At 46.6% G+C, this 576,716-nt stretch overlaps 1 protein-coding gene across 1 annotated transcript; it reads right to left on the bottom strand.

Moving 5' to 3' along the window:
* Window positions 1-320,394: 320,394 nt before the first annotated feature.
* On the bottom strand, window positions 320,395-559,552 carry WNT9A (Wnt family member 9A). Its single transcript, XM_069647079.1, has 4 exons — window positions 559,424-559,552; window positions 387,820-388,079; window positions 357,506-357,768; window positions 320,395-322,811 (listed from the first exon to the last, which is right to left on the bottom strand). The coding sequence occupies exons 1-4, from the start codon at window positions 559,507-559,509 to the stop codon at window positions 322,338-322,340; spliced, it is 1,083 nt and encodes a 360-aa protein (XP_069503180.1). The 5' UTR covers window positions 559,510-559,552; the 3' UTR covers window positions 320,395-322,337.
* Between the last annotated feature and the right edge of the window lie 17,164 nt (window positions 559,553-576,716).

Here is a 576,716-nt window from a genome sequence, read left to right as displayed (position 1 = left end):
AACAACAGGTACAACAACCGGGCGCACAGGGGAGACGGAGGAGAAGGAGGAGGAGGAGGGCAAGGCAGGGTCAGCAAGGCCCACAAGCACTGCCACTACCACCACGCAGGCGGCCCGCAATCCCACGCCTCCGAGCCGATCCGTTCAACCTCACTGCTGAGCAGATCCACACCCTCTACCGTTTGGACCGGGACACCATAATCGCCATTGTGGACATGACACATGCTGACCTCGTGAGCATGATAGATAGCCCAACCGCCATCCCACCCCTACTGAAGGTGGTGTCTGCACTCCACTTCCTGGCCACAGGCACCTACCAGCACACAGTGGGACAGTTGCATGGCATTTCACAGCCACTGTTCTCACGGACACTCTTCCAAGTGCACGATGCCCTCCTGAAGCACGCCGACGACCACATCACACTACCACGCACGTACCAGGAGATTACCAACGCAAAAGTGGGATTCCATGCACTTGGCGGCATCCCGGGTTGCATTGGTGCCATCGACTGCACCCATGTTGAATTGGTTGTCCCACATGCCATGGAGGTCCAGTACCGCAACCGGAAACAATTTCATTCAATCAATGTGCAAATGGTGTGTGACTCCAACAAGATATTTACGCATTGTTGTGCCAGATTTCCAGGATCTACCCATGATTCTATGGTCCTGAGGAACACAAGAATACCACGCTACATGGAGCGACACGCAGGGCACAGATCCTGGCTACTCGGTGAGTCTCATTCCATGCATGACATCGTGGCCCATTTGATGCGTCAATGACCTTGCAGGAGGGGGGGGGGCTACTTAGCACTATCATTCCACTGACACCCTTTATTCGTCTCATACAGGTGATGCCGGGTATCCACTGAAGAGATGGCTCCTTACACCAATCCGGAACCCACAGAACGAGCATGAGGAGGACTACAACCATGCCCACTCACGTACCCGTGTGGTCATTGAACAGGCATTCGGCCTACTGAAGGCTCGTTTCCGCAGCCTCAGCAGGTCTGGCGGGGCACTCATGTACAGCCATGAGAAGGTTTCTAAGATGGTCATGGCATGTGTCATGCTGCACAACATGTGCATACGTAGGAATGTGCCCATGCCCCCTGACGCTGTACTGCATGCACCTGAAGATGATGATGATGATGAGGGTGGGGATGTGGAGGCACCTCAAGGAGTCCATGAGGCACAGGATGCACGTGCAATCCGACAGAGCATCATAGATGCATGCTTCTAGCAACCACGCATGGTGCCTATTACACGGAAAGGGGACCTGTGGCACTGTGTGTGTGTAGTACAGGCACATTGTGGACTGTACGCCTATGAAGGCCTCGTACGCAAATATCAATGTCCACACATGTCATTGGATGATAATGAGATGCTGTATTGTTAATGTGATTTGATTTATACACCCTATGGACCCGCCACCCAGTGAAGCCCAACACACCCCCTCCACCCTACTACCTCCCCCCCCAACACCAGTGTCCAAATATGCATGCTGTCCGTGGTTGGACGCTATTGCAAGCCCCCTCTACGGGTATCAGGGGCACCCCTGCCCGTGGAGCGCAGGTTCCTGCCAGATCTGCGTTGGGGGCTGCCCTGGACGGAACTTGCCACGGATGATGTCTCTGCCTGCTCGCGTCCATGCATGTCTCTGAGGGTTTGTGAGAGCTCCGAGAGCACACGGCGCACAGCAGCAAGTTCAGCACAAACGTCTTTGGACGTCGCATGCAGTTCCCCCCTCAGGCTCTCGGTGCTTTTCTCCATTTGTGCTCTCAGGCTCTCGGTGCTTTTCTCCATTTCTCCCCTGAGGCTCTCACTACTTTTCTCTATTTGTGCCCTGAGTGTCTCGGTGGATGTTTCCATGGCTGCCCTGGAACCCCCGCATTCATTTGCATGGTCCTTGAGTAGCGTGGACACTTCCTGCTGTTGCTCGATCAGCAGGTCGAGGGACTGTTGCCTCTGCTGGGCCATGGACATTTGCGGTGGTGTGACAGGGGGGCTGCTCAACACATGTTGCCTTGGCACAGGACTTGTGGGGGTTGGCCAGTCGTCGTCTTCAGGGTGCCCCTGCGTGGTTTCGTCATGGTGTAGGGGATGGAACATGCAGGGGGATTGGGAAAGGTCATGGATGGTACCTACGTCGCCAGCACTGTTTTCCGTGTCGGAGCATGCTGGCATGACAGCTGTGTCACCTATGGTGCTGCTACCACCAGAGGCAGTGCCATCAGATACGTTCTTTGGGGGGACCTGTGGTGCTGGGGTTGTGGACTTGCTGGCTGCTGGGGTGCCTGTTGCAGTCCCCTCCAGTGTGCTGCCACTTGATTCCTGCTGCTGCCGTGTCTTGATCCTTGCAGCTGAGGTGGAGGCTCTTGGGACGTTGGTCCTGGCCCTCTTTGCAGGCGTGCTGGTAGGGGTGTCCTGCAGCTCGTCGTTGGTATCGGACCCTGTGGTGGAGTAAAGAGGGGCGAGCGTTAGTTATGGGTCTGTCGGATTTGGAATGGCAACGTATCAAATGCATTGGGGTGGTACATGAGGCTGATTTGGGACTGGGCCTTGGAGGTGGTCTCATTTTCGTGTGGATTGAGGAGGCATTCATTTGGCTGCCTGCAGTTAGGGGGTGCATGCTGCACATGTAGGGGTTGTTTATGGCATCTTGATTGATTTGTTTATTCATTCTGACTTTTAGAGGGCGCTGTCAGGGCAAAGTATGTATTGCACTATGGGGTCACATGGTACTGCACATGTTCGTGGTTTGTGGATTTCGCATTGTTTCTCTTGGCCAACCTACCTGATTCTCCGGATGTCGGCACTCCTTTCTCCATCCCTCCGACTCCCTCTATGCTCTCCATTCCTATGGTGGAGGCGCAGATATCCTCCCAGGGGGTCAACTTGATGGGCGACTCTGAACCCCCCCCGGTAGCTGTGGCGATGTTCCTGTTCGCAGAAAGTATGCTGCGTACGCGGATCCGCAGGTCGTCCCACCGCTTGCGACATTGCTGTGGCGTGCGGGGTGTTGTCCCCACCGCACTTACGCGCTGTGCCACCAGGGCCCATATGGCCTTCTTGTTGGCAAGGGCCGTCCTGGTCATTTGACTGGAGAAGACGACGGCGGCATTTTCCTGGAGGGTCTCGGTGAGCACGGTCAGTTCCTCTCGGGAGAAGTGTACCTGCCGCTTGCGGTCACACGCTTTCTTGGCTACCTTTCCCATATTTATTTTTTTAACTGGGGTTGCTAACGGGTTGGGATGTGTGTCAGGGTCGGATTTTTAATGGTTGTGTGGGGATTCGGATTTTATAGTTGTGCGGCGTGCTGTTTCCCGTTCCGGCCACATGCTTTTACTTCCGTTTCCGTATATTTACGGTGCCCGTAATTTGCGGTGCCCGCTCGTTACGGTGACCGCTCATTACGGTGACCGCTAAGATGGGTGGCGGTATTGCACCTGGTGCAGCGTACGGCGGCGGTAAGGGCCGTTTTGGGGTCATTTCCGCCATCGCAGCCTTTCGGATTCCGCCATGGCGTAATGCTCGTGCCCGATGGGTCGTAATTAGCCGCACTTTGCTCCTTCGTGCAATGGCGGAAACGCTATTTACGCTGTTGCGGTCCGGTCAGTCACTTTCCGCCAGGGTCGTAATGAGGGCCTTTGGCTGCTTCATCTTGTTCTCTTATGTCCTTGTCAAGATTCTCGGGAGGACCCTCAGGCCGGGCCTGTTGGATCCTGGTTTGAATGTCTCTTCCAAACATCACCTCGGCAGGTGTTCTCCCTGTGGTACTGTGCAGTGTGCCCTGGTAGTCTCTCATCAGTTGGTTGAGGAATTGCTCATATGGCTGCCCTGTGAGCTTGGCTATCTGTAGGGCCCTCTTCAGGTTAGCCATGAATCGTTCAATCATTCCATTCGCCTGGGGCCAAAGTGGCGTTATCTTCCGGTGATGGAATCCGAGGTAGTCTGCAAACTGCAAATTGGTGCCCATTGAATGGGGGCCCGTTGTCTGTCTACAGCACTCTTGGAATGCCATAGGGCGAGAATATGCAGTCAAGTGCTGGTATTACGTGATGAGCCTCTGTCGACGATATGAGTTTTGTTTCTGGATATCGGGAATACTCGTCCATCACGGCCAGTACGTATTTGCCTCCTTCAATGAGCCCAAAGAAATCAGCCACTACAGCTTCCCATATGCCGTGGGGAAGCTCTGACATTTGTAGGGGTTCAGGGTGTCGATTGGGCATGATGAGGCTACACTGCAAGGCCTCTTCCACTTGGGAATCCATACTGGGGAACCAGACCTTTTGGTGCAACATGCGCTTGGTCGATACCATCCCTCTGTGATTCTCGTGTGCTAGTTCGATGACTTTGGCCCTTAGGGATGGTGGGATCACTAGTTTACAGTCTTTTAGGAGTAGGTGCTCGCCGGACATGGCTAGTTCATCATTTGCTTGTACTAGTCGCTCTACCTCGATGTGTACCTGTTCTCCGGCAGCTCTCTCTCTTTCTCTGGCTCTCCTCTACATGCCTGATTCCAGGCCTTCACGGACGATTTGGCACGCCGGATCATTTTCGGTTTCTCGAGCCACTGTCGCAATGTCTATTCCCTTGGGGGTTGTTTGGTGAATGAGCTACCTAAGGTATCTGTCTGCTACTGAGGGTTCTGGCGTGCATCCCTCCCAGGGCCTTCTGGACAAGAAGTCCGCAGGATTTTCTCCTTTTCCTGGCCGGTGCACGATTTCAAATGCATAGTCCTGGAGTCCTAGCCCCCATCTGTCTATTCAAGGTGACATCTTCACCTGGGGGTTCCAGTACAGGAATAGCAAAGCCTGATGGTCTGTGATACCCGGAATGGTTTGCCATATAGGAACAGATAGAAATGTTTGCATTCCCATACCACGGCTAGGCCTTCCTTCTCAGCCTGCAAGTAGGTTTGTTCAGTGGCTGAGAGGCTCCGGCTTGCATAGGCGATGACATGTGTTCTTGCTGGGTCTTTTGGGTCCACCTGCGCCAGGATGGCTCCCAGTCCTATGGGGCTGGCATCTACTGTCAACTCCATTTGGAGGCTGGGGTCATAGTATGACATGTTTTCTGCCTTTGCCACTCTTTCCCGGATGGTTTCGAACGACCTTTGGCACTCTTCCGTCCAGTGGAAGATGGCGTCCTGTCTGGTTAGGAGTCTTAGGGATTTGCTTACAGTCGCAAAGTCCTGGATGTAGAGTGCACAGTAGCTGGCGAGCCCTAGAAAGGACCACAGTTCTGATAAATTGACTGGGGGTGCAGTGTCATTGAGCGCAGCGACCTTGTCGTGATCTGGGGTCATGCCTGCTTCCGAGAAGATGTGTCCAAAGAACTTCAATGTGCTCTTCCGGAACTCACATTTGTCCCTATTGAGGGTGAGATTTGCCGTGTCCTGTGCTTTGCATACCTTCATGAGGGCTTCATCGTGCTTGGTGGTGTCGGTGCTGAAGACCAAAATGTTGTCGCTATAATTGAGGCAGTACGGTATATGCTTAATGACGTTGTGTACCTTAATGACGCTGACACTATAGTATTGTCCTGCAAGACACTACTATATTCCATCAATAAAGGCACTGTATGGACCTATCTTGGAGTCCCTCGTCATTACTTCGACCCAGTGGTCTTCTGGCCATTCCGCCGCAACATACTAGCGACTAGTTGTCTACTGCTTAGGTGGGTGCACACACGGCGAGGGCTGCCTCTCATCGTCACCGCCACCCACGGCCACACAATAAGGGTTGCTTGGAAAGGCTTCCTCAAGTGTTGTATTTTGGCGCCTTGATCATCCCGAAAGCTTCTCAGGCTGCTCTTTGGTGGTGCGCATGACTTCTGTTACCATGTCGGATGTGAGTGGTCTTGGTCAAGCAGCAGTGGGTGTAGGTTTGTAGATGGAAATTAACCTGGTGATGGTAGTGCTGCTTCATCTGCAGTGTGGGGCAAGAGGAGTGCTGACAATGAGCAAGAGAGAGCTGTGGAGTGCAAGCGTTTCAGGGTGAGCGATTATCAGTGTGATTTCCTGGCAGCCCCGCAGAGCTATCCTGACCTGTTGCGCCTTTGAAAGCTGTTGAGGATCTCAAGGCAGTGTCAGCCAAAGCTATAGGAAGTGCAGAGGTGCTACCAGGGCTCCAGTCGAGGGTACAGGCGGGTGGACAGAGTCCTCCGCCTTTTTTCAGAGGGTGGACTAAGTGCCCCCTAGCTAAAATAAGAAACATAGAATGTCCTCTTTGAATTTATGCCGACCTCAGTGATCGAACCACAGTCGTCAGGCTTGCAGGCCAGACTCATCACCAATGCACTATATAACCTGATCAAAAAGAACAACTAAATGTGAAATGTCTCATTTTGGTACTGCAAGTTCCAGGGAAAAGATTTGTAGGGGTTCTTGGAGTTATTAGAGGAAAATACTATCTCTTGGTTTTGTGTGTGTTGATTTTATGAAAGGCAAATAAATTTGTCCTGTGCAATTTGGGCGGTTGTGCAAAGTCAATTTAATGAAATGTGCATATTTCACCTTGATATACTAATTTCTGACAACACCACATCCCATTGAGTTTGGTGATGAGCCCTCCCCACCTTAATTTTTAGGCCTTGACCCCTGGGTTCTACAGATCGCCGGGAGTGAAGAACTGGAGCTGTCCGTCCAGGATCTTATCTTTGAGGAAATGGAAACACCAAGGTACTGTACTGAAAGCATGGAGGGACGTGTACTCCTTGTACCCGGGCGTACTGCTGTCCAGATGAAGATAGAAGACTGGTGGCTTCCCTGGGTTACGATAGGTTATTTATAACGTCTTTAATACCCAGAGGTTTCTAAAGGCGGACCCGGGGATCGAACCTGTCGTCTTGCTTCAAAGGCGAGCATGTTGCCCCAGAGCTATCCTCCCAAGACGGTGCGTCTGTTTCATCTGCGGAGGAGTTCTTCTTGTGCAGGGATTGGATATCTTTGCTTATTGCAGTAACTGGACCGTGACTTTTCCGGGTTTTTTAGAGAGATCAACCTGGGATTCTGAAGTTCGGGGCTGGCTGAAGTTGAATTCATCTCTCTAACGGGTGTGGTTTAAAAGGGAGGAAGTTACCTATGTTAACTTAATTGTGTCGTTTTTTCTTTTTTTTTAAACAAATGAACTTTACTTGCAAATGGCATTATTTTCTTATTGTAATGGCATTACCCTGTCATTGCATATGTCGCTATTACATTTTGCGAGCGATCTATAGATGCTGATGTCAGTGTGTTGGTTTGGAGGTGAAATGTTCATTCTGTGACACAGGAGGCGGGAGTCTGGTGGCATTGACTGGCGCACGGGCTGCCGTGCGCACCTTTTTATTAACTGGATGTCAAGTGTACCACATGTCACTGTACGCATGACTTTTGCACGAGCCCAGGGGGGGCTTAAGTCACAACATCCAATGCCAAAGGTAAATGTTCAAACAACATAATATTACGATTGCAAATGCATTATGAGTAGACAATTGGTCACATGGTGTCAAACACACGACACATGCATTTATGCATTTACATGGATGCAGACAGCAGTGTTCGCTTTGGCTGAGGGCACTTTAAGCCCACCAGACCTTTTTTCTGTGCCCAACATTTTAAAGAGCAAGGTTGCATATAGTTTCCCCAACACGTCTAGCAGTGCTATCAGTCTGTAGTTGGTTGAATCCGAATGACTACCACTTTTAAATATTGGTATGATATGCACTGTCTTCCATGACCGTGGAATGGATTTAGTCAGGAGAACATTTTTAAGCACCAAATTCAGTATAGAAGCCCATTGGTCAGGGGTTTCTCGTACTATGATATTAGATAGACCATCAGGTCTGTGCGCTCGCGAAAAACGCAAACTTTTAATTAGAGTCACCAGGTCATCATGATCATAAGGTAGGGACCTAGAAAGAGATGTTTTAACCATTTGGATTGGTTTTACGCCTGGAGGTGCATATAGTGAACCACAAAATGTAGACCACACCGCTTCAGATACACTGTTTGTCTACAGAGATTTTTTGGGTCCGATTCACTGTCACGCCTCGCTCCCTTCGCTCCCGTTCCCGTCACTTGGGGGCATGTTTTGGGGTTTATTCCCTACTGGACATTTCCTCCGAACCTTATGCTACAGTGCTGTGATGAATTGGGAGCGCTAAAACCTTATTTTCCAAGTTACTTCCCTTCCGGATCCATTCCAGGTTTTTGGCAGCCAGCATGCTACTTTAATCTAATTACTATGCTTCCCAGAATGCCTGGATCACTGCTTCACCTCCTCCCTTGCAGGACAAGGTTGGGTGGAGGATAGGCAAGACTTTAAGCAGCTTTAAAAGCCTCAGTTTGCTTCAGTCCAGCGCTGGTCATTGTTGCAGTGTTCCTGTTTTGACTGGTCCCTTGTTCCTAGCTTTTGTGCCTAGTTCCTAGTTCCTGTTTCTTGTTCCTCTGCCCTGGATTTCGGATTTAAGTGCTTAATTGATTTCTGCTTTCTGGGTTTCCCTTTCTGTCTTCCTCTGTCTGCAGGTAGCCTTTCTCTGTGCTTTACCCTTTGATGCTGCCCAATTTGCCTGTGTTCTCTGTTTCTTTGATGCTGTCCTTTGCTACTGAAAAACTTGATGCATTAGTCTTTCCCTTTATAGATTTAGCTTCCTGCCTTTTCTCCTTGGATGGGTGGGAAAGGTTTCCTTTTGTGATATAATTTTCCCTGCTCCTGATCCTTACTTTCTATTGGGATCCATTCCATGTTTTGCATTGCACTTCTGCATTTATTTCCCATTGATTATTAGGTTTGGGGTGCTGTTGTAACTAGTCCCTGTGTGAATGCCTTTTGTTTTCCTCACTATTCTATAATCACAATTCCTACTTGCCCCTTGACTTGGGTCTTATGTATTTAGTTATCCTCCACCCATTGCTGTTATAGCCTTCTGGGTCCCTGTTTGATCAACTGGGTTCATGGGTTTACTGACATTCAAGTGACTTTCCAGTCCTCGTGAGTACTGTTTCTAAGTTCCTTATTCAGTATCATCCAGAGTGTCAGCTCACAGATCCTGTCCTTGCTTGTCCTCTATGTGGGCTTAGCGCTGTCAGTATCTGTAATAGCATAGTGAGTAAGGAGTTTGCCGACTTTCCTTTCAGTCATAAGGAGGTTCTAAGTGCTTACCCCACATCCCTTTTCATATATTGGTATTATTGTTTCACTCTATTTGCACTCCTGGGTTTTAGTATACACGAGTCTTGGGTATTGTATGCACGTTGTTAGATTCAAAGTTGTTCACTGTGCGATTCCATGCACATTTCCCTTGCCATATTCATTGCCTTCTTCCTTTCTTAACAGAATGACCAGCCGTTATTCCTGTTTGAATATGGCCAGTTTAAGAAAGAAAGGCAGCAAGGCCACTAACAAGTTTGTACAGAAAACTTCCTTTACGTTTACCTGTGACAATCAAATCACTGATCCTGACTTAAATGAACTCCTTGTCACGAATGGGTATTTACGTGCAAAGTATTTCTCCCACAGGATGGCCCATCGTACATTGCCTGATCCTAGTTCTGTCTTTAATTTTGATCCAGATTCTATGTCCGCACAAGCCTTAGCAGCGGAAAACAACACATTGCTAGATTTATTACACACGAGTACCTCTGTTGTTGAACCCCATGATTCCGGTTGTGCTTTATCTCAGATTGAACAGTTTCATGATTCAAACATAAAGAATGGAGGGGTTCCTTGCATATCTTCTGTTTTCAGCCCTCAGTCTACAGCTTACTCCTCTGCACAAGTACTTACTGTAGTCCCTAATGCCAAGAGGTCTGATGTCAATAGTCTGCTTAAGGGAAACACAGACCAAGTCGGTAAGAGAGAGTATAGATCACAAAACCTGCAAGCAGTAAATGACAATGTACAATCAGTGCACATCCGGATGGCTAGGGCAGGATCCAGCCCTGATGCCACCATGCCTTCCCCTGTGCCTACTGATAGGGATGTACAGTTAAGGCGGGACATGCTAAAAGCTGAACTTGAGGAGTTAAAACAAGAATACATTACTTTACAAGAGGAGAATAAAACCTTACAGTCTTTTCTGAATACACCTCAAACTTTATCCGTTGATGAAGTGAATACTGTTCAGTCCCTGAGTGCAGAGATTTTTGTAGGTCAAGATACTTGTCAATATGTAAAATCTATTGGGAGTGAAAGTCCTTTTTCTAGCACAGCACTTATTCAGGGCACAGGTTCTGACAATTGTTCTACCGTTTGTCAGGAATTACTGTTAGCTGAAGATTTACAAGCCACTCCTTTACCTAAGATTTCCTGTGTAGCAGTTTGTCATAATTCTGAGCTTGAACACATACATGCTTCTGATTTCCAAACACAATCCACAATGGTGGCATACACAGAATCAAACACTACTGTACGCTTAGGTTCTGCCCTTGATCTAGCTGCTGAGACTCAAGTAGACATTCAAGCTGATGTGGAAAACGATGCTACCTCTGTGTTCGCTCCTCCTTCTGCCAATTTTTGTCACAACGGACAGTCAAAGACAGTACAGAATTCTTGTTTTGATGGACTCATTCCACAGTATACTGAACCAAAGACCCGGCAGGCGATTCCTGAACTGTTGATTGTTAATATGCCACTTTCAGAAGCTAAGACAGAGGAATGTACATTTGACGAAATCCTGATTAACAGAGACTTTACTATGGTGATTCCTCTGGTTGATTTTGACTTCTACAAAGGAAGACTCTCTGTGTCATCCACTAAGGAGAGGGACGGCATGGGTACAGCTCAGTCTTTGATTACTGGTGCCAAGGAGTCAACCGCCCTAAAGGTGCTTTCCATTCCTGAGCCACAAATGTGTCTGTCGACTTCTGGGACTTCAGTCTGTCCTCCTACAACCATTGACTCTTCGATTATCCAGTCCACGGCTCTGCAGTCATCGTTGACACACGTGTCTTCAATCAATGAACAATTGCTATGTCTGCCAGTCACTCAAGAGCCTTCACCATGTACGTGGTCAGAGCCAAAGACCTTGACAAGTTTGTCTTCAGCTAACGAGACGGCTCCAGCTTGCATGCCCTCAGCCTCAGAATTTCCTCTGGCATGCCTGTTTCGGCTACAGTGACTCATCCAGCGGATTATCCTTCAGCCATGGAGCCTCCGGTAGCACATTCTGAGTGCATGTCTTCAGTCCCAGAGCCTACTGCTAGTTTGGCTTCAGTTCATGAGAGACCTGTATCCTGCTCAGCTTCGCTGCCAATATCGGAGGTGCACCTGTCTACTCTGTCTGATCATGTTGCATATTCTTCTACTTCAGAGTTACCTCCTGAATCCCAACCATCTGTTACCGATGAACGTCCAGCCTGCCCTTCTTATGCTTCAGGGGGATCACCAGAATGCCTGCCTTTTACACAAGCTCATTCTCCCAACTGCTTGACTGTAGCTTCAGCGCCTCCCGAATATGCAACATCTGAGTCTGAGACTTCTGCCAGCTCTCTCTTCAGAAACATCAAGCTGGATCACGACTCGGGAAGGCCTTACATGCGAGGCCATTGGACTTGCCTGGAGTGTTACGAGAGGGAGACGGATACCATCCACCATGGCCCAGTCACCGAACAAGTAGCCGACCAGGATAGCGGGCTGGACAGTTCGCATTTGGGGGCCGGTTTGGATCAGCCGCTTGACAGCTTTCTTGTTGCCGGATCCCACATTAGCCTGAGGGAGGGGACGGGCATGGCCCCCCAGCTGCAGCACCTGTCGGGTGCAAGTAGCCAAAGGAAGGGTATGACTGCTGCAGTTCAAGATGTGCCTGTTATTGCTCCTGCTGCGAGTGTGCCTGATGTACCAAGTACTGCGTCTATCACTCCTATCGGTATGCCAAACGTCCCTGCGGTTGTATCCCACGTGCAACAAGGTGGCTACATGACTGACACCAGGAGTGACAGCCTCGTACAACCCATTGGACTTCCAAGCCCCCAAGGCGTGGAACAGATGCAGTCGAACCTTGGTCACCCTCAACCACAGGCCTTTACCCAGATGGATGACGGGAGGAGATCCGAACCTCTACCTCGGCCGCCACCTTTTTCTGAACATGAACATTTCCTGAAACCTGCTATTTTCTCACCTCCTGTGTGTCCGGTCTCGGCAGGGAGGCTACCAGAGCATCTACCATTGTCTAAAGCATGTTGCACCAGCCTGCCTCCCTCCTCAATGATGTATGATTGTTCGCTCCCAGTGTCTGAGCTTCCTGGACCTTCCTACTCTGCTTCGGGTCCTGCAAGTCCTTCATGCCTTTCTTCGACCCATGAGTCTCTTCCTCACCGAAAACCTGCCTATGGCTCTTCTAGACTGCGGCCTGATTCTATTCATTCCAGTCCCTCTGCTTTTGCTCGCGGGTCATCGTTTCCGCCAGTGCCACCTCCGAAGACAAAGCGCTCCTGTCATGGAAGGAAGATGTTTTGTGCGGGTGACGGTCGCCTGGAGTCGGCCGTGGGAGGGGGTATACTGTCACGGCTCGCTCCCTTCGCTCCCGTTCCCGTCAGTTGGGGGCATGTTTTGGGGTTTATTCCCTACTGGACATTTCCTCCGAACCTTATGCTACAGTGTTGTGATGAATTGGGAGCGCTAAAACCTTATTTTCCAAGTTACTTCCTTTCCGGATCCATTCCATGTTTTTGGCAGCCAGCATGCTACTTTAATCTAATTACTATGCTTCCCAGAATGCCTGGCTCACTGCTTCACCTCCTCCCTTGCAGGACAAGGTTGGGTGGAGGATAGGCAAGACCTGTGGCTGCAGGTGCAGCAGGCGGCACACCTTAGGGGTGTGCTCTTTAAGCAGCTTTAATAGCCTCAGTTTGCTTCAGTCCAGCGCTGGTCATTGTTGCAGTGTTCCTGTTGTGACTGGTCCCTTGTTCCTAGCTTTTGTGCCTAGTTCCTAGTTCCTGTTTCTTGTTCCTCTGCCCTGGATTTCGGATTTAAGTGCTTAATTGATTTCTGCTTTCTGGATTTCCCTTTCTGCCTTCCTCTGTCTGCAGGCAGCCTTTCTCTGTGCTTTACCCTTTGATGCTGCCCAAGTTGCCTGTGTTCTCTGTTTCTTTGATGCTGTCCTTTGCTACTGAAAAACTTGATGCATTAGTCTTTCCCTTTATAGATTTAGCTTCCTGCCTTTTCTCCTTGGATGGGTGGGAAAGGTTTCCTTTTGTGATATCATTTTCCCTGCTCCTGATCCTTACTTTCTATTGGGATCCATTCCATGTTTTCCATTGCACTTCTGCATTTATTTCCCAATGATTATTAGGTTTGGGGTGCTGTTGTAACTAGTCCCTGTGTGAATGCCTTTTGTTTTCCTCACTATTCTATAATCACAATTCCTACTTGCCCCTTGACTTGGGTCTTATGTATTTAGTTATCCTCCACCCATTGCTGTTATAGCCTTCTGGGTCCCTGTTTGATCAACTGGGTTCGTGGGTTTACTGACATTCAAGTGGTCTTTCCGGTCCTCGTGAGTACTGTTTCTAAGTTCCTTATTCAGTATCATCCAGAGTGTCAGCTCACAGATCCTGTCCTTGCTTGCCCTCTACGTGGGCTTAGCGCTGTCAGTATCTGTAATAGCATAGTGGGTAAGGAGTTTGCCGACTTTCCTTTCAGTCATAAGGGGGTTCTAAGTGCTTACCCCACATCCCTTTTCATATATTGGTATTATTGTTTCACTCTATTTGCACTCCTGGGTTTTAGTATACACGAGTCTTGGGTATTGTATGCACGTTGTTAGATTCAAAGTTGTTCACTGTGCGATTCCGTGCACATTTCCCTTGCCATATTCATTGCCTTCTTCCTTTCTTAACATTCACTGCCCTTAGGAGGGACCAGGTTTCGGCCAAGGATTTGTTAGTCAGGGAACATAGCATACGTTTGGCGTAGTTCTGTCACAAGGAGCATGTATGACTAATATACCAGCATTTGTAGTTCTACTTAAGCCGTCTGATTTCCGTGTCCCTGAGAACAGATGGATATCTTTTTTTTGACGTACGAGGCTTCTCAACTCTTTTATTTTTTTGACCAATGCAGCATCATATCAGTGGAAATATACTTTTTCTTTCTCTCGTGCTTTACTTTTTGTCTGGTACGTTATCGGGGTAGAAGTGTAATCCACAGGGCTCTGTGTTTCAAGTATGGTACTCTCAGTCATCTTATCTGATAGGGACCTTAAAGTTTGCACTACTGCTTGAGCGTTCATTTTCAAGCGGTAGCCGGCCGTTGTTAGTCACTTCAACCGGGATGTGTATTATCGGTTTAGATCTATAAACCTCACTGTACCATGATAATTTGAACCAGTTGTGGTCACTTCTTGACGAATTCCGAACTTCCAGGGACTTAACATTCATAAATCGATTTTGTGAGATAAAAATGTTGTCGAAAGTCGACTTTGAAGCCCCTCTCTTCCATGTAGGGTGCCTATTCAGATTCTTTTCACAGCAACCATTTGGTACATGTAGATCACGGTTTAGCATCATCTCTAGCCATGAATTGATCTTTTCAGGATATTCAGGGTTGGGTTCCTCATTATCGACTTCCTACAGATGTTTCATTGATGGATAAGTGGCATTAAAGTCTCCACAAAGAATGATGGTAGAATTGGTCCATGTCTCATACTCCAATAGATATTTATTAAGATAAGATGAGCTGTCATGTTCACCAACTTGCACAAATCACTAATCCTTCTCAGGATTAAATATTGGAGAAGAGGGCCAATCATCACATGTTTAATTATTTCATAGTTTGAATTATTGTTGACCAAAATTAGCATACCGGCGTGCGGTCTTCCTGTGGGCCCTTGAATGGCCAGATTTAGAAATGCAGAGAAACAGTCTATTGATGGTTCCAGCAGTAGCCATGTTTCTTGAATACAAATGAAGTCCTAGTCACCCCAAGTAACAGCTCCCTCCTCCCTCCTCCAAAAGGTGCATAAACCCCATTATATTCCATGATAAAAGGGTTTCCAGATTGGTCCGGTAGCTTACTTTTGGCAGTGGTTATGTTTTTGGTTTGCAGCCAATAAGGCTTGCAGCCAAGCCCAGGACAATTTGTCCATACACCTCTTTGAGGAGTGATTTTGTTGTAAAGTCCTGTTAGACCGTGATGGGCCGAAATCATTGGCAAAGGTAACAGGTAATTCTTGCTCTGATGTTCTTGATTTAATCTAATCCCTTGGTGTTTTACTACGTGTTGTACTATACGGTTCTCTAGGGTGTTGTTGAATCTGTTGAGATCTTACTGACTTATTGTTACCAGTAGTTTCCATGTCACAGACTGTCTTAGATGTTCTTTCTCCTTCAGATTTATCGCAGATTGCAGGCTTTTCTGCAATCTCTGTTAGGTTAAAGCCCATCATTAGGAAATCTGGTCGTCCTTGACATTACGTTTGTAGTGCCAAGGTTGAGATAGCTCGTCCTTTTTGACATTCTGTTTTGTGCAATCCCTGCAAAGCAGAGATCGCACAAAACTTAAATCCAATCCCTTGGGTATGTGAGGTCGAGGTTTCTCCTCATGGCCTGTGGGTTGGATTACCTTCAGTTTCAGGTTGGTGTGTGTAATGCACGCCGACACGAAACTGAAAGTAATTTTCACTGCGGCAGCCGAAAATGACTGCCGCAGTGAAAATGAAAGGTGAGTTTCCACCTTTCTCCCCTCGATCTGCTGCACTATTGAGTTGTTGGAAAGGGGAGTCTTTCCCCTTTACAGCGACACCTTTTTTGAAGCGTTGCCTGGCGAGGACCGGGCGCGGAGCTCCCGAACTGTGCCCAGCAATGCCCACTAGACCATCAGGGATCTGTTTCTGAAGTGGCCGGAGGGCTCCTTACTATGTAAGCTGCCCTCTCCCCCACCCCCCAAAGCATGGGGCTAATAGCTTTTGGGCAGATGGGTGATCATCTGCCCCCAGGGAAGGGGGGGCAAAAAAAAAGAAAGAAAAACACAGTGTTGGGTGGGGGACACTAGCCTCCAGGAATTTTCGAAAGGGGGTGGCCCTTTCCCCGCCCTAATTGGATGGGGGTAACTCATGTAGCCCTCCCTGGGGCAGAAATCTGCCCCTAGGAAGGGGTACGTGAGATGCCCCCATCCATTTGGGGTGGGGAGAGAGACCACTGGAAGCATTGGCCGAGCTCCCCCAAACCCAGATGGGCACACTTGTGCCCATCTGCCCCTAGGGAAGGGGCAATAAAAATACAAATAATAATAATTTTTTAAAAATGGGGTTTTGGGTGGGGTGCCACTAACTACCAGGAATGTTTTGCCAAATGGAACGGGGGTGACATTCTAAGTGGATGGGGGGGCACCTCTTGTAGCCCTCCCAGGGGCAGATTTCTGACCCTATCTGCCCTCCGGGAGAGGTGGGGGAGAGTGCCACCAGAAATGTTGGTGCAGGCCCCCCCCAAGCATGGGGCTGCAGGTTTGGGCCCCCCCTGAGGGTATATGGTGGAACATCTGCCCATAGGGAAGGGGCGCAAAAAATAAAAGTTTTATTTTGAGGGTGGGTAGCGGACCACTAGACCACCAGGATTTTTTTGTGATGAAAGGGGGGTGGCCCCCTCCAACCACTCCCAAGTGGATTGGGGGGCCCCTTATGTAGCCCTCCCTGGGGGCGGATTTCTGCCCTCAGAGAGGACTTCATGAGATGCCCCCCATCATTTGGGGTGGGGGATGAGGGCCACCAGAAATGTTGGTGCAGGCCCCCCAAAGCATGGGGCTGCAGGTTTGGGAACCCTGGGGACAGATGCGTGCCCATCTGCCCCTAGGAAAGGGGTTCCAAACAAAACAACAACACACACAAGTTCAGGTGGTGGTAGGGGGCAGGGCTACTAGATCACCAGGCTTTTTTTTATCATGAAAGGGGGGTGGCACCTCATGTAGCCCTCCCTGGGGGCAGATATCTGCCCATATCTGCCCCTAGGGAGGGCTACATGAGATGCCCACCCATCCATTTGGGGTGGGAGGAGAGGGCCACCAGAAATCTTGTCACAGCCCCCCCAAGCAATGGGCAGTACGTTTTCCCCACCCTGGGAGCAAATGGGCACACTAATGTGCCCATCTGCCCCTAGGAAAGGGGCAAAACTAAAGGAAAAGTAAAACAAATATATAATTTGTTTTGGGTGGGTGTGGGGGGGTGGGCACTAAACCACCATGGATGTGTTTAGTGGAAAGGGGTGTGATTTTTTTTGCCACATTTCGGACTTTGGCGGGGATTGTGGGTAATGAATTCTGGGGCGATTCACACAAGTCACACCTCTGTGGATTCCCACGGGTGTCCTCTTTTCAGAACTGCATGGGGTTCCTTGTTTTCATTGGTGGTTTCGACACCCTAGGCCCAAAACTGTAGGTTGCCCACAAGAGCAAAATTCCTCAAAATCTGCTCTGCCAAAGACTTGGGGTTACCAGTGGTTTAGCCTTTACCATTTGCGCTCAGGTAGGTGCATCGACACATGTGAGGTACCATTTTCGTCGAGACACCTGTGGGAATGCGGAAAGGTAGGACATGTGGTATTGGTGGCATGTTTCGGTGGGTGGGCAGAGGGAAATGTCCGAAAAGTGTGATTTTTCTGTCACATGTCAGACTTTGCCGGGAGTTGTGGGTAATTAATACTGGGGCGATTTGTGCATGTCATACCTCTGTGGATTCCCACCGGTGTCCCCTTTTCAGAAATGCATGGAGTTCCGTGTTTTCATTGGTGGCCGTGACACCCCAGGCCAAAATGTTAACATTGTCCACATGAGCAAAATTCTGCAAAATCTGCTCTGATGAAAGACTTGGGGTTACCAGTGGTTTAGCCTTTTTCCTTTGTACCAAGGTAGATGCACCCACAAATGTTAGGTACAGTGTTTGTCGGGACACCTGTCGGAACGTGGGAAGGTAGGACTTGTGGTGTTGGCTGCGTGTTTGGTGGAAGGGCAGAGGGAAATGTCTGAAAATTGTGATTTTATTTGCATAATTTCTGAATTTGCCAGGGGTTGTGGGTAATACATTCTGTGGTGATTCATGCAAGTCACACCTCTGTGGATTCCCACAGGTGTCCTCTTTTTGGAAATGCATGGGGTTCTCTGTTTTGCTTGGTGGCTTCAACACCCTGGGCCCAAAGGTGAAGGTTGTCCACAAGAGCAACATTTCTCAAAATTTACTCTGCCGAAAGACTTGGGGTTACCAGTGGTTTAGCCTTTTCCTTTTGCACCCAGGTAGGTGCACCCACACATGTGAGGTACCGTTTTTATTGGGACACCTGTGGGAACGCGGGAAGGTAGGACATGGGAAATTTGACAGTTCTTCAGGGAATTTTTTGTGACATCAATTTATATCTAAAAAGTGAAAAATAATAATTGGAACGTTTTGTACTTAACAACCTTATTTTTTAAAAGAAAAAACATTTTCACTCATGCATTCGCTATTCCATCATCAATATTTACAATTTGTATACGTTGCATTTTTCAAAAGTAAACTTTTCGTCTCGAATATTGTTCCAAATTAAAATTTCAAATGCAATTGTTTGTATACTTCATTTTAACATAAACACTAAAGCAAGTAGTCTTTAAAATTGAAACCCTAGTTTGATTATAATGGTTGTACGCGCACTCACTATTACAGCTTTTGCTTTGCTTCTTAGGTTTTCTGCTGTTGGTTTGTTTGTGACCAGGAAGTTCGTGCCTCTGTGTATATGCCTCTCGTGTTCTCCCCTCACCATATGATATATTTAAGCATGATCTAAATGTAGGAAACCAAAATGGTTTTTAGTTTTAAGGAAAATATCCCAATTATGTTCAAATGTTATACATCATGTTTAACAGCTGCATTGGCTAATGCTAATAGTTTGCTAAATTTGTGCTGCTTCTTGCTTACCTTTGTTCTTTTATAGTCCTTTCGGGTCAATGCGCGGTCTGTTAACCTATGTCCTATGCTCTTGATTTCCGTGTTTTTGTAGTTGCAGAGTTGCGGTCACGTGAAAATTGTGATCACATGACCGCTATGCATCCATTTTGGATTGGTAATGTCTTTAGTGGTGTTTTAAGTATACGAATGTAATCTAAAAGCTTCGGTGACTTGGTTATTATTGCAGCAATTATATGTATATTTTAAAGACTTGATAATCTATGTGCTATCTCGCTTAATTATAATATTGTAATTGGTGGAACCTCGGTCATGTGATCGATAGTGTCACATAATTGCTACGACTCCAGTTTGGATTGGGTGCAGTTTAATATTGATAATTAGTTCTAACCTTGAATGTCATATGATCTCTACGACTCCTTTAAGGATATAAACAATACTGTATTCATCTTTAAGTCTGACCATAGTGTCACACGATCGTTGCAACTCAATTTAAGGATTAGAAACAAATTCAGTATTAGTGATTAAATCTGAATCTGACTTCAATCTCAAATAGATTTTTTTGTAATATTATGACATTCCTGTCTTAGTTATTGTTTACTGAGTGCTCCGTACTTAAATTGAAATGAACATTTTAGCATGCATTCTTCTCTTGAAAATTATTCAAAACAGTTCAATAGTTTACGAAAACTTTCTCTCAGGCTGAACAGTAGGATTTGATGTTTCTTCTTTGTAAAAGATGTATAAGTTCAGTATCTGAATTTAGGCCCGTATGGCAAGTGTCCAAGGTACAGATCCAGTAAGCTTCTCTGGACCTGAGGATTTTTTTCCAGAATGCCACCTCTCTGTGGCTTAGATATCTTCTCTATTCCGAAGAATGTTATTTCTTTTTTTGGTTGGTTTACATGTTCTCTGATATGATGATAGCCTAATGGATATCTGATATCATGTTTCATAATGGCTCTTAGATGTTCTTGAATCCTTATTTTCAGTTTTCTCGTTGTACTTCCAACATATATTTTGTTGCACATGCATTTGATGGCATAGACTACCTTTTTGCTGTTACAATTCATGAAATCATTAATCTTGTACTTCTTTCCATTTGGCAGACTGATACTTTTCTTCGCATTTTCTGAATGTGGGCAACATATGCATGTGCCACATTTGTAATTTCCTTTAAGTGGCTCTCTATCCCATAGTTGTCTTAGTCCTGTTTCTGTTTTTATTGGATGTGAAATGCAAGTGACTCAGAATATCGTTTATGCTTTTGGCTTTCTTAAAAGTGATGTGAACATCGTCCTCTATGTATCCTGCTAAATCTTGATGAAGTTTTGTTTTTTCTTTTTTGTTATCACTTGCTCTTTTGTTTATTAACAATTCTATTCTTGATTTGTTTTAGTTTTTTTCATAAGCTTTGTTCAGGAGCTTTTTGCTGTAGCCTCTTCTTTAGAATTTCTCCATTGCTGTTTTGGCATGTTTTTCGTATTCCTTTGGTTCTGTAGTTTCTTTTTTATTCTGAGTATTTCGCCATAGGGTATATTGTTTATAACATGGTGTGGATGGTGACTTTTGGCATGCAGCACTGTGTTTCCAGCTGTTGGTTTAACAAATAGTGTTGTATGTAGTTTTCCATTTTTGACATATATTCGTAGATCCAGAAATTGTATGGAGTTGGGGCTTTAATTTGTTGTGAACTTAAGGATGTAATCATTTCTGTTGAAATAATCGACATAGTTGTTAAGTGTTAATGTATTTCCTTTCCAAATGATGAGAATGTCGTTGATATATCATCCCCAATATATTATGTTTTTGATGTGGTAAAGGCTTCATGAGTCCAAGCATGTTCTATTTCAAAATGGCCAATGTATAGGTTGGCGTATTAGGTTCAAATTTGGCTCCCATGGCTGTTCCCTGTTTCTGTCTGTAGACTTGATTGTTGAATAGAAAAATATTGTTTTTTAATGTGAAGTTAAGCATTTCTAGTATCATCTCATTTTGTCTGTAGTAAGATACTGATCTTGTTTTGAGGAAGTAGTTGGTAGTTTCCAGGCCTTTGTCATGTGGTATACTTGTATAGAGAGAGGAGAGGAGACGTCCAATGTTACCAAAGTGTAGTCTTGTTCACAATTTATTTCTTCTATTTGTTGTATTACATGTTTGGTATCTCTTATGAACGATGTTAGACCAAGAACTAAAGATTGCAGGTGTGTATCTATGTATTTGGAAATTGGCTCTGCGACCGATCCTATGCTGTTGTTTATCGGTCTAAAAGAAGGAAGCAAATTGTATGGTTTGTGTATTTTAGGAATGAAATAAATTGTGCCCAGTATGGGAAACTGATTGCTTAGAAAGTCTTTTTCTGTGTCTGATAGTAAACTTTGTTCCGTCCAGTTGGTTAGCATTGTTGACCATTCCGCTACTAGATCTGTTGTTGGGTTACTCTGTAATTTCTCGTAGCACTGTTCCTGGTTCAGGTTCTCTTCTGCAGCTACTATGTAGTCTGATGTATTCATCAATGCTATGTTTCCTCCCTTGTCCGCTGTTTTTATGGTTATTTCTGTGTTCATTGTTAATTTCTCAATTTCCTGTTTTTCCTTCCATGTAAGATTGTCATTTTTGTTGCTGGATAGTTTGCCTGAAAAATACTTTGATCTTAATTCACACAGTGTTGCTTTGTGAAATAAATCCATTACATTGTCTTGTGATAGAACCGGTATGAACGTTGGTGTTGGCCTTAGTTTGGTTTTTGCACTTAAATCTATATCAATGTTCATTTCTTCCATGATCTTTTCCAAATTGTAAGGGTCATCCTCTTCTGCTAAATTTAGAAGTTGATCTGTATTCTCCATGTGTTGTATTGTTAGTTCAGATGGGACAATTATAGCTAGGTGAGCCTGGTGGGCTTGGGCCAGCCCAGTTCAGAGCTGGGGCACAGGCCTGACACTCCTTTCAGGTCAGTGCCTGCCCACAGAAGGGGCCGCCCATGATGACAAACGGACATGCTCCTGTCCTGTCCCAGCCAATCAGAATGGCTAGGCAGGACAGGAAGTCAGGCAGTCAGGACTAGAAGTTAGGCAGCTACTTACAGGAGTGTGGCCACCTGACTTTCTGTTCCATCAGTCGGACTTCTTGTTCATCCCCAGCCACTCATTGATTTGCTGGGACAAGACAGGAGCACTTTCTGTGCGAGTGTGCAGCGGCTGTGAATTTAAAGGTAAGTGAAAGGGAGCACAAAAGAAAGAGTTTGTAGTCAGAACACCTTGTAAAAATCGTTAAAGATAAGATGCAGAGTTACCAGGCTTATTATGGCCTATCTTTCTTTATATCTGGATAGTAAGCACCACCAGAGAAAGATTACTCAATTCCCCTCCGCTGGGGTAAGCGGTACCGGCCGAATTTGCTTCTTTGGCATAAGGCTGCAGCTGTTTCCAAATTGCATGTGACTTGGCAAGATACATATGCAGTCGTGGGAGCTGAGCGTTCATGTGCCCTGCTGATGAATAGACTTCTGCTGCTTAGCAGCACTGACATTTCCGCGATAGACTGTACACACATCAAGGTGGCAACATTGAATGGCGTCTATGAAACCGCCCATGCTGTAATATACAGACAATATATTAATGAAAGTTACTAGGGGTCAAATGCCAGGCGCCATAAATAGTTTAGCTCCTAATCTGTGTAAAGTAAGCAGTGGATAGATTTGAAAACCGGTATCCCCGACTGAGCCTTTCATTTCAACCTTTTGAGGTTTATAAAATCAGCACCTTGTATGCGACACTTGCTATTAAAATCATCAAAAGCACAGGATTGAATAATGAATCCCATGTGCAAAGTAGAAATGCTACTCAAAAAGGCCCCAAAAAGTGGATGAATAAGAATGTTTTTTTTCCTTTGTTTTTTAAGTATGTATAACTGATGATCGGTAGCACATCATTACTAAATTACGTACCACCCAGCCTTCTCTCACGCTTACCCCCCTGACCCCTTCAGTTGATGCTCCTACTACCATTAAGCAGGCACTAAGGAGGGCCAGTGGTCGGAGTGTACAAAAAGAAGTAATGTAACTATGTAACCTGCTGGCCTGTCCCCGTTCCCCACAACCCCCATAGCTACACCCTGTCCCACGCACCATTCAAACCCCTAAATAAATGTGCCTGCTGTTCAAGGGAACATTCAGTTCAGTGCACTGAAGTGCAAGTTTCAACATTTTCCCAGGGACGTCATTTCACCAAAATGCCTGGGGTAGCGGAAGTGACATCACATGACCCTTGACCTCCGATGACGCCACAGGAAGTGATATCATTTGACACCCCACCCCGAAGTGACATCACAGGAAGCGATGTGACATGACCTTTCAGAAGTGGCATCACATAGCATTGTTCCTAAGTACACTACGAAATATACGGTTACGATATCACTGAAATGAGATAGACATTTCATAAAAGAATGGATCACCATATGTATCGTTAATATCAGTATGTATAGGCCCCTATCACCAAAGTACTGTGAATGCAAACAGATGTCCAAGTCCAAATGATAATGATGTGATATTATAATACACTTACACGTAAGTGCTTTATTTAGAACAAATATACATACAATATCACCTAACCTGTGTTGGTAATCATCTTTCGACCTCAGAAGAATAAAAGGCTGAGTTGGTTTTGCCCGGATTCAAACCTGCAAATCATACACACATCTCAGCAGCAAGCGCTCACCCCACTGAGCTATCTTACAGGCTATAGTAACATGAATAAATGACATGCCTGAATGTTCTCAAAGTCAGAAAGCAAATGATACTCTGTAGTGGATACCATTAAACTGGCAACTGAGTTTTAACAGCAGGCCAGTTCATCTGCAGTTCTGGTGCAAAGTTGGTCACATGTCAATCCTGCACGGATCTACTTTTCAGGCTTCAGAGGTTGGCAAAATACATACTATTAGAAGGATTCATAACTGTGTATTAAAGAATTTAGAGTAGCGCAGGGAAAGCAGCGCACGCACATGGCATCCCGTACTCTGGGCACTCGTTCCCTCATACATTCAAACAAACATCCTGAACAGCATGCCAGCGAGATAGGAAAGATAGACATATTACAACAAATCTTTAATTGTAGCACAATGAAATCAAGGGCCACTTTATGTGCTATGGTCACACATTTCTACACTGTACACAAGCTTTAAGGCACAAGGATTTTGTCAATTGCCTGAGGACACCGAGGTGGAATGTCTTGTGATGATCGGAACAGAGACAACGGCAGAAAAAAACATTCTATAACTACAACCTGCGAAAATCAAAATACATCAATACATAGTCCGAAATGAATGCTTATTCTACTCTAAATGTTTTTTGGAAGTTTTTGTCCGCATTGTGAATTTGAGGTGTTTAAGAACAGACTAAATCAGTGACTCACCACCTGAAGTGTGTCTGAAATAAACATTTAATGAGGCTAGCAATTATTGTATAGAATTCCAGAAAGACACATTATTTGTTATTCCTATTCTTTCTTATTTAGGGTCACTGCTCAAAGTGTTATGTTTGTGTAACCCACAGTTGTTTTTTTTTTTTTTTAAGATGCCTAAACAAGAAAGCCAGCCACTCCAGAAACAAAGAGCCACATGGCACTGGCCACAGCCCAAAAGCTTATTATTATTTATTTAAGTTTCTTTTTTCTTATTTCGGGCTAGCAAGGGAGACCTCAGGCACCCCCCAAATGACATCCCTGCTTTTTCCTACACTTTTATTTGAAACAAAACCATTCCCGAACGTTTTCTTTTTAAAATAAAAGTATAGGAACAGTACTAATTATTTAAAAAAATTAGAAGAGCACTGCTCGCAACCGCACCCACCCATTTCGACCACTGGCTAGTTGGGGCAAAACCTTTGCCTCCTCCAAAATCTGCCCATGAGCCGAGGCGCCCTCAGTCATGCCCGGACTGGACTCCAAGGCAGTAGGGCAATGTCCACATTTCAGGTCCAACATGCTAATGTGGGACAGTTTTGGGCTAAAAGTAGGCCACATTGTTTCTCCAAAGTGGGCAATCTGATGAGTTATTTCACTGGTCAGCTAGTATGTTTGACCAGTGCCACTGAACAAATATTCATTAAAATACACAATTTAGAAGACATTTTACCAAAAATAAATCCTCATGGCACTACTCAGTCTGTTACAAAGGGAAAAAGTTGTCTTTTGTAATTTTGTACAACATTTTCACTGCACCTGATCTAATTTGCAGCCCAGTACGAATCTGCGCGCAGTTTCCCCACGCACCCTGGGGTGCTTTAGTGTGTGCACTTGTCATGAGCCTGAGAGTGCAACATGCAGATAGGTGTCTCCTGCTGAAGCTGTGTACCTTAAAGCAGCACAGCCAATGCTTAAGGCTGTTCACAATAGTATAAATGACTCGTGAGTTGCAGTCATTTTACTGTTAGGGTATTATCATAAATTATATCAGCAGACAGGCCAGTGTGCATTATTTGCTCTGAAGTGCTGCAGCTTGAATCACTGTATCTGATAGGGGATATATAAACATGTATGTTTATTCTTATGTTCCCAACATTCTCTTTGATTTTATGCAAAACAGCAAGTAGCTTGCATTGGGTCTATTTGTCCTCCTCACTTTCTCATGAGCGATTGTAGGGATATCTTATGATGCATGGGGGCTACCCAGTGGCCGACTTCAAAATTATGTCTGGGGGCCCTTTGATTCCACCTTCTGAGGTAGCACTGTGGTGCATAGATTATATTAGAGATGTTTTCTAATGCAAACTTCAGTGGGTGCTTTCCCAAGGTTGATCAAAGAGGTTGCAGTGGTGTAACACAAAATGCGGGCCACCCTCCTGTGAGCCGTGTTGTGACGTCCTCCCCCAGGCTCATCAACAAAGCCTGGGACGTGCCACACTCGAGGCAATGCCCATGATGATCATGCTGGGGCACGCATACACTGCTCTAGGTGAAAGATGCACACATATGTTTTAATCAAAGCTTACATCTATCCCCTAACTTAGAAACAAGGGGTCAGTGCCTGGGCCCTAGCATCCATGTGTCCCAGCCAACAGTGGCGACTGGTGAATTTTTTAATTGGAGGGGAGTAATAAGTATGCAAGATCATCCAAGCGAAGTGAGGGAGCCTGAATTATTGAAATGATGTTCATGGGGGGAACCCTGCCCCAGCAAACATTGTATTTAATAATGGGTTCAAATGGTTTAATATAAAGTATACTTTCTGCTTAAAAAAAAGAAAATAGGTAAAACGCCAGCCATAGTTGTAACCAGTTTTGTAGGATAACTCATGAAAAAATCCAATAGATTCAAGCGACCCACAGTGCACAACAGCATTTCCCAATGTAGTTTTAAGCCTTTCACCACAACATATGTCATTTCAAAAAACATATTCACGCTGACTCTGCCCATACATTCCCATGATGGCTGCACCAATATATGCCAGTATTCTGCTCGCGCCTTGAAACACTTATGTATAGGCACGTTAAAAATGCCATATCAAATCATATAAGAACATACTCATATTTGAGCATAATGTCAATGATGATACAAGAAATGTTTTCCGACCTGGCACTCTCAATATATGCCAGTACCCACACATAAGAACATACTCCTTTGGCTCTGAATTAAACTGATGGAATATGAATGCTCTGTTCCAATGGGCTTTTTTCAACATCAAATTTACTGTTTTCACAAAGATTCTTCTAAACGTTGATGTTGACTCAATATTTATCCTTTCATTTTGAGTGTTTGAACAAATACATTTCACAGTACTACAGTATTATTGATAACATTATGTTCGCATTAACGTGATACTCTTAGCAAGCTCCCATTTTGACCGTTCCAGAATGCATGAAATTCTCAGATAGGGGGTAATTAAAGGAATAAATGTGCAACGAAATCAGTGGCGCAAGCAGGCACAAGCCTGAAAAAGCCAGCGCAAGCGTGCGAATCATGGAAGGACCTGCGCGTGTAATTTCCGGGATGTGTGCCAAATCCGCGCGTGGTGCACGCTGGCGCACGCGTCATTTCCACATCCCGAACGCTGTGGCCGACGCGCACAGCGAAAGCGCACAACATCAGCGCACACATCAAAAAGGGGGCGGAACAAGGGGCGGAACACGCGAAATGGGTAACAACACGTGAAAATAAGGGCGAAACAGGGGAAGTACCGCTGGGAAGTACATAGAACGCCCACACGCACACGAACTACACGTATTCATGGAATCAAATAGGGAAAACCCGCGCACGTCAAAACATACGCACATGCACAATTATGTCCGCCACACGAAACAGGCGGAAGTGCCCTCGCGCAGCATAAAAGTGCGCGCGGACAACAAACAGGCATATACAGCTACGATGAATGTCCCATTCCTCGCAGCAGTGATCGAGGGACACCGCAGGAGGAGGAGAAAAGCCAGGCCCCGCATTTTTTTGCCCAGGACCAGCCTTTTTTCGGATGCCTGATTACCAGGTCTATGGTAGGTATAGGTTTCCACCTCATATCATCATAGAGCTGGTCAGGGAGTGGGAGGATGACCTCACATCGCCCACCCTGTGCTCCCAAGCATTGAGCCCCTTGGAGAAGGTGCTCAATGTACTGCATATTTTGGCCACTGGGTCATTTCAGAGGACAACTGCCATAGTGGGGGGGGTCTCACAGGCCATGCAGTCATGCTGCCTGCACCAGGTGTTGGCAATCATCACTGCGTGCCCCTCAGTCCGTAGTCCCAGAACACCTGCAGAAAGGCAGGCCATGGTCCTGGACTTCTACAGGGTGGCACACTTCCCCAAAGTGCTCGGAGACATAGATTGCACCCATGTGGCCCTACGTTCACCTAGGGCCACAGAGCACATCTATCGAAACCGCAAGCACTGGCATTCCATCAATGTGCAGGTGGTATGTGATGCCAAGGGGATCATCACCTCTGTATATGCAAACTTCCCTGGGTCCAACCATGATAGTTTCATATTCAGAATGTCCGCCCTGAGCCGGGCCCTAGAAGCTGGGAAGCATGGCGACACATGACTCCTAGGTGAGTACAAATGCCTTTGCACATCTATACATGTCACACACAGACAAATACAAAAGCCCCACTGATGACAACTATTATCACCTTACGAGGGGACAGTGACTACCCTCTGAGCACCTACATGATGACCCCCATACGGAACAGATACAACGGAGCCCATATTGCAACTAGGGCCATAGTGGAGCACACATTCGGAGTGCTCAAGTCACGCTTTCGCTCCCTTGACCGCTCTGGTGGCCAGCTACTATATGCACCCCAGTAGTGTGCAGGATCATTGTGGCAGCATGTGTCCTGCACAACGTTGCAACACGGCATGGCGTACCGGTGGACATGGGGGTGCCCCCACATACCCAACCACACGCACGGCCGCTGCCCATGAGAGGGGAAAGGGCTTGTGGCGAGGCAGCCCGTACCCAGCTTGTGGCCACATTTTTCACCTAAACACCAACCCCTGCAGAGTGCACACAGGCCTGGCACATACCAGGTCGCAATCGATGATGACAAAGGGACAGTCAACTTTCACTACCTTACCACCCTGAGAATATGTCCACAGAAGTGCCACATTGTGTGCATCCCTAGATACTTAAACACAACCATTCCCATGTGACCAAAGGGAACACATTCAAGGCATCCCCCCCTTTGCTAACCAGGGCATGAAAGGACTGGCATGCCACCCAAACCCTCCCAACACTCCTCAACCCTGACTGCCACACCATACCATGGCATGCAACGTGAAAACACCCAACCATATGCACAACACATGACACAATAGTCATGAAGTGCCATGTGAGAAATGTAAGTAGTCACCAGACAATTACACCTCACATGGAATCGGAAGAAAGGGGTGACCAAAACCTCACACCCTGAAAACGGTGCCACAAATGCATGCCACCAGTCGTTCAAGCAACAAAAGTATGAATACCTTTCGCCATGCACACTGGACAATAGCAAATGGCCATATCAAACACTGCACACTGCACAGCACAGTGAGTGTGCATTGCATTCGTGAAAACCCCTCTGCATCATTTCAAAAAATGGCATACAACCAAATATCACCATATTTTCAGGCAAATTTCAGGCATGTCCACAAATTATGACTCGGAAGTGAACATGGATTGTCGTGACACAGCATGCATGAGAAGGCACTCTGGGGGCAATGTATCTGGGGGCGGCGTTGCCTAAGTGTATTTGTCCATATGGACATGTCTAGAATACATGCATGTGAAATGAAGTGAATGTCAGTGTCCCGTACCCAGTACATATGAACATAGCACCAAGGACCCCCCTGTGCCTCAAACAACACCCATCCCCTAACACTTCAAAATAAATCACTACATTGCATCAGCCATTGACCAGCAGAACATATCATGTACAGAGTACACCACATCGGTAATGGCAGACAGTGACCCATCACTGAATCATAGAAATCAATGAAATGAACAACACACAAACCTCATCAAAGTGCATCAATGAGGGAGTGAATAAGGGAGAAGAACAGTACATTCCTATATGTCCTTCAAACAGTCCACAGTGTGAGAATGAACTGGAAAAGCAAAGTACGAATAATAAATGCCAGGACCAATAAGGGAGAGCCTAGGGACGGATTGTAGGATGACATAACTAGTATCAACATTCCCATGCCTGACGGCAATAGTCTCAGTGCAGGAGTCACATATGGAGGGGAGTGACGGAGGAGGATGGAAGAGGTGAGGAGAGTAACAAAACAAGTGACAAAATATGGTCGGTCTACAAAGATTCAACATAGTGCTGGGGAGGCGGAGAAGAAAGACAGAAGGGAAAGGGGGAAGAGATGACCTGTAATCAGTGGTGGAAGGACTAATGACCAAATAAACTGTCAAAATAATACTTAAAATGGTGAAGGTGGGGCGTGGAAGGACGGAGGCAGAAGGGCAAATGTCTGCAAAGAACAAGCGCCTATGTATCACCATGGTTAATGGCAATTGGGCTAGTGGTTGAAAATGACAGCCAGAGTACAAGGAGGAGGCCAAAGGGGGGTGGAGAGGGAGAGGTAGGAGAGAAGGGAGGAGGGGGCCAAGCTCAAAATGACAAATGGGGGAGATGGTGAAAGAAAGCACACACAGGGGGAAGAGGGAAACCTGTCGGTGAGGAGAGTAGGTGATGTGATGATGAAGGGGGGGAGACAGAGGGACACTGACAGGGGCAGGGGAGACAGGGGGGCCTTCAAGTGACTGAGAAGGCATGTGGACAGGTCTAGACAGGGGCACCTTAGTGAGCTTTTGATAGTGGTGGCAGTCTCAAGCATCCTGATTGTCCGGATTGTCACAAGGGCCAAGTGCAAACAGTGGGAGGGGGGGGAATCAGGTCCAGGACACAAACCGATAATTAAAATGACAAACAATGTAGTCATAACTCAGATGTCACATCCAAACACCAGCCAGGGCTGGGAAATGTCCAAAGTGGTGCTAGCAAGGAATGGATGGTTGTTGAAATGCGTGTGACAGGGGTAACTCAGCGTGCAGCCTTCATGTGGCATATCGAAATCACTGTGGGAAAACTGTACCAATTCCACATTCTCAGCACATGGACCCCTCCCACCATCAGTGTGTTGTATGCAGACAAATGGTGCATGGTACCAGCTACAGCAGGAAGTGCATCAACATACACATTCAATACATAACAAACATCTCAAGCAACATGATGAAATGCACAGTCAGCTTAATACTCACCAAAGTGAAGTGCAGACATGCATTGGAGAACCCATCTGGAATACCCACTAGGGGTGTACACACAAGTAGAACTGCAGGCTGGCCACAGATATGATGGAAGCCCAATGCCCATGTGTGATATGCTGTTACACCGAGCCATCCTTGCGAGCCCATGGAAAAAGGAAGCAGGAGTAGCATATGTGTCAGGACCCCAAGCAAAACACATACATAAGACAAGCCTGAATGGGCCCAGCAGGAACATACAGTGGATGCCTTCCGATGCCACAAAGCACCACACTGTCACATGTATGCACAATAGACAAAATAAAATTGAAAAAAATGAATTCTCAAGAAAATACAAATAAATTCAAATAATGTATTGAAAGAAATAAAATGAAAAGAGTAACAAATGAAACAAAAGCAAAACCAATAAAATAGAAGAAAACCTGAAAAAATATAACAAAAAAAGAAGTGAAATAATTGAAAAATAACAGCAAAATAACGGAAAATATAAATCAAATGAAAATTAACATTAAAAGATAACATACTTACCAAAAACCATACGAATTTGATGAAAAATCAGAAATATTTTCAGATTAAAAACTGCTGGAAAAAAGATTAAAAATAATTTTCAGGGAAAAAAAAGAAAACTCAAAAATTGCCATATATGACCTAAGGGGCGGGGGGCACCCAGGAGGGGGTTGGTACAGGGTGCACCTCTACACCCACATGTGTAGATGTCGAGGTAAAAAAAAAAACTTACTGGGCTCAGCGCCTGCACGGCCTGACCTATGTGGGAGATAGGTTGTCATCGTCACCCTCTGGATCTGAATCAGAAGGTGGAGGTGATGCAGTTGACTCACCATGCCTAGCCACGCCTTGCCCCTCAACGGAAGCAAGTATGCGGGTCTGGTAAGCCAGGTCCTGGCAGGCAATGAGTCTGAGCATGCATTACCTCACGTGTCACACGTGCTTCCTCCTGCAGGGACTGACGTGTGAGACGGAGTTCTGCTTGCATGTCCTCACATGACAAACGGTGTGACTCACGGCTTGCACGGAGTTCAACCGAGATGGTTCTTTCAAGCTGTTCAAACCTGTCTTCTGTCTGCCTACTCTGATCCATCATGAGGTCAGCTAGAGTAGATCAGAGGGCTTGTTGTTACACCCTCAGGGCCTCACAGTCTGCCTCTGCTTGATCATTAAGTGTTTCATGCAGCGCCACCATTTCAGCCCAGCGCGCCCTGTCATACACCGTCATGCCCAACCTGAGTGAGCGGCACGTGGACTGCGTAGCCCGCTGATGGAGCACCATTTGCCTAACAGAAGGGAGAATGGAATGGGCCACACTTTCCATACCTTGAGCAATCATCTCAACTACTCCCCCCTGTTGCTGTGCTATGGCAATCATGGAATGCTCCCACTCAGTTGACCCCAGTGCCACACGGCCACCGCGTCACCAGACACCACACCTGCTGGGCCCAAGGAGACGTGGTCCTTGCTGGGTTGGAGTTGCCAGCGGCTGCAGGACTGCATTCCTCTGTCGACCTGATGCCCCAGGAACATGGCCAACTGGTGTCGAGTGTGACTGTGCACCCGTAATCACCACAGGTGGACATTCCAACCCTGCCTGGCCCCCTACTGCAGGTGTTGTAGACAGAAGACCATCCGACACAGGATCACCTACCGGCGATGACACGTCATGATGCAGATAAGGCTCAACATAGTGGTCAGAGGATACATCAGAGCCTGACTCAGAGTCAGCTCTGGAAACGATGGCCTGGAGCACCTGTTGGTTCTCGCGGGCTGCCACCCCACGACCACCACTGGTGCCTGGTTGGTCATGTGAACTGACCACAGTGTCTGGTATGACATCTTCATCCTCTGCCGCCAGTGCGTCATCACCTGCAACATAAAAAAGAAAAACAAGAACACTCACGTCAGTAGCACATACCACACACATACAGTTCGCAACATTGACAGACAAATAATGAAACAGCCATGTCACAGGCAAATCAAACCCCAACACGCATCCAGTAGCAATGCAATGCAGGGCCATTCCAAAAGCAGTAAAGGATGGTTGCAAAATGTGAATGCAACACATGTATTGCATGTTGCACATCACCTGCATCACACACAACCTCTAGAGGGCATACATGCAATTAAAAAATGAGAGATGGAAACAAATAGTCGGCACCTAGCATAAGCATGTATTACTACACAGATAGACACAGCTAGAAATGTAACCGAACACACCATGATACACGTAACATGCATGTTCATGTGCAGCACTCAACTACAATCAACTATGCACAGTACATGTGTCATAGGAGGCATCTACGCTAGTGCATTTCCAAACTGTGATGGGAGGGACATGGTTACATACATGGCAGGTCAACATCACACAGCACCATCATGATTGCACACGTACACAAGTGGCTCAGAGTGCAAACAAGCAAAGGAGGGAAACAAGGGAGAAAAGGAATTCAAAACAACGATCATACTGGGCACAGTGACATACAGAACACTCTAGTGCATGGAGAAGGGATAAAGGGTTGGAGACCCAGTAAGGGGGAGAAGGGGAACGTGCCAAACAGAACGGACCAAAGAAGACAAATGATAGAATGTCCATTCAAATAGTGGTAGTGCAGCCAGCAAGTGGCAAGTGCAAGATGATTTGCACAGGGCAAATCTGACGAGTGCAGACAAAGAGTGGTGGACTGTATGGGGACAAGCCCTGGACCCATTGATAGGGGAGGCCTGTAGGCAGTGCAGCAGGGATGCAGGGTGAGCAGGTACCTGATCCGATGGACAGAGTGTGTGCAGGGGCACAGTGCCAATTGAGGAAACTGTTCAGCTGGGTAGAAGAGGGGCTAATGCAGAAGCAAGAAGGAAGGTGTTGAGGTGCTACCAGAAGCAGATATATCTCCCCTCAAGATTCAACGTGGCCAGTTGGCAGTTCAAAAGTGAGCTCCCAGCTGTACACACAGATATGCTCCTACCTCATTCATTACATTAATTACTGAGCTTGATGGAGTGTGGGGTAATGGATCAAATGACTCAAGGGGGGAGGAATTGGTAGAGGGATTGTCAAAGGTATTTTCTACCCAGTCCCAAAGAAACCTTGTGCACAATGCAGAGGGTCTGAAGTAACATCCTTGCATCCACTAGTAGCCAGTGAAGGGGTCACATAGCTGGAATGATGGGATCCCAGGGATTGTGGCCAAGGACAAGTGCCGGATTAGTGGTGGAGGGTGGAGGCCGGTCGATTATTGAATGAGACTGTCACAGTACCCCAACCTTGAATGAACCAGAGCTTGACAGACTGTGAGCATGTAGGAGAATGTTAGGGAGGGCACAGCGCCCTTTAGGTGGTAAGTTAATCCATTCCAAGATACCTTACAAATGTGTGTGTAAAAGGGATGTGTTGAGTCAAAGATGACCCAGAGGGTCATTGCCTTGCAGGTGGAGGCAGGAGGAGGGCCAAGTGGGGCTGGCCAGAGATAGATTGCAAAGGATGGAAAAGGTGCATCAACGAGGAGGATGTCAGTCTTGCTGGCATTCAGACAGAGACCGTTGGTAGTACACCAAACGCAAATGGCAATGAGGCTATCTGAAATAAGGGAGGGACAAGAGGTGGCCAAGGGCATCCAGGAAATGAGTTGGTTGTCATCAGCATAGCATCAGAACTCGCACAAAAAAATGATAATGCAGTAGTTAAGAGCTGCCAGGTGCTCTTTGTGAATTGAGGCCGAAAGTTCAGACCCCTGGTGAACAACAGAGGTGGAGAGGGAGACTGAAGATAGGCAAGAGCCAACTTGTAGCTGGGCGGGTCACACATGCCAAACACACATGTCATTGAGTTGCACGCATCTTTTGTCACCAGATGATGCATCATAGTCCATCCTCTCTACCACTCCACAGATTTGTTCCTCCGGGATGAACTCTGAAGCGATCTCCTCATGCTGAGTGAGTTCATCCTCTTCTGATGGTGGCCCACCACCAGTCACCAGAGACATGAAGTCATTGGATGCATGCTTTTGCTTAGCACTGCGTTTGAGGTCATTCCAGCGCTTGTAGCAGTCCTGAGCTGTGTGCACCTGGAATCCCATGGATGTCACACCATCCGCAACATGCTGCAGTGGACCCAACGCTGGTGATGTGTTGTATGGCACTGTGGGCCCACAAGCATATTGCGTTGGTGTTCCGACAAGTAGCCCACAAGGATGTCCAGTTCCTGATTGCAGAAAGGCTTCTTCCTTGACGTGCCGGAGGCTGGAGCCGTGTCTGGGGTTCCAGCCTCTTGTGCAGGAGCATGCTTCCTTCTTTTGGAAGGTGGTACTGACCCTGAGGGGGCAATGTAGCCCTAATCAGTGGGGGCAGTGGCGCTGGTGGACTGGACCAAAGCAGTGGGTGTTGGTATGAGGACCGAAGGTCTTGCTTTGGTCTGAGTCACTGCAGGGGTAGTGTTGGCTGCATCTGCACATGCAGTTACTACCACCCGGCTGCTTGGGGCAGCAGATGTCAGTACTGCCGCAGATATGTGTGCCACAGTCACAGCCACAGTGGACGCACATGAGCCCACCCTCCGGAAAAGATGGAAATCGTCCTGGGAGTCCTCCTCACACAACGAAACATGCGCTGCCTGACCCAGACCCCGGGTGGAGGTGTCCACAGCTGCACCTGCAGCTACCACCACCGGTGGTCCTGTGACAGCAGATGTAAATTGCTGTTGGGTGATATGGACGCCAGATTGTGATGCAACAGCTGCATCACCAGGAACCACAGGGGGTGGTGGCATGTCTGCACCAGCACATGGCTGTGCATCCTGTCCCAGAAGGGCACCCCTGCCTCTTCCACCCCTGTAGCCACCCTGGCCACCCTGGACTCACCGTCCTCCCTGGTCTCTGCGCTCACGTGCCCGACCACGTCCAGCCCTTGGAGGACGGCCAGCTTTGCCACCCTTAGCCTTTGGTGGCCTCACAACCATTGCACCGATGGAAAATGGGCTATGGGAGGTTCACTCAACAATTGTCCTGGGCAATTGGCTAGAAGGGGGCAGGGTACTTGATGGTATAGGTACCCAAGAGCCCCTGCAAGGCTGTCTGTGACCCCTGGGGAGAAATGACAGGTCACACAATGCTTAGGCACCCCCTGAAAAAAAAAGAAAATAAAAAAATCATAAATGAAAATGAATTTAAGCTCATGAAGTCAGAATTAAAAAAATAATTGTGCATGCGACCCCGGTAGCCCACGTGCATGAGTATTACCTCCAGCAGTACGGTGTGGCACTCAGGAACACAAAAAACAGATACGCGTGGAACACGCGGGCTACAATGACCTCTAAATTGAACACATGCACAGGGGGAACCACAGTGGGAAAAAAGCATATGCGAATCACCGTCTGCCTTTCGTGGGAGAAAAAAAAAACACATGCGCTTGTGCACGTAGGCAAGACCCAACCAAAAGAAGAGGTACGGACTTCAGATGCTGTGAAGTAATCGCGTGTGATTCCAGCAGAGTAAACACACGTGCCGGTCTCCAAGAACAGCACGTACAGTGTTTTGCTGGCCCGTGCTCACCTTTAACCCGTACAGAGAGCAACACCTGCACGCTTAATGTCATATACGCGCTTACGCACTTGGGCCCTTTCCTGGAATTACACACTTTCACACACGGACGTGCTGTTTTTTCACGTGCTGAATCCCTATGCACCCGTCACGAGGGAAACACCTGCGCACGTAACGTCAGAGACGCGCTTACGCGCTAAGGGACTTTCCTCAAATTACACACTGACGTGCAGTTTTTTCACGTGCCAAATCACTCCATATCAATCTGGCCACGCGACAACACATGGAAGACCACGCTCTTGCCCAGAAGGCCATTTTCCTGCCCCCCAGAGCCCTGAGCAAGCTCCAACCTGCCATCTGCTGCTGCCTGCCTGCTGGCCACGTGCCCTGCTGTTTGGTGCCGGCACGTCAGCCATCTGCATGGGTCCAGTTGCTGTGACCACCCCTGCTGGAACAGAAGACTCCCGACTGGTATTCCATCGCTCCACAGCCCAACCCCAGGACCCAGTTGCCCACCCACACCTGCCTCGGGGGTTGCCATGAAAGACACAACACCATCTGGCACCAGTGGCAACCCCCCAGCAGAGAGGCAGAGGGCTACCAGCTTCAGTGCCAATGAAGTTGGTATCCTGGTGGAGCAAGTCCTGGGGCAATATGATGCCCTCTTTGGAAGTTCACGTGCCGACAATGAAGATGGAAGAGGATCTGGATGGACATTGTGGCTGCCATCAACGTGGAGCTGGTGGCAGCCCGCGACATTCTACACGTCCGGAAGCGCTGGGAGGACTTCAGGTCCAGGACCCTCAACAAGGCCCGCCGCCTCTTGAAGGCAGCGGATGCTGAGGGGTGCCGGGTCCGCCTAACCAACAACCAGATGAGGGTCCTGGAACGTATACGCCCAGCGCTCCACCTCCAGGTCCTTGAGAGGCAGACCCGTCCAGAGTCGAGCGGTAAGTGTACATGCGTACTGATTGGACGCTGTGCATGTTGAGGTGTGCTAGGAGTGTGCAGGTTGGACATATGTCTTTGTAGGCCCATGTATGGATGTGTATGTACAGGGACATGAGCCTGCTGCATGTGAGTCCTGTCATGTGTGAGACACATCAATGGTGTATGTGTTCAAATGCATGCTGGCCGAATGCATGTGTGGGTGCACACATGTTTACATTTCTGTGTATGTACTGTGGCATGGTTGTGGTGTCACACATGGATGCTGGTTCCACCTGCATGTATCTACACTATGTACATGTGCATGTGTGTGTATTTGACAAGTGTGCAACTGTGATACACCATGGATGCATGTGACACTGACATGTAGGAGGCTGATTGGCAGATGTGACATGGATGGCAATGATATCACTGCGATAGGTGGTGGAGATGTAGAGATGGATGTATGTCTGGTGGCATGTGTGCATGTGTGCTGCACTCTCCGTGTTGCATGTGACGTCAAGCTAACCTTCGGCTGCTCATGCTGCTGTATGTGTATGGATGGTGCTGCCTGCTGCAACATTCCTGTTGATTTGCGCATGTGTGTGATTTGAAATGATATGTGTATTGGGGAGTGTGATGCCATGTGTGAAGTTTGACACTGCCACTCATGTGCAACTGTCATGTGTGTATCAGACCATTGTACAGTGCCCTGATGCCTGTGTTCTATCTCTCCTTGTCTGCAGTGTCAACTGATGAAGAGGGCGGAGACGGTGCTGGGGAGCAAAGCGGCAGGGATCGCACCGTCAGCCAGAGACGCAAGGCCCGTCTCTCCTCCCAGGTTGCAATCTCGTCAGGGAGTGAGGAGTCTGGTGCAGAAGGGGCAGCGGAGACCCCACAGGGTCCGATGGAGGAAGATGGCACGGAGTCATCCAGGTTGGTGGTGGGTTTTGTTGAGGAGGAGGCCGTGGAAGGGACACACATGGAGTCTGGAGGGGGGGATTCCACTGGTGCTAGTGGTGCAGTCCAGGGGCAGGGACAGGAGGCAGCACAGGCCGCCGTGGAGGTTCCTGTGTGTAATCCTGTCCCCGATCCTGTGACTGCATCATCCCGCACCAGAAGGGATGCCTTCGTCCAGACCTGTTTGCAGGGAGGGGATGCGTGAACAACACTGGCCTTCCTCTCCCTGCAGATGTGGCAATCCGGGACCGTGTTGAGCTTGTCCTGGCTGGGATGGTGTTGCGTCAACAGGGCATCCGAGATGACCTGCAAGGTTTTCATGAAACTCTGCACGTTATCTGGGATGCCTCTTTGACTGCGTTGACCTACTAGGACGGGTCACCAGTGCTGGATTCCTCCGTCTGCTGGACCTTGTACCGACCCCCTCCTCAACTGAACCCCCTATGCGCCAGTCGTTCTCCGTGCCATCTTCCAGACCAAGTATCACCTGGGTACCCTGTAGAGCTGCCTATGACCCAGCGGCCAGGCTGTTGGGTGACACATCCCTGCCACAGTCGGGAGTCGGAGGTCCAGCAGGGGTGGCCACCCCAACAACTGGACCCCAGCAGGAGGAGGACGTGCAGGCATCAAGAGGCAGGGCACATGCACAGCAGCAGCAGGCTCAAGGTGGGAGTGATGATGGCTCGGGGCCATCAACATCAGAGGGGCAGGCATTGGCCGGAGGGCAGGAGGACCCTGGATTGGGAGTGTCTTCCATGTGGCAGTGGTTGGGCCAGCAAATAGATGCGGAGTGGCAGCAGGCGGAAGAGGCACCGCTCACTATGGTCAGGGCGGAGAACTCCATGCGCAGGGCACTGAGGCGGGCTGAGTGCCTTGAGGAAATTCACAGGGAGTTGGAGATGGACATGGCGTTATCCCTGCGAAACCTCGGGCCATGGAACAGGTCTACCTTCAGGATGTAGAACGGGAGTTCGATGATGCCCTGGCCCGGGAAATCAACAAGTGAGCCGTAGGACTTGCCCGCCGCCATTGTATATAGTTAATTAGTGTTAGGTTTCCTTTATATTTTTATTTCATTTTGGGCGCATGGACTATGCCCCACATTTTTGTATACAGTTGTTTATTAGGTAGGGTTTTTTGTAGGTTTCATTTGGGTTGTTGGGCTCATGGACCCTGGATTTGGAAATTGTATATAGTTGAAGACTGGATTGGACTTCTTTTTTTTCATTTTTTACCATGGAGCAATGGATTTATTTTTTCATTTGGATCTTGTTTGATGGACGAACCCTTTGGAGACATTTTCATTTGGATTTATTTTGATGCAGCATTCATGTATTTTATTTCATTTATTTTGGACATGCAGCCTTTTGTTTATTATTTGTATTATTGTGTGAGTTTCTTTCATTTCCTTGCTTTTATTTTTTAATACATTTTGGTTTAATACTTCATTTGTGTGGTATTCTCTTATTGGTTTAATGCATGTCACAATGTTTTCTCATTCACTTGCAACCATTGTGGGGTGGATGATATACTTGGTTGGGTGTTTGGACTGGGGTGGCGTGGGGTGGTATTTGGGTGGCCATAAGGGCCATGTGTGTGGATCGTGATGACGTGTTGGGGGGACATGAGTCGGGGCCTGCTGGCAGGTGCCCGTCAACGCTGAGTGGGCGGAGGTGCAGGGGGACATGAGTCGGGCCTGCTGGCTGGTGCCTGTCAATGCTGGGCGGGCAGGGTGCAGGGGGACATGAGTCGGGGCCTGCTGGCAGGTGCCCGTCAATGCTGGGTGGGCGGGGGTCGAGGGGGACATGAGTCTGGGCTCACAAGTGTTCTCACAAGTGCATGGTGCCATGTGGGCTGACTGCAGGGCATGGTAAGGGTTGCAGGGTAGTCCCCTGTGGTGTGGGCTGCCTGCAGGGCATGGGGAGGGGGGAAACCGCACACCCGGGAGGGCACACGATGACAAATCGCATGTAAAATTCCTTGTGCACCCCTCCGAATACATGTATCCTTCTCGTGCTAGCGAAATCATGTGTAAAACTCCCCGCGTACCCCACAAATAAACGTATCCCTCTCGCGCTAGCAAAATTGCGTGTAAAACTCCCTGTGTACCCCACAAATACACGTACCCCGATCGCACAGGGCCTATCGCGTTTAAAACTCCCCGCTCACCCCTCCGAATACACGTATTCCTCTCACGCTAGCGAAATCACGTGTAAAACTCCCTGCGTACCCCACAAATACACATACCCCGCTCGCACAGGGCCTATCGTGTGTAAAACTCCCTGTGCACCCCTCCGGATACATGTATCCCTCTCGCACAGGGCCTATCGCGTGTGAAACTCCCCGCGTACCCCACAAATACACATACCCCTCTCGTCCAGGGCCTATCTTGTGTGAAACTCCCCGCGTGCCCCACAAATACACGTACCCCACTCACACAGGGCCTATTGTGTGTAAAACTCCCCACGCACCCCTCCAAATACACGTATCCCTCTTGCGCCAGCAAAATCGCATGTAAAACTCCCCGCGTACCCCACAAATACACGTACCCCGCTTGCACAGGACCTATCGCGTGAGAAACTCCCTGAGTACCTCACAAATACATGTACCCCTCTCGCACAGGGCCTATCGCGTGTGAAACTCCCTGCGTACCCCACAAATACACATACCCCGCTCGCACAGTGCCTATCGCGTGTAAAATTCCCTGTGCACCCCACAAATACACATACCCCTCTCGCACAGGGCCTATCACGTGTGAAACTCCCTGCGTACCCCAAAAATACATGTACCCCGCTCGCATAGGGCCTATCGCGTGTAAAACTCCCTGCGCACCCCTCCGAATACACGTATCCCTCTCGCACTAGCGAAATCGCGTGTAAAACTCCCTGCGTACCCCACAAATACACGTACCCCACTCGCACAGGGCCTATTGCGTGTGAAACTCCCCGCGTATCCCACAAATACATGTACCCCGCTCGCACAGGGCCTATCGCATGTAAAACTCCTTGTGCACCCCTCCGAATACACGTATCCCTCTCATGCTAGGGAAATCGCGTGTAAAACTCCCCGCGTACCCCACAAATACACATACCCCGCTTGCACAGTGCCTATCGCATGTGAAACTCCCTGCGTACCCCACAAATACACGTCCCTGCTCGCACAAGGCCTATCGCGTGTAAAACTCCCCACGCATCCCTCAGTATACACGTACGGCTCTCGCGCTACCGAAATCGCGTGGGAATTGTCCCTCCTGTGGTGTGGGCTGCCTGTGGGGCATGCACTGAGGTGATGGGCTGCCTGGGGGGCATGCACTGGGGGGATGGGCTGCCTGCGGGGCATGGGGAGGGTGGATGGGCTGCATGCATGTATTCTGAGGGGTGCGCGGGGAGTTTTACACACGTTTTTGTGGTTGGGGGGCTGTATGCTGGTCCACTGGCCTTTGCGCCATGTACTGGATTTGTGCGCTGCTCATGGCGCACGGGGCGGTGTTGGGGGCATAACTGGCGCTGCTGCAGTGTCGCTGCGCCACTCTGCGCCATGGCTGGTTATGGATGTTAAAATCCATGAATACGCTGTGCACTGAAATGGGTTTTGGCGCACACGGCTGGCACAGACTGCCGCACGCGCACACTGTGCGCCAGCCGCGTGCGCCATTTGTGCACCGAATTCTATGAATTACCCCCTTAGTATCTAGTTTGTCATTGCCAGTGAGGTAGTAAAGCCAAAGTCTTATACTAAAATATTATGGGTAGAAGCAAAATGAAGGACTGTGCACTCCTAAATAACACTGACTCCGTTGTTTTTAATATATTGTTGAGAACCTCGGTTCCTTACAGTTTTGAAATGCCCTACTTACAACAATTCCCAGTAGTTCTAGTGCACTTTACTGAAACATTATAAATTAGTATCATATATAATAGGGTGTGAGCTGCCACTCTACGAACCCCGCTTGTGCAGCTCAAACTGCAAAGATGCAAAACACATCCCTCCCAACATGCAATGTAATATCGTCAATGTGATGACACTGAGAGAAGGCTTTCCCAATCCACAGACATGCACACTATGCGACAACAGATTTGTGTTTTTCAAATTTTTGTATAAAAAAATACGGTCCCTGAGACATGCATGGACTTGTTTTATGCCTTCTAGCAAAGGCTGCCAAGCTATTTTTTTTAATTCATGTTCCTGTGTTTTGGTGTTTTGACAAGGTCAATAGAAGTAAGTTATGGCAGGTGATAAGGTCCTATGATTTTCCAACATGGGGACTTGGCTCTTCTGATTTCCCTAAAACCACAAAAGTGATGGGTTGAAAGTTTCAAATTAATGTGAACCACTGGCATTGTTCTGGGCAACCTTCCACAACACTGTTTATTAGACCCCTTTTGCAATGGCGCAGATGGGCTAAAGAACGTGCTGTAGAATGTTGCCCAGAGCAATGCCAGTGGTTCAGATTCATTCAAAGCCTTCCACCCATCACTTTTGTGTTTATAGTTTGTCTCACTATGTGAGAGAGGGTATATCCAGACGTGGGTCCCTTGCTCGCTGCGCCATACGGAACCAAGCTGCAACTCACTGAGGAGGGCCAACAAAGCTGAAACATGTCTGGTGTTGCTTGTGTTTCCATGCAGTGTGGACCTGGCCAAGCAGTTCAGGCTGACCTGCTACCATTGGTGGCAGTCCTGACTGATTTGCATTTGCTGGACCCCTTTTGCAATGGTGAGGATGGGCTAATAAATAGTGGTGTGGAAGATTGCCCAGAGCAATGCCAGTGGTTCAGATTCTTTCAAAAGCTTCCAGCCATCAATTGTGTGTTTATAGTTTGTCTCACTATGTGAGAGAGGTTATACTCACACGTGGGTCCCTTGTTCGCTGCGCCAGAGGGAACCAAGCTGCACCTCACTGAGGAGGCCCAACAAGGCTGAAACTTGTCTGGGGTTGCTTGTGTTTCCATGCAGAGGGGACCTGGCCTAGCAGTTCGGACTGGGCTGCTACCATTGCTAGCCATACCTGACTGATTTCCATATGGCTGTACCCCTTTGCAATGGCGCAGACAGGCTAAAAAACGGTGGTGTTGAAGTTTGCCCAGAGCAATGTCAGTGGTTCAGATTCATCCAAAACTTTCCACCCATCACTTTTGTGTTTATAGTTTGTCTCACTATTTGAGAGAGGTTATGCCCACACATGGGTCCGTTGCTTGCTGCGCCATAGAGAACCATTCTGCACCTCACTGAGGAGGCCCAACAAGGCTGGAACATGTATGGGGTTGCTTCTGTTTCTGTGCTGAGGGGGCCTGACATTGTAGTTTGGGCTGGGTGGCTACCATTGGTGGCCTTATCTGACTGATTTGCATATGGCTGTACCCCTTTTGCAATGGCGCAGACAGGCTAAAAAATGGTGGTGTGGAAGGTTGCCCAGAGCAATGACCTACAAGGCTGAAACATGTCTGGGGTTGCTTGTGTTTCCATGCATCGGGGGCCTGGCCTAGCAGTTTGGTCTGGGTTGCTACCAATGGTGGCAGTACCTGATTGATTTGCATATTGATGGATCCCTTTTGCAATGGCACAGACAGTCTAAAAACGGTGGTGTTGAAGGTTGCCAAGAGCAATGCCAGTGCTTTAAGTTTAGGGGTGCAGCCAACATGAACTTTTTTTATGTTGGCATGTATTCTGGGAAAGGGCCTTATGAAAATGTACCCCATATACTATTGGTGACTTTCATCTATTGGGTTATAGTGTGTGGTTTGTTACCCAATGTTTCACAGAAAGTGTATTGTAAAATGAACCATTTTAACCCATTATTTTCATTTTTTCTGAGGGTGAAAACCCCCATGAACCGCTGCCCCCCTTGTTTGGTATGGGCTCCCTCGCTACACTCAGCCACTCTGACATATTCCTGGGAAACATTCACAACTACAATATTCACCAGCTTCCACCTGGTAGACATCAACCCACAATAATAACCCATCTCTTGGTCTATAAAGATTCATTTGAACAACCATCCCATTATAGACCTCCTCTAAGCCAGTCAGAATGTTTGGCATGTAGTCTATAATCTCTGCTATAGATCTTGTTACAAACACAAAAACATCTGTCTTCAGCTGTATAAAAGCAGAGAGAGGTTGTTCAGTTAAATTGCCCTGTCTAACAAACAACTATGAAACAGCATTGTAAGCTTTATTATTACTAGTTCCATATTCATTGTATTAACATTTCAAGCTGCATTTGAATTCTCACAATAGAAACACTTTCCCTTTTTCTTGTAATGTGCTTATAGCATGGCAGCGCTTGCATGAGCTTTCCCAGAGCCAATAGCTTGGGGCCAGGCCATCATGCTGTGATAATGACATCTCCATCTGTTTATAAGGCTTAATTAAATAGTAGGAATGTTATCTAATGTTAAGTTGACTTATACCACACACTGTTACCATTGGCATGGCCTCCAGGTGCTGACATGGGGCCTCATTACGACCCTGGCGGTAAGGGGTTAACGCCAGCGTTAGCTGCGCCGACCCCTTACCGCCAATTACGAGGTCCCCTAGCGCCATGGTGCTTTTAACACCTGCTTTTAGCAGGTGTTAAAATCCATGGCGCTAAGGGACCATGGAGTTAATTACGCCACCGTAATTTACGGTGGCGTAATTAACGCCTTCCCCACTCCCATTATGCCCTATGGGGCAAAAATGGGAATGGGGAAGGGTAAATGGGGATTGGGGACTTACCGCCCCGCCAAGGTCGGAATGGGGCGGTAAGTCCGCCAACCACCATGGCGTAAACGTAGTTTACGCCATGGTGGTAAAGTCACGGCCCAGGCGGTAACTTACCGCCTGGGTCGTAATGAGGCCCATGGTTCTTTAAGATGGTGGGTTTGGTAGGTTAGTGAGGGAAGAGGGAATAGGATAGAGGTTGTGCTTTTCTGTTGGTGCTTGTAGAACCAGGAGGGAGTGGTGTCTTGTGAAAGTCTGCTTTCTAGGTGTGTTTGGATTGTGAACACTGGGGTTATTGTGTCCGGAAGAGCAAAGTCCAGTAATTGGGTTGTTTATTTGCAGCAATTACTTTGCATGGTGGATGTGTGGGTTGTGTGTTTTTGTGCGAATAGACTGATGCATTAGATCATGTGAGATAAGTGTAGGGTATGCTAGAGAGGAGTCAGAAGCAGGGAGTGTTAGTAGTTGGTGTGTTGTTAACTTGGATACCCTCAAAGTTAAACCATATCTTAAGCCTACGGATAAGAACGCTTTGTTGCATATACAGAGTCATCACCTAGACATATTAAGGAGAATCTCCCTTTTGGCCAGTTTCTCTGGCTCAGAAGAAATAAGCACCTTCTAGTGTGTCTACGTGAAAGAGCCCAATGGCTGGATTTACAAACTTCAAGCCAGACTCTAGCCAGAAAATGTTTTAGCTAAAAGAACATGGAACAATTCAAGAGAGGCCTTGCGGGAATCAAAACAGAAACAAACAAGTGATAACAATAAGATTGTCTGCGTAAGTACAGATACTAATCTATCGTTTAAGGTAGAAACAATCATACTAAATCGTTCTTAACACCAGTCTAAATTTACAAAACCACTAGATGTGTACCTAAAAAGTACCAGTATAAGAGATAGAGTGCTTAGGAATGATATTGAGGAAAAGTCCATTGGAGCTACTACACTTAGTGATGTTTGGAACACGCCAGTCATTAAAAGCCATTTTCTTTGCGGAAATAGTAATTAATCTGCTCAAACACTCAAAACTGATTTAGCTGACCTTTTGTACAGGAAGGGTATGGAATTTGTTGACTTTCGCAAACTGCAACACTAAGTCTGTGACTTGCAGTTGGCATTACATTAGGACAACTTAACAAACAATAAAGACTTGAATAATAAAGCACAAGAGTTGCATACAGAGACAAATTATGACAGCTCCCATGGTTAAGCATTTTGTAGACAAGAACCACGGCCAAGTTGAAATGCTGGGGCCTGTCTCTCTGAAACTTGAGGAGAACCATCATTCCGGTTCCGGAAGCACCTCAAGACCTTCTTTGTTGCTTCTGCCTTCTCTCTTCCTCTCCCCTGCTGTTCTCCTGTCTGATACTGCACTGGGCAACTGGCTACCCTCTGATTTTAGGCCCAGTTCCCTGCCCGCCCAGTTGTACACCCGCGCTGCCTTCTGGCAACCCTTGCATTTGGGTTTGTATCTGTAACCCTACAATCCCCCTAATTGCACTTATTGGACACCCGCTGTCTGCACTTACCCTTGCACCTGCCACCTGCTGGCTGCACTTTTTGTTATTGTGATCCCATGTACAGCACTGCCCCCTTCGCCCTCCGCTGGCACTTTTCCCCTGCACTCTCCCCTGCACTTGCACGATCTCAATGTCACCTGGCCTAGTAAGATTGCTGTCTCTGTCCTCCCTCTGTGCCCCCTCCCTTGCCTCGTCGCGCCTCGAAATACTTGTGTAGAGGCACGTTATAAATGCCATATCATATTAAATGTAAGCTAGCTATTCATGAGCAACACATGTTTTTCAGACCTAGAAGTGACAAATTTGGACTCAAGAATGGGACATTTTAACAGCCCTGTCAACATAGACCTAGCAGACAGTCATGCATTGTAGGAGCACTTGCGATATTTATACTTGGTCCTTTATGAACAATCTTTGGGCTCAGTATGGCGGGCTAGGCTTATACACTCTGATAGATGATAAGGATAGTTAACTTGGCCTATCCCATCTGTGAGTTACGTCTAGTCCCAATATGTTGGATAATGAGATGTAATTGAGTCCGAGTGTGTAAAAAGTAACTATTTAGCAGAAGCAAAAGTGTACTTCATCTACCGTAGATCGAGGGGGACAGAGCAGGCCTTGGGGCAGGGCGCCATTGCCCCCCATGGTGCCATTAGCCCCCAGGGCACCAGCTCGGGAGAGCCTTTCAAGGGCTTTTCCGAGCTGGCGTGGTGGGAGAAGTGTTCCTTTGAAATTAAATGCATTCTCGGGAGTGAGCGCATTTAACAACAATAGGATAGTGACATAATTACCTGCCCGATGCGACGTGGGAGTGGGATGGTTGTGCTCTATTCCAGTGAGTAACTCCCTGCTCCGGCACAGAAGTGGGGAGATAATCATCTTAATAGGGAGCCGCAGCACCTTATTGTTAAATGCGCCGGCTCCTAGGAGCACATTTAATTTCAAAAGGGCGCCTTCTCCCACTACCAAAAAGAAACATTTGGCGCCTCCGACCACCCTCCACCTTAATATTTTGCCCAAGGCGCTGCCTCACTATGGCCGGCACTGCAGGTGGATACATTTATTTAATCTATACCAGGAATACCAGGAATAACACTTATGCCCCAGTTTCCCTATTCTTAATATGCATTAGATCTAATCAATGACAATTTAAAATTATGTTTTCTGAGCCGTGATATGGAAGAACTACATTTCTCAATAGTATGAGAAGGAGACTGTGAGGAGAACCATCTCCGTTTCCAGAAGCACCTCAAGACCTTCCTCTTTGCTTCTGCTTTCTCTCCTCCTCTCCCCTGCTGAACTTCTGGCTGAAACTGCACTGGTCACCTGGCGACCCTCTGTTCTCGGGCCAAGGACCCCTCCCTCCAGTTGCATACCTGCACTGCCCCTCTGGCAACCCTGGCACTACGGGGCTGTTTCTGCATCCCTACAGCCCTCTACCAGCACTTGACACCTGATCCTGCACTTACCTTTGCACCTGCCACCAGCTGGCTGCACTTCTTATTTATTGTTCTTATTTATTGTTCTTATTTATTTTACTGTTTATCCAATGTACTGCACTTCCCCTCCCCTTTCCCCCTCGCACTTTTCGCCTTCCCCTCCACTGCACTTGCGCAATCTCAATGTTACTTGGTCTAGTAGGATTGTTGTCTTTGTCTTCCCTCTGTTCCCTCTCTTGACTCATCGCGCCTTGAAACACTTGTGTATAGGTGCGTTATAAATGCCATATCATATAATATGCTGATGGCGTTTTCTATGTAATTTCTGTGTCTCTCAATACGTAACATCCTTTTAAGGGAAAAGCGATATGGGAACTATTTAGCGTTTACGCTGAGACCCAACAATATTTTAAGAGGAGACGGGACACTAAAAGCCAATTTAACAGCAGTGAGTCCTGTTGTGTACTTAGTATTATTCTTTACTTGTGTTTTCCTTTTTGAAAATCACTCCTCTCTGAGTAACAACACTGTTATTTTTCATTTGTTTTTCGTTGTTTTCGAGCAGAAATTATCCAGATAATTTTCTGATTATGTGGAGACAATTTTCCCACACCATCTCTCCACCAGTTCTTCTGCAGTTACGAGTCACTAATTGGTAAGACTTAATGAGTTCATAATGCACAGTAACACGGACACCTTATATGTCCATTGGTTGTAAGTCCTTCACTCTTTCTGAAGAGAACATGAATGATTTAATATATAACTTCTGAGTACATAAGGATTAGCAATGTATAGTTTAAGAATCTGCAAGAAGAAACTAAAGTCATGTATAAGGTATGTTGTTATTAATTACCTCACCTTAAAAAACAAAATGTAAAAGTCAAGTAAGAAATGGTTCACTAAAAATCAAATATCTTTATATGGTCCCCACAGCTTGCAACATATCTTTCAAGAAGTGTGACCTGAAGGGTTTGTAGAGGAGCAAGTGGATACATTTTCCCAAGTCAAGAGTGCTTAGACGTGTGCACGCAGTAGGGCGAGAGGGTACGGGTCCCACTTCAAAAAAACCTTAGTACCACTCGCCAGAGCCGGGGGGTGGCCATTGAGTGTGAGGCAGCGCCGCCTGGATGGACCAAGTCTGGAGAGTCTCGGATCAAGACAGGCATGTGAGTATTAAGTGCGAGTGACATTAAAATGAGTCAGATATTGATAGAAGTGTACGAGGTTGAGCTAATCCAAAGGGGGTTCTCTTAGGGGTAAAATTAACTGAGGATTTCATACTTTTCTCTTTCTGTTGCATATGGCCATTAGGATAAGTTAAGAAGATTACAAGGTGAAAAAGGAAGACGGGAACCTAGCTCTGCAAGGGGGTAGAAGGCGGCGCCGCATAGTGCTATCTTGACTAGTACTGGAAACAAGTGAAATAAGGGAAAATATAAGTAAGAGTCTCAGAGGAGTAGAAGACTTGGTGTAAAAGTTAGAAAACGCTTTTTCTTTCTCATCTTTTCTAACCTATAAGGGGAAATTCCGACATTTCAAGGGGCCAAGGGTGTAACGGGTCAGAGGAAGGGGGATCCTTTGAATAAAAACTGTGAGGGAGGTGTATGTTATGTGTTATAAGTAAAATGTTTCTCAAGGTGACGTCATGTATTGAATATGTTATGCTTCCTTATTACTACAAATGTGGTGACAAAGTGATACATTGGTTGTATCAGGATTTGGTGAAAAGTGGTCATGGTAAGTGTGACCTTTTGAAATTAAGTACCCAGAACGTGACAGAGATATATAAGTAGCCAAGAGCTGCTATCATTATAAGTGTGTACACAAGGTATCCTGATTAACGTAAGGGGACACAAGTGGGTGGAAGACAGAGGAACAGCATGGGGGCTGAAACACCCGTGGGCCATATTTGTAAAAATGTACCCGGCTACGCAGAACGCATAACCAAGTACCATGACCAATGGGTCATGGAACTAAAGGGGGAAGGGCTACCCCAGGTATGGCCCCAAGGAGGGTCATTTGATAAAAGGATGCTGGACATGGTGCCCACATGCTTGTTCATAAAATACAAAGGAAAACAGTTCCACAACAGAAGAGAGATATTAGATTTATGGAGGCTGTTCGAAGAAGTGCCCCCAATTAAAAGAAAGGAATTAGCGCAGGAGCAAACAGCCTCTCCCCTGGCAATAGAAGAAAGTGAAAAGGAGGGCAAAGGGAAGGATGTATCAACAGAGGTAACATGGTTGTATCCCCTGCTAAATAAGCCAGTGCCGGCTGAGGGATATAGTGATCCCATGTATGTGTACGCAACTACTCCCGCAGCTGCCTCACAATCGACTGCACCCCCACCATATGAGTGTCCTAGAACGAGTGGACAGGTAAGTACTCACACAAGAGATGTTGAAATGTTAACAGAAGACTTAGATTCTCAATGGCCCGAAGTGAACTGTCTAGGTTACGAGATATATGTGAGCAAAGTGGATCAACTACATCCAGGACCGAGCAAACACAGAGGGTGCAGATGCCTGACAGGTCCATAGAGGAAGGGTGGAAAAAGGGGGAGATACTATTCCAAATACAAGAAGAGCCGACCAGAATAATAGAGTTAGAACAACACACGCCCAGAGAGAACCCAGGGGAAGAGGGAATGGCCACAGGAGGGATGGAGGAGTTGTGGTGTGACATAGAGGAAGATGAGTTGGAAGGAAGAAGATTTTGATTGGCAACAGGAGGGATGCCAGTGAGGCTAGACGAAACACCTCTGGGGAGGGCCATGGAAGAAGAATGGACGGGGAAATTGAGGAATAGAGTGGGAAGAATGGCAGCACTGGGGAAGAAGGGGGCAAAGGTGAGTATTGGCAAAGGAACAAAAAGTAGGTTACAGCTGCCCCTGATACATAGAGGAGGAGGGAGGCCAAACTACATTCCCTTGGCTCAGATGGATAAGGCCAACTTATTGAAATCATTGCCCCCGCTGTCGGGGGAGCAAGTAAATGGATATATGCATTCGAGAAGCACACAGCGGGAGTTCCATTAGCTGTTGGGGATGTTAAAAGTTTGTTGGTGTCTGCAGTGGGTGACCAAACTGACAGGGTTTGGGCAAAGGCCGGATTCCCAGGGATAACATTAGATTGTGACCGCCATGATGGTGCCTTTTTTAATACAGTACCCACAAGGACCTGGGATGCTTTGAGAGACACTTTCCAAGACACACCAGATTTACAATCAGTAATGCAATGTACAATTAATGACGGGGAAGATGCTATGGATTTCATTTTACGGGTTCAGGAGATGTGGAGAGCGGAAACAGGTATGGCCTAGGATCAATCAACATCTTTGTTTTACTGTATAATAAAGAGAGGGCTCCCAAAAGAAGTTCAGAAGGCTCTTGATAAAATAGCTGGGATTGAAGCGAAAGGCTGGCCTGAAATACAAAGTATAATAGTACACCACTGCAAGAGGATCAAGGAGAGAGAGAAGGAGATAGCACAGAGAAGGTTGGCAGACGAGGCAAAATTAATACAAACGAAACTGGTGAAGGTCGCAGCAGCTGTAGCTGCACTCCCTCCAGATAGAGACACGGAGGAGGAGGAGGGGTCAGTAGCAATACAAGGGAGAATGGCAGCAAATTGGGCAGGCAATGGGCAGTCACAGTGGAATGGACAAGAGCAGTAGGGACGACAACAGTGGCAAGTGCGGAGCGCCCAGGGAGGAAGAGGTGGGTACAGAGGGAACAGAGGGGGTCGTCTGGGATAGGGAGGGAATGGAAGGTTTGGGGGGCCACCAGGACCCAGGGGAGGACAAGGAAATTGTTGGAATTGTGGAAGGTGTGGGCATTTCTCACAAGAACGTAGAAGCAGGCCAATGAACAATTACCAAAATGACCAGCAGTACGGCCACCCCCACCCAGGAAGCCCATACGGCCTACCGATGGGTGGCGGAGGGGGACAAGAACAGCAAGATCAAAGGTACTCAGAAGAACGTAGGGAGCACACACACAATTTCCAGCAACACCCACAATGTCGCATGCACATCCCATACACCCAGGGCAACCTGTTCGCCACAGCCGCAATTGGTGCACCTGCACCCTTTGGAGGGGTGGCCATGGTATCAGGAAATGTTTTCAGCCAAAGGGGTACCACGAGACACCCGGCATAGGACAGCCCACAGAGAGCACTTGCGTGTCCAGTACTATCGACGACCCTCGATGCATCAGAGGAACCATTGATAGGAGCGGAGATAGGGAACAAACAATTCATTTTTATGGTAGATTCGGGAGCTGAAAAATCATGCCTACGTGAAGGCAGGTTTCCGGTATCTAATCATAAATTGGAGACGCAGGGATTCTCTGGGGCGGTGGTCAAAGTTCCTTATACAGAAGATTTGGATGTAACTGTGGGGGGTAAAACAGTACAAACTCCCCTGTTGTATTATGAACAATCGCCAATCAACTTGTGGGGAGGGACCTCCTCAGCAAGCTTAACATGACTATTTCTTTTACCAAAAGGGGGATAGTTTGCTCGACCCCCGGGATCTGCCCATTACGAGTGATGATAGTAGTACACACATGTGCAACAGCGCCAGAAGTACGCAGCATTCCAGTAGACCCAGACATGTTCATTCAGGGGTTGAAAACACTGGCATGAGTGGTCCCAGAATTAAAGCGCAAGGAATGGAGAGTGCCTGCAGAATTTGTTTTCCGTCCCATAGCACGCCCAGAGATATTGCCCGGGACAGTGATGTCATTAGACTTGCATGCAGTACAGGTTTTGGCGCAGAGAATAGCAGTCATCGGAATGCACATACATGGGTGCCATTGGCACACAGTGTTGTGCATCAATCCCGACATCGTGCTGCAAGATTTATCAGACGAAGACCTCTTCACTGATTCAGACAGTGACGGGAAAATAATAATGGAAATAGCAATCCCCTGTGATAACATGATACATGCAAGACAGGTACCAGTGCAGCTGATGGCAGTGTAGGAGCGCCACTTTCATTTTTTGACAGTGACATGCAATCAGTACCGGGTGACTTGTGGACGACCGGCCCACATGATGTGGGACTGTTGCATGAGGTAACACCTGTTAAGATAAAACTCAAACAAGGAGCCTTACTGCCCAGAGTAAAGCAATATCCCCTGTCCCGGGAAGCAGAAGAAGGGATAAAAGAAACAATCACTGCTCTACTAGCGCAGGGAATAATTGTACCATCAAATTCATCATGCAACACCTGTATTTACCCCATTAAGAAAGCAAAAGGTGGGGCGTGGAGGATGATTCAAGATTTACGCCCACTCAATGAGGTCATACAAAAGGAATTCCCATTGGTCCCCAATCCTGCATCAATTCTATGCAGTATACCAAAAGATGCATCTTGTTTCACTGTGGTTGACTTGAAGAACGCATTCTTCTCAGTACCACTAGCCGAAGAATCACGATACTTAACAGCATTTACATTGGGAGGAAAGAGGTACGAACACTGTAGTATGCCCCATGGGTACTGTGAAAGCCCAAGTATATTCAACGGGATTTTACACGAAGATCTAGGAAATGTGGTCACAGACAGGACAATTATCCAGTATGTGGATGATTTACTGACATGTGGGAAAAATGAGGATGAGTGCAGGAAAGATTCTATTACACTTTTGACATTGTTGGCCCACAAAGGTTACAAAGTAGATAAAGGAAAATTACAATACTGCCAACAAGAAGTGTTGTATCTGAGACAACTGATTTCAAAAGATGGTAAACGAATCATACTCAACAGGGCGGCTCCCTTCAAAGCAGTGAGCAGGCCAAAAACAGTGAAGGATATGCAGTAATTCCTAGGCATGTGTAACTACTGCCAAGCTTGGATATTAGAGTTTACAGCACACACCAAGCCATTACTGCATGGATTCAAGGAAGTGCAAAGAGAAAACACAGAAATACAATGGACAGCAGAGATAGATGAGGACTTCACGGCACTTAAAGAACTAATTTCAACGGCACCAGTACTCGTGAACCCAGGTTATGAGTGCAAGCTTTATTTATTTTCACATTGCAGCGGGACCCTTATGACAGCAGTACTGACACAAAAACATCTTTGGGGCACAAATCATTGGCTTTTTACAGTGGGACACTGGATGCAGTAATGCAAGGACACTTCGCCTGCAAACAATCTCTCACAGCCGCAGCATTCGCAATTGAAAAAAGTGCAACAATCATGATGGGATGTTCTGTGACACTGTTCGTGGAACACTCCCTATTCGCCATATTGGAAAGATCAAAAAGCACACTAACCACTCAGAGAACCACAGCGTATGAAATTATTATGTCCAGCGCTAACATACACATAGTGAGATGCAAAACAGTCAATCCTGCAACATTCATCACAAAGGCATGTACAGTGGAAGACATGCAAGCACATGATTGTGCGACGTACAGACGAGAGGAGGGGGACACGCCCACACTAAGTGAAAATGCACTAACTGAAGGCAAAATATACTTCATAGATGGGTAAGCATCGATAAACTCAGAGACATGAGAAAAACACACGGGAATAGCTGTTGTGAGACTAGAGGAAGATGAATATGAAGTGCTACTACAGCAGCGATTACCAGCCCATTACTCAGCACAAGCTGCCAAACTGGTAGCACTCATTGAAGCCTTACATGCCGCCAAGGGGTGTGCTGTCACAATTTACACAGACTGAGCCTACATGACTACTACAGTACACGGGGGATTGGCCAGATGGGGGAGAAGGGGATTTCACAGGGCAGATGGGTCACCCGTGCAACACGCCAAACTACTCAAGGAATTGACAGAAGCCTTAAAAAAACCACAATTGTAGCTATAGTGAAATGCCAGGCCCATACAAACAACACTGACATTATCTCTTTGGGGAACGCGGCAGCAGATGCTGCCACCAAGGAGGCATCTTACTTAAAAAAGAAAGGACAGGTGAGTACTTGATACAGAAAAATGTGGAAGAAGATCTCCCAGATGGATATAATACAATGCCCGTATCACAAATATTAGAACTACAAGATGGGGCAACAGACGAGGAAAAAGTTATGGGAAAAAAGGGGATGTAGCCAGTCGCCCACAGACCTCCTATTGCGCCAGAAAGGTGGTGATGCCCTTCAAGCTACTACAAATAGCGTTCCAACAACTTCATTTTCCAGCCACAATGCAAAGCAGCACATTGCTGCAGAGATACAAGAGAATTGGTTTATCCCAGGGTTGCAGGAACAACTTTCCAGACTTGCAATGGAATGTACAACCTGCCAAATATACAATTCAGGAATGACATTGAGGACACTGCGGGGAACATTACCCAAACCATCAGGCCCCTTCAGAGAACTGCATATTGATTATGCAGACATGGGAGAAAGGTGCCACGGGTAACGCTACATGATAGTAGTAGTGTGTCCATTTTCAAGATGGGTTGAGGCAGGACCGTGTGCCCACCCGGACGCCAAGTGTGCTGCAAAATTCTTAGTGCGGGAAGTATTCCCGCGCTGGAGAATTTGTGACGTGATTCGCTCTGATAACGGCACACACTTTGTATATGATCTCTTCAAAGAAGTAACAGCTCTGCTAGGTATAAAACATAAGCTATGCTCTATTTATCACCCACAAAGTAACGGCGTGGTTGAGAAAATCACGGCCTCCTTAAAGGGAGACAGTCGAAACTATGCTTTACACTAAAAAAAAATTGGGTGCACTGTTTGCCTTTGGCCTTGTTTGAGCTGAGGAATCAGCCTAGCAAGGACCACCACCTGTTACCCCATGAAATAGTAACAGGGAGGCGCATGCACATGGAAAATTCTCCACTCCGCAGACATTCAGATGCCCACAGAAGTGCCACAGTATTAGGCGAAGAGTTTAATGAGTATCTGACAAAGCTCACAAAAGCATCCCGTATGATAGCAAAGCAGCTAGCACCCATGTTCACAAGTGAAGAACAAAGTGAGAGAACAACACCAACCACAGATGGTCCAACAGGTCAACTACTGCCAGCGGAGATGGTCTATGTGAGGAGTTTCATACGTAGGTGGAATGCTCCAAGATTTCATGGCCCATACGAGGTAGTGTATTGCACACCAACGGCTGTGAAAGTTAAAGGGCTGAGATATTGGATACATTTAACAGACGTCCGAAAAGCCTATGATAATGTCATACCATGCAGGGACAAGACGGGAGGGTGGATGAGGAGGAAATACCAACGTAATAATTGAAAAGAAAAATGTATCTCTTTTACCAGTGGCCAGTAATAAAAAAAAATATATATATATATATAAAGTACTAAATGATTTACTACTGGATTGTACATATTGTCTATCTCAAATGGGACTGTTTCCAACTCATATGGGGGTATGACATCCACCATGATAGTGCACACCATTTGAATAATACCAGCAATGAGTCAGTAACTCCACGCTCAATTGATGCACACAGTGTTTATGAGTTAATTGATCGAAACCCCTCTGTTTTATCATAGTTATATGATACCACCTCTACCGCTGTCACACCAACAGGCCACCCGTCCATGAAATATGAATCCCCAGCAAGTGTAAAGGAAGATAATGCAGAAATGACTGAAAGGTTTCTAGCCCTATATGACGAGTGGGAAAAGGGGGGGGGCGGATGAACAAATCACAACACAACAGGCATTAAAGTATGAGAGAATATACCTCAAAAGCAAGAGAAGAAGGAGGGAGGTTGGGAGGAGAAAATATGACGAATACTCTGGGATGGGGCTAGACACAATAGAAGACCCCAGGCACCCGCACCAATCAAATAAATGGTACATGAACATGAGTTCCACTGCCAAACAGACAACCAATGAGAGCTGTTATGTATGCTCTTTGATACCACACGCCTCAGGTACCCATTAGGTGCTCCTGCCCCAAGAGCTGCCTCTTGCTGACGCCCAGTGTTTCTTTCATCTCACCTTATGTAGAATAAAGAACACCTTCCAGGCACACACAGTCTCTTTTGAAATGCTGCAGAACGAAAAGACATGCTACTCAAGACCTAAAGGAGTGATATGTTTGAAAGAACCTTTTTTGGTAATTAAAGGAACACTGTTTTCAGAGAACAAATGGAAGGAAGAACAAGTGACATGCAAAGCAGAAGCACTATGAGGCCTGGCGGCAGAAAAACTGCAATGGATTGAGAAAACATGTACACCGGTATGGTCCGAGCACATTACAAAGCTCACCTGGGTGACAGCCCTGGAGAAGCCCTTCAAACTGCAAAAAGAAATTACATATGAACTGTGTTTCCTCAGTGAAGGGAAAACTAACATGGGCACAAACAAGAACTGTAACAAAACACTCATCATCCCAGATACGAAGAAAGGGACAGCAGCCCTTATGGACACTTACTGGGTCTGTGGTAAACAGGCATAATTGCACCTCCCACAATCTTGGAGGGGCACATGTTCTTTGGCAACGCTGCATTCCACCCTGATGGTGGTTCCAGAGAGTCATATCGAAGGGGCAAGGGGACTGCAAGCCGTCCAAGTTCCAGAACACATGCAACCAACGGAAGAAACGCCAATGTATGCCCTATCCACGGACAACGTCCAAAGCCTGATATCAAGAAAACGGAGCTCGTCCAACTACATATCCAAAGCCTCCACAGAACTTTTGGCACAAATCCCTGACAGGTTCCAGCTATTCAACTCCGCTGAAACAATCTTTGCCTCCCTTGTCCCCAGCATCCAAGCGTGGGCCAATGCAAAATGGCTGAAAATAACACGCTGGGAGCTGATCCAACTGGCCAATGACACTGAAGAAGGATTCAACGTAATCAAGGTGGAGCTAAGGGCCCTACGGCTAATGACAATGCAGAACAGGTATGTCTTAGACCTGTTAACGGCGATGGAAAAATCGGGAGCGCATGTTGCACGTTCGTGCCTGCTGCGGATGCGGAAAACGGAACGCTGTCACACGTTATCGCGGTGGTGCACAATTTAGGAGAGTGGATGAAGAAGGAAGGTGGAGTGGACTCGAGCTCTTGGTTCGACAACATTTTTTCATGGGTACCATCCTGGCTCGGAATGACTGTCAAAATGCTGATACCCATCATCGTATTTTTTCTCTTGATTTTTTGTGTGTGCCAGCTGAGTCTTCGGTGCTGCGCAAACGCAATCCCTAATGGTACAATGATGATGGTGACAATGGGCAGCACTAGAGGAACAGAGCAAACTATGCAGGAGGCACAAGTACAAACAGGTGAGGAACCTGAACCTAAATATAGAATGGTGGCTTTGTACTATGATGGGGATATGGTGGATAGACTGTATCACACGACAATAAAGGAGCCCCTGGAATGAGAGTGGTACAAGGAAGTATGGGTAGACCTGGAAGGGGATGGGGGATGCATATACATGACCTGCAGCCCTGACGAGTATGCAAGGGCAGGTGAGAGTCTCTGGGGGGTATGTAGAGCCTGGATGCCAATTAAGGGGACACCAGCATGGGACGAAGCAGTAGCTGAAGAAAAGGAATGCCAGAGGTTGGGTGAGTTACAATATTTGTTACTTAAGTTACGAAAGGGGGAAATGTATGGGAGGACAGGTCTTTAGGACCCCCCTCCCCCACATTCCTCTCCTACGTGAGGCTTATGACTAGTCGGCAGCCACCTTGTAGCATAACATAGACCCCATTTTGTGATTCACTTAGACTCCATTTTTGAATATACTAAACCCAGGCCTCTGTGGAACAGGCCACCTGTAGACGCTGCAGCTCACCCCACTCGATCGTGCACAGCGAGCCTGCACTTCCCCCCAGCCTCCTATCCATGGCAGCTCCGCTGAAGGCCCGTTCTCACGAGCAACTAGATGCGAACAAGTAACAGAACAAACACTGTATTATTTACCTTCCGCAGTACATCATTGCCCTGGCGGTGACCTGACTTTTAGTTGGGGTCTGAGAAAGAACAAAGTTGTCCCTATGAAAGATACCTTGAGCCCCCACAGACCCCCACATTCACGATATATGGTGTTCATGACCCCCCAACCCTGTTCTCCCGGGTGAAATGTAAAACCTGCATGTCAAATCCCTGTGCCTCCCAGTCTTATCTATGCTGCTAAACCATTTGTGAAAAACATTTAAAACTCGCATTGCCAATTACCATATTAAAGTGGTACGACTCTTGCCCACCTCAAGATATCTCTGTGTAAAGATGTCAAATTTATGTGCACACAAATCTACCCTTTACCGACTCATGAGTGCTGCTATCGTAAAATGGTTAAAAAAGCAATGTATAAAAAGCCGGTGTATGATATGATTGTAAGTGACATATGTGAACCAGTTGAAGAAGTGAACCACATCTGATGTTGATTGAAATGTTAGTGCAACTTGTTATTTGATCAAAAGCATAATGTTGTAATTTGTCACTGAGATCGATGCAACCACCAACCTGGTCCTACCTCAAGTTTTATGTTCAATTTTCCTCATGGGCTCCAAGCAACAGAATGACAGCCGTTGTATGGTATAAATGATAATTTTCTCTCCATTGATCCTGTAAACATGAGCACACGCGAGTTGTAGAGCTATGCAATTTACAGAATGCACCAAATCTAAGAAGCCTGTCTCAATAATAGTGTTCATGCTATTCAGTAAACAGGGACCCGCGAAAAGTTACAAGGCCACCTCAACCTCCTTCTAGAGAGCTGCACACCCAACTCCCCTCCTCCCCCCAAGGCTCGGCAGGGCTTGAAGATCCCTGGTTTTCTGTTGCTGCAATGTTACAGCTTCACCTCCCCGCATTCCTGCTGGGCCCGCAACAAGTATTTACCTCCCGCCATGACTCTGACACCAGATGCCATCATAAAATCACTGTGTACCGGCATGACGAGGCCAGGAATTATGAGCCACCCGGTCACGATTCCCGCCGCCTTTGAGGTGCCAGCTATGTGCCCCCACTGACCCAATAGTATTTCAGTTCTCCCTAAACCTAACGGGCCACAGAGACAGTTATTCACCCCTGTGCTAACATACCGTAAAACTATCACTCACTACAACTAACAGAATAGAATAATAAAGGTAGCCTAACCCATGTCCCCTGATAAGACACCTGGACTCATGAGACTGGGTCCATTGCTAAAGCAACTTTTATGGTGATGTATTAAGGAAGCCTCGTATTATATACTGTTTTTCTGTGTTTCCCCGCGGTATTAGATTGACGTGTTGTAGGATTTATCTGGTAACCTGACATAGCTGCTTGTGATGAATGTGTACGAATGGCCGTAAGGGAAGATTGTTAGTATTGTAGAAATGTATCCACATGAACAGCTCGCACCCTGACTCTCCACCCTGATGAGCCCAGCTGACCCAAGCACTCCGTGATGCTACCACGTGGATCTCCGCCAATCATGGAGCACTGCACCTACATTATACATAGTAGCTAGTCATCCCCCTATAGCTTATCTCGCATATGACGTGGTTTTGTAATAAATATGACTGTCTTTGCTATTGTCAGACAGAGCGCACCAGGAGTTTGCAGAGTCCTTTGCCTGCCCTATATCCATTTAAATAGAAAAACTTCTATATCTCACCCGCACTTGGTCTTGGTCTCATTCCCTGCTGGGGTGTGTCCATTATTGCCTCTCATTGAAGGGGGCTAACTGCTTTACCGGGGGATGCTCACTTTCATTATCAAGTAGGCACACCTTGAACTACCTCTAACTGCATATAATACAGATTATAGCAGAATAACAGCAGCAGATTGGCTTCTGCAACAATGTATAATCCATCATTACATAGGCACTCATGATTAGTTGGCATTCTCTCCCAACCTTGGACATTCGGCTCGTTAGCAGCACGTAAGCAAAGCGAAACCCTGGTGTGGGGGAACAACGACAGACAATTACCCATTTGGCCAGTTAGCCTACCATCTCTCATCAGTTAGGTCCTAAGCCAAGACTTCTTCTTTGTAGTTGACCTTGATGACTGTTATCTTCCTCAGAACTTTAAAGGGAGTGAAGGTACATTGCTATCTTCTTCTGGGGCATTGTGAATAGGCGCTGTTTCCTGGTCTTGCACCACGTGTGAGGAGCCCATTATTTTGTCCATTCTGATCTTCTAGTTAGTGCTATTTAATTCAATTATGTTGGGTGCTATTACTCACCTTGGCCTCTGGAGACTTGCTTGTTCTGTCTTGCATTTGCTTTCTGCATCTTTGATTGTTCAATGCTTGGCAATTGCAAATGTTAACTCCTTTGCTTAATCTTTGTGCTTTGCAATTACTTCTTACTGCAGCATCCTTGATACTAAGCCAAGCAAATATTCTTGGTTTGTGCACAGAACTGTATTCCAGCACCTGTCAGCTGTTCAGCCTTGGTCTCTATCCTTCAGGCTTCTCACTTACTATTTATACAGAGTTGGCGTACATTTGCTCATCGTAGCTGCTTTACCTGTGTTATACTTTCTACTACAGCAAGCTTCTATATATCTCATCCACCTTGTGTTTCTGCGTATATACATCTACTGCATCTCTTCTCACTTATCTTCTCAGGGTATATGATTTATTTGTATTTGCATAAATGTTCACTTTGTTACTTCAGTCACATCTTCATTCTTTAAGTATTCACAGATCATTTCAGTGTGTCTGTGTATCTTCTCTTTATGATATCACTTTACACTTTTCAGATTTCACGTATACCTCTTCTATGTTCAATGCTGTCTGCAAGCATCCTTTTACCACGTCAGTGCGAGGGTACATTCCATACAGTTGTCTCTGCACATATCGTCTATCATATCTTCAATGCAGTATTGGGATGATACCTGTTGTCATGCACAGTGTGTTCTTGTTGATCTTCCAATATAGGCCAATAAATAGGCCTTGTTTCCTGGTCTTGCACCATGTGAGAGGAGACAATGATTATGTACATTCTGACCGCCCATTTAGTGCTATTTAATTCAATCATATTGGGTGCTATTACTCCTCTTGGCTTCTGGAGACTTGCTTGCTCCTTCTTTCATATGCTTTCTGCATCTTTGATTGTTCAATACTTGGCAAATGTTTGCTGCTTTGCTTAATATAAGAGAAATATGTCATGCGTATGTAGCTTATCCTCTTCGACTCCTTTTGTGCCTTGCAATTGCTTCTTACTGTGGCATGCTTACTTATTTATTTATTGGTCATTTATATAGCACCTATAGACTTAAACAAGCATTTTAAAGCACTCCAACGCAGGGAGGGCGAGCAGGTAAGCAAATAAATAGACATTCTTATTAGGCATTGGAACAGTCAGAATGATACTATTATACTTGATAATAAGATAATAAGCCAAGCAAATATTATTTGTTCTTGCAAAGAACGGTATTCCAGCGGCTCTCAGTTCTGCAGCCTTGGTCTTTCTCCTTCAGGTTTCTCGCTTGCTATTTATATAGAATTGGTGTCCATTTTTTCATCATGGCTACTTTACTAGTGTTATATTTTCTACTGCATCAAGCTTCTATATATCTCATCTACCTTGCGTGTTTGCGTATATACATCTACTGCATCTCTTCTGACTTATCTTCTCAGTGTATATGATTTTGGATGTCCATGAATTAATTGAAAGTGAAATGCCTGAGGGAGTAAAAAACAAAAGTTATTTGAACGAAACCTAAGCATTCACTGTTTTCTCCCACAGACATTTCTGTTTACCCGCTACCCCCAACGACCTTACTTACCTTTTGAGAGCACACTTCACTGTGTTGCACTGGCTCTCTGTCTCCCTGCAATGCCTGTTGCCTTCACCTATGTTGGATGGGAACAGGTGCTGCAGGGTCTTCATTGAATTTTTTAAAAACTTTATTATTCATGTAATGGCGAACACTGCTGCAATCCCCTGCTCCACTTGTTCGCTACAATGGTACCGTGTGGTACATTTATTTAAAATGTTCAGTTTGATGTCGTTTTCGTACATCCAAAAATTAGAACACATCTACCATTTGTTTTTTTTTCTCCATTTTTTATATGGATTCCTGTGATTTCTTCATATTCCCATAAATGTTCACTTTGTTACTTCAGCCAAATATTCATTCTTTAAGTATTTGCATATCATTTCAGTGTGTCCTTGTGTCTTTTCTTTATAACATCACTTTACACTTGTCAGATTTCACTTAAAGCTCTTCTATATTCAATGGTGTCTGCAAGCATCCTTCTACCTTGTCAGTTTGACAGTATATTCGATACGGTTGTCATAGCGCGTATCGTCTCTCATATCTTCAATGCGGTGTTGGGATAATACCTGGTGTCATGTACAGTGTTTTATTGTTCTTCCAATAGGATGTAGGTGAGGGTGTGGGTACTATAGATGATGTGTACATCTGCCTCTCTACAGTCCCCCCTCTGGTCGAGTCCTCGACCACCTCCTAAATTTTTTTCACCTTTTCTTCACACCATGTTTTCTTCAGAATCCATATATTCATCACCCCCTCAGGTCACCTGCATTCTTTATGTGCTTATCCACACTCGAGGTCATATGGCAACACTCCCCAATCAGTTGACAGAACACCCAACATCCCACATAGTTCTTATGATCCTTGGAGTAATACAACTTTGGTCATGGGTGCCAGGGGATTTCCTTTCAGGGGCTCACGGGTGGTGCTTTCAATCTGTGTGTGCTCATCAGTCCCAGCATTTACGTCAATCATTATCTTCATCCCAATAGCTCTCTTTGTTGTCTTCTTGCACTGTCCTATGATGATTCTTACAATACAGAATCCCAGCAATATTATCACTAGTATTGCTCCAAGCAGCATGAAGACATTCACTAGCCAGGTTAGAACCCATGGGAACAGAGACGAAAAGCAGTCTTGATCTTTGGTCTCATCTACTTCTTCCACCATGTTTGTGTGCAGACTTGACAGCATAATTATCGCTTCTGTCAGGATTCCATTTTCTCCATCATGGGCAGGTGTGTATGTACAGCAAAGGCCTGATCTTGGCACACACAATTCCTTCCATTGCTGTAATTAAGTCCAGGACATACCTGTTTTGGAGGGTCATTAGTCTCATGGCCCTCAATTCTTCTTTGATCACATTAAATTATTTTGTCGTATGTATTGTTTGTAGCAGCTCCGACCTGGTTATTTATAACCACTTGGCGTTCAATGCAGTCTGAATTCCTGGCATCAATATGCCTGTGAATATCACTGCCATTCTACTGAACAAAGTATGCTCATTGGGAATGTTGTGATAAGCTTCTATTGATTTTGCTGAAAAAAGTTCTCTATCTTCTGCTTCTGTTGGAAGAGGTTGAGCAACCTCTTTTTTCTTTGGTATGCATCAATTTCTGGAAAGTTGTCAATATGGAGATCACTTTGGGGAATTACCAACACAGGAACATGTATGATATAGAGCATATTCCTCCCCAATTTCTAGGTAGCTGCATGTAAGCTTTGGATCCACAGGCCCAATAGTGGTCCATTAGCACCGCAATTCCTCCATTAATTCCTGGTACGTCAATTAATTTCTTGCATTCTTTGTTTTCTCCAACTTTGGTCACACCCTTGTTTCTGAAGCATGTGTCACATTCTTCATTTGCACTATTGTTATATGTCCTGCTTCATTTTCAACCCATGTAAATCATTTTGAATACTTGGCTCCATCTGTTCTGGTGCTGTCATCAATAAATGTGCACTAAATGCTAACATTCTTTCTTCGCATCCTGCACCAGTGGCTATTTGTCCATACACCAACAGTCGAGGTCTCTCCCAGCATCCTGGAAATCCTGATGTTTCCCATGGATCTGCATAATCCAGTCTCTTTTGTTCAATGGTCCTTATCTGTTCTCCATTCATACCACTGAAAGAAAGAAATATAGGAGTATACTGCTTTTCCATTCTGGTTCCCTTTCCATTTTCTGCATTTTTATGTATACATCTTCATATGGGAAAGTCCGTTTCCATCGTAGGGTGCCCTTCTTCCTTCAAATTGTCCGCTTGTTCTGCATGTGGCTAGATGGCTGAGCCACTTTACATCATTTGTAGGTGTTTCTCCTGCGATAAATGTTCTGGCTCTGCTCATGGCATAAGCGATGAGAGAACACACACAGCATCTCTCATCTGACGTTCATCTCCCCACCACCTTCATGTGCTGATACCACATGTTATTCTTTCAATGGGCTGAATTATCAAGGTATGTATCTATATCCTCATGGTCTTCTTCAGCATCTCTCTTAAATTGGATAATTTTGCTTAGAAATATCATGGAAAAAATCACTTGTGCTTTGTTAGGGATAAAAATATATGTATCATTGCTAACCACTTCATACGTTTTCTAGAATATTATTTGACAAAATGCCATAACAATAAGGAAGAAAAGACAAAACATTGTACAGAATAAAGTTACAAGAATTATTTCAAAATAATTCATCAATCTTTGTGCTCACAATGTGTCTCTAATGAATTTGAGAATTCCCATGCTCTTTCATTGACGTGTCATATTTGTTATTCTTTATAATAGCCACAGTCTTTAATAATATAAATTGGAATATTATGGCAAAGTTGATCCAGTAAATGATAGGACTGGTTTTAGGATTAACCAAAAATGTGACATTATCAACGGGTCATCTCAGTAAAGCTGGATAAGACCGAAGTATGTATACAGAAACAGCATGCAGAAATGTATGCAACGTTATAGCAACAAAAAGTGTCATGTGCAAGCTTTGTGTTTTATCTTCAAGGCTTTGTCTCTTTATCCTCACTGGAATTGTTCAGTGGATACTTTGCAAAGTTTATTAATTTTCCCTTTGAACATGGGAATAGTCAGTAGTCAAAAGTTCAAATAATGTTTGCTGCATCCATTCTTTGTTTTGGCTCTTGGTAGCTGATCCTGTCTAGACTTGTGGAATTTCTTCTCTTGCTTCACTGTCAGCTGGTGCAGGAGGGGTAAGGGTCACTCCTTTGTAAAGCTTTACTTCATTCAGGTGTAACCAAGCTCTTCTTCCTTTGATCTTCACTGCAGTGGGAGTGAGCCTCTCTACCTGTCACACTCAACACCCGATCCTACCTGTTTGTCCTGCACCAATTTCTTCTTTGTGGTTTTCTCTGATTTCTGGGATGCCCTGGACTTGAACAGGTACGGCTGGTGATCCTCTATATCCAGCGTGAAACGTGATTGGAGACAGAGGAAGAGTTCAGAATTCCAGGAAGCAAGGGTTGACAACGTCCAGGAATAAGCGCAGAACCAGGAAGGGAGTTGCTGCTCACAGGCTAAACAAGCAGGCATGTGCACAGAGCAAGGTAGGGAACCAGGAAGGAAGAGCAGGCGGTCAGGAATACGAGTAACTGCTCCAAGGAACAGGAATGAAAGGGAAAAAGGATAAAGGTATCGTAACAGTGATACGAGGAAAAAACGCTAGACTCTCTAGCTACGAACTCGTACAGGAGCGTTGAGACGCAGAGCGCCGCAGGATTGTGCCCTTTTTGTAAGAATCCATTGTTCCAACGTAAATGCTGGAGCGCAGCATGATTGATGCAGCGGCCATGTTGAGAGGAACACTGCCCCGGCGGTACGGTGCATCATGGACCAGGAAGTCCAGAAGGGGCGCAAGTGGCGGTTCATGGCAGCATGCCCCCTTCTAAACCCAAATCCACCGGGCTTGACTGGAGGAGTCAGATGGAATTTCCCCACTTTGCGAGGGGCAATCATGTTGCAGACAGGTTCCCATATTCGTTCGCTTGGAGGATATCCTTTCCATTCCACTAGGTACTGAAGTCGACCTCTTCTATATCTAGAGTCGCAAATCCTGGAGACCTCAAATTCAGTCTGATCATTGATTAGCACAGGATTGGGTCGGTGAGCTGACCTAGTGGATGAAAGCTAAGGTTTGAGCAGGGAAGTGTGAAAGAAAGGATGAATCCTTTTCCAGGAGTCTGGTAACTGGAGTCGATAAGCCACTTGATTGATGAACTCTTTGATAGGAAATAGCCCATAGAATTTGGGGGCCAATTTATTAGGATGTAGATGTTGAGGTAGTAGTTTTGATGACAACCAGGCCTTGTCACCGATTCCATAGACAGGGGCAGGTCTCCGTCTTGCATCAGCATGTCTTTTGACATCCATCCTGGCCTTTTTTAGATGTTCCTTAGCATCCCTGTGCATGATGACCAACCTCTCAATCCAAGAATTGACCGATGGAACCGGGGTGGTATGAGGTAGGATCGTTGGTAGAACTGATGCATGGAAACCTTGACAACAGAAGAAGGGGCTTGTCTTAATGGCTGAGTGATCAAAATTGTTATAGGCAAATTCTGCCACTAGAATTATGATCGACCAGTCATCCTAGATTTTGGCTGAAAACAGTGCAAATATTGTTCTAAGGTCTGATTTACTCGCTCTGTAATCCCATTGGTCTGAGGGTGGTATCCTGAAGACAAGGCACGTTGGATGCCCCACCTGTGGCATAGGTGTTTCCAGAACTGTGAGATGTGTTTAGGACCACGGTCTGAAATAATCTTAGAGGGAAGGCCATGTAATCTGAAGATGTGTTTCAGAAATATCCCAGCCATTTTCTGGGCTGAGCCATGTGGGTGAACAGGTCGATGGTAACCATTATGGTGGTAAATCCCTTGGAAGGGAACAGCTCAACGATAAAATCGCTGGCTATTATTTCCCATGGATGATCTGGCAATGTAGGTTGATGGAGAAGGCCAGCAGGTTTCGTGTTATCTGACTTATTCTGACTGCAGATTGGGCAGAGAAAAAGAGCGAACCAGACTGGCTACCCCTCTCTCGTGGACCTGTCGAATCACAGGTAAGGATACAGAGTCACTGCTTACTAATTATGCAGAAAAAACACATGTAGGGAAACAATTATTTGGACCGGATGCATTGTTACAAATGTATAAATCACTTTTAATATTCACTTTAAAAAACACATCTTAAAAAACATGTATAGGCTTCTACATGCACCAATTATACCTTTCATTCCATTCAATACGTTTTACAAACTCGGGGTTCTAGAGTTTACATATTCTTTGAGCATGTTCACTGTTTACAATATGCATGACATCGGAAAAAACATTAGATTTTCATTTGAGTCGACATATGTTTCGGCCCTTATTAGAGTACCATCGTTGTCTGCGGTGGTCAATTAAACAGTTATTGGGCCATCTTCTGGACATTTGTTTTTTCTTGGAAGATTAATTTTGTTCCCCTTTCACATGAAAAATGCCAAATCTAAAACACAAATTATACATATATTACATTGTGAACCGGTCTTTCCCAATTTAATTCAAGGTGATGGCCAAACCATACGCCTTTGGAAAGAATAACCGGTGCGAGTTTAGAAGTAACACTGCCTATTAGACATGCCGATTTGCATAATAAATTTGAACTAGTTTTATATGTTATGCGATCACTAATATAACACTAGTGACCCATTCTGCCTTTTTTAACAGGCAGTATTACAGATGAAACTGCAGGATTAAGTTCCAACTTACGACAGCTGGTCACGCAGCACTCCAGTAAAGAGATTTTGAAGATTCACCTACACAGAGGTGTACTCCGTAAATCCTAGAAAAATCCTTTTTTAGGATCTTTTCACCACAATAAGAATGTAAAGATAATTTAGTATCCTTTCTGTGTTCCCTGTAAATAGGGTTCCAGACACTGGTAAACACAGTATACATCCAGTAGCCACGGCTCCATGGTCCTTAACAACATATGCCGACCACAGGTGGGTGCAGTGCGTAGGTTCAGTAAATTAATATATCTGGCCATCACCTTGAGACTAATTAAATTGGGAAAGACCGGTTAACAATGTAATATATGTATAATTTGTGTTTTAGATTTGGCATTTTTCATGTGAAAGGGGAACAAAATTAATCTTCCAAGAAAAAAACTTGGACGGGCCACTCTAGCAAGTTCGTCCTTGATTTCGTTGTTTAATCCCCTGCAGAACAGGGTAAAGCTTGCTTCCTGGGACCAATCTGCCTCCTTAACCAACTGCTTAAAGCGGGTTACATAAGAAAGCATGTCTTGACTCCCTTGTTTGAATTTTAGGAGCTTTTCCTGAGCACTGTATACCTGTTCAGGACAATCGAACATGGTTTTGAAGGCTTCCACAAACCCGTCATAATTATCCAGGAGCGGATCCGCAGAATTGACTAAAGGAGTTGCCCAGGCTAGGGCATTGCCTGAAAGATGAGCAATTATAAACCTCACTTTAGCTCGGGGTGTAGAAAAATAGTAGGTTTTAAATGTGAAATGCACCAAACAAGAATCAAGGAAGGACCACAGTGTTTTGCTGGAACCATCATACTTGTTCACTATGCCCCCGACTAGAGCACCTTGCTGTAGTGCGGAATCCCGGGAAAGCACGAGTTGTTTTAAGGCAGTATTTTCAGCTTTGAGGTTCTGGACCTCTGTTGTTAATTCCTGCATTCTTCTCATTAGGTCCTGGACAGCAGCCTCCAAATTGAACACTGTATTAAGTTCTGGGCATCTCAAACTGTCACACTCAACACCCGATCCTACCTGTTTGTCCTGCACCGATTTCTTCATTGTGGTTTTCTCTGATTTCCGGGATGTCCTGGACTTGAGCAGGTATGGCCGGTGATCCTCTATGTCCAGCATGAAACATGATTGGAGACAGAGGAAGAGTTCAGAATTCCAGTAAGCAAGGGTTGACAATGTCCAGGAATAAGCGCGGAACCAGGAAGGGAGTTGCTGCTCACAGGCTAAACAAGCGGGTGTGGGAACGGAGCAAGATAGGGAACCAGGAAGCAAGAGCGGGCAGTCAGGAAGACTAGTAACCGCTCCAAGGTCCAGGAATGAAAGGGAAAAAGGATACAGGTATTGGAACAGTGATACGAGGAAGAAACGCTAGACACTCTAGCTGCGAACTCGTACAGGAGCGTTGAGATGCAGAGCACCGCAAGGGCGTGCCCTTTTTGTAAGAATCCATTGTTCTGGCGTAAGCACTGGAGCGCAGCATGATTGATGCAGTGGCCATGTTGAGAGGAACACTGCCACGGCGGTATGATGCATCATGGACCATGAAGTCCAGAAGGGGCGCAAGTGGCAGTTCATGACACTACCAGGCACGGTCCTTCATAACAAGTCTTATTCCAAATGCGGACAAAACTTGTAACAAGCACTTGGGCACCAGGGTACAAACTAGGTTGCTTCAACAAGTCTATGGCATCAACTGTTTGGCTGTCTTCTTCAATCTTCTTTGACCCTTTACTCTGAGTTTTGATCTGTTGGGAAAAAAAGAAACATTAGCAGTCATATTTATCAAATAATTGGGCATCTCATCCCCTAATGTTTTTGCTACACTATGGGCATCATTTTCTATTTGGGTCAGAGGAGAAAGGGGTACTCTCATGCGACGACCAGCCACAAACTCATGAGGAGTCAGGTGGTGATCTCAGTCTCTCAGTGCAAATGATGCAAGAGGTAGGCATGTAGCCATCACTTCTTTAAAGTCATTTGATTTTAGCTATCCTTTCTTTAATGGGTCTATTTAGCCTCTCACAATACATTCACCTGTTGGTGATAGGCAGATGGAAATGTGTGCTTTATGCCCAGTGAAAGAGTGATCTGTTCGAACATCTTATTTACAAAATGCGGCCATTATCAGATGGTAGGACTTCACACACAACCCATTTAGGAAACACCTCACATATGAAAAACATGGCAGCACATGTGGCATCGGGGTGTGCACATGGAACTGCCTCAATCCATCTGGACATACTACCACTAAGATGTATTGGTAACCATTGAATATTTGCAACATATCCACACAATCTATATGCAGATGCTGAAAAGGACCATTGGGTATAGGGATTGCTCCACTGATGGTTTGCAAAATATACCCTGCTGTGAACTTCTGGCAGATAATGTGTTTTCTAACAAATTTGGTAAAAAATAGTCTTCTGCAATCATGGTAGCAAGACTCACTCAAGTTGTGCGCGTGGGGTAGTCAAGCTGCTCCAGTACCACCTTCAATAATGCTAGAGGCATAACTTGCTTTCCAGTACTATCTTGTCTCCATATAGCCTCTGTGGGGGATAAAGAACACCCCTATCTCTTCCATAAATCCTGCTTTTCTTGTGGAGCTCGACCTTGTAGCTCAATTAACGATACAATGGATAACATATTAAGACCTTCCTTCACCATCGTACATCGCTCTGACATTTGCTTAACACTTTCTACTTCAAAAGCAGAAATATTTGGAAAATATGCTGCCCTTTTCACTTCAACATCTGCAGCCTTGTTACCACAAGAAACCGTGTCTGCCCTCTTAGTGTGTGCTGTGCATTTCACCGCGGCAATAGCCAATAGGAGCTTTAGTTCATTAATGAGTTTATCCAATAGAGACTCATGTTGCACGGGTGTGCTGCCTGCATGGAGGAAACCCCTCCTTTTCCAACGTGAAAATCCTGCATTTACAGCTGACGTCACATAGGCAGAGTCAGAGCACACTGTTACTTCCTCATCCTTATACCTCTGAAGTGAAGCGATAAGCGCCACTACTTCTGCAGCCTGTGCTGAACAATGTGAAGGCAGTCTCGCACTTGTCACTGCTTCAAATTCACCATTCTTGTTTAGCTTCATGACTGCAAATCCCGTATGTCTGTGTCCTGTCATTTGGTCAATATTTGAAGAACCATCAATGAATAGAATTCCCCCCGAGAGCATTTTCTCTAACATGGGGAATATCGTCATAGAATGTTGTGCAGTCATGTACATAGTCCTCCTTCCCTACTGGTTCTGCAAGGAATATTACTAGATTCATTACTCTACACCTAACAATTTTGATTGCTGGGTTCGAAATAATCACTTCATTTCCCGATACTCTTTGTGAAGTCAATGTACTTTTGGGTTTCTCTAAAATGGCAAATAAGGAATGCTCAACGAATAACGTCATTGAGTACCTCATTGTAATACTTGCTGTTTTTTCAATCGTGAAAGCAGCAGCAGCAAAGGCTTGTTACCAAAGATTATGTCCTTTCATTAAAATCCCACTTTAGTAGGCTAATGGTTCATGTCCATGTCCTAATGTTGTCTTCTGCATGAGATTTGCTGTCATCATTTCTCCCTTTGAATGTGAGAATAATGCAATCTCCTCATTATAGTCTGCAATCCCTAACGCAGGGGCTGTAAAAATCACTCTTTTTAATTCTTCAAATCCTTTAGTGATCTCATCTGTCCATATTATCTCACTTTTACCTATCTGTCCTTACTTGAGTCCTTTTAAAATTGGTCCAATATATCAAAATCTCAGGACCTACAATTATTACATAGGCATAACAATTATTGCATTCCCCTTACTCTCTCAGGTTTTGGAGTTTTCATGATTGCTTCTGCTCTCTCAGTTGTCACTTTTCTCCCTGCTTGAGAGATTAGCTCTCCTACATACAGGACCTCTTCCTGGCAATATTTTAATTGTTCTTTGTCTACATGGTATCCTTTCTCTGCTAGCATGGTCATTAGTTGAACTGAAACTTTCCTGTATTTTTCTTCTATCTCACTGCACACTATTATATCATCTACATACTGAATTATTGTGCTCTCAAGTTGTATGTTACCTAGGTCCATCTAGAGGACCCTATTAAAGATCAATGGTGACTCACAGTACCGCTGAGGTAATCTTGTATGTTTCTAGCACTGATTTCTATACAAAAATTAGGTCAGATCTTGGGAGTTCTCATGAAGGGGAATTGAAAATAAGCCTTTTAAAGTCTATAACTAAAATATTTAGCTTTAGCTGGGATTTTACATAATATTGTAGCTGGATTTGGAACCAGAGGAAAATCCTTTTCAACAATATTGTTTAGGGGACGTAGAACCTGAATAAATATCCACGACCCCCCTGTTGCTTTTTTCACCAGTTACACAGCAGTGTTACATGGGGATTCTTATGGCACCAACATTCCCTGTTGTACTAAAGCAGAAACAGTTTCAAATATACCTTTATCTGCTTCTTTGGACATGGGGTACTGCTTTGCTCATGGAAAACTTGCTCCTGGCTTGAGCTTCTTTTTATCTGCTCGTGCTCCACTCAATAGACCCACGTTATATGGATTGTTGGTCCATTATATGCTTGACACATTTCTAAGTCTTCTTGGAAAAATTACAGTTTCTTTTTTTACCAATGCCATTCTCTGTGATATTTCCCTATTCTCTACTTTTATCCAATAAGCAAGGCTTATGAAAAATACTAGTTCATCATCTGAATACTCATCTCTGAACAGCTCCTCACCTGTCAAGTTTATTTTTCTATATCATTCATCAAGAGCCATTATTTTGCTCCATACTCTATCTTCGTCACCTGTCCCATGAACAACAGCCCTTTCCTCTCTTACCACTGCTGTCTCTAGTTCTATCGGGATAACCTGTCCTTCTTCACCATCCATAGGTATTTGTGGTCTAAACAAAATATGTGTCAGGTATTCTCAACAGTTTACCTATCAATTCAGGAAGCCTTGTCAACAAAATATTTACTCCAAACAAAAATACTTTTGGGTCTAAAGGAACTCCTCAAAGGCCCTTTTGGCATGTAAAAGCTAATATGAATGATCTTACATTCATATAATGTATCCCTGAAGTGGAACACACTATCCCTTTGTGAGTGAAAGATATCATTATATTAAGTTGTGTCATCATGTCATGTCCTAATATGGTAACTGGTGATTGCCAAGAATACAATAATGGCATAGACACATCATGTCCTCCTATAGAGATTGGAAATTCATCAGTAAAAGGAACTAAACTCATAGCCCCAGAGAATCCCTGCACATTCATGGCAATGCCAGACATTGGGTACTTTCCCTCTCGAACACAGGAACGGGTTGCTCCAGTGTCTACAAGAAACACAAATGTCTTGCCTCCTATCATTACCCTGACCCTCGGTTCCTCTTTGGGGTATGGTGTCATTAATAGCAGTGAACACATCAGCTCGCTCTGTGCGCTTGCATATTGTGGATATAAATTCATCCCTGTACCGGTATAAGAATTTTCTCCCACTACTGTCACACTCCCTATCCTGGGTGTGGATGCTTGTGGGACTTCTGTATTCCATTGTTGCATAATTGTTTGTTGTATCTGTGCTTGCTGAGTCTGTACTTGTGGCAACTGTGATTGGAACAAAACATTCGATGTTTTCTGTATTTGCAGCACACATATCTGATTCTGCATGTGATCTTGGGCATAATACGCCTGCCATTCTGTATTATACTGTGGAGAATAGCCCACCCCACCTCTTGGAGCTTGCCAGTTCTGCTGCATGCCCCCTTTACTTCAACACGTTCGGGCCATATGTCCTATCCTCCCACAATTCCAGCATTGTTGTGGCTGTCCTCCACTAAATCCTCCTCTCCCTTGAGGGTTTTGAAATCCACCTCCTCTTCCTCTTGCTTCGTTTTGTCTACCTTGTGGCCAAAAATGTTAACTACCTTTATCTATAGGGTACCCTACATTGCTTGGCTGCGCTGGCTGTGCTCTTCTGGCAATGGCTTTGCATCCATCCCTACCTGTTTCTTCATCTGCCTTTGCACTGTCTCTGCAGACCCTGACAAAAAAAATGATAGAATAATGCTACTGTTTTATCCCATGGTTCCCTCGTCTCAAGATGCCATCATGTTTTAATCTAATCACACCTATGTCTGATGTGTCAGGTTATTGTACCCTAAGCGCCCTACATGTATCTGCTCTATTATTAAATGGTGCTCCGCCATGTGTCATATTTTGCACTGTGACATTCGGATATCCTGCTCATCTCCAAATGTCATCAGCTCTCTCCCCTAAAATTGCTGCTAGCAGGCGTTTTATGTCACCGACTGCTAGCATCATTTCTGCTGTCATTCTTTCTAGCTCATAAATCCATTTTTCTGCACCTACAGTCAAACTAGGTAATTTATATTTCAAATTATCTTTGTCCATTTGTGGCCACAATATATACTGTGGTCGTCCTCCCCCTTTCTCTAATAATGGAAATTGTGTAAACCCTGACCTTCAATCCTACCCAACCACACTTCTTGTCTTCCAGGAGGGCTAGTTTTGTTTGTTCATCTTCGTCCTGGCAAAGACCTTAATCTCCTTACATAAGGTGTGGATATACCCCCTGCGCTGCGCGACCATACTTGTGATCGTTCAGAGTATGGTGCCAGTTCTGGTGTTTTTTCTTTTGGGTCTTCTAAATCTGACCATGTTACCCCTCTTTCTACATTCGGATCTATTGAAAAACTGCATGCTGTTGTCCTTTCCTCAACATCAAGTTCTAATCTGCTTAAGGACAGCATTCCATGCTCATCCGACATTAAGGTCCTCCAATCTTTCTCCTATTTATTTCAGTGGAGATCCTACATGCTCCATTTGGTTTTGTAACCATCTTTCTCCCACATTTGACTATATAAAACCCCAATCCTTTTCCCCATGCCTTCTGTCTCATGCTCATCAGCCCATGTCTGTATTCTCAGAGTGCCTTGCAGCTCCTTGCAGGGCTGTTGTGACCCTCTCTCTTCTTCACATCGTTCTCGTGCTTCGCTTGGCATGATATATCTATTAACGATGTGATCTATTTTGACATTCATTAGTCCCCTACTCATTCTCATTTCTTCTTCCTCTCGCCTTCTTTGGAACCTATGTTCTTTCAATCTGTGTTTCTATTTCCCCACGTTTCTTCTCATCTAGTGTTTTTTCTGTTCTTCATATGTTCTTCATTCTATCTTTTGCTTCCTCTCTTTTTCCTTTTCCATTTTTGTACGCCCTTGCTCGTTCCATTTCCTTCTTTTCCCATTAATTTCATTCTTCTCTCTCTATAACATTGTCAATACCCTTTCAGTCTAATTTAAGTAATATCTGTCCTCCCATTCACTTGTTATATACACTGGTCACTTCATTGGATTTATCCTTCTCTCCTTTTTGTCTCTTAGCTTCTTCTATCTCTATCTGTCTGTCCATTCTTTCATCACGCTCTTCATGTTCATCACGTGCTGACATATATGTACGTTCTTTAATCTTGCTTTCTTCTACAATGTCCTCACTACTATAAGCGTGGGGGGTGCATGTTGGATTAAGATACCCCACTGCTGCTTTTAACTATTTTAGGGGTAAAACCCCTGTTTGTCCTCAGTTATACTATCATTTTTAGGATGAAAAAGAAGAGCTGAGCGTCTTATGTCTTCCCCTTTATGCTGATTAGGCATCCACTCTCTTTCAGGCGGGTCTTCTTTCTCGCTCTGATTCATCTTCTTTGATTCTAAAATGGCTAATCTCTTCTGTAACTCCTTCCCTGTGCATGTAGCATGTAAGTATGTTGTCATGTGTTGTAATGGGATCGTATCTCTCCACCTCTGAAATCCCGTCATTGGCTTCCAGTGGATGCAAGGATCACATTTAAAACCCTCTGTATTGACCACAAAGTTTTCTGGGACCTGGGTCCAAAATACCTTCAACTATTCCTCCGTAAATACCTCCCCTCTCAAGCCCTTTGCTCCTCTATGTCTAACTCCCTCAGGGTCAGTCGTTTTTCCAAGAAACAAGCTGGGTTTAGATCTCTGTCTTCGGCGGGGGCCTTCTTTTTGAACAATCTCCGGGCCACCTTGAAATTTGAGGAGAACCATCTCCAGTTCCGGAAGCACCTCAAGACATTCCTCTTCGCTTCTGCCTTTGCCCCTCTTCTCCCCTGCTGATCTGCTTTCTCTCATCGGCACCATGCTCCTGGCTACCCTTTCTCCTTCGGGCAGAGGTATCTGCTCACCCTCCTGCACTGCCTCCGAACCACCCCCTGCACTGGAATCTGTATCTGTACCCATACCATCCCCCACTTTTCTTCTACACTTATCAGTTATTCCCTATCTGACAAATTACACACTTTCCTCTGTCCGTATTTATTTTATTTATTGCATTTATTTATTTACTGCACTTATTATTTATTCTGTTCTCTTCTTTGTGCCGCACTTTCCATTCCCCCTTCCTCGCACTTTCCCCCTTTTCCCCTTTCCTTGCACTCGCAAATTCTTAATGTCACTGGGCCTAGTAAGATCGCTGTTTTTATTCTCCCTTGTCCCCCTCCCTTTGCTTGGTCGAGCTCTGAAACACTTGTGCATGAGCGTGATATAAATAAAATATCATATCATATCAATACTGTTCTTGATAGCGAACCTTCCTGGGTGCAACCAGACGTGGACTTCCTGTTCACTGTGCTCAGAGAGGCACAGCTTCACCTCACTGATGTGGCCCAACAAGGCTGAAACATGTGTATGGGGTTGCTGTTGGTACTCTTGTTCAGAAAGGAATTGTCACAGCATTTTGGTGCTGGACTGCCCATATGGGCGGGACAAAGACTGATATGCAAATGGATATTTCCCATCTGTGAAAGGTACAGTGAGCAAAAAGCAGATAGCTGCAAACTCTCAAAGTGGTTAATAACCACTGAACAGGTTATCATGCCGTGTTCTTTCGAAAGAGGGGCGCCTGCTATCTTTTTTGTACTTCCTGAGGCCAAGGCATGAACATATTGTCAGCTGTGCTTTTTACCTATTTGCCATGGTTTTCCTAATCTTGGGTGTACATGTCAGTAATGTTTTGCACACGTGTAGTAGGGGAGTGTGCCCCATAATGACAAATCGTTTTTAACTGTCAATACTTACCATTTATTTATTCAGTTATTACTTTAATTAATTATCACACAACAATCAATTCGGGCCAGCACCATCAATCGCTGCCCACTATCTCAAAATATCCACCACAATATCCACCAAGACAATTTCCAAACCGACACAATAATATTCTCTTTGTTTCTTTGTGTATGATTCTATTGATACTGTCCTGTTTTTATTATTGACAATCTGAGAATTTTATTTTGTTCTATTTTTTCTCAACTGTTACTCTCCCATGATTGATTGGTGCCATTCATTTGTTTTTTAGGATCTGATAATTAGTCAAATGATTTACTATCATTTTTTAGTTTTAGCCTACAACCTATATTATCACAATCTAATACAAAACACATCAACTTTTTACACTAATATTTTTAAAACCCCAAATAGATGTGCACTATAATTTCTACAATCTTCTTCTTTACTTTCTCTAGTAAAAGTATCTCATCTCTATTTTACACCCTTTTGGAGTGTCAGAGGCATTCTTCATCTCAGCCTTGCCTCAGAAATCCTCACTAAAAATACCCCCTCTGGGAGTGTAATGCATACACCTCTACCTTCTTGAGAATAGGAAATGAGGCATTGCTCCTTAATCAAATCTTGTTTTGTTGCCATATTATATATATATACATGCAATACGATCCCTCCCCATTTATTTGCCTCTTTTTATGTTTTTACTTAGGTCCGTTGTTCAGTTCAAGCCTTTCAGTATAGACTTTAGCCCAATCAACCACTTCGTCTTTGGTCCGTGTGGTACCCATGGGGACTGGACAGGAATTCCTTCAAAGAGTCACTTGGTGACCGTCTCGTCTTACACATGTTTTTCTCAGGTTCTCCACAGGGGACTGCAGTCTTCCGGCTAATGTTGAAAGGCATCAAGAATCCAAGAGTCTGGATCAGAACCATCCTCTACTACCAAAATCTGCAGCATCATCTGGAGCATTCCAAGTGCCAGATGTGGTTACCAATAAATGGTCCCAGGCCCAAATAAACAGACAGACTCAAAGTATATGTCAAAATACTACTTTATTATCAGTTCAATAAAGTAGGGAAACCTGATAAACAGATTGTAGTTTGCACACTCTCGAAGCATTTCAATTACACAAAAGGCTTTATACCTCATTGTACGTCAGCTATGACATCATCCTACGTGGCAAACAGTAAAATTCTATCGGACAGAGGGATTGGTTAGTGTAACATATATACCCATAGCTTATTTAGGTGTTAGTAACATCGTTGGCTGCTCCTTATCAAGTAAGCACACCTTGAACTACATCAACTGCATATAATACAGATAATAACAGAATAACAACAGCGGATGGTCTTCTGCAACAATGTTTAATCCATCATTACATAGGCCCTCATGATTGGTTGGCATTGTCTTGCAACCTTGGACATTCGGCTCATTAGCAGCACGTAAGTAAAACGAAACCCATGTGCGGCAAACAACATCAGACAACTGCCCACTTGGCCAATTTCCTATCAATTAGGCCCTAAACCAAGGTTGTTTCTTTGTAGTTGACCTTGCTGACTGTTTACCTCCTCAGAACTTTAAAGGGAATGAAGGTACATTACTATCTTCTTCTGGAGCATTATGAATAGGCCTTGTTTCCTGGTCTTGCACCACTTGTGAGGAGGCCTTTATTTTTTCCATTCTGACCTTCTGTTTAGTGCTATTTATTTCATTTATATTGGATGCTATTACTCCTCTTGGCCTCTGGAGACTTGGTTGTTCTGTCTTGCATTTGCTTTCTGCATCTTTGATTGTTCAATACTTGGCACTTGCAAATGTTCACTCCTTTGCTTAATCTAAGAGGAATATGTCATGTCTCCTTTTGTGCCTTGCAATTACTTCTTACTGCAGCATCCTTAATCCTAAGCCAAGTAAATATTCTTTGTTCTTGCACAGAACTATATTCCAGCACCTGTCAGCTGTTCAGCCTTGGTCTCTCTCCTTCAGGCTTCTCGCTTACTATTTATACAGAGTTGGCGTACATTTGCTCATCATAGCTGCCTTACCTGTGTTTAACTTTCTAATACAGCAAGCTACTATATATCTCATCCACCTTGTGTTTCTGCATATATACATCTACTGCATCTCTCCTCACTTATCTTCTCAGCGTATATGATTTCTTCATATTCACATAAATGTTCACTTTGTTACTTCAGTCACTTCGTCATTCTTTAAGTATTCACAGATCATTTCAGTGTGTCCTTGTATCTTCTCTTTATGACATCACTTTACACTTTTCAGATTTGTTCAATGTTGTCTGCAAGAATCCTTCTACCACGTCAATGCAAGGGTACATTTGATACAATTGTCTGAGCACATATCGTCTCTCATATCTTCAATGCAGTATTGAGATGATACCTGTTGTCATGCACAGTGTGTTCTTGTTGTTCTTCCAATATGACGCAGGTGAGGAGGTGGACATTATAGAATACGTGTACATCTGCCTCTCAACAGAGAGAATAACAACTTCCCAGGCTGGCCTGTTCTTGTTGAAGAACTAGAATAAAGACAGCCTAAACACCTGAGAAAGACAGGGAAGAAATTAATGGTAACCTAAAAATCATCTACACCATTTCCATAACAACCACCTCTTGGACACAGAGAGCTGACCCACAAATTGTGACTGATATTTTGTGGACCATCTTTGTACTACATATGTTGAACTTGGACTAAGGTGAAGACCTTACCAGAGACTGGCTCAGTGCCAAGCAAAACCTCCCTGAACTTACAATTTCTCATTTCCTCACTTTGTTTAATGAGTCTGTTTGTATTTTGGTTTTCACTTTTCCCCTCACTGTAGAGTGCATCGCAATAGAGCATGATAAACATTTTCTTCTCGAGTCCTCTGTTCATTACCTTCAGCATAACAGGACGTAGTGTGAGCGACACAAAACATAAGGGCTGGCATCATCAGCAGCATGACAATGTGTCTAGAGTGGAACGTTGCTAAATATATATGTGGGTACTGGAAACCTGAACGTTTGTTTTTACTGTGGTAATGCTATGTTGCGGTCTTTTGTATTATTTGTAAAAATGTAATGTCCATTAAATAGTATAAATTAAGAATGGTTGTACATTATAATATCATGTAATAAATCTCTCTATATATAAAAGGGAAATGTGTGGATATGTGTGTGCGTCTTTTCGAATTGTTCAGCATACCTCCCTATATGCTACAACCCTGAAATTTGGCATGGGTTAGGTTCCATGGTGTAGTCAATGTAACAAGTATACAATATGCCTTTTTCGGATTTTCTTTTTAAGCGGTCTGCAATGTGTACCCTGTAATTCTGCCATAGGTCTACGTTCATTGTTCCTAAAGTTTAGCAGTTCATGAAAACTGTAGCAGTTCATTGTTTCTAAACCTTCCAGACTAACAGCATTCTAGCTGACATTAGCGGCACTCACTTTTGAAGTCATACAGGAGACACAATATGGTGCATGTCTCTTCAATAGTGTCCACAATGACGCTGCCCATCACATTGTGGCAAATCTGTCAATTACAGAAACTCAATTTCCCAAAGAAGTTGATGAATGTATTCCATCTCAACAGTACGAAGCTTACATGTTTCAGCTGTACACATATGGGTACGGCACTTCAAGCTTACACGCTTTGGCCCCACATGTACAGCATTTATGTTGCGGCCGCTGCTGCTTCGGCTGCAGATTGGGACACCAATAATGTTGGTATACAATCTCAGCACTCCAACTCAAAGTAGCTGGAACCGATTTATGGGATTCATGCTTTTCTCATGGACAGCTTTATGGGGCTTGCTCCAGAGTTGAAAACAAAAACAATTTGTTCCAACTAGCTCTTACAGGAAGACTAGCAATATTGTCTGCAAAGAAGCATTGGTAAGTTCATTAAATATACTTCAAACTAGTGCTGAAATAGGAATTACCATGTGATGCACGGGTACAGCTGCCAGTATCAAACATAATAAGACCAAATACTTTACGGAAAACAAAATTAGCTAATGCCATTCATGTTTTGTATTTGTGCAGCCATGTGAAAAGCGGGTATGATAAACTATGCACATTGAATTTTAGCATTCTACAAGGAAATGATAGACAGAATGCATATTACAAATCACCTGCCTGAGAGATCGAGTTAAATCTACTGATGATCTTGCAATTTATTAAATTCCCATGACCAGCAAAAATGACACAAAGAGAGCATTTTCCATTTAGATGTAACCTCAATATTGTCAACTTAGTTTTACCTCGGAAATGGTTGTTTGTACAAGTGTCAGCTTTCTTGAATTAAGGAAAGCAGAAGTACAATTATCCATCACTGTGATCAAGGTATTCACAAGCCTTATGGCACAGCTGTGTTCACCTAGGACAAAACCCTGTTATTCAAACATGAAAAATATTTCAAAATGAATACCAAGACCAGAATTGTCATGGTCCTATTCTTGCAAGATCAACTGGATGCCCAACCTGGTAAGAAATAATCCATGCTTTGTCAATCAGAAATTTCCACTTAAGAAAACAGATGTCTACACATACCCTGGCCTAAGATCTCTCAGAGCAGTAAGGCCCCATGTCGAATTTGATTCTGTTCCATTAAAGGAGCCCATCAAAATGTGTCTTTGTTTTGAAGAATGCAGATGGTTCTGTTGACACAAGGGGCCAGCAACACATGTAATTGAAGCTTAATTGTGCAACAGAATGTGCACCTAATAATGCATTTGAAAATTGCCAATCAAAATGCATTGTTAGCATTTACTTTGAAACCCTTGGTCCAATTAAAAAAGCACATGCACATTTAGGCTCAGTGTTAAAAGGAGAATCACATGCATAAAAATAATGTATGAATTATTAATGCATCTGCATATAATAATAACCATGCTATACATGAAGCTACAAAAACCTAAAAGATGCCTCCAGATTGAGAATATTATTGCAGATTTGAATATATAATGCTTATTAACATCACATGCCCATACCATAATTTATAATAAACATACATGTTCCAGTCCAATTTCAATCCTATATTCCTGAGAAGAGGGCTACCCCATAACTAACAACGCATCCCATGACAGAGAGAGTACATTTGGCAAATGGAAGCAAAGAGGAGGACCCTAATGTGTGTGAGTAAAGGAAAGAACGTATCAAAGACTATGGGCCTCATTTTAAGGCAGCCGTTAACCCGCTGGTGTTACCGACGGGTTTTAGCCCTCCTCGTAATACGGAATCTGCCGCCTCACATCCCGTGCCAGCAGGACATTACTGTCCCAGAGGCCCGGATATCAGGTGTCGGAATCGGGAAATCCCAATTCCTGTGAGGACTCCTTGGGAATGGGTTAATGGAAGCACCAGCACCGTTCTAAATGGTGCCGGTGCTCCAGTGAAAACTCTGCCATCCGGGGCCGTAGCACCCAGCAGGTCGGCCCCAGAAGACAGAGTTGTAGTGTGGCAGTCTGGACAGGGTGCCTGTACACCGGCACCCTTATTTATGGACCACCGCACTTAGAATGAGGCCTATGTCAATCTAAATCTGTCATATCAAGTGATGCTGCATGATTTTGCTTGGTATTTAAATTCAAACACATAAGAAGAGTGTTTTGGGAAAGAATTAAAGGAAATGAGCCTGTTTTCCATCGGTAAATACTGGAAGTAGCTGATGGACATTCCCCTTAAAATGGCCTTTTTCAGATGGTACTGAATGGAGAGCTATTTCCCAGGACACAGCTTGCCCTGGGCCTTTAAAAGACCAACCAAATGTGAGTGCAATATGCCTACAGCATTTGGGGAAATGCCCCAAGAATTAAGTAAATCCCAGAGAGCAATTAAAAGTATTTTGAGGGAACCGGCAAGCTATGTCACTGATATTGGGAATATTGTGCAAGGTGTATTTGCTTTGTGATTGATAGCTACAATTTAAACCCTGGATATTTTCACCATAGTTAGTCTTTTCTACTCCAATTTGAGATTGTAGAGACCTTAGACATCCTGAATTGAAATGTGGAATTAGAAGCCTTTATGATTGCTATCTGCCATAATTCAATGAAGTAGTTGACATATTTTCCCTAATTAACAAATTGAAATGGGGGCTGAGACAGTGGACTTCATTCCTAGAGAATAGTGAAGGAGTTAAGTGCAACTGTTCCAGCATTCCAAAGGGAAACATAATTCCTCAGAGGATGGAGACTAGATTGCAAACCCAGTCACACAGCCGCTCTACATTGTACCCAACCTGGGTTATGAAATTATTGTAGAAGTATTCAAAATTACTGGGACATAATGCATAAACAGAACATGGCAAATTTAAAGAAATGAGAGTCCTTGTTGTGTTTCAAAGGATAATGTTTTATCAAAAACAATTCTTTCAAGGCAAAGTCACTAATTAATTCTTAGTGAGGAAGCAGCTAGCACATCTCTAGTTTAAACAGACTTATTGCGCCAATGCATTTCGGAGAGTGTTCTCCTTCGTCAGGGCAAGTCTATATCATTCCAAATCCATCAAGTATACAACAGTGAAACAGATCGATGTAATAAAATAAAATAAAATGAACATGGTCACATACCCAATGTAGGTAGATTCGGGTGAGGTTTGAAATGCCGGAAGACAAGAGAAAGAAGAAATACAAAGGAGTGAAAATCAAAGATAGTTTGCCTGTTGATCAGTATAAAGTAAATGAGGATGCCATTTACCTGGAGAGTGTCAAGCCTGTGGGTGAAAGATTGTGCTAATGCCTTACTTGTAGACATAAAGTGTGTTCGGGAGAACGCCAAATTCAGACCAGGCAGGAACGCATGTAACGTACTGTGGATAGATGTAAAATGTAAATCCGTATAACGTGCCAGCGCTGTATGCTGGATTCTCAGAAGTAGAAAATGCTGCATAATGCATACCTGTCGTGTCTGTGCTGGTCGTAATTCAGAGCTGCGGCCGACGCCGAGTCAGTGATTCGCAACGCTGTGTAGAGCCGCTGCCATGGTAGCGGTGCTGCTATAGCCTAGTCCTTGCATCGTGGATTTGGAATGACATAGACTTGCCCTGACGAAGGAGAACACTCTCCGAAATGCATTGGCACAATAAGTCTGTTTAAACTAGAGATGTGCTAGCTGCTTCCTCACTAAGAATTAATTAGTGACTTTGCATTGAAAGAATTGTTTTGATAAAACATTATCCTTTGAAATACAACAAGGACTCTCATTTCTTTGAAATGTTCCATGTTCTGTTTGTGCATTAGGTTCCAGTAATTTTGAATACTTCTACAATAATTTCATAACCCAGGTTGGGTACAATGGAGAGCGGCTGTGTGACTGGGTTTGCAATCTAGTCTCAGTCCTCACATGTTTTTTGAGTCAGGGTGTCTCCAGACTCATCACAGCCAGCTCCTGTAAAACATTTGGACTAATTACAAAGCAGAGATTTTTTTACATATGAATCACTTGATTTGAAGCGACTTTACCCTGTGGTGCCCACTTATTCTCCTTTTGTTCCTTCTCTCCCCCCTCGTGAAACATAATTCCTGAACCTAGGCTCTTCCAATCAACCGTGCAAATAAATGTTTGGATCTATGCCCAAGCTAGGAACAGCCATTTTACCTTTGTATCATTCCTAGCACAAGAAAATCATGTTCCAGGCAATATTTTCTGACGACTTGTTAATCAGTCTGAATTGTTTTGTTTCAACTATATGCAAAGACATGTTTTATCTTTTTGAATTAAACAACCCTTTTCAATTTGCATGTCCATATTTTGGAGTATTGTATACTATTGCCTAGATTAGGCATTCATATTTGTTCATATTTGTTTTTCTATGGATGGATGCTAATACAAATAAGAATGAACACATTTGTGACAAACAGGCAGGTTTCATTTTCTTTTATGTAGACAAGTTGCCTGTATTCATCTGGAATATTGTTCGCGACCTAAGCCTCACAAGTTCGGAGCCCATCTTTAATTTCTTGACTGATTATTTCAAATAGAACAGAACTTCCAGATTAAAATGTATCTAATTTTAGTCCCAGATTTTGGGGTTGGATTGTCAAGTTGTGGGGTATTAGATCAGGGATACTTGTCTGTACAATGAATCACAATAAAAGTAAATATATTCAATACATAGAAGTCTTTACAGAGAACAGCTAGCACGAGCATGTGTATTTTGGGGCAAGGCTGATAATTTGGACACAACCATCATGAACATATCTTCATCAAGGGGATGCTGATTTATTCTGTCCACAAGCCTTGCCATCTGCTTTGAGCAACATCAGCATTAAATTGTGTTTTTAAAGTGGCAATGCTGGCATATATTGGGCACATGCAGCATGAACATTTATTGCACAGGGCAATGGTGGGGAATATTGTTGGGCACTTAGCGGGCAGCACTCAAGGTAACTGTCATATTGCGTTGTCAGGCCTCATGATATGCTTTGAGCTCACACGTTACGCTTGCAAGCGCCATTTTGCCCTACAAAACCTAGCAGGACACTCAGATTGTCGCTCCTTTACAAATCTGATGTCCTGCTGGTCAATAATAAGAAAAATTGGGTAAGCCTTCTTTCTCCGGATGACAGAAACTGAAATTATGAGCTTTTGAGCAACTCATTTTACAAATGCAGGCATATATTGACTGAGGCTGTAACTATGAGCTGTTGGGCTACCAATTCCCACATGAAGGCACATATTGAATGTAGCAAATGTTTCTCCATACAGGTATTCGAGCAAGACCGCCTGAACCTACTAAACCATCAGACATTAAGGTATGATATTTATTTGTGCCTTGTACCATAATACTGTAATCACATTGTTAGAACCCAAGGGTTTTCATAGAAAACAGCTCATTAGCAATTCAATGATGTATTGCAGAAACACTGAGGGCATCAGATTGAAGGATACTCAATCTTTGGTAAATACGAAGAGAAGATTTCAAGAAGCCTTGTAAATATGAATAGAGAATATAAATCTGATAAACATGCAATGCAATTTAAACTACCACGGTTTTGGAAAGTTATGATTGTTTTGTATATGTTTATTCCTATATAGCAAATGTCCCTGAAGATGGTCACTACTGACCAAAATGCTTTGGACACAATTTGCAACAGGCCTATTTTTTAACCCTATTCTTACTTGGGATAATGAATATTTTGTGTGAAAATATTTCAACCTTTTGATGGATTATTATTATGTCTACATCTATAAAGACCACCATACCAGGAAGTCTAAAACTGACTAAGTGCATTCACCACACAGGTCCTTCCAGCGGTCTTGGACATCAAACCCAGATAAACACTTGTCAGATATAACGTATCACCCCATTGTGCAAACGGAGTGGCATCTGGTGACAGGACCAAAAAAACAAAAAATATGTAAGAACTTCCCAAAAGAAACCTTTGCAAAAGCTGTGCCCACTCAACCCACTTGATATATCGATAATGCTTTGAGCCTAAGAAACATGCAAATGTGCTTTATGAGGAAATTCAGGCTTACGCTGCGCACAGATAGGATAACAATACAGGTACAGGGCAAAGCTGGCATATACTATTGGATATTGGACTATTAGCATGAATGTGGCACAATGTGTTGAAAGGCATCATGATCTTCCTTGGGCACAACCAATTTACAGGGATGTGCATACACGTTTTGGACAAAACTTGCATGAACATCTGTTTTACTGAGATTGTATTCTGTACTGGTTAAGAATCAACCTTACACAATACAGTCGATCTACATCATGAAAATATATATTATAACAATACAAATTAACACAAGACTTACATAGCATAGCAATAAAATCCCAATTCTAACAATACATCAATATTACAATGATTACTTATTTCATAATTTATAATGTGATGTGTCAGCCTAAGTGTTTCTAAAACTAATGATAGTTGATTACTAACCAATATATCCTTCAAGTATGTATGAATTAATATCTATTTGCAACATGTCTTATATGTTGCCATATTAATTGAATAAATACTGGGACAATGTTGAGAAATAGTCCTAGTTGTATCAAAATGTGCAGAAGCAATTCAAATGTGCTAATCCCATTCACACCTCCACGATTTAAAATGTGGGAAGTAGATTCAGTCTAAAGTGCAAAAAGTGGAGGCACCATTTTGAACAAGGCAATATATAAAAATATTAAAATTAGCCCCGATGTCTTTTCCTCCAGAGCAACATTCCTTAAAAGTTTGTACTATCCACCACTTCTCTCGTCTTTATCTAGTCATGGGCCCATTTGAGCTCCTGTATTGACCCCCAATCTGCACAACAACTCATTGTATTTTACTTTGCATGTGTTAACCTTGTTTGTAATGTTCAAAAGCGCATCTTTCATTTGAAATCTTGACTCTTTTTGAGAAAAATCGACCTTTACTAAAACCTTCATAACTTTTGAACCGTACATGCTAGAAATGAAATTTAAGTGTCAAATTGAAGCTAATACCCTCAGCTTTCAAACGGATTCTGCATTTGTCTAAATTTCTACACATGTAAAATAGCTATTTCTTTGCATTCAACCTCTGAATTCAGTTTTCCATCTGCTTAGGTATCCAATCATCATTGCTAGTGTTTACCTGTAGCTATCCAAAGCAGCTCCCACTAGTTCTGAACCCAATTTAGAGAATTAAATCATAGCATTTTTCCATTCATTTAAAATCACATTCAAAAGCATTTGAACTGTTTTAAAATTATTCCTGTTTCTCTCTAAGCTTACTGGGGGGGAATTGGGATTGAAACTGCATTTGTAGAGTGTTATTCCTGAAACCTGTATTCTCTCCTTCCATCTCTACATTGCATATTAGGGGGGATTGAGTAGTATCAGGGGGAAAGAGTGATTACATTGCATTTAATGGAATTCATATAAAAGTATTATTTCTGTGCAGCATTAATTTCCTATCATTGCATTTAATTGAACCCACACAAAGTCTTATTCTATGCTACATTATTCTTCTCATCCATACTCCTATTGATTAAAGAGATTGTTGATTGTAATATTACCCATTGCTGATCATGGTATGAATATTAATAGTGTGATATTTGGATATTGTTCATATTCATAAAAGTGTGATATACATATTGTTCAACCCATCAAATAAATCTTTTAACTTTGCAAAACAACCTACTTCTTGGTTCAGCGAGACCGGGGGGATTCAAAGAGAGAAGCGTGATATAAGGGTACATCATTCAGAAATAAAATAACTTTAGACATAAAAATATATAATTAAGGGTTTCAGCTGTGCATCTCACGCCAGGCATTGACTTTATGCGGTGCTGGGTTGAAACCACTTACAGGATGTAAAACATACAACAGTAAACCATTCAGCGAGGTACCAATTTTCTTCCTGAAGGCAGTCTGATTATTTTTTAAACCAATTTTGATCTAACTCTAGTTTCTCTAGCTCTGCTAATAGAAAGCTGGCAAATAATCTACTGCTGACGTCCAGTAAGGCGATAGACCAATAGTTTGCAGAGTCAAGCCTGTCACCCTTTTTCTAGAGGTGTACTATGTAGGCTAGGCTCCAGGAGGCAAGCAACTCTCAAGAAGTAAGAGTTTGCTTGTACAAAATAAAGAAGATGTCAGCTCAAAGGGATGGTGAAACCTTAAGGCTGTCATTCAAAAGCCCATCCATCTCTTGATGACATCATTATCTTTGTCAGAATCTCAATGTCACCAAACTCAAAGTTTAAATCCCACCAGATAGATTGTGCCGGCCACTCATCAATAGTTGCACCCAAAGTAGGAGCATTTATGTCTTGAAAAAATCTACACCAATCAGACTCCGCAATTGAACTAATTCAACACAACATTTGACTAGTAAACACTTTATTCACACATTCCCAAAAATGGGCCGCCTGCTAACTTACCGGAATCATAAGCATAAACTCACTGTCCTATTGTAAAATAAGGTATTTATTATTCTTTAGCCAGTTCTATATTCATGCTTAAGTTTTCTCACTAATAATATTCTTTCCTCCCCATCCGGAATCATTTAAGGCAGTCTTCTAGAGTGGTGAAACTGTTGCTTTATTATACTTGAATTAGAAGATTACAATTTATGAGGCCGCCTTCGAATGCATTTCATACTAACATTTTCTTTTTGGGCTGGAAAACATGCTGTTCTGTGTTTAAGAAAATTGGAAAACGTGTTAGGCAAAAATAAATTTTTCCTGGATGCAATACTTAAAGAATTTAAAAAAAACAGGGACAAGGATTTATCAAACTTTCTGGTGGTTCCATGCCACAAAATTAGCTGGTTAATTGCTTTATTGACCACTGAATGTATAGGGGCTCAGGTAAGGTCAATGCATTCAGTAATATGATCAAAGATAGCTATTAGCAGAGTGTGGTCGCTCAAAGGCGACTCCACTACCACAACATGACAAAACAGAGCAAGAGGTAAACATGTAATCAATAGTGTAGACATGTGTACCTCCACCCCATGTTGCTTTGTTAGGTATATCAATTTTACCATTGCATTTGCTTAGACCCCAAGCATCTAGGAACTAAGTCCAACCTACTTTATTCAATTTCTTCTCCAAAGAATTATCCATAGAAATTGTGGGAGTCTGCTGATGGTGTGTACGCAAAGGTTTTCAGCCAATAGCACTGCGTCAACAGAGCTACCTCCTAACCAAGATCCTAATGCATTGCTCAGATTTTACATTAAATGATTCAATTTGGCGCGGGCAGGTTAATTAATTTGGGATTCAGTAACTCAATCTATTTCGGACCAAATCAATTTGGCAAGGACCGGGCAAGGAGGTAGCTTCTACTTCAAGATTATTATGGATGGCAGTCAGAAGTCCACTGCAGGGTTTACCTTTGCTACCCTTTTCTGCTAGTTGTAAAATAAAGTCATGAACCCACCCAAGAATGGGGTCTCAAGGAACCAACCCTCTTGAAGAAGTATACAATAAAATTCTATAATTTACTGGGCAGATTGTGGCCAGTTAACACGATTGAATGACACCTTGAATTCTTGGAAATTAAATCAAGATGACCTTGGTTAAAGGTGTGTTGTCTTGTTGCTGGTCCTCAACTTAGATGATTGCAACTAGGAGGGTGTCTTGGACCATTCCTGTTTGTTATGTTATGACATTACACACACCCCTCTCCCAAACGCTTCACCCTTCTGCCACCCTCCGTATTTCCTTAATTGCTCATTTCGATATTCCCTTATAAACCATTCTTGTTGTTACCTGCAGCCCAGCTGCTGTCCTTTGGTCGCCTTGAAATAGATCATCTCCCAGTTTGCGCCTCCATACTGTAGTCACAAATGCCACAACATAGCTTCATATTCAACTTTCAACATTTCATAAATAAAGTAAGACTTTGTAAATCATTTTACAATATTCATCCTATGAGATTCAACAAATTTCACAACCTCAATGTCATTTGATAACATCATGCAAAAGCATGATATTTCATTGAGAAGACACAGAATATTAGAACGATTCAAAATGACTGATGCCTCATTTTTCCACTTCAATTCTTATGCAATAGTTTACAATTTTTCCCGCACTAAGATTGATTACTCTCCCTACACGATCAGTATATGAAACTTTTAAATCTACAGTTGTTTGATCAACAGCCTGCTTGAAATTGGGGTACTTAGTCCTAATGTCTAAAGCAGGTTCTACATTGCTGATATTTCCTTTACCTGTTCCTCTTCTTGCTGCTGATTGTTTGCATCATCATCCGGGTACTCTTCCTTGATGATATTATCAGCATTGGTAACACTCAAAGGTTATTGAATAATGCTGTACCTAAACTTGAAAAGGGCATAATGCTCGAGGTTCCCTTTGATGGAGATCTTCTTTTGGGTCACTTTTTTAAACCATTAGATGTAAGCTCAACTTCATGGCTGCAAGATTTTCCAAAGGAGGCAAAGTCAGGGACGACAAGAATTTCCTACAGGATTTCCTCTGGTTTGCTAAAGTTTTCATTTATTTCTTTAAGCTTGACTGCTTGTTTCACTTTATAAACACATCCTCCCTACATCTGGGCGGTATCTATTCCAATGGAGCTCCTTGTTATGACAGAATTTCATACAATTAACTGAAAATGAGTAACCTCCTGTTTCTAAAAAAGTAGGCTGAATGCAACATGGACTATCTGGCCATACCATGACCAATTTCACAATGCTCTCAACCTTGTCAAATTCTAGGTGAGGAGTGTTGATTTTTGGGAAATTTCTCCCATTTGTGAAACAAGCAGGATGACCACAGACCTCCAACTGTTTTATTTTATTTTCAATATATTTCAAGGATGACATATGAGATTTCATTTCCAGGTTTATGTTGTCCTACAGTCTGACCGATTAATTCAAAACTAAACTTAAGTGTTGCCTTCAAGCTGCTGCCAAGGCATCAAGACCAGTGATGTTATGCACCCTCTATCCATTGGGTCAGACAAATTAGAATGTGCAAAATGTGGAGTTGTACTAATCATAGACCTTGTCGAGTGTACAGATGTATCATAGTCCTTTTTCATGAAATCCCTGACAAGATTTGGAGTTTTATGACCATTTGGAGAAAATAGTACCGATATGCCAGAAAGATCCAAAGAGAGAAGCAACTAGGAACACAAATAAGATGTATACATTCAGACATGCCTTGTGCTGCAGTTTCTTTTATGGGGATTATCACCATGCTTTGTATAACTTCTGCTTATTGTGATTGATTGATACTGTAAAAGCCTGTGATTTTTGTTTTTTTAAGTCTTGGACACTGGCAAGGAGAACTTAGCCTCAGCACAAATCAAACCTTATTCAGCAAAGGCCGGATGGACTGTCAGAAAACTATTCAGTGGGGAGTCAGGTTTGGGCTAGCTTTTTAGATTATAGATCCTATGATGTTTGAATTAGAGCAGAAAGAAGCAATAACAAGGCAAGAGAAACGCACTCCAAGTCCACCCTCTCTGCCTTCCTGCAAACTGCTCCAAACTGCAAAACTTCCCCAGGTGCTCGGCTGTTAGGAAAGATTTCATAATTGTAGGTAATTTTCCTTCCATGTGGCAACCCCTAAACTTTTTGCTGTTGTTTTCACCTTGTTCTTGACTTTGCCAGAGAAGTGCAGCCTTCTGCCGCACTCCTCTGGGCTTTCGCTCCTTTCTTACGGGGAAACTGACATGCCCTTAAGACAGTCAGTACCGGGGAACGCTGTTTCCCGTAGTTTCCTTTGTCATGTTGCGGCTTTAGTGCAACATGACACAAGAGGGCACTGTAAGCTAAGTTACAGCTCTCTTGGGTCTCTAGCCTTCTACAGGCCCTAGATACTCTTTTAGGATGGTATTTGATCGGTGCACGTCATTCAGGGACTGGAATGGTGGCAGCGATCGTTTTGTTTATTTTGAGCTCCTTTTGGCGTTCTGAGCACGTTTTTCACACTGAACCCAAAATGGTGGCCTGGCTCCCAAAATGGCCAGACCACGAGGCTCCTTTGTCCTGTCCACTGACCGTCTTGCTCCCTTCACCTTCCCCAGGTCGGGCGACCCGGGGCCTTCCTTATTTGGGCATGTACTTTCCCGCGAAACGTGGTTGCTTTCGCGGGCTTCTACATGTCGTTTGTGTGCCTCCAGCGTGTGGGCTGGGATGTCTGGTCCCAATACACATCCTGGGTGCCAGAGAGTCTAGGGTGGTGTGAATGCCTGGGACCACCGTGGTCCGTGATTGGTCCACGTATGGTATTTGTGTTGATGAGCGGATCTCCCATTGGCTCCCCTCCGTTTTGGCGCGAAGGGAACCGTGGATAAGAGGGGGCTGGAAACACCACTACCATGTCGATCTCCTGAGTTCTCACGAACGAAGGAATACAGGAGCCAAGTATCCTGCAACCCAGAGGCTGGACCGAGGAATCGCTGGTGACCCGCTGAAGGAATCCTCCTTTGCACTGCTGTCGTCCTGTGAAACCCTTTCCTCCTTGGATCGAACCAGAAGGCCTGTACTGGTGCTTCGACCTTTGGAATAGCGGGAACAGCTATTCCCGGCGACTTCATCATCTCCTGCCAAGTAAGCCTTCGGAAGTGTCTCTGGGCCATCCAGTTGACTGACCAGCTTACAAGGGAGTCCTGCTCTGTAACTGCCGCCAGGTTGTGTTGTATTTCGAGTCCTTGTCACTCTCCCACGCTTCGTACGCTTGGCGTTCCCAAGTCTGAAGGGAGGAGTGTACATTTGGCTTGAATACACACGGCCGCTCCGTTGTCCTGCTGCGGCAACAAAACTGTGCTGGTTTCGTCAATTGGGACGTCTTTTTGCTCTACACGACTACGAGGCGTTCCCTGCTCTTCTGAACCTGCCAGCTGCTGAAACTAGCGTGGAGAAGCCTGGGTCTGCTTGCTTCGGGGACCGGTGAGTAGTTTAGCTAGGATCTGGTCGCCCTCCTGCAGTATCCCATTGCTTTTCCCTGCTGTGTAAAAACAGCACCCTTTTGGCCGTACTTGCGCTCTGCTTCTGCTCGCTGTGGAGGCTGCGCTTGAGTTGCGGAACCTGTTCTCCTTCTGCTGTGCACTAACCCGAACTGCCTGACTTCCTCCGAAGAGCTTCCCCTTTTGCCCGTTGGCACCGGCGTGGCAGGTACTTTGAGCACAAGGCTCCACTCTTCGCAGGGCTCGGACTTCCATCTAGTTAGGTGCCTCTGAAGGCGAACTGAGTCTAAAGCGTTATCGCACTGCCTGTTTTCCTTTCCTTTCAGGTGGACTACATATTTCGTGCTTTAAACGCTTGCGACTGTGTATTTGTATATATATTGTGTTGATATGGTATGTGTTGGTTTAATATTGTGATATTGTGATTTTCTCGCTACGGTCATTATTTTAAAGGCCTTAAAATAAATGTGTATCTATTTTTGATATAACAACTGTTTGGAGTAGTTTGTAAGCGCTCTTGCTTTGTGTGCTCATTGCGGGCTTTCAGTCACCCTCACCCCTCTTGAGACCTAGTCTTGACCGCCGCGATCGCTACCTTGATTGGTCTGGCTTGTCCAGAGGTTACCCTGTTCCAAGTAATTAGGTTGGCCTTCTGAACTTCTGCGCCACCAGGACAGAGTTCAGAAATCTGTCTTAACAAATTGGTGTACAGCGGTGGGATACGACTGAAGGTATCCAGTGTTGCGCTCGAACTAAGGCATTTCAGGTTATTCCAAACAGTACACGTAGTGAATTGTTGTAATATAACTTTAAAAAGGCCATAGTCCTATCAAACAGTATGGAAACAAATACCTTGTTAACTTTAAATGCTTCCAAATCAGAAACGCTGAAAAAGATGTGTGCGGAGAGAGGTGTTTCCTCTCAAGGCACAAAATTGGAAATGATCCAGAGAATCGTGGCGTGGCAAGAAGCGCAGCTTGACGCTATAACTTCCGAGGTCAGTGCAGAAGGTGGTGGGGCTGCTCTCACTGGTAGAACCGACGGTTCTGCCGCTGCACTGATCCATCGCGACCACGAGGACAGGGAGGATGTAATGTCTAATGTTTCCTCTGCCAGTGCTGATGGGGAGGCTATGCTTGAATTCAAGAAGCAAGAGCTGCGGTTTAGGCAGCAGGAGCTTGAATTCAGCATAGCCAAACTAAAAATCGAACAGGCAGAAAAACAGAAAGACAGGGATCACCAGTTGGAACTGGCCAAGCTTCAGGTTGCAAATGGATCCAAGGGTCCTGGACATGGGTCTGGGGCTTCCTCTCATCCACGGTTTCCGAAAGATCTGCTCAGTGTGTATGAAGAAAGGAATGACATTATGGACTGGCTGAATGCGTTTGAGTATGCATGCGAAGTTCAAGAAGTTGACAATGCTGATAAGATTGCGTGGTTGCTCAGTAGACTGCCCCATTCTGGCTGCAGTGCCATTATGGAAATGTCGAAGGCTGAGCGGGCTGATTTCGCAATGTTAAAGCAAACTCTCATTTTAAAGTTTGGGAAGACTCCGGCCCAATATTTAAAGCGTTTTCGAGAGTATAAGAAAAAGGAAGGTGGTACTTGGGTATCTTATGTCGCTGAATCTTTGAAAAACTTAACTGGCTGGGTTGAAGGTTATAAGGTTTCTACCTTCGAAGGCATGATAAATCTTGTCATGCTGGAACACATTTTTGCTTCTTCTTCCCCGGAGCTTAAGCAGCATTTGGCCGATTCGAAGGAGATAGATCCTAAGAAGCTGGCCATTGCAGCAGACTTATGGGTGTCACATCGAGTGTCCCATAAGGACAAAACTCATCCTGGTAAGCAGGAGGAAGGGAAAAAGTCCAAAGATATGGAGGGTGGGGAATCTGCTAAATCTTCTTCCCATAAGGGCCACAAAAAGAAAAACAAGGGTAAGACACAAGAGAGCTCACAGGGTAGTGGAGGTCAGCCTCCGAAACAGAACTCTGGTTACAATAAGCCTCCCTACGTAAACAGACCCACTGGGGCTTGTTTTTCTTGTGGAGCAACTGTCCATGTGAAGGGGGATCCCCGGTGTAAGGTTAGACCTTTGGGGGTCCACTCCGCTAATCTGGCCTTCTCCTCCTACGAGGAAGAAGAGATTACAGGAGCATCCTTCTCCTCAGACTCATTTCCCAGCGGGATAGAGGCTGAGGTAGTTTTAGTGTCCCTGGGTTCCTGGGAGCCTAAAGTCGCAGAGGCTTATGCTAGGATTCCGGACAATACCAAGCACTACTTTAAAGACAGTGTGCTGATCAATGGAGTGGATACTCCAGCTCTTAGGGATAGTGGGTGCAGTCGAACTGTAGTGGATTCTACCTTGGTAGACTCAGAGGAAGTTGCCAGAGCTACTCTGATGCCCACTAAGTTGGCTGACGGCCCCCTCCGTATGTTTCCAGTAATACCTGTAGATCTTACTTTAAATGGTACAGCAGTCAGGATTCCAGTGAGCATTCAGAGAAACGTCCCGGGAAAGGTCTTGTTGGGTAATGATCTCAGAGCTTTAGGGCTCGTAGGAGACACTGCCGAAAGACCCTACACACGGTCTCAAGCACGGGCAGCATTGGCCAAGTCCAATACGACGCCCCAGCCAAAGGGGAAACCCAAGGCGAAAGGAGTCTACAAGTCAAGACGAGGGAAAGAGAATATTCCCCCGAGCTCGCCTACCACTGCGGTGGAGGAAGTTGGTCAATCGCCCGGGCCTGACGAGGAGGTGGCGATGCCTGAAGTATTCGACCCCAACGATCATCCTGAACTAAAAGACTTATTAGTTGAAGGAGGTCCTGATAGGGACGAATTCAGTAAAGGCCAACGTGAGTGCCCATCTCTGGAAGGCCTAAGGAGACAGGCCTGCTCCCAGCTTGAGGGTGAACCTCCTGGGAAGCATAGGATTTATTGGGAAGGTGGACTCCTGTATAGTGAGCCCACAGAGTCTACAGAAGGAGACCATAGGAGGTTGGTGGTTCCCCTTGCTGTTAGGCCCTTCCTCCTGCAGTTGGCGCATGAAGTTCCCCTTGCTGGTCACCTTGGTATGAAGAGGACCAAGCAAAGGTTATCCATGCACTTCTACTGGCCCAAGATGGGGGTGCAAGTAGAAAGTCACTGCAGGAGTTGTGCCTCCTGCCAGTTGTCTGGTAAGGTTGGCGCGACAATCCAAGCTCCGTTGGTACCGCTCCCAGTTGTGGGGGTACCATTTGAAAGGGTAGGGATCGACATCGTTGGTCCCCTTGACCCGCAAACATCCTCGGGCAATAGGTTTATCCTGGTGCTGGTCGACCATGCAACCAGGTATCCTGAGGCCATCCCATTGAAAACTGTAACTGCCAAGTCGGTTGCAAAAGCTTTACTCGGCATATTTACTAGGGTTGGCTTCCCTAAAGAAGTTGTGTCAGATCGTGGCAGCAACTTTATGTCGAAGTATATGCAGGCTATGTGGAAAGAATGTGGGGTCACCTACAAGTTCTCTTCTGCATACCACCCCCAGACCAATGGTCTGGTGGAACGTTTCAACAGAACGTTAAAGAGCATGATTGGGGCTCTGGAGGAGCCCCAGAGAAGAAAATGGGATCTTCTTTTACCATGCCTACTGTTTGCCTACCGAGAGGTACCACAGGAGGGTGTTGGCTTCAGCCCCTTCGAACTTCTGTTCGGTCATCCCATACGGGGACCCTTAGCCATCGTCAAAGAGGGATGGGAGATGCCCACTCCCCCTGTTACTACCAATGTAGTTGATTATGTGCTAGGGCTCAGAAAACGGATGGTACTTCTGATGGGCTTGGCTAGTGATAAATTGAAGGCAGGGCAAGCGCTGGTGAAACATTGGTACGACCAGAAAGCTTCCCTCATCAACTTTACACCTGGTCAGCAAGTCCTGATCATGAATACAATAAGGCCTCGAGCTTTACAGGACAAATGGTCAGGCCCTTACACAGTGGTGGAACCCCTGGGTGAGGTGAACTATTTAGTGGACCTTGGAAGGCCTGGACGGGCTCCAAAAGTGTTTCACGTGAATAGGCTGAAGGCTTTCGTCCCAAGAGTCGAAATCGCAGCACTGCTACTGGCGTCAGACGTTGAGGAAGAGGAGTCTGAACCTCTCCCCGACCTGTTCCAAAGCGGTCCTTCAGATAGCTCCGCTGAGGGTGTCCGAGTGGCCCCTCACCTGACTTCTGATCAGCAGGCTGAGGTGAAAAGTTTGCTTAGGCAGTTTTCCCCCCTGTTTTCACAGTCCCCTGGTTTGACACCTTGGTGCAAACATAACATTGACACAGGAGACAGTGTACCTACCAAAAGTAGGGGATACAGGATGTCAGATAAAGTACGGTCTTATATTAAGACCGAGGTCAACAAGATGTTAGACCTCGGGGTGATTGAACCCTCTAGTAGTCCTTGGTCCAGTCCTGTGGTATTGGTTCCAAAGGCAGGCACTTCTGAATTGAGGTTCTGAGTGGATTACAGGGCTCTGAATGCTGTCACCAAGACAGACGCCCACCCCTTGCCTCGAACAGATGAGCTGGTGGATACTTTGGGTGCCTCCAAGTACCTCAGCACGTTTGACCTCACTGCTGGCTATTGGCAAATAGCTTTAGCAGAACATGCCAGGGAGAAGACAGCATTTTCTACTCCAGACGGCCTTTACCAATTCCGGGTAATGCCGTTCGGGTTGAAGAATGCACCTGCCACTTTCCAGAGGCTTGTGAATCATGTGTTGAATGGGTTGGACGAATTCTGTCTTGCATATCTGGACGATATAGCAGTTTTCAGTGCCACCTGGGAAGACCATGTGAAACACCTCAGGATTGTGCTCCAGGCTCTTCAGAAAGCCCACTTGACCATAAAGGCTAGTAAATGCCAGATTGGACAAGGCTCAGTAGTTTACCTTGGACATGAAGTAGGTGGAGGGAGGATACAGCCTCTACCCAGTAAAGTACAAGCAGTACAAGACTGGCCTACCCCCACTACGCAAACCCAAGTGAGAGCCTTCTTAGGACTCACGGGGTATTATCGCAATTTTGTGGCAGACCATGGCACCATAGCTGCTCCTCTGACTGCCCTCACATCTCCGAAGAAACCCAAGAAGGTAACTTGGACCGACGAGTGTGAGAAGGCCTTCAATGGCTTAAAAGACTCCTTGTGCCAGGCCCCTGTGCTCAGGGCCCCTGATTATCAAAGACCTTTTATCGTGCAGACGGATGCCTCTGACACTGGGATAGGAGCTGTACTATCACAAGTAGATGAGAAGGGTAAGGAACACCCTATCGGTTTTATTAGTCGCCAGCTTAAGGACAGAGAGCTCAGATGGTCCACGGTAGAGAAAGAATGTTTCTCTGTTGTGTGGGCCCTAAGGAAGCTGAGGCCCTACCTCTATGGGACCCACTTCACTGTGCAGACTGACCATATGCCGTTAAAGTGGCTAATGAACATGAAGGGGGAGAATCCAAAGTTGCTTAGGTGGTCCATAAGTCTACAAGGCTTCGACTTCACTATTGAGCATAGGCCAGGTGTCCAACATAGCAATGCTGATGGGTTGTCCAGAATGTTTAACCGACCTGAACAAGAGACTCATCCAGGGGTGGATTAGTTCCCCCTGTCCATAGTCTGGGAGGGGCGAGTGTTAGGAAAGATTTCATAATTGTAGGTAATTTTCCTTCCATGTGGCAACCCCTAAACTTTTTGCTGTTGTTTTCACCTTGTTCTTGACTTTGCCAGAGAAGTGCAGCCTTCTGCCGCACTCCTCTGGGCTTTCGCTCCTTTCTTACGGGGAAACTGACATGCCCTTAAGACAGTCAGTACCGGGGAACGCTGTTTCCCGTAGTTTCCTTTGTCATGTTGCGGCTTTAGTGCAACATGACACAAGAGGGCACTGTAAGCTAAGTTACAGCTCTCTTGGGTCTCTAGCCTTCTACAGGCCCTAGATACTCTTTTAGGATGGTATTTGATCGGTGCACGTCATTCAGGGACTGGAATGGTGGCAGCGATCGTTTTGTTTATTTTGAGCTCCTTTTGGCGTTCTGAGCACGTTTTTCGCACTGAACCCAAAATGGTGGCCTGGCTCCCAAAATGGCCAGACCACGAGGCGCCTTTGTCCTGTCCACTGACCGTCTTGCTCCCTTCACCTTCCCCAGGTCGGGCGACCCGGTGCCTTCCTTATTTGGGCATGTACTTTCCCGCGAAACGTGGTTGCTTTCGCGGGCTTCTACATGTCGTTTGTGTGCCTCCAGGGTGTGGGCTGGGATGTCTGGTCCCAATACACATCCTTGGTGCCAGAGAGTCTAGGGTGGTGTGAATGCCTGGGACCACCGTGGTCCGTGATTGGTCCACGTATGGTATTTGTGTTGATGAGCGGATCTCCCATTGGCTCCCCTCCGTTTTGGCGCGAAGGGAACCGTGGATAAGAGGGGGCTGGAAACACCACTACCATGTCGATCTCCTGAGTTCTCACGAACGAAGGAATACAGGAGCCAAGTATCCTGCAACCCAGAGGCTGGACCGAGGAATCGCTGGTGACCCGCTGAAGGAATCCTCCTTTGCACTGCTGTCGTCCTGTGAAACCCTTTCCTCCTTGGATCGAACCAGAAGGCCTGTACTGGTGCTTCGACCTTTGGAATAGCGGGAACAGCTATTCCCGGCGACTTCATCATCTCCTGCCAAGTAAGCCTTCGGAAGTGTCTCTGGGCCATCCAGTTGACTGACCAGCTTACAAGGGAGTCCTGCTCTGTAACTGCCGCCAGGTTGTGTTGTATTTCGAGTCCTTGTCACTCTCCCACGCTTCGTACGCTTGGCGTTCCCAAGTCTGAAGGGAGGAGTGTACATTTGGCTTGAATACACACGGCCGCTCCGTTGTCCTGCTGCGGCAACAAAACTGTGCTGGTTTCGTCGATTGGGACGTCTTTTTGCTCTACACGACTATGAGGCGTTCCCTGCTCTTCTGAACCTGCCAGCTGCTGAAACTAGCGTGGAGAAGCCTGGGTCTGCTTGCTTCGGGGACCGGTGAGTAGTTTACCTAGGATCTGGTCGCCCTCCTGCAGTATCCCATTGCTTTTCCCTGCTGTGTAAAAACAGCACCCTTTTGGCCGTACTCGCGCTCTGCTTCTGCTCGCTGTGGAGGCTGCGCTTGAGTTGCGGAACCTGTTCTCCTTCTGCTGTGCACTAACCCGAACTGCCTGACTTCCTCCGAAGAGCTTCCCCTTTTGCCCGTTGGCACCGGCGTGGCAGGTACTTTGAGCACAAGGCTCCACTCTTTGCAGGGCTCGGACTTCCATCTAGTTAGGTGCCTCTGAAGGCGAACTGAGTCTAAAGCGTTATCGCACTGCCTGTTTTCCTTTCCTTTCAGGTGGACTACATATTTCGTGCTTTAAACGCTTGCGACTGTGTATTTGTATATATATTGTGTTGATATGGTATGTGTTGGTTTAATATTGTGATATTGTGATTTTCTCGCTACGGTCATTATTTTAAAGGCCTTAAAATAAATGTGTATCTATTTTTGATATAACAACTGTTTGGAGTAGTTTGTAAGCGCTCTTGCTTTGTGTGCTCATTGCGGGCTTTCAGTCACCCTCACCCCTCTTGAGACCTAGTCTTGACCGCCGCGATCGCTACCTTGATTGGTCTGGCTTGTCCAGAGGTTACCCTGTTCCAAGTAATTAGGTTGGCCTTCTGAACTTCTGCGCCACCAGGACAGAGTTCAGAAATCCGTCTTAACATCGGCACACACTTTCCGCGCTGCACACTGAGTGTTATGCTCCTCCTGGTAAGCCGTGCAGGGTCCCGTTAACCTCTTCACTCCTGGATCAGGACACAGAAAACAGTGAGCAAATGTACCTGCTACACTATCCCAGGCACTTAACTTAAGAGCTCTGTGCTGCCCAACAGGTGTTATGCTCCTCCACTGATAGTCCCGCTATCAGCGTTGGCAGCTGCACAGGCTCCAGTTAACCGCCTTGCTCCTGGATCAGGACACTGAAGACAGTGAGCAATTTCATTTTCTACACTTGCCCAGGCACTTCTCCAGGCCGACACCCCTCTCTTGGTAGTACCAGTGTCTGAGTTAGCAGCCGCAAATGCTCTAGTTAACCTCTGTGCTCCTGGATCAGGACACAGAAGTTGGTGAACAATTTCAACTGCTAGAAACCCCCAAGAACGTTGTCAAAAATGAAATGAAAATGGGATTACAGGGCAATTCTTGCATGCAAGTCAGGGCAGTAAACTGGCAGCATGAAAGGGGTGCAGAGCTGAAATATTATATCGAAGGTCCCTTGGTCTGCCGTTGGCACAGGCAGCAGGAACATGTGTTTTACACAGCAATGCAGGCGTATGTTCACAATCCAGACTTAATTGCTTTACTTTGCAGACAGCATGGACAAGAGTTGCAAAATGCTGCTGTGTACTGGTGGTAACCCGCCATCTATCGGAGCTATCCATGTTCTTCCATCAACCCAAATATAAATTGCATTGCTTTTCTTAGCCATTTTTTCTTACAATATGTTCTGAAAATGTGCCATTATGTAAAATATTTGCTCACGCAGAAAACTAGTCTGAACTCACCTGAATGGTCAGCTCACTCACTGCCCTAATTCACACGAATTTGGGGAAAATATGTACTCGCATTCACTTAAAAAAATGACCATACTGCATTTAGCAGACACGCAGTACCGTGCCAGGGGGTGGCAATAATAGTAACTATAACACCTGAGTCAAGTGCCGTGGCTTTTTCAAGGCTGGCATATTTTGGACTTCATCTTTGCTCACAGCATCTACATGTGTAGCCAGAGTGTAGCCATGCACACCCAATTGCCGCACAGTTGGTATCTTCTGGACAGAATGGGGAGGACTTTATGTTTTTCTTGGGTTCATGAGCTCTACCATTACTGCCACGTCCATCCAATTGTGGTGAATAAATAATAGTGACACTTTTAGCATTTTCTACTGACTAACACAATCTGAGTATAACTTTAGCTCTCTACTTAATCATGCCCTTACTGGCTTGTTTATTTTCTTTATTTTTATACTTGCGTGTTTGGTTGGTATGCAACCGTACACAAGTTTTCATAAAAGGGACAGTTCATTAGTGTTTACAACTTCAGTTTCCAATTACTTAAAACACATTAATACATCAAAATGCCTTTTCACCACAAGGTTCCTGCTTAGATTCAATTGAGCTGTTTGTTATATTAGTGCTTCCTTAAGAAATGTTCAGGTTACCCAATCTTGGCCTCCACCTGGACTCCTCTCTTTCCTTTTCTAACCATATCTCCCTAACATCTCGCGCCTGTCGGCACCACCTGTTCAACATCCGCAAGATCCGCTCTTCCCTCACCTTCCACGCTTCTAAACTCCTAATTTCCTCCCTTATTTTCTCCCGCCTTTTCTACTGCTCCTCTCTTCTTTTTGGTCTACCCGCCTCTCACCTGACTCCCCTAAAATCCATCTACCACTCCTCCATCCGTACTCTATGTCTTCTCGGTCCTCGTGACTCTATCTCTGCCTCTCTCTCTCAACTCGGCTGGCTTCCCTTCCTCTCACAACTGAAATTTCAATTCCTCTGTCTTGTCTACAAATCTCTCCATGACCTCGCCCCCCCTATCTCTCTTCCCTCCCCTCATTTTACCATCCCTCCCGTTCTCTCCGGTCCGCTGATCTCTACCTTCTCACAGTACCCCCCGCCCTTTGCGCCACCTCGCGCTTTCGCTCCTTCCAACTCCTGGCCCCCCTCCACTGGAATTCTCTACCTCACTCCATCTGCTCCTCCTCCAACTACTCATCCTTCCGCTTCTCCCTGAAATCCCTTCTTCTCCCCTCCCTGACCCTCTCCCCTCCCCAAACCCCTACCCCACCTCCACTCACCTCCCCCTCCTCCCACTGACCTCACTGGACACTGCCACCTAGAGGGCAAGAGGCCACCTGGGACACTCCTCCCCCTTGCTCCCCCCGTCTCCCACCCTGCTAGCATCGACCCTGATTCTCATACCCTCTACCTTCCCCATCTCCCCTCTCCCTCCTCCTCCCCTCCCCTTGAGTAAATTGTTCCATATACTGTACTTCCGGTTTGTTTCACGTTTGTAATAAGCTTCTCAAAATGTTGTATCTTGTTGTTAATCTGTAAAGCGCTTTGGCGTAAAGCGCTATATAAATTCAATAAACATGAACATAATTATGACCTAATATCAGTTAGCCTTTATTCTGGGTTAAGCAAAGGCGCAAACCGCCCGTCATAAATAAAGGATATGACTACGTGCTTCAGCTCTTCTCGGTTAATCATTACCAGAGTCGAGTTTTAGGGTTAATAAGAATTGAATGGTTGCCAAATTTAGAGAGACAGAGTTTGAGATGAATATCATGTTCCACATGTCTCTACTTACAAGTGATTTGAAGTTGCCCAGATGTTTAAACCATCTTTCTTCTCTCTGCTTTCTCAAGGCCTGGCAATTAACCAGCAAGTGCTGTAGTGATTCCTTAATAGTGGGAATCTTGCAAAATCTGCACTTTACTTCTGTTAGTGGAATTATGTTTCTCGAAGCTAGGACTACATTGGTTGGCCAGAGATTAAAACACAACCTCATTAAATTAGCTTTGTATTTAATATCTGGAAATTTTGATAAGGAAACAGGGATTTTGCCCCGCGGTTCCATGATGAACATAACCGACTGGAAGACTTTGTAGGGTAAGCATGATTCCCAAACTCCAATCCATTCATTGTCTTTGAACTTTTTCTTGTCTGTTTCAGGCCTTTCCATTAGAGTTTGCATGTCAGTATTTGCTTTATCCAATAGGCTCACACAATAAAGCTTCCATTTAGCCAATGGTGAGTTTTCTTTATATGTAAAAGCTTTGGTGATGGTTGGTAGAAGTGATGGCTCATCTGATTGTGCCATTAAGCTTTTTCTATATAGCATCAAGGTTTACCATTCAACCGTGGTTTGGAGCGGTAGGATACACAGTTCAAATCTAATAATTTGGATTGGGAATCCTTTTAGGAGGGCCAATAATGCCTTCCAATATATACCCTCTAAGGCGTTCGAATTAGGTTGATTCATAGATGATTTTGTGTGAGCTCCATAGGTTTGGCTAGAGATGTTAGGGTTTGCATTTTCTGCCTAATTTCATTTTTATTTGGTCAGTCTGTTAAATTGTTGTTTACGTTTTGTTCTAGATATTTATATACATTTATATTTATGAGGAACATTCCTCCGAGTGACCATTTGAAATGAGGCTTGCTGCTTTTTCCTTTTTTACTAATCATTAACGTTTTGGATTTAGTGACATTGATTTTTAGGAGATTTTGATCTGCATAGATCTGTAGGGCTGCTAGTTTACGTTGCAGAGCAATCAGGGTGAGGTCAATCAGCACCAAATCATCAGCGTAAAGTAGCCACGAGATTGTAGAGTCACCTGCCTTCAGAGGGAATAATCTGACAGGGTTTAATGCTTTGTGATTACCCTTTGTGCAAAAATTAAATAAAGTGGAAGCAAGGATACATCCCTGTTTGCATCCTCTAGTTGTTCTGATATTTTTCATGGGATGGCCATCTCTATTTAATTTTACTTGAATGGTGGTGTTCATGTAAAATTTTTGGATTAATTTTAGCAGGTATTTCGGGCAGTCCGGCTGGTGAAGTTTGACCCATAGTTGGCTACGAGAGATGGAATCAAACGCCTGTTTGAAATCTTTGAAGGTGTTGTAGGCCGACTGATTGGATTCACTGATTGGGTATGCTATTGCTGCTTTCGTTAAGAGATTAACTGATGTCCTGAGACCAGCCACAAACCTTGATTGATACTTATCGGTTTGGAGAGCTGTCTTTAACCATCTGTGGATGTCCCAGAGAATTAGACGTGCAAACATTTTGCCCGGGGCATCAAGCAATGTTATTGGCCTATAATTCTCAGGGTCTTCCCTATTGCCATTTTTTAATATTGATATGATTAACAAATTTATCCACGTAGGTGGAATTTGCTTTTGTTTGATTATCTTCTGGAAGGTTGCTAGCAAAATAGTGGCCCATGCTTTTGGGTGTGCTTTTAAGGAGAGGTTGGTTAGACAGTCTGGGCCAGGGGCTCGAGACGAGCTTAGCTTAGGAATGATTAGCATAATATCTAAATAATCAATTTTCAACTGCAATTGTTGTTCACCAACAATTAAAGATATAGGATTTGTGGTATCTTCCGCCGTGAATAATGTTATAAAATGCTTACACCATGCTGCTTTATTAACCACATTTATCATGCTTGCTCCTGATGTCTCTTCATATGCACTCTTTATGGGGTTCCTTATCTGACCAGTATTATTCCCTTTTAGCTCACTTAGCATATGTTCTGCATCTGCTTGTAGTTTTAGTATTTTATTTTGTTTAATCTTGTTTTTATATTTATTCCGGATCTCTTCACAGATTTTTCTTGATGCCTGTCTGATTTCTCTGCGCATTTTAACTTTTATTTTTAGAATGTTATCATCAAATTTGATTTTTCTAATCTGTGTCACTCGTCCCTGATGAGATTTTGATTCCGATAGAATTTGCAAGATTTCATCATAGTCATGCACAGATGTTTCACAGGAGAGTTCATCATGATAATAGCATAATAATTTGCCCAAGCGGCTAGGGGTGAGATTGATACGATTACCCTTAAAGGACGCCTGTATCGCATGACTATAGTATTTGTTTAAGTTGGTTATGCAGAAGCGCCATGCCATTTCTAGAATGTTATGGTCGCTTTTATTGGTGGGAATTATTCTGTTTGTCTCAATTTGTTCTATGCTGTTTTAGGATATGAAAACATGATCTATAATCGAGGTGGCTTGATTTCTGTGCCACGTTGGTGCTGCCGGGATATCTGCCTTAATCGTGCCATTTAGCATTATAAAGCTTCTTGTGGACATCATTCCTAGCCATCGATTGGCTCGATTTGATAAGACATCATCCTTTGCAATGAGACACTTTAAATTAAAATCTCCTGCAATAAGTGTTGTCGTGTTCGAAGAATTTGTCAAAATCAAGTCCATGGTATTCAGTATCAAGTCCAAAAAGGTGTCATCGGTTATATTCAGGGAGTTCCAGTAGATGTTCAAAATAGCTAAAGTGAAGCTCGGGCTTTGATCATTCATAGAGAAAGCTAGTTTTGTTAGTTGGATCCCTGAAGCTGGAGAAGCCCATGGTTCAAGTGAGCATCCCCGTTGAAAGGTCTGCCCAGTTTGCTTTTCATTGCTGGGATCCAGCACAGTTGGTATCCAGGCCAGGTGGGTTGGTTTAGGATCCAAGTTTCCTGCAAGAGGATTCATTCATAGTTGGCTAAGGTGAAGACAGCAGATTTGTCCATTAAATGCTCATAACCTCTTGTATTCCAGATGGCAATTCTCATCTGACGTGTTGAGCAATGGACTCTAGTGTCTTACAGTATCCCTTAAATCAAGTTGTGCATTGTTAACCCAAGACCAGTTTGATTTAGGCAGAATAGAAGAGGTAGAGTGCAGGGTTACATTCCTTTTCAGTTGACCTGTGAGTCTCAGGCAGTTCACTATTAGTGGCTGTCGGGAAGCAATCGCTCTGTCTGGTACTGACTCCACCGCTTCGTCAACCTTGTTCTTTAAGGATTGCTCAGAATTGTGATGGTAGCTGGTTACTTTTAAACTGTAATTTTCAAACTGTTCTTTTGCATCAAAAATTATCTCTTTCATTATCAGCAATGGAACTTGGGTCTCAATTGTGTCCATGTTCCTATGCTTTGTGTTCTGAATGTAGGCAATTTCAGTTGACTGAATAAATTGAAGGCTCAGGATGAGTTTGAAAACTTTGAGTAGTATAGTTCTCATAGGATAGTGAGCATGACGTTGCCTTTCTAACATTTTAATATTTAGGCAGTTGTTTTTTCGAAGAAAGTGATTTGACTTGGCACTGTCTCTCGTCGAGTGATTGTTAGTGCCCATGGACTAAATCCAGCAGTGGTGGCTTGACACGTCGTGATGTATTGAGTCTTACTGACAATATACCCCTCAAAAGTACGAAAGGACAGATTGAGGTGAGTATTGCCCGAAAATATTTGGTACACCCTGTTACCCAGACCGCTGGCTGCAAGAGAAAGTAACCAAGTATTAAAATATGACTCAAGACAACGAAATATCTAGGCAAGAGTATGAGCGTTGCCCCCGAGATGCAGAGAGGAAGAGGTAAGCTCCAGGCATAATATCAGCTGGCTTAGAGCCCTTGTTATCCTCACAGCACATCATCGCCTTCATGCGCTCTAAATTCGCTTTTATTGAATATCACCTGAATGCTATACTCTGCAAAGCTTGTTTACCTTACTTACCAGCAGCCTCCAAGCACATATTGCCCGTGTGTTTGTATTCCAATCGGAAATCGTTTGTGTAGGCAATTCAAAGATGGGCACCGCGCTTTGGTCTTCCCGCGCCTGATCTTGTCCTGAATGCCTGCATGACCTGCATCCTGCTCCCGGATTGGTGCTGACTGGCAACATATCATGCCTCCAATCACCGGCAGGCGAGAGCCGGTCAACGAGGTAAGGCCTAGAAAGAAGGCCATCCCCCTGACTGAGCTGACCGAGCGCAGCCAGGTGCATCGGCGCAGACCACTGGAAGTCGCCCACGCCACGTCGACATCCTCTCCCACCAACCTTGAGCAAGGTAACTTTATCCCTAGCCCTGTGAGGGCTTGCCACATATATGTGCGTGTCACAACGTCTCAAATTGACTCATTATCCACAACGCTATGCTCTGCTAACTCGCTGCATGATCTTTTTGCTAATAGTATGCCTGCCCCTGATGCTAGTATGCTAAATATACTCAACGACCTGCGAGCATGCCAGAGCTCCCAGCTACGATTTTTCAAATGTTATCTGTGTATGTCCACCCTCAATGTGCCATCTAGTATTCAAGTTCAGAAATAGCAGCGATCTATATGCCTACATTGACTATTTGTATTGTATTTGGTCTCCTTTATACACCTGAAGCATTCCCTATTATCTTACCTCATTTGTATGTTAGTGTACTCTGCATATAACGTTCCGGATGCGGTATATGCTTAGCTGCTGCTGCAGTGCACTAGGCTTCAATGTGCCCTAAATGTGTCAGATACCCTAAATTTGAATTGCCATAGATGCTACTAGCCCTAGACTGCTGTCTACACCTTGTGTGATACTTGCCCAGCCTCCATTGAATAACATTTGGTTTCTATGTTTGCCTTTGTGTTACACCCATGTTATCACACATGCAAATAGACATCTTCCATACTTTGCTTGATTCCTAACTAGTTCTCTGTAAACAATATATTTCCCAATGCTTTACACTGTCCTACTAAGAACTCTCCTATGCATTACCAGCCTACAGGACCACATCATGCTCCTTAATTCACCCTTACCTGTGCCAGCACACAATGCCTTCAAACAGGCTGCCATGATTACTTACCCTGCACTGTCTCACAGAGGAACCTTAAATTATGTGCTAGACTACCTAGGCTCTATGACCCCTTAACCAAATTCGCGCATAGTAATGCTATTCTCAGCCTGCGTAATACAAGCCATCACCGGCACCCACTCCAACTTAACAGCATACTCTTCCGAGAACCTATCCTTCCCCTGAAATGTAATCCTAAATCACAATCAGCAATCCTGAAACCAGTTCAGTCTGGGACGAGGGCTGCTCTTATAAATGCATGCTCTATGGTAGCTCATGCTACTGACATAGCTGCCTTATTACACAATGAAAACTTAGACTTTTTAGCTATTACCGAATCTTGGCTCCACCCAGCAGCTGGCCCAGCAATTATGCTAGCCGTGCCAGACGATTACACCCTCCTAAGACTTGACCGTACCACCTCTAGAGGTGGTGGCCTTGCTATTATAGCTAAAACTAACCTATCATTTAATCTCTCACCACCACACAACATAAATTCTTGTGAATCCCTAACGGCTAAGCTAACTCTTTCTAACACGCAGTCTGTATCCATTCTCCTAATATACAGACCTCCTGGCCCATTAGGATCTTTTGAAGATGACCTACCAAATATTCTATAGCACAATCTCAAGAACTCCTCCCAAAGTATCATATTAGGAGATTTCAACCTTGGTCTTAGTGACCCGTTAGACACTAATGCCACCATAATCAATAACACCCTAGAGGAATTAGGCTTCATTCAGAAAATCACAGCTCCCACCCACACTAAAGGTAGAACCTTGGATTGGCTAGCTGTGCATAATTGCCCACTTACATTCTCATCTATAATTCCACAGCCGTGGTCTGATCATCATCGGATCACATTCTCCCTAGAGCCCACACCACCGCTGCAATCTAACAGCATAGCTCCAGCTGTCCCAACTAGAAATAAGAGAAACATCACTCCTGAAAACCTTATCCCTCTGATTTTACCTACTCTCAATGCTATCGACCACACAGATCCCTCAACCATGGTAGATCTGTATAATAAAGTATTGCTATCTTCCCTTGATGCCATAGCACATCTCAAACTGGGAAGGAGCAAACCTCGCAAACATGTGAACACTTGGTTCTCTCCCCACCTTAAGGCTATCAGACAGGAGAAACGACGCTATGAAAACATTTGGAGAGCAGACTCATCAGAAATTAATAAGATAAACTTAAGTAATTTAGCTACCCAGTACAAAAAAGAAATCATCCTTGCCAAAAAAACCTCTTATAACACTCAAATCTCTCAAGTGAAATCTAACACTAAGGAGCTCTTCGCAATTCTGAAAGAAGTAGAAAATCCCGTCCAGCCGCCTGACTCATGCATCAATAACAAAAACTGGTGTACAGTTATACAAAATGCTGTTGCCAATAGAATTACTTCCCTGCAAACTAAGATCAGCAACAAAAAAGAATCCCTTCTCTCCACTTCCAAATTGAGCAACACCAGTTCCACTCAGCCACAACCCACCCGGATGCCACCCACTGTGCCTACTCCCCTCTTCAACTTCAGCAAATTCTCTACTAAAGAGGTTGAAAATGTTATTCTTGCACTCAAACCCTCGAACTGCCATGGAGACCTATGCCCTGCACAACTGATAAAAGATGCAGCTCGAGAACTCTCACCATTTATTTCTAAATTAATAAACGCATCCTTTACAGCCGGCACCATGCCCAACAATCTGAAACAATCTTGGGTCCTCCCACTCCTTAAAAAACTGAATCTAGATCCTGCCATCCCTACTAACTACCGTCCCATCACTACAGTGCCATTTCCTCTCAAAATCCTTGATAAAATAGCATACCAACAAATTCAACACTACCTTGAACTTAACCACCTTCTAGGAGTCCGACAGTCAGGCTTCAGACCTCAGCACGGGACTGAGACTGCGCTTATAGATCTTAAGGCACAGATAGATGAGCTGAGAGATGAGGGCAAGACAGCACTTCCGTTACTTCTCGATCTCTCAGCTGCATTTGATCTGGTTAACCACGAGATCCTTTGCACACACTTGCAGTCGGCAGCTCATTTCTCCCAAGAGGCAACCAAATGGATTCAGTCCTTCCTTAACAACCGCACTATGCAAGTTTTTTCCCCTTCAGCAGCCGATGACCCTGTGCCCATCACTTGTGGTGTGCCACAGAGTTCTTGTGTCTCCCCCACCCTGTAAAACATTTTTACAAAGCCCCTTTTGCGATGATCTAGATGGCCTGGGTATCACCTACACTAACTATGCTGATGATACCCAGATCCTCATCCCGCTGACGGGGGATTATGACAAGGATTTGGCCTTCGTAAATTGAGTGTACCTCATCAACCAGGCATGGATGGCCTCTCATGGTCTATGCCTGAATGATGACAAAACAGAACTCCTCATCCTAGGCACTGCACCCAACCTCAATAAACTAGGCCAAAAATACTATTTTTTTTGTCATTGACAATAATAGCATCACCGTAGCTAAGGACGTTAAAACCTTAGGATTCTATTTAGTCTCAACACTCACCTTCAAAAAACAAGTCAATGCCATGGCTTCCGCCACATCTTATACATGTAAACTTATTAGGGCAGCCAATCCGTTCCTCTCACCAAATAACTGCATCACTCTAGCTAGAGCATTGATCCTATCCAAGTTAGATTATTGCAACGCGCTCTACGTAGGCAGCAACAAACATATTACAAATAAAATTCAAACCCTACAAAATAATGCCTTAAGAGCAGCCCTAAGCCTCCCGAAGAAAGTACATATCTCAGAGACTAGAAGATCGTACAATTGGCTCTATACAAAAAATAAAAAATGTCTTAAATCGGTCTCTCTGACTTATAAATGCCTACACCAAGCGGCCCCTCAATACTTGATAACAAGATTCACCAGACCGACTTCTTGCCGCCCCTCTAGAAAGGCTAACTCAAACCTCCTTCTTGTCCAAGATTCAAACGTACTATGTCTGGAGGGAATAGCTTTCCTGTCAAAGCAGCACAATTTTGGAACTCCCTACCACCATCTCTCAGGGAAGACCTTCCCTACCCACAATTCAGATCTAATACCATCCGCTGGATCAAGGAACGTGACATCTAATGCCATGACATCTAATCTCTTTAATTGCCGCGCCTACTGTAAATTATGTATAAATTGTATATCCTCTCACCTCTATGCTTAGATATATTTACAACTTGTAAACTATGTATATTCACCTATAATTTATACTTGATGTATCGGTCCTAATGTTTTGATGCCTCCAACACTGTAACCTAGTTGGATTAATCTACTACGTGCTCTGTAACTTAAGTTTCACACTCCTCTTGTTGCTTCTGCGCCCTGCTACCCACGGGTTAGGTGCGCTTTACAAATAATAAAAACAAAACAAACAAACAAACAAACAGATAATCACAAGCAAGAATGGTCGCTGGGACTGATAAGTTCCAAGCTAGATTGGTGAGTATCCTTGTGACAAGGCGGTGGAAAGGAAGGAAGATCAGAGGCAGGACAAGACCTCTAGCAAGAAGCCAATCAGACCTTGGGGGATGAGGTCATAATGGAGGGAGGCTACAACCTGGGAGAGACAGTCAATTGGACCAATGGTAATGCTCTAGAACAAGAAAGATTCCAAGGATGTCATACTGATACAGGTCTCTGGTGTTTGTCTTTTGAATTAGAGAGAAGAGTTGGAGGAGGGCCCGGGGCCTGAGGAGGAGGTGGCCTATGAGTCGGCCTATTGACGTCCGATCATAAGGAAACAGTAGTCCAAGTTGCACCCATTGTGCCCTATCCTGTTATAACCCGTTTATAGAAAACGGGACTGAGACTGCGCTTATAGATCTTAAGGCACAGATAGATGAGCTGAGAGATGAGGGCAAGACAGCACTTCTGTTACTTCTCGATCTCTCAGCTGCATTTGATCTGGTTAACCACAAGATCCTTTGCACACACTTGCAGTCGGCAGCTCATTTCTCCCAAGAGGCAACCGAATGGATTCAGTCCTTCCCTAACAACTGCACTATGCAAGTTTTTTCCCCTTCAGCAGCCGATGACCCTGTGCCCATCACTTGTGGTGTGCCACAGGGTTCTTGTGTCTCCCCCACCCTGTAAAACATTTTTACAAAGCCCCTTTTGCGATGATCTAGATGGCCTGGGTATCACCTACACTAACTATGCTGATAATACCCAGATCCCCATCCCGCTGACGGGGGATTATGACAAGGATTTGGCCTTCGTAAATTGAGTGTACCTCATCAACCAGGCATGGATGGCCTCTAATGGTCTATGCCTGAATGATGACAAAACAGAACTCCTCATCCTAGGCACTGCACCCAACCTCAATAAACTAGGCCAAAACTACTATTTTTTTGTCATTGACAATAATAGCATCACCGTAGCTAAGGACGTTAAAACCTTAGGATTCTATTTAGTCTCAACACTCACTTTCAAAAAACAAGTCAATGCCATGGCTTCCGCCACATCTTATACATGTAAACTTATTAGGGCAGCCAAACCGTTCCTCTCACCAAATAACTGCATCACTCTAGCTAGAGCATTGATCCTATCCAAGTTAGATTATTGCAACACGCTCTACGTAGGCAGCAACAAACATATACCAAATAAAATTCAAACCCTACAAAATAATGCCTTAAGAGCAGCCCTAAGCCTCCCGAAGAAAGTACATATCTCAGAGACTAGAAGATCGTACAATTGGCTCTATACAAAAAAAAAAATGTCTTAAATCGGTCTCTCTGACTTATAAATGCCTACACCAAGCGGCCCCTCAATACTTGATAACGAGATTCACCAGACCGACTTCTTGCCGCCCCTCTAGAATGGCTAACTCAAACCTCCTTCTTGTCCAAGATTCAAACGTACTATGTCTGGAGGGAATAGCTTTCCTGTCAAAGCAGCACAATTTTGGAACTCCCTACCACCATCTCTCAGGGAAGACCTTCCCTACCCACAATTCAGATCTAATACCATCCGCTGGATCAAGGAACATGACATCTAATGCCATGACATCTAATCTCTTCCACTGCCGCTCATTCTGTAAATTATGTATAAATTGTATATCCTCTCACCTCTATTCTTAGATATATTTACAACTTGTAAACTATGTATATTCACCTATAATTTATACTTGATGTATCGGTCCTAATGCTTTGATGCCTCCAACACTGTAACCTAGTTGGATTAATCTACTACCTGCTCTGTAACTTAAGTTTCACACTCCTCTTGTTGCTTCTGCACCCTGCTACCCACAGGTTAGGTGCGCTTTACAAATAATAAAAACAAAACAAACAAACAGATAATCACAAGCAAGAATGGTCGCTGGGACTGATAAGTTCCAGGCTAGATTGGTGAGTATCCTTGTGACAAGGCGGTGGAAAGGAAGGAAGATCAGAGGCAGGACAAGACCTCTAGCAAGAAGCCAATCAGACCTTGGGGGATGAGGTCATAATGGAGGGAGGCTACAACCTGGGAGACCTTGGGGGATGAGGTCATAATGGAGGGAGGCTACAACCTGGGAGAGACAGTCAATTGGACCAATGGTAATGCTCTAGAACAAGAAAGATTCCAAGGATGTCATACTGATACAGGTCTCTGGTGTTTGTCTTTTGAATTGGAGAGAAGAGTTGGAGGAGGGCCCGGGGCCTGAGGAGGAGGTGGCCTATGAGTGGGCCTATTGACGTCCGATCATAAGGAAACAGTAGTCCAAGTTGCACCCATTGTGCCCTATCCTGTTATAACCCGTTTATAGAGGCTTATTAAGACATTTATCCCCAAAGAAGAAGTAAGCCGGGAGAGTGTTGCTGCTGACGGCCCAACAGCACTTGAGACCCAGCTGGAGGCCTCTGTCACCCGGAAACAAAGGTGAGCATCGAGTGAATGAGAGGAAGACTGAATGAACAGAGAGGCAGAGGACCGTGCTAACAGTTGTCCAGGAAGCCTTCCCAACAAGGGGAGGGGCTGGGCCAAGGAGGCTGGAGTACAACCAACACCAGTGAGGGCGTGAGCTGGAGACAACCTCTCTGCAGAATATAGAGAAATGAATAGAGAGGCTTGAGAGACAATACGAGACTTTAAGGAAATGATGATGAATGATCCCTAGGAAAACAGTTTCCAGAGAATAAAAGGCAATAGAGTCTCATCTTCTGGAGAAGACTCCCGAACACTGTTAGCCTCAACAGAATGACTCGTGAACAGTATCTTCACCTTTTGAGAAAGAAAAGCAAACGGCATGTTGTCCCCCATTTTCCCCAGAATTAAAGAAGCTTGTTGTTTCTGCAAATAAAAGTCAGTAGGTCTAAAGTGTTGAAGGCTGGTCTTCTCATTTCCAAATACCTACAATCCTGAAACAAGAGAGGTAGCTATTACCAATAGTACAAGATATTAAGAAAAGGAAGAACTAGGCAGTACTGTGCTTACCAATGATTGTTTTGGAGGAATTCTGAAGAGGAGATTGCTGTAATTAAGTGGTAGTCGTGGGAACACAAAGGCCCTCATTAGGACCCTGGCGCTAAATGTTTAACAGCGCCGTAAAAGGCTGCGGCGCCATTAAACACTTAGCACCTAGTTACGAGGTCCCTTTGCGGGACCCGACCTTAATGGCTGGTCTACACCAGCCGTTAAAGTAGGGACCCGCAAAGGGACCTTGATGGCAATTACGGAACCGCAATTTGCGGTACCGTAATTGCCGCCTTCCCCATTCCCATTGTGCCCTATGGGGCCAAAATGGGAATGGGGAAGGGCCATGGCGACATGGGGAATTACTGCCCCGCCAACCTCAGAATGGGGTAGTAATTCCCCATTCCGCCATGGTGGACTCCGGCATCGACCATGGTGCTAATAGCACCATGGTTTAGCGCTGGACTCCTAATGAGGGCCAAAGTCTTGTTTCTTATTCCCGCCGGCACGAGGACACCTAAACAAGTCTTTGATCCTTGCGCCGTTGCGCTAATGTCCTTTAAGTTCTTTAGAGTCTTTGGACCGAAAAAGAAGGAAGGCGTGACGATGGTTTGGAGATTAAGCAGTCCACACAGAGTTCCGAGAGCACCAAAGACTAATGGGGTGCAGCCAATTGAAAAAAGACGTGAAGGGATGAGGCGAATGCAGTCCAATAAACGTTCCAGTTTGGCAGCAGGCAAGTAAGATGTGAAAGGATGAGGCAAATGCAGTCCAATAAACGTTCCAGTTTGGCAGCAGGCAGGTAAGACGTGAAAGGATGAGACGAATGCAGTCCGTAGAAGTTCCGAGCCGACAACAGATACCAGGTGAGCAATGACAAGGGACGAGGCAAGGGAAGTCAAAGAACAGACCAGAGGATCGAAGAACAGGATAACAAGGTAACAATATACGAAGCTTAGAAATGACAAATTCAGAAGCAGCGCCGTGCAGCGGGGGCGGGTTAATATACAGATCAGCTGACTGCATGCACAAGACTTGAACGCCTACGTGTATGCAATGGGCGCCAGCATTTCCAGGGCAACCCATAGCGTTCTCTGAAGGAACGCGTACTCCTGGATGAACAAGAGTTCTGAGGGTTTAATGTGAATCCCGAATTCATACATATACTGTTGAACCTGCTGGGGAATCAGGAATGTTTCCTCCTATGTGTACCAGGTCTATGACAAGAAAAAGAGGAATCAAACAGAACCCTGACAGTGATGGATTCTCGGTGTATTCGGAGTGAAAGAATTCGACATCAGGGGCTGATCCATGTTTATTTGATTTTTCGCCCTAACATTCATCATTGCGCTTCTCTTCTGTTCCAATGTCCGAAAGCTGTGTTCATAATAGTTCACTGGCACTTTGTTTAGAGCCTGCGTTATACAGGATAGATTCTCCATTCCTTGGTCAGGTGAATTATAAACTGCATCTTGGATAGATGTTACTGAATGTGTTGATAAATTCATGAGCATTTCCATCTGGGAATCATCCTGGTTAGAGTCAGGAAGTTCTCCGGGATCTTCATCAATAGCGTTCTGTTCACATGGTATTGGTTCTTTGGGTGAAACAGTCAATCTCCCTTTCTTTCTCTTCGGATTTCGTGATAGCTGTTTGGGTATGGTTGGTGTCGTAATCTTGTTCAGAAACTTTTCTACTTTAAATGACCTGGGTTTTTGAGAGGTGAGTTGATTTTTGTTTTTTTTCCTTCTTCCTATTTGTACTTGTGATGAAGATGAAGATCATTCTTGATCTACATGGATTGTTTTCCCTTTATTTTTGACAGCCTTCTTTGATATTTTCTTTGTTGTTTTATTCTGAAATCCACCATAGAGAGGGCAGTTTGTTAGAGCACTGGTGGGAGACCTGTTACTGTTTTCTTGACTTTGTATCAATACCACTGATGTGTCTGTGGGCGCCTCCACAGAGTCCAAATCAGAGGGCATGATTACGTCCTCCTCTGAATGTGATGCATGTTCACTGATATTTGGTTGGTGAAGTTTTTTGAGTTCCTACGATTTCTCTCTGTCCAGTGCAGCCGAGGTAGATGTGGACTGAGAGGGTTGCGAATGGCTTTGAAGTGTATTCGCCATCCAGTGAGTTTTTGCATTTAGAAAAGACATTTCTGCTGTTTGTGAGTCCATTTATTTCTCTAAAGTTTCGAACATTTTTAGAAGAGTGTGCAAACCAGTGGTTATGGCATTCAGCCTCACCTCCCATGTTCCAGGTGGCTAAGAATGGAGCCCAATGGACGGTCTGGCCATAGGTTTGGAAAATAAACTGTGGTTTGAATGTGTTGACGTCGAGGAGGCTGAAGGAGAATCTGGTTATAAAGCCGGCAATTGTGACATGGATGAAAGTGGTACACAGGAAACAGATGGTTCAGTTTCACGGCTTTGAGTCGATGGTATAATCAATTCTCTTTGCGATCATGTGTGAAACGGTGACCAATTTGCCAGTGGGGTGGAAGTGGGTGAGAATGTCAAATCATGGAATGAGCTGGGTCCTGGCTCAGCCGCCAAGACCTGCGCATGCGTTCATTGGTCATATTCTTTCACCAGCAGTATTACAGGGGGAGCTGCAGGGCAGAGTTTTGCTGGATGCAGAATAACGCAGTTCTGAGACTGTTCAGTATGGATATTTGCAGCGTCTTGGTGACCAATGTTAGTTATATCATTATGCGAGAAGGGCACAGCGTGTGATGTTCAGTGATTGGATGATTTTCCATTAGTCACAGCAGCTGCCCATAGAGTGCAGATGTCAGTGGTAATCGATTTAGAGCGTTTTTTGCTCTTTGCCCGATTAGCTTTCGGAGGAAGTATCAATCCAGCACTAGGGCAACCATCATCAGTGTCCGGCTCCATTTGCAACAAAGTATTATCATTTGATGACATTGCCGTTGTCAAGTGATAAACCTCAACCGCGCAGCTCGGCATTTAGATCAAATTCATAAATCCAACGTGAGAGGGCACGGGAGTGCTGCTCGCTGCCCAGCTCACTGGCGAACAGCAAACAGCACTCTCTGTGCACTCAAACGTTGCGCGCGCGTGATTGCACGTGACTCACAATATTTATGGGGGGGTTTCCAAAATGGGGCGTGGCCACAGATCGGTCTACAAAGGATATCAAAATAGAGTCATATAGAATAAGCACTAACGTGTTTTAGAGTCAAATGCTGTAGTTAGAGTATAGGTATACCAATGGAGGAAGTAGAGACTCAAATCCAGTAAAGGAGTCCAAGATATTGAAGCAACGTAGCTACATGGAGTGAAGCAGTGGTCCTTCTTCTCAGCAAACAGCACTCTCTGTGCACTCACATGTTACTGACTTGTTATACTGCCATTATTTCTATTTGTTAAGTGCTACCCCTCCCTGTGGTTATGTTCCTCTCTTCCTATGAATCCACACGCATGCACCCACGATGTCCCCTCACCTGTATCTTTCTGCTCTGTCTACTTTCATTGTTCTCCTCCAAGGTCCCCAACTGAAGACCTTTACGAAATATAGTCCATTCTAAGCAATGAGGTTTTTCTTTTTCTCCCCACTAATAAAAGCCTTAATGTAATAATATACTTAGGTAATATATGTGCTGCTTAAAGTTTCTTCGGAGTACCAAGCTTTGAGGGGGCCTGGAGAAAGGGAAGAAAGAAGTTATCTAGGGTCCCTCTAAAAGGTGACGCAAAGGTTTCTGCCCAGTTCCCGAGAGTCAAATCTCATGTTAGAAAGACATATTCGACTGATGTTCATTGACATGTCAAGATCGCTTTCACCAAGTCTATATCCTTGCATGACGTATCATCTGTTTTCTTGTATGAAAGACTGGAGTTAGAATCTGTGTCAATGGATCCTCATCAGACTCAATAAACATAATATGTAGGTCCCCCTCCTGTTTGCTTTCTGTATAAAGACATTTTATGCCCTCTTATGAAATGCCTAACAATCCCCCCCTTATTACAAATAGGAATGTTAAAGCAAAAGTCATCCTTTAGGCAGACAAAATTGCAATGACTACATTCAACCATGAATATTACATACAATGCATCACTAGTTTAACTATGAAAATATGGTAAATTCCAATCCTAGATTTCCTAGTATAGTTCCTATTAATACTTGTGTACAATAGGTACGGGTGTACTTGTGCAAATACAAAGAAGAATTTTTCAAATGCAATTAAGAGAACTTATATGAGGAAACGGCTGCTAACTCAGAAAGATGGCATGCCTTGCCAATTTCAATAGTTTGAAGGTGTGACATTCTCAAAATGGAAATCGCACAGACATTCTGTACCTATTTTGGGCACCTCTGATCTATGTGCCCAAATCTTTTGAAATCATTTGGGAGTTCTAATTCCCGTTTTATTTGGGGTTTAAAAAGAAGATGGTGTGCAAAAAAAATACCCTGATTCAACAATGCACGGCAAAGGCTAGGTCTGCCTGACTTTCGGCACGATTAATGAGCAGCAATGGTACACATGTTAATATCTGATTTCTCAGAAAACTAGTCCAAGATTAAGATATTGGTCGATGTGGAAGAAACATTCTGATGGTTTAGAATTAACTTAACTTCTAGCATAGCTCTGGGAAACCCTCCAGGCCATTGTCCTTCAGCTCAGTCATCACAGAAAGGTGAAAGACCATATGTAATTCGGGCTGGACTGTCACTCTTGGGTTGGGAACAAAACTGACTTGCATATGGTTCTGTCTTGGCAGGCTGAAGAAAGATGATTAGAGAGTTGCCCAGAGTTTTGCCAGAAGATTAATTATAATCTTTCCAGCCATCAAATCTTTTTTTTTTCTTTAGTCACCTCAAGTGGAATATAAATGACCAGGTGTGGGTCCCGAGCATGCAGGGCCTACAGATCCAAGCTGCATCTCAATGATGTTGCCCAAATAGTCAAAAACATGTCAGGGGGTTGCCTTTCTCTCATGCAGAAGGGAAGCGGCTAAGGCTATCTGGCTGGACTGACACTTTTGGGATGGGACCACACCTGATTTGCATATGGTCTTTCTCTTTTCTGTAATGGCACGGCAGACTGAAGAATGATGGTCCTGAGAATTCCTCAGAACTATTCCAGATATTAAGATTCATTTTAAACCCTCCTCAGCAATTATGCCAGGTGCATATGGCAGGCATGGATATTCTGTGTCTCATGTGGTGGTAGACCTAGCATTAATATTGTAAACCATTTCCAGACTAATGGTTGCCATTCCATGGATGGACTCAACCTCACTGCAACTCTCTCAGAGGATACATGATAAATTAAACCGAAATCCTGCTCTACAACCACCAGATATGTACAAAGACCTTTGAAAGGAATTGGACTAAATGGAGTGGCTTCTGTGAAAGAAGACAAACTAGAGAAAGTATTGAAGAAGGACGTGACAAAAAGGTGGATTAGAATCTTTCGTAAGAATGGTCCGTAACAATCTTGAATTGACCATAGGCTCCCGCAATACAGTCTGGTCATACATTATTTTCCATGGCATAATCTTTTGAATTTGAAGTTCACACTCTCATGAGTGGACTTGCCTTCTGCACCTGTCAACACTACATGCGCTGCAGATAAGCCTTTCGCATTAGCCAAGTTTACACCCTTTGTAGATGAGATACTGGTCCACCATAAAATAGCCTTAGATGTGTAGGGCATAGCTCCTCATCACCGACTAGCCACAACATGTGGCTGGGCCGTTTTCCACATCGTATGAGAGAACTATTCACAGTTTGTAGCACAATGTGGAAAGAATTCTTGCACAAAACTATGTGGTAAAGGTGAAAATTTAACGCTGCCAAGGGGGAAGCACCTATCAATTATGTGATTAAAGGAGGCACGCAGCAGAGAAGGGGAGGGGGGCACCCCTGCAGGTAAGGACATCATTGACCGCTGTACCATGTAACCTATGCACAAGTGCAGCAGGAGCAGTCCACGAGGGAAAGTGGAACCCGGGATTAGGGGCATGTGGGCGAAAAGGGGTAGGGGTAATCGATAGAAGAGATAGTGCATATATAACAGCCATTTTTAGTATAGACCTAAAGTAAGTAAAACTCTTTTCTTTTCACCGCTGCAGGCGCGGTGTGCTGGAGAAATGCTAGTTTCTGTGTCCCTAGGGTGCAACAGTGTTTTGTGTCCTTGCTAATGTCTGCGGTGCACCTCATTGGTCAGATGACGTGTGTAGGTCTCCCCTTTGCAAAGTTCAGGTTATTTTGTGTGTTCAATGGGGATTGACAATGGCAGATGAATAAAGTTCCAGTGGTCAGCACAATCCCACAATGCTTTTAATACGTAATTATGGAGTGGTGTGGGAATATTGTGACATCACGATCGGTGTTGGACAATGGGGGCCAGTACGGCATGATACAATTGCAATTATTCAATGTATGCCTGAATATTTGGGAGTGACGTAATCCCGCCAATCAGATTTTGTAAGGTGTTTCAAAAAATGTTAAATGTTTACATGCTAATTATGTCATTTTCTGTATAAAACTCTTGCCCGTTGTGGGCGACGTTGACAGCTCACTTCACTTAGTTCAGTTGCACAGTGCTGTTTGAACGGTGCTTTCCCATCTGCGTTCTGGGCCTAAATAAAATGTGTTAGTTCTTGCTTGGTGTACGCTCCTTCTTGGATTACTTTGGATTACTTTGGTGTTCCAGTCGTTACTTGCCTTGGATGACCCCTGACACGAGATGGAACAAGCCTGGAAAAAATAAACCTGATGATTACTAGCAGTAGAAAAAACAAATTGGTTAAACCAATTAACTCAATTCCACTATGGATACAACATGCCATAAGTAGAAGAAACAAATCATGCTTGAGCACTGCCAATTGTAGCACAAGGGCCTTAGAGGTCGGCTTCCTCGTCAGTCAAATGTTTACGACTTCAATATGCTTTATATTCTCCTGGTTCATTACCCTTTTCTGAGGAATCAGCCTGCTCGTTATTGATTAATTGTCCATCTTCATGGCCGGATTCATTGGAGCGCGCTTAGGGTTAGGCATCTGTCAGGCCCCGCGGTATTGATTAATACGTGTGGTGCTTGGAACCCGGTTGCAGCCTTACCGACGATTTGGCGCCAATAAAAATAAATTAGTACAGTAGTCGCTGGGATTTGGGAGCGGGATTTCGCTCTCGGCGGGATGTTTAAGGGCTCACGTTCTTGTCAGTTACCTAACAACAATCAAACACCGGGGTAAACAGGGAGAGCCATGCACAGATTCTGGAGCAGGGACGGCTTGCAAAACTGCAGACATTGTCAAATTTTCCAGCACATGCCCAGAGGACTGGTTCTTTCCACCGCCGGGGGGAAAAACACAGATTTACTAAACAGTGTGACATAACTTGTTTGCACAGTGTTTGGTGACGTCTATTTTATTACCTACACTACCACCGTGTTAGCTCCTGCAGCCGTTGCAAGGAGCGCGCGAAGAATGCATGGCGAGTAAAGAAAAACACGCACACACAAAAAGGCATGCCGAGGCTGCAGATCCTGGCGGGGTTAAAATGACAAACACGCTGGTGAGAGAAATGAAAATAAAAGGAATGTTTCCTCCTGAAGTCTGTTGTCTCTGCGTCTTTCTTCAAATTATCTCTGACCGATGCTTGATGAAGACGGACAGGCCGAGGCAGGCACTGTATATAATCCGTGTATGTTTGCACTGCGCGGGATTCATGGAACTCACCGACGGTGCCCATCACACAACGCTATCCATCATGCAGTGACACACGGGCCCGACCTGCAATAATAACAAGGCTGACGAGGCAACAGGTAGGGAGGGCAGCCGCCGCATTTCTCAACTCCCCTCATTATCAAAATCCCTCTGAAAAACTGCAGTTTTCTTCCAGTGTGAGGCAGTGCTTCAGCTGAAGGTGTGACATTAACGTTATGTAATAATGTATTTATTTCCACGTTTGTGAGACGCTATTGGGCTTTAGGTACCTCAGAGAGTGCAGCAAAAGCAGTAAAGTAACCTGCATGGAGAAGGGATCGTTGCTTTTACGAATAAGGGTGGACGCAGAGCTAGTCAATGGGCCGACTCTTGCCGGGTCCGAGATCCAGCATCAGATGTCTAGCCGGACCGGTCTGCCTCGGAAGCTGGGGGCACAGTGATCCAATCTGCTCTCCTCCTTTCCTCAGCCATCACTCGCGCGTTTGCAGCTATAATTTGCTCAGCCTGTTTTCATTCTTCCGGCCTGAAAGTGGCACCACAGAATGAATGGGCCATGACCAGCGCTTTAAGTGTGCCGGGGCCAGCCGGGGCCGAGCACCAACAGCCTTCAAAAAGTGTGGGTGAGCTGGGGCCCCTCGGTCCCACCACTTTATGGCAGGATACTGTCCCACTGCAGCCGCGACGGAAGATGAGCCCGCCGTCATTAAGTCAGGCAGCTGTGACTGACAGAAGTGCAGGCCAGTCAGAGCCTCGCTCAAACTAGTTTGCGTGAAGCTGTGGCCGGCTGGCACTTGTGGTAGTCACAGCTCAGGAAACACACAGTGTCCCCAACATTAACACCCTTTGGTCTCCACTGTCTGCTGTGCCTGTTACAGCTTAGGGCTGAGGGTAAGAATTCCATTTCAGCTGTGCACTGTACCAGGCACAATAGGAGTGGAGACAAAAGGGTTTTAATGTTTGAGCCGTTAACCCCATAGTGGAGACATTAGCTTCTCAAAGCCAAAATCTTCACTTCACAGACAGTCTGTTTCATAACATAAAATACTCTGTGGCCCACTAACGGGTATCATGAACCTAAGAGCGGGTTTATTTGCCGACTTGTAAAGCTTAAATGCACCATGCAAAGTTTATATATCCAAACTTGTTTATTAAAGATTAACTCCAACCACAGCAGGCACCACCTCTGAAGGCAGGACCCAACTGAACACTTTCAGAACTTCACATGTAAACACTCTAATCATAACACTCTAAGAATACTCATGGAACATTATATGAGGCACATGAACAGAACATTGAATATGTAAATTCCATACTCAGAACTAAATAGCTTTGTTAGTGTTTGTTCATTCCATGTTTACCTAATGACATTTATTATATGTAAACACAACACACCTTCCCCCTTTCAATAACTTGGTTTACTCTAGCACATAATCTCTCAACCAAAAAGGTTTATCTCTCCTTCTTTCTGTGCTAGTACCAGACATTATATCCTGTTGACCACTCCTTTTAACTTCTCCAGAATGCTGCACCAATTCATTATCATTCCCATCATCATCTTCCTCACTATTTTCTCCATCCTCCATTGCTTGACCATTGTTGTTACATTTAACTAGTTTCGACATAGACCAGCACTCACCACCTTCCATTATGACCACATTCCCTCTTACTACCGCTATTTTCTTAGGCCCAATAAATTTACTCTCAATACATTTAGGAGAGACCCTGGGGTTTTTTACATACACCATCTCACCTTCTCTCCATACCACACTTCTGGGTTTCTTTTCTAAATCAAATCTTTCCTTGTATGCATTTTGAGCTTCTTTGATCAATGTAACTATCTTATCTCTATCAATATTTACACTCTTGGCCAAGTCAAGCCACCCTGGACACAGTTTTGTAGCCGGCTGCCTGCCCTTGAGAGACATAAATGGTGAAACTTTAGTGATAATGTGAGGCGTCGTGCAGTAATTCCAAACCATTTCCCTCAACACTTTCTGCCATTCCAGACCTGCCGCCATGGCCAACTGCACTCCTCCCTTTATAAACCTGTTAGCTCTCTCTACCAACCCATTTGCCCTGGGTTGAGTGCTGTTCTGTAATGCCTTATGCCAAACTTTTTGAAAAATTCCGTCATTTTGTCGGAACAAAATTGAACACCATTGTCTGAAATTAATTCCGTGGGAAAGCCTTCCCTGTAAAATGTCTCTTCAAAAAATGTTATCATTTGCGCCGTGGTTGCCTCCCCAATAGCCTTCCACTCTATCCACTTTGAGTGATAGTCTACTAACACAATCAAATATTTAAGGTTCTCTCCTAAGTTCTGTATTGGACCCATCAGGTCCACAGCCACCTTTTTCCAGGGTTCACCCGGAACACTAACCGGTCTAATGGGTGCTTCCCTCACCACTTTACTTTTATCGCTCCTCTCACACTCTCTACAATTTTTTACACACCTCTCTATTTCGCTGTCAACTGCCGGCCACCAATAAAATTCTCTGATATATCTTTTAGTTCCTCCCATCCCTAGATGACCTTGATGAGCTATACCCACCAGCTTGGCTCTAACATTACTAGGTGGAATCACCTTGGTGCCCTTCCTGAGCTTTATGCCATCTTCCGATAAATTTAGCTCATCCTTTATGCAATAGAAACATTCGAATTGTTTTCCTACCTCGTTTTTGTGGGGCCACCCTGCCCTAGTCCACGCCTTGACTTGCTTTAATATGGAATCCTCATTATCAGCAATCTCCCACTCATCTTTGCTTATGGCATTGTATTCAACCTCAGCAATACTCACACCCTGCTCTAATGGTGCTTCCTCAAGATCCTTTCCCTCCACCGGTAGTCTAGATAAACAGTCTGCTACCACATTGTCTCTACCAGCTATATACACCATCTTGAAGTCATAAGCTAGTAGTTCAATCATCCATCTAGAAATTCTGGGTGATCCCTTTGCCCACTCTACACTACCTAGGAGTTGAACTAATGGTTTGTGATCAGTTTTTATCATGAACGTCTGACCCCATAAATAAAACTTGAAATGTGCTACAGCCCACGAGACCGCTAATGCCTCCCTCTCAATCACGGAGTAGTTTCCTTCCGCTCCCTTCAATGGCCTTGAGGCAAACGCAATTATATGTTCCGTCTTACCAGAATCCAATTGAGATAATGCTGCGCCTAACCCCATGTTGCTTGCATCAACTGATAACACAGTTCTCCTTCCTGACACAAAACCTCCCAAAGAGGGTGCTTGTACTATGCACTCTTTTATTTTCCTGAAGGCTTCCTGGCATTCACCCGACCACTCAAACTTAACATTCTTTCTTAACAATTCTCTTAATGGAGTGGATATGGTGGCAAAACCATTGACAAATTTGTGATAGTACTCCGCCAGCCCCATGAATGAACGTAACTGATCTTTATCACGTGGCTGGGGAGCACTGCTGATACTATCAATGAGAGATTTTTTTGGAGCAATTCCATCGCCAGAAATTCTATGTCCCAAATAATCTACTTCTCTAACTGCTATCTTGCATTTTTTTCTTTGCACAGTTAAGCCAGATTCTTTAAGTCTCGTTAACACAGCCCTCATTACTTCATTATGTTCCTCTTCATTCTCAGCAAACACTAGTAACACTGTTACTTTTCCTAACCCTCTAAGCACCTCCTCCAACACGCTTTGAAAGACAGAGGCTGCAGAGGCTAAACCGAAAGGCATGCGATTGTACTTGAACACTCCCTCCGGAGTGATGAATGCTATGAGATGCCGGCATTCTTTGGACAACGGAACTTGATGATATGCCGCTGACAAGTCTATAATGGAGAATACCTTCGGTTCCCCCAGGGTGGAAAGGGTCTCTGATATGTTAGGAAGAGGATGTCTCTCCACAACTATGTTCCGATTAAGGCTGCGTAAATCCACACATAGTCTCAGATTTCCATTTGCCTTGGCTACCAGTACAACCGGCGACAACCATTCCGTTGCTGTTATGGGCTCAATTACTCCCTTTTTCACCAAGTCATCCAATTCAACACGAAGCTTGCTTCTCATCTTCAATGGTACCTGTCTGACCTTGTGTATCACTGGTTGTGCATTATTCTTTAATTTGATATGGTGTTCAAAGTTTATGAGTTTCCCCAATTTCTCAGAGAACACTTCAGGAAACTCTTTAGTCCAGGAGTCATCTTCCACTTCAGCAATGGATATAGGCTGGGGGGCATTCGCTTGTATTCTCACACCCAAGTTCTTTTGTTCCTCCCATCCCAGAAGAGAGGCTCCCTTATTTGCTACCAGAATCTTGAGTTGGCATTCTTTTCCTTTGTAGCTGACAGATGCAGAAAATTCCCCCAGGATTTCTATTGTAGATTCTCCATATCCACAGGCTCTGATATCAGTGGATTTAATTTCCTCTTCGCCCTTCTTCAATATTTTTATCAGAGTGTCCCTAGATATTATAGACCACGGAGAACAAGTGTCCACTTTCATAACTAAACTGCGCCCATCGATAAGAAAAGTGTCTGCCGGTCCTTTGGCCTCGCCTGAAATAGCTGAAATTTCAAATACAAACTTGGCACTTGGCTCCTGGTTGGTTGACACCTCTTGAATGTTGTAATCTCTCCTAACCGATTCCTCGATGCTGGCTCTGTTCTCGACTCTGGGCTCAATGCAATTTATGGATGTAGCTTTACATACGTTTGCAAAATGTCCTCTATTCTTGCACTTAAAGCACTCGGCGAACTTTGCAGGGCACGACGGAAAATTAGCACCATGTCTGGGATTACCACATCTGGTACAAGCATTTCTCACGGTCCAATTTCCTTTCTTTCCGCTGATGGCATTTGACCTTTTCTTCTGATCTATGGTACATACTGACATGGTGGTGGTGTTTTGTTTGTCCCCCTTTAATTCCTTCACATATAATGATGTCCGTTCAATGCTCCTGGCTAATTCAAGCGCCTCGTCTAGTTTCATGTCCTTGGCCAATAGCTTCTCTTGAATTCTTGCATTGTTAGTACACCTGAGCAGCTGGTCCCTGATTAGAGAATCAGTCAGATTCTCAAATTCACATGAGTAGCTCAATGACCTTAAACAGGCTACATATGATTCCACCGACTCTGACTGCTCCTGTACTCGCTGGAAACATTTGTGTCTTTCAAAACTGACATTTTTCTTGGGCTCAAAGTGGTCTTTTAGTTTTTTTATAGCTGCTGCATATTCATCAGCCTCTCCCGCCTCAGGCATATTTTCTCCAGACAGTCCATCAAAGATTCTGCGTCCTTCTGTGCCTAAATTGTGAACCAACAGGGCCTTTTTCCGAGCTGAAGAAAATCTATCACCGCCCATTGCCACTAGATAGTTTTCAAATGTATCCTTCCACTTATCCCACCTGAGGAGTGGGCGGCCAGGCTCATTGAGAAATGAAATGGGTGGAGGAATTGATGTTGCCATTGTGATGTAGGGGCTGTGAGGCAGTAGATCTTTGACTAATTGGCACAATTATTCAAATGCATCACTTTGTTCACCGCATAGATTTTTCCTTTTATAGTTGTGTAAACACCTCTGTATTTACTTTCACATGCGTTCTGGAATGGCTTTTGTGTTCTTCCTTTTCTTTACGAAGTTCTTCTCTTTTTTGTTTTGTTATGTCACAATGGAGACCGGGGCTCTGAGTGAGAATGCTTCGTTGCTATGCAAAAATGTCACAATGGAGACCGGGGCTCTTTTCCTTCACAGCGTATATTGTTACGCCTGCATGTGCGCGCCAGGATCAGCTGGGCCGCGTGCTCTGGCGCGCGAGTGGGGGCGGGGCTATCGCGCACAGCTGCGAGCGTTAGTGTGGCAGCTCACGAGGCCCGCTGTGCTGCCCGTCTGCACGCGGTTTCCTCGCGGCTTCCCCGCGGCGCTCGCGAGGCCCGCTGTGCTGCCTGTCTGCACGCGGCTTCCTCGCGGCGCTCGCGAGGCCCGCTGTGCTGCCTGTCTGCACACGGCTTCCTCGCGGCTCTCCCCCCGAATCAGTCACTTGCCTGAAATGGGCCTCCTCCTCACGTCGATCGTGCGCGGCTCCCCCGCGGCTCTCCTCTGCCCACAAGGTGGCACAGTTGATGTCCAAGACAAAGGGCACCGCTGTCTGTCCGCCTCACCTCTTCTTTTCTCCGCCGTCGGTCCGCCTCACCTGCTGTCGCTGGCGGCGGAGAAGACACGGCAACCCGGGCGCCGCTCACGGTCCTCGGTATGAATCCTCGTCGCCAATGTAAAGCTTAAATGCACCATGCAAAGTTTATATATCCAAACTTGTTTATTAAAGATTAACTCCAACGACAGCAGGCACCACCTCTGAAGGCAGGACCCAACTGAACACTTTCAGAACTTCACATGTAAACACTCTAATCATAACACTCTAAGAATACTCATGGAACATTATATGAGGCACATGAACAGAACATTGAATATGTAAATTCCATACTCAGAACTAAATAGCTTTGTTAGTGTTTGTTCATTCCATGTTTACCTAATGACATTTATTATATGTAAACACAACACGACTGCTCTCTAGACATTCCATTATGTGTGTTAATGATGTATTAATGTTGTGTTCTCTTATACAGTAATCACTCCCCAAAACTGGAACTGCTGTCTTCATATCAGATGTGTTTTCTTATTTCACTGAACAAGAACAGTAGCAACAAATAAGCATAAAGGACACCGGATGGAAAAAAAACTAAAACTGCATCCAAAACCACATTGTGACCTAGGTAGACAGTACTTCTGGTTAATGGATACATTTTGGGCCCCAACCGAAGCAAAGAAAATGAGTGATCCTAGAATCTGTGATTGCCAGCTCACCCTTAAGTTTCAGTCGCCACTCACTGAGGCTAGTATACACGGCCTTGGCAGCCATTAAAATTGCAAGGCAAAGCGCTTGAAGTACGCTTACCCCCTTTCATCTGCCCAAAGTGTCGTTTAAGGGTAGCATTAGCAGTCCGTTATGATGGTACTCTATTCTAGCATAGGGACAGGACCAGTTTTAACAGCAGTAGCCACAACGAGATTATATGAGCTGTGGCGTAGATCCAGGGCACAGATCAGCGACAATAGGAACAAGGTACATACCCCAGTGTAGACGCAACCACAGATCAAACATCACAAGGAATGTGTATGTAGCAGAGCTGGTGCTTTGAGTTACTGTATGAGTGTGGAAGCCACAGGGAATGCTAATGTCTCTGGCATGGACAAGCCCCAGAGATGTGGAGCAATTGGAAAGGTGTATGTGCTGTATCGCAAATAGAGGACACATGTTATAAGCTAACAACTCTAAGTGCCGCTAGTCGAGAGTTAATTCCCGGAAGATCCCCTGGGGGGTGCATGTGGGGTACTCTTGGACTAGAGTGGTCAGCTTTACAAAGTGTTTTCATAGGACACTTTAGAAGTATCACATCCGAATGGGGATTGCAATGCGCGAGGTTCCATAGAGTGTCATGCCGTCTGCCCACATAAATGTTTCGGTAACATTAGTGCCAGATGATATTTTAACACATATACAGCACAATAAAGTAGCACAACTGTAGGACCATTATGCATGCAGGACACTAACCTTCTAGAGAGCTGTCTAGGCCCCGTGGGTTAAAAGACATACAATCCACCTAATTTGCATATATGTATTCACAATAACAGAAGTGGCTGCACAGAGAAGGGCATATCACAGTGCATCATCAATCTTTGGGCACCATAGTAAGCGACATTACAAGAGAAAGATGAGAGGCAAATAACTTTGTGGTGTGAAATACATGAATAGTCATTATTCTTACTATTATTACTATTATTATAACTATTATATATGAAACACCTCTATAGCCAATTAAACCATGAGTGAGGCTTTTTTACATTAACATATAATATAATAACGAGCTATGAACGCAATGACTTATTTCATGACATGCTGCAAAAAGTACCCGTTCCTCTAACAGGTTCTGGGGACAGACATGACAACACTCAATCGTTGCAAATCAATGATCCTGTAAGTCGCTGTTCCGATTCGCTTATCGCTTGATGTGCTTTGCAGTCTGAAGTGAACTGCACTGAGAATGGGCGTGTGTGGTCTCTGATATACCACAGAGCAGATGATGGGGGGAGGCAAGAGTTGGTGTGCTGCTGCATACTGGGACCGACTGTACTCTTCCCCTATCTGTTGCCTCACCGTGGCATGGTGCAGTTCATTGAGGTGCATTACAGTGAAAATGTAGCAGAAACCGTGCATTCTAGGGTTGTTGACAAGTCCTTCTCTGACCACATTGATGTTTCAGCGATTGCAGGCAACCTACTCACGTGTGAAGGTGCTAAAATCTGGGGCAATATCATGTAGCAAGTAATGTCCGGAGGATTCTGAAAGGTAACTATGCCAAATTTTGTTGCAGATTGGTGAAACAATGTGGAACTGTAAAAGGAACAACGTTTCGCCAAACCACAAACCCGCACACAAATTGGGACTTTTGCTGAAATCCAGTGAAAGGGCAGGTTGTCCAAATGTCATGTAGCCAGTATTGTCCGGAGGGTCCTAACAGGTAACTATGTAAAATGTGGTGCAGATTGGTGAAACAGTGTGGAATTGTATAAGGAAGAACACTTCACCTTGCCACAAACCCAGCAGAAAAAACCTACACATTTTCACTTTTGTAAGTAAATATAGATAAAACATAATAATTTAAGCCATGAACAGAATTATTTCCAGGGAATCCATATGATACACAGTGGGATTCAATGATTTTCCCAGGGTCACACAATGGTTAAGCGGTGCAACCTCAATGTGGGAAATTTGACCACTTATCTTTCCAGGTTTAGTGGACATAAATAAATAAGGTATTGGTTTGGGTTATATGTGTTTAAATAATTGTTTATGGCAATAGCTTGAAAAACACATAATACATAATCATTTTCATGGAAAATTAACCTTGCACTATAAACCCGTCATAGAAAAATGGTGAACATGAACACGGCTTTTGTTTGATTGTTCCTTTCCTGTGTGGAAGGTCATAGTAGTATCATGCAAGGTAATGTGAGCCTAAACATATTTCCCTTATGTTTTAAAACCTTGTTCTTTAATGATAATGATTGGATTTATATGATGATATCATTATCATTATTATTATAATCTCCCTTAGGTGTGTGCAGGATGGACCCCAGCCAGCCCATAGGACTGGGGTTTTCCAAAAAGCACTTTAAGATAAGCAGCAACACCCTTGAGATGGATGGGGATGCAGATTCGTACTCTTGCACCAAATCATTAGTGACAACTCAATAGTTTGGCAAAGGGAGTCCCTTTAATGACAAGTACAAAAAAACGGGGAGTTCAATGAATATCAGCAATCGCTCGATATTTACTCTCGCGTCAACTCCAATATTTTCAGAAAAAACATAACATTTATAACAAAAACTTGTCATCACTGACGTGTAACTCTTAAAACTTAGCATGCAGTTTGATTGGTTCTAGGAAGATAACTTTAATATAGGTACTATATCTGTATATGGAAACGGGGAGAGGGGTTTCGATAAACAATGTCAGGTAGGGCAACTAAGCCCTTCCTTCAAAATGGCTACTGTAAATGTCACTAAAAGCACGACGTCTCATTGGTTCTACTAACTATAGGACCCTAGATTACACAGTCCACTATGATTCGGTTGGCATCAACCCCACTCATACTTTTCCACTTGCACTTAGCAGTGTGCAGAATAGCCGGCCACGTGCAGGGAGTTTGTCTGCACTCCAGCTTCCCTCCATTTATGGTTACAATCAATCATCACCTCAGTGGTCATGTGTCAATTATTTCTTTGTGGTTGGCCTTGAGTCTGCTTCTTGGTCTGGGAAAGTTAAGACATCTGGGTATGGCAAAGGTCCATGCGTAGGTGTGAAAGTTTTATCCCTTCCTGCTGGTATGGTCACGTTATTCTAACACTGTGAAATCGGCCTTTCCTTCATGCAATTTCGTATATTTGATTTAATTCTTCCAGTCGTCTGCCAACTGTGACTTATCTTGACCTTCCCTGAACAGGATGCTCTGTTCTTCATCTCTTTAATTGTATCCACTGTTGGCCTATTTCAGCTGATACGACCTTGGCTTCTTGACATGGTTACCTTCGTCTGAGTTTCTCTCCATTCTTTATTCTCGATTTGTGTGCTGTGAAACTCTCCTGTTGAGACCTATAGTAACCTTTGGTTGATTCTACTCTTGTGCGTAGTTGAAGTATACTTATATAAAGTGCTTTTTTGAGGTAGATATGTACAGGTGGCACTTGCCGCAATCTATATTATTACTAAGCATAAGCAAGCCTCACGATTTCGGTGCTTCTTGCGGTTACTTTGCATATGTACCCATTTAAACTAACTGAATATCTTCATCGTGCATATGGCATAAGTTTCTGACATCTTGACATCAGTTGTTTCACTTTGGGTTTAGGATGACACTTATCCATGATGTTTCGTCTCGTTTGTCATCATTCTCAGGTCATTATATCTTCTATATGTGAGTCAGTCTTGGTTCTTATGGTGTAATCATTCGTCTTCCTTCAGTATCTTCTTAGCTTCTCAGGGTATTACATTCTGTCAATCGTCATTCTGTCTCACTTGTCGATATGGTTTTCTCAATGGGTACCTTACTGTCCAGGTTTTCTTAGGTGTGGGTACATCAATAGGTGCTGTTATTCTGATAGGTACTGGACAGAGCCCAACTGCGGCTCTCTGCTGGTTTATTTGCTCATCATACGTCACATATTTCGGCGTGAATGTTCCTGGTACTTCAAAATGGGCGGCAGGAGTGCAAATCGTGCTTGGCACTTCCTCTTCACTCCCCCCTTTGGGCAATTCATAGACCACTCACTTCTCCCTTTGTATCCACCTTTATTTCTTCCTCTGAATCCATACATAGAGATCTGAAGAAATATCACTTTGGGGTCCATATCTTTATGACTCCCTTCAAGCTTCCTGCTGTTCTTACATGCTCATCTTTGTTCCAAGTCATTGGTTGACATTCTCCACTTGGATTGCAATAGATCCATCTTCCATATAATTTCTGCGTTTACTTTGATACCGAAACTTTGTTCCTTCTGGTGCATAAATGCTGGCTTTCACAAATTCTCTTATTTCTTCATCAGTCGGGTCTTTGGGCTTCCATCCTGACTCGACATCAATCATGATCTTCATCCCTATGGCCATTTTTAGAGTTTTCTGGCACTGAGATATTATTATCTTGATAACACAGAATCCAAGCAATATCAACACTAGCAGGGCTCCTAGGAATTTGAATGCATCTGCCATCCATTGCGGAAACCATGAGAACAGTGATCCAAACCAACTGTCGTCATCAACTTCGTCAACTTCATCTATCATCTGATTCTGTAGGTTTGTCAGCAAACCTATGGCTTCTGTTAAAGTTCCATTTTCGTCATCATTTGAAGTTATGAAGGTGCAACATGATTCTGCAATTTTTGCACAAACACCTCCATCCATAGCTGTGATCATGTCAAGGACATATCTGTTCTGGAGAGTCATTAGTCAAATCGACCTTAACTCTGCATTGATTGCATTGAATCCTTTTATGGTTGTGTTGATGGTCTGCAGTAACTCCCATCTGGTTATCTGCAACCATTTAATATTTGCTCCAACCAGAATTGTCGTGAACACTGATGACGTTAGGCTAAACAACCTGTGTTCATACGGGATCGCATGAAAGGCTTCTTTTAACTAAGCAGAAAAGTAATTTCCTCTCTTCATTTGGCTCATCAGTTCCACAGATATCTTCTTTCTCAGGTGAGCATCTGCTTTTGGGAAACTGTCGATATTCAGATCAGATTTTGGAATCACCAATGCTGGAACATGGACATTTACTAGTGTACATATACCTCCCCAATTCTTTGGTAGTCTGATATATGCTTTGGATCCACATGCCCAATAGTGATCCATGATCACTGCACTTCCATACACCATTCCTGGAGCGTCAAAGATGTGTCCACAGGTCTGATTTTCTCCCATTTTTCTTATACCATTGTTTCTGAAGCACAATTTGGAATTCTCCAATGGCACTATCTGTAAAGGTCCACCTATGTCTTCGACCCATGTTAGCAGTCTTGCAAGTCTCGGCCATAATGGCGTGCATATCCTCTGCGCATTTTCAATTGCTTCTTTGCAGGCCCCGATGACCATCCATGCCCTGACGATCGCTACTCCATTCTCCCATCCGTCTGGTGAAAGCACTATCCCCAAATTTGCATTTGGCCTCTGTTCTTCCAACTCTGAGCTTCTTCTGGAGTTTTTCCTTGAATGTTCAGTGTTTGGTTTGTCTCTCTTCTGATCTCTGCTCCTTTAACTCCAGGCTTCTCATATCTGATCACAATGTTCTTTGTTTTTCCATTGTTTCTTGTCTTTATGTCTAGGACATAATCGTCTTCATTTGGATCTATTTCTTCAGTTGCCCATTTGAGTGGTGAAGCGTCACTTCCCATGAACTGGTCTCTGGTCTTGCACATTGCTATGTGTAATAGACAGTGTGCCGTCGTGACATCTATTTCCACAGCTACGAAGATTTTCAACTTCCCCATACTGAATGGTAAGAGTGCACAAACAAAGCATTCTTCCTCGGAGGTTTGTCTTCCAACTTCTTTCATATGTTGGTACCATATGTTATTTCCCAAGTGTGTTGTGCTGTCCAGGTAGTCCTTTAGTTTGTTGTTGTCTTCTTGTATGTTTCTTCTGATTCTTAAGGTTTTTCTGTAGTTTGCTATAATCACATCCTTAAATGCTTGCATATAGCTTCTTCTTGCTGGAGGATTCTCAGGTATCTCCATCCATGGTCCAGGCATTTTATCTGTACCATTTGAGTAGGAGAAAGTCTTGTAATTCTTTCATTGTCCTCTTGCATCTTTTTTGCTCTGGTTATGAATGTCCATATTGACTCTGCTATTGTTCCAGCATGTGGCTGTATTGCAGGACTCAAGCTTGACCCTTTCGTCTCTGGATTAGGTGTGCGCGCTAGGCCTGCGTGCACTGTTGATGTCACATAGGCAGAGTCACTGTACACCGTCACTTCCTGGTCTGCGTGATTCTCTAGTGCGAGTATCAACGCCAATAATTCTGCAGCTTGTGCTGAATAATGAGATGGTAATCATGCACTAATGAGTACTCGAAATTCTCCATTTGCCGTGTGCATCATCACAGCGGTGCCTGTATATCTCTGCCCATCATTTTGATTGATTCTCGAAGAACCGTCAAGGAAGACGATTTCTCCTTCTGCCAATGCATTTTCTTTCACTCTGTGAATCTCATCATAAAATTCTTCAGAGTTTGCCCAGTCATGGATTGGCTCTCCTTCAGTGACTGGCTCTGCTATAAACATAGCTGGGTTCACTATCTTACATCAAATTATTTTAATCGATGGATTTGATATGATCACTTCTCTGAGATGCCAATGTGCCTTTCGGTTTCTCTAGAATGGCAAACAGTGCATGCTCAACGAACAGCGTCATTGAACATCCCATCACAATGGTTGTAGCCTTCTCTATGGTGAACGCTGTGGCAGCTAAACCTCGTTCTCACTGAAAATGACCTCTCATCGCTGGATCCAAATTCCCACTGTAGTATGCCAGGGGCTTGTACCCCAACGTAGTTCTCTGTGTGAGTACTGCCGTCATAACACTGCTGTTCATGTGTGAAATCAGGTAGAATTCCTCTGCATAATTGGGAATCCCTAAAACTCTGCATCTGTTTTATCGTGTGTGGCTTGGCTGTGTTTAATATGGCTTCAGCCCTTTCAGGGGTAACCCTTTTCCCCTGATGTGAGATTAGCTGGCCTATGTACAGCACTTCTTGTTGACAATACTGTAACTTCTCTTTATCAACTTTATATCCTTTCTCAGCCAATACAGTAAATAGCTGAATAGAATTGTGTCTGCACGTTTCCTCTGTCGTGCTGCAAATTAAGATGTCATCCACATATTGCAAAACAACAACCTCTAATGCAATATTGCTTAAATCCATCTGCAGGGCTCTGTTGAAAATCGAAGGAGACTCGCAGTACCCCTGAGGTAACCTTGTACTTTTCAGACGCATTTGTGTGATCGTGAATGATGTCAGATCTTGCGAGTCTTTGTGCAATGGGATGGAGAAAAATGCGTTTTTCAAGTCAATCACAGTGAAATACTTTGCCTCAGCGGGTATATTACATAGGATTGTGGACAGGTTAGGGAATAAGGGAACCCAGCCTCTACAATATCATTTATCATGCGCAGATCTTGGATTAAATGCCAAGACCCTCCCTTTGATTTTTTTGTTAGGGTAAACTGCAGTGTTGCATGACGACTCTTACGTCACTAAAATACCCTGCTCCATTATAGCAGATATTGTTTTGAAAATCCCTTCATCTGCTTCCCTAGACATGGCATACTGTCATTCTTTTGGTGAAATTGCTCCTGGTTTCAATTTAATCTTCAATTCTCCGACTCCTTTCAGTAGGCCTACGTCATAAGGGACTGTAGTCCACACTGAGACAGGCACCTTTGCCATGTCGTCATCAAAATATTCAGGACGTTTTTGTGCCAGCATCATTCTCTGTGGCACTTCTCTTTTTATCATTTTCACCCAATAAATGAGATCAACCTCAACTGTCGTTTCATCTACACCTGTTTGCTCTTCAAACAGATTGTTATCAGTGACGTCAGTCAATCTGTATCCTTCCTCAATGGCGATTACTGTACACCATTGTCTGCCTTTGTCATCACAACCATCGATCAACACCATTTTTCCTTGCACTTTGGCTTTGTGTATTGCCAAGGGAAACACTTGTCCCTTTTCCTCATGCATAGGTATTCATGGCCTAAATAGAAACTCATCTGGGGTTCACATTGGTTTGTCTGTAAGGTCTGGTAGCCATGACATTAATATCCGCACTCCATACGTGAATATTTCTGATTCCAATGGAACAGCTCTCATAGACGTTGGTCCACTGTATGCTTTAATCATTTTGCATACGTTCAAATAATGCATCCTCCACGTGGTTGAACATACTATGCCCTTCTCCATGAACAAGATTGTCATGTTTAACTTCGTCATTAGGTCTCGTCCCAACATATTTACTGGGGTTTGCCTTGAATACAGCAGTGGCACATTCATGTCACGTTCTCCTATGCAAACTGGGAGTTCTTTTGTAAAAGGAACACGACTTGTTGCTTCTGTGAAGCCCTGAGTATTTATGGCATCGACAGACAAAAATAACTTGCCTTCACCTATACACAAACGTGTTGCACATGTGTCAATTAAGAAAGAACACTCTTTATCCCCTATAAGGACCTCTACCCTTGGTTCCTCGTGAGGGCTTGGTGTCACTGATAGGATAGAACACATCAGGTTACACAATGAGCTGTCCTAGTCCATATATAACTTTGTCCCATGTTGAGTGAATGGACTTCCTCCATTACCAGTGTTATTTCTTATTCCAGAATTCAGTACCTGTCCTGTACTTGTTGTTTGTAACAGTTGCATCGGCGAACGTTGAGACTGTCCTTACGGAAAATGTGTCATATTCTGAGGTTGCAAGCTCTGCTGTGCTCCCGGCACTTGCTGTCACACCGTGTGATTTTGTGAAACTCCATTTCCACCCTGTGGAAAAACATGTTGGGTGTCTTGGCCAACGTTCAAGTTATTATGCTGCTACACTTGGTGCTGTGGGCTTAGGAAATCCAAGAGGGCGGAAAAGCCCATCATTTTGCGCCAGAATCCTAGAGAACCATGCAGGTTTGCGCACAACAAAGTGGTCCCCTGACCTGCCACCCACCAGTGCAAGCATGATGGGCCAGGGGTGCCATGAGTGAAATGTGTGCCAAAGGAAAAACAGCAGTGCCGGTTGGCTAAAAAAGTGCTTTAAAATCACCTTTGTTTCCCTGAATGCAAGCTCAAAATGCCTATTTTAAACATCACAAGATATTCAAAAATCTCAATGAACACCAGCAGACATTTGGCAGAATGTATTCTTGTGTGCATACTAAATCTGGAAAGATGAAGACCCCAAAACAATGTTTATAACAAAACTGGCTGAGCTGTGGATGTCAGCAGCTTAAGTTAAATGAACAGAAAGCCACTAAAATCGAAATGTTTAAAATAAATGAGTGACCTACTTTTGAGTGTAACATAGGTTGCAACTGTTAAATGTCATAGTTTTGAACTTAGAATCAGCAATCTAGCTGCATGTGCAAAAATTGTCAGTTTGATTTGAATGTAGAAACCTGGGAACTAAAGTGACATTTAGCTGAAGCCTGGCTGGAAGAGAGTGAATTCTGCCCGGTAACTACCCCCGACAGGAGTGAAACCTGCTCAGCCACTCTTCCCAGGCCTGGCTGCATTCTGCTGCCCCTGCCAAAAGGAGATGACACCTCTCTGATTGGATTAGGGGAGGAGCACCTGGGGACTACAGGAAACTAAACAAAGCACTGTCCCTGGCTCAGGCAAATGATATATTGGGGGGGTCGTAAAATGGCTTCCTCTTGGGAGAAACTGGGAGGGGCAGTGCCTGTGAGAGCAAGTTGAGCTTGGGGGAAGTGGATAAACCAGAAATTCCACCATGTGCTTTGGAAAACCACACCCCTTTGGGGCCAGAGCATGATTTTAAAAAGATGGATAATTCACAGTGCAGACTTGTCAAAATTATATAAATAACATCATCATTCTTGTGATTTTTCTGTGCACATTTTAAGAGGTGTTAGGACCCTTTGGTATGTTCTTGGGGATAGTAGCGGAAAAAAAGGTTGTTACTCCAAATGTATGCATGTTACAAATCTGACACTTTATCATCTGAAACCCATATCCCTGGTGCACATTTGTGTAAAATCTGGAAAGGTTTAGAGGTCGTTGTCTGGATGAAAAGGGGAGAATTCTGTCATAAGTGGACATGACATCGTACAAAGACAGGGATCGGATGGTTTGGTGCTACAGAAAATATGTTAACTGGACCTATACTATTAGAAAAACAGTACATAGATAAATATGTATTTGGATCAGAAATAGATTTGTGTGCAATTTGACAAGGGGAGGATCCTCTGACCATAAACCTACCTCATCACTCTGACTCACAACCCAGTTCACCCAATCAAGGAAGAGAGGAGGAACTGCCCAATGATAAGTGAGAGGGGCAGGCTTAGCTAGGCCCAGGCACACACCCATTTTCAAAACACATAAAAAGAGCCACTGGAACCCAGGTAGACATTCACTTTCCACTTTCTTGCGGGACGCTTTGCCGGGAGACTTCAGATTTCACATCCAGAGATCCAGACTTCAAATCCATAAATCTCCAGAGACCAGAAATTAACTCCAGAATTTGTAGCAGAGAGGCCTGAATCCACAAGCTGAATCCTCTTCAGCAGGCCTCAAAACCAACCAAACTATTCAACAGCCGGGCGAGCTGTTTGAATTCTTTGCCAAGAACTTTTGCAAGAACCTGTAGCAGTATCCAGAAAGCAGTGCTGTATCCGGAACCAGAGAGAACCAGAGACCAGATTGCTGTGAAGAACTGCTAGCAGAAGTCCAGCCAATCCTTACCCGATCGGTGATGAAGTCGCATTCCTGTCCAAAATCTAGTGTGAGTACCAAGCTAGCACTGTGCCAAAACCAATCTCTTAGTTTAAAAAAATCTAATGCAAACTATTTTAGCCTATTAGAACTGCCTCCTAGAATCGTGTCATTCTGTCATCTTTAAAACTGAAAACTGTCATCTGTCATTCTGAGCTTCAAAATTTAAAATCCGAAAAACTACCTTTACTAAATCGGCCGTATCTCCGGAACCGTTTGTGCTAGGAGCAAGTTTTATAGGGCCTCCGTAATTGCGCTCGACGCACGCGACTAAATTTGCCGCGATTTTACATTTTGCTTAATTTCAGCCACGTGTAAAAATATTTGTCCTTGCTTTCCTTGCTGAAATTCGTGTTCAACCTGACAATCATTAATAGAGCATTGCTAAAGTGATCCTGAATTAATTTAAGTATCTCTCACTCACCCTGAACCTCCTATAGGGAATTAAAAGCAATTTGAGTATATTTTTCACTTCATTGCCACCACATTTAAAAGGATTTTGCCTGTGTTTAAAACTCCTACCTGTTTTCCTGTAAGCTTGCTAGGGGGGAACTGAATTATATTTGATTGCATTCCTGAGAACTGTGTGCTTTCCTCCCATCTCTTTACCTTGCATAGAGGGGGGGGGGTGAATTGTCAAAGAAAAGTGATTACATTGTCTTTTGTTGAAGTCATATCAAGTTTACTTTCTGTACTGCATTTTCATTCATCATTGCATTGTCCTTGAAGCCATAAAAGCATTCTCAGCTACTTTATCCTCTCTATATCACTTCTAAGCTATCAAAAAGAGTGTACCACTGTAACATTATCCATTGTTGATCACTATCATCTTCACAAGTGTGCTATCAAACATTAATTTATTATAAAAGTGTGATATATATATATATATTGTTTAATTTTCAAATAAACCTTTTAATTTGCAAAACAAACCTACTTCTTGGCTCAGTGGGGTTAGGGGGATTCTAAGAGAGGGGTGTTATATAAGGGTTGTCATCCAGAGTAAATGAATTGGTCATAACAATATATCAATAAGGGTTTCCCTCAGCATCCCAGACTAGGCATTGGCCCTCATTACGACCCTGGCGGAAAGCGACTGACCGGAGCGCCACAGCGTAAATAGCGTTTCCGCCATTGTACGAAGGAGCAAAGTGCGGCCCATTCCGACCCATCGGGCACGAGCACCACGCCACGGCGGAAGTGCAAAGTCCGCGATGGCGGAAATGACCCCAAAACGGCCCACACCGCCGCCGTACGGCGCCCTAGGTGCAATACCGCCACCCCACTTAGCGGTCACCGCAGTGTGCGCCTACCGGAAAGTACGGTGCCCGGAAATATACGGAAACGGAAGTTAAAACATGGGCCCGGAACGGGAAACATCCCGGCGTACACCTATAAAAACACCAAAACCACACAACCACTAAAATCACTACCCTGAAACACACCCCAACCCGTCAACCACCCTAGCGAAACCACGAAAAATGGGAAAAGTAGCGAAGAAAGCGTGCGACCGCAAGCGGCAGGTCCACTTCTCCCGTGAGGAACTCACCATGCTAACAGAGACCCTCCAGGAGAATGCAGCCGTCGTCTTCTCCACGCAAATGACCAGGACGGCACTTGCAAACAAGAAGGCCATATGGGCTCTGGTGGCACAGCGGGTAAGTGCGGTGGGGACCGCACCCCGCACCCCACAGCAATGCCGCAAGCGATGGGACGACCTGCGGATACGCGTCCGCAGCATACTCTCTGCCAACCGCAACATTGCCACAGCCACCGGGGGAGGTCCTGAATCACCCATCAAGTTGACCCCCTGGGAAGAAATCTGTGCCTCCACCATCGGAATGGAGAGCATAGAGGGAGTCGGAGGGATGGAGAAAGGAGTGCAGACATCCGAAGATTCAGGTAGGAGGGCCAGATAAAACAATGCCAAATCCACAAAGTCCAACCATGTGAAGTACCATGCGTCCACATAGTGCAACAGAAACACATGTCCAGGAGAACGTCCACACACATCGGCCTGAAAGCGCACGTCAAAACCCACAATAAATACATAAATAATTAAAAACCCCTAATACACGCACTACACGTGCAGCAGGCACACCCTAACTGCAGGCTGCCAAACAACTGCACCCTCACTCCACACACAAATCAAAGCACCTCCAAGACCCCGACCCAAATCACCCTCAGGTACCACCCCAATGCATGTGATACAATGCCATTCCAATTCCCACTGACCCATCAATAACCCTCGCCCTCCTTTACTCCACCACAGGGTCCGATCCAAACGACGAGCTACAGGACACCCCTACCAGCACACCTGCAAAGAGGGCCAAGACCAACGGCCAGAGACCCTCCACCTCAGCTGCACGCATCAAGACACGGCAGCAGCACAAATCAGGTGGCAGCACAGAGGAGGGAACATCAACAGGCACCCCAGCAGCCAGCATGGCCACAACACCACCACCACAGGTCCCCCCAATGGATGCCACAGAAGGCACTGCCTCTGGTGGCAGCAGCACCATAGGTGACACCCCATTGATGGCAGCATGCTCGGACACAGAAGACGGGGATGTCGAGGTCAGATCCATCCATGACCTGTCCCAATCCCCCTGTCTGTCCCCTCCCGTACAACATGAGGATACCACGCAGGTGCAGCCACAAGACGACGACTGGCCATCCCCCACAAGCCCTGTGGCAAGGCAACATGAGGACAACAGCCCCTCTGTGACACCACCGCAAATGGCCATGGCCCAGCAGAGGCAACAGTCCCTCGACAAGTTAATCGTCCAACAGCAGCAAATGGCCACACTCCTCAAGGGCCATGCCGATGAATGTGGGGGCACCAAGGCAGACATAGAAACATCAACAGAGACACTTAGGGCAGAAATGGAGAGAGGTACAGAGACGCTAAGGGCACAAATTGAGAGTAGCACCGAGAGCCTGAGAGTCCAAATGGAGAGTAGCACCGATAGCCTGAGGGGGGAACTGCATGCGACGTCCAAAGACGTATGTGCCGAACTTGCCGCAGTGCGCCGTGTGCTCACTGAGCTCTCGCAAACCCTTAGGGACATGCATGGACGTGAGCAGGCAGACACATCATCCGTTGCAAGTTCCGTCCAGGGCAGCCCCCAACGTAGATCTGGAAGGAACCTGCGCTCCACAGGCAGGGGTGCCCCTGATACCCGCAGAGGGGGCATGCAATAGCGACAGCCCACTGACAATGAGCATCTTTGGACACTGGTGTTCGGGTGGGAGGTAGGAGGGTGGAGGGGGTGTGTTGGGCTCACTTGGGTGGCGGGTCGATAGGGTGTTCAACATGATATCACATATGCCATAAAAAGTGCACGATCAACCAATGAGAAGTGTGGACATTGATCTTTGTGTACTAGGCCATCATAGGCGTACAGTCCATATTGTGCATGTCCCAGACACACGCAGTGCCACGAGTCCCGTGTCCATGCATCAGCCACCAGGCGTGAGTGCTAGAAGCATACATCAATGAGATGCTGACGAATGTCACGGCCCTCCGGTGCCTCGCAGACTCCATGAGGTGCTGCCACATCCCCACCCTCAACATGACCATCATCAGGTGCTTGCAGTTCTGCGTCAGGGGGCATGGGCACATTTCTACGTACGCACATGTTGTGGAGCATGACACATGCCATCACCATCTTTGCAACCTTCTCATGGCGGTACAGGAGTGCCCCGCCAGACCTGCTGAGGCAGCGGAAACGAGTCTTCAGTAGGCCGAATGCCTGTTCTATGACTACACGGGTACGTGAGTGGGCATGGTTGTAGTCCTCCTCATGCTGGTCCCGTGGGTTCCGGACTGGTGTGAGGAGCCATCTCTTCAGTGGATATCCAGCATCACCTGTATGTGGACGAGAAACGTATGATGTGGAATGCCATTGATACGTACGCACACCCCCCCCCCCCTTCCTGGCAGTTCATTGCCAATTCACATACCCCACATCATCATGCATGTAATGAGACTCACCGAGTAGCCAGGATCTGTTCCCTGCGTGTCGTTCCATGTAGCGTGGTATTGTAGAGTTCCTCAAGACCATAGAATCATGGGTTGATCCAGGGAATCGGGCACAACAATGTGTAATGATCCTGTTGGAGTCACACACCATCTGTACATTCAGGGAATGAAATTGTTTTCGGTTGCGGTACTGGGCCTCCATGGCATGTGGGACGACCAATTCCACATGGGTGCAGTCGATGGCACCAATGCAACCCGGTATGCCGGCAAGTGCATGGAATCCCACTTTTGTGTTGGTAATTTCCTGCTCCGAGCGTGGTAGAGAGATGTAGTCGTCTGCGTGCATCAGGAGGGCATCGAGCACTTGCAATAGTGTCCGTGAGAACAGTGGCTGAGAAATGCCATGCAACTGTCCGACTGTGTGCTGGTAGGTGCCTGTGGCCAGGAAGTGGAGTACAGACACCACCTTCAGTAGGGGTGGGATGGCGGTTGGGCTATCTATCATGCTGACAAGGTCAGCCTGTGTCATGTCCACAATGGCGGCTATGGTGTCCCGGTCCAGACGGTAGAGGGTGTGGATCTGCTCATCAGTGAGGTTGAACGGATGTGCTCGGAGGCGTTGAATTGCGGGCTGCCTGCGTGGTGGTAGTGGCTGTGCTGGTGGGCCTTGCTGGCCCTGCCTTGGCCTCCTCCTCCTCCTGCGTCTCCTCCGTGCGGCTGGTTGTAGTTGGTGTTCGTCTACTTCTTGGAGTCGGAGCACTTGCAGTGCTATCAGGTCCCCCAGGGCCAACATCGCGAGTCCTGCCGGTAGCATTTCGGTGTGGTTGTGGGAGGAGACTGGCTGTGCAATTTATGTGTTTTCAGGCTGTATGGCCTCCACCTGTGGTGATTGATTCCACCTGTGCAAACTGCTCTCCCCTTTGGCCGAGCACGTCCCGCGCACAACGCTGCAATTCGGGGAATTGTATCTTGCTATTGCAATCATGTATTAGTACCCGATGGCCGTGTAAGATTGGTTGATATGTTCATTCTGCTGTGGTCCCATTGTTTCACATACTATCTGTGCAGTCGCGAACAGACTTGTGAGGGGTCAGTGGGACGTAGTACTCGAGTAACGGTGGGCCCTCATGCATCACTGTACCGAGTTGCAACGACGGGCGGGGCGTCCCATTCGTGGGTGAAGGCTGTTGCCATTTTCACACACAGCCGCACTCGATGGGATAATTAGTGATTTCAAACGGCCACAGATGCCTTTTCGACGTGATGTTGCAAATGAGGAATTCGAAGGGCGGCGCTTTCGGTTTCCAGCTAGCGGCGAGGAGATGCTCACAGGTCTGACTGCAAATATAACGTTCTATTGTTCAATGTCCTTGAGACAGGGCCCATGGCGAGGGAGCAATGATTGATATGAATAGTTTGGGATGCGCAATAGCTACGTGGGCGATGAGGCCGTCCGTTCCCAAATACATGTTACTTCACAACACTGGAATTACGGGCTGGGGCACTGTGGATTTAGCAGGCTGCATAACGCACAGACTCAATGGATGTTTCTAATGTCATGTGAGTAATTATTCAGGCATTTTGATCCCGGGATGAGGGAATGATGGATGGATGCATGGGCAGGTGATTTGATACAGAGTTTGCCATGTACAGGGCTTCTTGGGATCTATCCGCCTCCCCTACGCTATGTGATGCAGGGCTGCCATAGTGGGACCATCGTCCATCTGGCCTTGTTGAGCCCTCCCTGTCTCGAGGCGCCCTCAGACACTCGTTTGCGATGGTGTTTGCACCTCGATATAGATGGTTATGAGTCGCAAGTGGTTTTGGGGTGGTGATGTTCCTTTGGAGTGGGCTAGCATGCATATGGCTGTGGATTTCGTGTGATCATTGAAGTGAGTTGTTGGTATGTAGTTCTGATGGCCATTCTGTTCTTTTTCTTTTCTTTTGGTTGACAGGTATCTCCTCCCCTTTTGCCACTGCCATCTGTATGCCACTCCTGCAGATGGATTTTACTCCCGACACCTGCTGCTTCGTGTTAATCAGTGGAGCAGCATTACGATCTTATGGGACGATCGCCAATGGGCAACATGCCCTTACGCAGTACTGGTGGCTCGGAGCAACATTTCGGCCTTTCAGCTGGACTAGTGCCTCCCCATTGGGACGGCCCTGCGGTTCTGTGCGCTTCCATGTTGCCTTTTCGGACGTGAATGTGGCTCTGTGTACCATGGGGGAACAGGGCGACACACAGGTAGTGGCTGGTCATTTCTTGCGGAAGCAGCCCACAATGGTGATTGGTGTTTTGGATTTCATGGCCTGATGGCTGTATGTGCTTGGTGATTTTGATGTGCATAAATATCTATTCTGATTTGGCCCGTGTAGCGTTTTTCTTTGCAAGTGATGTGGCATATGCCTATTTGGGGGGCGATGTATTGTGAGGAGATCTGCATTGGGTTCCAGCTTCGGGGTTTAGTTGCGTGGTACTGTGCTGTGCGCGTTTGCCTACGAAGCCCAGTGAGGTGAGGGATGGGGGCTGCCAATATGCCAGTTTGAATGTTGTCATGCTCAGGGGCGGGGGATTGGGTTTTGTGTAACAGATGCCGGTCAGCCAGGTGGACTGGTTGAATGATGTGGTTTTCGGTATATTGCTGGTCACAGGTGCCTGTGTTTGCGTGCGTTTCTTGGTGGGGGTCTGTGGTCATGTCCATTGGGATGGCTTCTGTATTCGTGCCATCTGTGCCCTGCAGCTCCCATTGGCCCCTGTTGTGTTTCTTTTGTTCGTTGGCATGCATGGGTGACTTGTACATTTCAATGGTTGCATTGTGGCTTCATTGCACCTACGGGGAGTTGTACTTTGTGGGCAGGGAGCGGTGTACAGGCACTCAGTGGGGCCGTTTACGGTTGATTCGCGATGCCGTACTTCTCGCCATGGCGGAATGGTACATTCCGCCATGCCTGATGGCGTTAGGTACATGTCCGCTAGGGTCGGAATTGGCGTACCGTTGCACCATGGTGGTGTTTGCGGTTTGGCATGGCGCGCGCGCGCGTGCTTGGTGCAGTTAGCGTTGGCGTTCACTACGGTGTCGCTAATGGCTTCGTACTTTGCGGTGACGGGTCATAGTCGCACCGAGCGCTATTCGATGGCGGTATTGCATTTCCGCCATCGTTTTTCGATTTCCGCCAGGGTCGTAATGAGGGCCATTGACTTAGCTGTAGTGTTGAATTGAATCCGCTTACAAACACAGGTGTATTCACCATCCCTATGCTTGTACCTTGGTCGTTTTGCACCATGCCTTTACTTCTGCATGTGCATGTTAGATGCCCTGTCATCCCACACGTCCAACATATTGGCAGAGGTCTGATTATTTACCCATTTCACATATCCTGATTGCCGTTTTGCATGTTTTGAAAACCTCCCTGATTACCTTGGAAATCTCCCTGATTACTCTGCCATCCTCTCCTTTCCTTCTGGGGTAAAACCTGGTATTGCCTTGATCACCTTGCCCTTGATTATTGACCTGCTGCATGTTTGATCCGTCTGTGTTAGTTATCATTGCCCCTTCAATGGCATATTTTGACAATTTCTTCTGCACTAATTTTGCCTCTTCAGCTTTTCGTGCAGTCTCTTTTTTGAAATTTTTCTCTTGCAGCAGCCTGGAATAGTCAGCTATGGTCAACTGTATTTCAGACCACATTTGGCCTCAATTCCTACCAATTTCTTGAGCTGCTTCTGTACTTGATCTGGCAGCCCTTGGCATAATACATGGTAAAACACGGGTATGGATTTTCCCCAAGATTCATGAGTTTCCAGCACCCAGGCGTCTTGGAAATTCTGGATGTAAAGCAAAGGGTCCTCTGACTCCTTCATTTTACTTGTCATTATAGCTCCCATGTCTGAAGTATCCGGGTATAGCAATCGTAATGCTTTCCATACCATGGCTCCGCAATTGTTAAACGGAGCTCCATCATGCACAGTATTAACTGTAGTCACGCCAGGGTAAGTGTGGCGATTAAAAGACCCTTAATGTCCTGATTGCTAACGTGTTCCCTCCCGTCATCTTTTCCAGCTCATGTATCCATTTTCCGGCTCCCAATGTCAACATTGGAAGCTTATTTTTCAGATTTTCTCGATCCATGTGTGGCCAGGGTATATACTGTGGCCTTGTCCCTCCTTTTTTGAGTAATGGGAATTGTGACACATGGCAATCCTTTTCCTCTCTCATCATTTTTCTACCCACTGCAGGGGTAATATTCCCACATCGCCGTCTACCTGGCAATGTCCTTATTCTGCTCACATAGGGTGGTGGAGACAGCCCCCTCTGACCGTAAGATACTCCTTCATGTCGGTCTGATTGTGTGGCTGACTCTGATGTCTTTGGTGCAGATCAACTAGAATCTGACCATCTTATTCCCTTTCCTCTAAAGAAGTGTTTTTCGTGTCTTCTCTCATCTTCTCTCTTCTCACATTCCTCTCTTTCTGTGTCCGATATTGTCTGTGCCCAAATCGTGCAACTTCTCTCTTCTTCCTCATTCCTGTTTAGGGTCAACCTATCTAGGGACAGCTCTCTATTTCTGCTATTTCGGGAGGCGTCCTTAGTGTTGTACAACTGAGTGCATTCCAGACGCTCGTCCTCTCCTCTCCCTTGGGGTACCTGTTCTAGCGCCATTTCATCATATATTCTATCGACCGTCTCTCCGTTGCTTCTGGTGTCAAAGTCATCTTCCATATTTGCCCTAGATGTGTCTGGTACTAAATCATACTCAGAAAATAATTCTTCTATGTCTTCCCAGTCTACTACTGGATCTGTTTTTTTAACCTCTCTTTCCAGATATTCAAGATACTGTGCTCTCTGTCTTCGCTTATGTTCTATGTCGTCATCAAACTCTCTGCGCTTCCTCACTTCCTCTCTAACTCTATCTTCTTCTTGTTTCCTCTCATCTCTTCATTTATTTGCCCTTTGTATTTCCTCATCCCTTCATCTTTTTATTCTCTTCTCCCGTATTTTTTGTTCTTCCTCTTCTATTCTCTTTAGTTCCTGCCTATCCTGATCATTACCTGTTCTATGATTAGGATCACGTTTTCTTTCTTGCGCCTCACGATATAACTGCTCTCGTTTCTGTCTATCTTTTTTGTTAGTTCTTTCGTCTCTCAATCGGTTTTCCTTTTCCTTCTCTTTCCTTTTTGACTCATCCTATTCTTCCTTTTGTCTCATGTCGTCAATGCCTTTACCATCGAGTTTCAATAAAATCTGACCTCCCATCCATTTGTTCTGTGTGAATGCCATCTCATCAGTTCTGTCCTCATCTCCTTTCCATCTCATTCCCTCTTTACCTGTGTCTAGAAATGTACTTGCTTGTGCTTCATCTCCTTTTTCCTTTTCGGGTTTCTCCTTGTCCCTTGGGACTTTGGAGGTAATATCTCTGTCTCTGTCCTTTTCTAGGCTTTCGGCACTACTTTGCGTAGGTGACTCATATGATGAGTTGCTATATCCCGTGGCTGCTTGAAGCTCCCTCAACGGGTATAATCCTTCGTCTTTACTGGCTTTGCTTTTTGTTCCAGACCGGGCGGGTGGCACACAAGGAATTTCACCCTCCCTCTGTGCATTTGTTAAGAATCCAATCTACCGGCAGCTCCTCCTCCTTTTCCTCTTGGTACATCCTCCAACGCTCTAAATTAGCTAGGCATTTATCTAACTTTTGCCAGTATATGTGGCGTGCAAATATATCATCATGTGTTGCAGGACCGTTTTGGATAGCAATCCACCTTGGGGCCATGGCATGAACAGTTTGTTTGCGGTTCCTTTAACCCATTCTGCACTGTACTTTTTCAACTTAGGTGCATGTTTTGGTAACTGTTTGCACAAGTGTACTAGTGGGGTAATGTCTTCCATGCTTGATTCTGTTTATCCTCTCCTTATATAACACTTTGTTATGCTTTACGTTTCTCAAACAAGATCAACAATATGAGCGAGCACCAATCGTCGCAAGCTCCAATCCCATTTTTTCACAAAAAATGTTACTTTTACTTTTTCAAACAACAACCATCAATTCATGCCATACAACATTTTGTTTATTCAATCGCACAATTTTCATGTTGTTTCCCCCAAAAATGTTCTTACCTCGTGACGTCAGGAAAAAGAAAAACACAAGACAGACACGACAGACTAAGACTCCGGCCGGCTATATAAATCTCATGCCATCTGCTTCCTCAGATGCATTTCTGCCCCTATTATTATTCCGACATGCAATGTAAGCCCATTTCTTTCAGATTGCCTTTAATAGATTCTGGTCTCCTATATCGCCCTATTAATTCAGGACTTTAAATGCAGGCTTCTTCTAGCACTATATTAAAACCTAAGTATCTGGGCATATACTCCTCTCTCGGGTATCCTCATTGTATCTCTCTCTATCTCTCGGGTATCCTCCTTGTATCTTTCTAACTCTCGGGTATCCTCACGGTAACTCTCTTCATTGCAGGGTCACCCTCGAGTCAATATTTTCCCTTTATATATACATTATACTCTTACTCTGACGTTATTTTTGTCCCACCTCCCTCCCTTACCTTCCCTTTACTTGTTCTAAGGGATGCAATTTTTTGCCAAAGCATACAGTCTTTTTCACTGACCGTTCGCATTTTTTCCTCTCTGGACGCTCAGGATCGCAGCCTTCATTACCACCTCTCTGTGCCGTTCGTCCGATCAGCTGCTTGTAGAAGTGGGAAGGGGTTTATGGGGGAAAGCAAAGGTTCCTTCAGATCTAACCTGCAGGGTTTGTACTTAGACTAACCACTATCTACGGGGAGCTTCTCGTTCTACTCAGCCGGATGGCAAAGGACTCGTGATATTGCTGAGGGCCCAGAGTTACTTATGTCGATGGCCAATGGGTGCCTTATCTAATCGATTGTAATCGAACCATCAATCTCTACTACCAAGTGTGCAGGATGGACCCCAGCCGGCCCATAGGACTGGGGGTTTCCAAACAGCACTTTAAGATAAGCAGCAGCACTCTTGAGATGGATGGGGATGCAGATTCGTACTCTTGCACCAAATCAATAATGACAACTCAATAGTTTGGCAAAGGGAGTATGTTTAATGACAAGCACAAAAAACAGGGAATTTAATGAATATCAGCAATTGCTCGATCTTTACTCTCGCTTCAACTCCAATTAATTTCAGAAATAACATAACATTTATACCAAAAACTCGTCATCACTGACGTGTAACTCTCAAAACTTAGCATGCAGTTTGATTGGTTCTAGGAAGGTAACTTTAATATAGGTACTATATCTGTATATGGTACGGGGAGAGGGGATTGGATAAACAATGTCAGGTGGGGCAACTAAGCCCTTCCTTTAAAATGGCTATTGTAAACGTCACTAAAAGTACAACATCTCATTGGTTCTACTAACTATAGGACCCTAGATTACACGTTCCACTATGAGTGGGTTTGCATCAACCCCACTCATACTTCTGCATTTGTGCTTAGCAGCGTGCAGAATAGCCGGCCAGGTGCAGGGAGTTCGCCTGCAGCCCAGCTTCCCTCCAATTATTGTTACAATCAATCATCACCTCAGTGGTCATGTGTCAATAATTTTTTTGTGGTTGGCCTCAAGTCTGCTTCTTGGTCTGGGAAAGTTAAGGCGTCTGGGTATGGCAAAGGTCCCTGCGTAGGTGTGAAAGTTTCATCCCTTCCTGCTGGTCTGGTCATGTGATTCCGACATTGTGAAATCGGCCTTTCCTTCATGCAATTTCGTATATTTGATTTAATTCTGCCAGTCGTGTGCCATCTGTGGCTTATCTTGACCTTCCCTGAACAGGATACTCATTTCTTCTTCTCTTTAATTGTATGTACTGTTGGCCTATTTCAGCTGATACGACCTTGTATTCTTGGCATCCGAGTTTCTCTCCGTCTTTAATTCTAGATTTGTTTGCTGTGAAACTCTCCTCTTGAGACCTTTAGTAACCTTTGGTTGATGCTGCTCTTGTGCGTAGTGGAAGTGTACTTATATAAGGTGCTTTCTTGAGGTAGATATGTACAGATGGAGCTTGCCGCAATCTTTCTTACTACTTAGCATAAGCAACCCTCACAATTTCTGTGCTTCTTGCGGTTACTTTGCATTGTACACATTTAAACTAACTGAATACCTTCATCGTGCATATGGCATACGTTTCTGACATCTTGACATTAATTGTTTCACTTTAGGCTTAGGATGTCACTTATCCATGGTTTTTCATCTCGTTTGTCATCATTCTCAGGTCGTTATATCTTCTATATGTGAGTCAGTCTGGGTTCTTATGACAACATCATTCATCTTCCTTCAGTATCTTCTTAGCTTCTTCCGGTATTACATTCTGACAATCTTCATTCTGTCTCACTTGTCGATATGGTTTTCTCAATGGGTACCTTACTGTCCAGCTTTTCTTAGGTGTTGGCACTTCAATAGGTGCTGTTATTCTGATAGGTATTGGACAGAGCCCAACCTTGGCTCTCTGCTGGTTTATTTGCTCATCATACATCACTTATTTCGGCGTGAATGTTCCTGGTACTTCAAAATGGGCGGCAGGACTGCGTATCATGCTTGGCCCTTCCTCTTCAGGTGTGAAAACCTTGGTCATTTTTTCACAGAGCATGCAGCATTATGCACCCTTCCCATTTCTCATCACGCACCATTCACATTTCTTAAGGGGCAAAAATCCCTGCTAATATTCCCCTTCCCTCTCATCAATGTCTAATTTATCTGAGTACAATGCTCTGTTGACACAGAGCAATGTGGTAAGAGGCTTCAAATACCTTAACGAGAGATGCTCTGCTGCCTTGAGCTTCAATTTACACACAAAAGAGCGAGAACTGGAAAGGCTTTATTGGGGTGGGGCCAAGCCTGATTTGCATATGGTCTTTCCCTTCTGTAATGGCTTGGCAGGCGAAGAACGGTGGTCTGGAGGGTTGCCCAGAGCGTTGCCAGTGGTTAAGATTAATTCTAAACCTTCCAGCCATCACCTCTTTGTTTTTGCTATGGGATTGTGTATGGGACACAGAATACAAACTATCAATTCGGACAGTCCTGCAAAATACGGGATGGTTAGTCAACCTAATTTGGACATCAGAAATTAGGCACCTAGTTCGTGCAAGGCTTCATGGACCTTGCAGATTGGTTTGCATTGTGATCTCTTGGTGTGTAAGAGGATTCAATTCAACACTACAGCTAAGTCAATGCCTAGTCTGGGATACCGAATGGAAACCCTTATTAATATATCTTTATGTCCAGTTCATGCGTTCTGGATGACTACCCCTATATAACACCCCTCTCTTGGAATCCCCCTGACCCCACTGAGCCAAGAAGTAGTTCTGTTTTGCAAGCTTAAAAGGTTTATTTGATAATTTAAACAATAGAGATATATATCACACTTTATGATAAATTAATAATTGAATATCACACTTAATCTGATATGATAAAGATTAACAACGGAGAATCTGGCACTAGCACACTTGTGAATAGGAACAGAAGAATAAAATGGTAGAGAATACTTAATCTAAGTTCAGATGGATGTAATGTTGAATGAAATGCAATACAGAAAATACTCAATATAATTTCAACAAAGCAATGTAATCACTTTTCTCTGGCAATCCCCTCCCCCCTTTATGCAATGCAAGGAAATGGAAGGAAAGCACACAGTTCTCAGAAATGCAATCAAATGTAATTCAGTTCACCCCAGCAAGCTTAGACTACAGAAGTTGGAAACACAGGCCCAAAATGCTTTTATATGTGCTGGCAATGAAGTGAAAAATATGCTAAAATGCTTTTAATTCCCTCTAGGAGGTTCAGGGTGAGTGGTATCAAGTTAATATTAGTCCAGGCTCACCCTAGCAATGATTCAGGAATGATTGGCAGGTTAAACAAATTTTTTCTTTAACGGAAGGCAAGCAGCAGCAGATTTTTACACGTGGAGAAACTTGCAAATCGCGGCAAAATGTCAAATCGCGGCAGAATTTTCTGAGTGCGCCAGGTGTGATTACAGAGGAACTACAAGGACTATCAATATCGTTTTGGGGTCCTAGAACAGCCTAGGATCTCAGCTTCCAGATGGAAGTTACTGCAAGTCTCTAGCACAAACGGTCACGGAGATATGAGCGATTAAATAAAGGTCGTTTTTCAGATTTGAAATTTTAAAGTTCAAAAAGACAAGTGCAGCTTGGAACTAGAAAATGACAGGTGACAGCTTTGCAAATGACAGGTGACAGTTAGGAGGCAGTTCTACTTAGATTAAAATAGATTGAATTATATTATTTTAACTAAGAGATTGGTTCTGCACAGTTTGCTAGGTACTCACACTATATTCTTGAATTAAATGGGCCTCGCCACGGATCTGGTCAGGTTTTAGACTGGACTCTGGTCTCTGCACTTCACAGTGATCTGGGTCAGCTCTCTCTCTCTCTGGTTCTGGAAATTTGATAGATTTGAAGTCTCTATGTCTGCTCTCTGAAGGTTGAGGTTGGTAAAGTATGGATTTTTGGCAGAGCTTCCAGCTGCAAATGGATTTGAAGGTCTCTATCTGTCCTGTCTGTCTGCTTTTATCTGTTTTTAAAATGGGTGTGTGTGCAGCATCACTAGCCAGCCCCTCTCTCAACTGCCCATTGGCCACTTCATGCTCTTCCCCTTGATTGGGGAATGAAATGAAGTGTCATCATGATGAGGTCTGTTTATGGTACAGAGAACCCACCCCTGTCAAATTACACACAATCTATATTTTGACCCAAAAGACATATTTCATAGCTACACAGTGGTTTGAAATTACATGCACCCATCATGCATTACAGGAGGTATACCCTGTCCAAATCTGCTCTTCCTGAGAGCTTGCATTCAGAAATGGCAATATTTTGCACTTTTTAACTGGTTTGCAATATCGGACATTAACCCAAATTTACACACATATGCGCAAGGAGTATGGACATTAGTTGATGAAGTGTCAGATTTTTCACATGCACACATTTTGAGTAATATCCTCTTTTCCGCTAAAACCCCCCTGAACATACCACCGGGTCCTAACACGTCTTAAAATGTGGGCAGAAAAATCACAAGAATTATGGTGTCATTTAAATAATTTTCACAAGTCCGTACTATGAGTTATTCATCTTTTTAGAGTTATGTTCTGGCCCCAAAGGGGTGTGGTTTCCCCCCAGCACAAGGTTGAATTTCTGGTTTTTCCAGTTCTGCCAAGCCAGCTTGCTCTCACAGGGAGTGCCCCTCCCCTGTCCTTCCAGGAGGAAGCTCCATTTACGACTCCCGCCAATAAAACATTTGCCTGAGTCAGGACAGGGCTTTGTTCAGAGCTCCTGTATTCTGTGGGGGCTCCCCTTAATTCAATTATCAGAGAGATGGCATATCCTTAGTGTGGCCAGCAAAAGGCAGATAGGCCTGGGAACACAGCTGTGACTCAAGTTTCACTCCTGATGGGGGGTAGTTGCCAGGCAAAATTGGAATCTCTTTAAGCCAGTTTTTAGCTACATGTCATTTCTGTTCCCCAGTTTCCTGCATTCAAATAACTAACAATTTTTTTACATATGCAGCTAGAATGCTGATTCTAAGTTTAAAACTATGACATTTAAACAATTGCAACCTATGTGACACTCAAAAGTAGGTCACTCAGTCAATTTAAACATTTAGATTTTTAGTGTCTTTCAGTCCAAATTTACTTAAACTGCTGAAATCCACAGCTCAGCCAGTCTTGTTATAAACCTTCAAGTCACTTCAGAATATAACTTTACATTGGATCCACCTCTCAGTAAGTCTTTCTTTGGCTTGCCTTGGGTTCATTTATTCAGTTTGAAACAAAAAGTAAAATCTGGTGTTGTTTTAAAACGCCGGCTTTCTGATAGTGGTGAGTACTGGTACTGCACCCCTTTTTGGGATTTAAGAAAATGAATTCCCAACAGTTATGGGTTTGCTTTTGGCAATCATCATTGCCATTCCCAATGGTTTCAGACTACTGTGTGGGTAGTCCACTGGTGGTTTTAGGCAGTGTCCTTCTGTGCCCATAACATCGGCAAAAATGAGTGGCAGCCTATTCTTCATGCATTTCCCTGTGCATTTTCTGGGAAGCTCTGGCCATCATGATGTTTTCCATGTCAGTACTGCACAGTTTTGAGGTAGGGCTTGGATGCGTGGATAAAAACATCCCACAAGCCCCCCTCTTGCGATGGCCATTCTATTTCACTAATGGGACTCGCAAGACCTGGGATGTTTCCTCATCTTCTTCCAATAGATGGCACAGTTCAGCATCTTTTTCTCCATCCAGTCGGATCGATCGGTTCTCCTAGCCGGTCCTGATGGGAAGATTGGGCGGTACCACGGGCCCGTTGCGTCTCTGCTCCCGGTCTCCGGATCGTCCTCCTTGGCCCGTCTCCAGGTTTTCTTTCTCCTAGGACGACAAAGGAAGAGCGGCAATACCTATTCATAGACATTTTTCCACCACTGTTGAGATAGTGGGGCAGCATATGCATTTCATCATAACGAAACATTACATTCTTATTTTGAAAAAAAAACAGTATAACTACGAGACAGTTTCATGCAAATCACAATATTTTAGAGACTAGATGTGGTATGTTTTATGGTTGGAACTGAATTAGTCTGAGACAGTACCCGCTAGGATTCCAGAGGATTCCTCCAGTTGTTGCAGAGTGTGCCTGGGATGGCAACATTTCAACTGGTTTATGTGGACCCACTTGTCTTCCCCCGCTGCCAAAGGACCTTTGGGGATGTGGATTTTATAGGCCACAGGGGAGATTTTGTCTATAATCTCAAAGGGTCCCTTCCATGTAGGCAAAAAATTTCGCTGTTTGGCCTGGTTCCTTTGGAAATTGTATAGATAGACCCGGTCCCCCACCTGATATTCCTTCCTGGAAGTCTTCAGGTCATAGTGGGTCTTCATGCTATCAGCTGATCTTTCTAGATTCCGCTGAGCATAAGCAAAAGCATGTTGAAGGTGTTTCCTTAAATTCTCCACATACTCATGAGTTGTGGAGGCATTTATCAGTGTCTGCTCTTGGGTCCTATAGAGCAAATGCTGCGGAAGCACCATCTTGCGTCCAGTCATCAACTCAAATGGTGACATTTTGGTTGCAGATGAAGGGGTAGATCTTATGGCCATTAGGACCAGAGGTAATCGGATATCCCAACTTGGCCCAGAATCTGCCACAAACTTTTTTAGTATGCTCACAATGGTTCGGTTATATCTCTCTACTGCCCCAGAAGAAGCTGGCCTGTAAGCAATATGTAACTTCCTTTTGACCCCCAGTATCTCCCACATCTTTGTCATTACTTCACTGGTGAAGTGGCTACCTCTGTCTGACTCAATCCTTTGAGGTAGACCAAAACGGGAAAAGATGTGGTTAATCATCAGGGCAGCTGCGGTTTCTGCCTTGCAGTTTGGGGCTGGGAGACATTCCACCCACTTGGTAAACAAGCACAGTTTACATGTACTTATTCCCCCTAGCAGAGCGAATCACGGGGCCTACAAAGTCGATTTGTAAATCTGACCATGGCAGTGTCATCCCCCTCTTTTGGAGAGGCGCACGGTGCTTGATGGATGATGGCTGAAATTGTGCACACACAAGACACCCCTTCAAGTATTGGTCGAGGTCCTGCCCCATGTGTGGCCAGTATGCAACCTCTCTTAAGATTTCCAATGTTGTGTGAAACCCCCTATGACCGGCGGTGGCCGCATCATGGGCGTGACTTAACATCAGGCTTCGGAATGAGGTAGGAACCACCCACTGATCGTGGCCAGCTTTGGATTTCCTTACCAGCAAACCGTCTTGGATTCGGAACATTTTTGGACATTTCATCAACACTCTTAGGTCCTCTTTCCCAATGTAATCGGTATCCGTCAGGGGAAAGTTCTCAGGGTCCTCAATGTGCTGGTAAAATTGACCAATAATTGGATCCCCCTCCTGAGCTGTAATCAAATCAGCATCAGGGGTCTCCTTACTCCATTGTGCAATTGAAAGGTCATTGTGAGCATTTGTCTGGGACCTAGTCATAGCAGTGACCTGGATTTCCCCCAACAGGGACTCAATCTCAATTAGATCCCCTTGGATGGCCCCGGTTTTGGCCAGCTGATCAGCTAAGTCGTTTCCAGTTTTGTCTGGTCCCTCTACTTTGGAATGACCCTTGATCTTTTTCCAATAGATGGTCATCTCATTCGAGGTGACCAGATCATCAATGTTTTGGATCAACTTCCCATGTTTCAAGGGTTTGTTGTTAGCACATAACATGCCTCTGGTTTTCCAATTAACCAGGTGCTCCACGAACCCGTTCCGTACATAATCCGAATCTGTGATTATGACCAGTTCGCGGAGTTGATGCTGGACAGCAGTGAGGATGGCCTGATGCACAGCCATCAATTCTGCCACCTGACTACTTCGGGGACCAATTTTGTATCCAGCGGAGGGTTCTGGGAACTCCTTCACCCATGCATTCCCTACGCCAGCCACCAGTTCTTTCTCCCCGTCGTTGTCAACATGGTAAGAGCATCCATCCACATAGACAGTGGGCATTCCCTCACACTTGTCCTCTTCAAAGACCTTGTGTGGGGAATTAAGGTATGCCTCCGTGTTGTCCTTGATTTTTAGACTTTCGTCCTCGAGACAGTTTTCTCTGGCACAATCATGCAAGTCAGCCAGACCTTGCGCGAGGGGACTCTTCTTGTTTTGGCCATATCTGACCTCCACAGGAAAGCCTTGCATTGATAGAATCCAGGAAGTAATTCGGGAATTACTCACATTTCCGGCCCGGATTCTGTCACTCTGGAGATATTGCAGAGGCTGGTGTGGAGTCTCCACTATGATGTGTTCCCCCTGGATAAACGGGCGGTAATTCTTCAATGCCCACACCGTTGCCAGGAGTGCCTTCTCACAATCGTTGAATTTTTCCTCCACAGAGGATAAAGTTTTGCTCGCATAGGAGATTACTTTATTGACCTTGTCATGCTTTTGGTATAATACTGCCGTCAAGCACGAATTAGAGAACCCCGTCTCCAGGAAGAACTCCTTGTTTCTGACAGGGTAAGCTAGGCAGGGCGCTTGTGAGAGGCTTCTTTTGAGTTGTCTTCCTGCCTCGGATTGTTCTGGACCCCATTCCCACTTGACCCCCCCCCTTCAGGAGATGAATCAGGGGTCTGGTGATCTCTGCGTAGCCCTCAATGAACTTTCTGCTGTAATTAGTCAGTCCAAGGAGGCTCCTTAGTTCCCGCAGAGTTGTGGGGTCTTTCAGTTTCTGAAGTGCTTCCACTTTCTTTTCCTGGGGACAGAGAGCCTGCGGAGTAATCTCATGCCCCAAGAAATTAACACGGGTTCTACACCACTGTGCTTTCTGAAAGGAAAGTTTTGCTCCGGCGGCCCTCAACTGCGTCAGAACATAACGGATCTCCGCTATGTGTTCCTCCACAGATGAACTTTTGATGAGGACATCGTCTACATAAGCCAGGTTACCCCTCGCACCCAGGTCGGGCATGGCCTTATGTAGGAAAATGTTGAATTCATTGCCGGAGTTGAGGTATCCGAAGGGAGTCCGGGTCCATGTATACTGCTGGCCCCCAAAGGTAAAAGCCAGTTTGTATTGGTCCTCCCTGCTGACAGGCACGGTCCAGTATCCATTGGTCAGGTCTATTGCAGTGAATACCTGTGACCCCTGGATCTGGGCCAGCCCTTGGTCAATGTAGGGCAGAGGCCATCGGGAAGTATGGACCCGTTTGTTGAGTTCCCTAAGGTCAGCGCAGAGTCTCCACTGGCCGTTTGGCTTCAATATTCCCAGCACCGGATTATTGAAGGTGCTGTGAACTGGACGGATTATTCCCCGGGACTCAAGGTTCTTAATTATTTCAGTAAGGGACTCCATTGATGCGAGAGGCAAACGATATTGCTTCACAAACACTGGAGTCATGCCAGGGTCCGTGGGGATTGTTGTTGTGTGGATGTCGGTGCAACCGCAGTCATATGAGTCTACCGCAAAGAGATCTTGGAAATCCAAGAAAACTTGTTTCAACTTTTGCTTTTGTTCCAGAGTCACACAGGCATCAGCTAGGTTGACTCTCTCTTCCACCATCTGCCTGAAGCCTGGAAAGACTTCTGGTTTGGCTATTTCAGCGGCCTCCTCCAGCTGGGTGGAGAAGTCCCTGGTCAGAGTGCTGATTTGGACTGGAGGCTTCAGGTGGGAAAGGCAGCCCTCATGGACCTGGAAAATCACCTCATCCCTCCTGAAGTCACAAGTCACATCTTCCCTACCATAAGGGCAAGAAGTGTACACCAGGAAGTTCCCCCCATGCCGGGTAAAAATCCTGTCTGGTGTTGTATTGTCCTCACTGTCACTGTCAAAGCAGTCCTTGGGGATTGGCCCTAACAGTTCATTACCTAAATCTATGGAAAAATGTCGGTCATCAACCGCCATTCCAATAATGGTGCCTGCGGCTAGAGTAATACTCTTTAAGTCGCTGTTATCCACCTCTATTGGAATGGTGTCATGTTCTATGTTGACTAATGGAGTTGGGTTTACCCCTAACCCTTGCTGTTGGAGAGAAGTGTTTAGATGTATGTAAGCATCAGGGTTTTTCAAATGTTGTCCTCTTTTAGCTTTCACTTCCAGCGAGAATTGTCGGGTCCTTTCTGGGATGGTGACTTCCTCTTTAATCTGAATTTCAACTGCATAAGGTAGCAATTGAGCTGACCTAAATGCTTTTTCTGGATCATCAAAGCCCATGGGATTATCCGCTAATCGGGACCAAGCTTTGAAGTTTATTAGGTCCAAACTAATGGCAAAGCGATTGAGAATGTCACTGCCTAAGTAAAAGGCGGCAGGGACGTCTCGCACGACCCAACAATTGTGGACTATGCTCTTGTTGCCAATGGAGATTTTGAGCATACACCTGCTTGGCAGGAGCTGTTTGGAATTAGGTGCTTCCAGGTCCATTTCCCATTTGTCTATCAGTTTGAATGTGGGAATGGCTGGATCTTTTGGGAGTTGGCGGAACATGGCTTCGCTGATGAAGCTCTTACCGTTGTTCACACACACTCGAGCGAGAACAGAGTCCTTCCCATCATTTAACTGAACAGGGATGAACAACTGCTCTCCAATTTGCTGAATATCAGCCAGGCTCTGAGCTGATTTCACATCTTTTTGGACTATTGGAGTGGGAGTTTCTGATTGTGGATTAGTATAGAATCTCAGAGTGTTTCCTTCCAGCGTGGAGTACCACTTTAGACTGGAAGGAAGGTTGATTTTCAGAAACAGAGAGGACCCTCCATCACCAGTCTGTTGTCCTACCTCTATTACTGTCACGTCTGGAATTTGGCTATTCTGGAAGTGAAATTCTACTTGGTCAGATTTTTGTTCAACCATGTGGCAGGTGCCGTTTAAACTAACACTAAACTTGACACTCTGTTTTAATTTTATGGGTCGGCTAGTCTGGGTCCAGAGGACCTTGTTTACGCAATCTATTAGGGGTGACAACCTCCTCAGGAGGTCATTCCCCAGTAAACAAGGGGTGCCCTCTGGAGTCACAACTATGACCGGGTGTTTCAACTTGTGTCGCCCAATTTTAATGTCCAAGTCTGCCGTCCCCTCGACGGGAATTTCCTTCCCGTCAAAGTTCTGGAGTTGTCCAGGAAGTGAGGTGAGAGGAATTTGGTAATTCTCTCCCCTTCCTGCATTCAGTTCATCAAAGGCCCTTCTGGACAGAAGGGTAGCTTGAGATCCCGTGTCCACCAGTGCCAAAATTGTACCCTGCCCCTGTACTTGTACCGGGGCATAGTATCTTCCCTCCTTCTCCTCAAGGGGGCACAGATAATGCACATTTTTGGACAACTGGTGGGCTAACTTTCTGGTTTTGGACATCGCTAGCGAAGAGATTTGGGCAGAATTCTGTGGAGAGCCTTGGGAATCTGAAAGAAAAAGTTGGCAACTGGAGATCAGAGCCATTGTGGGTTCCCCTGGCTCCGGTTCCGGGCCGCCCCCCCCTTTTTGGAGGCAGTCACCAGGATGGGCTTGAACCAGGGGATTTTCTTGCTGTTGGTTCTGGGATGAGATGGTGGGCGGCGGTAGCTCAGTCTCCACCTCTCCCCAGTCTGGATTTGCATCCCTAGGGACCCATTTTTCTTTGGGAGGAGTTCCCCCCTCTCTGAAGGAGAAGATCCTTTTCCCAGGATCCTCTGAGGATCCCTCTCCCTCAAATTGGAAGATCTGTACCTCCTCCTCAAACTGAGTCTGTTTGGGTCTTTTGTTTCTCCTACCCCCCCTCTGCTCCTTAGGAGGCAGACTTTCAGGGGCAAGAGATTTTGTTTCCGGTTCCTGGGTTTCCAGGGGCTGTTTACAAGTGAGGAAGGAAGCTTCCTCCAAGGCTTTACACCCCCCTTCCCCTTGTGCCTCCTCCCTGGGAACCGGTGAGTTATCGGGGTGCTGCCCCCGTCATTGTTCTGGAGCACCAGGTCCAGAGTTGGGTGCGTTCTGCGCCGGCATGCCAATCTGAGGGTTCTGCTGAGCCCTCAGTATGTGACCCAGATCCCGCGCCATGTTTTGAACCTGGCGCTCTAACTGGGAAACCCGCTCAGGCTGATACGGAGCCCTGTTTTCTCCCCTGGGCTGATCCCGGGAAGGGTAGCTATCCCTTCTTTGGTAGTACCCCTGGTTGGGAAGATTTGGATACCCCTCCACCCTTGGCCTCCCCTCTCCCGGATTAGGTTGTCTGGGCTCAGGGAATTGGGGAAAGAAGGATGGATGATTTTGGGGCTGGAAATTGGGTGGATACCTGGGGAAAAAGTTCTGCCCAGGATTTGGTGAGTTTCTGCCCTCCTGTGAGAAGTTGGGAGGGAAGTTCTTTGGGTTAGGTGCTTGGCTGGATCCCCCCCCCTTGGGCTGGAGGAGTCCACACATAACCCAGGATGGGTCTGTTTCCCTTGTAACGGGGGCTTACATAATCAGGAGAGCGAGGGACCCCATTTGTGGGGCTGCCTCCCTGGCCCCCTGTCTGTGACTGGCCCGAGGACCTTCTGGGCCTAGCATTATTAGGTGCAGGTAGGTTTTTAGGCCCCCCCATCTCCAACTCTAAAACGGGGGTGACCTTTACCTCTGCCACCTTGGCAGCAGCAGGGGTGCTGTTGGTTTTGGGGTTTTTAGGCTGGTTTTTGTTTTCCACCGGTTTCTGCACCTCGTAGATGCGGGTGGCTTGTTCAATGACCCAGTCTAAAGATCTTTTCTCGTGAAAATCCCTCACGAGCTGGGTCATTATGTATTTGGGCAAGGCATGGAAAAACGTATTAACAAATTCTCTGCTGTCTGTGCGCACCCTTCTGGTGGTCTGCGCAAAGGCACGTTTTAACTCCTGCACAAATTCTTGTGGGGCCTGATCCTCCCCACATTGCAAATTGTAGGCTGCCTTGCGAGCCTCTTGGGGATTTCTGTGAACAGAAAAATGTTTTAATATAGCCGCCCTATAGGCGGACCAACTGGAATGATTTTGGTCCTCCAGCCCTGCAAAGAAACTGGAGTACTCCGGGGAGAAGGTCCACTTTACATATTGAATACAGCTTTGGCTGTCTTTCAAATGGAAAGTCTCCATCATTTGCTCAAACAACTCTAAGTGCTCCCAAACAGAATACTTGGCATTCTTATGATACGGCGTGATGACGCTCCTGATTGCCTTAATCTGCTTTAAGGGGTCCTTAAGCAAGGCCCTTTTTGTCTTATTGGCCCTTTTGGTCCGGGCAACCCTGGTCCATTCATCTTCTGACTCAGAGGCACTGCTCCCAGAGGTTCCCGTCTGTTCTTCCAGGTTTTCCCGGATTCTGCGAGCCTGGGAATGGCTGGCAGAATGTGGGGACCTGGTCTCCTGTGTCCTGTACCGCTCAGAGGGGTCTTCAGATCCCTCCTTGCTGCCAGGATTTGATGGGTACCCCCCCCCACTGACCTAACTAGGCAGAGGTTTTCAGGATGCCCTTAATGGGCCTACTCACATGGGGTTCCCCATCAAATTGCACTGTGCTTGGGTGCCCATACCCGGAGGCCCGCCCCTCCATTCCTGGGTGGTACTGGCCTATGAGCCCCATGCTTCTGGCTGGATCGTAATCTGCCATCCCTGTGGCCCTGTGCTCATGTGTGCCAGGGACATGGGGGTGGCAGAGTCCAGGGACTGAGAGAAATAAAGGCCTCTGGTACTAGGGCTCCTGGGGTTATGCTCAGGAGTTTCTCTTTCCCAGCGAACCTCATCTCTATCCGCCCCTGCTCCCTGTTGCAATGCAAGAGCCTGCGCCTTCAGTTCCTCAGTTAAGGCCTTACTAGACTCTATCAGTCTCTCCTGCATCGCTACCTGTTGTTGGAGCCTATCATTGTGCTGGCAGAGAGCCTCATTCTCTCTCTGCGTTTCCTGATTGGTCCTGGAGCACTGGGCCAGTCTTTGCTGCAGGAGGGTTACCTCCTGAGCTGTGTCCCTATTGGCCTGCTCCTGTCTTGCCAGAGCATCCTCCACCCTCCTGGTGTGCTCTAGCAAGTCCTGGTGTTCTTTTTGGAGGTCACCCAGTCCCTGGTGGGCCAGGTGATTTTCTTCCAATTTCCTTTTTAAGTGGCAGACTTCCTGGCCTAAGGTATCCCTTTCCTGACTAAGAGCCTGCATCTGTGCCGCCAGGTCGTCCCTTTGCCTTTGGAAGGCACCAGCTTTCTGGCGCTCCTGGTCAAATTCTGCCTGGGTATCCAGGTCTTTCAAAATCAGTTTATTGCTCTCTGCCTTCTCCCTATCTAGGTGGCTTTGCAGGGTGACTACCTGCTCAGCACATGCCCTATTGAAGTCTAACTGCTGCTCCAGCTTTTTCTGGCTCTGCAGTAGGGAGTCCAAACCTTCTTGGTACGCCTTCTGCAAGGCCAGAAATCTGGTATCCTGGTCAGCCTTTTCCTGTTGCAGGATGTCCATATCCCTCTTTATTTTAATGATGTGCTGTCTACTCTCATTTTCTGACTCCTGGCTCCCCTGCAGCCTCTGCTCAGAAGAGACCAGGTCAGATTGGACCTTCTCTAACGCCATCTGTCGCTTATTCGCCAGATCTTGGCTTTCAGTACATTTATCCTGCATGTCTCCCATATATAGGTACAGGTATGCCGCTATCCTAACCATCTTGTCTTGTTCATCCTTAGCCTTAGGAGCCATGTATAGTTCACTCAGGGCCACATGTAAGGGACCCTGATCTCTCCATATATCTGACCCTGTTTCCGTGACCTGTTGCGTGATGGCCTGCAACCAGACCGTCTGGTCCTGGTGAGTCCACTCACCTCTCACAAATAACTTATGTAAGAAGTGCTCTCTGGCTATTTTCATGTCTACTAAGGTCGTCATTCTGGAATTTGAGTTCCTTCCTGACTTACGGAAGTTTATATTTTATTTTTGCAAAACAGACCTTTTTCTTAGAGCGTTCCTTTGAGGAGTGCTTTACAGCGTAACACAGCGTGTGATCCGACCGGATATGTGTATCTGGTCAGCTGGCACGCTGTATTAATCTGCACAAGTGATAGATCTAATCCAAACGTCCGGCACGAGCCCCCAATTTGTAAGAGGATTCAATTCAACACTACAGCTAAGTCAATGCCTAGTCTGGGATACTGAATGGAAACCCTTATTAATATATCTTTATGTCCAGTTCATGCGTTCTGGATGACTATCCCTATATAACACCCCTCTCTTGGAATCCCCCTGACCCCACTGAGCCAAGAAGTAGTTCTGTTTTGCAAGTTTAAAAGGTTTATTTGATAATTTAAACAATAGAGATATATATCACACTTTATGATAAATTAATAATTGAATATCACACTTAATCTGATATGATAAAGATTAACAACGGAGAATCTGGCACTAGCACACTTGTGAATAGGAACAGAAGAATAAAATGGTAGAGAATACTTAATCTAAGTTCAGATGGATGTAATGTTGAATGAAATGCAATACAGAAAATACTCAATATAATTTCAACAAAGCAATGTAATCACTTTTCTCTGGCAATCCCCTCCCCCCTTTATGCAATGCAAGGAAATGGAAGGAAAGCACACAGTTCTCAGAAATGCAATCAAATGTAATTCAGTTCACCCCAGCAAGCTTAGACTACAGAAGTTGGAAACACAGGCCCAAAATGCTTTTATATGTGCTGGCAATGAAATGAAAAATATGCTAAAATGCTTTTAATTCCCTCTAGGAGGTTCAGGGTGAGTGGTATCAAGTTAATATTAGTCCAGGCTCACCCTAGCAATGATTCAGGAATGATTGGCAGGTTAAACAAATTTTTTCTTTAACGGAAGGCAAGCAGCAGCAGATTTTTACACGTGGAGAAACTTGCAAATCGCGGCAAAATGTCAAATCGCGGCAGATTTTTCCGAGTGCGCCGAGCGCGATTACAGAGGAACTACAAGGACTATCAATATCGTTTTGGGGTCCGAGGACAGCCTAGGATCTCAGCTTCCAGATGAAAGGTACTGCAAGTCTCTAGCACAAACGGTCACGGAGATATGAGCGATTAAAGGTCGTTTTACAGATTTGAAATTTTAAAGTTCAAAAAGACAAGTGCAGCTTGCAACTAGAAAATGACAGGTGACAGCTTTGCAAATGACAGGTGACAGTTAGGAGGCAGTTCTACTTAGATTAAAATAGATTGAATTATATTATTTTAACTAAGAGATTGGTTCTGCACAGTTTGCTAGGTACTCACACTATATTCTTGAATTAAATGGGCCTCGCCACGGATCTGGTCAGGTTTTAGACTGGACTCTGGTCTCTGCACTTCACAGTGATCTGGGTCAGCTCTCTCTCTCTCTGGTTCTGGAAATTTGATAGATTTGAAGTCTCTATTTCTGCTCTCTGAAGGTTGAGGGAGGTAAAGTATGGATTTTTGGCAGAGCTTCCAGCTGCAAATGGATTTGAAGGTCCCTATCTGTCCTGTCTGTCTGCTTTTATCTGTTTTTAAAATGGGTGTGTGTGCAGCATCACTAGCCAGCCCCTCTCTCAACTGCCCATTGGCCACTTCATGCTCTTCCCCTTGATTGGGGAATGAAATGAAGTGTCATCATGATGAGGTCTGTTTATGGTACAGAGAACCCACCCCTGTCAAATTACACACAATCTATATTTTGACCCAAAAGACATATTTCATAGCTACACAGTGGTTTGAAATTACATGCACCCATCATGCATTACAGGAGGTATACCCTGTCCAAATCTGCTCTTCCTGAGAGCTTGCATTCAGAAATGGCAATATTTTGCACTTTTTAACTGGTTTGCAATATCGGACATTAACCCAAATTTACACACATGTGCGCAAGGAGTATGGACATTAGTTGATGAAGTGTCAGATTTTTCACATGCACACATTTTGAGTAATATCCTCTTTTCCGCTAAAACCCCCCTGAACATACCACCGGGTCCTAACACGTCTTAAAATGTGGGCAGAAAAATCACAAGAATGATGGTGTCATTTAAATAATTTTCACAAGTCCGTACTATGAGTTATTCATCTTTTTAGAGTTAGGTTCTGGCCCCAAAGGGGTGTGGTTTCCCCCCAGCACAAGGTTGAATTTCTGGTTTTTCCAGTTCTGCCAAGCCAGCTTGCTCTCACAGGCAGTGCCCCTCCCCTGTCCTTCCAGGAGGAAGCTCCATTTACGACTCCCGCCAATAAAACATTTGCCTGAGTCAGGACAGGGCTTTGTTCAGAGCTCCTGTATTCTGTGGGGGCTCCCCTTAATTCAATTATCAGAGAGATGGCATATCCTTAGTGTGGCCAGCAAAAGGCAGATAGGCCTGGGAACACAGCTGTGACTCAAGTTTCACTCCTGATGGGGGGTAGTTGCCAGGCAAAATTGGAATCTCTTTAAGGCAATTTTTAGCTACATGTCATTTCTGTTCCCCAGTTTCCTGCATTCAAATAACTAACCATTTTTTTACATATGCAGCTAGAATGCTGATTCTAAGTTTAAAACTATGACATTTAAACAATTGCAACCTATGTGACACTCAAAAGTAGGTCACTCAGTCAATTTAAACATTTAGATTTTTAGTGTCTTTCAGTCCAAATTTACTTAAACTGCTGAAATCCACAGCTCAGCCAGTCTTGTTATAAACCTTCAAGTCACTTCAGAATATAACTTTACATTGGATCCACCTCTCAGTAAGTCTTTCTTTGGCTTGCCTTGGGTTCATTATTCAGTTTGAAACAAAAAGTAAAATCTGGTGTTGTTTTAAAACGCTGACTTTCTGATAGTGGTGAGTACTGGTACTGCACCCCTTTTTGGGATTTAAGAAAATGAATTCCCAACAGTTATGGGTTTGCTTTTGGCAATCAGCATTGCCATTCCCAATGGTTTCAGACTACTGTGTGGGTAGTCCACTAGTGGTTTTAGGCAGTGTCCTTCTGTGCCCATAACATCGGCAAAAATGAGTGGCAGCCTATTCTTCATGCATTTCCCTGTGCATTTTCTGGGAAGCTCTGGCCATCATGATGTTTTCCATGTCAGTACTGCACAGTTTTGAGGTAGGGCTTGGATGCGTGGATAAAAACATCCCACAGGTGACGGGACACCAATAGGGGGTAGTCAGATCCTAAGTGGCTTATTCCCAGCAGTGAAGGGCAGCATTCAGCAATCTGGGCACCTGGTAAGCATTGGAATTATCTAGATTGGAGGCACAGGAGAAGACTGTTACCATGGTTAATGTGAGAGGAAATTGAGGTGCTTATGGCATGTTGTCTGCCCGTAAACTATTTGAAAGGGAACATTTAGCATAATAGTTTCATTTGGACTAAAAAATAGCTAATATTGGCATTCCCATCGGGGTGATAAAGCGCTTGCGGGCAATGATGTATCCACGTTCTTTTATGGATTTGTCTTCAGATTGGCTGACGCCCTTGTTGTTAAACCAGAATGTCTCAATCTACTGGTGCATCCCACACTGATGAGAATGACTGCTGTTTTTGAACGGTTCATCTTCCGCCAGTTGATGCTCGTCCTGGAATTTTCTGGATTTGAGGAGAGAGCATTTCTGCTTGGGAGTATTTCCTGTCCAGTTGGTGCAGAATCTGATAGGGGTAATGCCAGAATATGCGTTGCAGATGAATTCATAGGAATTGATGATGTCAGCAAGTGAGCAAAGGTATATGTTGAAGATAATGGTTGATAAGGCAGAGACAGAATGATTCGCTGCAGGTTATAGGGACAGTGAGGGCTAGGAAAGAAGAGGGCAGGGTCCTGCGTTTTCTGTGATTTAGGAAAGAGTCAATCCAATGGAGTGCTATGATCTGGAGTATTGTGATAGACTGCATCCACTCAAGGACTATCCAATGGTTAATGTTGTCAAAGGCTGCTAATTGGTCCAGAAGTATCAGGGTATTGACCCTAATTTAGGTCATATACAGATCATTTACATTCAACTTTATTTTGACTCTTGCCGTAAATGTTTACATAAAAGAAAATCAACAACAATCAAGTATGCAATAAATAGTAATATACAGTCTCCAGCGCCCAACATATCCAACAGCTTGTGAGACAAAATCGGGCCCACCGCTCAAAGCCCAATGGAGGCCCTTCTGCAGAGCTAAAGAAAACCGACAAAAGAGGGCAGCATTCGCAATCCCACTTCATCTCAAGAACTGAGAAACACCGAAAAGGAAACGACTCCTTAAGGAAGTCGCCTATCAAGCTCGAACAGCATATTGACAATGATGACGATATAATACTAAACAGAAGAGGGATTCTCACGCTATTCAGCTTGATCCCAGCCCTAAGGAAAATAAAGTCCTCGGATCTAAAAATAGTGGACCCATACCATTCAAAGGAAAGAGCGAAAGCCTATATCCACGCAGCATCAAAACATACCAAAATGACAATCGCTGGAGCAACAAACAACTTGGCTGTGTTAGGATACCTCGTGCAAAGTGAATCTCAAGGAAGCTACCGCCCGGAAAAGGATCGCTTAGAAAGGAAATCGGCTCGCAAGGAAAAAATTCAAGAAAATGAGAGGGGAGCGGAGCGTAGAAGAATCTCAGAACTATCTCGAACAGTGGTCAACCGACACTATACGCCACAGGCGAGCTCCTGTGTCAAACCCCAAGAAAAACCCAGGAGTGACAAGCCAAAAAAGACCATCGATCCCAAGTTCCCGAAACCCAATCTGCAATACTCAGAACTGCCCACCTCCACCACGACTGTGCTCACCTCGCATAGACACAGGGAAACCGCCCGAGAAGTAAAAGAGAGTGCAACCACGGCCTCAAGATCAGCCGCCAAACTACAGGGGCTGTGGGCCTGGCTTCCAAAGGCTCTGTCCCAATCAAATAAATAGCAACTTGCAGGTCAGCTTGCTGAGCCTTTGGACAATCGGAAAGTCGACCACCCTACATCTCCATTACACCTTTGCTCTTGGAACACGAGAGGTCACTTATACCTTACAATAACGGGCGATGCAAATTTAGCCACCTTCGACATCATTTGTCTCCAAGAGACCTGGCTCAGGCAAACTCCGGCTATGGACGGCTACGATACCATCTTGGCACCAGCCAACAAAGGGACACTGGGACGACCAACATCAGGTCTCCTCTTGGCCTGCCGACAGGGAATCGGGCTGACAATTAAGTCCACTCTGCAATCAAACCTCTCAATCTTGGCAGTATTACTTGAATGGGTCGAAAAACCCTTTTCCAGTCCATCACAAATAGCGCTGATCAATACCTACTGGAACCCAGCCGCCATAAACCACCAGACCTACTTGTCAATGATGGAAAAGTTGGTGGACGAGATTCAAGCAACTCACCAGATCTCTTTGATCATAATCTGCGGAGACCTAAATGCCAAATGTACAAATGAGCTTCGAATGCCGGATACTTCTGCTCAACCAACAACAGCAGTGAAAAGAGGGTGTCTATGGTCCTCTTTAATGAAATCGAGAAACTTCGAAAACCTGAACTTTGTTTTTCCAAACAACCATCGTCTCCCGACTTGGGAACAAGGATCTCTAATAGCGACCATAGACTACAGCTATGTATCCAGACCCCTTCTGTCCAAAGTAAAAACCTTTTGAAGTTCGGAAAACCTTAGCCAGCAACCACAACCAGCTGACGATGTCCTTAGCAAACCACTTCAAAGAACCTACACCGTATGCCATGAAAGTGGAACCGAACGCCCGTGGAAACCGCTTAAACTTGACAACCCGAGCGGTCACAGCTTTGCTGGCTAAATACGACAAAGCTGGAAGCACAGAGGGCCAAAACTCCGTGGACTACGTGCCCCTGTTACTCAAACACGTGGTGAAACCAAAACAGAAAGTTCCGCTTTCCAGGCCTTCAATCCATACTTACGACATTATTCTGGTGGCAAAAAGACGTGAACTCTGCAAAATTAAAAGACAGCTGGGAAACCATCCGTGGAATAAAGAAAAACTAAAGTCGGCAATATCATCCTACAAAACTTGGGTGAAAGAACATCGGCACCGACTATACCAACAAGACGCGGAAACCATGTTAAAAGCTATCTGTGGCAACAAAGTCAAAGAATTTTGGTCCCTGCTGAAATCTGTGACGCCTTCGTGTGACAACTCGTCCATAAACGCCATGCCGGAGCACAAATGGATCACCCATTTCACCACTGTTTTCCAAGACCCTGCTACAACCACTCATCTAGAAAAAACACCTCAGACAACAGACTGGCTCAACCTGGATGATCAACAAGAAATCAGCAATCACATCAAAAAACTGAAGATCTCCAGAGCAGCGGGCCCAGATGGGATCTCAAACATCGATCTGAAAGCAAATCAACCGGAATGGGCTGCGCTGTTAGCATCCATCTTCCAAAAATGCTCCGAGCAGAAATCCCTGCCGCCCTCATGGACACAATCCATCATTGTCCCTATTTACAAAAAGGGAGACATTACTGATCCTCTAAACTATCGTCCCATAGCCCTTTTGGACTGCATTGGCAAGGTCTTCGGGAGTTTGCTCCTAAATCGTTTTCAATCTTGGGCGAAATCAGCCCTGTGCAACGATAAATTCCAATCGGGTTTCAAGAAAAACATGGGTACGGCGGCAAACATTTTAGCGATCAGCACCTTGAAAAGCAAGGTTTGGGAAAGAAAATTGCGTATCTTCATCGCCTTCATCGACCTCTCCCAGGCTTTTGATCTAGTTGACAGGTCTCGCTTGTGGACAAAACTGGAGGGGTGGAGTTGCCCCCAGGAGATTCTACAACCAATCAAAGCCCTTCACACGGACACCACTCTCAGGGTACGTCTATCCCAAAGAGGCATCCTATCAGATGAAATCCAGATAGGCCGGGGGGTAAAACAGGGATGCCGCCTAGCTCCAGCGCTGTTCCTCGCATATATTGGCGACTACGGGGCCTCAGAAGATCTTGAGCACACATTTCCACCGTCACTTGCATCGTCGAAAATAAGTCACCTGCTATATGCCGACGATTTAATACTACTGGACCAGACCCAGATCGGTCTCCAGAGACAGTTAACTAATCTCTTGAGTTACACGGCCGAAAACAACCTAAAAATAAATCAAGAAAAAACAAAAATCATGATACTGGAAGCAGGCCGGAAGAAGAACAAAAGCTTGGAAAAATTCAAATGGCTCCTTGACAAAAATGCGATCGAGAAGGTCAGCGATTACAAATACCTAGGCGTCCAGATAGACTGCTCGAAAAACGAGTCATCTATGCAGAGTGCCCTTCAAATCAAAGTAAAGAAACTAGCCTCCCAAGGAATGGCTATCGACTCAAAATTCGGGAAATGTTCTTGCATTCCTGTAATCGAATTCTACAAGAAAAAAGTTGTCCCTTCGATCACTTATGGAGCCGAGGCTATGCCAACAATCCCAGGAAGAACCTGGCAAAAACTGGAAAGCATTTTCTGGAAAACGGTCCTGGGTCTGCCAAACTCCACATCAATAGCGGCAATCCGCCGGGAGCTAAGCTTACTGTCACTAACAGCTACAGTCAACTTAAACTCTCTCAGGCTATTCAGGAAATGCATCATGGATGACAGCGAACAAATCTTTGGCCTGTTAAACAAAGAACTCGAATCGGGGAAGGTCAAAATGCTAACAAGCTGGAAAGAGAAAAACATGTCCCTACTTGAGTCAGTCATGTGCTCGAAAGAAGATCTCACGATAAATCCGCTGAGAGTCTACAAGAAACTGAAAGAACTAGACTGGATCAACACTCAAGATTTAGTAACCAGAAACAAACTTCTTTCTCACCTGCCTCCCCCGATTTCCAAACTTAACAAGCCAATGCTGTACCTCCAAACATTCCCAAATAGGGGGGTATGCAACTTCTTGCTAAGGACTAGGTTGAACCTGCTTGAAACCAACGAAATTCGACATATCAGAGGCTTATCTGACTCCAGCACGTGTCGACTGTGCAAAGCCAATACGGAAACCATCAGGCACTTACTGCTGTCATGTCCGAAAACACTAGACTTGAGATCGGCCTACGTAAAGCACCACAGCCTAGAGGAAAGCGGGTGGGACGAAGATATCGGAGGAGACCGAACCACTTGGCTCCTAGCAACTATCAAAATTCTACAACACACCCTGACGAGGATAGATGGATGAGGGTCCCACCCTTGTGTAGTCAATGCATTTCTTCTTCTATTTTTTTTTGTTTCTGCTGCAACTCCTTTTTGTAAAGTTCTCATGAACATATACAAATAAAAATAAAAAATAAAAAAAATAGTAATATAGGTTAAAATATAATAAACAATTCATAGTTAAAAATGAATTCATGAGTAAAATGCAGAGATAACTGTAGCACCCTTTTCCTGATTCATAAATCAACAGTTATATAATTTTGGAAAGCCCAAAACATCATCATATAAAGGAATTAACTTAAAATAAAATAGCACTGGTCTTCATTCCCTGTATCCTCTAGATTTTAAAATCGATAATAGAGGGCCTGATTCATGGAAGTGTTTTATAATGGTGCAATCCCATAGGAAAACATTCTGTGAATCAGGCCAGCGTTTGTTTCCTGATCAATTTGTATTTGGGGCATAACAATAGACATGTATTAGTTCCAGTGTAGGAAAGTATCAACACTATTAAATCTGGATGACCATTCCAACAGGCCAATGTTTGACCAATAAGGAGCAAATTAAATCTGAAGTGTATTATTAAGGCTATGGGCTTCATTACAAGTTTGCCGGTTCAGAAACAAGGGTGCCGGTAAGCTCACCGGCACCCTTGTTTCTGGATTGGCAAACTCAGAGTCTGCCTGCCGTGGCCGCTGTGCCCAACAGGTCTGACCCTGCGGGGCACTGCGGCCACAGTAGGAAGACTGGTCACAGAAGCACCAGAACCATTGCTAACAGTGCTGGTGCTTCCGTCTCCCCACTCCCATAGATGACTCTATGGGAATGGGGACTTACAATCTGCCGCCGCCTGACTTCCCAAGCCGCTGGACTTGTAATGAGCCGGTGGCACCGGGAAGTCAGGCGCCAGTAAAATATTACAGGTCCGGCGGCAACTCACCGGTAGCACCGGCATGGTTACCGCCAGACCCATAATGAGGCCCTCTGTCCTTTTTCTGAGATATCCAATTACGATACCTTTCAGTGCTAAAAGGAAATGTGACAAGAAAGTGAGCACTCTTTCTTTTTTTTTTTACCAGTTCTCAATCCGTCCTCTGAAACATCTTCCTATTTCTCAATATATGCTATAAGGTTTTTTCAATCTGTCCTTGCTAGGAGCTAGATTGATGCAATACATTATTAACCATAATATCTTGTAAATGTAGGTAATCCAATGAATCTTAATTAGAAAATCCCTCACAAGTATGTCTCTCAGAATTAGTTTCGTCAGTGAAGCATCAGGGTTACACCAAACTGACATCCACATGTGAATTGAATTGAACTCGTCCATAATAGTATTGGGATAGAAGCAGGCACTTCCAGAATACATCTCAAGAAGGCAACCTCCCTTTTCTGAATACTTTCAACATCTCAAAATCACCAAATGCCTGTGCCATACAGTTCAATTTCTTTTGGATTAGCTTCATAAATGAGCTTTTCCTACAATCGCATGATTGATTAACCATAACATCTGCTTTGGCTTGAAATTGCCCCACCTGGCTTGTGCCATTGCTTGGTCTTGCTTACTGTTGTGTGCACACCCCCAACAATTTTCTGAGAATGCAACTCCTAAATAAATAAAACTTCTTACACACTCAAGTTGAATCCATTTAGCATAAAAGAGCAAGGGCCTGATCATTTAGATCCTACCACCAATGCCTTACATTTCGTCAAGTTAACAATTAAGTCTCTCAAGGTAATAAAATCTGCATATTTGTTGATTAATGCCTGGAGAACTATATGTGTTTGCACAAAAATACAGAATCATCCACATAGCCTAATATAGGGAGTGACTCCCAAGCTTTAGACGGCACATTCACCCTAATAGATCTTAACACCAATCAAGGGCTTGGGTGTATAGAATAAAGATGGTTGTGATTGTTAAGTAGTCATTGCATTCACATCCCAAGCCATGGCTCAGTGATGCCTGTGTTTTGTGATAGTGTAGTGAAGTATGTTCAAAAGGTGAGGGTGCAGTAGTACCTCCCTTAGCTTTGACCTATTCACCATGTCAAGGTCAGGGGCGAGATCCATTACTGGCAAAAACACAGGTCAGTTATATTAAAAACAATATTTGACCACTAGTAAATACAGATTAAGAGCTTGTTCCTTTGTACCAATAGCTGTTCTAAATACACCTCTGCTTGGGTAGGTTGTTTTTCTTTCATCCAGTTTATTGGACTGGTAACAGTAAGTCTTCCAAATATTTGGCTGTGATTTGTATTTGTTAATTTTTCTTTTTTCAAAATGGAATTTTATTACATTTTTACCATTCTATTATTGACTTAACGTACTGTTGCATTTCAACATAGTGCTTATATCATTTGGGGGTCAAAGCATTGGACCACCGTCTCACCCCCACGGTCATTACAAATTTAGTCTAACCCCTAATTTGTGACATTCCTTCATGTCAACTGTTTACCCGCTCTCCACCTGATATCTTGGTTTCGAAAACCATTTCAGTATCATCTTTCTTGTGTAGCAGTGGTAGGTCAAGACTCTTACCCAAGGGCATTCCCTTCTTCCCTTCCTCCCCCGGATGTCCCTCCCCTATAATTGATCCGGCATATATTCTCTTGTGAACGAGAGCCATTCTTGTTGCACCATGGTGTTTGACTCGTTTTGGAGAGACATCAGCAATATCATATGGTAGATGTGCCTAGCTGTGTTTATCCACTCCTTCAAGAAGGGGGAGGAGTGATACCTCTTCCAAGCTCTTACAATCCCATTCCTTGCCACTAACAACAGGCTATGTACACTGTGGTCAACTGGGCTATACTGTTTTCAACCTCATTCTAAGCAAAAGAGAATCAACAATGGATGGGGGGGATGTCTATTCCAACCAAGCTCTATCTCCAGGATATTACTTCTCCCAAATACACCTCAATACAACTGCAGGGCCACCACATGTGCCAGTAGGTTCCCTCTGCACCACATCCAGTCCAACACTCTGGGTATATCGTTGAGTACATTTGTGCAAGTCATGGTGGGGGAAGGTGCCACCTATGGATCAATTTGGTGACGTGGAGACTATGCTGAGATATTAGGAAGATGGTTTTCATTGTTCTACTCATTTTCCCCATGTATCCTCCTCCAACACTGCTCCCAAATCTCTTTCCCAATGTCCCCTAACTCTCAGTTGTTCGAAGGGCTCTGCGTTTAGGATGGACAGGCATAGTCTGGATATTCATCCATTTTCAGTCCCTTTTAAATGCCTCCTTGAATCAACATGGTTTTAAACTTGGTTAGCCTACGTGCCAGGTTGTGCATCCATTTCTTTTTACTGAGAGCTCTCTTGAGATAGAGAAATATCGATAAACACCCTATTTGAAGAAGTTCCTCAAGCCTGTGAAACGTCATAAACTCCCCTTTTTCCCAGAGCTGGTCATCCTTGCTTAGTCCCTCCTCATACCATTTTTGATACGCATTTGGGTCCAATATACTGTCCCTCCTGGGGCTGTGGGGCATATTGTGGTCAAAGGTGACGGCCATGACGAAAGCCATCTTGTGTCTGCCCTTTCCCTTCACTTATCCCAGTGCACCCCCAGTATCAAATGTTGCAGGATCCTATCCAATATGTGTACCCTTGATACGCACAACCACTTGTGACCTCTTATTTCATAGAGTGGGGGTCCATGTGGTCTATTAACACCCTATATTGCAAGGCCCGGTAATATGTGTAGAAGTCTAGGAAGTTCATTCCGCCATCATGGTCCCTTGGCCACGTCAGTGTGTCATAAGCTAGTCTAGGTTTAGCAGAGTTCCATGGAAATCCATCAGTAATTTCCTCAATGCCTCGAAGACCCACTTTGATACCCTGATTGGTAACGCCTGGAATAGGCTGGGTTTTCGCAACGACAACATTTGACCTGGTAGATATGCTTTGTTGTCCGAACGAGTGAAGTTGTTTGAAATCACAGGCCACCTGATGATGATCAAGGATTGATCGAAACCTGTTCATGTTGTGACTGCTAAACAATATGTCACCATCGGAACTTGGCTTGAAACGCAAACATTAAATATATGTGAAAATCTTTCTTTTTGAAATTAGAAAATAAAAAAATGCATAAATCAGGAAAGAATTCGAAAGGTGTTTAATTTACTTTTGATGAACATTAAGGGTGTAGAAACCCTTGGATGGTGAATGGTCTCATCGACAACTGGATGAGTGCATTTACTCTTCATTTTGATAATCCATGGTCGTACATAATGATTTGAGACTGGAAAAAAAGTAAACAGATGCATTACAAATAGATGGAGTGCTCTGTCTCTCTAATTGATTAAACGGCTGGAATAGGTACAAGTATCTGGGGAGTATGTTCATCTTTATAATATTGAGCCGAGCTATCCACGAGAGAGTCAGCTTCACCCATCTCTTCACATCCTGCTTTCCTGATTCCCAGAGTGGTGGGTAATTCGCTTGGTATTGAATAGTAATGGGGTTTTATTTATCTATTTATTGAACATTTGAATGGCACCTATACAGCAAATTGTTTCCAGGCGCCACAAAACAAAAGAGCGGCACAGGGGATCGGAGGGGTCATAGGCAAGAAACAACAATAGCGGTCCTACTAGGCCTTGTGAAATTTGGATTGTGAAAGTGCAGTATCAAGAAGGATTATTTTCCCAAGATACTTGATACCCCATTTGAGCAACCGAAGGGTGACCTTGCCATATACTCTTCCACCTGACTGGAAATATGTTGCATAGATTTTGAATAATTCCTCGTAAATCCTGACTGTCTCCCATATTTCTCCAGCTCTTCCAAAATAGCTGGTAATTAGGTAATCGTGTCCCTTACATACAGTGCTGGGAAGGGGACACGATCTTCCTGCACCCCGAAGCGCTTTAGGATAAGGTAAAGTCTGCCACAGACAGAGTGAGAGACCTGGGTGAATGCGGGTGCCCTTAAGGCTTCTGCACAATTATATTATTGCACACTTTTATAGGCACAGCACAAATGCGAGAAAAGCAGCCATCTTAGATATTAGCAGCCATATTGTGGAACAAAGCTCAAACCTAGCACGAAAGCCAGCACCCCAGGCCTAGGCTGCGAACATGAGCAAAGGAATAAGTTGCATCCTAGGCACTGATGAGAACGGCCAGAACTACATAGATCCATAAGCCCTTCATTGTCCTTAAAATGTTGCCAACCTTCGCGCCCTGGGAGGAATGTGCCCTGGGAGGAGGGCTGCGCATATGTGAACATTGCAATCCCAGGAGAAGAAAAGCATGGGCCAGCAACACCCACCAGTCCCAATTATAAGTTATAATATCCAAATGTCTTAGCCATGTGACCCCTGATTTCCAAGGTACCAGCCAGCCCCAGACCATTGATCATAAAGCTGTAAGACCCCTGATCGATCAAAAAAGATCAGAAAGCTGGCCTCTCTTGCCTTCCCTTTAGGTCACGTGATATGTGCTGCGAGGTGCAGGGAGGGGTGAAATTATAGCCCAGAACGAGGATGGAAGACTTTGAAGATGTGCTGGCCTGTCTGGGAGTGAGTGAAGCGTGTGTGAGTTAGTATGGTATCCGCTTTTCCCCCACAAGCCCCTGAAACTAAGATAAAGATGTGTTATTCAGCTTGCAAATAAATTGCCAATTATTTTGCCCGTGACTGATGATGAATGCAGCATCAGCCACGTAGAAGAGGATGGACAGGGACCAATGGCCTGGCATACCCTATGGAGCAGGCAGCCTATGTGTAGGGTTTCACCAACAAGTCGTTTGGGTCTCCACTCTATGTAATTGTCATGATCTCTGCTTCCAAAATGTCAGGGTTTTCCTAACTCCCTTGGAAGCAGATCCATAACCCAGGTTCCGAGTGCCAACCAGTCCCAATTGGGACCTTTTGGACCCAGTCCTGGCGCCAGTGGCACCAGGCTCATAAATATGCCCAGTCCCAGCGCTGGAAGCGCCGGGCTCATAATGCTTGGGTGGACTTACCTGCAGCAGACCATGCTGCTTACTTGCCTGCCAGTTGAGCCTCTGATCCTCTTCTGTTTGGAACTACTTTTCCTGTTGGGTGGGGCAGGAGCCACTCCCTAGGTTCAGAACACTGGAACTCTTCTGGAAAGCAGGAACTCTTTTCTTACCTAGGCGTGGCTGTGGAAGGAGACACCTAAGCACTACAGGAGGCTATTTAAACCACACCCGATGGATGAATCTTGCTTTGCGTTATTCTGCATCCTCTGCAGCAGAACGCTCATCGTGTCTTCTGCATCTGATCCTGGGCCTAAGCAAAAAGGCTTACCATCCTGAATCCAGTCTTTAGCAACACCTATAAAGACAAGAAAGAACAGGTTAGCATTACGGTCTTCAGTGACAGCTCTTCACTTACCTGGTCCATCGGCTGTCACCAACGCCTCGCGCTGCATTCCGGCATCTGAAAGACAAAGGCTTACCTACTCTTCGTGCGCTCCGGAGGTCTTCACACTTCATTCCGGCATCTGAAAGACAAAAGCTTACCAACTCTTCGTACGCTCCGGAGGCCTTCGGCGCTGCATCCCGCATCTGAAAGACAAAACAAGGTGCGTTTAAAGACATTGGGGAACTTTAATACTCACGTGCCATTACTCCTTTCCACATCTAACCCAGTGGGTATTCCGGCACCCTGCAGCCGCTCCGAACTTGTACCTGCAAAATAAAAAGACTGTTAGAGCGCATCGTGAAGCAGGCAACAAGCGCTTACTTACGTGCTTCCAGGCGCTTCTATTCATCACACGGGCTCCATCTTCAACTCACTTCAGCCCGTCATCCGCCATCGCCGGAACCCTGCAAAACAAGAGACATCATTACTAAAGACTTTAAAGACATTAGAATTACTCGAAACTTACCGTTCGTGCAGTAAACAACGGACAGCAGTCCTCTGAAGTCAAGAGGCCTGCTCCCCTTATCCAGTGAAGAAACTGGTTACAGCACCCTGCCCCGAGGCAGATGGAGAGCACAGCGTTCACTTACCTAAGACATCTTACCCTTCGAGTCAGACATACAGTGCACAGAGGTCCAGCCCAAAGAGCCAGCCGTGTGTTACACATCACCTTTGAAGATACGGTATACGCCCAGTCAAGACCGGCGCCTCTACGGGAATAAGGTGAGCGTTACAGAACGCAAAGCCTGCCACAAAACTCCCGTCCAGGCGCTATGGAAACCTCGGATACCGACCAGCTAGCCCAGTTACTTGGGGAACTAAGGGCAGAAGTGCATGCAGCCCGTCAGGAAACGAACGCTCTAAGAAGGGAACTGATTATTTCCAAGGAGCGAACAGATGATCTCGCTAGACAATTGCTACAGTCACAAGCCGGACAGACCCCGTTACCCGCATCTGGGGGACATCTTCCTTCTACATCCTCTATGAATCCAGTGCAGATCAACCTACCTGGGAATGTACCTCTGGCTCCGCCCGAACGATTTTCTGGTGACCCAAAGAGGTTTGCAGTATTTATCAATCAGTGCCGGTTGCATTTCTTATGCCGGCCAGCAGCCTTTCCAACTGATCAAGCTAAAGTAGCTTTCGTGCTTTTGTACCTTAGTGGCAATGCGGCAGACTGGTTGATCCCTCTAGTTAATCAAGATGATCCGGTCCTCCATGATTTTCAAGCTTTTCAGCTCAGTATGGAAAAACTGTTCGCAAGACATTCACAGGGGCAGGCCTTGGACAATGAGCTTCTTTCGTTGCGACAAGGTAATCAAGACCTTTTGGCTTATATTGCGTCTTTCAACAGACTGATAGTGGAAACTCAATGGCCTGAGGACAAAAGGATTACGCTGTTTTATAGAGGTCTACGTGGAGAGCTCAAAGATGTGTTAGCCCAAGTAGTGAATCCCCCACAAGATTGTTCGGACTATATAGACTTAGTCGTTCAAATAGATCACAGACTGCAGAACAGGAAGGCCGATCGTTCCAAGTTTGATGCTCGAGTATTTTCCAAACCGCCAACTCCTTCCAAAGGAGTAGACTCCGGGGAACCCATGCAAATAGGGGGTCTGAAAGGTCCTCTAACACAAAAGGAGCGGGAAAGGAGAAAACAGTTGCAATTATGCCTCTATTGCGGAAACTCAGGGCACTTTCTTCGAGACTGTCCGGTGAAACCTGCCAAGAAGGCAGTAGGAGCTGCAGTTACCAAAGTTACAAACTCTGAGCCGGGAAACAACCTCGCCCGACAAGAATAGAGGTCCTCTTGCCGAGCGTGAAAACCAGTTCCGTGACCTCGCATTTCGTGATACCTATGGTCCTCATTAGCCCTGATAATCCGGATCGATTACATGCAATTGAAGCTTACGTCAACAGCGGTGCCATCGGCAATTATGTGGATCATGAAATGGTTTTGAGGATGAATCTAACTCTTTGTCCCAAGGCTGTAAAGGACGTCATTACTACGGTGGATGGTACGGAGATAGCCTCCGGGCCAGTAACGCATACCACTCAAGAGGTGACGCTAGTAAGTCAAGATGGACACCATGAGAAGATCGTGTTCGATGTGATCAAGGCCCCTCAGTTTCAGATTATTCTAGGAATACCTTGGTTAGAGAAACACAATCCTCTGATCGATTGGCGAGCAAGAACGGTCCAGTTTCCAGAATGTGTCTCTACTTGTCACCCTCCACCTGGTGTTGCACTGGCAGCAATTTCTTCAGAGACTCCCCAGTTACCTCCCGAATACCTAGAATACCAAGATGTTTTCCGGAAGGATCAGGCTAACTCTCTACCTCCTCATAGGTCTTATGACTGCCAGATAGACCTGATACCTGGATCTACTCCTCCTTGTAGTAGAATTTATGCCCTCAACGAGCCTGAGAACCTTCACCTTCGACAATACCTGGATCAATACCTGGCAAATGGGTTTATTCCTCCTTCCAAGTCCCCTGCTTCTTCAGCTTTGTTCTTCGTTCCAAAAAAGGAAGGAGACCTTAGAACTTGTATAGATTATCGCTCCCTGAACCAGATCACCGTTAAGAATAGATATCCGTTACCTTTGATCCCTGAACTCCTGGACCAAGTCAGAAAAGCATGCATATATACAAAGCTGGATCTTAGAGGAGCTTACCACTTGGTACGAGTAAAAGAGGGCGATGAATGGAAGACGGCCTTCCGCACCAAGTATGGGCTATTTGAATATCAGGTCATGCCCTTCGGACTTTGCAATGCCCCGGCCGCCTTTCAATATTTTATGAACGATGTCCTCAGAGAGCTCATAGATGTGTGTGTTGTTGTTTACATTGACGACATCCTCATTTATTCTTCATCGGAATCTGAACATCGGAAACACGTGAAAATGGTCCTCGAAAGACTGCGTCAACACAAACTTTTCACTAAGTTGAAAAAATGTGTTTTCAACGTGACTGAAGTTGAATTCTTGGGATTCATATTATCACCTGGCGGAGTACGTATGGATTCAAAGAAGGTCGATGCAGTTCTCAAATGGCCATCACCATCCTCCGTAAAAGGTGTGCAAAGCATGTTAGGCTTCGCTAACTTTTACCGCAGGTTTATCCCCGAATTCTCTCGAATAGTCCAGCCCATCACTGCCTTGTTAAAGAAAAACAAACATTTTTAATGGTCTACCGAGGCGGAACAAGCTTTCCAGGATTTGAAGACTAAATTTATCTCTGCACCAATCTTAAAACACCCTCGCCCCGAACTCCCCTACATCGTGGAAACTGATGCTTCAAGCCTTGCCATGGGGGCAGTTCTATCACAAAAGGACCCGGTAACCAATCAGTTGCATCCCGTGGCATTTTGGTCCCGCAAATTGTCGCCTCCTGAAATCAATTACACGATTACTGACAAGGAACTTCTGGCTATCAAGTCTGCCTTTAAGGCTTGGTGGCATTATCTGCTGGGGGCCCGACACACCGTTACTGTGATTACAGATAACCGAAACCTGCAATATTTGAAAACCGCAAAAGCCCAATCCTCTAGACAACTCCGTTGGGCATTATTCTTTGCCGAGTTTGACTTCATAATTACCTATCGACCTGGTACAAAGAACGGTAAAGCTGATGCCCTTTCTCGGATGGGAGTGGAAGAACACTTGATCAACCCTAAACCTGTACCAATCATTCCCGAACAAAGAATTCTGGGTGTAATCGCCACAGAATCCATAGAGGAAGTTAAGGATAAAGCCAGGCAACTTGTAACTCCAGCAGACATACAGAATTGGCATCTGCAGGGAAAGGACTTTGCAGTAAAGGACAACTTATTGTATTTCCAAGAACGATTATACCTACCCAGCACAGATTTACAGAAAAAAGTAATCTCTTGTTATCACGATTCCTTAATGGAAGGACATCCCGGTATGGCCAAGACCTCAGAAAAGATCAAGCGCTACTTCTGGTGGCCGTCTTGGAAAAAAGATTCCAGAGACTTTATAATGTCCTGTGGAGTATGCGCCCAAAACAAGAGTCAAAAGGAAAGACCAGCAGGCCTCTTACGCCCTGTTGACATCCCACCTCGCTCTTGGCATACGCTGTCTATGGACTTCATCACCGATCTACCTCCATGCTCCGGATACAATACGATTCTAGTAATCGTGGACTTATTCTCCAAGATGGCGCATTTCATTCCGCTCAAAGGCTTGCCAACAGCAGCAACTCTGGCCCGAGAATTTCTCGAAAACATCGTCCGACTGCACGGTTTTCCTTCGGTTCTAATTTCGGATCGAGGTAGTCAATTTATTTCTCATTTTTGGCGAAGTTGCTGTCGGTCGGCTCAAATTGATGTGAGACTATCGACCAGTCACCACCCTCAGACTGACGGACAAACCGAGAGGACCAATCAAACTCTGGAACAGTATTTACGCTGCATGCTGCAACAAACTGAAAAAACTTGGAAAGACATCCTTTGGATAGCCGAATATGCCTACAATAACTCTGTCCATTCGGGAACTGGGAAAACCCCGTTTTTTCTTTTGTACAGCAGTCACCCTCGAACCTCGGAGTTGGATCCCCTCCAAGATCTTGAAACACCATCAGTAGACTACCTGCATTCTACAATCACCCAAGCCTTTAAGGAAGCTGTTTCTCACCTTCAAAGGGCTAAAGAACAATACAAGAAAGGAGCAGATCAACATCGGAAGGAAGCCCCTCAATATCAAGTGGGGGATCAAGTCTGGTTATCCACCAAATATCTACCTCTAAAAGGGCCACGCACATTCAACCCAAGATACCTTGGTCCCTATTCCATCACTACCATAGTAAACCCAGTAGCGGTCAAGTTGGACTTGCCCCCGCACATGAAGATACATCCGGTCTTCCACGTCTCTCTATTAAAACCCGTGCAACCTCAAACCCGACTAACTAAATCTCCAAAACCTATCCTAGTTGATGGAGAACTCGAGTTTGAAGTCAAAAGTATTCTGGACTCCAAGATCTCCAAATCTAAACTATTTTACCTAATTGACTGGAAAGGCTACGGCCCCCAAGAGAGATCCTGCGAACCTGCTGAATATGTCCACGCTCCTCGCCTAATCAAAAGATTTCACCGAACATTTCCTGACAAGCCAAAACCCCCGGAGAAGCCCGGTTTTGGAGGGGCCTTGAGGGGGGGTACTGTCATGATCTCTGCTTCCAAAAGGTCAGGGTTTTCCCAACTCCCTTGGAAGCAGATCCATAACCCAGGTTCCGAGTGCCAACCAGTCCCAATTGGGACCTTTTGGACCCAGTCCTGGCGCCAGTGGCACCAGGCTCATAAATATGCCCAGTCCCAGCGCTGGAAGCGCCGGGCTCATAATGCTTGGGTGGACTTACCTGCAGCAGACCATGCTGCTTACTTGCCTGCCAGTTGAGCCTCTGATCCTCTTCTGTTTGGAACTATTTTTCCTGTTGGGTGGGGCAGGAGCCACTCCCTAGATTCAGAACACTGGAACTCTTCTGGAAAGCAGGAACTCTTTTCTTACCTAGGCGTGGCTGTGGAAGGAGACACCTAAGCACTACAGGAGGCTATTTAAACCACACCCGATGGATGAATGTTGCTTTGCGGTATTCTGCATCCTCTGCAGCAGAACGCTCATCGTGTCTTCTGCATCTGATCCTGGGCCTAAGGAAAAAGGCTTACCATCCTGAATCCAGTCTTCAGCAACACCTATAAAGACAAGAAAGAACAGGTTAGCATTACGGTCTTCAGTGACAGCTCTTCACTTACCTGGTCCATCGGCTGTCACCAACGCCTCGCGCTGCATTCCGGCATCTGAAAGACAAAGGCTTACCTACTCTTCGTGCGCTCCGGAGGTCTTCACACTTCATTCCGGCATCTGAAAGACAAAAGCTTACCAACTCTTCGCACGCTCCGGAGGCCTTCGGCGCTGCATCCCGCATCTGAAAGACAAAACAAGGTGCGTTTAAAGACATTGGGGAACTTTAATACTCACGTGCCATTACTCCTTTCCACATCTAACCCAGTGGGTATTCCGGCACCCTGCAGCCGCTCCGAACTTGTACCTGCAAAATAAAAAGACTGTTAGAGCGCATCGTGAAGCAGGCAACAAGCGCTTACTTACGTGCTTCCAGGTGCTTCTATTCATCACACGGGCTCCATCTTCAACTCACTTCAGCCCGTCATCCGCCATCGCCGGAACCCTGCAAAACAAGAGACATCATTACTAAAGACTTTAAAGACATTAGAATTACTCAAAACTTACCGTTCGTGCAGTAAACAACGGACAGCAGTCCTCTGAAGTGAAGAGGCCTGCTCCCCTTATCCAGTGAAGAAACTGGTTACAGCACCCTGCCCCGAGGCAGATGGAGAGCACAGCGTTCACTTACCTAAGACATCTTACCCTTCGAGTCAGACATACAGTGCACCGAGGTCCAGCCCAAAGAGCCAGCCGTGTGTTACACATCACCTTTGAAGATACGGTATACGCCCAGTCAAGACCGGCGCCTCTACGGGAATCAGGTGAGCGTTACAGTAATGATGTCACTGATGACACTATGTACCCTTATAATGTACCGCTCATGCAGATTTTGTCAGAACGTTCTGTGGCAGCAAAGTTCTTTGTTGGTGCTTTTTCACTTTTGTATGGAAATAAACCTTGATAACCTTGCAAGCGGTGTGTTTGGCCTTTTCCCCTAGCGGGTAGTATTTTTTCTGTTGTGAGCATCTAGGGGGGCTTTCCTACATTTGGTGACCCTGACGTAATCCCAGTGATCGCCGCAACTACAGAGGATTCCAGGCCGCTTCTCTGAAGGGGTCGCGCCCACCTGCAGCAACCAGTCCCAAGCGTGCAATCCTCCAGTGTGTGCAGGAGCCATTTTCACAGAATTCCTGTCTGCCCTTTGGAGCCTCTGCCACTTAGCGAGATTTCGTTTTTATGACTATTTTTTTGATATTTAAGAGGATTTTACAGAGGAAAAACAGGAGTGCAGGGATCCTTTCTTTGAGGGAAAATGATGGCATCATTTGTTTTGTGACAAGGAGATAAGGGAAAAAATTAGAGCAACGGATAATTAGTTGGTTCGGCGGAAATAGTGATTGTTAATTTAGCCTGTTGTTTGAGCCGGTTGTTTTAAGCAAACTATGATTCTTGTGCAAAAGGAGAGAGCTGGTAGAGTGGGTAGTGTGTGTGCATGTGTGAGGAAGGTAGAAGTGGAAGAGGTCACAAGGGGGCGACAGAGAAGAGGGGGCGGTGGACTGGTAGTGACTTGTGTAATAAAACTGTGCGCAGTGCATATATGTAAAAGCTAAGGTCTTGAGACGCGCAAACTGCAAGATGGGAAGGGGAACTCCATTGGAATATATACAGAGCATTACCAGTGTACAGGGATAAGATAGAGAAGTACCACAAACAATGAGTGGTAGAGACTCAAGGGGGGATGCCCCGCTCCTGGCCAGAGCAGGGCATCCACAATAGAGGGATACTAGACCACATGACCACATTCTTACCAGCTAACTATAAGGGTAAACAACTCCGAAAGAGAAAAGAGGTATTGGATTCATAGAAGATGATAGAAGATGTGGAGGACCCTGATGGGGGTGGGACTCAGCAGGCTGCAGGGGTTGCTGCAGGGGCTGTCGCCCTGTCAGGTAATGTCTGTGACAGCACAGGAGAATGGATCTTCACCCTCAGACACAGGGCTTTACCCATTCACCGAGCCACAGGGTATACAAATCCAACATATGTGCACACCTCGGCGACCGCCTCTCCTCCTATGTACTGACACCAAGTGCTGTTCCGCCCAGGACAGTAAGGTTCAGAAGGAGTTAGAAGACACACTGGAGGCTGCATGGGTAGAGTTGGCTCAACTGAGAGTGATTCAAGAGTGGGGGAGGGGAGCGGGCAGATGAATGGAGAGCCGGAGACATTTTTTTCGGTTGGATAGCACAGCCATAAAAAATGTGAACATTGAGAAGGAGGCAGTTGGTGATGGGCGAATGGGAAGTATGGGATACGGACAGTAATGTCTGACAGGCACGCAGATTGGGACCTGGGGGAATCTGAATGGGACACAATGGAGGAGAATGAAGATGATGAAGGGCAGGTGCAACAGGCACCACAGGTGTCGCCACAGCTGGAAAGTTTGTTGTGACCTTGGTTGAGGAGTAGGTTTGGCGGGCTGGCAGTAGCAAAGAAAAAAGGAAGTCCTGGATGTAAAGAAGGGAAGAGTACAGGTACCCAGATGCCCTAATTACATAGAGGCCTGGGCAGGACGCACTATGTGCGTTGGGCACAAATGGATAAGAGCAACCTGATTAAGTTGTTCCCTTACTTCTGGGGCCGGCAAGAACATTTACACCTTTGAGAAGTAGACAGAGGGAATTCACTTGACCGTTGGTCAGGGGACATGAAAAGCTTACTTGTCGCAATTGTGGGGGTCAGGCTTGGGATCTGTGTTTTAAAGCAGGATATCCAGGATTAAAACTGGATGATGGCGTGCACAACAACAATATCAGGGCACTGTTATGGGATGCACTGCGACAAACTTATCTCGACAGTCCATCATGCAATATACAATGGGGGATGATGATGACACTGTGCAGCAACGGGGTACCAGAGGGACCGATCAGTTCCTCTTTTTTATTTTGTTATTAAAAGAGTTTTACCCAAGGAAGTTCATAATGCGCTTGACAAAATATTGGGCATTGAAGCGAAGGGGTGAGCCAGAATGCAAACCATAATCATACACCATTGCACAAGAATAAAAGAGCGAAAAAAGGAAACGTCCTAAAGACTACAGGCTAGGGTAGCGTAACTAGTACAGAAAAAGCTAGTAAAAATAGCCATTGAGGGTGCGGTATCGTCAAATACACAAATGGAGATGGCGGAGCAGACCTCATCATCGCCAGACATGAAAATATCAACGTTTTGTCCAGGAGGAGGACAAGGACAGTCGGGAGGTAGACCTCAGTACCCCTACCAGGAGTGGCAACAAGGAGGCCGGCAGCGTGGGAGGGGCAGGTTCCGGGGGGGGATTTGGAGGTATGGGGCCTCAGGGAGCCGGTATGGGTCCCTCACAATGTTGGAGCTGTGGGAAGTGGGGCCGTTTTGTAAGGGAGTGTAGGAGCAGGCCATGGGAAGGAGGTAGTTTCTATGGCAATTTCTACCCACCTTCTCAAATCCCACAGGTACCATCATGACCACCGGGGTCATGATGACAGAATCCACACATGACGCAAACACCAATGCTCCAACACACCATGTGGGGTAGCATGGCATTGGCTGACGCAGTGCCGAATGGCACCGTTGTACCCTACCGAGGGGTGGGCATGATCAGGAACAACCCTTTCTATGTACCCTGACTATGGCAGCCCACAGAGAACTCATGCGTGCCCAGTCCTGTCCATGACAATCCACCCAGATGATGAACACTTGGTGGGCGCTGAGATAGGTAACAAGCGATTCACCTGCATGGTTGCCACAGGTGCCACTAAATCATGCATCAGTGAGGGAAACATCCCACTATCAGATGAAAATCTTGACATGCAGGGCTTCTCTGGGGCTGTCATCACCGTTCCCTACACAAAGGAAGTGGATATCAAAATAGGAGAAAAGGTCGATATGTACACCTCTGTTGTATTCTGAGAGCTCAGCTTTAAACTTTTTGGGGCGAGATTTGTTGAGCAAATTGAATATGAGCATCCCCTTCACAGACAACGGAATAGTGTGTCCCACCCCGGACATGTGTGATATGCAAGCAATGATCATTATATATGCAAATGGCAGGGAAGCAGTGGTTTGTGGAATTCCTGTGGACCCGGACATGTTTGTGTATGGCATAACAGGGTCTCCCGAGGCAGTACGCCAGATTGGTAAGGCTCTCTAGCGAGTGCCATCTGACTTCATTTTCTAGCCTGTAGTAACATCAGGATTGGTGGTAGGAACCATACTATCTCTGGATTTTCAGGGTCTGGTGATGTCACCTACATGGATTGTTTTGATTGGGACTGATTCAGAGGGGTGCATGTGGTGCACAGTGTTGTGTATTGATCCTACAGTGCCTCTCAAGGAAGAGACTGATTCACACTTGTTGAAGACAGACCGGATGATGGTGAAATCATACTAGCAATTTCTATTATCTGTGACAATATGGTGCAGCACCGAAAGGTGCAGTGTCCTCTGATGGCTCTTGTGGCCCCATTCCTTTTACTGAGACAGACTTAGAGCAGGTCCCTCAAAGGCTTTGGACAACTAATGCCTGTGACGTTGGGGTCCTAGAAGGAGTGACCCTGGTATGAATAACACCCAAGCCAGGTGCGGTGCTGCCCCGGGGGAGGCAGTACCCTTTATCACGAGATGCAGAGGAGGGGAAACAAGACAATATCATTGCCCTACTAAATGAAGGGATAATTGTGCTGTCCACCTTCCTATGCAACACTGCTCTCTATGTGACAAAGAAACCAAAAGAAGGGATCTGGAGAATGATTCAGGATTTGCACTCCCTTAATGACATTGTACAGTCTGAATTTTTGGTGGTCCCAAACCATGCAAAAGTCCTTTGTAACATCCCTAAGGAAGCAACCCACTTTACTATGACAGATCTGAAGGATGCCTTCTTTTCTGTCCCCTTATATCCTGGGGATGTGCTTTGAACACACACATGGGTATTGTGAGTCCCCCTGCATTTTTAATAGGATACTACATGTTGATTTGGATAACATTCAGGTCCCTATTACAGTTATTCAATATGTTGATGATTTACTAGTATGCGGTATCAGCGAACAAAGGTGCAGACAAGACTCCATAACACTTGCACAGCTCGTGGCCGGTAAGGCATACAAGGTTGATAAGGTTAAATTACAAAACTGCCTTCAGGAAGTACTCTACATGGGTCAGTTGATCTCTGTGAATGGGAAAAGATTCATCCCTGACCATGCCACCTCTGTGTGTGCCACCCCACAGCCCACAACAGTGAAGGAAATGCAGACATTCTTGGGACTCTGCAATTATTGCAGGGCATAGATACTGTACTATGCGGCATACATCAGGCCCCTCTTACAGGTTCTCAAAAAAACACAAAAGGGGAAAACAAAATTGTGTGGACGGAGGACATGCAGACAAATTTCAATGACCTCAAGAAAGTCACATCAACAGCACCAGTGTTAGCAACACCAAGCTACACGCAATAGTTCTATTTATTTTTCCACTCCAACAGGCAACTGAGGACTGCAGTGCTTACTCAGAAATGCACAATGGGCCACATGTCATTGGCCCTTTTTACAGTGGTATATACTAGTTTTGGTAATGCAAGGCCAATTCGCCTCTGAGCAAGCACTTGCTGCTGTGGCATTTGCTATTGAAAAGAGTTCAACTATGGTTATGGGATGCTCCATAACATTGTATGTAGAGCATGCAGTATTTGCAATCTTAGAACAATCAAAATCTAAGATGACCATGCGACATGTGTCAGTTTATGAGATTATTTTGTCAAGCTCAAACATTACATTGTGCAATACAAACATTTAACTCTGCCAAATTACTGACAGAATGTGCTCTGACAAAGATTTAACAAACCATGACTGTGTTACTTTTGAGGGAGAGGAAGATGATATTCCAAAAGCACATGAGAGACCACTTGAGGGTGAGAGGAGTCCTCTTTGTTGATGGTCAGCAATCATTTAGCAGGACACATGCTTGAGGCACACTGGAGCGGCGGTGGGGAATATGAAACACTAGTGCAGAAAAGGTTACCAATGCATTTTTCAGCACAGGCAGCAGAGCTCCTAGCACTTATTGAAGCGCTACATGCTTACCTAGGGTTCCATGTGACCATCAACTCAGACTCAGAATACGTCACCACCACAGTGCATGCAGGACTCTCACAGTGGAAAAGGAAGGGGTTCAGGAGAGCCAGTGGATCTCCCATTCAACATGCCACATTATTGGGCAAACTCATTCTCGCAATGACCCAATCATCTAAAGTGGTAGTCGTAAAATGTGCTGCCCACATGAACAACACAGATGAGATCTCACTTGGTAACGCTGCCACTAATGCGGTGGCGAAAACCGCGGCATACCTTCCCGTGCGTCAAGTATCAGAGTATACTATATTAACAGCTAGCACTGATCAGTTGCCATTATCATCAAATTCCTTACCTATTACACAGTTGATTGAGATACAGGGCCAAGAACCACACAATTAGAAAGAACTTTGGGTTAAAAGAGGATGGAAGCCACCCCCAATCAATTTATTATGGAAAGCAGTCATGCCACATGAGTTATTACTGGCTGCATTTGACCAGTTGCACCATCCGTCTCTCGTTTCTAAACAGCACATCGCACGAGACATACAGGACGACCAGTTTGACCCCAACCTACAAGAGAAGTTAACTTACCTGGTCAAACATTGCACTACGTGTCAAAGTTACAGTACAGGGCTTACTTTAAGAACCATCAATGGCACTTTGCCCTGCTCTAATTGGCCGTTCCTGCAAACCGCATAATGGTTATACAGACATGGGGGAAAGGTGTAATGGATCTTCTTAGCTCATTGTGGTCGTGTGTCCCTTCTTACGATGGGTGGAGGCGGGACCTTGTGCACATCCGGACAGTAAGTGCACCACAAACATTTGTCTGAATGGGGTGTGTGCAATGTATTAAGGTCAGATAACAGCACACACTTCTTAAATTAACTTTTTAAAGAGATTAAAGAGATTTTGGCAGAGGGGGAGCAGGTGCAAGTGGATCTAGATCTTCTGGCTTAAGCCCCGCCCACTTGGAGCCTTCCAGGTTGCCGTTCTTTTTCCCCACTTAGCAAGCCCCGCCCACCTGGTGCCTTCCTGGTTGCCACTCTTTTTTCCTACTTAAGGAGCCCTCCAGTCTCTTTTCCTATACAGATGAGGAGCAGGTGCAAGTGGATCTAGGTCACCTGGCCTAAGCCCCGCCCAACTGGTGCCTTCCAGGTTGCTGCTCTTTTTTCCTACTTAAAGAGCCCTTCAGCCTCTTTCCTTTGCAGGCGGGCAGCAGGTGCAAGTGGATTTAGGTCACCTGGCCTAAGCCCTGCCCACCTGGTGCCTTCCACGTTGCCGCTCTTTTTTCCCACTTAGCAAGCCCCGCCCACCTGGTGCCTTTCTGGTTGCCACTCTTTTTTACTACTTAAGGAGCTCTCCAGCCTCTTTCCTGTGCAGATGGGGAGCAGGTGCAAGTGGGTCTAGGTCACCTGGACTAAGCCCCGCCCACCTTGCGCCTTCCAGGTTGCTGCTCTTTTTCCCTGCTTAGCAAGCCCCGCCCTCCTGGTGGCTTCCTGGTTGCCGTTCTTTTTTCCTACTTAAGGAACCCTCTAACCTCTTTTCCTTTGCAGATGGGGAGGAGGTGCAAGTAGATCTAGGTCACCTGGCCTAAGCCCCACCCAGCTGGCACCTTCCAAGTTGCCGCTCTTTTTCCCTACTTAGCAAGCCCCGCCCACCTGGTGCCTTCCTGGTTGCCGCTCTTTTTTCCTACTCAAGGAGCCCTCCAGCCTCTTTTCCTTTGCAGATGTGGAGCAGGTTCAAGTGAATCTAGGTCACCTGGACTAAACACCGCCCAACTGGCGCCTTCCAGTTTGCCGTTCTTTTTTCCTTTTTGCAGATGGGGAGCAGGTGCAAGTGGATCTAGGTCACCTGGCCTATGCCCCACCCACCTTGCGCATTCCATGTTGCTGCTCTTTTTCTCCACTTAGCAGGCCCCACCTACCTGGTGCCTTCCTGGTTGCCACTCTTTTTTCGTACTTAACGAGCCCTCCAGCCTCTTTCCTTTGCAGATGGGGAGCAGGTGCAAGTGGATCTAGGTCACCTGGTCTAAGCCCCACCCACCTTCTAAGACCTGCCTCTTCCTTCCTGCTCTTAACTCTTAGATCTAGGGCATTTCTCATCCAGGCATCCAAAGCAAAGGGCTGATGAAGAAAAGGGAAATTCTTGTTTGGACCTGTTCAGACCAGGAAGACCCAGCGCCTGACCCCCTGCTCAGACAGCAGGTAAGCATGGACCAACATGTGTTTACTCCCTCTGTCCCCACAGGCCATCCCCAACTGACCCCCTCTGGAACCCCTGTGATGTTCTCTTGTGCCCTCCTCCCTTCTCACACACAGGTGTTGCCGGTTTTGCTTGATTCTTCTACCCTGCTCCCCCTGTGAAAGCACAAAGAAGATATCAAGGCTGAGTACCCCAAAAGGAAATACACCAAGCGTGGGTTCAAAGGATACACAGATCTTTATTCTACAACTGAACAGTTTCAAAGGACAAAGCAATAGATAGCTATCAGGCCCTCAGTACAACACAGCGAATACCAGCCCTGTTCGGTGTGTTCAGTGAGTGGGGCTGTACATCAGAATAGTCGCACCGTTTATACAATCCAAAACATGATGTCCAACCCACTTGTAAGTTAATGAATCTTGGATCTAGGGTTCGTGCCGAGTTCACTTCTAATTTATGCATCTATACATTTACGGATTATCCTTAATACATTCTCCAACAAGTTACAATAGCAACAGTGTGTCTTTGGATTTCACATTGAGCCTTCGCACATATCTTGTACAATATAGTCAAACAAGTGTTCACATTAAATGCTCAAACAGTATTGTGCACAATATATGTTCATGGATTAGTATCGTTGGCACAGGTAATCCTCTATACATAGGTCAACGAAGGACAAGGTCTCAGTACATGACCCAAACATTTGGCCTGCGGGCAGTTTACACATTAACTTGTACACAGAGGTCAAGATGGCCATGTTACATTCAAAACAACACTGTCCACCATCTTAGAACACAGGGTGACTTTAGAGTGAGAATCTAAAATGGCGGATGAAACTAAAATGGCGGAAAACACAGATCTAAGGTCAGGACCTTGCAACGCGGATTTCTTCGCAGATCGACTTGGCCTAGGCCAATATATATACATACGATCTAGAGGGTATAATATGATTTCCCATTCGACAAACCCTCCTTTTGGCCTATGCCAAGCGCTAAACTACTTCTATTCGCTTTACGAATAACTCCATGTCTCAACATCCATACACCCTGAATCACCATCGGAGATATCAATTGCCATTATATCGGTCACTAGAATTTCTTTCAGCACATATTCATTGGAGTTCTTGTCTGGGACATACACCTTACGTCCTAATGTACCCATCCCCTGTGCGCAACATCCTCCTAACATCGAACATATACCAGGAAGGCATTGTATACAGCAACAAAGAAACAGCAAAATTCCCAAACTGATCAGCAAGACCGAAAGTACCTTCCAACCCCAAAATCGCAAGAAGTCCCAGAACCAAGCGCTAAGATCCCAGTTTCCCTCAGGAACATGCACTTCTGAACTTAGGACATGCAGATTCTGTATTGCCTTGAAGATAGTTGGGAGGAATCTGGCATGAAAACACAGCAAGCGGACCCCACTAATTTACATACCCCTCCACGTTCAGCCAGGATGACATCTAATGCCATCCGGTTCTGAAGTTCTACTAACCTTATTGCTTTCTGCTCTAGAGTCATATTATAGAGTATGTCAGTGGTCCGGATGATGGTTCTCTCCAGCACTCTCGCTAGTCTCCTGATATCTTCAGAGTTCATGATTTGTCCCCAAAATGGCACAAAGGACTTAGCTACATCACCCAGAATTTGCGCTGAAGTGTCACCATCCTCGTCCCGCTGTGGATGAGCTTTTGAAACTTCTAGGGTACTGGCTATGAATACCCCGGGGTAACAGGATCCCTAAATAACAAGTTCCCTGCCAATCCCTGGGTAACCATGGAAATGCTACATTACAGCAAACAAAGTAGACAGGTTCGCCTACATACAAAGTTCTGTCTTCCCCAGTCAAATTCACAACATTGGCGCAACCTTTAAAATCACCCATTGACTGAGTACCATTCCTCTGTATGGAGAAAGAAACTGAATCGGGGCTATGGTTAATAGTGTAAGAAGGAGGCGTGGCATCCTTATTGGCTATAGGAGCCATTTTAAAAGAAATCAAAGATTGAAATGGACGAGACAGTCTATCGGAAGGTCTAATAGAAGAAACATTGGGCTTATTCCTATTTGCAAAGAGCAAGCACCCCAAGGGAGTCAGAACATGTTTTTAAAACTGATTCAAATTAGTCCCATCAAAGTTCCCTGAGGTGCTATCGTTCCAGCGACCAAAGATTAGTGCTCTAAGAGAAGCATAGCATGCAGTTGTCAAGGGTAAAGGATGTATATACCAACCTAGCCCCTTATCCCCGTGTTGCAGTAAATGTGAGCAGACCCAACAGTTGCACTTATTAAAAATGGCATGTGTAGCATTCATGATAAGTAATAGCGTATTGTTATGATATCTCTGTCTATGCTGAGAGTTCCTAGGAGATAGAGTGTGCAGATTCACAAAAGGAGTAGAAACAGTAGGTACATTTTCAGTCGGCAACAAATTTTCAAGTGGATGTACTTCTTCTAGGTACCAGAATCCTAAAAGAATGACTGTTAGAAAACCAATTAACATTATCACAAAGCAGCAGTAGGTTTTCGGGGAACACCCAGTTAAATGTTCGTTCCCGTAGCTGGTCACACAGTCTTTTCCCTTTTCCATACGAGCAGAAGCGGTTGCAGGCATTGTAGTCTTCAAACAAAAAACATCGATGTTTTTAGCTGGTGACCTCCAGGCCTAGCGTCTTCCTAGTCCTTCCACAAACCCTAGCCAACAGAATCCCCTTTTATTTTTCAAACAATTAATCGGGCCAAAAAGCATGCCCTTGATGACTTTCTTCTTTTCCAAGCGCACAGTCGAACCGTGCCGTAAGTCTATTTCCTTGGACGCAGATCGTACCTTGCGATCCCTGGTACTGATTGATCCGTGAACAACGTGTCATCACTTCCCACTGGAAGCGGCAATCAACGGAAGTAAGGTTAGAGGCACAATTGGGGATCGCGCCTGGAAACAAAATGGTTGGAGAGTGTGGGGGTGGAATGGCTGTTTCCCCAGACCACACAGGATCAGAGAGAATCCCCGACACACTTTCGATGCTAGCTACTGCTTTGGGATCGTTGGTTGCAGTACTGATGAGGGGTTCTGCTTCTTCTGTATCATATGGCACTGGGTGTGGAATTTTCTTGGTGTGCGTCGCAAGGATCCAATTTGTCCGGCCTGACACTCGCACCGCCGTCTGTGTGCGAGGTGCAAGGCAAGACGATCGCTCAAAGGACCTTACGAGGACCCACTCCCCAGGTCATATGCTGTGATCTTTACCTGTACGATATGAGGGGCCCTCATATCGTACAGGTAAAGCCTCTCGCACCTGGTGATAAATCAAATACAAGTTTTTAGTCAACTGGCTGCAGTAATCTGTAAGAAGTACATTTTCGACATTTCTCAAAGAACAACATTTTGCAATGTTCCAGATATTAGCAAGCCTCCCCATAACCACTTCAAAGGGAGAGAGCCCAGTCTTAGTTTGTGGGGTTGTACGTATCAATAACAACACGATCGTTAAGGCATCTGGCCATTTTAGTTTGGTGCCGGCACACGTCTTAGCAAGCTTGTTCTTGATGATGCCGTTGTGTCTTTCCACTAATCCGGCACTCTGAGCATGTCTGGTCGAATGGAACCGTTTATCGATCTGTAATCCCGCGCATATCTGCAGAATTACAGCAGCGATAAAATGTGGACCATAGTCCGGCCAGATGACTCTTGGTAGCCTGAACCTTGGGAAGTACTCTTTTAACATAGTCTTAGCAGTAGTCATGGCTGTAGTGTCTTTAACAGGAAAAGCCTCAACCCATTTGCTGAAAGCACAGATGACAACTAGCACATACTTCAGATTATTACACCGTTCCATCTCAATAAAATCAAAGTGTATAACCTCGAAGGGGACAGAAGGTGGACCACAACTTCCCCTAGGAGTTGACGTTCCCTTTCCCACATTATGCTGTAAGCAGACCATGCATTCTTGAACAAAGTGTTCAGATACCTTAGAGATTTTGTCATTTACCCATACTTTTTCCAACATTTCTGTGATTTTATGGGCACATATATGTGTGGGACCATGAGCCATAACAACCATCATCATAATGTACGTGTCAGGAAGTAGCCATTTCCCTTCAACTCTGTCCACCCAACACCCATCGTCATCGAGTTTCCCCAAACCGTCAGCCCATTTCTTGGACTCTTCTAATGTGGCATCGGCTTGGATATCCCTTACGGAATCAATACCCTCATCCATTGTACAGGCATTTGTGGCGTCCCTCGAAGTATACAAGTCTGAAGAGAGATCAGCGGCAGTCTGTTTAGCTATCTGATCAGCAAAATCGTTCCCTTTTCCTACATCATCTACACTCTTTTGATGCGCTTCACATTTTACAATAACCAGCTGAGTAGGGAGTGCAAGCGCTGAGAGTAGCCGTACTATCAGGGAGCCATGCTGGATCTTTGTACCATGTGAAGTTAAGAACAGTATTCACAGTAAGCCCTTCAGAAAGTTTGCAAGCTCGGGTCAATGCTATAATCTCTGTGGCCTGCGCAGAGTTATGCGTGATTCTCTTGGTTTCCACGATCGTGCTCAATGTAGTGATTGCATAAGCAGCTGTGGATGTACCATCCGGACGTTTGAAGCAGGAGCCATCGCAAAACAGCTCCCCTTGTGGACTGTTCAAAGGAGTATCATTTAGATCCAGTCTACCCTTTGTCTCTTGTTCGGTAGTGTAAAGGCAGTCATGTGACTCTTCGTCACTGCAAGCAGTACCTTGCAGGAAAGGTAAGAGTTCAGCCTGATTAAGAACACAACACCTCTTAATTTGAATGTGTGGTGCAAACAAGATCAATTCATATCTCGTGAACCGTGAAGAAGTGAGGTGCTGCGTTTGAGTTCTGTTCAGTAGAACATCTACAGATTGAGGTACCTTCAGGGTTAAAGCATGGCCAAGGACCATTCCCTCACTCTGTTTTACAGATGCAGCAGCAGCAGCGACAGCTCGCAAACATCTTGGCAAAGCTCATGCTACAGGATCGAGGGCGGAAGAAAAGTAACCGCACGGCCTATTCCTCCCTCCATGTTCCTGCGTTAATACAGCCAAAGCACATCCATCACATTCATGCACAAACAACAAAAAGGCCTTTTCCTAATTTGGTGTGCCCAAAACCGGTGCCGAGCACAATGCAGTCTTGAGCAAATCAAATGCACGATGGTGCTCCATGTTCCACGGCAATGGCGAAGAAATGCCCTTCTTCGTCAGAGCCAACATCGGCTTAATCACTAGTGAAAAGTTGGGGATCCACTGCCTACAGTAAGAAGCAATTCCTATCAAGGCTCTAACTTCTTTCTGTGTATTTGGAACAGACATGCCAGAAATTAGTTTTATCCGTTCAGGCGTCAATCTTCTTCCCTCCTTTGACAGGAGGTAACCTAAATAGGCAACCTCCTGGCAACAATATTGAAATTGTTTAAGCAAAGCTTTATGTCCGTGTTTAGCCAGGTGAATAAGCAACAACACAGTGCCCTCTTTTCAAGCGCTCTCTGAGTCGGCAGCTAAAAGCAAGTCATCAACATATTGAAGAAGTGTACAAGTAGAGGGCAACTCAAGGGTATCGAGCTGTTCTTTCAAAGCCCTACTGTAAATGCTAGGACTTTCCGTATAACCTTGTGGTGCACGGGTAAAGGTAAACGAGCGTCCCCCTAAGGTGAACGCGAACAAGTATCTACTGTCCTTGTGTATAGGAATACTAAAGAAAGCATTCTTTAGATCTTCAACACTAAAGTGGGTAGCTGAAGCAGGGATCATATTTAATATCATGGTCACATCAGGCACAATTAGAAATTGTGGAGCGATGATCTTATTGATGGCACGCAAATCAATTATGAAACGAAAAGGAATTGCATTATCGCCTTTTTTGTACATGGGCAAAATCAGACTATTGCACAAACTACCTGCAATTTCCTCAATCACCCCTCGATGCATAAAATCGGAGACGATGCATTTCAAAGCTTGCTAACCATCAATCGAGATCTTATACTGTGGAATACGTGGTAGCTTTACTCCATGTTTCAAAACATTTTTAACAGGCTCAATTTGCAAAACACCAACATCATTGTCGTCAATTGCCCACAAACATTCCGGAACATCACTAAATTCCGGCGGCAAAGGTCTAGTCAAGAATTGAGAGACAGAAAGTTGCTGTGCTGAAATCGTCAAACGCACTCCATCAGAAGAACAATGAATGACCGCATTTAATTCCTTCAACAGATTCAACCACAGCAAATTCTCTCCACAATTTGAAGTCAAAAGGAATGGACAGTGGTCCGTAAAGGGACCCAAAGAAATAGGTACCGGCGAAGAAACCGGGCAGACAACTGGTGTGCCAGAAAACCCTACAGAAATGTTAGTTTGCCCTGACAGTGGAATGTTTGGAACCTGAGAATGATCAATGGAACTTTTTTGTGCCCCCGTATGTATCAAGAATAGATGTTTCCTATTTCCCACTATCATTTCAACATAGGGACCTTTCTGATTAACGGGAATAGGCGTTGGTTCCAAACCCTGTTTCGAGCAATCCTTACGAAACAGAATGTCGTCAAAAGGAAGTTCTTCAGAGAGGTAAGCGGCAGAAGGATGGTCAAAAATGTTTGTAGTATCCACACTTGGTGCCTGATTATTCTGTGAAAAAGGTTGCTGTGAATCTTGTGCAATCTGACCTCTACCAGGGCCCCCTAACCCGGGCGACCTCTGGATCATCTACCCATATTCCCAAATGTGTTATTTGACCTCTGTCGGAGGATCGGGCATTGTGCATGCCAATGACCCTCTTGCCTACAATAGGCACACTGGTTAATGTTTACAGGACCCAAGGGCACATTTCCTTGTGGAACATGCTGACCTCTAAACTGTGAATTAACTCCCCTAGGGCATCTAACAATTTTCTTTAACAATACTTTTGTCTTCAAATCACCTTTTCTCTTTTCGCCTCTTTCCTTTTCACTATTGACCCAATTCTCATAGTACTGAGCCATGTGATTGAGACTTCACTTGCCAAGAGCTCTCGGAAGACATTATTTGCGACTGGATGTCAGGCAGCAATCCATGCACAAATGTGTCTCCAAATAATCTTTTCCCAGACTCTGTGCCCAAATCTTGTCCACTGAAATCTGAGAATACCTGTTCGAACCGATTAAAGAACTCGATAGCACGCTCAGACTTCCCTTGGACACAGGCAGTAAGCTTGTCCCAAATAATTCTCTTTTCGGGAATTATAGTTTTCAATTTCGCAACTAATCTGTCAGGCAAAGTTAGTATCACCTGAGGCGGTCTTTCGCCAGCTGGCCTTTCTCCATCCGAGTCTAATTATGTTAGCCCATTTAGCTCCTAACCCTGCTACATTGTCTATAGTTCTAACCTGTTTCCACAAATCTACGTACAGGAGTATGGGAAATAACAGATCAATATCACTTAAAGTGAATACTGAGGATTGCAAAACAGACTCTATTTCTTTATAGAACCCTGTCGGATTCTTCCTAATGTCGGGAATAGATTGCTTAATGGTGTTCACTTCCTGTCTCGAGAACGGGACGTGAACAAACTGCGACACATAATGTGCAGGTATTTCCTGAGCAGCTGCACCCATTGCAAGGTTTGCAGGAATCTCAACTTTCGGGACAAATGTCGGAGGAACCTCTCTCATAGGCAACTGAGAAGTAGGCAACTCCGAATGCTTACTAAGCAACAGAGCTAAATCGAGCGCTAAAGCAGCCGAAGAAGTGTCAAATGAAAAAGCTCTCTTGTAAATACTCAATAACTCTGCGGGACAACAAATCTTTCTTTTTACACACTCATCCTGTAGGTATTCTACCATTACCTGTATCACTTTCCTCTACATTTCTGGTGTATACTGACTGTATGTGTCATATACTTCAAAAGGAGTTATTGATGTCTCTGAGATCCATCTAATCACGTCTTTCGTGCAGATTTGCATTTTCTCAGATATCGATTTTCGACAAGGAAGGAACCGTTTCTGCACATACATAATGTCCAAACTATCTCCATCTTCATCCTCATTCTGTAACCTTTCCAACTCATTTCTATACTCAAATACCCTCTCAACATGCTCTTGTACTTTCTCTGCAGTGTCTCCAGAGGAGGCTAAGGTATTCAGATCCCTCAACCCTTGTGGGAGATCTTTATCGTTTAATCCGTCCCACATTACACACAAATGAATCCCTAATCCCCCAATAAAAACATTTTTCTCAGGAAAATTGTCCATATTAGAAAGTGTGGCAAAAACTTTAGCTTGATCACCCTTCTCCATACAATGCTTAGCCCATGCAATCAACTCACGTTTCTTCTCTGGAGGTACAGTATTACGAGTGACAACCCTTGATCCCGCTCCCTGATCTACTACAAGCGGTATAGAACCACTTGGAAGAGGGAGAGTAGGCATGTTCAACGGAGGTGCTATCACTGGTACAACAGGCAAAAGTGGAGGAGCAGGTGGAGGAGCAGCGGCAAAAGGAGGACCAACAACTTGAGGAGGAGGAACAGTAGGAGGTGCAACAGGAGCAGGAGGAGGCAAAGCAGCAGGAAGAGGGACATACGGAGGTGGCGTGGTGGCACCTTATCGATAAGTTCATCGGAAACATGAAAGTCTTTAGAAGGATAGATTTTCTGGATGTCAAGTGAGAAAGCCCTATCCATATTCCTAGCTGACTCAGACTGTTTATCTTGGTCAAATAACAACGCTTTTTCGGCGTTAGTTTTATGACGGCACGCATGTTTTTCTCTACTCTTAAGCTGCTGTGAAGCTTCTTTCTTCCAATTCTGTAACACGTCAAATGCTGCAGGTCGAGCCTTTTTCTTTAATAAAATTGTTTCTAAGTATTCAATACGAGGAATTTCAAAACTACCATTGATTGGCCACTGAAGTTTGGAAGCATGTCTAGTTTGTCAGTGCCAAATATCATTAAACACTATGGGCCTCATTACACATTAGGCGGTAAGGGTTTACCGGTAAGGGCACCGGTACCGGTAAACCCTTACCGCCTTACTACGAGAACCAGCCGTTAAAGTTGGGTGCTGCAAAGGGACCTCGGTGCTAATTACAGTACCGCAATTTGCGGTACCGTAATTAGCTCCATCCCCATTCCCATTATGCCCTATGTGGGCAAAAATGGGAATGGGTAAGTGCCTTGGTGAATGGGGAATTACTGCCCCCACTCACTTTGGAGTAGGGCGGTAATTCTGCCATCCACCAAGGCGGGCACGGTAAAATACCAGCGGCAACCATGGCGCTAATAGCACCATGCTTACCGCCTACCGTGTAATGAGGCCCTATACTACCAATGCCATCCTTACAGTACATAGTACAAGCCGGCGACCCCTCCTGTGGCACCGAACGGCTAAATTCCAAAGATTGTCTGTCACTGGGCAATAACGCCCTGAAGCAGGCAGACAATTTCCCAAGCATATCAGAATACTGGTGTTACCTGGTCAATAATTGTACTTGCAATAACAATGCCCCAAAACAAATTATAAGGATGCTTAAGAATCGGGTCACGACTCACCTGATCAAGCCTAAGGAGGTCCGATCGGATTTCAAAGTTTTTCTATCGAAGTTTACCTCGTGTTTGGTGATTTCGGCAAATCTGCCCGCCTCGATAAGTGGACCCTCATCAAGATGCCGACTCGGACCGCGTGCTCACCGTCCAGGGATCGGGCCGTGCAGCACTGTTGAGGTGTCGCTCTCATTCAGGAATGGGGCCCCTTTTACACCGTCCGATCCCGGTCCGATAGCCACGTCAACCTTCAACGAGCTGGCATCAATCTTGTGGGTCCCTATTCGGGCGCCATCTGTGAAAGCAAAAAGAAGATATCGAGGCTGAGTACCCCAAATGGAAATACACCAAACGCGGGTTCAAAAGATGCACAGATCTTTATTCTACAACTGAACAGTTTCAAAGGACAAAGCAACAGATAGCTATCAGGCCCTGAGTACAACACAGCGAATACCAGCCCTGTTCGGTGTGTTCAGTGAGTGGGGCTGTACATCAGAATAGTCGCACCTTTTATACAATCCAAAACATGATGTCCAACCCACTTGTAAGTTAATGAATCTCGGATCTAGGGTTTGTGCCGAGTTTACCTCTAATTTATGCATCTATACATTTACGGATTATCCTTAATAGATTCTCCAACAAGTTACAATAGCAACAGTGTGTCTTTGGATTTCACATTGAGTCTTCGCACATATCTTGTACAATATAGTCAAACAAGTGTTCACATTAGATGCTCAAACAGTATTGTGCACAATATATGTTCATGGATTAGTATCGTTGGCACAGGTAATCCTCTATACACAGGTCAACGAAGGGCAAGGTCTCAGTACATGACCCTAACATTTTGACCTGCGGGCAGTTTACACATTAACTTGTACACAGAGGTCAAGACGGCCATGTTACATTCAAAACGACACTGTCCACCATCTTAGAACACAGGGTGACTTTAGAGTGAGAATCTAAAATGGCAGATGAACCTAAAATGGCGGCTAACACAAATCTAAAGTCAGAACCTTGCAATGTGGATTTCTTCACAGAGCGACTTGGCCTAGGCCAATATTTATACATATGATCTAGAGGGTATAATATGATTTCCCGTTCAACACCCCCCTTCCAGCCTACTTCTGTAGGAGTCTTTCCTGATACATTCTTGTTTCACCATCACCGTCTTGTGGCCAATGCTGGATTTGACTTTTATGGACAGTGATTCACGGTGCGTCATCCTTTCTCAACTCTCACGCTGGACTTCCTTTGCATCCTGTACTCATGGTGGCCCTAAATCATTCTGTTCCTGTCTTCATCTTGTATCCCGGCTTGCAGTATTATGTGTTACTACTGACTTCTGCAATTGTATTCGCTCTCCCCTCTTTCTTCTCCACTTTTTGACTGCTTACTCTCTGTTCTCTCCTCCTCTCCCTTCCTCCCTTTTCCTATCTCCTCCCCTTACTTTCTTCTATGCACTTACTCTATCAGAATTGTCCCTGGACCTTGTATGATAGCAACCTCATCTGTTTCCCCCCCTCCCTTTACTAGTTTCCACCCTCCCCCATCCAGCACTATCTGAAATGTCATCAGGCGTAATACGATAGTCCCTTTTTTTTTTGTTCCTCCCTCGCTTTTTTGTACCCCTCTCCCTCACCTTTTGTTATTCTCTGGGTCTACTAGAAATGTTGTCAGGCTTAGTACGGTAGAAGCCTGTCTGTTTCCATTTCCGTCCCACTCTCCCCCTCCCTTCCTTATCTATGTCTTAGCTCTTGCCCTATCTGAAATGTCGTCAGGCCGAGTACGATAGTTAATTTCACGTCCTTACTGTTCATGGCCTGTAAGAATGTCATTGTATTTTCCCTCGTTCCCTCCCTTGCATTGAAGCGCTTTGAAACACGTTGTGTATAGGCGCTATATAAATAAACTATCATATCATATAATATCATTACTGAGCATCAGGCATCGGATGTGCACTATTTTCCACCGCCAGGCCAACAGATTAATGGCCTATTAAAAAGCACACTCTCCAAACTGTGCATCACATTAAAGAAATACTGGGTGCACTGTTTGCCACTTGCATTATTCAGTTTGTGCACACAGTCCTGCAAAGACCACCACTTATCACCCCACGAGGTGGTCACTGGGCACTGTATGCACATACCGCTGTCTCCTGTTAGGCATGCGTCAGGCGCTCACAGGGCAGTGTCCATTTTAGGGGAAGAGTTTTGCAGCTATTTGTCCTCCCTAACGAAGGCCTTAAAATGTGTCTCCCAACAGATTGCATTGCCCAAAACAGAGGAAGCAACCAGCGCCACAACTGAAACGCCAACGTCAAACCCTCTGCAGCTGTTCCCGGTTACTGGATATTTGTTCAAAACTTCACCCGCCGATGGTCAGAACCCAGGTATAATGGCCCCTTCCAAGTGATCTATGCCACTCCCCTGCAGTCAAAGTGAAGGAATTACATTACTGGGTGCACCTTTCTGATGTTTGCAAAGCACCCCGGCCTGAGCTTAATACAAATGATTAATCTGCACTTCTCCACAACACCCAGACTACCTTTTCCTTCAAGACCCACTTGCTCCTTCTAAAGCTATAGAACAGTGCCCCGCATCCCCCTCCAAACGATCCCCAGACAAACTTTACGACACGCTGCTATACATTACATTTGCACAGGAACTCGATCTCTCGCTCTTTCTCACTCTCTAGTTTATTTTAATAACCTTCCATTCTAGGTGTTTTGGCAATGGATTCAATGAGCTCCAACGTTTCTATTTACAATAGGGAAAGTACTTTGTATGATACTATGTTCAGATTCTCCTACTCGTATGTATGTGCTATACATTACATTGCTGGATTAATCATGCTGTTCATGTTTGGATTAGGGATCCACTGGGGTTGTTTTTTATATGGGGTGAACATATAAAAGGCGGGTGTAACAATGGGAGCAAATATCATTAGTAATGGGTCTATTGTATGTGACTACTACCAAGAGTTTAGAATTGCATGTGTCCCCAGGTTTTCAAACACACAACAACGAGGACACGTATTCCCATGTCAATGACCAGGTCGGAGGTAACAACACTATAAATAGTACCAATGAATACAAATGTATCAGTTCCTTTGAAAATGTATATAACATAGTTGTAACATGTAGAAAGAGGCGTATGATGCATACCATGGACTCGGTTGGATACAATATAAGATGTGCACCATCCAGAACTGCCAAATAGCTGGGATGTGGACATGAGCGCAGTGTGGAAAATGAGGGTGAAGGGAATTTGTTATGTGTGTTCATTGATACCACACGCATCAGGGGTACCCACAGTATTCATGCCGCAAGAACTACCAATTTTAGAGACGCAATCCCTAGGTCATCTGGCACTGTGTAGGTTACAAGGAACTTTCCAGGCACAAGATGCACGAATGGAAGTGATGGACGCTGATCAGGTGCAATGCACTCAAAATCCCAAAAGTATCCAGTGCTTGCAGAGGCCAAACCTAAAAATGCAATAAGTGATATATGCGGCAAGCAAGTGTGAAGAAACATCAATAAGCTGTGCAGAAGGAGGACTTTTGGGGTTCGGAGATGAAGTACTGACACGAGTGAACGATGCATGTGCACCCATTCTGAAATGAACATATTGGAAAACTGACATAGATCAAAGGAAAGGCCAGTGAAAGTGCAAAAGGAAGAGACATATAAACTATGTTTTTATAATGAAGGAACTGTTTTTGTAGGAGTCAACCAAAGATGTAATAAAATATTTTTCATCCCAGATCTCAAGAAAGGCACTGCTGCAGTAATTGACTATTACTAGGTCTGTGGACAGCATGCCTTCTTGCACCTCCCGTCCCGCCATCACGGAGGAGCTACTGCTCACTGGCCACATTGCACTCAGCACTTCTCGTGATTCCCTGAAGATCAACTCACAGTGGGGTCAAAGAACTTGCTTTCCTGAACACTAAGTACAACAATAGGGGGGGGGCACCAGAAGCCTGACACAGCCTTCCATTTTCTGTATTTTACCTGAAAAAGAAAAGAACCAAAATATGCCCAGGCGTCAAAGGTAGAATTACCCGTCTCAAGACTCCTTTGAGCTGGTCAAAGAAATACCTGATGAATATAGACTGTTCAGTAAAGAAGAAACATTTTTCGAATTTCACACAGTGGCAAATGCCAAATCGCTCCAGATAGTGAGGTGGGAGGTCATACAGCTGGCGAATGGCACAGAGCAAGGCCTCAACCCAATTAAGGTCAAGATGCTTGCTGTGAGATTGATGACCCTCCAGAAAAGCTACGTGTTCAACCTGCTCACGGCCATGGAAGGGGGGGTTTCTGGAAAATAGGTGATTCTTGCTGCATATTCATTCCTCCAAACAACACAGAGGGCCTCATTACGACCCAGGCGGACTTCGCGGTGCTAAATGCACCGCGAAGCATGGCGGAAAGCCGCCGATAGCGCCATGGGGGTTGGCGGATTTACCGCCCCATTCCGACCTCGGCGGAGCGGTAAATCCCCAATCCCCATTCTGCCCTTCCCCATTCCCATTTTCGCCCCATAGGGTATAATGGGAGTGGGGAAGGAGTTAATTACGCCACCGTAAAATACGGTGGCGTAATTAACAACGAGGTCCCGTAGCGCCATGGTTTTCTCCGGCTGGTAAAACCAGGCGGAGAAAACCTCCATGGCGCTACGGGAACTCGTAGTATGGCGGAGAGGTACGCCATGCACTACGCTGGCGTAATACCCTCTCCGCCAGGGTCCTAATGAGGCCCAGAGAATGGCTCCCTGACACAAATAATAGGATCACTGCACACCTCGGCTCGCACATGCAAACTGAAGCTGGCATATAGGTGAATGACGGGTTTGATGACCTCTTCGCATGGGCACCATCCTAGGTGGGGGCGATCATAAAATTACTGGTGTCTGTAATTGTGTTTGTGTCTGTCCTCTTCTGCACATGCCAACTGGGACTCCATTGTTGTGCCAAAGCAGTACCTAACAGTGCAATGATGATGGTTTCAATTGGGGTTTCTAATGCACCTCGTGCTACAATAGATAGTGCTGTCCAAACAGATGACCCAAACAAACCACGCATGGTGCGGAGAGAGGAGCGCTTACACCCTCCCAGCACTATCACTCTCCTCCCCTGACCCCGAGCATTATACGGAGCAGTGGGTTAATTTAGCAGGAGATGGGGAAATAGATATATATGAGGAGTATGCCCATTCTGTTCAGAGTTTGCACCATGTATGTAGAGCATGGGTTCCAAAGGAGGGGTCACCACCTTATGTAGAGGCTGAAAAGGTGGAGGAAGAGACCTGGCGAGGGACACGTGTAGATGGGTTTATTGGGGAGTTTGTTCATGCAGAATTAACAAAGGGCGGAATGATGGGAAGGGGACACAAGCTTTCCACTCCTCCAAGTGCTTTAGGATAAGACAAAGGTTGCAGCAGGCACTGTGAGAGACCAGGGTGAGGTGGGTGCCTTCTGCACGATTACACTATTGCATATGTTATAGGTACAGCACACATGCAAGATTAGCAGCCATTTTAGATATTAGCAGCCATATTGTGGCACACATCTTAAATGTAGCGCAACAGTCAGCACCCCAGGCTTAGGCCGCAAACACAAGCAAAGGAATAGGTTGAATCCCAGGCACTGATGAGAAAGGCCAGAGCTACACAGATCCATAAAGCCTTCGTCGTCCTAAACATTTTGCCAACTTTCATGCCCTGGGAGCAATGTGCCCTGCAAGGCCATGGGAGGAGAGCTGCACGTCTGTGAACATCTCAATCCCAGGAGAAGGAGGGCACGGGCATCTGACCCCTACCAGTCCCAATTCTAAGTCAGAGTACCCAAATATATTAGCCATATGACTCAAGAATTTAAAGGTACCAGCCAGCACCAGACCACTGATCATAAAGCTGCTAGACCCCCGATCAATCATGAAAGATCAGAAAGCATGACTCTCTTGCCTTCACTTCTGGGTCATGCGGTTTGTGCTGCAAGGTGCAGGGAGGGATGAAATTTTAGCCCAGAACGAGGGTGGGAGACCTTGGAGAGGTGCCAGCCTGTCTGGGAGTGAGTGAATTGTGTGTGAGTTAGTATGGCCTCAGCTTTTCCCTCGCAGGCCCCTGTCTGCTTGTACCAGGTGCACTGCTACATAGATAAAGATGTGTTGTTTAGCTTGCAAATAAATTGCCAATTATTTCTCTTGTGACCTATGACGAATGCAGCATTACCCACGTGGAAGAAAACGGACAGGGCTGGGACCAAAAGCCTGGCATCTCCTATGGAGCAGGAGGCCTATGTGTAGGGTCTCACCAACTAGCCACACGGGTTTCCACTGTATGTAATGATGTCACTGATGACGCTATGTACCCTTATAATGAACAGCTCATGCAGATTTTGTCAGAATATTCCAGGGCAGCACAGTTCTTTGATGACGTGTTTTCCCTTTTGTATGGAAATAAACCTTGTTATTCTTGCAAGGGATGTATTGGGCCTTTTTCTCTAGCGGGTTGTATTTTATCTGGTGTGAGCATCTAGGGGGACTCGCCTACAATAGCAAACTGCCATCAGCAAACAAGACCAGCGTGTACTGTGTTTCTTAAACATGGATTCCCTCTATTCCCCTGTTACTCCTTTTTTGACCCGTGAGACGTTCCATGAGCGTAGAGAAGGGTGTAAAAGGGACAGCGCTGCATCATTCCCCTCCAAAGAGGGAAGGAGTGTGAGTGTTCCAAATTGACTAGGATCATCGCTGAGAGCCTGGCACAAAGCTGCTAAACTCATGTCAGCCAACGATTTCTAAACCATACTCCGATCAATACCTTCCAAAGAAAGGTCCAGTCGATCCTTTTGAATGTTTTTTCAGCTGCATGGTTAACAGACCTCAGATTTGTCTGTCAATCGGTAAGAAATGCCTGTGTACTCAAACGATAGAGCGAAGTGAAAACCCCACCTGTATCTAACATCTTTGGGGGTCAACTAGGTTGTCAGCGGCTTCATGGCTCTTTTTCGGTTCAATGTCCCCCCAAGAGTCCTGGAACAATTGAAGCTTCGACCCCTCATACATGATTGTGTGCTTTTGTCTAGCCATCAACTGAATCTCCACCTTATGTTTATAGCAGTGACATTTGACCAGTACAGAGCGTGGTCCTTCTCTAGCACCTACTGCCCTGTATGCGGTCACAATGCAGATCATTGCCATCACCCCATCACCTTTAGTTCCAGGGCACAGGGAGATTTTCCCTCATTCTGCGGCAGGCCCCATATACGGATATTGTTCCACCTCTTTTGTTCCTCCATATATTCCAGTCTCTGGATGGTTTCCCTTTCTCAGAACTTCAGTCCTTTGAAGCGCATGTTGAAGCTTGTTTACAATATGTTGATGGAGGATTCGTTATTCTCCAGTGCTTCCACCCTGTCTTCAACCTTAGCAACATTGCCTCTAATTTCCAAGATGAATGCCTGGATTTCTGTCGTCAGGGATTTTATCTCCTGCAGTATATTAAGAATGTATGAATTTGTTGGTGCTCCCTCACGTGCCTCTTCTATCATCTTCCTTGTATTCCACACCCCTGGTGGTTTCCCAGGACCCTGTGTTCTTTCCGTCCCAAGCGATTGCCTCCCTTGGGATGATCTTCATGTCTTTCCTCATTAATCTGACCTGAGCACATGGGGTTACCTCTGGTGGCACTCCCCGTGTATGGCTCACCACTCTGCATACCTCCAGGCCGGTGATAACTCGTGGGGGAGGAGGCAGTGCTCTTGGAACACTAATCTGTGCTAGCCCCCTTCTTGGCCTCAGTGCTTCACAAGGGCCATTGCACCATCAGTAGGAAAGGAGGGGGGGTGAGAACTCAGCGATCCCCACCCCTCCAGACTCACCATCCTTCTTGAGGGTGCTGCTGTGCCTGTCTTGTTTGGGACTCCTTGCAGTCCTCTGGCAGGGGGCCCTCTCGGTTGCTCCTCTAATCTACGGCCTTGTAGCCCTCAGTTTTCAGTGTGTCTTCATCCCACGGCTCAGGTCTTCTCCGCTAGATCTCCTCTGCCACAATCGACATAGCTCCAGCACGCTAAGCTCGTTAGCGGATTGTAGATAGGATAACTATGTCCAAGCCACCAAGGGAGAGTCTTTAGCAAATAAATAATATAAAACAGGTCTACATTGGTGAAATGCCAATGGGTCTCCGGAGGATAGCTCTTGGGCAACGCGATTGCCTTTGAAGCAAAATGACGCACTGCAACAAAGGTTCGATCCCTGGGTCCATGGTTAGAAACCTCTGGTTATTAAGTGTGTTATATAATAAAACAATGAAGAGGTCGATTCATGAAAATAATGTGCGCTGAAATTTTCGGCGCAAGCGTGCAAAAGCGTGCGAATCGTAGTGCCAGTGCGAAAATTGCAGCGAAAACCCGCACACAGCGATTCATGGAAGTCCGTGCGTGAGGAAATTCCAGGATGTGCACCAAAATACTGCGTGGCGCACGCTGGTGCACACGTCTTCAAACCGCGTGCGCTAAGCGCACAGCGAAAGCGCACATATGCGGCACACACAAAAAAAGTAGGCGTAACACGGGGCGTGACACGCGGAATGGGGAACAACGCGTGAAAAGGATGGCGTTACAGGGGAAGTACAAGAGGCAAGTGCGCGGAACGCCCATGCGCTCGCCTACAACACGTATTCATGGAATCGAATAGGGCAAACCAGCGCACAGGCCTAAACACGTTTGCCACACAAAGGCAGGCAGTAGCGTCCCTGCGCATGAAAGAAATGTGCGCCAAAATGTGTGTCAACAAAAAGGACGTATACACAGCCATGGTGAATGTCCCATACTGTCGCCCTCTAGGACAAATGACGTGCAAAGGGGTACGCGACAAACACTGACACCCGCTGTGTGAAAAATAGCTTGTGCGTGTATTTCGGGGGTGCACGGGAAGTTTCACACGCGATAGGCCTTGGGCGAGCGGGGTACGTGTATTTCAGGGGTTCGGGTGAAGTTTCACACGCTATTGGCCTTGGGCGAGCTGGGTACGTGTAAATCTGGGGTGCGCGTGAAGTTTCACACGCGATTGGCCTGTGTACATGTATTTCAGGGGTGCGTGGGAAGTTTCACACGCGATTTTGCTGTCAGAGCGGGGAACGTGTATTTCGGGGGTGCGCGGGGAGTCCTACAAGTGAATTGGCAGTGTGGGTCTCCCCAGGTGTCCCCTCTACCCCCTCCATGACCCCTGCAGGCAGCCCACAACACAGGGGACTACCCTGCACTCCTGGTCATGTCCCGCAGGCAGCCCATCCACCATGGGCATGCCCCCCAGCCAAGGCACATGTCACCTTGCAATATGATCAACAACTCATGTCCCTCTGCACCCACACCGCCCATGAGTCAGGGGCTCCTGCCAGCAGGCCCCCACTCATGTCCCCTTGCACCCCCACCCCCCAGCAGTCAGGGGCTCCTGCCAGCAGGCGCCCACTCATGTCCCAATCATGTCCCCCTGCACCCCCACCCCCCAGCAGTCAGGGGCACCTGGCAGCAGGCACCCACTCATGTCCCCCTGCACCCCCACCCCCCAGCAGTCAGGGGCACCTGCCAGCAGACCCCCACTCATGTCCCCCTGCACCCCCACCCCCGAGTAGTCAGGGGCACCTGCCAGCAGGCCCCCACTCATGTCCCCTTGCACCCCCACCCCCCAGCAGTCAGGGGCCCCTGCCAGCAGGCCCCCACTCATGTCCCACTCATGTCCCCCTGGACCCCCACCCCCCAGCAGTCAGGGGCACCTGCCAGCAGGCCCCCACTCATGTCCCCCTGCACCCCCACCCCCCAGCAGTCAGGGGCACCTGCCAGCAGGCCCCCACTCATGTCCCCTTGCACCCCCATCCCCCAGCAGTCAGTGGCCCCTGCCAGCAGGCCCCCACTCATGTCCCACTCATGTCCCCCTGCACCCCCACCCCCCAGCTTTCAGGGGCACCTGGCAGCAGGTCCCCACTCATGTCCCCCTGCACCCCCAACCCCCAGCAGTCAGGGGCACCTTCCAGCAGGCCCCCACTCATGTCCCCCTGCACCCCCACACCCCAGCAGTCAGGGGCACCTGCCAGCAGGCCCCCACTCATGTCCCCTTGCACCACCACCCCCCAGCAGTCAGGGGCTCCTGCCAGCAGGCCCCCGCTCATGACCCCTTGCACCCCCACCCCCCAGCAGTCAGGGGCCCCTGCCAGCAGGCCCCCACTCATGTCCCCCTGCTCCCCCAACCCCCAGCAGTCGGGGGGCCCCTGCCAGCAGGCCCCCACTCATGTCCCCCTGCACCCCCACCCCTCAGCAGTAAGGGGTACCTGGCAGCAGGCCCCCACTTATGTCCCCCTGCACCCCCACCCCCCAGCAGTCAGGGGCACCTGCCAGCAGGCCCCCGCTCATGTCCCCCTGAACCCCCACCCCCCAGCAGTCAGGGGCACCTGCCAGCAGGCCCCCACTCATGTCCCCCTGCACCCCCACCCCCAGCAGTCAGGGGCACCTGGCAGCAGGCCCCACTCATGTCCCCCTGCACCCCCACCCCCCAGCAGTCAGGGGCACCTGGCAGCAGGCCCCCACTCATGTCCCCCTGCACCCCCACCCCCCAGCAGTCAGGCACACCTGCCAGCAGGCCCCCACTCATGTCCCCTTGCACCCCCACTCCCCAGCAGTCAGGGGCTCCTGCCAGCAGGCCCCCACTCATGTCCCACTCATGTCCCCCTGCACCCCCACCCCCCAGCTTTCAGGGGCACCTGGCAGCAGGTCCCCACTCATGTCCCCCTGCACCCCCAACCCCCAGCAGTCAGGGGCACCTTCCAGCAGGCCCCCACTCATGTCCCCCTGCACCCCCACACCCCAGCAGTCAGGGGCACCTGCCAGCAGGCCCCCACTCATGTCCCCTTGCACCACCACCCCCCAGCAGTCAGGGGCTCCTGCCAGCAGGCCCCCGCTCATGACCCCTTGCACCCCCACCCCCCAGCAGTCAGGGGCCCCTGCCAGCAGGCCCCCACTCATGTCCCCCTGCTCCCCCAACCCCCAGCAGTCGGGGGGCCCCTGCCAGCAGGCCCCCACTCATGTCCCACTCATGTCCCCCTGCACCCCCACCCCTCAGCAGTAAGGGGTACCTGGCAGCAGGCCCCCACTTATGTCCCCCTGCACCCCCACCCCCCAGCAGTCAGGGGCACCTGCCAGCAGGCCCCCACTCATGTCCCCCTGAACCCCCACCCCCCAGCAGTCAGGGGCACCTGCCAGCAGGCCCCCACTCATGTCCCCCTGCACCCCCACCCCCAGCAGTCAGGGGCACCTGGCAGCAGGCCCCACTCATGTCCCCCTGCACCCCCACCCCCCAGCAGTCAGGGGCACCTGGTAGCAGGCCCCCACTCATGTCCCCCTGCACCCCCACCCCCCAGCAGTCAGGCACACCTGCCAGCAGGCCCCCACTCATGTCCCCTTGCACCCCCACTCCCCAGCAGTCAGGGGCTCCTGCCAGCAGGTGCCCACTCATGTCCCACTCATGTCCCCCTGCACGCCCACCCCCCAGCAGTCAGGGGCACCTGGCAGCAGGCACCGACTCATGTCCCCCTGCAGCCCCACCCCCCAGCAGTCAGGGGCACCGGCCAGCAGGCCCCCACTCATGTCCCCTTGCACCCCCACCCCCCAGCAGTCAGGGGCCCCTGCCAGCAGGCCCCCACTCATGTCCCACTCATGTCCCCCTGCACCCCCACCCCCCAGCAGTCAGGGGCACCTGGCAGCAGGCCCCCACTCATGTCCCCCTGCACCCCCATCCCCCAGCAGTCAGTGGCCCCTGCCAGCAGGCCCCCACTCATGTCCCACTCATGTCCCCCTGCACCCCCACCCCCCAGCTTTCAGGGGCACCTGGCAGCAGGTCCCCACTCATGTCCCCCTGCACCCCCAACCCCCAGCAGTCAGGGGCACCTTCCAGCAGGCCCCCACTCATGTCCCCCTGCACCCCCACAACCCAGCAGTCAGGGGCACCTGCCAGCAGGCCCCCACTCATGTCCCCTTGCACCACCACCCCCCAGCAGTCAGGGGCTCCTGCCAGCAGGCCCCCGCTCATGACCCCTTGCACCCCCACCACCCAGCAGTCAGGGGCCCCTGCCAGCAGGCCCCCACTCATGTCCCCCTGCTCCCCCAACCCCCAGCAGTCGGGGGGCCCCTGCCAGCAGGCCCCCACTCATGTCCCCCTGCACCCCCACACCCCAGCAGTCAGGGGCACCTGCCAGCAGGCCCCCACTCATGTCCCCCTGCACCCCCATCCCCCCAGCAGTCAGGGGCACCTGCAGCAGGCCCCCACTCATGTCCCCTTGCACCCCCATCCCCCAGCAGTCAGGGGCCCCTGCCAGCAGGCCCCCACTCATGTCCCCCTGCACCCCCATGCCCCAGCAGTCAGGGGCACCTGCCAGCAGGCCCCCACTCATGTCCCCTTGCACCCCCAGCCCCCAGCAGTCAGGGGCCCCTGCCAGCAGGCCCCCACTCATGTCCCCTTGCACCCCCATTCTCCAGCAGTCAGGGGCCCCTGCCAGCAGGCCCCCACTCATGTACCACTCATGTCCCCCTGCACCCCCACCCCCCAGCAGTAAGGGGTACCTGGCAGCAGGCCCCCATTCATGTCCCCATGCACCCCAACCCCCCAGCAGTCAGGGGCACCTGCCAGCAGGCCCCACTCATGTCCCCCTGCACCCCCACCCCCCAGCAGTCAGGGGCACCTGCCAGCAGGCCCCCACTCATGTCCCCCTGCACCCCCACCCCCCAGCAGTCAGGGGCACCTGGCAGCAGGCCCCCACTCATGTCCCCTTGCACCCCCACCCCCCAGCAGTCAGGGGCATCTGCCAGCAGGCCCCCACTCATGTCCGCCTGTACCCCCACCCCCCAGCAGTCAGGGGCACCTGGCAGCAGGCCCCACTCATGTCCCCCTGCACCCCCACCCCCCAGCAGTCAGGGGCACCTGGCAGCAGGCCCCCACTCATGTCCCCTTGCACCCCCAACCCCTAGCAGTCAGGGGCCCCTGCCAGCAGGCCCCCACTCATGTCCCACTCATGTACCCCTGCACCACCACCCCCGCAGTCAGGGGCACCTGCCAGCAGGCCCCCACTCATGTCCCCCTGCACCCCCACCCCCCAGCAGTCAGGGGCACCTGCCAGCAGGCCCCCACTCATATCCCCTTGCACCCCCACCTCCCAGCAGTCAGGGGCCCCTGCCAGCAGGCCCCCACTCATGTCCCACTCATGTCCCCCTGCACCCCCACCCCCCAGCAGTCAGGGGCACCTGGCAGCAGGCCCCCACTCATGTCCCCCTGCACCCCCAACCCCCAGCAGTCAGGGGCACCTGCCAGCAGGCCCCCACTCATGTCCCCATTGCACCCCCACCCCCCAGCAGTCAGGGGCCACTGCCAGCAGGCCCCCACTCATGTCCCACTCATGTCCCCCTGCACCCCCACCCCCCAGCAGTCAGGGGCACCTGCCAGCAGGCCCCCCACTCATGTCCCCCTGCACCCCCAACCCCCAGCAGTCAGGGGCACCTGCCAGCAGGCTCCCACTCATGTCCCCTTGCACCCCCACACCCCAGCAGTCAGGGTCCCCTGCCAGCAGGCCCCCACTCATGTCCCCTTGCACCCCCACCCCGCAGCAGTCAGGGGCCCCTGCCAGCAGGCCCCCACTCATGTCCAACTCATGTCCCCATGCACCCCCACCCCCCAGCAGTCAGGGGCCCATGCCAGCAGGCCCCCACTCATGTCCCACTCATGCCCCCCTGCATCCCCACCCCCCATCAGTCAGGGGACCCGGCAGCAGGCCCCCACTCATGTCCCCCTGCAACCCCACCCCCCAGCAGTCAGGGGCCCCTGCCAGCAGGCCCCCACTCATGCCCCCCTGCACCCCCAACCCCCAGCAGTCAGGGGCACCTGGCAGCAGGCCCCACTCATGTTCCCCTGCACCCCCACCCCCCAGCAGTCAGGGGCACCTGCCAGCAGGCCCCCACTCATGTCCCCCTGCACCCCCACCCCCCAGCAGCCAGGGGCCCTTGCCAGCAGGCCCCCACTCATGTCCCACTCATGTCCCCCTGCACCCCCACCCCCCAGCAGTCAGGGGCACCTGGCAGCAGGCCCCCACTCATGTCCCCCTGCACCCCCACCCTCCAGCAGTCAGGGGCACCTGCCAGCAGGCTCCCACTCATGTCCCCTTGCACCCCCACCCCGCAGCAGTCAGGGGCCCCTGCCAGCAGGCCCCCACTCATGTCCAACTCATGTCCCCCTGCACCCCCACCCCCCAGCAGTCAGGGGCCCCTGCCAGCAGGCCCCCACTCATGTCCCACTCATGCCCCCCTGCATCCCCACCTGTTGAGACTTGAGTGTCGTGTAGGCAGTAGAGGCCTCCGTCCCCAAATGCCGCACAGGGAGAACTTAAAGCAACTCTCTGTGCAGCCGTTGAGGTCACAGGCGAAGATGTTCAAATGTCCAAGTCCGGGAACGCGAACCTCTGGGACCCCACACTGCAGTCAGGGTCAAGGAGGGGATGAGGAACCTAGTGGAGAGGTCCGGGACCCACGTGGACGGCAGTACCCCAAGAGGAGTAGGCTCAGTTGTTCGCCTGTCAGCAGGAGCTGTGGAGCTGTGGAACTGTGAGGCAAGGAGTTCAAAGAACCAGGGTGCAAAAGGGTGATCCAGGAGGCAGTCCAATAACAGTCCGTGGTCGAGAGCCGTGTATCACTGTGCAAACAAATCCGAAGGGGTAAATCCAAGAGGAGTCCAGTACAGCAGGCCAGGTCGATTCCGTGAGTGATCCAAAGATGATTCAAAGTCCGTAGCGCCAAACAGAATGCAGAGCACAGCTGAGAAGCAACGAATACCCAGGTTTCCGGGTTTATGTACTCGCGCTTCTGGTCACGTGATGCGTGGCATGGTCACGTGATCGGGCAAGAGCATCACGTGACCTCACAGTCCCGCGATGCGGAAGCTCAGGGTTAGCCCTTCGCGATCCTATGCGCCAAGGCAATTGCCAATGTAGGAACGGCCGTAGTCTGACAGCCGTCCTATTACGGACCAGGCGCGGGTGTGCCCGCAAGACGTGTGTGAGTCCACGTGAGTCCCGGGGAAGGGGGGAAGTGAGAGAAGGGCGGGACTGGGGATGAGGGAGTGCCCTGGGGACCGCATGATGAGGGATCGTGACAGAACCCCCTCCCAAAGGCCCACGACCCCGTGGGCAGGAAGGGTGATCCCGGTGGAAGCGAGCCACCAACCGGGGAGCGTGGACATCAATAGCAGGAACCCAAGAGCGCTCCTCCGGACCATAACCGACCCAATCAACCAGGTATTGCAAGCGCCCCCTGCAGACCCGGGAGCCCAGAATGGAGGAAACCTCATACTCGTCTGGGGAAGCCAAGGACACCGGGGCAGCAGAGGCGCGCAAGCGGGACGGGGCCGGACACGGTTTGAGAAGGGAGACATGAAATACAGGGTGTACCCTCCAAGAACCCGGGAGAACCAGTCGGTATGTGACAGGGTTGATAACCCGGGAAACCACATAGGGACCCACAAAACGGGGCAACAACTTCCTACAACCCACTAGCCTCAAGTGACGAGTGGAAAGCCATACCCGGGAACCCACCGAGAAAGACGGAGCCAACAGCCGTTTCTTATCTGCCTGGACCTTCATGGAAGACTGAGCCTCACGGAGATGTAAAGCAGTCTGGTCGTGGATAGAGGACAAATCCCTAAGACAGGTGCTGGCGGCCGGATTGGTGGAGGCCGCAAGGTCAGGGATCGGTAATGTGCGGGGATGTTGGCCATAGAGAACATAGAAGGGGGAGAACCCAGTGGATGCATGAACTGCATTGTTATAAGCAAATTCAGCGTGTCGGAGGGCACGCAACCAAGAGCACTGTTGTTGCAGGATCAGACAGCGGAGATATTGTTCCATTGTTTGATTAGTCCTTTCGGTCTGACCATCCGTCTCCGGGTGGTAGGCCGAAGAGAACCGGACATCGATACCCAACAACCTAGTTAGAGCGCGCCAGAAGCGAGAAGTGAATTGTGATCCCCGGTCTGATATAAGGACAGAGGGTAACCCAAAAAGACAAAAGACGGTATCAAAGAACAGGGTGGCCAGGATGGAAGCAGAGGGGATACCCTTGCAGGGGATGAAGCGTGCCATCTTTGAGAAGGAATCCACCACCACCCAAATAGTGTCGTAACCCTGTACCCGAGGGAGTTCCGTGACAAAGTCCATGGTTACCGTATGCCATGGTTTCGGGGGCACTGGTAAAGGGAGAAGCAGGCCTAACGGGCGACCCCTACGGGTTTTGCATTGTGTACAAATGGTGCATGTATTGACGTAACAATCCACGTCCCTCTTCATGCCCGGCCACCAACACCAACGCTTCAGGAGGGATAACGTACGGCGTTGGCCAGGATGACCATTCACAGGGGCATCGTGCGACCATTCCATTGCCATGTTGCGTGTGTCGGCAGTGGGCAAGAATAGGCGGTTCAGCACAAACGGGAGGCCATCCTGGAACACCGGATCCCACTCAGATAGTTGGTCGGGATGTAAGGACACCCACTTGCGTACTGCGTCCACTAAGGGCATCGAGGGAGTACATAGACAAACGACCTTAGTGTCGTCCAACATTGTGTTAGGGTATACGGGAAGAGAGACCCCCCCGGGAGAGCGGGACAGCGCATCGGCCTTGCCGTGCGCGGAACCAGCCCGATTCCGAATTTGGAAATCGAACGCTGCGCAGAAAAGGTGCCACCTCACCTGACGGCTGTTAAGGCACTTCAGGGAAGCCAAGTCCTGCAGGTTCTGGTGATCAGTAAACACCGTGACTCGATACTTGGCGCCCAAGAGATGGTGTCGCCACACGCGGAAAGCGTCCATAACCGCCAACAACTCCTTCTCGGTCACGGTGTAGTGTGACTCGGGGGTGGTAAACTTGCGGGAATGAAATGCAACAGGGTGCAGACGACCCGTGGCCTGACATGCTTGGGATAAGACAGCACCAAGAGCGAAGGAGGAGGCGTCAGCTTCCACGATAAAAGGGAGTTCAGAGTCGGGATGCTGAAGAACAGGGGCTGTGGTGAAAGCAGTCTTCAGTGAATCAAAGGCCTTCTGTTGTGTATCAGACCAAAGGAAGGGAACTCTAGGACTGGTTAATGCAGTGAGGGGAGACACGATAGAAGAAAACCCAGAGATGAATCTCCTGTAGAAATTCGCAAAACCCAAAAAGGACTGAAGGGCTTTCAGGTTCGCAGGAATAGGCCAGTCCAAAACCGCTTTAACCTTGGAGTGGTTCATGGACAACCCCCCGGGAGTGATACAGAACCCGAGGAAATCAACATTACCAACGTGGAACAGGCACTTTTCCGGTTTGGCATATAGTGAGTGTTTCTGTAAGCGTGTTAATACCTCACGAACGTGTCGCACATGCTCTTCCAGGGATTGAGAAAAGATTAAGATGTCATCGAGGTAAACCACGACGTAAACATCTAAGATATCGCTCAGGATATCATTCATAAACCTCTGGAAGGTCGCCGGGGCATTACACAGCCCAAAGGGCATGACTGTATATTCGTATAGGCCGTACCGGGTACAGAAAGCGGTTTTCCATTCGTCCCCGGAACGGACGCGGACCAGGTTGTAGGCTCCGCGGAGGTCCAGTTTTGTAAAAATGGTAGCGTGTGTGAGTCGGTCCAGCAAGGGCGTGATGAGGGGAATAGGGTACCGATCTTTCCTCGTGATAGCATTCAGGCGTCTATAATCAACACATGGGCGTAGATCGCCTTCCTTTTTCGGCACAAAAAAGATAGGGCTGGCTACAGGCGAGGTGGATGGTCGTATGTGCCCTAAGCTCAAGGACTTCCTAATGTACTCCTTGAGAGTCATTTCCTCGGATGGCGAGAGGGAATAGATCCGCCCCGTGGGAACCACTGTATCAGGGAGTAGATCGATAGGGCAATCGTACGGGCGATGTGGAGGCAGTGTTTCAGAGGAGCCACGATCAAAGACAGCTGCGAAATCTTGATAGACCTGGGGAACGTCTAGTGCCACTAACCCAACTACGTGTTCTGATGGTGTATCTTGCGGATCCTGTACTGTAAGATGAGCTATAGCCTGGGCGGGATTGTCGCTGTGTGCGTCTGTGGGAAGACAGAAATGCTGGCAGACAGCCGACTCAAAATGAACCAAACCCAATTTCCAATCAATGAGGGGATTATGTTCCTGAAGCCAAGGGATTCCCAGGATGAGCCCAAACTGTGGCGTGGTGATAAGGTCAAAACTAATGGTCTCCCTATGTCTGGATTGTATTGTTAATAGCAAAGGGGCTGTTTGTTGTTTGACTGGGCCCGAAATCAAGGACGAGCCATCTACAGCCTGTACCGGTTCAGGCCTGGTCTTGGTCAAAAGGGGCAGGTTTAACAAACGGGCCAAGGAAATGTCGATAAAGTTTCCCGTGGCCCCAGAGTCAATTATCAGAGTAACAGGATGTGAAACGGACGCTGTGGGCTGTAGAGTGGCTTGTACATGAATGGGCCGGATACGCCCGAAAGAGGGTGTAGGGTTCGGGGTGTCTGTGGTATAGCTCGATCCCGTCCCCGGTACTATGATCGAGCTATCTGAAAACCCTGTGGCTTGTTTTTGGGACGACGTGGGCATTCCTTAACAAAATGACCTAGGGTGCCGCAGTAGTAGCAAGCGTTATCCGCCCTCCTGCGTTCCCTTTCCAAAGGAGATATCGGACTCCTGACCCCCCCGATCTGCATGGGTTCTTGGGAGGAGTCAGAAGAAGGAACTGTCATGGGAGAAGTGGAGGAGTGAGTGAAACCTGCTTCCGCTCTTCTTTCGGACCTACGTGCGTCCACCTGGAGTGACAAGTCAACCAGATCTTGGAATGCAGTGGGTAATGAGGGTACTACTGATAAGGCGTCCTTCATAGGGTTGCTGAGGCCCCTATAGAAGACGACTGCTTTCTTGCCCTCTGGCCAAGAGGTTTCAGCGGATAGCTGGTTAAAACGGGTTATGTATTCAATGAGAGAACCCCTACCCTGGCACAAATCCAGAAGTTCCAGATCTCGAGATTGGGCCTTGTGTCTAGTATCAAAAACCCTGGACATCTCGGTGACGAGGAGATCGAAATCATATAAGGCCGGGTTATCGTTCTCCAATAAGGGGTTGGCCCATGCAGCGGCAATCCCAGCCAAATGGGAAAGGGTAAATGCCGCTTTCGTGGTGGAATCTGGAAAAGCCTGAGGCCGGCACAGGAAATGCAACTTGCATTGGTTTAGGAAGGTCCTAAATTTCTTGGGATCCCCGTGGTATCTCTCAGGGGCCGCCAATGGGAATGGAGTAGGTAGCATCATGGGAACGGGATTCTGGGGAACAATCGGAGGTGGAACAGGTCGAGAAACAGAGGGTGTGTCTCCGAATTCTACATCTGGGGGTAAAGGGTGTCTGGCACTTTGTATGTGGTCGAGACGTTGATGGATAGCCGTGTTGGCTGCCGCCATATCGGCTCGTAGCACTGTAATGGCTTGGACTATAGCAGACATGGGGTCTTCAGCGTTCCCCTCCATTGCCTACACGACTATAGGCTTCTCAGTCTGTTGAGACTTGAGTGTCGTGTAGGCAGTAGAGGCCTCCGTCCCCAAATGCCGCACAGGGAGAACTTAAAGCAACTCTCTGTGCAGCCGTTGAGGTCACAGGCGAAGATGTTCAAATGTCCAAGTCCGGGAACGCGAACCTCTGGGACCCCACACTGCAGTCAGGGTCAAGGAGGGGATGAGGAACCTAGTGGAGAGGTCCGGGACCCACGTGGACGGCAGTACCCCAAGAGGAGTAGGCTCAGTTGTTCGCCTGTCAGCAGGAGCTGTGGAGCTGTGGAACTGTGAGGCAAGGAGTTCAAAGAACCAGGGTGCAAAAGGGTGATCCAGGAGGCAGTCCAATAACAGTCCGTGGTCGAGAGCCGTGTATCACTGTGCAAACAAATCCGAAGGGGTAAATCCAAGAAGAGTCCAGTAAAGCAGGCCAGGTCGATTCCGTGAGTGATCCAAAGATGATTCAAAGTCCGTAGCGCCAAACAGAATGCAGAGCACAGCTGAGAAGCAACGAATACCCAGGTTTCCGGGTTTATGTACTCGCGCTTCTGGTCACGTGATGCGTGGCATGGTCACGTGATCGGGCAAGAGCATCACGTGACCTCACAGTCCCGCGATGCGGAAGCTCAGGGTTAGCCCTTCGCGATCCTATGCGCCAAGGCAATTGCCAATGTAGGAACGGCCGTAGTCTGACAGCCGTCCTATTACGGACCAGGCGCGGGTGTGCCCGCAAGACGTGTGTGAGTCCACGTGAGTCCCGGGGAAGGGGGGAAGTGAGAGAAGGGCGGGACTGGGGATGAGGGAGTGCCCTGGGGACCGCATGATGAGGGATCGTGACACCACCACCCATCAGTCAGGGGCACCTGGCAGCAGGCCCCCACTCATGTCCCCCTGCAACTCCACCCCCCAGCAGTCAGGGGCCCCTGCCAGCAGGCCCCCATTCATGCCCCCCTGCACCCCCAACCCCCAGCAGTCAGGGGCACCTGGCAGCAGGCCCCACTCATGTTCCCCTGCACCCCCACCCCCCAGCAGTCAGGGGCACCGGCCAGCAGGCCCCCACTCATGTCCCCCTGCACCCCCACCCCCCAGCAGTCAGGGGCACCTGCCAGCTGGCCCCCACTCATGTCCCCTTGCACCCCCACCCCCCAGCAGTCAGGGGCCCTTGCCAGCAGGCCCCACTCATGTCCCACTCATGTCCCCCTGCACCCCCACCCCCCCAGCAGTCAGGGGCACCTGGCAGCAGGCCCCCACTCATGTCCCCCTGCACCCCCACCCTCCAGCAGTCAGGGGCACCTGCCAGCAGGCCCCCACTCATGTCCCCTTGCACCCCCACCCCCCAGCAGTCAGGGGCACCTGCCAGCAGGCCCCCACTCATGTCCCCCTGCACCCCCACCCCCCAGCAGTCAGGGGCAACTGCCAGAAGGCCCCCACTCATGTCCCCCTGTACCCCCACCCTCAGCAGTCAGGGGCACCTGTAGCAGGCCCCCACTCATGTCCCCTTGCACCCCCACCCCCCAGCAGTCAGGGGCCCCTGCCAGCAGGCCCCCAATCATGTCCCCTTGCACCCCCACCTCCCAGCAGCCAGGGGCACCTGCCAGCAGGCCCCCACTCATGTCCCCCTGCACCCCCACCCCCAGCAGTCAGGGGCACCTGGCAGCAGGCCCCCACTCATGTCCCCCTGCACCCCCACCCCCCAGCAGTCAGGGGCAACTGCCAGAAGGCCCCCACTCATGTCCCCCTGTACCCCCACCCCCAGCAGTCAGGGGCACCTGCAGCAGGCCCCCACTCATGTCCCCTTGCACCCCCACCCCCCAGCAGTCAGGGGCCCCTGCCAGCAGGCCCCCACTCATGTCCCCTTGCACCCCCACCCCCCAGCAGTCAGGGGCACCTGCCAGCAGGCCCCCACTCATGTCACCCTGCACCCCCACCCCCCAGCAGTCAGGGGCACCTGGCAGCAGGCCCCCACTCATGTCCCCCTGCACCCCCACCCCCCAGCAGTCAGGGGCATCTGCCAGCAGGCCCCCACCCATGTCCGCCTGCACCCCCACCCCCCAGCAGTCAGGAGCACCTGGCAGCAGGCCCCACTCATGTCCCCCTGCACCCCCACCCCCAGCAGTCAGGGGCACCTGCCAGCAGGCCCCCACTCATGTCCCCTTGCACCCCCACCCCCCAGCAGTCAGGGGCCCCTGCCAGCAGGCCCCCACTCATGTCCCACTCATGTACCCCTGCACCACCACCCCCGCAGTCAGGGGCACCTGCCAGCAGGCCCCCACTCATGTCCCCCTGCACCCCCACCTCCCAGCAGTCAGGGGCCCCTGCCAGCAGGCCCCCACTCATGTCCCACTCATGTCCCCCTGCACCCCCACCCCCCAGCAGTCAGGGGCACCTGGCAGCAGGCCCCCACTCATGTCCCCCTGCACCCCCACCCCCCAGCAGTCAGGGGCATCTGCCAGCAGGCCCCCACTCATGTCCCCATTGCACCCCCACCCCCCAGCAGTCAGGGGCCACTGCCAGCAGGCCCCCACTCATGTCCCACTCATGTCCCCCTGCACCCCCACCCCCCAGCAGTCAGGGGCACCTGCCAGCAGGCCCCCCACTCATGTCCCCCTGCACCCCCACCCCCCAGCAGTCAGGGGCACCTGCCAGCAGGCTCCCACTCATGTCCCCTTGCACCCCCACCCCCCAGCAGTCAGGGTCCCCTGCCAGCAGGCCCCCACTCATGTCCCCTTGCACCCCCACCCCGCAGCAGTCAGGGGCCCCTGCCAGCAGGTCCCCACTCATGTCCAACTCATGTCCCCATGCACCCCCACCCCCCAGCAGTCAAGGGCCCCTGCCAGCAGGCCCCCACTCATGTCCCACTCATGCCCCCCTGCATCCCCACCCCCCATCAGTCAGGGGACCCGGCAGCAGGCCCCCACTCATGTCCCCCTGCAACCCCACCCCCCCAGCAGTCAGGGGCCCCTGCCAGCAGGCCCCCACTCATGCCCCCCTGCACCCCCAACCCCCAGCAGTCAGGGGCACCTGGCAGCAGGCCCCACTCATGTTCCCCTGCACCTCCACCCCCCAGCAGTCAGGGGCACCTGCCAGCAGGCCCCCACTCACGTCCCCCTGCACCCCCACCCCCCAGCAGCCAGGGGCACCTGCCAGCTGGCCCCCACTCATGTCCCCTTGCACCCCCACCCCCCAGCAGTCAGCGGTCCTTGCCAGCAGGCCCCCACTCATGTCCCACTCATGTCCCCCTGCACCCCCACCCCCCAGCAGTCAGGGGCACCTGGCAGCAGGCCCCCACTCATGTCCCCCTGCACCCCCACCCTCCAGCAGTCAGGGGCACCTGCCAGCAGGCCCCCACTCATGTCCCCTTGCACCCCCACCCCGCAGCAGTCAGGGGCCCCTGCCAGCAGGCCCCCACTCATGTCCAACTCATGTCCCCCTGCACCCCCACCCCCCAGCAGTCAGGGGCCCCTGCCAGCAGGCCCCCACTCATGTCCCACTCATGCCTCCCTGCATCCCCACCACCCATCAGTCAGGGGCACCTGGCAGCAGGCCCCCACTCATGTCCCCCTGCAACCCCACCCCCCAGCAGTCAGGGGCCCCTGCCAGCAGGCCCCCACTCATGCCCCTCTGCACCCCCAACCCCCAGCAGTCAGGGGCACCTGGCAGCAGGCCCCACTCATGTTCCCCTGCACCCCCACCCCCCAGCAGTCAGGGGCACCTGCCAGCAGGCCCCCACTCATGTCCCCCTGCACCCCCACCCCCCAGCAGTCAGGGGCACCTGCCAGCTGGCCTCCACTCATGTCCCCTTGCACCCCCACCCCCCACCAGTCAGGGGCCCTTGCCAGCAGGCCCCACTCATGTCCCACTCATGTCCCCCTGCACCCCCACCCCCCCAGCAGTCAGGGGCACCTGGCAGCAGGCCCCCACTCATGTCCCCTTGCACCCCCACCCTCCAGCAGTCAGGGGCACCTGCCAGCAGGCCCCCACTCATGTCCCCCTGTACCCCCACCCCCCAGCAGTCAGGGGCACCTGCAGCAGGCCACCACTCATGTCCCCTTGCACCCCCACCCCCCAGCAGTCAGGGGCCCCTGCCAGCAGGCCCCCACTCATGTCCCACTCATGTCCCCCTGCACCCCCAGCCCCAAGCAGTCAGGGGCAGCTGCCAGCAGGCCCCCACTCATGTCCCCCTGCATCCCCACTCCCCAGAAGTCAGGGGCCCCTGCCAGCAGGCCCCCCACTCATGACCCACTCATGTCCCCCTGCACCCACACCCCTCAGCAGTCAGGGGCACCTGGCAGCAGGCCCCCACTCATGTCCCCCTGCACCCCCACCCCCAGCAGTCAGGGGCACCTGCCAGCATGTCCCCACTCATGTCCCCCTGCACCCCCACCCCACAGCAGTCAGTAGCACCTGCCAGCAGGCCCCCACTCATGTCCCCTTGCACCCCCACCCACCAGCAGTCAGGGGCCCCTGCCAGCAGGCCCCCACTCATGTCCTCCTGCACCCCCAGCCCCCAGCAGTCAGGGGCACCTGCCAGCAGGCCCCCACTCAGGTCCCACTCATGTCCCCCTGCACCCCCACCCCCCAGCAGTCAGGGGTCCCTGCCAGCAGGCCCCCACTCATGTCCCACTCATGTCCCCCTGCACCCCCACCCCCCAGCAGTGAAATGGCGATTCCATGACACAAACCAAAAGTCTACTATGTACATCAACACATGTCCCCACACGAAGGCAGGCGGTAGCGTCCCTGCGCATTAAAAAAATGTGCGCTATCAAAAAGCACGTATATACAGCTCTGATGAATTTCCCATACTGTGGCCCTCCAGGACAAATGACGTCCAAAGAGGTACACGACAAACACGGACACCCGCTGTGTCAAAAATAGCGTGTATTTCGTGGGTGCGCGGGAAGTTTCACACGAGATTGTGCCTGGGCGAGCGGGGTACATGTACTTCAGGGGCTTGCGGGAAGTTGGGCTTGCGGGAAGTTGGGCTTGCATGAAGTTTTACACGTGATTGGGCCTGTGCGAGCGGGGTACGTGTACATCTGGGGTGGGCGGGGAAGTACAGGAGGCAAATGCGCAGAACGCCCACACGCACGCGACAAAAAAGACGCGCTAATCCAGAAACACGTACGCCAGCAGGAAGCAGGCGTACGTGTACCTGTGCAGCATAAAAGTGCGCGCAAACAACAAGCAAGCTCAGACGCCAGGATGAACATACCGTTCCTAGCAGCAGTGGTCGTGGGATACCGCAGGAGGAGGAGGAGGATTGTCAGGCCCAGAATTTCACACCCAGAACAAGCCTTTTTGGCATGCCTGATGACCAGGTGTATGGGAGGTACAGGTTTCCACCTCACATAATACTCCACCTGGTCAATGAGTGGGAGGATGACCTCACATCATCCACCCTCTGCTCCCAAGCACTCAGCCCCCTGTAGAAGGTCCTCAATGTACTGCACTTTTTGGCCACCGGATCATTTCAGCGGACAAGTGCCATAGTGGGGGGGTGTCACAGGCCACACAGTCACGCTGCCTACACCAGGTCTTGGCCATCATGACTGTACGCCCATCAGTGCGCAGGCACATATACCTGCCCAGAACACCTGCAGAAAGGCAGGCTGTTGTCCAGGATTTCTACGGGGTGGCACAATTCCCCAAAGTCCTAGGTGCCATTGATTGCACCCATGTGGCCCTGCGTCCCCCCTGGGCATCAGAGCACATCTATAGAAACCGCAAGCACTGGCATTCCATCAACGTGCAGGTAGTATGTGATGCCAAGGGAATCATCACCTCAGTAAATGCCTACTATCCAGGGTCCACCCACGACAATTTCATTTACAGAATGTCAACCCTAAACCGGGACCTAGAAGCTGGGCGGCATGGCGATACATGGCTGCTTGGTGAGTATAAATGCAACAGCACATGCATGCATGCCAGATACTGAGTAATGTCACAACCCCACTAATGATACCCATCACCACCTCCCCAGGGGACAGTGCCTACCCTCTGAGCACCCACATGATGACGCCAATTCGGAAACCCCACCACGCCACCCGAGGTAAGATACAACACAGCCCATATTGCAACCCGGGGCATAGTGGAGCGCACATTCGGAGTGCTCAAGTCACGCTTTCGCTCCCTTGACCGTTCTGGTGGGCAACTGTTATACGCTCCCCCAGTAGTGTGCATGATCATAGTGGCAGCATGTATCCTGCACAATGTTGCAACACGCCGGGGCCTGCCGGTGGACATGGTGGTGCCCCCACATCCCCAACCACATGCACGCCCGCTGCGCATGGGAGGGGAAAGGGCACGGAGTGAGGCAGCCCGAACACAGCTGGTGGCTAATTTCTTCACTTAGAAGCACACCCTTGTGGAGTGCACACAGCCCTGCCACATACCAGCTGACAATCAATGATGATGACATGAGGGGCAGTCGACTGTCACAACCATACCATCCTGAGATTGGTCACCTGGAAGTGTCACAATGTGTGCATCCCTACCTACAGAAACACCACCAATGCTGTGTCATCAAAAGACACATATGCTGCTAAATGCATGACCACCTTGCAAAATACAACATGAGAACAGTGCCATGTCACCCAAGCCCTCCCCAGCACCGCCACCCAACACACCATGGCATGTCATGCTATGTGAGAGCAAACAAAGCAATTACAAAAACCTGACACAAGTGTCACAAAGTACAGTGTCCCTAATGGAAACTGGCCACACACAACATGCTCCTAGTAATGTTGAACTAACAACACACATGACCAAATACTTACCAACTAAACAATGCATTTAGACACGTTCAAACATTTCTAAAACATGACAGTACTAAGTTAAAGTAGTCGTAGTCATACAATCTGAATATGCCACCACATCGCCCCCTTCAAACTGTAGTCCTGCAGCCTTCAAAATTGGTCTGTGTACTGCATACAACATGAACTCCATCTCCAAAGTAGACGGCCTTGTAAAGACATGAGGAATGAACCTGCAAATTCAGAGGGAGACATGGAAGCAAAATCATACATTAATACACCATGCAGTGTACAATACAACAACAATATACACAAGGAATGTCTACACAATATTGACTACAGACTGCCCGCACAGCTCATGGAAGCCCAACGTCACTGTGTACATCACTGTCACTTGGTCACACCCTTTGCAAGCCCATGGAAACGGGAAGCAGGAGGGGTGTGTGTCTCATGAACCTAAGCATCTAACCCAAACTCAAGACAAACCTGCATGTGCCCAGCCGGAATACAGTGGATGCCCACGGGAGCCACACAAGGCAACACACTGTCAAATTATTTTTTTTTAAAAATCTAAAATCAAAAATGTCCATGTGGGGGCTGGGGGGTGGGCACCCAGGAGGACCGAGGAGAGGGTGCGCACCAACAGCCACCTGTGTGGATGTTGGGAAAAAAAAACACCTCCATGGGCTCATGGCCTGCACGGCTATGCCAATGTGGGAGAACTGCTGCCGTCGCTCTCATGACCCTCTGCTGCTGCATCAGGAGGTGGTGGTGCTATGGGAGGCAGCCCACGCAAAGCCCTGGTATGGTTCTCCATGGCAGCAAGCATGCGGGTGTGGAAGGTCTCGTTCTGGTGGATTATAGTGCGGAGATCCCCATGCAACACCTGACGTGATGCCCGGATCTCCTCCCGAGTTGCCCGCATCTCAGCTGAGAGCGTACTTGTGAGGTGCTCCAGCCGCTGTTCTGCCCTAAAATTAGCAGAAGTCTCAAGTTCAAGAAGAGTCTGCCTGAGGTTATGGAGTTCTTCACTCAGGGCTTCTCTGTGGGCCTGGGACTCTATTGAGATGGATTGGCACAGAGTCTCCAGTGCCGCCCGTCGGTCCCTGTTGGACGTCTTCCCTGTGTGATTGGCAAATGGAGTCTGTTGCCTGCTGTAGTTGCTCCATCTGCCTTTCAGGGGGGATAATGGAAGTGGCCACCCTCTCCATTGCCCGAGCCATCATTTCAACATCATTTCAACTGATGCTGACTGTTCGGTTGCCATAGCGTACATGGAGTTCTCCCATACGCTTTTGCCTGGTGGCGTACGGCCACCGCCTCGACGGGTACCACACCTATTTGGGGCATGGCGATGTGCACCTTGCTGTGCTGGCACCGCCTGAGGCTGCAGGACTGCATTTCCCCTCTGATCTGCTGGCCCGGGAACAGGATCAGATGCTGTGGAGTGTGACCCTGCATCCGTAACCGCCAAAGGCGCCTCTACTAACACTGACATCCCCATAGAGGGATCTACCCCTGGTGCAGGTGGGTTGGCCAGAACAGAATCCCTGCCAGAAACACTTACCTGTGACAGCACATAGGTCTCATCATCCGAATCAGCAACTGAATAGAGGTCTGGGAGGTGCACCCAGAGACAACCCTGGAAAGTATGGTCTGCAGGAGGATTGGGTTCTCACCCACCACCACACCACGTCCCCCGCTGGTGCCCGGTCGTGCCTGGGATTCCTACTGGGTCTGCACCATCTCCTCAACCTCAATAGCATCCATCAAGTGGGTCATCCCCTGCAAAAACATGAAAGAGAAAAAATGGAAACAGGCATTAGCACCATAGCAAACAAATAGGCCTGTCAAGCTACAGAACCAGTACACGATTCACACATGTCCCACATGACTATAACCCTCCCATACCTGCACTGTCACTGAGTAGCAAGTGGCGGCAAAAGGCAGACACTGATGACACCAATATGGGAGAGCAACAATTTGCTGCATGCTGGGTAGCACTGCCATCACACATTGGCCTGTGAGTGGCATGTCCAATACACATACATGACACATGGCAGCACACAGATGGCATTTAGCATAGCCATGGTACATTTGACAAGTACAGCCATATGTCAGTGATTGAGTACTGTCACCCATCCATGTGAGATGGACATGATGACATGAAAAATGCCACATACTGTGACTAAGTACACATGTGCCACCCACTGCAACACATGCAAGGTACAAGAATACAGTAATAGTTGGCTGATCTATTTTTCGTCACATTGACATCGCAGGAAACATCTGTCATTTTCCACATGCAAACAGGCACTCATCTAAACATTTGTGCTGGCCAATACTCCATCAGCCTGAAAGGTCTCATTGTGTACATAACCAGGTAAAGCATTGTCCCAGTGTGGCCAGTAAACAATGACCGAAGCATATCACATATGTCACAATATGGTTGATAAATGTCTAGCAAAAAAGGGGAGAGTGGAAAATATTATCCTGAAGGCACACTTACAAATTCTGACCAATGTAGTTGCAAGATGGCAGTACAAGGTCAACTGCACAATTGTGGACCTAATAGGATACTGTGGGCAGAAGGGATGCAGTCATAGCTAAATACAAGGCACGTGATCCCATGTGAGGAAGGAAATGGGTGACCCATAACACTCTGGAGTACACACCCTTACCTGGCACTCAATCAGAACCCGTCACCCAAAATACATACACATGCACTACACACACATGCATGGGCACTCACCGGACAATGCTTCGTAATCAGGTAGTTCTCCCACACCTCGGATCTGTTCCTCTGTGACGAAGGTCCCAGCAACAGACTCATGTTCAGTGAGTTTGTTGTCCTCTTGTGGAGACCCACCGCCAGTCACCAGAGTAGCCGCATGATTTGAGGCCAGCTTGTCCTTTGCTCTGCGTTTCAGGTCGTTCCACCGCTTGTAGCAATCATCACCTGAGCACCTCACAAATCCAAGGGCACTTATGTGGTTGGCGATGGTCTGCAGTGAGCCTTACGTTGACCAGGTGAGGTCTTGGACCCTGCAGTCACCACCATTTCGTGGCTATGTTGCGACACATAGCTCACAAGTGCATTAAGCTCCGCGTCATTAAAGCAAGGCTTACTTGATGTGCCGGAGTGTGTAGCCGTGCCTGGGGTCTCAGCCTGTCGTGCCAGAGCACCCTTCTTCCTCTTTTTAGAAGGTCAAGCGGAGCCAGAGTGGCTAACGCCGCTCTGGTAGTAAGGGCAGAATCACCGGTGGACTGGGTTGTTGGAGTGTGCAAATGCACACTGACCATAGGACTTGGTGCAGGCATTGTCTGAAGTGTGATGTTGGCAGGGGGAACATCAGTATGATGGACCATGACCGACACTGTCCTGGCTGGGAGAGACAGAGCTGGGGCAGATGGAGCTGCAGCTGCCCCTGCAGCCTCACCACCCTGCATACTTGGGGCAGCAGATGACATAGCTGCCCCAGATCCACGTGCCTTGGTGACAACTTGCACCGCCACACGTGGCCTAGACTTGCAGACCTGGAAGTCAGCCAGGGAGTCATCCTGTGCCAGGTCAGGTGCCACAATGGGCTGGTCCAACAGGGGCTGAGCTGGGATGGTCTCAGCCACGTTTCCCTCAAGCATGGGGGGGGAGCATGGGTGTCCCTGATTGGTCCTCCACACATGGGGGTCTAGGGGCACTGTTAGGCAGAAACCTGTGCAGTTCCCTCTGGGACCACTGCAAAAAGTTTAAGACTGCAGGAGTTAGCAGTAAACCCAACTGGTAGCAGTCTGTACCACCCACATTTACCTGGTAGCTGTGGCTGAGCAGCCAGACTTCTCTCAAGATGAGTTAGGCAGTATTTAGAGTATACAAAATAGGGCAATTTACACAGTAGAACAAGTAGACACTGATCGGAGCTTGGGTGTAAAGATATATAATTATTTATTTAAAAACACATCTATGAAAAACACACTGGCACTAATACGGCAAACAACTTCAATCACAATTACTATAAGTATATCAATCCCCTAACAATATTTCGACAAGTCTAGGTTCAACGGCACCACTTATTTGCAGACAGGAGAATGCTTTAACCTAGATGGCACTCTAATATTCGTTAGAAAGGGAGAGAAAAGGCACGGTATGAAACCAACTCAGTACCAACACTTTTATGCAGCAAATGCAAGACAAGTAAGGCAGGGTCTACTGTAGATCACAAAGTTCAGAGGCCAGGCCGACTCGGAGAGAGGCAAGGCGGTACGTCCCAAAAGTATCACAGTGGAAATGCACTTCAAGTCTTTGTAGCAAAATGTCACAGAAAGGTTGGACCAGTTTTAGAACAAAAGTTTAAGAAGGTCTGGAGGCGACCCAGTGGAAAGGTAAGGATTTAGGACACCTCACGCTAACCGTCACAAGGGAAGCCAGGCGGACACAGTACCTTGAGAGTGAAGAGACAGCTCCGGCGGGGGCAGTTGTTCCTGGTGGTGGATGCAAGTCAGGACTTTGCCAGAAGAAGAGATGATCTCGACGTCGAGGAAAAGTTGAAGATCGTTGCACCACCAGGGAAGAGACCAGCCGCGGAGTGCTCCGTCACAAGGCACTACCTTTTGGTCGCGGTACAGAGGTTAGTGGCTATCCGGTTGCCAGGGTGCTCAGCACGGGCAATTCAACCACTAGACGTCCTGGAAGCGAAGAAAAAGCAAGGGACCGGTTGTTCCCACCAGTCAAGGGAAGAAGACTCTCCAGCAGGGAGATCTCCTCTGTCGTTGGGAAGTGGTGAGTCGGTTCAGCAGGGCTCCACCGGAGGTGTCGTTGTTGCAGGTCGGGTCAGCTTTACCCTCGTCGGATTCTTAGGTCCTGTGGTGACTTCTGAAATTCCAGTCACAAAAGCCCTGCTTTTATGCAGAAAACCCCCCTTCATTCAGCCTAGCTGTCACTCAAACATGCTAAGTGGTGAGCGGGGCGGCTCCCCACTTGGGCCAATCACACCAGAGTGCGACTTGAGTTGGCAAGGCAACTCAGTCCAGGGTGCCTAAACCCCCTCCCACACCCCCTGTGGTACCCAGACAGAATGGCACCACTCTGGAGGGCTTCTGTGTAGAAGCCCGCCAAAAGTGGAACAAAGGGCTCAACCTTTGGTTTGGAGTTACAGAGGCGAACACATACGCCATTTTAAAAACCGGAGTTCTGGCAGAAAATACAAACAGTGAATTTATTTAAGATAAATAAACCATCGGTATGTTAGAGACTAATGTGAAAAAGTATTAGCCTCGAACAATGGGAAGAATCCCATAGGAATATATTTGCGGTTGAATATAAAAAGTAGTATCCACTGCCACCAGCCAAAACTTGACGAGGGGGGACGGGACAGTGCCCCCTCGAACAACAGACCCAGGGGTAATCGAATTACCCCTACCAGTACGTCCACAATAGGATGGTTTGTACTAGTTCTGTTAGTAAATTTAGGTCTAGTAAAGCCAATGGTGACTTTACAGGCCCTGGGAGACAGTAGTCAGTCCCAGGGTATGGAGTCTATGGTGGGGGTCACCTAGGACACCCCAGTGTTACGGCATGGAGGGTGCTGTGTAACACATATAGCAAAATACATGAGACCCTATGGAGTAAAAGACCCCATAGCCCATAGAACACATTAACATTCAAAGAAATACCACAAATCATGTCCAAGAGTGGGAGAAAAAGAGTATCACTTTTGGCAGGATGAAAAAAACAAACTCCTGAAATCCAGCAAAGCTGCTGGGGGACTCACTAGGTTAGGAAATTCAGCCTAAACAGAGAATTCTCCCTAACAGGCACCCTGCAAATCCTGGCCATGTCCCCTACCGCGCCCACGACGTCCACCTTTTGAAGGTCGGCCACCTTTGCCTCCCTTACCGCTTGGTCGCCTCCCAACCATGGCACTGATGTTGTTGTGCGTATGGGAGGAGCAGTAAACTATTGTCCTGGGCAATTGGGGGTCAAAGGGGTAGGGTACTAAATGGAATTTGTACCCTAGTGCTCTAACAAGGTTGTCTGTGACCCCTGGGGGAAGATGACGGGTCACGCAATGCACAGGCAGCCCAAAAACAAAAATAAACGTGCACGCAACCCCTCGTAGACCACGTGCGTGGAAAAATGAACCCGCACTACGCTGTGGCACCCAGAAACACAAAAATAAGCGTACGCGTAATGCACGCAGCCTACAATGACCTCTGAAGGGGAGTGCGATACACAGGGCAAGCACAGTTGCTAAGTACGTGCGGAACTCACCGTCTGCCTGGAATAAGAACGTGAAAAATACGCGCGTGTGCGCATTGGCAACACCCCCGCCAAAAGAAGAATTGTACGCTGTCTGAGGAGACAGGACAAAAGGAGAAGTGAACACTGTTTGAGGAAACAGGCCCAAAAAAAGTAGAAAAATGAAAGCTGTCAGAGGTAACAGGGAGTATGAACTTGAAACGCTGTGAAGTAATTGCGTGTGAACCGACAAGAAGTACAGAATTCACCCACTCATTCTCCACGAAAAGCACGTACAAGAAAATGGCGTTCTACATGTACCTTTTAAACCAGCCCACACGTACACGTGACTTAAGCGTGTACGCGTCCCTTCCTCCAATTACACGCACTGACACTCGGACGTGCAGCTTTTCCACGTGTGCTCTGTCATCAGGTGCTATGAGGGAAACACCTGCGCGTGTCACGTCACAGACACGCTTACGCGCCTAGGGCCTTTGGTCCAATTAAATCGCATACGTGCGCTGACGCGCTTATGCGCTAAGGGCCTTTCCTCGAATTACAAACTGACGTGCAAGATTTTCACGTGCCAAATCACTCTGTATCAAGCTGGCCACGTGTTCACACACGGAAGACCACGCTCCTGCCCAGAAGGCCGAATTACTGCCCCCCAGAGCCCTGAGCACGCTCCCACCTGCCATCTGCTGCTGCCTGATTGCCTGCTGCCCACGTGCCCTGCCATTTGCTGCCTGCATGTCAGCCAGGGGTGCTGTTGCTGTGACCACCCTGCTGGAACCGAAGACTCCTGACTGCTAATCCATCATTCCACAGCCCAGCCCCAGGACCCTGTTGCCCACTCACACCTGCCTCTGGGGTTGCCATGTCGGGCACTACACCATCTGGCACCACTGGCATCCCCCAGCCAGAGAGGAAGAGGGGCACCAGCTTCACTGCCACCGAAGCTGGTGTCCTGGTGGAGCAAGTCCTGGGGCAGTATGATGCCCTCTTCGGAAGTTCGCGCGCCGACAAGGAAGGACGAACTCGGATCTGGATGGACATCGTGACTGCCATCAACGCGGAGGGGGTGGCAGTCTGCGACTTCCAACATGTCAAGAAGCGCTGGGAGGACTTCAGGTCCGGGACCCTCAACAAGGCCCGGCGCCTCTTGAAGGCAGCGGATGCTAAGGGGCGCCGGGGCCACCTGTCGGAACATCAGATGAGGGTCCTGGAACGCATATGCCCAGCGCTCCACGTCCAGGTCCTTGAGAGGCAGACCCGTCTGGAGTCGAGCGGTAAGTGTACATGCATTCTGATTGGAAGCTGTGCGTATTGTGGTGTGCCAGTAGTGTGCAGGTTGTACATGTGGTTTTGTAGGGCCATGTATGGATGTGTATGTACAGGGCTGTGAGGCTGACACATGCAAATCCTTTCATGTGTGAGACACATGGATGGTGTATGTGTGGGTAAGCATGCAGGCCAAATGCAGATTCGTGAGCACACATGTTTGGATTACTGTGTATGTAAGTTGGCATGGTTGTGGTGTCACACATGGATGTTGGTTCCAGTTGCATGTATCTAAATAATATAAAACAGGTCTACATTGGTGAAATGCCAATGGGTCTCCGGAGGATAGCTCTTGGGCAACGCGATTGCCTTTGAAGCAAAATGACGCACTGCAACAAAGGTTCGATCCCTGGGTCCATGCTTAGAAACCTCTGGGTATTAAGTGTGTTATAAATAAAATAATTAAGAGGTCGATTCATGGAAATAATGTGCGCTGAAATTTTCGGCGCAAGCGTGCGAAAGCATGCGAATCGCAGTCCCAGTGCGAAAATAACAGCGAAAACCGCGCACAGCGATTCATGGAAGTCCATGCGCGAGGAAATTCCAGGATGTGCGCCAAAATACTGCGTGGCGCACGCTGGCGCACACGTCTTCAAGCCGCATGCGCTAAGCGCACAGCGAAAGCACACATATGCGGCGCACACAACAAAAGTAGGAGTAACACGGGGCGTGACACGCGGAATGGGGAACAACGCGTGAAAATGAGGGCATTACGGGGGAAGTACAGGAGGCAAGTGCGCGGAACGCCCACACGCTCGCCTACAACACGCATTCATGGAAGCGAATAGGGCAAACCAGTGCACGGGCAAAGACGCGCACAGGTCTAAACACGTCTGCCACACGAAGGCAGGCGGTCGCATCCCTGCGCATGAAAGAAATGTGCGCCAAAATGTGCGCTAACAAAAAGGACGTATATACAGCCATGATGAATGTCCCATACTGTCGCCCACAAATGACGTGCAAAGGGGTACGCGACAAACACTGACACCCGCTGTGTGAAAAATAGCGTGTGCATTTATTTCGGGGGTGCGCGGGAAGTTTCACACGCGATAGGCCTTGGGCGAGTGGGGTACGTGTATTTCAGGGGTTCGCGTGAAGTTTCACATGCTATTGGCCTTGGGCGAGCGAAGTATGTGTAAATCTGGGGTGCGCGGGAAGTTTCACACGCGATTGGCCTGGGTACGTGTATTTCAGGGGTGCGCGAGATGTTTCACATGCGATTTTGCTGTCAGAGCGGGGAACGTGTATTTCAGGGGTGCGCGGGGAGTCCTACAAGTGAATTGGCAGTGTGGGTGCCCCCAGGTGTCCCCTCTACCCCCTCCACGACCCCTGCAGGCAGCCCACACCACAGGGGACTACCCTGCACTCCTGGTCATGTCCCGCAGGCAGCCCATCCACCATGGGCATGCCCCCCAGCCAAGTCACATGTCACCTTGCAATATGATCAACAACTCATGTCCCCCTGCACCCAGCAGTCAGGGGCCCCTGCCAGCAGGCCCCCACTCATGTCCCACTCATGTCCCCCTGCACCCTCACCCCCCAGCAGTCAGGGGCACCTGGCAGCAGGCCCCCACTCATGTCCCCCTACACCCATACCCCCCAGCAGTCAGGGACACCTGCCAGCAGGCCCCCACTCATGTCCCCTTGCACCCCCACCCCCCAACAGTCAGGAGCCCCTGCCAGCAGGCCCCCACTCATGTCCCACTCATGTCCCCCTGCACCCCCACCCCCCAGCAGTCAGGGGCACCTGGCAGCAGGCCCCAACTCATGTCCCCTTGCACCCCCACCCCCCAGCAGTCAGGAGCCCCTGCCAGCAGGCCCCCACTCATGTCCCACTCATGTCCCCCTGCACCCCCACCCCCCAGCAGTCAGGGGCACCTGGCAGCAGGCCCCAACTCATGTCCCCCTGCACCCCCACCCCCCAGCAGTCAGGGGCACCTGCCAGCAGGCCCCACTCATGTCCCCCTGCACCCCCACCCCCGAGCAGTCAGGGGCACCTGCCAGCAGGCCCCCACTCATGTCCCCTTGCACCCCCACCCCCCAGCAGTCAGGGGCCCCTGCCAGCAGGCCCCCACTCATGTCCCACTCATGTCCCCCTGCACCCCCACCCCCCAGCAGTCAGGGGCACCTGGCAGCAGGCCCCCACTCATGTCCCCCTGCACCCCCACCCCGCAGCGGTCAGGGGCACCTGCCAGCAGGCCCCCACTCATGTCCCCCTGCACCCCCACCCCCCAGCAGTCAGGGGCACCTGCCAGCAGGCCCCCACTCATGTCCCCTTGCACCCTCATCCCCCAGCAGTCAGGGGCCCCTTCCAGCAGGCCCCCACTCATGTACCACTCATGTCTCCCTGCATCCCCACCCCACAGCAGTCAGGGGCCCCTGCCAGCAGGCCCCCACTCATGTCCCCCTCACCCCCAACCCCCAGCAGTCAGGGGCACCTGCCAGCAGGCCCCCACTCATGTCCCCCTGCACCCCCACCCCCCAGCAGTCAGGGGCACCTGCCAGCAGGCCCCCACTCATGTCCCCTTGCACCCCCACCCCCCAGCAGTCAGGGGCCCCTGCCAGCAGGCCCCCACTCATGTCTCCTTGCACCCCCACCCCCCAGCAGTCAGGGGCCGCTGCCAGCAGGCCCCCACTCATGTCCCACTCATGTCCCCCTGCATCCCCACCCCACAGCAGTCAGGGGCCCCTGCCAGCAGGCCCCCACTCATGTCTCCTTGCACCGCCACCCCCCAGCAGTCAGGGGCCGCTGCCAGCAGGCCCCCACTCATGTGCCACTCATGTCCCCCTGCACCCCCACCCCCCAGCAGTCAGGGGCACCTGGCAGCAGGCCCCCACTCATGTCCACCTGCACCCCCACCCCCCAGCAGTCAGGGGCACCTGCCAGCAGGCCCCCACTCATGCCCCCCTGCACTCCCATCCCCCAGCAGTCAGAGGCACCTGCCAGCAGGCCCCCACTCATGTCCCCCTGCACCCCCACCCCCCAGCAGTCAGGGGCACCTGGCAGCAGGCCCCCACTCATGTCCCCCTCCACCCCGACCCCCCAGCCGTCAGGGGCACCTACCAGCAGGCCCCCACTCATGTCCCCCTGCACCCCCACCCCCCAGCAGTCAGGGGCACCTGCCAGCAAGCCCCCACTGATGTCCCCCTGCACCCCCACTCCACAGCAGTCAGGGCCCCCTGCCAGCAAGCCCCCACTCATGTCCCACTCATGTCCCCCTGAACCCCCACCCCCCAGCAGTCAGGGGCACCTGGCAGCAGGCCCCCACTCATGCCCCCCTGCACCCCCACCCCCCAGCAGTCAGGGGCACCTGCCAGCAGGCCCCCACTCATGTCCCCCTGCACCCCCACCCCCCAGCAGTCAGGGGCACCTGGCAGCAGGCCCCCACTCATGTCCCCCTGCACCCCCACCCCCCAGCAGTCAGGGGCACCTACCAGCAGGCCCCCACTCATGTCCCCCTGCACCCCCACCCCCCAGCAGTCAGGGGCACCTGCCAGCAGGCCCCCACTCATGTCCCCTTGCACCCCCACCCCCCAGCCATTGGGGGCCCCTGCCAGCAGGCCCCCACTCATGTCCCACTCATGTCCCCCGGCACCCCCACCCCCCGCAGTCAGGGGCACCTGCCAGCAGGCCCCCACTCATGTCCCCTTGCACCCCCACCCCCCAGCAGTCAGGGGCCCCTGCCAGCAGGCCCCCACTCATGTCCCACTCATGTCCCCCTGCACCCCCACCGCCCAGCAGTCAGTGGCACCTGGCAGCAGGCCCCCACTCATGTCCCCCTGCACCCCCACCCCCCAGCAGTCAGGGGCACCTGCCAGCAGGCCCCCACTCATGTCCCCTTGCACCCCCACCCCCCAGCAGTCAGGGGCCCCTGCCAGCAGGCCCCCACTCATGTCCCACTCATGGCCCCCTGCACCCCCACCGCCCAGCAGTCAGTGGCACCTGGCAGCAGGCCCCCACTCATGTCCCCCTGCACCCCCACCCCCCAGCAGTCAGGGGCACCTGCCAGCAGTCCCCCACTCATGTCCCCCTGCACCCCCACCACCCAGCAGTCAGGGGCACCTGCCAGCAGGCCTCCACTCATGTCCCCTTGCACCCCCACCCCCCAGCAGTCAGGGGCCCCTGCCAGCAGGCCCCCACTCATGTCCCCCTGCACCCCCACCCCCCAGCAGTCAGGAGCACCTGGCAGCAGGCCCCCACTCATGTCCCCCTGCACCCCCACCCCCCAGCAGTCAGGGGCACCTGCCAGCAGGCCCCCACTCATGTCCCCCTGCACCCCCACCCCAGCAGCCAGGGGAACCTGCCAGCAGGCCCTCACCAACTTCCCATTGCACCCTCACCCCCCAGCAGTCATGGGCCCCTGCCAGCAGGCCCCCACTCATGTCCCCTTGCACCCCCACCCCCCAGCAGTCAGGGGCCCCTGCCAGCAGGTCCCCACTCATGTCCCACTCATGTCCCCCTGCACCTCCAGCCCCCAGCAATGAGGGGCCCCTGCCAGTAGGCCCCCACTCATGTCTCACTCATGTCCCCCTGCACCCCCACCCCCCAGCAGGTAGAGGCACCAGGCAGCAGCCCCCCACTCACGTCCCCCTGCACCCCCACCCCCCAGTAGTCAGGGGCACCTGCCAGCAGGCCCCCACTCATGTCCTCCTGCCCCCCACCCCCCAGCAGTCAGGGGCACCTGCCAGCAGAACCCCCACTCATGTCCCCTTGCACCACCACCCCCCAGCAGTCAGGGGCCCCTGCCAGCAGGCCCCTACTCATGTCCTACTCATGTTCCCCTGCACCCCCTCCCCCCAGCAATCAGGGGCACCTGCCAGCAGGCCCCCACTCAGGTCCCCCTGCACCCCTACCCCCCAACTGTCAGGGGCACCTGCCAGCAGGCCCCCACTCATGTCCCACTCATGTCCCCCTGCACCCCCACCCCCAGCAGTCAGGGGCACCTGCCAGCAGGCCCCCACTCATGTCCCCTTGCACCCTCACCCCCCAGCAGTCAGGGGCTCCTGCCAGCAGGCCCCCACTCATGTCCCCTTGCACCCCCACCCCCCAGCAGTCAGGGGCCCCTGCCAGCATGCATCCACTCATATCCCACTCATGTCCTCCTGCACCCCCACCCCCAGCAGTCAGGGGCACCTGTCAGCAGGCCCCCACTCATGTCCCCCTGCACCCCCACCCCCCAGCAGTCAGGGGCCCCTGCCAGCAGGCCCCCACTCATGTCCCACTCATGTCCCCCTGCACCCCCACCCCCCAGCAGTCAGGGGCACCTGGCAGCAGGCCCCCACTCATGTCCCCCTGCACCCACACCCCCCAGCAGTCAGGGGCACCTGCCAGCAGGTCCCCACTCATGTCCCCTGCACCCCCACCCCCCAGCAGTCAGGGGCTCCTGCCAGCAGGCCCCCACTCATGTCCCCTTGCACCCCCACCCCCCAGCATTCAGGGGCCCCTGCCAGCATGCATCCACTCATATCCCACTCATATCCTCCTGCACCCCCACCCCCAGCAGTCAGGGGCACCTGCCAGCAGGCCCCCACTCATGTCCCACTCATGTCCCCCTGCACCCCCACCCCCCAGCAGTCAGGGGCACCTGCCAGCAGGCCCCCACTCATGTCCCACTCATGTCCCCCTGCACCCCCACCCCCCAGCAGTGAACTGGCGATTCCATGACACAAACCAAAAGTCTACTATGTACATCAACACATGTCCCCACACGAAGGCAGGCTGTAGCGTCCCTGCGCATTAAAAAAATGTGCACAATCAAAAAGCACGTATATACAGCTCTGATGAATTTCCCATACTGTGGCCCTCCAGGACAAATGACGTGCAAAGGGGTACGCGACAAACACGGACACCCGCTGTGTCAACAATAGCGTGTATTTCATGGGTGCGCGGGAAGTTTCACACGCGATTGTGCATGGGCGAGCGGGGTACGTGTACTTCAGGGGCTCGCGGGAAGTTGGGCTCTCAGGAAGTTGGGCTCGCGTGAAGTTTTACACGTGATTGGGCCTGTGCGAGCGGGGTACGTGTAAATCTGGGGTGGGTGGGGAAGTACAGGAGGCAAATGTGCTGAACGCCCACACACACGCACCAAAAAAGACGCGCTAATCCGGAAACACGTACGCCAGCAGGAAGCAGGCGTACGTGTACCCGCGCAGCATAAAAGTGCACACAAACAACAAGCAAGCTCAGACGCCAGGATGAACATAACATTCCTAGCAGCAGTGGTCGTGGGATACCGCAGGAGGAGGAGGAGGATTGTCAGGCCCAGATTGTTCACACCCAGAACAAGCCTTTTTGGCATGCCTGATGACCAGGTGTATGGGAGGTACAGGTTTCCACCTCACATAATACTCGACCTGGTCAGTGAGTGGGAGGATGACCTCACATCACCCACCCTCTGTTCCCAAGCACTCAGCCCCCTGGAGAATGTCCTCAATGTACTGCACTTTTTGGCCACCGGATCATTTCAGCGGACAAGTGCCATAGTGGGGGGGGGTGTCACAGGCCACACAGTCACGCTGCCTACACCAGGTCTTGGCCATCATGACTGCACGCCCATCAGTGCGCAGGCACATATACCTGCCCAGAACACCTGCATAAAGGCAGGCTGTTGTCCAGGATTTCTACGGGGTGGCACAATTCCCCAAAGTCCTAGGTGCCATTGATTGCACCCATGTGGCCCTACGTCCCCCCAGGGCATCAGAGCACATCTATAGAAACCACAAGCACTGGCATTCCATCAACGTGCAGGTAGTATGTGATGCCAAGGGAATCATCACCTCAGTATATGCCAACTATCCAGGGTCCACCCACGACAATTTCATTTACAGAATGTCAACCCTAAACCGGGACCTAGAATCTGGGCGGCATGGCGATACATGGCTCCTTGGTGAGTATAAATGCCACAGCACATGCATGCATGCCAGATACTGAGTAATGTCACAACCCCGCTAATGATACCCATCACCACCTCCCCAGGGGACAGTGCCTACCCTCTGAGCACCCACATGATGACGCCAATTCGGAACACCACCACACCACCCGAGGTAAGATACAACACAGCCCATATTGCAACCCGGGGCATAGTGGAGCGCACATTCGGAGTGCTCAAGTCACGCTTTCGCTCCCTTGACCCTTGACCGTTCTGGTGGGCAGCTGTTATACGCTCCCCCAGTAGTGTGCAGGATCATAGTGGCAGCATGTGTCCTGCACAACGTTGCAACACGCCGGGGCTTGCCGGTGGACATGGTGGTGCCCCCACATCCCCAACCACATGCACACCCGCTGTGCATGGGATGGGAAAGGGCACGGGGTGAGGCAGCCCGAACACAGCTCGTGGCTAATTACTTCACTTAGAATGCCACATACCAGCTGACAATCAATGATGATGACATGAGGGACAGTCAACTGTCACAACCATACCATCCTGAGATTGGTCACCTGGAAGTGTCACAATGTGTGCATCCCTACCTACAGAAACACCACCAATGCTGTGTCATCAAAAGACACATATGCTGCTAAATGCATGACCCCCTTGCAAAATACAACATGAGAACAGTGCCATGTCACCCAACCCCTCCCCAGCACCGCCACCCAACACACCATGGCATGTCATGCTATGTGAGAGCAAACAAAGCAATTCCAAAACCTGACACAAGTGTCACAAAGTACAGTGTCCCTAATGGAAACTGGCCACACACAATATGCTCCTAGTAATGTTGAACTAACAACACACATGACCAAATACTTACCAACTAAACAATGCATCTAGACAAGTTCAAACATTTCTAAAACATGACAGTACTAAGTTAAAGTAGTCGTAGTCATACAATCTGAATATGCCACCACATCGCCCCCTTCAAACTGTAGTCTTGCAGCCTTCAAAATTGGTCTGTGTACTGCATACAACATGAACTCCATCTCCAAAGTAGACGGCCTTGTGAAGACATGAGGAATGAACCTGCAAATTCAGAGGGAGACATGGAAGCAAAATCATACATTAATACACCATGCAGTGTACAATACAACAACAATATACACAAGGAATGTCTACACAGTATTGACTACAGACTGCCCACACAGCTCATGGGAGCCCAACGTCACTGTGTACATCACTGTCACTTGGTCACACCCTTTGCAAGCCCATGGAAACGGGAAGCAGGAGGGGTGTGTGTCTCATGAACCCAAGCATCTAACCCAAACTCAGGACAAGCCTGCATGTGCCCAGCCGGAATACAGTGTATGCCCATGGGAGCCACACAAGGCAACACACTGTCACATATTTTTTTTTAAAAATCAAAAATCAAAAATCAGAAATCAAAAATCAAAAATCAGAAATCAAAAATCAAAAATGGCCATGTGGGGGCCGGTGGGGGGAGGCCACCCAGGAGGTCCGAGGACAGGGTGCGCACCAACAGCCACCTGTGTGGATGTTGGGAAAAAAAAACACCTCCATGAGCTCATGGCCTGCACGGCTATGCCAATGTGGGAGAACTGCTGCGGTCGCTCTCATTACCCTCTGCTGCTGCATCAGGAGGTGGTGGTGCTATGGGAGGCAGCCCACGCAAAGCCCTGGTATGGTCCTCCATGGCAGCAAGCATGCAGGTGTGGAAGGTCTCGTTCTGGAGGATTATAGTGCGGAGATCCCCATGCAACACCTGACGTGATGCTCGGATCTCCTCCCGAGTTGCCCGCATCTCAGCTGAGAGCGTACTTGTGAGGTGCTCCAGCCGCTGTTCTGCCCTAAAATTAGCGGAAGTCTCAAGCTCAAGAAGAGTCTGCCTGAGGTTATGGAGTTCTTCACTCAGGGCTTCCCTGTGGGCCTGGGACTCCATTGAGATGGATTGGCGCAGAGTCTCCAGTGCCGCCCGTCGGTCCCTGTTGGACGCCAACATGTCTTCCCTGTGTGATTGGCAAATGGAGTCTTTTGCCTGCTGTAGTTGTCCATCTGCCTTTCAGGGGGGATAATGGAAGTGGCCACCCTCTCCATTGCCTCAGCCATCATTTCAACTGATGCTGACTGTTGGGTTGCCATAGCGTACATGGAGTTCTCCCATACGCTATTGCCTGGTGGCGTACGGTCACCGCATCGACGGGCACCACACCTGTTTGGGGCAAGGCGATGTGCACCTTGCTGTGCTGGCACCGCCTGAGGCTGCACGACTGCATTCTCCCTCTGATCTGCTGGCCCAGGAACAGGATCAGATGCTGTGGAGTGTGACCCTGCATCCCTAACCTCCAAAGGCGCCTCTACTAACACTGACATCCCCATAGAGGGATCTACCCCTGGTGCAGGTGGGTTGGCCAGAACAGAATCCCTGCCAGAAACACTTACCTGTGACAGCACATAGGTCTCATCATCCGAATCAGCACCTGAATAGAGGTCTGCGGAGGTGCACCCAGAGACACCCCTGGAAAGTATGGTCTGCAGGAGGATTGGGTTCTCACCCTCCACCACACCACGTCCCCCGCTGGTGCCCGGTTGAGCCTGGAATTCCTTCTGGGTCTGCACCATCTCCTCAACCTCAATAGCATCAAGTGCGTCATCCCCTGCAAAAACATGAAAGAGAAAAAATGCAAACAGGCATTAGCACCATAGCACACAAATAGGCCTGTCAAGCTAAGAAACCAGTACATGATTCACACATGTCCCACATGACTATAACCCTCCCATGCCTGCACTGTCACTGAGTAGTAAGGGGAGGCAAAAGGCAGACACTGATGACACCAATATGGGAGAGCAACACATTTGCTGCATGCTGGGTAGCACTGCCATCACACATTGGCCTGTGAGTGGCATGTCCAATACACATACATGACACATGGCAGCACACAGATGGCATTTAGCATAGCCATGGTACATTTGACAAGTATAGCCATATGTCAGTGATTGAGTACTGTCACCCATCCATGTGAGATGGACATGATGACATGAAAAATGCCGCATACTGTGACTAAGTACACATGTGCCACTCACTGCAACACATGCAAGGTACAAGAATACAGTAATAGTTGGCTGATCTATTTTTCGTCACATTGACATCCAGGAAACGTCTGTCATTTTCCACATGCAAACAGGCACTCATCTAAACATTTGTGCTGGCCAATACTCCATCAGCCTGAATGGTCTCATTGTGTACATAACCAGGTAAAGCATTGCCCCAGTTTGGCCAGTAAACAATGATCGAAGCATATCACATATGTCACAATATGGTTGATAAATGTCTAGCAAAAAAGGGGAGAGTGGGTAATATTATCCTGAAGGCACACCTACAAATTCTGACCAATGTAGTTGCAAGATGGCATTACAAGGTGAACTGCACAATTGTGGACCTAATAGGATACTGTGGGCAGAAGGGATGCAGTCATAGCTAAATACAAGGCACGTGATCCCATGTGAGGAAGGAAATGGGTGACCCATAACACTCTGGAGTACACACCCTCACCTGGCACTCAATCAGAACCCGTCACCCAAAATACATACACATGCACTACACACACAAGCATGGGCACTCGCCGGACAATGCTTCGTAATCAGATAGTTCTCCCACACCTCGGATCTGTTCCTCTGTGACGAAGGTCCCAGCAACAGACTCATGTTCAGTGAGTTTGTTGTCCTCTTGTGGAGACCCACCGCCAGTCACCAGAGTAGCGGCATGATTTGAGGCCAGCTTGTCCTTTGCTCTGCGTTTCAGGTCGTTCCACCGCTTGTAGCAATCATCAGCTGAGCGCCTCACAAATCCAAGGGCACTTATGTGGTTGGCGATGGTCTGCCAGTGTGCCTTACGTTGACCAGGTGTGGTCTTGGACCCTGCAGTCACCACCATTTCATGGCTATGTTGCGACACATAGCTCACAAGTGCATTAAGCTCCGCGTCATTAAAGCAAGGCTTCCTTGATGTGCCGGAGTGTGTAGCCGTGCCTGGGGTCTCAGCCTGCCATGCCAGAGCACCCTTCTTCCTCTTTTTAGAAGGTGGAGCGGAGCCAGAGTGGCTAACGCCGCTCTGGTCAGTAGGGGCAGAATCACCGGTGGACTGGGTTGTTGGAGTGTGCAAATGCACATTGACCATAGGACTTGGTGCAGGCATTGTCTGAAGTGTGATGTTGGCAAGGGGAACATCATTATGATGGACCAGGACCGATACTGTCCTGGCTGGGAGAGACAGAGCTGGGCCAGATGGAGCTGCAGCTGCCCCTGCAGCCTCACCACCCTGCATACTTGGGGCAGCAGATGACATAGCTGCCCCAGATCCACGTGCCTTGGTGACAACTTGAACCACCACATGTGGCCTAGACTTGCTGACCTGGAAGTCAGCCATGGAGTCATCCTGTGCCAGGTCAGGTGCCACAATGTGCTGGTCCAACAGGGGCTGAGCTGGGATGGTCTCAGCCACGTTTCCCTCAACCATAGGGGGGGAGCATGGGTGTCCCTGATTGGTCCTCCACACATGGGGGTTAAGGGGCACCCTGCAAATCCTGGCCACGTCTCCTACCATGCCCACCACTTGAAGGTCGGCCACCTTTGCCTCCCTTACTGCTTGATCGCCTCCCAACCATGGCACTGATGTTGTTGTGCGTATGGGAGGAGCAGTAAACTATTGTCCTGGGCAATTGGGGGTCAAAGGGGTAGGGTACTAGATGGTATTCGTATCCTAGTGCTCTAACAAGGTTGTCTGTGACCCCTGGGGGAAGATGACGGGTCACGCAATGCACAGGCAGCCCAAAAAAAAGTAAACGTGCACGCAACCCCTCATAGACCACGTGTGTGGAAAAATGAACCCGCACTACGCTGTGGCACCCAGAAACACAAAAATAAGCGCACGCGTAATACACGCAGCCTACAATGACCTCTGAAGGGGAGTGCGACACATGGGGCAAGCACAGTTGTTAAGTACGTGCGGAACTCACCGTCTGCCTGGAATAAGAACGTGAAAAATACGCGCGTGTGCGCGTTGGCAACACCCCCGCCAAGAGAAGAATTGTACGCTGTCTGAGCAGACAGGACAAAAGGAGAAGTGAACACTGTTTGAGGAAACAGGCCCAAAAAAAGTAGAAAAATGAAAGCTGTCAGAGGTAACAGGGAGTACGAACTTGAAACGCTGTGAAGTAATCGCGTGTGAACCAACAAGAAGTACAGAATTCACCCACTCGCTCTCCACGAAAAGCACGTACAAGAAAATGGTGTTCCACACATACCTTTTAAACCAGCCCACACGTACACGTCACTTACGCGTGTACGCGTCCTTTCCTCCAATTACACACACTGACACTCGGACGTGCAGCTTTTCCACGTGTGCTCTGTCATCACGTGCTATGAGAGAAACACCTGCGCGTGTCACGTCACAGAAACGCTTTCGCGCCTAGGGCCTTTGGTCCAATGAAATCGCGTACGTGCGCTGACACGCTAACGCGCTAAGGGCCTTTCCTCGAATTATGCCAAATGCCAAATCACTCTGTATCAAGCTGGCCACGCGTTCACACACGGAAGACCACGTTCCTGCCCAGAAGGCCGAATTACTGCCCCCCAGAGCCCCGAGCACGCTCCCACTGGTGCTAGTGGTGCAGTGCAGGGGCAGGGACAGGAGGCAGCACAGGCCGCCGCAGAGGTGCCTGTGTGTAATCCTCTCCCCGATCCTGTGACTGCATCATCTTGCAGCAGCAGGGATACCTACATCCAGACCCGTTCTCAGGGAGGGGATTGGCTTACACCAACTGGCCTTCATCTCCCTGCGGATTTGGCTATCCGGCACCGGGTTGAGCCTGTCCTGGGTGGGGTGGCGTTGTGTCAACGTGCCATGCGAGCTGCCCTGCAGTCTTTTCATGAGGAGACTCACGTCTTCTTGCATGGCTCGTTGACCGCATTGACCCACTGGGACAGCTCACAAGGGCCGGATTCCTCCGTTTTCTGGACCTTGTTCCGACCCCCTCCTCAACTGAACCCCCTATGCGCCAGTCGTCCTCCGTGCCATCTTCCCACCCATGTGTCTCCTGGGTGTCCTGTGGAGCTGCCTCTGACCCTGCAGCCAGGCTGGTGGAGGACACATCCCTCCCACAGTCGGGAGTCAGACGTCCAGCAGGGGTGGCCACCTCAACAACTGCACCCCAGCTGAAGGAGGATGTGCAGGCAGCAGGAGCCAGGGCACAGGCAGCGGCACAGCAGCAGCAGCAACAAGGTGGGAGCCATGATGGCTCGGGGCCTTCATCATCGGAGGGGCAGGCATCGGCTGGAGGGCAGGAGGACCCTGGACGGGAAGTGTCTTCCGTGTGGCAGCGGTTGGGCCATGCGATAGATGCGGAGCGGCAGCGGGCGGAAGAGGCACGGCTCACGATGGTCAGGGCGGAGAACTCCATGCGTAGGGCCCTGAGGCAGGCCGAGTGCCTCGTGGCCATTCACAGGGACCTGGAGTTCCAGATGTCATCGTCCCTGCGAACCCTCGGGCCATGGAAGAGGACCGCCTCCGGGACATCGAGCAGGAGTTCGATGATGCCATGGCCCGGGACATCAACATGTGAGCCGTTGGACTTGCCCGCTGCCCTTGTAAATAGTTAGATAGTGTTAGGTTTCCTTTGGTTTTTTCTTTTATTTGGTTGCGCTTGGACAATGCACCACCTTTCTGTATATAGTTTTTCATTATGTAGTATTTTTGATAGGTTTCATTTCTTCAGTTGGGATCATGGACCCTGGATTGTTCATCTGTATATAGTTCACTATTGGATTCATCTCTTTCTTTTGGATTTCCCCATGGAGCAATGGTTTTCACTTTTGTTTCTCCCTTGGATTTGCTTTGTTGGACTGAGACTTTGGATACCTTTCCTTTGGATTATGATTTCTTGTTTTTCATTATTTTACGGACATGCAGCTTTTCTTTTTTTATTCCCATTGTTGTTTGTTTGCTTTTAATTCCATTCATGTTGCTTTTAATACATTTTTTTCTTCATACTTCGATGTGTGGTATTATCTCATTGGTTTCATGCATGTCATGATATGGGTTTTGACATTCACTTGCACTCATTGTGTGTGTGTGACGGACATGTGTTCATTTACATACTTGCCATTGGGGTTGTATCATGTAATTGGCATTTCTATGTGGGTGGATGAAATACTTGGGTGGGTCTATGGCATGTGGAAGCTGGCCATAAGGGCCAGGGATCTAGATTGTGATGACGTGTTGGCTGGGGGAGATGTGTCGGGGCCTGCTGGCAGGTGCCCTTCACTGCTTGGGGGGTGGGTGTGCAAGGGGACATGAGTGGGGGCCTGCTGGCAGGTGCCCTGCACTGCTGGGGGGGTGGGGGTGCAAGGGGACATGAGTGGGGGCCTGCTGGCAGGTGCCCTGCACTGCTGGGGGGTGGGGATGCAAGGGGACATGAGTGGGACATGAGTGGGGACCTACTGGCAGGTGCCCTGCACTGCTGGGGGGTGGGGGTGCAAGGGGACATGAGTGGGACATGAGTGGGGCCCTGCGGGCAGGTGCCCTGCACTGCTGGGGAGTGGGGGTGCAAGGGGACATGAGTGGGACATGAGTGGGGGTACAAGGGGGTAATGCGTTGGTGATCACTAGTGCAAGGTGACATGTGGCTTGGCTGGGGGGGCATGCCCATGGTGGATGGGCTGCCTGCGGGACATGACCAGGGGTGCAGGGTAGTCCCCTGTGATGTGGTCTGCCTGCAGGGGCCGTGGAGGGTGTAGAGGGAACACCTGGGAGGACCCACACTGCCAATTCACGTGTAGGACTCCCCTGCACCCCCGAAATACACGTACCCCACTCGCACAGGGCCAATCGCGTGTGGAACTTTCCGCGCACCCAGAAATACACGTAACCTGCTGAAATCGCGTCTTAAACTTCCCCGCACCCCAGAAATACATGTACCCTGCTGAAATCACGTGTGGAACTTCCCGCGCACCCCAGTAATACACGTACCCTGCTGAAATCGCGTGTTAAACTTCCCCGCACCCTAGAAATACACGTACCCTGCTGAAATCACGTGTGGAACTTTCCGCGCACCCCAGTAATACATGTACCCTGCTGAAATTGCGTGTTAAACTTCCCGCACCCCAGAAATACACGTACCCTGCTGAAATCGCGTGTGGAACTTCCCGCGCACCCCAGTAATACACGTACCCTGCTGAAATCGCGTGTTAAACTTCCCCGCACCCCAGAAATACACGTACCCTGCTGAAATCGCATGTGGGACTTCCCGCGCACACCAGTAATACACGTACCCTGCTGAAATCGCGTGTTAAACTTCCCCGCACCCTAGAAATACACGTACCCTGCTGAAATCGCGTGTGGAACTTTCCGCGCACCCCAGTAATACACGTACCCTGCTGAAATTGCGTGTTAAACTTCCCCGCACCACAGAAATACACGTACCCTGCTGAAATTGCGTGGGGAACTTCCCGCGCACCCCAGTAATACACGTACCCTGCTGAAATCGCGTGTTAAACTTCCCCGCACCCCAGAAATACATGTACCCTGCTGAAATCGCATGTGGGACTTCCCGCGCACTCCAGTAATACACATACCCTGCTGAAATTGCGTGTTAAACTTCCCCGTACCCCAGAAATACACGTACCCTGCTGAAATCGCATGTGGAACTTCCCGCGCACCCCAGTAATACACGTACCCTGCTGAAATCGCATGTTAAACTTCCCCGCACCCCAGAAATACACGTACCCTGCTGAAATCACGTGTGGGACTTCCCGCACACCCCAGTAATACACGTACCCTGCTGAAATTGCGTATTAAACTTCTCCGCACCCCAGAAATACACGTACCCTGCTGAAATCACGTGTGGAACTTCCTGCGCACCTCAGTAATACACGTACCCTGCAGAAATCGCGTGTTAAGCTTCCCCGCACCCCAGTAATACACGTACCCTGCTGAAATCATGTGTTAAACTTCCGTGCACCCCAGAAATACACGTACCCTGCTGAAATCGCGTGTGTAACTTCCCGCGCACCCAGTAATACACGTACCATGCTGAAATCGCGTGTTAAACTTCCCCACACCCCAGAAATACACGTACCCTGCTGAAATCGCGTGTGGGACTTCCCGCGCACCCCAGTAATACACGTACCCTGCTGAAATTGCGTGTTAAACTTCCCCGCACCCCAGAAATACACGTACCCTGCTGAAAACGCGTGTGGAACTTCCCGCGCACCCCAGTAATACACGTTCCCCGCTCGGCGTTTGCTGTTTGGCAGCCCTGTATACTGGTCCAGGGTTAGCGCAGCCCTTTGCGCTGAATTGGGAATTTTGATGGCTTTTCCTTTCGCGAGGGCGTTCTTGGGGGCGTAACTGGCGCTGCTGCAGGGTCGCTGCTTCACTCTGCGCTATGGCTGGTTTTGGAGGCTAAAATCCATGAATACGGTGTGCGCGGAAATCGATTTTAGCGCACGCGGCTGGCGCAGACATTCGCACGCGCACACTGTGCCCCAGCCGCGTGCGCCTCTTTTGTGCGAAATTCTATGAATTACCCTGTAAATAATTTCAATTTATGAAAAAGAACAATTAATTGGATCACTTTTTGAAGCAGGTTTGTGGTTAAAAGTTCATCAATGTCTTGCAGTACAGTCCTCAACTTTCCACGAAGAAAAGGTTTTCTTGATATAATTGCACCATTTTCGATTTGGAGCCTGCCAATGTTCTTGTTTTATGTTTACAGAACCCTCCAGGTTCTCCCCCACTCTAGTTATGCTTGTTAAGTTTCATGTTTCCTCAGCTCCCCAAAGTGCTTTTGCCAAGTAACAGGCTTGGTTTTGCTGGGCCTCAGTGGAGTGTCTGGCCATTCAGGTTTTCTAGGCTCCTTTAGCCCTTTTGTCTTTCCCAGCCTTTAGTATTACTGTTTCTCGGTTTCTCATGGCTCTTCAAGGCCCTCTGGCCCTCTAACAAGCTTGCTTTAGCTTTGCTTCGGTAGTGCATCTGCCCGCTCAGGTTTATCTGGCTCCCGTAATCCTTGTTGAGTTCTCAGCCTTGAATATCACAGTTCGCCCACCTCAACGGCGTTAGCTCTTCGGGCTTGTTAGATTCCTTTCCACTGTCCAACTCGAACGAAATGTACTTCTTGTGCGGAGGTCAGGGATTCGATCCCTCCACTGCGGTCTGGTCTCAGCACCAGTTAACAGGCCCCAGGCCCGCTACAGCTTCCTTGTGATTGCACCAATAGATGAGATGGTTCCTTTAACATCTTCATCTAGGTCTTCAGCTTGGCTTCCTTCCCAGTAAGAATGCCAGCTTTATGGTGTCTTGCTAGCGATTCTCCCACTGTCCATGCTACCGCTTGCATCTATAGTGGCTCTGCCACGACTGGATGTCCTCCCATAAGAGGCAAGTCTCTGCGTAGAGTTCTCTCTCCATGATTCCATGTTCTTTGTGGATTTATGTATGTCATCACCATCAAAGGTGGTAAGTAATTTCTCCTTGACTGTGCAGTTCAGGCAGGATCCAGCATTGCCTGAATCCAAAGCGATTGAAGAAATGTCACTATCAGGAGAATCCAAAATAGAAGTAAAATCTTTCTTTCTGATTCCCATGTAGGCAGACAATCAACTCTGGACTGGGAGTTCCTTACAGGAATGGATGTCCTTGTCCCCAAGAGTGTAGCCACTCCCAGTGCACTTGCCCAGACTCCTAGGGAGGGTCTTGCTGAGTGGGCTCACCTCCATAGCCTCAAAGGAGGTGGCTCCCCTTTGGGCAGAAGGGACGAATAGCCCAGATTTGTCACAGGTGGCACTCAGCAGAAGAATGTTCTTCTCTTTTTCTCACATCTTCTCCTACTAGTCATAGAGAGCCACTTCTGCATCATGCCTCTCTGTGCTTACCCTGCCTGGTCCTCACAAGAGGCCACTCAAAGTTTCCATCTTTGCTTTACCACTTATTCAGGACTGAACATGCAAAGAGTCCTGGAGTCAGCTGACTGATCCTAGGACCATGTGTCAGGACCTTCTAGATTGTATCTTCTGTGGGATACAGATGTATTTCTGCCTGGCATGGGAAAACTGGCCCAAGTTGGTACTGGTGGAAAGTAGAGCTACTGTGCCCATCTCCTGCTTTCAGTTGGTGACGGGGGTGGCCTCCAAGCTCGCGCCACCTCAAGAAACATGCACTCAAGGTATTCTATGCAGTTGTTTACTCTTGCATTGTGCTAATATCAATGTAAACAAAACACACACTGCATGAATATTTGGAATTCCTTGCTTAGTCAAGTCAATTGCTTAGACTTCCTCCATGTACATGGCAAGAGTATTGTATGGTATGATGGTATGGGCAATGCTTTGCAGGCGTGTGTGTGTCCTCCTCTAGACCTTACCAGTCTCACTGGCGCACATGTGAGGTGTGTGGGCGTGCCTCTTCGGTTTTATGGGCGGGCTCCTGGATGTGCACCTCTCCTGGCGTAAGGATGCCAGCACGGCTGTCTGGCGTGTGCACGGCAGTGCAGCGCGGTCTTTGCTTCACTGCTGTCAGGTGCTGCAAGGTTTCTTCTTGGGACAAGGATGCTGGTGCTCTCCCAGCGAGGATAGACGCTGGGGCCAAGAAAAGGACACCGGTATGGTGGCTGGTGGGGCTCCGGTACGGCCCACGGAAGGACGTCTGCAGTGCATGCCGGAGGGCAACGACTTCGGATGGAATTATCCTCATTGCCAGTTTTTAGTTTTTCCCCAACCTCATTCAGGGCATGCACAATGACGTCAGGACATGTCTTACATCTGCGAACATTTTAATATAACTACTGCCTGAGGCTCCTCCTCTTCCTCCTGCCCCACTCCATCCTTTAACTTTTAGTTTCCTTCACTTTCCCACGTAATAATGAGGTCCAAGTATTTTGAATTGTGTTGGTGGATTCTAAGAACTCTGTTTTCTGTTTACAACTGCAAGCTCCACAACAAGTTTTAAATGTCAATAATAATGCAAAAAACATTCCACTACGGGTGTCCAAAATCGCCTTTCTAAACCTGTATCCTAACACATTCATTTACATGTCATATTTAGATTTTTCTGAATGGCGATGCACACAATATGGCCTATTTTCTGTCCCTCAGTCCTCTTTGTTAGTGCTGACGTCACTCGGGCTCATTAGTTGGACTTCCGGCCATAAAATAGGCCCCATTGCCCTCAGCTGCGAGCAATAAGGCTTAATAGTAAAATTGAGTTTAATAATTAATGAACCCATTGATGATGACTAAAATAAACAGATATTACAAAACAATCATCTGTTCCAAGCTGTTTTAAAAGATGTTAGATTAATAATTACAACACTATAAACAATAATTTAAATACAAGCAATACATTTCTACAAAATAAAAGCAATAGATCATGAATATTGACATGATTGAGAGCAGGGAATAACTGCGCAAATGTATTTTTTTTAAATCCCAAGTCTACGTACTTCATTTGGTTTCAGGGACTATCACAGCCAAATAAATCAGCTGGTGCCAACCAACCCTGAAACCAAAGACCTAATAAACGTGACCTGAAACCCTGAACCAGAACAATTACAGTAAGTGATGAGACTCATTTTGAGCTCTTCTTGCATTGCCAGATTCAGCAGACCCTTTGCTAACTGCTGAAAGTATCTCCATGTTTTTTCAGAAAAAGGAAATTCCCACATTTCTACAAAATGTGTTCGCGCTTCGCCCACTTCCGCTGCAGCTGTCCAAACTTTGCTGGATCACTCAGACGCGCAGCTTTAGGATTCAGCGGGTAAATAGGGCTTCGGCAGGCCGCCATTTCACAAGCGTCTCTTGGTCATCTTGATGAACTGATGTTGCGCTGCGTCTCTTGCGTACCACTGTTCCATTGGACGTGCAAGGTTCATAACCTTTGGCGTGCGCATGAGTGTGACGGAGCCGCTGCAAATTCTCTGGTGCAGGAAACCCATTCTATTTAAGAATCCACAGGACAATCTATTACAATGGCTGGTGGGAATACGAAGGACTGAGCAGCATGGCCAAGAGGGAGGCGAGGAGGGAGATGTGGAACACTGAGTGCTGTTGCACTCGATGTGCATGGTGTTCGAGGTCAACACAACGGCATTGCTAGCCATATGAGTCTTCCTCTGCAAAAAAGGAAATCCACCTATTGCGTCACACCTCTCATGCTACAGAAAAGCCACTGAGTGGCGAGGAAATTATTCCATTCTTTCCTACAAAGTATTGTACAATTATGCACGTTTGGTAAGCACCAAATCCCTGTCCCAGAGCAACCCGTGTTCTTCCCAAACCAGGCAGAAGGAATGGGCCTGCACCTCCTGCACTGACAACTCCTGCCCTGCTCAGTTAGCCACAGGAACACAACTATGAGCAACACAAAAGGCACGCTCACGTGAACTCTGACGTCTTTTGCAAAGTGTAAATGAAGGGTTATGATGATGGGGTGTACCACAGCGGTTTGTATACCAGCACAGCTGTATTCGTATCCTCACCAGGTTCTCGTTTAATGTGAGCCCTTTCAGTACACGTAGTACAGGAGACACCCACTGACCACCTCCTTTTTTTCAAAGGCCAGCCTGCAACCGTCACTGAAATTGAACATTCAGTCAAAGCAGACTCTCAACAATCTTAGGGCTCCCATGCATCATCACCCATCAACATTCCACGCTTCACAGAGGATAGACAGCAGGACAAGCAGAGCATGACACCTCATAACAGACTCTCTCACTCGAGTCCTGCCCCAGTCACACTTTCAGCCATACCCCCAGTAACAGCAGCAGTCACATACACATTCAGTCCCAACTCACCTCCATACCTTGCACTCTGCCAGCAAGAAACCCTTGCTCTTCCACTAGCATCACAAACCTTCACTGGAAAATAGAACACAACCCAATCTTGCAACAGTACAAGGACAGGGAGATACGGTCCGACATGATACCTGTGAACACGACAAAGACACCTACACTCATGTGACTGACAACATTCAGCACATTTGACCACCATGAAACGATCACTCCACGAAGACACATGGGAAATAAAAGGACAAATTCAGCCACCCTAGAATGCTTCTGCCTAATGCACAAAAATGAACCTCCTGGAATGTCTCTTACTGACACAGAGGTGAGGGCATTCTTCGTGCTAACGCTCCTCTTAAAATGGGACCACAAGGGGGGCCACGGAATAGAAGAACTATTGTTCAAGCTGTTTGTGAGGAATTGTTAAGGGTGTAAAATAACTTACTTTTTTGATTTGTATTACATAATACCATGTTGCCATCTCAGAAAGGGTGTCGGACCACCCTTTCATTGAACTCCATGCCTAAAGCGTACTGTATTCCTGTGCCCTGCTGAATTTGTATCCTGCTCTACAGCAGCACAGAGCAGGTTCAGAAGTCACAGAGGCCCAGTTTGACAACTGCTATGGCAGCAAAGTCACTGCCGGTTAGAGGTTGCATTTAAATCTACATCTCTGTCCCAAAACCATATAATTATGATAAACTATCAACCAGGTGGAAGGATAATCTCAAAATACAAGCCATACTTATTTTTGGTGTGGCAGTTGGTAACCAATTCACTGTGGGTTGTTGTTTGAAAAAGAAGGGATCTCTCTCTTTTTCTTGGATTCATTTTGGATATTTAAGGCTTCAAGAAGAAATCATGCGGACCTCTTTCCAAAGTTTTCAGCCAGTGAGTTGAAGAAGGAGTAGGCAAGACACATTGGGGGTGAACTTCTGCTGGAGCACGACCTGCCTCTCTGCCAGCTACACTGGTACCTAGGACCTCACTGCAGGCAATAGACTCATACAAGTCTGTTTCCCCAGAACGATGAGCGAAAGTGCAGTGCAGCGAAGGCTGTGCTTCACTGGCAGAATGTCAGGAAAGGAGGCTGAAACAAAAGCAAAAAGTTGGGGGGTCCACTATATAGAGGTAAAATAGCAGTAAGTGATATTTTACGTACCACTTGCCCCTCCCAGATTAAGGACAGGGGGACTTAATCCACCCATGGGTGAGGCTCATGTTCAGGTCGGCTAAACATTTTGGACAACCTATCAGCATTACTACTTTGGACACCTGACCCATGCTCAATCGTGAAGTCAAAGCCTTATAGGCTAATGGACCACCTGAGCAATTTAGTATTCTCTCCCTTCATGTTCATCAGCGACTTTAAGGAATTATGGTCAGTCTGCACCGTGAATTGGATCCCAAAGAGCTAGGGCCTCAGCTTCCTTAGGGCCCAAACAAAAGAAAAACAATAATTTCTCTAGAGTAAACCAGCTGAGCTCTCTGTCCTTAAGCTGGCGACTGATGAATCCAATAGGGTGTTCCCTGCCCTTCTCATCTACCTGTGATAGAACTGCTCATATTACACTGTCTGAGACATCTGTCTGCACAATAAAATATTTCTGATAGTCAGGAGCCCTGATAACAGGGGCCTGGCACAAGGAGTCCTTTAAGCCTTGAAGGGTTGTCTCACACTCGTCAGACCAAGAGACCTTCTTGGGTTTCTTTGGAGTAGTGAAGGCAGTCAGGGGGGAAGCTATGGTACCATAATCCGCCATGACATTCCTGTACTACCCAGTGAGGCCCAGGAAAGTGCTCACTTGGGTTTGGGTTGTGGGGGTAGACCAGTCTTGCACTGTTTGTACTTGAATTGGAAGAGGTTGTATTCTACCTCCACCAACCTCATGCCCAAGGTAGACCAACCACTGAAACCTGACCATTTTGACACTTGCTTTATGGTCAGGTGGACCTACTGAAGAGCCTGCAACACAATCCCAAGGTGTTTACATATTCCTCCGAAGAGGGGCTGAAGACTGCTATATCATGCAGATATGAAATGCAGAATTCTTCCAACCCACTCAGAAATGTGGGAGCAGATGACAGCAGCACCGCTCTCCTGGCAGCTAATCAGCTTATTGAGATGAGCCCAATTACCACCTTACTGGAATTTATTAACCTTTCCACCTCGATTGACTTGCCTAAGAAGCCTGCAAAGAAAAGTAAACATTGTAAAAGGAAGGAAAACAAGAAAAAGAGGCTTGAGTTACGTGCCAGCGCTGCTACTCAGCAATTTAAACTAAAGGAATTGGGCACCTATTTTCAGCTGGCACCGATAGCCATTTCGAGTCACATTAACAAATGGACATGAAGTAAAAAGAGGAAGGAAGAGCATACTATCGCTAATGGTAACTTGGATGGACGGCTAAAGAAAGCCCCCACTAAAACTCAGGCGTATTTCGTCATAGAAGATCCAGCAGATTCTATCAATGAAGAAGAAATCAAAATGCTACAGTGTGTGGACACTAAAGATCATCCTGATAATGCCTATATATGTACTGAGCCACCTGCTACTCAAACCCCTGAAAATCATTTTAAGCAGCATCCAGCGATTTCTGGAAGGTCAAGCTCTGCACAGGATGCTGGCGCCAATCTCAATACAGATCCTGATCTGTCCTCTAGGTCTAGGTACACTTCGATAGCATCTCAATACAAGAACTGTTTAATCTCAACAATGGGAGCATGCTGAAAAGAACATATGCCCTCTCTTTACTCAATTCCTTCATTGAGAGTGATAACATCAGAGAACATTGAGTGTGTTGAATAACAGTCTATTGAAAGGTTCTGTCTTGCATTGTACTTCCTTTCATATCGCAACCTTTATAATGGAGCTACGCCAGTTAATGTAGAATGTAGAGAACAGCATAAGCTGACTATTAACCAACAGCAGCCCATCCCCAAAGGTTGAATAGAGACTGGGAATGGTTACCTTGGCTCCTTCAACCAGATTTAGTGCAAGCACCCTAATAAAACCTCAGAGAAGCTGACTATCTGCTCCTGAAGCGCACACAGAGTCAAGGAGCTGATTAATAATAGCGAAGGAGGTTGTTGCCTTTGAGACAAAGACGTATTCCTCGTGCAAGAGAGTTGGCTTCTTTCTGAGGTATTGGTGGATGGCTATACACTTTTTGAATGGAATGCCAGGAAGGGCCTAATGGGGAGACCAACGGGGGTTTGTTTATGGGCATTTAGAGTTATTTTGAATCTGCAGAGATGGCCCCGGTCAAGACATCACCCGACATATTATGGGTAGAAGTAATACTCAACAAAGATATCACTATGGTTATTTGTCTAATATCTATAACCCCCCTGGAGGTGCTCAGACAAAGGGTGTCCTGGAATTTTGCAGGAACTGCTAGAAATATATACATGTAACCAAAAGAAAGTTTTAATATTGGCAGCAGGTGATATTAATGCGCGCTGCTGTGGATTTTCTGATGATTCATTTGGACTGGGTCCTCCTGAAGCTTTTATACCTTCTGCCCATCCTTAAAATACTAAACCTAACAAACAGGGTAACCTTTGGCTAGAATGGCTAACCAAAAATAGGTATGCATGTTGAATGGTCGAACCGCTGGCGACATACCGGGTATCTATGCCTGGGCGATGGGAGACAAAAAATTCAAACCTCGACTATTTTTTCATTACATGGAGGATTTCCACTTAGCGGACTGCCTGGAAGTTGCCCATAATACACTTAGCAATCACGCACGCATTTCCCCTTTCAGATTAAATGTCCTACTATGGGGAAAATCAGACAAGCAAAGACCAACACTAGGGGCAATAGGGTGGCGTGGACGTGAGTTGGAATGGTGCTAATATTGCTACTCTTAATGGGCAAATAAGTTGTCAATGTACTGTGGAGGACTTTTTGGAGTGGATTTATGGGTAGGCAGCTGAGTTTGGCCGGTTTCTCTGTACCAATAAATTGAAATACCCTAAAGGATAGGCACCATTTGATTTTCAGATCACATGAAACAAACGGAGCCTGAGAAGGGAGAGCCGTAATAATCGGGGTAACCTTCTGTTGCTAATTGAAGTGAAACTGCCACTAATTAGGGCGTCAAGGAAGAACCTCTATAGTAACTGGTTACGCAGTTATAAACAATCAGAGCGCAGTGCACAGGGGTAAGTAATGCTTCACACTCTGTTTACAAGTGGGATCCCCGTCTCACTGTGCTGGCTAATGAAACAATGAAACAAGGACAGATATACACTGGTATTTTTTAGAAAAACACAAGTTTGAAAGGAACACAGCCGACATGCGTTTCAACCTTTTGGGTCTTTTTCTAGGCACAGTGATTCCCAACTAATGTAGTGGCAGAACTGCAGCAAAAAAGGCACAACCTCAGTGGATCTGTGTCCTTCATACAATGGCAGAGCACAACAGTTAAGTGGCTGAACAAACTCTTCAGAATCCAAGGCGTATCAAATGCGCCCTGATCAGACCAGTGTGGCTGACTACAAGGAAACCTGCTAACAATTTGGCAATGCGCGTTTCGCTGTTTCCAGAGACAACAAACAGTATTCGGTGAGAACAATGCTGATCACACTCTGACCAGCAGGGATGCCAAGAAATTCTGGAACTTGGTTAATAAATTGGCTGAACCTGCCGTTAATTCCTTAACTACTGTTGTGGATGAAGAAACATGGTCCAGGTACATCAGTGCCCTTTTAAATAGGGAAACTGTGTCCTATGTCCCTATTAACAACCTAGATACTTATTTCGAGATTGCTAGTATATGGTCGATGCATTGGCAGTTTCATAAAAAATTGCCATGAACGTCAGGACCCAATGGGTTGACAGATGTTGTTTTGAAGACAACTGTAAAAAGTTGGCTAATATTCTCTCGAAACCTTTGTTTGGCAGACCTCCAACACACACACTTAAAAAAAAATATAACCTGCTAGTGAAAAACTCAAAGAATACCTTTTGCAAGGAGAACGTGGTTTAATCAGACCCAAAAAACAAACATGCTAGCAAGAACTGTGTGATCTGCATACTAACTGAACTGAGTCAAAACGTATATCCTGGGAGTTCTGAATTAAATACTGGTTGCTAACACATTTTGAATTGTGCGCACTGAACAATTCACAGCAGACATCATGGTTTCGAACGTACATGTCACAGATGATGTGCATCAAATAGGTCACAATTTTCAGTAGCTGGTTGGTGCAACCCTATATATATATATTGCCTGCTCGATAAGGGATGCCAGGCCATTGGTTCCACCTTCTTCTGCTCATCTTCTTCCACTTGGGGTTCTTCTTCGTACATCATCAGGTGGAAAAAGAAGCTCCTAATTGGCAATCACCAACACAAAGCATTCCATTCCCTATCAGTGCCCTAATCTTCACCTGGTACTGCAGACATGGGCGCAGAGAATACTCTCTATATCACGATAACTTAGAAACCCCAGCTCGATCTCAGACATGTTGGCACCATCCCAAATCTTCCCACCCTGGTTTTAGGTTTGTAACTTTTCCCCCCTGGCACCTCGCAGCACAAATCACATGGATCCAGGGTGTGGTGAACCCGCTTTTCTGCTGTGATCTTCCTGGCAGATTGGCGATCCACAGTTTTATGGTTGGTGGCGTGGGGCTGGCTGATACCCTGGAATGCTGGGGTCTTGGGACGGGGGCATGTGGGCACTGTAACTTAGGGTTTGGATTGGTGAAGGTCGAAGGCTCATGTCCGCCTTCTCGTGGGATAACTTTTCACAGGGAGCTCTCGGCTCCTTCATGGCCCTGCAGGGCGCCTTCCTTCTGGGATACAAATGCTAACATTAACAAACAATGAAAGGTTTATGAATCTCTGCAGGTTTGGTCTTTCTCACTGCTGTCTACGCTACAACCCGACCCTGCATGGACATAGGTATTTCTATGTTCCCTGCCTCCGCCTAGTGCCCTGGCTGCAGTGCAGCGCTAGGCCTCAATTTCAAAATGGCTGCTGTTTTCTAAGATGGTGTTTCACTCCCAGCGCAATCTACATCAAAGCATATACTAAGCTGGGCATGGTGCAGCTTCAATCGGCACCCTTCTCCCACTTATAGACTCCCCAAGCCAAGCACCTACAACAGGTATGTATCCCTCTGCCTCATTCAGAACCTCTTGGGGCCTGGGACGATCGTCCCTGCTCCCCAACATTTTTTAACAATATTGTGCACTAATCGAATACCTGCCATTTGGAAGCCATCGTTTATAGTACCGGTCTACAAGAAAAATGATCATGCTGACCCAGCTAATTATAGAGTTCTCTGTGATAGGTGTCCCACGACAGATCTTTGCTAACATCCTTCTACGGGAACTGACTAATTGGGCAGAGGAGAAACAACTACTTGAACCCTTTGAAGCAGATTTCAGAAAGGACTACAGGACTGCCCAAAACATCCTTCTGATTAGAATCCTTACTAGGGAGTTCAGCGCTAGGAACGTCCCATTATATGCTGCTTTTATAAACTATTCTGCCGCTTTCAATTCAGTTAATAGATCCCTACTATGGGCTACACTTGATCGCTGGGGCATGCCAAAGGGGCTCCTCAACATGATAGTAGAACTCTACACTGGTACCATGGTCACCATTAAGCTGGAAAATCAGGGCAACGTCTCCAGGAAGATAAGTATGAAATGGGGCCTAAATCAGGATTGCTTCTAAGCGCTGTTTTTAGAAACTAATCATCTTCCTCCTAGTATTATGGGCACACATGTAAGATGTTTTAGTTATGCGGAAGACATTGTTCATTTGGACCATACTCCCATAGGTCTCAGTAGATCTCTTAATGCTCTGTGGAAGTTTTTGTCGGAGCATGACCTGACAATCAACCTGTCCAAAACTAAGATCATTTATTTCGGCAGGAGGATAACTAGTAATTCATATAATCAGCCGCAAGGCTTTTCCAATTTAGAATGTTTTAGCACTTACAAATACCTAGGCAAAGAATAAGTAATCTGGGAGAATATGAAGACAAATGTTTTTGGGAAACTGGGAGCCCTTAGGCACTTGACAAAGCAATTTGGTGGATTTTGCCTTATGGGCACCATCCAGGTGTATCATGCTAGAGGGTGCCTACTGCACTTTATAGAATTAGTGCGGGCTTGGAATATTCCAGAGGCAGACTGGATTCACTAGAGGATATTATATGGAGGAAGGTTGTAGGTTTTGCGAATGCAGTTCCCATCTCAGTTTTCAGACTGGAGCTGGGCATTCCCTCCATGTTCGCCATGATAAGGGAAATAACCCTATATTTCAAAATCCATAAGTGCTTTGACTATCAATTGGGGCATTGGTGTACTCAGCCAATAAGGCAGGCAATTATGTGTGGTTGAATACTAACTCTAAGTGCGTACACACATTTTTTAACATGGTCGAATGGCACATTGAGTGCCCATTTAATTTTCAGTTGATCTCCTATTAAAAAGCAGGCTTACAATTGGGATAATATTTATAATTGTGAGCGGGCCGTGAACAGAAAATGTACGCTGTTTTAAATGCACATTTAAATTTGCATCGTTAATGCAGTGCCTACAAATGAACTGAATTATCTAATCTGCGTCACATAGCATCATTCACTTCCCAGGAGAGACAGCCTCAGCCAAGTAGACAGTCAGCTTGCAAGCACTGGACTCAGTCTGCCCAGGAAGCAGCACTTCTGCCTCCTTCGTCAGTCAGTGCAAGAAAAGGAATGCCTCTCTAACCATGCCTCAAACCCTTTTCATCAAACCCCTTTTCCGTCAAGACCACCTCCCCTTGACCAGATCATCCCACTAAAACATCACGCAATTTCCTCTGTGCCTTTCTCATTGTGCTAACTGCATTGCTGAATAGAACTTGCTACATTTTTCTTGCGCTTCCTGCTCCAATACAATGCGATGATATTAATTTACATTCATCATCTTACAACACAGATTCAGCCTGCACGTTTAAATCATTTTCTTTCCCAATTTCAGAGCTTCATGCATTTTGCTCAATCTGCATCCAGCATATTTCATGGACTAATGTGTACGAAATGTTATTATGGCAATCTGTTGCATGTTAAATGGGGTTGGGTTAATTAGTATATTAGATTCATGTTAGTGTTATTTTTCAGTGCAGCTCAGCCCATTAAAATAGCATCCTGGAGCAAAGTGATAATTTTCTATTATGTGCTCCGTGCATTGGCATCTTTTTAAATTCAGCCTGAGACTCATACTCTTGAATCCGACAATGAGTCTCACACGCTTGACACTAGTTAAAGTTCAAACCCTCGCTAAAATGTGAATGCTGAAATGCAGAGTCTAGATGTTGAAATGTGGAGTCTAGATGCTGAAATGCAGAGCCTAGATTCCCCCTACACAGTCCATGTGGTCCCTGACTCAACGATACTGCTGCATTCTCTACTGTGTCCACACAGGGCTGCGCCTCTCCTGGGCTGCCTCTGAAAGTCACAAATGGTAGGGATCCTCACCCATGTGTACTGGGGCCAGAATGATGATATCACCCTTTAGTGCACCCAGCCCTGCTGTGGAATGTTCAGGTGATCAGACATGTGTTCAGGGTCAGGGCCACATACACCTCAAAGCCCCTTGTTGGCCATTTGAGCATTCTCATGCGCATGCTTGTGTTGTTGTATCACCAACTGTTGTGAGCAGTTGTAGCAGTCTATTCTGTGAATCCCTCATGCTTGTTATGTGTACAAAGCCTTGTACTGTGCAGGGAAGTGGCTGTCCTACTGCTTTGGTTAGTGCCTGGTGTATACTTATGCAACCCTGTTTTTTGGAATAACCAGAGATTAAAGTTGAACACCATCATCCTGCTTCAATGCCAAGAGGTCTCCAGGTTAACTCCGGCCGATTTCAGTAGTATCTGGGATAGACCGCAATATGTGCTGCCCTCATCTGACTACCAGAGTGTTGGAGAATAGTGACTGGGACATGTGGGGTGGTGTGCATGCTATTGTCTGATGCTGTTGGTTATGTATGCACCCTTGTGTGAATAAACATCCCCAATGCAGGTGGCTTGCACTCATGCAGAGTCATATTATTGCCTCTGGGCCCATTGTGTGTTGTTGCAGTAGTACCAGTTCAGTGGTGAAGTGGAGGATTTACCTCCAGCAGAAGCTGGAGGTAAATCTGCTGCTTTACCGCTGGAAATTGACAAAATCAGCACAATTACCACCAGCAGTAATTCTGCCAAAATCCCCATGGAATCCTATGAATTAGAATAAATGCTGACTAACACTGTCTTTTAATAACTATGAGAGACCAACGGAGTCGTTTAAAGACGCCTGTTCCAAACTCCTCCTAAAGCCTTATGGACAATACTAGACAAAAAAGGAACAAACCATCTCTCTCCTCTTCAAACTCTACCCCTACTCCCACATCGGTCCGTGGACCAAATAAGGACCGAGTCTAAGGTTTTGAAAAATAAATGTAAAAAAATACAATTTTATTAAAGAGAAAACACAAAATACAGTGGGCCTCATTACGACCCTGGCGGAAAGTGACTGACCGGACCGCAACAGCGTAAATAGCGTTTCCGCCATTGCACGAAGGAGCAAAGTGCGGCCAATCACGACCCATCGGGCACGAGCATTACGCCATGGCGGAATCCGAAAGGCTGCGATGGCGGAAATGACCCCAAAACGGCCCTTACCGCCGCCGTACGCTGCACCAGGTGCAATACCGCCACCCATCTTAGCGGTCACCGTAATGAGCGGTCACCGTAACGAGCGTGCACCGCAAATTACGGCCACCGTAAATATACGGAAACGGAAGTAAAAGCATGTGGCCGGAACGGGAAACAGCACGCCGCACAACTATAAAATCCGAATCCCAACACAACCATAAAAAATCCGACCCTGACACACATCCCAACCCGTTAGCAACCCCAGTTAAAAAAATAAATATGGGAAAGGTAGCCAAGAAAGCGTGTGACCGCAAGCGGCAGGTACACTTCTCCCGAGAGGAACTGACCGTGCTCACCGAGACCCTACAGGAAAATTCCGCCGTCGTCTTCTCCAGTCAAATGACCAGGACGGCCCTTGCCAACAAGAAGGCCATATGGGCCCTGGTGGCACAGCGCGTAAGTGCGGTGGGGACAACACCCCGCACGCCACAGCAATGTCGCAAGCGGTGGGACGACCTGCGGATCCGCGTACGCAGCATACTTTCTGCGAACAGGAACATCGCCACAGCTACCGGGGGGGGTTCAGAGTCGCCCATCAAGTTGACCCCCTGGGAGGAAATCTGCGCCTCCACCATAGGAATGGAGAGCATAGAGGGAGTCGGAGGGATGGAGAAAGGAGTGCCGACATCCGGAGAATCAGGTAGGTTGGCCAAGAGAAACAATGCGAAATCCACAAACCACGAACATGTGCAGTACCATGTGACCCCATAGTGCAATACATACTTTGCCCTGACAGCGCCCTCTAAAAGTCAGAATGAACAAACAAATCAATCAAGAAGCCATAAACAACCCCTACATGTGCAGCATGCACCCCCTAACTGCAGGCAGCCAAATGAATGCATCCTCAATCCACACGAAAATGAGACCACCTCCAAGGCCCAGTCCCAAATCAGCCTCATGTACCACCCCAATGCATTTGATACGTTGCCATTCCAAATCCGACAGACCCATAACTAACGCTCGCCCCTCTTTACTCCACCACAGGGTCCGATACCAACGACGAGCTGCAGGACACCCCTACCAGCACGCCTGCAAAGAGGGCCAGGACCAACGTCCCAAGAGCCTCCACCTCAGGTGCAAGGATCAAGACACGGCAGCAGCAGGAATCAAGTGGCAGCACACTGGAGGGGACTGCAACAGGCACCCCAGCAGCCAGCAAGTCCACAACCCCAGCACCACAGGTCCCCCCAAAGAACGTATCTGATGGCACTGCCTCTGGTGGTAGCAGCACCATAGGTGACACAGCTGTCATGCCAGCATGCTCCGACACGGAAAACAGTGCTGGCGACGTAGGTACCATCCATGACCTTTCCCAATCCCCCTGCATGTTCCATCCCCTACACCATGACGAAACCACGCAGGGGCACCCTGAAGACGACGACTGGCCAACCCCCACAAGTCCTGTGCCAAGGCAACATGTGTTGAGCAGCCCCCCTGTCACACCACCGCAAATGTCCATGGCCCAGCAGAGGCAACAGTCCCTCGACCTGCTGATCGAGCAACAGCAGGAAGCGTCCACGCTACTCAAGGACCATGCAAATGAATGCGGGGGTTCCAGGGCAGCCATGGAAACATCCACCGAGACACTCAGGGCACAAATAGAGAAAAGTAGTGAGAGCCTCAGGGGAGAAATGGAGAGAAGCACCGAGAGCCTGAGAGCACAAATGGAGAAAAGCACCGAGAGCCTGAGGGGGGAACTGCATGCGACGTCCAAAGACGTTTGTGCTGAACTTGCTGCTGTGCGCCGTGTGCTCTCGGAGCTCTCACAAACCCTCAGAGACATGCATGGACGCGAGCAGGCAGAGACATCATCCGTGGCAAGTTCCGTCCAGGGCAGCCCCCAACGCAGATCTGGCAGGAACCTGCGCTCCACGGGCAGGGGTGCCCCTGATACCCGTAGAGGGGGCTTGCAATAGCGTCTACCCACGGACAGCATGCATATTTGGACACTGGTGTTGGGGGGGGAGGTAGTAGGGTGGAGGGGGTGTGTTGGGCTTCACTGGGTGGCGGGTCCATAGGGTGTATAAATCAAATCACATTAACAATACAGCACCTCATTATCATCCAATGACATGTGTGGACATTGATATTTGCATACGAGGCCTTCATAGGCGTACAGTCCACAATGTGCCTGTACTACACACACACAGTGCCACAGGTCCCCTTTCCGTGTAATAGGCACCATGCGTGGTTGCTAGAAGCATGCATCTATGATGCTCTGTCGGATTGCACGTACATCCTGTGCCTCATGGACTCCTTGAGGTGCCTCCACATCCCCACCCTCATCATCATCATCATCTTCAGGTGCATGCAGTACAGCGTCAGGGGGCATGGGCACATTCCTACGTATGCACATGTTGTGCAGCATGACACATGCCATGACCATCTTAGAAACCTTCTCATGGCTGTACATGAGTGCCCCGCCAGACCTGCTGAGGCTGCGGAAACGAGCCTTCAGTAGGCCGAATGCCTGTTCAATGAACACACGGGTACGTGAGTGGGCATGGTTGTAGTCCTCCTCATGCTCGTTCTGTGGGTTCCGGATTGGTGTAAGGAGCCATCTCTTCAGTGGATACCCGGCATCACCTGTATGAGACGAATAAAGGGTGTCAGTGGAATGATAGTGCTAAGTAGCCCCCCCCCCCCCCTGCAAGGTCATTGACGCATCAAATGGGCCACGATGTCATGCATGGAATGAGACTCACCGAGTAGCCAGGATCTGTGCCCTGCGTGTCGCTCCATGTAGCGTGGTATTCTTGTGTTCCTCAGGACCATAGAATCATGGGTAGATCCTGGAAATCTGGCACAACAATGCGTAAATATCTTGTTGGAGTCACACACCATTTGCACATTGATTGAATGAAATTGTTTCCGGTTGCGGTACTGGACCTCCATGGCATGTGGGACAACCAATTCAACATGGGTGCAGTCGATGGCACCAATGCAACCCGGGATGCCGCCAAGTGCATGGAATCCCACTTTAGCGTTGGTAATCTCCTGGTACGTGCGTGGTAGTGTGATGTGGTCGTCGGCGTGCTTCAGGAGGGCATCGTGCACTTGGAAGAGTGTCCGTGAGAACAGTGGCTGTGAAATGCCATGCAACTGTCCCACTGTGTGCTGGTAGGTGCCTGTGGCCAGGAAGTGGAGTGCAGACACCACCTTCAGTAGGGGTGGGATGGCGGTTGGGCTATCTATCATGCTCACGAGGTCAGCATGTGTCATGTCCACAATGGCGATTATGGTGTCCCGGTCCAAACGGTAGAGGGTGTGGATCTGCTCAGCAGTGAGGTTGAACGGATCGGCTCGGAGGCGTGGGATTGCGGGCCGCCTGCGTGGTGGTAGTGGCAGTGCTTGTGGGCCTTGCTGACCCTGCCTTGCCCTCCTCCTCCTCCTTCTCCTCCGTCTCCCCTGTGCGCCCGGTTGTTGTACCTGTTGTTGTTCGTCGTCTTCTTGTAGTTGTAGCACTTGCAGTGCTATCTGGTACCCCAGGCCCAACATCGCTAGTCCTGCCGGTAGCATTTTGGAGTGGGAGTGGTTGTGGGAGGGGTTTGGGTCTGCAATATATGTGCTGTCGGCCTGTATGGCCTCCACCTGTGCTGATTGAATGAATCTGTGGCAGATGCAATCCCTTCTGGCCGAGCACGTCCCGCACGTAAGGCTGCATTTGGCCGCATGGCATCTTGGGATTTGAATCATGTATCAAATCCCGATGGCAGTGTGATGTACTTTGACTGATTTTCATGCTATGCTCCCATTGTTACACATGCTATGATTGCAGCCGCTTACATACCTGTGAAGAGTCAGTGGTATGTAGGGCTCGATCGATGGCCGACCCTCATGCAGCACAGTAACGTACTTCACCGACGGGCGTGGCGTGCCATTTGTGATTGCAGCCAGTTAGCATCATGACACACAGCCGCACTACATTGATGTAATTGTGAATGCAAGCGTTCACAGAAGCCTTTTCGACGTAATGTTGCAAGTGAGGAATTCGAAGGCCAGCATTTTGGGTTTTGAAGTAGCGGCGAGGATACGCCCACAGGTCTGGCTGGAAATGTAACGTTCTATTGTAGAATGTCCTTGGGACATGGCCCATAACGAGCAGGCAATGAATGATATGAATTGAATGGGATGCGCAACAGCGTAGTGGACGATAAGGCAGGACGTTCCCAAATCCATCTTGCTTCACAACACTACAGATCCGGCCAGGGGCACAGTGGTTTTTGCGGACTGCATTACGCACAGACGCGATGGAAGTTTCACATATTATGTGAGTGAATATTCATGCGTTTTCATTGCGGGATGAGGGAATGATGTGTGGATGCATGGACTGATGATTCCGTTTAGGGTCTGCCATGTACATGGGTTTTTTGATTCACTCCCCTTCCCCTGCGTTATGTGATGCAAGGCTGCCATAGTGGGACATACGTCTATCTGCCCTTGTCGGATCCTCCCTGTCTCGACGCGCCTTCATACACTTGTGTCTAGGCACGTTACTAATCCCATGTCATGGGTTCTATCTTGACGGACGCATGCACAGTAACCGACGTTGACAATGGTGTATTTAGCTCGATTGGTTTCGTTATGATTCGATACTGATTTAGGGGTGTGTATATTCCTTTGGAGTGGGCTAGCATGCATATGGGTGTGGATTTGGTGTGTTGAATGAAGATTGTAATGCATCATGAGTCCCGTAATGCAATCGGTTAATTTGTGTTTCTTTTGGGTGACAGGTATCTCCTGCCCTATTGCAGATGCCATCTCTACGCCACTCCTCCAGATGGTTTTTACTCTCGACTCCTGCAGCTTCGGGTGAATCAGTGGAGCACCATTTCGATCTTATGGGACGATCGCCAATGGGCCACATGCCCTTACGCTGTACTGGTGGCTAGGTGCAACATTTCGGCCTTTCAGCTCGACTAGTGCCTGCCTCATGGGACGGACCTGCGGTTCTTGCCGCTTCCATGTTGCCTTTTGGAACGTTGATGTAGGCCCTGTGTGCCATGATGGTACAGGGCGTCACACAAGTGGAAGCCGGTCAATTATTGCAGATGCAGCCCTCGGTGATGATGGTTGTTTTGGTGGTATTTTGCAAATTGCTGTGGGGCCTTTGTCATTTGGATGTGCATTTAAATTGTATTCCGATATTTGTCGTGTTGCGTTGTTCTTTGCAGGTGATGTGGCGATTTTCGCTTTGTGGCGGTATGTATTGCGTGATGATCTGCATTGTGTTCCGCCTTCTGAGTTGAGTTGTGTGGTACAGTACTGGCCGCGTTTGCCTACGTAGCACAGTATGGTCACGGATAGGGGCTGCCATTGTGACTGTTTACATGATGTGCTGTTCAGGGGCGGGGGATTGGCTTTTGGCCGACTGGTGCCTGTCAGCCAGGTCGATTGGTGGAATGATGGGTTGTTCAGAATGTGGCTGGTCACAGGTGACTGTGTTTGCGTGCGTTTGTTGGAGGGGGACTGGGGTCATGTCCATTGGAATAGCTTCTGTATTGATGCCATCTGTGCCCTGCAGCTCCCATCGGCCCCTCTTGGGATGAGCCTGGCTGCTCAGTCACTCTGCCGACTTGTGTGGTACATGCTTCTGCTGATGGTTGGTTTGTTTACTGGCATGAGTACAGGGCTGGTGCGATCCCCCTCAGGATGCTGTTTTGGATGTTGCCTTGCGCTGGTGGCAAGCGATGGGGGACTACTGTTGTTTTGTGTCATGTGTTCTTGATTTTCATTTTGATGTATTGTACCTTCACATGCCTGTGCTGCGTCAGTACGGCTATGGTGACATGCCGTACATGGATGCCCACTCACGGGGCGCTTTGAGCCCCTGCATGCTTTTCTACGTTGGCATGCATGGGTGAATTGTGGATTTCACTGGTTGCATAGTGTGAGTACATTGCGCCTGCCAGGAGTTGTGCAATGAGGCCAGGGAGTGGAGTACAGGCACTCAGTGGGCCATTTACGGTTGGTTCGCGTTGCCGTATTTCTCGCCATGGCGGAATGGTACTTTACGACGTGCTTGATGGCGTTCAGTACATGTCCGCTAGGGTCAGAATTCGCGTACCGTTGCGCCATGGCGGTGATTCCGGTTTTGCAAGGCGCGCGTGCGCGTACTTGGTGCAGTTAGCGTTGCCGTTCACTGCGGTGTCGCTAATGGCATCGTACTTTACGGTGACGGGTCATGATCGCAACGAGCGGTGTTCGATGGCGGTATTGCATTTCCGCCATCATTTTTCCATTTCCGCAAGGGTCGTAATGAGGCCCAGTGTTCTAAAAATAAAATCAACACATCTTAAAAAGGTGTAAAACATAGTGCACTCTTACTAAAACATCAAATACAAAACCACAATACCAGTTCTAAATCAGTTTCTAAATAAAATATTAGAAAACTGATTAAAAAAAAAACAACACCAACCTGCCTAGGTGTCATCTATACACCCAAGAAGCTCCTGCCTATACAAATCTAAACAGAGCAACACCAAAAATTAATTCCTAGTGTATAGTTATGCTTTGGTAGGTAGGACTTCCAAACAACCACTTTTCTTAGTTTGTTGGAGGTATGTTATTAATCACCTATCTGTTAATTGTCTACCCTTTGAAACTGCTACTGGGGTGACTGTAACCACTGAATTGGTCAATGAACCGCACCTTACAATTAGAGGTGCTCATATGCACGACATGTTTCATTCAAATACATTTGGAACAAATTGCATGAACTTCATCAGGGGATCCAAAACAAAATCCACTATATACAATAGATAAACATAAACAAAGACACGTTGTTTGAACTGTCTGAGAAGGTGAGGTATGTCTCCACGCTGGGGTACTTCCAAGTAACTGAAGGCCTTTAGTAAAAGACAACCCGCGGTTTCAGTTTTGCCAATGCAAATACTGCAAAATTATGGTGAAGAGGGGAACGTCTCCACTGTGGACGTTTAAACATATTCCTCAGGGGAGGTAAGTGTATAAACAATTCACTCGACCGCTATGTCTCGCCCGCGTCCAAGCTTTGCCTCATGTTGAAAGGTTTCAAAGTATCTCTCTCCCATACACATATGTCTCAGCTCTGGAATCTACTGCAGTAGCTCTTCTCCACTCTCTGCAGTGACTTAGAAAAGGCACATATGATTTGAAGAAAACTTGATTTTGCTTCACTGGCAGCACACCTGTTGTCTTTGTTGCCATGTGTAGTTGTAGTTATGTTATGGCAAGATTTCCCATTAGGCTGTGTGCAATGAATCAGTGCAACTCAAAGTAAGCTCAAGTTTCTCACGTTGCTTGTGTCATCGCCGTCGTGCGTGAAGATGAAACATCCATTTGTTTCTGAAAGTCTTCAGATGGAATGTTCAAGGGTGATTGTTGTGGTCCCCTTGCACTTGCAGTTTGTAATGTTTTGGCGCCCTCACTAATACTGTCTACCACCACTTGTAATCAGGCAGTAAATCTGCCTGTCCAAGTGGACGTAACAGTAATTCGGTTTGGTGGTGTTCTGACAGATTTACCACCGGAATACCTCCAAAATTGTAATGAGGCTCTGTGTCTTCCCTTCCTGCATGCATCATTTCATGATAACTTTGAGTGTGGAATGCTGTGTGTGTGACCAGCTGAGGGTCCTCTGTGTGAAAGTTAGTTGGAGAGAGGCTGGCTGATGTATAGTCTGCCGTGGGGGGCCCCTTACCTTCCTCTATTAATGCTTACTTACTGGGGCCTGTACTATACCCACATCTGCTACTGAAGAATAAATATACTCCGTTTCTAACTGTACTGTCTGTCCTTGATTACGTACCTGATGACCTACCTTAACACTCTGCTCTTCACTTAACAATATTTAGCACATGAAAAAGCATCCTTACCAGCCGATGGCAAGCCTTAGTCAACGCAAAGACATTCCTGTAACTGGGTTAGAACCTGAAGCTAGACTGATACAATGTTACAGTTCAGATCTATCATAGGATCTTTCAAAGGGCTGGCTTCCATTCACTTAATTATTGGGGCCTCTCGCCTTGCTGTTCTTGATGATATGTAACAATTTCCGAGTGGAGAGTTCCAGACATGAAGACTGTTCTGTTCTAGGCACCCCATTCTTAATGCCCAGTAGAACACGCCCTTCCTGAGCTGGAATAATTACTGTTCACGCATCCTTGTATATAGATAATTGGACCTTTCGCAAACCGCTAAAAATTCTTCTGTTCATCTAACGGGCCGCTCTCAACACATGGACATTGGCCACCCTGGCTAAAGACACTGGCAGCCCATTTACGTGGAATGTACTAATACGATATCTCATGCTTTACTCAGGATTTCTGACAGGTAACGTGTCCTTTAACAGTGCGCTTTATAAATGTTCAAAACAAATAAATAAATAAAAGATAAACCACATGGCAATGTTAATTTGTAAGGGATTGTCAACTCTTGGAGACGTTCTGTGACATCTCTGAACCCCCTCCTCTTCGCCAAAGTCGTTGGCACTATGTCCTGTAAAAGCTACACTATATGCCCATTTGACTCAATATTTGCCTTGGTTGTTGCTCATGATGGAATGGCCTCCTTCGCTACAAAAATGTGAAGACATTCTAATATTTCACAGGGTGATCACTGGTGAATTCTGGTCTTGGTGCAACCATTTGCAAATAGTCTATGTTTAAATTGTAAATGGAATTGGCAGGAAGGCATGAATTAAACAACTTCACCAGCTCTGGCTTCCCCCTCTATTCCCACCAAGAGCAATTTAATACTCGGGTTGCATAAACATGATCGGTTAGCAAAATGGTCACACTTATTGAAGAGATGATCCATTACGGTCTTGTGTGCTTCACTCCCCCCTTGTAGTTTTAGAACTTCATTGGATAAATCCGTAACTTTGCTTCATTCACGTTGACGTTCTCCAAGTACAATAAGCTCCAGCTTCAATTCCCAAATGCTTTTCTTCATCTGGCCTTTCAGAGATTCCATGTCCTGCTGAATGTTCCCCATCAAATACTCTAGGCAGGCCGCCAAGTCTTCCTTGGAAACAGTTGCAGGAGTAGAGGGAAGCTGAGGTTTTCCCGTATGTTAATTAGAAGAGATAGCCATCTCTGAACCATGGTTGTATTCATTCATGGCTGTTCTCATGCTGGCTTCCTTCTGAAAAGTCTCTCAATACCCATCTGAGTGACCCTAGACCATGAAGTCATTGGGTTGGAGGAAATAACCAGGCAGTCCTTCTCAGTATGATCCCCCCACCCCCCACCTGTATTGATCTCCCTCTCTCCAGACAGTCTAATGTGCTACATCACCACCAGCAAACCAATGTCTTCTTCCCCGAGAAGCAATCCCACAGATAATGAGGCCTGTTGAAGGGGGGGTGGGGGCTCACCAAATCGTTTGGGATGCAGCCACCTATGTGAGGGCATTGATCCTGATCCCCAGCTCTGAATAGGCTCAACTCCTGGGTTCTCCGATGGGATCCGCCCCAGCCATGTTACCAGTACCCCCATCCTGATGAGCAGGGATGGTAGCCCCTGCACTGGTCAAGAAGCCAGACACATCAATCGGGATGAAACAGAGAGAGGACATGTCCCACCGAGCGTCAACCTCTGGGGTCACAACATGCAGCATGGATTCTTCGCAGCGGACATATCATGTGTATGAACACAGGAAAGAGTCCTGTACACTTGAGAGTTGATTTCTGTATGAATCAAAACTCATTGAACAAACTCAGTTACTTAATAAAATTTGAAACAGTCATGAAAAATGTAATTATTAAATATTGCATGTCAACAGTCTAATAAAACATGATAAAAGTACACTAGAATTGTGTCCATCATTCCGCATATAACAGAAATAATTTAATTTGCAAAGAAATGTCAAGTCAAAATCACCACACGTGCCCAATTCCAACATTGGAAAAGCACTGATTGGGAACACACCACCATAACACATAGCACAGGCAAATTGCTGTAAAATTGGTGAAAGACAAACAACACGACAATGAAAATCCAACCTGCTGTCCAAATACACCCAGAAGTGCACTTGAGTCTATGCTCTGACACCTATTATTTTCATTTGTGCCTGCGTTATTCCAAAACAAGGTAGATATGTGAAACCTAAGGCACATCTATCCCGTATGCAATGTTCACCGATATCCATTATCTTGTTAGAACACTGACTGCTCTAGTTTCAGCTGTAGATGTACCCAAATAATTTACTTGGCTCAGCCTTCTGCATACAAACCCTGTGTATTCACTCCACACTGGTAAGCTCCATCTTCAATGACGCCTGCAAGTGCACATGCTTTTCCTGGTGCACAAATTCTGCTGTCTGTTGCCCAGGGATCAATCCCCCACCCCCAAATCAGCCCCCTCCCCCATGCATCCCCAGCTTAGCATCTTCTGATCAGAAAGGCTGCTGCTGGTTGGGTCACAGCTTTATTAGTTTCCAAAAGTCAGGCTAGATTGAGGGAGAGATGCATCTCGCTAGCCTGCAATGTTGGCCCCTCCTCAACACATAAGGTGTTGAAGACAATTATGCTGTGGGCTGGGGTCCAGATGTAGCCCATCAACATCCCCAAAGCAGCCAAGACAAGCAGATATGTCTATACAACAGACAACCCTATTTGAAACGATTTATAGTTGTTGATCATGTTCTGGGTCTTCTCCCAATATCTGTAAACAGACCCCTTGCCAAGACACGAAGACAGAGGTCCTGAGTGATCTAAACTACAGGATTCAGGATGGTGACCTCTAGAAAACCTGCGGTTTGTGTCACATCAACTAACTAGAGGCCTGGAAGAGCCATGATGGTCCACGTCAGCTGGAAGGCCAACAAGACATCCTCCACCCTGTTCAAGATGTCTACATGGATACATCAGGGAGATCTTCCTGGACTGTACAGCAGATTTAGACCACTTCATGAAGGTCATAAGTATCGGACCATACAGATTCACAGAGGCCAGTTGGAAGACAGTCCAAGAGGAGGTCCAAAAAATGCAGGAGATGAGGGATAGAGTCGTCCTAGAGTCATTGGTCATCATCTGCTTTGCTGGTGGGTAAACTAGATGGAACATGGAGGTTCTTTATCAATTCCCGAAAAGTCAATGAACTATTCAGGTTTGATGCCTATATCATGCCCGACTCGACAGAATAGGTCTGAAGAAGTATATCTTCAGGGCAGACCTCACCAATGGATAGAGGAAGGTTCCCGTGGCATATGAAAACAGTGTTTTGACTCCAGTGGGACTGTTTCCATTTACAGTTTTGCTCTCTGGTCTTCACAGGGCACTTGCCAAGTTCCGATGAATTGTGGATTGCTTACTACACACCATGCATATGCAGGATCTTACCTAGATGATATAGTCATCTATTGCAGTTCCCGGTCTCAGAATGAAAGGCATTTTCACCTTTTTACAAAACCCAAAGGAAATCTGGGCTAAACGCTAATCCCGAAAATGTGTCCCCTTACTATGGACTCGCTATAAAATCTTGGGATCAAGGTAGGCAAAGAAACAGCTCAGCCACAAACCATCAAGATTGAGGCCATCCTGAAGATTCACAACGTTTGGAATAAAAAGGATGTTCCTGCCGTCCAGGGTCTTGTCTCATATTACCAAATTCGTATTCCCTCCCATATGTGATGCTGTGTGGACCCCTCACAGATAGGTTGATGGGAGACAAGATGACGGGAAGCAGTGGACCACCACCATGGAGGTGCCTCTAATGAAGCTGAACTATAACACTATGCTACAAACCACTCTTGCTCAAGATAGATTTTAGAGATCCCTTTTAACTGCAGACAGATGCTTCAATAGAGGGGGGCTGGGTGGCACTCTCCCAGGTTAGAAATTACACTGCACAACATAGACATCAGTCAGAAGCTATATCTGCATGTAAGCAACTATGCTGTGACAGAGCTTGAGCGTTTGGCAAATACATGAGTCATTTACAAGCTTAAATTTTGCATATCTGCATTGAACTTTTATAAAAATCTACTGAACATGCCTGCTTTACATGGCCAGCTCTTACAAAATGTAGTGGCCTCTAAGTTATGAACTGTTCTTTACTCTACAAACATTCCTCTACTCTGTGATCCACCGGGAAGGGCACCTTCAGAGTAAACAACATTAAATTAGCCAGTATCCTCTACAGGTAACCAAAGAGGTGCCAGAAGGAGGGCACATATTAAGTGACAAGGTCCCCAGCCTTTTCCTTGAGATGGTTGGTGAGCTAGCAAGCAATGCTCACCACCACCAACCAGCAGGGTGATGTTGGGGTCGAACTTGGTGTGGCGAAAATCCCTGGACTATCACTCTCTGGGCCACAGGCAGGGGAGCTGAACATGTACAGTTTTCAGGGCTCTGGCCCATTGAGAAGACATGCAGAATGAGTCAGTGTCCACCAGAGTCACATGATCTTTGGGCCCTTCAACATAGTACCTCTGGTTACGAAAGTGTTGTCTACTATGGACATGATTAATTTCATAATTAGCAGAGCCGTGGGGCTCCCAGCTGCTGTGGTGAGTATTGTCAGATATCCTAAAAACATAGTCCCTGTGGTATTCACCGTACAGAGCCTAGTACTCAATTGCATGTGTGCATGCATGAGTTCTGGAAAAGCGAGATCGCAGAGTGGCAATTTAGAGACTGGGTACAAGGAATGTGGGAGAGCCATGAAGCAGAATGCGTTCACAGCTCAAATGAAAGACAAGTTGAAAAGCACCCAATCCACAACAAGCAATACTAGGAATCATAACCACTCACTAATACATTTCCTTGGGTGGAGCCTAGCCCACGGGGGCTGAAGAGTGGAAATATAAAAAGTAGCCTAAGCAGAACAGTAAAAAGGGTGTTTGGAATGGGACAAGAACATGTTTGAAGTGAGTTGGAGAGTGGATAGGAGAACATACATTAGGGAGGAGAGGAGTTAGGAAAGAGGAGTTTGAAAAGAGGAATGCAGAGGATGAGTGAATGAGCATCAACAGATAGGATAAGGTTGGTTAAAGGACACCACAGGAGGCATGGACGAAGATCAGTGGAGAGAAGGATGACATTGGGGAGTGAAGTTCAGTAGAGGAGAGGTGAAGACAAGGAGAAGTAACTGGAGATGAGTAGATGCAGAGGAACATTGGAGACCAGATCACAGGGAGTCAATAGGAGAGACAGAGGTGTAATCTCTGCCAAATAGGAAGCAACATGTGATGGTTACATGTACTAGCATGTGGCAAAGGGTCAAAGAGGGGCGGGTGGATCATTGAAGCAGGGAGGAATCAGATCAGGGACTAGAGTAGGGCCTCTTAGGAAAAATCATGTGGCGGAGCATTACAGTGGAGAGAGGAAGTGGGCTGGTGTGCTGAAGTGCCAGCACCCTCAGGCAGTGAGGTCAACAGGGCCCACTTCAAACAGCCAGCTAGGGTCTCTGTGGATGCAATTGCTTGCTGGAATCTGTGGGATCTTTGCAGATGTTGGGGGCCAGCTCTGCTTTGGAGCCTTCAGAAAAGATCTCCCACTTCGTGCTCAAGTGAAAAGTAATCCACCAAGTGACATGAGTTCCTCCAATGAGCTGCAGAGAGCTACAGCAATGTATGGCCTAAGAGATTCAGTCATAAATGGGATACTAGTTTACATTAACTTATGTTAACAAGAGAATGCGTCATTTATTTATAGTGGGCCATTTTTACATCACAGGAATGAAGCGGTTTATAGGATATTTCCACCCGCACCAGAACGCATTTTGTGAGGCTCATTAGGTCACAGTTGGTGAGTCCCGTTCCTATTCTTTTAAGATCACTGTCCTTGTGTATCTAGTTGTGATTACTGAGGAGCGTATCATTGTTTGTATGTTCCTTGATTTGGATGCAGCTTCTTCCATTTAGCAGGTAAGCAACTTAGAGAAACTCGTCCATGGGATACTGGACACAGGGGAAGATAATGGTTACTGGTTGAAACAGTACTGATAAGATTATATTGACCTACAGAAACAGGTGTACGTTGCAGAATGCCGAATGAACAAGTGGTCCACACTAGAAGCCACTAGTAGCCCGACTACTACGGCAAGGTAGGGAGTTCAGCATTACATTAAATGACAAGTGGAACAGCCTATGACGTAATCAGACGTCCTACTTAAATTACATGTCACACTTTTATTTCACCCCTATATAATTTATGTGTATATATTTCATTTCATTTGTAGACACAGGAGAACATTTATTTTTCGAAAGAACTGGGAATGCCCTGGTGAAGGCCTCAATTGGTACGAGCACCACCTGATGCTCTTTAGATGGCCTAAAAACACTGTGTGAACTCTTTAAGAAGCAATCACAACACTGCAAACAAGAGGCAGGTCATAGGATAAAAGGACCAGCAGGAATACAGGTGTCCCCTGATGTGCCAGAGGCTTCTCTGCGCTTTATACATACATGTTGGATTTATTTTTGTTTGGGTCTTATTTTGAAAACTGACATTTTTTGTGTCTGTCGAATTTAGTAGATTTGTAGCTATGCAATACGTCTAATTGTTCATGAATTGTCTGCAGAAATATGTACACCACGCCAAACATTTTTTGACCTTTGTTATATGAATACAATTATTTATTTATTTTTATTAAAAAATGTAGTGATTAGGAAACAATTGGGTGTATACCATGTGATATGGAGGCCTTAATCACCTTTCTGTCATGGCCAAAAGCCCCAGAACACAAAAACCACACCATCTAGTGATGGGGGCAATGGGTCACTTGACTCACTTTTGTCCCTTTGGGACATATAAACACAGGGGCCCTAGCTGGACTCAGTCCTGCTGCCTTTGGTGCCAGGCTCATATAGAGATGTGAGCAGGAACACTTTATTTCGGTGCAGGAGTGCTTTTATTTTACAAGAACCTTCCAGGAGCTGAAAGCCTTTATTCCAGAGAACATGCTCATGTGCTGACTCATCGTGTGTGGCTCCCTAGGCATGGTCTTCATGTGCGGACTCATCAGGTGTGGCAGGGTGTGGCAGGCAGGCTGAACCTGGTGGGTGTGGCTTCAGAAGCTCAGCTCTATAAGCTGCTCCATCCTTAATGCTGGTGCTTCGCGTTACTGTGCACTCGCGTGCAACGTGACACTCGGTTTTATTATTTATTAGTAAATATATGCGGGGGAAACCCCCCATAATCCCCCACCCAATCCAAAACCCCCTGCAACCCACCACCCAATCCCCTTATATTATTTAGAATGCAAAACCAACCCAATACATATATAAAATAACAAAAATAATATAAAGGTCAATTGTGTAGAAGGTCAATTAGGACCACTATAATTAGGTCAATTGTGCAAAAGGTCAATTGTAAAAGGTCAATTTGGGTAATACCATGACGCTCACAGCCGCTAGGACCAGTTTACTTACCTTTGAAACCAGGCGTTCTCCTGCATACTCACCTCCAGGAAACGGGTGCTTCATCGCTTCATCTGCAGACTCATCTCCTGACATCCAGTGATCTTGATCCCGATGCTGCAGCACCGCACTCCGCATCCACGAACTCGGACCCTGTGAAGAAGAAGAAAGACAAGGTTAGAACATCCGTCCTAGGGCCGTGCCACATTTGAACCCTGCGTGCCCCCTAGTTAACAACTTACCAGCTACTGTACCACTGCAGCTTCATTCCTCATTCCCTCCAGCTGTCGCCTCGAGCTCCGCAGCTTCTGCAATGCCGGCAACATCACCTGCAAAGGAAGAAAGCAAAAGAGCAAACATCAAAAGTGGAACGGACAGCAATACAAGACAAAAAACTTTACAATACAACAAAAACAGACGAGGAAAGACAAAGGCAAACAGGAACACTTACCTGAAGTATAGTGGCTTAGTCGCAGCAGGACTGGACTACCACGTGCAAGGGACCAGTGAAGGAACTCGCTCCAGATCATACAAGCGCCCCTGCCAGAAGCAGCAGGATGGAGTGCTCGCCAAAACTAATCAACAGGTGAGCTTTCCACGGTTTGGGAGAAAGGGTCTGGAAGGGGATCAGGCGCACAAGCTGGCATACTCACGCACCCTTTTCTCCACGCAGGAGCAGTCCCGAGCAGCATCACCTATTACCACCAGTCAGCACATAAGGGCTGCAACCGTCCCCCAACGCCTCCACAGAGACCATGTGAGCATAACAGAATGCGAAGCTTCTTCAAATCTCTACCTGGCCGTTATGGAAACTTCTGAAACGGACCAGTTGGCCCGATTACTGAGAGAGTTACAGGCCGAAGTTCATGCCTCAAGACAGGAAACCAATGCCCTAAGGAGGGATCTAATTGTGAACCAGGAGCGGACAGATGAACTAGCAAGGCAAATGCTCCAGGCACAAGCAGGCCAGGTCCCACTGCCGGGGTATGCCCCTCCTGCCGCGACTCAACAGCCCATGCCAGTACAGGTGGTTCTTCCAGGGGGGCTACCTCTGGCCCCACCAGAATGCTTCACAGGTTATCCGAATAAGTAAGCCATCTTTATGAATCAATGTCGCCTACATTTCTTGTGCAGACTTGGGGCATTCCCCAACGATCAAGCGAGAGTGGCATTTGTACTCTCATATTTGGGAGGTAGTGCAGCTGACTGGTCAATACACTTGGTAAACCAAGATGATCCTTTGCTTCGAGACTTCTGAGGTTTCCAGCGTGAAATGGAGAAACTATTTGCATGGCATACTCAAGGACGGGCTCTGGACAATGAACTGTTATCACTACGGCAGGGTAATCAAGACCTACTAACATATATCACTTCCTTCAATCGTCTGATAGCACAAACTAACTGGCCAGAGGAGAAAAGAACTATGCTCTTTTACCTAGGCTTGCAAGGGGAACTTAAGGACGTATTAGCCTAAGTAGTAAATCCCCCAGAAAGATGTGCTGAATACATCGACCTGACAGTGCAGCTTGATCACAGATTGCAGGATCGAAAGATGGATCGGGACAAGGCCGAGGGGCGGTCAGTCTATGTGCGACCCCGTGAGAATCAAACCAAATTACACGATCAGTCCGAACCAATGCAAATTAGAGGCTTGCATAGCCCAATCACCAAGGCAGAAAAGGAGAAAAGGAGACAGCAGCAGCTTTGTTTGTACTGTGGTAAGGCAGGTCATTATCTCCTAGAATGCCCGGTGAAACCAACCAGGAAAGCAGTTGGAGTAAATGACAAGGGTGAAGAAGAACAGGACTCGGGAAACTCCAATGCCCGGCAAGCATATGGGTCCACTTGTCGAGCGGTGAAAAGGAACCTATACAGACCTCACATCTAGTCATCCCTGTGCTCATGGTAAACCACAAGCAACCATCGAAAATACATACCTTGGAGGCATACATTGACAGTGGGGCTGTGGGAAATTACATGGACCAAGATCTGGCTACCCGGATAGGCCTTCCTCTCTGACAGAAGCAGGTTTCAGAAAATGTCACAGCAGTTGATGGATCTCAGATATCATCCGGCCCAGTGACTCATTACACCGAGAAGGTCACGCTTCTGTGTCAGGACAGTCACCAAGAGGACATCACCTTCGATCTCATCGGCACCCCTCAGTTCCAGATGATATTGGGAATGCCCTGGCTGGAGACCCACAATCCCAGGATTGACTGGTGTAAACGAGTTCTAACTTTTCCAGAACACTGTGCCGACACCTGTTATAGCAAGGGATTCTCATTAAAAGGTCTTACCAACCCAGGTTTGTTGAAGAAAGAAAGCATACTGGGCCTCACCAGTTCACTACCACCTGAATACCTGGATTTCCAAGATGTCTTTCAAAAAGAGCAAGCGAACACCCTACCTACGCACAGACCGTATGACTGCCAAATTGATCTGGTACCTGGAGCTCAAGTTCCCTGCAGCCGGATTTACGCCCTAACAGAACAGGAAAACCAGCATCTAAAAACCTACCTCGATCAGTATCTGGTAAATGGCTTCATTCGTCCATCCAAGTCCCCTGCATCCTCGCCCCTCTTTTTTGTGCCTAAAAAGGAGGGAGACCTGATAACTTGCATCGACTACAGAGCACTTAACCAGATCACTGTAAAAAAACTGTACCCGTTACCGCTTATCCCCGAGCTCTTCGATCAAGTCAAAAACGCTTAGTTATATACAAAAGTAGACTTACGAGGGGCCTACCATCTAGTAAGAGTCAAAAAAGGAGACGAGTGGAAGACAGCCTTTTGCCCGAAATATGGCCTTTATGAATATCAGGTTATGCCCTTTGGACTATGTAATGTTCCGGCGGCGTTCCAATTTTTCATGAATGACGTGCTCCGCAAACTGTTGGACATCTGCGCTCTTGTCTATATTGATGACATTCTTATCTATTTGACCACCAAGAAGGACCACGTCAACCATGTCCGAGCAGTTTTGGAGAAATTGCGGCAACACCGTCTATATGCCAAATTGGAGAAATGCTTCTTTCATGTGACAGAGGTAGAATTTCTCGGGTTTATTCTCACACCACGGGGCATATGTATGGACACACACACGGTAGACACTATCCTTAACTGGCCCTCACCGACATCCATAAAGGGAGTATAGCGTGTACTCGGGTTCGCCAACTTTTATCACCGGTTCATTCCCAGGTTCTCCCAGATGGTCCACCCAATCCCCTCTTTAATACGGAAAAATAAATAATTTAATTGGTCCACAGAGGCAGAAAAAGCCTTCCAGGAGCTAAAACAAGCATTTACCACAGCACCAATTCTACGGCATCCTCGACAAGAAATACCATACATGGTCGAAACTGATGCTTCCAACATAGCAATGGGAGTAGTCCTGTCACAACGAGACCCCGAAACAGGTCAGTTGCATCCCGTGGCATTCTGGTCTTGCAAGTTTTCAGCCACTGAATTGATTTATGCAATCACAGATAAAGAACTGCTAGCAATTAAGGCAGCATTAAAAGCCTGGAGACATTATCTTCTTGGAGCTAGACATACAGTCACCTTCATCACAGATCATCGCAATCTACAATATCTGAAGACCGCTAAAGCGCAATCATCACGCCAACTCCGCTGGGCTCTCTTCTTGGCAGAATACGACTTTGTCATCACCTATAGACCCGGAGTATGCAATAGAAAAGCGGATGCCCCATCTCGCATGAGTGAGGCAGAAGATGCATTCACTATAACAGACCCCGTGGTCATCATCCCTGAAGGACGAATCCAAAGCATGATTGCCGCAACCACCACTCTAGACCTGCAACACTTAATGAGTCCACCAGCGCAACAGGAATGGCTAGGGAAAGGAGATGGGTATACGATCGTGGACAACCTACCATACTACCAAGGACGATTGTACATCTCGGGTAAGAAATGACAGAATCAAATTATCACAAACTATCACAATTCATTAGTAGAAGGGCATCCGGGAATAGCCAAAATCCAAGCTAAAATAAAGAAAAATTACTGGTGGCCAACTTGGTGAAAGGACATTTTCCAGTTAATCGCAACCTGTGGCACCTGTGCGCAACACAAGTCCCACAAACAAAGTCCCGCCTGTCTGCTACATCCTTTAGAAGTACCCCCAGCACCTTGGCATATGCTATTAATCGCTTTTATTACAGACCTTCCCTCCTGTAACGCAAACTATCACAATTCATTAGTAGAAGGGCATCCGGGAATAGCCAAAACCCAAGCTAAAATAAAGAAAAATTACTGGTGGCCAACTTGGTGAAAGGACATTGTCCAGTTAATCGCAACCTGTGGCACCTGTGCACAACAGAAGTCTCAAAAACAAAGTCCCGCCTGTCTGCTACATCCTTTAGAAGTACCCCCATCACCGTGGCATACGCTATCAATGGATTTTATTACAGACCTTCCCTCCTGTAACTGATACAGTACGATCTTAGTCGTTGTAGATCTGTTTTCCAAAATGGCCCACTTTATTCCCCTGAAAGGTCTCCCAACTGCTTCTACTTTGGATACCGTGTTTTTGGAACAGATTGTCCGGCTACACGGGTTCCCATCAATATTGATATCAGACCGAGGAACTCAGTTTGTCTCTGCATTCTGGACAAGGTGTTGTAAAATTGCCAAAATCGACGTCCGGTTATCTACAAGCCATCACCCCCAAACCGACGGCCAGACCGAACGGACTAACCAGACCCTCGAGCAATACATAAGGTGTATGCTGCAACAAGCCAATGATACCTTGAAGATCATACTTTGTTTAGCAGAATACGCATATAACAACTCCATTCACACCAGTACGGGACTAAGCCCATTCTACATAGTGTACGGTCAACATCCAAGGACATCCATTTTTTCGACCCACTCGAATCATTAGAAATGCCCGCTGTAATGACCTTACACAAAACCATCACCCAGGGTTTTAAAGAAGCAGTAGAGCATCTTGCCAGAGCCAAAGAGAAACAGAAGCAGTTTGCGGATCGACCCCAAAGGGAAGGTCCCAACTACCAAGTCAGAGACGAGGTTTGGTTAGCATCTAAAAACATCCCCCCTGAAAGGACCACAGGCGTTCTGTCCCAGATATTTGTGACCCTACACTATCAAGGCTGTGATCAACCCTGCGGCCATGAAATTAGAATCACTGTCCCACATGCGGATCCACCCAGTGTTTCATGTCTCCCTCCTGAAGGGGGAAAATTGAGATCAAACTCCTGTCCCCTCACCCCAGGCACATCAACAGAAAGAACAGCAGGAAGAATAATGAGCGCACTATCATTTTGCACCAGGCCCCAGTGCGCCCATGGGTGACAAATATGCTGAAAGACACCCACTTCACCAACACTGCAACCTACATGCTACATTAGCCTCAAATGCAGCAGCACCACCATGCAGAATTTACAAAACACAAGAATTCCTGTTTAAAGGACAAGTAAACTTGTCTCACTGAACACCAGCCGCAGTGGGGATTTGTGCTGACTTCAGCAATGCGCCTCACAAACCCAGGAGCAGCTCAAGGCCTTACAGTAAGATAAGATTCCTTTCTTTGAACGACAGTGAACTCTGGCAGACAAGCATTTTTAATTCTTCACAAATACGAGTAAGTCAGAGCAGAACACCCAGGGCTCAGTGTTTTTTTTTTTTTTTCTCTGGGAACGAAAGACATTTTCGCAAGACCCACACATCATTTGAAGCATAATTGTAACAAGAATGGCTCAGCTCTGGTCAATGAACGCTGAGGGCCCAGGGGCGAAAAGCTTGTTCAGCTAAAACTAATGGGATAAAATTCACAATGCAACAATTTTAGAATTAGGTAATGAGGGAGGAGCAGTCAAGACAGCCCACTGACACCAAGGTCCACATGTCCAATGATCAGGCTTCCTGTAAGGGAACTATATGTGACCAATCACTTAGCAGCCAATCTCAGGATGAGATAGGTTTCTGGGAGCTGGTCCAATTCTGGGATGTCAGCCTGCAGTGTGTTACATAGCTGGCTTGCAAGCCAGCCCCGGGGGAGACGGTGCCTGGATTTTCGCTGTGCACGAAGCCCTTTGTGTTTTTGTTTGCTGCCCAGAAATAAACACAGTTGGAACATGTTGCTGCTTGCTTAGAACTCTGCTGCATTTCTTTGGGCAAAATGGGAGGTGTTGGGGCCTCCCATAACTGGGAACCCCAGAAGCCCTGGTGGGGGTCCAACTTCTCCCCAACACTCCTAAAACCATTGAGACCAGGTACGCGGATCGATACTCCACCGGATCCCGAAATAGTTGAAGGAGAACCAGAATACGAAGTTAAAAGGATCCTAGACTCTAAGATGGTCCAGTCCAAGTTATACTACCTTATAGACTGGAAAGGTTATGGTCCCCAAGATCGGACCTGGGAGCCCAGGAAGCATGTCCACGCTCCTCGATTAATCAAGCAATTCCACCACAATAACCCCACTAAACTAGGGCCAGGGGGCACGCCACCCATGAGAGGGGCCTTGAGGGGGAGTGCTGCCATGGCCACAGGCCCCAGAACCGAAAAACCACACCATCTAGTGATGGGGGCAATGAGTCACTTGAAAGAATTATGTCCCTTTGGGACCTATAAACACAGGGGCCCTGGCTGGACTCAGTGCTGGTGCCTTTGGCACCACGCTCATATAGAGATGTGAGCAGGAACACTTTATTTCAGTGCAGGAGTGCTTTTTGACAAGAACTTTCCAGGAGCTGAAAGCCTTTATTCCAGAGAACATCCTTGTGTGCTGACTCATCGGGTGTGGCTCCCTAGGCCTGGTCTTCATGTGCTTACTCATCAGGTGTGGCAGGGTGTGGCAGGCAGGCTGAACCTGGTGGGCATGGCTTCAGAAGCTCAGCTATATAAGATGCTCCATCCTTAAGGCCGGTGCTTCGCGTTACTGTGCACTCGCATGCAACGTGACGCTCGGTTGTATACTAATTGACCTTTTCACAATTGACCTCGGGAGAATTGACCTAATTTAGAAGGTCAATTAGGACATATATGCGGGGGAAATCCCCCGCAATCCCCCACCCAATCCAAAACCAATCCAAAACCCCCTGCAACCCACCACCCTTATATTATTTAGAATCCAAAACCAACCCAATACATATATAAAATAACTAAAATAATATAAAGGTCAATTGTGCAGAAGGTCAATTAGGACCACTATAATTAGGTCAATTGTGCAAAAGGTCAATTGTAAAAGGTCAATTTGGGTAATACTGTGACGCTCACCGCCGCTTGGATCAGTTTACTTACTTTTGAATGAAGGCGTTCTCCTGTATACTCACCTCCAGGAAACCGGTGCTTCATCGCTTCATCTGCAGACTCATCTCCTGACATCCAGTGATCTTGATCCCGACGCTGCAGCACCTAACTCCGCATCCATGAACTTGGACCCTGTGAAGAAGAAGAAAGACAAGGTTAGAACATCCGTCCTAGGGCCGTGCCACATTTGAACCCTGCGTGCCCCCTAGTTAACAACTTACAAGCTACTGTACCGCTGCAGCTTCGTTCCTCATTCCTTCCAGCTGTCGCCTCGAGCTCCACAGCTTCTGCCTGGCCGGCAACATCACCTGCAAAGGAAGAAAGCAAAAGAGCAAACATCAAAAATGGAACGGACAGCAATACAAGACAACAAACTTTACAATACAACAAAAACAGACGAGGAAAGACAAAGGCAAACAGGAACACTTGCCTGAAGTATAGTGACTTAGTCGCAGCAGGAATGGAATACCACGTGCAAGGGACCAGTGAAGGAACTCAGTCCAGATCATAAAAGCGCCCCTGCCCGAAGCAGCAGGACCGAGTGCTCGCCAAAACGAATCAGCAGGTGAGCTTTCCAGAGACAGCGCATCCCACGGGTACCACGGTTTGGGAGAAGGGGTCTGGAAGGGGATCAGGCGCACAAGCTGGCATACTCACACCCCCTATTCTCCATGTAGGAGCAGTCCCGAGCAGCATCACCTATTACCACCAGTCACCACATAAGCGCAGAGGGCAAAGTCGGACCCGAGCAACCTCACCCCTGGGAGGGCTGCAACCGTGACCCAACGCCTCTGCAATGTTGATTATAGCCTGGAGGATTAAGGCCTAATATGCACCCTAAGTGTATAGATCCTAAGAGACTGAGGGGGTCATTACGAGTGCGGGTAAAGGTGCCGGAGCCGTTAACCCCTTACCGCCGCATTACGAGTCTGCTTGCTTTTACCAGGCGCCCTTAGCGGGTCCCGCGATCAGACCAGGGTGCTAACAACGGGCCCGTTATTAACGGGCCTGTTGTTAGCTCCCACCCCATTCCCATTGAGCCCTGTGGGGGCTTGAATGGGAATGGGGATGGGTTCCTTGAATGAAGAATACCGGGCCCTCCAAGGTCAGAATGGCCCGGTAATTCCTCATTCAAGGAACCCAGACCTGGTAATAGCGGCATGGTTACCTCCTAACTCGTAATGACCCCCTGAGTCACATGGGAAGTGCTGTGAGATGTTTTACAGACTAAACCAGAGAGCTTGTTTCTTTGTTTTCTCAGGAGATGTCCTGAAATAATGTTAGTTTACATTTTCTCAGTTACATTTACCTTGTTTCTTGTATAATCCCCAGATCCAATGAGTCAAGTGCAACATTCTGGGTTGTGTCTCTGTGTTGCTACCACTCATATTTCTGGCAGAGACTACGTTTCTACTCCACACAGACCAAAGCACTTATTGATGCAGGTTATGCATATCTGGGCAAAAGACCATGTTACATTGCTTGCCAAAGTGGTGATTGTTTTACTTATAAATGAACTTTATGGTAAAAACCTCACCTTATTTCCATGATTACATACTAGCATTAGAGGGCCTAGCCACACAATCCCAATATGAACAGCTACATGTCACTCAGGCCCATGAGTCTCCAAAAATATGCAAGGGCGCCTGTCGACACGGCCTGCTGTGTTTGTGTGGATGAAAGTGGCATGTGGGATCAAAAATGTGCATGTGAAATTAATATCTTGTTTAGAGGATACATTGATCCTTGGTTCCAAGTGTTTAATTGTGATAGGAAATTGAAGCTGGTTCCCCGATGGTGACACATGCCCCTCAAGCAGTGACTCCAAAGGGGCAAATAACTCAAAATCTGGTCAAGCAGATATTGTGGATGTTGTACATGAGTATCAATTCCAAAGCTGTGTGTTATCTCTGTTTGGAAAGTTTTCAGTTCTTGTCATGTGTTGCTTCGGTATTCATAATTTTTGCATGTAGAGCTCAAAGTGATTTCAGTGACTTAAAAGTTACAACTTCATATTACAATGTGCAGGTTGGGTTTTATTTATCTGCATACTTGCAAAGTGCTGCTTGCACAAGTAGATCAAAGAACATGGCCGAGATTGCCTGGTGAAATGGGAATAGGGAAGATGGTGAGGTTAGTTTTAGAAGAGCATTGCAGTCATGCTTTTCCTGTTATTAAGTAGAGTGGGTTACAGAGGATGACCCATTGCTGAATGTTTCACTGGTCTTTTCCACGAAATGAGAACGCTCAGCCTTCTTTTGTAGACTTCTTGTTTTTATCATGCATAGGAAGTTGGCATCAGCTGTTTGGGTGTTGGGAAATGATAGGAACTTTTGAAGCTGAGGAGGCTCCATAGAAATCTTTGTAGAAGATGTAGTCTGATTTAAATTGCATTCATTGTTGACTTGTAGCCAATGGATGAGGGGCAGGGATGGCTGGTGAAATGTGTTATCAAGGTGTTCATAACCGTGGTCATCTGAAGGAAAGTGTGGGAAAAAAGATGTTTTGGAGCAATTTCAGATCATTGAAACAGGAGCTATTGAACGTACTGAATTGATTGGTGAGGATAAAGTTCTGTTCAAAGGTGCATCAGAGGTCTTGAATACATTTTGCAGATTGGGGACAGGCCTCCAAGAAGAAGCCGAGGTCATTTGCTCCGGATATTCATATTTTTAATGAGCTGGTATTCACTTTTTTAAGGATTGAGTTTTAGCCAAATGCTACACATTCAGGTTCTGTTGCACTGAATGAATGCAATGAAGGCTTTTAGCTTGGTTTGGAAGTGTGCTACCAGAATTGGTAGTCTACCAATAAAAGCTAAGCCCAGTGTGGGAGTTGATGTCAGCCAGCAGACAAAGGCAGCTGGAGTGGAAAGGAAGGGGGCAACATGACTGAAATGATGTACACTCACACATGCAGCAAGGGATTGATGCTTTATTGAGTGTAAAGTTTAGCCCACAAGTTCTGTCAGCAGCACAACTGTAACGAGTCTTGAACATTCCTCCTAAGCATCTTTCCCTTCACATTCCATGTTCTATGTTCTACAGCTGCTCATGGTTACACTGTTATGTTTGCACAGTAAGATATTACACACCTCCCTTCTTTATACATAAAAACACTGGGCCTCATTCCGGGTATGGTGGTAGTCATGGCGCTATTTGCGCCATGACTACCTCCCATACCGGTTCCTACTCCAACCTGGTTCAATGGGGACTTACTGGTGTAGTCCGACCTTTGCGGGACCGGTAAGTCCCCATTGAAAATTCCATTCCCATTTGAGCCCCGATAGGGCTTAATGGGAATGGGGAAGTAGCTAATAAAGGTACTGCAATTTGCGGTACCGTTATTAGCTCTGAAGTCCCTTAATGGGTCCCGTCCACAAAGCCTGGTCAGACCAGGCAATAAAGGAGGGACCCGCTAAGGGACCTCGGAATAGGGCGCAAAGGGATTACCGGCACCAGTGTCCTTACCGGTGCCGGTAATCCCTTTGCGCCCAACTCGGAATGAGGCCCACTGACGTTGAAAGAAATGGTTCTACTTCTGGTGATTGTCCTGAAAACAAACTTAATGCAGATTAATACACATAACAAAATAACAGAAAGAATAAATGATGTAAAAGTAGAAAAGAGATACTAAAAAATTCTTACAATAACTGTGAATTACTTAATGTAATGTTGATACAAATTACTAACATGTATATACTTTGTTCTACTGATTGTGACAATGCAGTTGAAATGTGAAAATGTCCTGACTCACATAATCCTTTAAATATGAAGGCTTCCCACATACACGCTTCCTGCGTTTGCTTACTGCCCCTTGTATCACAGTTCTCTTCTCATTCTTATTGTTCCTTCATAGCCCATATTCCTATTATCTGACTTATCCTTCATGGTTAATGGACTACAACTCTTGCATATCCTGTTGACATTCCATACCCTACCATCAGAAACTTTCACAGAACCATGAAACTTCTCTATGACCACTTGGCATGACTGCTTGAAGATATTTGGGGAAATGTCACTTTCACCCAATCACCTACTTTTACATTGCATTCTTTCACCGCCTTTCTGGCATCAAAATATTTGTTATTGTTTACCTGTGTGTGGAGTATTTTGTTCTCCACATCCGTGAAGTCGATATCCCTCTTTTGAGCTCTACTCAACCATGAAGGACAAACTCTTGTATTGGGTTTCCTGCCTCTCAGTATCTGAAATGGTGATATACCTGTGGTAGAATGTGGGGTAAACCTATGTGCAACAATAGTATCTTCCACAGCTTTCGTCCAGTCACCATTCCTTGCCAGGGCACTTCTAATGCTATTCTTAATGACTTTGTTAAATCTCTCAACAATTCCATTTGTCTGGGGATGATATATAGAACTAGTTTTGTGCTCAGCACCATTATCCTTAAGCAACAATTTTATCTCTTCTGACACTAGCTGTACACCGTTATCGGTGATGATTGTGGTGGGATAGCCTTCTCTTCTGAAAATCACATCCAAAAATGATATGATGTCCTTAGAACATACATTTTTCACCCACTCAATTTCCACCCATCTGGACAGAATGTCTATGAGCACTATGCAATACTTTAAAGTTCCTTCACTTCTCACTGGACCAATAATGTCCAAACCAACACGTTCCCATGAAATGCTAGGTATAGACATAACCGTCATAGGTGCTTGAGTCGTGATGTACACTTTGGCTGAATTCTCACATTCACAACATTCCCTTATGAGTATTTCCACTTCTAGATCCATACCGGGCCACCAGTAATCTTGTCTAACCAGTTGTTTAGTCTTTGTCATACCATTGTGACCTTCATGTGCCAGTTGTAACATTATTTTCCTTACTCCTACGGGAGGATACACGTTATCACCTCTGAAAATAGTGTTCAATGCATCTCATCAATTATATGTCTGACAGCTTCTGGAATATCTCCCTTTCTAATTTCATTGATCTTCACAAAATTCATCAAATGTTCCTTCACCTCCTCTAAAACTTCATTGGATGTCATTGCCTGCATCCACTCTTCCTCTAAAACTACCTCCTGATTTACATATAATATTTGTTCCTCCTCACTCTCATCATCATCAATGTCATCAATAACATTAGTTAACCTTGATAGACAGTCAGCAGACTTGTTACTTGACACCAGGCACATATTCTATCTCCCAATTATACTCTTGTAGTCCTGCCACCCATTTCCTAATTCTAGAAATAACCTTATCCAACCCTTTCATCATCAGAATCTCTTTCGGTGGTGTGTGATCCAACCTCACTACAAATTTTGTGCCCCAAATAAATGTGCAGAACTTTCCAATGGACCACTTGACAGCCAACAATACCTTCTCTATGGTCGAATAATTGCATTCTGCCTCTCTCAATACTCTTGAGGCAAAAGCAATGGGATATTCTACTCCTCCTTCCACTTGAGACAAAACAGCCCATAAGCCATGGTTGCTGGCATCAGTGGTGATGATGCTTTTCTTGTTAGGATTGAATGATTTCCAAGTAGGACCATTATTCAGATCTACCTTTACCTTAGTAAATTTACATTCACATTGTTCACACCACTCAAACTTCACATTCTTCTTGACCATTGTTCTCAAACGTTTTTCTCGCTAAATCAGGAATAAATTTTGCGTAATACTCTGCCATGCCAAAAAACGATATGAATTTATCCTTGCTAGTGGGGCTGGGGAAATTTATAATGGTGTTTACTAATTCCACCTTAGGTCTAAAGCCTTTGTCTGAGATTTCATGACCTAAATACTGTATGCATGACCTATTGAATTTGCACTTGTCTTTGCTAAGGGTAAGACCTGCTTCCTTAAAGATGTCTAAAACCCTATGGATCCTACTGTCATGTTCTTCCTGGTTTTCCCCATAAACTAGCACATTGCCTTGGAAACATAAAACACCTTCCATCTGATGAAATAGCTGATACATTATCCGCTGAAAAACAGCTGCAGCAGAAATCAAACCAAAAGGCATCCTCTTACATTGGAATAACCCTTCTGTGGTAAAAAAAGCTGTAATGTTTCTAGAAGTAGGGTGTAACTTTATCTGGTGGTACGCAGATCTCAAATATAGTGTACTCATTATCTTGGCACCCTTAATACTGCCCACAATTTCTGTTATATTGGGTAATGGATGCCTGTCTGGAATAACACACTTATTTACACATCAGAGGTCAGTACACATTCTTAATTTCCCATTCGGTTTGTGCACAACAACTAAAGGAGAAACCCACTCTGAGGATTCCACCCTTTTTATCACACCTGTGCTTCCATTTTCTGTAGTTCCTCCCTCATTGCAGCTTTGATAGCCAAAGGAACTGGTCTCACTTTTTGGACCACAAGTTCCTCACGAAATGCCAGATGTTGTTCAAGTAAATTAGTTGATGCTTCTTCATCCACATCATATACAGCTTCCAGGGCACTTGGGTCTAATTTTATTTTAAGTCTCGTTTGATGTGACCAACTCAGTAATGGAAGTCTTCCTTTCTTGGAGAAATAGACATTCCCTTTTGCCATACGGTCCTTAAATTTGAGTATTGACCAAAACCATCCTTCTAATTCAATACGCTTGCCACCGTATGCGACAGGTCTGACATCCACCTTATTCAGCATGGTATTGGTCTTAAAATTCTTCTCAAAAATAACTTTTGGTGGTAAGGTATATTTCGCTCCAGAATCAAATACCATACTTAGGTCTATATCATTCATTACTATTGTTGCCACTGGTTTTTCCAAATCTGCATCATCATCCTCAATTTGGTGTATGTTTGAGTCTTCAATGGAAAAGGTACATTCTTCCATTCCTTTGCACAGTTCATCAATATAATCTATGTTTTCTTGTTTTGTCCTGCAGCAGTTGGTGAGATGTCCTTTTCTGTTACATCTTTTGCACACTTCCTTGATTGCTGGACAATCTGCACTGCTCGCCAAATGATGCATGCTATCACATCTGTAAAAAAATGTACGGTCCTGGAACTCATTTCTTTCCCTGAATCTCGTTACTTTCTTCTTTATATATGTGGGATTTTCCCAAATTGTTTCCTTCTGATTGTATTCTTATTTTGAACCACTAATACTTCTGGCACTTGCAATACCTCTTGTTTCTTATTATCATACTCTGTTCTTTTCTCAAGTTCTCTAACACATTTACTCGTATGTTGCACCTCCTTTGCAATCCTTAGAACTTCTTCTAATGATGGATTGCCTTGGGACCATAATGCTCCCCTTACTTTGCCATCACTACATTCCAGCATAAACGGATCTCGTAATCTTTCATCCAAATTGGTTCCAAATTCACATGAAGTCGCTAAACCTCGCAAGACAGTAATGACTTGTTCCACTGTTTCCCCAGGTTCTTGCTTCCATTTACCAAAATGATACCATTCCATAACAATGCTGACAGACTTTTCATAATGTAAATCTAACATTTTAGCACATTTTTCGTATTCTGTGAGTCCCGCTGATTGTTCTTCTGAAAGAGGTGGGAGATTCTCGAACTGTTCTTGTCCATAGTTGACTAAACAATGTATGAGTAAGCATTTCTTCCTTTCATTGGTGAAATTCAGACCATGGGCAGCAAGGACATGTTGCTCAAAACGCTTCTTCCATCGTTTCCCAGGCAAAACAGGATCACCTTTTGTGTCCAAAAAATAGTGTGGAGGTGGAATTTCCTGCATGTTTTGTAATATCGTAATCGGTGAACAGTGGGTTGGAAGGAAGTGGAAAAGTAGTGGAAAAGCAATAAATTATTTTCTATGTGTGGTTCTCACACTGTGGTTGTAAGGAGTTTATTGTAATGCACTTGCTTGCAGTTGTGTGCTCAGAATTTGATATTGCACTGTGACTGTACTATAAAGCACTCAATATGGAACTGTCCACAGTGGCTAATAAATGTCAAACTCTGTAGATTATGCTGTTGTAATAGTGGAGCAGTGATGATATCATTCAAAACTTTGGGCTTCGTTCCGACTTGGGCGGTAAGGGTTAAAGGTCACCGGTAATGATGCCGGTGCCGGAAAACCCTTACTGCCCAATTCCGAGGTCCCTTAGCGGGAACCGCAAAGGATGTGTGGTCTGACCACACATTCTCTGCGGTTCCCGTTAAGGGACCTTGAAGCTAATAACGGAACCGCAATTTGCGGTACCATTATTATCGCCTTCCCCATTCCCATTGAGCCCTATGGGGGTTCAAATGGGAATGGGGAATGGTCTACAGAATGGGGACTTACCGGGTCCTCCAAGGTCGGAATGACCCGGTAAGTGCCCATTCTGCCAGACCGGACCCGGACCCGGTTTGGGAGGCAGCCATGGTGCTAGTAGCACCATGGCTACCGCTCAACTCGGAATGACCCCCTTTGTCTTAAATAAAATCACAAAGTCAATGTGAGTTGAATTCCGTATACTGCATAGACCTTTTCCTTCTTAAACTCAATTTTCCTAACAGTTTGTCAATCCTGACACATGTAACGCGTTAAAATTCGTAAGCATTAGAACTCATATGCATTCATAAATCACATTCATCACAAAAGGATGTGTTTCGTTTCGGCTCCGTGTGTGTAGTTTAAAACCATGGAATAGCGTCAAGTTTCCTAGAAAACCCAAAATGGCGGCATGTTTTCGGCACGCAGTATGGTCCTTTTCTCAAACATTTTATGCTTTTAGTAACTGCGGCTCATCTCGGTTGTCTGTCTCGCTCTGGTATGTGGCGCTCTGTTTTTAAACAATGCTATCCAGCTAAACTAATGAAGCGATCTGGTTACATTGCACGCGCTGTCTCGCTCTGGTATGTTGAGCTCTGTTTTTAAACAATGCTATCCAGTTGAACTAAAGCAGCGATTTGGTTACACTGCACGCGCTGTCTCCCTCTGGTACATGGTGCTCTGTTTTATATAATGCTATACAGTTGAATGAGTACAACGATTTGGGTGCACTGCACGGCCCCGTTGCTGGCAATACACCCGTGACGGATCGGATTGTAGTTGCTGATAACAGTCATAAGCAGTATGCAGCGCTGGTGAGGTTACTTTAGTAATTCACACACAGGCAATTTCAGTTTGTCTTTCTGTGGTGTGTTTGCTTAGAATCCCTCGCTTTGCATAAGATGCCATCTAGCAGTTGGCTAGAGTATTGCATCTTTTTTTTAAATAAACTTTAAACAAGGGCATCAACAGGGGTGTTCATTTCACACTATCCCCCAACCTACATGTACGGGATCCATTATCCTTCAAGAGTTAGTGACCACAGATTGTTTTTCTGACATGTCATCTGTGTGTGGTGTGAACGCAATTCAGAATGTAGCTGATATTCTGTACTGTCCTGCCACTTCCCTGTGGGGAGGCAAGTGGACACACAAAATGTATCCTAGATACACGTCACAGAAAGATGATTAGTGGGTAAGTGGTATGTGCCTTCTGAGGATTGTGAGTCTGCTTAGATCACATGCTTTGCATAGATTAGCAGGCATTACCTGATGAAGGTGGCGGGTGAACAGTGAGTACAGTAGAGCAACAGTGCTTTAGTATGGCTTAACCCATTTTTGAGTTAGCTCTTGCTTGTGTTTCGACACAACAGTGTTGTGTAAACATATGGACTGAACTCTAAGTCACAGCCTTACACATTTATTTCAGTTACAAGCTAGTAATATAACCCAATGCTGCTGCTGTGTATTCGAATGGAAGGTACCCTTGGTGAGAATGGAAGTGTTTTATGTGCTAGTGTATAACACAATTAAATACGCTTGACAATCCATCCAGCAATTGTGGCCTTGGTTACTGAGTCACCTTCTCGGGCCACTGCAAAGACACCAAGAATTGGCTTGTCTTTAATATAATGTTTTCTCTTTTTGCAGAGTTAAAACAATACAGCTCTATGCATGTCTGGCCTGTGCAGTGCTCTCTCCCCCCCCCCTACTCATTCTGTGGGTCTGGAAAGAAAGATGGACATTTGAAATATTGATAGACATGGAATTTTGAAATGTACTTAGGCAAGAAACGAGTATTCTTGGAACCACCTTGTGTTTGTGAATAGTGACAAACAATTGATGACAGAGAGAACCTGAAGTTCACTTATTTACTTAATGGATATGACTGTCATTGGAAAGGCCATCTTCTATGTGACTACCCTTAATTGGGATTTATGCATTGACTAAAAAGAAGCCCTTGTGAGCTTCTGGAGAACTGTGTTTAGGTCCCATCCAGGAGGTGGATGAGCAACTGGTGGGTGAATATGTTGCACTCCCTCCATGAAAGCCTTCACCAGAAGAACCTTACACTAGGATATTTTGTTTTATGATGTAGTATAGGCTGCCAGTGCTACCAGATATACTTTAAGGAAGATATACACTAAACCAGAGTCTAAGAGATATAAGAGGTTAATCACAATATCTGCAAGTGAAGAGTCAATAGGGTTGATACCCTTTGTGTGTGCATCATATGACAAAACATTTCTACTTGTGGAAGTAAATGTGTCTAGTTTTTGGTTTTCTGAACTACCTTAATATTAATTGCCAGAAATTGCAAGTAACCAAACTGTGTAACTTCAGAATGCTGCCAAGTTTACTGTTTACAGGCTTTGGTGTGTTAGTAGTGTGTGCTGCTTTGTCAGTAAATTGTGTACTGGCCGTAGATTGATAAACTTTTTTTTTTTTTTGCTGACATTCATATGAGGGGGGGGGGGGGGTACCACGTTTCTCTTGCCCACATTTCTGTGATTAGGATTAGAGTCATTTATTAGATTGTGCACTAACTTGTAAAGTAGAGGTGTTGGGAACGAAAGGTGTATGCTGGCTTGCAAGATTATGTGTTACTACTGACTTCTGCAATTGTATTCACTCTCCCCTCTTGCTTCTCCACTCTTTTGACTGCTAACTCTCTGTTCTCTCCTCCTTTCCCTTCTCCCTTTTCCTATCTCCTCCACTTACTTTCTTCTATGCACTTACTCTATCAGAATTGTCCCTGGACCTAGTTTGATAGCAACCTCGTATGTCTCCTCCCCTCTCCCCTTACTGTTTCCCCCCCCCACTCCTCTGCCCTCCTCCAGCACTATCTGAAATGTCATCAGGCCTAGTATGATAGTCGCTTGTTTTGTTCCTCCCCTACCTTTTTGCACCCCTCTCCCTCACCTCTTGTTTTTCTCCGGCTCTACCAGAAATGTCGTCAGGCCTAGTACGGTAGTCGCATGTCTGTTTCCATTTCCTTCCCACGCTCCCCCTCCCTTCCTTATCTATGCCTTAGCTCTTGCACTATCTGAAACGTCGTCAGGCCGAGTATGATAGTTAATTTCACATCCTTACTGTTCATGGCCTGTAAGAATGTCATTGTATTTGCCCTTGTTCCCTCCCCTGCCTTGAAGCGCTTTGAAACACATTGTGTGTAGGCGCTATATAAATAAAGTATCATATCATATATCGTATCATATCATATGCAAATATCATGTCAAGGATATCCCTAGAGCATTCCCTAGTGACCCCTTCTCTGGGTACTTCGTGGGAAGGTTTGGGCATTTTGCGTTCTGGGCTGTTGCAAACAGATGTACCGTTGACTGACGCAACATATGGACATCTGAGTATATCTGTGTTGATTTCCCACTCATTTCTGTTGAAGAACCCTTCTTAGAATGTTGTCCAGGTAATTATGATCATGCAACATGCTGTGCTTGAACGTACATTCCTCCCTTGATGTACCAGTGCCATATCTCTTGTGCTTGAAGCAACAGCATTACTGAATGTGCCCAACTCTGCTTCTTTATGTGAGACATGGCTGTGGTGTTGTCTGTAGTGATTAACACACTGCTGCTGTGTCTTCTTTGAAAAGATAACAGGGCCATCCTTATTGCTAGGTACAGTCAGGCAAAACGTGGTATTTGAACTCTCCCTAGTGGGCACCTTCCCATAGAACAGGTTATTTGGCCATGTTCGTTCTTAGTAGAGGGGCTCCCAGACATTTATGTGTATTTTTAGGAAGTTTGGGTGCCATTCTAAGTTATCCAGGGTAATTCAGACGTGGACCCCTTGCTCACTGTGCTTAGAGAGGCACACACTTCACCTCACTGATGAGGCCCGACTAAGCCGAAACATGTGTCTGGGTTTGCTGATGGTACTCTTGTTCAGTTGAGAATTGCCTTGCATTTCGGTGCTGGGCTGCCCTTGTGAGTGGGAAAAAGACTGATATGCGAATGGATATTTTTCCTCTGTGAAAGGTACAATGAGCTAACATGTGGTTCTAAACCCTCCCAACTGAGCACCTAAGCATTGAACAGGTTATTTGGCCATGTTTGTTCTCGGTAGACGGGCTCCAGGACATTTTTGTGTATTTTTAGGAACTTTCGGTGTCACCCTAAATTACCCTGGGTAATCCAGACGTGGACCACTTGCTCACTGTGCTTAGAGAGGCACAGCTTCATTTCACTGAGGAGGCCCGACCAGGCTGAAACATGTGTCTGGGGTTTCTGTTGATACTCTTGTTCAGAGGAGAATTTCTTAGTTTTTCGGTGCATGACTGCCCTTGTGGCTGGGACAAGAGACTGATATGCAAATGGATATTTCTCCTCTGTGAAAGATACAGTGAGCTAAAATGTGGTTGCAGATCCTCCTGAGTGGGCACCTTCCCATAGAACAGATTATCCGGCCGAATTGGTCCTCGGTAGAGGGGCCCCCAGAACTTTCTGTACATTTTTAGGAACTTCAGATGTGGAACCCTTGCTCACTGTGCTTCGAGAGGCACAGCTTCATTTCACTTATGAGGTCCGACTAGGCCGAAACACCAGCCTGGGGATGCTGTTGGTACAATTGTTCAGAGGAGAATTGCCTAGCATTTCGGTGCTGGACTGCCCTTGTGGGTGGCACAAAGACTGATATGCAAATGGACTTTTCTCCTCTGTGAAAGGTACAGTGAGCTAAAATGTAGTTGTAAACCCTCCTGAGCGGGCACCTTCCCACAGAACAAGTTATTTGGCCATGTTCGTTCTCGGTAGAGGGGCTCCCCGACCGTTTTGTGCATTTTTACGAACTTTGAGAGTCACCTTATATTACCAAGGGTAATCCAGACATGGACCCCTTGCTCACTCTGCTTAGAGAGGCACAGCTTCACCTCACTGTTGAGGGCCAACTAGGCCGAAAGTTGTGTCTGGGGTTGCTGTTGGTACTTTTGTTTAGTTGAGAATTGCCTTGCATTTCGGTGATGCGCTGCCCTTGTGAGTTGGACAAAGACTGATATGCAAATGGATTTTTCTTCTCTGTGAAAGGTACAGTGAGCTAAAACATGGTTTTAAAGTCTACCGAGTGGGCACCGTCCCATAGAACAGGTTATTTGGCCAGCTTTGTCCTCTGCAGTGGGGCTCCCAGACAAGTTTGTGCATTTTTAGGAACTTTGGGTGTCACCCTAAGTTACCCAGGGTAATCCAGACGTGGACCCCTTGCTAGCTGCGCTTAGAGAGGCACAGCTTCACCTCACTAATGAGGACCGACTAGGCCGAAACATGTGTCTGGAGTTGCTGTTGGTATTCTTGCTTAGTTGAGAATCACCTTGCATTTCTGTGCTTGGCTGCCCTTGTGAGTGGGACAAAGACTGATATGCAAATGGATATTCCTCCTCTGCGAAAGGTACAGTGAGCTCCAATGTGGTTGTAAACCCTCCCGACTGGGCACTTTACCATAGAACAGTTTATTTTGCCATGTTCGTTTTCAGTAGAGGGGCTTTCAAACATGTTTGTGCATCTGTAGGAACTTTGGGTGTCATCCTAAATTACCCAGGGTAATCCAGACGTGGACCCCTTGCTCACAGTGTTTAGAGAGGCACAGATTCACCTCACTGATATATGTATGGGGTTGCTGTTGGTACTCTTGTTCAGGGGAGAATTGCCTAGCATTTGGGAGCTGGACTGCCCTTGTGGCTGGGACAGAGAATGATATGCAAATGGATATTTTTCCTCTGTGAAAGGTACAGTGAGCAAAAATGTGGTTGTAGATCCTCCCGAGTGGGCACCTTCACATAGCACATGTTATTTGGCTGTGTTTGTTCTCATTAGAGGGGCTCACAGATGTTTTTGTGCATTTATAGGAACTTTGGGAGGCAACCTAAATTACCCTAAGTAACCCAGACGTGGATCCCTTGCTCGCTGAGCTTAGAGAGGCACAGCTTCACCTCACTGATCAAGCCGGACTAGGCCAAAACGCGTGTCTGAGGTTGCTGTTGGTACTCTTGTTCAGAGTAGAATTGCTATAGCATTTTGGTGCTGGAGTGCCCTTGTGGCTGGGACAAAGACTGAAATGCAAATGGATATTTCTCCTCTGTGAAAGGTACAGTGAGCTAAAATGTGGTTGTAGATCCTCCCGAGTGGGCACCTTCCCATAGAACAGGTTATTTGGCTGTGTTTGTTCTCATTAGAGGGGCTTTTTTTGCATTTATAGGAACCTGGGATTCACCCCGAATTACTCAGGGTAATCCAGACATGGACCATTGCTCACTATGCTTAGAGAGGCACAGCTTCACCTCACTGATGAGGCCCGACTAGGCCAAAACATGTGTCTGGGGTTGCTGTTGGCACTCTGGTTCAGTTGAGAATTGCCTCGCATTTCAGTTCTGGAGTGCCCTTGTAAGTGGGACAAAGACTGATATGCAAATAGTAAATGGAAATGTCTCCTCTGTGAAAGGCGCAGTGAGCTAAAACGTGGTTGTAGACCTTCCCTGGTGGGCTCCTTCCCATAGAACAGGTTATTTGGCTGTGTTCGTTCTTGGTAGAGGTGCTCGCAGAGCTTTTGTGCATTTGTAGCTCCTTTGGGTGTGGTTGCTTGTACTTCGGTTTTGCAGTCTATGTGGCTAACACTGGAGATGAGCTTGACCTCTCCTAGTAATGGCATACATAAAGCCCAGGAGACCCACATCCATTGGGCTGGACTGTTTATGTCATCTCTCACTTGGCAGTAAGTAAGCAAATCTGAATCATCCATTGCAATGCCAATGCATGGAGGCCACCTCACTCAGTCAAAGTTATTACCACAGTTTCCCAGTCCCTGGAATAATCTGAAAGGGTTAATGCCTTCTTCCTTTTAAAATATCGTCACTTCAACTTTTCAAATTCAACTTTAGAGAGCCAAATCTCAACAACGACTAAATAATCAGCTGGTCTTGCAAAGTGTTACAGGTCTCTGCTCATAACACTGCACCAAGTGCACTTATGTAGATGTCTGCAAGAGCTCCTGCAGGACGGCATGAGTGGATGGATAATATTAAGAAATATTAAGATATAGTAAAAATGTATGTATGGAATACTACAGCGAATAATTCTCTTTTCTACCCATCACCACTATTCTTCTAGTGGAATGTCTGTAATGCTCAAGAGGCTTCCAAGCTGTGTATTTTTTTTAGCAGGCAGGATGAAATACAGTAGGCCAGCATCACACAAGGATGATACGATTAACAGATAATCCTCATGTTCGTGGGCTGTACCGGCTGGTAATGGCCTGATGGCTTGCGTTAACAGCCCTGAGCAAAGCACGGCCCTTTGGAGCAGTTCTATGGTGCCTTTATTTACCACGATGGCCCACCAATGCAGATACTGTTGCTATTAGGACCCCATCCTAAACATCACCTGCGTTAATGGTGACACGTCATGATTCACCTCCACAACCCAGCGGTCCGACATTGATCTCGTTGGCGTTGTGTTCGCCCATTCCAATATGGCCCAATGCGTATGCCGTACACACACCATGGTGTCATGATGTCACGGACCGGAACACACACAACCATTCAATGCACTGTGATGGCCTGCAGGCCGGCTATCGGTGCATTGCAACTTTTCTCTCCATTGATGCACGCTAGTATTCTCCTGTAAGCCTTTAGTGGATATTCTGATATCCCTAGCCTTTTCCTCTTCCAGTCTGTATTCCTTTGCTCCTCCTTACTTGCTCTTATTTTCTTTGCTTTGACATTTACTTCCTTACTTGCTCTTATTTTCTTTGCTTTGACATTTACTTCCTGGGATTGCCACCGTCTTCGACAATTGCCAATGACTCCTTTGGCTGTTGCTGTATCCTCTAAGAAACTCCTTGACTGCTATTTCTTGTGCTGTTTTTTCCCAAACAAGGGTTTTTTTATCAAGCCGATTGGCTCCGCATTTCCTGGGCACAGCCAAGTACCTAGTTGCATCTCCTGGGTCACGGTGGCTGCACAGGGGATAGGACAGCGCAAGCAACTCAGCGATCCGCCTGCTGACCACAAGGTAAGATGTGATCCTGACAGATGAAGCTCTCATTTTTAAAGGACTCCTTCACACTCCTAGCACAACATAAACCAATAGGAACATTTCTTTACAAATGAAAAACAAAATGGTTGCCATGAAAAATAGAAAGCGACCACTTTCAAAATGAAGAAGACCAATTTTTAATTCCAGCTCTGTCCAGGCATTGATCAGCATGGAAGAAACAAAGGGAAGAAAAGACTACGTTGTTTCTTTAAAATACAAAATAAATAAATTAATTTATTGTCGTGATCAGAAGGCATTCGAGGAAGCAGCTGACACCTAATTCGGAACACAGGCGTGTAACAGCAAATACAGCCAGCATTCTGAGCTTCCTGATTGGTCGAGGTGACCACGTGGTGTGCTAATCAGCTTGAATTGATTTTCATTTGACTATCATTGCTTCCAATAGTACCAAGGATGATGTCCTGAAATGTTGGAAGGTTTAGAATCATCCACATCTGAGTGGTGCCCCACGTGGTTTGCAGATCTCCAATTGTAGTGGACCCTTTCAAACGTGTATTCGTTTCTCCATATTCATTCAAAGGGGCTGAACGAAATGTGTTTTCAAATCTATTGCCTCATCCTGTTCAGTTTGGGAGATGCAGTACTGGGGCAGGGAGCACAGTCCCTAATGATGTTTTAGGTCTGACCACCTTCTCTTTAGAATACACACATTCCCTTGGGGCTGACTCGGGTAGTGGGGAGGCCTGAATTAGGTAGGGTACTTCATTCCGATTCATGCTTCTTTCTTGAAAAAAGGAGTTGTTATGCTGAGCACCAGGATATGGTCTCCACACTCAACTAATATTAGTGCAGAACAAGAAGCCTACAATTTATTAATTGTAGGTATTGACCCTAGTAGCATAGCACAACCTGTGCAAACTGCAAGGGTCGTGTTAGGAGCCGGACAAGCCTTTAGGAACTTCATTGTGAGAGGAGAAGAGCCCTCGTGTTTGCTGCATTCTAGGCTGAGAGTGTGATATGATATGATAGGTTATTTATAATGCGCTTAATATCCACAGGTTTCTAAGACGGACCGGGGATCAAACCTCTGTTGCTCCGTGTCTTCTTGCTTCCAAGACGAGCATGTTGCCCCTGAGCTACCCTCCCGAGACTATCACCTTTACATTAACATCGCAACTCTCCTCCATGTTAATTGAGATCTCAAAGCAATGGCTGGTGTAAGAAAAACGTCTAGTTACAGACATTTCAGGTGTGTTATTGAGCGACAGATTCTCTACACGCAGGACACACCATTGAGTAGTTGCCCGGATTTCACGATGCTGGAGCTCTCTGCAGTCTTGTATACCATAACTGGGACCGTTGCCCCTCTTAGTTAAATGGAAGAAGGCAAAGGTGACAGAGTCATAGGGGATCGGCTGGCCATTGTACTCCGTCTCATTAAAGATAGCGTTTGACATTTTGTCCGGCATATGGCTACCAAAACATGCAGGTTGATAGGAGGGGCAGGATATGCATAGTAATTGATGATGACACAATGGTAGTCATACGAGTTGCACGATCTGGTACATCCAAGCTCTCCTCATGTCTGTGTCCCTGTGGATATAGTGGTTAATGCAGTTCACCGAGGAAAGAGCCTGTGTAGTGGTGCAACAGTATTCAAAAAATAAACTTGAATCAGCAATACACATAATCACTGTGTTCCAGAATAATGAAAAGCAGTACTCCAGAGGCTGGCCTGTCTCTTGGCTTTAGGCTAGCGAAGAATGCCGACAGCACCAGAATGAGAATTACTATTTGTGGGGCAATTGACTTTGCAGCACCATTATCCAGTTGGTGTTGTGTTATTGTAATAGGATCACTGCTGTAGTAGTATCAGAGCACTTGTGCTTTTCCGTGAAGGGCCGTACTGTGTCCTCACCAAGGACAGAAACACAAGGCACTGCAAGGAATTAGATTTGAGTTAAAAAACGAACCACGCATGACGTGAACCTCAACTCCCGTCATGCCCAATGGACAAACAGGATTTCAGCAGCAGCCACCATGCATGGAAGGCATTCTTGATTCAATGTCCTTGCTTTTCAGAAGAGAAGGATCGCTCCTGGCCTGGCAATAGTCTTGGTGAGCTTGACTCCTCCAGGCGGCAGAGGCTTTGATTGCAGAAGAGGTTAGCGAGGGCAAGTTAGCTGGTGGGTTTGTTCTCAGTCTGGTGGCGGCTAGAGGGGTTCATTGACCTCTTGCAACAAAACCAGATACTAGTTTACCTTGCTGACATTCGTTTAGCATGTTAGGAAGGAAAGCACCTATAACACCGAGAATTCATCCCACGAGCAGGGAATAGGATTGAATGATATTTGCAATTTCAGTGTTTATGTTGGGACATATAGCCAACGTTAGGCATTATCATGTGTCAAGGATTTGCATTAAAATTAACAATGGTGTTGAGTTTGTTGCCCTAAAATTGAACCGATGTCTCCTAATTATGCATAACATGTTGGGCCTCATTAGGACCCAGGCGGTAAGGGGTTTACGCCGGCGTAAACCATGGCGCCCCTTACCGCCTGAGTACGAGTTCCCTTAGCGCCATGGTGATTTTAACGCCTGCTTTTAGCAGGCGTTAAAATCCATGGCGCTAAGGGACCTTGTTGTTAATTACGCCACCGTAATTTACGGTGGCGTAATTAACGCCTTCCCCACTCCCATTATGCCCTATGGGGCCAGAAATGGGCATGGGGAAGGGTAAATGGGGATTGGGGACTTACCGCCCCGCCAACCTCGGAATGGGGCGGTAAGTCCGCCAACCCCCATGGCGGAGTTGGCAGCTTAGCGCCATGGACCATGGTGCTAATAGCGCCATGGTCCTCCGCCAAGGTCCTAATGAGGGCCGTTTTCTTCCACGGCCAATCATCCTTGGACATTCCTAGGTAAGCAAGATATTTGAACACCATAAGGTAGCTAGGATTTAAAGTCCCAAAGTCAATGTTTGCCTTGAGAAAGCTGGAGGCACCTTATTGTGCCTATATGCTGTTCACAAAATACCGCACATGCAGAAATATCATTAGACTCGGACCTTGTTAATTGAGTGATGACAATTAAAAATCTGACTGCCTGATGTGAAATGACATGTCTAAGTAAGTTAGCTGTAAAGAAGTTCCACAGACCTTGCACAGTGCTATAATGTTTGACCTGGTCCACACTCATAATGATGGCCTACTAAGCTCCGCATTATGTGAACATCCACTGACAATTACCTATTAACAGGGCATTAAGTGAGACTGCACATGATCTTCAATTAACAAGACAACCTAAGCGTGCAATGACTGGTCATGATTTTCAGTTAAGAAGGCTTTATGTGACCGAACGATTACCATGTGCATTTCGTAAGTAAGCATGCGGAAAGCAGCATTAGCATGGTTTTCAATGAATAGTACATCATTTGAGAATGCACTGACCATGATGTTAACAGGTCGGTGGGAGATGACATGTAAAAGTCCACCAACACTGGCCTTTAGTTAACAAGACAGAGGAAGCCTCCAAGGGCATTGGTCTTCACACTAGCGCGCACCAACCATGGTCCTCCTTGGTAGAGAACATGGAAACCCATTGACTCGGGAAGATAGCTCTGGAGCAATGCGCTCACCTTGGAAGCAAGACGACGCGGAGCAACACAGGTTTCATATCCGCATTTAGAAACATCTGGGTACTAAGCACATTATAAATAACCAGTTATAAATGAGAGATTTAATATATTCTATCCTTGCACATAGCGCAAGCTGGAGGACGTCCCTAGCAAGAAAATTGAATGTGCAATTCCATCATATAATGATCATACTAATATTGACATACCAAAGTGGGTCTAAAACAGATGATCTGTGTGTAGCCATGTCTGGTATCTGCCACCAAGAAAGAACTCGAAACCTTCTTAGCACACACTGAGATTTACTGTTGTTACCAATGAAAAAAGAATACTGTCTTACTATGACTTTCTGAGTGGTCCAAAATACTTGGGTAAAGTCACAGGCCGCAGCACAACTCACACCTTCAATGAATGTACGTTTCACTGTAAAATGTGTGTACACAGTTCTCAGGTCTTAAACAGGTGAAAAGTCTTCACTGGGGAATTAGAATAGAGTTATATCTCTTTATGCTCATGGAAAGGACCCAAATTAGGTATGTGACTTGGGTAAACCAATATGGATTGCCTTAATAATATCAGTTTATGCAGTACTTCATACTACTCGATAGACCTACTGCAAGGTACAACTTCCGTGTATGTGGATTCATCAAACGCAGGGGTCTGCAGTCATTGGCTCTCCATGTGCTCTAGACTACATGTCCCATCAGCCCTAACTAGCATAGTCAATGGTAAGGGATCATGGAGTCAATGTCCAAAACATCTGTCGGGCCAAAGGATACAGAGCCCAGGACTAGAGGTTTCAAGCAATATGCAAGGACCTCATTTAAAACATATGACACTTTCTGGGATTTGTATTTGAATCTTATTTCAACCAAGACAAAATGGGTGTTCCATGCAGCTTATTGCATGTAAGAGGCTCACATAACAGCTTTGCCTTGAAATGATACAAAATATTGCTCCATCACCAGGGCCAAGAAGACAACACATCACATATAATTTAAAATACATTTATTGTCTCATTTTGTCTTGCTTTTGTTATACAAAGTTGTTAAATAACTTAAATACATTCCTAAACAACAGTCATCCAGAATCAGATTTATAGCTACAAGCTGTACACATGAGGTAGAGAAAAATAATTTAGGCTCCCATAAAACATTGGAAAACAAAGAAAACACTAATCCTTCATACATTAGTATTCAATTCCCCCCACCTATAGCCTCAATATAACCCAATTGAGTGCACAACACATTCTACATTCATATTTTCTACGGAATCTGAAGCATGGGGTTCTTCTCGGTTTAATGGTACACCCAGAAAAATAACCATACTTTAGATATTATCTACAAATGGTGCAAAATAATATATTTAGTGCTGCGAAATAAATGCTGCTTATGTTAACATCTTCAGTGAATTGGTTGGATGGCAGGTCCACATTATGTGGATTTCCAGATTTTGGGGCCTATAAATCCCATGATCCTGGATGGTTGACTATGATGGAAGTGCTGATGGGAGTTGAAGTCCAAAGAATTGGGAGGGCCACAGAATGAGTAAACATTCATGGTTTTAAACCTTACATTGTGGTTTAGAACTTATAGCTAGACCGATGTGTATATCTCACATGATAATATACTCTTGACAGATGAAAAATGGTTTACAATAAATACCCCAGTCAAATGGATTGAAAGATATGAATTAATCAACACTACTGGGAATTCCACTCACAGCACCCATTGTGTTGTTTTTTGTCCATCTAAAGATTTACATAAGGGGACCAACTATATGCAACTATCAGTCTTCATCCTAACCCCTTGGGTTAATAGTAAAATGTGTTTCAACAGTAATGACATGAGACTCCAAATGTCAAGTGCTTCTTCAAAGTGCTTTGTAATGAGGATGTAACAACCATGTATTGGTTTTTAAACTTGATATTGACCAACATTTGATTCATTTCTCGGGATGTGCTTTCCCAACTTCTTCAAAGGAAGCCATACCAAAATAAAGTAGCTGGTGGTTGGCTCATCTGAAGGACTTTTAAGGAAACGACAAAGGAATACCGCTACTTTTTCAAAGAGTTTGTTAAGGTGCAAATTAGGTGTGCAAACATCTGATTGTATTATTTTTAGTTCTACAAAATATGCATTTCCTTTTGAAAGCGCTGTGCTGTTTCAATTGGTTGTGACACTAATTTCTAATATCAACAATATTAAATTAAGAATGCAATGTTGTTCAATCTCCTAAATGACTTTTATGTATGTATTAAGGTTGGTTGTGGCCTTGTTTGTTTAACAAATAAAGTAAATTCCGTATTTTTAATGGATTTATTTTGTTAAAAGTAACATCAAAATGTAAATGAGTGACATTTGTTTGGGAGATATGGCTGCCAGTTGCTTACAGATTTGTGTTCTCTAAACCATTGGCAATGTTTTTATTTTAAAACATTTCATTTGTGAATATTTGCAACATAAATGAAATTCAAACTTTACAAATGACACAGCATATTACCTTTCGAAAGAGAATCGTAGATCGCTACATAGAATTCTTGCAGAATAAATGTTTGATCATAGAAACAATGAATACAGAGATGTGGGAATGTTTGGAAGCCATGGAACTATTATTTTCTCGCAGTGACTAAGGGGTGTCTGAGCTTATTTCAGAAGAAGTCCATAAACCAACATGAACTAAATGAGACTACAGATAGCTGCATATTCTTGGGGGGGGGTCTCCATTTTTACTCTGGGCCACACCGAGATATGCAACATTATAATTATGTTCTTTTTTAATGCACTGGTCAGACAGTGGGGACAAATCTGTTGGATTGTTCCTCTGTTCTTGGCCCTACCTCGTACTGTCCTAGGTTTCTGCTGTGTGTATAATTACTTGTGTTACATGGCATGTTTCATGTACACATTGGTTTCCACTGAAATGCAGCACACCCAACTGGTTTTGTAATTGGTTTTGAGGGCGTCTACAATGATGAAAGTGGTCGATAAGACATTTATTGATGTGTTTATTTAGGGAGGTTTTTGCAGAACACCAAATTGTGGTGCAGTCACTTTGTGCCACATGAGTGAGGAACACATTCACAATTGATCACATACAAGTGTGGCATGGCGGGTTGAGAAGACTGGGTTTAGTTTGTGAATTTTATTGACCTACACTAATTTTGTAAACAGAGTCTAATTTGCCATTTCCACAAGCATCAGTGCATTGGATTCCCCCTTTTATTTTGCTATGTATTTGACTTCACCCATTGTTAGCTTCCCACGCCCAAAGAAATCATAATAAAAAGGAAACATGATAGTTTAAAAAGATGATTGTTTTAGTTTGGTAATAGACACCAGGCATATCACCAGACTCCCAATGCGATTTGGTGTGATCGTAGACATCTGGCTACTCTGCAAACTCGAAGGATTTTACTTAACACATTGGTCAGGTTATGGGCATTCCACTCACTCCTGCTCATCATTTAAGGTCAACAGAAGAAAATGGCATCTGGTAAAGTTTATCTTATTTTTCATTGACTCACAATTTCCTACTACAAATTAAGTTGACGATAAACACAGTGTCTACTTTAGCACAAGTTAAACTTGAAGTAGCACCAGGGTTGGACTGGGCCATACAATTGTCTCAGGCACCAATGAAAAAGTGTCCCACAGTTGCAAATGGCAGTGCATTCCATTTGAGACACTGTTTGAAAAGTAACCAAGGGACTGTTTTTTTATAAAGTGTGATGCAAATTGTGCATTTTAAAGAAAATGTATTCAGCAACACTGGATAAAACTACTAGCCGCAGAGTGAATTAACTCATCAAATTGGCAAATAAATTGCCCACTTTGACCAACAAAAACTGTCCCACACCAGCATTTTGTGGTTTTGGTTCGGTCGTGGGCCTATAGGCCAGTCCGAGCCTGAGTAGCTCATTACCACATTTTACTGGTCGATTCTGACATTTTAATCAGTATCTACCACTTGATTTAAGGTTCAGGGGTGGTAAGCATACATAGCAGGGTCTTTAAGCCGGATATAATGCATTTATCACTGGTTTCTCCTCCAAATGTATGCTGGAGAACAGAAACGGTATATTGGGGAAAAAAAAGGCTAGTGACTAAATTGATTTCAGCTGTATTTCTTTCAGTTTTCAACAGCCACCACATGTCAATGTCAATTCCTTTGTTTACACCTTTAGATCTCTTGTCTTTGTTACAGAGTCTATTTGTTTTCTGAATGGGGAAAGGTAGAACATAGTTGAGAACAAAGCAACACTACTTCTAACTCACGCGAGCATGGCTGGCAGATACAGGACAGCACACTATAGCCAGTGACAGAACCCTTGCACTTTGACCAATGTCCTACATGGCTGGCCTTGTGTACCAACACCAGCCTTGGTTACTCGCTATGTGGCTCTACAGACTGTTTGGACTACGACGCCTTCCACGCTGACTATGTTGTCTAGGGGTCATAATAGGTGAGGTCCAACACAGCTGGAGGACCATATAAAGGGCGATCATTAAGCCACTCTATGCATTGCACATCCTAATTTGCAGTTAACGTATGCAACTCTCCCGTCTCATACCATTACAGCTTTAGCCCGCTAACAATACTATCTTGTGACCTCACAACCGAATTCTAAAGCAACTGACAGCACGACTGTGCAGACTCCCATTTCCTAGCAATCAGACTCGTAGAATGTACATTTATCACATTAACATGCACACCCGGGCACATTTAAGATCCTAACCATTCACAGCAACCGGGGCACACTTGCATCTCACATTATCAGAGACACATGTCAGCGCCTACAGCTTTTACATGCTGATCTGTCACTGTCAAAATATCTATCTATACATACAAATGTTACACACTCTCGCATTTCCCTGGTTCCGGGGCAATGACTGACCCTATATCAGCAGCACTGTGCAAACTTAACCTAAGTTCCCAGGTGGAGTTGTTGAACCCTCAGATCTTTCATCCCCTCATCTGAGCTAGAGCAAGGTCTGGTTTACTCACAGCAACAAGACATTCTCACATCAGTTTGTCTAACCACACATTTGCCATTCAAATGTTCAAATGCAAACATCGTCTTTTTCAGAGGTCTGCAACCCCCAGCACTCCATATGGTGTGGATTACAACTTTGATAGGGTCAACATGAGTTGTACTCCAAAGCATTTGGGGACTGAAGGCGGAAGACCAATGGTCGGTCTCTCACTCTCTCGGTCTCTCATTCTCTCTCTCTCTATATATATATATATATATATATATATATATATATATATATATATATATATATATATATATCTTGGAAAATTATACTTTTTAGTGTTCTTAAGTAACACCCTGCACAGTCACACCTCAATTAGCAATGTCCATCTCATTCACAGTTACGCAGTGCACAATCACAACCGCACTAATGATCTTGCTGTAGCAGCCCGCAATGTTTGTTTTGTCATGTGGGATTTGTATGGCGCTGCTCTACCGGTTACACACCCTTGTGGTTCTAATCAAAAGGGATACCTTTCAAGATAGCTACTATGCCTAGGGTCAACACAACCATAGCATCATCACCTGCTCGCAAGGGTGGTCTGGCTGTAACAGTAGCCTTAGATCCCATGGCATCATATCTACTGGATGCAAACTCATGTCCACGCCATTCCAGTGTGTCCTTGCACGCGGAGTGTCCTCATGACCTCTGTGTGGACTGCTAGCAGCAAAGTCCTGCACACTCCAGCATTAGCTGGAAAATCAAGAGATTTACTGCAGGACCGGAGAAGCGCTGTATGCCTCTCCGAAAGCCATGGTCTTTCCACTCACAAGCAGGTCTTGCAGTTAGAGTGAGCCCCCGTACATGCAAGGAACATCACATTCGGAAAGGCTGCCAGCCCAAATATATGCCGTCTCATGTCAATTGCAAAAAGCTTTGCCCCGATAACCTACACAAATACACTTATGGAATGTCTTACTACTTGGTATGGACGTCTGTCTATTGTCAGCGGATCCGAATTCATCCTAACGAGTGCCATGCATACCCCAAGAATGCCTTGTTGACATGAAATAAACCACACATGCAAAACTAATGAAATTGCCCCTTACTCAGGCATGGACAGAGGATATAATTCGAGTTGGCCAGGAACGTGGGATTAGCCCCTTTTGGGATCTCTGTCGACACTGCGGAGTTCTGCACTCCCTAATCAATGAGTGGGCACGTGGGCAATAGGAAACCTTGGCACACGGAACAAAATGGTCCTAATCCTGCCACTGTAGCTTGAAGATCTCTTTGCACATGAATGTACCCATTCGCCGTGCACCACCACCACCCAAAGCCATTCAAACAAGAGACGTTCCATTTCCTGGCTCTGCACACAGCTCACAATTCATGTTTTTCTGGGTATCTTTTCCAGACTGGGCAACTCATAGCATGCATAAGTATCCACACAGGTGCATGCAGGCCATGCTTTCTTTACATGCACACTCCTAAATACACTCCTCATTCAGGCTTGCCATATCTCCAAATGTTCTTGGTCGGTATCTCCGTGCAGGAGTTAATGTCAGGCTTATCCCCCTTACCAAGATGTTAGTTAATAACACAGCACAGCCCCACTCTGATTGCCTTCATCTGCAAATAATTGGGAAAAGCTGAGGGCGGTGCTGGCAAGTGATCTTCACCATTGAAATCTGAGGCACATGAACGAAAGACGCAATTCACTTGAAATGCTCATGCACGCGGCTGCGCAAACCTTTTTGATTTGCAGCAGCATTATAAGCCAGGCGGAATCCAGTTATCCTACCGGCAAACTAAGTGCAGAGTCAGCACTTATGTCTGGGACAATGAAACATACAATCTGCCAGCAGATGGGGGTAGCCAGTCTGATCCAGCCTGCTCATTCCCAATCCTACGGTCGCCAGGTAGATCCCATAGGATCAGATCACTGGATCCGCAGAGCCTAATGATGGTCAGTTGGGTGAAGGAGAACTGAGTCACTCAGCCGGGCATCTCAGCATCCTCCCAGCCAGATGTCTGCCTTCCTCCTCCATCTACTGCCACCAGACTCATTAATGAGTCAGGATGTGTCCGCTAGGTAAAGCACCAGCTGTTCAGTCTGTCCAAAACCTCATCAACTTTGGTTCTTGTGTTGGCAAGAATAGCTCAGCGTGTCATCCACCGGAAGTGGATTAAATGTGGACCATTGAAAATTGTGTAACATTGGTTTATAAAGCAGTAAGCGTCCATGGACATCTACAAGAAGGGGAACTGAATGCACACTCAGGACTTGTTTCACGTTTTTTTTTATCAAATATCATCAGGTACAATAGACAGGCGTCTTTTAAATAATAAAGATAGAATATGGATGCAACACATACTTCTACATAGAAAATTCTGTTATAAAAACAGCAAACTGTCCGTTTGCCTTGTTTAAAAAAATATTAGATTTTAAATCTTCTGTCATATAACAAAATGCGTCATTCAATAAAAAATACTCTTCACCATTCTATATTTTCCCGCAATAGCTGAAACCTCTGACATGTAGAAAACTGGTCTGGGAGAGGAGCAAAAAAAATGTCTTTGGGCACTCCATTTTAGTTCTGTAGATGAACACTTATTCCATCACTCCAGATATCCACCACTCAAATTTCCCTGGAGTCCTTCAGCCCTGCCCTCATGCACCTTACCATCACACACACACACACACACTCAGCCCGCACACTCTGACCTACACATTATTCCATAAGCTCTCAATGTTCCTCAGGCCTCTTCAATCGCATCAGGCCAGGTGTCCCCCCCCCCCTTTGCATCAAAGCATCCTCCCTTCCTTGCTCACCTATTTACCTCCACTCCACCGAGACATGTAGTGTACGAGCGATGTGCAGGAATGCCATCTCAGTTTTATAATTCATCCAACTAACAAGCATTCTAACATCTCCACACATTTCCAGTTTCCACCCAAGCACCCCCAACCTCCTTAAGTATTCACACTTACATGCTCAAACATTCCCACTCCTCGGCTACGGCATTCCCTCTCATCTGCTCAAATAACCCCAGTCCACTAGGCAGCCTTTGGCACTCCGTGATTTAGGCTTTCCCTCCACGCAGCGGTGACGCGTCATCTCAGTTGCATCTATGCACCTCCTCCCCCTCCACAATCCCACCCAGGTATTACTTATGCTTTAATTTGGTGGGGAATTTCCCTAGTCCGCTCCTGACCTTGAGCATTGCATGTAAAGGCCCTTTCCTCGCTTTCCTCTCAGATTCCCTTATGTACACACCCCTCCGGCACTGCTGTCAATTCGCAAGCTTTCCTTCTCGGTTCGACTCATGCATCCATCACACAAAGTGCCTCCACTCAGGCCATTTCTTCTCATCATCCACTCACTCTACCACTCACACAATCCACACACTCGTATTGACTCTTGCTCCACTCCCCTAATCGCATGCTCCATTTCCCATTCGCCTATCACAAGCTAACTCCTTGCATGCTTTTTTCTCTCCTCCCCTTTCTGTACTTCCAAAGCCCCACCTCTGCAGCCCTGATATCCTGTGCTCCAGCTCTATGCTCTCCACGCACTGTGCTTGCGCGAGATAAGGAACTTGGGTATCCTTACTAGTCAATTTCCTTTCAAAGAGAAGGCCAATATGGTTGTACAAAGGAGCGAAAAGCAAGTGTGCAATGCCAGCCCATATAGGACGGTACAGGAGGAGGACGCAAGCCTTACCACAGCGGGTTAGTAACATGCTCCACGCACTACATTTAATGCATGTTCCTCGCTACTGTTTTATGTATTACCACAGGAGAATAAACCCTACTATTTACAATATATCACATGGAAGCAACATATCTGCATTGACATAAATACATTTTAAATACTTACAGAAAGCATACAGGCTTCAGTGCGTGTCATATATATTACACAGATCAGCTCTTCCACTCAGTAGTTCATTCACTCTTGCCCCATCCCCCCACCCCCTCCACCCCCTGCCCCTTATGTACAAGTGGCCTTCAGAAGGCCTCGCCCCACTGCCCTATAAAGCCACTGGGAAAACATGCTATGTGCAAGCTGTTGTATCTGATCCGCACACACACACACACACACGCACACACAGTCTTTCTAACAGTCAAGACACTCCCATACATCCATAAGAAGGCACAACATGTGTGCATCGCTCAAAAGAAAGTTATACATGAAAGGATTATATAAAAGGCGTTTTGACAGTTATAAATGTACATAATACCACATTGAAACCATAAAGGAGGTCCTTCAAAGATACTTTCGAATAAATAAATGTTTGTCTTATATATATACATATATATTCACACTAAATAATACAGCTCAGCTCAGTCATTGGACAACCAGACAAAGAATTCTTGATGCTTTGCTGAGGGTCATGTGTATGGTGGCAATGATTGTTGCAGATTTGCCCGAAAAGGCACTTGGGTAAAGAGCAGTCAGGTCATTCTGTGCCAAATGAGAGGCCAAACAGATCTGGTTCCAATTCCTTGTCCAAAGTTGACTTACGTGTTGTCCTTCCTCGCTGCCAACTCACTCATTTGAAGGAATTTTGCACATTAGAGGTAATACAAGCTTGGAACACTTCCCACTCCATTACACACCACTCTCACCCCAGTCCGGACTACACATACTTTCATTGGCATGTGAAAACCTCGGTACACAGATACCACAGCGAGTGTACAATTGTGAGTGGGTTTTTCCGATTGAAGCTCTAAGTTTCATAAGGCACTCGTGTTCTAGAGAAGGGACTTCCTGTTCAGATCTTGGTCCGCCCTTTTCACCAGCATAGCTTAATGAGGGTGCGGGTGGGGGGGGTAGATGGGTAGGAGGTGAAATCTTCCACCTAAAGTGAGGTTCTGTTTGGGAAAGCCTATTAAACATCGACAGCATTCTATACCAGCAGTCGTTAAGGTGACGATAAAGACAAAAGTAAATTTTCATTACGCGTAGATGTTCTGCAAAATGTCCCACCATTGAGGAAACCAAAGTTCCATGAACAGTTTGTGACAAACCTTTTAGTGCGAGTACAGATTTAAGTACAATATAGTGGTTTCAAGAACGTGTACACAGTTGTGGATCTTGGAAGATCGCATAGTCCTTTCTTGGCTTTGCGTGACTGGAATGATCGGCTTCAGAATTTCTCTTGTCCAAAATGGCGGCTGCCGTGTGGGATGATGCTCTTGGGTAAAATACTGAGGATGTCATCAGATAGCCAGGTATTCCAATGCAGCATTTATCTGGGTAAGTTGTGAATGCATCTGATGAGCTAATTTGGCAATGTAGTTGTTGGAGGATTTCAACAACGACCCCTCCCCCACAGGGTATTTATCTGATAAAAGAAAAAAAAAGGCAAAACGTCTTCATACAAACACAAAAATAGTGGTTTTTTTAAAGACAGTCTTAGTGCTAAGAAAAGCGTTTGCTCCGTAAAATTTGAGGGCTTTTTGTACTGTCTCGTGTTCACTCAACAGTTTCATGTTGCAACTCGTTCACCACCAACAGCGTGGTGGTCTGCACTTGAAAGGAAATTGTGTATGATCTTTTTCTTTTTTTCTGGTTTCCTGGATTAAAAAGGACTCCACCGTCAACTATGTCTGTTCTCGTCCTCTGCCGCGAGATGTGGGCTGCTCTAGGCAAAGCTCTCAGCCGCATGGTTATGATTTCCTCCAATCACATTTGATCTTTTTATTGACACCATATCTAAGTTGATTAAGAGTAACAGTAACCATTTGTCTCCAAAGTATACAAGCGTTGAGGTGCATTTCAGCGTCACCAGGCGCTTAGCGCTTTAATGATTCTGAAGTGCACTCATCATTCTTCTGAAAGAGGATGTCGAGCAATAGGGTAGACGAAGCTGGACTTGTTAAGGGTTGCACGGACAGAGATCCGCTTGCCACACAGACTCTTCCGCATCCTGGTTCCGCGAGGTTGGACGTCTCAATTCAGCGCAGTTTGCAGAAAAGCAACCTTGTGTCACCTTTTGCATCCAAAGTGCTTGCGTCTTGACAAAGCTTTCGAATCCTGCAGCCAATTAAACCCTGTTTGTCAATTCACGCCGTCATATCATGAACCCTATTCTATTCATCGGAAAGGAAATTGTTGCTCTGCTGCAGGCCAAGTGTTAGTTACCCTTTGCATGTGTACACCTCTTCTCTTTGCGTACACTGTTTGCATTCCACATAGCAGCACCAGCGCACCTGGCACTGGCATGGCTTGGTCACCACTCTGCTCTGCGTGTTGTAGCCCCGGCCACAGCACATGCTCTCACAGTTCTTGTCTTTATAACACTTCCTGCCTGTGGTACCGGGCGAGTACTTGCTCATCCTACAAAAGTTAGGGGAATCGTCAATATAGGTCAGGTCTGTAGTCCTTGGGATTTGGTCGCTTGGACCAGGATTTGGCTTTTTAGGTGGTGAAATGTCCCCCTCTCCCGTGGCTTCATTGGTGGTGCTGCCCACTTTGAGGGACGTCTCGTACTTTTGCTTGAGCTGTTTTGCAATTTCGTGCAGCGGTGCCAGCTGCCGCCAACACGTGCGCACTGTGCATGAACCGGACACTCCGTGGCACTTGCATGTCGTCTCCACTCCAGATTTGATGACCTACAAACAAGAAAAGATCAAAATCAGTAATACAATCAAAACAGAATTTAAAAGATCATATTCTCCAGGATAAAAAATAGCATCATTTGACTTTAACTCAGTCACCACAACGTTTAGTGAAACAGAAGAATAACAAAGGGTGTTGCTCGAATTTCTCTCTGGCATGCATCCCCTAAACAATACACAAGAATCTCACTGCTGAAGTAGGATCTTGTAGGGGAAAAATAAAAATAATATGTGCCTGCAGGTGAAAATGTAGCTTCCCTGTAAACACCCTAAACTATAAAAGTTACTAAGGGTTCAGAAGGTTTAAATTCAATGTTGTATCCTGTGGGTGATGTGAGTGACGTGTCTTCATGGTGCTGAGTAGAATGTTGGGAGAGTGCCATGACAGAATGTTCCACGAGTGTCAGTTCGTGCCCCGGAGCGGATGCAACGGTGTGTCGGTGGGTTTATTCTTCCCAATGTAACTAACTGTCATCCAACCTATAACTGATGACGGAGAATAACGCACTGTAGAATCTACACTCGATTCCTTGTCTAGACCTCTACATTTTCCTGATGAGCTTGAAATGAACTTTCTACTTCCAGCAGTGATTTGAGATGGGGTCAGCCGGGAGCACTGCCCCTCAGGCAAGTCATACTACCATCAACCACAAGCAAACCATGCCGCCCAGCTCTTGCCAACCAATTTCAACATAGCCTTGATACCTACTCAGTTCAGGGTGCAGAGCTATCTATTTGGAGGGAAAGCTTAGTGGCCACCCTCTACATCGTTTAGCCAACGCTTGGTTGATGGTAGGGAGAGACGAGCATCCACATTATTTTTTATTTTTTTAAATCAGCCGTTTACTGCATTTGAATCCTGGGGAGCATATCCCCCATTCTAGAAAAGGTCAGCCCTCACAGGAGTAAGGGCCAGATGTGTTTCCACCCGAGTCTTCAAAATGTTAACCTTTAAAGCTGTGAGGACCAGAGAGTGTCCACCTAATTCTTTAATGAGAACAGAGTGTTTGTCCATACACTATTTTCCATAGCAGAAGAACTCACTGTGTACTGTGAGCCAAGTGCTTGCCCCTCCAACATACTTCTACCAAATCCAGGCCCTCTTACACATGTCTCATTGCACACATACATGAGAAGAGGGGGCCTGCACTGCTGTTGTCCTGGGATGACCATCCTAGCTAAAGAGGAAAATGGTTGAGGTGAGCTTCATCCCAGTGTCCCAAGAGGCCACACAACCACTTCCTGCACCACCTGAAGCAGCAAGGCAGCGCCCTGCTCCTCTGTGTAAAGGTGACATATCCAGCAAAATGGGGATGGGAGGTATTGTTATCCTGAGCCAGTTCTTACTAGCCCTTTCCCCAATCCCCTGCCTATGACGGTGCATGCGTGACACTGATGCATCACCACCTTTGAGGGTCAGCTCTTACTAGCCCTTTCCTCAATTCCTTGCCTATGACGGTGCATCCACGACACTGATGCATCACCACCTTTGAGGGTCAGCTCCTACTATCCCTTTCCTCAATTCCCTGCTCAAGCCACCATTCTTTAGACAGTATGCGTGCACCCTGTATGATATCCTCTTCATCCTGGACCAGCGGTCTGCCTTACCATTGTTGCGCTGGCTCTGTGTGCAAGGACCAATGGTGCTTGGAAAGTAAAGATGGCCCTGCAGCCTCAGTGCACTCTTTGTGAAAACGGTTAATCTCTTTGTAGCACTTAAGTACTGAAAAACTGATCAACAAAATGTAGTGCTGGTGGGCGAAATGTACAGCTTCCCTATTTTTCTAAGTCCTTCTTATATATGTTGCCACATGCATGTGAGCGCTTATTTAGAATGAGTATCATCTGCACAGAACACATGTCTTTGGCATAGCTTATCCTACACAAACGTCCAGCCAATGCCATGATTTACAAGGTTCGGGACTAAATTCTAGTCAGGGACATGTAGGCATGACCAGGAATGTGTACACATTGCAAAAGGAGATTGCTAGTTGGGTACACGTCACAATACACAGTCAGCAAAGGTGTATGTATTTTCGGTACAATGTCGTTTCATAGACAGACTTTTTTTCTATGTTCTTTTTTTACGAAAAATGTTCAACAAAAAAACTCATAGGGGCGGAGGAATGTGCATATAAGGGGTGGGGCGGGGGGCGGGAATAGATAAAAATCAATAGGTGATGGAGGTTTGGGGAGAACACCCCCAAAATAAAAATAAAAATCTAATTCGATGAGTTTTTTTTATTGGAAAATATTTGTTAAAAAACCCATCAAAAATATCTGTCGATGAAATGACATAGAACCGTATTTTCAATGGATAGAGCTAGTCAAGGACAATATGACAAAGAGGGACCTGGTACTCAGTCCGGACTGCCCAAACACCACAATCAAACCAAACACAAAGTGCGAAGGGCTGGAATATATATATATATGTATATATATATATATATATCAATATTTATTCTCAATGGATCATCTTCCTTTAAACTTGTGTGCACATGCGAAAAATGTAGGTAGAATTCAAGAACAGGCACGTGTCATAATTTACAGTAACAACATTTCATCTAAAATAGACCACCATTAATTTATATGGTATATCTAACAACAGAATGTTCTCTAAACGGTTGACAAAATCATCACCAATGACAAAGCAAATAAAATGATGATACAATGTGTTGCAGCCTAACAAGAGCCAATTCAAGTAAAGCGGCCTTCATCAGGAAAGACTTGCATTTTCGAACCTGTTACTGGGGACACCAAACAAACTCACAATCATAACTTTAATCAATTGAAAAATGTGTCCCGTCAATCTTATCTCTAGTCCTATAATTCTTCATAAGACTTAGGAAATTAGTGGAGTTCAAGTATTCATCCCAAGGAGAAGTGCATTTTGAAACGAGACGTGGAACGGCAAGTAGTTACTTTCCCTAGGGATCAATCGTGTGTACTAAGGAGAATATTTTTTTGTTTTAAATCACTGATGCCGGCAATTTATATATAATAGAGGCCAAGGAGACAGGTTCAAAAAAGCATATATGAAAGCCAAATCTTAATTTCAGAAGGGTATTTAGATGAATTATCCCTGGCATGGATACTTGAACTAATTTCTTAATACCTATAAAGGAAAATAAGACTAGAGATCAGATAGGCACATGTTTTTCAATCAATAAAAGTTAGGACTGTGAGTTTATTCAACAAATAGGTGTCCCCGATAATGGGTTACAACAAAAAAAAAAAAATTAAACCTGTCCTGATGAAGGCTGGTAAACTAAATACAGCTTACCTTCAATTGGCTTTTGTTAGGCCGAAACACATTGTGTGAATATTTTATAAGCTTAATCATTGCTGATTGTGTCAACTATGTACAGAACATTTGGTAAGATATACCATGTAAATTAATGGTGGTCAATTTCAGATGAAATGTTGTGGATTTAAATGATGAAAAGTGCTTTTTCTTGAATTCTATGTACGTGTTTCCCATGTGCACACGTTTTTAAAGGAAGATGGCCCATTGAGATTGCACATTGAGTTTAGAATGTAAACATGCTCACTGATTTGCTCAATGTTGAATATTCCAAAATGTATCTGGTTTAAAGAATGCAGGTTCGTTTTGGCCTCTATATACATACCCCAGCCCTTGGCGTTTTGTGTTTGGTTATAGCTAGTCAAGTACACGTCAAATGACTATTCAGAACACTGTGTAATTTTAATGACATTTCTGTATAGGAAATGAGGTCAGTGCTAGTGTATGCTTTTCAAGTTCTGTGTGTGGTATGCAGGAAGGGTTGGCTTGCAGGGATGCCTGTGCAGTGCACTCAGTGAGTGCACATGCTTTGTACACAGCATAATCATGTCTTGTATGACCCCAGCAATAATACCAGCAATACTACCTGTGCCCTATTCTCATTCTACTATCATCTTTTAACTAGTGGAGAGGCGTGTGTGGCACAGGTGGTTCTTCATGAAACCTGTGCAGAGGGAATGGTGTGGCCATATCCTTTTAGGGCTCTTGTTGCCTAATTTTAGGGGTCCACACTGCCATAAGCAAGTTGCATATTGAGGGACACCCCTCTGGAGATTCATGAGCCTCTGCTGGTTCCCTGGTGTTCTTTATGTGAGGGAGTGTGAGTGTAGGCATTGATGTACGTTTCCCTGTGTGAGTCGGGGGGGGGGGGGCGGAGGGGGTGTTTAAATGGTGTCGAGTGTATAAGTGAGGTGTAAAAGCAAAGGTTAGCCATTTGCACCTTCATGTTACCCTCTGGTGCATTTCCATATCTTTCCTAGTAGCATGAGGGGAACATAGCAGAGTTGGCCTGTCCGCTTCCGTCTTGGATGAGCACCAGGTTTTACACCTGGATGAGATTTTCATGCAGGCTCAAAACCAACGGATTCCTGTGGTATACGCCGTGCACTTGTGGATACAATAGGAGTCCATTATAAAACAATGCCCGCAAAGTAAAAATGAAGAGTAAAAGGCAATTCCATGTTGTTTTACTCTTCACAAATACGCTCACCCTTGTAACTTGCATGCAGGAGAGACAACATGAGGGTCCTCCCTACATGCGATTGGCACTGCCTTCAAAATCACCCCCTTGAGTTCTTCCCTTTCCGGCTGTCATTGAGTTTCTGAAGAAGGAAGCCAGTGCTGTTTCCGGATTGCGGTTGGGAATGTGTGTGAAGGAGGGAGGCGTTGTATCGTGTGAGAATGATGATGTAAGCAAGTAATGCGCCTGCGCGACGCGGAGTGGAATGTTGAGCGAGTTCCATGAGAGCAAGTTGGAGACTCGGCGCCACACGTGATTGCGTGTCTAGTGGTTTGCTCCTCCCAATATAACTTCACGTGATCCCTGTGTGACCTGTAACTGAAGAAGGTGAAGGAAGCGATTTAGAACCTACACCCAAGACTCTTGCGTGATTACTCTACAACCTCGCAGGCCATTGCGCTTGCATTACAGATAGCTCAATGAGTTGGGTGCATGTAGGTGCGATTTCTTTTCAGACTGCCCTGAAGAACCAACTCAGTGGTTCATGTTCATCCCTGTGGGATGGATACATCGTGTACCATTAAAATGACGAATAACTCCAGTGCCGTGAAGCTGAGTAGCAAGCACTATACAAACACTTAAAACATCATGATTTCTGTTTTCACCGTGCACCATATGCAGCTGCCTTCGCACTGTGTGTGATTCGGTGCACATTGCTTGCGAGAGAACATTAATCCATTCGCTTGTGTCAGACAGCGCCATTTTATCAACGGGTGTCGAAGGATTATTTTTCTGTGCCAGTGCTCACGGAGCACGCAGGTGTTCGCAGCCCCGCCCCCTCGAGTGGGAAGTAGTTCCGGGCAAAGCGAAACCAGCGTGTGTGTGTGTGTCTTTTCAGCGCTCCTGCCTAGGCCGCGCTCCAGCCCACGCGGCCTCCTGGACCGGAGCCAGCCCCTTCGTGCTGGGCCTCCGGAGAACGCAACAATGGCGACGAGGTGAGCGAGCATCCACGCGCTCCACCACGACCTTCCACGCGGAAGCCACACGGACGCTCCGTGTGAATTTTTGGACACCCGGTGGGGGCCCCCACGATCACGTGACCCCCACCCACAAAAAAAAAATTTTTTTTTTTTCATTCCCCTCCCACACCTCATCCGCAGGGGGTGAAAAAAAAATATTTTTTTTTCTCTGCTCTTCTCGTGTCATCCCGGTCACCACCTGCAAAACGTCTCCTGCATGGCACACAGGCCACGAAGCGTCAATCCATCGGAGTACAAGTGCCGGTAGGACACTGCCCTAACACAGGGCGCGCACGAACCCAGGAGGCAGTGAATCGGTGATCAAGCGCACGCCACACCATGGCGACTGGGTCATCGACCCCTGGACCCTCCACACCGTCCAGGATGGCGGCAAACCTGTCCATGGCGTCACCACCGCCCCGCACGCAGGGGAGTTCGTCGACGTTGATCCAACCATTCGACCCATTCACAGACCCATCGTCCAGTGGGCCCAGATGGCAGCTATGGCTACAGAAGTTTGAGATGGCCATGGAATGTAAGGACGTCAAGTCATCCAGAAAAATGAAAGCTCATCTACTCCTCAGTGTGGGCGACGAGGTGCTGCGCATTTTTAACTCTTTGGATGTGGATGACGGCCAAGATGCATACCAGAGTGCGAAGGACGCTCTCACAGCACATTTTCTCCCGCAACTAAATCCAGACTATGAAACCTTTACCTTTTGCACAACCCACCTAGGTCTGAGGAGGTACAAGCGCCTGAGTTTCGGCATATCGTCGGCCGCGGAGGTTTTTCAACAGACCATCCAGGAGGTCATCAGAGGCATACCAGGAGTATTGAACGTGAGCGATGACATCCTAATACATGCACCGGACACCAAGGAACACATCATGAGACTCAAGACACTACTGGGCAGGCTGGAAAGCGCCGGACTCACAATCCATCGAGAGAAGTGCGAATTCCTAAAACCGAAAATAACTTTTTTTGGATACAGGTTCGACCGCACCGGCATATCACCGGATCCCCAGAAGGTGGCGGACATACAAGCTGCCAGCCCCCCCACGACTCCCACCGAGGTGCGCAGTTTCCTGGGGATGGCCACCTACTGTGGCAGATTCATTCGGAACTTAGCAACCCTATCCGAACCGCTGCGGGAACTAACAAAGGCCAGCACCAAGTGGGACTGGGGGCCCGAATGCCAGCAAGCATTTGAGAGCATAAAAGACTCCCTGTCGACTGATACAAAGATGGCCTACTACGACACGGACCTCCCGACCGAACTATTTGTGGACGCCAGCCCTGTCGGACTTGGAGCAATCCTGATGCAGGTCACGAAGGAGGGCACTAAAAGGTCGATTGCATATGCATCCAGGGCGCTCACAGCAACGGAACAAAGGTACTCCCACATAGAAAAGGAGGCAATCGCTGTTCTATGGGGGTGTCGACACTTCCACATGAACCTATACGGGCGTACGTTCACGGCGATCACCGACCACAAGCCCCTACTACCAATCTTCATTGGGTCATCGGCACACCCACCAGCCAGAATCACCAAGTGGTTACTACACCTCCAGCAATATGATTTCGAACTTGTCTACCAACCGGGCAGTGGCAACCCCGTGGACTTCCTGTCGAGACACCCACGACCAGCCACCCAGCAGGAAGTGCTAGTCGCCGAAGAAACGGAGGAGCACATTTGTCAAGTAGTCCACACCATGAGGCCCAAAGCAATAAACATTGAGGACATTGCAACAGAAACCCAGAATGACCCCTGTTGCGATCTGGTAAAAGATGCCATCATGTCAGGGAACTGGAAAGACTTCATGTCGCACACACGCAACAGAACCGAGAGGGCCAAGGAGTTCCTAGCAGACATGTTCACGGTTCGGCAAGACCTCTCAATCACGGAGGGGGGGCTCCTGCTAAGGGGCGACCGCATCATCATACCCCCGAGGCTGCAGGACAGGATAGTGGCTCTAGCGCATGAAGGACACCAAGGGCTTGCAAGAACAAAGGCACGGATCAGACACAGGGTATGGTTCCCTCACATCGACGATCGTGTTGAGGACCTAGTGAACACATGTCTACCCTGCCAAATAACGAGTGGACCACCAGACCCAGAACCGATCCTATCGGCCGAGCGTGGCCGGGCACGATGGGAAGCCATCAGCATTGACTTTTGCAAAATCAGAGAGGGTCTACATCTACTGGTGGCAATCGATGACCACTCACGCTATCCAGAGGTCGAGATAGTGGAGTCCACCGCCGCGGAAGTGGTCATCCCGGCAATAGAAAAGATGTTTGCCACCCATGGCCTGCCCACGACCATTAAGAGTGACAATGGACCCCCATTCACAGGGGAGGAATTCAGGTCGTACCAACAGGAACTGGGCATCAAATATCATCACATCATGCCAAGGTGGCCACAAGCGAATGGGGACGTCGAGCGATTCATGAGGACCATCAACAAGGTACTCCGAGTATCAAAGGCAAACACCAGCCCGTGGAGGGTCGACCTATTCCGGTTCCTAAGGAACTATCGGGTCACCCCCCACAGTACCACGGGCATACCACCTGCTGACCTTATGTTCGGAACTATCATCAACTCGTCGATCCCCCATCATCCAAGCAGAACCCCTGACGACGTCGACCATGCACGCGTGGAAACGAGGAGAACACGTGCCAATGCTCACATGAGCGCCAAGAGAAGAGCAAGGCCCTCAAACCACAGAGTGGGCGACCAAGTCATCATGTTGCGAAATCCCACGAAATCCAAGTTAGACACCAGGTATGAGGAACTGCCATGGACTATCAGCAACCGGCGTGGGACCATGATAACAGTCACACGGGGAGGTCGGGAAGTGACAAGGAACGCCTCCTGGTTCAAGCCCGTGCCCCAGCACCTCTGGACGGACTGTGAGGGGCCCCACGACGACAACGAGCAACAAAGTAGTGACGTGCCGGCGCAAGACCCCGAGGAGGAACACACAGGGGATTGCAGCTGGCAATCACTGAGACTGCCCAGCAGTGAGGACACATGCAGCGAAGGTGAGCAGACTTACGAACTGAGCGGGGACAGCCCCACGCGAAGCGGTACAGTCTGAGAAAGACCACGAGACCGCCTACGAGGCTGAATGACTATGTATGCTAAGCCAACAGCAGTGGCAGGAGTTTATAGTTGAGCATGTTGCTTATGTTTGTTTTGTTAGGTTATTTTGAAATAAAGGAGGAATGTTATATCCGCCCTACGTCCCGCAGCGCGGTGACGTAGGGCAGCTGAATAAAAGCCCCGCCCCCTCGAGTGGGAAGTACTTCCGGGCAAAGCGAAACCAGCGTGTGTGTGTGTGTGTCTTTTCAGCGCTCCTGCCTAGGCCGCGCTCCAGCCCACGCGGCCTCCTGGACCGGAGCCAGCCCCTTCGTGCTGGGCCTCCAGAGAACGCAACAATGTTCATCCCTGTGGGATGGATACATTGTGTACCATTAAAATGACGAATAACTCCAGTGCCGTGAAGCTGAGTAGCAAGCACTATACAAACACTTAAAACATCATGATTTCTGTTTTCACCGTGCACCATATGCAGCTGCCTTCGCACTGTGTGTGATTCGGTGCACAATTGCTTGCGAGAGAACATTAATCCATTCGCTTGTGTCAGACAGCGCCATTTTATCAACGGGTGTCGAAGGATTATTTTTCTGTGCCAGTGCTCACGGAGCACGCAGGTGTTCGCAGTAGTGTGTCCGTGTGGAGATGAATGCTTTTAGAGATTCAAAACTGGTCTGCATCTTACACTGCCTGGGCTGCTGGCGGGATCGTAGTCGGCCCAAGACGAAAAGAGACACGCGCAGCATGTAGTTTTCAGGGTGGAAAAAGAATACGGTTTGGTTTCTGGCTGCAAGTACTACTACACCGCCCTGGCAAAGGACGGGGGGCACGTAAGGGCTGTCTGAAGCCCATTTCCCCAAACTTCAGTAATGCTCGCTCCCGATTGTACACAGGAGAGAGCCTCTGCTTATTGTTGCTCGGCTCTCTAAATGAAACCCGCCCGTCAGCCTCGTTCAACCTTCTCGAACCATCTGTATTATTCTTTCTGAAGAGAAACAGAATCATGTTGACCCGCGCCGTGCCTTAAGGCTGTACTCCTTGGGTCGCTGAAGTATGCCTTTGTTAGACTGAGGCCAGGTATCCAATTGGAACCCGCAGATTAGGTTTGCTTTTGCATTCAAACAGGGTCAACATCTGAAGGGATTTACCGATTTTATTTTGACAAAAGGGGAAAAAAAACATGCTGTCAATTTTTTCCAGATTCTACGTTGGGATGAAGTGTGCATACTCGCACCTGCTGCTTGTGTCTTGAATTTTGCAGTGAAAGTTCCGGGAAAAGGGCGGCAAGCGTTTGTGGCGGCTATTTATGCTGGGTCAGACTGAGCCCCCCGCAAAAAAGTCCTGGCACCAAACAAAAGTGGCCCATATGAACTGCAATGTAGGAATGTTCACAATAAACTATGAGATATTTGGGAAAAATGTGTGAGAAATTGTGTACTTTAAAGCACATTCAGGTGGTTACATCATTTAAACCTTCGCGCCTAGAAACACTTGCCTACAGTCACGTTATAAATGTCATATCACATATCATACCCATTTTGCGGCAAGTAATTAAAGTGGTCCTTATTGGCCGAAAAACTGGCTGTCACCGATCTTTGTTGCCAGACGTTCAGACGGTGCCCTATTGCCCTCTGGCTAGTCAGCACCTGTGTTTATTCTCTGCTTCAACCTTATATTTTCCAAGGCTAAGGAGAATGGCATTTCTTGTGTCACAAGGCAGAGAAATGCACGAGACCCCAAGGCAATACTCAAGCATACCAACGGCCAAAAGTATGCACAGCACTTGTAGAAAAACGGTTTCGTGCCACGCGTGGCAGGCCTATTTGCACAGGTTGGGTTGTTATGCTTTACTCAACGCTCGGTGATTCTGTGGCGCTTGCACGAGGATGTGTGCATCTGAGTGAGAGAGTGCAATCAGAAGGCGCTTGTTTTAGGGTAAAGCGACGCCTGGCACTGACCGTAGCAATGAACCAGAGGAGTGGTGCAGGGGGCAAAGGGTAGTTGGAGCAGTTGCACAATAAGCTGCTAAGAGAACCACTTTCCAGCCGTGGTGTAATCCGGGCCCCAGTATCTACATGTACATTTACAGACAGTGGCCACTGCCCTCCAATCCAAAGAAAACCCGTCAACAATGGTCCACCCTACGTCTGTTAATTCCAAGTACTCGGTGCACCACACAGGGCACAAGATTTGATCAATTCCAGCAAAGGAAGAACCCAGGAAGCATTCCTAGATGCTGTAGTAGTCAGTAATGTTTCACTTTAACATTATAATAATAATAATGATAGGTTATTTATAATGCACTTAATACCAAGAGGTTTCCAAGTGCGGACCCGGGGATCGAACCTGTGTTGCATCGCATCTTCTTATGCGTTGCCCCTGAGCAATCCTCCAGGCCCATTAGGAAATGCATTCCTTTCTCAGCATAGATCTCCCCAAAAGTACTCTGTTGGCATTCTTCTTTTATAAAGCCAGATGTCATCTCCCCATGTACACTAGTGGGAGAGCCAATGCATTTCGGACCTACAGGTCCATCGTCAGGGCAACATCTGCCTTAAAAAGTACAAGAATCATAAACGCTACGCTTCGTCATCGGAAAGCCAGGTTTCACCTGTGGTGATTATTCAAAAAATAAACTTCTGGAAAATATGGCTATAACACAGTGGCAGGAACAAGGAGTCTCTCCCTTTGAGAGCCATACAGAGATATATTACTCCTCTGGAAGCACATTCCAACTTTTTGGAGACTGAACCTAGAAGCCTCAAACTCCTTTGGTTGAGACAATACATGGGGGTGTTGGGAGCACCCAGCATATTTTAATGGGACAAGTTCTGGCTTTTTTTTTTACTGCAGGTGGTTTTGTCTGGCATGGTCCTGTCACCAAGGGTCCCCTTGCTCTCAATCCAGGACACCTAGAAACAGACAGCGCGCAGCAAAGATTTCTTTCATGCTCCTCCTCTCCCCATCAACTGCCCTCTCCACTGCACGGCTTATGGTCCCCAGAGCACCTGAGGACCATGCAAATGGCAGTGGAGCGCTGTCTAAGCCCCAATGCCATTTCATAGTTGCAACATTCTGAATGTGATCCTTTGGCGGGGAGCGCTGTCTAAGCCCCAATGCCATTTCATAGTTGCAACATTCTGAATGTGATCCTTTGGCGGGCTGGGAGCCAGTACACAGTTGGCTGTGGAAGGTTGGAATGTGGACAATTCTCCAGTGCTCACGATCAAGGTGGGCACCAGCTTTGTGGACCCTTTGGAGATGTGTAATTCATTTGACACGAATACCAGCTTAAAGTACAACCCCCTTTATCAGTACGGCAATTATCAATTGGCCCTTCTGCGTGGGGCACTCATCTCTTTGTAGTTAAGTAAAAGGCTGTTTCTTATACTGTGGAGTTGCAGATAAATGCTTGTCATGGTTTGAACACGTGACTCATTGCCCCGTAGTTAGCAAATTGCCCTTGCTTTTTCATCGCAAAGGGGTGTAAAATGTGGTTAAAGTCAGGAACCAATCATTTTTCTTTCCATGTTAGGCTGGCCTCTGAGTATTATTACTTCGGTTTTGATAACCTGGAACCAAATCCCTAAACCCTGTCTTGATATAAAAAAAAAAAAAAAACTCTTCCAAAAATAATCACAAAAGGCACGTAAGACACGAAAAGAAACATCAACCCTCCTGCCCCATTCTATGGCTGGGACGATTTGTTAATTGATTTGCTAATCCATAAACTCCGAAGAGTGCTCAATAGATGGGGAAGCTTTAAGTTAATCCGAGCACTGGCAATTGGTCTGGGCTCCCTCTATGAATTCGTTCATAAGCCTGCTGTGCCATTTAACAAGGGGGAAATGCATATGCAAATCAGGTCTGCTCCCACCCCAAAAGGGCAACCCTTCATTGGATGTCATGAATGAGACTTATCTTAGGACGCTAGGAACAGCAGGATGAGTTGGAAGTCGGCTCAGTGTAATTGCCGGTGGTTATGATTAAATCAAATCCTCCGTTGTGCTAATCTAACTCCAGTCCTAGCTGGGAGAATATGTTTGATGTTGGATTCGGCCAATTAGTTTCTTCAGAATACTACATTACATCAAGTTAATTGCTGGGGAGGTTGCTGTCTCCGGATGATGGTTCAATGCATAAACGCATCACTCCTTAGACTGTCTTGTTGTTTATTCTCATAAAGCAAGAACTATATGGCTTGGAGCCAAATAGATCGAAATCTCACAGCAATCCTGGAGTCTTCCAAATGCCTTCAAGGAGCACGCGCGATGGATGTATGTATACTGTGTGAAACAAAAGATCTACAAAATGCCTGTTAATGGAGTAACTGCTAAACTGCCCTACAAACAGAAATGTGAAATATATGAGAAATCAATGTCTACGGCTGATTATTCGGTGGTCTTTAAAAATAGAAACTGAGACTCCGTTTTCTTCCAGAAAGTGAATTGTTCACATGCAAAGCGATTTGACAGCTTCATTTACAGAAATTCAAGTGGATGGTGGTTAGGGGTATGCGTCTGCCAATCCCCTGTCCTCCCTGGGGCTAGGGTGGTCCAATAGAATGCCTTGTTTTTAACTAAGTGAACATCAGACTGTGGTCTGAATGGCGGTGAGGCAAGGTCTTCTGAGGATTCCAGAGAGTACAATGCGGCAGATTCTATCAAGGGGATGATGAGTGCATGACTGCCCGGCAGAGTGATACCATAGAGTTACAGGAGGTAGCACAGATTCTAAGAGAGTGATGCAGTTTATTCTGTGAGTGATATAAGGGTGATTCAGTGATTGTGATGCAATTCGTGTTATGACAAAGATACTATGCTTATTGGATGGTGTCATGAGGCCATTAGAGGTCAGAAGAAGAAACTGAAGAATTGATGGAAGTTTGAATTATAACCCATGGCCGATGGCTAAGCCTAACTTTCCTACCTGCACCCGGGTTTAGAGACCCAAACTTCATTTGCGTGCCGATATCAGGGAGAGCAACTTTATTGTCAATGGGGCTATAATGCAGTGTGATCATGCAGCCCTTGCTAAGTGCCTGCTCTTACTAGAATGGGTAAGAAGCAGCGAAGAGAGACCAACAAACCCACAAACACTTCTCTTGACCCATACAATCCCAATCTGAACCAATAGCAAAGAGAATGGACCCCCAAAAGCAAATTAGCATAATGGCTGTGAATGCAAAGTTTTGATTCGCTTTAGCGGCCTTTATGTTTGTCTGACTCGTCTACCTGTGTAGGATGATCTGATTTCAGAACTGTTGGTGTGCGGTGCATGTGCAAATCATAATAAATGATGGTGACATTGGAAAGCAAAGGCAGGCGGCTTTTACCAGCAATGAGTGCCCTCTGCTCCTGTGCTCCCTACCATGGAGACCACAATGTTCCTGTTTCTAGTTAGCGGCGTATAATCTTGCTCCAAAAAAAGAAAAAAACACCTGGTCATTTCAGCAGCATTTCCAAGCCTCCCCGCTGCACCGGTTTTCGATGCAATAACTACACATGCATGAATATTTCAGGGATCCTAGCCCGTGAACTGGTGCCGATCAGATCTGCATGATTGCTCTTCCTGCATGAAACAGGAGAGCTCGGGCATGGTCAGGCAGCAGATGTGGGCTGATGTAGTGTCAACAAACCCTGGTCCGCAGTTCCCTCTCCCCGGCTCGTAGAAACATAGCGGTCCCATTTGCCCCCAAGGCTACAAACACATTCGTTGCTATGTGTGCGGTACTAGTAACCGGGGACCAAGAAGACAGACAAGAAAATGGTTCAGATAATGATTTCATACATCAGGAAATATGATATTAGCCTTGAGGGTTTAGCCACGCAAAGGGAGTCTATCAAAGTCCAGCTCGAGCCTTGTGTATCATATCTTGCCAGTTAAAAGAGACGTGTGCAGAGGACAGACCGCCGGGCTTAAATTCAGTTCAAATTCCCGCCCTGGTTACCACATCCTAGACTGACCGGCCAACTCTTCCCTCTTCAGGAGGGTGGCTTCCTCTTTCCTCTGGCAAACACCTCATCATTTTCTCCACATTAAACCATTCCCTTTCTCGCTCAATTGCATGTCAATGAGAGGATGTCGGAATAGTCTTTGTTTAAGAATTTGGTGGGAACATGCACGGGACAACATGGCCGCTTCGGATGAACAATCTCAAAACCACACTTCCAGATTAAGTCTTTTTTTTTTCGGGCTGTATCTGCATAGTTTCCCGGACATCATCCAAAATGTGGTCTTTAAAAAGAAAAAATCGCCGGATTAATGCAAAAATGACTGACAACAAAATGCTTATGGTGAATGCTCCTTTGACTAACGAGGTTGACAGACGGCCAGAAGAATTGTCCTTAAGTTTCTACTTCATTACTGTGACCACTGAGACACTGGCCAAAAGGAAGCAACCATTGCTCAAGGCAAAAGAGGCAAACAGTCATGGTTACAGAGAGGGAAGAGTTCGAAAAGGCAGATATAGGCACTACCAACAGGGGGCGACAGGCAGTACAAGCAGCAAAGCTGTCTTCACTGCAAAGAAAGAGACTTTTCAGCACGGCAGGGCTTACATAAATACATGCAGTGGCCCTGCAACAAATCACCTAGAGTCTTCTGGGACAGCCCCTGTATGAAAAAAGGAAAAAACAGAAGAAAAAAAACACATGAACCAATATCACTACATGACGTGCACAGATGTGAATGAGGCAAACGCAGTCGCTGTTCCCCAATGTAGATTTAAAAGAGTCTTCTGGCATTTAAAGTGTCTTCACGAAGAATGGGGCGGTCACATGCACCATCACAGTAATGGTTTTGTAGTACTCAATTATGTATTTAGTGTCCTGCATGTTCTGCAGACCTGTACCTGTGCCTCTCCAGAAGTTGTGGATTACAACTCCCATGATCCCTCACCGTCAGCGCAAGGAATGAATCGGAACAAGACAGAGCAGCGCTGCGTCAAAAAAATGTCTTGCCGGAGCACCGCTCCTTCCCCCGACCCAGGGGCCACCACATGACTCTCTCTGGGTCGCTTTCAGGACACTCGGCACAGAGCGCTGCCTAGTCTTCTGAAAGCGGTCTGCTCATTGAAGCGCAGGTTACTCGCATTGCACGCACGAGTAACCCGTTCCTCAACGAGCTTTCAGAAGACTCAGCACTGCAGGCAGAAACTGCCAAAGCCTCCCATACAATGTTACAACTGTCCAAACTAGTATGTCCTGCAATTTACAGACATCTCTTTATTCGGGTGAATATTGTGACCAATCAAAACAGAAGAGTCCAATATTCACTTAAAAGGATTTCTTACTGAATCACTATAAGACATGTTTAACATTTAAAATTGTGGGCATTATGATATTCCCATAATGCTCTTTGCTTGTATGCAAATCGCTAAGATTGACTTCTATGGAGAGATATTGTGTTGCGCAACCTAGCTGGGGGGCATGCCCCTTGTTCCTACCCCCTCATTTCCACAGCCCCGGCCCCGACAGTACATTTTTTAAATTTCCAGCACTGCCCACCATGGGCTATACTGGCTAATGCTCATGGGAGTTGCAGTCCAAAACATCTGGAGAGCCAACGGTTGCACAACCCTGATTAATGAATCTAATCGTACGATGGATTAGTGCCTAATACGCAAGGGCTAGCAGAACAAGGATTGAGCGCTCACCTGTACTTTCCAAGTGTGAATCCCAGACAGGGGCCGACTAAGACCTTCATCCTTCTGAGATTGACAAACTGAGTACCATCAAGTTGGGTGATCAGAGCTGCAAACATTACAGTGCTTAGAAGCAGGAGCACTGTAGCAAGAAGAGCTGTATGAAAGAAAATACTTGAACACTATTGGAGCATCAGGTTGAGGCAAACAGGTGCTGCTAAACGCAGGTGTATAAGTGGGAAGGTGAACATATATCCGGTTGGTACAAAGTTAAGCATGTTCTCTTTTATGTTCTAGTGCATAGACGATTGGTACTGAAAGTCATCACTTATGAAGAACATGGCTCCAGTGGGAGATGTACATTTCCAGCTTTCCATGAGAATGGCAGAAGATGGACTTTCTCATGCCATCATAACACGTAGATCTTAATTCTGTGGACTGCCCAGCTTCAGATACGCTGGCAACTTCCTTGAGCAGTCATGGTACAGATAAATTACAGGGATTTTCCTTGGGTCACACAGTTTGGTTAAGTGGTGCAGCCTCCTATGTCTTAGGTATGTCCCTTGGGGTGGTCTGGCTCCCGTTCAGCAGGAAATCCTCACCACTAGAAAGGACTTGTGTACTTTTTTTGGCTGGGCCGGCCCCAAACAGCCCCTTTATTACCAGGGTAAAGGAGCAGCCACAGAGCGTTTTAGTGATGTGAGTTTTTACTCAAATGCGCCAACTTTTACCATTTAAGTTCATTGAGGTGATCGTTTGGAAATATTAATGGTGAAAGAATAAAGATAATCAAATCTTGAGTTTGTTGATGCTGATATGTTATTTTTTATTAACAATTCCACATGTTCCCATCACATGAATGATTCCATTATCCAAGTATTTATTTAACATTCGGTGCATGACAATTCAAAGAGCAAATATGCATCTCCCAATCTCTCTCAACACGTGTTTCCCCATTGTTAATTACAATGGTTCTTCAGGAGAGCAAACTTTGGTCCCAATTAGTACCTCCATAGACACTTTTGGTAGTGCATTCACTTTAACCATGTGTAATTGGGTTTTCTATCATTTTTTATCCATCAATTGTATTTTTAGAAAGTGATATTTTGTTTTCCAACTCTCTGCTAATAGTGTTTTGTGAATTCTGTTTTTCTTGTTGTTTTAATTCTTAAGAAACGTTTTTTGGGTCCTGGAGTCTAGCAGCACTCTGCTATGGAATCATTCATGTGATGGGAACATGTGGAAATGTTAATAAAAAAATAACATATCAGCATCAACAAACTCAAGATTTGATTATCTTTATTCTTTCACCATTAATAATTTCCAAACACTCACCTCAATGAACTTAAATGGTAAAAGTTGGCGCATTTGAGTAAAAACTCACACCACTAAAACACTCTGTTGATTCTGTGCAGCAGCCACACAAGAAGATGAGAAAAACTCATGCAGACAACATTTGAAAATTGATGTCAACTTTTTATGTCAAAAAAATAGCTGTCGCCAGGGAATTCTCTTTATTATTTAATGGTTGCAAACTATTTTACATAAAGGAACAGCTACAGAGTAATTTGGCAATCTCACGCTTTATTTTTGCAGTAGATCAACACAATACGCTGGTTTTATTTTATTCCCCCAAACCTAAATTAGCAAAATGTGCCCTGCCCCACTGCGCTTACAGCTTTTATAAAAAAAGAAAAAGCCCATGCTGCAGGATGGGCACAATTCCAGGGAATGGGCTGAGTTTCATGAGATTTCACATACTGCGTACAGCTGAGCTTGTGGATGGAACATATTGGGAAGCTGCACTTTGTAGAAGTCTGCACAATCCCCAAATTCGCTGGAGCGTGCCCATTTTCCACATTGACCCTACTGAAAACCTTTGTGCCGTGGTATCAAACTCTCAGCAGATTTTGAGAAGAAAACAAAAACAATCGAACTAGTTTTGTGCTAATTTCCCTTGTGTGTCAGATCTATATGTCTAAATCATGTCAGTTTCCGCTGCTAACCATGTGTGACCAAATCCTACTTTCCACTGATCCCACCCTTCACAAGCAGTGAAAATCAAACATTCAGACTTTTATGGATGGATCGGTGGATGGATGGATGTATAAAGCACAAGCCTAGCTGTATCGCAATGAAATGCTGTACAAAGGGGATGCACGCGGTGGACTACAAGTACAGTGTAATGGTTGCTGAGGCATTGAGATGGGCAGATGCTGTAGGAGAGGTAGGAAACTCCAGGCGCAGAGAAATAGGGTTGAATGGAGCCGTCAGTGATTGGTGAGATGTTGTTTGAAGAGTAGGGTCTTCAGGTTCTTCCTGAAGTGTAGATTGGACGGGGGGCAGTCTTATCTGGGTTGGTAACATGTTCCAGATACCGGATGCATAGCGGGAAAGGGTCTATTTCCTGGGTACTCTGACTTGCAGTTCTTTCTTTCTAGATTGGCAATGTTTCGACTTATGGTGGTGCGCTGGGCTCCTGAGATGATGTGTTTCTCGGCCAAGTAGAGTAGGTGATGCAGGCAGTCTTGACCAGGATGCATGTTTTGAAGGAGTAGCGAGTGAATCTCCTTGAGGATGAGGGCGACGGTCATGTTTTCTTATTTATGTGATGAGGAATATGCTGGACTGCTTTTAGAGGGGCCAAGGTGGCATCGGGGACCCTTGAGGGCGGGACGTTGCCAACTTCCAAATGGGAGATGGCCAGGGCTTGGGCAACTGCAGTGAAACTCAGGTCAGGAATCAACGGCTTGACCTGCAGAAGGGTGAAAGTCAGTGCCATGCCGACATATTTTGAATTGGGTGAGAATCGAGGCGTGCATCCATCAAGCCTTATTTCATTTAGCCAACTCTAGACTTGGGCATGCTTGATGGGTTTTCCCAAAAGAATGAATTTGGTCTTTGTAGGGTTGAGCTTCAGGTAGGTGCTTCACATCCGTGCTTGGATGAGAGACAGAGTGCTTCAGTCAATGGATATCATTGATGCAACTGATCTTTACATAAAGCTCTGTCATCTGCGTATTGGTGTATCTTGATGTCAGTGTTGGCGAGGAGCTCCCCCAGAAGGTCCATGCAGAGGTTGGAGATGCAGCAAAGATTCAGGGAAAGCTATGTATTATTATGGTGGACACAGACTAAACCTTCAACTGTATTGTTATTGATAGTTAAAAGGGATGCAGCTGTACAGGCATCCCAGATGGCAGGTTGGATCATAGGCAGGGTAGGGCCTGAACAGGCAAGGCCCACCCAAAATCTGTAAATGCCCACTGAGCAGCGGTGTGTGGGCATTTACAGTTGTTAATGTCCCTGAGGTGGGCCCAACTACATTAGCTTTAGGCCCCACTTGTCAGACAATCCTGGCTACGCCTCTGGGTTGGATTATAGTCAAAGGCGAGGTTGAGGGGTATAAGGGTTCAAGGATGTCCCTCTAATGTGCTATTGTCTGATTGGCTATTAAAAAATCCTTCATAAGTTTGCTCCTTTAATGTACCTGATATGTACTGAATGTTAAAAACGGGCCTGACAGCATCTATGCTAATCTGAAAGAAGAGCTCCTTGTTTTTTTTTTTAAACCGCAGATGTTGAAGCTATAAGATCCATCGATCGCAGCTTCAGTTCTGCCATATAGGACCGGATCCCATCTCACTTGCATGGAGGAAACATCCCAGTCACTCCATGCCTACCAAAACCCTAGCATATCACCTATGAGAAGCAACCTCCGTCCCCCTGCCCTCATCAAAAGTCTGAAAATAAAACCACTCAATTCTTAGTCACATGTGCTGGCTTCCTGCTACAAGCACACACCACCTTCAAAGCCAACCGCGTCATATGCGAAGCTGTCACCGTGCGTGGTCCCTCCTACCTGCCAAACACTGTCGCCATCTTTTGTGATCCCCACACCACAAGAAGACAGGACTTGGCAAGACTGCGACACCAAAAAAAGCAAAAACGAAAGGCCCAGGAATCGGCCATCCTTGGTCTATGCTACCAGATTATGAAGCCACACTCCCGTCACTTCTGTCTACATCAGACTTACCATTATACAGATCAGAAAATAGATCAGGGCCCTCTTCAAAGTGCACCTTCTTGAGATGTATACACCCTGCAAACCCAGGATTCCCAGAATCCCCTCTGATGATCATTCTACAGCCCACTCCACTGTTCGGACCCTCACTACCTTTCAGAACAATGAGATGTTGCCCAAAAACTGTAAAGGTTATCTGTTTTGTGCTCTCCAATTGGTATTCCAGTAACAAATGCTATGTTGTAACGATTGTTCCCTCTATTTTACGGATGCTGGTATAATCCTACCGATGTATAGCACGCCACTGCTGCCCAAAGCTTAATAGCCAACATAAAAACTGTAGCTTTGACAAACTTCTCTCCAGTCCAAACTAAGCCATAGAAAATCTGAAATGGCTCAAACCGAGCAGATTTTGCTGTCAACACTCAAAATCAAGAGAAACATGTTTTGCATTCGACAGAATGTCTCAAGTGGCATGTGGCTTGGAGGAAACATTTTTTGGCTAGCTTGTGTGGTGCTCAGATATATGGCGGCCATGACAGAAAAGATGCCATGCTCTCCCTGTCCTCTTTCTAAGCATCCAGCCCGGGTGTCGTGTTTTGATGATTGATCAGACTGTACTGACCCCGGGTATGTATTAAAAACTCCACAAATCCAAATGCTAATGCGTTTCAGCTGCTATACTCCTCTGCCAAAGCGTGAAGTGTACTTGCCCACTGAGACAAATTTGCATAAACACAACTCTTACCAACACACAGTCATAACCAAGAACATCCTGTGCAAAGCAATACCCCAGGCCAGCGGTCTGAACTCACCAGAGTGACAGCCAAGCCAAGATCTTGCTAATGCACAGTAGCACTGGAAGAGCAGGATCCGCCCAGAGAGGTTAGTACTAGCAGTCATCATCTGGCCCACAGCGGTTGCATATAATTACCCCTGTGCCAAGCTGTCTAGCCAATCGTACACATAAAGTCCCACACTCTAACGCAAGATGACCACATATTGCAAGCTAGAAACCGTGCACTCGCTTCCGATTCATCCGGCATATGTTTGTGGACAGTTCTCCCCAGCCGAGTAGCCAGCAACCCAGCATCGGAACATCTGCCGAGACCATCGGTCTGCTGGGAAATTGCTGACGAATCATATACTCAAAAGTAGTTTTCCACTCTTGAATTATTTGACATCTGGTCTGCTGCCTAAACTTTTTCTTATTACATTAATGGGGCATAGCGACATATCCGTGGTTTCCCCAGAATGCAGGGCACCGACCAAGAGAACTGCAGGAGTCCATCAGCTCGAGGCATCTGCTGCCAGATTGCGCAATGGCACGGAGATAATAATAATGTTCATTCTTCTATAATAACAACTAGAAATGTGGTGAGGAAGTAATGAAACAGGATGGAAAAAGCTCCATTGGACATGCGGCAGATCTAAAACATTTGCCATTCTTGCGCCACACACGGTGCGTACAGCCGCGTATCCCGTGCTGATGCACTCTCCAAGAAGGAAGGTGCATGTATATGGCCAAGAAAATACTTAAGGACTCCACCTTCATGAACCATCTCAGAAGATTTTACGGAAAAGAAGTTCCACTAATAGGTGAACTGTTCCTTGCCCACAAACGGTGTTAGGAGATTGCAGGAGATGCTTCTGCATTTGCGGCATCCTACTGCGGGTGCGCGGCTGGTGGCAGCTCCAGAAGTGCCTCTGTGGACTTGCTATGGGCCATCCTATGCGTCAGCGGTGAGACCACATTACTTATGCTATTGGCCTAGTAATGTCACATGACATACTTTTTCAATCTAAAATGTACTAAATTTCTTTATGTTCGTGTGGATTGCCCTTAGTGAAGCACTATGTTCTGCTAAATTAGGCAATCCACGCGATAGTGTCGTGGTGTAGCAACAACCTGGACACAAATTGAGACAGAAGACAGTTGAGGGTGCAAATAAAAGCATGTTTTCTTTTCCATTCCATTCTTTCTTTTTTCCCCCTCTTTCGTAGGGTGGCTTTTCATTTTTGATGTATTCTTTTTTAACTTTTGTACTGCAAAAGGGCTCGTGAGCCTTGATGTGCCAAAACAGATCTGAAACTGACAGTCAAACTCCCATACCAACCTGCAACCACGCAATTTGCTACTGCAGCACTGCTTTGCCAGCCGATCATAATTAAGGAGAGTAGTCCTCCACAACACGTGTTGCTATGAAATATATCATGTAGGATCTTGTTGATGCTTTTTTTAAAGTGGGTTTTCTGATACAACCTGACATAACGCAACACTCCCCACTCTACACCCCCCACTATTCCCTCCCCGTCCCCTCCCAGTGCACGGGTAGTGGCAATTTTCAAACGTGCTCAAATAGTAATCAGGATATTCCTAGAATGTGCAGTCTTTGTCGGCAATATTGTTCAACAAAGTTTCCATGAAGAGAGTCCAGTATCGACGCCCAATCCTTCAAGAATTTGGTCTGCTCTCCCTGAATCGCATACATGACCCATTCTAGGGAAACGAATTTCCAAAGTTTATGATACCAGCTATGATATGTGGGGGGTCCGTAGATGTCCATTTCTCTGGGCGACAACCAACAGGGCCGCTATAGTTGAATAATATAGAATGCCTTCCTTCGATGTTTCGGCGAATGATTGTAATCCGGCTCGGCGATGCCTAGGAGGACTTCGCCTAAAGGTCTCTCATATTTAAAATCAAACATTGGCCGTATATTTCTTGTTACTTACTCCCAGAACGGTTGTAGTTTAGGGCAGGAAACATGTTGCCAATCCCTGGTTCTCCCACAGTTTCTCCAGCTCGTGTCAGGAATGGTCGGGGTCATCTTATGAAAATATGTAGGAGTGTAGAGCCATTGGAACATTATTTTTAACCAACATTCCCTAATCAGAAGGGATCTTGTCAGGCGGAGGATGTTGGCACAAAGGTTGGCCCACATCTCCTCCGTAGGTGTAGTCTTCACATTTCCCCCCCTCCCCCCCATTTAGTTTGGTAGGGTAATTTCGTTTTCGTGGGTTCATCTTTTAGAAATTTGTAGATTCTGGAGATCAGGTGTTTGTCCCTGGGGTTTGAGGTCAGGAATTGTTCAAATGGTGTAAGAGTTCTCAGTGCTGCTACTCTATTCGGTGGGGCCATCAGCCAATGTCTCATCTAGAAATATTGGAAGTGCTGGGTGTCTTGTAAGCCCAATTCTTCTTTGTATTGGTTAAAGGGTTTAATATTGTCCCCATGGATGATATAGCAGAATTTCGTGCTGCCAGCGGCTTTCCAGTGTGGGAAAGCATTGTCCTGTAGGACCGGGGTGAACTGTGGGTTTACAAAATTTGGGGTAAAGGAGGAGGGAAATGTTGTGATGTGGGGATGTCGGACTGCCTTATCCCCACACGTCTTGCACTATTTTTGTGATCTCACTACAATGAATATTTCAAGGTCTGTTTGCTCTAGTTAGCCATAAAACTCTTCTCCCATTCCCGGGCCTACTAGCGCTTTTTCCATGTGCCCCCATGTCTTGTCTGTGTCCCCCCTGAACCAGTCTTTTAGAATGCGTAGTTGCGCAGCATAATAATATTCTCGGAAATTTGGAAGACCCACTCCCCCTCTGTGTGGTGGGAGAGTTAGTATTTTCAGAGCGATCCGCTGGGGTTTGCCTTTCCATATAAAATTGGACACCATCTTGTGTAAGGTGCGAAAGAAAGCGGCCGGTTTTGAGATCGGGAGGCTTGGAATAAATAGAGGACCTGGGGCAAAAATGACCATTTTAATGATGTTAATCCTTCCCAGCCACAATACTGAAAGTGGGGTCCACGTCTGCAGTTGTTTTTGGATATGCGCTAACTGGGGTTGAAAGTTTGCGGTATATAGTTTCCCCAATGTATATGTAATAGTCACCCCTAAGATTCGAAAGCTTTTGGGAACCCATCGTAGCTGTGTCCCTTCTTTAGCTCTTTTTGCATCGCGTTGTTTGACCGATACATTTAATATTTCTGATTTTGCGATATTAATCTTTAGTCCTGCAACCAGTCTAAACCTTTCCAATTCTTGGAGAGCCGTGCGGAGTGAGTTAACCGGATCTGTAACCTTGAGGAGCATTTCATCTGCATATGCCATTGGTTTATGCATATCTCTGCAGAATGGTATACCTTTGATCTACCTTGTTTGGCGGATTTGTGACAAAAGTGGTTCTAAGTGTAATGTGCATAGGAGGAGGCAAAAGGGGTAGCCCTGATTTGTACCCCTTCATAGCGAGACTGGGAGTGATAGTTGGCCCTTTATCAGCAATCTGGCCAAGGGGGTGGCATAATTGGCTTGTATCATAGCAATACATTTAGGGCCGAATCCCATTGCTCTTAAGGTGTTAAAAAGGAAGGACCATTGGGCCTGGTCGAATGCCTTCTCGGCATCTAGCGAGACAAGCACTGCGGTTTCCCCTTTTTTGGCTACTTTTTTGTCAGCCGATGACACACCCTCCGAAGATTATCATGGTTCTGGCGATTTTTTACAAACCATGTTTGGTCCAGATAGATTAGCGCAGGCATTAGATGTTCCAGACGGTTGGGCAGAATTTGAGAGTATTGTGCAATATGATCCACGTTTAACTGGATCTTTCCCTGGTTTGGGGAAGAAAATTATTTTAGCTTCTTCCATAGTGGCTGTAATTTTGCCAGAGCTGGTGAATTAATATAAAAGGTCAGTAAGTTTGGCGGCTAGAATCGTACAGAACCTTTCATAAAAGGAGGCGGAGTATCCATCCGTACCGGGTGATTTGTTCATCGGGAGTTTTGCTATTACATATAGTACCTTCTCTCAAGTGATTTCTGCTTCTAGTCTTTCACTATGCAGAATGGATATACTATTTAGTTGAATTGCTTGTAAGTATTTGTGCTGGAGTAGTTGGTCAGGCTGTTCCGACTCATACAGGGCTGAGTAAAAGGCCTGAAACTGTGCAGTGGTGTGTTCTGTTGTCGTCACCCTTGTACACGCCGAGTCCTCTACCCGCAGGATTGTTGGGGCCACGTATCTCCATTTGAATTGTCTCACCAGTAATTTATCAGCTTTGTTAGCCTTGATATAATATTTTCGCTCTAAATAAATCAGGCTCCTCTCGGCTTTTTCCGTATGCAAAAGATCTAATTTACCCTTTGCATCCTTATATAACCTCTGGAGTAGTGGGCTAGAGTGTGTCTCCATCAGTTTCATAGCATTTCTAACTTCGGTTTAGAGATCAGATTCTGTTATTTGCTTGAGTTTCCCCCTATATGCTTCTGTAGAGGAGGTCCCAGACATGGCCTGCACCCATGCCCCTCATTTCGAGGTACCAGCAAAGTACTCGCCAAGGTATGTGACGTATGAGGAACAAATGAACCAACAAAGAGCTGCACTGCGACTTTGCTCAGTGTACATTAGAAGATCTGTACTTGTTGAAGCGCCCGTAACCAGAAAGCCCTGGGCAGCATGGTACCCCATGAGACAACCATACCAACCCTTGATACGAAACGATGAGTATTAACAGACTGTCCGTGAGGAAACACAGAGAGCCCTGATGGAAGGCAAATGGTAACGAAACGCAGCCCTGAACAGACTCGCACATGGACAAAGGTAACTCGCCAGCGCGAGCAGCCATTGAATATAAATACAAGAGACACGGAAGACAACACAATGCTGAACCGTAAAAGAAACATGGCTGTGAACCCAGATGGAAGAATCAAACCAGCTAATGGGTGTAAATAGGCTAAAAGCTGGAACCTGTAGCAGATTCATGGTGAACTAACACGTGACTAGCCAGGCGCGAAGAGGTACCACTGCCTGATGTCATCCTGAACCCAGGATGCCATAACATTTCCGATAAGAGACTACAGGTTCGAGGCCATCCTCAGCCAACTAATTGACACATTGCCCTAAAACACTGATTGATGGAAAGGAGGCAGGGTGAATCCTAGGGCACTAGGCACCTGGGTGTCCATTCTGCATGCTGCCAATTAAAATGGAGATTTATGTTTAGGGGTGTAACCTGCCCAATCACAATGGACTGTGTAATCTAGGGTCCTATAGACACTAACCAATAGGACGTCGTACTCATAGTGACGTCAATCACGTGTGATGTAGAAGGATGGGCGTAGACGCCCACCCAATAAGAGTTAACCACTCTGCATGCTCTGTTGCCATATACAGATATAACACCTATACTTAAGTTACCTTCCCTAACCAATTATATTGCATGATGATTTTTTATAATATTAGATGTCAGTGGTGACGAGTTTTGCTCATAAAAATGGCTGTTTGACTGAAGTTCGAGGAAGTCGGAGCGAGACAGGTGATTGCAATGCTGCTGATTCCCCTTTCGTTCCCTGTTTGATGTACTTGTCATTAAAGAGACTTCCCTTTGCCAAACTTCTGAGTCCTCATTATTGAGTCGTGTTGGAGTAAGTGAATCCTGCAACCCCAGACCTCACATGGTGCAGCTATCTTGTTTTACAGGTACCAGAGGATGCGCACTGATCTATGGGCCCGTCAGTGTAATTACGCCCCTCTGTACACTTCAGCCGCTATGATCTCCCCCTTAGTGTTTTTTTTAAATGTGTCCCAAGCATACTTGTCCCTGTTTCTGTGTTGGTGTAAATGGAGAAGTACTCTATTATTTTACGCTCTATCACGTCACAGAGGGCTTAAACTGCCAATAGCATATTTGGGAATTTCCAGCTCCATAATGTGGGTCGGGGTCCAGGGAAAGCTAGGTCTATGGTAATCGGGTTGTGATCGGATATAGTGTGGGTATGTATTTTTGATATTATAACTATCAGTGTGGTCGAGGCCCAAATGTAGTCGATTCTAGAAAAAGATTTGTGTACAATGGAGTAATGGGTGTATGCGGTTTTGTCACCCTGCAGGGTTGTCCATACATCTCTGTGCCTGTTGTTCAAACTTTGCATTAAGGGCTTATGATGCTGCAGGTTGGGTGTATTTGGTTTTGGAGCTTCTAACCTCAGAGGGGTTCCATGTTGTATTAAAATCCTCCAGCAATATCGTCTGCCTTCACTGAAGTGTTCTAGTCTCGTGAGGACCATTTTCAAAAACTCTTCTTGACAGAATTCGGGGCATAGATGGAGGCTACTGTTAGGGTTAGTGGACCTAGTTGGAGAAGTAAAAAGATATATTTCGGCCCTCTTTGTCGGAAACTTTCTTTAGTATCGTCACCTGGGTACCTGCTTTGAACACTAGGAGTACCCCTGTTGTTTTCCCCTTGGAGCTGGCTTGTATGATATTTGGGTATTGTTATAGTTTTAACCTGTGTGGATCTTGGAGACCAATGTGTATTTCCTGAAGTGTGACCAGGTCCGGTTGGTGTGTGGAAATGAGACTTTCTAATTTCCTTCTTTTGACAGGTGTTTAGACCCCTAATGCTGAGTGTCCGGCACCGGAATGTAATTACATTGTGTGGTGATCATACTTTGGGATATCCTGAGAGTTGGAGCCAAAATAGCTCCCTGTGAATTGTCCCTGTGTACCGACCAACTTCCCTCAACATTTGCCCAACCCCTACCCACTGCATCCCTCACGCTCTTTCCTAGAACAAAGATTCCCCCCTCCTTCCCTGGTGTAGGTCACCCTGCTAAACCTTCCTCGGACACAGTCCTTAGAGGCACCCTGCTGATCAAACCAGGAAAAACATGCAGGGTATCCTAAAACCCCTTCCCCTACTTTTTTGGCGGATTACAAGACAAGCTCTAACCGTACCCCGGCTTCATTATGTAAAACAAAGTAAATTTAGTTTGGCGGAAGTCCCCTTCATCAGCTTATTCTTCCTTTTTCAGTAATGTCTTTAACGGTCACAGTGTTCCAGGCGGTTTGATCCAAAGAGTCTTTCTGGGTTTTCCTGCAAGTGCCTTCCTTAGTTGTCCATTCCAATAGCCTAGGTCCCCTGGGGATGTAGTTGCGGGTGGCTGCTGTCCCAGGTTGTTTGTCCAATTCAAATTGCATGATCCGGGCTCGCTCCTCTTTTGATGTCACTCTGTGTTGTTTGCCTTCCAATTAGAAGTGGAGTCCAAAAGGGAAGGTCCATCTGTATGGTACCTTTTTAGCTTGCAGATGCTCCAGCATGCTACGCATCTCCCTACTTTTTTGCAGTGCCAGTTGCGATAAATATTTAAACAGTTGAATTTTGTTGCCGTTGAAAGTGATTGGAGCAGCCCTTCTTGCTGCCTGCAGGATCTGTTCTTTTTGTGGGTAGCAAGCTAGTGCAGCAAGAATGTCTCTGGAGCACGCACCTGAACCTTTGCGTGTTGGGCCCACCTTGTGGATCCTATCAATTGGGATGTTCACCCCCCCTTCTGTGTTCAGGAGGACCTTGAAGATAACCAAGACTTTGTCTTTTAAGTCTGTGTCAGGCACTGAGTCTGGGAGATTTCTAATGTGGATATTGGCCTGCCATTATCTGTTCTCTAGGTCTTCACACTGCAACTCAATATTATGTGTTGTCCTGGCCAAGCCGTCTAGTAGTTCAGCCACTTTTTTGGAGTCGAGGACCAGGTCTTGGGGTGCTATTTCATTAGTGTCGACCCTTTCCTCGAGAGAGGATTTGTCCTTCTTCATTAACGCAAGTTCCACCTTAATTTCGCTAGTGAAGGTATTGAATTGTATCTGCGGGAAGGAGGCGAGACTATCCTGGAACTCCCAAAATCTTTGTTCCATATCTTCTTTGGAAGGATCCATTCTGTTGTCTGGAATATTCAACTTGTTGCTGGCCGAGTCTTGTGTACTGTCCGAACTTGTGTGCGCTCCCTCCAATCTTGACCAGCACTCTTGTATGGGGTTTACCTTGGGGGCGGACTGTTGTAGAGGTCTCTGCACTGTTTTCTCCCTTTCATTCCTGGCATTGGTTACTATCTGTGCCAGAGGGGTCACCTATGCCCCCCTATCTTTCTGCACACCTGCAGCCGGAGGGGCCCAGGCTGAGATGAAGCTTCTTCTTGGGAGAATATCGCTTGTTGGTTGGGGGGGCTTTCCATGGCATCTCCTCCTGGATGTTCTGTGCGATTTGTGTTGTTTGCCCCTACTTACTGGCACCTAAGGGCCCACCTTTTCTCGTATGGCAGGACCTGGGAGGTCTGGGTGAAACCGCAAGGTGGAGGATGTCTTTCCTCACCATCGTGTTGTTGGATGCTCAATGTACGATCTTGGGACCTGAGATCCTCACCAGTCGTGTTCGCCGTGCTTGTTCCCCTCAGCTTGCTGCGTCCCAAACAGGGATCAGTAGGGGGGGGGGAAGAGGAGCAGACCCAGGCATCCCCGGGCTGAACTGTGCCCAATGCAGAGTGCACCTGGAGAGTGGGAGACCGTGGGCCAAGGCCTTTGTTGCGTCATAGTTACCATAGGAATCAGCACACGCTCTACATCAGATGGGGCAAATCCCCGTTTTCCTCTTGACCACCTTCAATGCATGGGAGCCTTCCAATTGTTCCTGTTCCTCACACCCTGTCTCGTTAAGTGTGCATAATAATGGAGGGGATTGCTGCTCACCACTTGTTCATGGGGCCTGGGGTCCTCTCTAGCCAAGCTCACTGTTAGTGCTCCCGCACTTAATGCCTCGTCCTGTATGAGCCCTGACGAGGGGAGGAGAACAGACACAGGTGTCCCCAGGCTTATCTTTGCCCAAAACTAGGCTTCCTCTTGAGCATCTGGATATGTGGAAGTGGGAGGCCGGTCCTCCGTTGCGTTATGGTGGGATGGGCTTCCCCATGTTCGGTGCTTATTTTCTTGACTTCCGCCTGTGCTAAAGGGGGCCAGCACGGCTCTTCCAGCCCTGCAGCCGGAGTCGGGTCAGGGAAGGAGGAAGCTCTGTTCTGCGTCCCTCAAAAGTCTGGCAGACCAGTTGCCCGGCATTAGTCTGATGTTGCACAGAGGGCTCCGCTCTTATCAGCAGTCTGCCTCCACCAAGCTAGAATATGCGTGGGGGCCCTCCAGATGTCCCTCGCAGTGATGCCTGCTGGTTTATCCTCAGCCCCAAACAGAGCTGCACAGACTCCATACAGAGCTGGGCTTCTTTGGGGTCAGAGCTCGGCAAGCCGCGACTCTACTTGCCGGCGGCCATCTTGGAATACGTTGATGCCTTTTTAACCAACACTCTCCATTGCTGCAATGCAGAGTCCTCAGAAAATTCTAAATCAGTCTAAATTTCCAGTCTGAGAAAACCCTGGCACCATGAGTCCTTACAAAGGGCAGATGAGAGCTTTACACATTTGTAGCAGTATACAATTCCTCACGTTTACTCACTCAGTGGTTCCATTTGACACTGGGCAGATGCCCACTTCACCAGTAAAGAGCTCCTGGCAAATTCATCAGATTATTTGCCTTGCTGGTCTCAGAGGGGCTTAGCACTGAATGAGTTGGAATCTGTAACACGCCCCCCACCAAGAGTAGGGTTGGAGCATCTGGGCTGAGAAGTGTGCGAAACCCAGCACCACTGCAGCATGTGACCTTACACTGTCAGGGTACACATGGGTGATGAAAAGGTGATCACAATTGTCCTACCACAGGCTGTACAAAATATAGGTGTGCTAAAAGAGGACTTCCTGAATATTCGCTAAGGGGCTTTTCGTGCTGCGTGTTCATCTCATTAGCGTAACATAAGAGCAAATACAGCGACTTCTCTGACATGGGTTTGTGTTTCATGCCACAGTATTGTGATAAACTGATTATACCCACAACCAGCACCCGCATGATTCGAACATTTCCCCAATCAGCTGAAAGTTTGGCAGGTCTTGCCGCTCAGGTTCTCAAAGGATGGGGCAGAGACGACCCGAGAAAGACACCGGCAAAGGTTGGCGCCTACCCTGACTTTGGGAGATTTCCTGTATGGCTAAAGTCTCGGGGGCCACTATGGATGTTATCAAAGAAGAGTCAGACGTGAGCAGAGAGCGGTCCCATCCTTAAATTTATTATTTCTCTTATATATCCAGAAGCATGAAATGACAGAGTTAAAAACAGCGTATACAAAATGTCCAGGAGAATTATCCACTGTTACTGGGGGGCATTGACAGGTTTATTGATGTCTTAAATTGCTGGTCAGTTTTACTTTGTTAAAATAGGATGCGTTTAACAAAAATAAAAATCAATTGAGCATAGTTTGCCTGAGAAAAAGAGAATATACCCTTATAGGGCCGACTCAGCTTTTCACCCTTCCGAAGTCGATACATTGATTAACATAAAAATGGGAATTGCAAAATCTAAACCTTCTAGTTTCTTGTGCACTTTATATTTTAGATCATTATATAAAATATGTTGGGGTATGAAAAGTGCTAGCAATTGAGTGCGGCCCACACCGATGACAATACAAGTGATATTGGGCCTACCGACCAACCATTTTTCTGGAGGATAGCTCTGCGGCAATGCGCTCGCCTTGGAAGCAAGATGACACGGAGCAAAACAGGTTTGATCCCCGGGTCCGCGCTTAGAAACCTCTGGGTATTAAGCGCGTCATAAATAACCAATCATATCATTTCTCTGGCTAATTTGTGAGTCAGTCTGTCACTGCTGCTCAGATCACCCTCTACTGAAAGCAATAGTCATTATCTATAGACGTTTTCCTGCCTGCATTTCCCCAGCCACTGCAAATCATGAAATATGAAAGGCCACAAAAATACAACATTCTATGGTAACTGGGCACCCTTATGTCTTGGCAGTGGTCCATTAACTAAGGGGCCAATGGCAGTGGTCCATTATCTAAGGGGCCAATGAAGAATGTAGATAGATCACGTTGGGAGTAATCAGGTATTATTACACTGTCTGAAAAAGCAAAATGGCTGCACAGTTGGTTGAATGGGGTCCGAGAGCATTCACCACAAGGTGGCAGCAGGTGCAGAAGCCCTTTGATTGGTTTTGACCCTACTGAATTCAATTCAAGGATATCCAGTTTGGCTGAGGAACATAGTGACTGCATTTGTTTGTGCAGTTTTGAGGTGTGTGGGTATGCATGCTCCAAACAAGTGCTTTAAACTCAAATCCGCTTAACAATCGCAACCGGGGAAATGGTCTAAGAATTTGTGTTATTCTAATACTTCGACCAACACCAGTGACCAATATTGCAACAGCGTTCCGAGTCACTGAAATGTAATTAATTAGACTTTGTCAGACCACAAGAGTCAGTATCACGCCCAGGTGTCTATTGGTGACACCAACATGCAGGCCCTGGGCTATTACGCACAAAATGTACAGTCCACTCGAGCTCCTTGTGAACAGTGCAAATACACTGTGGCGTGCATAGAAAGTATACAGCCTCTGGGCCAGGCAACCACATCCGTTTAGTGATGGAGCAGGTGGCTCAGGCGAGTAATATGTACTTCATAATTGCCTGCAGCTCCATCATTGAAACTGACCAATCATCTCAGACCCACCGACCCACGGACTTCTGCTAACGAGTGCCACACCCCTGCCACTACAGACTCGATTTTTAAAACGCCACGGTGGTACTCTGAAAGTGCTGGCAAATTACACTGGTGCACAAGAGCAGGCGCCTATATGTAGTCTGGCTCTGACATATGGTGCAACGCGTATGCCAACCATGCAAAGTGGCACTGGCTCTGTCCCATATAAGCGCGCTCAGCTTGGGCCAAAATATGTCACTGCACGTTCACCACAGATATTTTCAAAGTAAGCTCCTAGAGGCCCTGACCTAAACATGAGAGCATTGTGCTACATAAAACACCATCACATAAGATTGCACATGCATTAAGTGGCACTGTGCTGCTTGTGCAATAGCACCAGTTGTTAGCCAAAGAAATGACTCTTGCATGGAGGACTCAACCACTGAGCGCCCTTGCGTGTTCACGGAGCATCCACCCAGCCCAGCCAGCGCACACTATGGGGAATTCACCTCAGGATCAAGTCACAGAACGTATGATTCGGGCTCAAACGGTTGCACAAAGCCTTTCTCGATCATTCTGGAAAGTTACACACACAAAAATATATATCTCCTCGGAACGTTCACATTCCACAAGTCAACAGCCCCGTCCAAAGCAGGGGATACAAAAATATAAGCCATTTCAAACAAAATGGGGGACCGCCACAATGGCACTTCTTCCCTGGTAACCGTATCCCCTTCTGCGGTGCCCCTAACATTTGTAAGGCACGCTTGAGCAGACATACCGCAGAAAGGGACGGCCCTTGGGGGATTAAGGAACTTAGCAACGCTCCTGCAGGCTAGTCGGAAAGTCATGTTTAATGATACTTTGCTGAGAAACATGTACGAATTTAATTAAAACATCACTTACTCAACCCGAGTGGAACTAATTGAGCGCATTAATATTCCGACTTTTCATTAATAGGTTACAAAAGGGTTGCAGACGAGGTAGGGGATGGAAGGAATATGCTCTTAGCATTTAATCATAATTCGCAGGGACCTGTGCCTTATTGCCAGCTACGGGACTTTTTTTCCCCCGCGTCTTTACCCAGTAGAATGGATGAGCCCTGAGGAAGGGAAATTGCTTTTTTAATAAAGTGGTCTATTCAGAGCTCCTGCTTTTCTGAGGAGTCTGGAGAGGTCCTTGCTCCAATTGCCTCATCCTCACACCAGACAAGCTCACCCTTTCATTAGCCACCGAGGTCACAGTCAAGGAACGCAGAGAGAAATAACTGGCAGCGACCCGCTCGGCGATGATTTCACGGCCCACGCGGAGCCGGGTCAGACCATGGAGGAACTGTAGGGGAACTGCAGGAAACCAGGGGGGTTTCTGCACACTTTTTTGCATGGAAATATCACACCATTTTAGAAATACAGGCAAGGTTGCAGGGATCTGAATGTCACCTGATCCTTAAAAGCACCCGGGCACTCGGGCCACCTAATAATCAGTCTTTTTTCGCCTCCTTGGAGGAGAACACAGTCATGGAAAAAAGTCGTAGCTAAGGAGCGACCGCACTGATTCGAGACCACCAAACCTGTTGAGGACCACTGGGGGGGGAGGGGAGGGTGGTGGTGGGGGTAACCGCGCTGACATGAATAGCAGCACTTTGCCAGGAGTTTTTTAATGTAATAAAAATAAGGCCCGGGAATCCCCTATGGGCGCAACCAACTCAAAAGTGCCCGGTGGAGCCGTCAACACCATCCGTAAATGCAAGGAATGATTTAGAGCTTCGAGCTACCTAAATGTTTTGATGAGCGCGCATACGTTGTCACCCAATACCACCAACGTTTCAACAGAAACAGAGTATCCCGTAGCGAGAACTAAACAAGCAAATATGAATGTATCTTCCCTTTACCTACCACTAGGTGTTGCCATGCTTTGAACGTTGCACGTAAAATTCTGGAGAACATTTAGAAGCATTTACTAAGAATCATATAAAGTACTCATGGGGACCGAGGATTCCAACCCGGGTCCCAGAATCCAACTCATTCAACAGTTTATCCAATCAAGCCTCACCCTAATTCCCACATTGGTGTTGTGCAGGTCAACTCGCGCCCGGAGGTCCTTGTTGGACTTCTTGCTGAGGAAGTCCTTGACAAACTTGTTGCTGTACTTGAGATTGTCACCACAGCCGCCCCACTGCCAGGCCTCCCGGTTTTCCAGGTCGGGCGCCTCATCGCAAGTGCAGCGCTCCATCCGCCCGGCACTGCAAGCCTTGGCTACTGCGTGGGTGAGCCCAGCCGAGGAGATGGCGTAGAGGAAGGCGGTTTCCTTATAACCTACGTAGAAAAAAAAAATAAAAATAAAAAAAGGCATTCACACAAGACGGTCAAAGATGTACACGGTGTGGGTATCAGACACAAACGTGGAAGGCATAAAACAGGCATTACATGTTAATGCATCGACTGGCATTAATAAATAAGTGTCTAGTAAAGAAAACGACAACTGGAAGTTTTTGGGTACAACGTCCTTTCATCACCTGCATGTTCATCCCCAGGCATTTTAACGTGCACATTCCATCGAATGTGCTCATCGAATTTTTTAGGGTGGGTGCAAAAGGGCAGAGAAGGGTTTGGGCGGGTAGGCAATAGCCAAAAATAAGTGTGGGAGGGGGACTTGAGGGGGTGGGCGAACCCCCCCAAACAAAAAAAAAACATGAGCATTTTCGATGGAATGTGCACTTTAAAATTACAGGGGATGAAATTACATGGAACCAGTTTTTGTACGTGTCGAAGAGCAGGATGGAAAAGTTGCAACCATAGATCCAAGCCGCGTGCATTACACAGCTTTCCTCTATATCCCGACAGGTGTCCCTTTATCTAGGGCTGGTGCAGGAAATGTACGAGTATATTACAATGTTTAAAGTCCCTCTCTTCCCTTTTATCTGTGTGTTCCCCCGTAGCCCTCCCTTGGCCTCCCACCCTATGCTTACCTCACACCACATGAATAATGTGGGGCACTTTCATAATTAGATTTTGTAATCAGTGATTGTTTTGCTAACTTTTGTAACAGATTTGTCATAAAAACGTCATAGTCCCATTAGAGTTTGATTGCAGTAAGTTGAAGGAGTAAGGGAAGGCATAATTAGATGGTTGACATAGACCAAGATGATCTCATTGGGTTAATGGAACGTGGATATCAAAGGCGTATATGGCCAGATCCTCAAAGCATTGAAAAAAGCTTGGTGAATCAGGACCATCGTGTCCATGGAAGAATATTCTACTTAGTGCGAACAGCTATCGCTCGCAGAAGGAAAAGTGCCAGAACCTAGATATGCCCCTCAGAGAAGGCAATCACAGTCTTTTTGGGCTATCACACAATACATGTTGGAATCAGAAGGAAGGTCAGAGTGTGGTCGGATGGCACGCAAGTCCTTCAGCTGGATGAAGACGCATGTGCATTATGAGGCGTTCTACCACGTGGGGCACCACTACTGGCTCCCACACCGAGCACTGTGGCATGGGACGACACTTGGATGATGCTGCATCACCCGCCATTGGAAGAACAAATGGTTGACAGCAAAATCAGCCCAGCAAGACCAGGGACAAAAGTGAAGGTATACCCAAAACACCCTGACTAAAGCACAGCAGAGATGGCCCTCCAGAAAAGGATCACTTGATGTCCACACAGCTCTGCGACATGATTGGATGCTGCACTAGCCAATATATATGTTATTCTGATGCTCGACTGCTGTCCCTGAAGGTTCCGCCTGTAGGATATCCCCAGATACTGTAGGAGAGCCCCCTGATACCTAAATTGTGTATCCACCGCCATTAACTGTTCCCGCTGAGCTACATGGCTGCTCTCTGATCAGGGTTGTGCTACATGTACTTTGGATTAATCTTTTTGCACCTCATAAAAGCAATACAATTTAAAAAGAAATGACGCTATGGAGCTTCAGTAACCCCCAAGGGGTATATACAAGTGTTTACACCCTTTCACCTTTTGTTCTACAACTTTACTTTCAGGAAAGTGGGTTTTGCCGTTCAGGAGCCTACACAGTTCACTGTTGTGTCAGCATATGCACACTGACTGCTGGGAAAATCTGCAGAAGAGGTATATCAGCAATTAAGCCTGGGTGAGTCTCCCCACACCCCCCCCCTTCCGACCCTCCCCAAGTGAATTCCCACGGCCCCAATCCCCAGATTCAGTTGAATCCAGGAGAACCAGGAGAACCGTTGTGTCTGAAATTCTCTCACGAATTTGGGAAGCCGATACACAGAATTGCGCATTGTGAGAAGATTCGGCCTGGTTCGTGTGACAAAAGTAGGCAGGCCGCAGAGTGTTCATTTTCATTACATTACGTGGCAAAGTAACCACAGAAATAGTGCATGACTGTGAGGGTAGCACCCAGTATAAGCGAAAACCTCACAATTGCAAGGACTCTTGTGTTCCCGTCGTGTGCAGATTGCCCAGCTGTGAAATGGCATCAAGGGGGAGACACAAATACATTTTCTTCTGCAAAAGTCAGCAAAGGACCACTCCGAAAAACACTTCACCTGCATGTACTTTTATATCCTGAACTGATCAAGGGCCTAATTCCTGGAACGTTCAGCGCGGTGCAAAGTGACTTCGCACTGCTAAAAAACACGTATACGCCGGGCTTAGTTCACAGGGCGTTGCAAATTGTATTTTTGTGGAGCGACCTCACTTTGCACCGGGTTAAATGTTCCATGAATTAGGCCCTTACAGGCCCCATTCATGGAATTTTTTTTACACAGTTCAAATTGACTTGGCACTACTGAAAAGTGACTTTGCACTACCGACATAAACCCTGGTTCATGGAACTGTGCAAAGTGTTTTTTTGCAGTGTAAAGTTAGTGCAAAGTTCATTTTGTACTGCAAAAAGCACTTTGCATGGACTTTGCACAGCAAAAATACACTTTGCACAGTTCCATGAATCAGGGTTTGTGTCTTGTCGCGCCTAGAAACACTTGTGTACAGGCACGTTATAAATGCCATCTAATATCACATATCCTATCAGTTCCCAGAACGGTTGAACAGTTCATTATGTGTATGGCAATTAGCACACATAATAGGTTCTGTCTTAAAGGGCAGTGCTCTTTTACACGTTGCTGTATCGCCACAAGAACAGTGACAGCTCAAGGTGGCTGGCAGCTAAATACACATTTCACCCTCCTTAGGGGTCATCAGTGCTGCATTGACTGAAATGTGTGTGGTTAGAGTATTGGGTAATGTTTAGTAAAAAAAACATCGATTTTATGAATGTTAGCTTCTGCCTGAAAGGTGAAGGTAGAATAGGAAACGTCAGCTAAATTGCACGTTACAGTGATCCCTCGCCTCCCAGTAGCCATCCCTGGGAGTTGACCTTCAGCTCAGATTCACCGATTCCACTGAGCCAGGAATTGTGGGTATGAAAACTCAAAAGCACATACAATGCACCGCAATCATTGCATTGTAGTTTGGCCCATACATAACATGTGTTATTACAACTCAAAGGCACTCGATTGATTAAATTCACAAGGAAAGGCCGAACCTGCCCTTCTCAGGATTCCAACCTTTTGCCTGCATACTGCGGACTTAACACGGACTTCAGGCGTGTTAACATGTCAGCCATCTGTCGTAGTTCAGGGCCTAATTCACAGAGCGTTTTCTAATGGGGTTTTGCCATTACACAACTCTTCTGTGAAACAGGCCCTTAATGTAACTATGTTTCAGATGTGTTTTTTCTAAGAGCAAGGCATCTAATTGCGGCTAAATACATGGAGAAATACATATAAGTTTAAACTACGTTCTGTTGACAATGGTTTGTTGCTCGGAAAATCGTGATTTCAATGCAATTTATCACCATTTGAAAATACGGTGTGCTTCAGTCCGGGGAAATTCCCTGCATTCCTTTGCGAGCTAAAGTGAGGGGGCTGGGCTAACCTCAGTGAGAGGACTGCCCAGCTTCAAGTCCCCCAGGAAGGGCTGCTCTAATGCTACCCAGCATGGCAAAGGCACAAGAGCAATCGAGGAAGGGAGTGCTCTTTAAAATGAGGGACTCGGCAGCGACATACATAGGCATGCATAATCCCCCCCCCTGATCACTCGAATAATAGCCCTTGAAATGTTCACTAAGCATTCTCATTGGACAATATGCAGGCTCTGCGAACGGGTAGACTTTGCAGTTTGGTCAGAATGCCACATTTGAAAACCAGCGGCTGCGCGGCAAGCACCCGAAGCCTGTTCTCCAAAACAGCCCAGTCAGATTTGCTTACGATCAACAGGCCTGCGCATGCGCACCCACAGTCAATTCCCCAAAACTCCAAGGCAGAGTGAAACTTTAGCAACATCCCATGCATACACACGTTAATGCAAATACGAACGGCAGACCCAGGCAGTAGAGACGGCTAATCTGTCTGTTACATATTCATCTAAAGGGATAACTTGCATCCACCTTTAATGCCCCTTTGACTTGGTTTTCTTTCATATTAAACTGTGGCCTTGCTTATAATAGCCAGCAATGCCCTTGCTGCACCCCAGCTTTTAATTCAGTCTTCAGGGCCTATACGGCCCAGTACGGCTATCAGACCGAGTCCGTACAGCTTAATTAGCACCCGACGGGGGGGGGGGGTTCGGCCAATGAGGAGGCTTGGAACAGGGTCCTTACCACACAGGGAAAGACCCCGCTCCAAACCTCCTCAGAGTGGGAGGCCGCCATCTTCCCCTGCTGAGAATCGGGGTAAGTGCACTCCCCCTTCCCACTTACCTTCTGCTGCGTTGTCCCTCACTGGCTCTGGAAAAAGGACTGTTCCTGGCGCATTTCCGTCCTGTGATTAGCCACCATGGAAAGTGACAATGGACTACGGGTAGTCCCTTCTCATTTCCATGGCGGCCACTTTGTTTGCTTACATTTTTATGTTTAAATGTTTTCATTGGCGGCCATTGAAAGGGAGAATGGACTAAATGTAGCCCAATTCCCATTAAGGTCTTCCTTCTGGTACATAAGATACCATCGTCCACAGTTTAAATGCAGCAGGTAATTGTTCTGGATTGAGTGCTCATCACCAATGACCGTAGTTGAAGCGGTTTTCAAGGCCTGAGTTCTGATTGGTGTTCGTATCGCAGGTTCTTTTTAGTTCTAAGGTTAATTAGTTGGTGCATAAAGGGTGGTTGTGGAAGGATTCAACATGTTAATGGTTATGTGAGAATGTTTATGGAGACGGGGCAGAATCTTCAGTCTAGAGGTGTAAGCAGCTTTCCCAAAGCATCAGTTGGTTACATTGAGTCAGAATGGGCAATGCTACCAAAGAAAGATATTACCACATACATTGTTGCTCTGCACATGTTTTTGTTGGTCTCTTTAATGTAATTATATTTGCAGGTCCTAGAGAGGTGTCTGAAACCTTTGGCTCTTCAGATGCATTGGACTACAACTTCCATCAGGCCTAGCCAGCATGTTGAATGTGAAGGGACGATGGAAATCGTAGTGCAAAACATCTGGAGAGTCTCAGCTAGTAGACCCTGCATTGCAATAATTGCTAAATCACTAGAGCTATATGGAGGCTTGTGTACTGGTGCAAATTATGATGTGTTTTTAGGGGTGATTTTCTTGCTGGGACCATTGTGTAGCTTAGAATGTCAAAGGGCATTTTGAGGAGAGTTTAGCTCATCAATTTACATTGTTTCTTTGAGAAACATTAGGGTTTAGTTAGTGCATTGTTATGCTACGTGATAGATGCAATGTTTGCAATCAGCATGGTCTTTTGTTGCTGATCCTTAGTTGTGCATGATGTTTGAAGATGCAAGTTTGTGTCAGTGTTCACTATATCAATGGAACATTACTATTATGGTTGACAAAGCCATTGCAAAATGGCTAAATTTAGGCTCTTGAAATTGTATTATATTTCTGAAAAGTACAAAGCATTTTTCTAATGCGTGGGAACACTTTTAGGGCTAACATAATTTGTAATGTAATCACACAGCTGGTAAAGGATATGAATTATATGCACCGTTGTGATTTGTGTGCCAATGTCAGCATCCAACCTACATTTACACTATACAATTTCACTAAATTGTATTAATTTGCGATGCATGCCAGATTTACAAAATATTAGCAAGAACCTCATCTTAAATCAGAGGTTGCAGGGCGTGCATTCTCTAGATCAACATCTTCTGAAATTAATTTGGAATGCCATTGTTGACATGCCGATGTGGCAGTGCCCGCAGTGCAATTAAAATGTCGTAATCCAATCACCAACACTTTAGACAGGGACGCCAGTTCACCAAAATGTCCAGCGGCAAGGAAGCAACTTTAAAGATAGTTTAAACCCGACCTCATGACAACACATGATCTTTGATTCTGATGGTACCACAGGAAGTGATGCAACATGAACTTTGGCACTGTTGAAAATACAGGACTTTCAAAAGAAAATGAATCCAGCAATAGCATTACATTTACAAAAATAACAAAAGTACTACTTAAGGAGAAGGGCATCATTACGGGTTTGGCGAAAAAGTGGAGGTAATTCTGCCGTTTTAGCGCACCACCAAATTTCATATTTTGGTGGAAGTGGTCATTCCTCCGGTGAGAATTCTGCCAAAAAGCACAAATGGAGTACTGTGGACTCCAGTAAAACGGGATTTACACTGCCTACCGCCACTTGTAATCCCATGGTAAACCCTCTGGACCAAGTGGCGGTAATGATAATTCTGTTATATATATATTCACTGAAAAATCTTATGTTAAAGTTTAGTTCAATTTAACAGATTTATCACCAAAAAAAAAAAATACCGGAATTCAGCAGATGTTGAAAGTAATGACTGTCTTAACTCTGCGTGTTCACTTTGATGTCCCCCATAATGCTATGTCCCACATAATCTTGCTCCCCTATGCTCCTGTGCAGCATTGTGTTGGCTAATTTTGGGGTTTTCTGTGCAATTTTCGGCTGCCTTGCAGCCTGATGAGCTCCCTTTCTCTACCCCAGCTCCCTTCTTTCTCTCCCTCTCCCCTGCACCCTCACAGCCTGCCCTCGTATGGCGATTGGCCCTTGGGTCTAGTGTTTGTAGCATCTGTGTGGTGCAAGGGGAAGCAGAATCCTTGTTGCTGAATTTCCAAGCCTGGCAGCCACCTGATTAGGTATTTGTTTTCCACAGTGTGTGCTCTGCTCTTGCGAAGCATTTTGTTTGCCTAATTTTGGGGTTTTCTGTGTAATTTCCAGCCACCTTGGGGTCTGCTGAGCCCCCTTCCTCTGCCCCAGCCCTCTTCCTTCTCTCCCTCTCCCCTGCCCCACTCCCAGGCCACCCTCATATCGTGATCGGTCTATTGTGCCCATTTACACAACACAACAGGGCAGCCCGCTACAGCCCTTTCGGCTAAAGTCCCTGAGGAAAAGGGTAGCTCCAGCAGAAGCAGCTCCAGACCATGTTGATTAACAAATACATTTGGATGGAAATGTGAAGATTAGCGTGCATCACATGAAGATGGAATTGCGAAGATTGGCATGCATCACATGTAGATGGAATTGTGGAAATCAGCATGCATCACATGTAGATGGAATTACGAAGATTAGCATGCAACACATGTAGATGGAATTGTGGAAATCAGCATCGATCACATGTAAATGGAATTGTGTAGATTAGTGGAATTACGAAGGTTAGCGTGCATCATATGTAGATGGAATTGTGAAGATTAGCATGCATCACATGCAGATGGAATTGTGGAAATCAGCATGCATCACATGTAGATGGAATTACGAAGATTAGCATGCAACACATGTAGATGGAATTGTGGAAATCAGCATCGATCACATGTAAATGGAATTGTGTAGATTAGTGGAATTACGAAGGTTAGCGTGCATCATATGTAGATGGAATTGTGAAGATTAGCATGCATCACATGCAGATGGAATTGTGGAAATCAGCACGCGTCACATCTTGATAGTGAGGCCACTAACCAACCCTCTCTATGCACCTCTCAAACTCTAACTAAACTCAACCATACCTCTAAATCACAACAAACCGTATGCACTGCACTGCAACAACTAAACAAACCACACATAGCCCCACAAAACACCACATGACAGCTACCAACCGAAAAACCCACCTAAGCTCAGTGAACGGTGTAAACCGAACTGAAGCTGCCAACACCACATCACAGTCTCTTGTGCTTTTTGCCACTCAGTCCTGCTAATGTACCCTACCCTCTGCTTTTCAGACCCACCAGAGCACCGGTGGACCACTCCGGTGGTGACAGTGCACGGTATAAATATCCTTTAACATAACATAATGCCAATGTGTATGTCAATGTGAATCCTTTCTCTTATAATATGTATGTGCTTCTGGGCTTTGCAACAGGAATGTGCTGAGTTAGGCCGGTCAATGAATCAAAAATGATTAGCCATTCTTTTTTTTGGGTTTCCTATGGCGACCTCCGCACTATAGTTAGCTAACAAACTGCCATTATGTGCCACCGGCACATCCATAATAAGCCAACTACACAACCATCATATGTCATCAAGAACCGCATGTTTGGGGCGGGCTTTTATTTACAGAATAGGCTTCAATACTAGGTTAAAGTAATATGACAGAAACCGGCGCAAGTGTTCTCTTATTGTGCCAAAGAGCAGTCTGAAAAATCTAAGAGGAACATACTCATGTGCCATGTAACCGGCTCATAAAGTCAGCTACAGGTGATCAGCAACAGTCTCTTAGCTATAGCCAGGAGATGGCCTACATTCCAAGAAACAAGATGCTGTGCCCAGGAATAGACTATGTTGTCCAGCCATAATCCTATATGCCCAGGTACAGTTTAATGTGATCAGCCTCAGTCATCATATGCCAGGAAGTGGATTGCAAGCCCAGTTCAAGGCCCCCCCTCACATTTAGTTATAACATTGGGCAGCAGATGAAAACTAACTTCCCAGCACTGCTTGATTATCCAAGCCGCAGCCTTATTTACCACTTCTCTCTTTTATTTCAAGCTACAGCCTCATTAAAAGATACCACATTATGGGGCTGATTCTGAGTGTGGCAGAACGGTAGGAAATTGGTGGTAAATCCGTACTGCCACTTATTTTGGTGAAAATGGCATTACTGTTTACTGTAGCGCCAAATCGCAAGTTTATTCAAGTGGAGCATTTCCCTCCAGCATCATGCACAGATAAATGTTCCACTTTAACTCCAAAAATGGACACATTGCAGTGGTATTACTGCTCACAGTACTCCTTCCCAATTCCTCGCGGAGTCTTCCAGACACCAAAGATGGTGACCAACATCGCCCTACCACCACGTATAATCCCGCGGTAAACCCACAGAACCTATTGGCAACAATTGGCAACCGATTTTGCTGTATTTCGGCAGTTGTACTGCGAAACTCAGAATAAGACCATACGTGTCCATTTACAGCCGTCACCCACTTTGTACAAAATCCTATACCAACTTCGTGACACCATAGGTTATGTACGGCTTTATAAATCCGGGCACTGCTGGTACTATCAATCGCTATGTGAGTAACGTATCACACGTTTTTGTACTCGGTTTACAGGCTAAATGCAGGCCTAGAGAGCCGGTGCTGCCAACAGATAAGATGCAGGCACTCACATGTCCATGTACTGTCATTGGACGCAATGGCTTAGTAAAGTCATTTGATCTATCACTCGCTCGTTTAAATCATATGCCATCTCTCCGATACACCCTATCACACCCCCATCACAAAGCAGCTCTCGTGCAACCACCATCTGATAAGGTCCTTCCTTTGCCTATAACAGCATCATAGCTGGCAACTTTTGAACTAGGGATTCCAGCAAATATCACAATGCCCATGGATGTTGATTCTCACTGTAATTCATATTTACCCCTATACATGTGTAGCAGACAATGAACTGGGGGTATCAGAGGTTTGGGTCCACCCCTCCCTCACCCGGGCAATTAGCAAACACATTCCTTTTGCTCTTGGGGAGTAAATTACCAGTTGGATGTTGATCAGACATCACGATGTGGACTCGCGTACTGTAGATTTCCCTGCTAGTTTGTAATCCATGATAATGTGAGCTCACTTTTTATCCAGTAATTCCTAAATACGCTCTATACTAATAGTCCTACACCATCAAGAGAGTGTGGATTGTTGTATGTGTTGCCATTATCGTAGGATCTACCTACTCTACCCTGGTTATGTGAGAAGTGCAGCACGATTTCTAGTTCAAAAGGAAATGACGACATGGTACGGTTTTGTTTGGTCTCCAGATAAACCTGATTCAATGACTGTATTTTCCCGGCCATGTCATTTTCTGGAGATTTTAAGCAAGCTACGTTTGCACGCTCTGACAACTGAAGTTTTTTTTTTTCTGGATACACAAGTGATGCACGTTTAAGGACAATGGCACAATCCACATTCACTGTCAGGCACTCCTCATCTGAATGGTCACTACATAGTGCATACTTTTGGGGTGCTACTGGGTCTGCCATGCTCTTTGTAAGTGTTAGTGTGGAACAAAGGCTATTAATACATGGAAGTCATAATTGAAATTCTCAAAATGCTCGAAGCGCAGTCAATAACTCTTGGTATTTACTGCTTTCCACACATTTTGACTTCAGGAACAGACAGTATAACAGAAAGCATTTCTCTGCATTCAATACACAGTAATGCAGTTTCTCAGTAAGATTTATTTCAACAAGACACTCCAACCTAAAGTAACACAAAGGGAAATCTCCAACTTGGAACAATGCTTTTACTTTTGCAAAGAAAAACACCCTCCAGTTTAACCTTGCCCCTAAAGCAAGCTCATGCTAAAGGCATCCAGTGCAGCCAAGTTTACAATTAATATGCTTACTTTATAAAGACAACCTAATCATTTAAATATTACAAATTCAAACCAGACTAAGTGAACAACAAAACCCATGTAAGTAGATTATTTAAATTCACATATTTTACTTCACCACCACAACTCCAAAACCTGCATTGCGACTCCCACTATGTGCTATTGGCCTTCTAGAGTGGGAGGGGTCATTATCACTTGGGATAAGGATTCTTTGCCAACTGATGAATGACCTAGACTTTGTCTAGAAGGCTATATTTTGAAGTTAAGAGAACACCACCGGGGTAAATCAGGCCGGTAACGTTTATCGGAAGTAACGTTTGCGGATTGTGAACATTCCGATGGCAGCAACGGCATGTCCATTGCGCCCACCGCCCAAGAACGGAGACCTGTGCACTGACACAGATCCCTTTGTTTGCAGCCGGTGCAAGAATCCAGAATAGCGAAGCAACAGCCCAGATTTCTCCTAATGTCATGGTATTGCATATGTTACTCTGAATGTTAGAGAGTTTGCAAAGCGTATGCATCACTTGAACCTATATATGAGAAAGGAAATGGGACAGGTGAGATAACAGGGCCCTCTGTGCAGGCTATGTGGCTTCTAGGCTGCTCAAGGTTCCATTGAAAGCTTCCTTTCTCCCTCCCCTTCCGGCCAATTTCCCTTCCACCAGCTGCTCTAGAATGAATCCCTTTATCAATGACCTGCAGTGGAGAGCTATTGCTCCCCATCTAACAGTGGAATGGCTTCAACAATCTAGGCCACGCAAAGGGGCGGCCTGTCCCTTGCAACTCTAGAACCATTGAAGCTTGCTCAGGTCCTGCGGCTGTACCCGCCCAACACTCAGATCCATGCGCGCATCATGAGAACTCAGTTCGGCCAGGCTGCTCTCAGCTCCTTCTGGACTACCCACATCACTCAGGCTCTGGGAGCAGCTGGACTGGAGTCTGTGTGCCCTTCTTCCACTCATAAATTGCAGGGCTCTGAGGTGCATAGCCAGGACACCGCCCATACTGAAGGATACATTTGCCGGCAGAGCCAGACCCCAATCCTCCATACTGTCAGTGCCCGGCTGGCACATGTGCAAGCTCGGCAGGTTCAAGGCCAATCCAGTCCACCATGATGAACCCCTCCTACACAGTGAACTTAGTGGAGCAGCAAGTTGTAACTAAATAAATCAAGCAAATATGCGGCGGTACCTGACAGGCAGCAGGCAGGCCGCAGACCTGCCACAAAACCAGTGCGCCTGAGCACTGCTAGTCGCACAGAGGCGTTGCTGGGGGAAGGCTGAGGGGGCTTTAGCCCCGGGTCTTTTGGTTGTAGCACCGGATAAAAGCTCAGGAGCCACAACCAAACGGCTAGCTAGCCCCGAGTCCCGACAGTCGTGACCTTGGCCTAGCCCCAGATCTTTTCCAGACCTAGCAACACCCCTGCGGCACAAGCCAGATCAGTAATTATATAACTGCCACAAGGGTAGCATGCTCAGGCACTGGGGTAGCAGCAGGTACTACCGGCGACCCCTAAATGACATCCATGACTTCAAAGAAGCTCTGCAAAGAATGCTGCACTCCTAGCCTAGCAGTCTTTCAATTCGGCTTGTTTTCAGCTCTGCACCAAAGACCCTCTCATTCCAACTCATGTGCGACCATCTGCAAGAGATTCTCTACGCCCGATACAAAAACACCAGAGACGAGACCACAACGGGGACATTTTAAACAGCAATAAGAAGCACATTTCCAGGAAAAATGTGCAAGTCAAATGCATTTTACCAGGAAACTAGAGTGATAGAACAAAACCAAGAGGAAAACAAAGGAGAGAAAAGCATGTGTAAAGAATAAAAAGAGTGAAAAGAGGAGTATGGAAAGAAAGCAAACCACATCTTTAAAATTAAATGGAAAACATAAAAGGAAAAATGGGAAAATAGGTAACAACTGAGACAAAAATACAATTGACTAAATATGACTGAGTGCAAGACATCTAGTGAGAAATCGAGAAGAAAATATTAGAAACTGATATACGTAAATAACTGATATAAATGCATAGCTTTAAAAAGAAGAACAAAACATTACATTAAAAAGTGATGCATTCACAGAAGACAACATAGTGAAGGAGTGCGTTAGTGCAGATGGCTTGCACTTAGATTCTGCTATATAAAAGACCATCGTGGGCACGATTTTACTTGTAGGGTGACGCTTGTCCATCCTTTCTCTCCACCCCCTCACCTACCCCCCCCCCCCTGCCCTCACTCCGGCTGTCATGCTATACTGTATCAAGTATAATAAACAATCCAGTAGTAACATCAAATCAGTTATTCAATTGAGGTACCCGGGGCCCAGACCTTCCCATTCCCATTTGAGCCCCCATATGGCTCAATGAGGATGGGTGCAGGGAGCTAACAACGGGCCGATTATGACCAGCCCGTTGTTAGCTCCCTGGTCCCCTCGCGGGACCCGGTAACGACGCCTCGTTTTACCAGGCGTCCTTACTGCGTCCCGCGAGGGAACCTCGTAATTTTGCGGAATGGGTTTAACGGGTCCGCCTCCATTAGCGGAGCTTGTTAACCCATTCCGCAAAGGTTATAATGAGGCCCATTATCTTCTGGTCACCCATAGGTTTCCGAAAATGTGCTTTAGCCAACTATACTGCTGAGACTACTCAACCAAACAAAGGGAATGGGGCATCACCGAATGTTGGTGGTACACGATGGGAGTGCCACATTTGTATGGCTGTTTTTAATTACTTGATTGCTGTGATGTTTCCCACTAGGAAGAAATAAAGGAAGATTGTTGTGATCAATGAACTGGTATCCGGATTGTTTATGGTAAAATCGCTACAGAGAATTATGTAAATGAATTCTAGTGTACATTGATATTAAGGAGATTCATGTAGGCAGGTCAAATGTAGTTTTACTGAGCAATTGTTTTTGTACCTATAACATTGTAGTGATTGCCATGACATAAAGCTGGAGACAACCTCTGTTTGACGTGTACTTTAAATCTTTAATTACATTTTCGAGTTGTGAGGAATCAATGTCTGTTTCTCTTACCCAGGATTGTATATCAGGGAAATTAAATTAGTTCCGTCACCCCAATGTGACTATATTTTAAACATAAAACAAATAACTTTCACAAAGTGAAGTTTATATCATAAACATAGCAAAATTCTCAGCTCCTACCACAGTGCGTTCTCGGAATCATAGCTTGTGACAGTAGCGGCTGAAGTAGAACTGTGCAGCGTCTCTGCCATGCTGTCCAGGGAGACTCTTCCACACAGAAACAGTTCCTTGTCTTTGCACTTAGATGTTATATTGTAGAACTGTTGTGTATGTTTATTGTGTTTTCTGGCTGAGTGTATGAGGTTGAGAGGTATGATCCCAGATTAAGCGTGATGTCGCGTACATTATGGTGTCTGGTGAACCTGCCCATCCAGTTCCACAAGCAAAGTAATGTTGGCGCGGTATGGCCTGAGAGAGATGCATTGTGGATATTTTCGGAAAGTGTGATAGGTTTCAAGTTGCTGTGACATCAAGAACTTTTAAGAAACCTGATACACATTGGTAGTAATGAAATCTATCTCAACTCTTGCAACCCTATGCAGGGTTGGTGTGGGCGTGTGGTGATTGGGTGTTGTCCGTGGCAATAACGCTTGCTCTTATATGCATGTGTATGCATGAAGAACATGTTTCATTTTGGCGGCTTGGCAACGGGAGTGTGTGACTTGATAGTATATGTGCACAATGTTGGTGATAGGAATTGCAGTGCCGAGGTGAATGCAGAAGTAATGTAGCATGGCAGGTGTCCATGCTACATGTTGGTGGCAGGGAGATGGTAGTGCTGTGCTGAGGTGCACACTCTAGATATTGTGGACAAGGTAGGAGGATATGCCTAGTTTGTTGATTGGGTGATATGAGGCGTGTGTTGCTGTAGAGCACACCATGGTCATTGCAGTGGCATGGTAGGTACATAGACTGTGCTTAGTAAGTGGGTGAGGTGTGTTTGCATGAATGATGATGTAGTGCAGGATGAGGAATGTGATAGATGTTTTCGCAGAAATTGTGAATGTAGAAAAAGAAAAATCAATGTTGTATTCAGCTTTCTCCATAAACAAGTCATACAATACAATAATGAACATGTACAATACATAACATATTGTACAAAAGGATGTTAACATGTCTAAAACAATATAAAAACAAGCTTAAATTGCCCATCTAATTTCTCAAACGCAGCTTTGACAAATGAGCGTATGTCCATTAAAACGTTAGTGTCACGGATACACAGAAGACACTCCATTGCCCCGGCTGTGGTTCTTATGTTGTAGTTAATAAAATGCCCCCTAAGCCTCAATCTTCTAGTGTCAATCAGGTGGCTGCACATCAATATACAATATAACGCATTTTCATTGGCCCCCGATCCACAGGAACAGAGCATGGTATTGGCTAGCCAACCCATACACCCCCTTAGTGCTATGATGATCAGTCCCACCACTAAAATAATTCCACTCTTTTCCGAAGATCGCAATTCTACAATATTACCAGCCTGAGACACACAGCGAGAAGCCATAAGATATTTTAGTGAGCATAGGTTCATACTATGCCTTAAGATAATGTCGTAAGCACCTTTTTTAAGTCTGACATATTTATTTTACCATTAATTAGCTTTGTAAAATAGAAACCGCAGCTATCACACAGATGAATACACTTTTTAAGCCAGGGATATTTTACTTGCGGAAACTGAACATAATTTCCCTCATTGCGTTTTTAATGTTCGGGTTTTCTAGACTACAGGTAAAAAATGTTACATCAAATTACAGATATTTCCATTCTGCTAAGATACTAATGCTGGGAACTCCCAATTCCAACTGCAGTGCTTCCCCCAGCGTGCTGGGGCCCAAGTGCAAGTATCCTCCTTAGAAAGCCCTTTTGTATGCAGTCTAATTCCTTGAGGTCCAAATGATCCCATACTTTGCTGCTGTAAAGAACGGTGGCATTAACTTTGGCCTGAAGGACCTCAAGACATTTGTATAACCGTCGGCCACCAAATTTGTAATAAAATCTGGCCAGCCCCCAAACCCCACTTGTAGCTTATTTTGTAGCATAGCCGACTGATGTGCTCAGCTTCACCTTTTTGTAAGTAGCTTCCCCATATAATTGTAAGTATCAGTGAACTCAAAAATCACGTTGATGATCATCGAAACGTGAGTAGAGGTTGTTTTGCCAAAAATAAAAATGTTGGATTTTGAAAAATTCAATTTCAGACCATGAGGGTCAAAGTAGCAAACTACATCCCGGGCCGTTTGGTGTCATATCCAACAGTGTTGTATTGTCAGCATACAGGAGGACGGGGTAGCTGCACTTGTTTAAAATAGGAGGGAATATTCATCCCTGCTGGCCACTGGGATTAAAATCTAACCAAAGAAATAATAAACAACAGGGGAGCTAACGGGCATCCCTGCCTAACCCTCATGTTGGTATCGAACTCCACAGGCATCATATCGGATCCATGGCTACGAACAACGGCCAAGGTTTTGGCGTAAAGGCAAATAATCAGCTGTAGTAAACCCCATGGGACTCCTAGTCCATGACTGATTCCCACATACTTTTCAAGCACTGAATTGAGAACAAAACAATGGTCTGTTGTCTCATATCCCTTCCTGAATCCGGCCCGATAGATCAGCAATATACTATTCATTTTAGCCCAATCCCCTAATCTTGATGCAAGGCAGCTTGCGAAAATCCTTCTAGCCGTATCCAGGACAGATATTGGGCCATAGCAGTGGGGATCACTATGCAACCCTTTTTAAATACAGGGATTATCACAATCCTGGCCAATGAAAGCGGATAGACTTGGACCTGGGTAATCACGTTATAAACACCCACCAAGCCGGTAGCCCACCAGCCTAGAAGAATTTCTCCAAGTCTGATGTTATGTCATCTGGTTGGAAGGGCTTTAGTAGCTGCAACCACTTCAGAACCTCTTCTAGAGTACAAACTACACTGTTTGAGGCAAACCTAGTCCTCCACTGTGATTGAAACACTTCTGCTGCAGCATTGAACAGAATCTGTTTGTAACGCAATGCCCATGTCATTGGTGAAATATGGCCATATTCTTCTGTTTTCCCGTGGGCTCAAAACCCTGAATGTGAATTTAAATCCCCTTCACAGTTACATGTCTTTAAAACGACATATTTTATAACGAATGCACATATAATGAAAATGCTGCAACGACAAACATAATGATTTTTTTTGCCCCCCTTAAACCCGTTTCCCACCCCAAAAAACCCACCCCAACCGTTTCCCCCGAATTTTTAACCCTTTACCCCCACCTCCACATACATTTTTGTTATGGTTTGTCGCCGTAACATTTTCGGTATATGTGCATGAAGATTTCGTTATAAAGACTGGATACCCCCCCCCCCCCTTCGCAGGGTAATTCAGCACTGATTGCATGGGTGTCTGAGTAAGTGTGAGTGTTCATTGTGTGACTGTGCAAGGGTGCTTGGGAAAGAAGGGAGGTGTGTTGCATCGGTCTTATTTGTTGAGCAGGTGAGGTTGACGGGTTATGAGGTCAGAGTAAGGATGATGTCACGTATAGAATGTGCATCTATGTACTGGATAATGCCTAACCCAGAATTCCAGAGAGTAAGCTGCAGGGATGGGAATGGGGCGGTGGACACTGCTGCGTCTGCATGTACCATCTTAAGGGCATGTTATATACATGTGTAACTTAAATAAAGCACTTTAAAAGACTTTACTGAGTCGCAGAGTAATGCTCTTCACTACAATAAGATTACACAATCTAGTTTAACTGAGAATCTAAACACATGTTGAGACAAAAATAAGGCCTTCAAGACCCAGGGTCTGGTATAATGCCACCTGAAGAAGCTAAAAACACGTGCTCTCGGTTCCAGGTGTCTGCAGAATAATGTCTTCACTGCAGATATTTTACTGCGACTTTACTGATTTTTTTTTGCCACAAATTTAAAGGGAACCCTCCACCCCTCCCACTAGGTTGTGCTTTAATGGACTGAAATGGACCACGTACAATGTATTGTTAACTGACACTAGGAAAGCGAACACGCCCTCTACCAATTAAGGGGTTTCAAATGTTTTAACAAACAGCACAGGTGCTGTTCTGGACTCTTTCCTGCTTCTCTGACAGAATGTCATGTCATTCGTTTTCTAAACCATTACGACAACATAGTGACCTGTTTTTATGGACTCATAATTGTGGATAGTTTTCTCCGTGCAGCTCTGGTAAGTGCAGTAGGAGATTGGAGCCAGGCAGCCGACACCCACACTCCATGCTGCATCGGTGCAGAATGCTGGTTTTTATGAATCCACTTTATTTGGGTTCAAAACTAAACGTGCTATGTTTGCAGAAGAATGCTATGAGGGGCGCCGGGCCTAAATAGAAGCCCATTCTTAGGATGTCAGCAACGCTATGCAGTGTGGCACAATTCCCAAAAAAAGAACCCAAACATGCAATCCACTTCGGCATTATTTGTGCGACAAAGTGTGTGGGATTGACTAACATAAAATGGTGAGATCATACACAATAACTGCTCAAAAGAAACATGACCTCTGGGGACACAATGAAGAATTGTCTGTAACTGGTGGCATCATATCCTTATTACTCATGCCTGCCAGCCACGTCACTCGCCCGCGCAGTGACATTCTCCTAGTGGGTGTCACAGAGCATTGTGCAACCCTATTCTCAAAGACCAGGGGGCGGATGGTGTCTCATTTGGGGCACAATTGTGCCACTGATGAATAATGACTTGGCTGAGCCAAATATATATCACTGAGGCTTTGGGTGCCCTCCAGTCACTAAGATAAGCCTTTGTCCACTTGCGGCTGACGTGAGTCACGTTGCTTCACTCATCGAGTGACATTCTATTCATTTTGAGAAGAACTCAGCCGTTGAAAGGCAGCAAACATTGTAACATAATTTGATGCTTGTTAATCACCAGGGCCTTAAATGTCCTTGTTTCCCCTTTGGGGTTAGAGTAGCAGAAAAGTGGTGGGGTTCAGCTTGGGGTGTGGATGCCTCAGTGTGGTTTTAGAGGTATATTTAAGCATGCATAACAGAGTTCCAAGAGGGCATTTCAGAAATGTCGAATGTTCACCAGTTTTAGAAAGGACAAACCATCTGTGGCCCTCCAATCCTCCCTTACAAAAACGCTGCCCCCTCGACCGGCCCGCCTGCCTCTTAGGTGTTTGTTTTGGCCTGCCACCCCAAGATTTCCAGTGACCACATCTGTCCACCCCTATTAAAAATGTCTGGGGGCGCCACTGTCCCGCGCATCTCTTGCCTTTTGTTTAAAACTCCTCCAAGGCGCCGGGCAGTCACAAGCTTTGAATGTAGCCCACTATGGCAGTAAGCGAGGGCGCGCACTGCTGTACCGAATACAGTCTCGGTGACTCAGTGCTGCGCATGCATGCCGTCACTGCAACATCACTGCAAATGTTCTTAGCTCAAAATGGATGCCTGTGATTTTTCTAGTGTACAGCTTGAGGGAAATTTAGAGTGCCGATCTGGTTGACGTGAAAGATGTTGGCAGCAACAGAGACCAAATCATCTCACAGTGCCCACACCGAGATACAAAAGACAAAAAGCAGGAGGCTCTAGCTTCCCTGTTATCGCAGCTAACTACTGGAATGCCCTGCCTTCGGAACTAAGAACAGACCCCTCGTTATGGTCCTTCTGAAAAAAACTAAAAACATGGCTCTTCAACCAGGATATTAAGAATCACCCCACCCATGAGTCTCAGGTACCCCTCCTTAAGGCTGACACCTAGAAAACGAAAACATATCCTACATAGGTCAGCTCGAAAATTGACTAAGCATGAAATGCAACTGTAATTGCACTTGACTTTGCAACAGAGCAAGCATGTATGGATACTATACCAGTGATCAGCTATGTAACTGTAACCAAATAACCAAGGCTTTGTAATGTAACCGTATTCTTAAGTTCAAGCGCCCAGATGCCTAAGGGTTAGACGTGCTTTATCAATGTAATAAATACATACACAAATACATTTAGAATCACACGGTCTGGGCAGGAAAGTCGCACGCTCGGGCTGTTGGCACACCTCTTTCTGGACAAGCATAAATAGGTTATTCCTGGAGTGGGGCTGTAGTTTTTCATGAAGTGGCATGGGAGAAGGCATGTATGATAAAAAAGGAAGAGGCACGGCATCATGAAGTGTGGACGACTTGCACGGCTGTGCATGCGAAAGGATGGTGAGCGACCTTCTGTGTTAGGCATACTGAAAATGTGACACCAAATTTTCAAAGCTTTATAGATAAAATATATGTTTACACACCTCTCGTATCTGTCCTAAGCCCCCATATTCATTGGGGGTTCCTTATTTAGCAGAACTTCTCTTCCACTCTCCCTTACTCTATGCTTCCCACACTTTAACTCCTGCCCACTTACCCTCCATCCCCCACACCTATAATAACTCGAAATGGTTACAGGGTGCCACTGGGAACCATGCAAGCAACATATCCTACTTCATCTTGCTTGGCACTTCCTCTTTCCCTTCCCTTTCTCACACATCTCTTTCCTTATAGCTCCCTGGAACCATCTGTGGGTGGTGTTAAGCTCTACGTGATTAACCAAATAGATAGAAAAAGTATACATATATTTTGTCAAAGTTGAATGTATTACAGAAACAATTAATCAATTTCACGACAACGCGTATACATTAGTTTAGACTCTGACAGACGAAATCTCTTTAGAAAATTAAGACTAGTACATATTTTAATTTAGGTATTACAGCCTTTCATAATTAATGCTTTTCCTCTACAAAAAAATATGTTCTTAAGAAGAATATCACAGCCATACAATTTAAAATTTAATTTAAAATCTATTTGTTACACAATTCATTAATTAAAAAAGCCCTAGCACCCATAAGACACTCATGCCAATGGACAATGTAGTGGAATAGACAGAAGAAAAAAAAATGAAGGGCCGATCATGGAAAAGGGCGTACTTGTCCCGCAATAGCTGCATGCCGAGAATGACACTGCACGAGGCTTGCGCAGAATATAAAATTCGCACCCTACGTATTCATGGAATCTACTGTGCAAAGTAACCGTATTTGCAAGTCGTGCCCGCAACGCCCTTGACACGTCCCCATACAAAAGCATAAACAGCCAGAACTGCTACCTTTGCGTGCTCTCCCGGGCCCGAATACACGCACCCTTCAAACAGTGTGTGGGGTCCCCTGCAAGCTGGCCTGCATCTCAGGAACCCTACACAGGGTTGTCCGTAACTGTTGCTGGCACCCCGACATTATGCAAAGAAAATGTGTAACTTGGGTTAAACTCAGGAAAGTCTGCATGCAAACTCCCGTACACCGTTCCTGCACCCTGCTGCACTGCGTACACACACTACTAAGTTACATATGAACCCCAGTTCTGTACACGCACCTGTAAATCAAACGTGCAATCCCAACTGCCTTTGCGTGGCCTAGAGATCGACAGATTTGCATTGCCATTTTTATGCCGAAAGGCTGCACAGCTGGTTCCCTGATACGTGTTTGGTGCAATTGTGGGCATGCGAGGGACTGCCTGTGGGCCTTCCCTCAGAATGCTCACTTTTTTGCATGTTCCTCCCCATTTTCTGTGTTCCGCGCACCTTCCCAGCAAGCCATGCCCACGCTCTGTGTGGTGTCTCGCGCAAGGCGCTCGTACATCTCGCAGAGACGTGCCAAGCCTGTGCAAACTCCAGGCAAGTCCTGGAAAAGTCCCGCACATTCGATTCCATGAATCGACGAGCAGTGTTTCGCACGCATTTTGATGCGTAAGTGCCTGATTTTACGAGCAAATAATTCCACGAATCGGGCCCTAAGTGAAACAGTTCTGTTAAAAATATTTCATACAACCAACCCAAAACATTTTGAATATTCCATCTGAAAATATTTTGAACATCAGAGAATATAAAGAGGGATTTAAGCACACCAATTGTACCGTAAATGTTGATCAAATGTTGCCCATTTTCCAAAAATGCGTTTAGTCCCCTCAGTTGATGTTAATTTGAAACCAGTGTGGGATATACACAGCTGGGTTCCTTCCTTGGTAATGTTTGTGACATGGCGGTTTGTTGGCGCGCTCACATAATTTGCGTGGGTCCTCTTCTCTGAAGTCTTGACCACCCCTAGATAGTGAACCAATACTGCGACAGTGACCGCTGGTCATGTGCAACAGGCATGCCTATAACTCGGATGCAATTTCTTTAAACTCCAATGGGTAAATAAGTTAAACTCCAACCTAAAATGGCTAGGAAAGGGCTCGAAATCATGCTCAATATCCTGGCAGAGTCAGAGCAACCCATACATCTTAACTTGGGTAATATAGGCCTTATGGACGTGTGTGTGTCGGGAAAAGAGGGTGATGATGTCTGCAATTTAAAATCATTTAAGCTAAAACATTGGCATTGGAGTAAAACTGGGTATACTCCCAGCTCGGTGTATGCATTGGTCGTGATGCCTTGATAATGTGCTGCAGGGGACGGAGTTGTACATGCATATATAAATGGGATGATTTTTTACATAATGCACATCGTAGGGAATTCCTACCTAGATCAATGGACTTGCATGTTAAATTAAACTCTCATCAGAATCGCCTATGATCAATTTCCCAATATGGTTTACACTGGGCGGTCACGCTAATGCATCAATCTGCCACCCTCTATTGGCAAGTTAATCACCTTCTGGATGGATGTCAACCAACCCAAAATTCAGTGCACTTTACCTGCCATGGTTTTTAGCCAAAACACTCTGCATGTTGGGACCTGTAGTGTCACTATTCTCGATAAAAGTATTGACCAACAAGAAACGGTATGCCAGGAGCGAACTAAAAAGACAGAGCTGGCATAAGATCAAATGGGGAAATCGGACTTTGCCAGGCCAGTTAGTAGCTGTGCACCCTATTCCTCAGCAGATCAGTCCTGTAACTACAACCGTTCCATAGTTAGGGAATTCTATGTAGCCATTTAGGGCACCTTAGAAAGGGGGGTGCATTTGACACGAAGGGAGGAAGCTGTGTTAGTGGTGTGCCACACATCCTTCCAGGTGTACCAGCCACAACTGGTATTGCTATGACCGGAATATGTACCTGGGAACGTGTGCACATGTAAGACGACTGGAATCTATGTGATCACCGCGCCGCTCATAATGTCGCCAATTAAAGTGCTGACCCCCATTATGGCACGGCGGGGTGATCACATAGATCACTGTGCCCTGCATCCCCCGCAACCGCCTCCCACCTACCCGCTTCCCTTTTAGGCAGCACAAGTGCACCGCCGTCTCTCCCGCGACCCTGTGGCTTTAGTTCTCGCCCACTAACGCGAGTCTGAACTGGCGTTGCAGGGTCCTTTTTTTTTTCTTTATTGTCCCCTGCTCCCATCTAATGGAAGCTGGGGACACCCCCGCAACGCCCGAGCCCCACTACACCGACAAAAGGGAGTGGTGGCCACCCCTGCTCCCATTAGTCTGTGCAGTGTGGAGTCAGCATTTTATTACCGTGCAAAGGCGCGGTAATGAAATGGTCGACATTTTCGGGGCAACATTTTCGTATTGTTCCAGACGCCTGTACCTTGGTCATGGACTAAGAAAGTCTGCCATCTAATCTTCTCTGCTCAGCTGGGTAGCATATTTGTGCTTCCCCTCTCTCCATCACAGCTCTGATGTGGAGGATGGGCTGCAGCAAAGGGAACATGTGTTCCTGATCAGGGAGAAAGACCGTGGCCAGGCCGTATACTCCCCGAGACTTTCAATACATAACAGCTGGCCGTCCATGGCACATTTTACGGACCAATATTGAACAAGCGCTGCCAGCAGCGCAGGGCGCTACATCATGGACGTGTTGAAAGTTACCAGGAAACAGAAAAAGGTTGTGCCCGTGTGTTGTCCTGCATAACTGGGATACGACGTCACCACGTCCTTTCAAGCGCACTCGTCTAGCCGCAGGGAGGAAAAGACACGACTTGGAACCCCTGCCTGCCAGAATGCGTGGAGGCTGAAAGGGCAACTCTCCATGTCTGCAATACACACACACAGCACTGCATCGCTTTCCAAAGAAGCGAAAAAGAAATCACGTTGATTTCTGATTTAAGTGAAATTGACACATGAATTGACCAACCCTGGGCAACAAAAGCTGCACAGAGTTATCTGAAACTAACTGCGGGAGTGGGTGGACCCTACAATGATTTCCTACGGGAAATCAGGATGAACATACTCGCTCTGGGCACTTAACGGGGGGGGGGGGCGAAGTGGGGTTGGAGGGGTGGGGCGAGTTGTACCTCAGGTGTGGACATGTGTGCAAGCATTGTTGTACCCGCCACTTTCTCTTTGTTTTGTAAAGCCCCACTCCACCAAAAGGCCACTTGAGAGCACTTTCAGGTGGGACATTTTATTTATTTATTTACATTCATATTGCGCACAAAGCAGCCCTGCCCTCTGGCCTCGTGGCGCTGTTACAAGCAAGGCTTACTTAGTTACGCGAAACGGGGGGAGAAACAGGGGGAAAAACAAAAATGCAGCCCGTCTGTGGTTCGTGGTTACAGTGAACCCATTAGCAGACAGGTAACAGTTAAAGGGTGAAGTGTACAAAGAAGGAGCGGGGACTATTGGGTTCAGAGGTTCACGGGGAACCGGATAGAGCATATGTCTTCTGGCTCCGAATCTGCGATCGACCATTGGTGTAAAGAGGGCAGAGCTAGTTAAAGAGCATGGTTTTGAGGGCTTTCTAGAAGGACATGTGTGAGTTCTCTGTCCTGAGGGTGTTAGGCTGAGGGACATAGAAACATAAGCACAGAACTATGGAAAAGCTCCAGTTCCTGCACCTGAACATGTCGGGTACGAGGGCCAGTATAGATAAGCTGAGCATTGCACAATTTCCGAGGGTGATCTTTAAAACAATCAATTCTTGTAAGAGTAGGAGTCAGGCGCTGCTACTTATGGGTATAACAAGCCGCAGAGCAAGATTTGAGGGTGGGGCCTAAGAAAGACCTGATGGACCAATGCATCGTTTGTAACCAAGGAGCCTTTCAACTGGAGGAGGTTGAGTTTGCATACCTTGCCCGAAAGGGAAACAAATCTACTTAAAAGCAGGTGTTTAATCGAATAGCATTAATCAGCTCTAGAAAATAAATAATCGGATCTATGTGATCACTGCACCGAAAATGCTGACTTCCATTATGGCGTGGCTCAGTGCCTGCATCCGCAACCCGCTTCCCCTTCCACTCCCTACTTACCTTTCGGCGGCACACTTCTGTGTCTGCCGCCTACTCTCCTCTGTCACTGCGGCGTCAGTTCCCTTCCACAAACGTGGCTCGGAACTGACACTGCAGGGTCCATTATATTTTCTTGACTTTATGGTCCCCGACACCCCTGCGACCCCCAACTTACATTACACAACGAACAAGGGGAGACAAGGACACCCCCCAACCCCGCTCCTCTTATTCAGTATATTTTAGTTCAGCAAATAGGCGCATTAATAGTTGTGTCGCCATAATATGGCCAACATTTTGTTATGATCCCAAAACAACTAAAATAAAACATATTCAAATAGAAAAAAAAATCCAATCAAAAATAGTTGAAATGCAGTTTACAATCCCTCGGTTCATCTGAGGGAAATCGATAATTGTATTAAAACATTCTACTGAAAATACTTCAATATAATAATACTTGGACTGGAAACTATAATATAGAGAACACATTGTTTGACTTTTGCAAATCATCACATAAAACCTGCTGGGGTTGAGCTCCAGCTAGCACAGGCTGGCTAAAAGCCCCGATATTTAGAGTCGGTCCCACGACAATACGAGTGTTCACTTTAAAATATGCATTGCTTCATTGAGGAGCAGACTGCTACCCTCACAGAGGAAAGCAGACTCAAGACTTGTATAAAAAAGGCAATCTTTATTTATTTAATTGTTGTTTCATAACACGCCTAATACCATACCTGAGTTAGGTTTCTAATGGCAGATCTGGGATTTGAACCCGTGTTGTTCTGCATGGTCTTGTTTCCAAGATCAAAGCGTTGCCCCTGTGCTATCCTCCATTCGCTCTGCTCCGCTGAAAGAAATCTAGGGCACTGCTGCAATGAGAGGAGCTAAATGTCCAAAATCATCAGGCAACATGGAAAGAAACTGGACTGATCCCTAAAATCAGCACATATCAGTTGAAGCCTCAGCGCTGTATCAAATTACTGGAATTGACGAGGTGTGAACGGGGCGGATATGAAGGGAAGGTGGATTAAAGAGGACATTGCCTACCATTAGCTCATTGGATAGGAGCTCTGATACATATGATAGCTATGCTAAGTACTTATGTCAGGGCTCGATGTACAACCTACAGTCATAGGTGCTGGAAAGGGCGTAGCAAGTCACCAATACGATGTTGGTAAGTGGAGTACCATTACACTGCGTATGTATTATGATTTATAGAGCGCTACGTCAGCCAAGAGGTATCCTGGCACTGAGTCCAGGCCATCATTAACGAGGAAAGAGCAAGGTTCCTAAGTGGTGCCAAACAGTGCTATGAGCAGAGCTGAGTCAGAGGGCTGGGCAGAACATTCTGCAATCCAGCTGATAGCACTGTGAAAGATCTTCCCATCTCATTTATCAAGATTATGCGGGATTCGCCCCGTGGAAACCACTCAGCCAATGGGAGGCTGGAAACACGATCGAGAACTCACAGTGTACCTCTTGTGTTCTACAGCCACTCAAGACTCTTTCCCCGGGGGGGGGGGGGGGCTGCCACAAGACATCCCACAACCTTCCCCCATCCCAGTCCCCATTTACCTGCTGGACCAGAGCTTTGTGCTCCAGTACCAGCCCGCAGTGTCTCCCACAGCTGCCACCTTAGAAATAGAAAAGGGACAATCAATTTTCTACTTGCTATTGTGGCAGGCATCTTTTTTTCTTTTTTTTTAACTTGAGATTAAACTTGAGCAATGTGTGTGGAGTCCAACATCAGTAGAAAAGAAAATGCAAAAAATAACTATATGCACCCCAAAGGGTGAATAGCAATGCCCCCGCTTAGGAAGGCATACAGAGCCGTTAACGTCCTGATTGCTTGCCGAGGCCCTCGCTTTGCTCGTGCCTGCCTAGGCTCGGGCTGGCAGGCTATTACTGCCCCCTAAGTATGGGTGATTGGTACTATAAGAACCTGAGCCTGGGTGTCAGATCTCAGAGCCATGGATGCTATGCATATGGACTATGCGGGTGCTAGTGTGCTCTAAGTGGTATACAGTGTTAAGGAGAAATAGATAACGAGCACATGGTTGCATTTTTGGTAAAAACTATATATGGGGTGGGGTAAGGGATTAAAAGGGGGGGGGGGTTGGAGAGGGGTAAAAAAGATGGAGAAACAGGTGGTTTGGGGGTGCCCAAATTAAAAAAGAGAAACAAATACATTTTTCATAATTTTTCTTTCACTGAAAAAGTTTTTGTTATTTAGTTGTTCGTTATAAAGACATGGAACCCTTTAAGTGGGGAAAGAAATTTAAGGGGTGGGGGGTCTCTAAGAAGGGGTATGACCTAAGAGATGGGCATGGTGTAAAGAATGCTGGACACAGCCTGAAGTGGGTGCAGTCTCACTCAAACAATACACCCGTAGACCCCGAGACTGTATTTTGGGTCACTCCGCATGGTCTCAGGCTGTCTTGTTTACAGGGCGTCTGCATATATTAAATGAAGGCCTGGCTCGGTTAAAAATTATTGCTGTCTGTAAATAAATCACTCTCTCACTCAGTCTATAAACAATTAAATTAGAGAGAAAATCAACTTTATTTTGTGAATACATCACTGATTAAAAGGAGAAGGGGGACAAATAGCAGAACAGTGGTCCCTGGCTGCTTTGACTTTAATCAAATAAAGCATTTTGGAAGCATAGGAATGACAGATTTTTATATTTGGCCCTGGTGGCATTTGCTCCTACTATATCTAAGCAACACGCCAACCTTACCTGTTTTCCTCGCCGTTTGCAGCATCTGCTTTTGCTTCGAAGACAGTTTTAAACAAAAATAATATGGAAAGTTATTAGTGGCAGACTTTATTACAAAGGGGAAGCAATGGGGATTGATCTCATGATCAGAGACACAAGCTACTCCTCACCGATGAGGCCCAATAAGGCTGAAACATGTCTGGGGATGCTAGTGGTCTTGTGCATAAGGGAAGTGAACAAGCAGTTAAGGTTGGGATTCCCCTTTTGGGGGTGGGACCAAGACTGAATTGCATATGGTCTTTCCCCTTTTGTAATGGCTTAGCAGGCGAAGAACGATTTTCTGGACGGTTGCCCAGAGCAATCCCAGAGGTTAAGATTAATTCTAAACATTACAACCATCACCTCTCTTGTTTTGCTGTAGCCACCCCGAGTTGGACGGGTATGCCCAGACCTGGGTCCCCTGCCTGCTGGGCGTAGAGACCCAAGCTACTCCTCACTAATGATGCCCAATAGGGCCGAAACATGTCTGGGGATGCTTGTGGTCTCGTGCAGAATGGATGTGACCATGCAGTTCGGGCTGGACTTCCCCTTTTGGGGTAGGACCAAGCCTGATTTGCATATAGTCTTTCCTCTTTTGTAATGGCCTGGCAGGCGAAGAACGATGCTATGGCGGGTTGCCCAGAGCAATGGCAGAGTTTAAGATTCATTCTAAACTTTCAAGCCATGACCTCTTTTTTGTTGCTATGCTCCGTGGTGGAAGCTCGCTGGACGGATTTGATGGGAATCTTTTTTGGGGAGGAAATCACATTATCCTCAAAATGAAACAAAAGATCTGATATGCTGTGGATCAAAATAAGGGCAAGGAGGATCTACTTTGGAACTATTCTGAAGATTTGTGTTCCAAGCTTAATGTTGTCTAATCTTAATGGCATTTTCCAGCTGTGCATTGAAACCCTTTAGCAAGGCAGAGTGTGGCTCCAGGTTCTCTCTAGCGAAGACTAAACTAACCAGACATTTAGGCAGACTTATTACATTAATTAGGCAAATCGGCACCCAGATGCCTTGAAAATGGCTAACATTGTGCTATATAAAAACTGCACACGATTACAAATGTCAAGTTGAAAGAGTCAATGGAAGCTGGTCAAATCCTGGGGGATTCTTCAAGTAAAGTAGTGAATTAAGCCTGCGTATTGTTTTCTTTTGTTTTTTTTACGTTGGAAAGGAAGTCTTCAATTTTCAGATTCTTTTTTTGAGGTAGCAGGAAGATTTTTTTTGTTCAAACACAGCATAGGAATGTTATAAGTGAAGTATAGTAGACCAATCTCTGCAAGATTTGACATGTCAAAAAGACAAGTATATTGTAATTGTTTATTTATAACGCACTAAATACCCAGAGATTTCTAAGAGCGGACTCGGGGATCGAACCTGTGTCGTTCCGCATCATCTTGTTTCAAACCAAGTTGCCCCTGAGCTATCCTCTCGAGACTAAAATTGGCAATTGATGATTTCCTTCAATTCCGCATTGACCCAAAAATAAATTTCAGATGGTGATTGATTGACACACCATGGACAGTTAATATCACTGGAAAATCACAGTAATAAATAAAGTTGGGAAACTTAAAAAAGCTATATTTGTGCGTAGACTTTTGAAAAGTAGGAGTCTCAAAAAGTTGGACTTGTATGTTACAGCGTTTAGGAAATCAGGGCTCGTTGAGAGAAGGCCAAGACATTTTATTCAGGAGTTTTCCCAATAAGATGGCTTCTTATAGCTTTCAACATACTTTGTGTTGCAAAACATGATATTGTGCAATATATAATCATAGTAGATGGCTCCCTAAAATAGGCTTATAAAAGCCGATAAATAACATTATGACACACTAGTGATGTCGCAACCTACATGTAATAAGAACATTACATAACTGGAACTGTATTAACGTATTGTGACATCACGATTCCTGCAGTTTAAACCAAAGGGCTACAATTCTTGCTGCCATTGAGAACGTAAGTAAAACCGTGAATAACTTCAGATTACTGTTTTCTGAACACTTTAAAAGATATCAATTGTTAAAGAATACTTCATGGTAGCTTGTTGTTTTGTACACTGTTGGGAGTTTAACACATATAGCAAGAATTGTTCTGCAAGCTCTCACTTTAAACCAAAAAAAAAAACAGCTATAAAATGCATAGTATTAAACTTCTTAAGGTATTTTTTGCAACCTGTTGAAAGCTGCATAATAGCATTTTTCACTCAAAAAAGATTAATTTTAATTATCAACAACTGGAACATCTCTAGAATTACAATACGCAAGAGATTAAGGACTAAAGGGATGGACAGTGTGACTTCGTATTATAAGGTATGAAATACCTTCCTACTGTCATTTCAAAATATAGTTCATGCCTTATAAAGAAAGATTTGGTCACAAAAAGACCCAGTATCCTTGTAACTTACTTTGGGGGGAGGGGGAAGGGGCAAATGAGGTTAGGGGGCATCTCCCCCCCCGTTAAAGTAGTTTAGCAGAATTGGGCACCAAGATAGGGACACAGCTCCTTAAGTTTGCACATCTATCGTGACATATATCCAACGACCAGCAAATGGCTCTCATGCAGTGGGCACCTACCATTTTGGAGTAGATTCGTCCGGTAACGCCCTTCCAGTGTGCAGTTCCACCTCTCGAAGCGGAACTGGTACTGGCACTCCAGGGCGCTGGAGCTGATGGCTTCCACCAGGGTCTCGGCGACCCCTGGGTCTCTTCGGCACATCCTGCGTTGCTTGCGCTCAAGCTTAAGCCGGTCACAGACTTTGTAGTAGGCTTTGACTGCAGCTTCCTCCGTTTCTGAAGTCAGAGGGAGGATGGTCAAGGGTTCAGTCCCGGTCAGCCTGAAAAGGGGGGGAAGAAACAAGGGAAATTGCTCAGTACACTGGCAGAATGGACAGGTCTATCACACAAAATGGAGTGCAATTTGAGAGCTCGCATTGGAATATGATATGTCATATGTGCCAGAGGCCTCGTATCTCCCCGAGAATCACCGTCCAAATTGAGGTAATATGACATGCCAGCATATTGAAGACCCTCACCCTTAAGAACTAGAGTTAGTCACAACTCATTGCTCATTAAAGTTAAATCCAGTTTATGCAAATCTGCTCTCCGCTACCAGCAGCAAGACCGGGTTGTCTATCAGTGTTGGGAATGGTGTGGAGCCCTTTGAAGGTAGTCCATTATAGATTAGGTAAATGCAAGGTCATGGTGAACCGACTCACAGAAAATCCCCTTGGCATGCTCCTTGCTAAGCCTTGGATCAATTGTTCAGGGGTGTACACAGTCAACAAAGGGAAATGTGCATATTTTTTAACAAGGGAATAATATATGACGCATAATCAATGCTTTGAATGTGATGAGAAAACGAGGGGAGGTGCTTTAGATGAGGCTGTACAATAATGCAGCAATACCTTCAGAAGGGACAGGCAACCACACATTATAAAACACATTTCCTTGTTTGTGAAATAAGTTGCAAAAAAGGAAATCTGGTCACTATCCACAATCCATAACTGATGTCTTTGACTATTCCACATATAGTCTAGTACACTAGGAGTGAATGTTTCTGTTGTTGTGGTTTCAATAGCGTACACTATGAACAGAATCAGTGCTATGGATTCAAAGGTTTGGTTACTAAGGCACAGGGAGATGAGATGATTTGCCCAGGATCACACATACTTTGGTTTAGTGATGAAGCCAGGATTTGAAATTAGTCTGAAATGTAGGCACTTGGTATCTTCCTGACTCTAGTTGGTTCAGCTATGGGTCAGCGTTTAGCTTCCTCGGGCTAAAATAATATTCTACTTTATACAGAGAGCATGAAACATACACAAATCACATGATAAACGAGTATGACAATATACAAATCATTATACAAACAGGTTGATACAATGTTATAATTTTAGCTGTATTATCTCCACTGGAAGAGATCTTAAAAAGCAAATGTGTGTGTAGATACACCTTCCAAAAGTCATTGTTTCACACAGCAGGAAGTTTGTTGTGCACTTCTCCAATTTTGAATCACGCATCATCTCCACTGTTTAATATACATCCCACTGACAGTGGCGAGTCCCAATTACCCCCTCAACAGTATGTCTGCAGTCATTCTTCCTAAATTCTCCGCTGATAATAACGATCTGCAGGCTTACAGATTAGGAGTGCCTTTGCAAGTCACCCACTTAAAATAATCGCCCTGGCTGAGAGGACTGAAGGGTTGAAGTGAGAGAAGCAGTGGTTTTATGATAGCCACCTCCAGATTATGCTTTCACTTTATTCCGGTCTCTGCAATCACAAGAGCTCACACTGCATACACCCACCACTGCTGGGGGACAGAGAGGAGCCCCAGCAGACCACCAACTCAGGAGAAGAGATTGGAGATCGCTGGGGCTCTGCCCAGGGATGCCATTTCACCAAAAGCCCAGAAGTAGCAGAAGAGACATCACACAAACCTTGACCTCCCCGATGACATCACATGACATGTCAGGTCATTTGACCCCACTCCAATGACATCAACAGAAGTAAACATATCTTAAAGTGAAATATGCATGTTTCATTCCATAGTTCTCTCCCCATTGAAGGCAGCACTAAGCGCACAGGACAAGCATTTGCCTGTCAGAATATTAATCATGAACACCTGAAAAATAACCCAAGAGAAGAGACTTTCTACAACATTGCTAGCAAAATATGAAAAGGTGTGAGACTTAAATGGGCTTTGTCCATGGTCAGAATAGCTACGATAACTTGAGAGTTATTGGCTGTTGTACATCTTACGGGGAACTCACCAGATCCCAATGCTGCAGTTATTATAGATGCTGAAAAAGCGTTTGATAGGGTTAGCTGGACATTTCTCTGGCAAGTATTTATACGGGTGAATTGTGGACCTCGTTTTTGAAGCTCTTCAATGCCCTATACAATGATGCCGAGGTAAGAGTGTTAGAGAATGGTTGTTTATAAGAGTGTTTTTCTATTCATCCGGGGAAGAGACAGGGCTGTCATGTGTCCCTGCTTTTGTTGAGCCCATGGCCATTAGTATAGGAGAAAACGATCCTGAATCCTCATTTAAGGAATTAGTCCTGATCCTACGGGCGTTTGGACATGTGTCAGATTACAAAATGAATGTTTCCAAGACACTGATCTTTCCAGTCTCTCCCTCTTGTCACAGGGAACTTTTTGGGGTGGGACGGGATGCGTGGGCTGAAAATGGATTTAGATACCGTGGTACACAAATCCCTAGACAAGTGAATAAATTGTTAGCTTCTAATATCCGTACTAAACTCGCGGAGAGGACTGTGGTAAGCTTGAAATGGAAAAGATTTAATTTGACATTGTGGGGAAAAATTCACGTCATTTAGGTGACTCTTCTTCCAAGACGACTATACGTTTTTAGTATGCTCCCTCTTCCACTGATGGGAGAGTTACCTTGTGATATTAATAACTTTCCTGTGTGTGAGGGAATGAGATCCAAGATCACTAAGGATGTCCTCAGGAGACCAGTGCGCTTGAGGGGTTTGGCTTCCCTAATCTTGCTTTGTACCACAGAGCTTTCAGCTTGTGCAGTCTGCACTTCGGTTGAAAGAGGATTCTACTGATTGTCCAAACTGGGTAAATATAGAGAAAGCATCTGATCATCCTACCCCACTGGACTGTCTTCTCAGTATGGAAAATAAATTGGCTACATATAAATCCCCCACACCCCCCCCTTTTGTATTCAATATATTTTGAAAGACTGGAAGTACTGCGAGAGTGCAGGAGTAAAGTACCTTCTTAGCTCAGATCCTTCAATCTGGAAGAACCAAGCGATTCGTTCAAACAACCATAGCTTTTCATCGCCCTGTAGGGGGTCTGCAGATATCTGGAAATTGCACCAGATTCATTATGGAGTCTCAATGCTTACGTTTCAGTTCCTGAGCTGTAAATTTAAGCTGCGGCTGTATGAAGCTCACCAACAGAGTACTCTGCGATTTTTGAGATCTTACTTGCACCGCTGAATGCTTCTATACATGATGAACCCCCTATATTACATTTGTCCAGGACTGTGCCTCTCTCGGCTTCTACATTGTATAAACTTCTTACACCGGAGGGTGTTAATGCCACGTCCGGTCACGGTAGTGCAGTTTGGAACTCTGGCTTGGGTCTTGATCTTTCAGATTGTGAGTGGAACTGTATTTGTACAGGCCCTTATAGATAGAGAATGTATCTTAATTTGAGATTTACTCAACAGCGGATTACTCATTGTGTTCATTGGACGCCTTCGCGAATGAAAAGATGTAAGCTTGTGGAAAGTGATATATGTTGGAACTGTGGGTCTGGGGCTGGTACGGGATTGCACATGGTCTGGTCTTTTCCTATAATTTACTGTTTTTTTGGGATGATGTTTTACAGCACATGGACCGTGTGCTGGATTTTTCGCTTCTTCGCAATCCATTGTTTTGTGTGTTGGGTCTGTTTCCGAGTGACCTTCGTTTGCATGTTGGGTTCCTCTGTTGGGTGTATAGAGCACTGATAGTAGCAAAGTCTGAAGAGTGATACTAGGCCTTCTGTTAATAATTGGATTAATGACCTATCTATTTTATCAAGTAGGGAAAAGGTATCTTTCTAGAGGTTGAACAGGATAAACGGTTATGGAGCTATGTGGGATGTTTTCAATGGATGGCATTCTTAAAGATCTACCCCCCTCCCGTCTTTATTTTTCTTTTTTCTCTTTCTCTCTCGATCTCCTCTCTATCCTTACCTTTTTCCATCTCTGATTCTTTGATCTCTTTTCTGTTATACCCCTATTTGCATAAACATTATAATAATTCGTAGCTGTTAAAAAATATGTTGCTTATTTGTTCAAGTTTTACATTGTATAAGTTCACTTTGCATTGCAGAATTCAATACATGAATTTGGAAAAAAAAATACCTATGACTATGCCCCGAAATATTTCATGTAGACCAGGTCTGAGGGGACATTGTACATGTATTGTAATTGCCATTGTAATACTGGCAGCCACTATACCAATACCCAGGGCTGGCTTATTCTTAGAGATTGCATGCATCATTGTATTTAATAAAAATAAAAAAAAAGTCAGGGCTTCTACACCCTCACCAGAGGGCAAGCCTTCAAAAATGACAGACTGTTCAAAAAGACAAATCCCGAATTTCAAAATGCAGAAAAAAGAAAGTTGAAATAGAAATCCAGAGGCTGCATCAAGGAGAACAGTGTTGAGGAAGCCAGGAAGAGCAGCGCTTAGATGAGGCGATGACCCCACATTTAAGAAGTTGCGTTAGAAAGAAGTCCATACATGGTAAAATGAATACACATTAAGTGAACCTTTATGTGTTAGGACAGTTTATTTTATTTATTTTTTATAATCATTCAATTTACAATTTTCAATTGTATATCAATGTAATGTAAAAGAAAGCACTTCCTTAATGTGTGTTGAATCTTCACTCAAGATTTTCACACACAACTTTTGCAGGCCATTATCTCAGCAACTTGCTTTACTGCTCTACTCTCAACATTCCCTTACATCTTCTGAAATGTTCCCCTTGAGCATCAAACATGCCAGCCTCCAAAACATAAAGAATTCATTTTTGCTGATGTCTCAGAAGGTGATACAACTGTCGCTGCAGCACACTGCTTTAAACACAATCTGGAGTTAATTGTCTGGGAGGACAGCGCAGGGCTTATGCACTCGCCTCAGGAATGGGCCAGACTACACTTCTCAAGGTGAATCCTTAAAGGGGCCAACTAAGCCGTCATCCTTGCAAGGCCGTAAAATTATTATTACAGTGCTTAAAAGCAGGAGAAATCTGACATGAAGCACTATATAAGCAAAATGATTGTTATTTCTGAATGCATTCACCTGAAAATGCTAGGCAGTATCAGGGACTATGCCACGCATTTTAAATCCAGGTATTAAAGGGTAGCACGTAAGTGGGGGTGCTTGCTTGTTAGCACCCACTTTACCTCAACAACATTCTTTTCATTTCAGCAATTTTTATTTAACGCACTGTGCAAAAATAGACGGAAAAGCACCCGATAGCATTAGTTTAAAGGCGCAGAACAATGTAAATCACCCCAAAAAGTACCTCCCATGCATGAAATACAGGATTGCGGTGGCGAGAAATGTCTGAGAAGCGAAGGCTTCGCGGCCGCGCCGGATATTTTTCCACATAGCCCAAAAATGGCTTCCAAATAGACACATATTTTGCGTATCTCCCTTCACACAAATCCGCAATCTTTTCTGACAGCAGAATGTCCCAGAGCTACAACCACCACATTTGGAGTATAGGACACTCAGAATGCCTCCTCAACAAAGTTCTAATGCTACCTCAAAGAAATGTCTTTGTTGTAAATCATATTTGAATGCCAGCGTGATCATGATGCTTTTTGTTTTTCTGGGGCAACACTGCATGGCATTTTTTTAAAACTAGTATAACAATATTATGGGTCGAATGTAGGTATCTACCCCTCCTCCCACCCGCCCGACCCTCCAAGGAAATGTAAGCCTCTGTGCCACGTAATTGATCCCTCAGTTAAATTAATTGTCAAGCTAGCCCTTGCCTAGCTCCCATAACTGCCTCATGACATATCAGGTTGCCCACTGATTAGACTCTTGTCACCCCTGTCACATGAAATGTCCCGTTTCCCGCTGAATCACTCCATATCAATCGTATTTCCAAATGAACTGCCTTGTTCCATGCCCCATTGCCTCTTGAAGTGCCCCATTTGACTCGCATAGCCCACCGAGTAGCTCCGTTGCAAAAGCCTTTGCCCTCTGAATGGCGCCATCCCATCTCTTTAGCCAGAACTCACCCATGCCATGACTCATTGCCCCTGTATTGCTCAAGGTACCTCAGATTACCCATGCATTGCCACATGCCATGCCCCATTGCCCAGCGATTTGCCCCACAGCACTCTCATCGTCATGCCACATCCCATTGCCCCCATACATACCATGGCCTTCTCTATCCCGGGACTGGCCCACCCCATATGGACACTGTCGGAAAAGCACACATAATGAATGAAAATAAGACATTTTAAACTCAGTTTTATGACGCATTCATTTTCTTGGAAGAAGGCTCTGTTTTGGGTAGCTAAAAGGAACTTTGTGGGGCTGTTCAGAAGCAAATGCACACATCAGTTCTGATCAACCAAGCATTCATATTTATTATGCTCTTTTCTGAGACAAAGGGGGCTCCCAGGGCCCGATTCATGGAATATTTGCACGGTTCAAAGTGATTTCGCACTGCTAAAAAGTGACTTTGCACTGCCGAGACAAACCCGTATTCATGAAACTGTGCAAAGTGTATTTTTGCAGTGCAAAGTCAGTGCAAGTGGACATTTATGCAGTACAAAATAAAGGACTTTACACTGCAGAAATGCACGTTGCACAGTTCCATGAATCGAGGTTTGAGTCGGCAGTGCAAAGTCACTTTCAACCCTGCAAAACATTCCATGATTCGGGGCCAAGGATCCATCACTCATAAAGAGTGTTCCAGTTAAATGCTCTGCTGATAACAATTGCGATAAAAGATCTGCAAGGCTGCAGTGGGAGGCACCATTGAATTTGCTCTGGCAGCGCAGTCCATTCACCTATACATCACATGCATCCACTGACCGCAGATGAAGGCTGCAGTGTCCGTGAGCACACACCGTCTGGTGGCACCACGAAGGACGCCCACGCCTTGTGCTGGTCTTGCTGAACTCACTAATCTATTTTACAGACTTTTTACCTGTTGTATAATTTTGAACACTGTGGGCCGATTCATGGCATTTTTGGCACGGTTCAAAGTGACTTTGTACTGCTGAAAAGTGACTTTGCACTGACGACACAAACCCTGATTCACTGAACTATGCAAAGTGTATTTTTGTCAGTGCAGTCATTTTATACTGCAAAAATGATTTTGCACTGACTTCGCACTGCAAAAATACACTTTGCACAGTTCCATGAATCTGGGCTTTTAACGACAATGCAAAGTCACTTTGAACCGTGGAGCCCTGTGGCTTTGAAGCACGTTGGCCCCATATCATGGGCATGTCAATGGATCATTGAATGGATGAGGGGATTGTGGTCCGAAGATCATGGAAGGGTGATAACTTGCAGACCTCCACAGGCAATGTTCCCAAACCTTTGGAGATTAAGAATGTAGAAGAGCGCCCCCTCACGCCCAATCACTGCTTCAGTTTCCATGAAGCGTGGGATTAACGTAAAGAAGTGCGCTGCAGTCCTACAATGGCTCGAAGCCCTTAATGAGCTCCCACCAAGTGATCAAAGGGATACGTCACATGCTGAGCAAACCAGGGATCTCGCTCATGCGATGGGGCTCAAAAGTCACGAAGGTTGGCTTTCGCTTCGCCACTTTACCCCGCCTCAAAAAGTCTAAAACGCCCCCAGGTGGGGGTGGTAGCTGACTGGCCCGTGAGCGGTGCACTTACTTCAGCAGAAGTAACGTTCACCTTCTCACAGTAAGATTGTGAACATCGGAGGAGAACGTGGGTACTGTTGGGGGTGACTGGCGCCCCCGCGCGCATCGCCGCAAGCCCCGGCACCAAGGACTGAGGCACACACGTCCTTCTCGATTCGGGCTTCCTGGTCGCTCTAACGCGGCCGGGAAACGCCCCGTTTATTTGTACTGCACGCGACAGCGTGCAACGTCACGCTGCCGCGTGCGCGCCCGTCATCGGGCAGCGCCACACTCCTCCTTTTTCGGGGAGAACCAACGATCACAATTCAACTATACACTGCAAACCAAACATCACTGCAAATAGAACAAGTCACAAACCCCGATGCCATGAACACCCCTTTATTAGCATCCACCCGGGTCCCCTTAGCTAACAGTTCTCACCCCTCGGATCATCAGCCAAGTGTCCCAGCACGTAATCAGTGAGGCGAGCAGGTTTCCCTCGCCCAGCCCTCTGGGGGTACCTCCGGCTCGCCTCCGGCACGGGTGATCTGTCCACCGACGGGCCCTGGGCTGGGGACTCCGGCATGCAGGGTGGGTCTCCCTCATCCTCCGGGACTCCTCCCAGGTCCGGTTCAGGAGGTGGGTCAGTTCTGGGATCCCTAAGCTTTTTGAAGAAGCTTACATTGCGAGTTACTTCCGACCGGCCATCTGACGCAGTTACCATGGAGCCCCGGACCGCCACAACGTCCAGTGGCTCAGGCTCGTACGGCAGGGAGAGCTTTCCATGTGGATGTCGGTTGCGAATGAGGACCTCATCGCCCGGCTGCAGCTGTTGTGGGCGAAGCCCCCTCCGCACGTTATCTTGCTCAATTCTCACCCGCCGGTCCATTTCGAGTTGTTGGTTATCGATCACCGCAGGCTCTCTTTCTCCTACCTCTGGCAACAATCCTCGAGGACACATCCTGAACAGCGCCTCCGCCGGGGCCACCCCCGTGGACGCATGGGGCGTGGTGCGGTATACCCTCAAGAATTGGTAAAGGGCTCTTGTAGGGACTGCCCCTGTCCTTGGGCGATCCTAAAGGTCTTATTGAGAGTCCTCATCAAACGCTCTGCTTCTCCATTTGCTCGAGGCCAGAGGGGTGTGATCTTCCGGTGCACCACCCCACAGCTCACCATTAGTTCTGCAAACCGTTCACTCTGGAATGGCGCACCATTGTCCGAGCACAGCGTGTGTGGAAACCCATGAGCCGCAAACACTTTTTCCACAGCCACAACCACGTGCTCAAATGCCACGGACTCCACCTCGGGGTACCTGGAGTACTCGTCAACCAGGACCAGGAAATGGGTGCCCATGGTGGTGGACCCGAAGTCGGCATGAACTACCTCCCACGGATGGGTCCCCCTCGGCATTACCTCTATGACTGGCTCCCGCTGTACAGGCGATGCTGCCTGGCACCAGACACAAGCCGCCACAAAGTCATCCACCGTGCGTTCCAGCTCGGGGAACCACACCTTCATCCGGAGGCGGGTCTTGGTCTTGGTGGCCCCTTGATGACCCCGGTGCGCCAGTGCAATCACCTCGCCCACCTTTGACTGGGGAACTACAATCCGATCACCCCGAAGTAACAGGCCCGATGTTGAGAAGGACAGTTGTTTGCGGACCTTCCATAGTTGCTCCAGCCCAGTCCGGGCTTCCTGAGTGCGCCCCGCCATAGCCTCGAGCGCTGACTTCCAGGAGCCTTGCTGCATGGACTGCCTCAGAAACTTGAAGCACTCATCCTGTGCCGCCGCAGCCTCCAGCTCCTGAAGAGGCATGGCATTCGGCGTGGCGGCCTCCACTACGACTCGGACATGCTCCTCAGCTTCTTCTTCACAGGTGTCTCGGTCCCCTCCTCCAGGCACCCCGGGGTGTGTGGAGAGGTAGTCAGCTGCGTTATTCGCCCCCGGTCTGTATACCAGAGTCACACCATACTCCAACAGAGCCAGCATCCACCTCTCAATGCGTGCTGGCGGCTTGGACGATGACCCCGCTAGGATGGGCAGCAGTGGTTTGTGGTCAGTTACCACCGTCACCGGGCGTCCGAGTACATGGAGCAGGAAGTGGCGGCATCCCCACAGCACTGCCAGGGCCTCGCGCTCAATCTGCGAGTACCGTTGTCTGCGTCCGACAGTGCTTTGCTGGCATACGCAACTGGCCGGATGCCGCCGTCACGGTCAATCTGTGTCAATACAGCACCCAGGCCAAATGGGCTGGCGTTGACGATGATCTCCGACGGTAATGCAGGATCAAAGAACGACATAGTGTCCTCGGCTGTGAGGGCACTTCTAATGTCATCAAAAGCCGCCTGCTCCAGTGGGCCCCAATTCCAGATGGTGTCTTTTCTGGTCAGGGCCCTGAGAGGCTCAGACCTGGATGCCATGTTCTTAATGAACCGCCCACAGTAAGTGACCATGCCTAAGAAGCTTTGCACCTCCGATACAGACTCCGGTGGTTGTGCCTTCTGTATGTCCAGTACCTTCTTGGGGTCAGGAGACACCCCCCCTCCTTGAACACAAACCCAAAGAACTCCAGGGAGGGGCGTAGAAACTCGCACTTCTCCTTGTGGAGGGTGAGTCCCAACGACCGCAACCTCTCAAATGTCTTCGCCAAACGCCTCAGATAGTCCACCTCCGTCCTTGCAAACATCAGAATGTCATCGCTTATGTTCAGGACGCCCTCGAGGTCAGCTAGGGCACCCCGAATGATGTTCTGAAATACTTCAGCCGCCGAGGACACCCCAAAGCTCAGCCTCTTGTAGCGATATAATCCCCGGTGTGTAGTGAAGGTGGTGATATACCTTGACCCGGGGTGGAGGACGACCTGGTGATAGCCGGCCCGAGGTCGAGTTTCGAGAAGAACCGAGCACCCTGCACCTCCGCAATGATGTCGTCCAGCGTCGGGGTGAGGTGCCTCTCCCTCTTGATGGCCTTTTTGGGGATCCTCATGTCCACACAGATCCTGACTGCGCCCGGTTGTTTGAGCTTCCTTGCCACCACTATAGGGGACACCCAGGGAGTCGGGCCCTCAACCTTGTCTATGATGTCTAGATCGACGAGGCTGTCCAGTTCTTTGTCGACCTGCTCACGGAGGTGGAATCGTATCCTCCGATGTTTCAGGGCGATCGGCTGTACCGACTCATCGATGTGCAGCCGCACCGGCTCCCCGGCCATCCGCCCGATCCCCTTGAACAGAGCATCATGCTTCTCCTGCAAGTCATTAATGTCTTCCAGGTAGACGGAGTACGCGAAGCTGACGATGCCCAGAGCTTCTGCCGCTGCACAACTTAACAAAGTATTCGTACTCACTGGGGTCACGTAGAAGCGTGCTGTGATGTGAGAGCCATCGTGTTCTACTTTTGCTACGAATGCCCCGTCCAGAGGGATGGGCTCCACACCACCGAATGCAAAGATGCGGGCCTTGGGTGTGACCAGCCTGGCGGCTGCTCCATGGCGTTGTAATGTTCATGGGCCATGACGTTTACCGACGCCCCTGTGTCCACAAGGACAGGGACTGGAGACTGGTTCACTTCAACCATGCACCTTGGTTGTCGTCGGTTCCTGCTTCTTAGAACCCCCACACTTGAGACAAAGAATATGTTCTCTTCATCTTCTTCCTCTGCCTCTTCCACCTGGGCCTCCTCCTCGCTGTGGTCCACTTGAGCGACGTTGGACGGCCGACCTTGGCGAGTGGAACTAGTTCGGCCTTGGCCCCTTGGCACCAGTACGGGCATAGTCACCCTACACACCCTTGAGAAGTGGTCCGGCAGCCCGCACCGTCCACAGGTTTTTCCAGCTGCAGGGCATTCTGATTGGTGGGGCAGGTCATACCCGCATTTTTGGCAAATCTCGCCTGCCCTCCCGGCTCTATCTCGGGTGCTGCCACCAAACCTCCTGGCACCCCTTCCCCCTCGCCACATCACGCAGACCTCTTCAGTTTTGATAGGGCGCGACCCGGCCTCCATTCTTGCAGCTCTCGCCTCCGACACCTCGTGGCACCTTCCTAGCTCAAGGATGCCCTGGAGCGTTATCCCGGGCTCCCTCAGCACCTGACGCCTGAGCTTGCCTGATGAGCACGCCTGGATAAGCATGGTCCTGATCATGTCCTCTGCATCACCCCAGGCACAGGCGAGCGACAGATGCCTCAGGCGCCCATAAAAAGTGTCCAAGGTCTCGTCATCTTTTTGTTTGGCAGAGAGCATCACAAACCGCTCATAGTCTGCGTTGGCAAGGGGCAGAAAGTATGCTTGTAGGGCGGCCTTTGCTTAATCATAAGTTCCATTCCCTTGTGGCAGAGATTCAAAGGTCTCCTGGACAGAGGGCCCTGCCGAGTATAACATGGTAGCCAGCCTGGTGTCGTCATCAACCACCTGTGCAGCCCTGTCCAGGCGGTCCACCCACCTTCTCCATCTGGGCCCCAAGCTGGATGGCGGGCCCGACACATCGAATTCGGAGATGGGCTGCAGAGCAGCATGTGCACGTACCTGGGCCATGACAGGTGCGGCTAGTTGAACACCCGGTGCTGCAGCTGGTTGTATTGGGGGTTGAAGAGCCGGAACCGCTGCCTGACCACCTACTGGTGCATCTGGTTGCTGCATTGGAGGCTGTCGACCCTGCGGGGCCACTGGCGCACGAGGATGTAGCTGCACCGCCGCACCGTGTGCTCCGTCCTGGTCCTCGGTGTCACTCATGAGTTTGAGTGCACAGGCACCCCCAGAATGTTGACCAGGAGCCGCAACTCAAACACCCAGTCCAAAATGACCCCCAGAATGGACCACCCCTGGATACAGTCACTTGCAACACACCTCTGTGATGATGAAGAGGATGAAGGCTGGTGGGGCCACCAGGATGATGATGAAGGGGATGAAAAAGCACTCTGCCTTTAGCTGTTCCAAAAATTGTGCCAAAGGACAAATGGGTTATGCAGGCCCAGCCAAGATGGGCCTTCTCCTGGCTTCCACTCGACGTAGAAAACCCAAAATTGAGTCGATGCACTATTCAGTGTAGATGTAGCTGTCAGCTACCAGGATTTCCAAAAATTAGGCCTGGGGTCGCTTCAGGGCCCAAACCGGAGCATCTTCAAGTCCCACAGCCTGTTGCACAAAATGGGCGCAAGCCGCGTGGGCAACGCACTACCCGCGGCGTGAAACAAAGTTTTTTTTCTGACCTCGTTTCGGTGAAAATTGTTCCGATGATCACAGTCGGGCCCGGGCATCGTTTCCCCCACTCGTCGCCACTGTTGGGGGTGACTGGCGCCCCCCGCGCACATCGCCGCAAGCCCCGGCACCAAGGACTAAGGCACACACGTCCGTCTTGGTTCGGGCTTCCCGGTCGCTCTAACCCGGCCGGGAAACGCCCCGTTTATTTGTACTGCACGCGACGGCGTGCAACGACACGCCACCGCGTGCGCGCCCGTCATCGGGCAGCACCACAGGTACATGAAAAGTATCGAATTGCTCGGTGTTTTGAGCGAGCCCCAGAATAAGGACCCAACGTCAGACATTTGTTTCAATTCAACCCTCTTCTCTTTTAAATGAAACATGTTCAGACGTGCCTCGCCTGATGGAAATTCCACAGCAAGAGGGGTGAGGTGGGCTACAAAAATGCTGCCGATTGACCATGGATGGCAGACACTGTTCAGTCGAACATAGGCTTACATGTCCCCCAGTGCTCAGACCCCCTTCACTTGTGGCTGGGGGTCAGGAAACCCGACCTCCTACACAATTAAACGCAAGAACCCCTCATTAGGGACTGAGGGGGCCACAGAGGGTGGCACACAATCATTCATCTCTTCACAAGACTTTCTGCGGATAGACACGTGTGGCTGCAGGCAGGGTCGGACAGGGCTATAAAATTGTCTCGGGCATCAATGAGAAAGTGGCCCACAGTTGCAAATGGCTATTCATTCCTTTTGTGACACGGTTTGAATTTTAACTAAGGGGTAGTTTTTTGATAAAGTGTGATGCAAATTGTGCATTTTAAAGAATATTTATTCAGCAACGCAGGTCAAATCTATTAGCTGCCGAGTGAATTAACTCAAACTGGCCCAAATTGGCCAGAAAAGTGGCCCATTTTAACCAAATAAACTGGCCCGCAGCAGCATTTTGTATTGTTGGTGCAGCCATGGGCCTATTGCCCTATAGGCCAGTGCAGGCCTGGCTGCAGGCTAAATCCAACATTGAAGCCCTCAAATATTGATAGGAATAGTTAACCAGAAATGTTAAAAACATTAAGCAATTATCTACGTTGTGCACATTCATATGGCGGCCTGGGATAGTGTTCGGAAACTGCATTTTATGCTCTCTTTGTCCTGCATATATCAATTGCACTATACCAGGGAGTTGGAAATGACACACCTGTGGAGGCCTAAAAGGTCAGTTTTCAGCCCAAGGTTTCCTCTGTTCACATTGTTTGATAATGAGGGCCAGGAAAGACCATGTCACTCAAATTTGCACCGGCTACCTTATGCCCGATTCACCAAGCCGGAAACTTGAACAATGCTCGGCCGGCTGGAACATCCACGAGATGCACGGGTGCAAACATGATTTGCAAAGATTTGCTCCAGAGAACTTCAAAAATTCTCCAAGCATCTCCAGATCAGATCCAAGGCTTTGCGAATCAAGTGAAAGATAACAGGTGCTCATTGACATCTCCTGATTTCCTCCAGTGTAAGACTTGTGAATCATGCTCTGATCATTCTCATGCACAGTATAGGGGCAGCCTCAGCCTCGCCTGTGGTTACTGGGAGCCCTGTAACAAGCCGTTGCCACAAATTGGGCCGTTTGAGGTGTCTACCTGTGCCACTTTGGCTAGGGCAATCATTGGCAGCCGTTTGGATCACTGTGCTAGTATTCTACTAGGAGTAGGGAAAGGAGAACTTAACCGCCTGCAAGTTGTTCAAAACAAGACAGTGAGGGTTGTGGTAGGGCTACATAAAACTGATCATATATCAGAAGCACGAAGATCACTACATTGGCTACCCATAGTGAAAAGGGTCATGTTTTTCACCTTATGCATTGCACATTCGTGCCTTTTTGGAATTAGCCCTTACCCTTCAGGACAGTTAACATGGCTACCAGACAGACACAGCTTAATATGTGAAATCGTTCTTAACTGACCGCACCTCCAGAGTGTCCATAGGCAAAGAAGCAGCCAACCCCATCCCAGTCCCCATAGGAGTGCCCCAAGGCTCTTGCCTTTCTCCCACGCTGTATAACGCATATACCAAGCTCCTGTTCTCAGCACTCGACGATATGGGTGTCATTTACACTAATTTTGCCGATGACACCCAGATCCTTATACCTCTTACAGGCAACTATGACCAGGACACGTTAGCTATCAATAAAATTTACGTCATCATACAAAACTGGATGGCTCTGAACAGTCTATGTCTTAACGATGAGAAGACGGAAGTCCTCATCGTAGGAGCTCCAGCCAAATTAGCAACCCTTCAGCCAGAATATTCAACTATCAACATCGACGGCACCAATATCCCAGTGTCAAAACAAGTAAAAACACTGGGCGTGTACCTCGATGCTAGCCTTTCCATGACCAAACAGATCAATGCACTTTCCTCCTCCACGGCCTACACTTCCAAATTAATCGCACTCAGCCGACAATTCTTGACCCCAGCAAACTGCCTCACCTTGGCCAGAGCACTGGTCCTATCGAAATTGGACTACTGTAATGTCTTGCTGCTGGGCACCTCCAACACCAACCTAGCCAAAATGCAACTTCTGCAAAACAAAGTCCTGAGGGCAGCACTAGGCATAAAAAAATCAGACCATATTTCCAAGACCAGGAAAGATGCCCACTGGCTCCCCATCAAAGCCCGCATCATTTTCAAAACACTATGCATCACCCACAAATGCATTACTAAAAAAGGACCTACCTACCTCAAAAACACTCTGCTTCCTAAAACTAACACAAGATTACTGAGATCCAACGACAAACTCCTCCTGGACCCCCCTCGATTCAAAACCACTAGAGCAGGGGGCAGCAGCTTCACCACTTTAGCCCCCAAACACTGGAACACCCTACCCATCACCATCAAAAAAGCATCCTCCTTCAAGCTCTTTAAGAAACAGCTAAAAACCTGGCTATTTAACCAATATTAGCACACTTAGATAGGACCCCTCCATCGGACACTGTTGTGAACACTTAGGCCACTGTATATTTTCTTGTGAATATGTTATAAACTATGTCATGTATTGCACTGTCTGTAATGTTTGATTGTGACTAATTCCTAAGCTATCTTATAACCTCGCCGTGACACCTGAGGGTTTGGGCGTGTAACAAATATACAAAATAAATAAATAAAATAAATAAAAATATCCAACAAATCAGGTGTATTGCAAATCCCCAAGTCAGGATTATCACTGGTAAATGACAGATGCTTTCCAGCCTCTGCACCGCGACTATGGAATGCCCTCCCGGCTCACCTGAGGATGTGTCCTAGGCTCTCCGTGTTCAAACACAAACTGAAAACTTTCATTTTCTACTAAACTGGAGAACAACCATGTCTTCTTGAATTCTGATTTCCCCTCCTGATTCTTGTATGTTTTCTGTTGTTTGTTAGTGTTAGCGCTTTCATGCTACTGTTCAAGCGCTTTAGAAATAAACTAAATAAATAAGGCTACAGTGTTTCATTGCAGCCACACCCAAGAGAGCTCTCGGGGCAAACACAATTGTCTAACACCACTTGGATGGTGAGCAACCGGATTGGCCTGGGACATATAATCAATCGGTCCAGGCACCAATGAAAATGTGGCCAACAATCACATATTACAATGTGCTACTTTTCAGATTAGTCTCTTGAAGTAATAGCCATGTGGGTGTATTTGGTGAACTATGTTGCAGCGAAAACATGTAAAAAGCAGTTTTGCTTAGTACCATTGGATACAACTAACATAGTAACGTATGCAACTGGGCCACTCTGGTGAAATAATAATTGCCCCTTCTGGACACAAAAAAGCAAATCCGCACTAGACTCATGGGCTGGCATTGTAAGAACAAACTCACATTCTCTGTGCTGAATAATTCAAGTATTATCACTTTGAGAGAACACTGCCATGCTGACTGTGCCAATATATGTAATAGTAGCACTGTAAACAACTCACGTGTCTGTTCAAAACTGCCATATTGCCACTGTTAGAAGACGTTTTCGTGCTGCTGTGCCATATATGCCAGCAGTGGCCAACAACTCTGTCTGATGGCCAGGATGCAAATAATTGCAGGATTTACAGTGCCACAAATCCGCTATCCCAACACCTCCTTGACTCACTGCCCACCTCAGTCCAAGCATGCACACATATGCATGCACATACACACATGCAAAGAGATTCACATGTGCACACCTAACAGCTTTTTTGATTGATTGATATTTTATTTCTATCACGCTCGTACACAAGTGTTTCAGAGTGCGACAAGGCAAGGGAGGGGCACAGGGGAAAAAAAAACAGTGATCTTACTAGGCCCAGTGACATTGAGAACACACAAGTGCATGGTAGAGGGGCAGAGGGAGAAGTGCATGGAAGGGGGAGAAGTGGAAAGTGCAAAGCAGAGGAGAAACAGATAAATAACAATAAATAGATCATAAAGGCAACAAACAGTGGTAATGCAGCCAGCAATTTGCAAGTGCTAGGTTTAAGGCAGCAGACAGGGTAGGTCTGACAAGTGCAGGAAGAAAAAGGGGGGGCTGTATGGGTACAGATACAGACCCCAGTGCAAGGGGTGGCCGGGAGCAGTGCGGAGCGGGGCAGGCTGGCAGGGTGAGCAGGTACCTGGGCCCGAAGGACAGAGGGTGGCCAGGTGCACGGTGCCAAGAGAGAACAAATCAGCAGGGGAGAGGGGGAGCGAAAGCAGAAGAAAATGCATGTATATATATATATATATATATATATATATATATATATATATATATATATATATATATGTACAATATATGCATGCATAAATATATATGTACAATATATGCATACACACACACACACACACACTCTCTCTCTCTCTCTCTCTCTCTCTCTCTCCAGGGTGACATGTCCTTGTGCACTCCTCATGCAGGAAGTTAGAAGCAGGCAGAGGTGTTATCACCTCACCCTGAGTTCTTGTTGCAGCGTTTGCACAAGAACCACAAGTTTGGAAGCTCCAGGAAGAGCAAAACAGCAGAGATGTCCAGGACTGCTTCTTGCAAATATGGGCATGCAGTACCATAACCAATATGCCCAATGAGCCATGCAAGTCTGAGGAAGCAAAACACTAAATTCCTTGGACTGTAAGGCATGCTTGGTCTGCTAAACCAGCCTGCCAAGTATTGCTCCTTCCGCTGCTCAATGCAGCTTGTGGAAATTCAGATTTCACTGGTCCTATTTAGGTTCCTGCAGAATGGTTGACAGGGCACTGGATGAAATGGCAGGGATATGGGTGAATTGCTTCTGCCGCAGTGAGCGAATATTGGAAGACATGTTCACGGTATCGTACCAAAATAAAGGATGTACACATTCTGGACGAAAATGCTCAATTTCGAGGGCAGCATATTTCGCTGCATATCACACAAAGAATATCCCTTAAAACGGCTGCCCTCACACACAAATGCATGAGTAATCAGGCCCCCCTCTATTTGGCCAATCGCTTTACTCATCACACCTCTACCCGCCCATTGAGATCTGCCCAAGCTCACTGTCTCACCATACGCAGATACAAACTGCAGAAAGCAGGTGGGGCGAGCTTCCCAGTCCTTGCTGCTAAACTTTGGAACTCACTGCCTATCTCTCTCTCAAGACTGAACCGTCTGCCTTCTCATTTAAACGGAAAGTCAAGCTGTGGCTGCTCACCCAAGAAGCCTAAATCTCCTTCTGAAACACTGATCATATACCTACCTGTTTAGGTCTACACCTTCCAGCTTCCCTCATCCTGTAAATACACTGTTTATCCACTGTAACTATTTCCAATTTCTTTAGCCTTATTTCCTCCTGTAGGTATAGCAATGTCTACTCTTCTCCCTATCCGTATGTTAAATTTGGGACTCTTACCATTTGCTCTTATGTACATTTGTTGGTAAATACTTTAATACTGTAACCTATAATTTGTGATTTCTACCATTGGTTTTTGTACATTTTTGATGTATGTATGCTATTACTGTAACCTAGGATATGCGCCCAGATGCCCTTGGGCCAGGCACGCTTTACAAATAAAACGAATACAAATACAGAGGTATATATATATATATATATATATATATATATATATATATATATATATATATATATATATATACACACACACACACATACACACGCCTATACACGCAGTGAAATGCATCCAAAAATATTTTTTAGGTATATTTTCCTCCTCACATTTTTATTTCTGGCATCATTTTCGTGCCACAAGGGCCCCACCACCAGTAACAAACTCCCCTGAAGATCTCAAAAAGGACACCCCATCAGACCTCAGAAAAGAACTGAACTCTTACCAGTTCCTTCTAGTTTACTTGTGCCATTTTATGTATTTTGTTCCTATTTTGTAACTGACCACTACAACCTTACAAATGCACACAGCAGCCACTTAAAGCATGCCCTCTCTAGATTACTTGTGGAACCTTGGAATACATGTTCACGGTATCCTACCAAAATAAAGGATGTACAAATTCTCGATGAAAATGCTCAATTTCGAGGGCAGCATATTTCGCTGCATATATATATATATGTGTGTAAACCTTTCTCTGTTGCTCCAAGTATACAATATCATTATTAATGTAGGTTTGATTGAGAGCTGGATCACCGCAAAGGTGGTTGCTAGGTTTAGCTTACGTTTTTGACGCAATGAATGATAAGTCTTGTCACTTGTTTGTTCGTGAGCAGAATAGTGATTTATTAGTGCACAGAAGGAGCATCCTGGTATGCACCCGGTTTGCCTTAGCACTGCTTCCTTGCACCGGTCTGATGCAGAGTCTCCAAACACTCCTCGGGTCCCTCTCACTACGCAGCTAGTGGTCAGAATACACTAGGAAATCTGCATGGCCTTTTTTCGTATGTACCGTCCGTGTGTTGGTTACCCTTGACAACCATTCCTCCCTTGGCTCCTGAATGCAATTGTTGTATTCCGTTGGTGCCTTATAAATCATAAAAATAATTGGTCTTTATTTAAATACCGCAACTGTAAAATGTTGTATGCACTTGTAGGGTTACACTAGTAACGAATTTAACAAGAACAGGATTGTATAAGTAGGATAATAAAATAATACATTTTTTGTAAGAAGTACTTTTTTTATAGCTCAAGTAACTTATGTGAGAGTTCTGCTGAACAAAGGGCGTGGGACCCAATTGGTAGGGGATTGATAGATTCCAGAGAGTTCTGCAGCGATAACTTAGGGCATCTTTTACAAAAGATTTAGCGGTTCCAGCACACCTTAACTTTCAAGCAGAGCCAGAAGTTTCAAACCTCCATTTTGTATTACGCCTCGGATGCTTCGTTTGCGTGCACTTCTACTCTAGACCTTGCCATACAGAACCCATGGACTCACTTCTCATCATACACCTAAAAGGGGAGCGATGGAGGCACGAGGAAATTCAGGGGTTGGGCAGAGCTAGGGCCAATCCAGGGGTTATGGCTAGTCTCAGAGACAAAACACGAGCCTAGCCCACAACATAATGGCAGTTGAAATATTCAAAATCATGATACCAAACATGGGCACCATGCCCACAACACAAAAGCCATATGTGGCCTCCTGCCTCTCTGTAACCCAAAACACAAAATTGACGTGCGGTCACCTTCAACACACAACCTGTACCTGACATCAGAATTTTGGCAGATAACGTACAATAAGATCCAATCATTTGTTCAGGATCACACGCTTTAGTTAATGGAAGCCGGGATGTGAGCCCCTTCTGCATTTTAGACACTTGCCTGCATATCTCCTCAGCTCCAGTTGATGCAAATATATATATATATATGCCAACGTGCACCATTGCATTCAGGAGGTGCTAGTTCATTGTTTTTACACCACTGCATTCAATACTCAGTAGAGGAACGCTTGGCCATCGGAAAAGCAGTAAATCATAGCTGCTTAATATGTCTAGCTAACTCAAACCTCGAAGGCCACTGTTAAAGAGACCAAACATAGGCAACCATGGTTCTCTGTGTTTTAGTTACCTAAACATCTACCTGTATTACTGCGACTTAAACCAATTCCATGAGGATTGCACCCTTTCCCCACTAACCCACACTAAAACCCTCCGAATTCTTGCAAACAAGCTACACAAAAAAACAACTATGCCATGCACACGTGACACCTATGCCACCCCCTCCCACTGACACCAAATAGAACTGCACAACTCTTCCGATAACGCACACCATCTCAACACAGCCAATGCATCCTTACGCCACGGGCACACAAGGTCTCCCATATGTGCACAAACACTTGTACGCCCACCGACCCCGAGCACCTGGAAGCAAGCCTGCACAGACTGAACGGTTTTTCTGAACTGAAACTACCAACACCATAGCAAAAGCACTCATGCACTCTCCCTCTCCTTCCACTAACAATCTACACCTTCTGTTCAGATCCACCAGCACGCCTGGAGGCCATGCCAATGTTATACCAATAGGTGTCATTAGGCCACTGGCACAAAGACCCATATCCCCTGCCTAGTATGTTATCAAAACAGATGTCCCCCACCATTTATTTTTTGTTCCTCAGTTTCCATTCCCTGATAATTAATTATCATGGTAATCGTGCTGCGATTACCGCAATAGTGCCTGTTTTCATCAGCGATGCATTTTTCCCCCTGTTATTACCACAATAACCATAGGGTATTACCACTGTCATGCAAAAAACATTTCAAGCCTGTGACTGGCTCCCCAGACCACCATAACTACACATGATATCCACTTTGCCCCTCCCCACCTCTTGCCGGATGTGATTTCATCCTTTTTCCACCTCCAAGTAGCTTTTTTTACTTTTTGTTTTTGTGCAACCGCTAGCATCGAGCAAAGAAAAAAGAAAAAAGAAAGTAGGCTTTTTTTTCGTTTCTGAAAAGCTTCTGCTGCAAAGAACCATGGGAAAATGTAGCTATAATTTTGGGAGAAAGGGGCACCTCCTTCCCCATGAAATATTGTAATAATTACTGGATGGAATAACCAAGATCCCTGCTGGAAATCGAGTCAAAGCTTCGTGACTAAGTTGTTTGTTATTTGGTCCAATTCCCTCGCCTTGCACTGCGCAGAAATATGGACTTTTTCCTCTATGGGCAAATGAATGGGACTAGGCCGAAAAACACTTTTTTTGCTTTCTTAATAACTTTTTTCATTTTTCAGCAACCCTTTCCCAAAATCTCCATTCTGGTGGGTGGGGACCCGGGAAAAACATTTTGTTTGCTAAATATCAGCCAAATGCGTCCTAAAAGTTACAAATTATCAGCAATTCAATTTTCGGTTTTCCAATTGATCATGCTACTCATCTTAACTAAAGTGCTGTTAAATATATTCAGTGAAAAGAAAACGGGTTAAGAGAGAGTTAGGGTGATATGATTTTACACAGCAAATCATCAGCAATCACATTTCACTAATTACACCATAAGTGATATCACAGATTGGATAATGACATCTAATGTGACATTACTGATTAAATAAGTTAGAATATTTGTGTTGATCTTTGGTACACATTTTATTTTATTACGCTTAACAATAACATGTAAAATTATACAAATGGTTTTAAATGCATGAATAAGTGAGGAATTACAATACTTGCAGGGACAGTACTTGATTCTGATAAAGCTATGTTGGGGATTTCGAACATAATATAATAAGTAAATGCAGTAAAACAAGAAAAATAAGAATATTAAGACATAAATACATGTTTAATAGTAAGTGTTATGAAAATAGTCAATGTTCATAACATTACATGAAAAACTACAGCAAGAGGAATGGTACATTTAAATGTGAACATTGACTATTTTCATAACATATTCATTTCAAAATGACAAGTTTTATAAAATAATCACTTATAAATGAAAGTATGTGCATGGCTGCATTGTGATGATATATAATCAAATAATTTGAAGTTTGATTGCTATGAAAAAAAACAATCTGTTACTTGTGCTACATAAGTCTATACAGTGTGTTATGTTTAAAGAAACAATGGCAGAATGCATTTCAGTGTAAGTATGAAATATGTAAATATGTTATGTTAAAAAACAGAGTCGTCATATTTCTAAATGTAATTTATAAAACCAGTGACAACAGTGATGCCATACATTATGTAATAAGTGATGCCAAAAGTGATGTCACCATTGATGTCAAGTGATGTGCAACAGGGGGTGCATAGTTAAGGTGAACTTGCTCGAAATACCATTCATAAATTTCAGAGGAGGGGGTTACATTAAATCTGATCACCTTAACGCTCTAACTAAAGCTTTTTGACTTTATGTCAAGGTGGTGTCTTTTGGGGCCCACTAGCCATGGCCTTTGGCTGTGGCCTCTGTACATTTTGCACCAATAGTTTTCATTGGGGCCCATTTGCCAGCTGCCTTTGGTCGTGACCCATGTACATGCAGCACCGATTGCTTTCTTTGGGGTGCACTAGCCATGACCTTCGGCACAAAGACCCATTACCCCCTGCCTGGGAGATGTGATCAATGCAGGAGTAAAATAACTTTTTTTTCACTCTCTCCCCATTCTCATGGGATATCCTTGATATTACACCGATTATGACAATGAACTACACATACAGTGGCACTCAACTACCCATGCCCGCGGGATTCCCTCGGTAACGCTTCAAAACTCGTCCCTGTCCCCACAGGCACTCAACAAGTGCCCCACTCCTTTTTTTAATTGTCACCCACCGCCCCTTATCAGAGCTGGACTTGATTCAAAAGCAAGTTCTGAATTTCTGGGGTTTTGTTGCGTTAAATCTGATCCCATTAACTCTCTTAAAAAAAAGGTTGTTCGCTGAATTTCAAGGGTTTTGCTATAGCTTAGTTTCCTTAGCCATGGCCTTCTGCCGTGGCCACTCTACATGTTGCACCAATAGTTTTATTTTGGGCTACTACCCATGGCCTTCAGCATTTCCAGTTTGGGGGGACCCTTGACAAACTTTGTTTAGAAAATGGTATCCTAATCCATCCAGCAAGTCAAAGGTTATTAGCCTCTCTCAGCCTCCCTGCTGCGAAGCACCAAGACTGTTGTAAAGGTTTTAAGGCGCAGGGGGCACCCTGTTCTCTGTCAAATATTTTTAAAACTATTGGATGTATTTATCCCAAACCATTCAAGGAAATTAAGGCAACGCTTTCTGCCCAAATAGTTTCTTATTTGGTCCAAATCTGCCAAGTGTTTTTCACGCTACGGCTGTTAAAACACTGCACTTTCTCTATGGGAAAATGAATGGGATAAAAACTGATGCTTTGTTTTCTTTACAACTTTTTCATTTTAGAACATATTATTCCCTAATTTTGAGGGGGCCCTTGACAAACATTTTGTTTTGAAAATGTCATCCAAATCCATCCAGAATAGAATTATGAGAAACAAATGGCTGATTTTTAATTTCTTAAAAGACTCTCAGCCTCTCTGCTGCAAAGCACCATAGGTGATATAGATATTTTCTTGGAAGCAACGGACACCCCCTTCACACTTGAGTATTTTTCAAATGCCTAGACGGATTTACCCAAACCTGTCCCAGAAATTGAGCCAATGCTTCGAGCCCAAGTTTCTCCTTTGGTCCACCTCGGTCAAGCAGTTTGAGCTTCGGCTTGGCAAAATATTGACGTTTTCTATATAGGAAAATGAATGTCAGTAAGCCGGAAACAACATTTCTTTTGCTTTCTTAATAACCGTTTCATTTCTTAATAAATCTTTAAAAAATGTCCAATTTGCAGGGGCCGTGACAAACCTTTAGTTTGGAAAATACCAGCCAAATCCATCCTGCAAGTCAAAGGTTATTAGCAATGTAATTTTCACCTTTCCTATGAATCGCAGTCACTCGCCTTAAGTACAGGGTGGCGAGTGGTGCCCTATAATATAGTCCAGAGTAGGGCACTCGGAGGGTTAGGACAGCTTCTTACCTCTAGCTGAAGACGGGGATGCAGACGGGTGCAATAAATGTCATCTTTGTGGTCTGAACACCAGCGTTCTAATCACAGTTTCCCCACTGCCAAAAAGGGGGCTCTTGGGTGTATTGCTTTATCACCCTGTGTCTCAGTGCCATGATCAGCAAAGACAGGGAGTGCAGGGGCGATTATAAACATCTGGACATTCATGCGTACGCATCCCAAGGTCACTGGAGTGTGACCGGGCACATTCTGAATCATAGTGAAGTCATTCTGGCTGCTAGACAGTTGAGTAAGTGCACTCAGATGTTTTGGCTTCAGTCCCTACCGTGGTGAGCAAGTAGACAACCGCTCTCGAAGTAGCAAAGAACACTACCATAAACTGACATAATTTGCCATAAACAACTAGGGATTGACCAGTTCCCATTTCTGACCTGATGGACAGCGGTCTCACCGAGTGTCGTACGCGTTACCCTCTTTTCTGTGGTTCTTCCAGATCAAGAGTTTATGGCAACCCAGCAGAGCGATGTGGGGGAGTTCCTTGCCATTGCTGCTCAGCAGATGTGGCCGAACATAAAAGGGACTGGTTAGAGCATGATCTGCTTCACATGGTCATTAATATGCACAGAAAAATCTTCATCATACGTGTAAGAGTCGCCTCCATTTAAGAGAGTCCACAGGAAGGCTAGTTCATATCTCAACGCAATTCTGTCACTATCTTACAATTTTAGACATTCCGGGCAAAAAGGTGCAATACAAGTAATTGCAGATCAGGAGCATTAGTTAGAGGGCAGCTCTCCAATCTGAAGAGTGCACATCACTTGTTGCCAGTAGGGGGCGTGCTGCGGTGCATATCCAGGCACATGATCGAGTTCCACCTGAACAGTCTTCTCATCCTGAAGGCCAATGCAGCAAGACAGGTCTGGACTGAATAGCCGGGAGCTCTGGATTGTGAGCCGGGGTTGATTGCAGGCACCTGCAACCCAAATGAGGTGCTTCCTTCCTAAATTACCAGCTCTAGGCACCTCAGATAATAAATGTTTATAGCTACAGAGCAATAGTTCAAGATGTTTTCCCCACAGACTAGAAGAAAACCTGTTCCAGTTGCATAACACGATAGAAAAACAATGGGTTTCCATGAAAGGCATACCATTTGCCAAGTTATGCATGTAAAACCACATCCTTGACAATATGTGTCCACTCAAACACCTCACAGTGATGCAATGCGAGATTCGGCCATACAAATGCCAGGTTCTGAGGATATGCAGTGTTAATAACGAAAAAGTAGTAACAACACACATTTTAAAGGACACATGATTAATGACAAAATGTCACATTTGTTTTTAAAAGTAAATATGGGGGGTGGGGTAAGGGATCAAAAAGGATGCAGGTAGTTGGGGGAGGGTAAAAAGGCCGTTATTCAGGTGTCGTTTAAAATGTATGTCGTTATTTAGGGTGTCGTTATAAAGACAGGGAACTGGTTTCGAGCTCTACACGAAGCTGCAACGTAGAAGTCTGGTGGAGCAGGTCGCGATCTTGCGGCAAGCGTCAATCCGTGGCCAGCAACACACATTTCTAAGAGCTAAGGGACTCCACCGTATCAGGCAACGTACATGCCCCATTACATGGGTCTTGTGCCGGCCACGGTCAGAAATGAACCCTGGCCTGGATGACCACCACATCTGAGTAATCAGAATCTACTTGCTGATTCGGAAATACACAGCTGGAGCATGCACTATCACCTAATAAGGGAGAGGACCACACCCCATTTACAAGGGCTACATTGTGCGGGCAGTGGCACGCCCCACAACAATAACTAAGTCGGCAACTAGAGTTCTGGCAAATACAATGCAATAGAGAGCAGCCATTAGAAGATAACGCAAAAACGATAACTGGCAGACACAGACAGGCATCTGGTAAAGCCCTCAAACACACCGTAATGCAGAAGACAACCAATCATAATCACAGCACCCAAACACACCCTCTACTAAAGGCAAGAGATCAGAATCACCTAGTTGGAACCCTTTCTTTCCCGAATGTAAAAGCAGTGTGGCTCAAAGGGTCACTTTTCACTCGGGAACTATGGGAGTAACAATGAAATGTGAGGGGAGGTCAGCCAGCATCGCACTGATCCTCAATTCGGGTGAGGCACGATTGTGGTTGGCAGGGGTGGACTGGGAGCCAATAGAGGCCCCGGAAACAATGTTCAAAGTGGCCCATATTGCACATTCTCAGCAATCTCGGCCCTTTTCCTATGGGAACTACCACAGAAAAGAGGCCCAGGGTTAGAGTCCTACCGGGAAATCTCCAGAGTTCCCTATGGGCCAGTCCACCGCTGGTGGTTGGTGGTTTCATAAAGGTAGGCATGAAATAGTACAGCCCTAGAACACAGTTGCAGTGGTCTTAGATGGAGCTAAAGGCAAGCGTTGCAGTCGACTGGCACAGCAATAATGCATTTCTCCGTGGCTCCGATATGTAGAACTTCTTCCGGTGGCGGCTAAATCAGTGGTTGCTGCAGTATGTGGGGCTTGACAACTGAAATCACCCGCTCTGCTTTGACATTACGGGCCTGATTCACAGGGCGTTTTCCAATGGGATTGTGCCAGTATAAAACCCTTCTGTGAATCAGGCGTATAAAGAGAAAATCACAGAATTTCTATTATTTGATGGGGAGTTAATAAAAGAGCCTTATATTTTGAGGTCTCACAGTGGCCCCCCACAGATCGATACGGTTACGAGCAGATGTGGTTTTTTTCTTTCAATTTCAAGCTTCTATGAAATATCAAGCCCTGCTCTATATCAGGCATAGCGTGTTGGCAGCTGGTGCAGCTGTCAACTCCAGATTGGAACACTGGAAGGCTCTTTATGAAGGGGTTTCCAATTCCGACCGCACCCCCATGAGATGAGCATGCATGCATGCATGCAGAAGGCAGCTGTCCGTGTGGCCTGTGGGATCCGCAAATTGTACCATGTCTCCATGGCGGGAGCCGCCCTTCTTTGGTTGTCGGTTTAATGTGGATGTGAATCAAACTCGCGCGCTTGATTTGTTGAGGGCCTTCTCAACATGGCTCCTGCCTACCTCACGTTTCCGGTGCAGCGTTATTTCCCTGCGTGGTCACTTCAGAGCACACATCTGCGCCTTGCCACTTCTCATTGCTTCATTACCCAGCGTGAGGAGCCACGTCATGGAGCGGAGGGCTGGCTTACACCCTCCAACGTTTCTGTGATCAGTGGATGGCGTTAAACTTGACGCAGACATAAGGAGTTACAAACTTTTTTTAATGTATTGTATAGTCTTGAAAAGCACGTCCGCGCGAAGTACTGGCCATACATCGCCACCTTTTCTGAAGGCAACATTGTATTAGTAAACATATCTTTAAAAAAAAAAAAAAAACACTTTTGACAGCAGTTTCCTTTTTTTTTTTTTTATTGGGGCAGCTCAGACACCAGCATCCTTCAAGCAACATCTTTCTTATTCTAGTTATTGTTTGCATTCCGAGCATTCAATTGGCTACGAGGAGATCATTAATGCCCCTCATGCCGCTCCCGAAAAAAAAAGAAGCAGAAGGTAAGGGTTTGGGAGGGCGGAAGGGAAAGAAAAAAAAAAATCAAAAGAATAAAAAAAAAAGTAAAAAAACATACCTGCGTCCCCGGCGGGGGACGATGGAAGCCTCCAGCCGTGTGGAGGCGCGGAGCGGGGATGGCCCCTCTCCGAGTCTCCCCACAGCTGGAGGCTGCCATCGTTCCCGACCGGGGACAAAGGAGGTAGAAGGTAAGTGGGGTGGGGAGGGCAGGGAGGAGGGAGGGGAAGGGGACAAAAAAAAAAGCTTACCCGAGTCCCCGGCAGGGGGCGAAGGCAGCCTCCCAACCCTGGGGAGGAGCAGAGCAGGGATGGCCCCCGCTTCGACCCCCCGCCGAGGACCTGGGAAAGCTTTTTATTTCTCCTTCCCCTCCCTCCTCCCTGTCCTCCCGAGGACAAGGTAGCTGGAATCCCGGCCGAGTAACGACCCGGCGGAGCCAACCAGAATGCGGGTTGCATTCTGCTTGACTCTCACCGGGTACTAATAGGTTTTAGTCACCTCTTGAGAATGAAAGAATGAGCCGACCTTCCTGACATTAAAACCTGCATTTTCCAGGTGACACAGATCCCAGCTGTGGTGCTCAGCCATGCGAGCTACATCCAGTGCTACTGCACACCGTTTCCAGCCAGTGGCACTCTGCTTGTAGTCTGACACAATGGTCAGATCGGTTTGTCCTTCGCCTCTTCACAACAGACAATCCATTAGGCCACATGGTCCCGCTCAAACACCTTGGTTATGAGATAGGGCAGATATCAAGGCGCCGCGCTGACAGGTGTCCAGGCATGCTTCCCAATTACAAGCACCTGAAGGACCTTAGCACTCGGCATCTGTATGGTAAAGATGACAAAATCATCCCCACCCACAATTTCAAGGATCTAAACATTGAGCACTGTTTTCAGTGCGTGTTCAGGTTTTGCCCCACTCGATAATACAGAGTAGAAAGATGTTATCAGTGGATAGATATGGATTTCTTCTGCATGATGTGGATAAGAGTAAACAGGGTTTGATCCAAAAATAGCTAGGATGATCTTACAGGCAATTTTGACCCCATGAAAGAAAACGGAGGACACCAATGTATTGTTCATTTTTTTTCTGTTATTGCAAAATGCAACACAAATGATGCTGCTTTTCTTTTCCAACGTGAAGTTTGGGAATTTCATGTTGGAAAAGGCCACATCGGTTTGATTTGTGCACTATATTCTGCATGGTATTAGACTCTTCTCCCGAAAACAGCCACCTTTAAGTGATATGGATTGGGGCAAAACCTGTCTTCATTTCCTTGTTCTATAAGCAGAAAAACTGGTGTTAACATTTTCACCAGTGTTAAAAAAACGGAGAAAATGCACTTCATCTTTTCTTCTTTCTCTCTGCCTCTCCCCTGCTAACCTTCTTTCTCTTCTATCCTGCCTCCCTCCCTTTTCTCTTCCCCACCCTGCTCAGTTCGCTGACTGGTCGCCTGGTGCTCTTCCAGAGCCTCACAGGTCCCAGGCTCCCCCGCCAGTCCTGCACCTGCCTCCAGGCCCCTGCACTCTGCTTTGCACCACTGCACTCAGAACACGTTCTATGAGCGTGGCAACGACTCTGCACTTATCCCAGGCCCCTGCTGGACTGGGCGCACTGGTCCCTCTGCCCGTCCCTCGCACTCCCTGTCTGCGCTAGGCCTAGCAGGTTTGTCTGTCCTGTCCTCCCTCTGTCTCCCCTCCCTAGCTTGGTTGTGCCCGATATACTCATGCATAGGCGCATAGACCAACCTTTTTGTCTCTCTATGTCCTTCTCCCACTCACCGCCTACTTTCCCCACTCATTGTCACGCACCTATACTACCAGAAATGCCTCTGGCCTAGTATGCCAGTTATTGGTGTTAGCTCATTCGGAATCTTCAATGTCTAAGATGGACTACTTTAGCCCCCTTGTTACGTTCCCGCCTTGAAGCACTTCACTTGTATACAAGCGCTTTACAAATAAACAATTACAACTAGTCTAGCTCTGGGTCTGCTTACACCTTGGGTGCCGGTCTGGGTTGGATTACATCACCCATGGTTACTTAATATGCTGCCTGCCAATTGTTTTGAACTTCAACTCCTATCAGCTCCAGCCAGCAAAGTTGTGGTTAAGGATCATGGGAGAGATAGTAGAACACCTCTGGAGGGCCGCATAATGAGTAACCAGATAAGTAAATGATTGTGTTGGGCAAACAAACCTGCATTAGTCCTAGGCCATACAGATGATTGCACGCTTTGGGAGATCTCAACCCGAATACAGGAAGTAAAATACCTGGGAATCCTATTCAGTTCAATGTTCCCATTCCCACAGACCAATGCTCTAGTCAATGGAACAGGCTACAAACTGAATATGCTCAAAGTTCTGCAATCTAACCACAGAGTCCAAAGAACGCAAACTCGGATTATGGCGCTCTAAGTATAGTGTGTTTGGAGAGAAAGGCAACACAATTCCAAAAACCTTCCAAGACCGCAAAATCAGGGCAGTCTGTGCTTACATGTGAGGGGACAAGAGCACACATGACCAGCTCTGAAAGAACACAACCAGCAGAACAAAGCTTTGAGATTCCAAACAAAGTGCACCAAGAAAAGAACTTACTGTGAAAACATGTTCTACGAATTTGTCAAAGCTGGACCTGTGTATCCTCTCATTTAATCATACACTAGCTTGTCTGCACTTATCCAGTGAGGAGAAATGATCACCGCCGAGACCTGCGCTCCCACAGTAAGTCCCCTGACCCTCTAAGCGATTCTTTGAATTCCCCAGGCCGGTATCTCACCACCGAATTCAATGTCATTGTTGTGTGGCATGAGGCCAGCCCCTTTGATGGCTTTCAGCCCCTCCCTCTGTCTGCGCCCCGGAGCCCTGATCGGTAGAGTTGAGGGTCAGCTGACCCACACATCACTCCCTGTTTAAAGGTTGGCCTCAGGGCAGCCTTTCCCGGGCAGCCGGCTAAGGTCTCAGGCAAAGGGCACCTTCCTTGGGCACCGTCCATTCCAGTTTGCCTGTTTGCCCTGGCGTCCCAGCCTTGCAAGGTGTTGTCCTCAGTCTGCAGCTACAACCAGGTAGGAGACAGTATCATTGCTGTATTACTGCATTTTGAATTTTGCTATCATTGTGTTCTGCCACATTGCGTTTCCTCCCACAGGGCTTGCTAAATTGGGTCCATTTGAATTTTGATGTTGTGTCCTGCCACATTGAATTCTCATCCCACAGTCATTCCTAGATAGGGCATAGCTGCTGTTTCATCCCACTAGGTTCACACCCCAACACAATGCACTTTCTCCTCCAACAGCACCTCTTGGGCGGGGCTGGCATAACTGAATCTCGCTACCCTGGTGGTCAACCACATAACGTTTGTCTTGCCTAGGTTGGGTCTGTTCGCAACTTGGTTTTCCTCACACTTTGGGTGCTCTGTCACACTTACATTACTGGGCCGGGCGTTTCAGCTAGATTGCTCCTCTGAAATCCCCCTCTGGGTGTCAGTCTCACAATTGAACCTGGTCATTGTCCTGCTCTGCCATGCATGCAGTCTGCGCCTTTAGGGTCCAGGGTTTGGGTTTCTCGCATGCCAAGCAGTAAAACCAGCCACCAGGTTGGAGGTACACAGTGGCACACCAGAAATACACCACTCGCCCATGCAGTCCGCACCCTTATATGCCAGCTCGACCACCCCAACCTAGCACCCACAATAGAGCAGATTGTGTCCATTTACCATCTGCCGCATGGAGGATCGCCTTGCATTGAGGATGGCCCTCAAAATCTGGCTTTTGCCCTCAGCATCCTGACAGTTTTAGTCTGTCCCCTGGGTGAACTATTACCTCCACCTGAAAGGAATGTGGCAGCTCTTGGTGAGTTGACAGGGTTGGATCCTAGTCACCCACGGAAACCATTTCAGTCATGCCATATGATAGTCTATGCAAGGTATAGTTTCAACTAGGTCTCAACATTTCTTCTCTGTAATGTCTAGCACTCCAAGACAATGGAACATAGCTGTACCCCTGCCGGGGCATGACCACTCAACCCCCTACACCTGCAATAAACACTGCTCGACTTCACCCTCCCAACACACATCACCACTTCCAAAAGAATGCAGTAGAGTCCGAAATTCGGAGCAGCTGTGCACATAATCATTTTTCCTTGACTCTCTCTGCTTTGACAGTCCGTCACAGCACCCATCCGCTCTTCCACTTTCTATGGGCTGCAAGTATAGACCCAGCCACTCCAACTTACCTTGGGGCTGGCTAAAATGCACACACGCATTTATAGTATTAGGGAGCCAGCCAATCCATACCCACCTTCGTGCTGGCTAATACAAATGCACCCATGCATTTTAGAATCCTGCTTCCACATCTCACCTCTCGGACCACGGTCCTCCAAATGGCATTCATCCCCACAGCGCTCCGAGGCCATACCAAAGGCAGCAGGTGCTATACAAATGCCATATAACATAACATAACTAGCAAGTATTGCTGGGCGAACATGTTCTGTGATTCACTGAATTGTTCTTGCAAAACTCTTGGGACTTTTCTGGAGACTCGTCCGGGGAAGTTTGAGGGGCCTGGCCCTAGAAGGGAGAAAAGGCTGCTTCCATCTTATTAAGGCCCTTTCACAAGTCCTACTGCCATAAACAAGCCTGGCACGCCCCTGCAGGGGAGTGGGCCTCTTATATGTTGTTTGTTTCCAGCAAATCAAAATGTGCATGATCTTTGTGAGGGGGAGTGGTGCCAGGTGGAGAACTAGAGGACAGAAGGAGGCATATGGGGGTGGGGGGGGTTCTATTAGGATGTGGAGGAAGGCTGATTTGCAAACCAAAAGGTGTTCTGCAAAAACGTTACCGCAAATAGAACTTTTGACTCACATTTTCCTGGGCCACTTTTGAGGAAGCGCGTCCCGCCATACAAACAAACTTCCCCACCAAATGCAGATGCAACAAACCTGGAGACAATCACGGCACTGGGCTCTCTACTGAGGCATGCCTTCGACCGGTCGCAGATGTCCGCCGCCCTACTTCCCTTGGAATACAGTACACAATTCAAAATATGCACTTTGCACAAGGCATTTTGGAGTAAACAACCAGAAAACCTAGATGAATGTACAACTGCAAGAAGCAGCATATACTGTCAGAGCCCGCAGCATCCAATTGATGTACAAGAGAGGCTAACAGGGCTATATTGGCCAAGTGTAGCATACGCTATGCCAGCAATGTCATTTGGGGATGCCAGGGGTCACGCCTGTGACCTCCGAGGTCTCCGTTGCTACCTCTAAAAAATAAAAATGTATTTTCTTTATTGAAGCTGCTGTTGCTGTGGCTAATGCCATGTTGCTCTTTGTTTCTGGAGTTGCAGGCTTTCTTTTGCAGGCCCTTTTAAAATATAACAGGGGGTTCTACAAGTGTAACACTTTGAGCAGTGACCCTAAATAAGAAAGAATAGGAATTGTATACACTAATTGCTAGACTCATTAAATGTTTATTTCAGGCACACTTCAGGAGATGAGTCACTGGTTTAGTCTGTTCTTTAACACCTCAAATTCACAATGCAGACAAAAACATCCAAACAGCATTTAGAGTAGAATAAGCATCCATTTCGGACTATGTATTTTGCTTTTCGCAAGTTGCAGTTACAGCATGTTTTTTTCTGCTGTTTCTGTTACGATCATCACAAGATGTTCCATCTCAGTGTCCTCGGTCACTTGAAAACATCCTTGTGCTTAAAAGCCTGTGTACAGTATAGAATTGTTTGGCCATAGAACATAAAGTGGCCCTTGATTCCATTGTGCCACAATTAATGCTTTGTTGTAATGTGTCTCCTATCTCCATAGCATGCAGTTCAGGATGTTTGTTTGCATGTATGAGGTAACGAGTAACCAGAGTATGGGATGCCGTTTGAGAGCACTGCTTGCCTTGCACTACTCTGAATTATTTAATAAACAGTTATGAACCCTCCCAATGGTGTGCACTTGACAACCTCTGATGCCTGAAAAGTAGATCCATGCAGGCTTGACATTTGGCCAATGTTGCAACAGACTTGCAGATGAACTGGCCAGCTGTTAAATCTCAGCAGTTTAATGCTATCTACTACAGAGTGTAATTTGCTTTCTGACAGAGAACATTCAGCCATGTAATTGCTCATTTTACTACAGCTGGTAAAATAGCTATAGGCGGCAAGATAGCTCAGTGGTTGAGAGTTTGTTGCTGTGATGTCTGTGTGATATGCAGGTCAAAATCCTGGCAAAGCCAAATCAGCCGTTCATCCTTCGGAGGTTGATAAATGAGTACCAACACAGGTTGGGGGATATTGTATGTATATTTGTTCTATATAAAGCGCTTAAGCATGAGTGCTATATACTAACACATAATTATCATTTGGTTTTGGACATCTGCTTGCATTCACAGTAATGAGGTAATATGGGCTTATACACACTGATATTAATGATACATATGGTGATCCTTTCTTGTATGAATACCTTAAAATGATATCGTAACAATATTGTTTGTAGTGTACATTGCAACAATGCTATGTGATGCCAAAGGAAAGGTTGTGTCTCATCACTTCCTGTGATGTCACTTCAGGGTGGGGTCAAATGACATCACTTTCTGTGAAGTCAGAGGTCAAGGGTTGTGTGATGTCACTTCCACTGCCTCTGACATTTTGGTGAAATGACGTCACTGCCCGGTGCTAAACTTATCGCGAGAGGACTCCAAATCGTCCTGACTCCATAGACGCTGCTTTGTTCTAATATGACTTTGATAGATCGTACCACAGGACACTGAGTGAGAAGGGGCCATCCAGCCATTCAATTCACCGCGCCGCTCAGCTACCCTTCTGACTAGCCACCTTGGCTATCCTCTTCATGGCATGCGCTTTTTTTCGCCGTCATCTCATTTTAGTTCCACCAGCTCAAGATATACCATCCTACTCTCAAACAAAAGCATTGTGAGTAATATGGTGACCAAGGGGCCTCAGAAACCTGTACTAAACATTGATGCAAAGCCGTGTTTTCTCATATCCACGATATTGAACATATATGCAAGAACTGAACATACCCCAGGGTGAGGGTGAGATATCCTGCACCCAAGACATGCAAGCGTCTTCCAAATTACGCCGCACAATACCAGTAAAAAGCCTATCTAGACCGAGCAGAGCCAAGAAAAGCTGTTTCTCTATGGAAGATTCCTGCAATTCAGTGATGTGACAGGGGTGTTGAAATATTGCATTCCAAGGCCTCCCCTCTTGGCCTGTGGTGGTTCTTCTATTTATAGTATTCAAAGGGATGAGGTTTCGGGCGAGTCTTCACACCGCCTCATTTCATGTACTTCGTAAAATATTTTTCCTCCCCTCCAGTCACCCCCTCTCCACATGCTCCTAACCCCAACTCCCTCTCTTTCCAGCGCTAGAAGCAGCTTCCTCGTGAAGGCTGAGAAATCAGATCACATGACCCCGTGACCTCTTTGGAGAGGTGCACTGGTGGCAGGGGGTCATTGGCAGCTCTGGTCAGCTGAGTACCCGTGCTCATGCCTTAACTGCGACCATGACTGGAGGCCACTTGCCCTACCTAGTCCCTGGCTTATTGGACTATTGCCCTCAGGGTGGGGATCTGTGTGCGAGCTCATGGTCCCATGTTCGAATCCTCTCAGGTCCACTAACCCATTTTCTGAATGTACATTTTTTTCCCTTGGAATTGTGGGACATGTAGATCTAAAACAGGACTGGGTGACTCTTGGATATGCCATGGGGAAATTTGAGAGCACAGTCTTTAGCTGAAAGAGGCCCATACGTGGGGCAATCTGTACTTTATAAAAATACAGGGCGAAATCTATGGAGGAACCCCAATCAATTCTCTTCTTGGATTTCATGGAATATTTTGCATTGGGCGCTGGAAGAGTAGAATACTAGGCATTATTGATTAAAATTGGATTATTTTAACTCTTGTCTAAAGCTACAGTTATGCATGCGTTTAGCCAAGTGCGAGGTTGCTTCAGTGCGCTCCATCCAGTGTTCCAAGATAGGCTAGAAAGGTGGGATCAGGCAGCTTATTTGGATTAGTGGCTCCTTCCTAGTCTGGCCCTGATCACATTGTGGGGTTCGCGAGGTGCAAAAGTTCTTACGGTGGTACACATGGTATTGTGATAAAGGGACCTGCCCCGAGCTGGGAGAATGCTGGGAGTCCTTCTGCTTTGTTCTCTAGTGCCAAATGATTGCCCTATCATCAGATCACCTAAGGTGGGCAGAAACTTGACTCACCGACGTTTTAACAAACCACACTAATCTAGACACTTTGCCTTACTGCTATACAGCAGGGATCTGCCATCCTTGTCTCTTGGGATGTTTTGCCTAAAACTCTGATCAACCCTATTCACCGTAGTCAAGTGTGCGGAAGTCAATTGTGCGTAGTCAATTGTGCGTAATCCTGGGAGTTGTAGTCCAGAATATATGGGGCATCACAAGTTGCAGACCCCTGGCATAGCGGACTGTACACTGCAAGATGGTTAAGTTAGTGAAGCAGTACATTTCACTTAAGGCCAGAGGGTTTTGTTCATTTTGTGGACCCTTTGAAACCAATAAAACAATGGGATTGTCAAAAAATATCTGCAGCAGTGCGCTAAGAAATAGTCTCCCTGCAACCTTGCATCTCACGAACAGATGATCAATATTCATGGCAGCACATTTCATAGCTAGTTTAAAATATCATTTTGTGGTTTCAATTTTGATGTTTGTGTGTCGTTTAGGAATGGTGCAAGGAGTTGTGCTGCCACAATTGAAGTTACTTTTACCCCCCCTCACTCTGACAGTGGCACAGGTTTGATATTTTCAGGGCCAACATGGCGACCTTTGGTGCCCCTCTGCTCATGCCAGCTGCCTATAGGTAGAATCAATGATTCAGATGCCATGTGCTTGCGGGTGAAGTGATCGTCATTGCGCTTTGAATGCAATTCCAATGACGCGCTGTGTAAATTAAGTGAGCAGTGCCCTGAGGAGGGGCTGAATTATCGAGGGTTCCACTCGACTTCGGGCAAACTTCCAAACACCCTGCACGCCTCCCCTGCAGTGGCGTCGCTAGGGGGAGGGTCTGGGAGAGGCCCGGGCCCCTCCTCTGAAATCCTGGGCCCCCACTTGTGCCTCCCTACCTCAGCTGGGCTACTTTTCCTGCACTGTCTGCAGTGCTGTACCAGCTCGCACAGCACACACACACACGGGCGCAATCAATGATGAGCTGTTAAGTTCCCCCTGCAGCCATGAGCAGCCCCTCCAATCAGAATGTAGCGCACAAAACTGCCAATGATGGGTCATCAGTCACTTAATGGTTTAGGGCCTACAGTCTGATGGGAGGTGCAGTGGGGTGTGGTAATTGTTGTGCACAAAAGATTCTCTGCAGGAGTGTTTGACGTCACACATTGCCCTTTTATTGCCGGCCCCCTACATTTGTCCTAAATTTGATTCCTGGCGACATCACTCCTCTCCTGGTATAGCTATGGGAAGCGAGGCCTTACCGAGCATGCCAACCTTACTCTGTTTCAGAGGCGTTGCTGGGGGGGGGGGCTGACGGGGCTATAGCCGTGGGTCTTTTGGTTGTAGCTCTGGATAGAAGCTCAGGGGTTACAACCAAAAGGCTAGCTAGCCCCCAGTCCCGACAGTCTCAAAATTAGCATAGCCCCAGATCTTTTCCAGACTAGCAACACCCACGGCTCTGTTTCAATGGCCTTTTTTCCGCTCCCTAGTGTCGGGCGTTCATCCTCTGAAGAATGAGAAAGCCACGCGGATTTATGCTGAAGTGGTACCTGCCGGTGAATTGTGGTGCCTGAGCAGTGCCTTGCACTGGAGGTGGTGGGAAAGCTGCTCGCTCACATGCTGTTGACAGTGTTAGCTTTAAGAAAAGAAACAATCCTAATCAGGTCTTGATGTCGACTTCAAGTTGAATAGCTGCACTCAGAGCTGCAGGAAAAGTCCCCCAGTGTGCAGTGCTAGTGGGAAGCCCATTCAGGCATGAGCCAGTGCAGTGATTCATTTGTAAAAAAAAAATAAAAAAATTCAAGTGCCAGGACCCAAATATTATCTAGCACTGCTGTGACACAGCGGGTGGTCAGTTCCCCACCACTGCTGCCACCACCCATAGCTGCTCCCCACATTGTCGACATATTTGGGGTTACGCTACAGTTCGCAACTGCTCATTGTGGTTGATGGATGCACTGACTATGACCCCATCATAATTAAATTGAGTCCTAAACAATAAATGCCAGGGGGCTTAAAAATAAGTGCCAGTGCTGAGCCCTGGCAAACACACCACACATTAAGCACTGAGCCAGTGCCTTAAGTGTGAGTGAGATGTGCACACAGCTCTACGATGCACAGATCGGAGAAACACCTTTTTGTTAACTCGGTGACCCGGGTGAAGTATTCACAGATACAGAGCTTTGCCTGGGATCGCACAATATTCTGGAAAGTAGGGAGCCATGATTCAAAACTCAAGCTTGCTTCTTCATTTGGTAACTTGGCGACTGAGCAGGGACGTCCCACAAAAAGATACTCCAAAGTGGCACTGAGATTCAATGGCATACAGTTCTGAGCAGAGATGGCGTCATGGCCTTCCAAATTACAGTTGAATGGGCCCGGGCGGCCTGTGAGCAGCTGCCCAGTGTTAGCAGTCTTGTGTCACAGAAGCATTCACCTTTAATTCAGGACAACAAACATGTGCAGCGTGCACATTACAGGCCACCTTTGCTAGTGACCTTAGGCCGTTACCTTCCTTTAGAAGTCTCCAGCAACGTTCTTATCACCTGGGTGCCTTTTAATTCAGGTTTCCACGACATTAGCACCCGGTTTTCAAAAAACTATTAAAAAACTATTATCAGCTTTTCAGTGGACATTTAGGGACTGATTCATGGAAAGGTGTGCAGTTATCCCGCAAGGGCCATGTGCCGAGAACGACACTGCATGAGCCTGGGTGCAGTATAAAAAATGCACGCTCTCCGTATTCATGGAATTGTTTGTGCAAAGTAACCATAGAGGTAAGTTGTGCCCGGAATGTCCCCGACACGCCCCTATGCAAAGCAACACCGGCCAGAACAGCCACCTTGGCGTGCTCCACCGGGGCAAATAGATGCACCCTAAAACAGTGCATGGGGTCCCCTGCAGGCAGGCCGTCATCTCGGGCACCCTGCGCAGGGTCCCCCATAACTGTTACCGGCACCCCGGCAACATGCGTATAATACTTCATAACTGGGTAAAATTCGGCAAATCTGCGTGCATCCGACTGTAAACCATTCCTACAACCCGCTAAACTGTGTATGCGCACCCCTAAGTTAGATTGGAACCCCGGCTGCGTACACGCAGCCCTGAATCCGACATGCAAACCCACCTACGCGCTACGATTCCTATGTAAAAGTGTCTTTACGCCTGCCTTTGGGTGGCGGAGAGATCGAGGGATATGTGTGGGCATTTCACAGGTGAGAGGTTGCATGGTCACATGCATGAATACGCTTTGTTATGCGCATTTGTGGGCGTGCTATGGACTGCCTGCAGTCCGTCCCTCGTAACGCCCACTTTTTCCCTTGTTCTTCCTCATTTTGCGAGTTCCGCACCCTAGACCGCCCTCTCTGCTCTGCGTGGTGTCTCGAACAAGGCACTCGACTTGCAGAGACGTGTGATCCTGCGCGAAGTCCCCGCATAGTACAAAAAAGTACAGCGCAGTCGATTCCATGTATGGACAAACAGGATTTTGCGTGGTTTGGTACACAAAGTCCCTATTTTCTGCGCAGATATTTCCATGAATCAGGCCCTCCGTTTTTAAACGCCTTGCTGGATGCTCGTCCTGTGATAATCTGCAGAAACTCACTAGCTCGCTCAATTTTTTTGACTGTTATAATTTAAACTCCCCCCAGGATCCTCTGACCTTTTTTCCTATCTGTAAGGAAAGGACCCTCCCACCCCCAAACAATGGGCACCCACCAGCCCTGACACATCTTCATCTGCCCTGTTACTGAAGACCCCTGAATAACAGCAGCAGCAGCAAGGCTGTCTGTGGCACCCCTGCTACTGACACGCATCTCTTCCCTAAAAGCCTGGCTGGATTTTCAGGTAGTGCGATGAGCCACTATGCCATCCATTGCAGGGGCCTTAGCCATCCAAGTAAGCATGAGATTGTGGTTTAGAATGCATGCTCTGCAATATATATATTATATATTTAATCATCCTCGATTGTGCAGATTCCCCTTTGGGATGGAGTTCTATAGTTTGTCAATGTTCGAGCAAGCTGATCCCCACATTTCATTTGCCAGATGCCAGGTGTGTCTTTTGGAAGCATGGAATTGCTGGATCTCGGTGTTCTCCTCCTTAAGAGGTGATCTTTACTTGTTTGAACTTTGCTGTGTCACCCGGATGGGCTCTATGAGTGATGTGCACGACTTAAAACGAATCATGTTCTTAACTCTTCATATCTATATGGCTTTACTGAACATAAATAGGCAATACAAATACGCAAAGGGTCATTTCTGACCCTTCTTTGCATTTTTTATTTTTTAACCTTTTAAATGCCATGGGTTTTCCATCCCCAGTGCCACGGCCTTTTTTGGTGATTTTGGTATTTCGCCATTCAATGCCTTCTAACGTTTTTTGTTTCATTAATACTAGGATGGCAGCATTTAGGACATTAGTTAAACACTCCATGCCTTCAATGGAGTTGGGAGCAATTGGGCATGCTCAGGATCAGAAGGCTTAGGGCCTGCATCCATATGCTGGTGGCTCGCTTTCCTGTGTCGCTTTGGCATGCAGGTTCTGGCAGTGATACATGCACCAATGGCTGAAGGCAACGCAGAACTACTATAAAAATCTGAATCAACAAGTTGCTTTAGGAAACAGGGTACAATGGCTGTTGTGATCAGAATCAGTATATTCATGGTTCGCTGGAGACAATGTTCTCTGGCCATGTTTTTCAGTCATTTTTCAGCAAAAACCCATGACAATAGTTTTATGGTTTGGGGCCCAGAGACATAGGAAGAGTAGTTAACATGAGTGTAAAATTAGCTTACTAAAAGGCGTTGCCAGGGGCAAACCCCATCAGTGCTTCCGTGTGTCCAAGCTGCTGACTGGAAAGTTCTTATCATGGACATCCCACAGGCACCTTTAAGTGATGGCCAGCCATGGATGATTCTGGTTCACCCACGATATATACATGTAAAACACTATTATTTCCTCTGGAGAAACCAGATTTCTAGTCGCTGTGCCCTACCTATACCAATTAATACGCGGTTATTTTATATCCCGGCTCCCAGGCCTCCATTTTATCTGTGGATATTATAAGGATTAGACAGAATTGTATATATGGAAAAATAGGATGTCAATTTGAACGCGAATGACTTCCAAAGTAGGCAATAACAGAGAGCAGACGCAGCCCTTGGAGGAGAATTGCATGCAAGTGTAACAAGAGGAGAGAAAGAGCAGAAGCGAGAGGAAGCTCAGGGAGGGCAACCTGCCACAAGGGTAGTCGGGGAGGCAGAGCGGACAATACGAGAATGCTTGTAGAATTGGATAGGCAGTACGTGAAGCAGGCAGAGATTGCAGGGCTCAAGGAGGAGAAGGAGAAGACCTGTTGTGGAGGGGTCAATAAGAGTGCAGTATGGGTTGCAGAGCAAAGTATGCATAGAGGTTCAGTGGAAGAGGTGGGGAGAAAAAAGAGAAGAATGGAACGAGTGTAAGAGATAGAAGTGTGTGCTGGGTGACCCATATTTTGGTGATGCAACATCTTTGGCAGGGAGAGGGAGGAGGAATTAAAGTGGTTATTGGGGGGGGTAGCATGGCTTGAAGGGTCCTAGATTGTGATGCATTGAGCGAAGAGAAGAAACAAGATTAGTGTAATAGGAGGATTTGGCTGTGTTGAGAGGTGACCTCAGGGATGTTTGAGTGTCCTTGTACGCAGTAATGCAGTGGGAGATCACTCTTTCCAGCAGCATTGTAAGCAGTGACACATGGATTTCCCAGGTGGGTGAGGAGAGCCATGGTTAAGGATGCAGATGGGAGGAGGTAGAGGAGCGGACATTGCAGCAATCATCAAAGGGGTAGACAGCGCAGAGATGAATTCTGTAATTTTGTAAAGGCAAGGATCAATGGAGAGAGAGAGCTGTTGACTTGATCGAGATAATTGACAATAGAATCGGGCTGGAGTTTACATTTGGTGATAGATGAGGGAGGAGAATTGGAGAGTGGGGGAGGAATACAGATGGTGAAATTAATGGAAGAGTGGTCAGTGTGGGATGGGTGAATTGTGGAAGCATAGCAGACACGGTAACAGATATGCATATGATTTCAAGATAGTTGCCATGAGTTTGGGATGTAAGGTTATGCACGCTGTCTAGTGAGTTGACAGAGGGAGTGGAGTTAATTTGGAACTTTTGGATTTAGGAAATAGTGGAGAGGTCACCCATAATGTTAGCAGGGAAATCAGCTGGCAGTGTTTTCAGTACGGGGTCACGATCAGAAGCGAACATACAGCACCATTCTATAAAGTCTTGATACTAATACCAAAGATTGTGACACAACACATTGAAATTAATACAGTCACAAGGAAAAGGACAGAAAAACAACAAATAGAGGGCTACTTATTTCTTTGCAATCAGGAATTTACAAACAATTATTCAGATGTAGTCTTTCAGAACACTCCAAGTAAGCTGGTGAGATTGAACTAGCATGTCTAACAATAATATTTGTTTCCAAGGCTCATTATACAAAAAAGTACTGTGTCCGAGAGTTAGTCTGCTATGAAAAAACAGACAGAAGTTGAAAATTGTGCATCAGTACAACTCCATAAGCACTCTCCTCCAAAACACAAAACATGTAACAACTTCTAACACAGTCTATTCTGAACGTGATGTTCCAGAATAACAAGTCTGTATTTTATTTTGGTGGCAAAGAGTTGGTGTTCTCCCGGGCAATAAAAGCAAACATGTTTCAAGGTGCCACTTAAGCACATTTAGAGCCCACCATACAGTCACATACTACTTTTAGTAATAACTATTCCTTTCCTCTGTTCTCTGTCAATACTCCAGGTGAGGAAATTGTATGTATATTAACTTCAAGAAGAATACAAAGGATTTCTTACATAACATACATAAATGTATACGTCAATTGAATAGCAAATACAATAGGGTTTTAGCAAGCAGACAACATTGTGCATTAATTGTGTAAGTAGGGTTGATTTGTAAAAGCAGGGTGGTTTTGTGACTATGAACAAGAATGTTTAAGACAGCTTAATGATCGCAACACATATAGCGTATTACTCAACAATCCAACTAGGGAGATTGTAATGAATTTAAACTCCATACTATACATGGCGGAAAGTAACAAATGGATCAGTGATAAGACACGCAGGTTCCTCTCATAGGATTACCCCCAAAACACTGCATTTCTACCTACTCCCCAAAATGTATAAATCTGCAGACAACCACCAAATTGCCCCATTGTAGCTGCTACCATTGGAGTCCTACAGCCTTTGGGAATATAAATAGATACTATTTTGCAACCGATCATCCAAAAGGACCCAACATACATCAATGACACCACAGATTTTCGGAAAAAACTGAAGAACATCCATTTAGAGAAAGATACTTTGGTAACCATCAATGTATGCAGCTTACACACTCCATTCCATGTGATATGGGACAATATTCGGTGGAATGGCTGTTACTTCAGGAGGAAGATATAGGAGTGTCTAAGGAATGGATCATCATACTACTAGAATTCATATCACAAAATGTGTATTTTGAGTTTAGTGGGAAGTTTTACCTACAGACAAGCGGCACCACAATTGACGCTAGTGTGGCTCCAGTTTATGCAAATGCGTTAATGCTAAAATTTCAAGATGAACATATATTCTGGAATCCAGTTTGGCACAAGTACATACGATACTGGGGTCGTTACATCAACAACATTTTTCTGATATGGAAAGACACATCAGAAACATTAACATCATTTTTGACATATCTTAATATTATTGACAGTATGATCCAGTTTACGTTAGAAAGAGGTAATCCAGGCATCCACTTCCTGGATGAACACATTTCTCCTAATGCCCAAGGGTTCAACAATACCTTATACCATAAACCAACAGACTGCAACAATCTCCTCCACAGGATGCATTTTTACCCTCCATCTACCATCAGAAGTCCCTACATCCAACTGATATGGGTGAAGCACATAGTTAATGTTGATTTTCTGAATACAGACAAGAACAGAACCGAATGTTGTCCAGATTTAGAGAAAGTGGATACACAGAAGAAAAGATGATGATAGCTAAAAATAAAGTAGAGACAAAGAACGGCCGACTCTAACATCAGTAGACAAAACAACTTCATCAGAGGGTCCACTAGTATTCATCAGTAAATATAGCATACAGTCATCTAAAATGAAGAACTATATTGAAACATTGGCCAATACTGAATTGTGATAACAAACTGCCAAATCTTTTCACTGACAAACCTATTTTTGCATTTCAACGGAGCAACAATCTCAAAGGTCTTCTAGTCAAGACAAAACCGCAAATAGAAAAAGTGCAAAAATCCCCAAAAAGGGTACTTACCCCTGCAGGTCATGTAACAACTGCAACAGATTAATAAGAGGAGACATAGTGACACATCCATGGATAGGGGAGAAAATCAAATTACAAGACTATGCCACCTGCAACACCCAACACATTATCTATTCCATCAAATGCCCATATGGCCTTCTCTACATTGGTCCAAACCAGCCGTAAGGCAAAGATACGGTGGCATGAACACAAATCCAACATTAGAACTCATAACCAACAGTCTCCTGTCGCCAGACATTTTCAGCAACACAAAAATCAACTATCACAGATAAGATTCCATATTCTGAAAGTAGTGAAAACTACCAACCTAATAATCAGCAGCAACCGAAGGCTTGAGCAAAGGGAGGCATATTGGATCTACAAACACAATACCGTCTATCCAAATGACCTCAATGAAAAATGGGATCTATTTTTCTATCTGTAAGACGTTATCTATCGTAAAGTACATCACTGCACGTGATAAGAAGCATAGAGACAGATCTGACCATGTGAGGAACCATTGAGTTTATAACATCACTAAGGATACAGAAGCACAGCAGGTATTGATTATGAAAAAAAATTTCAATTGTGAACACGCTAGTAAATAAGAGCAGAATGTCATTATCCACCTTTTCATGAACACACAGAAACCTTGTGCTCTTGTGCAGTTCAACAAATTCCCACTGCTACAGATATTTCACTATTATTACCATACAGATATTGTGTGATTGTGCCCTTAACTTCCATGGAGAGTTCCACGGAACTATAGTTACCACATTAGTTAGCTGCAGACAATTCCCCAAAATGTACTAAGAATACTAGGAATGTGCCGATAAAGTAACACGCATTCTTCATTTTGTATTTTGCTCTGCTACCTCTGTCCTTGTTTATTTCGATGACTGAATTATAAGAATTGACTAGTGATTGAGTAACAGGAGAACACTCATCACTGTTGCATGAGGACAAGAATACAAGTTTTGTCCAGCACTTTATTGTGAATATTAAGGGGTCAACTCATGTGATCGTAATTTATGATTATAATTCACTCGGTTGATGTTCAGTTTTCACCAAGATGTCTTTTCCTGTGCAAAAATGTCCATAGCAAGATGTAAAAGCATATACACTCTGTGTCTGTATTTATAAGGTGATCAACCCATCAACTGTACTTATCAGACTGCCCCACTGTTGATGTATGAACTTGTACTTAAGAGATAGACACTTTGAACCTAACAACTTAGTGTCATCCAACGGGCACCAATTTACTCAATGGAACACAGCCTTGTATTTTTCCACCCAGAACTACATTGTCCATCGGCCAAAGCGCAGTGTTTTCCTACTGGCCTTTTAGCAAGTCCATAGCTTACCAAAACCTTATGGTTGAAGGCGACTTTTTGTCAACACTATGTTTGCATGGTGACGGCAGCATCAACTAAGCATTGACCAATGAGCTGCCTATGGCAGCATGGCACACATTGTATAATAAGGCTGGAATGGTAACGGTTCAGTTCCTAGGTAACACATTTGCACTACCTACATGAAGAACACCAGGCCTATACCTGTTTCTGACAGCGAATCCCACGGTTTGCAGTACATGTGCTATGCAGTTCACTAGCTATATGCCATAGCATTCATTATGTACCACGTTTACTGCACAATGTTGGTTTTGTGTTGTGAACTCAGCACTATCCACATAGTCCTACAGGTTCTCAATGTGATTACCCCGACACAGCACCCAATCATCTTTGGTAATCGCCCCAAGCATTGGCATCCAACATAGTCTTGCGGTAAGAAACTAGATAATATGCTTTTTTTTTTTTGTACCACATTTATAAATCACGGAACAGCTTCTCTCCTCATAGGTCTAAGACGTGATCATGTGCCTAGGGCATTATAGTCTCGGTCATCAACACATACAATTGTGTTACAGGAGTTCTGTAGGCATCCCTTCTCGAACCCCCAGCCTCAAGTGAACTCAACCTGCTTAAAGGTTCCCTTTAGGCGTCCAGGGGTAGCAACGACCTTCACCCTTTTTAACCCGAGGTACACATCCATGCTTGTGATTGTATTTCCTAACGAGATAGTACTGTGTCTGAGTGTTTAAGAGTTGTTAGAAAAAGAATATGTGAAACTGGAACACTGTTGTAATAATTATGTATTCATAGAACCCGCCATGAAGGACACATCGTCCGAAATGCATACGCAAGGGCCTCTGTACAGCACCAATGGAAAAGAAGATCTCAGCCACAACACTATGGGTCGGCTCAACGTTTGTATATTCGGAGGGTTGTTCATAATATGCAGTAGCGTTTACTACACCCAATGGCGTCCTCGGGGCTGGTGATCATTTCACCAGACACTTTGTTCTGTGGGTATATTAGGAGGGCTGTTCATAATATGCAGTAGCGTTTGCTACACCCAATGGCGTCCTCGGGGCTGGTGATCATTTCACCAGACACTTTGTTCTGTGGGTATATTAGGAGGGCTGTTCATAATATGCAGTAGTGTTTGCTACACCCAATGGCGTCCTCGGGGCTGGTGATCATTTCACCAGACACTTTGTTCTGTGGGTATATTCGGAGGGCTGTTCATAATATGCAGTAGTGTTTACTACACCCAATGGCGTCCTCTGGGCTGGTGATCATTTCACCAGACACTTTGTTCTGTGGGTATATTAGGAGGGCTGTTCATAATATGCAGTAGTGTTTGCTACACCCAATGGCGTCCTCGGGGCTGGTGATCATTTCACCAGACACTTTGTTCTGTGGGTATATTAGGAGGGCTGTTCATAATATGCAGTAGTGTTTGCTACACCCAATGGCGTCCTCGGGGCTGGTGATCATTTCACCAGACACTTTGTTCTGTGGGTATATTCGGAGGGCTGTTCATAATATGCAGTAGTGTTTACTACACCCAATGGCGTCCTCTGGGCTGGTGATCATTTCACCAGACACTTTGTTCTGTGGGTATATTAGGAGGGCTGTTCATAATATGCAGTAGCGTTTACTACACCCAATGGCGTCCTCGGGGCTGGTGATCATTTCACCAGACACTTTGTTCTGTGGGTATATTAGGAGGGCTGTTCATAATATGCAGTAGTGTTTACTACACCCAATGGCGTCCTCGGGGCTGGTGATCATTTCACCAGACACTTTGTTCTGTGGGTATATTAGGAGGGCTGTTCATAATATGCAGTAGTGTTTACTACACCCAATGGCGTCCTCGGGGCTGGTGATCATTTCACCAGACACTTTGTTCTGTGGGTATATTAGGAGGGCTGTTCATAATATGCAGTAGTGTTTACTACACCCAATGGCGTCCTCGGGGCTGGTGATCATTTCACCAGACACTTTGTTCTGTGGTATTGTGAGTTTGATGTCATGTTTTGGCTGGTGTCACAGCCGCTACAACAAATACATAGGGAACAAAGTAGACCCTGCGGACTCTCCTCTCAAGATGTGCTCAACAATCGCTGGAACACACATCCCTTCAGCTATTCACAACTCACTTGAACTTCTTGTCCCGCACTGCGGTGGCAATTCTCGCCATTCACTTTCTACTTGGACCTATGAGCTGTGTAGTTACACCTAAATTCCCTGGCCTTTCCCAACACCGGTCTCCAGGACCAGCAACCCTTCCCCTACTCAACCCCCATTTCTGGTGCCTGTTCCAGGGTTGTGCCCCTATGCATTCATGTCGAACTTTGTCACCATCACAAACCCAGTTATCCTCACTCATTTGCTTTAGCCCATGCCACCGCTTTTACCCATCCTCCCATTGTTGGGCCTAGTGGCGCTGTCTGGCACCCACTCCCCCCCACCCACCCCCCCCCAAGCCCCGTTCACATTTACGTCAGTACCCAAGCCTTCATCTCCTTTGATTCTTTATCTTGGGCTGGCTGGGCCATGGTCCTGTCTCTCTCCCACACTTCATCACATAACACCCTTGGCTCTTTTCTATCCAATCCATGTCATTGCCTCTACCACACAACCATGATGTTACCTACACCTCGTCACTTTCCTTTTTCCACGCCCCTTCGTATTTCTGCCTGCATCCGGCTGCATTCTCGTCTCACGAGGCCCCGAAGCTGCATCCGCCTGCTTTATCACTTTGTCCTGAAGGGAGTTTGTGTGCTCAATAATATATATAATATAATAATAATATAATAATATAAAAAAATGAAAAATAAAAAAAGATAACATTTTGTGTTAACAAAATGCTTTTGGTTACTAGAAACCAAAACAGCAAGAAAAAAAGAGAGGACTGGCAATACTTAAAAATAAATCAATATTATCTCAGAAAAATTGGAAAAAGCAATTGTTAAAAAAAGGTCCTGGATGGCTCCATATGGCATCCTCGGTTGTAGGTGATTTTTTTTTTACATCCATATACCCTCCATGTTGTGGAAAGACCCTACAGCGAAGTTGGCAAACGTCAGGCCCAACCTTCAACTGCTGAATTATGTAGGTTGTTTGCTTTTGAATTAAACAAAAGAGTAAACAAAAAGCGGGCACCCGCTAAGCACATAGCATACAAATGCATAGTGCACAGAGTTTGCAAATCCATTGTCAAGCTGCAACTCGTAGGGAGTCGCGAGAACATGTCATGTGATCAGAGAGTTACTATAGGATGGATGAGTTGGCAGCACTGCCAGAAGGCTTAACTTCAAGGAATGATGGTACTGCTGCCAGGTATTTCGTAATTGTATGGCCCGGCTCCATCGCAGCAATCGAGCATCTGCTATTGTCGGTCTTCTGTACAGCTCACTGCCAAAAAGCACATGTGAGACTGTAATGCATCACCCATTTGTCTCCTTCACACCTCAGTCAAGCTCTTGCTGCAGTTTGCTTCCAAATCTAGCAGGGCTGTAATGCGCATTGTGCCATTTTATGCCTGTACTTCCCACGTGCCCTAGCATTGAGCTTCACCTGAGGAACACGTGTTTCACCGCAGATCCGAGTCCCAAACCGAGCAAAGGTCCGTATGCAAAGACCAAGAACTGGGACAAAGGGATATCTGTCCCAAAAAAGCCCCCACCAGCTTAGAATTCAGAAACAAAGATTCTTTGCAGTAAGAGCAGTGGTGTCAGAGAGAGGGGTCAGGCAGAGTTGAGGGTGGAAGGTGATCTTACCCAAACTATTTTTGGAGCAGTTTATAAGAGGCGATGATATGCGTTGACAGCCGCATGATCTTGATCATTTTCTAATTGAGCATCTCAATGGCTAATTTGTACATGTATTTTGTAATTTGTAGCAGGACAGACCAAACGTATTGGAGTTTCAGTGATCAATTGGCGACATCTGCGATAACTAAGATCTAGGTGGACTACAGGGGCAATGTATAAGAGCATCAGAGAAATATGCACAGGAAGGGATTACCTAGGTGGTATTACGCAAAATGGCAGGGCCCAATGCGAAATGTGGTGAGAGGGGCCCGGATCGTCATCTGACCCAGAAATGTTCGAAGGCTTGAGTCAAAAGCCTGTGAATAGTTTTGCCCACAGCACCACTGGGGCTGCAGAGAAGAAGATACCTCCATGCTCTATGCTTTGCTGAAAATGGATCCTTGCCCTCAAACTCTGTTACACGTTATTCACTTTTCTCACCCGCTGTTTTGCATTCCCCTCGGACCTCCAGCCAGTGAGTTGGGACTGGTATTCTATACCACACCTCCTACACACCAACTCCTTGTTCCTGGCCTATACCTCGGCTTTCTTCATTTGAATATCACTTTCTCTCTTTTTTTTAGCCGCACGCGCTATCATTTCTTATTATCTACCACTCTCCTGATCGGCCATCTTCATTCTGTGACGATCTTCATTCTCTGTCATCTGCTGTTCTCCCTTCTCCCTTCCTCTTGCCCCTTTTTTTCCTTTTAGGGGACTTTAATCTTCATCTCTCATCCACTTATGCATCCTCTCCATTTCTCACAATATTGGATTCCTACAATCTCACCCAAATGTGTTCCCTATTCGTACATCTCTGGTCCCTCTTCAGATCAAATGTTCTCTTCTGCTTGTTTGTCCTCTGATGTAACATCACTTTCTTTTCCAACATCTGACCATTTGCTTATTCCCTTTGCTTTCTCTCTCCAGTCACCGACTCTGTACCCTCTCCCTCCAACTTTCTCTGCTCACACCAAAATATTTCCTCCTTCAATCCTGCCATTTTAATTCCTTACTCTATAAGCCTCCCTTCCCTCACCATCACACTTTGCTCTTCTCTCTCCTGATGATGCCCTAGTGTCCTTGAATTGTAATCTTGTTCACATTCTTGATACTCCCTTCTAAACCTTTTTGACCCTCGAAGCGTCCTCCCCAACCTTGGCTCTCCCCTGTCGTCACTCCACTCCTCCCTATGCTGGGCCCAGTGCAAATGGTAAAAACAACAATCAGAAAATCTCTCCTAGTTCGGATCTCTGCACTCTTCTTGTGACATCTCCTTTCTACTGGCAAAAAGTCTTATGACTCGCCCTCGTTGACTATTTTGCATTCTTGATCAAATTATTTCCTCCGTTCCCATGATCCCTCCCTACTTTCGCCTCGATCTCCACCTGACTTTGCCACTTTTTCATGGTCAAGGTCACCAAACTTTGTTCCTCTCTTTCTACTAACCACTCTTCCCCTTGTCCTTCTGTCCAAACTGCTTCCTCTTTCTCCTGCTTTACCCCAATCTCTCATTGACAATGTCCCGTTTCTTATTCAAGCTCATCCTACTGCCTACCCTTCTGATCTCATTCCTTCACTTATCCCTAAACTGGACCCTTTGTTAATAGTGGTGTTCAGAAAGGCGATAATGTGCAATGGAAGTTTATTTTGCCAAAGCTTGGTGGTGCCGCTCTACCCGCTCCACTGAATGTTGAGGACAATTACAGAAATAGCTTTACTTCTGCAACCTTGCTGTGCACCTACTTTTATCCAGACCTTTCCTGAAAGTCAAAAGATTGACGTTTGTGTCAGACAATTGCAGAATGCAAATCTACACCATGCAGGCTAAGCACAGCTCTGCAGCAAGTTCATCAGGGAAGTGAAACCTCTGACCTCTGTACGGAGGCGGGAATGTAGGACTTACCGGTCATAATGTGAGCTTTGCACTAGAACGCAAAATTCGAAGGGCCCTAAAGAATTCAGTAGGTTTCTCAGTGAAGAGAAAGGTGTGTGTTTGCGTGTATGTTTGATGAACAGAGAGGAACACATGCATACTTGTTTGGAGGGATAAATGAACCTGTCAAAGAGGAAGCACAAAATGAAGAGCAGAGGCAGAAACAGCAAGCTAATCGGGGCATGACCTAGAGGTGAAAAATTAAAATTCGGTCAGAGCAAAGAGAGCCAGTACTACCAACTTCTGAAAAGAGGTGGGTAGTTCTACCTCTGAAGACTCCCAATCCCAATCTTTGGCTTTTTTCCATTGTTTTTTAAACACTTTTCCAAAAAACAAGGCATTCAATGCCACCTTAGAACAGCGCCTATCCATGAATTGCTCATGAACTGCTTTGTTGGGCCACCTTTGTGTTATACTATTTTGCAGCCCTAGGACATAATAGGTTAATACCCTCTCATTAACCACCTCTCAATCCTCCATGCCTATTCCTCAACCAATCCACTCCCTATCTACTTGTCTTCGCATCTCAAATTCCACACCGACAAGACCATCAAAACAATGCCCTCAGAGCAGCACTCAGCATTACCAAAAGAGAGCATATCACCCAGGCAAGAAGGGATGCCCATTGGCTCCCAATCAAAGAACATATACCCTCACAATCACACACAGATGCTTCACCCGAACCGCACCAGCGTACCTAGTAGAAAGAATACACCAAGCGCCATCCCTCAGGCCAATACGCAACAAATACTCACACCAACTCTCAATCCCAGCATTTAACAGAGTGAAAGCTGGCGGAACCAGCTTTGAAGTTCTAGCCCCCAAAGCATGGAACTCGCTACCGCCCAGTATCAGAAGTGAACAATCCCTCTCTACTTTCAGAAAAACCCTGAAAACAATGTGGTTCAACTAAACTGTCTGTTACTATGCACCGACTCCAATACTGTTCCCCTGTAAGCACGGAAAACCTGCTCAACAATGTTTTTATACCTGTTTGTGACCATTGTTGCTAATCGATACTAAGCTGAATATTCTGTAACAGCACCACGATGCCTCTGGGCCGCTGGGCGCTTGATAAATCCAAATAAATAAATAAACTCTCTGGCTCACTGCAAGACGTCTTCTTAAATAGTCTCTTCATGACCCTCCTCCAACTATCAGTTATAAATTCCTGAAATGATTATCAGTTCTGCCTGTACCCCATGCACCCTTACCAACACCACTCTCACAGTCTCCAGGCAATGCTCAAGCTGCCAAATAACATACTTTGGGTCTCACCATCTGTCCCCTTTCACGCCGTAAGTGGTAAATGGTTTCCATGACCCCACTTGCCTCATAGGTTCCCCACCTTCTCACCAACCCAACCTCACTACACCCTAATGACGCCTGAGCTTAATTAAAATTCACATAATGTTCCCAATTGGCACCCCTTTTGCCAGATCTACATGCCGCTCACCCTCCACCTAATGTGGTATAATCATTGGTACCTGTGACACCATGAGGCAGCGCTCCCATTAGTTCATTACAGGTCCTTACCCGATGGTATGTCTTGCAAATCACCTGTCTCTCGTGACATCCATCCTCTCTCTGGCCTTAGATCTCTGGTATTCCCCCAGCTGCTATGTCGGGTTTCTTCAGCATGCGAGAATGCTGGACAATGCAGAAGCCCGCCTCTCCACTTACCAGTATGGTCTCCTGCCTCATGGTACATCTGAACTCATCTGCATGTCGTCTGCAGACTGGTTGTCCACATGACGGTCCTGCCTCAATATCTCCTTCTGGCACGCTTCTTGCACTTTTTTGATGTCCACACCCCTCACATGCAAAGCCTTCCCCAATTAGTAACCTGGGACGGCAGCACCCCATATCACCTGTTCCAGGGTATGATATATGATCAGACATTCATAACGCACCTGTACACAAGTGTTTCTAGGCGAGACAAGCTAAAGTAGGGAGACATAACAAATGATCTTACTAGGCCTGGTGTTATTCAGATCCTGCAAGTGCAGGGGGGGGAGAGGGAGCAGAGAAGTGCCAGGGGGAGGGAAGGAGAAGTGCAGCCAGGGCAGAGATTGCTCTGAGTAAATGCAGCTGTGGGAGCCAGCTCAGGTATTGCAAAGGTGCGGGGAGGGGGGAGGGGGGACTGTAGGGTAACAGATACAGCCCCTAAGTGCACGGAGGCCCGGAGGCAGTGCAGGTGCTTGCAGGTCGTGGAGGATCCTGGCGCCCATTGGGTTCAGAAGGTAGTCAGGCGACCAGTCAGCGCAGCAGACAGGTGGGTCAAGGGAGAGAGAGAGAGAGAGAGAGAAAGCAGAATCGAAAAGGAAGGTCAAAGTCCACGGTTCAAAGTGACTTTGCAATGCTGAAAAGTGACTTTGCACTGCTAACACACCCCTGATTCATGGAACTGTGCAAAAGTGTATTTTTGCAGTGCAAAGTCAGTGCAGGTGTTCATTTGCGCAGAAAAAATACACTTTGCACAGTTCCATGAATCAGGGTTTGTGTCGGCAGTGCAAAGTCACTTTGAACCGTGCAAGAATTCCATGAATCGGGCCCTATGCTGCGGAAGTGTTACGCTGTTCTAGGGTAACTACTGCCTACTGAGAAGGGCCAGTCCTCTCCCAGGGAAAGTGTCATGCACTTGCCAAGAAGTGCTGCTTTTGTCCCCTTCCGTTAAAGGAGGTGTAGCAGTGCCTTCCTCTTTAGAACACAGCAGGTGGATGAGGAAATGGTAATTAATGTAGAGGTTTATGCTGTAGTAGGCATGTACTGAAGAAAATACATACCCTTTACTTTCTAATCCAATACTCAGTTTCTTTAAACACGCTTCCCCTATGTGCTGCCTTGTATTTGGTGTGTTCCCTCTGCTACATAGGACAGATTCAACTTGAGTGCAACAGTGTCATTTATAAGGTTTCCTGCTAAGAACTGTCGAATTTGCTTGCTAATTTATGGCAACCTATTTGTTCTCCCTCTTCTGCTTATCGTAATAGTTCCAATAAAAACATTATTAAAGGAATAAACAGATGAAGCTCAGGGCTGGTCGTTGGCATTCCACACAGTACATTCCAGACACAAGAGAAAACTAAACTCCAGCAACCATGTGACGTCTGCACCTGACGCTGATGTAAGTGCCACCTGCTGGTGAGCGTAGGAACTGCTTCCCATCCTCCTTAGCCTGCCAGAGGAAGTGATCTGCCCTGGGGCGGGTATGATATCCTGCAGTCACTGGACAGAGACAGTCGAGGAGGGAGGTCTGGATATCAGCGAATTAACTGTAGCTGAGTCAACACCATGATCAGAAGCCCAAGAGAGGACATATCTACACAAATATTGGTTGTGCGGCCCAGGAGAACCCCAACGTAATTTTCTTCATTGCGCGTTCCACACTCCAGTGCATTGTCCTGTGTGGGTGTTTTTAGGCGCATTGCAGCCATGGTCCCAGAATCGCAGCAGCACCCACCACACTCCAACCTAAACACAAATCCAACCCACTAAGCAAAGGCACTCAAGCAATGTGCACTATCATAACAGACAAAAACAGTGGAACATCTTTGGGGCAAGTTCCAACAGACGCTGCAACATATCATTAGACGTTTTGTGGTCATGCTTCTTTTCTTTCGGTGACAAATGGCTTGTCAATTTCTACTCATACTACAGGCCTGAGCAAGCACGTAGTGCCGCTCTAGCAGCGAATGCGGCCAAGGCCTTGGAATCACCTGGGACTCTGCTTCCAGCCAGTCTGCTGTTAAGCGACTTAAAAACCACGTTCTACAAGTAAGATGTTGCCCAAGCTATCCCAAGCTATCCCTAGGATTGTAGAGCGTAATTGCATGGGCATCTTTTCCGAGACAAGGGAGGAATGTATCATTCCTTCACTATTTGGAAAAGCATTTTGCAAACTTTGCAAATTCCACTCCCTCCCCATTTTTCAAATTATTCCCCAAACTGTTGAATTTATTTGGCACACTATCTCTCAGCATGCCTCGGTATTTCACAAATTTTGTAACAGAATTGTACATGTAGGTCCAGGAACGCATTATTGAACTGTGAACGATAACAGGCAGAGTTAGATGATCTGGCTTTCAAAGCTGTGATTCATGGAATTATTTACGTGGTAAATCGGGACATTGTGCACCAAACCACGTGCAAAACCCAGTTTATCGATTCATGTAATCGATTGGTCTGGACTTTTTCGTACTTTGTGGGCACTTCGAGCAGGTTCGTCATGGGTCAGGAAGCGGGCGAGAGCCTTCCACGAGACACCTCCCAGAGCGTGGCCGTGGCCTGTGCATAGCCGGAGTAGGCGACAGAACTCAGAAAATGGGGGAAGAACAAGGAAATGTAGGCATTACGATGGCACACTGGCAGTCCACTGCATGCCCACAAATGCTCGTAACCAGGTGTATTCATGGATCTGATGCTCGTAGAGTTACCGGCGTGTAATACAACATAAAAACCTGTCCTCACAACCTCTCGTCAGGGAAATGGCCACACAAAGAGCTCAATCTATCTGCCACCCAAAGGCAAGCGTACAGACACTTATGCATTGGAATCACCACACAGAGGTAAGTTCAGATGTTGGATTTAGGGGTGCGTGCACACAGTCGGGGCTCTGATCGGACAAGCGCGTAAGCAGTGTAGCATGGTGCAGGGACGGTTTCTGGGGGTTTGCATGCAGGTTTACAGTGAAATGAGGATTTGTATGATGCATAGTACACATGTTGAGGGGGTGCTAGAAATACTTACAGGGGACCCCATGCATCCCCTGCCGGGGTGCTGGCCTGGTTGCGTGGGTTTGCAGGCAATTTTTCCAGGGTGCTTTGCATCACGCGTGAGGTGTGCACGAAGGACTGCAATGGCTCTGGGTGTTGCGAGTGTTCCGTCCGTGACTTGTGCACAGGGTTACTTTGCCTGCACAATTCCATGAATACACTTAGCGCACAGAATTTCTTCAGCGCGACGGCCCACGCAGAATCATTCTGTGCGCAAGATTTGTGGTATCTATGCACCCTTTTCCATGAATCGGGCCCAAAGATTCAATATAAGGAAGAAATGCAACAAAACATGTTTTTTCTTTAAGGGACTCGTGCTGTAGGGGGGGATCTGCATCACTAGGACATTCCCTATAGTGACATTCATGAACAAACACAGCCCACATTTCAGTCAAAACGTCCATGATGTGGCCTAAAGAGACCAATCCAAAAGTTAGAATTCATGTAAATCAAAAGAGACTCATGAATGGCAAGAGTTGAAATCCAATTCCATCAATGGACGATACAGCGAAGATTGTGTGGTGGGCGTTCTTGTGTATCACTCGACATCATATTCAAGAAAGACCACAAGTTCACAAATTGAAAAATAAATAGATCAGTAAGGCAAGTAAGCAAGTAGCTCCGTAATGTTCAGTGTGGCAGACTGAAAACAAGTGGAAAAGGTGTGTCCTGCCTGAGTTTTTGCCCCTCACTAGAGGTCAAGCAAAGCTGATGTACAACTAAAATTTTGAATTCTAGAAAAGAGCAAGTAAGATGTGCTCATTTGCTCAATTAGTCATTTCGGGCTCTGCCGCAGAGGTGAAAGGGAAGAAGCAAAAATCGCTCTGGATCTGATACAAATATGCAAAGAGGCTAAACAAAGTAGAACTTCTTCAAAAACTCAAAGTGTGTGTTTTTTAAAGAAAGTTTTTTTTTCAAACAGTTGAAATTATTAACTAAAGAATATCAAAATGTTATTAGAGTTTTAATAGTTTTATATAGTTAAATATTTCCAAAGGTTTTCTAGAGGTATTAAAATAACTATTCACTCAATGTGGCTGTATCTCCTATTTACACTTCAAAATTGCATTCACAACATTTAAAGATTTTGAAACATTTCCTTTTTTTTCCAGCATTTTCATTTATCATAAATACCTTTTGCAGCCAATTCGCACTTAGAGCATAGTGTTCAAATGTGAATAAATTCAAGGTATTCGCATTCATGTTTATTTTAAAAAAAATGGAGTGCTAATTGAAATGGATTTCCATTTTCAAAAGAAAGTACCAATAATCAGTTGCAGTTTTAAAAATACATCCTGATATGCTATGCCAACGTTCCATCCAAAATGCCAATACTATAAATCACAACACATTTCAGAATGTTTAACTAAAACTACAATAAAAGAATCCGCTGATTCTACCTTACTTAACAAATCATAAAAAGCATTAAAAATCGTGAAAGCAGAATTTCCTATTTTAACACCGATGTGCTAAGAAAACTTGAAACGAATTCCAACTTTGATCCATGAATATTTTTAGGAACAATTCCAACGTACTTCCTACAGCTAATCATTGTTATTTCATTGATAGATTAGGGAATCATGCCTTAGTCTATTTATAACATTAGGCTGAAATTTCTTAAACAAATTCCCAAAATATAGTGCACAAAAAATGGAGTGAAAACAAGGCCCGATTTTGAGAGGAGTACCCTTTGGATCCAAAAATATTAAAAATAGCACGTTCAAGACAATAATGTTCCCAGCACCATTGGGAATCACTGTTATGCATGGTGTTCAGCAGCGTGGGATGTGGTGGTGTATAGCTTGGCACAGTGACTTGGGTAGGAAATCTTGTGCAGTATTGCACAATGGTCAAGACCCCTATTGGTGTAGACCTGCTCAGCAATATATCAGTCTGGCACAGTTTCACGTGGATAATAGTGTGGCACATTGAAGGGATAGGGCAGGCGTTTGATAGGATTATACAGAGCTCAGAGCTCGCACACATACCACAGAATTTAGCACACTACCCCTTCCCACAGAATACAGAAACCATAGACTGAGTGCCCGCACCACCTCCAAACGCTGCCTCCACATGGGATACTCACTCTCCCACAGTCCACCTCCCACCAACCTCGCCACACCCTCACATAACATACCAGATACGACCACCACTCGCACTTCCACAAACAAACCACACACCCCTCACATCAAATGTGCCCTCCTCAATGTCCGTTCACTCCCAGCTCATGCATCTGATATTCACGACCTCATAACCAACAATAACATTGACCTATTAGCCATCATTGAAACATGGTTACATGAAGCATCAGGCCCCGCCGTTGCACTTGCACTACCACCTGGCTTCACCATACTCAGACAAGATAGGCCAGATCGAACAGGAGGCGGAGTAGCCCTCATCTACAAAGAGAACCTCCAGCTCCAACCTGTCAGTCACCCCTCAACCAACAACTCTGACCTCCTATCAGCCAAACTCACACTGTCACCCAACAGCACCATCAACATCCACCTACTATACCGCCCCCCAAGCAACACCCCAGACCCCCAGGACAACATATCCATATCCTCAGCAATAATATCAAAAGCTCCACCAAAACCCTTCTACTAGGAGACCTCAATCTCGGATTCAACGATACTAAGGACAAATCTGCAGCCACTCTCACCAAAGAACTCAATGACCTGGGCTTCACCCAAAAAGTAGAAAGTCCAACGCACACCAAAGGCCGCATTCTTGACTGGATTGCAGACCATAACTGCCTCTCCACTATCACCTCTAACTCCTCACTGCCCTGGACTGACCACAACTGCATCGAGTTCTCTATTCCTGTCACCAAAAACCACAAAACCCTGACCCCTGCTAGCGCTGCACAAGTCAGAAGCTCTAAAAAACACAGAGGAGAACCTGCGCCCATACCTCAATACCCCCGAGCTAGCTCCCCCATTCGCTAATGACCCCAATATCATAGCAGACATCTACAAAGATGTCATCACCAAAGCTATCAATGAAATAGCACCACTCGAATGGAAAAAAGAGAAGAAATCCCTACACACCAACTCTTGGTTTACTGAAGAACTGCACTCAATGCGATCCCACAAAAGAGCAGCACTAAAAAACTGGCAATCTGACCCCTGTACCAGTACCAAAAACAAATTCAATTTAATCTCCCACCAATACAAGATAGCTATCACTGATGCCAAAGCCAACGCTTTCAACACACGTATCTCCAATGCAAATCACACTCCAAAGAGATCTTTGCCATTTTTAATGAGCTCATCTCCCCCCTAATACACCAGATGAAATAATCAAAGATGAAGCTTGGTGTACCAGCATCCAAGCTGCCATGCTACACAAAATTGACCTTCTCCAAAAGAAAATCAAAGACCATTGCAAAGCACTTCCTCTACAGACAGGAACTAAACCTACCAATACCCCACCCACCTCGTCTAAGCCCACCATACCTGACTTCTCCTTCAGAGACGTCACTGAACCAGAAGTTATTAACCTACTAAAAAAACTCAAACCCTCCCCCTGTAAAAGCGATATTTGCCCCCCTAAACTCATCAAAGACTGCGCAGACTGCTTTGCACCGCTCTTCACGGCATTCATCAACGCGTCCTTTAAAACTGGCATCATCCGAGCTAACCTCAAAGAGGCCTGGGTCCGGCCTCTCCTAAAAAAACCTACTCTCGACCCCTTACAACTACAGACCAATAACCACGGTGCCTTTCCTGCTAAAACTGCTGGACAAAGCCGCACACTGCCAAATCCAACATTTTCTGGAAACCCACTCCATCCTCGGGACTAGGCAATCGGGCTTCCGGAAAGGACATGGCACAGAAACAGCCCTGGTAGATCTGAAGAGTCAGATCACCTAAATCATGGACAAAGGCAAGCCTGCTCTCCTGCTCCTTTTAGATCTCTCAGCCGCCTTCGATCTGGTTGATCACAAGACTCTCACTTCACACCTCACCCACTCAGCCAACTTCACCAAAGAAGCAGCCCTCTGGATCACTTCCTTCCTAGAGGGAAGGGCCATGAAAGTCTTCTCGGACATCGCCAACGCCACTCCCACGACAATCCACTGCGGGGTCCCTCAAGAATCTTGCACTGCACCCACACTCTATAACTTGTTCACCAAGCCCCTCTTTGACAAACTTGACTCATACGGCATCACATACACGAACTACGCGGACGACACACAAGTACTTCTACCACTTACCGGATCATACAACGAAGACGCTAAGGCACTCCGCACTATCTACTCCGTCATCAAGGCATGGATGGCAGTCAATGGCCTCTGCCTCAATGGTGATAAGACTGAAACCATGATATTAGGTCAACAGAACACCCTAGACAAAACTTGACAAACTATACGCTAACTTCTCCATAGACAACTCCATCATCCCCGTATCCACAGCCGTAAAGACTCTGGGAGTATACCTTGACTCCTCACTATCCATGACTAGACAAGTCAGCACAATCACATCCGCATCCGCATACACCACCAAACTCATAAACGCCATCAAACCCTACCTCTCTAAACCCAACTGCCTCTCTATAGCGAAGGCAACCATTGGAGCCAAACTGGACTACTGTAACGCACTCCTAGCAGGCACTTCAGCCAAAAACATAAACAGACTACAAGTCACGCAGAACAATGCCCTTCGGGCCGCTCTTAGTATCCCAAGAAGAGAGCATGTCACCCAGGCCAGGCACTCAGCCCAATGGCTTCCGGTCAAAGAACGGATCACTCTCAAAATCCTCACCCTCACTCACAAATGCCTCTCTCTCTCCGCCCCGTCCTATCTATCTGAAACCATCCTCAAACCCTCTGAAGAAGGGAGGCCACACCGATAGAACAGGTAAGTAGTTTATTGTAACGGAGCTCGCCGGTCGCCCTCCTCACTCAGAGCACGCGCGACCGCCGCGAGACACTTAACATTCTCTACACCCTCCTCCTCCCGTCCCACCCGGGCGCAATACTCCAACTTAATCTGCATCCCACGCATCAAAAAAGCCAAAGCCGGTGGTCTTAGTTTCCCCTACATTGCAGCCAAGACCTGGAACGCTCTCCCTGCAGACAACAGAGCAGAATACTCACTCCCTATTTTCCGCAGGAAACTAAAAACCTCTGTCCTTGCAAAATAATCAGGAAACTCTCAGGAGTCCATGCAAATATACTGCGTTGCCAATGTATATATGTCTACTGTAAATTCATTATTGTATGTAATTACTGTATCCTATGTAACCAAGACATTGGCCCTCATTACGACCCTGGCGGAGATCGTGGTGCAATATGCACCATGGAGCACGGCGGAAAGCTGCCGATACAGCCATGGGGGTTGGCGGATTTACCGCCCCATTCCGACCTTGGCGGGGCGGTAAATCCCCATTCCCCATTTTACCCTTCCCCATTCCCATTTTTGCCCCATAGGGTATAATGGGAGTGGGGAAGGCGTTAATTACGCCACCGTAAAATACGGTGGCGTAATTAACAACAAGGTCCCGTAGCGCCATGGATTTCTCCGCCCGGAAAAACCGGGCGGAAAACGGCTCCATGGCGCTACGGGAACTCGTAGTAGGGCGGAAGGGTCCGCCGCGAATACCGCTGGCGTAAACCCACTCCGCCAGGGTCGTAATGAGGCCCATTGTCTGTAACAAGCGCCACGATGCCCCCGGGCTGCCGTGCGCTCTACAAATCTGAATAAATAAATAAATAGCTGAGAATCAGCTACAATAGGCTGCTCCTGAAACGGAGTGGCATGAAAATAGCTTGGAACGGGGTGGGCTAGGTTGTCATAGCAACAGAGAATTTTCTGGCAACAGTGGAAGGCATCATCAGTCACAGTGATTGGGTAATAATCGGATACAATGATGCTTAAAATTGTCTTCTTATCAAATTTTTACCAGCACATGCATCCTGGATTTCATGTGCGTAATCCTGAATAGCAAACATGTGTGGTCTGGAGTGTTATGTTCATAGACACTCGATTAATGCCCACGCTAACAGGGAGAACCACAAAGTGAATGTACAAGTTTCTGCCAGAATGATGTAACCTGGGGGTGCTCTCAGGGATTTATTTTAACCAAGGACAGCATCAGGCCCTTTCAATCTTTTCTGCTGAAAAGGGCCCTGCTGCTCTGAGAGCCACCTCAGAGGAGCTGCTCCATTTTGGCAAATCTATGACACAGAAACACAGTCCATTAAACGTGTGCAGCGCGCACATTACAGACTGCATTTGCTGGTGCCTTCAGGCCGGTCGCCTCCCTCTTGCACTATCCAGCAACATTCCTTTCCCCTCGTTGCCTTTTTACTCTGTTTCCCAGATATTAGCACACCTCTGTCAAAGAGTGATTTATAGCCTTTCAGCAAACATTTAGGGCCTCATTACACGGTACGCGGTAACCATGGCACTATCAGCGCCATGGTTGCCGCCGGCATTTTACCGTGTCCGCCTTGGTGGATGGCGGAATTACTGCCCTATTCCAAGGTGAGCGGGGGTGGTAATTCCCCATTCACCAAGGCCCTTCCCCATTCCCATTTTTCCCCCCATAGGGCATAATGGGAATGGGGAAGGCGCAATTACGGTACCGCAAATTGTGGTACCGTAATTAGCACCAAGGTCCCTTTGCAGGTTCATTTTTTAACGCCTGATCTACCAACCCGCAAAGGGACCTCGTAATAAGGCGGTAAGTTTTAACGGTCACCGGTACCCTTACCAGTGACCGTTAACCCTTACCACCTACCATGTTATGAGGCCCTTAGTGTTTCATCTTGCTGCCTGTAACGTGATAACATGCAGCTATTAACCACCTTGCAGTATTCTTTTGACTTCATTAGCCCCGCCCCCAACAATCAGTGGCATATCTTCAGCTAGTGATTTTATAGATCACTTCATGGCTATTCCATACTAGCCAATGTATGGTGCTCACTTCAGTGAACACTGAAAGATGTATTGCTCGACCCATGTGTGAAGTGCACTCAACAGGTGTATGAACCTCCCGGACTATAAGTGTAATGACCTCTGTGCATGTGAGGATTTCTAGGCTTCTGAAAGTAGCCAGGGAGTAGAAATATTATTCCAGCAGTGCGAGCCCCTCTCCCCCGCCCCCCCCCCCCCGCCCCAGACATGTTACTCGCCAGTGTGATCTCCCTAGGCAGGCCAAGATAGGATGAGGCACTCTGCTTAAATGTCTGTTTATGCACAATGTGGAAACTTGCCCAAAGAGAACTGTCATGCATCCACTCACGTGTATGTGACCTACGGTGTACGTTTCTGGTCTGGGCGCTTACCCTTTCGGATTTGAGCCCTGGCACTGGGATTAGCAGACATGAATCCAATTGACCTGAATACTACCCTGTTTTTAATCCTGGCCTCAAAAATATCCAAGGGGGAAGGGAGTAGGCCCTCAAAAAAAGTAGGCTGATGGCGTTCAGCAGTGTGTACCACCATCACGCAGGTCACACCCCAGAACACTTGATGTGCAGTGAGGGAACAATATCCAGAGTAGGATAACTGCCACAGAAAGGGTGCATCATGCATCCTGAATCGGCCACCAACTCACCAGTCCATAGACATACATCATCCCTCATAACACAAAGGCATCCACAAACAGGAAATGTAATGGGCCACACAGACATGTGGGACAAATTACACATAGCCATGCCCCTGCCAGTAGTAAATGTCATGTGATGGTATTGGGGTCATACGAGATCAGATCCTGTGATGTCATTGGGTGTGTGTGATGTCACTTCTGCTACCCCTGGCATTTTGGTGAAATGACGTCTCTGGCCAGAGGCACAGAAACTGCTCTCCTCATCACCGTGAAGATCTGCTCTCTAATCTTGACTCCAGCCTTCCTTCTATCTTCATCCTCCTTGACCTTTCCTCTGCTTTTGACACAGCCAATCAGGACATCCTGGTCAATCGACTCCATGAGAACTTGGGCATCACAGACTGGAGTGGTTGAACTCCTTCCTCCTGGACCGAACCTCTGAGGTCCAACTTGGGTCCTTTCTCTCCACATGTGGTGTTCCCCAGGGCTCTATCCTCTCACACTGGCTCTTTAATGTCTACTTGGCCCCTTTGGCCCACCTGACCTCCACCTTCTCCTCTATCTTTCAGTGTTAATGCAGATGGCACTCAGTTCTCTTTAAGGCTCCCCTCAGCCTCCTCTCCTATCTCGCTCATTCCTATCTGCAATTCAGGAATGGTGCGCCTCCACCGATCTCTGCCTTAATGCCAGTAAGACAGAGAACCTTATTGGGACCCCTGCTCCCGCTTTCCCTCGCACTCTAGCTGTCCGTCTTGGGCCCTTTTCCTTTGCCTTCCTGTGAGGCAAAAAATCTTGGTGTCCTCTTTGACTCCACTCTCTCCTTTTCTGCTAACATCGCTGACCTTGCCAAGAAGGCCCACTACCAGCTGCACGAGCTCAGAGGTATTCTTCCATTTCTCACTTTCCCCCACAAGCTCACCGTCTCCAGAGCCCTGGTTCTCTCTAGGCTCGACTACTGCAGCCTCTTTCTCAATCTGTCTTCCCCTAACCTCCGCCCTCTGCAACTACTCCAGAACAGGACTGCAAGATGTATCCTTGGCCTCAAGCCAGGTGCCATATCGCTCCAGTCCTGAAATCTCTCCACTGGCTCCCGTTGGCTGCAATGATCAGGTTCAAGATGCTGTGCATCGTTCAAAAGGCTTTCTGGGGCTCACACCATATCCAACTCTCTTTGTTTCTCGAGCCCCTTGCTCAGCCACGTCCAACTCTATGAGGGTCAGACGCTTCTCCAGGCAAAGACTGGGGGATAGATCTCTCCTCTGCATGTGCCTCCCTTTGGAATGGCCTCCCTGCCCCTCTCAAACTTGAGCCGGACCACGTGAAGTTCCAGACGTAGGTCGAGATCTTCCTTTTCTCCTCTGCTTTCTCTCTCTCCTTCTCCTGCTGACCTACCTGTCGGTCTGCTGTGCCGACTGGTTGCTTTGCTACCCTCAGAGTCTCACTGGGTACCAGGCTCCTCCATGATCAGTCCCACTGCACTGCGTGCGGGCGTATAGCGCACTTAGGGGATGTAACTGTAACCACTACAGTCCCCTGCCTCCTTGCACTACCTAGAGCCGGCTGCACTTACTCAGAGAGCATTGCTTCCTTGATTGCACTTCCCCTGTCCCTGGCGCTTCCCCCTCTCCCTTCCCCCTGCACTTTGTGCCGTCACACTTGCATGATCGAAATGGCACAAGGCCTAGCAAAATCATTCATCTTGTCCTCCCTCCCTTGTTTTGTTGCGCCTACAACCACTTGTGTACATGTGCGTTAAAAATAACATGTATCAAGTGTGTTACTTCGTCTCCATCAAGTCTAGAATCTGCTTCAGCAACTCCAAGCTACAGTTGCCTTGACTGGCAGCCATATAAAACAACCAATCGGGAATCCTTATTTTTGTATTTCTGTTTAATAATTTTGTAAATGTCTAAGGTATCGTAACATAATAGCAACAGAAATCCTGGCGCCATCAAAATCAAAAGCCTACGAGAGAACATCCATACATTCGGTCCAAGAACGTGTTATCAAGTCAATTGTGCCTTGTGTCTGATGACTTTGCACATTTGGAAGAGTTGCCAATAAAACCGTATTTTTTTAGTTTGGTCTTAATTTCCTTGGTAGCGCAGTGCAGCTCGTTTGTGAGTGACTGTCAATAGTACCTTTGGACAAAATAGAACAAGGTGACCCGTGTTTAACAGACAGGGGTTAGCGTGTACACTCTCGAAAATTGTAAAGCGGCCATGTTGGCAAAAATGGCCTAACTCTTCTTCGCCGTCAAATAGGGAAACGCAACTGTTCTGTCAATATTTTGACATCACCAATGCAGCCCCGCCTCAACTGGAAATTCAGACAGCCTCGCAGTGCGTACAGCTCGGACAGGGCGCCCCTCGGGGCACGAAATAAGTATCTCCTTTCAGATTGACATAGCCGCCGCGAGGCACTGCAACAACACGGCAGTGCTCCTTTTGTGGAGCTCAAGGAATGCAAACAATGCGGCGCGAGTCAAACCAGCAACAGGCCCCGCTCAGGCGCTGATTAAACACGCGCGACGGCAGACAAGTAGCCGTCACCTCGACACCGCCACGCTCCACGCAGGAGGAGAAAGCGACTGTTTGCCTTGCTCTCCGTCACTCACAGTTGCTGTAGGCAAACTACCCACACTTCAAGAACTCAGTCGCACATCCCCCTCCCTTAACAAGAGACACTTCAGACGTGGGAGTGAAAGGGGACGAAATAAGTGAGCTGCAATGGGCCGAGGCGAGGCCGACTACACAGGATTGTGTAAGAGCAGTGTCTTGGGTTCTTCTCACATGAAGTTAAGGTTTTAATTACATTAGAAATTAAGCCGCGATAATTCGCTACAGCATTGGGTTTAATTCCCTAGCCACAATGCCGCCTACTCAATTTACCAGTAGGCAAGGTCTAATTGGCAACCTCATTTGTAAAATGGCGCCCATAAATTCAGTCAGTGAGTACAGCTCACCTGCCCCAGACAGCCCCTGTATGCTGCCGCCTTGTTCTGTCTTCTGAGCGAACGTGTGGATAGGGAGGAAAGCTCAGAGGCAACGTGCTCACCTTGGAAGCAAGATGACGCAGTGCACCACAGGTTTGATCCCCAGCTCCGTGCTTAGAAACCTCTGGATATTAAGCGTGTTATAAATAACCTACCATATCATAACCAATGTGCTATCTGGGCAAGGTTTTGCCCTGAAGGCCTGAGAACATGCCACCCTCCCTGATCTCTCTTGGAGGGGTGTATTTTTTGCCAGGGGAGCCAAACTGTTGGCTTCCACGCTTCGGTCTGTGCTGCCTCGGGGTGTAATGCACTTCCATGTCCACCGGTGGCGTTGCAGGGACTAATCTGTGCGGTTAACAGTGGGCCTGTCCAGCAATCAGGTCAGTTAGGGATCTCAGAGCATGCCGACTTTGCTTGGGCGGAACGCCTGTGTACCATTGTTGGCTGTAATTTTCAGGTTTCTGCCCAATCTAGAGATGTGGGCCAAATCCCAAACCTCAGGTGGCATGATGGAGGGCGTTGGATTGTATTCTCAATCTAAAATTCTAATCCATATTAAGGGAAACAGGGTTTTTGCCTTACTGACTATCTATGGGTGCTTATAGCGCTCAGTTAGAAATCCGTCGCCGATTACTGCTGGTCAATACTAAATGCTTGGAAATCACACATGATCCGATTCCCTTCTGGACGCGGCGAGTAGGGGTGACAGCCATGCCGGTCCTCATCGGGCAGGTTAGGAGAGAAGGGGTATTCTCAGGATTTCCAGAATGTAGAACCCTGCGCGGTTCTCTTATTGCTGTTCAACAGGTTCATAGCCGAGGTTACAGAGATAAAAGGCAAGCGGCACGCTCCGATTCCAGATTCTGCTGCAGGAACACGAGCAGCTGGGCGCTGGCAGAGTTGGATGTGTGTATAGTGCCTTTGGGTGATAGATTCACATTCTGTGTAATTAAAGCAAAAACATACCGGCCGAGTACGACCGTGGTAGAGTGTTCAAGCTGATCATCAAACAATAGATCCACATTACGCCGGTCCATCCTCAATCTACAGTCACCGAGTTGTGGTCTGATTCCAGCAGAGTGATCAGTATGCAAACAGACATTGCAGTATACACTTATCCGTTCCTATGTTCCCTGACCATCCTAATGCACTATTTCCTTCCCGCCATGACCCTTACCACGGAATGCAATGCAACCCCATCTCGTAAAAAACCTGCTCCCATTCAGGCCATTACACCTCTGTTCAAGTTTCACCTTCTAAGTCACTTGAATACATTGTCCCTTACTCCGCTGTGCATGTGTAGCCTCGTCGGCACACTCTCGGCTGTGTGTCTATGTCCTGTGTCATGTAGTCCCTAACACTAACTGGTCAATTACTCATCATTATGGCGATGCACCTGATAGAAGATCCACCCCCATCCGCCACGTTGATGCATCGTTGTAATGTGTTACAACACCTTGTTCAGCGATAAATGAACACAGATGCGCCAATCCTTATCATTTAAGGGACAATATTGGAAGCAGATTCTATTGCGAGCCCTTGGCACAGACACAGTGGAAACCTGAATGACCTGGTGGGCTTTTCCTAAAGAAGATCGGACAGAGCACTCGTGATATAGTGATCCCCATGATTTCTGAGAAACAAATTCAAAGGGAGGAGGAAAAGTCCTAACTTTTTAACAATACTGTTGTGAATTGTGCACCTCGTCTGGGCAGGTTCTGGGGGATGCTGCTGAAGATAAGGACCCAACGGGGTGCAGGAGGAATTTTGTTTATGTGAGCAATACATGTGCACATCTTTGATTTGATAAGGGGAGCACATGTGAACACCGAAATGACACATGAACCCTACAATAAAAAGCGGTTTGCTTTGACCGTCAAGTCTGAGAGGGTTCTTAAGGAGCATATGTATAATGGGTTGAAAGTGCTCCTCCACTGTTAAAGCAGCTGTAGAAACTGTCTCCTAGATCAAGCTCTTCCTAGAGTCCCCAGCACACCCACACAGAAGCTTGAAAACACCACATTACTAGACCGTGTATGTTCTGTAAGTGCCCGATTTATGGAATATTTTGCACGTTTCAAAGTGACTTTGCATTGCCGCCACCCTGATTTATGAACTGTGCAAAGTGTATTTTTGCAGTGCAAAGCCATTTTTGCAGTACATAATGAACTTTGCACTGCAAAAATACACTTTGCACAGTTCCATGAATCAGGGTTTTTGTTGGCAGTGCAAAGTCACGTTTCAGCAGTGCAAAGTCACTTTGAACCCTGCAAAACATTCCATGAACCGGACACTTACTGGTTACTGGTTAGCAGCTAAACAGGGGTCCATATAAAGTATTAAGCTTCAAGGAGACTAAATCAAAAGGGATGCTTTAACTGCGAAAAAGGACATTTTGAGAACTTTGAAAATTGTTGTAAAAGGTAGTGGAACTGTAAGCAGTAAAACATTAAAGTAGAGGAACTCAGTTCCAGTTAGTTCCCGCTCACTTCTACCTATGGTTCTGTTTTGGGAAATCATATACAATATGGTGAAGCCTTTCCTTTGAAGTCACATTGTTCTTACTAACAGACCCATCTCACCTTGGTAATCTATGCTGTGGCATGCTATTGGAACCTGCCTTCTTTCAGGTACAACTGCTGTCACTGCAGATATTAAAGTCAAATTGAAAGTGCTTAATTTCTATCCAATGCTTAGGTAATACAAATGATTTCACTTTCACAGGTGTACCTATAAGGGTGCTAGAGTGCGTCTGTATTACAATTTTACAAAATACTTCGTTACAGTGACAAAAGCAATCAGCAAGTTTTTAAACTACAGTCACTAATTTAAGAGTCCTACAAATGCATTGCAGTCAAATGCATGGAGGGATTGTTTTCCATTCAACAGAAAATGCTTGAAAAATATCCTTGTGGGGGGGGGGGTGGACGACGTGTGGAGGGGGGTGTTTGCGGTGCTGTCGATATGCAGAAGAGCAGCAACAGGAGACAAATCTCACCTCGATCAGTCAAAATAATTTGTCCCCCAAAATCTCCCAATGAAGGAAAAGTTGCTCAAACACTAGCTAATGTAACCTAAATGTAAAAAAAGTATATACACCTTTCTTTGCACAAAATCATGCGTCCCCAAATACACTCACTCTGTAAATGCGCCTAGTAGAAAAAAGAGTCACAGGTGCTAGTTCTTGAATCACAGACGTCAGATGTTATTTAAGGTGAGAGAAAAAAAAAAAACAGGACTGGGTCCGCTCTAAAGGTCCTCAGGGGGTCCCCCAGCAACTGCCCCCATGTTGCCAGTTAGTCTTGTAACACGGCAATATATTCCTTTCTCTATTTTCGTTCTGGGGCTTAAAATGTGCGCTTTGCAGAGCTTGCATTACAAGCTACATTTCCTGGAGCCCTTCCGGCGTCACTTCCCACGGAATATGCAGAAGTTTTATCACCGCAATGGCTTCTAACACCGTTTCCTCCGCATAAGCCACGTGCTGACAAAGAAGGGTTTACAGCTCTTCGGAGGGCATTTAGTGTTTAAGATCCCTGCTAGCTGGCTGTCTCGTGATAATCTGCAGCTTTTAACCTCATCTTTGCCGCCATTGTAATGTATGCACCTCAGTGGTGCCTCAGACTGTTTTTGCTCTAAGCTGGGGGCTCCCAACCATCATGTTGCAATAGGCCCCCACACATCTTCGGCCGCGTCTGAAAAAATATATGATGCCGATTAGCACCACCGACTCCAAGGCAACCAAAAATCACCTGACCGGCTGCTACGCCTGGGAGGTTTGCCTAAAATAGCCAAAACTCATTCCAGAAAATGAAAACACAGAACAAAAAAAAAAGGGTCTTAACAAGCCATGGCCTTTTAACAATTCCAACAAAAATATAAAGACATTGGCAGTGTCCCACTGCACAGTAGCACAGACATGAACTCACAAACAGGTTTTGCCACGTACGTAGGCTACTCCACAGCTTGTTTGTGCATGGAGCATGTGGGCATGCATGCATTCATTTAAAGGTGTGTTCTACGTGCATGCAGTGATGTGCATAGGTGTTGACTGACAGAGACAAGAGGAGTATGGATACATACAGTAGTCCCAAGGTTGTTTTAGAGGGAGGAGCCATTAGGTGGGAGTGAAAGAGTTCCTAAAAGTAGGAGAGAAGTGAGGATAATGTGCATATTCATTAAACTCTACTTCGGCATGCTTCTGGTAGGTTCGACAGAGGGGGAGGGGACGGGGGTTCATGGCACCAGACTCTGGCACACCAAAAGGTATGTGGTACCGGTGCAAAGTGCAAGAACTTGCACTTTCATGTGATGTTAAAGAAGAGAAGTTTAGGGCTGCAAGTGCCATCAAGCTGCCTTTTATCCTGTGTGCTTTAGCACCTCTACCTAGTCTCCAGCTCTGTCTTTGATCTGCTGGTTCTAAATTCTGTATCTCCTGAAACCAGTGGGTAGAAAAAAGGTCCCCATGCCTAACCTTGTTTTACCCGGCCACAGAATGGACAGCCACCTTGGTTGCCTCTCCCAATTCCATGCCACTGACGAGCTGCCCTTGCCATGAACACTGCAGTCCATCGTTTGACTGTTCTATGAAATTGACACGGTCATCAAGGTAAGCAACAATTCAACCTGTAATATGCTCTTTATTAGTACCCGGCGAGGGCACAATCAGAATGAAAGAGCCATTCTGATTGGCCCTCGCCGAGGCATTACCCGGCCGAGAATCTTTCGATTCTCAGCTGGGATTCCAGCCGCCTTGACCACGCCGGGGGCGTGGCAGCCCCTCACCAATGGGGAAGCTTGAAGCGGGGCCAACCCCGCTCCGAGTCTCCCCGCGGCTGAGCGGATGCCTTCACCCCCCGCCAGGGACACAGGTAAGGCTTTTTTTTGTTTCCCTTTCCTCCCTTCTCCCACCTCCCCACCCCACTTACCTTCTATCCTTTGGTCCCCAGTGGGAGATGATGGCAGCCTCTAGGCATGTGGAGATTTCACACAGCTGGAGGCTTCCATCATCCCTTGCCGGAGACCGCAATATGTATTTTCCTTTCGCCCTCCCAACTCCACTTACCTTATTCTTTTTCGGGAGCGGGTGCGCTGGGAACGCTTCTGCTTCCAGCGCGTCCGCTCCTGATGGCCTCCATGGAAAGGGAAAACGGACTACGTTTTCACTTTCCCGGCGGCCATTTCCTTAGGCTTTTTTTTTTCTCCCAAAACGCTGCAGTGTTTCAGGACAAAAAAAAAGCTTTTAGTGGCCCGATCACGCAGTTCTTGCGGGCTGGGATACTAATAGCTATATGCCCCTCGCAGCAGGGGCATTACTGACTGAGGTAATGCCCCAGGGCCTTCGTTAAGGTCCTCGCTTTGCTCGGGCCTATAACTATGGGCCCCGGGGCATTACCTGAGTCGGTAATGCCCCCGCTGCTCGGGGCATATTGCTTTATTAAAAGGTCACGTGGATGTCCAAAACATTCGGTGAATCCAGGAAGGAGGAATGTATCACCCAGGTTTACCGGGTTGAACAGTCTGAAATGTTGCAGTAGATTACATTTCCTCCTTCCCCCAAAATTAGCTTCCAACAACATATGAAACGTTCTACAGAGTGGCCTTTCAGCAGCCATATATAATACATCTGTCTTGCAAAACACCCAACAGAATACTGACTCACTCTGATAAAACACAAGCAAATCTTTATAGAGAGGAAAGGCACAACGGGTCTGACAGACTGAGGAAGAAGGAACACGCACCAGAGAGAAAGCAAATGTGCAAAAGGCAACTCCAATTGACATGTTTTTTCTCCAGAGCACCATGTTAAATGCAAGAAAGGTAAGATGCTTGATCAATTACAACAACAACGTTACAGTATTTGGAACTTTGAACACAATGTTACAACGCGCTGCATACACAACCGTTAGGACAGTTTAAAACAAGAGCATAAAAAGCATTTTTTATTTAAGTCTAAAAATACCAAGTTGCATAAACAGTAATCTAGCCTCATCTTCCAGCCCTCATGATGCGGTGCGGTCTCTGCTGCCACCCTCCATTTAGATAGTGAGATGTGGTAAAAGCGGTCACCCTGCTTGAGGCCGGAGAGCACAAAGAACTGCACTTCTGAGATCCGCCTCCCCTCGAATGTTTCTCAGAACCTGGAGCAATTACCTTGAAGAACTATTTGAGAAGCGGACACCCCTGGAAGAACTAAAACATGCTTTTCATACTTGCGTGGAGTGAGAGCGTGAATACGTCAGAGTGGCCCAGCCGGAGGGCCCATTGACTTCTGAGAGGTCATCAAATCAACGCCTGCGCTGGTTTGACAGACAATGGGGCAAATCAGGGAGCAAGAAGCACAACAAAGTGGACGGTCTGGGCAGTCATGACCGGGCTGATTTTGGATGAAATTAGAAATTTGAGAAGCTTCATGCGCTTGTGAATGGAATAGACGACCCGAGCTACCAAGCCCACTTATAGCCCCCACATCACTATTACTAACTTTGACACTGCACTGGACGTACGAGAGGTCACTATTATTTCAAATAGCTCTGGCAAAAGCCGGAAACAATGCCGCCTGTTGACCATCATGATGCCTTTTGTTTGAGGTAACACCATACTGAGCATTTGAATGTTATGATGGTGGATATCTAAGCAAACAAAACTTTATATTCTCAAAATAAATAAAATAATAAAGTTACCTTTACCACTATCTAAAGATGTGAATGTAGTATAGTGTAGCTTTCTTCTTGTACATTGCAAACGGCGTGGACGATGGTCCCTGGGGTTTGGGACTGGCCCAAATAGAGTAGGCTCAAATCATTGAATCACTTCTAGAGAAGTCTTAGTAGGTCTCGTGGGCGCCCCTGCTCCCGCTTGACCGTCCGGCCTCTTCACCCAAGATCGGAAACATGTACACACTATTAACACACCTGTAAAACAGTTACACCTTTGCTGCGTGTCTCCTTGTTAAAATAAAAAATGCCATTTAAAAAAACTTCCATAAAGTAAAGTATTTGTTGAAATTGTTATAGGGTTCTCTCACTAACCTGTGGTCTGATGTGAAAACTCTGAAAACAAAGAAAAGTTTAAGCAGGAAGAACTGAGGACGACAGTCTACATAATCGCTCACACGGGCAGTGCTCTTTGACCACTGACCAGTCGTGTTGCCTTCCTCTTAGGCAAAGGTTGACAATTACAGGAGCCCCAGCTCAGAAAAGTAACTTGTTTAACCATTCCAACCAACCCTTCCCTTTAGGACCCGACTGCTTGGCTCAGAAGGTGCCCTCTCATACCAACTAAAACCCAAGAAGTCCATCTCGTCCTAGAATACCCTCAAGCATGTGGTCTACAACAAAGAACTAAGACACATCATCCTCTTACACCAATAATTAGGACAGTATTTAGAAGAGGCATCAGGCAAGGCATTGTCTAAGCCTGGTCAAGCCCTGGCCTCAATGATGAAATGCCAATTCAATGCACTTCAATTCATACTCGTTATTTGCAGCCTGCACCAATGTGTGGGGTCAGGTGCATGAAGGCCAACAGCGACGGCACAAGTGTTCTTGGCTATGTAAAATCTTAAAGATTGTTTTGTGTGTACCATGGTTTCATCAACACAAAATACCAAGCGATAAGTTACTTTGTAACCTATTTCATTGTGAGGGTAAAACAAATAAGTATACGTACAGGGGTAAGGGGTATATGGGTGTAGGCAAGGGTAGGTGAAGCGGTGGGTGATATTACAAAAGAAAGCACAATTTAACCTATTATAATGTAATTTGTCATTTCGATGGACAGAACCACGCTTTATAGAATGATCCTCGGCGTAAACTAGTCCAGGAAGAAGAGCCTGAAAAGGCTCAACTCTTGCCATAATGGAGTTTCTGAGCCCTCAAACCCTTGATCTTCTGCCAACATGTCATGACTTAACAGCAGGCGACAGTCCTGGAGTATATTTGAACAGTGCTACATTTGAGCACTATGAAGCCATCATAAAAACATATTGGCACTTCACAAAACCCAAACAAGAGCCACACAGATATATAATTTCATTTTTCCAGTATGCCACCATTTGCGTCCTTGGATAACTCAAGCCCCTCTTTGAATGAAATACCAAAAAAAGTGTAATTGATCAAACAGAAATTTGGGGCAAGTTGTTTGAGAGGGTTTGTAAGCTTGTGTGCATGACGGAATGCCATCTGCGAGGGTGAAATAGCCTGAGTATTTTCTTTACATTTTAGAGATAAAAAGATGTGGGTAGCTGTCTCTAGAAGCGAGGTCTGCTAATCTCACCAGCCTATCATAATGGTCCATGCAAGAAAAGCATAGTGCACATGCGACTGATGAGCTTGTCTACAGCTCGTCAGGCACCTCTCAGCAGTTGCCCTTTGGATTGGCAACAAGTCAGTCACAACGTGACTTACGTATTCCTGCCAGCAACTGTTGGAACCAAAAGGTTCAGCATGTCCGGATCTGCATGTTAAATGTGGGCAGTTCAGAGACTAAATAAAATAACTGAAGGCCCCATTGTCTGGTGACAAATGTCAAATCTAAGTATACACCATGTCTGTGAAGGACATGGCAATATCTGGGGAGCAAGGATTAGATCAGCCAAAACTTATTGATGTCCTTTGATGATCAGATTGGATTACTTGTGACCTTCCTTGTCAATTGCTCCTTTATTGCCTGAGGTTGAGTATTACCCAAAAGAAACCATGTGAGCTTGGTCCTAAAAATAAGCCTATGTCTTCACTAGAAAAGGATTGTCAACTCCGAGAACCACAGGAATCGCCCCCAGGGAGCAGGGAGACATCTAGTGCTTCAAAGGGCAGGCTCTGTCATGTCAAGGGAAATCACGTCAGTGGTTTATGAACAGAGACTTTTTGATATAGGTAGACAGAACAAGAGGCAGACTCAGAGTAGACCAGGAGAGAGCTACACTCCACATTAAGGTACCACCATCTTGGATTTTCCTAGGGCGACCAAATTCCCTGTTCCCCTCAACATTTCCTGCAGACAAGACACTCTGGGTATGACATACATGGGGAAGAAGATTCTGAAACAGCATTCAGGATTGCATCCCATACTAGGCTAGAAAGAAACTGGGGAGCTGGGGGACCCTCACCATAGTGGATTAGTTGTTGGATTCTTAGAAGGATTCACACAGAACTCTGTTTGGAAGTAGAACCTGCTCCAATGACCTCTACCATAGAGGCGAAGGCAGGGATATCCAAGGAAGAGGCAAGCAATTCCCTGTAGCTATTTCACGGGGATATGTGGGGTGACTACTCTCTGCTCAAGTCCACCTGCAGCTGAGACCACTGCAACCTAGGGTCTGCCCACTGTAGGCGATAGAATCCAGCAAGGGCTCTCTACAATCTGTCCTGTTTTGGAAGTGCAGTGGAAATGAATTACCTTGCTTCTAAAAACTATGCACTCGATCTCCTAGAAACTCAACTCAGAAGCAGCACAAAGCCTGTCTCCAAACTTGGAGCAGAGGCGAGCCTGCTCCAAAAGCATCTCAAGCCGCTTACCTGCTTTTTGAGCCTTGAAGATGCTGACTAAACCCATTAAAGCCAACCATTCAACTTGAACCCCGACATCTCCACAAGCAAGCAGCTGACTCGCCACATCTCGACCACTGACTCAGTCCAGTTGAAGTCTCATTTCAATCCAGTCTCTAACACAGACTCAAGCCACTCTATGCAATTGTCGCTACCTGGCTCAAATGCCAACTCAACCATTCAGGAGCCTTTGTCTTAAATCGTCTCAGCTCCGATTCACCGTCGGGAAGCCTGACTTGACCTTTTTCAACACTGTCATGAACTGCAGCAAATTACTGCAAAGCCTGCTTGGTATTCCAACATGGTGGGGAGACGAGGCAGGGAAGGGGGTGGCAGGTGCCGTTACTACCTGCTGGTTGCTGCTACTGTGGGGTGAGTGCTGTGGCCTGGTTGGGCCGCTCGTTCCTACCTGCCACAATTTCCCATCATCAAATGGCGGCTGATGAGGACGCTGCTGTCAAGATGCGGGGATGCCTTTGCCTGGCTGGGGCTATCTGTCGCTTTCTGCTGCCTGCTTTGCTGTTTCTTCTCCTCCGGTGCCATACGCCTCGCCGGCCTCTGTGTGGGGCATGCATGGGAGTTTGTCTCGTGCTCACGCTGGCTTCCCATATTGCCTGGGGCTCTGTGTTGGGATCTCCATGGCTGGCGTTTCTCACCAGGGCTCTGTGCCAGTGATTGGGATGCTCCCTCTGGCCGCTGCTTCAGGCTTAGATCATGCTTTCAGGTGTGTTGATGGAGACACTGGAGTGCTGCGGCACAGTACTGGGCTCCTCAGATTCATGGAGGTTGGTTGGAGATGGAGGTGATGATCTTTGGCCATTGGAGCGGTGCTTTGACATTCCATATCGTTCCGTGCCTTTGGAAGGACGCCTTTGACGCACACTGTGACCTGTCCCACAAGTCTTCTTTTTTATGACTTTTTAGATTTTTAGACTTTTCCTCCTACCATGCTGTGTTTGGAGTGGAATGGCCTTGTGTTGTCCTGCAACGTGCAGATTTGCAGAACTTTCACATCTCGTTTATCCTGGATCATCAGTTATTTTTTCCCTGCTTGGTTCTTTTTCTTTCTTTTCTGTAATGTAATGTTACCACCTTCTCTTAAAATGTACCAACTCATTAGTTTGTGTACAGCGCTTTGGTGTAGGCGCTATAGAAATAAAATAAAACAACTAATAAACAAACATGGTTGAGGCCCAAAGACAAACATTTACACGGCATCTGAAGTGGTCCTGTCCCCCGGCTAACCTTAAAGGGCTCCAGCGACTTGTAAGATCTCATTTTAAAAGACATCTCCAGTAACTTTTACTTTTGCTCCTGATGTCAGTGATTGAGCATCCGTGCCTTCAACCCATAGAAGCCCTTTAATTCCAAGGGCTGCATTCGCTGTGTTTTTCCTTACATGGGTGGGATATAGTGTTTGGATTTAGTTTAATTCAAGTATCTTATTTCTACTGAAATTTGGTTAGGCATGCTTTTATTTCAGTACCCCAGTACAGATGTTTTAATAGCTTCGGGGTCAGCTCAGATCCTTCATGAAGAGTAGAGCCTGCCCTCATCCTGTGCTACCATAACAGGTGTTTCGGGTTAGGCCTATTTCACCTCTATGATTGGGATCGCTGTTGGTTTAGTAGTGTGTGGGCGGCGTAGGAGTTTATATTCACTACTCATCCTGGTACTCCTGCAGAGCAGTAGTCATTTCGTCACAGTTTGAGTCATGATGTGCTCTGATTTGCCCAGATTGATCGCAGGTGTCAGATGAAAATGACCACTCGGCACACCTTGTCTCCTCATTTCTCTACCTGATAAATGTTCTCAACACTCTTTGTTCACCCAGGGGGCCGCCTTACGTGTTCTTGGAATAAAGCGAGAACCTGCGGAGGCTGATGGCACAATGCTGTGCCAGGTCCCAGCTGCCACAGTGTGGGGTGGGCGGCCTTGAAGTAGAGACCAAAGAAAATGGAAGGAAAACGCATGCAAATCATTCCTGATTCTGACTAGTGATTAGCCACTTAATATCGAAGCAGCTCGGAAACAAAAACATAAAAACGCAGGCAGCTCCAATCCCCTTTCTCCATCCCTGGAACGAGGCTTGGTTGGCTTTCCAAAACAAACCAGAGCGAGCGGCGACCTCCGACCCCCCTCGGGTGCTCTGAAAAAGAGGTGGAAACCATGTGTAGCCGGGAGGTGATGTCACGTTCCACCGGCAATCTGACTCGAGCATCTTCTGGAACAATAATATTTACTAAATTTCCAAGTTGCAAATGTGCAGCTGTTAAAACAAAGAGTTCAGCAATTCACTACAGCACTCAAATGTGCATTAAAAACATATGTGCAAAAAACGTGGTCAGTCGTATAGACTTAAAAGAAGACTACGTTTCTGTAGCACCAGTGATGGCCCATTTTACTGAGACACTGGCGGGACCAGGCGTGGACAAGCCCATAGGGCAATTGGGCAATGACTGAACAAAAATGTAAAATGCTGGTGTGGGCTAGTTTTTGTTGGACAGAGTGGGCCACTTGTTTGGCCAACGTGGGCCCAATTGATGAGTTACTTCACTATGCGACAAATAGTTTTGGCCATTGTTGATGAATAAATATTTAAACTGCGCCATTTGCATCACATTTTATCAACCACCCATTGGGTACTATTCAAACAGTCTGTCACAAAAGGAATGAATTGCCATTTGCAACTGTGGGCCACTTTTTAATTGGTGCCCGACACAATTATATGCATCCCTCCGACACTGGTTGGTAGTAGCTGCTCAGCCAAGAAGCCCAACGTTGTGCTGAAACTTTGAAACAAATAATTATAATTTAATTGCCAAAACGGTCCTCTGTTAGATAACGGCTCACCTTCTTTGAAGAATTGAGAGCCATCATTAAAAGCATTTCACTGTTGAGCCCCAAACCCAGGAACCCTACAGGTTTATGAATTTTGAATTCGCTTTGAGGCTGCGGTCATTCACCACTTTAGAGAAAAATGGCAGAGACAATAAACTGACCTTCCAAAATGGCAGCTCAGACACAGGACCGCAGCACAAAAAGCGCGTCGTAGATTCCGGGCTTGAGCGATTCAAAGTGTGGCAAGCAGTGCAAAAGCTACTTGCTCTCACGTCCTTCCCCAAACGTAGAGCTCATTGAGGGTTCTTGTATCTAATGCAGTGTTCTGGATCCGGCCCTAGACGAGCGTTTGCTGAAGGCAGAGGTGCAAGCTTTGGTACTGATGCGTTGGTATGCAGGACATCCTAGAGTTCCCCGCTTCCAATGAGCGCCCCTCAGTGCTGCTGAGATCTGTGGGGAAGTCCCCGATGGGAAACGCAGCAGGGCTTCTGATGCATTAGAGGCTGAGTACATTGTGCACTGATGGGTAGCATAGTTTACAATGCTACAAAATGGCACCGCTACGTAATGAAAAGGATATTATGCTGAAAATCATGAATTTATATGAGCAGGAGGTGGCAAAATATGGCAAACACTTTGGGCCAGAGTCACAAAGCCTTGTTCAATGTGATGCAATGGTTGCCCAAGTCACAGCCCTTTGCCCTATAGTGCAAATATGCATTTAACGAATATCTTGTTTGCAAGAAGGGACGTTTTTCCTAGTGCTATTTGCACTGGTGCAAAGGTTCTCTAACACCACTCTTAAATGTTGTTCCAATACGTTGCACTTTTCCATTAGGATATCCACGGGGAGGGAGTATGCAGCGAAACACCATTGGAACTCCAGAAAGCAGCAGTCTGTTTAAAGACCCACAGTGACCAAAGAATGCTTTTATTAAATTGTAATTGGTTATTTATAACACCTTAATACCCAGAGGTTTCGAAGCTTGGACCGGGGACTGAACCTGTGTTGCTCTGCACCGTCTTGCTTCCATGGCAAGCGCGTTGCCCCCGAGCTATCCTCCCTTCCCTCCTGCATGGAAGAGAAGACCAGATTTTAGTGGAGCACGGTGGATAATAACCGTGCAGTTGGTGCTTCTGCTGAATACACTGAATTTGGGCAACAAGAATAACATGTGTAGTTCAGGGCCAAGATGCCTCTTGGTGATCATGCGCTTTACACATGCAGCCTGTGGCAGCACGCTATTCTAAAGACACATGGTTTGTCAGTGACTGAACAAGCAAGCAGGAACATTTTACATGCGACCCAAAATAATGTCTATGCTACAGGTCTTTTTTTTTATTTTTACATTTTTAAAGCGCTCATACAGCCCGCGGGCATCGATTTGCTGTTACAGGAATTGTTTTTGTTTTATTTAGTTGCGTAGTTGTTTTTGTCTTAGTTGTGTATTTATAACACGCTTAAACACGTTTCTAAGCGCGGACCCTTCGTGTCGTCTTGCTTCCAAGGCGAGCACGTTGCCGCTGAACTATCCTCCCAGGAAAAAAACGAAAACCTGTGGCTCTCCTGATGCTTTGGAATCCAACTCACACGAGTCCTCATCATTGACCATGCTGTCTAGGCATGATGGGGGTTGTAGTCCAGAACATCTGGACAGCTAAAGGTTGCATACCTCTGCTCCGGACAGAGGCCCCGTTAGCCATGAGCCAGAAATGGCTAGGTCTGCATAAAAAAAACCCACAGATTCATAGATTTTAAGCTTGGTCATCGTCCACTGTGATGCTGTCAGGGGTCTGCATCTTGTTTGGAATAAACATTCCATGATCCTGTGCCATTTATGCTGGCTATGGTTGATGAGTTGCAATCCAAAACATCTGGAGAGTCAATGGGTCTAGACAGCTTGAGAAGCAGCTATGTTACAGTGTCGGGACATGCGTTCTGCTGACTCTAAAGGTTGCACCATGCCTGTCGGTACAATTACTCTTCAGTGACGTCCATGGCTACATTCACTTGCCACCCAAACACCACCACACACCAGTTCTGCATTTCATGGACACACAGTCCAACCACAAACAATATAGGACCTGATTCAGTGAATTATTTGCACGGTTCAAAGTGACTCTGCACTGCTGAAAAGTGACTGCACTGCTGAAGAGTGACTCTGCACTGTCGACGCAGATTCACGGAACTGTACAAAATGTATTTTTGCAGTGTACATTTAATTTTAGACTGCAAAAATGACTGCACTGCCAAAATACCCTTTGCAAAGTTCCATGAATTAGGGTTTGTGTCTGCAGTGCAAAGTCACTTTGAACCGTGCAAATAATTCCATGAATCGGCCCTACATGTTTTTGTTAGTACAAGCACATACGGACAGTCATTCAATTTAAGTGTGTGTAAAATGTATAAAGAAAATAATAATGTGTGGATCAGCACACTTAGGCCAATGGAAGAGATCGCAGGCAATGGGCTCGGGACCAACATGAAGCCATGCAACATTGGTTCGATCCCCGTCTAGTGCTTCGAAGCCACAGAAGTCGGGCATTCAGCCTGAAATAAAACATTTGCAAAATAAGCAAAGGCCTTGCGATAGTCGCTACTAATAAAATAAAAGGTGTTCTCAGCCATTTTAGCCACATTTAGAGATCTCTATGCCGCCCCACGTCAACCCTTCTAACAAGAGCTCAGGCACACCGACAACCACTTGGGCCAACCACATGTCCATACACACCCGCAATCTATGTTGGCAGGTGACACATGAACATATGACATCACTAACAGCATCAGGTAACTTCGTCCCACCCCCCGGCCCTTTTAGCTGCAGCTCTGCGATGGACAGCAACTGTGGGTTGCACTTCACCCGAAGCAGAGCAGCACAGGCAGGACACATGCTTCAAAGCAGGCAGAGAACCGCCAGGGGCTAATCTGCACAGCGCCAAATGAATCATAACTGGATCCCACTGGACCAATGGTAGATCTTAGAAAGACAAGACAGAACAACGTGCAATCTTTTAATATAGTTCGGAGGTTAGTTCCCTGTTTAGAAGGCAGATTCACACCCAGAACTGCTTTCACAATAAAAGTCCGATTGAGGTACTGATCAATAATGGGCATGCCTTAGACTAATCATGGGCATCGCAACCAATCGAAGATGACGACGCTCGTGGGCGTGGATAGGCAGAGCAGACCTTTTAAGCACATTGGTAAGCAGGGGTGTTGCTAGGTCTGGAAACGACCCGGGGCTACGCTGATGTCGGAACTGTCGGGACGGGGGGCTAGCTAGCCTTTTGGCTGTAGCTCCTGAGATTCTATCCAGGGCTACAACAAAAAGACCCGGGGCTATAGCCCCCTTAGCCCCCCCCACCCCCAGTCTGTTTTGAACTTCGTGCATTAGCAGCATGTGGCTCTAACCAGCCCACTAGCTCTTAGTAGAACACATGTAAAAGCAAATGGATCCCGGTCCCATGAAACCCATCCGAAACACATCAGCATGACACATATATGAGACTTATAGACTAAGGTGAATCGGTTGAACAGCACACTCGAATGGATTGATAAGGATTGATCAGATATTTTCAGAATGATGGATTTGTTGAAATATTTCTCCACGTGCTTGTTCTTTGTTACATGTTTGTCTTGAGGGTACCCTGTAAAATGTGATTCTATTGATGTGTTTTAAAAACCGTGTGCATGTGATTATGAATGAGACTCATGGCTTGAGCCATAATGGATATGTATGTGTTGATGATTGCTATAATCAGACGTGGTCCTGTTGAAGGACACGCAGTCCGAAATGCATTGGCCACATGTGCGCATTTGCTAAAGAGAAGGTTTTTGCTCAATTAAAATTTCACTTTGAATTAATTGAAGAAAAATGGTGCTAATGTATTACTGAACAGGATTGAAGGAATACAACCAACCCTGAGTGGCTAAGAGGGTGTGCGGCCCACACTGAAGGGTAATATGCCCTGGTCTTTTTTCTCTCATATCCACACACAGAGACCATTATTGATCCCCCCCACCCATCAGCCAATCAGATTTGAAAAGCAGATACGGAAACAACAATGTGATTTCTAGGCAAGACACCTAGGGCCTGAATCAATGGGACAGTCCCACGTTAAAACAAGTTTCTAAAGCAGGCCCTTCTTCGGGAGGACCCTTTTTATTTTGCTGTAAAATTCGATTTAACGCTCTGTAGAGAAAGATAACACATAAGAAAATGCATTTATGTTCTTATAGAAAGAAACATTATGTTTTACATGACACATAAGGCATTCTCATGTTAAACCCACTCCAGTTTAACAAAGGCTGCAATTGAAAAGCAGAACTTGCAAACACAGCCCTGTTAATCAAATACTACAGCACAAAGCCACAATTAATTTACTAACTCAGTTTGCCTGCTCTACACACAACCTAGTAAAAATGTTTACTTTACCATCAAAATAAGTATTGCTACGACCAGTATGTGCTAGTAGCCTAATAGACCTCACGAGGGGGTCATTATTGCTTTGGATAATGGCCCCTCACTTAAGACCTTGCCCCAGTCCAATTTAGACAAATAAACCCCACTGACCCCAACGTCAAGCCTAATTACCAAATAGCCAGTTCTTATAAATCGTTCCAATCTTCTTTACTGCCACCTGCTGGTCATAAATATATTACAAATCTACACATATCTGGTTCCATTTACAAAGCAGAACAGCCCTTCGACATAATATTCTGCTTTCATGCAGTGCCTCGTGCCAAACTCCTCCTCTTTCAATGCGCTGTTAAAGGTACTCTTATTGCCCAATGCAATGACACCCACTGAACCGATCTTGGAAGGACAAAGGGCTGAGTCAGCATTGCACGCAGATCAATGAAACACGTGGATAACTTGCTGTGTTGTTATATCAGCTAATCCAAAGGTCTGCTGCCGGTTATGAACGGAAGTGGAGGATATAGGCGCCCGTGATGCATCGCTACACCAAGCAAGGGAGCGCATAAAGTGATGGAGCTGTCATATGGAAGCATTCATAAAAGTTCTTAACTAAGCCAGCCAAAGGATAGTGACTTAGAAAAGTACACGAACCCACCAGCTAGCATGAGGCTGGGGAAGCAGGAGTTTGGTTTTCATCCCCCTAAAAGTTACATAATTGCCGTGTCATTTAATGGCATTTTTATTATTACAATTGGTTTGTTTATTTGATTTGGTTAAAACATTAACCTTTTCAAAATAATCAGAAAATAACAGCAATCGAAAATAACACAAAAAAGAATTGACAGAATTGATATTATAATCATAACCAGTTACACAGAAGATAGTAAGCAGAAATGATTACAAAATAAACATATCTCGTAGTTATGTCTAAATCAATCTAACAAGACAAATACTTAAAGATTCAGAATATTAAAAAAAGGTCACTGTAGCTAAATTTAGACATATTAATGGCATTTAAATGATGGCCCTTTGACGGCAGTCAAAGAACATAGGCAACGCCCACAAGGGAATGAAAAACCATGAAAGCGGATGCCCTAGCTTGGAAATAAGGCAAGTCCGGCGAGAGTACATGTTCACGCAAGCAGGAGGCTTCACTAGGGCCAGGTAAGGCTCACAGGGCTTGACCTGAATCATCGGTTGAATCATTCAAATTCAGGTATGGTCCCCCCGTCAGGCGCACCCCTACACAGCTGGATCATTACGGATTTCAAACTGAACCTTCAAATGCCAGTTTTGCCTGTTTTACGGAATTGTAAACAAGTTACGCCTCAAACCAGTTTGTACCATTGACTGGGTGTTTTGAATCAGGCTGAATTAAACTGAATCTTAATAAAGACCCAGCAGCAGCATACATTAAACGTGAAATTCAAGAAAATATAAAGAAGCTGAAATAAAATGACATTAAAAAGAAACAGCTGCTGAAACGTCAGTTAACATCTCTTTGAACAGATGAATTCATTTCGAGCTTCAGCTCCCAATGGTTGGATTCATTCATGCCATTTTGGTCCCTATTGCTCATATAGGCTGGAATCTGATTGGAGCCTGTTCGCCCCTCCCCTACCTTAACATCTGCCAAAATGTGAAACAGCTGTTGGAGTAACGATTGAGAGTCGGAGTGTTCCACGGATAAACCCTTCAACATCAAGTATGAGCTCTGCATCAAAGTACAAACTTCAAGGACGGCATTCGAGAAACTCTGCATGCGTAATCCCGTTTGTCGATTCATGGAATCCAATGCACACGTTTTTCCTTGGACTTGCGTGGATTTCACAGCGGCCTGGCATGCACCAGCGAGTGGCTGAGTGCCTTGTGCAAGACACCAGCAGGGCACAGGCGTGGCTTGAGCAGAGAGCGGAGAAGGGGGCGAAACAGAAAATGAGGAAGAACATGCAGAAAAAGTGGCCATTACGAGGTACCGCCAGCAGGCAGTCCATCGCAAGCCCACTGTAGTGTGGAACAATGCGTATTCATGGTTTTGACCGCGCAAACTCCTGCCACGGAAATGGCCACTCAAAGCCCTCATACTATCCGCCACCCAAAGGCAGGTGCACAGACACTTGCACATGGGATTCACTGTGCAGAGGTAAGAGGAGTGTCGGATTTGGGGTTGCGTGCATGCAGCCAGGGTTCCGATCTAACTTACGGGTGCTCGTATGCAGTGTAATGGGGTGCAGGAATGGTTTATGGGGGTTCGCACGCAGATTTTCTGAGTTTTATCCGAGTTACGTTAAATCATATGCATGTTTTCGGGGTGCCGGTAATGGTTACGGGGGACCTTGCGTAGTGTCCACAAGATACAGACCTGCTTGCGGGGGACCCCGCGCACTGTTGGAAGGGGGCGTGCATTGGTACCCAGGGGAGCATGTAAAGGTAGCTGTTCTGGCTGTTTTTGCTTTGCGTGGGGGCATGGTGGGGTGTTCCGGCCATGACTTGCATATACAGTTAATTTGTGCAAACAATTTCATGAATACGTGGAGCATGCATTTTTTTATTCTGCACGCAGGCTCGCACAGTGTCATTCTCAGCACGTGGCACTTGTGGGATAAATGCACACTATTCCATGAATCAGACCCATTGTTTTTACCCTTGTCCAAGTAGTAGCGCAAAATGTGCTCAGGTGCTGAAATGTATTGTTAGAATACGTTTCTTGCAATAGGGCAATATTTGTCTCCATTTTAATTGCGCTGATGCAAGGTTTCTGGAATTTGGCTGAAACATTCTGTACTCTATGGCCCTGAATTAACGGAATTATTTGCGTGTAAAACAGGGATTTCCGTGCCATTCTGCCTGCAAATTCCCATTCGTCAAACAGGGATTTGCGGACAGAATGGCACGCAAATCCCCGTTTTACACGCAAATAATTCCACAAATCAGGGAATGTTTACCTGAAATTAAGCAACCTTCTAGTTGGACAGGACTTTTGATCTGAAGGTACTCAATTTAAGGTCAATGGAGTTAATTCGGAAGACAGTGACTGAAAGACATCAGTTCCATTATAATCAGCTAGGGCTTAATGTAAAGTGTATGTTTGGCCAACCAATGGAGCATTCAGTTTGGTCATTGGATGGTGTGCCAAACGGAGACTAATGTGTCATGGGATGGGTAAATGTCCATTGCGTCCTCCAACTTCTTTGGGCAAATGTTTGCACTACCACAAACACTTGCAGCGGCCATCATTTGCTGTCACACCCATGACTGGACCAATTGAAAGCCCTTACGTCCGAACTCATGGCTGAGCGACCAAGTAAAGCAGACAATTGCGGCGGTTTTAAGTGGCGCGTGCATACCCCAATGCAGACAGAAAAATCACCCAGACGCAGATTAAAAACAAGATTGACAATCAAATCACCGTCCCCTATCATGCAATTATGGAGAAAAGCCCTTCATACCATGCCAACAAGAAGCCAACCTCCGGCATGGTCAGGGCGAGACCACTCATGCTGCCAGGTGGCAGAAGTTTGGCAGATGACATTTTAACATGACCACACCCACTAACTTTGCAGCCGAATGTTTAAGAACAAAATGCTGCACAGTCTGCACATCCAACGGTAAGGTAGCACAGGGCCAGTACTGAAAGCTTCGCCTCTGCACCATTTACCCAGTTAAGAATGTGGAAACTATGCGCAGACCCACCTCCCAACATTATGAAGGACAAATACTGTGAGGGAAAACTTAGGTTGAAAAGGCTAGTTATAAACCCGAGAAGGCCCCCCCCCTCCCCCGCCCCCAGCTCCCTCTTGTGAAGAATTGCTTCATTTAAGGCACATGGTCCTCAGGTCCATCTTCCCCTCCATGACTAGACTCCATACAAGGCAGAACAATCATGCCTGTAATCTTACCACAGGTCATGGCGCTAAACTGGCATGCCATCCATGGCGAATAGAAGGTGGGCTAGAGGGGCTGGAGGACCAGGTGAATGGCCACTTTCTCCCAACGCGCGATCTCCCTCTGGAAGAGCCAGTTGGGAGACACTGATGCACAAGCACAACACGGTGGCCAGGCTCCACCCTGGGACATTCAAGGTGGCCCTCCGCTGCCCGCACTCCTCGGCACAGTTAGCGGCCTAGTTCAGCGCTGGATGGTGAAGGGAGTGCGGGGGGGGTGGGGATCAATACATCATGCTTCAGAACTTGCAACATTAACACTTCCCTCGGTCCAAAGTAAACCCAGGCACCGCACCTTCATTTATTTTGCTTTCCACTCGCTTGGGCTTTTCACGCTCAAAGTCAGCTGTTTTACAGCTGTCCATCACGCGGGCTCAACTCTGCTGCCAGCGCGGAGGGTGGCCAGGAATGTCGTACATTTGGCTGGTTTGGCCCGCGTGCTGCAGTGCTCAGTCTTTCTTGGGGACGGGAGTCAAGAAGAGATTTAAAATATCCATAGTGAAGGGGCACGGGCCCACTACACGATGGCCGCTTGGCCCACTACACGATGGCCGCATGGCTGGCCCACTACACGATGGCCGCATGGCTGGCCCACTACACGATGGCCGCATGGCTGGCCCACTACACGATGGCCGCATGGCCCAGTACATGATGGCTGCTTGGGGGTTTGAAGGCACATTTTAAGAGCTAGACCCAAACAGCTGGTGATCTTGATCTTGACATTTTGAACTCTATATCCCGACACATAAGTTACTCATTACAATATGCTGGCCAAGCCAAAGTAAAATATTAGAATCCGAAGGCATATGATATTTTGAGCCATAATATATCTGCTGGTGTACTACTCTAGTCCTCCCTGCATTAAACATTTGGCAACACACACGCATGCATGCAGCCAAGTGTGAATGTTGAAATGAGCCCTGCCCCCCCCCCCCAGCATCCAAAGGTTGTACCAGTCAGAAGCTTGCAACAACAAACATGCACTAACTGCAGACAACATTGAGGTCCTTTGAGGCGAAACACATGCTGGGAATGCACAGTGTGATTCCTGCACCAATCGATACCTCGACAATCCCAAATTGTCTTAGTATCATTGCGAAGGCACTCGCAGTTGGATGCCAACATTTAAACCCCCATAGAATTAAGAAAGAAAGCACTTCACGCAGGTCCCACAGTAACTGGAAAGTTTGATAGGCACAACACAATCAATTTAACAGTGCAATATTAAATAACCGCATTCAATTTTAAAAGGATTGGAAAGGAATCAAGAAGCAAAATATTACAATAGTCCTTTAAAGATAGAGGAAGAAAAACTGTATCGGAACGCAACGCTTGGCATATTTAAACAATGTCATCTGGGTGGGGAAAACGGGACTGACACATTTAAGAAAGGAGCCCACCTAGGTAGATCAGCAGAGGAAATAGACAAAGGCTTTTGACTCATGGACATGCATGTAGACTACATGTGTCGACTTTCCAGCACAGGAACTGTTTGGAGGTAAAGTCATTGTGGATCTTCTTCAAGGTTTTCAAAACACGACTTGGGCATAGTGTGTAGCATGGCTAGCAGCGATGGTGGAGAGACATGAATCGTACAGAATGGGAATGGACGTTTCCCAAGGAAAACACTTCTTATGAAGAGGAGAATTCCCGACCCTGAGGGAATTTCATGGCAGGAGGAGGTAGCTCTAAAATCGCCAGCAGCAGCCTTTCCAGTTTTACAAAAAGTTGCAGCGGGTTATTCCCTTTTCCCAGTGGTGGAGCCAGTTTTGGGGCAGTGGAGGTTGCCCTCCCCCCGGCACTCTGCTGGTACCCAGTGCACCTCCCCAGCCACCCGCTGGTGCCCTATTATCTGCCCCTGCATCAACACTGCCTCCTCTACTGCCTGTTCCTCCTATTACCATCTATACCTCCTACGCAGTGAGCTATGATATGATGTGGCATTTATAACGCGCCTATACACAAGTGTTTTGAGGCGCGACGAGGCAAGAGAGGGGGAAGAGAGGGAAGACAGATACCGATATTACTAGGCCAGGTGTCATTCAGATCGCGAAAGTGCATGGGAAGGGGAAGAGGGAGAGGAAAAGTGTGAGGGGGAAGGGAGAGGGGGAAAGTGCAGTACATGGGATAGTAGAATATTAGGATAAATAAAGGCTGGATGGTGGCAAGTGCAAGGTAAGAGCAGGCATAAGTGCTGGTGGGGGACAGTAAGGATACAAAATACAGTCCCCAAGTGCGAGGGTTTGCCAGGGAGGCAGTGCAGGTGTGCAAATGGTGGGGCCTGAGCCCAAGGTCACAAAAGGTGGCCAGGTAGCCAGTGCAGTTTCAGCCAGGATTTTGGCAGGGGAGAGGGGGGAGAAAAAGCAGAAGCAAAGAGCAAGGTTTTGAGGTGCTTCCAGAACCAGAGATGGTTTTCCTCAAGTTTCAGGCAGGCAGGGAGGCTGTTCCAGAGGGAGGCCCCTGCAGAGGAGAGAGATCTACCACCAACTCGTTGCTTGGAGAAGCGACGGACCTTGAGGGAGTTGGAAGCGGATGAGCGAACATCTCGAGAAGGAAGTGGGAAGTACATGGTAAGTGTAAACAGAAATCCCACCGTTTTTACCAATGTCATTCCACTGATGCTATTTGGGACAAGAACTGAATTCCCACTCACGAAAAGAATCAGGCATTAAGTAAGCGTATACCGTTATGTTCTGAATAGCATGTCGACAACCCATACTACTCTCGCGAGCATGCGCCACGGCCTCCACACACTAATGCATATACGCAGCTCCATTGCTCGGAGTCAGCACATGTGCCAAACTCAGATGCAGGTCCTGATCCCGAACGCCCAGACTTATGCAGGGCGAGCTTTCCAGACCTTACGCCTGCCATTCCCCATGATGGCCTCCGCCTGGGCTGCCTGCACTTAGCCCCCTTCCAGCTCCTGTTCTTATATACATGGAACTTTAAGGGTTTCCTCCTTCCCGGACCTTGATCCAACCCTCAGGGGGCCCACGCCTCCATCCAGCGGGTCCACCTCCTCTGATCCGGTCACCTCACTACCATTCACCCTATTTGGGACTTCCGACCTTCATTTGCCCAGCCATTACGCCCATTCTTAGCATCTACTCCAGCACGACCAGTGAGTGCCCCGACTCTCTTGGCCCTAGAAGAAGGCTTCCACCTCTCCAGCCGAAATGTCAGCAGCACACAGACACAGATTACCCAGGTGCTCTACCAAGTGCTGTATTTATATTTCTAACATATATTTCTAACATCTTACGTAGACCAACTACGAGGTCAGACTCTAGCTGGGCATAGGAGACCTACAACGAATGTCTGCCTCACTTGCACTCTCATTTTGTGTTTATTGTTCTTAAATACATGTTGGCTTTCACCTATTAGCAAGTTGTTGTCCAAATGTATTAGTGTATTCATCACGTTTTGGATACCTGTAAGTGTGTGTACTGTTTTGTACACACATCTATGCTGTTTTTTCATCACAATGTTTATCATGAATTAATGTTTGCACAAAAAAAACTTAAAAAAGAATATGCAAAGTAAAATCAGAATATCAGCTAATTAATAAAAAGCTGACACCATCTTAAATCAAGGATATATGTGTTTATTAGCAGTGTGCTTTTGTCTCAATTGGTGATTGCCCCATTCAATTGGGTGGTCACAAGAGTTCAAACCATTATGCATTTAAACTGTATTGCATGTATTTGAATTGTAGAGGGTAGGACAACCCCCCCACCCCCAAGTTATAGATAACCCAAATTTAGCTGATTTAGTGCCTCATGGAAGTTTGTCAGTGTGGTAAAAAAGTGGCAGTAATGGGATTACCGCCACCTTTACTGCTACACCAAATTCATAATTTTAAAATAAAGCTGATTTTGTGTGGGGGAAATATCCACACCAAACCATTACCCCAAGCACCAATATGCAATCCCCCAGAATCCAGCATGATTCCACAATGGGGAATAACGTAAAGGCCCCCATACCTCAAAATCATGAGGATGTGTCCTGTTACAGCATTCAGAGATAGCATACAGCAAGCATTGGCAACACGGACAAACGCTGGATGAGGCCCTGATTCATGGATTTGATTAGGTGGCAAATACGGACTTTGCGCGCGAAACCGCACACAAAATCAGTACATTTCTGGGACTTGCTTTGACTTTGCGCAAGACTGGCAAGTATCTGCGAGCAGTCGACTGCCTTGTGCAAGGCTCCTCGGAGAGTGTGGGTTTGGCCTATGCAGAGACATAAATAGTGGGCGGAACATGCAGAATCAGGAAGAACAAGGGAAAATGTGGGCATCGCACACCCACAACTGCGCAGTACAAATCGTATTCATGGATCGGACCGTGCAATCTCACGTCTTGGAGGTTACCATGCAAATCTCACGATCTAACTGCCACCACGCAGAGGTAAGATTGCATGTTGGATTAAGAGGGGCATGCATGCAGTCCGGGTTCTGACAGACTTATCAGTGTAGCGGGTGCAGGCATGGTTTATGTGGGTTTGTACGCATTTTTACTGGGAAATGACAACGTTTACAATGCATGGTATGCATGATAAGGGGGTGCTGAGTTTTTTTTACAAGGTACCCTACACAGTGTCTCTGGGGTGCTGGCTTGGTAATGTGGGGACCAACAAAGAATTACAGTGGTGCATGAGTTTGCGCCCGAGGACTGCAAACAGGTAGGTATTCGTGGCTGTTTGAGCTTTGCGGGGGCGGGTCTGGGGCTTTCGAGCCGCAACTTGTGTATAGGCTTACTTTGCAGGAACAATTACATTAATGAGCGGAGTGTGCAGAAAAACGTAGGCTCGCGCAAATTCGTTCTCACCCTGCAGGCTTTGCAGAATCTCTGCGCACTTTTCAATGAAGCGGGCTCTAAGTGTTAGTTAATCAGGTTGGTTTGATTTGGAATATCTGGGGTGGCAGGCCAGATCTTTTCTCGTTGGTTGAGCTTCAAGGCACAGAATAGCTATTAACCGTGCAGTTGTGTTAAATAGCTGCCGTTCTAGGACCATCAAAATCATTTACGAAGATCAACAAAGTCAGAAAGTTTTCTATCTGGCATGGTTGCCTCAACTTTTTTTGTTCCAAGTTCAAAGTTTATTTTAAGTTCGTGCCCTTACATTATACTATACTGGGCAAGCTGCATAAACATTGTAAGGTTCGAAACACTACACATATGTGCACCCTTCTATATCTGCTTATAATTATTAATGATATGAGCTTTTTCCATACCACTTCAAGCTGTATTGATGATACTTTTGAGTGCTGCAATGGTTTAAATGTATTTACCTCAGAAAGATAAAGCACCGAGTCCAGGGGGATTACAAAGGAATAGCGAATGGTCAAAAATGAAATCACCTCTCTAGCAACAATCAAAAGGTGCCGGGTAATATTTTTGGCATTAACCATGGATTCCAAAGGCTGGGACGGGCATATTTTAAAGTATTTTTGCTCCCTGAATGGATCGCCTTCTGGTGTCCCGTTCACGGAACGAAGAGACTGTTTAGAGATCGCCGTCATGGATTGGCAAGTCCGGACTCCACCATTTTTAACGGAAAAAAAACATACGATTGATCCAAAGTTGTTTTTCTTAAGTATATGGGGGAGAGGTGCAATGCTGGCACCTGTATGACGCTGGAACTAAGGGTATACCGAACACGGGGTTGTACTCTAAAATACGAGAAGATTTGGCACAAATGGGAGGGTGCATATTGACTAGGCCCCCCTACTATTTTGGTTGGGCCAGCATCAGCTATTGTCTCCCATCAGGTGGGGTGGGGGCAGGAGGAGGTCTAGCACTAAGCAGCGTTCACAGGTGGAAATGGGGCAGGACAGGGAATGCGGCGGAGGTGGAACGCCCCGGTTAGGGGAGTTATTACAGGAACAATGGGCACACTTGTTGATATCAATGAAAATATTTACTAATGGGGGTGAATGTAAAGTTGATCACTGCTGGTCTGTTATGTTGTTGCAAAACTCAATAAAAAGACTGATTATTATTTTATTTTTTGAAATGGCAACGCAAGTGGATTTTCCCCAGAATGTGTAGATTTCACTGAAGAGTGAATTGAGGGCATTTCACCCACGAATACTCCTAGAGCCCTTGGGCATGCCATATGTACAGCCGTGATGTAGCATTGGTTTCATTAATTGTCGCATCCTTGTCATATGCGGCTTCCTTTCAGTCAAGCTGCAGCCAAAAAACTTGGATACTAAAAATGGAGTCCACATCTAATCACAAAAACATACGGATTCCTTAAATATTACACAAGTTAGCAGAGGCGCCTCTATCCGTGGGACCCACATGGCTGCTGCTTCCGCCCGCCTTCTCAGCTCTGTCACAAGTTTCAGGTTGTGGCTGTGTGCTGTGCCAGGTGTTTTCTTAAGACGCTTCGCACAGCTGTAGCCCTTGGACAGCAACTCTGCCAAGAAATTCCAGCTACTCCTTTCAATAGCAAGAACCCCATGTTTGAGGCCTCTTAGACCAACAGAGTGGAGCAGCCCAGGGTTTGCGCGACAGCGGCGCACTACAAAAACAACAGGAAACCAAAACATTGAGCAAAGTGGGCCTCGTCGAAATAGCTCAGTGAACAACCGGCAGTGGGGTTCGCTTTCTGAATATACTGATATGGTAGGGTGGGCCTTAAATGCCCTCCTCGCCCCTATGTTATGTCATGGTAGTACTCTGCTGGGCCTTCAGCCATAGCAGACATGCCCACTCAGCGGCCTGCTGGCACGTAACAGCGAGGCCTGCTTCCAGAGTGCATCGAGGTGGGGTGTCAGCTCAAAACGGTGGCGTTTCGCCGCCTCTGGCAGGTGGCATAACTGCGTGCCAAGATGTCACACAAGCATTCGGTCTTCCGCTCGATGCCACATAGGGTTGCTTTTTTGCCTGCGTCATTGACGAGAACTTATTCCAGCGTGGAAACTCGATGGTCCATTCGACCGCTGTCAGAGATCCTGAACTAATGATGTGTGAAGGAGGAACACCAATGAGCTAAACGGTTGTTGCAGGCTATGGAGAGTGGCGCAACAGGCCCTTTCCGACCGCAGCACAAACAGAGCAAAACGCAGGAGGCGATTAGTCAACGAGATGTGGACAGAACGAGAAAAAACGAGAAGGGAAACGGGATTCAGAACGCAGGCCCGATAAGCCACTGCATTCATCGTCGTCATGGCGATAACAGATTGGGAAAGAGCCCAAAAGGAGCTTAAATGCAGAGCCGGCCCTAGGGGGGGCGGGCCGGGCGACCGCCCGGGGCGCCACGCCCCCGCCGTTGTGGGAAAAGGCGCAGCAGGCGGCCTTATGCTGTAAAATGTGCCCATGGCAGCGGGTGCATTTAAATGCGCCCCACCGCCGTGGGTACTTTTCACAAGAAAAGGTGCCATTAGCCCCCCACCACGCCAGCTCTGGGGAGTCTTTCAAGGGCTCCCCCGAGCTGGCATGGTGGCAGAAGTCGTGGCAGGCGCCTCATTGTCATTGAATGACCTGTGGCGGTGGGCTCATTCAATGGCAATGGGGTGCTAACGTGCCCTATTTAACCTCCTCACCTGAGAGAGGAGGTAAACAAAAAACAAACTTTAAAAAAAAGTGGTCCCTCCTGGCCCCGCCCCTTCCGCCCCACCCCCTGTTAACCAGGGAAGCAAGGGGGGGGGTGCCAATTCGCCCAGGGCGCTGCTGCCCTTAAATGTCCCTCTCCCAAGAAAATTACAGAGTGAAAAACCTGGAATGTGAGCAAAGAGGCAGGGGTGAGCGAAAAGGGAAATAAAACATTGAAAAGTGGAAAAGGAGGCTGGCGGTGGGCGATATTACATTGGTGGGTGCAGGTGTGCAACCAAAAGCTAGAGTAAAATAATGGGATGTCCAAGAGGTAGTGGGCGCTAATAAGTGGCAATTGTGCGAGAAGCTTTGGGCAAAATAGCATCAGAGGCTTGAGAGCAATAGAGTTATAGCGGCTCCCTTAAGGGTAATTTGGGGTATGAAAGTGCAGGCATGCGTGAGAAAGCTTATCATCACGTATCGAGCCAGGCGTGGCACCTTCGGCCAGTCCTGAAAAGTTTTGCACATTGCATGTTGGGGCTTGCATTTCCAATTTTACCATTGGAAATGAGGGCTTACAAGTCCCAGCATGCAACATGCAAAACCAGAATTAGTTCAACCTGTCAAGCATGGAATGGATCACTTGGTAGCTAGGGCTGGAGTATGATTAAAGGCATGCATTAGAAACGTAGGCCCTGATTCACAGAGCGTTTTCCAGTGGGGTTTTGCCATTATAAATTGCTTCTGTGAATTAGGCCCTTAGTGTGAAATAGGAGGCCAATGCGTGCCCCCAAACCCGTACCCATAATCAGGCATGCCATCATGCAGAAGGCACGATCACCTTTAGCTTACAGTTACACAGAGCACCTCATCAACAGGTATCCCCACCGCTGGAACCCTGCAGCCCAGAATAACCAATGACTGAATACCGAGGATACCGTGGACACTGGCACCGAACAATACCCTGCAGACGGGCATTCCTGGGGCTACAGAAGCCTGCTTGAGTCATGGAAGGACTCTCAAACAGTGCCCATTCGCCTAACCAGGTCCGCCACCACTGCAAGCCTGTTTCCTGCGCAAGGCTGGAGTGCAATTATTTCACCCAACTAAATCCCAGAGTTACAACTAGTGATGGGCAGGAAGGCTCGAGTCAGAGTGTCAATGTTGCAATTATTTACAGGAAACCAACGTCTGAAGAAACCTGACTTCTAAGTACAAACAGTGGTGACTAGTGAATTTTATTTTACTGGAGCAGTGTAAATGTATGTGTTTAACATGCATGAGCAGCTAAGCGTGCAGCGAGGGAGCCCAAACCAAACCTGGGGGGCGGGGGAGCTGGGTTGGTTGTGTTTCCCCAGCCCCTCCAAGAAATGGTTGAAAACAATGGATTAAAAATTGTGCATTTTACAGCACTTTCAGTGAAAAAATGCGTAAAATCCACGCAGTTTGCAATCAATTTTGTATTTAAAGTTTTGATAAAGTGCGAACATGGAATGAATACATCACAGCGCGCGACACGCTATGCATATATAATCATAAAAGACAATAACATATTCGTACAAGTACATAAAAACGGGAATGATCAAAACAGAAACAAGTCTTGTGAAAAAGGTATAACTATCAATGCAACTTTGAAGTAAAAGAGGCTAACATTCTACAGAGAGATGTATTGTTGCGCGTAAAAAACAAAACACAGTAGATGCAGTTACTAACAGTGTACAGAAGCATTTTCCAGCACATTTTCACTATGCCTTTGCGAATAACGCATGCCAGTACACAAAATATGTTCATGCTGGCTGTGCCTATACATGTCCTTGCATGTTGCACTAAAAAAAGGACTCCCATTCAGTAAAACATGCTGTTACACAGAATAAAATTATAGCCACGCTGGTTATACCAAGATAGGGCAGTTTAGCTCGTAACTACAGCTATGTTTGCTTTTATCCTTGATGCAAAGTACAGAAATGCCTTCACACACAAAGGATATATGGCTATTCTGTAAACCAGGCTAGCTTTGTAATTACACTCATCAGGTTTCCTTTATCCTTGATGCATAGTTATTGTTCATAAAAGGTAAATCAAATGAGTGTTTTTACGTGGATAGACCTGCCAACTTTCAATGAAGGCCAGTCTTGCCACAAACACATCACTTACCAATTTTCTTTACCCTTGATGCATGTTACTGTGCATCAAGGGTAAAGCAAAAAAGAATTCAGTGTCCTCGCAGCCCCCATACCTAGGTTTATGGGTGGGAGCTGACACACACTGACACTTTTACCCGTATATTCAGACATCACTCATACAACCGCTTGAATGTACGCATTCATAAAAAATACAAACTTACATTATAAATTTAAAAAAGCATACCTTCATGCACCCTCCACACATGCCTGCCCTACCATGGGGAGGACCAGATAGCCCTTACTTCCTCACTGCTTCGTAAACACGCTGCCTGAAAGTAGAGGACAGCTCACCTGCCAGTCAGCAGCTCTATGATGTTTGCGCAATCAGAGGAATTGGGGACAGTCCTCAGACACCACACTGCCTCCCATTATTGTGCACTAAATTTGCAGCAAAGCCAAAAGAGCTCTGTAAAAACAACAAAAAAGACCCTGGCAAGTCAGGCAGGCAGCACAGTCACCTATGCAAATAAAGCTGAGGTGAGGTGGCAACCCTTCTAGTCCCCCAACCCATAGAGGCAGTCCACCACTGAGCACAAGCAAATCCAGATGTTAAAGCCACTTCAGAGAAAGTGACCCAGGTGGCAGGCTTGCGAGAACACGCATTTTACACGAAAATGCCTATTTAATGCCTACACAAAAGACACAACTGTTGACTTAGCCATTTTAAACAGGAACCCTGTGCATGGAGCAGATGCAAGAGCTCACACATGGTTCTTATAAATTAAGTGGCTGAAGGCACACTTGATTAAGTCATGCACAGCTTCAATTAAGTCATTACCTTTCTGCTTCGAAATAACATGACATTCCCTTCACTGGACCAAGCAAGCTCAACGAGACCCTGCGGGTGTAGTGTGGAGTGGGGCAGGTAGTTGGCGGGAATGGCTTTAGGTTTGGCCTGGTCATGCGTTGTCAATCCGTGTGTAAAAAGCCAAGCAACACCCACAAGCTCTGTGACCCTCCTTTCTGCACGTCCCATGTCAATAGTTTTCACTTAGCGTTTAGAGCGCCACATAATTTCCCAAGCTAAAGGAGTTGGAATTAAATAGACAAGCATGAGAGAAAACAAAATTGAAGTAATAGGTGCCCATGAGGCAAAGCCTGAGAGAGCTCACAAACTGGAAGTTAGTAAAATAGCAAGATATGGAAGCAGGGAAGATGGGTGAACAAGAAGTGTGCAGAAGATGCATTGAGATGCAGAAAGACAGCACACGCATAAAAGAGACCGAGGGCCCGATTCTCAATGAGGTGTTAATTACCAGAAAAGTCATATAAAGGGTTACAGATAGTTGTGGTAATTAACACTTATTCTGAAGCAGGCGCATCTTTCCAAGGGTGCACATAAAGTGCCACATTAGGAACCTGTGCGCCGGTTGCTGGGATTGGCTGGAAGCCAACCTAGCCACTATCAATTTCGGAAAACTTTTGTTTGCATGGTGATTCTGGTGGCACTCCTCCAGAATAGTGGCAGTCTGAAATTGGAGCACATATACATACAGTATCTTTTTTAGTGGCGGTCCGATAATTTCACTGTCGCTATTGTGGAGGAGCGACATCAAAGGATTGTATTGGCATATAATGAGGGACACAATGCTTGTAGGTGTTTGGTCATTTACCTCTCCTGACCTCATTTGGCTGCACATTGCCAGGCTCATTCCTGTGACCATTCCCACCCACTTTCTGCCTCTTCCGGCACAAAGCACAATGTCCTGGGATCTCTTGAGCTTACTGTCTCATTCCTTAACATATAACTTCGTGCTGGAAGTGCCTGCCAGTGTTTCTCCGTAGCACGGGTGCCTGGAGGCATTTTTGGCAGCACTTTCGTTAAATTGCTATTATGCTATTGAACGAAAATGGTGCCAAGACTATAATCCATCCGTCAATTCCGAAAAAACGGGCGGATTGCAGACAATTCACTGTCATGCTCTGCGCCGACACCCAGGACCACTTCAGAATATGCGTGGTGCCGTGGAGTCAGGGAAAGGTGGAGTGAAGAATGATGGTTAGCATGCTCATTGCGCCTTCATGAGAATCAGGCCCTGCGTGCTTAGAACACATTCAAGAGTGAGAAACAAAGAAAATGTAATGTTACGGAAAAAAGGCAGCATATGCGTGACTGACAGAAGTACTCCGGGTGTATATCTGCCACTAACTAAAAACACCCTTAGAGACTAGCTTGACATTTACACGATCAAAAACTTGAATCGACCAGTTAACCCAATTCAATCAATATTCAGAACAACCTCAGTAATCCTCATTTTCCCATGCATTTAATTAAACAAAAACACATTTGCATTTAAACTTCCAAGGATGTCTTCTCATATATGCCATGTCCATCATCCAAAAGTGAAGGCCTATCTATGCTAGTAAGTGCACCATGCCGTCTCCCAAAGAACTAGTATAGCTATGTGTCTGCTCACTAAGTACCAAATCGCCTTTATTGCTGACCAATATCTACCTTTATATGTGGGTGACTTGTAATAGACATCTGTAAAGCCCTACACTACCACACTCCTTTAAGGATATTCTCATTGCCATACACCTACCTCTTGCTGTTGTTATTCTAAAATATATGTATTCAACTATAATTTCGAAACACGTTTCATTGGTTCTATGCTATTGAAAAATATATATATTTGTGATCATTTACTTAGTTGAAATAGCTTTTTTTTAATGGGGTGTAGAGGAGCAGTCACATGCCTCTGCAGGAAATTCCGCCCCCTACCTCCTGTATATTTGAAGCCTGAGATTGTACCATGCTTGACGCCAGCAGTTGTGACCATTCCATTACGAAAATTTGAAAAAAGGTACCCACTGAGAAAGCCCTATCAGATGATAATCTGAGGGAGGAACTCCCGGATCGAATATGAAAGAGAGCGAAAAATGAGCTAGTGTATTCACGAGAGGCGAACGTGACGGCCTGAGAAGATTGGCTGACGAGAATGCAAGGACCTTATAGAAACTAACAAAAAAGTAAAGAATCAGGTAAAAATTTCACATGCGAAAAGAAGATTGCATGTGTGTGACACACTGCAGAAAATGCAAGCCGGTCAATAACTGTACAGATGCAGCAACGCAATTAGATTAAGTCATCTTAGAAGGTGGCTATAGGCAGTGAATAGACTTAAGGCGAAGCCGCCTTTGTATAGAAGCTGGACATCAGTGTCATGAATTTAGTAAGCTCAGACCCATCGAGGAGGAAAGGCCGAGAAGCGTGTTGCAGCAAGAATGATCTAAGATCGTGGATATGAATGGCAAGGCTGTATGGCCTGGTATCAAAGTCGGTTATCTATTCTTGAAGGCGGTGAATGTGAGAAGCTGAATCCTCCCTTGTTAAGGTGCAAAGAAAGAACACCAAGTGTTATTAATTTAAGACATTTAAATGCTGCAAAATGGTCCTAATCATGGGGGGTCATTCCGAGTTGGGCGGTAAGGGATACTGGGCACCGGTAAGGAGACTGGTGCCGGTAATCCCTTACCACCCAATTCCGAGGTCCCTTAGCGGGAACTGTAAAGGACATGTGGTCTGACCATACGTCCTTTACGGGTCTCGCTAAGGGACCAGGGCGTTAATAACGGGCCTGCTATTCGCGGGCCCGTAATTAGCGCCTTCCCCATTCCCATTGAGCCCTATGGGGGCCCAAATGGGAATGGGGAATGGTTGGTTGAATGGGGACTTACCGGGTCCTCCAGGGTCGGAATGACCCGGTAAATCCCCATTCAACCAGACCAGACACAGACCCGATATGGGAGGCAGCCATGGTGCTAATAGCACCATGGCTACTGCCCAACTCGGAATGACCCCCATGGTCTCCTGTCACGTGAGCCAAGGATGGAAATAGAGTTTAGCTTGGAGTTCTAGAACAGCAATAGTGCATGCTCGCATTCCATTATATTCCCAGAAAGGCCAAGTTCAAAGACAATCTTAATGGCCGAAGGCATGGGTGATGAGACGTTGGGCTAATTGGGTGGGGAGGTAAAGTCAAGTCCACCTCCAGGCACCTGGGTATGAGCTTATGTGCTGCTAAGTGAAGCAAATGTTCCAGACATGCCACCAGCATGCCAACCAATTGTAGAGGGCCATATAACAAAGGGCTTTATAGTTTGAGACCCATTGATATACTGTGCACTTGATAGTGTTGAAGATTACATGTTTTATAGGTATGCATAAATTGTCCTTCTGACAGTAGATATCCAATCATTATCCCACCACTTATAGAAAGTATACTTAGATGTTCCCCTTGAGCCTATCACCAGTCTTCATAGGTTTTTTTTGTTTTTGCCACGTAGTATGATGTCACATATGACAAGTATTTTGTATATAAATGTGTTTTTATGTGAAAGGAGATGAGAGCTCAAACGAACGTCAGTTGATGTCCCTTGTAACTCCGTTTTAGACAATTGATATTAAAACAGCAAACTTTGCCATCTTCCTGAGTTGGTTCGATTATTTAGTGTCAGAGTTATTTTGCATCCCATCCATTGCATGCATGCATGCTACCCCAAGGGCTCTAAGCTCAGGCAGACCCCGATTCCCCTTCCTTGCCCATTTTACTACCACCCCTAGCTCAACCTCTCCCACACCCCATCCATTTAATCTATATTATGACTTCCCCATAAAGTAATTCAAAGTAATTTCAGCTAAATAAATTAGCTCGAAATAATTTACTGCGTTAACAATGGGATACGGTTTCATCTATTGATCGCTAAAAAGGTGGCCACACACATATACCCACCAAATTGGTTAATGTAAAGGATGAAAAACAATTGGGGATGGTTTACACCCAGATGCAGATCGAAACATATTGATCATTTTTGAAAAATGAAATATGAATAAATATTAGTATAATAAGATATACGTGAAGAGACATAAGAGACAAAGACGATGAGTAGCTTAATGGAGTACGTTAGAGAGGAGACGACCGTTTAATGATCAATAGATGAAACATCACTCTTGCAATGCAATCTCTGCACGCTTATTTTAGAATAAGAACTGAAGTGAAGGCATGGTGCACTTTCTGGCACACATTTTGCATTTGTATTTTTATTGTCAGATGGTTAAAACATAACATTTGACAGAGAAAATGACAATAAAATACAATCCATAATTTAAAAGAAACACATGTCAGAATCATAAAAACATACAAATACAGTTAAAAAAACCTTTCAACTATAATACATACTTATTTATCCAATTTCAAGCTATTTATACAATCGACCATGCCTAAAACAATCGAAGTAGTAGCCCCAGCAAGACAAGTAACCCAAAAAACCTCACAATCAATGGATACACCAGAATAAACACACTTCTTAATGATGTAGTATGCTTTCCATGTAGCCCAGGATAGTATGCTAAAAGATGTTTCAGAGTTTCAAGTTCTTTAGGATGGTAACACAATCTACACCTTGCCTTACCATACTCCAATAAACCATATTTAACATGCACTACCCTAGTCAGATGGAGGTTCCACCTATTATCTACGTACTTTTCTATTTGGGTATAATGAAAGGTATGGTGCCACTGAACCCAACGTTTTATGATCCGCGTGTAGCTGTTTCACTGACTGATAACCGTGCATTCCTTAAATTGTTTCGATCCAGTCAAACCTATACAACGCACATTTCATTTTTTCTGGGTTGATCATTAAATCAAGCTCCAAAATGTCCAGTTGGGACAGCACCTTTTGACAAAGCATTTTAAAATTGGCCATGAACTGAACCTTGTTTGTTTATTGATTGATTTTGTATGGCGCGCCAAAGTCAAAGGTAACGGGGCGCTACATAGAACAGAATAACAAGATTGCTTAAAAACTTAGTTTCATACATAGTATAAATATATACATTACATCAAAAGAAAACAGTTGGGAGACAAACCTTATTCCCATCCTTAAAGATATTCAAATCTATGCAAAATGAATCACATTGACGCATGATCAACTTCTTCTAGAGGTGCAAGGTTTTCTATGAGCCATACAAAACGAGAGACCTAATCCCCAGTTTGTATCCAAAGTCTACTAGTGGCATGGTACTGGGCAGCTTTAGGACTTTCTGCCATATAGAACCCTCCAAATTTGGAAGAAAATTGAAAGCCCATGGGGCTTGCATTTCTATCCTGTACAGGATTTTTGGTGCATGTTTACCCTGATAGAATCTAATTAGTGGAATTAAAGAACCCACTGTTTAAGCTACAGTCAGCAGGGTTTAGCTTAAATTTGGAATCCAAGAGAGACAAAACGGTCCACCCTTTGTAAGGATTCTGACAACACCGGCCATTTGTAGTTCATTAATTTCCTTTTACGGGTGCATTGCATCACCATCGTTTTCTGGGGGTTCATTTATAAAGAGTTGGCTGATGCAGAACAGACAAAGGGATTCATTCAATTCTGTAGCCCCTTTTGAACACAATCAAACAGCAGGAAGTAATCTGTGCAAGCCAGCTAGACACATTTCAAGTGACCACACATTTGGGGATGCAAATGTGGCTAGCTTAAAAGTTTCACCAATATCAGATACGTATACTTTGAAGAGAGTGGGCGCCAGGATGCACCCCTCATTAACTCCAACACTCGTCTTGATTTTCCGGGAAAGAATCCCCTCACAATCCGGTCTAACTTGGATGTCTGAATGCTCATACAAAACCCATTATCAGTCACAGCAACCCATCTGGGAGCCCCCAACGCCTCAACTTTAACCAGAGACTCCCTCTTCATACTGCGTCAAAATTGGGCGAGAGCTCAACAGTGCCAATAAATACCAACTCATAGTGCTTAGACCAGGCCAAGTCCTGAATACATTTAAGCATAAACCGTTTTAAAGATGTCCCACGGTTCCTTCTAAGCCCAGCTTGACATTTCTTAATGTGGCAGACTCTCCCAATCTTCTAGATTTTGGATCAGTGATGGAAAGACTTTACTGTTGGCATCTAGTATGGAAATGAGTCAGTAATTTTGGGGATCTGAGTGAGAGTCTCTTGAAAATTGGAATGACATATGTCATTCTCCAGCTGGTTGGAAAATCTAGGCATCCGCTGCCTGTTGCAGTTGGATTGTCAAAACAGTAGCCCACAGCCCCGGGTTACTAGTGAACAGATAGTTTTACAATTTGTTTGGACCCAGGGCACAAGGGTTACTAATCCTACTAAGGATCTCTTTGATAGAGTCTCGATTTACCATGAGTTTCCAACTATCTGTTACTTTAGCCGTCAATGTACTGGCGCAGGCGCTAATGTGCCCCCTTTGCCCCCCCAGCATACAATTTCTCAAACAGCCGACATCATCCTTGTTCGGATACAGCAGTCATTTGCACTTCAGCCTGAGATAAGCCCAAACCATTCATTTATTTCCAGAAGGCAGAGGAATAAGGGAGAGGAATATTTGTTATTTAAAACCCTCAACATATTGTCAGCATTCTCCGGGAGCATTCACAATCTCCATAACCAATTTTGAAGCACCCGCTTTACCTTTTTAATCTTATTCATGGCTCCATCAGAATATGTCAGAACCTTTTCTTAACATATGGGTCACAGATCGCAGGAGCCTTTTTTCTATTGGCTACAAAAGGATTGTGTACATGAACATGTTTCACAACACGCCTGGGGTCTCTCTTACCTCCTGCACTTAGATTGGTTTCAACATTTCATCCAGGAAGTCAGTGAAGTTATCTGCACTAAATGTATAGAAGGTCCAATCTAGAGTCGTATTATTTAAGCAAGGCCACATGACCGCTTTTACCATTAGTGCTTTCTTCTCATGCCAAGAAAATCTATTCTTGAAGGATTTACATTCAGGCCATTTAAACCACACATTTCACCTTCAACGTCATCAATGGAAAATAGTACATTTGTCAAAGAGCCAATCATCAGCAAAAAATAAATAGTTGAGGCAGAGTTGCCTCTATGTCAGGTTGTTTTGCCCGGAATGTTGCCTGCCACTGCCCCATTGAGCTTTGCCATGCCCATTCCCGCCAAGCAACTCAAACAGGCACAACCATGTCTAGCCTTCAAAATGTACATTACATGAGTCAGTAAGGTCCCCAGCCACTAGAATGTGACCATTAGAGACCCTCCCATGCCAATCACCCACAAAAGTGGGAGGTGCATCAAGGAAAGGTTCCTGGTTAGAGATTACCAAATGCCAATAGATATTAAGCATCAATACATTATTTATTTTACTGTTTAAACTGATTAATACATGGGAGGCCGGTATTCCTCTACACACGTTCACTGAATGGATGGCCTCAATATTATGACCCGATTTTTACCAAGGTCACAATGCCCCCTGTGGGCCTCCAAGGTTCCTGTGGCTGCGGACTGAAAATGGGTAACAAAGCCATGCAAGGAAGGACAATCGAGGAGCTGCCCCTGCAAAAAAATACTAGTTTATGTTGCTTCAAAAGAGCGCCAAATTCAGGGTTAGAAAAAAGATTTGCGCTCCCTCTGGGATTCTATGAGATAACCCATAGAAGGTTGTCTTGCCTAAAGATGGCGCTTATCCCCAGGGAAGGTCGACTGGCTGGAGTATTGGAGGCGAGTTTGGCAGTTCTCCCCTTGCCTCCGTCTCCACAGTTGGATTCCTTGAAGTAAGGTGAAACTCCCTTGATTTGGGCACACCCATGCCTACTAAGATCCCATGTCTTTACACAATGAGGATTCAAAACTTCACTTGGATTGAGAATCTCTTGTCTCTCTCTATAAGATATATGGTGTCAGATCAAACCCAAGCTGTCTCAAGGACTGATGTGCCTTCATGATTCTTATACAAACAACACAGAGTGGCATAAAGAGGTCCATCACCTTTGGGTGTTTTTAGGCAGAATTATTTTCTGTTAAATAAAATACATGACTCAATAAGGTTTGATGAGGTTGTTCTGAATATTGATTGGGTGGGTAATAGATGGCATTATCCAGTGTTGACCACCAAAACACGAACCAAACTAAGGAAGTCTTTGCTTCGTAATATGCAGCTGAATAAGGATTGCTTCCCTTTGTTTTGGTGTTCTTCCCTCTGGCCCCCCTGTGGGTTTATAAGGTGTACAACCAGAGTCAGACTAAAAAGAGAGTGTTACAGAAGAGGGCCTGGAAGCACAACATCACGACGAGTTCTTCTTTCTTCATGCATTACTGCCAAACAGGAAAGCAGGGCTCTGCCCCTCGGGAGGTTAAACCATCTATGAAATAAAGGTGCAAGACGCAAAATAATGAAACTTGGCAGGAGGGGAATTTTGCAAAGTTTGTGCATTTAGGCAAAGATTGCTCGGATTCAAAAATGCAGCATAACAATACGTGTTTGCATCAGGGCACATTTAAACCCATTGAAAAATTGCACTGGCACTGTTGCACACGTTCTGTAATTTGGCGCATGGTGTTTATTTAGAAGCACATCTGAGGGTTTGCTTCGCGTATTTAACATTACCGCTCTGTGGTATTACAGAACATTTGCACTGTTGGCACTAGGTCCCTAGTGCCAAAGACATACTTTTAAATGCATTTTTGTGCCACGGTAAACGACAGATTGGGGCAAACATTGCCCAGGTGTCAAAATGTTTTTTTTTCTTTTGCACTAGTGCAATTTTTGCACTATGCTAATTGCGTTGCGCTGGTGCAAAGCTTCCGCAAAACCGGCGCAATTTACACAGGTTGCCATCAGGTGAATCATTCAGGACAGTGAGCATCATCTTTTCACCCAGGAACTGCACATGCAGTCGAGCAAGGCAGGGAAGAGCTGCCCAGTTGGCTCTCCTGGAACAATCTAAGTGCCCCATTGGCTTGGCTTTAAGGCCCCTTACACCGCTTACTTGCGCCGGTTACCACACAGGGTTTTCTCGCCGCCTGGTCGGAGTTTGGCTTCATGCTCCATTGTCTGCTTTTTATGGACAGGAAGGTGAAAGGAGGCGTAACCTGGAACTGTGCAACTCATAAAAAGGGAGGTTTACAGCAAGGGTAGCCGAGCAGAGAGGATGTGGTCCTCTCAGCTGCCACGAGCCTCGGCCCACACCCAGGCCTGGACCGCATCCCGGCCGAGCTTGGAAGGGCGTCCGCACAGAATCACGTGGTGCCAGCGCCAGGATGAAGGAGAAGCTGTGAGGCGGCAGGGCATGGGAAATGGGCACAAGGTGCCCAGGAATCACGGCAAAACCAACCAAGAGCTATGAGGAACCCAGCCAGAGACCGGCCACAAAACATGCATAGCCCAATCAAAAAGAGATTGAACTGGAATCGCCTTGAAATCCATCCCCAGGAAAACAGGGTATTAACCCTCACAATACATGCACAAATGCTAGCAATTAAAGTTGAATTTTTTGATCATGTGACTGACGCAGGTAAACATGGGAATGCTCATGACATGCCTTAGACCACAATAAGTCACCCGGAATCCATAAGAGACATATGTAGCTATATTTACATATGTCTGCCCACAGCATCAAATATGTAAACCCTCTACAAACGCAGACTCTACAGTTACAACTGAAGGCGAAACCGCATGCATCCTCCAAGTACAAGGTAATATCCCGATGGCAACAGTGTACATAGAATATGGGTTATTAACTATAATGTGCAATACATGTTGCCTTGGAAGCAAGACTACGCGAAGCAACACAGGTTCGATCCCTGGGTCCGCGCTTAAAAACCTCTGGGTGTTTAAGCGCGTTATAAATACGCAACAAAGCCAAAAAAAACAATTACGCAAATGAAAAAACAAACAATTCCTGTAACAGTGCCCCGATGCCCGCGGGCTGCGTGAGCGCTTTAAAAATGCAAAATACATTTAAAAAGTGTTCTGGCCATGGAATATTAGGGAAGCGTAAGTCACCATGGAGCCAAATGTGGACTTCGTTCAATAAGAGGTTTCATGAAGGGAACCCAAAGCAAGATGGAGATTTTCTTGAAGGGAACAGTCCACACTCCCCAAACAAATATATAGATTTCCATAACTGGATCTCAGACAGTCACAGTTGAGTGCATGTTCGTTTGGGCCTTAATACCCTTTCTTTGTAATCAGTAAAGGAAAACAGGGTTAATATTAATACATGTGTATATAGAACTTCATGCGTCTGAGTGCCATTACCCACACAAATGTATGCAACAAGGAAGGATGACAGGCAGATTCAGCCCTGATGGGATTCCAATTTGTGACAGGCAGGTTTGCACCCACATCACATGTAAGCATTTAAAACGTGTCCAATCCAAGCGTAGGGACCAGGGGGGCAAATGACCAGGCACACACATGCATTTTGTGACAGAAGAAATTGTGTCTGCACAAGTGCATGTACAAAATGCATCTGCGGGCACACAGCTTTTCGGGAATGAGGGCACTAATTAATTTATATAGCACCCCAGCACAAAGAGGTTGGCTGTGGTGATCACAACCGTGTCTAAACACTGCAGGAATATTCTGTTTATGAGCCATCTTCTGCAATGCACCTATCAGGAGGAGCTATGCAGAAGAACTATGCAGAGAGCGCAATTGGCACTTCTCTTGGCAGGCTTGCAACACTATAGATGACTCGCCAACCTGCCACATGGAGCAGCACTTGAAAAGGACTGCATTAGTTACAGGCTAAATGGCCACAATCTTCAGGTGATATTGTGGCAGTACAGTTAAGGGGGAGGTATGTAACATGTGTTATCAGCCCACATGGAGTTATGGGAAGGAGCTGAAGCCGAGGGGTGCATAGCAAGGGGAAGGGATGTTAGCAGTTGTTGCAGCCCTCACCAACAGGGCAGTAATGCCATTATGGTATTGCAAAAATGTGTTAAAAAACACAACAAAAACTGTTGCTTATGGTACCTGAAACCTTGTAGTGAGACTGTGCTAGGTGGAATGTTGGCTAAGGAAAACACTGATCAATGATGTGGCATGTTAGAAGAGTACAGCAGGCACTGCAACAGGGCCCAAGGCACTCTGCTGACCCAAGGTTTACAACGGCCCACCAAGATTTGAAGTGAAGCGATGATGAAGTGTTTGAGCCCGTACCATAGGGCTGTATAGTGTGTTGTATTACCTCCACCTAAGACGAATGAGTGGATTTCTAAATGGAGTGACGGTCACTTACCACACAGAGCTCGATGAAAAAGTGTTCTAACTATTAGGACTTTTGCAGGCTGCAATACAGGGAAACCTCACCGGTGTCATTCGGTGACAAAGCTTGTCCGGGTCTCCTTGCCCCGTGTGTAAACAGGCAGGGAAGCTTGGAATGCAGCCTTTACAGGCACTTAGAAACTCATGCCCAATGGTGCCTGATTGGCTAGAGAGCTGGAAACAGTGAGAAAAAAGGGGTTCGGTCGGTGGTTAGAGCCTGGATTCTAAACGTTCCAACTGTCAAAAGATGAAAACATGCTCCAGTGGTCAATTGGAGCATGCACCCTACTATTTGCATTATTACGGGTTCAAAGAAGGAAAGCAGGAGTTAGAAGCTGTGAGGTAAGGGGGTCGGTGGGGGTGGTATCAGTCCATGCAGCATGGAAATTCATGTGCATAAGAATCAATGTGGTTATGCACGTTTCTTCTGTGCTACCTACTACCCGGAGGAATCCAACAATTTGCACTAGTGAGGGGAAAAACAAGATGTGCACAATATAACAATATGCATTTTGTTAGACTGGCCTCTGCCATGCATCACCACCATTGTGTGTATACTTAAAGGAAAATCCATCAGAAAGAAAATAATGCAAAGCGAAAGCAACATAATAAAAGCTGCAGCTGCGCGCCTGAGAAAGAATCTAACAATCTTACTAACTGGAAAAACAGTCACATTTGAGATGAAAAGCACAACAGTTTATGGGAAAATGAAAAACACATATCGGGAATTGTATGGTGTCCATTTCCGTTTACAGGACTGCAAATCAGCGTTGTGTAAAGAAACATACAGCGATATTAACAAAAGGTCTTTGATAAGAGTTTTATCACAAAATGTGACAATGTTGCAATGTTTTGTGAAAATATAAAATAAATGCGGGGGAAAATAAAATGACTTTTAAAGGTTGCAATGATGAATAAATCCAACCTTAGCATAGACGGACACATGGTATTCCTTCCCCCAACTCATAGCAAAACAGCAGCAGTACTGAGGGATGGCTTGCTATTCTATGAGAAAAGTGTGAACATTGGCTTTCAAGCGGACCATAACACTGATGACTGCCTGGAGTTGGCTCTCAGTAGCCAGGCCTTACAGAGCAAAACAAATGGTAGTCATGTATGACTCCTATTTGCTCTGAGCTTAGGCTAAAACCCCTTAAAAATAAAATGTATTTGTTCTGCGAAGCTGTTGGCGGCGGTATCCTCTCAAATAATCCGATCTATATATCAGCCAGGCCATACTAGTAGGAAACAGTTCACACTTGGAGACTGGGAGTCTGCCTCAAGTTATAGAAATGTCCTGGTATCACTCAAAGGGTGGGGGACTGAATCCTAAATGGCTCTTTCTAGCTGCAACCACACTTGTGCCATGTTGACCGGTGTTCTCAGGAGCTCAATGGAGCCGTGACCAGATGTTCTGTTACTAGGCAGAGAAACTGGAGATGCCATGTACTATTTTAGAAATAAGAAAAGAAGCCTATATGACTTTTACATCTGGAATCACTTTATTGCATGTAATTTGAGCAAAAATATTTCAGAGTTTTTAGAAAAATGTTTTGGGTGAAATGGTTGTTCAGGGTAAAACATTCTATCACCAGAATGTAAAACAAAATGTTTGTAATGTTTATTTCATTATGTAAATTAGGCAAATGTGGATATTTTCATGCAGATTCAACACATGTCAATGAGCCACATACCATAACATTTGTGACAGTGAGTCCGTTATTCTGATCTTGAAATCGAACTTGTGTGGAAGTGTCCAAATGAAAAAGACATTTGTTACACATACATCCCACATCGTGGCGAAACAAAAGTCCCATTATTTGATTTGTCTAGGTGAGAGTAATATGATTAACTGATTAGTAACTATCCAAGAGGACATCACATAAATGAGAGGGAATCTGGGTTTAGAGGACACTTCCATTACAATGCCCTCTTCATTAATATGTCCAATAAGAATGAAGAGGATGGTTTAGCGTGATGTCACTTTTGGAACACTGTCTAATCACATAAATAGATAATTTAAAGAATGTATACACCTCTAAAGGGAGTGGTGTCTGCTCTATTAAAGCTCAACCCCCTAAATTCTGGACATGCACACTCACTGTTTGACTGGCTGACTGATGGAGGGGAAGGAGAGAAAGGAAAATTGATGTCAACAGAATGGAGAAGGGATTCACTTTCTTTTGGATTACTAGCTGCACAATGTAACAGAGGCCTAGTTAGAGTTAAATATCCAGACCTTTTTCTGTGGAGCAGACATACATGCCTAAAACAGAAAGAAGGGACTTAGACTGTGGGGGGAAGCTAATCCCCACCTAACTAGCTGATGCCCACCTGTTCCTAGAGGGGGATAGTTGAGTCATTTCTTAAGAGGGTGCACATCTGTCTGGCAGACAAAAGAAATGGTTATGCAAGCATAATGTCAAGGGGAAACATAATTATGAGGATTGAAATATTCTAAAGGGGAACAGAATACCAGCCACTGTCACTTGTAAGCACTGAGGGGTGGGCTTTTTAATGTAACTGTACACATGTTGGGGAATATGTAATTATTTCAGGAGTGCAAGTGCTTCTGGAAACATTTGGTGGAATTGACCCAAATGGAGTGTGTATTGGGAGATCCAACTCATCTGTGCAATGGCCAAGTGCAGACATCTTATTTTACACATGCCTAGGTGGGTAAGGTAATTGTCGTCATTTACTGGTTACATCACCACGCAGAGTCCTGTTACTGGTGCTGATACGCTCAAGCAAAAGTTGGAAAGGGTTAACTGCTACCCATTTCCAACTTTCAGTTGCCTGTTTAAAATGACAAATGTACCCTTTTATGCAGTAATGCAATGAAAACAACCCTGAAGGAAACATTTTAATTTTGCGAAAAATTCACTTGCAGGTTGTCTTGCAATCGAGTTTTCTAGAACACCGCTTGAAATTCTGACAGGTCCATTGATCCGGACGCAGGAACATTTATTTTTAAATTAATAAGAATTAGAGAGACTTTGATAGGCAGGGATATTCTGATTTAATATGATTTCCCATAAAATTACAGGTTGTATTCCATACCTTCATACACTGATCAACACATGGTGGATGAGTGCTCTTGTTAAATCAATTGTGCACATGATGTGTGTCATGTTGTGTATGTCACAAAGTCTCCATTCATGTAAACGTAGCAGAGAAAAGTGATGAATTCTATTTTTGATTCTATCAGAGAAAAGTGATGAAACCAGTGTATTGATCATTCATCATTGTAATTACCATTTGACATTGGAAGTTCATAGATGCAAAATTGGTTGATATTTAAATTGATTAACGTGTTTCTATTTTATTAGTAAATAGCCCTGTCCAATCCTGTGTGTTTCTTGTCCCAAAGGGGAGGGATGCTGTTGGGAAATCAATATTGTTAAATTTGTGGTCCCTGTTGGTAAAAAAAAAAAACGTTATTCAATAAATAAAAAAAGTGTGCTTGCCTAGTTTGGGATGGATAGAACATTCCTGAGTTACACCATTGCACAGGCGGGCATAATAATGGGGGGTGATGGGCACAAAACAGAAATACTTTCTGGAGGCTTGTGGCTACTACTCATTTCCTGTCCACATACTTTGAAATGTTCATATTTCCCACTGAGTAGCTAAACAACTTTAAGCAGAAATAATTGGAAAACATCCCAGGAATTGTACCCGCCTCCAGAAAGAGGCTGCAAGTAGAGCATTGAAGCTGGCAGGGGTATGGGCTAACTAGACTGTCCTGAATACTCTTAGTTGCCATCAAAACCGGTCATGCAATTTCCAAAACATTGTTTGAGGTTTAGTGCATCCCTCTTTTGCCCATCATCCAAAAAAGTATGACAATTTTGAACCTTACCAAGAGAGCCCATTGAGTTAAGTGGCCACTTGAAAAATCAGTGTGAAAACTGCAGGGTAGGCACAACTAGGTATCCTCCCACCATCGGAGCAATGAGTTAAGTAATAGTAACTCATTTAATTAATACAGGGCTAGGAAGCCAGGGGCACTTCTTCGAGGTGCTTCACAAAAACGTTATATTATGACTGTTTACTATGATTGTTTTCACATGTACAACCACAATAGCAATCAAAAATCTACAGCTTTGGTAAAACTCTCGGGTGGCCTAAATCTTTGCAGCCCTGTGAGAAAACATGTGCAGCTCATTTGTGGGACATATTTGCCTTTTATTTGTATGCTTAATAACAATCTTGCCAATAAAAACATGACTACTTCTGATCAGGTCTAATGTCCAGAATTGGCTGCAGAACCAGTGGACTAGAAATCTGAGCCCACCTCCCAACTGATCAAACTGTGCGATCCTGGACAAATCACTTTCAGTGCATGGCAACCGCCAGAGTTTTAGACATGCAGTAAAAAAGGGACCGTGAAAAGTGTACAATTGCAGAAAGCCTAATGAAGAAAGCTACATGGGTGAACTTAAGATTCCCAAATGTTTATTTGTTAAAAGAAGCAACATGATAGTTGCTCCAGTACCAGAACAACAAGGATCAGATTCACAAAACTGGAGTTGCGAAAGTGATGAGATGTGCAAGTGCATCACATCACTTGCACCAAACAAGTTGCACACATCACAGATGCACACATGCAGACGCCATTTCGTGCAAGCTTTGCTTATTTGTGCAAATAAGGGGGTGTTTCTAAGCATTTCAACGAGTATCCCAAATTCACAAATGATATGTGATTTGAAATGTACTCAAATCAGGCACCTTTCCCTACACAAGCGGGGGACAGGTGCAGACGAATGCACTACACAAAACTGGGTCATTTCTGACACTGTTATGTATTTTTCCTTGAGAGTGACAGCCACGGTTTGAACCATAACTGCCTCACTTGCCTTTACCCATCCCCTGCCAAACAAGGCACACTTTTATTTGGGGTTTACATTTCATAGTGATTGACCCTATAATCACATGTGTGATGGGAGCCAGTTTAAAATTAACGCATACAAGGGGTCTGGCCACCGCATCTTTTATGCTACCTCACCGTCCCCAAAAAACGCACATTTCTTAAAGTTGAGCGAAATGAAAGAATCACATCCTCTGCTTTTTATTTGTTCTTAGTTTTTGAACTACTGCCCCCAAGTCAAGACACAGGGGATGCCTTTTGCAGAGTAGGTTCAAAATGCATTGAAAGTGACACCAATTACTTCCCCTTGTTATGCTTCAAGATCCCTACTTGACATGCACAGTCCCCCAAGGAGATATCTTAAACCCCAAACATGCAGACCGCAAAGCAGCCAGTGCTTAACCTTGCAAAAGGCTTGGCCATTCCTCCCATCTCCCCCTCGTGTAATTGACATATCTTGGAACTCAGATGTTCGCCTGTCAGCATTTAAGAGATTTGGATCCAATGTCAAGGTCAGAAGCAATTTTCTCAGGGTCACCCACGCTTCCTTCTTATCCCTTTATTACATACACTTACTAGTATACAAGGATGGCTGGGGCAGCCGGGGAGCTCAAATGAATGTCAGTAGCAGTTCGACAAGTAAGCACCGAGATTTGTCCAAATCCTTAATGAGAATTTGAGCAAGTTTCGTAGAAACATGTTTTTGACTATACGTCATCACCTCGTTAGTTCATACAAAGCTTCATTTTTAAGGGGGGGGGGAAGTAATCTGTAAGTGGCTACCTGAATATTTTGGCATCCGCCTTCACCCTGAAGATCTATGAGTCCACGTGTGAGGTTCAGCCCTGAGCGTGTTTGGGGGTGCGCATCGCTCAAACAGTACTTCACGAACCACGTACTTCAGATATACCTTTTCAGTCAGAGGACCGACGGAAAAGTTGTTAATTTTGTATGCGATATTTACATACCCATTGAATATACTATGCAAAAAAAAAAAAAATCAATAATGGGCCAACAAAAAGTGTTTTCAAGAATAACGTAGGGTGTTCTGAGTTCCTATGCATCATGGATCAAATTCACTGCTGCCGGGTCTATGCCATGCATGAATAGCAGAGTGGGTGAAGGAACTCTGGGAAGAACAACCCAACCTGAAACCTCACAAGCCAATAGCATTCCTTGATGTCTTTTAATTTTCCAATTGATTATGATCCTGAGACATCGATCCAGAAAAGCTCAAGGCTGGGAAGATAGCTTAGGGAGTTACAGCACCCTTAGAAATGGGACCACTTTGTAGTTTGCATCCGGGCAGGAACGACTCAGCCGTTCATTCTTCTGGGGACAATACATTGAGTACCATTATTAGTAGAGTGTTCCGATTGGATAAGAACCCTCACATGCAGCACTGTACAAAAGCCTGATATTACCTTTAATTATGAGGATCATTACAAATTGTCCTCCGTTTAGACTGAAAGCATTTTCTTTATTAGTTTATTTCTGGGTTGTTGGGATAAAACATTCATGTATCGTTGTTAGAATCGTCCATCTTCATGAATGATTTAATGCTTCCAGAATGCAATGGCATAGGGCCCTTCACAGTGACCTCCCCTATGAATTCCCAGCTCAGGTCCACAATAAACACAGTCTGCCAGACCCATCAAAAATTGTTCCACTTCCTAGAGCTTCCTCCTGCAAATATTGAGCTGCCAATCCAGGAACACTGATGCATGGGTGTCCTTCAACCCTTCAGCATGGGGGCGGCTTCACGATGCCTTCCTCTAAGAGTTGCTCACATCAGTCATGGTTATGGTTATATGGATTTCACACCATCATGGATGGCCACTACACTACTGGCAAGATGACCAGAGGACTCCGTGTCACTGGCAACATCCCGCTCGAGTGCTCGGTTCGGCCTTTCAATTAAAGGAAATAAATGAAAGCACAAACTGGGGCACTGTGTCCAGATTACAAGAAATCATCTGGTAACGGTTCGGAAGCTCACGTTAAGGGGATTAAACATTACTGCAAAATCACCATACAATCCTGTAGCCTTTCATAGCTACTCCTATCATATATTGTATTCACTTGGTCACACCTGTGAAGAAGTCAAAAGTTGCTACTTTTACTTCCCTGCATAACTATTAAAGCATCACTTCTCTTTAAGGGCGACATGTTTCAGGGACTGCCCCTTCCTCAAGGCTACAAAAAAACACAAATCACAACCAATCAGCACAATTTTGTTATCGCTACTGAAAATCACCAAGAAGTAATATTTCATCTTTCAAAATTGAAACCAAGTCTCCGGAAACCGATGAAACACCTATCAATGCACACCTGTGGAAAATAAGACACATGTTCTCTCTCACGATCATGGAAGCGGTTATGCACAACAGACCTTGCCTGTCCCGGGGCCTGTGTTCTGAAATTAATTCAAAACAAAAATGCTACAATTGTCACATGAACACGTTTTCCAAAGTATCCGATACATAATTGAATAATTAATGTCCTAATTTACTCCATCGGGTGATTAAGACCCATATAGGATGTCCAAAAGTTATCTTCATTGGCCTGCTGAATTTCCCAGTGTCTGCGTCTGGCTTGCGGTTTAATGATTTCCACAACTAAACAGTGGTCGAAGTGTACGAAAAGAACTTGTGGAATTATGTCCCCTGCTGGTCTGCCCACTCTCTCCACAAGCCCCATTGCAACACCCCCCCACCCCCCCCGTGCAAACTAAACCACCAAACAAACACACCTGCTGTTTAAGGGAATATTCAATGCAGTGGAATGAAGTGCACGCTTTCAACTTCTTACTACACTTTTATTTTAAAGGTAAACCATTCCAGGAACAGTTTAAAAAAAATAGTATAGGAACAGTCAAATTAAAAAAAAATCAATAGAGTAGCACCGCTCCCAATAGCCCACTTCGACCACTGGGCTACATAGGTTATTTGACATTCTTAATTCAAACCAACCAGCACCTCGACCCTTTAGGCCTACTTCACCATGGTATACAAAGAGGGTAGATTTCACTAAAACGGGTCATGTTGACTGAGTGCAGTTATAACATTGTCGATGTAATGGCGTTCCTCAGAGTATAACTAATCATAATGTATGGGTATATACATTTTTTCCAGCAGACTTAGATCTGACTCGCCTTGACAGGGGCACAGTGTGTGCCACTCACAGACAAGCCAAACTACTACGGTGCTGATTTGGTGCAGTATAAAAGCATATAAACAAAACATAACAATGAGATCATGATATTCATTCCAGCAATATTCTGACCAGAAACCTTCCACTGATATAGCACAGCCTGTGGGTCCAAATGTAATTATGCCTCATCCAACTGGAGAAAAAATGTGTAAGAAAAGCAACACTAGTTTCCTTTTTACTCTTGGTTCAAATGAAAAAAAAACTGTTGGGTGAATGCCATTTACTAGAACCAACCAGGTTCAGGGATGTCATTTCACCAAAATGCCAGGTGTGGTGAAAGTGACATCATAACCCTTGACCTCTGCTGACATCCCAGGAAGTGAAGCAACATGACCTTTCACCCCTTGACAAAACAGTAAGTGGCATTCTTCGTGCTCAGCTCTGGACGGAGCCTTGCTGTCCTTGCTCCTGGTGCCACTCACCCTGCCTGCAAGCAACATCGAAAATGCTGCACTTTGTTGGCATAAGCCTGGCATTTTTCTGCATTTAACGTGCCTCATGCGCGGATTCCGCATGATTCTGCAACAAAATGTGTTTTTACTGCTGGCAGCCTGAAGACTGCATTAACAGCAATTCTGCTTCTCTGCTTCTCTGCTTTTTAACCCACTACCTGGGTTTTTTACTTTCTTCTTCTTTTGAATCTGCTCTCTTATCATGCATCATTCCTTCCAAGATGGCCACACTGATTTCACCGAAGTGTGCTGCCCTTACTTGGCCTTACTCCCCCTCCCATTGGTTGCCTTTGCCTGAAAAGGCAAATCACAGCAACCGGGAGGCGGGAGACAGCCCAGTTACCCAAGGCCCACAACAAAGGCACCTATCTGCTCCCTGTCCGCTACCATAATGCTTCCTGAGGTATTCCTTGTCACTCCGGCACTTGAACTACCATGATGCTGCTACCTCACTTGATTAAGTAATCTGGACTTCTGTAACACATCTCCATAACTATGGGTTAATTTCCCTCTCTGGACACGCTTTCCCTCTTTTTACTCTGTTTCCTTCTCTGCTCCCCCCCCCATGTTTGCCCTTCTGATTTCACTGCGTGTTTGCACCCACTGCTACCTTTAGAATCTGGTTGCCATTCAAATTTGGCAGTGTTCTCATGCATTTAGCTTAGTTCAAATGTGGCTGTGTTTTCACGCAAACTTTTTAAAAAAAAATTTCTTTTATTGATTTTATACAAACAAAAAACAACGAAAACCAAACAAGCAGCATGATCATAATGGTTCAATTGCACATCAAGTGATCGTAGTCACTGCTCCCATTATCCCACCCTCCCCCCGTGAGCCTATTTGTCCATGTCTTACAGTGTTTGGCACATGCGGCTGAGTTTCGTCTTCTCCGGAGTCATTTGGGTTTGATGTTACTTCAAACAATTCTGTTATTAGCGCCTTCCAGGCCAATAGGGTGCCCACCTCCCCCTCATCAGCCCTGCTGCTCGCCTCCTGCCATGCCACCGTTTCAGCCTCCGCCCATTTCTGTAGATCCTTCCACCATAGGTTTGTGGCATTTCTTCCACCCCATGGCGATCCTACGTTTCGCCAGCACATACGCCAGATTTCTTAGTTTCTCAATATGTTTGAGTTTCCGCGGCCTAGGGAACCCACCCAATAAGCAGGCCCAAGCCGTGTCTATAACCAGGATAACCCCTTTATCAGCTAGTTTACGCGCCACATCACTCCAGTAGCATCTAATAATCGGGCACCACCAAAACATATTTGTCATGTCAGCGTTTTCTAGGTTACATTTAGGACACACTTGTATGCCAGCATTTCGGAACTTAGATATCCTCAAGGGGGTCATATATGCCCTATGCGTTACATACAGCTGAATTTGTTTTAATCTGGCATTTCTAGATACTTTTTTGTGGTAGACCAGGGCACGATCCCACATCCCGTCCTCCATCGGGGCCCCCACTTCCATCTCCCAGTCCAATCTCAGATGCGTCAAATCTTTCCCCACCTTAGCCATCACCATCTCGTACAGTCTCGAGATCTCATGACCTCCTTCAGACATATCATACATTGTTTCCAAAACTGCATCTGGTTCTTCTATCAGAACTGTTTCTGGCCAGGTGCCCTTAATCATTCGCACCAATCTAATGTATGTGACGTATTGCCCCGTGTGTAGCCCCACCTCTTCGTTCAGTTCTATAAACTCCTTAATGGATCCCTCCTGCCAGACATCGCCTAACGTCGCCAGCCCCACCGATTCCCAGTAGTTCCTAACAATCACCCTTAACTGATCATCCCCTCCTGTTAAAGCAACCAACGGTACCTGCGGGAGGCACGGGTATGGGACCTCCATTAGGCGACAAGCCCTACGCAGGGCGCCCCCTCATGTCCGTTTCAGACAGCCAGATCATTTCTTTCAAATAAAACGGGGCACAGTCCTGTCCAAGTACCCTGTGCTCAGGGGTCACTCATCGGAGAGCCATTTAGCCACATATTGCAATTGTCCTGCCAAATAATAAACCTCAAAAATGGGGCAGTCTGATACCTCCTTTTTCGTAAAAGTTCTGAAGTTTCCAGAACCCCACCCTATTTCGGGTACCGTGCCACAAGAAGTCCCTACACATGCTGTTCAATTTACTAAAAAAATTCTTAGGTATTATGTGTGGGATATTGCTAAAGTAATGCAATAGCCTGGGCAGAACTACCATCTTGAGCATAGCCCCCCGCCCCATCATCGCTAAGGGCAATCTTGCCCAGAACTGCATGCTGTTTCTGATTTTCTCAACGGCTACTTCCGTATTGTGTCTGTGTTCGTCCTGCGCCGTGTGATATATATCTATGCCCAAATAGCGAAAAGAGCGCGTCGCCCACGGTACCTGTAGCACCGGCAGATCTCCTGCAGGGATCCCCTTATAGCTACCTAATGGGAACATGACAGACTTTTGGGGGTTTATCGAGATGCCCGACAACTCTGCATACCTTTCCATCACTTCGAGTATGTATAGGAGGTTTTCTTCTGGGTGTTGTAAATATAGCAACAGATCGTCTGCGTACAAGGATATCAAGTGTTGTTCCCCTCCCACCTCAATGCCAATCGTTTCGTATTGTGCCCTAAGGTATATTGCCAAAGGCTCCAGGGCTAAAATGTAAAGCATCTGGGACCAGGGGCACCCTTGTCTGGTGCCTCTGCCAAATTGCCATCTTTTGGATATCACCGCTCCAGTTCGGACCCTGGCGACCGGCTCACTATACAACATCTTGGCCCACCTGACATAGCACAGCCCCATTCCATACTCTTCCAAGGCAGCCAATAGCCATGACCACTTGACCGACTCAAAAGCCTTGACCGCATCTAGAGACACTATTGCCATCTCACCTTCGTTTTTGACCCCCCCCCCCCACTCAACTACCCGATGAAGTCGCCTGTGATTGTGTGTAATGTTCCTGTTCGGGACGTAACCCGTCTGATCAGGATGTATGAGTCTACCAATCACTTTCCGCAATAGGTTCGCAAGAACAGCTGTGAGAATCTTGCTGTCTTGATTGAGCATCGACAGGGGCCTGCAGGAACCAACTTTGTGCTCCGGTCTATTGGGCTTGGGCAGCGGTATTATAATCGCCTCTCTAAGTGACTCAGGCAATCGTCCTATCTCAAACGCTTCATTCAGCATATCCAGCATGGGGGGAGGATTTCTTCCTTGTATACTTTATAAAATTTGCTGGGGAACCCATCTGCCCCTGGGGCATTACAAGTGGGCAGCTGCTTTACTACCTCTTCTAATTCTTCCAACGTGATTGGCTCATCTAATTCCTCCCTCTCCTCGTCATTTATCTTGGGCAGCCCTATGTCTTCTAACGTTTCGTTTATCATGCGCTGGTCACCTATCTCATCATCTCCATACAGCTCTTTGTAATATTCCACAAATTCTTTGTTAACACCCTCTTGAGTGGCCACCTCCTCTCCGTCCTCCCTAATAATGGTCCTAATCGGGGACTTAGGGGTCTCACTTTTGTACAGCCAGGCCAAAAGGCAGCCCGTCTTGTCTCCCCCTGCGTGCTGCCTCCTGACATATTTTCTATAATTAAGATTGCAGAGTCTTTCCCAGTGCCTTGCGCATTGTTGCTGTAGTTGGAGTACCTGCTCCGTGTCTACCTCTTCGCTCTTCAGCGTTGTTTCCAGCTCAGTTTCCGCCCTCTGTAGGTCAGCCAAAACCCCAAGCTGTAACCCTCTTGACTTAGCAATGGCCGCCCCCCGCATTACCACCTTAAAGGCTTCCCATAGTGTGCCCGCAGAGTCGACACTCCGAGTGTTTTCTACAAAAAAGTTGGCAATCTCCTCCCTTATATCTTCTCTAAAGATTGGGTCTTTGAGCGCCTCCGCCCGGAGGCGCCATGTAGGGATTTTCGCCCTCGGGGGGCAATATTGCCAACCGAGGGTCAGGGGTGAATGATCCGAGAGGACCCTGGCCTTGTATTCGGTTTGGGTAATCTCGGCCATCACATCTGCTGTAACAAAGACATAATCGAGTCTAGTGTACAGTTGGTGCGGGGACGAATAGTGTGAGTATTGCCTCTCAGTGGGGTGTTTCATCCTCCACGCATCTGTAAAACCAAAATCTGTTAGCAGCGTCCGCAACGTTCTCGCCGCTGGGCTAGGCTTATGTACCCTGTCATCTGACCTGTCCACCGCCGGATCCAACACACAATTGAAGTCCCCTCCCCAGATCACCGCGCTTCCCATACACACACTAAGATTGGCACTCAGGGCTCTGAAATATGCTGCTGTGTTTTGGTTGGGGGCATACGTGTTTACTATGCATACCTCCCTGCCCTCTTCCAGCCCTCGCAATATAGCCATCCTTCCATCCGTTTCCGCCACCTCCTGTGTCAGTTTGAACGGGACATGCGGTGCCACCCAGATTAGCATCCCCCCGGGCATATGCAGAGTATGGCGAGCCCACTACGATCCCTTTCCACTTTCTCTTAACTAGGTCCAACTTCTCCCGCGTCAAATACGTTTCTTGTAGTAATGCAATGTCTATTTTCTGCCTTTTCAGATACATCATTATCTTGTTCCTTTTCATGTAGCTGTTAAGGCCCCTAACGTTCCACGTTATTATCCTGAGGTCCCCCATAGGTCGTTAATAAGCACCCACCCAATTCTCCATCGATTATGTCCCTTCGTGCAGCGCATGTGCCGCAAGCTGGTTCTCCCAAACAGGCTCAACTCAAAACTTATGCTCCCCATAACCACACACACACACACACACTCAACTCCCCATCCCCCAATTTTCTGCCCTCCCGCCCCTCCCCCAACAGTAACCTCCCCAACAGTTGCCGAGCTCCATTCCTGGATCTCAGGCATCCCCACATCTAGCCCTGCTGAGCGCTAGCCTCTACTCAGGGCTCAGTAGGACATAGCCGCCCTAATGGCCGCAGAAACTAATAGTCTATTGGGGTAGGTCGTCCGCGTTCTGTTGCTCCTCCCAAAAAAAAACATTACACAATCGATTGCCAAACCGTTACCGATTACAGTTACACTCACTATATTCCAGTCTGAATCGAGCACCAGGCTCGGATTGTGTAAAAAGTTCAGTTAGGCACAGCTTCTCCATACAATCAGGGTCTTTTTCCTTACTGGATTGTCATTCGGTGTGATCCTGCCGATCCCGATCTGCTTCTTGTTCCGGGCAGCCCAACCATGTGACAGCATCCTCGGGGACATCGAAAAAGAGCGCTTTGTTCATATGTAGCACTTTCAACCGTGCCGGGTACAGAAGCATATATCTGATTCCTGCTGCCCTCAGCCTCCTTTTGACGGCTACATAGCTGTACCTCTGCCTCTGTACAAGCATTGTGTAGTCCGGATACGCTGTGATGTTAGTGGATGCTCTCTTGATCGTGCCGCCCTTACGAAAGTATTGGAGGATCTTCTCCCTATCTCTGTAATTTAGGATCTTCGCGATGATCGGTCTTGGTGGGGCCCCCGGCCGGGGCTTCCTCATCAAGGCGCGGTGCGCCTTCTCCACCGTAAATCCCTGCGAGAGATTACCAGCTCCGATCTCTTGCAGGATCATGTTTTCAACATAGTTTGTGGGATCTTGGCCTTCTTCTCCCTCTGGAAGGCCAACCACGCGAATGTTGTTTCTCCTCGCTCTTCCTTCCGCCTCTTCCACCCGATTTTCCAAGTTAGCGACCTGTTGTTTTAAGACATGGATCTCCTTCGCATTGCTCGTGCTAACATCTGTATTAATCTTCACCCCACTTTCCAAACCGCTGGTCCTTTCTGCAAGCGCCCTAACATCTTGGTGAAGCAGGGTGAGTTCTGTGCCAACAGCATCGATCTTATGCTCCAGAGCTGTGCGTAGCTCTGCCATTGCCAAGTCCCATTTGGCGCTTAGCCCCGTTATAGCTTCAAGGATCTGGTGCTTGTCCCCTTCAGGGGCATCCTCCGCCGGGGTCTCGATCGCGCTCTGCACAGACGTTGAGGGGGGTCCGTTGCATTCTCGTGAAAGTCTCCATTGTGGGTTGCGGGTTGTGGGTCTTGTGGATGGGCTATGGCTTCGCACTCCCCATACAACTTCCACAGGCCTTGTCGCCTTAGCTTCCCCTCTTACGGTCAGATCGCCGAGGCTCCATTCGCGTATATCAGGCCGGGCGCTTTTGTAGGTTCGACCACTCTGCCATATCACCCAATTGTGTTGCTTCTCCCGGCATTTACCGCAGCCGTGTCCCGCAGGTCCAGGGGATCAGTTTTGTTTCCCCTCGGAGGCCTTTCCTTTGTTAGCCACCATCTTGGTGTCGCAGCAGCCCCACAATCGCACCGACAAAACCATGTATATCTCACGATTCTCGGGGGCTATGAGCTTCTCCAGCGAGCGTCACGTATCCTGCAGCTTCCGACACCTGACCCTCGAAGTTTTAGGCGCTCGTTGCAGTTTTAGTAGGTAAATTTGGCAAAAATAGAGTCGGATCATCAGGAGCTCCTCACGCGGCACGTCCTATTCCATGGCCAGTTAGCCACGCCCCCCGTTTTCACGCAAACTTGCTGTGCCATTAGCACTTGCCCCCCTGCTTTATACTTGTGATGTCTGTTTTGCCTGCCCTTCCTCGCCTACTTCCTCTTCTCCTTCACCACACTCACTATTTCACAGTCTTCTCTTCCTCTCCCTATCTTTTCCCTCTTCGCTTTCCTCCTCCCCTTTCTATACTCTTTGCACTTTATCCAAAATGTCATCTGCCCTAGTACCAAAGTAGCTGTTTGCTTCCCCCCCCCTCCAACCTTGTTTGTTTCCTCCCCTTCCAGCACTACCTGAAATGTCGTCAGGCCTAGTAGGATAGTCACTTGTTTTGTTCCTCTCCTCCTCCCTCTCCCATTGCTCCACACACCTCGTGTCAACTCTCCAGATCTACCAGAAATACTGTCAGGCCTAGTATGGTACGGACTTGTCTGTCTCGTCTCCTATTCCCCCCCACCCACCTCCTCCTTATCTTTGTCATAGCTCTTGCACTATCTGAAATGTCGCCAGGCCTAGTACGATAGTAATTTCACATTCTTATAGTCTCAAGGCCTTGTAGAAATGTCACTGTATTTTCCCTTGCTCCCTCCCTTGCCTTGAAGCGCTTTGAAACACATTGTTTATAGGCGCTATACAAATAAACTATCAATCAATCACGTGGCATTGTTTCTAAGTACACTACGAAAAATATGGTTACGATATCACTGTAAAGTGATATACATTTCATACAAGAATGGATCACCATAGGTATCATTAATATCAGTGTCTATATGTCCATATTGCCAAATTACTGTGAATGCAAGCAGATGTCCAGGGCCAAACGATAAGGGTCTGTTATTATATAGCACTTATGCTTAAGCACTTAATATAGAACAAATATACATACAATATCACGCCACCAGTGTTGGTACTCATTTATCAACTTCAGCAGAATGAAAGGCTGAGTTGACCTTGCTGGGAGCCAAACCTGCAACTTGCAGAACACACACACACATGCAGCAGCGCACCTTCAACACACTGAGCTATCTTACCAGCTATAGCTATCAGAAAACCAGCCACTCCAGTAGCAAAGAGACACATTTTTTAGGGGTAGCAAGGGAAACCACAAGGGTAGCAAGGGAGAGCTCAGAAGTCTCATGTGCGACCCCTAAATGTCGTCCCTGTCCTGGGCCTTCATTAACAAATAAATTATTGGTATTTAGGTCTTTTTTTTATTTAAGGGACTCGATTTAACAACATTAATTTGCAGCAAGCCACTCCCGAATGCAGTGCTGTGAGGCAATCCCTGTGGTAATTTAGCACTCTGCAACAGTCCAAGTAATATAACAAAAGAAGATAGAAAAAGGATGGTCGGATCTGGGCACACAGGGCCCTTTGCCAGTCAACTGGCAAACTTGATTTAGCTTCAGAGTTATGACTTCAACCTGCTGGTCCCAATCTAACGTTAGAGACACATTTTGATAGCACGATTGAATGAGCGGGGTGCCCATGTGAAGCAGTTTCAAATTCTAGCAGGGCAGGCTCCGAATATAACCTTAGGAAGGGTGAATGTGCACCGTTGAGTTGAAAAATGGTGCTTGCTCTATGGGCCAGTAGAGGTACTGCAGCTCAAAGCGCGTGCTGGAAAACTAGCTATTAAAATTGCTAATAGGGATACTAAAGCAGATAGATGAAGACTATGAAAGGGCTAATATGCCCACAATGAAGCTTATAACATGAGCCCCTGTAGGGTGGCAACATATGGCCAATATATGCCAATACCCCCATGTAAGAACACACTACTGTTGGTTTTGCAATTAAAGATGCCATGCAATAATAATAAAACATGTCTCAACTGGCTGCACCAAAGTAGGCCAGTCTAGGCATTATCATAGATGCCCCGTAAAAATGCCATGCCACATTAAGATATTATAGCTAGACTGGCTGCACCAAAATGTCAGTCTAGGCACGTCATAACATGTATCATGCTTGCTTTATCGCGTTCACAGTTTGCCCATACAGACATGGTCTCAGTGCATTAAGACTACTATGGTGTTGATGAGCAGTATAAATGCCAATTTACATAACATAAATGCCCAATAAAAATGTCTTGCCCGTCTCCCCAGCACCTTGCACCCACACATAATCACATTCATACCCATTCACCCATAAACCTTCTCTCACATTCACCCACATGTGCACTCAGATCATTTGCACTGCGTAATCTGCATGCACACCCAGAACATTCAAACGCTGTTTTCTCATTCATAGGACATTCACTCACACCGTTTCCTGTTGGATACAATGCTCTGTCTTCACTGCAGGCCACCATCTCCTGTGATCCACGCAGACAGGAACCAGGAAGCAAGGATAGCTTCCTGGTTCCCATCTGACATGCACAGGGGAGATGGAGCACCCCCGCGCCTCCAGCAAGTCCCCACTCCAGTGGGCCCCATCATTGCCCCAGCCCTTACTTTAATAAGAGTGAAGGCTCAGCTGGGCCCTCACACCGCAAGGACATGGGGCAATAGGATCCACGATGAGCCGACCAATGGCAAAATGCGTAGGGTTTTCAAACTATTGTCTTGGCTCTTCGTTATGAAGAGGTCTTATCTTGCCTGCATCTACCGGGCGCGATGAAGGACAAAAGCAAGAGAGAGAGCGAAGCATAGCTGGGATTGCTGCAGCAGTTTGAGCACGCGCATTTCCGCACAGGGTTTGAACTTCATGCATTTGAAGCTAAAGTTCGCAGTAATGAGATTGGAACCCATTGTGGTTAACCATTGACAACAACAGAGTGCTCATATATTTAGTTGGGGGAGGCGGTGAAGCAAACATTCTGTATTTTAGGCGCCTTGCCAGGGTATCTCTAGTTGAAATATAACTTTAAAGGAAATTCCTTTTTTTGCCCTTCAGTGGCAAGCTTCTTGAAAGTTACCTTCGCCTCATTAACTGCTTTTTCAGTTTGCAAGGTGCCCAGATCTGGGGGTCCTTCACTTTGGTGGGGGCTGTTCATGTTTTGGTTGTCACTTGGTGATTGACTATCAATATGAATACATCGACCCAACAGTGAGTATTAAATAAGACGATGACGTCATGTTTTTAATATAGCACATCACGCTGAAGTCCTCCTGCTTCTGAGCACTACAAAAACTTTTGATTAGCCAGTTTCAGATTACTCGACCTTGGAAAGATTTAGGGCGGACTATATGTTTGGCAGTAGAGATAAAAGATCAGCTATTTTACAATGCAAGATGTTGCATCACTCTAAGCTATGCAGTTCATCATTGAATCTCTTATTTTACATCTGCTTTTGTGGGGAGGTAATTACCTCCACACAAAATCATTTCTGCGTGTGGTAGTTACCACATGCAGAAAAATACCGCAAGCAGTAAATGGCGAGCCCCATTGCGTTATAAAGGATTCCAAGATAGGGACAAACAGAAGAGCCGGCATGACTTGGAATCATGTGGACCCTTGCGGTTACCGTTAATTTACCACAGGCGGTAATTGAGTTTGGCGGTACTACCAGAGGAATCAGGTAATGGTGGGAGCTGAACTTTTGAAGGCAGGTTGCAAACAGATGCCCGAGTTGAGTAATATATAAACGGAGGTAAAAATACCCACACAGGTGCTTTATTTTACATTAGTTTTGTTGACAGCCTTGATATCCGTGAGGCCATAGGGCTGGACCCAAAGATAGGATGCAAAACAATAGGAAATTACCTTTCCACATGAGCAGGTTTCATGCCCACACATATTCTATATTAAAGGTGGGAAGAATATGTCCAGAATGGGAAACATCTGTGGAGGACGGCGTTGGGAAGGGGCCTAGGTGGTACACGCGCAAACTGCTAAGTTGTGTGATTCTGTAAATCCTCCTTCTATCATAACCCTCTTCTGACCGTCATGGGGAAGGGTGGCCCACCTTGGACCCGTTTCCTCCCACCGAATCATCACTCCAGTAAACCATATTCACACTCCCAATCTTTGACCTCCATTGGCTTCAACAAGTTCACCCTCCTAAAATATCTGGTCTCGTCCTCCTTGGGCACAGGTCGGGGGTTATGAGACACTAAACCAGGCAATAATAATATAGACCTCAGCCAATCTTTTGCATTTTTTTTCTACATAAGGTTTTTACTGTATGTGGCCAATACAGTCTCGCTAGAAACGGGAACGCTGCATTTAGGAAATTGTCAGCATTTTCCCAACAGCGTGCACATGTGGAAGGGTGCTGACAAGTGTGCTTGGGAAGAGCTCAAAGAATACAAGGCTCTGCCATCACGCATGACCAGGAAGGAATCATTCAGCCTTCATGGTGAAGGAAGGAAAAGCGCGGCAGCTGCAAAGCCGTGATCTGCGCAGGGCCGTGAACCAGGAAGCAGTTCCTCCAGGGAGCAGAGGTCAGCTACTAGGATACAAATCACATGGTTGCATGCCTTCCATTTAAAAAAGAAGGCCTTTGAGGTATGCAGGGGGAAAAAAAGACCTCTCTTGCTCTGTTTGTATGTACATTATTTCTATCTATGCAGTTATTGTTAACTTTGGCAAGGATTTTAGGATTTCATTCTGTTTTTATTGCTTGCGGTTTATAACAAATCTTTACAATTCAACACATTAAAACACGAATCAACTTATATACCATTTGTCACATTAAAACCTGTCCCCAATTTTTTACTTCTAAAGTAAAAAATAAATTGTAACAACTCCCAAATAAAACACACATAATCACGACATCTTTAAGTTTGCAGGGGATTTAAATTACAAAAACATAGAAATGTAAAACTCTCTCCACGGCGAGTGTCACAGCCACGGATCTGCCCCCAACATACTGCTACATTCTCTGAATCTACATGCGTTTATTCTATTGTTAAGACATTCATTTTTGTCCCCATAACTATATGTAGCAGGCGCTCTTTTTTTCACATATTTCTTAATTATACATAATAATAATTTAGCATTTATATTGAACTAAGAACCCTCAGGTATCGAGTGCTGCTTATTATTACCCACGTGTGTGGTACTCATTTATTGACCTCAGAAAGATGAAAGGCTGAGGTTGGCCCTGCCGGGATTCGAACCTGCATCTGCAGGCTCTGCACAGATATCAAAGCAGTGCTCTACTCGTAGTGCTATCGGATCAGCTCTTCTTCGTTACATCCCACCAATATGAATGCTCTGAGCATACCCGCCTCTCTGTTTGGATGCACCTCTTGAGTTTCTCAACAATCCCACTGCTTGATTTGAGCTTCCTTCTGTCAACAATGCGTCTACTCCAACAAGTTTGATATAAAGTCCAACACCTGAATCGGAAGTGGTTTGTGGATTTTATGAACGAGCGAATGATTTTGTGGAATACATGCCAAGGGCTTCTGGTCTCTGCTCTGCCAACCAGAGCAGAATATTAAAGGACATCTCTTACTTTGCCACCGGCGGAGGAGGGATATAAGGGCCTGTGGGCTGTGAATGGAGAGAGATGAGGACTGGCTATAATGCCAGACATTATAAAAGGAGATTGAATGTGCACACTCGTCACAATGCCCACCATCTTCATCAGGGTATTCTCCATCCACGTACTTCTAAAATTCCTCCTTATAGAGATCATCAACGTGCATTGCACTCTTCATAGTTTTCAAAGAATAATAGACGAGGAGTCACAGACCAACATAACATGCTCGAGGAGTACACCTTGATCAAACTCTGTGGAAAGACATAAGGAATGGTTGGGGCCCTGATTTTGAGCCGGGCACAGTAGGGTGATGTACACACAGCCCTTCTTTTTATCTCTGTGCTTGTGGCAATTCCCTTTGTGCGTGTACGGTTTGTGTGGCACTGCCAATATTGTGTAACCGTTGCCAAAGTGCTTTTATCCCCATTGTGACTGCATCACCATTTTCTGGTTCAGCCTGCCACCACATACAAGATGGCACACAGCATTGTGTCTAGTGCCTTAAGTGGCACTGGAAAATGAGACGGAGCCCATCAGGGGGGCATAGCCTAATGGTGGCGGGGGCCGCCTGATGGCTTGTTAGGCCATGCTCCTTTGATGAGCCACAGCTTAATGGGCTACAGGCACCCCTGCCAGGCAGCCCTTTGAAGAGATCCGTACCCTCTTCCCACTGGAGAAGAGGGTGCTGGTCTCTGCATGTATTTACTAATGGCTTGCCTGGCAGGGAACAGCGTCTTGCCTTTTTCTGCCTTAATGGAGGTGCTGCCCATCGCCAAGCATCATGACTGGGGAGGGACAGCAGCACCATTAAGGCAGAAAATGTGAGGCTTCTGGAAGCCAAGGCCTTTTTCCTAAAGCCTGAAACTCCTGCGAATGAGCGGGAGCTTCAGGCTTTAGATTTTAAAAACGCCTTGATTTCCAGCGGCCATACCTTTTCTTTGGTAATGATGGCGCCGGACCACGGGCATCTCTTGATTGAAGGGATGCCTCGTAGGTGCCGGTCCCACTATAATGGCTTTAAATGTATTTTTTTCTGAAGCCTGAAGCTCTTGCACATGAGAAAAAAAAGGGCACAGCAGCCTTAAGAAAAAAAGCTGTGTCCTCCAGCAGCCGGGGCTGCCAGGGGACATTAGTGGCGCCGGCTCGACCATGGCAGCCCCAGCCCACTTAAAGCTCTCATGGTGTCCCCAGGCTGTTTCCACCGCAACCGTTGTACTGCTTTGCATCTCTGCTGCACACAGAACAAAATACACCAACTTGTGTAAATTTATAAAGTTTAGGACAGACTGTTTTTTCTGTGTGCACTACTACGATATTATTGCAGACACCAAATATGGCCACAAATAGTTGCACGTCATACATACCTCCCTCCACGTCCCCAATTCTGCAAGTGAGCAGAGACAGACATCTGTCAGACACGGCTGTGCACCATCTACATGGGGGAAGCTGTATGAAAATCGCAGAATGCTACTATGTCTCAGAGCACAATGATGCATTTAGCACCAGATGCTGGTTGCCGTGTGGGCTCTGCAGGGGGGACATGCCGGGGCATGGGTAAAACACTTGGCACCTCTTTTTGGATAGCACATTGGCTACATTTGTATTCCTTACATCAGACATTATAACCACAAATTTGACTTAAAAAAAACACACTTCACAAATAACAATGAATCATCTCCTAATACTGACACGTGGTTCAGGCGGACCACGTCACCCACCCTTCAAGGTGGTGAGGCACTATCCCCTCCCCACAGTCCCCTGCTTTGTGTGATGGAGCGATCCCAGGAGGCCGATCCTTCATTACACAACTTGCCTCCTGACCCCTCCCCCAAACCACCACCCCCGCCGGGACCCCCGGCAGCTGTCCATGAATTCCACAGGGGGCCTTACTGTGCCCTCACCTTCCCATAATTCCATCTCCGGAGTCCCACGGAAGGGGATTCTAATATCTCTGTTGTCCTCCCTCACCCGTTACCCTCATTCCCCTCCTGCCCCCCCCAACTCCGAGATTCAGGGCGGTAGGATGGAAAAGTACTCTGGTGCAGGCAGGTTGAGGGTGCGGGCCCGGACAGCAGGAACACAGCGGCACAAAATCCCCCAGGGTAAGGCAGAGAACAGTGCTCTGATACACTCTTAACCCCGTTTTATGGGGCATTTCGCACTACTATACCCCCGGCCCGGCACCAGCTTGCAAAACCTGCCTGGCCCCCTACTGTGGAACTGTATCCACGTGGCTCCTTCAGCTTCCTGTCGGATCCAACCCCTCCCATACCTTCCGGCCGTGCCATGGCCTGCCCAATCAAGCATCTCCGCAAGAGAGGGTCATTTGCCTTTCGTATGCTCTGCGTGGCTGATATGTAACACAGGGGCAGTGCAACCAGCATTTACTACAGCGATAATGGCGCTCTTCAAAGGGAGAGTCATTATCGCTACAACCAGTGATGTCAATGGGGGGAAAAAAAATCAATTGGGGCACGCCCTTCCCCTTTTGAGGAGGGAGTAGATGGGGTCAGGAGCGTGGACAGGGAGAGTGGCCCAGGCAGTGGCAAAACACCCATCTCTTCACGCAACCCTAGAATGACGATCTGCATAAAAGGAACGAGAATTTTGGGAACAAAAGAATGCCCACAATGTTATATTTGAAATATGTTGCTATTCGTGATTCAGCAAGAAGCCCTGTGCATGAGTAATTGTAGTTGGACTCTCTGCTTTTCATTGGTCACAATACTCACCCTAACAAAAGTGTATCTGCAAAATTGCAAGCAATTACGACAACTGTTGAGTGGGATATCAGGCTACGGCTTTAAGCCAGTACGTTTCATGGGTTATCATCCCTGAGCCTGGGGACAGAGCAAAGCAGCGCTGATCTCTGGCAAGACAATCTCTGGCAAGACAATCTCTGGCAAGACAATCTCTGGCAAGACAATCTCTGGCAGAGCTTCACTCCGTCTTGATAGGTCCCATTTCCTAGCCTGGCCTGGCTAGGACAATAAACGAGGACACGCTGTCTAGTGTCTACCCATGTCGCTCCGTACACCGGCCTAGTCTATCAGGGCCTGAGGGTAATATTTGCAACAGTGCCACCATATCCAAATAAACAATATATTACCAGTGAGCTCTCACACCTTTTCATTGTGCCTGATCAACCGTACAATAAATCCGTGACAGTGAAGCTAGCCAAAGAGGTGCTCAGATATTTCTCTCCGTAAGTAATTGCCTTACAGGCAGATCACGAAGTTCCACTTCCGTGTTCACTATTACCGGATTAATTGCAAGTGAAAAAACAATCCTATCACTACGCTAAAAAAATATCTTTCTATTAAATGACAAAAAGACTATTTACAAGGCCTGCCTTAACGAAGGCAAACATGACTAAAAACAAAAATTCCAAAATACAAACAAAAATTCTGAAGTGTGGTATTCGTTCACAATCAGAGTGTGCAGAAGTTAGAATGTACCTGAGTGGACAGAAGTCTCCAGTGGGTCGTGGTGGAGCAGAACAGCAAGTGTTTTGCCCTATCATGGGGCCGGGTTGGGCACTAATCCCAGTGGAATTGTGGCCGAGGCCTAACACCCCCGCCCTTCGGGCATTTCATCCGAATTGAGGCAGGCAATTTCTTTAGGCCGAGGCTGATGCCTGCAGCAGCACGGGAATTTCTGAGGTCCATCACATAAGCCACTAACAGTCTTAATTGTGAAACTACCTTCCAGTCCATGAAACTGGAAACCACCACCACCGCCAACTATGAGCCAATCTGTATTTACCAACTTCATCGGATAAAGCATCACAGGAGGTCATCCTGCACTTTGGAAGTTTCAATCCTGCAGGAGGCCCGAGTTACCCGATAACCCTTCCGAGGTGGATCATTCAAGTACCTTTCAAAATAAATTGATAACACCTGCTGGAGGGTTACATGTGATTTTAATGAATCCAAAAAAACTATTCCCATTACAACTAATTCTAAAATAACGAATTCCAAAATCACAAATTCCGTTTTTGTTGTTTTTGGGGGGGGGGGTTCCCACCACCAAAGCCCCCTTTTTGTGTTTCTAATCCTTTTCCCCCACCCCCAAAACCGCTATTCCCACTCCCAGTCCATTTTGTTCGTTTTTTTCCAAATTCGTTATTTTGGATTCCTTGTTAATGTGTTCGTGATTTTTGCTTCGTTATCATCACTGTATACCCTGCTGGAGTGTTCAGAAGCCTAAGGAGTCTGGCAGGAAGTGCTATATAAGAATGTACTATTCCCTTAATCGCACTAACCCATGCATGCTCCGAGAGGCGTTGCTGGAGGGTGGGGGGCTGAGGGGGTTGTAGCCCGGGATAGAAGCTTAGGGGCTACAACCAATAGGCTAGCTAGCCCTGAGTCCTGACAGTCTCGACATTAGAGTAGCCCCAGATCATTTCCAGACCTAGCAACACCCCTGCATTCTCCCATAAAAAGACACAGGCGTGTCCACTTAAGGTACAAGGCAGCAAAATATGAAGTGGCCACGAGGAATAAAATACATAGCCAAAAAATATATATATCAGATCTGATACATGTGAAAAACAGAGGAATGAAGACAAGGAGAAAAGTATAGGACAAAATGGAAGAGGGAGCAACGCATACTATTTTTAGATTTATCATATTACAGATAAGTATTACAGGGAAATTCAAAGTCGACGAGGTGAAGATTTCACCACGTGGGAAGTAAAACAAATAGATACACACGTTTGACTGAATACTTTTGTCAAGGTCAGAGGAAGTTCGTGATGTGTGTTACATTTTCATAAAGAAGGGTGTGGGTGAGGGGTTTGATCCAGCAAACCTGCAGCTGCCGAAGACAATGTTTCCAGGAGGAATACTTTGCAGAGTTCCGAGGGAGACTAAGGAGATTAGGCAACTGAGGGAGTTCAGCTGGGCTTTGTCTGCACCGCTGACAGTCTTGCTTAATAGCTCGCCGGATGCAACACCTGTGCCAGAGCTGATGTGGGGAGTGGGGGTCTCTCCACTCTACGATACAGGAAGTCAGGGAAAAAAGCCAAGAATCCTAGGCCTCCTTCAGGGAGTTGGATAATGGGAAAATAAGTAAGAAAGGGAATCTTGGTGGGGTTTGGAGCATGGGATGGCCAGGTTTGGGAATGATTCTTCTGACTTTGCTAGAAATTAGATCAAGAAAAGGAACATTGATATATTTCAGCTACATTTTTGACATGGCTATGCAAGAAAAACACCCAAACAGTACCAAAAAATGCCCTTTGGAGGCAGCAGCTAAATGACAATAGGCAAATGGTGCTATGTTAGTAAAGAGGGGAGCAGTGAAGCACATCAAGTGGTGCCTGAAGGAGCAGAAAAGCTACATCAGGAACCACTTGATGGCACAGAGTACAGCTACAGGGCACAGAGTACAGCTACAGGGCACAGAGGGCACAGAGTACAGCTACAGGGCACGCAAACATTCCCAAAGCCTCCATGGGGGGCACTGCCCAAGAAGGGCTGTCAGGGAATGTATGCTTCTGAGGAGGACTCAATCATCGGACCCAAAATGTAGGGGATTAAACAAACCATGGTAAAGCCCAAAATCTGGAAAAAGTCATATTCTGTGCCGTCGTCCGTATGCAAGGTCAAGCATTGAGAGCAGAGACAATGTTCTAAGGCAAAAAAAAGAAAAAAAAAGAAATAGATGATCAAACATTGTAAACATGGATTGTGGGGGGGATAGGGGAGGGCTGGGGTTTGTAGAAGAATTGACACCTATGAAAACGGGGCATTGGCTTACTACCCTAAAATATTGTTATAGCCTCACAATCAGTACAGGTCAATTCTCAAGCCACATGGTAAAGAGCATTTCAGACCATGCTGGCGAGCTCCAACAGTGAGGCATGGGATCAGACCGGTCTAAACCATAAACATGTTTGAGTAAAAAAAATCAAACAGATCAGGAGTTCCTGTTTTGGCTGAAGACTACTTAGTCCAGGGTCTTTTAAATCCTTGCTCCTACCTCCCTTCCAGCTCAAAGCTGCTTCCTTGATGGAAAACAGTATCTGGGATGTATAGCGTCCAACTCTTCTTTCCTGAATTCTAGTGGGGCTTCCATGGCTCTTTGCGGGGGTTAGCAGTATCCAGCATTGATATTCCTGGGATTTCCTACCCAGTACCCCACCTGGCGCCCTTAAATGCCCACTGATTTAGGCTCGCAACTCCAAATGTTCCCCTTGGTTACACCCCCGTTTTTCCCCCCACTATAATGTTAATCCTGACATGATGTGTTCACTGCCTGAGCTTGCCCTGTGATAGGGTACTGCTTAGATAAACCACTGAGTCCCCAGGTGACAACCTTTGGCTAGAGGTCCCCCCCCACTAGCCAAGGCTAAGTTATGGGTGTTGACTATCTTGGATATACTCTGGAGGGTCTCCGCAACGATCCATGAGAGGCGGTGGCTTCTCTTCTCAGAAAATGTCAGTGTTCTGAAATGTAAGGTACCCCATAAAGTTTGTGGCTCACTCTGAGTGGCAGTCGCAAACCCCGTTCTCAATTAGCCAGGCTTCTGCAATTGCGTTGTATGTCTTGCAGAAACATACAGCAGAGGGACTGCCAGCAACTCTGTGTTTTCGCCAGGAGGTGGATCTTTCCTAGTCTGCAATGGGGTTGTATAAACAGGGATTTCCATGCACACAAGGATAGAGATGAGCAGAGAAGCCATGGGGACCCACTGCATGCCTCCTCCAGGGCATGTACCATGGAGCAGTTGGCGGTACCCCCAACCTAAGTCCCTTAACTTATGATTCTGTTAAAGTGCACACAAATACCGTGGGGCAGTATCAGATCTGAAGGGGGTTAGAGAGCTGCACACTGAGTAGGTCAGCCAGCTATGAAATATCCATTTCGGACATGAGTACGGCATCTACTCAAAGATTTCCCTGTTAATTCTGGCACTTGCGGGCATGCATTAAAAATGGCATAAAACAAAATGGCAAGCGCCAGAAAGCACAAAAACATCACGTGGGCCACCCACACCCGCCATCCTAACAGCTGAGGCCAGGATATAATTGGGATCTGCGTAGTAAGCAAGGAATTGCATGTTTCATGGTGGTCTTACTAGTAAGTAGTGAGCGCGCTGAGCTGAACCGCGGTTCACACTATGGTGAGCCCAGAGGCCCACAATATCGTTCAGTGTTCACATAATTATATCATATAGAGTATTTGAAACCAGGAAGGTCCCCCATATTCCTCCAGGACACAAAAATCAATTGTTGGGCTCATATGCGTATTAGCGATCGGATATAGAGCAGATGAATTCATAAGACAGGCTATGAATAGTGCGATTAACCCAGACTTCAGCCTTTATGCGCTATGCAATGAAAGGGAACTCTATATGTGCTCAGGAAAACTATTTGAGCCAGCTCAAAGTTTAGCATGAGCTGTCCCCGTGGTGAGGGCTGAACTGCCTGCCTGCAGGTTCCTTATATGTTGCCTCTTTTGCGAAGCCGCCAGGCTCGGACTGGCCCATAGGGCAATGCCTGAACCAGAAAAGCAAAAAAGTTGTGCGGACACTTTATGGGCGATGTTGATGAGTTCCTTCACTATGCAGCTAGCAGTTTTGCCCAGTGTTACCGAATAAATAATCTTTTAAATGCACAATTTGTATCACATTTTCTCAAGCCTCCCCCTTGGTGCCATTTATTTGTATTTAATTGTTTTTATAATGTGCTTAATACCCAAATTGGGTTCCTAAGTTCGGATCCGGGATTTGAACCTCTGTTGCGCAGTGTGGTCTTGCTTCCAAGCCCAGCACGTCACGTCACCCCTGTGCTAGCCTCGCTACGCAGTCTGTCGCAAAAGGAATGAATTAACATTTGCAACTGTCGGCCCCTTTTTCACTGGTGCCGGAGACAATATTCTGCCCCACTCCCACCCTGGAAGCAACAATCCGTCCATGGCTGGGTGTTTTTCCTGGCTCCTTCCCCAGACACAATGGGGTATGTTCCCAGCTAAAGCCCGATGTGGAGCCTCTGATGCAGATAAAAAGCAGCATACTTCGGACATTCTCACTCTTTGAGCTGTAATAATTGGCCTAATAAAAGAACTAAATATTGATCTACAACCGTTGAGTGGATCGGTGGACCATCCAAATCTCAGTATGTGCCCACAGTTGCAAGGATTTATACTCCACCTATTCTGAATATTGGTGGCGCTCACAAGAAAAAAAAAATCACCAATCTCCCGGGGCACAACACCCCCATCACTATGGGCCTCATTACACGGTAGGCGTAAGGGTTAACGGTCATCGGTAATGGTACCGGTGACCGTTAGCCCTTACCGCCTTACTACGAGGTCCCTTAGCGGGTAGGTACTTTAACGCCTGCTTTTAGCAGGCGTTAAAAACCAACCCGCTAAGGGACCTTGGTGCTAATTACGGCACCGCAAATTTGCGGTACCGTAATTAGCACCTTCCCCATTCCCATTATGCCCTATGGGGCAAGAATGGGAATGGGGAAGGGCAATGGTGGAAGGGGGAATTACCGCCCCGCCAACCTTGGAATAGGGCGGTAATTCCCCTTTCCACCAAGGCGGTGCCGATATTTTACCGGCATGGACCAAGGTGCTATTAGCACCTTGGTCCACCGCCTACCCCGTAATGAGGCCCTATGTCTCTAGATAAGCCAAAAGCTCTCAATGGTAATGGCCATCAGTATAATAGGGGTCAATGGTGAGGAGGCGTAAGTGGTACTTTATGCGGGTGATAGTGTGGTTCTTACATCTGACCCAATTCAATCAAGACTCAAGATTTTCCACAGTGTTTTAATGTTTGACCTGGTTTATTTATTTTGCATTTGGAAAGCGCACTGAATCCGGGAGCATCTGGTTCCTAATTATTCTGGTAAGATAAATAAAACCTGATCAATAGTTTGGAATTGCCTGCCATCTGTCAGTTAGATGACCAGGTTCGATACCGAGGTATATTGATATAAGGAGCATAACGTAATGGGGCAAAATCTAAATTCAGAAGTAGGGAGGTGCGGCCTTTATGCAGAAGTGGGAACACCTTACCATTTCAGTGACAACTCGTGACAGTCTATGATATGATATTTTATTTATATCGCGCTCATACACAGGTGTTTCAGAGCGTGACCAAGCAAAGGGAGGGGAACAACGGAGAACAAAAACAACTATCTTACTAGACCCACAAGTGCATGGAAAAGGGGGAAAGTGCAAGGAACGGGGAGAAATGGAAAGTTCGGAACGGAGGAGAGAGCAGAATAAATAAGTGAAATAAATACAGGCAATGAAAAGTAGTGCAGTCAGCAAGTGGCAAGTGCATGATTAGTCAGATAAAGTACATCTGATAAGTGCAGAAGAAAATTGTGGTATGGGTATAGATACAGAACCCAGTGCACAGGGTGGCCCGGAGGCAGTGCAGGAGGGAGGCAGGATGAGCAGGTACCTGGGCGTGAAGGACAGAGGGTGGCCAGGTGCACGGTGCCAAGAGAGAAAACAGATCAGCAGGGGAGAAAAGGGGCAAAGACAGAAGCAAAGAGGAATGTCTTGAGGTGCTTCCGGAACTGGAGATGGTTCTCCTCAAGTTTCAAGGTGGCCGGGAGACTGCCCCAAAGGGAGGCCCCCGGCGAAGACAGAGATCTACCCCCAGCTCGTTTCTTGGAAAAACAACTGACCCTGAGGGAGTTAGAAGTAGAGGAGCGAAGGGCTCGAGAGGGGAGGTATTCACGGAGGGATAGTTCAAGGTATTTTGGACCCAGGCCCCAGAAAGGCTTTTGGACAATGCAGGGGGTTTTAAATGTAATCCTTGCATCCACTGGGAGCCAATGAAGGGATTTCAGAGCTGGAGAGATACGATCCAAGGGCTTGAGGCCAAGTATAAGTCTTGCAGTCCTGTTCTGGATTAGTTGCAAAAGGCGGAGAGTGGAGGCAGGTAGATTAAGAAGGAGGCTGTTACAATAGTCCAACCTAGAGTGAACCAGAGCTTGGGAGACATTTCTTAATATAGTAGAAAGGAAAATAAAATGAAAAATGAAGGTTGTCATGGAATGGGGAGAAGGGACTACCAAGAGTCCCATCTCCCTTTCCATGATGGACAATCACACAGCTGCGAGGATGTGCCGGGAACTCTGCTGTTCCAAACGCCAGAGAGGGTCAGGCATCACAAGGAAAGTGGGACAAGGGTTGGATGGGGTGGGGAATTGTGTAAATTTGAGGTGGGGCGAGGGTGCGGGGTACAAGGGAGCACTTACCTGAGCACCCTCCGGGGGAAGACGGTGGCCTGCAGCACCAAGGAGGCTCGGAGCGGCGGAATTACTATAGTGTTATGCTCCTTAGCCTCCTCATTGGCGGGGAGGACTAGGTCATACCCCTGCTGGGTAATAATGTAAACTACAACCCCTTGCTTTTTTGAATCTCAGATTCTGAAATGTTTTCTACAGTCAGTCTAGTGGCAGATGTGGCAAACATCATTATGCAGGAGGACTTAACATTTCGCTTGCACATATTTGGAAGGCCTAAAGGATTCAAAAATAGGTTCGATGGCGTAGGATACTGCCAAGATCTTTGCGACCACATTTACGCGAGGGGCTTGATCACATAAACTTTACCAGAGCGTGCCAATTCAAAGTGTTGTGATAAACTGCAACGTGTGTCGTTTGTTTTTGTGGTGCAAAACTGCATAGTGCAACTGTGCACACAGTGTGCTAAACTGCGATGGGTGAGATGTTTCACCTGTCCAAGAGGTTTGATTCTATTTCATTGCTAAGCTTGATTGCACATTTAAAAAAAAAAAAAAACAGAAACCAAAAGCATGCATAACACGTGGAAAGAGTCCGCTGGTGAAGGTGCCCAGTGCAAATCAGCACTGCTCTAGCAAAATAACAAATGCAAATGAGCACAATCTTAATTGGCACAACCCGGTGCAATGTATATGATCTGGTACACAGTGGAAGCAACCTGTGGCTCCTCTATAGGTTTAGTTCTATAAGCCCAATCAGCCTGAGACAGTATAGTCCAGGGATCTGCAACCTGTGGCTCCCCATATGTTTCGGACTACAAATCCCATGACCTCTTCACCATCGACTATGCTGCTTGGACTGAGTCAAGGATTGCAGACCCCTGGAATAGGGAGAATTTACTGGAATCAAAGGCCAACGCATCACGGGAGTTCCAGGTTTTCTACCCTCTCAGTGGAATTAGGATATTGTAATCCCTTGCAGGTGCCTTTTGTGGCCCCCTCCTTGTGACTCTGTAAGATTCATCAATGCTTGGCCCCCTCACCCTATTTCAAGGCAATGTTGATGTCCAGGAGGAGGCAGAATGCACAATTTGGCACACTTAACCTTTCTGCCATGCAGCTGTGGTACATAGGGTATTTACGCGGGCCCCCTGTGTTGGGCTGATGGCTATGCTCCCACATAATAGCCGGTCCGAAAGCACAGCGAGTAGCGTGCTTGCTTTGACATCTGTGCAGAGCCTGCTAACCCAGATTCGAATCCCGGCAGGGCCAAACTCCGCCTTTCATCCTTCCGAGGTCGATAAATTAGCACCACACACCACAGGTAATAATAGATAAAAAAGATACCTGAGGGTTTGCAGTGCTATATAAATGTTAAATTATTATTATTGTTATAATCGCTAACTATGAGAGGCTGGGTACACGTGGCTCAATTGATGTAGGGAAATCCAATCTTGCTGTGCAAACCTGCCTGACAGTGTACTCAACTAGGCGCTGGCACTGGGAAAGGATGCACCACATGAACTGAACATCTCGTGGATTTGGGGGTTGTGTGGTCTTAGTTGACCTCAATTAAACTAATTGGACTTAATCATCCAATACAACAGAAAGCCCAAGAATTGAAAAGTGGTCTGCCAGTGACATGGAGACACCTACCTAACCTACCTTAGGTCTACTGGTTGAAGTCATCATGGCAGAACTTTAAAAATCCAGCATTGGCGATGCCGACAGTTTGGGCTTTTGTGTAGGCACAGGAAAGGCATTTGCCAGGCACAGCTGTACTGTTATTAACTGGCCATTGATGGTAGCAGGTAGGAGCACCTGGGTATCTAATAGTAGTGTCTGGCAAAAAGCTTAGTACTTATACACAAGCCAAAACTGTTGGCTTTGCCAGAGCTGTTTTTTTCCAGGACTTCAGTGAAGGACCATCAGAGTGCTTATAAATTGAGTGGCTGAAGGCAGGCTTGATAAAACATTTCTATTATACCAGTAGCAGTTTTACAACTCCAATTAACCAAACTCTCAAAAAACTGCTTTGAAAAAAAAACACTGCCAGGCACTTTGAATGCAAAGTTTGATGGTAAGGCTTGCTTAAAGCAAGATCAACGAGTTCCCATTAGGAGGTTTTTTGGGCAGAGAGTGGCAAGAATGGCCATAGGGATTAGCATGGCCATCGGCAGTCAATGGGTGGGCACATAACTAAACACCTACAGACTATATCCCTCCTCATATGCCATTTCTCCCTCTCTGTACTTTAATGCAATCATTTTGGCTTTTAGGTGTCACTAGCATAGCCCAACTAAACATTGGGGTTCTGTTAAAGCATCAGAACGGAATACTTGGGTTTGTTACCCAAAAGGCATGATTAAGATACCTCTGAAACTTCTTCCCGTTGGAAGTGAGGCAGTGGCCTCCCTAATGTGGGCTAACATCCTATTACTTAATTTAATGCATTTGTAAATAGAAACTCAATTTACTGAGAGTATAACAAATGAGCCAAGCCAAAAATATACGAATTTGCAATATTTATCCAGGGCAAAAAAATAATACAACTATTTGATGTAGTGTAAATATTATCAGATTTCCATCACATGGAGCACAAGAGCTCACTCAGAATATATTTGCCCAAGATCACAAGGGTGGAAGCAGAAAATACCCTCACCACCCAGTGCTCATTGCTTTGCTCACCACAGAACACAAAAGGCCAGATTCATGGAAAAGTGTGCATTTGTCCAACAAAGGCCATGCGCTGAGAACGACACTGCGCAAGCCTGCGTGAACAATTCACTCTGCACGCTCGGCGTAATCATGAAATAGTTTGCGCAAAGTAACCGTATACGCAAGTCGCAGCCGGAATGCCCCGACACGTCCGCACGCAAAACAAAAACAGTGTGTGCGGTCTCCTGCAAGCAGGCCTGCATCTCAGGGACCATGTGCGGAATCCCCCATAACTGTACCCGACAAAATGTGTACGATTTATCATAACCTGGGTAAAACTCGGAAAATCTGCATGCCAACCCCGTAAACCATTTCTGCACCCCGCTGCACTGCATACACGCTCCCCTAAATCAGATCGGAACCACAGCTCTGTACACACACCCCTAAGTCCGACACCCGATCTTACCTCTGTGCTGGCAATCCGATGTGCAAGTGTCTTTACGCCTGCCTTCTGGTGGTGGATAGTATAAGGCTATTGCGTGGGCATTTTCCAGCCGAGAGTTTGCACACTCGGATCCATGAATACCTATCGTTCCATGCAATAGTGGCCGTGCAATGTCCTCATAAGTGCCACTTTTTGTCTTGTTCTTAATCATTTTCCATATCCCCGTCCCCAACGCTGCCGTACACAAGCCAGGCCTACGCTCTGTGCGGTGTCTAGTGCAAAGCACACGGCCTCTCGCATTGACATGCTGGGCCTGCGCGAAGTGCCCGCAAGGTACAACAAAAAGTGCTGTGCAGTGGATTGTCGATTTTTGCAAACAGGATTTTGCATGCAGTTTGGAACGCAATGGCCTGATTTTCCGCGCAAATAATGGTCGTTTTCGTATAAAACATCTGCAGAGCCAAAGGTTTCAGACCCTTGACTTGGGCCATAAAAAAATGTTCATGCGACAAGCAAAGCCATCTCAGGAAGCTGTGTCATTGCAACACTGTGAATGGTGTCCCAAGAAAGTATGCATTTTCATAGGGCGCTGGCAGCAGGGCCTGCGTTACATAGTTCTTCAGAGTTTTTGCACATTACTAACTTATCCAGTCTCAGGTTTCTCTTTGCATTAGACTTGTAGGGCAGTCTTTATTGTGCAAAAACTTGGGAATGTAAAGAAAAACACCAGCACTAGGTGTGCATCTCACACCTGGAAACCGAAGAGCTATGGTCCAGGTTCCCTTTGGAATCTGTCTCACAGGGCAGTGTGCATTGTAGGTTTCAGACAGATCTATTTATTTATCTATTACTTTTATATAGCGCGCAGGCAGCCCAGCGGCATTGTGGCACTGTTACTTGTATGGGAACTTAGTTACAGGTACAGGTACACAACGGAGAAACCCATCAAGCTATACTGGTCGTGCCAACAGCATGACAGGGTTGCTTTAGGGCGTGGAGGAAGCAGGCGACGCATGGGCACGGTCGGCAAGGAAGCGCAGCCGGAGCTAAATGTGCACTGCTAACAAGAATGACTAAGAGCACACATGGTGCAGATTCTCATACTGTCACGTGTCAGTTCCTCCTTCTGCACTTAGAGCTTTACCATAGCGCTTTCTTGGGGATATGTAGGGGGTGGGGGGAATTAAACATCCCCCATAATTTAGCACCTATTCAAACGGAATGTCTCCAGTGGCACTGGTGGAGGGGGTGATGACCAAGAGAAAGACTGACCTGCCTGGGATCGGGTGAAGGGAAGGGGGCCCACAGAGATGAAAGTGGGAGAACAACCTAAACAAATAGGAAGAGTGAAAGATGCGGTTGAGGGACCGAAAGAAAAGACTTAATAAAACTAATGAAAAGTGGGAAAGAGTATGAAAGAGAAAAAAAAGGGTGAAACCAACTAAAAACAGAATAGAAAGAATGAGAAAAAAAAGATGAGGGATGGCAAAAGGCAAGAGGGTAAGTGAAAAGAACAAAAAAGGAAATAAAGTTGAAGTAAGGAAAAAGATTAGGCGAGAAGGAGAAGGAGGCCATGGCAAAGAAGTCCCGTAACAAAAGCTGTAGAGCGATGGCCGAAAGATGATATCAGTTAGGGCGGGTACCGCCCAGGTGCACCCTATGGGTGAGCCCCCACTGGTGGAACTGTTGAAACCCGACTCAAGCTCCACATTCTAGCCCACGAACAGGCAACCCCCATCCCCCTCGCTGTCCCACTGCAACTGACAACCAACCTATTTCTCTTGACAATGTCACACATGTATGCCATGTGTTCTATGTGCACTCAAACACCATAACTTTAAGGTCTAGCGCCTCTTATTTATGTGCGTGCCCCAGTCATTGTCGCCGGACTTTTGTCCCACTGCACTGCCCTTCCATCACTTGGTATGCTCTCACACAGCAGCCATTGCCTATCACTTGGTGTACTCTCACACAGCAGCCATTGCCTATCACTTGGTGTACTCTCACACAGCAGCCATTGCCTATCACTTGGTGTACTCTCACACAGCAGCCATTGCCTATCACTTGGTGTACTCTCACACAGCAGCCATTGCCTATCACTTGGTGTACTCTCACACAGCAGCCATTGCCTATCACTTGGTGTACTCTCACACAGCAGCCATTGCCTATCACTTGGTGTACTCTCACACAGCAGCCATTGCCTATCACTTGGTGTACTCTCACACAGCAGCCATTGCCTATCACTTGGTGTACTCTCACACAGCAGCCATTGCCTATCACTTGGTGTACTCTCACACAGCAGCCATTGCCTATCACTTGGTGTACTCTCACACAGCAGCCATTGCCTATCACTTGGTGTACTCTCACACAGCAGCCACTGCCTATCACTTGGTGTACTCTCACACAGCAGCCACTGCCTATCACTTGGTGTACTCTCACACAGCAGCCACTGCCTATCACTTGGTGTACTCTCACACAGCAGCCATTGCCTATCACTTGGTGTACTCTCACACAGCAGCCATTGCCTATCACTTGGTGTACTCTCACACAGCAGCCATTGCCTATCACTTGGTGTACTCTCACACAGCAGCCACTGCCTATCACTTGGTGTACTCTCACACAGCAGCCACTGCCTATCACTTGGTGTACTCTCACACAGCAGCCACTGCCTATCACTTGGTGTACTCTCACACAGCAGCCATTGCCTATCACTTGGTGTACTCTCACACAGCAGCCATTGCCTATCACTTGGTGTACACTCACACAGCAGCCATTGCCTATCGTTCGGCTTTTGCCACGTGGAACAACGTGGGACGAACCAAACGGGGTACTGGGCCTAAACCATATAGATTATTGGATCCACAGCTGCATTTAACTCATCTGTGGGTAACCTCTACGAAGGTCTTCTAAGTTGGGGTGAGTTTAAGTGCAGTAGTTATGAGAGACCGTTGTGATTAGGATATTAAGCACCAGATTGTGGTGACATTGATGCAAAATAAAATTGAGGCCGTGCCCTGGGAGAAGACCCCTTTAAGGGTTGAAACACGTACTGGTTGTCCATTAAAGTTAATATACTTTTGGAACACTGGTGCATCCATTAATGGGACTTGAGTTACTATATGAGAACCTATGTTGTGTTTGTGAGGATTGGTGGCCAGATTGTGGAAGTAATTTACTATTGCAAGTGTGCTCTAAGGAAAGAATGCCTCCATCGTGCCCAATGGCTGTTTGTGCGCTATACAAATGTTTTTAAAAAATAAACAAATATGCAATGCACCCTATGTACAGCACCATAGGTAGAAAGGACATCCGGATTGCTTAATACATGCAAACACACAGGTAAATGATAATGATATTTTATTTGTAACGCGCTCGTACACAGGTGTTTCAGAGCGCGACAAGGCGAGGGAGGGGAAACAGGGGAGAACACAACAATGATCTTACTAGGCCCAGTGACATTGAGAACGTGCAAGTGCATGGGAGAAGGGGAGGGGAAAAGTGCATGGAAGGGGGGCAAGTGGAAAGTCCGGAGCAGAGGTTAACAGATAAATAAATAATAAATAAAACTAAATAGATAATAGAGGCAATAAACAGTGGTAGTGCAGCCAGCAAGTGCTGTGTTTATGGCAGCAGACTGGGTAAGTCTGAATAAGTGTAGAAAAAGAAGAACATGGGGTGGGGGACTGTGTGGGTACAGATAGTCACCGGTGCATGGGGTGGCCCAGAGGCAGTGCAGGAAGGTGGCAGGGTAGGCTGCTAGTGTGCTAGCACTCTTCTTCTGGGGTTCTATTACCTCAGGAGCTCGCTGGAAGGGGGTGGCCAGGAAAAGCCTTCACTCCATTGCCGGGTGGACTTGCGGTGAGGGAAGGGGCGTCACCATTACTACGAGGTCAGTGGATGGACCGAGATGCCGACCCTGTGAGCGATCACGCGGCAGCCCGGAGGAATGCCACTCACCCGGGCTGGCAAAACACGCAGCACCATCCACCAGGCTATTTTTCAATCTAGGGTTTCTGACACCTGGTGATGAGTTTATGATGCAGTTGGTATGTGGGCCTGCTGGAAACTGGAGAGGTGAGGAGCAGCTTCTGCCAAGTAAGCATACACCGCTCTATTATTAAATGCGGCGGCCGGCGCCCTCTGCTATAAAGTACAATCCTTTACCCCACTCTGCGGACATACCGGAGAGAACCACCACCTGAGGTCATGAACTAAAGTTACAAGAACGCCAGAGCACCTAGATTCCTTCCAATCAAATTCTCAGGTTTTCTACAACTGCTAACGTCGCGCTGAGCCAAAACAGCGAGCGAGAGAGAGAGAGGTGTACCGATAGAGGAGCTTTTATTAGAGAACCTTCTAGACAAAAAATAGGCTCATTTCGATAGCTCTCAACTCACACGCTTTTGGCGGGTGTCACCCACCTTGTAAACAGCTCTCTCACCCGCCAAGACTCCTCCACGCCCATTCATTCCAATGGGTGTCTCACCCGCCAAAAACAAAATCGGGGGATTTCACCCGCCTTTGCCACTCAAATGGTTGACAGCTATGCCTATCACTACACTCTCCCAAAAACACTGTGGGAACCCCTACAACCAAGGAACTGCATACACAGCATTGTGCTACCAAGTGGGCCAGTGTTACCCGTGACACATTGAGCCAGTCCTGGCTTTTCACTTGGCACGCTGGGAGGAGCAGTTTAATGTTTACTATCTTGAGGCCTGCAACCTGGGGCTCTCCGGATGTTTAAGACTGCAATTCCCATGATCCCTCAGCATTGATTATGCTGGTTATGGATGATGGAGTTGTAGTCAAAAAGTTGACAGGCCTACCAGTCCCAGGATGCAAAGGGAAAGTACTGGCTCAGGAGAGGACATGGGGAGAGGGGGCACTTGACAGCTGTGTACTTCATCGACGTTCTACAACGTTATTTCAACCACATTTCTAGGTAAAGATTTAAGAAAACTGATTAAAAACGGGGTCTGTATCACGTGCCACAATTACCTGGAAAAAGAGGCGAATGTTATGAACATCAGAAGCATTAGACCTGATTCCCGACTATGGTTTCCCCACTTGATGAAAGCCGTGTGCTCTTGGGCGAATCCTCCTCCACGCGTGCAACCCTGGCTGTAGAGTTAAGCCAGATATAAACGCTAAACCCTGAAAGTCCTAAATATGTTATAGTTGCCGGATGCAAAACCGCTAACCCCCCATGCAGGTGACATTGAAGGGTTGGGGTCAAAGATAAAACACGATTCTGATCCCGGTCACCATAGCAACGCGAAGGTCGCCCCCCCACCCCCCTAGCCTTTGTGTTCCCCGATGGGAAGCTGCCACTCAGCGAAACGGCAGAGCCGCCACCCACGCAACCCAACTATTACCTTCCAATGAATGGTCTGTGATGGCAGCCCGATGGGTTCAAGATAAGGCACGCGGCCGGGAATGATTAAGCTGGCTCCGGGTCTTTTTTTGTGTTTGGGAAGCGCTGGCGCACTTTGCGAAGGAGCCTCGCCGCATGGTCAATCATTGACCTTATCGGCAATCACAACGGATCCCAGATAAGGTGGTTCTTTCATTGGTTTATGATGAGCGGGGTCCCCTGCACAAAGAACGGGCCTCGACTTGCCTCAATTCGCCTATAACACGAAATATGACGCAACCCTGTTCCTTGGCGCTCACGCCCACAACGGAGGTCTCCAAGCCCAGTCCACAAATGTTATATCCGTTCCAGGTTCTCAGGATATCCTCATACAATGCATTTGAAAGCAATGACCCAAAAGGGAAGTTATTTACATATGGGTTATAAAAAAAAAAAAAAAAAAAAAAAAAAATCCTTGCACGGCTGAGGGTTTTAAGATCAGCATCTTGGAAACGTAATTAATCCCTTGGCAGAGTAGGTCAAGAGCTTTGAACACACACAAGTCCCAGTCCACAGATGAGAAATTGCTCCTACACGTAAAGTTTGTTGATAGACTCTTGTACGCGGTTCCACGTGTATCCTGCGTCATTAGCGTTGGAGCGGGAACTCCATGTCACGCCAGAACCACAGAAGCGTGTCAACAAGCATTGGCAAAGCCAAAGCTTTGGGAGGTGGGTACCCTCTCCCAGTTGAGGGGACGCAGGTTTGGGGGGGCGGGGCGGCTTCGACTGGGGTAATGGGAGCCTTCAGTAAGCAGCCGCCGGGAACTGGCTGAGGGTGTGGTGACACACCCTCAGCCAGAGCAATGGGGGATCCACAGGGGCCTCGGCAACCGTCCCAAAAGGCGCCATTGAAAAAGGACCAGGGGAGTGTGGAAAGAGCAGCAGCTCTTCCAATTCTCCACCGAGACCCTGCTGAAGCCACGAGGACCCCCTGGACACACCGACCTCCTGCGCTGCCTGCCGCCGAGAAATCTCTGCCTCTCTCCCATTCAAGCTTGCATCCCACCCTCCCTTTTAGGTAGGAGGCTGGGGGTGGGGAGGGGTTCACAGGCAGGTGTGGGTGGACCACAGGGTCAGTGATTTGCCCCTCCCGGGGGGGGGGTGGAGGGCCCTGAGGCCGGTTAGGTGCAGTAGCATGGGCAGTGTGCCTCTCACTGGGATGGCTTCGGCCCAGTAGGGGGGTTCCAGGAGGCTGGGGGGGATGGATAAGGCAGGGGGTTGGGGCCAGAAGGCAGAACGTGTCAGACAAGAGAAGGGTGCCTCCTGGGATCACCTCCCAACATAAGGTATGGTGGGGAAGTCCGCGACAGCGTATGGGGGACCTAACCGCTGTACAAATGTCCACAAGTTTGCGGTTCCACCTGGAGCGCCTGTCGCAAGGAAGAATCAATGTGAATATGTTTATATGAGTTTGAGATATACCTGTTTGCATTATGCAGTTTGGTATTAGGCTTGCATTTATACCTGGATGTGCGGATTCTCTTTAGTAATGTTAAAGAAACAAATGTGGCCATATATTTCCAAAAGCAAGGTGTCCGTTTCTCTGGTTTGATTGGCACTGCCTCCCTGCTGAGGCCATGGCTTTTGTGAAGTCACTGCAATAATGGAACTACCTGGCCATAAGATGGCAGCAGCTGGAAAATGGTTCGAGCACCCTGGCATACAATGTCAGTGCTTTGCAATTGTCTAATTCCAATGCACAAGATAAGCCAAATGGCTTTTCCAATACTTGTTTTTAACAGCACCTCAGTGTAAGGAACAGATGTGTGGGCACACATATTGCTTAGACATCAAGCGGCCAAAATCACACTTGGTAAGACATGTTTGTTACACCAGAACCTCATTTGCAGTGGCATTAAAGACATTGGCCCTCATTACAAGGTTGGCGGAATGGGTTTACCGGCACCGGTAAACCCATTCCGCCCGATTACGAGGTCTCCTCGTGGGACCCGCAAAGGGCGCCTGGTAAAACTAGGAGACCAGGGAGCTAACAACGGGGCCGCTATAAACGGGCCCGTTGTTAGCTCCTTCCCCATTCCCATTGAGCCCATTTGAGGAACACGGGCCCGGTATGCGGCAAGGAGGTAACCATGCCATTAAATGCGGCATGGTTACCTCCAACCTCATAATGAGGGCCATTAACTTTTAGAAGACTACAGAAAGGCCTTCCAACCACAGTCTGCCCAGTGTGTCATGTAGTACACACGGGGACGACCACTCTTTGCGGTTGTGAATCGGATTTCTTTGCAACTGCCTGATGCCAAACCGGTGAGAAGACCTAAATGCCCCTCTCCTTCCGCCTTCATCGAGGAACAGAGACAGCATTTAGGCTCGGCCCTGCCTCATGAAGGTCTTGTACTTAATAAACCACAACTGCATACACATTTGCATTGCACTACTATGCATGCAAAGGGATGCACAGAGCATTTAATGTAGGAGTGCAGTACTGCATACAATGGAAGGCCACTCCACTCACGCTCCATGACGTATCCCATAAGCCATCAGGATAGCTCAAGTGCAATGCGCTCTGCTTGGAAAGGAGAGAATGCCAAGTGTCATGGGTCCAATGCCCCGGTTGGGACGTGCACACCCCCACCCCCAGTTGATAGACTGAGTACCACATTGTGTAAAATTACGGTAACAGTAACTACCTACTAAGAGCTCTCAAGCTGCATTTGCACTCATCATGGCTCTATATAAAACACCCAAATGATTAGTGTTTGGAAAGTCCTTGTTTCTCAAGGGAATAATACATTGGCTGTTCCAGGACACGGTTCTACTCCCAGCAAAGGAACTTAACCAAGAAGTGTCCAATCCTGGACAACTCACTATGCCTTTCCTCAGCTTGTTACTGTCCCAACAAATGAGAGGCCTCAGAAAAGCCGCAATGCTTTCAGATACGAAGGAGGCTTGCATTACATTTGAGAAGTACACATCCACCTATGATAGGGGTGTGAGGAATTCGAGCATCCGCACAGGAAGAGTGTACTCACCTGGGCTTTTGGGATTTTTTTTTAATAATGAAAAGGAATGATGGGAGACCAACATCTGTGGACTGTGTGAGGCCATTCCACACACAGCCTATCGGCTTCCCGCACAAATCGCATAGTCACATGTACTCCGGGAAGATATAGCCTACAGGCGCTGTCTTTCCCCGTCATATTCAGCTGGAATGTGACCGCCCTGGGCACATCAAAGAATCTCAAGGAGGGGGAAAGGCGCACCTTCCTCCAGCATGGACAGTCTAATTTAAATTTCAAAGTCCCCATGGATCTGCTTTCCCTTGTCCTATGGCTGGTGGCAGTGTATACTAATGAGACAATTGAGGCAAGCCTCCTGGGTGGGCTTGGTTGACGAAGGGACAACAGGAATGGGGGGACTATCAAACCTTTGGTATGCATTGTGCCAACTTGAAGCTAGTTCCCAACTCTCTGTATGTAAGGCAGTGAATGGCCTGTCTGGGTCCAGCCGTTACTGCAAGTGCCCCTGCAGTTCAGACCCCTTTCAGATGGGAGAAGTATGTGGTTTGGGGGAGACAGGAAGTCTACCCCAGGCACAAACTTCAAGGGAACCCTGAACTTTAATCAAGGGTCACAAAGGGCTCAGTTAACCAGAGATACACTTTGATCTACAACAGATAGGAATATGGTTTGGACTTATGTAGTCATCCCCTTGTCTGTCCTGTTGCAGAGCACTCTGGTCCTGACCTCATGCAAAACAGAACATTGTTAGTGGGGACCCAGGATTGCTTCATTGAGGAGGGCTTAGCCTGTGCCATTCACTGGGGCACATATGACTAAAAGAGGGCTGAACCCCTCACTTAGCAGATCTGAAGACTTCAAAAGGAGTAAGAAGAAGGACTCATTTGGACGCGAGCTGACGGTACAGTCTACTTACATCTTCCCCCAGTGAACAAAGGCCAGGAGTTCCAAGAGGGAAGCAGATCCCTCCCTTACACATCTCCCAGGGAACAGAGGAAGATACCGGACTCAGAGGACCCATCCAGCAGCTCCAAAACCATTACCCAGCCAGCACACAGCCTACCCTGCTAGGTTCTGTCAGCAAGCTTCCTAGGTGGGAAGTGCTGGAGAGTACCTGAACTAAGGACAAGGCTGTTGCCTGAAAACATTCACCTGAGCTTTGGGCCATCTGCCTTGAAAGGACACAAGTCCTGAAAAGAAGCTAGGAAGAGTGCCACACAAACAGCGTCCATCTTTTAAGGACATTTGAGGCAGTCGAGTCCTCGACCCGCATCCGGCTGCACTGCTAACTGTTGCCATGCCGTAGTCACCAGAGCTGTCCAGGATGCTCCAACCAGCATTCCATACCCCCCAACCAGCACAGAGACAACAATTCATGGCCCGAGACGCCACGCTGGACAGCATGCAGACGTCCATCCAGCCTCGCTTGGCGAACTGCCTGCCACCTAGTAACTGCAGCTGCCTCCCACCACTAACTATGTCTCAAGGGCTGTAAAGGGCCCTGGAACCGCCTCAATGCTGTCGAACACCAGGAACTTCTTCAGTGCCAGGTACATTGTTTTTCCAAAGGCCGCTAGAGACAGTTACGACTTTTTGCCCCATTGGTGCTAGAACTGAATAACCTTGAACAGTACGACTGATACTTTACCAACTACCCTCCTGTCAGTATCGATAGTGCATACCTTTCTTTTGTGAAACTGTCTGTCCTCTGCGTTCCTTTACAGGGTGGGTTGTAGTTTGTAGTGTGCTTGTTGTAGTAATAACACAGTAGATATTTTTATACAACCTTGACTGGACAGTCCCTTTTATCATTGGGTAATTGTATTTTTCCTGTGTTGCCTCTAACCAACTATCCATGACCTTGCGGAGATAAGCCTGCCGTTCCGTCCACGTTACCAAAATTGGACAAGGATTTCTTAAAATCCACTTGTATTCCATTCTGTTCGGATCCCTTCTGGTGTACTAGAGGTGTGGGGTTGATTGATGGTTTAGAAACGGATATTCATCCCTGGACCACTGGTGCCCCGGAAGTTGATTCGTCACAGTGGGAGACCCCGGCTATGATGGGAAGCTGCGATGTGTGCATATGTTTCATGTTGCTGAACTGGGCATTACTAATTTCGGTAACCGTTTGCAAGTGACAAGTTAGCCGAATGGATGATCCGGCCCTGGACCCATCGGTGAACTCCAGTTTGAGTACAGATGTCAGCAGCATGTGCTAAACCCGCGCATCTATCTGACCTGCAGCCGAACTTGAGCTGTGTTCTTCTGACTGGCTTTAATTATACAATGGGGGACTCTGGGAGGGTGGTTTTGCAGAAAGTCACACTGGGTTTATTAGTTATGCCATGACATGGGCTGTGAAGTTCGCTCTGTGGAGGCACCCCCCGTTTCATGGGGAGGGCGGCTGGTACCGATCATGTGATTTGAAGCATTCCCTGACAGCACGGGTCTTGCCCTGGGGCTTTTATGTTTTCAGCCTAGCGGGAGGGGTCATCAGGTGAGGCAGTGAGGGGGGAGTTCGCCTGATGAGTTTAACGCCCACCCCTCCGCTCGTGTATACTCCAATAGCAATTCCAAAATGTTGATCAGAAAATGTTATTCAAAGTGCTGGGTCAACCTGCTCTGCACTTGCCAGCAAAGACTTTTTGAGTACTTTTCTCATACTCGCGAGGACCCAGAAGTACAGGAAACAGAAACAGATTGCACGGGAAATATCCCCAGGACTTGGTAAGAGGCGAAGGACCAATATCCGCATCTACCCCGAAACATGAGGATATATATATATATATATATATATATATATATATGTGCTGTGCCGAACTGAGATCACGTAAAAGCATGCATCTTAATGAGCCAAAAGCGGCCAGAATGTGGGTGGAAAACAAACCAACAGTGCTGTATTGCCTTTTCCAAACACCCTCCTGAGGGGACTATGAAACGGGACCAGGAGGGGATAAGACTCCCTTGCTTGGGTCGATAGCTCTCGTGTTTAGTGCTCGCCTCACAAATATTGAAGGCCTCCGCCTTGCAAAGTCAGATGCTGCGAGTGGGGAGACCCAGCGTTTCATTCACCCGAGGTCGATAACTCATGGGGTAATAATAATGTCTGCTACTATAGCGGTTAGAGGCTGTGAGCAATTGCATGAAGCGTTCGATAAAAACACAAGTTATTAGCACAGCCTGCACTTGGCACCAGATATCACAGGTCATAAAGCCCATGTACGTGATACGGTCTTGAAAGAGCACGCCTACCCTGGAATGCCTTTCAAAACACGAGATTTTTGTTCGCCTTTATTTATCCGTCGAATTTAAGCACCGATTTGGGCAGATTTGGTGAGCAGAAATGCCGCTTTAAGGGAGCATGAAAAGGGGTCTCAAGAAACATCTGTGGCCCTGCTCCTGTTCTAGTTTCTTTTCGCGGGAAAAACAGGCCGGGTCCAGCATGTGTATCCCCCAGGCTGCGTAGCCACCGGTGTGAGCCACTGACATAATCGTGGAACGACACATCAGTTAACAAGGCGCCATAGAAAAATATTTGTTCAGGTTTTGGAACAGGGAACCGTGTTGGCTACACGTCGGAGGAAAATTACAGGCACACATTTGAGAAAAATGTCATCCTTCACCTAAGACCCCCCTCCCCCCCGCCGTCCCCCACACGCCCCCCCCCCCCAACTCCTCTCCACACTTGGAGAAAAGGGGATTATCTCGCGCTGTCTCCATTCCCCTGCCTGTCTCGCTGTGGAGCAGAGGAGTTCACTTATGTCTGGGCTGGTGACATCTGCTCAGCTAATAGGAAGCGCTGCTTCACGCAGCCCCGCCAAAAGAAAACACTTGCCTTCCCGAGCAAGCCGTGTAAGTGCAGGCTAAGCCGCTCAGCTATTACTGCAAATTACAGAAGCGAGACCTCGTGCTACTGTGTGGCCATGCTGCTTGAGAAGGGACAGGGAAACTGTAAATGCACTCGTGATTTCGGCACAGTGTTAAAGCAAACATGCCTGCCTCTGGATCAGAGGTCGAAGTGGGCGGGAACTGAGGGGCACAACGTCCCACTGCTTTCTTGGGAAAATCCACCATCACTCCTTTACTTTTGATCACCCGGGGTACGCTTCCTGGACAGCAGTTGCATGCCAAGTTCTGCTACTTTATTTTGCTCCCTTTGATGCCTGTGCCTGTATGAGGGAAAATCGGAGATCACAATGAGCGTGGGTCCAAAAGACAAGACCCTGCCTAGCCTTGGGAACAAAGTCCATGACCTAACCCTGCGCAGGAAGGAACGCATCATTCCAGTGTGCCATCCCCACGCTCGCACCACGCCTGAAATACACCACTGTGAAGGTGAGATCCGCCTAACCATACACCGACAGCTATGTTGTAACTATGTTATGTTAGGTTGACTTATATAGTACACCGTTAGCACGGTCTCCTGGCGCACACATGGCTCTGTAAAAAAGTGGGTTGAGTAGGTTTACGTGCAATGAGGGACTAGGATAGAGGTTGTGCTTTCCCGGGTGGTGCTTGCAGAACCAGGAGAAACTGGCGTCTGCGCAAGTCAGCGGTCTAGGTGTATTTGGATTGTGAGCATTCGGGTTATTGTGTCCGGAAGGACAACATCCTGTGACTGGAATGTTTGTTTGTAGCAGTTATTTCTTATGTTATAGTGTATTTGTATAGCGCCTTATGTACCACTGGTATGATATCAAAGTGCTGTGGGTTGAAGGACCAGTGGACGTGTGGGTTGTGTGTTTGTATGAGGTGAGACTGGTCTGTTGGACCATGCATGGTGTGTGGCTTGTGTATTTGTGTGAGGTGAGACTGGTCTGTTGGACCATGCATGGTGTGTGGCTTGTGTGTTTGTATGAGGTGAGACTGGTCTGTTGGACCATGCATGGTGTGTGGCTTGTGTGTTTGTATGAGGTGAGACTGGTCTGTTGGACCATGCATGGTGTGTGGCTTGTGTGTTTGTATGAGGTGAGACTGGTCTGTTGGACCATGCATGGTGTGTGGCTTGTGTATTTGTGTGAGGTGAGACTGGTCTGTTGGACCATGCATGGTGTGTGGCTTGTGTGTTTGTATGAGGTGAGACTGGTCTGTTGGACCATGCATGGTGTGTGGCTTGTGTATTTGTGTGAGGTGAGACTGGTCTGTTGGACCATGCATGGTGTGTGGCTTGTGTGTTTGTATGAGGTGAGACTGGTCTGTTGGACCATGCATGGTGTGTGGCTTGTGTATTTGTGTGAGGTGAGACTGGTCTGTTGGACCATGCATGGTGTGTGGCTTGTGTGTTTGTATGAGGTGAGACTGGTCTGTTGGACCATGCATGGTGTGTGGCTTGTGTATTTGTGTGAGGTGAGACTGGTCTGTTGGACCATGCATGGTGTGTGGCTTGTGTGTTTGTGTGAGGTGAGACTGACCCGTTAGACCATGCATGGTGTGTGGCTTGTGTGTTTGTGTGAGGTGAGGCTGGTCTGTTGGACCATGCATGGTGTGTGGCTTGTGTGTTTGTATGAGGTGAGACTGGTCTGTTGGACCATGCATGGTGTGTGGCTTGTGTATTTGTGTGAGGTGAGACTGGTCTGTTGGACCATGCATGGTGTGTGGGTTGTGTGTTTGTGTGAGGTGAGACTGGTCTGTTGGACCATGCATGGTGTGTGGGTTGTGTGTTTGTGTGAGGTGAGGCTGGTCTGTTGGACCATGCATGGTGTGTGGGTTGTGTGTTTGTGTGAGGTGAGGCTGGTCTGTTGGACCATGCATGGTGTGTGGCTTGTGTGTTTGTGTGAGGTGAGACTGACCCGTTAGACCATGCATGGTGTGTGGCTTGTGTGTTTGTGTGAGGTGAGACTGACCCGTTAGACCATGCATGGTGTGTGGCTTGTGTGTTTGTGTGAGGTGAGACTGACCCGTTGGACCATGCATGGTGTGTGGCTTGTGTGTTTGTGTGAGGTGAGACTGGTCTGTTGGACCATGCATGGTGTGTGGCTTGTGTGTTTGTGTGAGGTGAGACTGGTCTGTTGGACCATGCATGGTGTGTGGGTTGTGTGTTTGTGTGAGGTGAGGCTGGTCTGTTGGACCATGCATGGTGTGTGGCTTGTGTGTTTGTGTGAGGTGAGACTGGTCTGTTGGACCATGCATGGTGTGTGGCTTGTGTGTTTGTGTGAGGTGAGACTGACCCGTTAGACCATGCAAGGTATGTGTGGGGTTTACTGAAAAGGAGCAAAGAGCAGGGAGGGTTGGTGGTTGGTATGTTGTGTTTATGTTATTGTTGGTTGCAGAATCTGTATTCTCATTGGGTTATCTCGGATCCCCGGTGATATTGCTGGCAACGCCTGTTTTGTGCTTATCAATGTGGGTCAACCTGCCAGGTTTTCAGTCATTTTCTTCTGTCGTGCTCATCTCCTTTGGGATTGAGTTCCAGAGATCGCCAATCAGACGTGAGAATGTGGTTCCACCTATTTTCCTGTTTTCCTATTGTTTCGTTTTGGAGATTGTCACTTGATCTTAGATCCCTTCCCGGTTGATCTTGGCTGGAGGAATTCTGCTCCTTGTCCATGTACTGATTTGTGGGCGATGCAGAGTGCTTTAAAGTTAACCCTTTTTTTTTTACTGGGAGCCAATGTAGACTTCTCAGGGCGGGTGTGATGGGACCTCTTCTGTTTAGTCTCAGGGATATCCTTGCTGCAGTGTTCTGGATGTCGAAGGTAGAGACTGTTTGCCTAGCCAATTCTTGATAATACTAGGGAAATGATTGTGAGGGTTCCGTGTGGGACGGAGAGGTAGGGGAGTATCCCTCTAGGTAGATGCATTTCTTTGCTGTAGCGCTGACTTGTGGTTCTAGTGAGAGTCCGTTGTCCATGTGTGTTCCCGTTTTCTTTTTTTTTATCACGGCTGATGCTTCTAGTTGTGTTCCCATACCATTAGAGAACACTTTTCCCCAAAAATGTTTAGATTGACTTAAAGAAAATCACAGCAACGTAGAAGTACATCGTAAATTACCATTTTCTTTATTACCAATATTTGTCCATGGCCCTCAGATGATACAATTATACATGTTTATATTATCAACGTGAACACAAATAATAAAGTCCTAGAAAAAGCTTGTTGGGGGGGGGGGGCAGAGAAACAAAAACAGTAGAAACCATTGGATCTGGATTGACGCAAGCTGGTACTTCTAGATTCCATTGATCATGCTGGTACTTCTAGATTCCATTGATCAACAAATGCGAGGACTTACCGCACGTGCCATTGCAGAGAGCCCTCTAACTCCTCCAGACCTGACACTCGATTGAGAACACCCAGGCCCTCATACTGTCTTGTCAAGACGACTGGAACCCATTCCATTCATGCCCCCTCCAACCCACAAAAGGCAATCCAGTACTCCAGCTAATCCAAATCAATTGGCCAAACTCTTCCTGTACATAAGGAAATTGGAGTACACCGCCCAAAGATCTCCAATGGCTTCAGGTTAAGCAATGGATAAGGCTTAATGACTATGCACTGGCGACTATGCATTTGAAGAAAAGGGACTGATTTACGTTATGAAGCCCGGCGCACCAAAACATCTCAAGCTAAGCACTGAGGGTGGTTCCAACCACATGAAGCCCTATGGGCTGAACCAAGAGTGTGCTAGACCTGCAGCTCTCTAAGCGCTTAAATCCCCATGCAAGACACTGGCTCAACCTTAAGGCAACCATAAAGATGTGCGGTTACGACAGACACCTAGAGTTTGGCGGGACCTCGCCAAAAAGGAACTGGGCCTTTCACACTGTGCAAAGGTGGAAAATTTTACACACCATCCGAAACGTGATTCAGCAACCATCCAAAGCAGAGGCTTTGCCACTGACAAACTAAAGCAATGTAGCTGAGCTTCCAAACTACAATTCTAACCCATGCAAGGCCTAGCAAGGGGACCCCAAAGCCAAGTGAGGGGGCACTCTGGCTACAACATGAAAGAAGACAGGCGACTTATCTTCAGAGCCATTTCAATGTTGGGAGCGAGCGACTGTCAACAACATGGACGATGAAAATAGTGGAAATGCTGTGTCTGGATCTTAAATCAAGGTTTAGGTCCAACACAAAAAAAATGGCTATCCATGAATGACACCCTTCACCGAAGTGTCTAGAATTCCTAGAGACCGCTACCCATGCCTCCTTTGATTATGCACTTGCCCCTCGACTTCTGTAAATCCTGCCTTTTACATATGTTTGTTTGCCTTTGTTATTCTGCTGGACTTGCCTTGTTTATAGCCTATATCCCCTCTCCCATGCCCTTATTTATGTATCCAGTTTGACCTTATTGTATTGTATCACATTTTTTGCATCTAAGCTGTCTTGTAATGCACCCAGATACCCTAGGGTGTGGCGCGCTTTATGAATCAATAAAACAAACAATGACACAACTGACTTCTGCAACGTCCTCAATGGGGATGGTGAAAGTGTGAGCCCTTAATCAGCAAGAGAAAGACAATTATGTAGTATTAGATCGCTAATTGGATTTAGAAAGCCTGCCATGTGATTGGTTATCCCACGCACAGTTCAAAGGGTGCACAACTTGCTAAACAAATAACCTGTGATGAAATCCAAAGGGAGTGTGTATTGGACTACCCACAGTTGTCAAATTAAAGAAAGTCTCTATAGATGTGTGCTCTAGTGGGAGGCATCTTTGCAGTCTGAGTAGAAACTGAATTTAAGAAGTGAAATCAAAGCAACGGAAGCCCACAGAGAACAATAACAGTGTGACAACAGACCAGATTAGCAATTTAGCAAGTGATGTACAAATGTGAGGTATTGTATTGCACTGCCCAGTGACCAAGGCTTGAACATGCTCATCTTTAGAATTCCCAACCACAAAAAAAGGTTTGGTACTGCAAATCCGTTCCATCATCGATTGCTGAGCACCACAAAGCAACCACAAAGATGCCTAACACCTAAATACAACTGCAAGTGGGCTCCGAGCTGCACCATAAGGAACCAGGGATACGTTTAATTTGAGACTTGTAAAGGGTTGCTAGAAAAAGAGAAAATATATATATATATATATATATATATATATATATATAGCACAACCACATTTGAGCAGCAGCTGCAGGGTGTGACATCACCATTTTGGAGCGGCAGCATGATCCATCTGCCACCACATTGCCGGTAGCACATGAAATGTGCCCTTTGCAAAACGGCCACGGTTAATTAGCTCGAAAATCATACTTTAAAAAACATAATAATGTAGGGATTCAAAACATTATACAAAAAAAAAAACTAAAAACGATTTGTGAGCTGCTGCTGGTTCGGCCAGTTTGGAGCAAGCAGACTTGATGTAGTGTGTTCTTAATTGAAAGACTGATCTTGGGCAGGCCGCATTTCACGAACCGGTGGTCAGTCATAGATCTGGACACTAGGAAATGGTCATGTAAGAATGAATAATAATAAAGTATTTCTTATATCGCGCTACACATCCTAAGGTCTCAGAGCGCTCAAATAACATAAGACATTTTATCCCACATACATTTATAAACTAATTATAAGGCTAATCTGCAGGGGTCAAACCCTAAAAAAATAAAAGTGGGGGGCCTCATTAGCATACTAATTGAATGTGGGTCACCAGCAATTAGCATATCAGGGAGCCCCCTGAAAAAGTGTGAGTGGGGGGACTCCGTACACCCGAGTGTAGCCTCGATTTGAGCCCTGCTATTCTGGCATGGGTCGAGTCAGGTGACATGAGTATCAACAGTGCCATTGTATGGATGAAAATGATGCAGCGTTTCATTGCTGGGATACGTCATGTCACTAAGGGGTTCTGGGACTATATTTAGGCGGAGGGCCTCTAAAAAGCCATGGAATCCCCTGTGTCTGTTTCCTTTCTGCGATTGGTCCGTTCATGGTCACGTGACTTGACATCGTTAATGGTATGACCAATGGTAGCATATAGCCCACACCTCACTTGCTGCATCGCCATTTCAAATTGTAAGTACGCCGTGAGAACCCTCCTCAAAATTGCAGATTTGCAAAGAGGAACCCCACAATTCTAAGAGATGCACATTTTTGAGGAACGTTACTGTAGTCTAAGAGAATGTGGTGAATCAGTGCCCTTCTGTGTGGATTAGGTGCAATTATACCGTCGGGAGGATAGCTCAGGGGCAATGCACTCGCCTTAGACACAAGACAATGCAGAGCAACAGATTCGATCCCCGGTCCGCGCTTGGAAGCCTCTGGGTATTAAGCGTGTCATAAATAACCAATTACAATTACTGGTGGTGCATTACCATTGTGGGGGTGCCAAGTGTGTCTTGCAGCATGACAAAATAGGTGTACACGCCCAACCATTAAATATGCTACCTTTGAAACTGATGAACAGTCATTTTGAACCCGAATGGTCTCCTTGACCAAATCTGGCGATAATGGGTTTAAGCAATGTTCCTTTCTTTGCTGCCAAGTTAGAATTTGCTTCAAATAATGCTAACCCCAGTATCATTTTTTTTCCAAGAACTTCCTATGCGCAAATAACATGGCAGAAGTTGTGCGATACAAGACCTCAGTCCTGACTGATACCAACTTGTCTGGCATAATAGCTGCCTGGCAACCGTGAATTGCACTCCTTGCCCACTTTATGTCCACGTGAGCCCCATTTGCCGGGAATCTGCATGACTGAAATTAGCGACCATGTGATGCCACACTGCCAGTCAGACCAGCTTTCATGAGTTTGCCGCCATGTAGTGGCCCCTGGAGACGGATGAATACTGCAGGGCCTCAGTCAGCCAGGTTCCACGGAGGTTTCTGATTGGCTCGTGCATTGACGTTCATGATCGCTTACCGCGGCGGACTCTGAGCGCATCGGCCACCCTCTGCTAATAAGCTGCAGGTTCCACCAGCCCCCCAACCCCCACTGGAAAGCTTGTGCCGGGGCCTTGGTGGAGCACCTTGGGATGAGACTCCAGTATTATCAGAAGTTCAGCTTCTGGAAGGATCTGCAGAAAGGCTGGTGACCCAGCGGGCACAGGGGGGGCTCCACGGAGGTTTCTGATTGGCTCGTGCATTGACGTTCATGATTGCTTACTGAGGTGGTCTGTCTGAGCGCATCAGCCACCCTCTGCCAATAAGCGGCAGGTTCCACCAGCCCCCCCCTCCACTGGAAAGCTTGTGCCGGGGCCTTGGTCGAGCACCTTGGGATGAGACTCCAGTATTAGGATCTGAAAAAGGCTGATGACCCAGCGGGCACAGGGGATGCGACGCCCTCCGCCACTACTTCACGTGCAAGGGAGGGCGGGTCCTGCTTAGAACCTCCTACAAGGACACTGTCGCAACTATACACAAAAAACACGGGGGCCAGATTCATAGAATTTTTGCCCAGTTCAAAGTGAGTTTGCACCGCTGAAAATTGACTTTGCACCGCCAACACAAACCCTGATTCATGGAACAGTGCAAAGTACGCGCAAAAGTCAGTGCATATTCATTTTTGCAGTTCAAAATGACTTTTCACGGCAAAAATACACTTTGTACAGTTGCATGAATCAGGGCTGGTGGCGGCAATGCAAAGCAATTTTTCAGTCGTGCCAATTGACTCTGAACCGGGCAAATATTCCATGAATCGGGACCCTGGTGCGGTACGTCGAGTTTGATTATGTGACGGAGGTGTGACTTGCTTTGCAGAATTACCTGCTCCTTGAATCTTGCTAAAATGTACTATGTTGAGCAATTACGGTCCTTTCCAGGCCAGAAGGAAAGAAAGCCGGTAAGCAGTAAGGAGACACTTGAAACATGACAGCAACCCACGACGCACTGCAGAAGTCCCATGACCTCACATGTAGGGAAACTACCTTTACGGGGCTGTTGTGTTACCATTGCGCTGGCCAATAGGTACTCATTTTATCAACCCCTTGAAAGGTGAAAGGATGGGCTCGCCTTGCATCCGATCAAACATTGTGGCCTGCAGGTCACTCACATGTTCAGCGGGTGGATTAACAGACTGGGACATGCCACTGTGTGCCCTGGAAGACACACGTGATCATTTTCCAGGTGAGAAAACGTTGCATGGCCAACGTATTTCACCAGATGTGGGCCAAACCGTAAGTTGCGTTACACGATCAGATAACACACCCAGCACAAACTTCAAAAATACTTTATGTGCAGCGTGCCCTGTAGGATTCCCAAAACATGGACTAAGGTTGAGAAAGTCACGGCCTTGAACATTGGCTGGAGAGTCTGTTATAAAGCGTCAATGGGAATATCCGCCGCCTGTGGCCAATTAGGTGGTCAGCACGACGGAGAGGGGCGCGGAGGGGTAAATGGTGGGTATGTGGTAGCCATCATGGGTGGACTGGGGCCAAAACAGCAGCCTTCAGCGAGAATTTCAGCGGTGTTTACAAAATGGGCCCATCAACCAGTCCTCCTTCTATGAAACTCCCCGGAAACACCCAGCGACTCGCGGATAGGAACGTCGGATTGTTTCCTCAACTGAAAAGAAAGAAACACAAAATACAAAGAATACACGCATTTCTCCCAGTCTAACATCGCATACTACAGACACTGACCATTGGTACGTCCGCGTTCAGGGCGTGGCAAAGGTGCCAACGGGTTTATTCGGCTTCAATGCTTCCATTATCAGATAGAAGGAATGAATGTATATAAACAGGGCAGCACTTCTTCTGGGTTCTTTGCAAGATCCGAGTGACAATTCAAATTCTTAGGTAGATGTGCAACTCAGCTGCGCCACCAGCTGGCTACCGCAGGGATTGCACTCAACAATCTATCGCCACAGCTGCACGCACGTGGTTCGAGTTTACCGAGAGGGCGAGTAGAAACTAGGCACGCCACCCACTGAGCTACCATGCGAGCTAACGGAGGAAGCAGGAGGCGCGGCCGGGTCCGCCCCCCAAAGCATATAAAAGGCAAACATGACCACCACGAGGAGAATTCGAGCAAGGGGGTACCACAAACCCGTTAGCCTGAAATGATTAGTCAGGAGTCCAAAGAAAGTAGGTGCTTAACTGCCTTTGGTCCCGTGGTCTGCCATGTCAGCGTTAAGCGCCATTATGTGCAGTCAGAGTACCGGCCCCATGGAAGCAGCAGGAGCCCCCCCCCCCCCGCGCGAGCCTCGTGGAAACATCCGCCTCGCCTCTTTCTGCCGGCCCTGTGTTCAGGCGCTCCTACTTTTTGCAGGCAGCGAGGCTGGCGAACTCCTTTCACCACACACCAGTGCGGACTGGGCAGAAGACCCCATCTTTGGCCCAAGGACGGGGCCCACTAATCCAAGGACTTGCCACGGGGCGCTCCTCTTCAAATTCCAGATGAAATAACTCGTGTGAACAGGCAAGCATGACAACTAGCCAACAGGAAGACATGCTTCCACCATGGCACGGTCCACGAGGCGGACACGTGCTTTGAAGCAACTAAAAGGTGACGTAAAGCACTATGGAAAACACCGACATAAAAAGTAAACATATGCAACACTTTGCTCTGTACCCTCTTTGCAGGCGTTTTATGTCGAGTTCGACCATGACCCTGCAACGTCACTTGAAAACATGCTCGAACAGGTTATTTTCCAAAATATCAGGGGGTTTCCTAATAAGACATTCCATATTAAATGTAATGTAATTGCCATTTGTATAGCACCTTTGCCCATTGGTATGGTCTCAAAGCGCTTTATGTGAACTTCTTCAATGGGAAATTCAGAGGAATTTAGAATGTTTGTGTGCATTTTAAACAATACGAATGTAGGTTGGGGTGGCCAGGCCAAGCCTCTGCTAGCTACCATGAGGAGCCGGCATGTTAATGGGTGCTGTGAGGTAGTCTGGAGAGTATGCCAGCACAGGAGACAATAGTCTATCCCGCTATTTCTCGAATGCCATTTAAATCTCCCCAGCTGAAGTGATGGCTTAAATCGTGAAAGCTCGCAAATCAATCATTTCGTTGGTCTGATCGAGGTATCCACGTGTTTTCCGCCAGACCATGTTTTCTCTCACCCCCTCTCATATGCTTGTGGAGGCCGAAACAAGCTCTCACATATGTTATGCCCAGAGAATAAGTTTGGGAGCACAGATTCCTTCAACAGTTTGCTCACTCCCCAAAGCGGCCATATATACTGACAGAGGATCGTCAAATGGCGCCAAGGTTATAAACATTTGAAAACGTTATTTCCTTTGGAGAGTCCAAGTCTCCTTAATCATAGCAATTGTAATTGGTTATTACGCGCTTAATGTCCAGAGCTAGTCTCCTTAATCATAACGATTGTAATTGGTTATTACGCGCTTAATGTCCAGAGCTAGTCTCCTTAATCCTAACGATTGTAATTGGTTATTACGCGCTTAATGTCCAGAGCTTTCTAAGCGCGGACCCGGGGATTGAACCTGTGTTGCGCCGCATCGTCTTGCTTCCAAGGAGAGCACGTTGCCCCCGAGCTATCCTCCCAACACAGTCACATATAGTTGCAGCCCTTGTAAAATCTCTACACAGATGGACGTAACATCTTAATCGACTTTCTGGCGTGCCACCCTGACCTAGGCTGGCACAGAGTGAAGATGTGAACGACTGGCCTACTCGCTAGGGCTGAAGTAACTCTAGGTTAGCCACCCGTAGTGGATGCGCATGCGTGACTGGCCAAGGATGCAAATGTAGATTCTCCCTCATGGAGGGAGTCACGTGTTCTCCCTCTATGGCAGCAGCCTGTGCTGGCCAGATGTCTTACACTACGACTCCCATGACACTGCATCATCGACTATGCTGGCTAGGGAGGACGGGAGATGTAGTGCAAAAATCTGGCAGACCCCTGAACACCTGGATACGAGCCAATGGAATGAAAGAAGGGCTCAATGAACGGGAGTGATTGCCCACAGTGAGTGATCCAGAAGGGGCAGGGTTATTGAACCAGATGCCACGGTTATGCCAAAGACGCCTGTGATGCCCACAATGACCAAGGATTGTCAAGATGTCATCAGGCCTAACCCCCCACCCTACTGTCTTCTGAGAAACCTTCCTGCAAATGTCAGCAACAAAAATGCATTGCTCGGGGGTAGTTAAAAGGTTTCTAAAAGCAAAGTGGCACTGAAAAGCAACATAAAGGTTTTTGGGGCACAAGTCGTTCCGAAGTGGTGGAAATATCTATCCTTGATTCACTTATAGGATTGAAAAATTAATACATGATGACGAATGGGAAAAATATACAAATTCTCTCTTATATTTCTCAGACTTTACATGTTTACCAAGTCAGCTGGATAAATGTAATGCTAAGAAGTGGCTTTCCTATTGAACCTGGGCACTGCCCACAGACCTTGCTCACGTCCCCCTTCTGCGGTAGAATCCGAGTATGACGCAACGTTGGCGCTGTGTGGCGGTAGATTACCAAGGGACCAGTGCATGGTCATCAGTACAGCCGGGGGCAGCCAGTAGGAGAGCTGCAAGCCTAAATTCAACACTTTCTCAGAATCACAGCTTGTGGGGGGGTCCATTTAAACTGAAAAAGTTGAAATGCCCAAGCGGGGTCCCCGCACGCATATTTCAAGTCACTGGTGCCCTCCTTTCTGGATGATCCCAACTCACTGTTTCTTGGCCAATAGCAACTGGATCACCGAAATGCTGCAGTCTGCATTATTTATCATCCCCACCAAGTTCAGTTTGGTTTCTTCCGCATGCCAAGCATCCCATTGGCTTCCTGTGTCACAGGGTCCTTGTTTTTCCGCAAAGCATTGGAAACCTTGCTACACTGTCAAGTTAACCTAGAGCTGATTTAGGTGAACATTCTGAGCCCAGATGCAGTTAATGAGTGCATTACACATCCATTCAAAGTCAAAGGTCGGCTTGGCCCATCATCTATAGGCTGACAAGTCTCAGCGCTTTCTGCCTTTCCTCTCTTTTACTGGTTGTCTCCATTCCTCTTTAGCTGCCGGTCTTCTTCTCGATATCTCCAGCGTCTCCAAGACTGAGGTTCCTCTTCTTTCTTGCTGACGCTATTCCATCTCCACGTTCAGCTCTCTGTATTTCCTTCCCTCCGTCTTCTTCGTCCACCCCCTCACCTTACGTTTTCTAGCTGCTGTCTTGGGCTCCTCCCTTTCTCTCTCTCTAGACTCATATCGCCACGGTTTCACATCCATGCCGCCACCAGCTGTGTAATGTCGCGCAGGCTTGTTGTTTCCTCACCTTTCCAGCCTCTGAGAGCCGTATTGCTTCCCTTGTCTTCTCCTGGCTCTTTTACTGTCCCGCTCTCCTTCTTGGCCTTACCTGGGTCCGTCTTGCCCCTCTTGGCTCTATCATTCATCTGGTCGGATTCCTTGCTCGCTACTACGCCCTTGTGACTATTTATTTGGCTCTACAGTCTCTTCAATGGCCACCATTCGACTCGCGCCTGCTCTTTAACTTTGTTTGTATTGTTTTTAAGTGCCTTCATGGCCTTGCTCCTCCTCATCTCTCCTCTCGTTATATTCCCCCACACGCTCGCGCCGGTCTCACTCCCTTGCTTCTAACTCCTCCACGCCCTCCTTGTGCCTCTTCCCGCCCAAACAACAGTGGAATGTCCTTCCTCTCTCCATCCGCTCTATTTCATCCTTTTCTCTTTTCAAAACTCATCTAAGCACATCTTCTTTCTAACTAAGTGGTTTGAGTGTTTATTTACTTATACTTGTATTGCTGATTGCGTTTGGAAAGCGTATAGGCCTCAAGCGTTATAGAAATAAAATGTTAAAAGTCCCAATGTCGTGTGCAAAGTCAGCAGTCATTCTGAGGAGAGTGAGACACTGTCGCGCAGAAGAGTTTAAGGCAAAGAACTGAATTGTTTTGAAAAACTCAGCGCGTATATATCAAAAACTAGGATGCTTACTCGAAGAAGAGTCACCTGCAGGAACTGGAAGTCATTTCGAACCATTCCCACGTGCCCTAAAGCTCAGCCACGCCTGGAGTGACTGACTCTACCCCAGCTCTGTCAGACTTCTAATACCACCAGCTTGTAGGAAAACATAAAATAAATCTACCAACCCTTCCAGCTCTGGACGGAACGGGGACAGGACTATTTTGTATGTGACAGAATAGTGGACGTTTTCGGCCATAAGTCACAGTTAGTTCTGAAAAATGCGAATGTACATTGTTAAACTCTCGTTTCAATGGATAGAGTATTAGCGGGTCTAAAAGTACACACAGCTGTATCTGAAACACCGTATAGAGGTTCCGGGATACTGCATGTCCAACGCCGCCTGGTGACGGCAATACCCTCCGCTAACTTTCTGCATTTCATGTTTAAAAAAGCTTAAGAAAAACAAAAAAAATTCCCACGGCGGTATTTTCTTTTCTTTGAGAACAGGATACACCTGCAAGAATCCTAACTCAAGCACTTCTTATTAGTGGGTTAATAGATCCCTCTGCTGGCCACAACGTGCAACTGCACACGGCGGATTTTTATTTCCATTTCGCTGAATAGGTAACAGGTGATAAGGCAAAAAGTACATGTGAGCACAAATTGTTTCCACTGAAGTGCAGACAAAATCTACAGAACACGAGAAAGGGGAATGGGAGCGGAAAGGCGAAGCGCGTCACTCTTATCTGCCCCGAACACTTGACAGAATTCCAAGAGCAAGAGAGGAAAAGAAAAGGCCACTCCAAAAACCACATAACCACTCGGCAAGGAAATCTGGGAAGCAGAGGCAGGGGAGGAACCGCGCGCTCCACAAAACCTTAAATAAACTGTGCAAGCAGGCGAAGCAACCGGGGGAAGGCAGGCAAACACTGCAGGCTCCACGGCCGTACTGAAGCCGCGTCAAAATGTAGCTTTCATTCCTGGAAATGAGTTATGCTTTTTATAGAACAAACGTAATTTAAAATGTTGAAAATCAAACTGTTTTAAATTGTTTATTAAAAAAATCTTAAATATTGCGATAATCCGTTTGCCTCAGAAAATAAACTGTCATGATTACAACTTTAGAAACAACACACACTGCACAGCCACAATGATGCACTCTCCCCCTCCAGCCAACAAACACCCCCGCAGAAAACGGCGTCCCTCGAATGACCAAAATGCGCCTCTTTGCTGTGTGATAATGGGTGGAGTTCAGGAATATCTGTGATGTGGTGGGTATCAAGCCCCTTGAGGGGTGGGGGAGGCAGAGCCCGCAAAACGTGTCCGCGGACTGCCCACTGGCATTGAGGGGCAGAGGATTTCCGTGAGCCACGCCCGCCTCCGTGTGCCTCGCGCACGCAGACTGAACAAGGTGCGCGCATTAAATAACGCCACCGTCAGATTTATTTCGAGGGGGGAAAAAAGAACACATTCCAACGGTGGACAATAAAGCGTGCATTACTCCAAGGGTGGTCCCCGAGACTGCATGCACGCAGTGGAACGCCGCACACGTGTTAGGAGGCCCCAAAACACTGCGGCAGTGAGCGGCGGATGGCACCTTTGCAGAAGAAGGCGGTGAAGACTAAAACTGGGGCCACCCTTCGCACCAGCAGACCCAGCACAGCCAAACCACCATTGTACATCGCGTGCTCTGCCCCCGAACAACCTAAACACGGTACCAGAATGTGCACACCGCACACAGGAAGGCGGCGCACAAGGTACCAAAACACTGCACCTTTAGGGGAAAGCTACGCAAAATCATAGTGCCACCTGCATAACTGAGGGGGGGGGGGGGGGGGGGGCGAGGCGGGAGAGGTCCAAAGACCACCACTGCATTCGGAAGGGGAGAGTGGGGCAAGGCTGCAGGTGGTGAGACTAGCGCCGCCACTCAGCACCTGAGCTTGCCCCGTCCGCTGCGAGCAGGCAGTGCGTTAGAGGAATCTACTCCGTATAAACAACACGTGCGGGTGGAATCTCGGGGTCCCAAGTTGAAATAGGAGCATGGGCTCCGCCTTTCATCCTTCTAAAATGTATTCAGTTATCAGAAGTTTCCCCCGGGCAATCATTCTTTTTAAAGTGGTACTTTGCAAAGCACTGCATGCATATGACACTTAAACATCCCGGTTCGCGCACTCGTGGATGTTCAGTTGCAAATACAGAACTGCTAGAAGGAGAACTGGCACAGGGGCAAGGTGAACTGCTTCCTCAGGGAGGGCACTGGGGCGGGGGAGCTGGCCCGTTTCTTGACAAGACGATCTGTCTCCTTTTGCAGAGCACCCACTGACCTCGACAGATTTAAGAGATTTTAGGAAGATGGATAGTGCGATGAGCGTCTCGTGGTGATGTCTCGAGGTGTGTGGGGTCGTGAACAATCGGGAAACAGCCCCATATGGGATCCGCAATTAAACGATCCAAACCAACAACACACGTAACCAAATTGCTATAGCACAAAAAAAAAAGAAAACTATAGCTGAGCAAAGAGCCTTTTGAAGCGGAAAAAAAAAGTGGTGGCAAACGATGCAGCAAAAACGGAGACATACAGCTGCGCCCTTTTCTGTGGCAGTGCAGACCTACCCGAAGTAAGCAGCCGTGGGCCCTATCCAGGCCAAGGCCACGAGGGCCAGTGCTAGCCAGCCCTGCAGGAGGTGTCCATCCAGCATCTTGCTGCAGCTCCAGGGCTGACCATCGCGCTGCTCCTCAGGGGCTGATGGGGGGCTGCAGCCGCTCCGCTGCTCTTATAGGGCCGGGGGCGGGGCCGCGCGACGGGGGCGGGGCCCGGGTGCCCTGATACGCTCATAGGGATGGCCGCCGGGGGCAGAGCCGCTTCCTAGGAGGCGGGGTTAGTGGCCGTGCTCTGCACAGGGAGGGGGCGTGGCCGGGCCATGACGGGCAGGGGCTCCGGGAGCCTTTGCAGAAGGAGGCAGCAGGAGGCAGCTGGAGGCAGCAGGGCAAGAAGGAACGCCAAGCAAAAGAGCACAGGAACGGCGGAGGAGGAGTAAGAACCGCGCGGAGAGCAAGAGAGGCCACGAGGGTAGCAGAGGTGGGAAAGGAGGCGGTAATAACGCGGCGGAAAGGACGAAGTCAGGGGTCCCAGCATGAGTCAGAAGTTCAGAACTAACGGCATGCAGCGTGTATAAATGCCCTAACAGCGGCAGAAGCTGCCCCACAGCAGCAGGAACAGCGCCCTGCAGGAGAGGGCTCAGCGAGTGGAGTGCAGAAGGAGCGCGGCCACGTTTCGCAGCTCCGCCTGCTGCTGTTGCTCCCACCGTCCCCCTTCCCCTTCTGTGCCACCTGCGACCCCTGCTCCGCCTCCTGCACTTCACGCGGCCGTGGTTCCTGCTGTTGTCGACACCTCCACCAATGCTGCCGATGTTCCTGCCATTCTTGTCCCCAGTCCTGCTGGTGAGCCCTGGACCCGTTCAACGGGACACGATTGCAGCTCAGCAGGTTATTGCTAATGATGGCAGGGTGGAGTCGGCTCCGCCTTTTACCCTTCCGAAGTTGATGAAATAACTGCCGCGTTAGTCGAATGGTAATAGTTGCGTTACACGCGTCGGTAAATACATGTACACTATGTCCACAGGCGACGTCTTGTTTACCTGCGGAAAGTGCAATTTCTATTGCACCTCGCCACTACCCCTGCTGCCCCCACCCCTGCAGCTACTAGCCCTGCTGCCCCGACCCCTGCTGCCCCCGCCCCTGCAGCCACTACCCCTGCTGCCCCCACCCCTGCAGCCACTACCCCTGCTGCACCCACCCCTGCAGCCACCGCCCCTGCTGCCACTGCCCCTGCAGCCACTACCCCTGCTGCCCCCACCCCTGCAGCCACTGCCCCTGCAGCCACCGCCCCTACAGCCACCGCCCCTGCTACCACTATCCCTGCTGCCACTATCCCTGCAGCCACCACCCCTGCGGCACCACCCTTCCTGCCACCACTCCTGCTGCCACTTCACCTGCTGCCACCACCCCTGCTGCCACTACCCCTGCAGCCACCACCCCTGCTGCCCCCACCCCTGCAGCCACCACTGCTGCTGCCACTTCCCCTGCTGCCACTTCCCCTGCTGCCACCACCCCTGCTGCCACTTCCCCTGTTGCCACCATCCCGGCTGCCACTACCCCTGCAGCCACTACCCCTGCAGCCACTACCCATGCTGTCACCACCCCGCTGCACCCACCCCTGTAGCCACCGCCCCTATTGACACTACCCCTGCAGCCACCGCCCCTGCTGCCACTACCCCTGCTGCCCCCAACCCTGCAGCCACTGCCCCTGCAGCCACCGCCCCTACAGCCTCCGCCCCTGCTGCCACTACCCCTGCAGCCACTACCCCTGCAGCTACCACCCCTGCTGCCACCACTCCTGCTGCCACCACCCCTGCTGCCACCACCCCTGCTGCCACCACCCCTGCTGCCCCCAACCCTGCAGCCACTACCCCTGCAGCCACCGCCCCTACAGCCACCGCCCCTGCTGCCACTACCCCTGCAGCCACTACTCCTGCTGCCACTTCCCTTGCTGCCACCACTCCTGCTGCCACTTCCCCTGTTGCCACCACCCCGGCTGCCACTACCCCTGCAGCCACTACCCCTGCTGTCACCACCCCTGCTGCTACCACCCCTGCTGCCACTGCCCCTGCTGCCATCACCCCTACTGACACTACCCCTGCAGCCACCGCCCCTGCTGCTACCACCCCTGCTGCCACCACCCCTGCTGCCACCACTCCTGCTGCCACCACCCCTGCTGCCATCACCCCTACTGACACTACCCCTGCAGCCACCGCCCCTGCTGCTACCACCCCTGCTGCCACCACCCCTGCTGCCACCACCCCTGCTGCCACTACCCCTGCAGCCACCGCCCCTGCTGCTACCACCCCTGCTGCCACTGCCCCTGCTGCCACCACCCCTACTGACACTACCCCTGCAGCCACCGCCCCCTGCTGCCACCGCCCCCTGCTGCCACCGCCCTTGCTGCCACTACCCCTGCTGCCACCACCCATGCTGCCACCGCCCCTGCTGCCACTACCCCTGCTGCCACCGACTCTGCTGACACCACCCCTGCTGCCACCACCCCTGTAGCCACCACCCCTGCTGCCACCACCCCTGCTCCCAGTGCTGCGGGCTCCTGCTTTCTTTTTTAAAACGTTTGCTGCTCCGGCAGTATCTTCGGTTCTTGGTGTTGAGTTTTTTTTGCCTACAAGTCGCACCCCTCCCCTCCCTAACGCCCCCCCCGCTGCTTTTCCTGCAGCATAATCCGTTGCTGCTTTCATAGGCAGACCCCATGCTCCATCTGTACCTCCTGCGTTTTCTCCAGCGGTCCATGCCCGGGACGTTGCTGGTTGTTTCACGCAACGCGTGAGGTGCTGCCGCTGGGCGCACTGCTGTTCACCCCCCTCCCCCTCTGTTCCTGCGGGGGGGGGGGGGCTGCCTTCAGGAGTGTCTGTTGATGGACGAGTGGGGGGGGGAGGGGCGAGCCAAGAACACAAGTCCTGCTACTTTCCCACACAAATGCAGGGCGCGCAATGCCATAGGTCTCATTCGCACCTCCAAACCGCCCACCACAGCCCCAATCTGTTTGTTTTGGGATCATTCGTGGCAGATGTCATTTGAATACTTTAAAAAAAAAAATATACATAAAGCAGCACCCTTCTCACTTCTGATCACTCCCTCCCATTCCCATTTCTAAAGAGATGCAAGTCCTTGCTAATAGTCCTACCCTGCTCCCTCCCATCAGAGCGTAATGACGCACACTGAAATGCTGTGTCTTCACAGAGGAACGTGAGAGCCCCTCTGATGCCGGGAGCTCCATGGGACATTGTCCTGGCAGCGGGACACCTCTCCCGGTTGGATAGAGTAAGGTGTCCTGCTGCCAGGAATTACCAGGAATTGCTCAGCACACATTGTCCCGCCAGCGGGGCACCTTTCCCTTGGGCACCCTCATTGAGGTGCCAAACGGGAGAGGTGTACCACTGAAAAATGTCCCTGTCTGGCTCTCAAAAGCGCCTCTGGCGGGGGGGCAGTTTGCCCCCCCCACACCCGTACTTGGTACGCCACTGAGTGGGGGAGAATATATCTATTCTGACTGCTGATGCCTTACTGTGATCAGAGCAGAGCAGAATCAGGGGTCTTGTACAAGGGTGGGGTCAGTTGCAGGATCCCCAGCTTTGAAGGGGGGGGGTGAGCAGGGCCGTTCTGCACACAGTGAGGAACATGACAGAGCCCCCTCACCCTCCTCTCACCAGGGTGCGGCTCTGTTTTCCAAGTTTCACCAGTTTTTGGACCCAAGGAGACCACGATGCAAAAACCTTGTTTGCAGAGGATCACAAAACATAGTCGAGTAGAGCCAGGATTTGAAACACAGGTCCACTAGATCCAAAGTGGGCCACTTGGCCTGTAGCTAGCTGGGAGTGAACGTATGCCGGCTATGTTATCTGGTAAAATATAGCGGACCTGCTGCCATGTTCATGGTCTCTTGGCACTTTAAAAGCGATCTAACAGTGAGCCAAGGGTTTGTGATATACACAGGACGCTTTTGAGGTTAGCAATGTGTGCGGGTTTCCGGCACTACAGGCAGTCTCGGACAAGAGTGTGACACTGCACGCAGGCAGTGATCTGGCCATCACACTGCACGTGGGCTCCAAGTATCCCTGGTACTACGTTTAAGCTCTGTTCTGAGTCTGACTCTGGGGGAAGGCTGTGGCATGGGCCTGCCCTGACACTGCATGCCAGCTCTGATCTCAGTTTCATGCCACATGCAGGCTCTGACACTGCATATTGGCTCTGATGTGTGTCTAGCAGCGCAGGTAGGGCCTGATCAGGTCCCAACGCTGCATTGAAGCTCTGAGAACACAGCTAAACTGCCTGGAAATAACACTGCACCACGACAGAAGCCGCTTCAGACAATGCTGAACTGGCTCTAGGCCCGGCTGAGTATATGTGGGGGCTCATTTCAACATGATGGTTGGGGGCCCCCTGCTTAGAGCGAAAACAGCCTGGGGCCCTCCTGAGGGTGCATACACTATCATGGCAACCAGCCGGGATGCCCACTAAAGAGCTATAAACCCTTCGTTGTTAGCAAGTGGCTGATGTGGAGGAACCGGTGTTAGATGGCAATGAGGTGATAACACCTCTGTATATCCCGTAGGAATGGACGGCCGGAAAAGAGCCCCGGGAAACGTAGCTTGTAATGGGAGCACCGCAAAGCGCACATTTGAAGCCCCAGACTGAAAACGGAGAAAGGAGTATATTGCTGTACAACAAGACTGCTGACTGGAAACATGTTGGCAGTTGCTGGGGGGCCCATGAGGTTCGAGGGTCCTTTCATTTGAAAAGGTTGAAAGGCCCTGACGCTGTCCCCGATTGCCCACGTTCTTGCTGGAGGCTGGTAATGATCAGGCCGATGGTCTCAAGTTGGGTGTAGGGTGGAGATTTCTTTTAGTTAGTGTTCTTAGTCCACCACTGCAGCAGAGGCATTGCTAGGGGGGGCTGAGGGGGCTATAGCCCCGGGTCTTTTGGTTGTAGCCCCGGATAGAAGCTCAGGGGTTACAACCAAAAAGGCTAGCTAGCCCCCAGTCCCGACAGTCCCAAAATTAGAGTAGCCCCGGATCTTTTCCAGACCTAGGAAGACCACTGCACTGCAGGATGCTCTGGCATGGGAGATTTGACACGGCTTGATGGCTTTGATCTTGGCTCGACACTAGTTGCAGGATCTGTCACTGCATGCATACACGGGACCCTGCGCTAACGCACGCTGCACCGAGGGCCTGCCACTCCACCTGGCTATGTCAGTGCACGCTCTGCTCCTGAAACTACTTTCCGGCTCTGATCTGGGCCCCGCCCACACTGCACACCCCACCTGGGTGTATCCCTCTTGGCCGCCTCTGCTCTGTTGCTGACACTTTCCGGCCCGTTCTTGTCTGGCTCAAAACGCTGCACGCGGGATCATGTGGGATTTTATCGCTGCACGCAGGTTCCTAGCAGGTGTGAAACTCAGTCCATGCCATGATCCAAGTCTGAGCAGGAGTTTCTGATCTCGGCGTGTCACTGCATCCAAGCTCTCTTCACAATGTGGCACTGCACAGATGTTTCGACCTGCGACGTACACTGCATGCGGTGTCACAGAGTATGAGTTCACGGAAGACCATGATCCGTGCTGGCGCGTTTTTTTTGTTGCTGCGCCTTGCAGGATCTGACCAGCGCCCCGCGCTGGGACTGTGACATGGCTGAACAACTATGCGACTACCCGAGCGCGACGCTGCCATAGAACGGCTAGAAAACCACGCCTTGCTTTGTCGGCAAAGTGCCCTGGTGTCTGACGCTGCAATCAGACTCCTGTCAGTGTCAGGCATTGCACATGGCTCTGGCCAGAGTTCGGCATCGTTCCCAGGGTGAGATCTCGACTCTGATGTTGGTGGGCGGGGCACTGCATGTGTGAGGAGCGCTTTTACTGCACCATGGATATCATGTTCGTTTGTTACGGTCCCTGGGCAAGTTTGATCTCTGTCCGGAAGAGCGTGTTGCTTTCACGCACTGCATTCGGCCTCTCGTACCTCTTTTGCTGCCCCGGGTTCTCCCTTCTGCGAGATAGTTTGCACGGTTCAAAGTGACTTTGCACTGCTGAAAGGTGATTTTGCACTCCAGACACAAACCTTGATTCATGGAACTGTGCAACTTGCATTTTTGCAGTGCAACGTTATTTTTGCAGTACAAAATAAACTTTGCACTGCAAAAAATACACTTTGCACAGTTCCATGAATCAGGGGTTGTGTCTGCAGTGTAACATCACTTTTCAGCACTGCAAAGTCACGTTTGAACCGTGCAAAAAATTGCACGAATCGAGCCCATTTTACGGCCATCATGTGGCTCTGATCTGAAGTATGTAGGCAGGTCGTGCCGAGTGTGGCCGCCATGTTACCTGGCATATGCCTGAAGACCCAGGGGTGGGTACAACAGGAAAGGGGTTACTGTGAGGCGTGGAGAATTAAGAGAAACGAAAGAAGAAAACAAAATAAGGCAACATGCAGAACCCAGCGGACCAAACACAAGGAGACAAGAGCCAAAGCCGTAGAAAGCTGGAGGGGAAGACAACAGGGGAGTTTCCAGCGTGGCAAGAGTGTGTGGGCAGGGGGACCAAGGGAGCAACGAGAACCTACACTTTTATTGGGGGGGGGGGCTAACTGGTAATGGGAGGGGCTACTTCAGAAACTGGGTGGGGCAAACAGAGGCTCCGCCTCCTCTATTCAATCCCAAGGGTCGTCCTGCATGGGGCCCAAGTAAGCGGAATATGCCAAAGAGAATGACCAAGTGATTGAATTTAAAGGTAATATTCACATTTAGTTGCTTTGATAATTTTTATATTTAAAGCCCAGTTATCCCATCAGGCATCACCCTTTAATAAAAAGCGACGGCCAGGAGACCAGAAGGTAGCACAGCGTGCCACCACCCGTCCCTCTCCCACACATCCCAACACCCGCCTATTCCTACCGCCTACACGCCAAAATCAGAATCTCGGCACAGCATTACGCATAAGCACACACACTCACACGCGCGTTTTGCACAACATTCACTCACTCATTTAAACACACCATTCAATCTCACCCCACTCACCACACACTCGCTCATTCACACGTGCACCCAGTCCCCCATTCTTCATGAACTCCTTTACATAATACATATGCACACTCCTTGCACTCATGCATACATACATATTGAGCAAAGCAAACATACAACAATGCTTCTCTCCCCTCTCTGCTTGAAAAAAAGCAAGTGAGCCCATCAGCCCTCTAGCCTTGGATGTGAAAGTGCACATACGTGGTTATATGTTGACTGGCACCCGTGGGGAGGGGGCTGGTGTGTGCATTATATTTTTGTTAGGCAGAGAGGTGAGGGAAGCCTTTCCTGAAACTAGAACCTTTAAAGTTTTGCTCCGTTTGTGCAAATACTTTTTTTCTGCAGGAACGAGGTAGAAGTTTAACGCCACCATTTTCTGGAAAGACTTACCTCCCCTTTCTGCTTAACAAAAAGGAAGTGCATACATCAGCAGCCCTCTGCCCACGGACATGAGCCAACATATAACACTGTTATGTTTTCTTTCATATCCGAGGGGGAGGGGGCTGATGTGCACACTTGCTTTTTGTGTTGATAACATAATTGGCTGTCCTTATCTGGTAAGCACGCCTCAAACTACCTCTAAATATGTATAATACAGATTGATAGCAGAATAACTGCAGCGGATTGGTTTCTGCGACATTGTGTAGTACACTGCTCCATAGGCCCTCATGTTTGGTTGGCATTCAAATCCTTCAGTCATCTCATCTCTCCATGTTATCTTACTTATGCCTACATGTGCTTTCTTAAGTCCTTTTAAAAGTGCTTGAATATCTGTGATGTAATCAAAAACCCAGGACCTGCAATAATTACACAGGACTAAAAATGGTCACATTGTCCTCACTGTCTGTGGTTTAGGAGTCTTCATGATTGCTTCTGACCGCTCAGGTGTCAATTTTATCCCTGCTTGAGATATGAGCTGTCCTATGTGCAGGACCTCTTCTTGACACTATGGTAACTTCCCATTGTCTACACCGTTTCCTTTTCTGCTAGTATGGCCATTGATTGGACTAAGTCTTTTCTGCACTTTTGTACTGTCTCAATGCACACTAGTTTATCATCTGCACACTGAATTATTACATTCTCAAGTTGTACATTACCCAGAGCCATCTTAAGAACCCTATCAAAGATCAAAGTGGACTTGCAGTACCCTTGAGGAAGTCTTGTGTGTTTCCAGCGCTGATTTCTACACGAAAACAAAGTCAAATCCTTTGAGTCTTCATGTAGGGGTATTGAGAAAAAAGCATTTTTAAAGTCTGTTATGGTAAAATACTTGTCGGTGTCTGGAGTATTGCATAATATAGTAGATGGATTTGGAACAAGAGGAAACTCTGCTTTGAATATATTATTAAACGGATAGAGTTCTTAAATAAATCTCCACAACCCCCTGTTGATTTCTACACTGGGTCAAAGCCGTGTTAAATGGGGTTCTGATGGCGAGTGGTTTCAACTATACCTTCATCTGATTCTCTGGACATAGGATACTGCTTTGCTCATGGTAGAATTGCTCCAGGTTTGAGCTTAATTTTAACCGATCCTACTCCTCTCAATAGGCCTACGTCATATGGACTGCTGGTCCATAAAATGCTTGGTACTTTTTCTGAATCTTATTGGAAAAATGATGGTTTCTTTTTTACCAATGCCATTCTCTGGAGTATTTCTCTATTCTCTACTATATTCCAATAAGTGAGACTTATGAAAAATATGAATTCATCATCTGAATAATCATCTCTAAACAGTTCTTCGTCCATCAAATCTGTTAATCGATTTCGTTCACTGACAGCTATTACTGCTCTCCATGCTCTTCCCTCATTATCTGTCCCATGGACAACCACTCTTTCTTCTCTGACCACTGCTGCTTCTTGTTCTAGTGGAATAAGCTGTCCTTCTTCATCATTCATAGATGTTTCTGGCCTGAATACAAATTCTTCAGGTATCCCCAGTATTTTACCTACCAATATGGGTATCCATGTTAACAAAACAGTTACTCAACATAAAAATACTTCAGAGTCTAATGGAACTTCTCTTAATGCCTTTTGGCCTGCAAATGCAAATATAAACTCTCTTACCTAAATATAATGTATCCCTGGAGTGGAACACACTATTCCTTTGTCCGAACAAGACATTGTCAATGTTTAATTTTGTCATCAAATCACATCCAATATGTTGACTGGTGTCTGTCGAGAATACAATAGCGACATAGCCAGGTCATGTTCGCATACAGAAATTGGTAACTCATCAGTAAAGGGAACTAAGCTCATAGCCCCAGAGAATCCCTGCACATTTATGGCAATGCCAGACATTGAGTACTAACCCTCTCAAACACAGGAACGAGTCGCTCCAGTGTTTACAAGAAATGAAAATGTCTTGCCTCCTATTGTTACACAGACCCTTGGTTCCTCTTGAGGGTCTGGTGTCACTGATGGTACTGAACATATCAGGTCACTCTGTGGGCTTTCCTATTGTGGATATAAATTCATCCCTGTACCCGTGAAAGAATTTCCTCCTACCACCGTCACACTCCCTTTTCTAGTTTTGGCCTCTTGTGGGACGCCTGTGTTTGTATTCCATTGTGGCACCATTGCTTGTTGTGTCTGTATTTGTTATGTTTGCACTTGCTGTGTTTGCATAGACGCTTGCTGTGGTGACCCTTGTGTGGCGGCTGCCCTTGCATTGGAACTTAGTGCGCTTGCTGTAATTGTGTGGCACGTGTATGATTCTGCATTGACCTTGGACATAATATTCTTGCGGTTCTGTGGTATACTGTGTAAAATAGCCCATTACCCCCTTGGAGCTTGCCAGATCTGCCACATGCCCCCTCTGCTTCTACACGTTCAGGCCATGTGTCCTATCCTTCCACAATTTCAACATTGCTGTGGCTGTCCTCCATTAAATCCTCTTCCTCCCTAGTGGTTGTGAAATCCACCTAGTCCTCCTCTAGGTCCACTCCCTGTACCTCGTGGCCGGAAATTGTACCTTACATTGCTTAACTGTGCTGGCTGTACATCCTGTGTCGCCATGCCTTCACCACTTGTCAATACTGCTCCCTCTATATCAAATTTCAACATTTTTTTCTAAATTCACCTTGCTTCCTCCAACTTTCTGCCTTCAGCTTTCTTTTTGTTCTTCTCTACCAGTAATCGACAATGGTGTACAATAGTCACCTGTTATCTCTGGCCATGGCTTTGCTTCGATCCCTACCAGTTTCTTCATCTGCTGCTATACTGACACGGGCAGTCCCTGACATTAAACTGATAGAATAATGCTACTGTTTTATCCCATGGTTCTCTTGTCTCAAGACACCAACGTTTGTGAATAGCTAGAATAAAGGCAACAGGATTTTCGTCCTCTCCCATTTTCCATGTCATAATTGCACCCATGTCTGATGTATTGGGGTATTGTACTCTGAGCGCCCCCATATGTCTGGCCTACAGTTATTAAATAGCGCCCCATCGTGTTTTCTGCTGATACACTCGCATACCCTGCTCATCTCCAAATGTCACCAGCTCTCTCCCATAGAATGGCTGCTAGCAGGTCGTTTATGTTGCCCACTGCTAGCATCATTTCCATTGTCATTCTTTCTAGTACATATATCCATTTTCGCGCCCCTGCAGTCAAACTAGGCTATTTACATTTCAAATTAACTTTATCCATTTGTGGCCACGATATATATTGCGGTCATCCTCCCCATTTCTTTAGTAATGAGAATTGTGTAAATCCTGTTCCACAATCATACCCACCTACACATCTTGTATTCCAGATGGGGCTAGTTTCGCCAATTCTCCTTTCTCCTGGCAGTGACCTTAATCTGCTTACATAATTTGGGGATATATCCCCTGCACTGGACGATCATACTTGCGGTCATTCAGTATATGGTGTTGGTTCTGGTGTTTTTTTCTCTGGTTTCTTCTTGATATGAGAATTATACCCTTTTTTCTGCGTTCGGCTGTATAAAAAAGTGCATGTGATTTCCCTTTGCACTCTTTCATTTTCCTTCCTTTCTTCATCATCAAGATTTAGTCTATTTAAGGATAGCGTTCTGTGCTTGTACATTATTACATCATCTGATCTGCCTCCTGCATTCTGTAACCATCTTTATCCCTCATTTTTCTATATAAATCCGCAATCCTTTTCCCTATGCCTTCTGCCTCATGCTCATCAGCCATTGCCTGTATTCTCAGTATCCCTTGCAGCTCCCTGCATGACTGTTGCTAAAATTGGCACTGTGCATCTATTAAATAAATCATCTATTTTGTCATCCTGTTGTCCCCTACTCCTTCTCATTTCTTCTTCCCTTCTTATCATCTCACTTTCTTTGCATCCTTTATTCTTTCAATCTTTGTTTCTATCTCATCTCGTTTCATCTCCTCTAGTCTTTCTTTGTCTTTCTTTTGTTCTCCATACCGTCTTCATTTTTCCTTTCATTTCCTCTATTTTTTCTTCTCTTTGTATACTATACTCTCTCTCATTCCTTTCCCTCTTTTCCGAGTCCTCTCTTTATTCCCTTTTCAATGCCCTTTTCATCTAATTTGAGTAATGTCTGTTCTCCCATCCATTTGTTCTGCACTATTGACACTTTCTTAGTTTTGTCAAATCCTTCCTCTATCTCTATCTGTCTATCCCTTCTTTCATCACGCTGCTTATGTTAATCATGTGTTGACATATATTTGCATTCTCTGATCTTGCCTTCTTCTCTATTATCCTCACTGTTATAAGAGAGGGGCTCATATATCAGGGTAACGTACCCCGATGCTGTGTTCAGTTCCTTTAAAGGATATAATCCCTGTTTCTTAGTATCTGTGCTCTTGTCTTTGGGAAGGAAAAAGAGGTGCTAATGGCGTCAACATCCTTCCCTTTATGCTGATTAAGCATACACTCTTTTGCGGGCCAGTCTTTCTTCTCGCTCTGATACATTTTCCATAGCTCTCAAACTGATAACCTTTTCTGTAACTTCTTCCCTGTAAATGCAGCATGGAAATATGTTGTCATGTGCTGCAATACTGTTCTCTATAATGAACCTTCGTGGGGCCAAAGCAAATACATTTTATCAGCTGTGCCTTTGATCAACTTGTAATGGTACTTCCTAATCTTTGATGTATACCTCGGTAATGTTTTACATAGGTGCAGCAGGGGGGTCCCCCCATGATGACATGTTGTTCTCAACTGTCAATACTTACCAGTTTGTTTTATTCTTGTCTTATCTCAATCATATATACAACAATAATCAATGTAGGCAAGCACCATCAATCCCCACTCATTACCCAAAAAAAACAATTCTTTATACAATTTTTAAAAATCTGTTCAATAATATTCTCTTTATTCATTAATTTATGTTTTTATTGATTCTTTTTTTCTTGCTGTTTTATTATTGACACCCTAAGCATCTCCTTTTATTTATTGTGTATATATTGTTCCACATGTTTATCCTCTTTTAATATTAGAATCTGATAACCAGCTGGATTATTATCGTTTTGTGTCTCCTAATTCAAAGAAAATGAATGTTTTATGCTGACATATTTATAACCCCATACAAATCTGCACTTTCAATTCTCTGTGATCACCTTCCTTTACTGTCTTTAGTAAATCTATCTCACCTCAAGTTTACCCCATTTTGGAGTTTGGCACACATTTTCATCTTGCCCCAGGAATACCTATAAAATAACCTGCTTGGCGTTTAATACGTGTTCATCTGTCCCCTTGGAACCAGGGATAGAGGTATTGCTCCCTCCCTCTCTTTTAATTACCAAAACCCAGTTACTATATATATGTTTACTCTTACAATACAACCCCTCTGCCTTATTTGCTACTTTCTATGCTCTATTTACATCAGTTGCTCACTCGAGTCTCTCAGTATCGAATCTTCCCCGATTGACAACTTTGCCATCTGTCCACGGGACGCCTGCAGGGACCAGACAGGAATTTCATTAAAGGGGCACCTACCTACAGTCTTATCGTCACATGCATGTCTTTTTCTCTGTTCTCCACAGGAAACTCTGTGATTTTCTGGCTAATGGTAGAAGATATCAACCACCCGTGAGTCTAGGTCTGGGCACAGGAGACTGGATCAGAACCATCTGCACCGCTACCAAAATATGTAGTAACACCTGGAGCATTCCAAGTGCCAAATGGAATTACCAGTGAACTATATCAGACCCAAATAACCAGACAGACTCAAAGAATATGGCAAACACTACTTTATTATCAGCTCAAATAAAGTAGGGAAACCTGATGAACAGACATATTGCAGTTCACACACTCTCAGTGACATTTCAAATATACAAATCGTTATGCTTTGATGTACGTCAGCGATGATGTCATCCTACACAGAAAATAGTAAGAACCTATCAGTGGAGGTATTGATTAAGGGGCATATATACCTATATATTGTTTAGGTGTTAATAACATAATTGGCTGCTCCTTACCTGTAAGCATGCCTCAAACTACCTCTAAATGTGTTAAATACAGATGAATAGCAGATTAGCAGCAGTGGATTGGTTTCTGCAATGTTGCACAGTACACTGCTAAATGGGCCCTCGTGATTGGCTGGTATTCTGTCCCTAACTTGGACTTTTGACTTGTTAACAGCACATGAGCAAAACAAAACCCAGGTGCGGGGAACAACGTCAGACTACTACCCACTAGGTCAATTAGGCTACCATCTCTCATCAGTTAAGCCCAGAGATAAGGATTCTTCTTTGGAATTTACCTTGTTGACTGGCCTCTTTTCCGGGACATTTAAGGGATTATAGGTACATCACTATCTTCAGTTAGAGCCTAATGAATAGGCCTTGTTGTTGAGTCTTGAATCACATGTGAGGATACCACAATTTTGTCAATTTCAACCTTTATTTGATGACATTTAATTCAATTATACTGGGTGCTATTACTCCTCTTGGCCTCTGGAGACTAGGCTGCTCCATCTCACATATACTTTCTGTGTCCTTAATTGTTCATTACTTGGCACTTGCAAATGTTTTCTTCTTTACTTAATCTAAGAGAAATTTATCATCTGTACTTATCCTTTTTGACTGCCCTCGTGCCTTGAAATTATTTCTTGAACTAGCACCTTCCCAGGCCAATAGACATTCTTTGTTCTACACGCAAAGGTGTTTTCCAGCACTTTTCAGCTCTACAGACTTGGTCAATCTCTGAGTTAGTTTGGTCATTCTTAACACAAATCCGGCATCCATATTTTCATCATGGCGGCTCTAATTGCAATATGTTTTTATCTGCAGCAAGCTTCTGTATGTCTTATCTACCTTGCAATTCTACCTATGTACATTTATTGATCCTCTCCTCATTTATCTTCTCAATGAATAGGATTTATCGTCTCTGCATACATGTTTCTCTTATTACTTCAAATACATCTATATTCGTCAATTATTTACATATTGTTTAAGTGTGTCCTTGTGTCTTCTCTGCATGCCGTCACTTTGTTGTGACCTGACTTCTCTTATAGCTCTTCTATCTGCCTCTCTAAACCTTGAAAGCCGCAAGTTTCAGAAAAGGCTTCCCTCCCCGCCCATCAACTCACATTTTGGGGGGCTGGAGTCTGAATAGCTGAATGGCAGTGTGCCACTGTGGGCTGGGGGAAAACTATTTAAAAAGTCCCATTCATGTGTGGTCATAAAAGGTAGCAAGACCTAACTAGCCATCTTCATTGGCTTCAATGCCCTAATCCGATGATTCCATTCTAGTCTATAACATTGCAGCTGGTGAGTTTGTACATTTGAGGGTTATAAATGGCTCCTTTCAATTGAAACAATCAAACACGCCTAAAGGTAACACAGTAAGGATTTGGTAGGTGCTCCCCATAGACATTTTTTTAAATAATGTATTGCACACGTGCATTTCACAGCAACACATTAAGTAAAATGGGAAAACAATGTAGAATTAAAGTCTGTTATGCAGGGCAACACATGAAACACTCCAACAACCTGAAGGGACATTATATACAAACTGATGGTGCTGTCTGTCCCCAAAGATAAACCATGAGGTCTTTCAACAATGTATGCCAGTATTGCCCCACTTTTAAGCAGCTTCTGCCCAAACCAGATCATGAGGTGTATGCCCCCCCCATCCCTGAAAGTAATTAGACAGGTCTTGAATAAATATGGTAGACAGGGTTTATCTCCAATAAAAAGCAAAAATGCAAGGGCAAATAAATTAAAGAAAAAGAGGAGCCCAAAGGGCAAACCAAACAAACAGACAATGTAGGGCTATTTAATTCATGAAATCACAGATTACAGCCTACCACAGGGGTCTGTCACCTGCATTTCTCAGGGATGGTGTCAGGGCCTTTCAATATTTTCAGTTGAAATGGGCCTCTGCACTGAGGGCCCCCGGCAACTGCCCCCTTGTCGCCAGTCAGCAGTCTTATAACACAGCAATATATTCCTTTCTATATTTCATTTGTTCTGTGGATTTAAATGTGCTGTTCACAGTGCTCTCCTTACAGCTGCATTTGCTTGATCCCTTTTGGCCGTAGCTTCCCTTGTGGGGAAAACAGAAGTGTTATCACATTGTTTCCTTTTAGCACTTGTTTCTCCACATCGGCCACTTTTGACAAATCAACCTTCTGGGCACGGGTAGTCCAGGGGTGAATAGAGGTTTCTAAACCATCAATCAATCCCACACCTCCAGTACACCAGAAGGGATCCAAACAGAATGGAATAACAAGCACATTGTGAACCTCCTTGTCCAATGTTGGTGACGTGGAGGGAACAGCAGGCTTATCTACATAAGGTCTTGGATCGTTGGTTAGTTGCAAAACAGCAAAAATACAATTATTACCCCATGATAAAAGGGGTGTTAGTCAAGGTTGTATCAAAAATATCTACTTAATTTATATCACAACAGAGAGTTCTAGCAACACTACTAAATACAACCCATCCTGTAAAGGAATACAGAAAACAGAAAGTTTCAAAGAACAGGAGTGAGCTGCGGGTATCAGGCAGCAATACTATTCAATGAGTGAAGCTGGACAAACGGCTGAATGCTGGTCTAGACAGTGGCTCAGGGTCAGGAATCATTTCAGTGCTCATCGGCTGTTCTGAAGCAATGGTCCAGGCATCTTGGATGTCTTTAAGCGACTGCGGCTTGACAACAATAAGCGTTACAGTCCGTTGCAGCTCGAGAAACTCAACTTTCTCAAAAATGTTCTTTAAGGCAGACATTGGTAGATGCTTGTCGAGGCACTTCTCCAAGCTTTTTCAGTGGGCCTGTGTCGTCCTTTAAGGCGGGAGGCCCAAAGCTAAGGAGTGTGTTTCAGGCAGCTGCCTTGTCCTTGGCTTCGGATTCAGAGACCTTCTGGCACTTACTACATAGGAAGCTTGCTGCAGAGCCTAGCATGGCACACTGTCTTCTGGCTGCGTACCGGTTCTGGAGCAGCTAGAGGGTCCTCTCTATTAGGTATCTCCATCTGTTCCCTGGGAGATGTTTAGGGTAGGGATCTTGCTTCCCTCTTTGGAGGTCCTGGCCTTGCTTCAATGGCGGAAGATGTAAGGCAGACTCTACCTTCTGCCAGGGTCCACTGATACATTCTTCTTGTTGCTCCTTGCAAAGTCTTCAAATGATCTCCCAAAAGAGGGGCTCGGCCCTCTTTTAAAGCCAAGTTGGCCACAGCAATTCGTGTAGGCTAAACCCACCTTAATGAACAAATCCTGGGGTCCATACCAACATTCTCCTGTATGTATGATGTCATAATCAGAGTGCTTTGCAACAGGACAGCTAAAGGGGTAAAAACATGTGGCACTAAATCCCAGCCATTCTCCTGTCTGTTGTGGATGAAAGAGTCTCTCTGGTTAATGGATGTCTCTGTGGTTCCTGATTAAAGCAGCAGGTCGCCCTAGAAGCTGTGGTGAGACCAGACTCTCTGGCTCCTGCAAACCACATTCTCATACCTTATGGCTTCAGTCTGACACCGTTCCATCTGAAAGGTTGTTGGGGTTTCCTGTCTCCTCTGTTAACCTCTACAGCCATGCCCCATGGGGACTGCTTGGAGTACCCTCTAATTGATGTGCTACTTGCTGACACCAGCTGCAGATTCCAACAAAATATCAGGGCAGATCCATGTAGCCTTTGGTAGTTTATCAGGCTGGCCATGGCATGGGAAAGCTTGGTCCTCCCCATTCCTGGAGAGCACATTGTGTGCTCCTGGTTGTCACATTCCAACTAGATATGACAAGGCGGACTGTGCCTGTAGGCTATGTCCACCCAGAGTACACAGGTCTATGAGTTTGTCATGGTGAGATCATAGGAAAATGTGTGT

The sequence above is a fragment of the Ambystoma mexicanum genome, chromosome 2q (assembly GCF_040938575.1).
Source record: "Ambystoma mexicanum isolate Mex_15411 chromosome 2q, UKY_AmexF1_1, whole genome shotgun sequence".
Taxonomy (NCBI): domain Eukaryota; kingdom Metazoa; phylum Chordata; class Amphibia; order Caudata; family Ambystomatidae; genus Ambystoma; species Ambystoma mexicanum.
The sequence above is the reverse complement of the archived record's forward strand: the minus strand, read 5'-3'. Positions and strand labels throughout refer to the sequence as shown.

What these genes read in the sequence shown, in the direction of transcription:
- WNT9A (XM_069647079.1), bottom strand. Translation starts at nt 559,509, where the DNA reads ATGCTGGATGGACACCTCCTGCAGGGCTGGCTAGCACTGGCCCTCGTG. An exon ending in CCCACGGCTGCTTACTTCGG is followed by an intron (nt 388,080 to 559,423) that starts GTAGGTCTGCAC and finishes CCCCCTTTTCAG; the next exon opens with GCTGACCGGGACTGAACCCT. An exon ending in ACACCAATGTGGGAATTAGG is followed by an intron (nt 322,812 to 357,505) that starts GTGAGGCTTGAT and finishes TCTTGTTTGTAG; the next exon opens with GTCATCAAATCTGGAGTGGA.